This window comes from Pseudophryne corroboree, chromosome 1, assembly GCF_028390025.1.
Source record: "Pseudophryne corroboree isolate aPseCor3 chromosome 1, aPseCor3.hap2, whole genome shotgun sequence".
In the NCBI taxonomy this organism is placed as follows: Eukaryota; Metazoa; Chordata; class Amphibia; order Anura; family Myobatrachidae; genus Pseudophryne; species Pseudophryne corroboree.
The window spans coordinates 229078139-229654854 of NC_086444.1; the positions used below are offsets into that span (position 1 = coordinate 229078139).

General features: G+C 46.1%; 3 protein-coding genes, 1 long non-coding RNA gene and 2 pseudogenes across 4 annotated transcripts in view; 3 read left to right on the top strand and 3 right to left on the bottom strand.

Moving 5' to 3' along the window:
• Window positions 1-32974: 32974 nt before the first annotated feature.
• Window positions 32975-35122, top strand: LOC135053712 (uncharacterized). Its single transcript, XR_010243075.1, has 3 exons — window positions 32975-33173; window positions 34560-34685; window positions 34968-35122. It is a non-coding gene; the product is annotated as an uncharacterized LOC135053712 (long non-coding RNA).
• An 852-nt stretch (window positions 35123-35974) lies between these two features.
• LOC135062133 (serine/arginine repetitive matrix protein 1-like) lies at window positions 35975-40685 on the bottom strand. Its single transcript, XM_063964111.1, has 7 exons — window positions 40554-40685; window positions 39051-39229; window positions 38362-38881; window positions 37778-38284; window positions 37567-37692; window positions 36410-37491; window positions 35975-36016 (listed from the first exon to the last, which is right to left on the bottom strand). The coding sequence occupies exons 2-6, from the start codon at window positions 39225-39227 to the stop codon at window positions 36806-36808; spliced, it is 2016 nt and encodes a 671-aa protein (XP_063820181.1). The 5' UTR covers window positions 39228-39229; window positions 40554-40685; the 3' UTR covers window positions 35975-36016; window positions 36410-36805.
• Window positions 40686-70222: 29537 nt separating this feature from the next.
• LOC134944705 (5S ribosomal RNA) lies at window positions 70223-70341 on the bottom strand (annotated as a pseudogene).
• Window positions 70342-81156: 10815 nt separating this feature from the next.
• WDR36 (WD repeat domain 36) lies at window positions 81157-341600 on the top strand. Its single transcript, XM_063964112.1, has 23 exons — window positions 81157-81451; window positions 99997-100024; window positions 126917-127017; window positions 152337-152454; window positions 153110-153242; window positions 163450-163504; window positions 165188-165320; window positions 188980-189155; window positions 240936-241056; window positions 241170-241235; window positions 247137-247220; window positions 249668-249822; window positions 250526-250640; window positions 254912-255077; window positions 275103-275211; window positions 275321-275400; window positions 300217-300324; window positions 307950-308050; window positions 309656-309798; window positions 310870-310986; window positions 332771-332852; window positions 333347-333534; window positions 341161-341600. Exons 1-23 carry the CDS (start codon window positions 81293-81295, stop codon window positions 341308-341310), a joined length of 2688 nt encoding a protein of 895 aa, XP_063820182.1. The 5' UTR covers window positions 81157-81292; the 3' UTR covers window positions 341311-341600.
• Window positions 107979-108096, bottom strand: LOC134949364 (5S ribosomal RNA; annotated as a pseudogene).
• Window positions 341601-558490: 216890 nt separating the features above from the next.
• Window positions 558491-576716, top strand: part of CAMK4 (calcium/calmodulin dependent protein kinase IV) — a 495844-nt gene continuing 477618 nt past the window's right edge. Inside the window, exon 1 of the mRNA XM_063964113.1 lies at window positions 558491-559129. Within this exon, the coding sequence (XP_063820183.1) occupies window positions 558954-559129 (176 nt within the window). The 5' untranslated portion in view covers window positions 558491-558953. The remainder of the gene's footprint in view (window positions 559130-576716) is intronic.

Sequence of the window (576716 nt, forward strand, 5' to 3'; positions counted from 1 at the left end):
AGTTCACGGCTGTGGCTACCTCTGTGTCGGCACTCGGCAGCCCGTCCATAATTGTATATACCACCTAACCGTGTTTTTTTTTTCTTTCTTTATACATACATACTAGTTACGAGTATACTATCTCTTTATCAACCAGTCTATATATTAGCAGCAGACACAGTACAGTGCGGTAGTTCACGGCTGTGGCTACCTCTGTGTCGGCACTCGGCAGCCCGTCCATAATTGTATATACCACCTAACCGTGGTTTTTTTTTCTTTCTTTATACATACATACTAGTTACGAGTATACTATCTCTTTATCAACCAGTCTATATATTAGCAGCAGACACAGTACAGTGCGGTAGTTCACGGCTGTGGCTACCTCTGTGTCGGCACTCGGCAGCCCGTCCATAATTGTATATACCACCTAACCGTGGTTTTTTTTTCTTTCTTTATACATACATACTAGTTACGAGTATACTATCTCTTTATCAACCAGTCTATATTAGCAGCAGACACAGTACAGTGCGGTAGTTCACGGCTGTGGCTACCTCTGTGTCGGCACTCGGCAGCCCGTCCATAATTGTATATACCACCTAACCGTGGTTTTTTTTTCTTTCTTTATACATACATACTAGTTACGAGTATACTATCTCTTTATCAACCAGTCTATATATTAGCAGCAGACACAGTACAGTGCGGTAGTTCACGGCTGTGGCTACCTCTGTGTCGGCACTCGGCAGCCCGTCCATAATTGTATATACCACCTAACCGTGGTTTTTTTTTCTTTCTTTATACATACATACTAGTTACGAGTATACTATCTCTTTATCAACCAGTCTATATATTAGCAGCAGACACAGTACAGTGCGGTAGTTCACGGCTGTGGCTACCTCTGTGTCGGCACTCGGCAGCCCGTCCATAATTGTATATACCACCTAACCGTGGTTTTTTTTTCTTTCTTTATACATACATACTAGTTACGAGTATACTATCTCTTTATCAACCAGTCTATATATTAGCAGCAGACACAGTACAGTGCGGTAGTTCACGGCTGTGGCTACCTCTGTGTCGGCACTCGGCAGCCCGTCCATAATTGTATATACCACCTAACCGTGGTTTTTTTTTCTTTCTTTATACATACATACTAGTTACGAGTATACTATCTCTTTATCAACCAGTCTATATTAGCAGCAGACACAGTACAGTGCGGTAGTTCACGGCTGTGGCTACCTCTGTGTCGGCACTCGGCAGCCCGTCCATAATTGTATATACCACCTAACCGTGTTTTTTTTTTCTTTCTTTATACATACATACTAGTTACGAGTATACTATCTCTTTATCAACCAGTCTATATATTAGCAGCAGACACAGTACAGTGCGGTAGTTCACGGCTGTGGCTACCTCTGTGTCGGCACTCGGCAGCCCGTCCATAATTGTATATACCACCTAACCGTGGTTTTTTTTTCTTTCTTTATACATACATACTAGTTACGAGTATACTATCTCTTTATCAACCAGTCTATATATTAGCAGCAGACACAGTACAGTGCGGTAGTTCACGGCTGTGGCTACCTCTGTGTCGGCACTCGGCAGCCCGTCCATAATTGTATACTAGTATCCAATCCATCCATCTCCATTGTTTACCTGAGGTGCCTTTTAGTTGTGCCTATTAAAATATGGAGAACAAAAATGTTGAGGTTCCAAAATTAGGGAAAGATCAAGATCCACTTCCACCTCGTGCTGAAGCTGCTGCCACTAGTCATGGCCGAGACGATGAAATGCCAGCAACGTCGTCTGCCAAGGCCGATGCCCAATGTCATAGTACAGAGCATGTCAAATCCAAAACACCAAATATCAGTAAAAAAAGGACTCCAAAACCTAAAATAAAATTGTCGGAGGAGAAGCGTAAACTTGCCAATATGCCATTTACCACACGGAGTGGCAAGGAACGGCTGAGGCCCTGGCCTATGTTCATGGCTAGTGGTTCAGCTTCACATGAGGATGGAAGCACTCAGCCTCTCGCTAGAAAAATGAAAAGACTCAAGCTGGCAAAAGCAGCACAGCAAAGAACTGTGCATTCTTCGAAATCCCAAATCCACAAGGAGAGTCCAATTGTGTCGGTTGCGATGCCTGACCTTCCCAACACTGGACGTGAAGAGCATGCGCCTTCCACCATTTGCACGCCCCCTGCAAGTGCTGGAAGGAGCACCCGCAGTCCAGTTCCTGATAGTCAGATTGAAGATGTCAGTGTTGAAGTACACCAGGATGAGGAGGATATGGGTGTTGCTGGCGCTGGGGAGGAAATTGACCAGGAGGATTCTGATGGTGAGGTGGTTTGTTTAAGTCAGGCACCCGGGGAGACACCTGTTGTCCGTGGGAGGAATATGGCCGTTGACATGCCAGGTGAAAATACCAAAAAAATCAGCTCTTCGGTGTGGAGGTATTTCACCAGAAATGCGGACAACAGGTGTCAAGCCGTGTGTTCCCTTTGTCAAGCTGTAATAAGTAGGGGTAAGGACGTTAACCACCTCGGAACATCCTCCCTTATACGTCACCTGCAGCGCATTCATAATAAGTCAGTGACAAGTTCAAAAACTTTGGGTGACAGCGGAAGCAGTCCACTGACCAGTAAATCCCTTCCTCTTGTAACCAAGCTCACGCAAACCACCCCACCAACTCCCTCAGTGTCAATTTCCTCCTTCCCCAGGAATGCCAATAGTCCTGCAGGCCATGTCACTGGCAATTCTGACGAGTCCTCTCCTGCCTGGGATTCCTCCGATGCATCCTTGCGTGTAACGCCTACTGCTGCTGGCGCTGCTGTTGTTGCCGCTGGGAGTCGATGGTCATCCCAGAGGGGAAGTCGTAAGCCCACTTGTACTACTTCCAGTAAGCAATTGACTGTTCAACAGTCCTTTGCGAGGAAGATGAAATATCACAGCAGTCATCCTACTGCAAAGCGGATAACTGAGTCCTTGACAACTATGTTGGTGTTAGACGTGCGTCCGGTATCCGCCGTTAGTTCACAGGGAACTAGACAATTTATTGAGGCAGTGTGCCCCCGTTACCAAATACCATCTAGGTTCCACTTCTCTAGGCAGGCGATACCGAGAATGTACACGGACGTCAGAAAAAGACTCACCAGTGTCCTAAAAAATGCAGTTGTACCCAATGTCCACTTAACCACGGACATGTGGACAAGTGGAGCAGGGCAGGGTCAGGACTATATGACTGTGACAGCCCACTGGGTAGATGTATGGACTCCCGCCGCAAGAACAGCAGCGGCGGCACCAGTAGCAGCATCTCGCAAACGCCAACTCTTTCCTAGGCAGGCTACGCTTTGTATCACCGCTTTCCAGAATACGCACACAGCTGAAAACCTCTTACGGCAACTGAGGAAGATCATCGCGGAATGGCTTACCCCAATTGGACTCTCCTGTGGATTTGTGGCATCGGACAACGCCAGCAATATTGTGTGTGCATTAAATATGGGCAAATTCCAGCACGTCCCATGTTTTGCACATACCTTGAATTTGGTGGTGCAGAATTTTTTAAAAAACGACAGGGGCGTGCAAGAGATGCTGTCGGTGGCCAGAAAAATTGCGGGACACTTTCGGCGTACAGGCACCACGTACAGAAGACTGGAGCACCACCAAAAACTACTGAACCTGCCCTGCCATCATCTGAAGCAAGAAGTGGTAACGAGGTGGAATTCAACCCTCTATATGCTTCAGAGGTTGGAGGAGCAGCAAAAGGCCATTCAAGCCTATACAATTGAGCACGATATAGTAGGTGGAATGCACCTGTCTCAAGTGCAGTGGAGAATGATTTCAACGTTGTGCAAGGTTCTGATGCCCTTTGAACTTGCCACACGTGAAGTCAGTTCAGACACTGCCAGCCTGAGTCAGGTCATTCCCCTCATCAGGCTTTTGCAGAAGAAGCTGGAGGCATTGAAGAAGGAGCTAAAAGGGAGCGATTCCGCTAGGCATGTGGGACTTGTGGATGCAGCCCTTAATTCGCTTAACAAGGATTCACGGGTGGTCAATCTGTTGAAATCAGAGCACTACATTTTGGCCACCGTGCTCGATCCTAGATTTAAAGCCTACCTTGGATCTCTCTTTCCGGCAGACACAGGTCTGCTGGGGTTGAAAGACCTGCTGGTGACAAAATTGTCAAGTCAAGCGGAACGCGACCTGTCAACATCTCCTCCTTCACATTCTCCCGCAACTGGGGGTGCGAGGAAAAGGCTCAGAATTCCGAGCCCACCCGCTGGCGGTGATGCAGGGCAGTCTGGAGCGACTGCTGATGCTGACATCTGGTCCGGACTGAAGGACCTGACAACGATTACGGACATGTCGTCTACTGTCACTGCATATGATTCTCTCAACATTGATAGAATGGTGGAGGATTATATGAGTGACCGCATCCAAGTAGGCACGTCACACAGTCCGTACTTATACTGGCAGGAAAAAGAGGCAATTTGGAGGCCCTTGCACAAACTGGCTTTATTCTACCTAAGTTGCCCTCCCACAAGTGTGTACTCCGAAAGAGTGTTTAGTGCCGCCGCTCACCTTGTCAGCAATCGGCGTACGAGGTTACATCCAGAAAATGTGGAGAAGATGATGTTCATTAAAATGAATTATAATCAATTCCTCCGCGGAGACATTGACCAGCAGCAATTGCCTCCACAAAGTACACAGGGAGCTGAGATGGTGGATTCCAGTGGGGACGAATTGATAATCTGTGAGGAGGGGGATGTACACGGTGATATATCGGAGGGTGAAGATGAGGTGGACATCTTGCCTCTGTAGAGCCAGTTTGTGCAAGGAGAGATTAATTGCTTCTTTTTTGGGGGGGGTCCAAACCAACCCGTCATATCAGTCACAGTCGTGTGGCAGACCCTGTCACTGAAATGATGGGTTGGTTAAAGTGTGCATGTCCTGTTTTGTTTATACAACATAAGGGTGGGTGGGAGGGCCCAAGGACAATTCCATCTTGCACCTCTTTTTTCTTTTCTTTTTCTTTGCATCATGTGCTGATTGGGGAGGGTTTTTGGAAGGGACATCCTGCGTGACACTGCAGTGCCACTCCTAGATGGGCCCGGTGTTTGTGTCGGCCACTAGGGTCGCTAATCTTACTCACACAGTCAGCTACCTCATTGCGCCTCTTTTTTTCTTTGCGTCATGTGCTGTTTGGGGAGGGTTTTTTGGAAGGGACATCCTGCGTGACACTGCAGTGCCACTCCTAGATGGGCCCGGTGTTTGTGTCGGCCACTAGGGTCGCTAATCTTACTCACACAGCTACCTCATTGCGCCTCTTTTTTTCTTTGCGTCATGTGCTGTTTGGGGAGGGTTTTTTGGAAGGGACATCCTGCGTGACACTGCAGTGCCACTCCTAGATGGGCCCGGTGTTTGTGTCGGCCACTAGGGTCGCTAATCTTACTCACACAGCTACCTCATTGCGCCTCTTTTTTTCTTTGCGTCATGTGCTGTTTGGGGAGGGTTTTTTGGAAGGGCCATCCTGCGTGACACTGCAGTGCCACTCCTAGATGGGCCCGGTGTTTGTGTCGGCCACTAGGGTCGCTAATCTTACTCACACAGCTACCTCATTGCGCCTCTTTTTTTCTTTGCGTCATGTGCTGTTTGGGGAGGGTTTTTTGGAAGGGACATCCTGCGTGACACTGCAGTGCCACTCCTAGATGGGCCCGGTGTTTGTGTCGGCCACTAGGGTCGCTTATCTTACTCACACAGCGACCTCGGTGCAAATTTTAGGACTAAAAATAATATTGTGAGGTGTGAGGTATTCAGAATAGACTGAAAATGAGTGTAAATTATGGTTTTTGAGGTTAATAATACTTTGGGATCAAAATGACCCCCAAATTCTATGATTTAAGCTGTTTTTTAGTGTTTTTTGAAAAAAACACCCGAATCCAAAACACACCCGAATCCGACAAAAAAAATTCGGTGAGGTTTTGCCAAAACGCGTTCGAACCCAAAACACGGCCGCGGAACCGAACCCAAAACCAAAACACAAAACCCGAAAAATTTCAGGCGCTCATCTCTAATTATAATACACAGTATGAGCCGAAATTCATGTTATACCACACAGTATGAGCAGAAAATTCACATTATGATAAACAGTATGAGCCACATTCACGTTACGCCAAATGGTGTGAGCTGAAATTCACATTATGTCACAAGGTATTAGACAAAATTCACATTACGCCACACAGTATGAGTCGAAATTCACATTATGTCACATGGTATGGCCCGAAATTCACACTATGCCACACAGTATGAGACGAAAATTCACACTATGAAACATAGTATGAGCCGAAATCCACATTATGTCACACGGTATGCGTATAATCACTCTCATCAAAAAAGAAAAGAATGAGATCAAAAAGAAATGAAATATGTGGGTACACTCATAAAAAAAAAGAAGAAAGAAAAGGTTTACACATTTTATATATATATATATATATATATATACACTAGCTGAGCCAAGTGTTCAGTAGTTTCCTGAGTGCACCTACAGACTATAAGTGCACATGCTTGGCCCAGCTTTTTATTAAAAAAAAAAAAAAATGAAAGAAAAGAAGAAGAGAAAGATTGCATAATGTACGTGGATGTACTGCTTTATATATATATATATATATATATATATATATATATTTATATATTTATATATATACAGGTTGAGTATCCCATATCCATATATTCCGAAATACGGAATATTCCGAAATACGGACTTTTTTGAGTGAGAGTGAGATAGTGAAACCTCTGTTTTTTGATGGCTCAATGTACACAAACTTTGTTTAATACACATTGTTATTAAAAATATTGTATTAAATGACCTTCAGGCTGTGTGTATAAGGTGTATATGACACATAAATGAATTGTGTGAATGTAGACACACTTTGTTTAATGCACAAAGTTATAAAAAATATTGGCTAAAATGACCTTCAGGCTGTGTGTGTATAAGGTGTATATGAGACATAAATGCAATCTGTGCTTAGACTTAGGTCCCATCACCATGGTATCTCATTATAGTATGCAATTATTCCAAAATACGGAAAAATCCCATATCCAAAATACCTCTGGTCTCAAGCATTTTGGATAAGGGATACTCAACCTGTATATATATATAATTTTATTCCCCTTGGTTGGCCTGCCCCCCTCCCCACCCCCTTTCCCCTGCAGCATGCAGTGTGAGGTGACTTACTGCCTCAGTGACACTGACACTGGATGTGTCGTTTGGTCCGACGGCAGCTCCAAGTCCTCCTGAGTGGCGCGTGAAGGCAGGGGCAGGGAACCCGCACAGTGCACTGAGAGTGCGGGCGGGGAGGGAGGGCTTGTCACATCGCGAGGAATAGTGCAACGTCAGTCAGTTTCCCCCCCTTGGCCGGACATATACTGTATAGCGTCCGCAGCGTGCACAGGCGCAGCGGGGTGGGAGGAGCAGTGTAGCAATGAGAAGTCCAGATCTCAGCGGCATCTGTAGCCAGCGTGGCGTGTGGGGGGTGCCGGACATTAGGGGGTGCCTGTGCGCACCAAGCACCCCCGTGCGCACGCCTATGCATCTTGTAAGTAATAAATTGGTGAACAAAGATGGTGTGATGCGTTTATTTAATAAAGGACTACAATAGTTAGTGTGTGTGTCATGTCTTTTGTTTAATATTTTCTTTATAGGTAGACTACAGGTGCCAGATGTCTGGGCATGCTGGCATTTGTAGTTTGACAAGTGTTATCATTCCAGGGCAGGCTTACTGGAACCTGTAGGCCACCTGTAAAAAATTATATTATTTAAATCTTTATTTACTATTACCTAGAATATTTAGATGTCCTTGGGTAGGGGGAACCCCATTGTTACGGGGGATTCCAGCCCTGGGCTGGATGCATTATCACAGGGGGACCCTGTGATAATGCAACCAGTGTTGGCTATTGGAAAATTGTGCTGGTTATTGGAAAATAAGGAAACCCCACACTGGGGAATCCCAGCCTGCATCATAGTGTTCTGTGCAGGGCTTACACTTTGCAGTAGATGGATGGTGGCTTTGTCGCTGGATCTGCTACAGAACAGGAGAAAGAAACCTGACAGGTAACAACGTCAGAATTCAAATAGCAGTTAACACCAATGATTAGTAAATGCTTTTTTTTTTCTAGACTGCAATCCAGTGTTGATACCGGTCCTTGAGTGTCGATTTTGAAATAGTCCCAAAATTTATACTTAGTGCTGCATTGCAGCAATTTATATACTGATTTAAACTCTGTCACACTCATACAGTATGTACTCATCAAAGTTATCAGTGCACTCTAGCAAAGTAGTTTTGTCACTTCCAGTTGTTTTTGAGAATAAAAGACAAATTTTCTGCAAAATAAAATGCTTGGCGCACTGGACCTGGCATGTTGAGAGGAGCTGTTTGGCATGACTGAAGCCACAGTTGATGAGGGCACATCTGTAGTAACAGAATTTTGTTGCTCTCTTGTCTGGGAGTGTCAGGAGTATTTCAGCTCATGGTCAGGCAATCCAATATTGGTACACAAATAGGCAAAAAAATGGGCAGCAGGAGTGAGGCTAAACAGTAGTCCAGCAAAAAGTGCAAGAGTCTAGTACGCAGTAAGTCAATAATGGCAGGTAGGTATAAAGCAAAGGATAGACCAGTAACAAAGTCAATTCCACAAGACAGAAATACAAAGCATCAAACATTCCAAAGAACAGGTTAAAGGAGTGGCTTCTCTCGGGGGGTTGTACTGTATGAACACACTTATGTAGATTGCCTGCTTTGCAATAGCCCTTTTCCACTGCCTTGAAAAACCTGGGTTTAGCACATGAATGCGCATCAACCCGGGATTTTGGTCAGTGGAAAAGGGTCCAAAAAAATACACCGAGGTCCAGTTACCCGGGACTCCAACCAGCAGGGTAGGATCTGGCTTAAGGGGCATTGTAAGCAGGTTACCCGGGTCATCTGACCCGGGTGATCTTCAGTATGCCGAATGTCAGGATCCCGGCGCACAGTATACGGCGCGGGGATCCCGACACCCGGCATACCAACAGATATTCTCCCTCATGGGGGTCCATGACCCCCCTGGAGGGAGAATAAATAGCGTGGTGAGCGCAGTGAGCCCGCAAGGGACTCCTTTGCGCTCGCCACACTGTCGGTATGCCGGCGGTCGGGCTCCCGGCGCCGGTATGCTGGTCACCGGGAGCCCGGCCGCCGGCATACCATACTACACCATTCTGACCCAAGACCCATTTACAACATGCTGAGAGTTCATACCTCCCAAACCACAGGGTACTGCGGCAGTTAGGAGATATGGCGCTCGCTGTCAGCACTGCTATGCAGACAGCAGCGCTGGACGGGTAGAAGTGTGTGCCAGGGGCCGGGTACATCCCAGCAGCTGTGCTGGGCTTGCCCCAAGTGTGACATGGGCAACTTCCATTAGGAGGCATGACTTAACAGGACTGAGGCCACGCCCCTGGGTACCAAACTGCCAGTTTTACTGGTGCTTGGAGATGACGTCATCTCCAAGCACTGGCCAAAAGACACTCCACCCATGTGCAGTGTAAACTGCGCCATCTGTGGAATATCGTGGGTCGGTGCTGCAGTGGAAAAGGGGTAAAGTCCTTGGTCTGACCCAGCTTAGGACCATGTTCCAAATCCCAGGTCAGACCTGGGACTTTGGTGGAAAAATGGGTATCGTAAGTGTATGCATGGTTATTTGTAAGTTATTTCCCCAGTCAGTCAAGCGAGGGCCTTAAAAAAATGTAATCTATGAAGTACAGCTGAGAAATTAGTTTGGTCATGAGAGAAGAAAAATCACAAAATAGTTCCTGTAATGTGATGTGTAGGTGTATGTAAAGTGATGTGTAGGTGGAATTACACATGAAGTGTTCAGTTTCATAAAATACAGTGCATCCGGAAAGTATTCACAGCGCTTCACTTTTTCCACATTTTGTTATGTTACAGCCTTATTCCATACAGCCTTATTCCAAAATGGAATAAATTAATTTTTTCCATCAAAATTCTACACACAATACCCCATAATACCAACGTAAAAAAAAGTGTTTTTGAGATTTTTGCTAAATTATTCAAAATAAAAGACTAAGAAATCACATGTACATAAGTATTCATAGCCTGTACCATGAAGCTCAAAATTTAGCTCTGGTGTATCCCGTTTTCACTGATCATCCTTGAGATGTTCCTACAGCTTAATTGGAGTCCACCTGTGGTTTATTCAGTTGATTGGACATGATTTGGAAAGGCACACACCACTCTATATAAAGTCCCACAATTGACAGTGCTTGTCTGATGAAAAACCAAGCATGAAGTCAAAGGAATTGTCTGTAGACCTCCGAGACAGGATTGTCTTGAGGCAAAAATCTGGGGAAGGGTACAGAAAAATATCTGCTGCTTTGAAGGTCCCAATGAGCACAGTGGCCTCCATCATCTGTAAATGGAAGAAGTTTGGAACCACCAGGACTCTTCCTAGCACTGGCCGGCCATCTAAACTGAGCGATCGGAGGAAAAGGGCCCTATTCAGAGAGGTGACCAAGAACCTGATGGTCACTCTATCAGAGCTACAGCATTCCTCTGTGGAGAGAGGAGAACCTTCCAGAAGGACAACCATCTCTGCAGCAATCCACCAATCAGGCCTGTATGGTAGAGTGGCCAGGCGGAAGCTACTCCTTAGTGAAAAGCACATGGCATCCTGACTGAAGTTTGCCAAAGTGCACCTGAAGGACTCTCAGACCATGAGAAATACATTTCTCTGGTCTGATGAGACAAAGATTGAACTCCTGGCATGAATGCCAGGCATCATGTTTGGAGGAAACCAGGCACCACTCACCACCAGGCCAATACTATCCCTACAGTGAAGCATAGTGGTGGCAGCATCATGCTGTGGGGATGTTTTTCAGTGGCAGGAACTTGGAGACTAGTTAGGATAGAGGGAAAGATTAATGCAGCAATGTACAGAGACATCCTGGATGAAAACATGTTCCAGAGTGCTCTTGATCTAGGACTGGGGCAACAGTTCATCTTTCAGCAGGACAACGACCCTAAGCACACATCCAAGATATCAAAGGAGTGGCTTCAGGACAACTCTGTGAATGTCCTTGAGTGGCCCATCCAGAGTCCAGACTTGAATTCAATTGAACATCTCTGGAGAGATCTGAAAATGGCTGTGCACAGACGCTTCCCATCCAACCTGATGGAGCTTGAGAGGTGCTGCAAAGAGGAATGGGCGAAACTGCCCAAAGATAGGTGTGCTAATCTTGTGGCATCATATTCAAAAAGACTTGAGGCTGTAATTGCTGCCAAAGGTGCATCAACAAAGTATTGAGCAAAGGCTTTGAATACTTTGAGTACATGTGATTTTTTATTTTTTTATTTGTAATAAATTTGCAAAAATCTCAAAAACACTTTTTTCACGTTGTTATTATTGGGTATTGCGTGTAGAATTTTGAGGGGAAAAATTAATTTATTCCAGTTTGGAATAAGGCTGTAACATAACAAAATGTGGAAAAAGTGAAGCACTGTGAATACTTTCCGGATGCACTGTATAATCATTTATCAACAGGAAGTTACAGTAATTGCATAATAAAAGTCAGATTTACTTTGATCAAGTGTCAACAATCAGCAAAGCTGAATGCGGAGCGGAAGTTGTTTTGGCAAAAGTGGTGGTGAGTAAAACAAAGTTTAATTGTATTTACAGTATGTCTTGTTCTGATGTTTCTTATGAAATATTTAACATACAGTGGAATGGAGGTGGCACTCATCGGACTTCATGATATGACTAAAGAACACTGTACCAATCACTGTATAGTACTAACATTCGGAATTTTATTATTCCTTTATCAGAGTACAAAATACAAAGTGCAAATCAAACACCCACAGCGCAGCATCCCCAGTGGTAAGCCGGCACTCTGACATCATGAGACCCCACCCCGCGTCAGGCCTGGCCGTCCCACCTGGGTTACCTAGGAAACTATCAACGAAGAGAGCAAGGTGTAGAAGAATTAGAAAACATACAATGGGGGATATTCAATTGTTTAAAAAAGTCAGTTGGGTGTCTGTTGTTTTCCTATCTAATAGACAGGGGAAAAACAGACACCCAACCGATTTTTCAAACATTTGAATTCCCCCCAAAGATGGCACATTGCAGAGCAAGGGAAACAGATCTACTGGCATGCACTTCCTTACAAAGAAACCTGGCAACTATAGATGTGGCTATCTTGACAGGGGTAGAACTTTTGCACACCAGCACCCTGGCAGGATTTATCACATCAGACAAATCTTTTTATGTAGTAGTAGATATGTTATCTACAGTGCATCCGGAAAGTATTCACAGCACTTCACTTTTTCCACATTTTGTTATGTTGCAGCCTTATTCCTAACTGGAATAAATTAATTTTTCCCCCTCAAAATTCTACACACAATACCGTATAATGACAATGTGAAAATTTTGTATTTTTTATTTTTAAAAATTTATTAAAAATAAAAAAAAAAATAAGAAATCACATGTACATAAGTATTCAAAGCCTTTGCTCAGTACTTTGTTGATGCACCTTTGGCAGCAATTACAGCCTCAAGTCTTTTTGAATATGGTGCCACAAGCTTGGTACACCTATCTCTGGCCAGTTTCGCCCATTCCTCTTTGCAGCACCTCTCAAGCTCCATCAGGTTGGATGGGAAGTGTAGGTGCACAGCCATTTTCAGATCTCTCCAGAGATGTTCAATCGGATTCAAGTCTGGACTCTGGCTGTGCCACTCAAGGACATTCACAGAGTTGTCCTGAAGCCACTCCTTTGATATCTTGGCTGTGTGCTTAGGGTTATTGTCCTGCTGAAAGATGAACCGTCGCCTCAGTCTGAGGTCAAGAGCGCTCTGGAACAGGTTTTCATCCAGGATGTCTCTGTACATTGCTGCATTCATCTTTCCCACTATCCTGACTAGTCTCCCAGTTCCTACCACTGAAAAACATCCCCATAGCATGATGCTACCACCACCATGCTTCACTGTAGGGATGGTGCCTGGTTTCCTCCAAACATGACGTCTGTCATTCACGGGTGTGGTATGTTAGCTAGACTAGACTTAGGTCGACAGTGTCTAGGTCAACCACTATTGGTCGACAGTAAGTAGGTCAACATGGTTTCTAGACCAACAGGGACTCTAGGTCGACATGTACTAGGTCGACATGAAAAAAGGTTGACATGAGTTTTAAAAAAAAATGTGTAGTTTTCTTCGTAGAGTGATCGGGAACCCCAATTAGTACACCGTGTCCCCTTGCATGTTTCGCTTTGCTCGCCATGCTTCAGGCAAGGTGCCTTGCTACGCTACTGCTGCGCTCGGCACAGGTTACCGTTCCAAATTGTAGTCCAAGTGGATCGTAAAGTATGAAAAAGTTCAAAAAATTAAAAAAAATGTGAAGAAAAGTGTGGGACCTTATATCGACAGGTGTGCCTTTCCAAATCATGTCTAATCAACTGAATTTACCACAGGTGGACTCCAATTAAGATGTAGGAACATCTCAAGGATGATCAGTGGAAACAGGATGCACCAGAGCTCAATTTTGAGCTTCATGGCAAAGGCTGTGAATACTTATGTATATGTGATTTCTTAGTTTTTTATTTTTTATAAATTAGCAAAAATCACAAAAAAAACTTTTTTTATGTTGTCATTATGGGGTATTATGTGTAGAAGTTTGAGGGAAAAAATGAATTTATTCCACTTTGGAATAAGGCTGTAACATAACAAAATGTAGAAAAAGTGAAGCGCTGTGAATACTTTCCAGATGCACTGTACTTCATCCGCTGTCCGTGTGGCAGGCTATACATTGGCAAGACCACACGGCAGTTCAAGGAACATATGGCAGCACACCGTTGTTTCATTAGACTTGCCCTGGAGGGCTAAGCCCATGATCAAACCTTTGCTGGTCACTTTCGTGACATGAAACACCCATTAACATCCATGCAATAAAAAATTATTGACCACGTGCCAGTCTCAATTTGATGGAGCGACAGGGACCAGGCGCTTCTGAGATTGAAAGCAAAATGGATCTTCAATCTCAATACGATTCATCCAGAAGGACTGTATCTCTTTCTCTTAACTGCTTTCTCTGAAATGCTTTCTGACTCACTCTGCTACCAAACCTTTGTGTGCTCTTTATCTGTTATATTATGTTCGTATTACAGGAAAGGCTCTGCCTCACCCCACCACATGTCACTGTCCAGATGAGTTATTTATGGAGAAAGTTTAGGCATTCACAGATGACTGGTCAAGGTCTGGAAGAATTGGAATCCCTTGTAGGGCCCAGGAGATGAGCTCTTTCTATTTCTAACAATGAAAGTTCGGAAGATAGGCCAAGCAATTTTGGAAGATCTGTGAGAAAGAATTTGGTAAGATCCTGGCTTCTGACAGATTACTTAAGGCCTACCAACCGGAGATTATTACGAGGGCCTGTTTTCCAAATCATCGACCTTGAACTGTAGGTGGTCTTGGTTAGAAGATAAAGTGGAGACTTGTTGCTATAGCTCAGATATTTCGTGGAAATTAGCACCAATCTTGTTCTTGTTCTCAGAGACAATATCTGCTACCACCCCCATGAATTTATCAGCTTGTTTCTATAATAAAGGTTCCATAGTCTCTTTAATCGTATGCACCATGGGGGTCATTCCAACCCATTCGCACGCAGCGGTTTATCGCCGCGGTGTGAACGGGTCCGGAAGGCGCATGCGCAGTGGCCACAATGCACGTGCGCAACATTGCTCGGCAACAGGGGTCGCCGGGTCACACCGCGTCCTACGATGGAAGCGGTCGCAGAGCCAACCGCAAAGAAGCTTGACAAGAAGAAGATGTACTTGGGCGGATCTGGACCGTTGGAGACCGTTTTCGGGGAGTGGTAAGGAAAATGCAGGCATGTCCAGAAGAACGCAGGGCGGATGTCTGACGTCAAAGCCGGCTCCAGCATCGCAGAGATCGTCGCACAGGGTAAGTAGGTATAGGGCTGGTCTTCTTCTGCTTGAAATTTTTTTAGCTTAGCAGGGCTGCACAAGCAATCGCAGCCCTGCTAAGCTAAAATACACTCCCCCCATAGGCGTGTACTAGTTGATCGCAGCAGCAGCAAAAAGTTGCTGGCTGCGATCAACTCGAAATGACCACCCATATTGGCAAAAAGTAACTGCTACGAGGCGGTATCCGAGGCATCATGATGGTCTGAAGCGGGTACAGGATTGGGTACATCTTCAGCAGTGTCGACACTGCAATCAATTTTCTTACAGCCACCTCTAGCCCGTAAAGTTTTGGGCTTAGAGGGGGCCACAAATTTATCCATAGTACAAGCAACAAAAATAAGAGAGCCTCTCCCAGAAAATATGAATTAGTCTGTTAATCAATACAAAAAGGCAAAATGACTGTGATGGCTTCCAGTCTAGGAAATCACTTCATATTACAACATATCCTTCCAGTAGTGAGGACGTGACAAACACTACCAATCGGTGGAAAACAGCAGTAGTGACTAAAATTAAAAAGGAGTAAATGTAGGTAAAGTATTTATAGCCAGAGGAAATTCAGAGAACAAAAACTCAATGCAGAATCCCCACTTCCAGTGAACTGCCTGCAGAGTCACCTGTCAAGGGGAGATGTGTGAGTGATTCCTGTCTGGCTGATGGGGGGATGCAGATGTTGTCATGTACAATGGCTGCTGCTGCAGTGAAATGAGGAAGCAGCCTCAGGCAAATGGAGCACACAGGCTTCCTGCAGATGTAGCACAGCAATGTCACAATAAGGCAGCAGTAACTGAGAAGTAGCAGGGAATAACTGCGTGGCACAGGAGCTGCAGATTCTTAAAATGGTGGCTGCCTCCCTGGGTCACAGCTTAGTAGCTGGAAAGCTTCACAGGGCTGTGGAACTGTGTGAGCGCCCCCCCAGCGTCTCCTTACCTCTGGGCGTCAGTGAGTGGTAGCGCAGCTCTCTGGCCTCCAGACCACTCTAGGGAGGTGAGTCAGGGGTCGCCAAGAGGCCGCCATCTCACAGGTGCAGTCATGGGGGTATATTTACTAAAAGTTCGTGTTTGTCCGATTTGTGTTTATTTTTCTAAGTCCCAACACGGGAATTTACCAAGCACAAATCTCGGCTGTGTTGGTGCAATTCGTAATGGTTTTCACGGCTAAGTTCAGAAATACGAATGAAAAGACCATCGGTCAAACGCGGCTCTTTTTTCATACAACATGGGAATTTACTATTAATTCGTATTTGGGTGTTAGTCTCTGAATGCTCAAGTGCGGGTGTATTTTTCTGCGCTTCATTAAAAAAAGCAGCAAAAAAATAGACCTGCTTTTTCCAGGCGAGTTTGGATAATCATGCACGGGTCAGTGAGATCTGCGCATGGTTATCTATGGGAAAGGGTCTGTTTAGTGTTAAAACTTTTAAAAAAAAATTGCGTGGGGTCCTGCCTCCTAAGCATAACCAGCCTCGGGCTCTTTGAGCCGGTCCTGGTTGTAAAAATACAGGGGAAAAATAGACAGGGGATCCCCCATATTTTAACAACCAGCAACGGGCTCTGCGCCTGGTCCTGGTGTAAAAAATATGGGGGGAAAAAGACGTAGGGGTACCCCGTATTTTTCACACCAGCATCGGGCTCTACTAGTCAGAGAGATAATGCCATAGCCGGGGGACACTTTTATATTGGTCCCTGCGGCCCTGGCATTAAATCACTAACTAGTCACCCCTGGCTGGGGTACCCTGGAGGAGTGGGGACCCCTTAAATCAAGGGGTTCCCTCTCCAGCCACCCAAGGGCCAGGAGTGAAGACCGAGGCTGTCCCCCCCATCTGAGGGCAGCGGATGGGGGGCTGATAGCCTTTTGTGTAAAAAAAAGAATATTGTTTTTTGTAGCAGAACTACAAGTCCCTGCAAGGCTCCCCGCAAGCTGGTACTTGGAGAACCACAAGTACCCGCATGCGGGGGGGGAAACGGGCCTGCTGGTACCTGTAGTTCTACTACAAAAAAAATACCCCCCAAAAAAACACAAAGCACACACCGTGATAGTACAATTTTATTACATACATGCACACTTACACACATACATACTTACCTATGTTGACAAAAAGCAGTCGGTCCTCTTCTCCAGTAGAATCCAGGGGTACCTGTAAATAAAATGATACTCACAACAATCCAGTGTAGATCGGTCCTCTTCTGTTTGTAATCCACGTACTTGGCAAAATAAAAAAACGAAAAACACGATCCACGCACTGAAAGGGGTCCCATGTTTACACATGGGAACCCTTTCCCCGACTGGCGGGACCCCCCGTGACTCCTGTCAAAGAGGGTCCCTTCAGCCAATCAGGGAGCGCCATGTCATGGCACTCTCCTGATTGGCTGTGTGCGCCTGAACTGTCAGTCAGGCGGCGCACTGTAGAAATACAATGTAGCGCAGAGGTGCTACATTATATCCAATGGTGGGAACTTTGCGGTCAGCGGTAGACCGCGAAGTTAAGTGGGGTCACACTTGTGGTTGGCCCCACTTAACCTCGCGGTCTACCGCTGACAGCAAAGTTCCCACCATTGGATATAATGAAAATATAAATGTGGAAAACTTGGCAGCTTAGTAAATGACCGTATCAGGATTCAAAAAGTCGCAGTAAAATGCACCCGATACCATTCGAGATCAAATACCCTTAAAAACGGCAAAAACACGAATATTAGTAAATATACCCCATGGGCGGAGATCCCAGTACGTGGTGCCCAAGCAAGTCCGTGGCTCCTACAGCAGGCATAGGCCTCTGCTATCAGCGTCGGTGCACTCCTCACCGCGAGCAGCAGGAATCCCGGAGACAGAGCCCACCGCAGCACAGGGGCACAATATAAGGCATTGTGGGGCAGTTTGGTGCACTTAGGAGGCCCAAAATAGCTGCTTGTTGCTGGAGCTAACGAGTCCTGCTTCCGTCCCTGCAGACAGTCCCACTTATTTGCTTTTTGAAGTGAGTTAGGTACGCACTAATCTATCCATTTGGTGGAGGCCACAAAGGGTGGTTGAGAAGACTTAAAGATACCTTTATACATGTCAATCTTGTTTCTCATCCATTCTCTAGCCACTATAGGAGTGTGGGATTTTGGAGTGTTAACAAAAAACAACTTGTGTCAACTAATATTACATGTTGTTTCTTTTATGTAATTATTTTCTCCACATGCTATCTGGAACTGAGATACATTCCAATCAAGATATTGGACAAGTGAAGAAACTAAGTGAAAGTGAAGAAACAGAGAGAGGCAGTGGCTGAACTAGCGAGCGGTGGGCCCAGGTGCGGCAAAATGCTTTGCCCCCCCCCCCATCCCATCCAAGTCCACCCCCTCACCCCTGGAGAGGATCTGGTGAGGGGGACCTGCTCAGGGCCAGAGAAATGGATACCTAGCAACAGTGCCGTAACTAGATATTTTAGCACTGTGTGCAAGAAACGGCACCGGAGCCCCACCCCTGCATGCAAAACAGGGGCAGTGCGCGCCGTAGGCGCACGCAAAAATACATAGTGGCGTGGCTTCGTGGGGAAGGGGTGTGGCCACAAAATAATACCAATTCATAAAACGGTGCACAGTAGTCTCCATTATTCAAATTATGCCGCACAGTAGCACCACTACACCAGGTAGAGACCCGTTTACACCTTACAGCGGACAGATTCCTCTTTTTACACATTACGGCAGACAGCGTCCCCTTTTTACACATTACGGCAGACAGCGTCCTCCTTTTTACACATTACGGCAGACAGCGTGCACTTTTTACACATAACGGCAGACAGCGTGCCCTTGTTACACATAGCGGCAGACAGCGTACACTTTTTACACATAACGGCAGACAGCGTGCCCTTGTTAAACATAGCGGCAGACAGCGTAAACTTTTTACACATAACGGCAGACAGCGTCCCCCTTTTTACACATTACGGCAGACAGTGTCCCCTTTTTACACATTACGGCAGACAGCGTACCCTTTTTACACATAACGGCAGACAGCGTGCCCTTGTTACACATAGCGGCAGACAGCGTACACTTTTTACACATAACGGCAGACAGCGTGCCCTTGTTAAACATAGCGGCAGACAGCGTAAACTTTTTACACATAACGGCAGACAGCGTCCCCCTTTTTACACATTACGGCAGACAGTGTCCCCTTTTTACACATTACGGCAGACAGCGTACACTTTTTACACATAACGGCAGACAGCGTCCCCTTTTTACACATAACGGCAGACAGCGTGCCCTTTTTACACATAACGGCAGACAGCGTGCCCTTGTTACACATTACGGCAGACAGCATCCCCCTTTTTACACATTACGGCAGGCAGATTCCCCCTTTTTACACTTTGCGACAGGCAGATTCACCATTTTTACACATTGCGGCAGGCAGATTCCCCATTTTTACACATATCGGCAGGCAGATTCCCCATTTTTACACATATCGGCAGGCAGATTCCCCATTTTTACACATAGCGGCAGGCAGTCCCAAGAAAGAAAGAAAGAAAGAAAGAAAGAAAGAAAGAAAGAAAGAAAGAAAGAAAGAAAGAAAGAAAGAAAGAAAGAAAGAAAGAAAGAAAGAAGAATTATACTTACCCTCTCCGTTGGCTCAGGCTCCTCGGTGCAGCTTCTGGTCACTCACGATTCCCGGGCAGGAGAGAAGGAGGAGGAGGGAGGTGGAGGAGGGAGCCGCAGCAGCGCTGTGTTATTGGTGGAGGCGCTGCTGCCGCTCTGCTTCACTATAGGCTGTTCTCGTAAGACAGCCTATAGTGAAGCAGAGGGCCAGCAGCAGCAGCGCCTCAACCAGTAACAAAGCGCTGCTGCGGCTCCCTCCTCCACCTCCCTCCTCCTCCTTCCCCCGTACCGCTGCTCCTCTCCTCTCTGGGCGGCTGTGCGCTGCGGGCAGCGGTTGCCCGCAGCACGCAGCGGCATGTAATGAGTCAGTTTGAATCATTACATGCTTTGGGCCCCTGGACAGAGGCGAGCCCCAGTGCAACGCACTGGTTGCACTGGCGGTAGTTCCGCCTCTGGAGAGAGGACTCCTGTCAAAAACACACAAGGGATATATACAGGTTGAGTATCCCTTATCCAAAATGCTTGGGACCAGAGGTATTTTGGATATGGGATTTTTCCGTATTTTGGAATAATTGCATACCATAATGAGATCTCATGGTGATGGGACCTAAATCTAAGCACAGAATGAATTTATGTTACATATACACCTTATACACACAGTCTGAATGTCATTTTAGCCAATATTTTTAATAACTTTGTGCATTAAACAAAGTGTGTGTACATTCACACAATTCATTTATGTTTCTTATACACCTTATACACACAGCCTGAAGGTCATTTAATACAATATTTTTAATAACTTTGTGTATTAAACAAGGTTTGTGTACATTGAGCCATCAAAAAACAAAAGTTTCACTATCTCACTCTCCCTCCAAAAAGTCCGTATTTCAGAATATTCCGTATTTCGGATATTTGGATATGGGATACTCAACCTGTAATATATAATTCTTGCTTCCTTTCTATCACTGGGCGCTTATACAGGCGAAATCTACTGCTGGACCCCATAAACCCCAACTTAGTAGATCAAGATATAGGAACTGCAGGGATTCTAATAGGGAACCCGCTAGAGAAAAATCAAGGAACATTTATGACAGATAATATGAAAATGACAGGTGGCAATAAGCAAAAATAAATAATAGAAAGAGACCAATAAGATTTGTCCCGCAACAACATCAATATAAAAATAGGATTTTAATACCTACCAGTAAATCCTTTTCTCTTAGTCTGTAGAGGATGCTGGGGTCACTTCAAGAACCATGGGGTATAGACGGGATCCGCAGGAGACATGGGCACTTTAAGACTTTCAAATGGTGTGACCTGGCTCCTCCCTCTATGCCCCTCCTCCAGACTCCAGTTAAGGAACTGTGCCCAGAGAGACGGACATTTCAAGGAAAGGATTTATTGTTAAACCACGGTGAGCATCTTACCAGCTCACACCTCAAGCATGCCGCAGAACGTGGCATTCAACAGAACACAAGCCAACGGCATGAAGAATTTGCAGCAATATGCTGACAAAAATCGTAACACAACCTGTGTGTAACCACAACCAATAACTGCAGATACAGTATGCACTGGGACGGGCGCCCAGCATCCTCTGGACTAAGAGAAAAGGATTTACCGGTAGGTTTTAAAATCCTATTTTCTCATACGTTCTAGAGGATGCTGGGGTCACTTCAAGAATCATGGGGTTATACCAAAGCTCTAGAACGGGCGGTAGAGTGCGGATGACTCTGCAGCACCGATTGACCAAACATGAGGTCCTCAGTGGCCAGGGTATCAAACTTGTAAAACATTTCAAAAGTGTTTGAATCTGACCAAACAGCTGCTCGGAAAAGTTGCAATGCTGAAAACCCTCGGGGAGCTGCCCAGGACGAGCCCACCCTTCTAGTAGAATGGGCCTTCACCGATTTCGGTAACAGCAATCCAGCCGTGGAATGAGCATGCTGAATCGCACTACAGATCCAGCGCGCAATGGTCTGCTTGGAAGCAGGACACCCAATGTTGTTGGGAACATACAGAATAAACAGAGCCTCTGTTTTCCTAATCTGAGTCGTCCAGGCGACATCATTTTCAAAGCTCTAACCATAGCCAGAGACTTTGACTCAGCGAAGGCGTCAGTAGCCACAAGCACCACCATAGGTCGGTTCCTGCAGAAGAAGGACAACACCTTCGGCAGAAACATTGACGTGTCCTTAATTCAGTTCAATCTTCACGGAAGATCAAATAAGGGCTCTTGTGAGATAAGGCCCCTAACTCAGACACCCGCCTTGCAGATGCCAAGGCCAATAGGATGACCGCTTTTCAAGTGAGAAACAGCAACTTCACCTTCTGTAAAGGTTCAACCATGTGATTGAAGGAACTGCAACACCACATTAAGAACCCAAGGTACCACTGGAGGCGCAAATGGAAGGTAGACGCGCAACACGCCTTTCACGAAAGACTGAACTTCTGGAAGGGAAGCCAATAGTTTTCGTAAAAAAATTGCCAATGCTGAAAACTGAACCTTAATGGAGTCCAAATTCATGCTGCATTCCCTCCAGCCCGTAGGAAATGGAGAAAACACCCTAACTGAAACTCTTACGTTGAAGCTTTCTTGGATTCACACCAAGACACCGATTTTCACCAGAGACGGTGGTAACGTTTAGACGTTACTCCTTTCCTGGCCTGAAAAAGAGTGGGGATGACTCCCTTGGGAATACCCTTTCGGGCTAGAATCCGGCTCTCAACAGCCATTCTGTCAAACGTAGCCGCGGTAAGTTCAGGTACACGCACGGCACCTACTGTAGTAGGTCCTCGCGAAAAGGAAGAGGCCCAGGATCCTTTTTTTTTTTTTTTTAACTCCTAAAGATCTGGGCACCGAGCCCTCCTTGGCCAGTCTGGGCAATTAAATTTTTCCCGAAACCTTGTTCTTCTTATGATCCAGAGAACTTTTGGGAACAGTGGAAGTGTAGGGAATACATACACTGACCGGAATAGCCACTGGGTCACCGGTGCATCTATTGCTATTGTCTGAGGGTCTTTTGACCAGGAACAATATTTCTGAAGCTTCTCGTTGAGACGAGATGTCATCATGTCTATTTGAGAAACTCCGCAAAGACTTGTCACCTCTGCGAAGCCTTCTTGGTGGAAGTTCCACTCTCCCGGCTGGAGATCGTGTCTGCTGAGGAAGTCTGCTTCCCAATTGTCCACTCCTGGAATGAAAATTACCGACAGAGCCCTTACATGTTTTCCTGCCCAGAGGAGGACCTTCGTCACCTCTACCATTTCCGCTCTGCTTTTCGTTCCGCCTTGCTGTTACATTATCCAACTGGATCTGCACAGGATGATCTTGAAGAAGATGTACCGCTTGTTGAAGACCTTTGTAAATGGCTCTCAATTCCAGCATGGTCATGTGAAGGCAGGCTTCCTGACTTTAGTATTTTCCATGGAAGCTTTTCCTTGAGTGACAGCTCCTCAGCCTCGGAGACTTGTATCCGTGGTTACCAGGACCCAGTCCTGAACTCCGAACCTGCGTCCCACTAATAGGTGCGAGCTGTGTAGCCACCACAGGAGTGAAATCCTGGCTTTTGAAAACAGGACTATCTTCTGGTGCATGTGTAGGTGGGATCCACTTTACCAACAGGTCCCACTGGAATACCCTGGTATGGAACCTGCCAAACTGTATGGCCTCGTAGGCCGTCACCATCTTTGCACTGATGGATCGACACTCTTGATGGTTCAAAACTAGAATTACTATTTTCTGGATTTCCAGAGCCTTTTCCACCTCTTGCCAGTGTCCAAATGAGGATTTATATGCTGCCCAGGGTGCCCCCCCCCCCCCCCGTGCCCTGCAGTGATGCTGAGGGAGCATGGCGGGCAGCGTGCGATCGCTGTGCGGTACCTCAGAATGCCGTCACTGAAGTCTTCTGATCTTCTTCTACTCACCTGTCTTCTGACTTCTGGCTCTGCAAGGGTGATGACGGCGGGCTCTGGGAACGAGCATCTAGGCGTACCTAGCGATCAGACCCTCAGGAGCTAATGGTGTCCTGTAGCCAAAGAAGCAGAGACTTTAAACTCACGGAAGTAAGGTCTGACTTCTCTCCCCTAAGTCCCATGAAGCTGGGAGACTGTTGCCAGCAATTCTCCCTGAAAATAAAAAACCTAACATACAGTAAATCTTTTTCAGAGAAACTCAGTAGAGCTCCTCAGAGTGCATCCAGTCTCACTGGGCACAGATTCTAAACTGGAGTCTGGAGGAGGGGCATAGAGGGAGGAGCCAGGTCACACCATTTGAAAGTCTTAAAGTGCCCATGTCTCCTGCGGATCCCGTCTATACCCCATGGTTCTTGAAGTGACCCCAGCATCCTCTAGGACGTATGAGAAAATTGAAATAAACCCCTTCAGACTAGAAATAGGCACAAACTATTAATCTCACCTCCATCCTCCTCAAGGAGACATTTTTTTGGATATCAAGAAAGAACCAGAGTTCCAGGAACTTAGGGAGGAGCGTTTATCTCTCTCCATTGTAATCTTTCTAAGTATAACAGAGAAATATAAAAGCTCCCCCTAAGTTCCTGGATGCCAAATCACCGTCCTTAGTATCTCTGTACAGTATGTTCTATTAGTGTACTAATTAGCACAAACAGCTTGTAACGTACAACACAGATTCTCTAACACAGACGATCTACAGTACTGTGTTGCCCGAACAGTTAGTTGCATCAGAATACACTAATTTATATTTACTGGTATGTCTACAGGTGCTCATTACCGCTGTGTAGCTAGCGAATGAGTTGCTCCTGCAGATTTACCCCGATTTGTGTGGAACCTGTGTGCACCCTTTTATTGAATGTTTTACAGTGGATTACACAGAAAAAAAAAATAATAAAGTGAATGTTACGGGAATAAAAAAAAAGAAAAAAAGATTGGCACTTTGGGATTTGAACCCAGGACTCTCAGCATAGCAGGCGGGAACCTTCATCGCTTGCCCACGACACTGCATGGAAGATTCACAAGTTCATGTGTAAAAGTACTGCAAAGAGCGATTCCTTCCCATTGGTGTTGGTTTATGCCTTCGGGGACTCGGACGCTCATATTTCAAAAGCACGGTATTTAGTGCACTGTACATACTTTATAGTCAATGAGCTACATTATTCCTTTCACACATTAGTTGCATCTGCATACACAATCTTTAGTTGCGTCTGCATACACAAGTGTATAACATGTTCGTTTGTATCTGTATAAACTATTTATTTTTTTAACTCCCTCCGTCTGACCATTGGTCACCATCTGTGTGTACACTATGCAGTACAGGACTGTATATTAACACTACAGTCGTCACTGACCATTTGCCAGAGCTTGTAGATCAATCCACCGCTATTCGATCTAAAGTACTGGATTAACGGCGCATTAACCACCCAGTGGTGAAGATGTGTATTGTATGCTGAGTATCTAGTCGTGCCTCAATGCGCCTGTCCGTGATTAAACTCAGAAATCTAAGCTATCACCTAGGAGTGACTAAACCTCCGTCTAGGCGCAGAAAGCCAAGATAATGGAGAACCCATCTGTACATTTAGCCTAACATACACCCCCTTTTGTAGAAATGGCTGAGGAAACGGCCAGGTATGGACCGGGCACTTGACAGACCAGTAAAGTGCTTAATACACATGAACATTTTAAAAAAGACAATAGACAAAGAAAAAAGATTATTTTCCACTGTAGGCACATAAATAGAGGGCATAATGTACATTTAGCCTAACGTACACCCCCATCTGTAGAAGTGGCTGAGGTAATGGCCAGGTATGGGCCAGGTACTTGACAGGCCGGTAAAGTGCTTAATAACATGAACATTTTCAAAAAGACAAAAGACAAAGAAAAAAGATTATTTACAACTGTCTGTAAGAAGTGCTGCCCAGTGGACGGTTGTGAGTAGTGCCATCTGGATAACTATACACAGTGTCATGTGGAGGATTATTCCCTGTGCCATCTGGGTAAGTATGCACAGTAAAAAACAAAAGGGTTTTCCCATGCACCATGAGGGCTATTCGTAACAAGACCTGTACACTATATAATAATAGAAAATTTAGAGATATTAGTTACATATATTTTGCAAAAAATATGATAACCCTCCAGGCCACTTCACGGCATCTCTACTGCTGGAGGTCCATGGTGTGGACCCCACAAAATCGTCTCAGACCCAACCACCCCAGGGCAGCACACCATTGAAATACTAAAGTGTTAATATGTGCTAATAAGAAAGAAACAGGAGCTATGTGTTAGAAAGTGATACAAAAATAAGGGTGTTAGTAAAATACTCAAAACAGTAGTATTAGTGGAAACATAAATAGGAGTTTTACAAAACTGCAAAAATAAATATTATGGTGTGCTACTCCAAGGCAGCCCGGCCACACCAAATCGGGGGTACCACACCCCAAACTCACACACAGCAATAATAATTATATCCACTATGGGTCATATAATTGCTTAATGTAAGGCCACATGATAATGGCACATACAAAATATATCCAGATTGAGAGCTAGCTTACCTGGAATCACCCTATATCCTCCAAATGGCACTACAGGACCCAGCATGCCCTCCTAATGCTGGCTCCATCTATGCCTCTCTGAACTACAATATGTAATGGCAAACTGCTCTAATCAAACTGGTAACATTCCTCAGGTGCTGCAGGAGAGGGTTACTCTAGACAAGAAAAAACAAAAGGGTTTTTCCCACACACCCTGAGGGTTATTAGTAACAACACCTGTACACTATATAATAATAGAACATTTAGAGAAGTATGCACAGTGCCATGTGGAGGATTATTCACTGTGCCATCTGGACTATTGCGCACAGTGGCATGTGGACTGCTATGCACTATACCATCAGGACTGGTCTGCGTATTGGCATGTGGACTACTACGCACTGTGCCTTGTGAAAAATTATTCCCTGTGCCATCTAGATAACTATGTACTGTGCCATAGTGAGTAGTATTCCCTGTCCATCTGGACTATTATGCACAGTGCCTTGTGGAGTAGCATTAGGTGGATTTGAGGGGTTTGTTTCCATAAACTGTATGCCTCTGCTATGATGCTGGTAGTTGAAAAAATGGCCCTCTGAATAGTGAGGAGGATACACTGGATAAGGGTGTGGAGGGTGCGGATTGTGTAATCTAGACACCAGACCGTTAAGAAAGGACATCTGTGCCTCTCTCTTTTCCCTAGAAATGCATTCATGCATACCCACAAGTTGCATGAGAAATTCATTTTGTAACGCTTTCTCGTTGTCAAAAAAGCATTGGAGTCGGGCATCCTCCTGTGCCTGCATTTCAGCATCGGAATCTCGCAGCTGATTGACCAGGATTCTTGTCATTATGCGCGTAGATTGCTCCATCTTTGAAGTATTTTTCTTCCGTTTAGGTACGTGAAAGACTAGAAATGGAGGGGAAAAAACAAATTTAAAAAATCAAATAACTAGCTTCACACTGTAATATATACATTTTGAGTATCGGTCAAGACAAAGATATCATGTATGAGTTATGGAAGTGCGCAATTGTACGAATACTGCATGCTATGCACGATGAATTCTTTCTAAAGGATAATTCGTGCTATTAGCGTGCAGGTGTGGCCTATGATGTTGTTAGCAGTCGTTATTACTCATAAATAGTGCAACAGCTAATGTGGCCTTCTGATATTGTTGAAATACATGACAGTCAGGAACTGAATGTGTAACGCAGCATTTAAAAATAATAACAGGTGCAAACAACATCATTGTGGAATACGGCCCATACTATATACTGGATTTTAAATAAAACAAAAATCTTAAGTGTGTATAAAATTAAACAAAAACAACTTACTGCTCCTACACAACTTTGGCGTCTCAGTCTGCGCAGAAGTTGGTGTCCCTGTCGGAGTCCCTGTGCTGCTTCTATTGGCATCACCCTCGATAGTATTTGTGACTGGGTCCTCCACGGCAGCCATCAGATCGGTGTCGCTGATCTCAGTTATATCATCAAACAGTATTGGTGGTGTCAGTGGGATGGATTGGCTGTTCTCCGGGGTAGCACTTCGTGAGGATGCACAGCTGGAAAATGAAATGGCAATGGGATTAACCAGTGCAGAATTGCCAAATACTTCATTGCACTGATCGTAGTAAAGCCACTCCATTCTAGCAGCACCTCTTTTCCTCCTGTTTTGGTCGTGAACATCGTTGTAATATTTCCTGAGAGATTTCAATTTATTCACCACCTGCTGCTGTGTGCGCTCAATGCCCCTTGAGGTAAGTATCTTGGCAATGTTGGTGTACACTGTGGCATCCTTCAATGTCCCAGTGATCTGCTTCTGGATCTCCTCCTCACCTCTAATAGACAGCAGCTCCCTTCTCTTCCTCCTTCCAGTGCGCCATGCTGTCTCTCTCCATCTCCCCTGCAGCACAATTGTGACCTCAGATGCCAGCGCCAGTGCCACGCCTGCTAAGCCAATCAGAGAGACCCTGCTGCTCAGCCAATCGCCAGCTCAGCCAATAAGCGCTGTTAACCACGTCCATTTCAAAAATCCCGGGTCGGACCCTTTCAGACAGCCAGCAACCCGTGTACGATCCGGGAAAAACCCAAGTAGAAACCTGGGTCAAAGTCCCAGGAATTCAGTCCCGGGTTGACCCTTTCAGACAGAGAAAAATCCTAGGTCGACCCTTCTCGTGCAGGGAAATTGCCGGGTTCTTTTCTCTGTCTGAAAGGGGTATTACTAATCAGTCAATATATAAAACATATTTTCTAAACTTGATATTTATCTTTTCAATAAAATATATACTTACAAATATTATTGAAGTTATATACCTCCAACATAAAAAAATTGTCCCTGAAGAAGTTAAGGAGATGGCCTACAGAATGCACAATATCTAGAGACACACTTCCAAACTCACATATAACCCATGCCAGGAAAAACTCTCCACCCGCATGCATGGGTACAGAAATGTGCAGTAATTATTATTCAACATCTGATCTGGACTGATCAACTGGGAATCAGAACTTAACTAATGAATCCCACTCTCAGCCTTCATTAACCACTTGCCTGGTATTGTCGCATGTGATGCGACCAGAGCCAGGTGTACGTTACCTGGCTTGGTCGCATCACATGAGACGTGCTGCTCACTGTGTCTCCTGTCCTGTGGAAGAGGAGATCCGGTCTGCACAAGTGCAGAACGGAACTCCTCTGGCTCCACGGATGCCCTGGAGTGATGCAGGCAACTTTGAAAAAAAGTGCAATGGAATATGCTAGCACTATATAAGTGTTAATAAATAAAAGAATATATAGATGTTACAGCCAAGAATTATAAAACCTCTTGGTATCACTGGGACTTTCATACAGCAGTGGAAATTTGAAAAATATATTCATGTTTTCTGTGGGGGCCAATGTATGTGTGTGGTTTTTTCCTGTGGGGGCCAATGTGTTTTGTTTTTTTCTTGTACAATGTTTTTCATCTGCGCTTGCATCTGAGTGGCACCATGTATGCATGCACCATGGTGGTGTTCATACAGAGTTGCAGTACAGAGTCAGACACACGCACCAAGAAGCATATAATAAATGTGTTGGGCATTACTGTATGGTTACAGGAGGTTGGCTAATCAGACACAGATGTAATGTAGTATGGGCATGTTGCTGAAAGTGGTTGCATATAGAGATGTTGAATTGCTCACATTGGAGGACATACTCAGATGGATGATCTGCACCTAGCATAGGGCTGGTGAAGGTTTCAGTGGTGCGACCGATGGTGGCGTCTAAAGATGCATAAAGCATGATTGCAGCATCTGTACACACTGACAGTCTGCATCGCAGTACTTGTATATTTGGATACACGGATGTACACTAGGGAACAGCACTGTAGCATCATAAGTTTAAAGTAACAGACGCAACTAAAGCAAAAAACGCAAGGAAGGCCGCAACTGCGTCCAACTCAGAATCAGACCCTATGAGGAGGAATTCCACAACAGACCCCACAATCACAACAAACCCTGCTTCCATTAGGGCTGCTTCTATAAAATTTCCCAGGCTGGTTTTTCATTCTAATCCACCCCTGGATGCGACAGTCTGTGACTGCTGATATGACTTCCATAATCACGCCACAGGATGCCGTGGGGTAGGCATTCTGGAGCGCATGCTCTGTGAAGCATAGTGCAAGGAGGGGAATTAATAGGCACTACACACTGGGCGATATGAGTCAAAGATATGAACGATCTCGTTCATTAATGAACGAGATACCGTTCATATCTTTGAGTGTGGAGGAATCAGCGATGAACGATGCGCGGCCCCGCGCTCATTCATCGCTGGTGCCCCGTCGGCTGTGCATGCAGGCCAATATGGACGATCTCGTCCATATTTGCCTGCACTTCTATGGAGCCGTGTGACGGGGGAGTGAAGAAACTTCACTCCCCCCATCACTGCCCCCCACCGCCGGGTCGCCTGTCAGCCGTATCCGCCATCGGGCCCTATGTGTAGGGCCCTTAAGTTTCTCTCCCAGCACAAGTTGGTTGATCTCTATGTGTGCAGAAATCAGCTGCAGAAGGTGGGGCTGATCATCCTCCCTGCAACATGCTCTGCATGTGGGGAGAGGGGGGGGGGGGGGGGCATATAGCTATAGGGGTGGGGAAGTAAAATATTAAGTTAAAGATGCTGGAGGGTGGGGAAAGGAATAATTAAAAAAAAAACATACGTCACAGGGTGGAGGGTGCTAACAGAGGGGCTTTTCACAGGGTTAGGGGGCTTATAAAACATATTGTTGTTTTTCTTTGCCACTAAGGGGGTGTGGGAGCTACTATTGTTAAGTTTTAAGACCACTGGGGGAGGGGGTCTATTGCCAATGGGAGGGTGGAAAGTTATTTTATAATGGGGCCTATGGACATGGGGAAATAGGGGGATACAAAACACCACCTAGATATATATTTTTAAATAAAATATTTTAATATATTATTAAAAATACTTTTTATACTTTAGTTTTGTGAGGAAAAAGTTGTCAGTTAAGTGGTAAACCCACACCAAGGGCCTGATTTTGAGTCACACGTAATGCAAATGTTCACAGAGTTGTGCAACTTTTAGGTACTTAAATCCCTCAATACTCATACAGCACATACATGTACACATGTACTAGACACCCCTCCACTGTGCTCCTGCCTCTGTTGCCCCAACACCCACCCCCAATGTGCTCCTGCTTCTTGCACCCTTTCCTCTCCTCTGTGCCTACCCTCCCTGATGCATCTGCCCTGGGCCCTCTAGATCTGCTGCTGCCCAGCACCCTGCCTCCTCTCCTACCCCTCTCCCATAGTTATAACAGAAAATAAATCAAATGTATCTGCACCAGGAACAGTGATCGGTGAGCTCACAGTTACCAATTATTGACTGGAGGTAAGATTAATTTAATTTATTTTCTGTTATAACTATTAATTTAGTCTGCCCACCTGTCATCTATTTAGACACACAGGCTGATCACAGAAGTCTAGGGTCTGTGAACATGTAGGAAGGGCAGAGCAGGATTAGGGAAGCAGGAGGGAAGCCTGCATAATGCCATTTGAAGATGGTGTTATTATCACAAGACTCCCTCCAGTATTATTTTCCATTTTAACATTAGAAAAGGGTTTTCACATTATATTTTGAAAATAAATAAAAAAATGATTAATATGCCTCTTAGTACAGTAATTAAGGACAGCACTGAGCACTTTTGTAATGTGTGATAAGAGTCATTAAAATACATATTACTGGGTCTACAATAGTATTAAGGATACATTATGTTATAGTAACTCAATGAAAAATGGTAACATATAAATGTCACAATGCAATAACACTGTAACATAGTAACATAGGGGTATATGCAATAGCGGGCGAATTGGCAAAAAAGGCGAATTCCGGGCCGTTTTCGCCTCCAAAAATCAATTCGCCTATGCAGTGCAGTCATTTTTCGCAAAAAAACGGCCCGTCAAAATTCGCGTTTTCTCAATTCGCCTTTTTCCGAATTCGCCTTTTCTGCAATGGTACAGATGCTGCAATTCGCCTCCAGCATATTCAATTCAAGTTTGGAAATTCGCCTGCAGTGCTTTTAGACAGCAAATTCGCGATTTTCACTCCGCCACACTTTGGAGGGTGAAAACAAATTAAAAAATTTTAAACATGTTTTTTTTGGTTTTTTTTTTTTTAGGAATAGCAGATCTATTTATATTAGAAGGGATTAGGTACTTTTTTTTTGGGGGGGGGAGGCACAAATATTATTTATATATTTTTTTAAATAATATATTTTTTTTTTTTTTTTTTTTTATTGCTGGAACGTAAAATCAGAAAAAAAAATGGCGTGGGGTCCCCCCTCCAAAGCATAACCAGCCTCGGGCTCATTGAGCTGGTCCTGGTTCTAAAAATGCGGGGAAAAAATTGACAGGGGATCCCCCGTATTTTTAAAACCAGCACCGGGCTCTGCGCCTGATGCTGGTGCCAAAAATACGGGGGACAAAACGAGTAGGGGTCCCCCGTATTTTTAACACCAGCATCGGGCTCCACTAGCTGGACAGATAATGCCACAGCTGGGGGTCACTTTTATGCCGTGCCCTGCGGCCGTGGCATCAAATATCCAACTAGTCACCCCTGGCCGGGGTACCCTGGGGGAGTGGGGACCCCTTCAATCAAGGGGTCCCCCCCCCAGCCACCCAAGGGCCAGGGGTGAAGCCCGAGGCTGTCCCCCCCCATCCAATGGGCTGCGGATGGGGGGGCTGATAGCCTTTGTGTTCAAAAAAAAAGATATTGTTTTTTCCATTAGTACTACAAGTCCCAGCAAGCCTCCCCTGCAAGCTGGTACTTGGAGAACCACAAGTACCAGCATGCGGGAGAAAAACGGGCCCGCTGGTACCTGTAGTTCTAATGGAAAAAAAATACCCAAATAAAAACAGGACACAGACACCGTCGACAGTAAAACTTTATTACACACTGCCGACACACACATACTTACCTATGTTCACACGCCGACATCGGTCCTCTTCTCCATGTAGAATCCACGGATACCTGAAAATAAAAGATCAATATACTCACCTCAACAGGCTCCAGAGATAAATCCACGGACTTGGCAAAAAAAGAAAACGAACAACCGGACCTGCGGACCGAAAGGGGTCCCATGCTGACACATGGGACCCCTCTCCCCGAATGCCGGGACATCACGTGACTCCTGTCACTGATGTCCCTTCAGCCAATCAGGAAGCGCTACTGCCACGCTCACCTGATTGGCTGGACGCCGTCTGTACTCTGACAGCGCCTCGCAAAGCCGCTCCATTACTTTCAATGGTGGGAACTTAGCGGCTAGCGGTGGGGTCACCCGCCGGTCACCGCTGACCGGCGGGTGACCTCACCGCTAGCCGCTAAGTTCCCACCATTGAATATAATGGAGGGAGCTGTGCGATGCGCTGTCACAGCGATCAGCCAATCAGGTGAGCGCAACGAAGTTGCGCTTCCTGATTGGCTTAGAGACCTGTCAGTGACAGCTGTCACTGACAGATCTTAATCGTGGAAAGGTGTCCCATGTGTCAACATGGGACCCCTTTCAGTCCGTTTTTGGTGCGGGTAAATGCGCTTTCTTTTTTTGCCAAGTACGTGGATTTATCTCTGGACCCTGAGGTGAGTATATTGAACTTTGCTTTTCAGGTATCCGTGGATTCTACATGGAGAAGAGGACCGATGTCGGCGTGTGAACATAGGTAAGTATGTGTGTGTCGGTAGTGTGAAATAAAGTTTTACTGTCGACGGTGTCTGTGTACTGTTTTTATTTGGGTATTTTTTTTCCAGTAGTACTACAGGTACCAGCGGGCCCGTTTTTCTCCCGCATGCTGGTACTTGTGGTTCTCCAAGTACCAGCTTGCGGGAGAGGCTTGCTGGGACTTGTAGTACTAATGGAAAAAACAATATCTTTTTTTTTTAACACAAAGGCTATCAGCCCCCCCATCCGCAGCCCATTGGATGGGGGGGGACAGCCTCGGGCTTCACCCCTGGCCCTTGGGTGGCTGGGGGGGGGACCCCTTGATTGAAGGGGTCCCCACTCCCCCAGGGTACCCCGGCCAGGGGTGACTAGTTGGATATTTGATGCCACGGCCGCAGGGCACGGCATAAAAGTGACCCCCGGCTGTGGCATTATCTGTCCAGCTAGTGGAGCCCGATGCTGGTGTTAAAAATACGGGGGACCCCTACTCGTTTTGTCCCCCGTATTTTTGGCACCAGCATCAGGCGCAGAGCCCGGTGCTGGTTTTAAAAATACGGGGGATCCCCTGTCAATTTTTTCCCCGCATTTTTAGAACCAGGACCAGCTCAATGAGCCCGAGGCTGGTTATGCTTTGGAGGGGGGACCCCACGCCATTTTTTTCCCTGATTTTACCGTTCCAGCAATAAAAAAATTATTTTAAAAAATATAAATTATATTTGTGCCTCCCCCCCCCAAAAAAAAAAGTACCTAATCCCTTCTATTATAAATAGATCTGCTATTCCCAAAAAAAAAAACACCAATAGAAACATGTTTAAAATTTGTCCCGGCCTTTGGGAGAAAGGGGTATGATGTGAAAACATTGGACCCCTTTCATTAGTCCGCTGGATCGGTGTGCGTTTTTTTGTTTTGCCAAGTACGTGGATTATCTCTCTGGACCTGGATGTACCTCTGGACGCTGGAAGGTGAGTATGATTTTTTTGACAGGTACCTTCGGTTCGTCGGAGATCGTTGCAGTCGGCGTGTCAACACAGGTGAGATGGATTGCCCAGAACTCCCTTTGTCCAAAATCACCCTGGCATGTCCAAAATGCATCCCTCCGGCACTTGCGTCACTACACATCCAAACATTCCATGAAACAGCAATGCTGGTCAGGGAATGTTTGGATGTGTAGTGATGCAAGTGCAGGAGGGTTGCATTTGGGCCGCTGCAACCCACTTGTGTTGTGTGGACTGTATGTACCTCTTCTTTCCATTCCCAGGGTGACACTATTACCCACATCTGGTAGCTCATACTGTTCTCTTCCACAGGTCCTGCGTTGTATCTTCCCAAGTGGCGTGGATGTGAGGAGACACGACATTTCACCCGATGTTCCATGGGCGACCTACTGGTGATGTGGACCTGACCCTCCGCCATGTAGCAGACAACCACCTCAGGTGAGATGCAATTGACCAACAAAACTCACTTGTCCTAAATCACCCTGGCATGTCCAAAGTGCAGCCCTACGGCACTTGCGTCACTACACATCCAAACATTCCCTGAAACAGCAATGCTGGATCAGGGAATGTTTGGATGTGTAGTTATGCAAGTGCAGGAGGTTTGCATTTGGGCTGCTGCAACCCGCTTGTGTTGTGTGGACTGTTGTATGTACCTCCTTTTTCAGCCCCAGAGTGACACTATCACCCATACCTGAAAGCTTAAACGGTTCTCTTCCACAGGTACTGCGGTGTATCTTCCCAAGTGGCGTGGATGTGAGGAGACACGACATTTCACCCGATGTTCCATGGGCGACCTACTGGTGATGTGGACCTGACCCTCCGCCATGTAGCAGACAACCACCTCAGGTGAGATGCAATTGACCAACAAAACTCACTTGTCCTAAATCACCCTGGCATGTCCAAAGTGCAGCCCTACGGCACTTGCGTCACTACACATCCAAACATTCCCTGAAACAGCAATGCTGGATCAGGGAATGTTTGGATGTGTAGTTATGCAAGTGCAGGAGGTTTGCATTTGGGCTGCTGCAACCCGCTTGTGTTGTGTGGACTGTTGTATGTACCTCCTTTTTCAGCCCCAGAGTGACACTATCACCCATACCTGAAAGCTTAAACGGTTCTCTTCCACAGGTACTGCGGTGTATCTTCCCAAGTGGCGTGGATGTGAGGAGACACGACATTTCACCCGATGTTCCATGGGCGACCTACTGGTGATGTGGACCTGACCCTCCGCCATGTAGCAGACAACCACCTCAGGTGAGATGCAATTGACCAACAAAACTCACTTGTCCTAAATCACCCTGGCATGTCCAAAGTGCAGCCCTACGGCACTTGCGTCACTACACATCCAAACATTCCCTGAAACAGCAATGCTGGATCAGGGAATGTTTGGATGTGTAGTGATGCAAGTGCAGGAGGGTTGCATTTGGGCCGCTGCAACCCGCTTGTGTTGTGTGGTCTGTATTTACCTCTTCTTTCCTGTCCCAGGGTGACACTATTACCCACATCTGGTAGCTCATACTGTTCTCTTCCACAGATCTTCCGGTGTATCCTTCCTAAGTGGTGTGGACGTGAAGATACAGATCCCCTGATGTTCCCTGGGCAATCTTACATACAATTCAACTGCATTACAAATTTTAATAAAAACCACAGGAAACTTCTATTTTTAAAAGTTTATTGAAGATAAAAAAATTTAATAAAGTTTGAAAGTTAATAAAAAAAAAAAAAATAGTTTGTTCTTCTTTACATTCTTTTCTTGTGTATATAGATATCTGTGGGGAAAAGAGGAAAAAAAAAGTATATTAAAGTAAAAACACACTTGTTCATTTTTCCAATGAAAATTTGTGGAACACAGCCCAGCATGAGACATTGCTGGGCGGTGTTGTTCTACAAAGGCATGCGGTTCAAAGTGAAAGTGTCGTCAGTGGTCAGCACTTTGACATGCTAACATTTGTGGAACAACACAGCCCAGCATGAGACATTGCTGGGCGGTGTTGTTCTACAAAGGCATGCGATTCAAAGTGAAAGAGTGTCGTCAGTGGTCAGCACTTTGACAGGCTAACATTTGTGGAACAACACAGCCCAGCATGAGCCATTGCTGGGCGGTGTTGTTCTACAAAGGCATGCGGTTCAAAGTTTCTTGAATTAAATTTGGTTCTACTCACCTTGGTACGCTCAACACAATCTTATTCCGTCCACTTCATTTTTCCTCACAAATCCTATGAATAAGTCAAAAACACAGACTAGTGAATAGTAAATTCACACAATGAAAGTCTACAGTACATCATTACAAAAAGGATTTTTTGAAGAAAAAGGGGGTATCAGAATAGCTCTTTGGCCCATCATACATGTAGCCGCAAGGAGCTTTCATCCGTTACCACACGCGCCCGCATACATGCCCGCGCATGTATGCCTACACAAAGCTCCTTGGTAGTACCCGGTCACGGGTGGGGAAGCCCAACAAAGAAAAAACAATAGTAAGAAAAACAACAAACTAATGGGAGGGGAAGACAGGGATACATGAAAAACATTTAAAATAAAATAAAATAATACGACCGGGTTTATGGTGGAAGTCTGTCCGGATCCTCTTCTTCCCCCTGATAGGGCGTGGATGTCCTGGGAGGCTGGGGAGTATGTCGACTGGCCCTCGGTGCCCATGCTGCTGAAGAATGTGCGGCTGGTGGTGGAGGCATCTGGGGGGTGGGGTACATCCCTGTATATCCCTGGTACATCTGTGACTGACTGTACTGGGATGGGACTTGAGGAAGGGTACGATGCGTCCTTGTGGCTTGAGACGGCGGATATGGTGGATCACCAGCGTGTTGATGAGCTGGTTCTGGGAGCTTATCATAGATCATCTGCAGTGTGGTTGCGATGAGCTGTTGGCTGGAAGCGGAGTGTCGATGACTATCCGACATGTTCTTATTGCTTTCTGCCAAACATGTGGTTTTTTCCACAAGCTTGACCAAGGAATCGGACATGATGTTAAGTATGTTCCTATTCTCCCTACGATCTTCAATTATGATCTGTAGTATTGTGGCCGTGCTGTCGGAAATAGTCTTCTGCAGTTCATGCAGATTGTTGGACATTTTCTCCATTGTCCTCTCAATGTTGTCCAGTCTGCTTCCCACAACATTTGTGTATGTATCCTGGCGTGTCCCAATCTCTGATGCCAGGGTGTGAACCCTCTGAACAGTTGAGGGATTCTGCCCTTCCTGGATGTCTGCCACCACATTCATTTGGGCAGCTGAAAAGAAAATTAGACAATATTATCCAAATTCAACAAACATTTTTTGGAAGGTTCACAATTCAATTTACTCACGCAGGGATGTAGTAACTGGAGCCTCCTGCACTTCCACCTCGTCATCCTCTGACGACTCCTGTAGGAGATCCGGCCTGAAGTACGAACCAACCCCCGAAGCTAGTCCGCTGCTGGTTCGTGGCACCACTGTTTGCAAAATAAATTTTGGAAAAGTTGATAAACTTTACACAACTACTGCCCCCCCCCCCCACACACAAAAAAACAAACAAACCTTCTCCATCCTGTGATGCCGCTGCTCCAGGAGCTCCACTTGTCCTCGTTTCGGAAGACTTTTCAAGGGTCTGGCTGGATACATCTGCACGGCTGTCCTCAAACCCAAGAAAAGTTTCGTCAGTTAACCCTGTAGACTCAAACAGATCGAGTGATGGGTCCACAAGGGTTGTGTCTTGAGGCTCTTCAGTCACAGTCCCAGAGCTCCTGGAGAGACGACGATCTGGTGATGGCCTGCGCGCAGGAGCTGTAGTTTGGCGCCCATCTTGTGGTGTGGTCGCCGACGGTGTCTGGTGCACAGGTGATAGTCTGTGCACTGATGTCGTCTGGTGCACAGGTGACCAACTGCGCGATGACGAACTGTGGCGCACAGGTGACGATCTGTGTGCTCGCGATGCTTGCGGCGCAGTTGATGGTCCGCGCGCTGCTGCCGATGCCTGCTGCACAGGTAACGGTCCGTGCGCTGGCGATGTCCTGTGCGCAGGTGATGTCCTCTGGGCAGGTCTGTCTGAAAAAAAAAAAAAAACACATTAGCACATACAAAAATTTTAAAGGGAACTACAGCTCATGTGAATGTATTCTTACCATCAGACCTCCTTTTGGACGGCTGGTCTCCCGCCTTCCTCCGTCTTCTGGGCGGTTCTTCCTCCTCGAGAAAGCCAGCAGGACGGCTGGAGTCCACACCTCCGCGAACTCCTTCGACCATGACAGGGTTCAAGCGCCTTCTAATAACGTTCTCCCAGGGTAGCCACTTCAAATTGAGAGCCGGGCCACCTCCCGTAGCTGTCTCATGTCGGCGCTGAATCCCCATCTTCTTCTTGGTCTGTCTGCGGCAATCACTGTACCGCTTCAAGCAATTTTGGGTGCTCCGACGGTTTCCAGAAATTGCAGTTACTTGACTGGCGATGGATTCCCAGATGTTCCGCTTTACCTTAAATGCTGTTTTCTGTGCCCTTGATCCATACAAAACGTCGTAGGACCTGTCGACGCAATCCACTAGGACACAGTTTTCCGCCTCAGTGTATCTGGGTCCACGCGGCTTTTTCTGTCCTGCTTCTTCACCAGAGGCTTCCTCCTCCGACTGCTCCTCTGGCTGGCTTCTTGCCTTTAGGGATTAAAAAAAAATAAAAATACATTTTATTAAGATCGGTATGTACCTGTGAGTGTCAGTATCCCTGGCATTGCGCACCTATTACAGTAGGTGTGCATGGCATTGCACAAACTACAGTGGGTAAAGTTTGATGCTATTTGTGTCTGCAGGTGTGGTTAAGTACCTTTTTACTAGGCTTTTTCTTGGACTTCTCATGGGCCCTTGACGACCGCGGCTGGTCACTAGATGCCTGGTCGGTCGCATCCGCCTCCTGGGTTGGCTCCCACTCCTCATTGCTTTGCAGGGATATATCCGAGGGGGTGGGGGAAGGGGCGGATCGGGTTTGTTTGTCCCTTGACATCTCTGTTATAAAAAAAAAAAACCACACATGTATAAATGGCTGACCCTCACAAAATGGCTGCCCCTTACAAAATGGCTGCCCCTTACAAAATGTCGACCAGGCTGTCGACTCAACTTGCTCCAAATCACCCCAAAATGGCCAGAAAGCATCCCTGCACACTCAGGAGGCACCCCACAGCAAAATTAGGCGGGAAAACACATGTTTGAAAAACAATCAGCCACACATGTCAACCTGGCTGTCGACTCAACTTGCTCCAAATCACCCCAAAATGGCCAGAAAGCATCCCTGCACACTCAGGAGTCACCCCACAGCAAAATTAGGCGGGAAAACACATGTTTGAAAAACAATCAGCAGCACATGTCAACCTGGCTGTCGACTCAACTTGCTCCAAATCACCCCAAATTGGCCAGAAAGCATCCCAGCACACTCAGGAGGCACCCCACAGCAAAATTAGGCGGGAAAACACATGTTTGAAAAACAATCAGCAGCACATGTCAACCTGGCTGTCGACTCAACTTGCTCCAAATCACCCCAAATTGGCCAGAAAGCATCCCAGCACACTCAGGAGGCACCCCACAGCAAAATTAGGCGGGAAAACACATGTTTGAAAAACAATCAGCAGCACATGTCAACCTGGCTGTCGACTCAACTTGCTCCAAATCACCCCAAATTGGCCAGAAAGCATCCCAGCACACTCAGGAGGCACCCCACAGCAAAATTAGGCGGGAAAACACATGTTTGCAAAACAGTCAGCAGCACATGTCGACCAGGCTGTCGACTAAACTTGCTCCAAATCACCCCAAAATGGTCAGAAAGCATTCCTGCACACTCAGGAGTCACCCCACAGCAAAATTAGGCGGAAAAACACATGTTTGCAAAACAGTCAGCAGCACATGTCGACCAGGCTGTCGACTAAACTTGCTCCAAATCACCCCAAAATGGTCAGAAAGCATTCCTGCACACTCAGGAGTCACCCCACAGCAAAATTAGGCGGAAAAACACATGTTTGCAAAACAGTCAGCAGCACATGTCGACCAGGCTGTCGACTAAACTTGCTCCAAAACACCCCAAAATGACCAGAAAGCATCCCTGCACACTCAGGAGGTACACCAATGCTAATAGAAGACCCAAAAAAGTCAATTAAAAAAAAAAAAAAAAAAACGTGAAAAACTACCCCAAAACACAAGTCTCCCTAAAAATGCAGCAACACAAGCAAGGGGCTATACACATACCTGCACACATACACAAACACCCCATGTACACCTCATGGCAACCCCCACTACACAAACACATACATGCAACACCAGACACACATGTGGTACTTACCTACAAATGTAGTAAAAGCTCCTAAAATGGCTCTGCTCCGGGGTAACAGGAATCCTCCTGACTGTCCAGGAATAAAGCCTGCTGGGGTGTCCAAAGATATCCACAGCAAACAACCAAATTGTTAGCTCTGCTCCTCCTCACACCTCTCTGCAGGTTCACAAAATGGCTGCAGAGCACATGCAGCAAACAAGCCCTAATAAAGGGCTGCTTTGGGCGGGAAGGCGAATTCATTACGCCCACTACTCGCCGATTGGCCTGGATCCGCCTGCGGGAGGGGCGAATCGTTTTTTCATTGAATATAGTGAATCCAGGGTCCCGGCGACAGGGCTGTGGCTGGCGATAGCGGGCGAATCGCACAGAGGCGGATCTAATGCCGCGATTCGCCCGCTATTGCATATACCCCATAGTATCTAAGGTTGAAAAAAGACAATTGTCCATCGAGTTCAACCTATTTGTGGTCTCCTATGCACAATTATTTTGTATAAAATTTTGACTGACATTGATGACTGCCATTACGTTTTACCCCTCTTTTTTATAATAACCCTAGTGCGTGACTATGCCCCGTAACCCTGGATATCCTTATCCATTAGGAATTTATCTAACCCATTCTTAAAGTTGTTGACTGAGTCGGCCATTACAACTCCCTCAGGCAGGGAATTCCAAACACGTATCGTCCTTACCGTAAAAAAGCCTTCACGCCGTATTGTGCGGAATCTCCTCTCCTCTAACCTGAGCGAGTGTCCACCAGTTCTCTGTGTTGATCTAACCAAAAACAGGTCCTGCGCAAGATCTGTGTATTGTCCCCTTATATATTTGTAAATGTTGGTCATGGCCCCTCTTAATCTCCTCTTTTCCAGTGTAAACATGCCTAGTCTTCCAAGCCTTTCCTTGTATTCCAGCGTCTCCATACCCTTAATTAGTTTGGTCGCCCGCCTTTGAACCTTTTCTAGCTCCAGGATATCCTTTTTGTAGTAAGGTGCCCAGAATTGTACACAGTATTCAAGGTGTGGCCTCACAAGTGATTTATATAATGGGAGTATAATACTCTCGTCCCTAGCATCAATTCCCCATTTTATGCATGCTAATATCTTATTAGCCTTCTTTGCTGCAGTCCTACTTTGGGTACTACTGCTTAGCTTGCTATCTATGAGGACACCTAAGTCCTTTTCCAGTACAGAATCCCCTAATTTTACCCCATTTAGTAGGTAGGTGTTATTTTTGTTCTTGTTACCACAGTGCATTACCTTACACTTGTCTGTATTGAAGCGCATTTTCCATTTCGCTGCCCAGGCTTCTAATTTAACTAAGTCGTTCTGAAGCGACTCAGCATCCCCCTCCGCATTTATAACTTTACACAATTTGGTATCATCTGCAAAAATTGACACCATGCTCTCTAGACCTTCTGTTAGGTCATTAATGAAAATATTGAACAATAGCGGTCCTAATACTGAGCCTTGCGGCACACCACTTAGCACTTCAGTCCAAGTTGAAAAAGATCCATTAACCACACGCGCTGCTCCCTATTATCTAACCAGTTTTTGACCCAAGTGCATATTGTGCTTCCTAGCCCTGATTCTGTGATACATTTGATACATCTGTAAATAAGACGTAATTTACAGCATTAAAAATGCACACACATCCTATTTATAAATACAGTAGGTATATGCAGACACAACTTGTGGATAGTTAAAGCAGAAGTTTTTAATTATAATAAGCATATAAGCATTCTTACAAAATTATTTCATTAATATTGTATTACATTAATTATTAAGTGAACTATTATAAAGCTATTCAATAATTGTTGAGTCATAGTCATGATGACTATTCCATACAGATAGCTAGCTAGTTGGGGATTCCCTTTTAGATTTGAGTGATAAGTAACCACATAAACTGCCTCTAGTACATTTATTGGATTTTTGCTAGCATTTACACTTTGCTACAGTTGTCTTACATTGACTCACAACAGGGAAAAAGAATAGAGTTGTTTTCTGTGTTCCATTCTCACTGCCAGGTAACTGCTGTATTTGTGTTACTGTAGTTCAGGAGTACAAACATGGTTTGCATACAAAGCATGAAGGAAATTTATGCTCTCGGATAAAATTATGACATATAATTAGAGTACGCTATCAGTACACAACAATGGAATCATATTCAGATGGAGCAATTCATGAACTGTAAAATGTTAGTAATAATAAATGACTTAAAGGGTATTGTCAATTTGAAACAAATAATTTATTTTACATCTACTGGACCAAAGCATACATGTTTTCAAATAGAACATGGTAAATGTGAACTTCAGTTTAGAACAAGGGTTTTCATTTTATTTTATTGCCAACTTAAGACAAAAATAAGAATTTACTTACCGATAATTCTATTTCTCATAGTCCGTAGTGGATGCTGGGGACTCCGTAAGGACCATGGGGAATAGCGGCTCCGCAGGAGACTGGGCACATCTAAAGAAAGCTTTAGGACTATCTGGTGTGCACTGGCTCCTCCCCCTATGACCCTCCTCCAAGCCTCAGTTAGGATACTGTGCCCGGACGAGCGTACACAATAAGGAAGGATTTTGAATCCCGGGTAAGACTCATACCAGCCACACCAATCACACCGTATAACCTGTGATCTGAACCCAGTTAACAGCATGATAACAGAGGAGCCTCTGAAAGATGGCTCACAACAATAATAACCCGATTTTTGTAACAATAACTATGTACAAGTATTGCAGACAATCCGCACTTGGGATGGGCGCCCAGCATCCACTACGGACTATGAGAAATAGAATTATCGGTAAGTAAATTCTTATTTTCTCTAACGTCCTAAGTGGATGCTGGGGACTCCGTAAGGACCATGGGGATTATACCAAAGCTCCCAAACGGGCGGGAGAGTGCGGATGACTCTGCAGCACCAAATGAGAGAACTCCAGGTCCTCCTCAGCCAGGATATCAATTTTGTAGAATTTTACAAACGTATTTGCTCCTGACCAAGTAGTTGCTCGGCAAAGTTGTAAAGCCGAGACCCCTCGGGCAGCCGCCCAAGATGAGCCCACCTTCCTTGTGGAGTGGGCATTTACAGATCTTTGGCTGTGGCAGGCCTGCCACAGAATGTGCAAGCTGAATTGTACTACAAATCCAACGAGCAATAGTCTGCTTAGAAGCAGGAGCACCCAGCTTGTTGGGTGCATACAGGATAAACAGCGAGTCAGATTTCCTGACTCCAGCCGTCCTGGAAACATATATTTTCAGGGCACTGACAACGTCTAGCAACTTGGAGGCTTCCAAGTCCCTAGTAGCCGCAGGCACCACCAATAGGTTGGTTCAGGTGAAACGCTGAAACCACCTTGGGGAGAAACTGAGGACGAGTCCTCAATTCCGCCCTGTCCGAATGGAAAATCAGATAAGGGCTTTTTCAGGATAAAGCCGCCCATTCTGACACGCGCCTGGCCCAGGCCAGGGCCAAAAGCATGACCACTTTTCATGTGAGATATTTTAACTCCACAGATTTAAGTGGTTCAAACCAATGTGACTTTTGGAACCCAAAACTACATTGAGATCCCAAAGTGCCACTGGAGGCACAAAAGGAGGCTGTATATGCAGTACCCCTTTTACAAACGTCTGAACTTCAGGGACTGAAGCTAGTTCTTTTTTGGAAGAAAATTGACAGGGCCGAAATTTGAACCTTAATGGACCCCAATTTCAGGCCCATAGACACTCCTGTTTGCAGGAAATGTAGGAATCGACCCAGTTGAATTTCCTCCGTCGGGCCTTACTGGCCTCGCACCACGCAACATATTTTCGCCAATTGCGGTGATAATGTTTTTGCGGTTACATCCCTCCTGGCTTTGATCAGGATAGGGATGACTTCATCCGGAATGCCTTTTTTCCTTCAGGATCCGGCGTTCAACCGCCATGCCGTCAAACGCAGCCGCGGTAATTCTTGGAACAGACAGGGTCCTTGCTGGAGCAGGTCCCTTCTTAGAGGTAGAGGCCACGGATCTTCCGTGAGCATCTCTTGAAGTTCCGGTTACCAAGTTCTTCTTGGCCAATCCGGAACCACGAATATAGAGCTTACTCCTCTCCATCTTATCAATCTCAGTACCTTGGGTATGAGAGGCAGAGGAGGGAACACATACCCTGACTGGTACACCCACGGTGTTACCAGAGCGTCTACAGCTTATTGCCTGAGGGTCCCTGGACCTGGCGCAATACCTGTCGAGTTTTTAATCATGTGGGAGACTTCTGGGTGAAGTCCCCACTCTCCCGGGTGGAGGTCGTGCTGAGGAAGTCTGCTTCCCAGTTGTCCACTCCCGGAATGAATACTGCTGACAGTGCTATCACATGATTTTCCGCCAGCGAAGAATCCTTGCAGCTTCTGCCATTGCCCTCCTGCTTCTTGTGCCACCCTGTCTGTTTACGTGGGTGACTGCCGTGATGTTGTCCGACTGGATCAACACCGGCTGACCTTGAAGCAGAGGTCTTGCTAAGCTTAGAGCATTGTAAATGTCCCTTAGCTTCAGGATATTTATGTGAAGTGATGTCTCCAGGCTTGACCATAAGCCCTGGATATTCCTTCCCTGTGTGACTGCTCCCCAGCCTCGCAGGCTGGCATCCGTGGTCACCAGGACCCAGTCCTGAATGCCTAATCTGCGGCCCTCTAGAAGATGAGCACTCTGCAACCACCACAGGAGGGACACCCTTGTCCTTGGTGACAGGGTTATCCGCTGATGCATCTGAAGATGCGACCCGGACCATTTGTCCAGCAGGTCCCACTGGTGCGTGGAATCTGTCGAATGGGATTGCTTCGTAGGAAGCCACCATTTTACCCAGAACCCTTGTGCATTGATGCACTGAGACTTGGCTCGGTTTTAGGAAGTTCCTGACTAGCTCGGATAACTCCCTGGCTTTCTCCTCCGGGAGAAACACCTTTTTCTGGACTGTGTCCAGGATCATCCCTAGGAACAGAAGACACGTCGTCGGAACCAGGTGCGATTTTGGAATATTGAGAATCCAATCGTGCTGCCGCAACACTACCTGAGATAGTGCTACACCGACCTCCAACTGTTCCCTGGATCTTACCCTTATCAGGGAATTGTCCAAGTAAGGGATAACTAAAATTCACTTCCTTCGAAGGAATATCATCATTTCGGCCATTACCTTGGTAAAGACCCGGGGTGCCGTAGACCATCCATACGGCAGCGTCTGAACTGATAGTGACAGTTCTGTACCATAAACCTGAGGTACCCTTGGTGAGAAGGGTAAATTTTGACATGAAGGTAAGCATCCTTGATGTCCCGAGACATCATGTAGTCCCCTTCTTCCAGGTTCGCAATCACTGCTCTGAGTGACTCAATCTTGAATTTGAACCTCTGTATGTAAGTGTTCAAAGATTTTAGATTTAGAATCGGTCTCACCGAGCCGTCCGGCTTCGGTACCACAACAGTGTGGAATAATACCCCGTTCCCTGTTGCAGGAGGGGTATCTTGATTATCACCTGCTGGGAATACAGCTTGTGAATGGCTACCAAAACTGTCTCCCTGTCAGAAGGAGACATCGGTAAAGCCGACTTTAGGAAACGGCGAGGGGGAGACGTCTCGAATTCTAATTTGTACCCCTGAGATATCACCTGAAGGATCCAGGGGTCTACTTGCGAGTGAGCCCACTGCGCGCTGAAATTCATTGAGACGGGCCCCCCCACCGTGCCTGATTCTGCTTGTAAAGCCCCAGCGTATACTGAGGGCTTGGCAGAGGCGGGAGAGGGTTTCTGTTCCTGGGTACTGGCTGATTTCTGCAGCCTTTTTCCTCTCCCTCTGTCACGGGGCAGAAATGAGGAACCTTGTCCACGAAAAGACTGCGCCTGATAATACGGCGTCTTCTCATGTTGAGAGGCGACCTGGGGTACAAACGTGGAATTCCCAGCTGTTGCCGTGGCCACCAGGTCTGAAAGACCGACCCCAAATAACTCCTCCCCTTAATAAAGCAATACTTCCAAATGCCGTTTGGAATACGCATCACCTGACCACTGACGTGTCCATAACCCTCTACTCGTAGAAATGGACAACGCGCTTAGACTTGATGCCAGTCGGCAAATATTCCGCTGTGCATCACGCATATATAGAAATGCATCTTTTAAATGCTCTATAGGCAAAAATATACTATCCCTATCTAGGGTATCAATATTTTCAGTCAGGGAATCCGACCACGCCAACCCAGCACTGCACATCCAGGCTGAGGCGATTGCTGGTCGCAGTATAACACCAGTATGTGTGTAAATACCTTTTAGGATACCCTCCTGCTTTCTATCAGCAGGATCCTTAAGGGCGGCCATCTCAGGCGAAGGTAGAGCCCTTACAAGCGTGTGAGCGCTTTATCCACCCTAAGGGGTGTTTCCCAACGCACCCTAACCTCTGGCGGGAAAGGATATAATGCCAATAACATTTTAGAAATTATCAGTTGTTATCGGGGGAAACCCACGCATCATCACACACCTCATTTAATTTCTCAGATTCAGGAAAACTACAGGTAGTTTTTCCTCACCGAACATAATACCCCTTTTTTGGTTGTACTCGTATTATCAGAAATGTGTAAAACATTTTTCATTGCCTCAATCATGTAACGTGTGGCCCTACTGGAAGTCACATTCGTCTCTTCACCGTCGACACTGGAGTCAGTATCCGTGTCGGCGTCTATATCTGCCATCTGAGGTAACGGGCGCTTTAGAGCCCCTGACGGCCTATGAGACGTCTGGACAGACACAAGCTGAGTAGCCGGCTGTCTCATGTCAACCACTGTCTTTTATACAGAGCTGACACTGTCACGTAATTCCTTCCAACAGTTCATCCACTCAGGTGTAGACCCCCTAGGGGGTGACATCACTATTACAGGCAATCTGCTCCGTCTCCACATCATTTTTCTCCTCATACATGTCGACACAAAAGTACCGACATACAGCACACACACAGGGAATGCTCTGATAGAGGACAGGACCCCACTAGCCCTTTGGGGAGACAGAGGGAGAGTTTGCCAGCACACACCAGAGCGCTATATATATGCAGGGATAACCTTATACAGGTTGAGTCTCCCTTATCCAAAATGCTTGGGACCAGAGGTATTTTGGATATGGGATTTTTCCGTATTTTGGAATAATTGCATACCATAATGAGATATCATGGCGATGGGACCTAAATCTAAGCACATAATGCATTTATGTTTCATATACACCTTATACACACAGCCTGAAGGTCATTTTAGCCAATATTTTTTATAACTTTGTGCATTAAACAAAGTGTGTGTACATTCACACAATTCATTTATGTTTCATATACACCTCATATACAGAGCCTGAAGGTCATTTAATACAATATTTTTAATAACTTTGTGTATTAAACAAAGTTTGTGTACATTGAGCCATCAAAAAACAAAGGTTTCACTATCTCACTCTCACTCAAAAAAGTCCGTATTTCGGAATATTCCGTATTTCGGAATATTTGGATATGGGATACTCAACCTGTATAAGTGTTTTTCCCCTTATAGCTGCTGTATAGTTAATACTGCGCCTAATTAGTGCCCCCCTCTCTTTTTTTAACCCTTTCTGTAGTGTAGTGACTGCAGGGGAGAGACAGGGAGCTTCCCTCCAACGGAGCTGTGAGGGAAAATGGCGCCAGTGTGCTGAGGAGATAGGCTCCGCCCCTTTTTCGCGGACTTTTCTCCTGCTTTTTTATGGATTCTGGCAGGGGTTAAATGCATCCATATAGCCCAGGAGCTATATGTGATGCATTTTTTTGCCATCCAAGGTGTTTTTATTGCGTCTCAGGGCGCCCCCCCCCCAGCGTCCTGCACCCTCAGTGACCGAAGTGTGAAGTGTGCTGAGAGCAATGGCGCACAGCTGCAGTGCTGTGCGCTACCTTGTTGAAGACAGGACGTCTTCTGCCGCCGATTTTCCGGACCTCTTCTGCCTTCTGGCTCTGTAAGGGGGCCGGCGGCGCGGCTCTGGGACCCATCCAAGGTGGGCCTGTGATCGTCCCTCTGGAGCTAATGTCCAGTAGCCTAAGAAGCCCAATCCACTCTGCACGCAGGTGAGTTCGCTTCTTCTCCCCTTAGTCCCTCGATGCAGTGAGCCTGTTGCCAGCAGGTCTCACTGAAAATAAAAAACCTAATCTAAAACTTTCACTAAGAAGCTCAGGAGAGCCCCTAGTGTGCACCCTTCTCGTTCGGGCACAGAGATCTAACTGAGGCTTGGAGGAGGGTCATAGGGGGAGGAGCCAGTGCACACCAGATAGTCCTAAAGCTTTCTTTAGATGTGCCCAGTCTCCTGCGGAGCCGCTATTCCCCATGGTCCTTACGGAGTCCCCAGCATCCACTTAGGACGTTAGAGAAATAAGGATTTGCCCCATAATAAAAATGGAAAACGATTTCCTACACAACCAATACTAACTTTAAATCTTCTTTCCGTGAGCAAACATAGGACCTTATTCAGAATCTGGTACGGCTGACGATCGCATGCTGGGGTTCACCCAGCACAGGGCAAGGCCATCCAGCATGCTAATCTCCATCCTGCGATGCGGTCGCAAATCAATTGCGATTGCATCACAGAAATTAATGTTGACCCCCTGCATATGGAGCCAGGCTGTGTATGCAGGCGCAGTGTTGACATTTTCATTGTTGCAGCGGCAGCATGTGATGTCAAGTGGTCACCCCTAAAATGGTCCGGACACACCACCTAATGCCACGCCCCGTCAATGCCCGCTGCTGTCAATCAAATTGCGATTGCATCCTTCAGGGATGCGATCGCAATGTGGAAGTCCACGCACGCACGCACGCTGTGGACTTGACACATGCGCAGATGGCCGAAAAGCATCCATCTGGGATTTTTGCAATTTAATGAATGAACCTGAATGAGGGACTTAATCATTTGGGAGTCAATAAACATTGGTAAGGCTGCCTACTTAACATCCAGACAACCGATCAGTCATGTGGCCTAATTAAGATCTGCTCGCAGCAGCAAATTTGTTAGCTGATGGGCAAACCATGGGGGTCATTCTGAGTTGATCGTAGCTGTGCTAAATTTAGCACAGCTACGATCATCTTCCCTGACATGTGGGGGGACGCCCAGCGCAGGGCTAGTCCGCCCCGCATGTCAGTTCGCCCCCTGCACAAATACAAAAGCATCGCACAACGGTGATGCTTTTGTATTTGTGGAGTAACTCCCGGCCAGCGCAGCTCCTGCGGCTGGCCGGGAGTTGATAGTCTCGGTCCGGCCCCGCCTGCGTACAGCCCCCTCCCGCCCTGTGACCGCCTCTGCCTGTCAATCAGGCAGAGGCAATCGCTACTGAACGACGGCATGCGCCGGCGCACTGCGGCACTGGCGCAATTCCAACCTGATCGCTGGGCTGCGATAAACTGCAGCGAGTGATTGGGTCGGAATGACCCCCCACGTGCACTGCAGGGGAGGCAGATATAACATGTGCAGAGAGAGACAGATTTGGGTGGGGTGTGTTCAATCTGCAATATAAATTGCAGTCTAAAAATAAAGCAGCCAATATTTACCCTGCACAGAAACAAAATAACCCACCCAAATCTAACTCTCTCTACAAATGTTATATCTGCCACACCTGCAGTGCACATGGAGGGGAATTCCGAGTTGATCGCTCGCTAGCAGTTTTTAGCAGCCGTGCAAACGCTATGCCGCCGCCCACTGGGAGTGTATTGTAGCTTAGCAGAAGTGCGAACGGTTGTATCGCAGAGCGCCTGCAAAAAATTTTGGTGTAGTTTCAGAGTAGCCCAAAACCTACTCAGCACTTGCGATCACTTCAGACCATTCAGTTCCGGATTTGACGTCATGCACCCGCCCAGCGTTCACCCAGCCACGCCTGCCTTTTCCCTGGCACGCCTGCGTTTTTCCGAACACTCCCTGAAAACGGTCAGTTGCCACCCAGAAACGCCCACTTCATGTCAATCACTCTGCGGCCAGCAGTGCGACTGAAATGCTTTGCTAGACCCTGTGCAAAATGACATCATTCGTTGTGCCCGAACATCGCGCGTGCGCATTGCGTAGCATGCGCAGAACTGCCATTTTTTTAGCTTCATCGCTGCACTGCAAACAAATGCAGCTAGGGATCAACTCGGAATGACCACCATGGTTTTGCCCAACTGCTAACAAATTTGCTGCAATGATCAGGTCTGAATGACCGCCATGGTTTTTGCCCATTAGCTAACAAATTTGATGCTGCAATCAGATCTGAATTAGGCTCATGGTCTCTAATGGCACATTCATAAAATCGCACGGTTATGGCAATTTCAAACTCATTTGACCTTTAGAAAATTTAGTCTTGCCCACATCAATCTCACCACATGGACACATTAACAGCAATACTAAATTGCATGTATAAAAAATCCTGTATAACAAACTATTTCACTGAAAAGTAAGTACTATATTTATAAAGGTGTAACTACTATATTTAGAATTTTAGTGAGTGTTCCTGGGAAGTAACGGGGAGGCAAAGCTGATGCAGACGTATCCTGTGCATGTCACTGAAAGCGGCTGCGTTAACGCACAGTTGCTCTTACAGAAGGCCATACTCGGATGGAGAAACTGCACCTATCAGACAAAAATGCACTGGCTTAAGTTGCTGCAAGTGGGCATCTCTATTGTTTAAAAACTGGACATGGTAGTTTATCTCGGAATCAGGACCTCTATGTCATGTCAATATGTTTGGTCCTGCAAACAGGTAGGCATTCGGTTCTGAACTCATCGCAAATCCGCTCTCCCCATAGAAGTGCGCACACTGCTCACTTACCCATTTAAGAATTGCAGTAAGGTGACCAGTGACGGGGCACTTGGCACCAAATTCAAACCATGCCTATTATATAAAGCCCACTCTAGCACTAGATCAGAACCAGAGTGTCAGTCTCACTTTCCTGTGCTCCAGCATTACTACTGATAGTTCCTGATAGCTTCTTTGTGTACTGATCTGGCTTGATTTCTGACTGTGCCTCCCATCTGTTCCTCTGAAACTTCTGCTGTGGATTCTGGTGTTTGACTTTGGCTTGGTATGTGACAAATCTACTGAGTTCTTCCCTGGTACAGTATTTGCTTGTACAGTTCTGGTTATGACCCATGGCTTGCTTGACTTTTCTCTGGAATTGTTTATGGTTGACACCCTGTCACAGTAGGTACCCACTCAGAGGACCGCAAAAAAATTGTAGTTCTGTCAAAAAAAGTTTTATTGAGTTGGAACACAAATACAACCATATCATGATCACTTTTCCCTAAATGCCCTTTCCTGTACATGATGTTAGATATTTATACAATATTAACAACATATTTTTAACCCCACCTCACCTACTGATTATTTTAGCACATTAGACAGTCTGAGTAGCTATAATAACCATACTGATGAACCCACATTTTTTGCTGTCCTTTTAATATTTATTTGTATTTGATTTTCATGTCTCCTCCAAATGATTACTCAGTGCCATCCATCACTTAAAAGAAATGCTCCAACATCGAGTGAAGATAACTCAATGCCATTAATTAGCAATTAGTATTGATCTTGATTATAAGGGAATTCAATAGATTGTATCACTGTTTTCATATTTAAAAAAATAAGATTTTAAACCTACCGGTAAATCTTTTTCTCGTAGTCCGTAGAGGATGCTGGGACTCCGTAAGGACCATGGGGATAGACGGGCTCCGCAGGAGACATGGGCACTTTAAGAAAGACTTTGACTCTGGGTGTGCACTGGCTCCTCCCTCTATGCCCCTCCTCCAGACCTCAGTTAGAGAAACTGTGCCCAGAGGAGACGGACAGTACAAGGAAAGTATTTTTGTAATCCAAGGACAAGATTCATACCAGCCACACCAATCACACCGTATAACTTGTGATATACTACCCAGTTAACAGTATGAAAAAAAACATAGCATCAGTCCAAGACCGATGAAACTATAACATAACCCTTATGTAAGCAATAACTATATACAAGTCTTGCAGAAGTAGTCCGCACTTAGGACGGGCGCCCAGCATCCTCTACGGACTATGAGAAAAAGATTTACCGGTAGGTTTAAAATCTTATTTTCTCTAACGTCCTAGAGGATGCTGGGACTCCGTAAGGACCATGGGGATTATACCAAAGCTCCCAAACGGGCGGAAGAGTGCGGATGACTCTGCAGCACCGATTGAGCAAACAGGAGGTCCTCCTCAGCCAGGGAATCAAACTTATAGAACTTTGCAAAGGTGTTTGACCCTGACCAAGTAGCTGCTCGGCACAGCTGTAGTGCCGAGACCTCTCGGGCAGCCGCCCAAGAAGAGCCCACTTTCCTAGTGGAATGGGCTTGAACCGATTTCGGTAACGGCAATCCTGACGTAGAATGCGCCTGCTGAATCGTGTTACAGATCCAGCGAGCAATAGTCTGCTTTGAAGCAGGGTCGCCAACTTTGTTGGCTGCATACAGGACAAACAGTGCTTCTGTTTTTCTGATCCTAGCCATTCTGGTCACGTAAATTTTCAAAGCCCTGACCACATCAAGGGACTCGGAATCCTCCAAGTCACGTGTAGCCACAGGCACGACAATAGGTTGGTTCATATGAAAGGATGAGACCACCTTAGGCAGGAATTGAGGACGGGTCCGCAATTCCGCTCTATCCATATGGAAAACCAGATAGGGGCTTTTATGGGATAAAGCCGCCAATTTCCGACACTCGCCTAGCCGAAGCCAAGGCTAACAACATGACCACCTTCCAGGTGAGATATTTCAACTCCACTGTCTTAAGTGGTTCAAACCAATGTGACTTAAGGAAACTTAACACCACGTTAAGATCCCAAGGCGCCACCGGAGGTACAAAAGGAGGCTGAATATGCAGAACTCCCTTCACAAAAGTCTGTACTTCAGGTAATGAGGCCAATCCCTTTTGAAAGAAAATTGATAAGGCCGAGATCTGAACTTTAATGGAGCCCAATTTTAGGCCCAAATTCACTCCAGTTTGTAGGAAGTGAAGAAAACGGCCCAGGTAGAATTCTTCCGTAGGAGCATTACTGGCCTCACACCAAGAAACATATTTCCTCCATATTCGATGATAATGTTTAGATGTCACGTCCTTCCTAGCCTTTATTAGCGTAGGAATGACCTCATCCGGAATACCTTTTTCCGCTAGGATCCGGCGTTCAACTGCCATGCCGTCAAACGCAGCCGCGGTAAGTCTTGGAACAGACAGGGACCTTGTAGTAACAGGTCATGTCTTAGAGGAAGAGGCCACGGATCTTCTGTGAGCATTTCTTGCAGATCCGGATACCAGGTCCTTCGTGGCCAATCTGGAACAATGAGAATTGTTCTCACTCCTCTTTTTCTTATTATCCTCAACACCTTGGGTATGAGAGGAAGAGGAGGAAACACATATACCGACTGGAACACCCACGGTGTCACTAGGGCGTCCACAGCTACCGCCTGAGGGTCTCTTGACCTGGCGCAATACCTTTGCAGCTTTTTGTTGAGACGGGACGCCATCATGTGGGGTAGTCCCCATCGACTTGCAATCTGCGCGAAGACTTCCTGATTAAGTCCCCACTCTCCCGGATGCAGATCGTGTCTGCTGAGGAAGTCTGCTTCCCAGTTGTCCACTCCCAGAATGAACACTGCTGACAGAGCGCTTACATGATTCTCCGCCCAGCGAAGAATCCTGGTGGCTTCCGCCATTGCCACTCTGCTCCTTGTGCCGCCTTGGCGGTTTACATGAGCTACTGCGGTGATGTTGTCTGACTGGATCAGAACTGGTCGATTGCGAAGTAAGATCTCCGCTTGACGTAGGGCGTTGTATATGGCCCTTAGTTCCAGGATGTTGATGTGAAGACAAGTCTCTTGGCTTGACCAAAGTCCCTGGAAATTTCTTCCCTGTGTGACTGCTCCCCAACCTTGGAGTCTCGAGTCCGTGGTCACCAGGATCCAGTCCTGAATGCCGAACCTGCGGCCCTCTAGAAGGTGAGCCCTGTTTAGCCACCACAGGAGAAATACTCTGGCCCTGGGGGACAGGGTGATCAGCTGATGCAATTGCAGATACGACCCGGACCATTTGTACAATAGGTCCCATTGGAAGGTCCTTGCATGGAATCTGCCGTATGGAATGGCTTCGTATGTTGCCACCATCTTTCCCAGAACTTGAGTGCAATGATGTACTGACACTTGTTTTGGTTTCAACAAGTTCATGACTAGAGTCATGAGTTCCTGTGCTTTTTTCGTCAGAAGAAGAACCCTTTTCTGGTCTGTGTCCATAATCATGCCCAAGAAGGGCAGACAACTCGTAGGATTCAGCTGCGACTTTGGAATATTGAGAATCCAGCCGTGTCGCTGTAACACATTCAGTGAAAGTGATACGCTGCTCAGCAACTTCTCCCTTGATCTCGCTTTTATGAGGAGATCGTCCAAGTACGGGATAATTATGACACCCTGCTTGCGCAGGAGCACCATCATTTCTGCCATTACCTTGGTAAAAATTCTCGGGCCCGTGGAAAGCCCAAACGGCAACGTCTGAAATTGGTAATGACAACCCTGTACCGCAAATCTCAGGTACGCCTGATGAGGAGGATATATGGGGACATGCAGGTATGCATCCTTTATGTCCAGAGACACCAAAAAATCTCCCCCTTCCAGGCTGGCGATGACCGCCCTGAGCGATTCCATCTTGAACTCGAACCATTTTAAGTAAAGGTTCAGGGATTTTAAATTCAAAATGGGTCTGACCGAACCGTCCGGTTTCGGAACCACAAACAGAGTTGAGTAGTACCCCTGCCCTCATTGAAGCAGGGGAACCTCTATCACCACTTGTTGCAGACACAATTTGTGAATTGCCTGTAAAACTATCTCCCTTTCCAGGGGTTGTTTCGGTAGGGCCGATTTGAAAAACCGGCGAGGAGGCACTTCTTCGAATTCTAGCTTGTAACCCTGGGAAACAATTTCTATTGCCCATGGATCCACCTGTGAGTGGACCCAGACGTGGCTGAACAGTCAAAGAAGTGCCCCCACAGGAGCTGACTCCCTCAGAGGAGCCCCAGCGTCATGCGGTGGATTTAGCAGAGGCCGGGAAGGACTTCTGTTCCTGGGAACTAGCTGTGGTGTGCAGCTTTTTCCCTCTGCCCTTACCTCTGGCAAGAAATGACGATCCACGTGCTCTCTTGCTTTTATTGGAACGAAAGGACTGCATTTGATAATGAGGTGCTTTCTTAGATTGTGAGGGAATATAAGGCAAAAAATTCGATTTACCTGCCGTAGCCATGGAGACAAGATCCGAGAGGCCCTCTCCGAACAATTCCTCACCCTTGTAAGGCAACATCTCCATATGCCTCTTGGAGTCGGCATCACCTGTCCACTGCCGGGTCCATAAGCCACGCCTAGCAGAAATAGACATAGCGTTTATTCTGGAACCCAGTAAACTAATGTCTCTTTGAGTATCTCTCATATATAAGACAGCATCTTTTATATGCCCTAGAGTCATTAAAATGGTATCCTCATCAAGAGTCTCAATATCTGCTGATTAGGAATCTGTCCATGCTGCTACAGCACTACAAACCCAGGCCGACGCAATAGCCGGTCTGAGTAACGTACCAGAATGTGCGTAAATGGACTTCAAGGTAACCTCCTGCTTGCGGTCAGCAGGATCCTTGAGGGTAGCTGTATCTTGGGATGGAAGCGCTATCTTTTTTGATAAGCGTGTTAAAGCTTTGTCCACCCTAGGGGAGGATTCCCACCGTATTCTGTCCTGTGACGGGAAAGGATACGCTATTAGAATCCTTTTGGGAATCTGCAGTTTTTTGTCTGTAGTTTCCCACGCTTTTTCGCATAAATCGTTCAGCTCATGTGAGGAAGGAAAGGTGACCTCTGGTTTCTTTCCCTTAAACATGTGCACCCTCGTGTCAGAGACAGGGGGTTCCTCAGTGATATGCAAAACATCTTTTATAGCGATAATCATATATCGAATACATTTTGCCACCCTTGGCTGCAATTTTGCATCTTCGTAGTCGACACTGGAGTCCGAGTCCGTGTCGGTATCTGTGTCAGCTATTTGGGATAGTGGGCGCTTCTGAGACCCCGAAGGTCCAGGCGACATTGGGACAGGCATGGGTTGACTCCCTGACTGTAACCCAGCTTCAGCTTTGTCTAATCTTTTGTGCAGTAAAATAAGAATTTACTTACCGATAATTCTATTTCTCGGAGTCCGTAGTGGATGCTGGGGTTCCTGAAAGGACCATGGGGAATAGCGGCTCCGCAGGAGACAGGGCACAAAAAGTAAAGCTTTAGGATCAGGTGGTGTGCACTGGCTCCTCCCCCTATGACCCTCCTCCAAGCCTCAGTTAGGTACTGTGCCCGGACGAGCGTACACAATAAGGAAGGATTTATGAATCCCGGGTAAGACTCATACCAGCCACACCAATCACACTGTACAACCTGTGATCTGAACCCAGTTAACAGTATGATAACAGCGGAGCCTCTGAAAGGATGGCTCACAACAATAATAACCCGATTTTTGTAACTATGTACAAGTAATGCAGATAATCCGCACTTGGGATGGGCGCCCAGCATCCACTACGGACTCCGAGAAATAGAATTATCGGTAAGTAAATTCTTATTTTCTCTATCGTCCTAGTGGATGCTGGGGTTCCTGAAAGGACCATGGGGATTATACCAAAGCTCCCAAACGGGCGGGAGAGTGCGGATGACTCTGCAGCACCGAATGAGAGAACTCCAGGTCCTCCTTAGCCAGGGTATCAAATTTGTAGGATTTTACAAACGTGTTTGCCCCTGACTAAATAGCCGCTCGGCAAAGTTGTAAAGCCGAGACCCCTCGGGCAGCCGCCCAAGATGAGCCCACCTTCCTTGTGGAATGGGCATTTACATATTTTGGCTGTGGCAGGCCTGCCACAGAATGTGCAAGCTGAATTGTATTACACATCCAACTAGCAAAAGTCTGCTTAAAAGCAAGAGCACCCAGTTTGTTGGGTGCATACAGGATAACAGCAAGTCAGTTTTCCTGACTCCAGCCGTCCTGGAACCTATATTTTCAGGGCCCTGACCACATCTAGCAACTTGGAGTCCTCCAAGTCCCTAGTAGGCGCAAGACACCACAATAAACTGGTTCAGGTGAAACACTGACACCACCTTAGGGAGAGAACTGGGGACGAGTCCGCAGCTCTGCCCTGTCCGAATGGACAAACAGATATGGGCTTTTTTGAGAAAAAAACCACCAATTTGACACTCGCCTGGTCCAGGCCAGGTCCAAGAGCATGTTCACTTTTCATGTGAGATGCTTCAAATCCACAGATTTGACTGGTTTTAAACCAATGTGTTTTGAGGAATTCCAGAACTACGTTGAGATCCCACAGTGCCACTGGAGGCACAAAAGGGGGTTGTATATGCAATACTCCCTTGACAAACTTCTGGACTTCAGGAACTGAAGCCAATTCTTTCTGGAAGAAAAATCGACAGGGCCGAAATTTGAACTTTAATGGACCCCAATTTGAGGCCCATAGACACTCCTGTTTGCAAGAAATGCAAGAATCGACCGAGTTGAAATTTCTTCGTGGGGCCTTCCTGGCCTCACACCACGCAACATATTTTCGCCACATGTGGTGATAATGTTGTGCGGTCACCTCCTTTCTGGCTTTGACCAGGGTAGGAATGACCTCTTCCTGAATGCCTTTTCCCTTAGGATCCGGCGTTCCACCGCCATGCCGTCAAACGCAGCTGCGGTAAGTCTTGGAACAGACATGGTACTTGCTGAAACAAGTCCCTTCTTAGCGGCAGAGGCCATAAGTCCTCTGTGAGCATCTCTTGAAGTTCCGGGTACCAAGTCCTTCTTGGCCAATCCGGAGCCATGAGTATAGTTCTTACTCCTCTACGTCTTATAATTCTCAGTACCTTAGGTATGAAAAGCAGAGGATGGAACACATACACCGACTGGTACACCCACGGTGTTACCAGAACGTCCACAGCTATTGCCTGAGGGTCTCTTAACCTGGCGCAATACCTGTCCCGTTTTTTGTTCAGACGGGACGCCATCATGTCCACCTTTGGTAATTCCCAACGGTTTACAATTATGTGGAAAACTTCCCCATGAAGTTCCCACTCTGCCGGGTGGAGGTCGTGCCTACTGAGGAAGTCTGCTTCCCAGTTTCCATTCCCGGAATGAAACACTGCTGACAGTGCTATCACATGATTTTCCGCCCAGCGAAAAGACCTTGCAGTTTTTGCCACTGCCCTCCTGCTTCTTGTGCCGCCCTGTCTATTTACGTGGGCGACTGCCGTGATGTTTTATCCCACTGGATCAATACCGGCTGACCTTGAAGCAGAGGTCTTGCTAAGCTTAGAGCATTATAAATTTACCCTTAGCTATATTTATGTGGAGAAAAGTCTCCAGACTTGATCACACTCCCTGGAAATTTTTTTCTTGTGTGACTGCTCCCCAGCCTCTCGGGCTGGCCTCCGTGGTCACCAACATCCAAAACTGAATGCCGAATCTGCGGCCCTCTAGAAGATGAGCACTCTGTAACCACCACAGGAGAGACACCCTTGTCCTTGGATATAGGGTTATCCGCTGATGCATCTGAAGATGCGATCCGGACCTTTTGTCCAGCAGATTCCACTGAAAAGTTCTTGCATGAAATCTGCCGACTGGAATTGCTTCGAAGGAAGTCACCATTTTTTTACCATGGCCCTTGTGCAATGATGCACTGATTTTAGGAGGTTCCTGACTAGCTCGGATAACTCCCTGGCTTTCTCTTCCGGGAGAAACACCTTTTTCTGGACTGTGTCCAGAATCATCCCTAAGCACAGGAGACTTGTTGTCGGGATCAGCTGCGATTTTGGAATATTTAGAATCCACCCCTGCTGTTGTAACAGTATCCGAGATAGTGCTACTCCGACCTCCAACTGTTCCCTGGACTTTGCCCTTATCAGGAGATCGTCCAAGTAAGGGATAATTAAGACGCCTTTTCTTCGAAGAAGAACCATCATTTCGGCCATTACCTTGGTAAAGATCCGGGGTGCCGTAGACAATCCAAACGGCAGCGTCTGAAACTGATAGTGACAGTTCTGTACCACGAACCTGAGGTACCCTTAGTGATAAGGGCAAATTTGGGACATGGAGGTAAGCATCCCTGATGTCTCGGGACACCAGATAGTCCCCTTCTTCCCGGTTCGTTATCACTGCTCTGAGTGACTCCATCTTGATTGGAACCTTTGTAAGTGTTCAAATTTTTTTAGATTTAGAATAGTTCTCACCTAGCCTTCTGGCTTCAGTACCACAATATAGTGTGGAATAATACCCCTTTTCTTGTTGTAGGAGGGGTAATTTAATTATCACCTGCTGGGAATACAGCTCGTGAATTTTTTCCCATACTGCCTCCTTGTCGGAGGGAGACCTTGGTAAAGCAGACTTCAGGAGCCTGCGCAGGGGAAACGTCTCGACATTCCAAACTGTACCCCTGGGATACTACTTGTAGGATCCAGGGGTCCTGTACGGTCTCAGCGTCATGCTGAGAGCTTGTCAGAAGCGGTGGAACGCTTCTGTTCCTGGGAATGGGCTGCCTGCTGCAGTCTTCTTCCCTTTCCTCTATCCCTGGGCAGATATGACTCTTATAGGGACGAAAGGACTGAAGCTGAAAAGACGGTGTCTTTTTCTGCAGAGATGTGACTTAGGGTAAAAACGGTGGATTTTCCAGCAGTTGCCGTGGCCACCAGGTCCGATGGACCGACCCCAAATAACTCCTCTTCCTTTATACGGCAATACACCTTTGTGCCGTTTGGAATCTGCATCACCTGACCACTGTCGTGTCCATAAACATCTTCTGGCAGATATGGACATCGCACTTACTCTTGATGCCAGAGTGCAAATATCCCTCTGTGCATCTCGCATATATAGAAATACATCCTTTAAATGCTCTATAGTCAATAAAATACTGTCCCTGTCAAGGGTATCAATATTTTTAGTCAGGGAATCCGACCAAGCCACCCCAGCTCTGCACATCCAGGCTGAGGCGATCGCTGGTCGCAGTATAACACCAGTATGTGTGTATATACTTTTTATGATATTTTTCCAGCCTCCTGTCAGCTGGCTCCTTGAGGACGGCCCTATCTATAGACGGTACCGCCACTTGTTCTGATAAGCGTGTGAGCGCCTTATCCACCCTAAGGGGTGTTTCCCAACGCGCCCTAACTTCTGGCGGGAAAGGGTATACCGCCCATATTTTCTATCGGGGGGAACCCACGCATCATCACACACTTCATTTAATTTATCTGATTCAGGAAAAACTACGGTAGTTTTTTCACATCCCACATAATACCCTCTTTTGTGGTACTTGTAGTATCAGAAATATGTAACACCTCCTTCATTGCCCTTAACGTGTGGCCCTAATAAGGAATACGTTTGTTTATTCACCGTCGACACTGGATTCAGTGTCCCTGTCTGTGTCTGTGTCGACCGACTAAAGTAAACGGGCGTTTTAAAACCCCTGACGGTGTTTTTGAGACGTCTGGACCGGTACTAATTGTTTGTCGGCCGTCTCATGTCGTCAACCGACCTTGGCGCGTGTTGACATTATCACGTAATTCCCTAAATAAGCCATCCATTCCGGTGTCGACTCCCTAGAGAGTGACATCACCATTACAGGCAATTGCTCCGCCTCCTCACCAACATCGTCCTCATACATGTCGACACACACGTACCGACACACAGCACACACACAGGGAATGCTCTGATAGAGGACAGGACCCACTAGCCCTTTGGAGAGACAGAGGGAGAGTTTGCCAGCACACACCAAAAACGCTATAATTATATAGGGACAACCTTATATAAGTGTTTTCCCTTATAGCATCTTTTTTATATATTTCTAACGCCAAATTAGTGCCCCCCCTCTCTGTTTTAACCCTGTTTCTGTAGTGCAGTGCAGGGGAGAGCCTGGGAGCCTTCCCTCCAGCCTTTCTGTGAGGGAAAATGGCGCTGTGTGCTGAGGAGATAGGCCCCGCCCCTTTTTCGGCGGCCTCGTCTCCCGCTCTTAACGGATTCTGGCAGGGGTTAAATATCTCCATATAGCCCCCGGAGGCTATATGTGAGGTATTTTTAGCCAAAAAAGGTTTTCATTTGCCTCCCAGGGCGCCCCCCTCCCAGCGCCCTGCACCCTCAGTGACTGCCGTGTGAAGTGTGCTGAGAGGAAAATGGCGCACAGCTGCAGTGCTGTGCGCTACCTTAAGAAGACTGAGGAGTCTTCTGCCGCCGATTCTGGACCTCTTCTCGTTTCAGCATCTGCAAGGGGGCCGGCGGCGAGGCTCCGGTGACCATCCAGGCTGTACCTGTGATCGTCCCTCTGGAGCTAATGTCCAGTAGCCAAGAAGCCAATCCATCCTGCACGCAGGTGAGTTCACTTCTTCTCCCCTAAGTCCCTCGTTGCAGTGATCCTGTTGCCAGCAGGACTCACTGTAATATAAAAAACCTAAGCTAAACTTTTCTAAGCAGCTCTTTAGGAGAGCCACCTAGATTGCACCCTTCTCGGCCGGGCACAAAAATCTAACTGAGGCTTGGAGGAGGGTCATAGGGGGAGGAGCCAGTGCACACCACCTGATCCTAAAGCTTTACTTTTTGTGCCCTGTCTCCTGCGGAGCCGCTATTCCCCATGGTCCTTTCAGGAACCCCAGCATCCACTAGGACGATAGAGAAATTAACATTTGCACTCAAAACATTCCACATATCCATCCAGTCAGGTGTCGGCACTGCTGACGGAGACCTAGCAATCATACACTCCCCCCTCCTCCTTAGATGAGCCTTCAATCTCAGACATGTCGACACACGCGTACCGACACACCGCACACACACAGGGAAGCCCTTTTTATGAAGACAGGTTCCCCACCAGGCCCTTTGGAGAGACAGAGAGAGAGAGTATGCCAGCACACACCCCAGTGCTATATGACCCAGGAAAAACACAGTGTGTTTACCTAGTAGCGCTTTGTAATCTGTATTGCGCCAAATATGTGCCCCCCTCTACTTAAAAAACCCTCTTTCACCGTGTGTCAAGCAGGGGAGAGTCCGGGGAGCTTCCTCTCAGCGGTGCTGTGGAGAAAAGATGGCGCTGGCGAGTGCTGAGGGAGAAGCCCCGCCCCCTCGGCGGCGGGCTTCTGTCCCACTCAAAATAATTCAAATTATGGGGGGGCTCTCTATATACATGTACAGTGCCCAGCTGTACATGTATATACACTTATATGCCATATAGGAGGTTTAAATTGCTGCCCAGGGCGCGCCCCCCCCTGCGCCCTGCACCCTTATAGTGACCGGAGTGTGTGAGGTGAATGGGAGCAATGGCGCACAGCTGCAGTGCTGTGCGTTACCTCCGTGAAGAATCTGAAGTCTTCTGCCGCCTGTGATGATCTTTTCCTCACATACTCATCCGGCTTCTATCTTCCGGCTCTGCGAGGAGGATGGCGGCGCGGCTCTGGGACGGATGGCGAGGGCGAGACCTGCGTACCGATCCCTCTGGAGCTAATGGTGTCCAGTAGCCTAAGAAACAGAGCCCTGAAACTCAGAGAAGTGGGTCTGTTTCTCTCTCCTCAGTCCCTCGATGCAGGGAGTCTGTTGCCAGCATGCTCCCTGAAAATAAAAAACCTAACTAAAATACTTTTTTTTACAGGAAACTCAGGAGAGCTCCCTGAAAGCCCCCAGTCTCCACTGGGCACAGTATCAAACTGAGGTCTGGAGGAGGGGCATAGAGGGAGGAGCCAGTGCACACCCAGATCCAAAGTCTTTCTTAAAGTGCCCATGTCTCCTGCGGAGCACGTCTATCCCCATGGTCCTTACGGAGTCCCAGCATCCTCTAGGACGTTAGAGAAAGATTAATTAGAATATTCATCAGAACAAATCTCCATCATTCAGCACTCATAGGCAGATGTATTAAGCCTGGAGAAGTGATAAAGCAGTGATAAGTGGAAGGTGATAACGCACAGCCAATCATTACGTGTTTGAAAAAAGGACAGTTAGGAGTTGATTGGTTGGTGCATTACACCTTACACTTATCACTTCTGTATCACTGCTTTATCACTTCTCCAGGTTTAATACATCTGCCCCTCAGTAGTCTCTGCCTGTACTCTTTGCACCACTAAGCTCACCAACATGCATTGCCAGGTGTGAAGGGATTTATGCAATGTATTTTGTATAGAAGAAATAGGTCTCCTCAAATTAGATGGCGAACGGTTGGGGGAGTAGTTACCATGCGGGTATTTACTACAGTAATAACCACCAGACTACAGGGACAAGCTATTAATAGCACTGTGTCTGTTTGGAACAGTGATTAAAAGACTGGGGTCTGTTTATAACACCGCAGCTGCAAGAGAAAATAAGATTTTACTTACCGATAAATCTATTTCTCGTAGTCCGTAGTGGATGCTGGGACTCCGTAAGGACCATGGGGAATAGCGGCTCCGCAGGAGACTGGGCACATCTAAAGAAAGCTTTAGGACTAGCTGGTGTGCACTGGCTCCTCCCCCTATGACCCTCCTCCAAGCCTCAGTTAGGATACTGTGCCCGGACGAGCGTACATAATAAGGAAGGATATTGAATCCCGGGTAAGACTCATACCAGCCACACCAATCACACCGTACAACTTGTGATCTGAACCCAGTTAACAGTATGATAACAACGAAAGAGCCTCTGAAAAGATGGCTCACAACAACAATAACCCGATTTAGTTAACAATAACTATGTACAAGTATTGCAGACAATCCGCACTTGGGATGGGCGCCCAGCATCCACTACGGACTACGAGAAATAGATTTATCGGTAAGTAAAATCTTATTTTCTCTGACGTCCTAGTGGATGCTGGGACTCCGTAAGGACCATGGGGATTATACCAAAGCTCCCAAACGGGCGGGAGAGTGCGGATGACTCTGCAGCACCGAATGAGAGAACTCCAGGTCCTCCTCAGCCAGGGTATCAAATTTGTAGAATTTAGCAAACGTGTTTGCCCCTGACCAAGTAGCTGCTCGGCAAAGTTGTAAAGCCGAGACCCCTCGGGCAGCCGCCCAAGATGAGCCTACTTTCCTTGTGGAATGGGCTTTTACAGATTTTGGCTGTGGCAGGCCTGCCACAGAATGTGCAAGCTGAATTGTACTACAAATCCAACGAGCAATAGTCTGCTTAGAAGCAGGAGCACCCAGCTTGTTGGGTGCATACAGGATAAACAGCGAGTCAGACTTTCTGACTCCAGCCGTCCTGGAAACATATATTTTCAGGGCCCTGACAACGTCAAGTAACTTGGAGTCCTCCAAATCCCTAGTAGCCGCAGGCACCCCAATAGGTTGGTTCATGTGAAAAGCAGAAACCACCTTAGGGAGAAATTGAGGACGAGTCCTCAATTCTGCCCTGTCAGAATGAAAAATTAAGTAAGGGCTTTTATATGATAAAGCCGCCAATTCTGACACACGCCTGGCTGAAGCCAGGGCTAACAGCATCGTCACCTTCCATGTGAGATATTTTAAGTCCACAGTGGTGAGTGGTTCAAACCAATGTGACTTAAGGAACCTCAAAACAACATTGAGATCCCAAGGTGCCACTGGAGGCACAAAAGGAGGTTGTATATGCAGTACCCCTTTTACAAATGTCTGAACTTCAGGTACTGACGCCAGTTCTTTCTGGAAGAAAATCGACAGGGCCGAAATTTGAACCTTAATGGACCCTAATTTTAGGCCCATAGACAGTCCTGTCTGCAGGAAATGGAGGAAACGACCTAGTTGAAATTCCTCTGTAGGGGCCTTCTTGGCCTCACACCACGCAACATATTTTCGCCAAATGCGGTGATAATGTTTTGCGGTTACATCCTTCCTGGCTTTGACCAGGGTAGGGATGGCTTCATCTGGAATGCCTTTTTCCTTCAGGATCCGGCGTTCAACCGCCATGCCGTCAAACGCAGCCGCGGTAAGTCTTGGAACAGACAAGGCCCCTGCTGGAGCAGGTCCTTTCTTAGAGGTAGAGGCCACGGGTCTTCCGTGAGCATCTCTTGAAATTCCGGGTACCAAGTCCTTCTTGGCCAATCCGGAACCACGAGTATCGTTCTTACTCCTCTCCTTCTTATGATTCTCAGTACTTTTGGTATGAGAGGCAGAGGAGGGAACACATACACTGACTGGTACACCCACGGTGTCACCAGAGCGTCCACCGCTATTGCCTGAGGGTCCCTTGACCTTGCGCAATATCTGTCCAGTTTCTTGTTAAGACGGGACGCCATCATGTCCACCTTTGGTTTTTCCCAACGGTTTACAATCAGTTGGAAGACTTCTGGGTGAAGTCCCCACTCCCCCGGGTGGAGGTCGTGTCTGCTGAGGAAGTCTGCTTCCCAGTTGTCCACTCCCGGAATGAACACTGCTGACAGTGCTATCACATGATTTTCCGCCCAGCGGAGAATCCTTGCAGCTTCTGCCATTGCCCTCCTGCTTCTTGTGCCGCCCTGTCTGTTTACGTGGGCGACAGCCGTGATGTTGTCCGACTGGATCAATACCGGTTGACCCTGAAGCAGAGGCTTTGCTTGACTTAGGGCATTGTAAATGGCCCTTAGTTCCAGGATATTTATGTGAAGTGATGTCTCCAGGCTTGACCATAAGCCCTGGATATTCCTTCCCTGTGTGACTGCTCCCCAGCCTCGCAGGCTGGCATCCGTGGTCACCAGGACCCAGTCCTGAATGCCGAATCTGCGGCCCTCTAGAAGATGAGCACTCTGCAACCACCACAGGAGGGACACCCTTGTCCTTGGTGACAGGGTTATCCGCTGATGCATCTGAAGATGCGACCCGGACCATTTGTCCAGTAGGTTCCACTGGAAAGTTCTTGTGTGGAATCTGCCGAATGGGATTGCTTCGTAGGAAGCCACCATTTTTACCCAGAACCCTTGTGCATTGATGCACTGAGACTTGGTTCGGTTTTAGGAGGTTCCTGACTAGCTCGGATAACTCCCTGGCTTTCTCCTCCGGGAGAAACACCTTCTTTCTGGACTGTGTCCAGGATCATCCCTAGGAACAGAAGACAAGTCGTCGGAACCAGCTGCGATTTTGGAATATTGAGAATCCACTCGTGCTGCCGCAACACTACCTGAGATAGTGCTACACCGACCTCCAACTGTTCTCTGGATCTTACCCTTATCAGGGAATCGTCCAAGTAAAGGATAACTAAAATTCCCTTCCTTCGAAGGAATATCATCATTTCGGTCATTACTTCAGTAAAGACCCGGGGTGCCGTGGACCATCCCTACGGCAGCGTCTGAACTGATAGTGACAGTTCTGTACCATAACCTGAGATACCCTTGGTGAGAAGGGTAAATTTTGACATGAAGGTAAGCATCCTTGATGTCCCGAGACATCATGTAGTCCCCTTCTTCCAGGTTTGCAATCACTGCTCTGAGTGACTTAATTTTGAATTTGAACCTCTGTATGTAAGTGTTCAAAGATTTTAGATTTTAAAATCGGTCTCACCGAGCCGTCTGGCTTCGGTACCACAATAGTGTGGAATAATACCCCGTTCCCTGTTGCAGGAGGGGTACCTTAATTATCACCTGCTGGGAATACAGCTTGTGAATGGCTTCCAAAACTGCCTCCCTGTCAGCGGGAGACGTCGGTAAAACAGACTTTTGGAAACGGCGAGGGGAATACGTCTCGAATTCCAATTTGTACCCCTGAAATATTACCTGAAGGATCCAGGGGTCTACTTGCGAGTGAGCCCACTGCGCACTGAAATTCACTGAGAACGGGCCCCCACCGTGCCTGAACTTGTAAAGCCCTAGCGTCATACTGAGGGCTTGGCAGAGGCGGAAAAGGGTTTCTGTTCCTGGGAACTGGCTGATCTCTGCAGCCATTTTCCTCTCCCTCTGTCACGAGCAGAAAAGAGGAACCCTTTTGTCCGCTTGCCAACCAGGACTGCGCCTGATAATACGGCGTCTTATTTTGAGAGGCGACCTAGGGTACATCCCCTTTTTTAAGGCAATACTTCCAAATGCCGTTTGGAATCCCTGACCACTTTACTGGTAGAATACAACGCACTTATACTTGATGCCAGTCGGCAAATATTCCGCTGTGCATCATGCATATATAGAAAAGCATCTTTTAATTGCTCTATAGGCAATAATATACTGTCCTTATCTAGGATATCAATATTTCCAGTCAGGGAATCCGACCACGCCACCCAGCACTGCACATCCAGGCTGAGGCGATTGCTGGTCGCAGTATAACACCAGTATGTGTGTAAATACATTTTAGGATACCCTCCTGCTTTTTATCAGCAGGATCCTTAAGGGCGGCCATCTCAAGAGAGGGTAGAGCCCTTGTTCTTACAAGCGTGTGAGCGCCTTATCCCCTGTAGGGGGTGTTTTCCAACGCACCCTAACCTCTGGCGGGAAAAGGTATACTGCCAATAACTTTTTAGAATTATCAATTGTTATCGGAGGAAAACCCACGCATCATCACACACCTCATTTTATTTTTCAGATTCAGGAAAACTACAGGAAGTTTTTCCTCACCAAACATAATACCCTTTTTTTGGTGGTATTCATATTATCAGAAAAGTGTAAACATTTTCCATTGCCTCAATCATGCAATGTGTGGCCCTATTGGAAATCACGGTTGTCTCTTCACCGTCGACACAGGAGCCAGTATCCGTGTCGGCGTCTGTATCTGAGGTAACGGGCGCTTTAGAGCCCCTGTATGAGACGTCTGGACATGCACAAGCTAAGTAGCCGGCTGTCTCATGTCAACCACTGTCTTTTATACAAAGCTGACACTGTCACGCAATTTCAACAGTACATCCACTCAGGTGTCTACCCCCTAGGGGGTGACAACACTATTACAGACACTCTACTCCGTCTCCACATAATTTTTCTCCTCATACATGTCGACACAAACGTACCGACACACAGCACACACACAGGGAATGCTCTGATAGAGGACAGGACCCATTAGCCCTTTGGGGAGACAGAGGGAGAGTTTGCCAGCACACACCAGAGCGCCATATATATACAGGGATAACCTTATATAAAGTGTTTTTCCCTTTATAGCTGCTGTATTGTTTATACTGCGCCTAATTTGTGCCCCCCTCTCTGTTTTAACCCCTTTCTGTAGTGTAGTGACTGCAGGGGAGAGCCAGGGAGCTTCCCTCCAACTGAGCTGTGAGGGAAAATGGCGCCAGTGTGCTGAGGAGATAGGCTCCGCCCCTTTCTCGGCGTCCTTATCATCCGTTTTTCTGTATGTTTTGGCAGGGGTTAAATGCATCCATATAGCCCAGGAGTTATATGTGATGCATTTATTTTAGCCATATAAGGTTTTTATCGATTTATTGCGTCTCAGGGCGCTGCCCCCCCAGCGCCCTGCACCCTCAGTGACCGGAGTGTGAAGTGTGCTGAGAGCAATGGCGCACAGCTGCGGTGCTGTGCGCTACCTTATCTGAAGACAGGATCGTCTTCTGCCGCCGATTTCACCGGACCTCTTCGCTCTTCTGGCTCTGTAAGGGGGCCGGCGGCGCGGCTCCGGGACCCATCCAGGCTGAACCTGTGATCGTCCCTCTGGAGCTAATGTCCAGTAGCCTAAGAAACCCGATCCACTCTGCACGCAGGTGAGTCCGTTTCTTCTCCCCTTAGTCCCACGATGCAGTGAGCCTGTTGCCAGCAGGTCTCACTGAAAATAATAAACCTAAACTAAAACTTTCACAAAGAGCTCAGGAGAGCCCCTAGTGTGCACCCTTCTCGTCGGGCACAGAAATCTAACTGAGGCTTAGAGGAGGGTCATAGGGGGAGGAGCCAGTGCACACCAGCTAGTCCTAAAGCTTTCTTTAGATGTGCCCAGTCTCCTGCGGAGCCGCTATTCCCCATGGTCCTTACGGAGTCCCAGCATCCACTAGGACGTCAGAGAAACTAGGGGCAGGAATGTGTGAATCTTCTTCCTGGCCTGCTGAAAAACTTGTCCAAAGTCTGTTGACACAAGCCTGGTCTCCAAGCTTCAAACACAATGAAATACAGTATGATGATCAGCCCTTGCTCATGTGACATGGGGATCCATATTACAACCATATAATCAATCAATTATAGTCCTGGAAGAGTTAAGAAGGGTGGGAGGTGTGATCCTGAGCAGTTTGCAATAAATGGGTGGTTTGTTAACTGAATGAAGGAAGACCAAGACAGATGATCAGAGTGCTCCCCAGCTTCAGGCCGAGTCCTCACTTCCACTATTGTTCAAACCCTGTTCAGGTGATCTGAACTTTGTTTTTCCCTTTATTTTATTTTATTTCTTGCAATCGTCGTAACCTTTGTGATCTTTTAATACTTTTTATAATCTTTGCAACCTTTTGTAACTGAATATGAGAATAAAGGAAGAAGAAAAAGTAACCTTTGTTGGGAGCGCTCAATCTCGGAAACACGTTTGAATAATAACCAATGTGGTCTATACCGTGATATAGTAATGTGTGAATTGAAACATAACTTTTAATAGAAAAAAACTTTAATAGAAACACACATACAAGATCAAAAAAATATACATTACTGACTGAATTAGTCGTGAACCACAGAATAATCTGTATCTGTGAATTTATTGATTAAGTCGTTGTCCATTAATTGCATATATGCTGAACATATATCCTCGTTCATGCAGGGTCAACCTTTTACTAGTGTGGTACAAGAAGTAACCTACAACACCTGGTATTCCCTGGTGGTCTCCCAATCGAGTACTGACCAGGCCCAATACTTTATTGCTTCCAAGATCAGACAAGATTGGGCATATACAGTATGGTATGGTAGTAGGTTGCATGTAACCATATGTTCAAAGTGTCGCTGTTTATAAAGGATATAAAAATTATTAACCGGAAAAATGTTATAATCCGTGATCCTCACTTCACTGGTTAGAGCGAGGCCCTTATAAGGTTACTAAAATTACCATCATTTCACCAGTTTGTAGCCCAAGATTAGGGGTATACAATGGTTTAAATCATCTGGTTAGTGCAGGTTTGAATTTAAAAGCACATATACTGGTTGGTTCAAAAGTCTTTCCTACTCTCCAACTGAGAACTTTAACAGATTCAAATGGGAGAAGGACTTGAGATTGTTTAGTAGAAAGTTGCTTCTTACCAAATTCTACAGTAAAACTCTGGAATCTGGAACAGACTTTAACAATTCCAATCTGGCTGAAGAGGTGGGCAATACAGAGCTACTGGAGGCATCAGTACTGGAATCAGAAGCATTGGAAGCTTTGAAAGACCTGGAATCAGAATCCCAAGCGGTAGCTAATCCCCAATGGGAGGTTAGCACAAGATTTATTTGTAAGAAAAAAATCTTCATTTTTTTCCCGATCGAACAGACTAGGCCTGAGGTCCAGATGTTCATGATATTGGTATCAAAGGAATTCAACCAAATCCATCTTAGGAAAATCAGAGGATTCCACAATTCAAATTTATCTAGAAGGGAATGGAAAGCATTAAGAGAAATTGAATCCTGGCAGGACGTCATCAAACTGTCAGATAAAGGCGGTAACATGGTGATATGGCCCCGAGAACAGTACTTACAGGAAGCACGTCGACAATTAGAAAAGCAGACATGCTACCTAAGAGTGTTTCTTAACCTCATGGAGAACTACAAGATACGATACGATAGAATCATCACCAATGCCCATGAGGAAGGCACTATTACATCTTCTGAATTTCAATACCTTCAGATAGCTCATCCAAGAATTTCCACCTTCTATATGCTTCCCAAAGTACATAAGGACATAATGAAACCACCAGGTAGACAGATCGTATCAAGTATTGGATCACTCACGGAAAAAGCAAGAATCTTTGTCGATTTACATTTACGACATCATGTGTTGAATCTTCCATCTTTCATCCAGGACACCACTGATGTCCTTCGTAAAATTCATGATATTAAACTTGAGGACAACCAATATCTGGTCTCCTTGGACGTCGAAGCCCTTTATACCTCGATTGAACATAATAGAGGGTTAGAGGCTGTCAACTATTTTATGAATATGGAGGGAATGAAGAAATTCCATGTTTTTCTTGCTGGCCTGCTCCAGTTCATATTAAATCACAATCTTTTCATTTTCAACAACAGATATTACCTACAGACCAGAGGCACAGCAATGGGGGCAGCTTGTGGGGCACTTACGCTAACATTTTCCTTGGATGGTGGGAGCGGGAATTCGTGTTCTGTAACCAAAATGACACCTTTACCTCCAACATCATCATGTGGGTAAGATACATTGATGATATCTTGATGATATGGAAAGGTGATATACAATTACTACTTCTTTTCATTGAGCATTTAAACAACAATGAACTTAACATCCACTTAACCCACCATATCAGTCAAGAGGAACTTCCATTTTTGGATGTTCTGATCTATAAAGACAAAAACCAGATGCTGTCCACAAAATTGTATAGGAAAGTGACATCATCCAATACCCTCTTACATCAGACAAGTTCACATTCCCCCCCACCATAGAAAATGTTCCTAAGGGAGAATACCTACGCTTAAGACGGAACTGCTCGGATGACTTGGAATTCGTAGAACAAAGTAAGGATCTCTCTATCCGGCTACATGAAAGAGAATATAGCAACACGTCAATTTAAAAAGCCAGTAGGAGTGTCAAAACAATCAATAGAGAGCATCAAGGATAATCTTTTTTATATGATGAAGATACCCACATGCCCTAATAGGCAGCCCTCTTGGACTATTTAATGATAGACAAGATGTCACCTCACATCCAAACATACAGAAACAGTAAAAAAATTATATCATCAAACCGTCCTTAGGCGCCCCACAATTTCACAAATGAATTGTATATTCCGGACCCAGATTGTGTTCCTGATCTTCTTCCAACATGCAACAAATTTAAAAGAAACACACAATAGTGTAACTCCGTTACATCCACCAATTCTTTTATAGAACTACAAATGGGATCCGTACCATGAATTAAGTCTACCCTTTGTAGACAAATGACACATTTACAGAGAAGGATGGATCTCTTCACAGATTTCACACCTCTTCTGGCACCCGTCTCCACAATATTTGATTGTCATACACAAGATGAAAATAGATATAGTGTGATACTGTTTAAAATCTATTTCTTAAAAAACAGAGGGAATAAATGGACTCTCACCATTTGTGAAGTCTGCCATTTGTAGACAAATGACGCATATACAGAGGAAGATAAATCTTATCACAGGATTTCCACTTGTTCTCGTACACATCTCCATGTTAGAAGGATGTCATAAAAATAAAAACAAGTATAGTGTAATACTGTTTATTTTAAAATATTAAACACAGAGGAGTGAATGGACTCTCACCATATAGGAACAAATATAAGGCAGTTGTAAACATAAACCAGGCGTCCCCAGCACCTTAAACGTCCGTCTATGGATCCTTCCCAGGCTCCCCAAAAACGTCCACACAAGTCATCCAACGCGTTTCAATACTTAGCAGTATCTTTCTCAAGGCATACACAACCATCTACCAGGGTTATCTATATATACCCCTCTTAATCATACAATTAATGTTTAATGGGAAAAACCTATTTCCAGACATGGATAAGCTACCAACTATTTCCTAATTGATTCCCCTCCAAAAAGTCCAATCCTGCAGTCCGTTTTAGCATTTCCATTTATCTTAGAAAGCCCGCCTTGGCGCCAATACACGCTCCCGTTTCTCTCCTCCGGAAGGCACCCGACTTCCGCATTTGCGTTCCACCGTCGCGGCTTCCGGTGACGTCACTTCCGGAAAAACCCTGTGTTTGCGTTCCAGCCGCGGGACTTTTATTACAGATGTCCCCGATCCTCCCACTCATTCATATAGGTATATGGGAGGAGGAGTTCCATTCTTATGGTATGGTGCAGGCATCTTATTGCGGACTCAGTGTAGGTTTGGATCACGTATTTGCAAAACAAACAAAAAATAATTAAAATCATACATAAAAACGCCAAGTGTATCGACACTCTTGGACGAGAGAGGAAGCATCTGATTCTGTCCTGACGCTTCAGGACCTTCTCTGGAGACAAGAACAAACATTGGTTGTGTGTGTCCAGTAACGCCCCAGGTGCACCATGCTCTGAGTAGGGACCAGCGAGGATTTCTTCCAGTTGATGAGCCACCCGTGGGCTTGTAGGAATTGGACCGTCAGTTCCATATGACGGAGAAGAACCTCTGGGGAGTTCGCCAGGATCAACAAGTCGTCCAGATACAGCAGGATCCTGATACCCTGACAGCAGAGAAGGGCCGTCATGGCAGCCATGACCTTGGTGAAGATCCGAGGAGCCGTGGTTAGTCCGAAAGGTAAGGCTTGGAATTGATAATGTAGGTTGCCAATAGCAAACCGCAGATATTGCTTATGCAACATGACAATAGGTATGTGCAGTTAAGCATCCTGTATGTCCAGGGATACCATATAATCCCCACCCTCCAGGCTGGCGATGACCGCTCTGAGCGATTCCATCTTGAACTTGAACTTTTTCAAGTACAGGTTCAGGGATTTCAGATTCAAAATGTGTCTGGCCGAACCGTCCGGTTTAGGAACCACAAACAGGGTTGAGTAATACCCCTTTCCTTGCTGGAGAAGAGGAACCTTGACTATCACCTGTTGCAGGTACAATTTTTGAATTGCAGTTAACACTAACTCCCTTTCTGACGGAGAAGCTGGCAGAGCCGATTTGAAAAACCGGCGAGGAGGCATCTCTATTGCCCAGGGATCCACCTGTGAGTGAACCCAGACGTGGCTGAAAAATCGAAGACGAGCCCCCACTTGAGCTGACCCCCCCAGGGAAGCCCCAGCGTCATGCGGTGGATTTTGCAGACGTAGGGGGGGGGGGACTTCTGCTCCTGGGAACTAGCTGTGTGCAGCTTTTTCCCCTTGCCTTTACCTCTGGCAAGAAAGGACGATCCCCATACCTTTTTGCTTTTATTTGAACGAAAGGACTGCATTTGGTAATGAGGTGCCTTCTTAGTATGTTGTGAGGGAACATAAGGTAAAAAACTCGATTTACCAGCCGTAGCAGTAGAGACAAGGTCCGAGAGGCCTTTTCCAAACAACTCCTCCCCCTTGTAAGGCAACGACTCCATATGCCGCTTTGAGTCGGCATCCCCCATCCACTGTCGGGTCCACAAAGAGTCGCCTAGCAGAAACAGACATAGTATTTATTCTGGAGCTTAGTAAACAAATGTCTCTTTGAGCATCCCTCATATATAACGCAGCATTCTTGATATGCTCTAGGGTCATTAGAATGGTATCCTTATCTAGGGTCTCAATCTCCGTAGACAAGGAATCTGTCCATGCTGCGACAGCACTACAAACCCAGGCCGATGCCATAGCCGGCCTAACAATAGTACCAGAATGTGTGTAAATGTACTTCATGGTAACTTCCTGCTTACGATCCGCAGGATCCTTGAGGGTAGCAGTATCCTGGGAAGGCAGTGCTACCTTCTTTAATAAGCGTGTCAACGCTTTATCTACTTTAGGCGAAGATTCCCATCGTATCCTGTCCTTTTGTGGGAAGGGATACACCATAAGAATCCTTTTGGGAACTTGTAGTCTCCTGTCTGGAGATTCCCAAGCCTTTTCGCACAATTCGCTTAGCTCAAATTAGGACGGAAAGGTGATCTCAGGCTTTTTCTCTTTATACATGTGTACCCTCGTGTCAGGGACAGGGGGTTCCTCAATAATATGCAAAACCTCTTTAATAGCAATGATCATGTAACGAATACCATTAGCCACATTTGGCTGTAATTTTGCATCCTCATAGTCGACACTGGAATCTGAGTCAGTATCTGTGTCAGTGATCTGGGATAATGTGCGTTTCTGAGACCCAGAAGGTCCCGGTGCCACTGGGACAGGCATGGTCTGACTACCTGACTGATCGCGAACCTCAGTTTTGTCTAATCTCTTATGCAATAAATTTACATTAGCATTCAAGACATTCCACATATCCATCCAGTCCGGTGTCGGCGTTGCCGACCTGACAATCATGCACTCCCCCTCCTCCTTAGGCGAGCCTTCATCGTCAAACATGTCGACACACGCGTACCGACACACTCCACACACACAGGGAAACTCTTTACTGAAGACAGATTCCCCTTTAGGCCCTTTGGAGAGACAGAGAGAGAGTATGCCAGCACACACCCCAGCGCTATATGACCCCGGAGAAAAACACAGAATGTTTACCCAGTAGCGCTGCTGTAATGTATAATCGCCAATTATGTGCCCCCCCTCTACTTTAAAACCCTCTTTCACCGTGTGTCAAGCAGGGGAGAGTCCGGGGAGCTTCCTCTCAGCGGTGCTGTGGAGAGAAAATGGCGCTGGTGAGTACTGAGGGAGAAGCCCCGCCCCCTCGGCGGTGGGCTTCTGTCCCGCTCAAACTTTGTAAAACATGGCGGGGGCTCTTTTATATACATGTACAGTGCCCACCTGTACATGTATATAGGTCATTTTGCCATAGGAGAGGTATTCACTGCTGCCCAGGGCGCCCCCCCTGCGCCCTTACAGTGACCGGAGTGTGTGAGGTGTATGGGAGCAATGGCGCACAGCTGCAGTGCTGTGCGTTACCTCAGTGAAGCACCCGAAAGGCTTCTGCCGCCTCAGAGTCTTCTTTCTTCTTTTCTTCCGGCTCTGTGAGGAGAACGGCGGCGCGGCTCTGGGATGAACGCCCAGGACGAACCTGTGTTCCACTCCCTCTGGAGCTAATGGTGTCCAGAAGCAGAGACTATCATTTAAGTAGGTCTGCCCCTCTCTCCTCAGTCCCTCGATGCAGGGAGTCTATTGCCAGCAGTGCTACCTGAAAATAAGAAAAAACCTAACAAATAAGCTTTCTTAGCAGGAAACTCAGGAGAGCTCCCTGCAGTGCACCCATCTCTTCTGGGCACAGTCTAAAAACTGAGGTCTGGAGGAGGGGCATAGAGGGAGGAGCCAGTGCACACCCAGAGTCTAAAGTCTTTTTTAAAGTGCCCATGTCTCCTGCGGAGCCCGTCTATTCCCCATGGTCCTTACGGAGTCCTCAACAGCTTGAACCCATGCTTCAATGCCTTTTGCAGCCCAAGAGGCTGTCATAGTGGGTCTATGTACAGCACCTGTAAGGGTGTAAATAGACTTCAAGCAACCTTCCACACGTTTATCCGTCGGTTCCTTCAGCGAGGTGACGTTGGTGACAGGCAGAGTAGATGACACCGCAAGACGGGCTACATGTGAGTCCACTGGTGGCGGCGTTTCCAATTTGTTACTCAACTCCGCAGAAATAGGATAATGAGCTAGCATCTTTTTAGACAGGGAAAATGTATTTCCTGGAGAAGACCTGGATTCTTGACGTATGTCAATTAAATGGTCAGAATGTGGTAAAACTAATTTAGTAACCTTCTGACGTTTGAACTTATCAGGTTTCTTAGACGTGTCAGGAGGGTCAACGTCATCATCAATCTGAAGAATCAGCTTGATAGTCTCCACTAGGTCAGGGACATCAACCTGTGTTGTACAATCAACATCGGAAGCAGCAGTATCAGCATCTGATGGATCAGTATATTCCCCATCCGAATCGGATGAATCATCCAAAATAATAGATTGTGAGGAAGAAATGGCCCGCTTAGATGACCCTTTGGTCCCAGTAGGGTGAGGGTTAGGTTTTTGTTTAACCAAGGACTGATTTAATTGCTGTAACGGAGTTGACAGAGTATCCACCCATGGTGGATTAACTACAGGGACAATATGTGGCTGTAATGGCACAGGAGGTCCCACAAGGGGGCGTAAGACGTGTTACAAGCGTAGTCAGCATATTGGAAAATGCAGCCCAAGGTGGGTCTTGATGTGCCACAGGTGCTGCGAGCTGACTAGGTGGGGCAGAACACCCAATACCTGAACCCTCAGCAGAAATCTTTTCCTCAGATAAATCCGTGATGTCAGCACTGCATGATGCAGGAGCGTCTGCGGATTTCCCGCATTGTGTAGCAGACATTTTTGGGAATGTAGCCGTAGGGCGTAACAGTACAATATAGCCAGACAAACACAATACCTGACAAAAACCCCCTGTGTTATTTGACCCCAAATTCACAGCACAACAGTGGATTTAAGCGGTATCAAGTGACTGAAACACACAGTGAAAAATACTAAACAGTATATCCTGTGGAACACTATATGGTATATGAGACCCTGATGCACTTACATCCCCAGGATACAGAATATAGGCCCTCATTCCGAGTTGATCGGTCGCAAGGCGAATTTAGCAGAGTTACACACGCTAAGCCGCCGCCTACTGGGAGTGAATCTTAGCTTCTTAAAATTGCGACCGATGTATTCGCAATAATGCGATTACTAACTACTTAGCAGTTTCAGAGTAGCTCCAGACTTACTCTGCCTGTGCGATCATTTCAGTGCTTGTCGTTCCTGGTTGACGTCACAAACACACCCAGCGTTCGCCCAGGCACTCCCACCGTTTCTCCGGCCACTCCTGCGTTTTTTCCGGAAACGGTAGCGTTTTCAGCCACACGCCCCTGAAACGCCGTGTTTCCGCCCAGTAACACCCATTTCCTGTCAATCACATTACGATCGCCGGAGCGAAGAAAAAGCCGTGAGTAAAAATACTTTCATCATAGTAAAGTTACTTGGCGCAGTCGCAGTGCGAACATTGCGCATGCGTACTAAGCGGATTTTCACTGCGATGCGATGAAAAATACCGAGCGAACAACTCGGAATGAGGGCCATAGTGATAGCAATATGTGTGATACACTGAAAATAATTCACACAGCAGCTATAGGCACACACAGTCACATGTAGCATATAATCAATAAAACTGCACTGGACTAGTAATACTACACATAGCTATGTATGTATACAGATATAACAATGCACAGTAAACACTGGATGTATATCAGAGAATACTTGTACTAAATATTCATATAGAGTGCACTTGTTCTTAACTAACGCTGTCTAAACGACATGTAGAATACTTAAGTGTCCTGTAAATGCACAGCACTGATGAGACAGGTGGCTTTACAGATGAGACAGTGCCCAGCAGTCCCAGGATCAGCGCAGCTCTGTGAAATGGCACCCAAACGCTGACAGGGAGTGAGGGAGAGAGAGAGAGATGCAGCTCCAGGGCGGGAACACCTGTTGTAGATGGCGCCTGGAGCTGGGGGAGGGGCTACAGGTCAGCGCCTTATCCCCTCTGCTGGACTTCACCACCAGGTACTATGGAGCCTATGTTAAACGGATTTTAGTAAATCCGACCTGTGCTCTCTGCCCTGGTGGATATAGTGGGGTCCCTGCACGGCCACAGTGTCCACACCAGCGGCGCGGTCCGTCTCCTAGGACCGCGACCAGATCGCAATTTTGGCGGATCCCAGCTAGGGGACCCTCTTACCTCCTCCCTGAAGTGCAGCCACGCGATCCAGGAGAGCAGCAGCAGTGATGTGTGCCTTAAGGGAACCGGAGAGCCTCCGCTGCAAGTACCCGGCAACCAGGGCGCGGGAGTATGCAGCGCCACTGAGGGAGGTGATGGAGCCGCAGTACAGAATGTCAGACTGACGTGCCTATGCTGCAGCCCTTGAAGTCTTCTTTCTTCTTTAAAATGCTCTTTTCAGGGCTGCCTAGCGCAGCCCCACCTGTTAGCTGCCTGCACTGCAGGCACCAACTTACAAACTGAGCTCCAGTGCCTGGAGGCGTGGCTATAGAGGAGGCGGTGCAGTGCATGCTGGGAACAGTCAAAGCTTTAGCCTGTTCTGGAGACCATATCTCCAGAAGGCTATAAATACATCAGAGAGTGTACAAAGAAGGGCAACTAAAATGGTGCATGGCCTACATCACAAAACTTACCCGGAAAGGCTAAAAGATCTTAACATATATAGCATGGAGGAGAGAAGGGAAAAGGGAGACATGATAGAAACTTTCAAATATACCAAAGGTTTTAACAAAGTTCAGGAGGGAAGCATTCTTCAAAAGGAAGAGAAGTATTAGAACTCGAGGACATACACTGAAACTGGAGGGAGGCAGGTTCAGGGGAAATTTAAGGAAAAATTACTTCACAGAAAGGGTAGTGGATAAGTGGAATAGCCTCCCATCAGATGTGGTAGAGGCTAAGACTGTAGAGCAATTTAAACTTGGGATAGGCAAATGAATATCTTTACAAAGAATTAAGGTTCAAAAAGGGTTTAGATTACCCAAGGATAAAAAAAAGGGGCAGACTAGATGGGCCAAGAGGTTCTTATCTGCCGTCAAATTATATGTTTCTGTTGGTGCCTTGGATCAAGATCCAACTCTACACCCCAATGTTATTCCCTGTGGAATACCAGTGTACCCCGCTGCAGAAAGATCAAAATGCAAAAAGATCAGGGGAAGCGACGGATGACTCCACGGGAGAGCACCATGCACGATATCGTGCATCCACACGTAACGATTGGTTGATCGATCGGGAACACCTCAGGAATGTCCACATTGTTTGACAAATCGTACCACTCGGACCGTATTACGTGGGTTATTCAGAGTTGTTAGCAAACCAAAAAAGTTAGCAGTTAGGCAAAACCATGTTGCACTGCAGGTTGGGGAGATGTAACATGTGCAGAGATTTAGATTTAAGCCCCATATACACTAGCCGAGCCCCTGCCTACGTCGATATTGGTGGCGGCGGGGTGCCGGCATCGGCAAGTGCATACATACTTGCCGATGCCAGCGGGGAAGTGGCGGGGGGAACGACGGCCATGCCTCGTCATTAACGAGGACCTCCCTCGTCTGTACATGTTCAGACGAGGGAGGGGGTCGTTAACGACACGTGGGAGCACGCATCATTAAAGATAATGAGTGAATACACTAGGCGATATTGTGAACAATATCGCTCAGAAAGCGATATTGTTCATAATATCGGCTAGTGGGTATGAGGCTTTACATTTAAAGTGATTGCAAGACAGAATCCTAAAGCAGAGGTAGACCCCCTGCATATGCAGCCAGGCTCCATGTTTCCCATTGCAGGAAACGCAGCAGACGTCATCGAACCACCCCGAAAACAGCCATGACACACCTGCATTTCCTGCTGAACTCTCCACCAATGGCAATGCCATATCGCTCCCCCTGAAAGCTTGTCAATTGCTTTACGATCGCATTGATCCATACTTGCCTACCTGACCCTCTCCATGAGGGAGAAAAATGCTCTGTTCCTGGACTTTCCTGGTAATGTATGATTGCCATCACCTGTGGTGAAACACCTTTCTTATCAATTAACTAGCTCACCACAGGAGATGGCAATCATACATTACCAGGAAAGTCCAGGAACAGAGCATTTTCTCCCTCATGGAGACGAGACTTCAGCATCGTCTCATGGAGAGGGTCAGGTAGGCAAGTATGCATTGATCACATACGTCCGGAATGCGATCACCGTGAACTCTGCGCATGCAGAAAATCGTCCATTTGCATTATCGCATAAGCAGCGTCCACCTCTGAATAGCCCCCTCTCTATTTGCATTTGCAGCTCACCCGCAATTAAATAAACATAAAATGGCATTTCCGCACACTCTGTGCTCGCATAATCCAAGGTCGGCAGCACTTGAGCAAAATATAGGCTGTTGCATGCGGAACAGAATGTGCCTGAGCTACTGTGTATGTATGAGAGAAGGGGGAAGGGTTACGGCGCTGCACCCTCAGCCTCACCCGGAAGCTGCTCCTGGAAGCTGTGTTTTGAAGCCTCCAGCCTGCACCCACGTGTCTATCACGGTGCTGCCGGGCATCCTCACAGTCGGAGCATGGCAGCCGAGCAGGGAAGCCGGGGGAGCGTTCTATTCACCGGGTACCGGTCCCTGGGCTTGTACAGTAACCACATACCTCACGTAGTGCGGTATCACAAGAAGCACAAGGAGTTTTATCTGGTCACGGCCGTGGGGAAGAGTTTCCTCACTTACAATGTGAGTACAGCAGGCCAGTGCACGGCAAGATTATATATACACTAAAGATAGTTACACACACACACACACACACATATGCAGGATTAAGTTCATACCATGGGACTCCCTGGTTTGCATAACTAAACGGTAGATGCTAGAATAAAGTGGCCTAAAGGACCTATGATGTCAGGGAGAGGAGCCACGTCAGCAGGGGGAGGAGCTAGGCGAGCGGGATAGTTCTTCTATCTATGCCACCATCTACTACTACCTTTAGTAACCTGGTGGCGAGCATACATTTAGGGTAATGTAGATGCTAGAATCAAGTGGGCTAAAGGACTTTTTCTGTAAGGGGGAGGAGCTAGGCCAGCGGGATAGTTCCTCTACTATCCACGCCACTATCTACTACCTTTAGTAATCAGGTGGCGAGCGGAGCGAGCCACCGAGCCCGAAGCGTGGCGAGCCCGCAAGGGTACTTTTCGGGTACCCTATCGCCCGTAGCTCCTCCCCCTGGTGACGTGTCTCCTCCCCTAGATACGTCAGAAGGTCCCTTCTCCCACTCCGAAATAGAATCAACCTTTTGGGTAACCTGTTTGAGCATGGCTCCTCCTCCTGGTGACGTCAGCGGTCCCTTACCCAACTTCGATTTAGAACTAACCATAACTAAACTGCCTCAGAACGTCATTAAACTTGTTCAGAACATTAAAACTTATTCTTGCGTGCTCCTTTTTGCAAGGTGGCTCTCTCCACAGGTTACTATTCTCAATGGATGCCCATGTAGGTAGTAATAGTACATACCCTCCAACATTATACATGAAAACCGATACAAATTAGGAAAGGGGCATGGTCACAGGTAAAGGGGGAGTGGCCATGCCCTCTTTCCTATACTTTCAATGTTAATTTGGAGAGTCAAAAATTGGTACAAAGCTTTTTTTTTGCAGGTACAGACCATAAAAAAAGGTACTGTTGGAGGGTATGGTAGTAGACTAGGGGGTCTCATATTCTGAACTTGAAGTAAGAATACAATATACAACCCTGCTGATGATGGTGATGTGCAGCATGAGCTAATGAAGCTGAGTATAATGCAGTACGTTGCTGTAGTTAAAGTTCAAGATTTTAGGGGGAGATGTACTAAGCCTTCGAGAGTGGAAAAGTTGGAAGAGATACTGGACCAACCAATCAGCAACTAATTGCCATGTTACAGGCTGTGTTTGAAAATTACAGGAGCTGATTGGTACTTTATCTCCGTCCACTTTATTACTCTCCAAGGCTTAGTACATCTGCCCCTCAGTAACTTCATTGCACATACAGATATGTTGGTCTCCGTTAGCAATAAGGATTAGGAGAGACAGTCACCGTAAATTGAATTTGTGCCATAATTATGTCATAGTCCATACACAAATAAATATATAAATAAGTTTGATGCACAGTTTTTCCCCGATTAGTTTAACAAGTGTGTCACATTGATGCACTCTTTTTGGGGATTGTTCTTCCAATGACCAGCAGTTTGTCTATGGTATTATACACTGCTCTCTTCCACTCCCTAAACCATGAACTTGCCCTGCAACATCTAACCCCATAATCTCCATAGGGTCTGATCTATTAACACGTACACATAGCATGCACATATTCTTCATTAATATCCATACCTGCCTCAGTGGAGCTTACCATCTATGGTTCCTATCGCACACAAACTGATTAATTTTTTTTACAGACGTCTATTAGCCTACCAGTATGTTTTTAGAGTTTGGAAGAAACTAGAGCACTCAGAGGAAATCCACAAAAAGACATACAAACTCCACACAGATAGGAAATTGAATTTATGAGCTCTGTGCTGTGAGGACGTTATGCAAACCTCTTCGCCATCCATTCTGTTTTCACTGATTATCATGAGGTCTGCACACTTGTCTCCTGGAATATGGGCTTCTGTGAACAGGGCTACAGGCTGTTCTGTTTCCTGTCACTTGGAAACTTGGGATACATGAGGCAAAGATGGATGACTATAAGATCATAGGGCAGTAATATCCAGCTGTAGGTTCTTGAGCACCACCAATATTTGTGCTGCTACAGACACTGATTAGGAAAAAAGCATTTAAAATGTGTGACATCAATTTTTTAGTTTTTCCAGTCTGTGAAAATGTTGTTTTAATTTAGACATCGGGCCAGTTCAATTAACCACAATGTGTTTTGCAGTGCTAAAAACATTGCGGTGAGAATAGTCATAATGAAAACAAGATTTCTTATTTATTTCTGCTTGCAACATTCTTGGAAGTTAGGACAGCTGACACACATTTTAGCTTAGCACTTTTTCTAGCTTGATTCAATCCTTGTTCAGCCTGGTAAAAGGTGGGGGCTGCTGGGAGGAGTGGTTGCAGAACTATATGGGTCAGATGCAGAGACTGCTGGGTGGTCACTCTTCAAGATAGTAGCTTCTTTCTAGGAGTGGTCCCATATTCTGCTTTCCTGTGGTCTCTTCCACTAGGAATGACCTGAAACTTCGGAGTAAGATTATTTCAGTTTCTCTTACTTTTTATTCCTCGTATTTTTTTGAAGTCAACCTGTGCATATATCAAAATTGTATGTCTTTGTTGTTTACCTGTTTTCCTTGTAACTTAACCCTGGAGATAGTCCTCAATAAATCCAAAAATTTTATCAGCTTTATCTCTGTGCTCTATGGATTCAAGTGCCTAGAGAGGCCCATGCTACATGCATGTAATAACCATGGAATTTGTAAGTGTGATTTAAGTGTCTGGTGAACACAGACTGTTTGTGGTGGCGGCTCAAATGAAACCCACGTCACAACCATCCAAATGCGCCAGGTTGGCGTATCTGAGCGCACACTGGAGCGTGGTGCTATGACAGGTGGGTACACACGCTATATGATATATCAGCCAACGTTACCATCGGCAACATCACAATGACGATCTATTTAATATTGGCCTGCCTGCACAGTAATTTTCCTTGCAATGCCAACCCTGCGGGACCGAGTATCAGCATCGCAAGGTGTATACACACGGTGCGATATGCACTATGTTTTCTACCGATATGGGCTATATAGTTCACTACAGTAGTTATTTCTCTGTCTGGGTCCACAGGATAACATTGGGATATTGTCGAGCGACAGCGAAAATGGCACCAACACGGTCACGAGCTTTCTGGCCTCCCAGGATGCATTGGGGCCTTCACCATATAGTCCCGCCCACTGACTCAGTCAAATCAGTTTTTTGCTTGGTGCGGCAGTTAGCCGCATGGTCGCAGGGCTGCTGAGAGTAGCAGCCTCAAGCTTTTATTATTTTATTTTTATAGACTTACTATATTTTTGAGCGACTTCTTTTAACAGCGTCTTAAACGCATACTAGAAAGGGTCGCTCCAACAACTCCCCACCGGGTCGCAACATCGCTTACCTTCAGGTATTAGTGCTGTCTCGACGGGCGTCTGTGTCGGATGTTCTCGCAGGTCCAGCAGACGTAACCAGGCTGTGGCCGGAGCATGGGGAGACGGTGAGTCTATGGACTTTCTCTTACTAGAGGGGTCAGGACACAGCTACACTGACTTGGTGGAGACTACAAACAGTGTGTTGATGCGCCGAACATCTCGAGTGCGACAGCGCTACGCTCCGGGGATCGTAGGCGCCAGGACTAGGTAGAGGCCGCGATCCTGGGAGTTTAAGTCAACAGGGGGATTCAGACGCTCTCCTGGCCGCCCCTCTTCCGAGTTCATGACCAGTTTCCGCGCGTCTCTCGTTTCATGAACTGAATGACCTCACTTCCGGCTCAGACGCTACCACGAGGGTACTCGGTCGCAGCTTAGACGCTGCGGTTGTGTACACTAGAGTTCCCGCCCAGACCGAGTCGCAGGCCTTAGCGTCTGCATACACATGGAGGCCGCTCAGCGTCCGTGTCCGTCAGTGAGCGACCGTGTCCGTTATCAGTTATCAAGTGCGGTAGTGTACATCAGTAGCGTCTGAATCCACTCAGCGTCTTACTAGCGTATTTGCTTGGATATGGAAGTGTGGTGAGTCTCCCTGTATCCCGCGCTCTGGAGGCAGGGTATACAGTACTAAAAATTCTTTCTACTTCTTAGTATGAATAGTTAATTTTTAGTACCTATTGCATATGAGACCTGTATATTACTGTGTTTTCTGCATGTTATGTTGGAAAAAAGAACCAGTTAAAAAACAGAAGTACAATTTTACTACTTATGTATAAGTTGTTATGGAGGTTGTATTCTCATATGGCAATGTCTAATGCTTTAACATGTGACTGACTGCTAGTATGTGTGCTGACTTTTCTGTGTAATGTCAGTCCTGTTCTGACCCTCAAATCAGGTGCACTGTGGTCAGATTGATCTCACCTCTATATACTGACATATAGGGTGATTTTCAGTCACAAATTGTGTAGTCAATAACAGATTATTACCATGTCTGTGAGCGGCAAAAGTGATGAGGAGAATTTAGCAAGCACTCCTACAGCCCTAACATGCTTATCTTGTAAGTCAGGGGTAATTGATATGAATGAATTGGTCACGTATGAGGGTTTGTGTGCAAACTGTTTAGCTTTTCAGCGAAGTAAAAAATAGGAGTTGGTTCAACCACCAACAGAGCCACCATGGAATATGTTCGCAAAGACTCTGTCTTCAATAGCGGACAGGTTAGCTCCGGTAGCACCACCTCAAGGGTTAGGTTACACTATGAACCCATACATGCAGCTCCCTTCCTATGGTTTGGTTCCAGTAGCCTCTACAAGCATCCAGGGGACAGGTAAGACTAAGACAGATACGTCTGTGTGGCAGACTACACAAGATGATACATCGGATGATGATCCAATAGATTTGAATACTCCGTATGATGATCAGTCGCAGAGTTTTGGTTCAGAAAATGTAGCTAAACTTATTAATGCTGTGAAGGCTGTACTCTCGTTGGAAGAGCCAGCCAAGACAGCGTTAAAAGCTAAAGCACCTGTATTTAAACGAACAAAATCAGTGAAAGCTGAATTCTCAGCGTCAGATGAGCTGACGGAAATGATGGATGAGTCTTGGGCGGTGCCCATTAAAAAGTATAAGATTCCTAAAAGATGGGATTCTTATTATCCATTTCCAGCTGTGGATTGTTCAAAAAGAGACGTTCCTCCAAAAGTAGATGCACATGTTCTGCGACTCGTGCATAAATCTGCTTTACCACAGTCATCTACCTCACTAAATGATGTCACAGACAGAAGGGTAGAGAGCCTTTTGAAAAATATATTTTCTCTAGTAAGAGCAGTGGTAAGACCTGCTATGGCTTCGGCCTGGGTAGCAAAGGCAATGCGCGAATGGATAGAGGAACTAGAGAATGACATCCTTTCTCCTACTAGGGAGCAAGAGGATCGATTTTGCCGTTTAAGACAATCTGCCCAGTATTTGGAAGAAGCAGCAATTGATGTAGGTACAGTTGCTTCTAAAGCTTCAGCCTTGACAGTAGTCGCTCGCAGAGCAGTTTGGCTACGTACCTGGAAGGCAGATGCGGAATCCAAGAAAGAATTGGAAGCATTGCCTCTTGTCGGTAATATATTATTTGGAAAACCTTTATCGGATATCCTAGTATCAGAGGCTGAATCGAAAAAGGTCCGATTTCTGGCTTATAACCCTAAGTCCAAGGGTTTAAAATTTCGCTCATTTCGTTGGCAAAGTAAAGCGAAAGCTAAAGAGGAGCCTAAACAACCCAGTTTAAATCCAGGGGTAGGAAGCAGTGGGCTAGCAAAAAGCCAGCTTCCAAGCCTGAACAGAAACCGTCAGCTTGAAGAGACGGGCCTCCGCCTGGAGGATTCCAGGGTTGGGGGCCGACTCCTTCATTTTGCACACATATGGCAACAGTCAACAGCAGATGCTTGGGTGCAGTAGGTAGTATCTTAGGGGTATGGGTTCCCATTCAGGAGGCAGCCTTCTCAAAGATTTTTATGCACCAGCCCGTCTTGTATAGAGTTGAAGGCCAATGCCCTGCAAGAAGCAGTCCAAAAATTACTGCAGTCAGGTGTGATTGTCCCAGTACCTCCATCACAAAGGGGACAGGGGTTTTACTCCAATCTATTTCTATTTCAGAAACCAAATGGGTCATATCGACCAATTCTCAATCTGAAAATGCTCAACAAATACATATGGATCCCAAAGTTCCACATGGAGACGTTATGCTCCATAATGTTGGCTATGGAACCGGGAGACTACATAGTATCTCTGATGGTACGGGATGCTTACCTACATGTACCTATAGCACTGTCTCATCAGTGTTTCCTCAGGTTTGCCATCCAACAAGTACATTTTCAGTTCCAAGCTTTGCCCTTCGGGCTAGCTACAGCACCCAGGGTGTTTACCAAGATCATGGTGGTTATGGCAGCTTGTCTGCGCAACCAGGGAATAAGAATTTCTCTAACGTCCTAAGTGGATGCTGGGGACTCCGTAAGGACCATGCTGGGGACTCCGTAAGGACCATGGGGAATAGCGGCTCCGCAGGAGACTGGGCACATCTAAAGAAAGCTTTAGGACTAACTGGTGTGCACTGGCTCCTCCCCCTATGACCCTCCTCCAAGCCTCAGTTAGATTTCTGTGCCCGACGAGAAGGGTGCACACTAGGGGCTCTCCTGAGCTTCTTAGTGAAAGTTTTAGTTTAGGTTTGTTATTTTCAGTGAGACCTGCTGGCAACAGGCTCACTGCATCGAGGGACTAAGGGGAGAAGAAGCGAACTCACCTGCGTGCAGAGTGGATTGGGCTTCTTGGCTACTGGACATTAGCTCCAGAGGGACGATCACAGGCCCAGCCTGGATGGGTCCCGGAGCCGCGCCGCCGGCCCCCTTACAGAGCCAGAAGAGCGAAGAGGTCCGGAAAAATCGGCGGCAGAAGACGTTCCTGTCTTCAATAAGGTAGCGCACAGCACTGCAGCTGTGCACCATTGCTCTCAGCACACTTCATACTCCGGTCACTGAGGGTGCAGGGCGCTGGGGGGGGCGCCCTGAGACGCAATAAAACATGATAAAAATACCTTACATGGCAAAAAATACATCACATATAGCTCCTGGGCTATATGGATGCATTTAACCCCTGCCAGAATATACAGAAAAACGGGAGATAAGGCCGCCGAAAAGGGGGCGGAGCCTATCTCCTCAGCACACTGGCGCCATTTTCCCTCACAGCTCAGTTGGAGGGAAGCTCCCTGGCTCTTCCCTGCAGTCACTACACTACAGAAAGGGTTAAAAAAAGAGAGGGGGGCACTAATTAGGCGCAGTATTAAAACATACAGCAGCTATAAGGGGAAAAACACTTATATAAGGTTATCCCTGTATATATATATATATATAGCGCTCTGGTGTGTGCTGGCATACTCTCCCTCTGTCTCCCCAAAGGGCTAGTGGGGTCCTGTCCTCTATCAGAGCATTCCCTGTGTGTGTGCTGTGTGTCGGTACGTTTGTGTCGACATGTATGAGGAGAAAAATGATGTGGAGACGGAGCAGAGTGTCTGTAACAGTGATGTCACCACCTAGGGGGTCGACACCTGAGTGGATGTACTGTTGAAAATTACGTGACAGTGTCAGCTCTATATAAAAAGCGCCCGTTACCTCAGATGGCAGATACAGACGCCGACACGGATACTGACTCCTGTGTCGACGGTGAAGAGACAACCGTGTTTTCCAGTAGGGCCACACGTTACATGATTGAGACAATGGAAAATGTTTTATACATTTCTGATAATACGAGTACCACCAAAAAGGGGTATTATGTTCGGTGAGGGAAAAACTACCTGTAGTTTTCCTGAATCTGAGAAATAAAATGAGGTGTGTGATGATGCGTGGGTTTCCCCCCGATAACAATTGATAATTTCTTAAAAAGTATTGGCTGTTTACCCTTTCCCGCCAGAGGTTAGGGTGCGTTGGGAAACACCCCCTAGGGGGGATAAGGCGCTCACACGCTTGTAAGAACAAGGGCTCTACCCTCTCATGAGATGGCCGCCCTTAAAGATCCTGCTGATTGAAAGCAGGAGGGTATCCAAAAATGTATTCACACACATACTGGTGTTATACTGCGACCAGCAATCGCCTCAGCCTGGAGGTGCAGTGCTGGGTTGGCATGGTCGGATTCCCTGACTGGAAATATTGATATCCTAGATAAGGATAGTATATTATTGCCTATAGAGCATTTAAAAGATGCATTTCTATATATGCATGATGCACAGCGGAATATTTGCCGACTGGCATCAAGTATAAGTGCGTTTTCCAATTCTACCAGTAAAATGGTCAGGTGATGCGGATTCCAAACGGCATTTGGAAGTATTGCCTTTGAAAGGGGACATTTGGGGTCGGTCTTTTAGACCTGGTGGCCACGGCAACAACTGGGAAATCCACGTTTGTACCCCAGGTCGCCTCTCAAAATAAGACGCCGTATTATCAGGCGCAGTCCTTTGTTGGCAAGCGGACAAAAGGTTCCTCTTTTCTGCTCGTGACAGAGGGAGAGGAAAAAGGCTGAAGAGATTACCCAGTTCCCAGGAACAGAAACCCTTTCCCGCCTCTGCAAAGCCCTCAGTATGACGCTAGGGCCTTACAAGCTCAGGCACGGTGGGGGCCCGTTCTCAATGAATTTCAGTGCGCAGTGGGCTCACTCGCAAGTAGACCCCTGGATCCTTCAGGTAATATCTCAAGGGTACATATTGGAATTCGAGACGTCTCCCCCTCGCCGTTTCCAAAAGTCGGCTTTACCGATGTCTCCCTCTGACAGGGAGGCAGTTTTGGAAGCCATTCACAAGCTGTATTCCCAGCAGGTGATAATCAAGGTACCCCTCCTGCAACAGGGAACGGGGTATTATTCCACACTATTGTGGTACCGAAGCCAGACGGCTCGGTGAGACCGATTCTAAATCTAAAATCTAAAATCTTTGAACACTTACATACAGAGGTTCAAATTCAAGATTGAGTCACTCAGAGCAGTGATTGCGAACCTGGAAGAAGGGGACTACATGATGTCTCGGGACATCAAGGATGCTTACCTTCATGTCAAAATTTACCCTTCTCACCAAGGGTACCTCAGGTTATGGTACAGAACTGTCACTATCAGTTCAGACGCTGCTGTAGGGATGGTCCACGGCACCCCGGGTCTTTACCAAGGTAATGGCCGAAATGATATCCCTTCGAAGGAAGGGAATTTTAGTTATCCCTTACTTGGACGATTCCCTGATAAGGGTAAGATCCAGGGAACAGTTGGAAGTCGGTGTAGCACTATCTCAGGTAGTGTTGCGGCAGCACGATTGGATTCTCAATATTCCAAAATCGCAGCTGGTTCCGACGACTTGTCTTCTGTTTCCTAGGGATGTTCCTGGACACAGTCCAGAAAAAAGGTGTTTCTCCCGGAAGAGAAAGCCAGGGAGTTATCCGAGCTAGTCAGGAACCTCCTAAAACCGAACCAAGTCTCAGTGCATCAATGCACAAGGGTTCTGGGTAAAAATGGTGGCTTCCTACGAAGCAATCCCATTCGTTAGATTCCACGCAAGAACTTTCCAGTGGAACCTACTGGACAAATGGTCCGGGTCGCATTTTCAGATGCATCAGCGGATAACCCTGTCACCAAGGACAAGGGTATCCATCCTGTGGTGGTTGCAGAGTGCTCATCTTCTAGAGGGCCGCAGATTCGGCATTCAGGACTGGGTCCTGGTGACCACGGATGCCAGCCTGCGAGGCTGGGGAGCAGTCACACAGGGAAGGAATATCCAGGGCTTAAGGTCAAGCCTGGATACATCACTTCACATAAATATCCTGAAGCTAAGGGCCATTTACAATGCTCTAAGCTTAGCAAGACCTCTGCTTCAAGGTCAGCCGGTGTTGATCCAGTCGGACAACATCATGGCAGTCACCCACGTAAACAGACAGGGTGGCACAAGAAGCAGGGGGGCAATGGCAGAAGCTGCAGGGATTCTTCGCTGGGCGGAAAATCATGTGATAGCACTGTCAACAGTATTCATTCCGGGAGTGGACAACTGGGAAGCAGACTTCCTCAGCACGACCTCCACCCGGGAGAGTGGGGACTTCACCCAGAAGTCGTCCACATGATTAAAAAACTCGACCGGTATTGCGCCAGGTCAAGAGACCCTCAGGCAATAGTTGTAGACGCTCTGGTAACACCGTGGGTGTACCAGTCAGTGTATGTGTTCCCTCCTCTGCCTCTCATACCCAAGGTACTGAGATTGATAAGATGGAGAGGAGAAAGCACTATATTCGTGGCTCCGGATTGGCCAAGAAGGACTTGGTAACCGGAACTTCAAGAGATGCTCACGGAGGATCCGTGGCCTCTACCTCTAAGAAGGGACCTGCTCCAGCAAGGACCCTGTCTGTTCCAAGACTTACCGCGGCTGCGTTTGACGGCATGCCGGTTGAACACCGGATCCTGAAGGAAAAAAGGCATTCCGGATGAAGTCATCCATATCCTGATCTAAAGCCAGGAAGGATGTAACCGCAAAAACATTATCACCGCAATTGGCGAAAATATGTTGCGTAGTGCGAGGCCAGTAAGGCCCGACGGAGGAAATTCAACTGGGTCGATTCCTACATTTCCTGCAAACAGGAGTGTCTATGGGCCTGAAATTGGGGTCCATTAAGGTTCAGATTTCGGCCCTGTCAATTTTCTTCCAAAAAAGAACTAGCTTCAGTCCCTGAAGTTTAGACGTTTGTAAAAGGGGTACTGCATATACAGCCTCCTTTTGTGCCTCCAGTGGCAATTTGGGATCTCAATGTAGTTTGGGTTCCAAAAGTCACATTGGTTTGAACCACTTAAATCTGTGGAGTTAAAATATCTCACATGGAAAGTGGTCATGCTGTTGGCCCTGGCCTGGGCCAGGCGCGTGTCAGAATTGGCGGCTTTATCCTGTAAAAGCCCTTATCTGATTTTCCATTCGGACAGGGCGGAATTGAGGACTCGTCCTCAGTTTCTCCCTAAGGTGGTTCCAGCGTTTTTCACCTGAACCAACCTATTGTGGTGCCTGCGGCTACTAGGGACTTGGAGGAATCCAAGTTGCTGGATGTTGTCAGGGCCCTGAAAATATGTTTCCAGGACGGCTGGAGTCAGGAAATCTGACTCGCTGTTTATCCTGTATGCACCCAACAAGCTGGGTGCTCCTGCTTCTAAGCAGACTATTGCTCGTTGGATTTGTAGTACAATTCAGCTTGCACATTCTGTGGCAGGCCTGCCACAGCTAAAATCTGTAAAAGCCCGTTCCACAAGGAAAGTGGGCTCATCTTGGGCGACTGCCCGAGGGGTCTCGGTTTTACAACTTTGCCGAGCAGCTACTTGGTCAGGGGCAAACACGTTTGCTAAATTCTACAAATTTGATACCCTGGCTGAGGAGGACCTGGAGTTCTCTCATTCGGTGCTGCAGAGTCATCCGCACTCTCCCGCCCGTTTGGGAGCTTTGGTATAATCCCCATGGTCCTTACGGAGTCCCCAGCATCCACTTAGGACGTTAGAGAAAATAAGAATTTACTTACCGATAATTCTATTTCTCATAGTCCGTAGTGGATGCTGGGCGCCCATCCCAAGTGCGGATTGTCTGCAATACTTGTACATAGTTATTGTTACAAAAATCGGGTTATTATTGTTGGGAGCCATCTTTTCAGAGGCTCCTCTGTTATCATACTGTTAACTGGGTTCAGATCACAAGTTATACGGTGTGATTGGTGTGGCTGGTATGAGTCTTACCCGGGATTCAAAATCCTTCCTTATTGTGTACGCTCGTCCGGGCACAGTATCCTAACTGAGGCTTGGAGGAGGGTCATAGGGGGAGGAGCCAGTGCACACCAGTTAGTCCTAAAGCTTTCTTTAGATGTGCCCAGTCTCCTGCGGAGCCGCTATTCCCCATGGTCCTTACGGAGTCCCCAGCATGGTCCTTACGGAGTCCCCAGCATCCACTACGGACTATGAGAAACAGAATTATCGTAAAGTAAATTCTTATTATTCCCATACCTGGACGACCTGTTAATCTTAGCACAGTCGCAAGATTTACTGTTGAGCCATCTTCAACAGACGATAGTTTGTTTACAGAGACACGGGTGGCTCATAAATTGGGAAAAGTCGTCCCTGAATCCGTCACAGCGAATGGTTCATTTGGGGGCCATATTGGATTCAGACCTACAGAAAGTTCTCCTACCAGAGAAAAAGGTAGTCAAGGTGCAGGTCATGGCTCAGGAAGACAATGTCAGTCCATGCAGCAATGTGACTGTTGGGTCTGATGGTATCAACCTTCAACATGGTGGAATATGCGCAATTCCATTCCAGACCATTGCAGCACCTTATTCTGACCAAATGGAACGGAAATCATCAGACAATAAAAAAGCAGATGATAAAGTTTCCAGTAAGCGTAAAAAGGTCTCTAGCGTGGTGGCTACAGACAGACCATTTAAACAAGGGGAGACCCTTTTGGATAAAAGAGTGGCAAGTCCTGACAACAGATGCCAGCCTGCAGGGCTGGGGTGCGGTACTCGGAAGCCTATGGTTCCAGGGAAAATGGACCGCAAGGGAAAGTCGCCTGCCAATAAATCTGTTAGAAATAAGGGCAATCAACTTGGCTCTAGTTCAGGCAAAGGACAGTCTGCAGGGAAGACCAGTCCAGATTCGCTCAGACAATGCGACGGCAGTAGCATACCTCAATCATCAGGGAGGTACTCACAGCATGAGACTGATAGAGGAAGTAATTCCCATTCTAAGATGGGCAGAACTCCATCTCCAAGCATTGTCAGCAATATTTGTCCCGGGTGTACTAAACTGGGAAGCCGATTTTCTCAGTCGACACACCATTCAGGAAACCGAATGGGCACTACACCCAGAAGTATTTCAGACACTGGTGAACAGATGGGGTCTACCAGATATAAACCTTATGGCGCTCGTCTAAACAACAAAGTTCCAAGGTATGGATCGAGAACAAGGGACCCAGGAGCGGTCCTTGTAGATGCACGGTCAGTAGAGTGGAGGTTTCAGCTGGCGTATCTGTTCCCTCCAATATCTCTGTTACCCAGAGTAGTGAGAAAGTGTCCAGGATTTTGGATTTCCTTCAAGCAGGATTGGATAAAGGTTTGAAAGGTGCTTCCTTGAGGGTTGAAGTATCAGCGTTAACTGTATGGTTTCAGCGAAAGATTGCTGATTTACAGGATGTACGTACGTTTTCTCTGACGTCCTAGTGGATGCTGGGAACTCCGTAAGGACCATGGGGAATAGCGGCTCCGCAGGAGACTGGGCACAAAAAAGAAAGCTTTAGGACTACCTGGTGTGCACTGGCTCCTCCCCCTATGACCCTCCTCCAAGCCTCAGTTAGATTTTTGTGCCCGACCGAGCTGGGTGCAATCTAGGGGGCTCTCCTGAGCTTCTTAGAAAAAGTTAGTTTTAGGTTTTTTATTTTCAGTGAGACCTGCTGGCAACAGGCTCACTGCATCGAGGGACTAAGGGGAGAAGAAGCGAACCTGCCTGCTTGCAGCCAGCTTGGGCTTCTTAGGCTACTGGACACCATTAGCTCCAGAGGGACCGAACACAGGCCCAGCCTCGGAGTCCGGTCCCAGAGCCGCGCTGCCGGCCCCCTTACAGAGCCAGAAGCAAGAAGAGGTCCGGAAAATCGGACTTGACAATGGTCAGGCGATGCCGACTCGAATCGGCACATGGAAGTTGCCCTATAAGGGGGTAAAACTGTTTGGGGATAGTTTTTCAGACCTCGTTTCCACAGCTACTGCTGGGAAATCGATTTTTTTGCCACAGGCTACCCCACAACAAAGGAAAGCACCGTATCATCAAGTACAGTCCTTTCGGCCCCAGAAAAGCAAGAGGGCTAGAGGCTCATCCTTTCTGCCGAGAGGCAAAGGTAGAGGGAAAAAGCTGCAACACACAGCTAGTTCCCAAGAGCAGAAGTCCTCCCTGCGTCCGGTAGGTCCACAGCATGGTGCTGGGGCTGCTCAGGCGGACCCGGGTATGGTGGGGGCCCGTCTCAGATATTTCAGCGGACAGTGGGCTCTCTCACATGGATCCCTGGGTCCTTCAAGCAGAATCTCAGGGGTACAGGCTGGAGTTCGAGACGTTCTTCCCCCCCGCCGTTTCCTAAAATCTGCCTTACCGGCACCTCCCTCTGCCAGGGAGACGGTGTTGGTGGATATTCAACACTATAATCACAACAAGTGATTGTCAAGGTACCCCTCCTTCAGCAAGGAAGGGGTTACTATTCCACAGTGGTTGTGGTACCGAAACGGTTCGGTGAGACCCATCTTGAAATTAAAATACTTAAACTTTTATATCAGAAGATTCAAGTTCAAGATGGAATCGCTCAGGGCGGTTATTACGAGCCTGGACGAGGGGGATAACAGGGTCTCCCTGGACATCAAGGATGCGTACCTGCATGTCCCCATTTACCCCCCTCACCAGGAGTACCTCAGATATGTGGTACAGGACTGTCACTATCAGTTCCAGACGCGGCCGTTGGAGTTGTCCACGGCACCGAAGGTCTTTACCTAGGTAATGGCCGAAGTGACGATACTCCTTCGCAAGAAGAAAGTTTTTATTATCCCGTACTTGGACGATCTCCTGATAAGGGCGAGTTCCAAAGAACAGTTGGTAGTGGGGGTAGCAGAAGTGCTACAACAGCACGACTGGATTCTCAATATTCCAAAGTCACAGCTGGTCCCGACGACATGTCTTCTGTTCCTGGGAATGTTTCTGAACGCAGACCAGAAAAGAGTGTTTCTTCCAGTGGAAAAAGCCGAGGAGTTGTCATCTCTAGTCAGAGACATCCTAAAACCAGGACAGGTGTCGGTACATCAATGCACACGAGTCCTGGGAAAAATGGTAGCTTCGTACGAAGCATAATTCCATTCGGAAGACTCCACGCAAGGACGTTCCAGTGGGACCTGTGGGACTAATGGTCCGGGTCCCATCTACAGATACAACAGCGGATAACCCTGTCAGCAAGAAACAGGGTGTCGCTGCTGTGGTGGCTGCAGAGGGCTCATCTACTAGAGGGCCGCAGATTCGGAATACAGGACTGGGTCCTGGTGACCACGGATGCCAGCCTTCGGGGCTGGGGTGCAGTCACACAGGGAAGAAATTTCCAAGGAGATTTCGCTTCACATAAATATTCTGCAGCTAAGGGCCATTTACAATACCCTAAGCCAAGCAAGGCCCCTGCTTCAGAACCAGCCGGTACTGATCCAATCAGACGACATCACGGCGGTCGCCCATGTAAACAGACAGGGCGGCACAAGAAGCAGGATGGCGTTTGCTGAAGCCACAAGGATTCTCCGTGGGCAACCTACACCCAGGAGAATGGGGACTTCATCCAGAAGTTTTCCAAATGCGGGTAAACCGTTGGGAATGACCACGGGTGGACATGATGGCGTCCCGCCTCAACAAGAAGTTGAAAAGATATGGCGCCAGGTCAAGGGACCCTCAGGCGATCACTGGGGACGCTCTAGTGACACCATGGGTGTACCAGTCGGTTTATGTGTCTCCTCCTCTACCTCTCATACCCAAGGTACTGAGAATAATAAGAAGGCGAGGAGTGAAAACCATACTCGGGGTTCCGGATTGGCCATGAAGAGCTGGGTACCCGGAACTTCAAGAGATGCTGGCAGAGGACCCTTGGCCTCTGCCGCTCAGACAAGACCTGCTGCAGCAGGGACCCTGTCTGTTCCAAGACTTACCGCGGCTGCGTTTGACGGCATGGCGGTAGAACACCGGATCCTAAAGGAAAAGGGTATTCCGAAGGAAGTCATCCCTACCCTGATCATAGCCAGGAAGGATGTCACCGCAAGACATTATCGCCGCATTTGGCGAAGATTTGTTGCTTGGTGGGAAGCCATGAAGGCCCCGACGGAGGAATTTCAACTATGTCGATTCCTGCACTTCCTGCAAGCAGGGGTGACGTTTGGGCCTCAAATTGGGGTCCATCAAGGTCCAGATTTCGGCTCTGTCGAATTTCTTCCAGAAAGAACTGGCTTCACTGCCTGAAGTTCAGACTTTGGTTAAAGGAGTACTACATATTCAGCCTCCTTTTTGTGCCTCCTGTGGCACTTTTTGGATCTCAACGTGGTGTTGGATTTCCTAAAGTCACATGGGTAGAGCCACTTAAAACCATGGAGCTAAAGTATCTCCCGTGGAAAGTGGTCATGCTGTTGGCCTTGGCCTTGGCCAGGCGTGTGTCAGAATTGGCGGCTTTGTCATGTAAAAGGCCTTATCTGATTTTCTATATGGATAGGGCAGAGTTGAGGACTCGTCCTCAGTTTCTCCCGAAGGTGGTCTCAGGTTTTCACTTGAACCAACCTATTGTGGTGCCTGCGGCTACTGGGGACTTGGAGGATTCCAAGTTGCTGGACGTAGTCAGGGCCCTGAAAATTTTATTTTTCCAGGACGGCTGGAGTCGGGAAAACTGACTCGCTGTTTATCCTGATGGCACCCAACAAGCTGGGTGCTCCTGCTTCTTAGCAGTCTATTGCGCGCTGGATTTGTAGCACTATTCAGCTGGCGCATTCTGCGGTAGGATTACCGCAGCCTAAATCAATAAAAGCCCATTCCACAAGGACGGTGGGCTCATCTTGGGCGGCTGCCCGAGGGGTCTCGGCTTTACAACTTTGCCGAGCAGCTACTTGGTCAGGGGCAAACACGTTTGCAAAATTCTATGAATTTGATACCCTGGCTGAGGAGGACCTGGAGTTCTCTCATTCGGTGCTGCAGAGTCATCCGCACTCTCCCGCCCGTTTGGGAGCTTTGGTATAATCCCCATGGTCCTTACGGAGTTCCAAGCATCCACTAGGACGTCAGAGAAAATACGAATTTACTTACCGATAATTCTATTTCTCGTAGTCCGTAGTGGATGCTGGGCGCCCATCCCAAGTACGGATTGTCTGCAATACTTGTACATAGTTATTGTTAACTAATCGGGTTCTTGTTGTGAGCCATCTATTCAGAGGCTCCTCTGTTATCATGCTGTTAACTGGGATTCATATCACAAGTTGTACGGTGTGATTGGTGTGGCTGGTATGAGTCTTACCCGGGATTCAAAATCCTTCCTTATTGTGTACGCTCGTCCGGGCACAGTATCCTAACTGAGGCTTGGAGGAGGGTCATAGGGGGAGGAGCCAGTGCACACCAGGTAGTCCTAAAGCTTTCTTTTTTGTGCCCAGTCTCCTGCGGAGCCGCTATTCCCCATGGTCCTTACGGAGTTCCCAGCATCCACTACGGACTACGAGAAATAGAATTATCGGTAAGTAAATTCGTATTTTTTCAAGGAGTAGTACATATTCAACCTCCATTTGTTCCTCCTGCTGCTCCCTGGGATTTGAATTTAGTTCTTAAATTTCTCCAGGGTCCTCTGCTTGAACCACTTAAGAGAGCAGATCTTAAGTGGTTAACGGCTAAAGTTCTGTTTTTACTGGCAATGGCATCAGCCAGAAGAGTGTCAGATTTAGTAGCATTATCGTGTAAGTCTCCTTTCCTAAGTTTTTTTCCAGACAGAGCAGTTCTCAGAACGAGATCTAGTTATCTTCCAAAGGTGGTATCAAAGTTTCACCTGAATGAAGAGATTGTAGTCCCAGCTTTTCAGGTATCGGGACTTTCTGCGGGAGAAGCGTCGCTGGACGTGGTCCGGGCTTTAAGAATCTACATAGATCGTACTAGTGCCATCAGAAAAACAGATTCTCTCTTAATCCTCTACGGATTCCATAGAAGAGGATGGCCTGCTAGTAAACAGACGCTGGCGAGATGGCTCCGAATGGTAATATCAGAAGCTTATTCTCATGCAGATCTCCCTATTCCGGCTAATGTCTCTGCACACTCTACACGTAATGTAGGTCCTTCTTGGGCAGCACAACAGGGTGCTTCAGCAGAACAGATATGTAGGGCAGCCACATGGTCTTCCATAAACACATTCATTAGACATTATGCCTTGGATACTTTTGCCTCTCGTGACACAGACTTCGGGCGAAAGGTCCTCCTGTGCAATCGGGAGCATCCCCACCACTAAAATGGCTTTGGGAATCCCAATGTTATCCTGTGGACCCAGCCAGAGAAATATACGTTATGGTAAGAACTTACCGTTGATAACGTGATTTCTCTTATGTCCACAGGTATCCACAGGGATCCCACCCTGACGCATCTGATTTGAGGATCTAGACAATCACTAAAACCTCTTCCTTCTTGTATGGAAGGGTGTGCGTGTGTGTTCTTATCGCCTAAACAGGTCTCTACCTGATGTTCCTGCCTAAAATCGCTGTGAAAATAACTGATTTGACTGAGTCAGTGGGCGGGACTATATGGTGAAGGCCCCAATGCATCCTGGGAGGACAGAAAGCTTGTGACCGTGTTGGTGCCATTTTCGCTGTCGCTCGACAATATCCCAATGTTATCCTGTGGATACCTGTGGACATAAGAGAAATCACGTTATCAACGGTAAGTTTTTACCATAACGTATATATCGCACCGTGTGTATACGGTTTTAGTGTCTGTTCCAGGGTTGTGCAATTGTTTGCACCTGCAAAATGTTTTGAATTAGGAAGAATAACATTTATATTTTTTGTTTTTTTCCTGCATTTTTAAGGTGAACAAGCTTGGTCAAGTAGCTGTCAGTAAGTATAGTTTCTCATTATTTTTTGCATTACTAAAATAAGATGTCAAAATGCTTCATCTTTCACTTACCAATCAAATTTTGGGTATGCTTAACATAGAAACATAGAATTTGACGGAAAATTAGAACCACTTGGCCCATCTAGTCTGCCCATGGACATACACACACTTGCACACTAGGGTTAATTTTTGCTGGGAACCAGTTAACCATATAGTATATTTTTGGATTGTGAGAGGAAACCAGAGTACCTGGAGGAAACCCACACAAGCACAGGGGAGAATATACTCACTCCACACAGTTAGTGCTATGGTTGGAATCGAACCCATGAACTCAGTGCTGTAAGGCAGGAATGCTAACCATTGCACCATACGTGTAGAAATTTGAGCAAAGCCGGTGAATTGCATGTTTCAATTAATTGCCCCTCTGCAAGGCAAAACAAAATTAAACATCATGGGTGGTTTTCAATGATAAATCATGCCCAATCTCCTTTCTAAAGTGACCCCCGGTATCGCGCATATGACGCCCATAGTAATCAGGATTAGCCTCATAAAGGGGTAGCGAGCTGAAATTATGATACCACGCCCATCAGCAGAAACGGAACGAGTGTGGAAGGGGGCGGAAAGAATTAACACCCAATGTATTTCTGCACTTTTTATTTATTGACGTTTAAGATTAATTTTCTTGTTTTGTGGATTGACCTGGGATATATTGTTGAAGATTTTCTTCAGTTGTATTGCAGCTTCTAATTTGTACTCTGCAGAAGTTGTGTTAAAGTCTTTACACTTAGAAATGGCAAGTAGTGCTTCTTGCATACAATTGCAGATGTGTCCTTATTAGTTATTCAACAAAATGGGGGGTATACAACCCTAGGCGCTTCAATTTAGTATAAAGTCCTTATATGTACAATGCACTCCTTTTAAGTAGACTCTTCAGTGTCCCTCTCTTGAACCATTCAGTACTTTTCTCTATCGTCCTAGTGGATGCTGGGGTTCCTGAAAGGACCATGGGGAATAGCGGCTCCGCAGGAGACAGGGCACAAAAAGTAAAGCTTTTCCAGATCAGGTGGTGTGCACTGGCTCCTCCCCCTATGACCCTCCTCCAGACTCCAGTTAGATTTTTGTGCCCGGCCGAGAAGGGTGCAATTCTAGGTGGCTCTCATAAAGAGCTGCTTAGAGAAAGTTTAGCTTAGGTTTTTTATTTTACAGTGATTCCTGCTGGCAACAGGATCACTGCAACGAGGGACAGAGGGGAGAAGAAGTGAACTCACCTGCGTGCAGGATGGATTGGCTTCTTGGCTACTGGACATCAGCTCCAGAGGGACGATCACAGGTACAGCCTGGATGGTCACCGGAGCCGCGCCGCCGGCCCCCTTGCAGATGCTGAAGTAAGAAGAGGTCCAGAATCGGCGGCTGAAGACTCCTGCAGTCTTCTAAAGGTAGCGCACAGCACTGCAGCTGTGCGCCATTTTCCTCTCAGCACACTTCACACGCAGTCACTGAGGGTGCAGGGCGCTGGGGGGGGGCGCCCTGGGAGGCAAATGTAAACCTATATAAAGGCTAAAAATACCTCACATATAGCCCCCAGAGGCTATATGGAGATATTTAACCCCTGCCTGTATTCACAAAATAGCGGGAGACGAGCCCGCCGAAAAAGGGGCGGGGCCTATCTCCTCAGCACACGGCGCCATTTCCTCTCACAGCTCCGCTGGTCAGGACGGCTCCCAGGTCTCTCCCCTGCACTGCACTACAGAAACAGGGTAAAACAGAGAGGGGGGGCAAATTTAATGGCAATATCTTGATATATATAAAGCAGCTATAAGGGAGCACTTATTATAAGGCTATCCCTGTCATATATAGCGTTTTTTGGTGTGTGCTGGCAGACTCTCCCTCTGTCTCCCCAAAGGGCTAGTGGGTCCTGTCTTCGTTTAGAGCATTCCCTGTGTGTCTGCTGTGTGTCGGTACGTGTGTGTCGACATGTATGAGGACGATATTGGTGTGGAGGCGGAGCAATTGCCAAATATGGGGATGTCACCTCCTAGGGGGTCGACACCAGAATGGATGCCTTTATTTATGGAATTACGGGATAGTGTCAACACGCTAAAGCAGTCGTTTGACGACATGAGGCGGCCGGACAATCAATTAGTGCCTGTCCAGGCGCCTCAAACACCGTCAGGGGCTGTAAAACGCCCTTTGCCTCAGTCGGTCGACACAGACCCAGACACAGGCACTGATTCCAGTGGTGACGGTGACGAATCAACCGTATTTTCCAGTAGGGCCACACGTTATATGATTTTGGCAATGAAGGAGGCGTTACATTTAGCTGATACTACAGGTACCACTAAACAGGGTATTATGTGGGGTGTGAAAAAACTACCTATAGTTTTTCCTGAATCAGAAGAATTAAATGACGTGTGTGATGAAGCGTGGGTTGCCCCTGATAAAAAGCTGATAATTTCAAAGAAATTATTGGCATTATACCCTTTCCCGCCAGAGGTTAGGGAGCGCTGGTAATCACCTCCTAGGGTGGACAAGGCGCTAACACGCTTATCAAAACAAGTGGCGTTACCTTCTCCTGAGACGGCCGCACTTAAAGATCCATCAGATAGGAGGATGGAAAATATCCAAAAAAGTATATACACACATGCAGGTGTTATACTACGACCAGCTATAGCGACTGCCTGGATGTGCAGTGCTGGGGTAGTTTGGTCAGAGTCCCTGATTGAAAATATTGATACCCTGGACAGGGACAATATTTTACTGTCGTTAGAACAAATAAAGGATGCATTTCTTTATATGCGTGATGCACAGAGGGATATCTGCACACTGGCATCACGGGTAAGTGCTATGTCCATTTCGGCCAGAAGAGCTTTATGGACGCGACAGTGGACAGGCGATGCGGATTCAAAACGGCATATGGAAGTTTTGCCGTATAAAGGGGAGGAGTTATTTGGAGTCGGTCTATCAGATTTGGTGGCCACGGCTACAGCCGGGAAATCCAACTTTCTACCTCAAGTCACTCCCCAACAGAAAAAGGCACCGACTTTTCAACCGCAGCCCTTTCGTTCCTTTAAAAATAAGAGAGCAAAGGGCTATTCATATCTGCCACGAGGCAGAGGTCGAGGGAAGAAACAGCAACAGGCAGCTCCTTCCCAGGAACAGAAGCCCTCCCCGGCTTCTACAAAAGCCTCAGCATGACGCTGGGGCTTCTCAAGCGGACTCGGGGACGGTGGGAGGTCGTCTCAAAAATTACAGCGCGCAGTGGGCTCACTCGCAGGTAGATCCCTGGATCCTGCAGATAATATCTCAGGGGTACAGGTTGGAATTAGAGACAGATCCACCTCGCCGTTTCCTGAAGTCTGCTTTACCAACGTCCCCTTCCGAAAGGGAGACGGTTTTGGAAGCCATTCACAAGCTGTACTCTCAGCAGGTGATAGTCAAGGTACCTCTTCTACAACAAGGGAAGGGGTATTATTCCACTCTATTTGTGGTACCGAAGCCGGATGGCTCGGTAAGGCCTATTCTAAATCTGAAGTCCTTGAACCTGTACATAAAGAAGTTCAAGTTCAAGATGGAGTCACTCAGAGCAGTGATAGCGAACCTGGAAGAAGGGGACTTTATGGTATCCTTGGACATCAAGGATGCGTATCTCCACGTTCCAATTTACCCCTCACACCAGGGGTACCTCAGGTTCGTTGTACAAAACTGTCACTATCAGTTTCAGACGCTGCCGTTTGGTTTGTCCACGGCACCTCGGGTCTTTACAAAGGTAATGGCCGAGATGATGATTCTTCTTCGAAGAAAAGGCGTATTAATTATCCCATACTTGGACGATCTCCTAATAAGGGCAAGGTCCAGAGAACAGCTAGAGATGGGATTAGCAATATCTCAAGAGGTGCTAAAGCAGCACGGATGGATTCTGAATATTCCAAAATCCCAATTAATGCCGACAACTCGTCTGCTGTTCCTAGGGATGATTCTGGACACGGTTCAGAAAAAGGTTTTTCTTCCCGAGGAAAAAGCCAAGGAGTTATCCGACCTGGTCAGGAATCTCCTAAAACCAGGAAAGGTGTCTGTACATCAATGCACGCATCTTCAGATGCACCTGCGGATAACCCTGTCTCCAAGGACAAGGGTATCTCTTCTGTGGTGGTTGCAGAGGGCTCATCTATTGGAGGGCCGCAGATTCGGCATACAGGATTGGATCCTGGTGACCACGGACGCCAGCCTGAGAGGCTGGGGAGCAGTCACACAAGGAAGAAACTTCCAGGGAGTGTGGTCGAGCCTGGAAAAGTCTCTTCACATAAACATTCTGGAACTAAGAGCAATCTACAATGCTCTAAGCCAGGCGGAACCTCTGCTTCAAGGAAGACCGGTGTTGATCCAGTCGGACAACATCACGGCAGTCGCCCATGTAAACAGACAGGGCGGCACAAGAAGCAGGAGTGCAATGGCAGAAGCTGCCAGGATCCTTCGCTGGGCGGAGAATCACGTGATAGCACTGTCAGCAGTGTTCATCCCGGGAGTGGACAACTGGGAAGCAGACTTCCTCAGCAGACACGATCTTCACCCGGGAGAGTGGGGACTTCATCCAGAAGTTTTCCACATGCTAATAAACCGTTGGGAAAGACCAATGGTGGACATGATGGCGTCTCGCCTCAACAAAAAACTGGACAGGTATTGCGCCAGGTCAAGAGATCCGCAGGCAATAGCTGTGGACGCGCTGGTAACACCTTGGGTGTACCAGTCGGTGTATGTGTTTCCTCCTCTGCCTCTCATACCAAAGGTATTGAGAATCATACGGCAAAGCGGAGTAAGAACGATACTAGTGGCTCCGGATTGGCCAAGAAGGTCTTGGTACCCGGAACTTCAAGAGATGGTCACGGACGATCCGTGGCCTCTACCTCTAAGACAGGACCTGCTTCAGCAGGGACCGTGTCTATTCCAAGACTTACCGCGGCTGCGTTGACGGCATGGCGGTTGAACGCCAGATCCTAAAAGGAAAAGGCATTCCAGAAGAAGTCATTCCTACCTTGATTAAGGCAAGAAAGGAAGTCACCGCGAAGCATTATCACCGCATTTGGCGGAAATGTGGTGCGAGGATCGGAGTGCTCCGACGGAGGAATTTCAACTGGGTCGTTTCCTACATTTCCTGCAATCAGGATTGTCTATGGGTCTCAAATTGGGATCTATTAAGGTTCAAATTTCGGCCCTGTCAATATTCTTCCAAAAAGAATTGGCCTCAGTTCCTGAGGTCCAGACTTTTGTCAAAGGAGTACTGCATATACAGCCTCCTGTGGTGCCTCCGCTGGCACCGTGGGATCTAAATGTAGTTTTAGATTTCCTCAAATCCCATTGGTTTGAACCACTAAAAAATGTGGATTTGAAATATCTCACATGGAAAGTGACTATGTTACTGGCCCTGGCGTCCGCCAGGAGAGTATCTGAACTGGCGGCTTTATCTTATAAAAGCCCTTATTTAATTTTCCATTCGGATAGGGCAGAGCTGCGGACGCGTCCGCATTTTCTCCCTAAGGTGGTATCAGCGTTTCACCTGAACCAGCCTATTGTAGTGCCTGCGGCTACAAGCGACTTGGAGGACTCCAAGTTGTTGGACGTTGTCAGAGCTTTAAAAATATACATTTCAAGGACGGCTGGAGTCAGAAAATCTGACTCGCTGTTTATACTGTATGCACCCAACAAGTTGGGTGCGCCTGCTTCTAAGCAGTCGATTGCTCGTTGGATTTGTAACACAATTCAACTTGCACATTCTGTGGCAGGCCTGCCACAGCCTAAATCTGTTAAGGCCCATTCCACAAGGAAGGTGGGCTCATCTTGGGCGGCTGCCCGAGGGGTCTCGGCATTACAACTCTGCCGAGCAGCTACGTGGTCAGGGGAGAACACGTTTGTAAAATTCTACAAATTTGATACCCTGGCAAAGGAGGACCTGGAGTTCTCTCATTCGGTGCTGCAGAGTCATCCGCACTCTCCCGCCCGTTTGGGAGCTTTGGTATAATCCCCATGGTCCTTTCAGGAACCCCAGCATCCACTAGGACGATAGAGAAAATAAGAATTTACTTACCGATAATTCTATTTCTCGGAGTCCGTAGTGGATGCTGGGCGCCCATCCCAAGTGCGGATTATCTGCAATACTTGTACATAGTTATTGTTAACTAATTCGGGTTATTGTTTAGGGAGCCATCTTTCAGAGGCTCCTCTGTTATCATACTGTTAACTGGGTTTAGATCACAAGTTGTACGGTGTGATTGGTGTGGCTGGTATGAGTCTTACCCGGGATTCAAAATCCTCCCTTATTGTGTACGCTCGTCCGGGCACAGTACCTAACTGGAGTCTGGAGGAGGGTCATAGGGGGAGGAGCCAGTGCACACCACCTGATCTGGAAAAGCTTTACTTTTTGTGCCCTGTCTCCTGCGGAGCCGCTATTCCCCATGGTCCTTTCAGGAACCCCAGCATCCACTACGGACTCCGAGAAATAGAATTATCGGTAAGTAAATTCTTATTTATTTCCACTCAGAGTGACGTGGTGTATGCAAAAAAATGTGAACAAAAGAAAATAGTGTAATAGTTTTTTTTTTTTTAATATACAAAATATTCATATGAATGTGACTGTCACGTGAATTAAATCATATATTTAAACAGTGTACCAGAACTCCACTAACAAGTGCAAAACTTATGTGACAAAAAGTTTCTTTAGTTCTGAAACTACTAACAGTGGCCTATTCAATTGATGAGAAGTGATGTATAGGCAATGAGGAGCGTACCACACTCACTATAGGCCAATTGTGAAGCAAGCTTATAAAGGTATCTTTAGCCAAGAAAGGAAGGCGTACCCCACTCAAAGAGATTGTGAAGGTTTTGAAGCACATCAGGGTATCTTTAAAGTGTTTCCCATGTGATTCCCCAAGCTGATCGAATCAAAACATCAAACTCGTATGTACCGGAAGAAAAGGAAAAGAAATATCCAATGTGTAGTATAATTGATCATAAATCTTCAGAGATTATAATCCAAGATCTAGTGATGCATACTTTTTATTAATTACGTATTGCCCCTATGGGGTAAGGTATAAACGTACCCGACTTGCTAGAGATCAGTAAATCGTAAACACATCAAGGTATCTTTAAGTATTCCTAAATTGTAAACATAGTTTGCGTACCCAACTCACAGTGTTATTGCAGTTTGTCCTTACGGAGGCCGTTAAGATAAAGATAATCGCCCAAGTTCTTCCTATTCAGTGTATAGCATCTGATACTCCAGAATAATGTGGCATTCCACACCGGGTGTTTATAAAGACCGTAAAAAGATTTTCATTGTACAAAAACCCCAAACAGGAGGGGCAGAAAGTCCATATTGGTTCTTGGCAAATAAAACCTTGAGACTGTACTAGATTACAGACACCTAGAAGAAAAAAAGAAGACTCTTTGTATGGGCGCACTCTTATTGAATCGGTAAATACCGTGTAACATGTGTAGGAGATTAAACATAACTTTTAATAGTCCAACTTTAAAATGTTTTATATAGCTCACAGAAAGCAGCTAGGAACACACACGCACGATACAGGTTCAGTCCTCATTGGGATTGCCATCAAACAGAGAACTACCTCTACCAATTAAAATATAAAGAATTTATAAAAAATTGGTATGTTCTGGTCAGTATCCGTGTTGAATGGGTTGGGGGTATGCAGCCATAAGTTTTTACTGCATCCTTCCACCCTGCCCAGTACAGATAAAACTGTATTGATAAGACCACTATGGGCCCAGGCATTAAAGAGAGCCCCACCTATATTTGAGTGGTACCGTATGACTGACTGTACCATCTGATTGATATTTAGGCAGATTTCGCATAAGTTGGAGATATTGACAGCAAAGATGTAGAAAGAAGATAGAGGTGCTTCTGCTGTTAGTGTTGTATGAATATCTGCGTCCTAATGGTTCAGTATTGCTCTACAACACTCAGTATTCCTTGGAGGTCTCCCTTCCAAGTACTGACCAAGCCCAAACCGCTTGGCTTCCAAGATCAGACGAGATCGGGTATATTAGGTCTGATATGGTAGTAGACCCACCAAACTCTGCTCATATTAACTAATGAGAGTGCACCAGAAAAATGGAGGATGTTAGGAGAAGCATCATTTAGGATTTGATCAGAAAGTACAGCTTGGTGAATCTGCTGTCTGTGTTAGGCAGGTGAAGTTCCTGGATCACAGATGAGAGTTCGCCGAATAAGTACAGCTGGAAAAAATTGAGATCCGATGTCTATGCACTGCTGTCATATACAATGTGGCCAAGGTTGGTATTATACTGGAAGCAGCCTACATGCATATACAGAATATTATGCTGCTAAATCTCCTAATTAGGATGGCAAAAGGTGCTTGTCTGCCAATACTTGATAGGTAAAACAGATTTGTGTTACTATAGAAAAAATATATATGTCACTGACCTGGTTTGGGAGTGTTGTGGACTCGGGGCTTCTTCCGATGACCGGGAAGAGGAACCGCCACTGGGTCGTAGTAGAGAAGGCCGGATGTAGGTCTTCCTCATGCAGGACTAAGACGGCAGGCGGGAGGCCCAGAGGAATTCTTGAAGGTCTCCTGTAAGACAAGACTTGTAGAAATACTGAAGGCTGGGGTACTGAGATATTGGAGACACTGTGGTGCTGGGAGTACAGGGAGTGCTGGGAGGCCCTTGGAGGCACGGAGGTGCTTGGAGGCACGGAGGTGCTTGGAGGCACGGAGGTGCTTGGAGGCACGGAGGTGTTTGGAGACACCGAGGTGTTTGGAGGGATGAGGTGCTTGGAGGCACGAGGTGCTTGGAGACACGGAGGTGCTTGGAGGCACGGAGGTGCTTGGAGGCACGGAGGTGCTTGGAGGCACGGAGGTGTTTGGAGGGATGAGGTGCTTGGAGGCACGAGGTGCTTGGAGACACGGAGGTAACTGGAGGCACGGAGGTGCTTGGAGGCACGGAGGTGCTTGGAGGCACGGAGGTGTTTGGAGGCACGGGGGTGCTTGGAGGCACAGAGGTGCTTGGAGGCACAGAGGTGCTTGGAGGCACAGAGGTGCTTGGAGGCACGAGGTGCTTGGAGGCACGAGGTGCTTGTAGGCACGGAGATAATTGGAGGCACGGAGATAATTGGAGGCACGGAGGTGCTTGGGGGCACAGAGGTGCTTGAAGGCACGAGGTGCTTGTAGGCACGGAGATAATTGGAGCACGGAGATAATTGGAGGCACGGAGATAATTGGAGGCACGGAGGTGCTTGGGGGCACAGAGGTGCTTGGAGGCACGGAGATAATTGGAGGCACGGAGATAATTGGAGGCACGGAGGTGCTTGGAGGCACAGAGGTGCTTGGAGGCACAGAGGTGCTTGGAGGCACGAGGTGCTTGGAGGCACAGGATGCTTGGAGGGACGAGGGAGCTCTGGAATCACAGCTTCCGCAGGAGAAACGAAGATACTCAGGCACCGGATCTCTGCCTGGTATCTGATTTTAAATTCCCCGCCCTAGCCTGATTGGCGGAGCAGGCAGGTGACGTCAGACCTGCTCCGCCTCCTTGCCCTCGCTTGTGATGGCGGCGTCCTTGCTTCCGGGAAGCCGCCGGAGAGCAGCGCCGACCCGCCGCTGAAGCCGGAGACCGTCAGGGGAAGAGAGGCGCCGGGCAGACCAGGCCACCCGCAGGGACAAGCGCGGTCGCCGCTGCCCGAGGTTCGTGACAGTACCCCCTCCTCCAGGAGTGGCCCCTGGACACTTCCCGGGCTTAGTCGGATGTCTGGAGTGGAAGATCCGAATCAGACGAGGAGCCGTTACTTCAGTAGCCCCAATCCAACTTCTCTCCTCAGGACCATAACCCTTCCAGTCCACCAAGTACTGTAATTTTTTATGAAGATAACGAGAGTCAAGAATAGCTTTGATTTCAAACTCCGCTCCAGCTTCTGCCACTACGGACGTTGGCCTAGGGAGTGCTGAGTGGAACCGATTCAGAATGAGGGGACGGAGTAGAGAAACATGAAAAGCGTTAGGTATTCGAAGATGGGCAGGCAAACCCAGTTTACAGACCACAGGATTTAAGACTTGTAGCACAGGGTAAGGACCGATGAACCTTGGAGCGAATTTCATGGTGGGCACCTTCAACCGGAGATTCCGTGTGGACAGCCATACCCTGTCCCCAACTTTATATTGAGGTGCGGCTTGCCGTTTCTTATTTGCGAAGAACTTGTACCGAACAGAAACCTGCTTGAGATTAGCATGAACCTTTCTCCAAATTTGTCCAAAGTGTCGTAGAGTGGACGCTACAGCAGGAACCTCTATTATCGGAAGGCTTGGAAATTCCGGAACACGGGGATGGAACCCGTAGTTGACGAAAAATGGTGATTCCCCAGTGGAAGAATGAAACAAATGGTTATGGGCAAACTCCGCCCAAGGCAACAACTCCACCCAGTTGTCCTGTGAAGGAGAGAGATACAAACGAAGAAAAGTCTCTAGATCTTGATTGACTCGTTCCGTTTGCCCATTTGTTTGGGGATGATAAGCAGACGAAAACTTAAGTTTAATGTGTAGAGTTGAACAAAGGGCTTTCCAAAACCTGGCGGTGAACTGTACTCCACGGTCAGAAACAATCTCTTGTGGCAACCCATGCAAACGAAAATGTTCTCGGATAAACAATAGAGCCAGTTTCGGTGCTGTCGGGAGACCAGTCAAGGGCACAAAGTGTGCCATCTTCGAAAAACGGTCAACAATAACCCAAACGGTGTTGCAACCCTTGGAACAGGGCAAGTCAGTGATGAAGTCCATGGAAATGTGAGTCCAGGGTCTCACAGGGATAGGCAGAGGACGAAGTAACCCTGCAGGAGGCAGACGAGGAGATTTATGTTGTGTACATTGGGGACACGAATTAACGCAATCTTGTACATCCTTCCTCATGGTGTTCCACCAGTAAGACCTTTGCAGAAACTTGTACATCTTCTGAGCGCCGGGATGACCGGAAAACTTGGAGTTATGGACCCACAGTAGTATTCCTGGGCGGAATCTAGCTGGCACGGACATTCTTCCAGGAGGAGGAGCTGGAGTAGTTAAAGCAGCAGAGACAGAAACTGGATTCAGAATTAAACCCCGCTCCGGAGGTTCATCCTCGTCTGTGGGAACTTGTGAACGGGAAAGCGCATCTGCTTTAATATTGAGAGTCCCGGCCTGGTACTTGATAATGAACGAGAATCGGGAAAAGAAAAGTGCCCATCTCGCCTGGCGAGGATTTAAGCATTGTGCGGATTTGATGTACAGCAAATTCTTGTGATCCGTGTAGATGGTAAACACATGTTTAGCCCCTTCTAGAAGATATCTCCATTCTTCCAAGGCAGATTTGATTGCCAAGAGTTCCTGGTCTCCAATAGTGTAATTTCGTTCGGCTGGAGAGAATTTACGAGAATGGAAGCCACACGGATGTAATTTCTTATCAGAGGAATACTGGGAGAGAACAGCCCCAACCCCGACTGAAGATGCATCAACTTCTAAGAAGAAGGGTTCCTCGAAATTTGGTTGTTGGAGAACTGGAGCCGTCATGAAAGCTAACTTTAAGCGAGAAAAAGCTACAATGGCTTCCGGAGGCCACAAACTAGGATTAGAACCCTTCCTCGTCAGGGCAGTAATGGGCGCAACAATGGTGGAGAAACCCTTAATGAATTTCCTGTAGTAGTTCGCAAAGCCCAGGAACCTTTGTATTGCTTTCAGGGAAAGAGGCTGAGTCCAGTCACGAATGGCCGACAACTTTTCCGGATCCATGCGAAGCTCCGTCCCCGAGATGACATAACCGAGGAACGGAATAGATGTTACTTCAAAGGTACATTTGGAAAGCTTGGCGTAGAGATGATTCTCTCGTAAACGGTGTAGCACCTCTTTGACTTGAGTCCTGTGTTCGACAAGATTCTTGGAAAAAATCAGTATGTCGTCCAGATATACCACAACGCTCTGATACAGCATATCACGAAAGATTTCGTTGACGAATCCCTGGAAAACCGCGGGAGCATTACTAAGACCAAACGGCATCACCAAGTATTCGTAATGCCCATCTCGGGTATTAAAGGCAGTCTTCCATTCATCCCCCTCTCGGACGCGTATAAGATTATAAGCTCCTCTCAAGTCGAGTTTTGAAAAAATGCGGGCTCCACGAACCCTATCAAATAACTCTGTGATTAGTGGCAAGGGGTATTTATTCTTAATAGTAATGTCGTTTAGGCCGCGGTAGTCGATGCATGGTCTCAACCCCCCGTCCTTTTTCTTCACGAAAAAGAAGCCTGCACCAGCAGGGGAGGAAGAGGGGCGAATGAATCCCTTGAGCATATTGGACTTAATATACTCCGACATGGCTTGAGTCTCGGGAAGAGACAGAGGATATGTGCGACCACGAGGTGGCATCTTCCCTGGGACAAGGTCAATAGGGCAGTCCCAAGGCCTGTGCGGTGGTAACAGGTCAGCAGCTTGTTCCGAAAATACGTCCTTGTACCCTTGATATACCTCCGGAATGTGCTCTTCATCCGTTTTGGAGGTAACACGGAGCGGACAAACAGGAGTAAGACAATTAGTGTGACAAAAGGGACTCCAGGACAGAATTTGTGACGACTTCCAGTCGATGTGGGGATTATGACTTTTCAGCCAAGGCATTCCAAGAACCAGATCATGGGGCATTTCTGGGATTACCAAGAGTTCCAAATCTTCCTGATGTAGGACCCCGACCTGCAGCTTAACTGGCCCCGTGCGCCACATTATAAGACCTTTGGAAATTCTAGTCCCGTTGATAGCCGTCAGTGAAATTGGCCGCTCGATAGGCCGTAACTTTAAACCCAAACTTTGGGCACAGAAGGAAGAAACGAAGTTCCCTGCAGCTCCGGAATCCAATAGGGCTTCACAAGACCTGGAGACTGAATTAGAGACTAGAGTTACTGGAAGCAAGCAGTCCGAAGTTGGAGAAGCTTTTGTCGTAACTCCCAGCTTGACTCCTCCGGAACAAGCTAGGCCTGCCCGTTTCCCGGACGGGCTTTACATGATTTAAGAAAATGATCTGCGGCTCCACAGTAAAGGCAGAGTTTACCCTCACGACGACGCTGTCGTTCTTCCGGAGACAGTCGGGAGCGGTTAATCTGCATGGGCTCATCTGAGCTAGGTGAGGCCACCGGCCTAGGAGTAGGATTCCGGAACCTGGAACGATCCGAACGGCTACGTTCTCTTCCACGCTCCTGCATCCGAAGATCCACCTTGACGCAAAGGGAAATCAAATCTTCTAATGGATCCGGCAGATCTCTAGTAACCAGCTCATCTTTCAGCCGGTCGGAAAGACCGTTCCAGAAGGCAGCTCTCAGGGCGTCATTATTCCAGCGTAGTTCGGAAGCAATGGTCTGGAAATGAACCACGTACTGGCCCACGGAACGGGCGCCCTGCCGAACACGGAGCAAATCGGAAGAAGCAGTGGTCATTCTGCCGGGCTCGTCGAAAATCCTTCGAAAGGACGAGATGAAGTTGGTGTAGTTCAGGGGTGTCAAAGACAAGGCCCGCGGGCCAAATCCGGCCCGCCAGACCTCGTCTGATGGCCCGCGGTGCCGCCGCCATGAAACCCCCTTCTCCCGAGTGCCCAGCTCGGGGGGGGGCGGGGTTTCGCGGAATGACGCGATTGCGTCGTGACGTCACGGCGCAAACGCGTCATTCAACGAAACCCCGTCGGAGGAGGGAGAAGGGAGCCGCGCAGACGAGGAGGGAGAGGCGGCTGAAGAGCGGCGAGAACCGCTTCAAATGTAAGTCAGCCTCTCTCCCTTCCTCTCTTTCTCTCTGTACCCTGTACCTGCCGCTATGTGTAAAATGGGGACCTATGCCTGCCACAATGTGTAAAATGGGGACCTGTGCCTGCCACAATGTGTAAAATGGGGACCTGTACCTGCCGCTATGTGTAAAATGGGGACCTGTGCCTGCCACAATGTGTAAAATGGGGACCTGTGCCTGCCACAATGTGTAAAATGGGGACCTGTACCTGCCGCTATGTGTAAAATGGGGACCTGTGCCTGCCACAATGTGTAAAATGGGGACCTGTGCCTGCCACAATGTGTAAAATGGGGACCTGTACCTGCCGCTATGTGTAAAATGGGGACCTGTGCCTGCCACAATGTGTAAAATGGGGACCTGTGCCTGCCACAATGTGTAAAATGGGGACCTGTACCTGCCGCTATGTGTAAAATGGGGACCTGTGCCTGCCACAATGTGTAAAATGGGGACCTGTGCCTGCCACAATGTGTAAAATGGGGACCTGTACCTGCCGCTATGTGTAAAATGGGGACCTGTGCCTGCCACAATGTGTAAAATGGGGACCTGTGCCTGCCACAATGTGTAAAATGGGGACCTGTACCTGCCGCTATGTGTAAAATGGGGACCTGTGCCTGCCACAATGTGTAAAATGGGGACCTGTGCCTGCCACAATGTGTAAAATGGGGACCTGTACCTGCCGCTATGTGTAAAATGGGGACCTGTGCCTGCCACAATGTGTAAAATGGGGACCTGTACCTGCCGCTATGTGTAAAATGGGGACCTGTGCCTGCCACAATGTGTAAAATGGGGACCTATGCCTGCCACAATGTGTAAAATGGGGACCTGTGCCTGCCACAATGTGTAAAATGGGGACCTGTGCCTGCCACAATGTGTAAAATGGGGACCTGTACCTGCCGCTATGTGTAAAATGGGGACCTATGCCTGCCACAATGTGTAAAATGGGGACCTGTGCCTGCCACAATGTGTAAAATGGGGACCTGTACCTGCCGCTATGTGTAAAATGGGGACCTGTGCCTGCCACAATGTGTAAAATGGGGACCTGTGCCTGCCACAATGTGTAAAATGGGGACCTGTGCCTGCCACAATGTGTAAAATGGGGACCTGTGCCTGCCACAATGTGTAAAATGGGGACCTGTGCCTGCCACAATGTGTAAAATGGGGACCTGTGCCTGCCACAATGTGTAAAATGGGGACCTGTGCCTGCCACAATGTGTAAAATGGGGACCTGTGCCTGCCACAATGTGTAAAATGGGGACCTGTGCCTGCCACAATGTGTAAAATGGGGACCTGTACCTGCCGCTATGTGTAAAATGGGGACCTGTGCCTGCCACAATGTGTAAAATGGGGACCTGTGCCTGCCACAATGTGTAAAATGGGGACCTGTACCTGCCGCTATGTGTAAAATGGGGACCTGTGCCTGCCACAATGTGTAAAATGGGGACCTGTGCACTATAAAAGGGGGCACATGGCTGGGCACTATAAAAGGGGGCACATGGCTGGGCACTTTAAAAGGGGGCAGATGGCTGGGCACATATAAGGCAGGTGGAGCGGTACATTTTGGATATACTGACCACTTCCATGTCACTTTACAGTGGTATAGGGACCATAAACTACAATCAAATACCACAAAAATGTCCAAGAAAAGAAAAGTTGATGCAGAGGGAAGGCAATTTCAGGAGAGATGGGAAAGTGAATACATGTTTGTGATTAATGGAGACAAGCCGGTATGTCTTATTTGCTATGAGGCAGTGGCAGTGATGAAGGAATACAATTTACGCCGGCACTTTGAGACCAAACATGGAGCCAAATTTGCTAACTTTAGTCCCCAGGAAAAGCAACAAAAGGTCCAAGAATTAAAAGGTAGCCTGCATTCTCAACGGAATATTTTTTCAAAAATGACAGCAAAAAATGATGCAGCAGTGAAAGCCAGCTATCTTGTGGCTGAAGAAATTGCGCGAGCTTCAAAGTGCTTTTCAGAAGGTGCATTTGTAAAGAAGTGTATGCTGAAGGTATGTGAACAGGTGTGCCCTGAGCAGAGACAGGCTTTTAACAATGTCAGCTTGTCAAGAAACACAATCACAGACCGAGTCAGGGACCTAGCCTGTAATCTTAAAACAAAGTTGGCTGAAGAGACATGCAGTTATGTGGCATTTTCATTAGCTGTTGATGAAAGCACTGACAATACTGATACAGCTCATCTAGCTATTTTTGTAAGAGGTGTGAAGGAAGACTTGTCTGTCAGTGAGGAGCTCTTGGATGTGGTCGCCATGTATGGGACAACAACTGGGAGGGACATCTTCAATGCAGTGGAGGAATCCGTAAATAAAATGAAATTACCTTGGGAAAAGTTGGTGGGACTTACTACTGATGGCGCTCCAGCAATGCGTGGAGTGAGAAATGGCTTGGTTGGACTGTTAAAAGAGAAAATGGAAAAAAGTAATTGCCACACGCCGCTGATAACTTATCACTGCATTATCCACCAAGAAGCTCTGTGTGGCAAGGTTCTGCAACTGGATAACACAATGTCCACAGTCACGAAAACAGTGAATTTTCTGCGTGCACGGGGTCTGAATCATCGTCAGTTCCAACAATTTTTGAAGGAGGTGAGCATGGAACATACAGATGTGCCATACCATACAGAAGTAAGGTGGCTGAGTAGGAGCACCGTTCTCAAGAGATTTTTTGAGCTTTTGGAAGACATTAATCTTTTTATGCAAAGTAAAGGGAAGCCCTTGTCAGAACTGTCAGATCCAAACTGGCTGTGCGATTTTGCCATGTTGTGTGACATAACAGAGCATCTCGCCCAACTGAATCTGAGGCTGCAAGGCCGCAAACAAGTCATAACCTCAATGTATGACGCAATAACAGCTTTCCAGGAGAAACTGCGCCTATGGAAGTCACAGCTTGAAAAAGACAGTCTTGCCCACTTTCCTATCTGCCAGAGCATTTCAAACTCATTCCCAGGTACTTTTTCATGTGCTCGATTGGGTACCAAAGTGAATCGGCTGATTGATGAATTCAATCAACGCTTTTCTGATTTTAAAGAACAAAACTTAACCTTTACCAGCTTTGCCAATCCCTTCAACATCGATGTTGACAGTGCACCACATCACCTTCAAATGGAATTAATAGAACTTCAGTCCAACAGCAGCCTGAAAGCGAAGTTCCAGGATGCGACAGTCGACGACTTTTACCGTCTCCTCCCCCCTGCTTTGATGCCACAGCTCCGACTTCAAGCTGCACGTGTTCTGTCCATGTTTGGGAGCACTTATCTATGTGAACAGATGTTTTCAGTCATGAGTCTGAACAAGACCAAGCTCAGATCACGCATCACTGATGATAACCTCCATGCTGTTTTGCGGATTGCTACAGCACAAGACCTAACGCCAAACATCGATGGACTGACCTTAGGAAAACGATGTCAGCCATCTAGTCAGAAAAGTTAAAAAAAAGGTAATGCCTTGTGTTTTCCATATGTTTAATAAACAGTGTTTGGCAATATTTGTATGTTTAAAAAAAAATTAATGTTTGTTACCAAAAAACATTTTTCAATACATTGTACAATAATTGTACATTTGAATATCTACTTGTCATTATTCTGACTATGTTTCTGCTTTCAGAGCTAGTTATTACTTACATTATTACAAAAAACAGTAATAATTTATGATAATAAAGAGTGGACACATAGACCTACAGATGCAACCGGCCCTTTGATGGGGACCAAACTGCTGATGCGGCCCCCGATGAATTTGAGTTTGACACCCCTGGTGTAGTTGGAAACCATGGGATCAGATCGTTCCCATAATGGAGACACCCAATCCAAAGCAGAACCTTCCAACAGAGAAATAATATATGCTACCTTGGACCGGTCTGTAGGAAAGTTGTGTGCAAGTAGCTCGAAATGTACCTCGCATTGGTTCAAGAAACCACGACAATTTTTGGGATTCCCATTATAGCGGGACGGAGTAGGCAACTGAAGGCGTGGAGTGACACCGGCCGATGGTTGAACATTGCTGGCAACGGCAACTGGTGCGACTACTGGAACAGGTGCCGGAATTACTGAGGCCAGAGACGCTTGAATCTGATCCAGACGCCCGGACAACTGCTGGAGGTACTGCATCACCTGGCCTTGCGCTGCTTCCTGACTTTGCACTCGAGAAGCCAGGTTCTGGATGGCACTCGAGTCCGTGTTCCGATTCCCCGAGTCCATGTGGCCTGAGTATACTGTCACTGACCTGGTTTGGGAGTGTTGTGGACTCGGGGCTTCTTCCGATGACCGGGAAGAGGAACCGCCACTGGGTCGTAGTAGAGAAGGCCGGATGTAGGTCTTCCTCATGCAGGACTAAGACGGCAGGCGGGAGGCCCAGAGGAATTCTTGAAGGTCTCCTGTAAGACAAGACTTGTAGAAATACTGAAGGCTGGGGTACTGAGATATTGGAGACACTGTGGTGCTGGGAGTACAGGGAGTGCTGGGAGGCCCTTGGAGGCACGGAGGTGCTTGGAGGCACGGAGGTGCTTGGAGGCACGGAGGTGTTTGGAGACACCGAGGTGTTTGGAGGGATGAGGTGCTTGGAGGCACGAGGTGCTTGGAGACACGGAGGTGCTTGGAGGCACGGAGGTGCTTGGAGGCACGGAGGTGCTTGGAGGCACGGAGGTGCTTGGAGGCACGGAGGTGTTTGGAGACACCGAGGTGTTTGGAGGGATGAGGTGCTTGGAGGCACGAGGTGCTTGGAGACACGGAGGTAACTGGAGGCACGGAGGTGCTTGGAGGCACGGAGGTGCTTGGAGGCACGGAGGTGTTTGGAGGCACGGAGGTGCTTGGAGGCACAGAGGTGCTTGGAGGCACGAGGTGCTTGGAGGCACGAGGTGCTTGTAGGCACGGAGATAATTGGAGGCACGGAGATAATTGGAGGCACGGAGATAATTGGAGGCACGGAGGTGCTTGGAGGCACAGAGGTGCTTGGAGGCACGAGGTGCTTGGAGGCACAAGGTGCTTGGAGGCACGGAGGTGCTTGGAGGCACGGAGGTGTTTGGAGGCACGGAGGTGCTTGGAGGCACGGAGGTGCTTGGAGGCACAGAGGTGCTTGGAGGCACGAGGTGCTTGAAGGCACGAGGTGCTTGTAGGCACGGAGATAATTGGAGGCACGGAGATAATTGGAGGCACGGAGATAATTGGAGGCACGGAGGTGCTTGGAGGCACGAGGTGCTTGTAGGCACGGAGATAATTGGAGGCACGGAGATAATTGGAGGCACGGAGGTGCTTGGAGGCACAGAGGTGCTTGGAGGCACGAGGTGCTTGGAGGCACGAGGTGCTTGAAGGCACGAGGTGCTTGTAGGCACGGAGATAATTGGAGGCACGGAGATAATTGGAGGCACGGAGGTGCTTGGGGGCACAGAGGTGCTTGGAGGCACGGAGATAATTGGAGGCACGGAGGTGCTTGGGGGCACAGAGGTGCTTGGAGGCACGAGGTGCTTGGAGGCACGGAGATAATTGGAGGCACGGAGATAATTGGAGGCACGGAGGTGCTTGGAGGCACAGAGGTGCTTGGAGGCACAGAGGTGCTTGGAGGCACGGAGGTGCTTGGAGGCACAAGGTGCTTGGAGGCACAGGATGCTTGGAGGCACAGGATGCTTGGAGGCACAGGATGCTTGGAGGCACAGGATGCTTGGAGGGACGAGGGAGCTCTGGAATCACAGCTTCCGCAGGAGAAACGAAGATACTCAGGCACCGGATCTCTGCCTGGTATCTGATTTTAAATTCCCCGCCCTAGCCTGATTGGCGGAGCAGGCAGGTGACGTCAGACCTGCTCCGCCTCCTTGCCCTCGCTTGTGATGGCGGCGTCCTTGCTTCCGGGAAGCCGCCGGAGAGCAGCGCCGACCCGCCGCTGAAGCCGGAGACCGTCGGGGGAAGAGAGGCGCCGGGCAGACCAGGCCACCCGCAGGGACAAGCGCGGTCGCCGCTGCCCGAGGTTCGTGACAATATATTTCTCTAACGTCCTAGAGGATGCTGGGACTCCGTAAGGACCATGGGGATAGACGGGCTCCGCAGGAGACATGGGCACTTAAAGAAAAACTTTGAATCTGGGTGTGCACTGGCTCCTCCCTCTATGCCCCTCCTCCAGACCTCAGTTTGATACTGTGCCCAGTGGAGACTGGGTGCATTTCAGGAGCTCTCCTGAGTTTCCTGTAAGAAAGCATTTTTGTTAGGTTTTTTATTTTCAGGGAGCCTGCTGGCAACAGACTCCCTGCATCGAGGGACTGAGGAGAGAGAAACAGACCCACTTCTCTGAGTTTCAGGGCTCTGTCTGTTAGGCTACTGGACACCATTAGCTCCAGAGGGATCGGTACGCAGGTCTCACCCTCGCCGTCCGTCCCAGAGCCGCGCCGCCGTCCTCCTCGCAGAGCCGTAAGAAAGAAGCCGGGTGAGTATGTGAGGAAAAGACCATCTGAGGCGGCGGAAGACACTTGGATCTTCACGGAGGTAACGCACAGCACTGCAGCTGTGCGCCATTGCTCCCCTTCACCTCACACACTTCGGTCACTGTAAGGGTGCAGGGGGTGGGGGGCGCCCTGGGCAGCAATATAAACCTCTCTTATGGCAAAGATAGATATATAAATGTACAGCTGGGCACTGTACATGTATATAAAGAGCCCCCGCCATGTATTGAAAAATTTGAGCGGGACAGAAGCCCGCCGCCGAGGGGGCAGGGCTTCTCCCTCAGCACTCACCAGAGCCATTTTTCTCCACAGCACCGCTGAGAGGAAGCTCCCCGGACTCTCCCCTGCTTGACACACGGTGACAGAGGGTTTTAAAGTAGAGGGGGGGCACATAATTGGCGCATATACACAAAACAGCGCTACTGGGTAAACATACTGTGTTTTTTCCAGGGTCATATAGCGCTGGGGTGTGTGCTGGCATACTCTCTCTCTGTCTCTCCAAAGGGCCTGGTGGGGAACCTGTCTTCAGAAAAGAGCTTCCCTGTGTATGTGTGGTGTGTCGGTACGTGTGTGTCGACATGTCTGAGGATGAGGGCTCACCTAAGGAGGAGGGAGAGTTTATGAATGTTAGGTCTTCGTCGGCGGTGCCGACGCCGGACTGGATGGATATGTGGAATGTTTTAAGTGCAAATGTTAATTTATTGCACAAAAGGCTAGACAAAGCCGAAGCTGGGGCACAGTCAGGGAGTCAACCCATGCCTGTCCCTATGTCGCCGGGACCTTCGGGGTCTCAGAAGCGCCCACTATCCCAAATAGTTGACACAGATACCGACACGGATTCAGACTCCAGTGTCGATTACGATGATACAAAATTACAGCCAAGGGTGGCTAAATGTATTCGATATATGATTATCTCAATAAAAGATGTGTTGCATATCACTGAGGAACCCCCTGTCCCTGACACGAGGGTACACATGTATAAGGAAAGAAACCTGAGGTCTCCTTTCCCTCCTCACATGAGCTGAACGAATTAATTGAAAAAGCGTGGGAAACTCCAGACAAAAAACTGCAGATTCTCAAAAGGATCCTAACAGCGTATCCTTTCCCGTCGCAGGACAGGATACGGTGGGAATCCTCCCCTAGTGTGGACAAGGCCTTGACGCGGTTATAAAAAAAGATAGCGCTTCCATCCCAAGATACGGCTACCCTCAAGGATCCTGCTGACCGCAAGCAAGAGGTTACCTTGAAGTCCATTTACACACATTCTGGTACGTTACTCAGACCGGCTATTGCGTCGGCCTGGGTTTGTAGTGCTGTAGCAGCATGGACAGATTTCTTATCAACGGATATTGAGACTCTTGATAAGGATACCATTTTACTGACCCTAGGGCATATAAAAGATGCTGTCTTGTATATGAGGGATGCTCAAAGAGACATTAGTTTGCTGGGTTCCAGGATAAACGCTATGTCTATTTCTGCTAGGCGTGTCTTATGGACCCGACAGTGAACTGGTGATGCCGACTCCAAGAGACATATGGAGTTGTTGCCTTACAAGGGTGAGGAATTGTTTGGAGAGGGACTCTCGGACCTCGTCTCCACGGCTATGGCAGGTAAATCTTATTTTTTGCCATATATTCCCTCACAATCTAAGAAAGCGCCTCATTATCAAATGCAGTCCTTTCGTTCCAATAAAAGCAAGAGAGCACGTGGATTGTCCTTTCTTGCCAGAGGTAAGGTCAGAGGGAAAAAGCCGCACAACACAGCTAGTTCCTAGGAACAGAAGTCCTCCCCGGCCTCTGCAAAATCCACCGCATGACGCTGGGGCTCCCCTGAGGGAGTCCGCTCCTGTGGGGGCACGTCTTCGACTGTTCAGCCACGTCTGGGTCCACTCACAGGTGGATCCATGGGCAATAGAAATTGTTTCCCAGGGTTACATGCTGTAATTCAAAGAAGTGCCTCCTCGCCGGTTTTTCAAATCGGCCCTACCGAAACAGGAGAGATAGTGTTACATGCGATTCACAAATTGTGTCTTCAACAAGTGGTGGTAGAGGTTCCCCTGCTTCAAAGAGGGCAGGGGTACTACTCAACTCTACTCCCATTTTACATTTAAAATCCCTGAACCTTTACTTAAAACGGTTCAAGTTCAAAATGGAATCGCTCAGGGCGGTCATCGCCAGCCTAGAAGGGGGAGATTTTTTGGTATCTCTGGACATAAAGGATGCATACCTGCATGTTCCCATATATCCTCCTCGTCAGGCGTACCTGAGATTTGCAGTACAGGATTGTCATTACCAATTTCAGACATTGCCGTTTGGGCTATCCACGGCCCCGAGAATTTTCACCAAGGTAATGGCGGAAATGATGGTGCTCCTACGCAAGCAGGGTGTCACAATTATCCCGTACTTGGACGATCTCCTCATAAAAGCGAGATCACGGGAGAAGTTGCTGAGCAGCGTATCACTTTCACTGAATGTGTTACAGCGACACGGTTGGATTCTCAATATTCCAAAGTCGCAGCTGAATCCTACAACTCGTCTGCCCTTCTTGGGCATGATTCTGGACACAGACCAGAAGAGGGTTTTTCTTCCGACGGAAAAAGCGCAGGAACTCATGACTCCTGCAGGGTGTCACAATTATCCCGTACTTGGACGATCTCCTCATAAAAGCGAGATCACGGGAGAAGTTGCTGAACAGCGTATCACTTTCACTGAAGGTGTTACAGCGACACGGCTGGATTCTCAATATTCCAAAGTCGCAGCTGAATCCTACAACTCGTCTGCCCTTCTTGGGCATGATTCTGGACACATACCAGAAAATGGTTTTTCTTTCGACAGAAAAAGCGCAGGAACTCATGACTCTAGTCATGAACCTGTTGAAACCACAACAAGTGTCAGTACATCATTGCATTCAAGTTCTGGGAAAGATGGTGGCAACATACGAAGCCATTCCATACGGCAGATTCCATGCAAGGACCTTCCAATGGGACCTATTGGACAAATGGTCCGGGTCGCATCTGCACCTGCATCAGCGGATCACCCTGTCCCCCAGGGCCAGAGTATCTCTCCTGTGGTGGCTAAACAGTGCTCACCTTCTAGAGGGCTGCAGGTTCGGCATTCAGGACTGGATCCTGGTGACCACGGACGCGAGCCTCCGAGGTTGGGGAGCAGTCACACAGGGAAGAAATTTCCAAGGACTTTGGTCAAGTCAAGAGACTTGTCTTCACATCAACATCCTGGAACTAAGGGCCATATACAACGCCCTACGTCAAGCGGAGATCTTACTTCGCAATCGACCAGTTCTGATCCAGTCAGACAACATCACCGCAGTAGCTCATGTAAACCGCCAAGGCGGCACAAGGAGCAGAGTGGCAATGGCGGAAGCCACCAGAATTCTTCGCTGGGCGGAGAATCATGTAAGCGCTCTGTCAGCAGTGTTCTTTCCGGGAGTGGACAACTGGAAGCAGACTTCCTCAGCAGACACGATCTGCATCCAAGAGAGTGGGGACTTCATCAGGAAGTCTTCGCGCAGATTGCAAGTCGGTGGGGACTACCCCAGATAGACATGATGGCATCCCGTCTCAGCAAAAGCTACAAAGGTATTGCGCCAGGTCAAGAGACCCTCAGGCGGTAGCTGTGGACGCCCTAGTGACACCGTGGGTGTTCCAGTCGGTATATGTGTTTCCTCCTCTTCCTCTCATACCCAAGGTGCTGAGGATAATATAGAAAAAGAGGAGTGAGAACAATTCTCAATGTTCCAGATTGGCCACGAAGGACCTGGTATCCGGATCTGCAAGAAATGCTCATAGAAGATCCGTGGCCTCTTCCTCTAAGGCAGGACCTGTTACAACAAGGTCCCTGTCTCTTCCAAGACTTACCGCGGCTGCGTTTGATGGCATGGCGGTTGAACGCCGGATCCTAGCGGAACAGGGTATTCCGGATGAGGTCATTCCTACGCTAATAAAGGCTAGGAAGGCAGTGACGTCTAAACATTATCACCGAATATGGCGAAAATATGTTTCTTGGTGTGAGGCCAGTAATGCTCCTACGGAGGAATTCCATCTAGGCCGTTTTCTTCACTTCCTACAAACTGGAGTGAATTTGGGCCTTAAATTAGGCTCCATTAAAGTTCAAATTTCAGCCTTATCCATTTTCTTTCAAAAGGAATTGGCCTCTTTACCTGAAGTTCAGACTTTTGTGAAGGGAGTACTGCATATTCAGCCTCCTTTTGTACCTCCGGTGGCGCCTTGGGACCTTAACGTGGTGTTAAGTTTCCTTAAGTCCCATTGGTGTGAACCACTGAAAACAGTGGAGTTGAAATATCTCACTTGGAAGGTAGTCATGTTGGCCTTGGCTTCGGCTAGGCGAGTTTCAGAATTGGCGGCTTTATCACATAAAAGCTCCTATCTGGTTTTCCATATGGATAGAGCGGAGTTGCGGACCCGTCCTCAATTCCTACCTAAGGTGGTCTCATCCTTTCATATGAACCATCCAATTGTCGTGCCTGTGGCTACTCGTGACTTGGAGGATTCCGAATCCCTTGATGTGGTCAGGGCTTTGAAAATTTACGTGGCCAGAACGGCTAGGATCAGAAAAACAGAAGCACTGTTTGTCCTGTATGCAGCCAACAAAGTTGGCGGCACTGCTTCAAAGCAGACTATTGCTCGCTGGATCTGTAACACGATACAGCAGGTGCATTCTGCGGCAGGATTGCCGTTGCCAAAATCGGTCAAGGCCCATTCCACTAGAAAGGTGGGCTCGTCTTGGGTGGCTGCCCGAGGGGTCTCGGCACTACAGCTGTGTCGAGCTGCTACTTGGTCGGGGTCAAACACCTTTGCAAAGTTTTATAAGTTTGATACCCTGGCTGAGGAGTACCTCCTGTTTGCTCAATCGGTGCTGCAGAGTCATCCGCACTCTCCCGCCCGTTTGGGAGCTTTGGTATAATCTCCATGGTCCTTACGGAGTCCTAGCATCCTCTAGGACGTTAGAGAAAATAAGATTTTAAACCTACCGGTAAATCTTTTTCTTGTAGTCCGTAGAGGATGCTGGGCGCCCGTCCCAAGTGCGGACTACTTCTGCAAGATTTGTATATAGTTATTGCTTTCATAAGGGTTATGTTATAGTTTCATCGGTCTCGGACTGATGCTATGTTGTTTTTTCATACTGTTAACTGGGTAGTATATCACAAGTTATACGGTGTGATTGGTGTGGCTGGTATGAATCTTGCCCTTGGATTACAAAAATCCTTTTCTTGTACTGTCCGTCTCTGGGCACAGTTTCTCTAACTGAGGTCTGGAGGAGGCGCATAGAGGGAGGAGCCAGTGCACACCCAGAGTCAAAGTCTTTCTTAAAGTGCCCATGTCTCCTGCGGAGCCAGTCTATCCCCATGGTCCTTACGGAGTCGCAGCATCCTCTACGGACTACGAGAAAAGATTTACTGGTAGGTTTAAAATCTTATTAAAACAGTTTGTCTATAAATTTTATATGTGCTGACAGCTAGTATTAGCTGCCATAGTTATACTCAGGCTATCTTAATTGCTTACACTCGTCGTGCAATTGCCACCCTTCCCATTATAATTTATAGGTGTAATATATTGCCACGATTGGAGATTTCACATGAGTATCGGGGGTCACAAATGTGCAAACACATAATACTATATTCTTGTCAAGCAATGAACAATTATGCTTATTTTGCCGTTAGTTAGGATAATAAAATAAATAAGTAAGGAGTCTGATTGTGCCTACGCCGCTCGGCTGTGCTCACATATGATAAATTGGATAAGTTTATATAACGGTATCTACGATACCAATCATAGCCAATGAGGAGGATTCACTCAGGGTCACTGGTGATCTCCGGAGGCTGCTGGATCCATGGTGAGGGTCCCGTGGGATAACGCATTTCGCCCGATCATCGTGCTTGTTCACTTCCTACAAATGCCTAATCATTGTGTTGTGCTGTGGGGTTTAAATACCCTGCTCATGAAGGCCACCCAATCACTGGATAATAGGAAGGGGTTACAAAGATCTGGGCAATCCTGTCTCAAGGAATTGGTTTAGGTCCGCCCATTTTTTATAAACTCTTTATTTTAATTGGTGGAGGTAGTTTTCTGTTTGATGGCAATCCCAATGAGGACTGAACCTGTATATTGTGTGTGTGTGTAAGTGATTCAGGTAATGTTCCCAGCTGCTTTCTGTGAGCTATATAAAACATTTTAAAGTTGGACTATTAAATGTTATGTTTTATCTCCTACACACGTTACACGGTATTTACCGATTCAATAAGAGGGCGCCCACACAAAGAGTCATCTTCTCTTTTTTTTTCTTCTTCCAGGTGTCTGTATACTTTCTTCTGACTCTGATATATGTACCATTCTTATTGTCCCATTTAAGTATCGATCCCAATAATATTATGACTATACTGACTGGTGCCAATCATCCTTGTTTTTTGACTGTACTAGAGTGTAATCTCTGCAAGCAGCCTTACAGGCACTGTTAAGGAAACTAGGTACATAATATTTTTTACATTCTTGCTTTTATGGTGGCATTACACAAATAGAAAGGGAACTCTAGCTAGGGCTTACATGGCTGTATACTCTTATATCCCTATGTGTGACTTTTGTGACCTTATAATCATTTCTTTGGTTATCATCAGGCAATGCTCTTCCAGAAAGTATTAATTGTCTTGCTGCAGACCGAATGCTGGTGTTTGCGGCTCATGGAAATCTCCTTAAAGCATTTGCAAGAAATAAAGAGGTTTGTACATTATTTTTATTAACTTTTATTTATATCGCGCCAGCATATTCTGTAGTGCTTTACAATTAGGAACAAAACATTAATAAGGTGTGACTGGGGGTGTGGTACTGGGGGTGTGGTTCATCAAATCGACAGTGTCTAGGTCGACCACTATAGGTCGACAGTCACTAGGTTGACATGGATGGAAGGTCGACAGGGTTTCTAGGTCGACATGTGCTAGGTCGACAGGTCTAAAGGTCGACATGAGGAATTTTTTTTTTGGGTGTCGTTTTCTTCGTAGAGTGACCGGGATCCCAAATTGGTGCACCGCGTCCCTTCGCATGGCTCGCTTCGCTCGCCATGCTTCGGGCATGGTGCCTTCGCTCCGCTACCGCTTCGCTCGGCACACTTTACCGTTCCAATCGTAGTCCACGTGGATCGTTAAGTATGAAAAAATTCAAAAAAAGAAATAAAAAGTAACAACAACTCATGTCGACCTTTAGACTTGTCGACCTAGAAACCCTGTCGACTTTCCATCCATGTCGACCTAGTGACTGTCGACCTAAACATTGTCGACCTAGACACTGTCTATCTTCAGACCGGATCCCGTGACTGGGTAATAACAGGCAAAGAGGTATTTTGACAGATCTCTGCACCAGTCAGGACTTATAGCTAATGTAATGTCAAGGCATATCAGTGATTGATCCTTTCAGAATACCTTGGTTGGAAAATTGGCTGCTGTAAATGGCAGGTATCAACTGCATCAGTGTTCCTGGCACCTGATGTATGGAACACTAATCCAAACAAAAATCTGTATTGTCACTGAAAGCCCCACTTTGTGACATCCCTTGGGCTTCTCCTCCATTAACATGGCACAGTAGCTACAATGTACAATGCTTTACTGTTAGATCCATTCAGTCATTACAGTTACTGATAGGTGCAGCTCCTATTGAAACTACTGGTAATAGAAATAATGGACGTTTAAGACTTTTTTTGACCCTGACAAGTCTCCAATGCTTACTAAAATGTAGTTGTGTTTCCGCACCAATAAACAATCAAAACACAAATTAGTATTATATTAATGAAACCAACTCAAAATGTTCTAAGTGCTGATATTGCCAGTTATAATTAGTTGGTGGTGCACCAGGGTACAGTAGAATACTACTGGTGCTCAGAACAAGAATGAAAGACCCTGTGTTGGTGCACCCATTATAAACCGTATGTAAATTTAAAACCTAACTTTTAATTGAAACCATTTAAAATTACTTTTTAATGGACCAAAAATATTCAATAAATTTTTTATCCACTATACCAGGTAGAATACCATACTCATATCGTTTACATATAAAGGTATCATTTCTATTAAGGCAAAGATAGCCTGATATGCAGCAGGATGCAAGTAAACCCTAAATTAGGGAGTGCAACGCCCTCAGAACGTATTACAAATCCTATATTCCGTAAGTTGGAAATTAGTTATAAGTTAACAGTTCAGACCAACAAATTCAAATAGCAATGGATATAAAAATAGAAAAAGAAAGAAATAAGAAAATGTATGAATCTGCTGTCAACGTTAGGCTGGATTATAGATTTACCTAAGACTACTTCACCGGATATTCTCTGGGGGTCACCCTCCAGGTACTGCTCAGGGCCAACATTTTATTGCTTCCAAGATCGGACGAGATTGGGCATTTTAAGTGTGGTTTGGTAGTAGAAACAACTCCCGTATCTTAGCCAGGATCGTTGATGAGAGTTCGTGAATAAGAGCAAAAAGACAAAGTAATTAGTCCAAGATGAAAAAAAGGGGATCTGCTGTTGTAGCGTTAGACTGTGAGCTGTCTGTCAGTTAACAGCCGAACAGAACCTCACTGAATTGCCAGTTAGAGTCCTGAATATAAAAAAGTCTAGAAAAATAGATAAATCAATAAACATATGTGAAAAATGTATTATTTCTCTTATTGGGGAAAAGATAACGGATAGAGCGATATTAATATCCAACTGCCAAGAATATTACGCCGCTAGAGGAATGCCTCAAAAATCACAGACACAAATTTATAAATAATGTTGTCTGAATCAAAATAATATGTAGTTCAGCTTGTTTGAGGACACCTAAGATTGTTAAAAAATGACAGATTTGAAAGCGAATAATAATGCAGTCACCAATGAACATGAGTTGGCTATATATGGATCACCAGATTATTATCTAGATCAAACATAGAAATATACCCTCCATTGTATATGCACATCTAAAATAATCGAAAAATAACAGCTTTTGAAACAATTATCAATGTAGTCACAATGAACACAAGTTGACTATGTGAACCATGAAATTACTGTCTAAAACAGACAGAGAGGTGTTACATCTAGCTGGTTAAATTGTTGCACAGCTAGAAATGTTGCAAAGTCAGAAATAGAAACATCTTGGAGAAAATTGAAACAGCAAATGCCTCTGCTTTATAGTACACTGGTGCCTATTACTCTAGTAACACTGACACAAAAATAACTTGTGCTAGCTGCCACAAATGCTACACAGCTATAAGAATCCCGCAGACAACGCTAGCTTAATAAGGCACATGGATAAACGGTATGATTTGAAGAAATATGCTATTTGTATCAGAATAATAACAGTTATTTTGCGCAGCTGAAAGTGTTACAAAGTAACACACAGAAACATGTTCACCGTGCTTTCAAAATGATTTCTCTTTGAACACTAATTAGTGCTGTGAGACATCAAAGTAACGTCTGGAGCAGATAAAGGAATGTTAAGGGGGGTACTCACGGAGCGATCGCTGCTTAAAATCTAAGCAATCTGACTAGATTGCTTAGATTTTAAGCAGGATCGCTCCGTGTGTAGCCCCCACAGCGATAGTGATGCACAGCTCCGCGCATCGCTATCGCTGGTGCTAGATTGGCCTGCCGTGCAGGCCAATCTAGCAGGTCGCTCGTTTCACCCGCTGGGTGAAATGAGCGCCCCCCCACGTCTCCCCCCGCACGCTCAGCACACATCGCGCTGTGCTGAGTGGCGGGAGAGATGTGTGCTGAGCGGTTCGCTCAGCACACATCTCTCCCGCATTGGCTGGTGAGTACCGGCCTTATAATCCAGCTGGCTAAGTAATGTGCAGCTGTAGATACACCAGAGACATTGCTTCAGACGTGTCAAAGGGAATTTAGACAGGGAATATCCCTATGCTATGTTGTACGTCTCAATCAATTTAAAGCACTGGCAATTGTCATGTTCCTATAAACAAAGTACAAAGATGACTGGCAGAGTGCAATGACAGGACAACAGGGCACAGCCACATACATACCTCTTCACTTACATAGGACAGCTCTATTGGTGCTTCATCACCTGAATCATTTTAGAAAGTGTTCTCCTATCCTGCCCAGCACAGCAGCAGGTGCACAGACCACACCGTAAAGGGAACACCCCCGGTGACAGGAAACATTGCCCAGAGCTCCACCACACGGCGAGGGACCATCCCACCCACAGCCGCCTCCTCCTCACATATGAGTGAGACACCATCAGGCTTTTGTTCCCCTACCCATGGTAGCTCCATTCATTCTTGTACATCTTCTCTGCTTCCATCCTTGGAGCAGGTGCTGGATGCGGCAGTGTCGGTCAGTCGTTCCCCACGACTCTGAGACGAAGGGAAGCAGGAGAGAGTCTTGCAGGTTGGCCTGGTGTCCGGTGCTCCACTCTGAGTGCACCCTGGCTGGCAGCGAGACGGTCAACAGCACGGCAGTCAGGGGCTGGATGCAGGCTTCAGCGCAAGGGTGTATGAGAGTGCTGGCTGGTCCATACTCTCCCGTGGTCGCTCCCGGGATGCCATGCTTGCACGGCAAATTAACACCCACCACCGGCATTCTGGGACACTGGAGGAAAGAACAGCAGCACAGCACTTGTTGAATATACAATTTCTCTTACGTCCTAGAGGATGCTGGGGTCCGCATCAGTAAGATGGGTTATAGACGGGTCCACTAGGAGCCATGGGCACTTTAAGAGATCAATAGTATGGGCTGGCCCCTCCCTCTATGCCCCTCCTACCAGACTCAGTTTAGAAAATGTGCCCGGAGTAGCCGGTCACAGCTAGTGGAGCTCTTAGGAGTTTTCTTAGTTTTTTAATTTTAATTAGATCTTTAGGCACAGGAAGGCTGCTGGCAACAGACTTCCTGCTTCGTGGGACTTGGGGGGGGGGGGGGGGGGGCACAAGGGTGGGAGAGCAGCTCTGACAGGCTGCGCTCCAAGAAGGCTCAGCAACACTTCAGGTAGGCGCTTGGAGGGGCGTCCTAGGCCAGCGCAGTCACCCTAAACTGGTCACAGACGCTAACAGGGGCTAATCCCACTGTTAGCATATAGATATAATCAAATTTGTGCGGGAAGCCGCGCGCCATTGCAGGGGGCAGGGCTTCTCCTCAGAGCGGATCCAGCACTCACCAGCGCCATTTTCCTCCCTGCAGACACAGAAGAAACGCTGACAGGGAGCGCTGACCCTCCATATAACTCCAGTTACAGCGGTACCAGGGTGTTATAGACAGGGGGGGAGTGAAGTGTTAGTAAAATCAACCTATTAAGGTCGTTTCTCAGCGCCGGGCTTTTATTATAATAACTGCTCCAAAGGGTGCTGTGTGGCTGTCTTCTTAGACTCTGTGACTCTCTGAAGGTACTCTGGGGGGAAACTGTAGCTGACATTTTCCTGTGTGTGTGTGTGTGTGTGTGTGTGTGTGTATATCCCACATTACCATGTCTAAGGACTCTGTGTCCTGTGCTGCAGAGTGTTTTTCTCTATCGTCCTAGTGGATGCTGGGGTTCCTGAAAGGACCATGGGGAATAGCGGCTCCGCAGGAGACAGGGCACAAAAAGTAAAGCTTTTCCAGATCAGGTGGTGTGCACTGGCTCCTCCCCCTATGACCCTCCTCCAGACTCCAGTTAGATTTTTGTGCCCGGCCGAGAAGGGTGCAATCTAGGTGGCTCTCCTAAAGAGCTGCTTAGAAAAAGTTTAGCTAGGTTTTTTATTTTACAGTGATTCCTGCTGGCAACAGGATCACTGCAGCGAGGGACTGAGGGGAGAAGGAGTCAACTCACCTGCGTGCAGGATGGATTGGCTTCTTGGCTACTGGACATCAAGCTCCAGAGGGACGATCACAGGTACAGCCTGGATGGTCACCGGAGCCACGCCGCCGGCCCCCTTGCAGATGCTGAAATCAGAAGAGGTCCAGAATCGGCGGCTGAAGACTCCTGCAGTCTTCTAAAGGTAGCGCACAGCACTGCAGCTGTGCGCCATTTTCCTCTCAGCACACTTCACACGGCAGTCACTGAGGGTGCAGGGCGCTGGGAGGGGGGCGCCCTGGGAGGCAAATGTAACCTATATAAAGGCTAAAAATACCTCACATATAGCCCCCAGAGGCTATATGGAGATATTTAACCCCTGCCTGATTTCTCTAAATAGCGGGAGACGAGCCCGCCAGAATAGGGGCGGGGCCTATCTCCTCAGCACACGGCGCCATTTCCTCTCACAGCTCCGCTGGTCAGGACGGCTCCCAAGTCTCTCCCCTGCACTGCACTACAGAAACAGGGTAAAACAGAGAGGGGGGGCAAATTTATGGCGATATTTTGATATAACAAAGCAGCTATAAGGGAGCACTTATTATAAGGCTATCCCTGATATATATATATATAGCGCTTTTGGTGTGTGCTGGCAAACTCTCCCTCTGTCTCCCCAAAGGGCTAGTGGGTCCTGTCTTCGTTAGGAGCATTCCCTGTGTGTCTGCTGTGTGTCGGTACGTGTGTGTCGACATGTATGAGGACGATATTGGCGTGGAGGCGGAGCAATTGCCAAATATGAGGATGTCACCCCCTAGGGAGTCGACACCAGAATGGATGCCTTTATTTATGGAACTACGGGATAGTGTCAACACGCTAAAGCAGTCGTTTGACGACATGAGACGGCCGGACAATCGATTAGTGCCTGTCCAGGCGACTCAAACACCGTCAGGGGCTGTGAAACGCCCTTTGCCTCAGTCGGTCGACACAGACCCAGACACAGGCGATGACTCCAGTGGTGACGGTGACGAATCAACCGTATTTTCCAGTAGGGCCACACGTTATATGATTTTGGCAATGAAGGAGGCGTTACATTTAGCTGATACTACAGGTACCACTAAACAGGGTATTATGTGGGGTGTGAAAAAACTACCTATAGTTTTTCCTGAATCAGAAGAACTAAATGACGTGTGTAATGAAGCGTGGGTTGCCCCTGATAAAAAGCTGATAATTTCAAAGAAATTACTGGCATTATACCCTTTCCCGCCAGAGGTTAGGGAGCGCTGGGAAACACCTCCTAGGGTGGACAAGGCGCTAACACGCTTATCTAAACAAGTGGCGTTACCCTCTCCTGAGACGGCCGCACTTAAAGATCCATCAGATAGGAGGATGGAAAATATCCAAAAAAGTATATACACACATGCAGGTGTTATACTACGACCAGCTATAGCGACTGCCTGGATGTGCAGTGCTGGGGTAGTTTGGTCAGAGTCCCTGATTGAAAATATTGATACCCGGGACAGGGACAATATTTTACTGTCGTTAGAACAAATAAAGGATGCATTTCTTTATATGCGTGATGCACAGAGGGATATCTGCACACTGGCATCACGGGTAAGTGCTATGTCCATTTCGGCCAGAAGAGCTTTATGGACGCGACAGTGGACAGGCGATGCGGATTCAAAACGGCATATGGAAGTTTTGCAGTATAAAGGGGAGGAGTTATTTGGAGTCGGTCTATCAGATTTGGTGGCCACGGCTACAGCCGGGAAATCCACCTTTCTACCTCAAGTCACTCCCCAACAGAAAAAGGCACCGACCTTTCAACCGCAGCCCTTTCGTTCCTTTAAAAATAAGAGAGCAAAGGGCTATTCATATCTGCCACGAGGCAGAGGTCGAGGGAAGAGACAGCAACAGGCAGCTCCTTCCCAGGATCAGAAGCCCTCCCCGGCTTCTACAAAAGCCTCAGCATGACGCTGGGGCTTCTCAAGCGGACTCGGGGACGGTGGGGGGTCGTCTCAAAAATTACAGCGCGCAGTGGGCTCACTCGCAAGTAGATCCCTGGATCCTGCAGATAATATCTCAGGGGTACAGGTTGGAATTAGAGACAGATCCACCTCGCCGTTTCCGGAAGTCTGCTTTACCAACGTCCCCCTCCGAAAGGGAGACGGTTTTGGAAGCCATTCACAAGCTGTACTCTCAGCAGGTGATAGTCAAGGTACCTCTTCTGCAACAAGGGAAGGGGTATTATTCCACTCTTTTTGTGGTACCGAAGCCGGATGGCTCGGTAAGGCCTATTCTAAATCTGAAGTCCTTGAACCTGTACATAAAGAAGTTCAAGTTCAAGATGGAGTCACTCAGAGCAGTGATAGCGAACCTGGAAGAGGGGGACTTTATGGTATCCTTGGACATCAAGGATGCGTATCTCCACGTTCCAATTTACCCCTCACACCAGGGGTACCTCAGGTTCGTTGTACAAAACTGTCACTATCAGTTTCAGACGCTGCCGTTCGGATTGTCCACGGCACCTCGGGTCTTTACAAAGGTAATGGCCGAGATGATGATTCTTCTTCGAAGAAAAGGCGTATTAATTATCCCATACTTGGACGATCTCCTAATAAGGGCAAGGTCCAGAGAACAGCTAGAGATGGGATTAGCACTGTCTCAAGAAGTGCTAAAACAGCACGGGTGGATTCTGAATATTCCAAAATCCCAGTTAATGCCGACAACTCGTCTGCTGTTCCTAGGGATGATTCTGGACACGGTTCAGAAAAAGGTTTTTCTCCCGGAGGAAAAAGCCAAGGAGTTATCCGAGCTTGTCAGGAACCTCCTAAAACCAGGAAAGGTGTCTGTACATCAATGCACAAGAGTCCTGGGAAAAATGGTGGCTTCTTACGAAGCAATTCCATTCGGCAGATTCCACGCAAGAATTTTCCAAAGGGATCTGTTGGACAAATGGTCAGGGTCGCATCTTCAGATGCACCTACGGATAACCCTGTCTCCAAGGACAAGGGTGTCTCTTCTGTGGTGGTTGCAGAGTCCTCATCTATTGGAGGGCCGCAGATTCGGCATACAGGATTGGATCCTGGTGACCACGGACGCCAGCCTGAGAGGCTGGGGAGCAGTCACACAAGGAAGAAACTTCCAGGGAGTATGGACGAGCCTGGAAACGTCTCTTCACATAAACATTCTGGAACTAAGAGCAATATACAATGCTCTAAGCCAGGCAGAACCTCTGCTTCAAGGAAAACCGGTGTTGATCCAGTCGGACAACATCACGGCAGTCGCCCATGTGAACAGACAGGGCGGCACAAGAAGCAGGAGTGCAATGGCAGAAGCTGCCAAGGATTCTTCGCTGGGCAGAGAATCATGTGATAGCACTGTCAGCAGTGTTCATCCCGGGAGTGGACAACTGGGAAGCAGACTTCCTCAGCAGACACGATCTTCACCCGGGAGAGTGGGGACTTCATCCAGAAGTCTTCCACATGCTGGTAACCCGTTGGGAAAGACCAATGGTGGACATGATGGCGTCTCGCCTCAACAAAAAACTGGACAGGTATTGCGCCAGGTCAAGAGATCCGCAGGCAATAGCTGTGGACGCGCTGGTAACGCCTTGGGTGTACCAGTCGGTGTATGTGTTTCCTCCTCTGCCTCTCATACCAAAAGTATTGAGAATTATACGGCAAAGAGGCGTGAGAACGATACTAGTGGTTCCGGATTGGCCAAGAAGGACTTGGTACCCGGAACTTCAAGAGATGATCACGGAAGATCCGTGGCCTCTACCTCTAAGGAGGGACTTGCTTCAGCAGGGTCCCTGTCTGTTTCAAGACTTACCGCGGCTGCGTTTGACGGCATGGCGGTTGAACGCCGGATCCTAAAGGAAAAAGGCATGCCGGAAGAAGTCATTCCTACTTTGATTAAAGCAAGGAAGGAAGTAACCGTGCAACATTATCACCGAATTTGGCGAAAATATGTTGCGTGGTGCGAAGATCGGAGTGCTCCGACGGAGGAATTTCAACTGGGTCGATTCCTACATTTCCTGCAATCAGGATTGTCTATGGGTCTCAAATTGGGATCTATTAAGGTTCAAATTTCGGCCCTGTCGATTTTTTTTCCAAAAAGAATTGGCTTCAGTCCCTGAAGTCCAGACCTTTGTTAAGGGAGTGCTGCATATACAGCCTCCTGTGGTGCCTCCAGTGGCACCGTGGGATCTCAATGTGGTTTTGGAATTTCTAAAATCTCATTGGTTTGAACCACTAAAAAAGGTGGATTTGAAATATCTCACATGGAAAGTGACCATGCTTCTAGCCCTGGCTTCGGCCAGGAGAGTATCAGAACTGGCAGCTTTATCTTACAAAAGCCCATATCTGATTTTCCATTCGGACAGGGCAGAACTGCGGACTCGTCCGCATTTTCTCCCTAAGGTGGTGTCAGCATTTCATCTGAACCAGCCTATTGTAGTGCCTGCGGCTACAAGTGACTTGGAGGACTCCAAGTTACTGGACGTTGTCAGAGCATTAAAAATATATATTGCAAGGACAGCTGGAGTCAGAAAATCTGACTCGTTGTTTATATTGTATGCACCCAACAAGATGGGTGCTCCTGCGTCTAAGCAGACGATTGCTCGTTGGATCTGTAGCACAATCCAACTTGCACATTCTGTGGCAGGCCTGCCACAGCCTAAATCTGTAAAGGCCCACTCCACAAGGAAGGTGGGCTCATCTTGGGCGGCTGCCCGAGGGGTCTCGGCATTACAACTCTGCCGAGCAGCTACGTGGTCAGGGGAGAACACGTTTGTAAAATTTTACAAATTTGATACTCTGGCTAAGGAGGACCTGGAGTTCTCTCATTCGGTGCTGCAGAGTCATCCGCACTCTCCCGCCCGTTTGGGAGCTTTGGTATAATCCCCATGGTCCTTTCAGGAACCCCAGCATCCACTAGGACGATAGAGAAAATAAGATTTTACTTACCGATAAATCTATTTCTCGGAGTCCGTAGTGGATGCTGGGCGCCCATCCCAAGTGCGGATTATCTGCAATAATTGTACATAGTTATTGTTAACTAATTCGGGTTATTGTTGAAGGAAGCCATCTTTCAGAGGCTCCGCTGTTATCATACTGTTAACTGGGTTTAGATCACAAGTTGTACGGTGTGATTGGTGTGGCTGGTATGAGTCTTACCCGGGATTCAAAATCCTCCCTTATTGTGTACGCTCGTCCGGGCACAGTACCTAACTGGAGTCTGGAGGAGGGTCATAGGGGGAGGAGCCAGTGCACACCACCTGATCTGGAAAAGCTTTACTTTTTGTGCCCTGTCTCCTGCGGAGCCGCTATTCCCCATGGTCCTTTCAGGAACCCCAGCATCCACTACGGACTCCGAGAAATAGATTTATCGGTAAGTAAAATCTTATTATCTTCTCCTGAGGAGTCTATTCCATGTACTCAAGACTGCAATATACTGTCTCCGCTTTCTGAATCCGAACCCCCATGGGTGGATTCTTTAAGGGGAATGATATCCCAGATTTCTACAAGGATGTCACATACAGAGAAAGAGACGCAGTTTTTGAGGAAATCTGTGGAGGGGTTACAGTATTTGGCCCCCACTACTTCATCATCATGAACCCCACCTACATACCCACTTGCCCAGATAATGCAAACTGACACTGATACCAACTCTGATATAGGGGAAGGTGATGGGGATATGCAGGGAGGGGATGCATCCCTAGCAAAAGGGGTGCAACAAATGATTGAAGTCATTAGGGATGTTTTACACATTTCTGAGACTGTACCTAACAGGTGGAGGAATCTTATTTTACAGAAAGTAAGAAATCCTCGCTTACCTTTCCGGCTTCCAAGGAGTTAAACTCTTTGTTTGAAAAATCCTGGGAAAACCCAGAGAGAAAATTCCAGATCCCTAAAAGGATTCTCATTGCTTTCCCTTTTCCTGAATGGGATAGAAAAAAGTGGGAAAACCCACCTACAGTTGACGCATCTGTATCTAGGTTGTCAAAAAAGGTCGTTTTTACCGGTCCCTGGTTCAACCGCTTTAAAAGAACTGGCTGAATGCAAGATTGAGACTACACTCAAATCACTGTACACATCTAATGGTGTCGCTTTACGGCTCACTATTGCTTGTGCGTGGATTTCTAAAGCCATAGTAAAGTGGTCAGGCACATTGCTTGAGGACTTAGATACTATGGATAGAAGTGACATTGATTTGTTCTTACATCACATACAGGATTCTGCAGGGTTCATGGTGGAGGCCATGAAGGACCTTGGCATCCTGAATGCACGGGCTGCTGCTGTGGCGGTCTCGGCGCGCAGAGGACTCTGGCTACGCCAATGGACTGCGAATTCGGAATCCAAGAGAAGTGTGGAGAACCTACTCTTCACAGGTCAGGCTCTGTTTGGGGATGCATGAATCTCCACGGCAACTGCGGGCAAGTCAACTTTTCTTCCCTCAGCAACACCACCGGTTAGGAAGTCTTTTCCTTTGCCTACACTGCAGTCCTTTCGGACCGCAAAATGTAAGAAATCCAAACCCCCTCCCACCTTCTTTAGAGGAGGTCGGGGAAAGTCCAAAAAACCTGCGCTGCCAGGTCCTGCTTCCTCAAAATCTTCAGCATGACGGTGGACCTCCCAGCCTGGAGGTCGGGCAGGTGGGAGCAAGACTAAAAGTCTTCAGTCACGTTTGGGCGTCATCATGCCCAGATCCCTGGGTAAAGGATATTGTGGCCCAGGGATACAGACTGGAGTTTCAACAACTCCCATCTCACAGATTCTTCAAATCAGGCTTACCAGTTTCGCTGACACAGCGCATAAGAGACCACAAATAGGTTGAACTCGATGGACAATTGTCTTTTTTCAACCTCAGATACTATGTTACTATGTTACTATCCTTCAGGAAGCAATTCAAAAATTGGTTCAAACAAATGTGATTATTCATGTTCCACTCCACCTACAACACAAAGGTTATTCCTCAAACCTGTTTGTGGTACCAAAACCAGACGGTTCGGTAAGGCTGATATTAAATCTAAAGTCATTGAACCCTTTCTTAAAGGAATTCAAATTCAAGAAGGAGTCTCTGAGAGCAGTGATCTTTAGTCTGGAGAAGGGGGAATTCCTGGTATCCCTGGATATCAAGGATGCACACCTTCACATCCCAATCTAGCTGCCTCACCAGGCTTATCTCAGATTTGCACTGCTGGACTGTCGCTATCAGTTCCAAGCACTGCCATTTGGCCTCTCCACAGCACCAAGGGTATTCACCAAGGTCATGGCGGAGATGATGCTACTCCGAAGAAAACAGTGTGTGAACATAATTCCATATTTGGACGATTTGCTGATAAAAGCGTCTTCCAAGGAGAAGTTGTTGCAGAGTATTGCTCTCTCAACTCGACTACTCCAGGATCATGGGTGGATCCTGAATCTTCCAAAGTCACATTTGGAGCCGACATGGAGACTGCTGATAAAGCCTATTCTTTACCTTATAACATTCACTATATATTTGTACCAGACTCAGTACGCAATTGGCGTACGAGATGCCGTAATGGTACGCACTTAGCGTAGCAGACGCTAGGCCGTGGTCGAGACGCACGAGCGGCACGTTCGCTCACGGCTTACGCTTGGTATCGAGCACGCTATAGGCGGCCCGAGTATCGTAATGCTACGCTATTAGCGTAGCGGACGCTGTACCGCGAGAGCGGGATACGGGCGGCGCTGACGCTCACTGATCTACACACAGACAATTTTGTAACAACACATTGTAAGGGTATGCTTATACTGTAAACCTTAGTACTGTAATATTACCACAATGTAACGCTGATTAACCTTTATGATATGAAAGCTGTTTGAGCGACTGAGACGCTCAGAAACCCTTTATACTAACAAGTGAAACACACACTCCTTGCTAAGGTTCCAACACCTTTACTGACGATATTTAGTACGTAAAAAGGGGAAAACAGATACAGTTCATACACTACAGACCTGACATTAATACCTAAACACAATAACTAAGCAGAAATACAAACATTAGCAAACGATTGCAAATACAAATAAACGGAAAGAGGATAAATGGCAAACACTTATAAGTTAGCTACAAAAGAACAATTGCATACATACAGAGTAACGAAATGGCCACAGAGAAAAACTTACACACGTGGGAATGATCGCTAGTGCAGTCCTGGACCAGGGACCCAGCCTTCAGTGTGAAAACCTTGCAAAGTCTTGTGTGACCAAGCCTATTGCAAGCTATATTTATTTACTAACTCAAGACATACTACAATAGATACTGTGTGCTCTCTTTCCATTGGTTATGGGGTGGGACATGTACTGCACCGGGGATCATTGGTTAGTTCAAGAAGTGGGCGATGGCTAGGACTTGTTAGTATTCTAAATTCCTCTTTGTCTGATTATATTGAGGAAAGCTATTGTTTTGGATCTTCCAAACAAACTCTGTCTCTGGGCTTTGTTCACCCCACTGTCCCCTCCTTCAGTTGAGACAATTGACAACTCAGCCCTCATTATTCTGGAGAGAAACCTGGTTCTATTCATAAACAAAGGTGTAAGCCCTCTTCATAGAATCTCAAAGCTTAGTGTAAATAAGGCTATTGTAATCAGTCTGTGGGAAAGAAATGACTGAATTCCATTCACCTACCCTGCACTTATGTGTAATTTATTCGGAATACAATTAATCTTATTTTCTACTTCTGTGCATAACTATGCGTAAGAACATGTGAATCCCTCCCAACTATCATAGGCACAACTCCCCTTCAATACCCCATAGCTGGACACCAAACACTACCCTCCAACCTTTGTCTGAGCCCTCCCAGCATGCAAAGAGGAATCTCTCTGTCCAAGAAGTTTTAAACTTACCATACTTGCTGACATTGTTAAGGGGAATATTAACTATAATATATTATTACGCTATTTGGGTTAAATATGTCACAAACAAGTCGCACGCTACAAGTTCACAAACTCCGCCGTATTTACACATCCCATGCGCACGAGACGCTGGAGCGTCCCTTACAAAATCTGCGGGGATGTGTACGCACGGGGGACCAGGCGACGAGCAGCATGCGCACACATTAGGGGTTAATACAAGGCATATGAATCATGATATTTTTCGACTCTGACAGTCTAGCCTTTGGCAGTCAACAATAACTGCCACTATCTAAATAATCCAAACAGAAAAATATATGTCATCATGTAAATACCTTTTTATGATTGGGTAAAGGGAGGAGAGGAGAAGGTGGAAAAGATATGACCTAGTGAGATAGTAAAAGCATGTGTGTATGAATCCATGTCTGAGGGGTCATGTATCATCGTGCCGTACGTGTTCTAAATCAAGCTTCGAGGTATTGCGAAGTATACATTAGAATCCTTCTTATCCCGTATCAAGGGTCTGTGGATGGGCTGTCAAACTCTATTGAGCTCTTTTCGGCTTTTGGTTACAACAAATGGGGTGCACATTAGTTGATGATACATGAAGGGGGAGAGTATGTGGATGCTAATATGTGAGAATCACCTGTCGACTATGTCGGATACTACCTGGGGGTTGTAGAGATGAAGATCAGAAACAAGCGTTATAAATGCAGTCGTATAACTATGTGAGTTTTAGTAGACAGTCGCCGATTGGGGTCTTGTTGATGTCTTGTCTGATGTACATGTTGTCTGATGTCTCGCGGTGCTTTTGCTGTAAGTGGTGAACAAAAGCTTTTCCAGTGTCCATAAAATTACAGTCTCTAAAGTATTGGGTTTCCAGTATATAGTTAGTCACTAAAAGTATTGGGTGTCTGTGACACAGTTCATGAATGGTCTGTATAAAAGAGGTTGTCAAATTCTTCTTCCAAGTGGATGTCCTTGTATCTTGGAGGAAAACAAACGAGAAACGGGTGAAAGAAACGGACCGTGGAATCACATTTTCATCACAACATTGTCTCAATCGTTGGGTCGTAAATTAAACCAATTGGTATTACAGTGTCCTCGCTCCTCAGACTCATCACTCTGGTACTACGTTTACACTTCATTAAAGTCCGAACGCATCTAAATATCAGACCAATCAATATGACGACTCCCAGAATACACAAGAGAAACTTCCCTTCATCCATGATAATGCCTTGGGCCCATTCTCCTAAACCAGAGAACCAATTTCGTGGGTTCAACCATGACACCCAGCCGGTCAGCTCATTACCCACTGCAGCGAGTGTAAGGTTGTGTCTCCTTCGGAACTCCCACTTCAATTGCAAAATGTCATCCATCTTTTGGTCTATGACCTCGGCCGGGTCCTCAGTGCTGTTTGTAATATACATGCAGCACTTTACACCATACTGAGTTGCTAGGGTAACACAATACCCGCCTGTCACTGCTGTGAGGTAATTGAGAATCATCCTATGCTGAACCAGCTCTGTTTTGTAGGCTTGTAGCTCTCTCCCAGTATACCTGAACGTGTCGTCATACATTTCGGTGATATTGTCTATCAGATTCGCAAGCGCGTTTATATACCTAAAGTTTATCACTCCTCTGGCGGTACGAGTGATATCTAACGCGAGTAGGAATTAAATCCCGGTGGATTCATGGATCAGATCAGAGGCCGGATGCTCTGTCCCCTCTATCAGGTGCCTTTTAACGACGTGCTCGTAATGAGTGTGAGTATAAGGAGATTGGGCACCGCAGTGAATGTCTTTCATTTTGTTATGGGATATAGTTATTACTTCAGGCAGTACTTTTCCAATGTAACACAATCCCTCTGAGTTTGGGGCAAGGAACCTATATGCCTTTCTCCCACATATGAAATATGAATCATCGGGGAGAAAATATGGGACGGAGTATGACATAACCATGTTACAAACTTTCCATGTGAAATCTCCTAACCCTAATTCTCCCATCTGTCTAGTACACGTATCCGGTTGTACGATATGTGCACAGTATCCTGGTGATACTTCTCCAACTCGCATGGTCCTACTTCCTAGAGTGTACCTATACCGGAAATATTTTCCACTGTTGGCTATCTGGCGTATAAGCTCTGAATCTATTGGCATTCTATCGGCTCTATGTGAAAATGTCATGGTTTGATTACTCCATGACCCTTCCCAATTTCCCGGCTTTCGGGGATTGGAAATGTTAAAGCATACTAAGGACCTATCTACATGATATTGGTGGAGCTTCAAACTAGGAGGACTAGAGATATTAAACCTCTTGTCCACCGGCCTCCCACCACTTAACTCAAGTACCTCTCCTGACGTTAAAGGGAATGGTACTAGTCCTGATTTGCTATGACCTTGAGGTACTTGAGAGCACACCCAACAGTCTGTCTGGTTTAACACTTTACCCACTAAGGAGTGATGGATGTTGTTCCACGTTGATATTAAAACTGGACTGACATTTCTTGATGCACCCATCCTCAACTATACTGTCACAATGCCTACAGATGCAGTTCTCTTCAGCTAACAATCCTTCACAATGTCTATCAATAACATGGCTACTAGATCGTTTTCTGGTACTCGCCTTTGCTCTGTGATTATGTTGCTATTGGAATTCTACGAATCCATCCTGATCATCAGAACCCATTCCAGATCCTTTCTCGACCTCACTGGTACTCTCACCGAAACAGACTGCTCTGGTCAACAACAGGGTCAACAGGAAAACACGGATCACAGTCTCTTGGGGCAAGTCCATCTTACAGGAGGAGAAAGAGAAAGTTGTAATGGGGGTACAGAAAAATAATTGAAGGGGGAAAAAAACTTGTTACGATGATTTGTCCTCTGGTCTTGTTGTTCTTCTTGCTCAGATGTCATCTCAAAGGTGCTGTCTTTCAGTCTTCCAAACGAACATTCCGGTGATACAATATTCTTTCCGACTCAGCGATCTTTCTGTAAGGAGAATAAATCTTGCATTACCATTTGTCCAACTTTTGTGTGACATACCATGCGTAAAACATGAAAGAACAAAAAGAGAGAGAACAATTTGGAAAGGGAAAAAAACATCAGATTTTTTTTCATCAACAGGCTGTCACATCAGCATGTCCACCAGTATCTCTACATAATCTCCCCCCCCCACCAGTATTTCCCCTCTCCACCCTTTGCGTCTGGCCAAACACAACGATGCTGGTAAGACATACTGGGGTTAGGTAGACTTCTGCAATGACCAAGTAGCCATGTGATGTTTGAGTTCTGCCGATGAAAGTTACAGACGAGAAGAAAACATTCAAAAATAAATTACAAAGTTTACCCGGCCGTTCCTGTGTCTACAAGGAACTGACCTCCCAATTTCATTGACTGTAACCTCAGGCTTACTATCAAGGCTAATGACCAACTATCCTGACTGCACATTACAGGTGCGGCCCAAACTTCTTCCTAGGTGATTCCTGATTACAATTTCGTGTATCATGACTTTGCTCGTGTTTTTGTCTAGGGGGTTTATCTACCTTGTGTGTATCTTCAAAACCTACAAATTCGTGCAAAATGACCTTCCCTCTGGCAATTATAACATCTTATCACCTTTGACTTACCCACAGGGATCTGAGGCTTCTTACCTCCCTGTGCTTGCTGATGTTTTGATCATGCCCAACAGCGGACTTTCTTAATGCAGCCACCGAGATATTTCTCCAGTTTGGGTTGGTGGTCTGTACCCTTGTTCTCAATACTACCTTTAAACCATCCATTAATACTTTACCCGCTATCTCTCTATGCTGTGCATTTTCCTCAATGTCCGTGATCCCAGTGTCTCTAGCCATTTCTTGCAGTGCTCGATTGAAATAATCAGAAGTACTTTCCCCTTCTCTTTGTCTTATGGAGAAGATTTTGTTCCACTCGACAACGGCTGGGAAATATACTCCTAACTGTAGGTTGATTTGCTTAATATTTTCCTGATTGTATTCCTCCGTATGAGGTACTTCTGCGTTTAACTTACAATCAGTTATAAATTTCGCAAGGTCAACATAGGAGGGCAAACATGCCCTCAGCACTGTCCGCCAACCTTTGTTGGTGGGTTCTGTGGAGTTTCCTAGTTCTTTAATAAACCTCTGACATGCAACTTGATCTTTCCTAGGATCAGGGAATTCAGACAAATTGCTCTTAATTCTGTCCGGGACCAGGGACGGTGCATTGCACTGTTCCTGGCGGGAGTGATTCCCAGAACGTCAGTCTGTCCATTTGGGACTGTGATCACCCTGACAGGATTAAATTCAACCACATCATCTTGTGTTGGCTCTACAATATGAGGTACATTTGTTTGTGCATGATATATAATACCGTACTTACCTGTGGACACGACCTCACTTGACCCTCCGTTAGGGGGTTTGACTACTGCCTTTACCGATTGGGTCGCGTCCACCTGGATGTCTTGTATGATGGCTGCTGGAAAAGGTGCCGACATCGTGCTGGGCTCACTTTCTTGCTTGTAATCCTGAGGAAAGTTTAACATGGAGTGCAACTTGCATGGGTTAGAATTTGTACATTTATCAGTTTTCCTTCTATCATTATTACATTTGTTACAATTATTCTTATCATTAATAATACAGTTGCTAAGTGCACAATTATCATATACCAGTGTGCCATTCTCTGCAGCCATTTGTTCTCTATTTGCCATGTTTTTCTTACCACAGTGAGAGTCAGCTGTGTAAGCTAATCCTCCTTGTATCTCACCTTCCTGTTGCCATAACTGTAAACAATCATAATGCCTAATCCTCTGTTTTACAGATGTTATTAGACATATCCTTTTCTTTAAATTTTGTAACACCTCAGGACTAAAACTGCCTACTCGTGGGAACTTTTCCCCATTATGCACAGTCATTCGTTCCCACTCATTGCATAATACCTCTGCGTGTGATTTCTCACACATTATGTACCTCGCTGACCCGGCTGGGCGCGGAATATTATCAACCTGAACCTTGGTTGATCGCCCCTTACTTGAGCAACTGGCCCCCATTATTTGCAGGCGTTGCCTTCTCAGCGAACCCTTACAAAAAACCAAGTTCCCAGAGGTAAGGCGACGGTGAAAGTTTACCGAGTACCTTCACACACACTCGCCCACGTCGACCAATATGCCCACACGCTGCCTTAGCGCTGGCGTACTCAACCCAGGGCCCCTGCAACCTGAACCTCTATTTACTGGGACGCGTGGGTGTGATCCGCAGAGCACTTACCCTTCCCAGTAAATATCAGTTGCTGGAGAATTCCTGAGTGATCAGTGAACCTCCCTTAAAATAAAAAAAAACCTACACAAATCACGTTAGAATGTACAAGTAGCGTTTGTGATCCCACAGTAAATCTTAGTGGGTATCAAGGTAACAAACTAATGCACACACTTACGTGCGGTACAGTCGCACTGTGTATAAATAACTATTATTTATACGCCTTACGACCAACGGAATCGGTTGTTTGGGCTGCGAAACCTTCAGCCGGAGCTTTATTTACACGGGCCTATATGGGTCTTACCTTTTACCTTAGCGGACCTCCTGGTCGGCTATAACACTATTTGCTCTCTTTTGCGTCGCCAACCCTTTCTTGGGCGCGGAATATTTATTTTAACGCGAGATGCCTCCCACGCCACCACGCGATATCACTCCACGGATGTGCACACCTACGAGACTCGATTTCTAAGGTTCACCAAAGAGAAATTTTTTTTTTGCATACACAGGATCTTTCACCTCATATACTCTTTGACTTTTCTGTACAGAAAATTTTTCTTTCACTCAGGTAACACAGGCTAATCCCAGAGGAGTTGCAACAAGAGAAGGATCTTTTTAAACTAGTTTTAGGAGACTGAAATCAATTTGTGCTATTATCGCGTTGCTCCCGTATCGCCTTACTAAAACAATGTTATCGTGTGATTTGTATTTAGCGGGCGCACCTGTACGCACGTTGCGTAATTCACGCTACCTGCGTAGGCCTTTGCGTCGCGTACTCTTGACTCGCACTCGGTGAGAGACACGTGTACACAGCCTAGATATGTCCGCAGTAACACAAGTAACACGCTTCTATAAATGTAAACGATATTTAACTATAATCGCTTACCGCACATCACACAGTATTCCACTGTATTAACCTTTAATTAGGCCAGGCTATGTGCGTGCTTTTACCATTACTCCCTTTAAGTATTTAATCTTACTTTTAACTAAAATAGCAACAAATTTTTCTCAGCACGTTATCAAATGCAAATGGCAAACAGGAAGGTAGATAGGTGAAAATACACAGATACAATACAATTCTAAATTAATCTAATAGCATACATTGATGTGAACACACACATATAATTATAATATTACATCTCTGTACTAATCACTATTACATCTATGAGACCCATTCACTTCTCTAATTTGCATATGAATGTGCCCTTGACTGTGTGTGAGGGTGATTCTCTTCACTGCTTGGAGGAAAAAAAAAACCACAAACTTTGTTTTATCTGTGTATCTCCTAAATCAAATATTCATTTTACTATTAACTTACATTAAACTCTATCTAAACTATTTATAATTGATTATGATATGGATTAAATAAATGCATTGGAAACTCATAAATGGTGATTTCTTTTTGACAAAGGACGGCTGATTATTCCTGAGTCAACTGAAAATCAGCCATTCAGAATTTTTTTTTTGACCTTCCCAAAATGGCCGCTGCTCCTCCCCCTTCCACCTCCATGAGGGTTACACAAAATGGAGGACAGACCATGCGGCTTCTTTTGTCACAAAGAAAAAAAAAATCACCATGCAAGCCCCTGAAGTTATTTTAGGCCTGGGTTAAAAATAAAACTATCAAGCTATGCAGAGCGATTAAAAATACTTTTAAACCTATTTAAACAGATAACAATCCAATCTGATTTAAAAAGACAATAGCTTAACGTTCTTACCTTCTGGAACCGGATTCCACCAGCATCCCTACAAACCAAGCGAAGCAGACGCTTATCTGGTCAGCACTACCGTATCCCCAACCACAAACACGGATACAGGGGATACTACCTTTTCCGCCCTTTGCTGACGGATAAAGTCTGCCTGGTTTCGCTTGACTGCGGATATGAGGTGGACTGGACGAGATCCCCAATTGATAAAGCCTATTCTTTACCTTATAACATTCACTATATATTTGTACCAGACTCAGTACGCAATTGGCGTACGAGATGCCGTAATGGTACGCACTTAGCGTAGCAGACGCTAGGCCGTGGTCGAGACGCACGAGCGGCACGTTCGCTCACGGCTTACGCTTGGTATCGAGCACGCTATAGGCGGCCCGAGTATCATAATGCTACGCTATTAGCGTAGCGGACGCTGTACCGCGAGAGCGGGATACGGGCGGCGCTGACGCTCACTGATCTACACACAGACAATTTTGTAACAACACATTGTAAGGCTATGCTTATACTGTAAACCTTAGTACTGTAATATTACCACAATGTAACGCTGATTAACCTTTATGATATGAAAGCTGTTTGAGCGACTGAGACGCTCAGAAACCCTTTATACTAACTAGTGAAACACACACTCCTTGCTAAGGTTCCAACACCTTTACTGACGATATTGAGTACGTAAAAAGGGGAAAACAGATACAGTTCATACACTACAGACCTGACATTAATACCTAAACACAATAACTAAGCAGAAATACAAACATTAGCAAACGATTGCAAATACAAATAAACGGAAAGAGGATAAATGGCAAACACTTATAAGTTAGCTACAAAAGAACAATTGCATACATACAGAGTAACGAAATGGCCACAGAGAAAAACTTACACACGTGGGAATGATCGCTAGCGCAGTCCTGGACCAGGGACACAGCCTTCAGCGTGAAAACCTTGCAGAGTCTTGTGTGACCAAGCCTATTGCAAGCTATATTTATTTACTAACTCAAGACATACTACAATAGATACTGTGTGCTCTCTTTCCATTGGTTAGGGGGTGGGACATGTACTGCACCGGGGATCATTGGTTAGTTCAAGAAGTGGGCGATGGCTAGGACTTGTTAGTATTCTAAATTCCTCTTTGTCTGATTATATTGAGGAAAGCTTTTGTTTTGGATCTTCCAAACAAACTCTGTCTCTGGGCTTTGTTCACCCCACTGTCCCCTCCTTCAGTTGAGACAATTGACAACTCAGCCCTCATTATTCTGGAGAGAAACCTGGTTCTATTCATAAACAAAGGTGTAAGCCCTCTTCATAGAATCTCAAAGCTTAGTGTAAATAAGGCTATTGTAATCAGTCTGTGGGAAAGAAATGACTGAATTCCATTCACCTACCCTGCACTTATGTGTAATTTATTCGGAATACAATTAATCTTATTTTCTACTTCTGTGCATAACTATGCGTAAGAACATGTGAATCCCTCCCAACTATCATAGGCACAACACCCCTTCAATACCCCACAGCTGGACACCAAACACTACCCTCCAACCTTTGTCTGAGCCCTCCCAGCATGCAAAGAGGAATCTCTCTGTCCAAGAAGTTTTAAACTTACCATACTTGCTGACATTGTTAAGGGGAATATTAACTATAATATATTATTACGCTATTTGGGTTAAATATGTCACGAACAAGTCGCACGCTACAAGCTCACAAACTCCGCCGTATTTACACATCCCATGCGCACGAGACGCTGGAGCGTCCCTTACAAAATCTGCGGGGATGTGTACGCACGGGGGACCAGGCGACGAGCAGCATGCGCACACATTAGGGGTTAATACAAGGCATATGAATCATGATATTTTTCGACTCTGACACTGCCCTTCCTGGGAATGATACGCGATACGGAAGTACAGAGGGTTTTTCTACCGGTGGAGAAAGCGCTGGTGATCCAATCAGTGGTCCGGGAACTCCTGAAACCGGCTAGGGTATCGGTTCATCAGTGTATTCGTCTTCTGGGGAAGATGGTTGCCTCCTACAAGGCTCTTCAGTACGGAAGGTTCCATGCGAGGTTCTTCCAACTGGATCTCCTGGACAAATGGTCGGGATCACACCTTCACATGCACCAGTGGATACACATGTCGCCGAAAGCCAGACTTTCGCTCCTCTGGTGGCTACAAACGTTTCACCTTCACGAAGGCTGCAGGTTCGGGATTCTGAATTGGATCCTCCTAACCATGGTTGCAAACCTCAGAGGTTAGGGAGCAGTCACCCAAAGGGAAAAACTTCTAAGGAAGGGGGTCCAGTCAGGAATCTCTCCTTCCAATAAACGTTCTGGAACTGAGGGCCATTTACAACGGCCTTCTACAAGCAGCACATCTTCTGCAAGATCAAGCCATTCAGGTTCAGTCGAACAACGTCACAGCGGTGTCCTACATAAACAGACAGGGCGGAACGAAGAGCAAAGCTGCGATGTCAGAGGTAACAAGAATCCTCCTCTGGGCAGAAAAGCAAGCAGTGGCGCTGTCAGCAATCTTTATTCCGGGAGTGAACAACTGGGAAGCGGACTTCCTCAGCAGACACGATCTTCATCCAGGAGAATGGGGCCTCCATCCGGAGGTGTTCGCAGAGGTGACAAGCCAATAGGTGGTATCTCTGATAGACATGATGGCCTCTCGCCTCAACAAGAAGCTTCGGAGGTACTGTTCCAGGTTGAGAGACCTGCACGCAGTGGCGGTGGATGCACTAGTCACTCCATGGGCGTTCCAGTCGGTGTATGTGTTCCCTCCACTTCCGCTCATCCCAAAGGTTCTCAAGCTCATAAAAAGAAGAAGAGTTCAGGCGATCCTCATTGCTCCGGACTGGCCAAGACGGGCTTGGTACGTGGATCTTCTAGAATTACTGCTGGAGGATCCGAGGCCGCTTCCTCTTCGCGAGGACCTTCTCCAAAAGGGGCCGTTCGCCTATCAAGACTTACCACAGCTACGTTTGACGGCATGGAGGTTGAACACCAGATCTTGGCTCGGAAAGGCATTCCGAAAAAGGTCATTCCTACCCTTATACAGGCTAGGAAGGGAGTAACGTCAAAGCATAACCATCGAATTTGGAATAAGTATGTGTCTTAGTGTGAATCCAAGAAGTTTCTTGTGGTGGAGTTTCTTGGACGGTTTCTCCTCTTTCTGCAAGCAGGTGTGGATATAGGGCTACGCTTGGGCTCCATAAAGATCCAGATTTTGGCCTTGTCCATTTTCTTCCAGAAACATTTGGCTGCTCTTCCTGAGATTCAGACATTCTTGAAAGGGGTTCTGCATATTCAACCACCCTTTGTGCCTCCAACGGCACCTTGGGATCTAAATGTGGTGCTGCAGTTCCTGCAATCGGATTGGTTCCTTTGCAGGACGTGGACGTCAAGTTTCTTACTTGGAAGGCAGTCACTCTGTTGGCATTGGCGTCTGTTCGACGCATGTCGGAATTGGGGGCATTGTCCTGTAAGAGTCCCTATCTAATTTTCCATGAGGATAGAGCTGAGCTCAGAACGCTTCAGCAATTTCTTCCAAAGGTTGTGTCAGCCTTTCATATTAATCAACCTATTGTGGTGCCAGTGGCTACTGACTCCTCAATTACCTCAAAGTCCTTGGATGTTGTGAGGGCTTTGAAAATCTATGTGAAGAGAACTTCTTGTCACAGGACGCTCTGTTTGTCCTTTATGATCCCAGCAAGGTAGGGTGTCCTGCTTCTAAGCAGACAATTTGTCACTGGATCAGTTTCCCTATCCAGCATGCTTATTCTACGGCAGGCTTGCCGTGTCCAAAATCTGCTAAGGCCCACTCTACCCGTAAAGTGGGTTCTTCCAACTTTGTAGTGCTTACATGTCCTGGGGGGGGGGGGGTTGTTGTTACTGAACTAGATTAATAAAATGTTGCTATACAGATATGTCCCCATACATCTTTACTGCGTTCCCGGCACTTGTCACACACCAGCAAAGTAACACAGGGGGAAGCGGTATTATGTGCTCTGATACTACTTCACCCCATAGCGGCTATATCTAATAAATCTCCTCCTGAGTTTCTGAATTTCTTCATGAAGTGCAACAATGTAGCAGATGCAGCTTTTATCCATTACTAGTTCCGTTGTGCTCCATATGCAGGCTCAGTCACACACAATATACAAGTGTCATATATCAAATTAATCAGCACAGTCTGCCCGTGCATCTTAGTTGTATTGAATTGTGACTAAAACGTATTTTCTGCAAAAAATGATGCCTGATGTTAGCAGAGTTGGACGCCGGGTATCTCCCGCTGCATGGCGTATGGAGGCTAGATGTATGAGGATGCATCTGTAGTTTTGTCTACTCTTATAGTGTACTTTAAAGGGTTATTAGCTTGGTCTGTTTATACACACCAGTTTTTCAGGGGAAATGTAGAGGTATTAAGCAGAGGTTATTTGCTCATATACTTGCCGTGCTTTTTCAGGTAATTCAGACATACAGAGGACATGAGGCTGAAATTCATCTGGTGCTGCCGTTTGGGGATCATGTAATATCTGTGGATACCAATAATATTGTCATTGTTTGGGACGTCCAATCAGAAGGTAAGATTAAAACTGTTTGCCGATATATGCAGGCACTGCGCAGTTTGTGAGATACCAGTTTTTCTTCATCCACTCTGCTGAAAGTAGTTTTGGTTAATCTTGTCCTGTTGGAGAAAGGCGTTTTTATAAATACAGGTTGAGTATCCCATATCCAAATATTCCGAAATACAGAATATTCCGAAATACGGACTTTTTTGAGCGAGAGTGAGATAGTGAAACCTTTGTTTTTTGATGACTCAGTGTTCACAAACTTTGTTTAATACACAAAGTTATTAAAAATATTGTATTAAATGACCTTCAGGATGTGTGTATAAGGTGTATGTGAAACATAAATGAATTGTGTGAATGTAGACACACTTTGTTTAATGTACAAAGTTATAGAAAATATTGGCTAAAATGACCTTCAGGCTGTGTGTATAAGGTGTATATGAAACATAAATGCATTCTGTGCTTAGACTTAGGTCCCATCACCATAATATCTCATTATGGTATGCAATTATTCCAAAATACGGAAAAATCCGATATCCAAAACACCTGGTCCCAAGCATTTTGGATAAGGTATACTCAACCTTTAATACAAATTTGTTTTCAGTCTGACCATGTCAGATTTAGATAAGAGTATATTGAGCGTCTCTTTGTTTCTTTGTCCCTACAGAGGAATATTTGCAGTTGACCTTTGACAAAATGAATTTTACCATCTCTGCATTAATGCATCCAAGCACCTACCTGAATAAAGTTTTCTTGGGAAGCCAGCAAGGGACGCTTCAGTTGTGGAATGTTAAATCCAAGTAAGCAAACCATAGCACAATAACAGGCTTGGATGATTATGTCAGTCATGTAGTAAATTTGCCTCACATCAAGGTACTTGGCAAAAAAACAAACCGCATTACCCGATCCACGCACTGAAAGGGGTCCCATGTTTACACATGGGACCCCTTTCCCTGAATGCCGGGACCCCACGTGACTCCTGTTACAGAGGGTCCCCTCAGCCAATCAGGGAGCGCCACGTCGTGGCACTCTCCTGATTGGCTGTGCGCGTCTGAGCTGTCAGATGGCACATCGCACAGCCGCTGCATTATCTTCAATGGTGGGAACTTTGCGGTCAGCGGTGAGGTTACTCGCGGTCTGCCGCTGACCGCGAGTAAGTGGCCGACAAAAACACCTGGCCCATCTAGGAGTGGCACTGCAGTGTCAGACAGGATGGCACTTCAAAAAAATTGTCCCCAAACAGCACGTGACATGATGCAAAGAAAAATTAAAGAAAAAAGAGGTGCAAGATGGAATTGTCCTTGGGCCCTCCCACCCACCCCTATGTTGTATAAACAGGACATGCACACTTTAACGAACCCATCATTTCAGCGACAGGGTCTGCCACACGACTGTGACTGAAATGACTGGTTGGTTTGGGCCCCCACCAAAAAAAGAAGCAATCAATCTCTCCTTGCACAAACTGGCTCTACAGAGGCAAGATGTCCACCTCATCATCATCCTCCGATTCCTCACCCCTTTCACTGTGTACATCCCCCTCCTCACAGATTATTAATTTGTCCCCACTGGAATCCACCATCTCAGGTCCCTGTGTACTTTGTGGAGGCAATTGCTGCTGGTGAATGTCTCCACGGAGGAATTGATTATAATTCATTTTGATGAACATCATCTTCTCCACATTTTCTGGAAGTAACCTCGTACGCCGATTGCTGACAAGGTGAGCGGCTGCACTAAACACTCTTTCGGAGTACACACTGGAGGGAGGGCAACTTAGGTGGAATAAAGCCAGTTTGTGCAAGGGCCTCCAAATTGCCTCTTTTTCCTGCCAGTATACGTACGGACTGTCTGACGTGCCTACTTGGATGCGGTCACTCATATAATCCTCCACCATTCTTTCAATGGTGAGAGAATCATATGAAGTGACAGTAGACGACATGTCAGTAATCGTTGGCAGGTCCTTCAGTCCGGACCAGATGTCAGCACTCGCTCCAGACTGCCCTGCATCCCCGCCAGCGGGTGGGCTCGGAATTCTTAGCCTTTTCCTCGCACCCCCAGTTGCGGGAGAATGTGAAGGAGGAGATGTTGACGGGTCACGTTCCGCTTGACTTGACAATTTTCTCACCAGCAGGTCTTTGAACCTCTGCAGACTTGTGTCTGCCAGAAAGAGAGAAACAACGTAGGTTTTAAATCTAGGATCGAGCACGGTGGCCAAAATGTAGTGCTCTGATTTCAACAGATTGACCACCCGTGAATCCTGGTTAAGCGAATTAAGGGCTCCATCCACAAGTCCCACATGCCTAGCGGAATCGCTCTGTTTTAGCTCCTCCTTCAATGTCTCCAGCTTCTTCTGCAAAAGCCTGATGAGGGGAATGACCTGACTCAGGCTGGCAGTGTCTGAACTGACTTCACGTGTGGCAATTTCAAAGGGTTGCAGAACCTTGCACAACGTTGAAATCATTCTCCACTGCGCTTGAGTCAGGTGCATTCCCCCTCTTTTGCCTATATTGTGGGCAGATGTATAGGCTTGAATGGCCTTTTGCTGCTTCTCCATCCTCTGAAGCATATGGAGGGTTGAATCCCACCTCGTTACCACCTCTTGCTTCAGATGATGGCAGGGCAGGTTCAGGACTGTTTGGTGGTGCTCCAGTCTTCTGTATACGGTGGCTGAACGCTGAAAGTGGCCCGCAATTCTTCGGGCCACCGACAGCATCTCTTGCACGCCCCTGTCGTTTTTAAAATAATTCTGCACTACCAAATTCAATGTATGTGCAAAACATAGGACGCGCTGGAATTTGCCCAGATGTAATGCACGCACAATATTGCTGGCGTTGTCCGATGTCACAAATCCCCAGGAGAGTCCAATTGGGGTAAGCCATACTGCGATGATCTTCCTCAGTTTCCGTAAGAGGTTGTCAGCTGTGTCCCTCTTCTGGAAAGCGGTGATACAAAGCGTAGCCTGCCTAGGAACGAGTTGGCGTTTGCGAGATGCTGCTACTGGTGACGCCGCTGCTGTTCTTGCTGCGGGAGGCAATACATCTACCCAGTGGGCTGTCACAGTCATATAGTCCTGAGTCTGCCCTGCTCCACTTGTCCACATGTCCGTGGTTAAGTGGACACTGGGTACAACTGCATTTTTTAGGAAACTGGTGAGTCTTTTTCTGAGGTCTGCGTACATTTCCGGTATCTCCTGCCTAGGGAAATGGAACCTAGATGGTATTTGGTACTGGGGACACAGTACCTCAATCAAGTCTCTAGTTGCCTCTGAATTAACGGTGGATACCGGAACCACGTTTCTCACCGCCCAGGCTGCCAAGGCCTGAGTTATCTGCTTTGCAGCAGGATGACTGTTGTGATATTTCATCTTCCTCGCAAACGACTGTTGGACAGTCAATTGCTTACTGGAAGTAGTACAAGTGGTCTTCCGACTTCCCCTCTGGGATGACGATCGACTCCCAGCAGCTACAACAGCAGCGCCAGCAGCAGTAGGCGTTACACTCAAGGATGCATCGGAGGAATCCCAGGCAGGAGAGGACTCGTCAGACTTGCCAGTGACATGGCCTGCAGGACTATTGGCTTTCCTGGGTAAGGAAGAAAGTGACACTGAGGGAGTTGGTGGTGTGGTTTGCAGGAACTTGGTTACAAGAGGAAGGGATTTAGTGGTCAGTGGACTGCTTCCGCTGTCACCCAAAGTTTTTGAACTTGTCACTGACTTATGATGAATGCGCTGCAGGTGACGTATAAGGGAGGATGTTCCGAGGTGGTTAACGTCCTTACCTCTACTTATTACAGCTTGACAAAGGCAACACACGGCTTGACACCTGTTGTTCGCATTTGTGTTGAAATAATTTCACACCGAAGAGCTGATTTTTTTTTGTATTTTGACCAGGCATGTCAATGGCTATATTCGTCCCATGGACAACAGGTGTCTCCCCGGGTGCCTGACTTAAACAAACCACCTCACCATCAGAATCCTCCTTGTCAATTTCCTCCCCAGCGCCAGCAACACCCATATCATCCTGGTGTACTTCAACAGTGACATCTTCAATTTGACTATCAGGAACTGGACTGCGGGTGCTCCTTCCAGCACTTGCAGGGGGCGTGCAAATGGTGGAAGGCGCAAGCTCTTCCCGTCCAGTGTTGGGAAGGTCAGGCATCGCAACCGACACAATTGGACTCTCCTTGGGTGTTTGTGATTTAGAAGAACGCACAGTTCTTTGCTGTGCTTTTGCCAGCTTAAGTCTTTTCATTTTTCTAGCGAGAGGATGAGTGCTTCCATCCTCATGTGAAGCTGAACCACTAGCCATGAACATAGGCCAGGGCCTCAGCCGTTCCTTGCCACTCAGTGTCGTAAATGGCATATTGGCAAGTTTACGCTTCTCCTCAGACGCTTTTAATTTTGATTTTTGGGTCATTTTACTTAACTTTTGTTTTTTGGATTTTACATGCTCTCTACTATGACATTGGGCATCGGCCTTGGCAGACGACGTTGATGGCATTTCATAGTCTCGGCCATGACTTGTGGCAGCAGCTTCAGCACGAGGTGAAAGTGGATCTTGATCTTTCCCTATTTTAACCTCCACATTTTTGTTCTCCATTTTTTAATGTGTGGAATTATATGCCAGTATCAATAGCAATGGCCTACTACTATATATACTGCGCACAACTTAAATGCACCACAGGTATAGAATGTAGATGGATAGTATACTTAATGACGACACAGAGGTAGGTACAGCAGTGGCCTTCCGTACCGTACTGCTATATATAATATACTGGTGGTCACTGTGTCAGCAAACTGCAAAACTAAAATGCACCACAGGTATAGAATGTAGATGGATAGTATACTTAATGACGACACAGAGGTAGGTACAGCAGTGGCCTTCCGTCCCGTACTGCTATATATAATATACTGGTGGTCACTGTGTCAGCAAACTGCAAAACTAAAATGCACCACAGGTATAGAATGTAGATGGATAGTATACTTAATGAAGACAAAGAGGTAGGTACAGCAGTGGCCTTCCGTACCGTACTGCTATATATAGTATACTGGTGGTCACTGTGTCGGCAAACTGCAAAACTAAAATGCACTACAGGTATAGAATGTAGATGGATAGTACACTTAATGATGACACAGAGGTAGGTACAGCAGTGGCCTTCCGTACCGTACTGCTATATATAGTATACTGGTGGTCACTGTGTCAGCAAACTGCAAAACTAAAATGCACCACAGGTATAGAATGTAGATGGATAGTATACTTAATGACGACACAGAGGTAGGTACAGCATTGGTCTTCCGTACCATACTGGTGGTCACTGGTCAGCAAAACTCTGCACTGTACTCCTCCTATATAATATTAATTATACTGGTGGTCCCCAGTCCCCACAATAAAGCAGCACACTGAGCACAGATATGGAGTGTTTTTCAGGCACACAACGTATACTGGTGGTCACTGTCAGCAAAACTCTGCACTGTACTCCTACTATATAATACAGCTGCTCCCCAGTCCCCACAATTAAGCAGTGTGAGCACAGATATATGCAGCACACTGAGCACAGATATTGAGCGTTATTTTTCAGGCAGAGAACGGATAACTGGTGGTCACTGATCAGCAAAACTCTGCACTGTACTCCTATATTATACAGCTGCTCCCCAGTCCTCCCCACAATTAAGCAATAATGCACAATCAAGTTCAACATAAACGGAGAGGACGCCAGCCACGTCCTCTCCCTAACATTTCCAATGCACGAGTGAAAATGGCGGCGACGCGAGGCTGCTTATATAGAATCCGAATCTCGCGAGAATCCGACAGCGGGATGATGACGTTCGGGCGCGCTCGGGTTACCCGAGCCATACGGGAGAATCCAAGTATGGCTCGGACCGGTGTAAAAAGGGTGAAGTTCGGGGGGGTTTCGGTTTCCGAGAAACCGAACGCGCTCATCACTTATATAGATGCTTATAAGATGCTGTCTTTTTTATATATATATATATATATATATATATATATTTCCAGATATGGTCGCACTCTCACCAAACCAATAGAACAACGACTGGGGTGACTCCCGAGAGGTCCAGTACAAAGTCCAGACTCCAAAATATAGAAAACCAATATAGAGGGGCACTCACCAGATATTTGCATTTAAAACAAGCATTGACTTTTAATGCATACTCATCATCAGGAAAATGCAGCAGATACAGCATACACAGCAGGTTACATCTGTTCATATGCACCAACATTGATGTTGGTGCATATGAACAGATGTAACCTGCTGTGTATGCTGTATCTGCTGCATTTTCCTGATGATGATCCTGAGGGATCGAAACGTCGATATACAATTGAATCATTCGTTTGAAACATTATTCTGATGAGTATGCATTAAAAGTCAATGCTTGTTTTAAATGCAAATATCTGGTGAGTGCCCCTCTATATTGGTTTTATATATACAGGTTGAGTCTCCCTTATCCAAAATGCTTGGGACCAGAGGTACTTTGGATATCGGATTTTTCCGTATTTTGGAATAATTGCATACCATAGTGAGATATCATGGTGATGGGACCTAAATCTAAGCACAGAATGCATTTATGTTACATATACACCTTATACATACAGCCTGAAGGTCATTTTAGCCAATATTTTTTATAACTTTGTGCATTAAACAAAGTGTGTCTACATTCACACAATTCATTTATGTTTCATATACACCTTATACACACAGCCTGAAGGTCATTTAATACAATATTTTTAATAACTTTGTGTATTAAACAAAGTTTGTGTACATTGAGACATCAAAAAACAAAGGTTTCACTATCTCACTCAAAAAAGTCTGTATTTCGGAATATTCCGTATTTCGGAATATATGGATATGGGATACTCAACCTGTGTGTGTGTGTATATATATATATATATATATATATATATATATATATATATATAAAACATGCCCAAAGAGACATTAGTCTACTGGGTTCTAGAGTCAACGCTATGTCGATTTCTGCTAGAAGTGTCCTGTGGAACATGTAATGGACAGGTGATGCCGACTAAAAGAGGCATATGGAAGGTTTACCTTACAAGGCTGAGGAATTGTGTGGAGAAGGGCTCTCGGACCTGGTATCCACAGCTATAGCTGGTAATTCTGATCTTTTGCCTTATATTCCCTCACAGCCTAAGAAAGCACGACATTATCAAATGCAGTCCTTTCGGTCGCAGAATAACAAGAAAGTACGAGGAGCGTCCTTTCTTACCAGAGGTAAGGGTACAGGGCACAGCTAGTACCCAGGAACAGAAGTCCTCACCGGCCTCATCCGCTAAGGGATCTCCGCTAAGGGAGTCCGCCCCAGTGGGAGCACGTCTTCGACTCTTCAGCCACATCTGAGTTCACTCACAGGTGGTTCCCTGGGCAATAAAAAATTGTTTCTCAGGGTTACAAGCAGGAATTCGAAAGGTGCCTCCTCGACGGTTTTTCCTTATCGGACCTACCGGCTTCCCCCCCAGGTAGGGAGATAATATTAAATACAATTCACACATTGTATCTCCAACAGGTGGTGCTCAAGGTTCCCCTCCTGCAACAAGGAAGGCGATATGACTCAACCTTGGCTGTAGTCCCGAAACCGTACAGTTTGGTCAGACCTATATTTAAAATTAAAATCTCTGAACCTATACGGGAAAAGGTTCAAATTTAAAGTGGAATCGCCCAGAGCGATCATCGCCAGCCTGGAAGGCTAAACATAAATGCTGCATACCTTCATGTTCCCATTTATCCAATTGCGGTACAGGATTGCCATGACCAATTTCAGGGTAATTGGCGGAAATAATGGTGCTCCTACGCAAGCAAGGAGTCACAGTTGTACCACACTTGGACGATCTCCTAATAAGGGCGAGATCAAAAGAGCAGTTGTTGAACAGCGTGTCACTTTTGCTGAAGGTGTCACAGCAACACGGCTGGATTCTCACAGTTGGTTCCTATAACTCGTCTGCCCTTCTTGGGTATGATTCTGGATACAGTCCAGAAATGGGTTTACCTTCAGATAGAGAAGGCCCAGGAACTCATGACTCTAGTCAGGGACCTATTGAAACCAAGACAGGTGTCAGTGCATCACGGCACTCGAGTCCTGGGAAAAACATTCCCTTCAGCAGGTTCCATGCGAGGACTTTCCAATGGGACCTACTGGACAAGTGGTCCGGGTCACATCTACAGATTCATCAGTTGATCACCCTATCCCCCAGGGCCAGTGTATCTCTCCTGTGGTGGCTGCAGAGTGCTCACCTTCTAGAGGGCCGCAGATTCGGCATTCAGGACTAGATCCTGGTGACCACGGACGCGAGCCTCCGAGGTTGGGGAGCAGTCACAAAGGGAAGAAAGTTCCAAGGTCTTTGGTCAAGTCAAGAGACTTGTCTTCACATCAACATATTGGAACTAAGGGTCATATACAACGCCCTACGTCAAGCGGAGACCTTTCTTCGCGACCAACCGGTTCTGATCCAGTCAGACAACGTCACCGCAGTAGCTTATGTAAACCGCCAAGGCGGCACAAGGAGCAGAGTGGAGATGGCGAAAGCCACCAGAATTCTTCGCTGGGCGGAGAATCATGTAAGAGCACTGTCAACAGTGTTCATTCCGGAAGTGAACTACTGGGAAGTAGACTTCCTTACCAGACATACGACATACTTCCTTACCATACGTCCTGGAGAGTGGAGACTTCATCAGGAAGTCTTTGCACAGATTGCAGTTCGGTGGGGACTGCCACAGATAGACAGGATGGCGTCCCGCCTCAACAAAAAGCTGCAGAGTTATTGCGCCTGGTCAAGAGACCCTCAGGCAGTAGCGGTAGACGCCCTAGTGACACTGGGTGTTCCAGTCAGTCTATGTATTTCCTCCTCTTCCTCTCATACCCAAGGGTTGAGAATAATAAGAAAAAGGAGGAGTGAGAACAATCCTCATTGTTCCAGATTGGCCACGAAGGATCTGGTATCCGGATCTGCAGGAAATGCTTACAGAAAATCCGTGGCCTCTTCCTCTAAGGCAGGACCTGTTGCAACAGGGCCCATGTCTGTTCCAAGACTTACCGCGGCTGCGTTTGTTGGCATGGCGGTTGAACGCCGGATCCTAGTGGATAAAGGCATTCTGGATGAGGTCATTCCTACGCTGATAAAGGCAAGGAAGGACGTGACATCTTAACATTATCACCGTATATCCTACGCTGATAAAGGCTAGGAAGGACGTGACATCTTAACATTATCACCGTATATGGCGAAAATGTGTTTCTTGGTGTGAGGCCAGGAATGCTCCTACGGAAGAATTCCATCTGGGTCGTTTCCTTCACTTCCTACAAACTGGAGTGAATTTGGCCCTAAAACTTAGGCTCCATTAAGGTTCAGATTTCGTCCCTATCCATTTTCTTTCAAAAAGAGTTGGCTTCTCTACCAGAAGTTCAGACGTTTGTAAAAGGAGTGCTGCGTATGCAGCCTCCTTTTGTGCCTCCGGTGGCACCTTGGTATCTTAACGTGGTGTTAAGTTTCCTAAAGTCTCACTGGTTTGAACCACTTAAAACGGCGGAGTTAAAATATCTCACGTGGAAGGTGGTCATGTTATTAGCCTTGGCTTCGGCTAGACGTGTGTCAGAATTAGCGGCTTTGTCACATAAAAGCCCCTATCTGGTTTTCCATATGGATAGAGCAGAATTGCGGACCCATTCGCAATTTCTGCCGAAAGTGGTATCATCATTTCATATGAATCAACCTATTGTGGTGCCTGTGGCTACATGTGACTTGGAGGATTCCGAGTTACTTGATGTGGTCAGGGCTTTGAAAATTTACGTGGCCAGAACGGCTAGAGTCAGGAAAACTGAAGCGCTGTTTGTCCTGTATGCATCCAACAAGATTGGTGCTCCTGCTTCAAAGCAAACTATTGCTCGCTGGATTTGTAACCCGATTCAGCAAGCGCATTCTACGGCTGGATTGCCGTTACCAAAATCGGTCAAGGCCCATTCCACTAGGAAGGTGGGCTCTTCTTGGGCGGCTGCCCGGGGGGTCTCGACACTACAGCTGTGTCGAGCTGCTACTTGGTCGGGTTCAAACACTTTTGCAAAATTCTATAGGTTTGATACCCTGGCTGAGGAGGACCTCATGTTTGGTCAATCGGTGCTGCAGAGTCATCCGCACTCTCCCGCCCGTTTGGGAGCTTTGGTATAATCCCCATGGTCTTTACGGAGTCCCCAGCATCCTCTAGGACGTTAGCGAAAATAAGATTTTACTTACCGGCAAATCTATTTTTTCGTAGTCCGTAGAGGATGCTGGGCGCCCGTCCCAAGTGCGGACGACTTCTGCAATACTTGTATATAGTTATTGCTTCAATAAGGGTTACGTTATAGTTGCATCGGTCTTGCACTGATGATATGTTGTTTTCATACTGTTAACTGGGTAGTTATCACAAGTTATACGGTGTGGCTGGTATGAATCTTGCCCTTGGATTAACAAAATCCTGTCCTTGTACTGTCCATCTCCTCTGGGCACAGTTTCTCTAACTGAGGTCTGGAGGAGGGGCATAGAGGGAGGAGCCAGTGCACACCAGGAACTAAATTCTTTCTTAAAGTGCCCATGTCTCCTGCGGAGCCCGTCTATCCCCATGGTCCTTACGGAGTCCCCAGCATCCTCTACGGTCTACGAGAAATAGATTTACCGGTAAGTAAAAGCTTATTTTTTTGTACCGTCCAAAAAGTCGAATCTAGGACGCACATATCCTTCAATTGGTCCGTTTTTCGACAGCGGGACTGTCGAATCCGTTTTTTATTGAATATGTCGAATTCGGGTCCCGGCGGGAGGGTATGTGACTGTCGAATTGTGTTGAATTTAAAAACGGTCGAATTCCAGCCGGTATTCGACCGCAATTGCATATATCCTATCATATTTAGCACTGTAATTTGATCCGTTTACAAATGTGGTTTGCAGCAATGAGATTGTTTTTAATATTTTCAAATAACTGATACATTTTTTAACATATATTTTTACTTTTCAGCAAACTTTTATTTACATTCTCTGGATGGGGCTCCGGTGTGACTGTTCTTCAGCAGGTATGTGGAATTCTTTTACATCTTACCCTTTGCGGAGTTCCTTTATCTTTGTGGTTTGCATATAAAAATGTATCTCTTTTTATGGGGGAATAAATAGAAGCTCACATGTTTTATTCTGGCCCTACAATCTAAATTTGTTACCGTACACGTTTGTTATCTCTACAAATCCATATTTTAACATAGTAGTATGCAGAAGTTGGTCTTTGCACGCTGTTATAGTCCTGATAAAATCCATCCCAGATCCCTCTTGTCTTCTCTGTAGTGAATACTTGAGCATAAGGCCCATTTTTAATTTTCATGCAGGCAAAGGTAATTGAGTAATTAGCCACAACATTTGAAATGTACCGAAGTTACTACATGACCTTTCAGTGGAGGTTTCAGTGGAATGCAGGTCTCGCTTTCTGTATTATGCAACATAGGCCTCGTAATTGTGCATTCCATCAGCAAGTGTGTACAGTGATGATGGAAATTATAAATTACTGTTGAGGGATTTTTTATTTTGTAGCACTGTTCCCGGCAAAACCAGACTTTAATTAATCTGACCTATATGCTCACACATAGTAATTAGTACATGCCTCCAATCTACTGACCCTGTATGGACTTGTTCATTTTAGTGCTTCACTCTTTACTAATGCAAATCTATCTAATCTATAAAAATGAAAATTTGTCCTTCTGTCTTTCTATACAAATCCACAGTTTACAAGCGAAGATCGTAAAATTTTACATACGAGCGTATTAAAACACAGCAGAGGCAACTAAAACAATTTGAAATCCCTAGCACCCCTAGGGGGGCAGGCAGCAGCACAGAGTATATCAGGAGACAGCATAACACCGGAATTGCTGGAGCAGTGTACTCATAAATTGGTACACATATGCCTTACAATCTGGCAACAAACACTATGGGGGTCAGACACCCCTAGCACCCCTAGGGGTGCGACAGCAGCACAGAGTATTTCAGCAGACAGCATAACTCCCGAATGCCTGTATCAATTTACAACAAACTTGGTACACAGATGACTTACACTCTTTGAATAAATACTGTGGGGGTAACCCACCACCAGCACCCCTAGGGGTGGCCCAGCTGCACAGACTATATCAGGACATGCATGATATGTCAGTGATGACAGGGCTGCATGTGACAGTGACGATGTGAAGAGGGGAATGCAGGTAGCACAAACACACATACTGAGAGTTGTATAGTGGAAGTAGCACGAACCCCCAGCAGCACAGAGTATATCAGGAGATACATAATGTTCTGCGCTATATAAGAAATTGTACAAAAATCAATAATTTCACAGGGACACTGACATGATGTGAGGAGGGGAATGGAGGCAGCAGGAAGCCACAGACTGAGAGTTGTATAGCGGGAAGAGCATGGTCCCTTGGAGGACCAAAAAGGGGTCCAGCCACTACACAAAGTGCGTCAGGGATGCAAGATATGCCTATATACTAGCTCTCCAACCAACGTAAATTAACGAACAACTATTATTCTCATTTACCATGCTCATCCTGTAGTGAAGCACGGGTATTCAGCTATCTACAATGTTATTTATACTGTGTGTTTAATTTTATTTTCGTAAACAGACATTCTTAAAATCCCGGGCATCGCCGGGTACTCCAGCTAGTGTAAAATAAAAATTGATATAATGCTGTAATGAAAATTCTGTTTTCTTGTGCTTTCAGGCACCAGCAGTAGATGTCGTGGCAATTGGGTTGACTTCAGGCAAAATTGTTATACATAACATTAAGTTTGATGAAACATTAATGACATTTCAACAAGACTGGGGCCCTATCACTGCAATATCCTTCCGCACTGGTGAGTCAGGATATTTCAACCTTCTCATCCATTATAAACATTCATCAATAATGAGAGGGGAATCAGTCACTCGGTAGGCTTTTCTTCTAGAATTGTCTTCCTAGGTAAATGAGCATAAAACCAATCTGGACTAATAGTTTTGGAGCACTTGCTACTTGCAGTTCATTATGGTACATCTACCGTCTATGCTGTGTGACGTAACGTGCATATGCATAAATTTAAAAAGACCTTTTCTGGTATAACTTTATCCCACTATTGAGCCACGCAGTTCTGTATGCCTGCTTATTTATACTGTATTTCTCTAGCATCCATAAGGGATATTGGGGAGACTTAGTACGATGGGGTATAGACGGGGTCCAAAGGAGCCGGTGCACTTTAAGTTTCTTCAACTGGGTGTGCTGGCTCCTCCCCTCTATGCCCCCTCCCACAGGCAGTTTAGAAAAAAGTGCCCTCAGGAGAGGATGCACACTCTGCAAGCTCCAGAGTTTTCTTCAGTTTCTTTTAAAATCTTTGTTATTTTCGGTATGCTGTTTGGGCAACAGCATACCTGCACCGTGGGAGGTAAGGGGTGGCGACGGACACCGGCTGTTGCGAGGTCTCAGCCGCTTCCCTGCTGCAGGACCACTGTCCAGAGAGGTGTTTGTACAGCGGGACACTGCACCCTGGCGGTCACAATCGCAGCACGCCGCACACCCCTAACAATAGCCTGAAGGTGACATCAGTGGTGAGTACAAACCGGGGGCCCGGTTCATGGTGCGACGGAATGCAGGGGCGGCATAAGGGACTTCCCTGTGTAAACTGGCAGCGTTAGGTAAAACTAGCACTTGTGTGATGTTTTCTACTCATGGGGAGACTTTTGCCAGTATAAAAACTACAGAAACTCCGGCGCCATTACAGGGGGCGTAGCTTCCTCAAAGCAGGACCAGCTGCGTGCGCATACAGCACCTCCAGACACTTTGATAATGCTGGAAAACTGATACAGGGGTGTAGCAAAGGGGGAGAGCCGCTATTGTACACTAATCTGTGTCCTGAAAAGGACAAAATACCGGTGTTACACTGTGATCTAACAGCTTGCAGCCTCTCTGGGGCTTTTTAGCTTGTTTGTGCTGGTCCCTTCTCTCTGTCTCCCTCTCACTTACAGTAAGGGCAGGCTTGCTATTGTGTTACTTGTCTGTGTATGTAAGTGTTGTTACTGTAAACATGGTAAAACTCCAATTATGCAGTGTATGTCACACCAGATTCTCTCCTACTACGTCAGGTTCATTATCATGTGAACAATGTAGTCCGTCCTCACAGCTCAGTGAGGGGACTGGGAAGGGAGGGTCAAGAGCCTTCCTGGCTAGGTGTCATAAAAAACATGATGCCAGATATGTCATCTCAGCTCACTGCTAATGCTCAGAGGAGTTGGAACCCATTGCTGGGGAGTCCCCTTCTGCACAGGGTATTGAACCCCTCATTTTAGCTTTACGGGACGTGTTAAAACTTCCTGTAGAGGACGCTGTGACACAGCAGTCGTTTTTCTTCACACAGAACAAGCCCAGTGTCACTTTCTCTGATTCTGCAGAGCTAGGTGACCTGTTTAAGTTATCTGGATTTTTCCAGGCTAAGAAAATACCAGGTGTCAAAACGTTTTTTACACACTTTCCCATTTGCTTCTGAAGGCAGAAAATTCTGTGAAGAATCCCCGGCTGTGGATGTATCAGTCTCACGCCTATCCAAAAAGGCGGTACTGCCGGCCCCGGGCTTTTTTCACTATGAAGGACCCTGGGGATAGAAAGATAGAGACTACACTAAAGTCTATCTACGCAGCGGTGGGCCTGTCTCAAAGACCTGGGCTACTCAGATTCAGGAGGGCGTCTTGGGGGATATGCCCTTGATCACTACAGTGACTCTCCAGAAGCACATTCAGGACACTGCACGTGTCCCGTGTGACTGTCTCAAGGAGATGGGCAATATTAATGCTAGGACCACTGCTATGTCCATGTCGGCGCGCAGGGCTTTGTTGTGTCAGTGGATAGCGGACGCAGAATCTTAGCGCAGTGTCGAATCTCTCCTCTTTTCGGGAGAATGGCGGAGATAATGTTCCAACTCCGGATGCAGGGGGTAAATGTTGTTCCTTACCTGGATGATCTCTTGATAAAAGCAAGATCCAGGGAGCTTTTATTGCTCCGTATAGACTGCACTATCCAGCTTCTGTCACACCTTGGGTGGATCCTCAGATTCAGGAGGGCCTCTTGGGGGATATGCCCCTGGTCACTACAGTGACTCTCCTGAAGCAATTTCAGGACATTGCACGTGTCCCGTGTGACTCTCTCAAGGCGATAGGCAATATTAATGCTAGGACCACTGCTATGGCAGTGTCGGTGCCAGGGCTTTGTTGTGTCAATGGATAGCGGACACAGAATCTAAGCGCAGTGTCGAATCTCTCCTCTTTTCGCGGTAATGGCTCTTTGGGGTAGAATTGGATACGTGGATTTCTAAAGTTACTGCGAGGAAATCCATGTTTCTCTAACGTCCTAGAGGATGCTGGGGACTCCGTAATGACCATGGGGAATAGACGGGCTCCGCAGAAGATAGGGTACTTTAAGAAAGACTTTAGGATTCTGGGTGTGCACTGGCTCCTCCCTCTATGCCCCTCCTCCAGACCCCAGTTTTAGACTGTGCCCAGAGGAGAATGGGTGCACTGCAGGGAGCTCTCCTGAGTTTCCTGCTTAGAAAGCATTTTTGTTAGGATTTTTTCTCTTTTTCAGGGAGCACTACTGGCAACAGGCTCCCTGCATCGAGGGAGAGAGGAGCAGACCTACTTAAATGTTAGGCTCTGCTTCCTCGGCTACTAGACACCATTAGCTCCAGAGGGAATGAACACGGGTTCGTCCTGGGCGTTCACCCCAGAGCCGCGCCGCCAGAAGAAACGAAGACAGAAGACGTCTCAGGCGGCAGAAGCCTTCGGTGCTTCACAGAGGTAACGCACAGCACTGCAGCTGTGCGTCATTGCTCCGCTACCCCTCACACACTCCGGTCACTGTAAGGGTGCAGGGCGCAGGGGGGGCGCCCTGGGCAGCAATGAATACCTCTCCTATGGCAAAATGACCTATATACATGTACAGGTGGGCACTGTACATGTATAAAAAAGAGCCCCCGCCATTTTTTAATAAGTTTGAGCGGGCTTCACCCTCAGCACTCACCAGCGCCATTTTCTCTACACAGCACCGCTGAGAGGAAGCTCCCCGGACTCTCCCCTGCTTGACACACGGTGAAAGGGGGTTTTAAAGTAGAGGGGGGGGCACATTATTGGCGTTTATACACTACAGCAGCGCTACTGGGTAAACATTCTGTGTTTTTCTCCAGGGACATATAGCGCTGGGGTGTGTGCTGGCATACTCTCTCTGTCTCTCCAAAGGGCCTCATGGGGAACCTGTCTTCAGAAAAGAGATTCCCTGTGTGTGTGAAGTGTGTCTGTACGTGTGTGTCGACATGTTTGACGAGGAAGACTCACCTAAGGCGGAGGGGGAGTGCATGATGGTCAGGTCGCCGTCGGCAACGCCGACACCGGACTGGGTGGATATGTGGAATGTCTTGAATGCAAATGTAAATTTACTGCATAAACGATTAGACAAGGCTGAGGCTAGGGATCAGTCAGGTAGTCAGACCATGCCTGTCCCTGTGGCACCAGGACCTTCGGGGTCTCAAAAACGCACCATATCCCAGATCACTGACACAGATACCGACACAGAGACTGACTCTAGTGTCGACTATGAGGATGCAAAATTACAGCCAAAGGTGGCGAAATGTATTCGTTACATGAGTATGGCCATTAAAGAGGCTTTGCATATCACTGAGGAACCCCCTATCCCTGACACGAGGGTACACGGTACACATGTATAAAGGGAAAAAGCCTGAGGTCACTTTTCCGTCCTCATTTGAACTAAGCGACTTGTGCGAAAAGGCTTGGGAATCTCCAGATAGGAGACTACGGGGTATATGCAATTCACGGCGAATCGCGGCAAATTATCGCCGTTTTTAAATTCGACACAATTCGACAGGTGAATTCCGGCAGGTGGCTGCTGGAATTCACCATATTCAATGCAAAACGGATTCGACAGACCCGCGGGCGAAAATCGGCCGATTTGGCGGATTTTGCCGCGATTTTAAAAAACGGGGAAAAACCCGGAAAAAAAAATGGCGTGGGGTCCCCCCTCCAAAGCATAACCAGCCTCGGGCTCTTCGAGCTTTTCCTGGTTCTAAAAATGCGGGGAAAAAATTGACAGGGGATCCCCCGTATTTTTAAAACCAGCACCGGGCTCTGCGCCTGGTGCTGGTGCCAAAAATACGGGGGACAAAACGAGCAGGGGTCCCCCGTATTTTTCACACCAGCATCGGGCTCCACTAGCTGGACAGATAATGCCACAGCCGGGGGTCACTTTTATGCCGTGCCCTGCGGCCGTGGCATTAAATATCCAACTAGTCACCCCTGGCCGGGGTACCCTGGGGGAGTGGGGACCCCTACAATCAAGGGGTCCCCCCCCCCCCCAGCCATCCAAGGGCCAGGGGTGAAGCCCGAGGCTGTCCCCCCCCCCATCCAATGGGCTGCGGATGGGGGGGCTGATAGCCTTTTGTGATAATAAAAAGATATTGTTTTTTCCAGTAGTACTACAAGTCCCAGCAAGCCTCCCCCGCAAGCTGGTACTTGGAGAACCACAAGTACCAGCATGCGGGAGAAAAACGGGCCCGCTGGTACCTGTAGTACTACTGGAAAAAAAATACCCAAATAAAAACAGTACACAGACACCTTGATAGTAAAACTTTATTACACACTACCGACACACACATACTTACCTATGTTGACACGCCGACTGCCACGGTCTCCGACGATCCGAGGGTACCTGTGAAAAAATGATACTCACCTTCCAGCGTCCAGAGGTACATCCACGTCCAGATATAAATCCACGTACTTGTTAAAAAAACAAACCGAACACCCGCTCCATACCGGACTAAAAGGGGTCCCATGCTTTCACATCAGACCCCTTTCTCCCGAATGCCGGGACATCACGTGACTCCTGTCACTGAAGTCCCTTCAGCCAATCAGGAAGCGCTACTTCCGTGGCGCTCACCTGATTGGCTGTGCGCTGTCTGTGCTGTGACAGCGCATCGCAAAGCCGCTCCATTAGTTTCAATGGTGGGAACTTAGCGGCTAGCGGTGGGGTTACCCGCGGTCAGCCGCTGACCGGCGGGTGACCTCACCGCTAGCCGCTAAGTTCCCACCATTGAATAAAATGGACGGGGCTGTGCGATGCGCTGTCTGAGTTCAGACAGCGCACAGCCAATCAGGTGAGCGCAACGAAGTTGCGCTTCCTGATTGGCTTTAGAGACCTTTGTGTGACAGCTGTCACTGACAGGTCTCATTCGTGGAAAGGGGTCTCATGTGTCAGCATGGGACCCCTTTCAGTCCGGTGGCCCGTGTGTTCGTTTTCTTTTTTTGCCAAGTACGTGGATGTATCTCTGGACCATGGCTGAGGTGAGTATATTGATCTTTTATTTTCAGGTATCCGTGGATTCTACATGGAGAAGAGGACCGATGTCGGCGTGTGAACATAGGTAAGTATGTGTGTGTCGACGTATGAAATAAAGTTTTACTGTCACGGTGTGTGTGTCCTGTTTTTATTTGGGTATTTTTTTCCCAGTAGTACTACAGGTACCAGCGGGCCCGTTTTTCTCCCGCATGCTGGTACTTGTGGTTCTCCAAGTACCAGCTTGCGGGGGAGGCTTGCTGGGACTTGTAGTACTGCTGGAAAAAACAATATTCTTTTCATTATCACAAAAGGCTATCAGCCCCCCCATCCGCAGCCCATTGGATGGGGGGGGACAGCCTCGGGCTTCACCCCTGGCCCTTGGGTGGCTGGGGGGGGGGACCCCTTGATTGAAGGGGTCCCCACTCCCCCAGGGTACCCCGGCCAGGGGTGACTAGTTGGATATTTAATGCCACGGCCGCAGGGCACGGCATAAAAGTGACCCCCGGCTGTGGCATTATCTGTCCAGCTAGTGGAGCCCGATGCTGGTGTGAAAAATACGGGGGACCCCTGCTCGTTTTGTCCCCCGTATTTTTGGCACCAGCACCAGGCGCAGAGCCCGGTGCTGGTTTTAAAAAATACGGGGGATCCCCTGTCAATTTTTCCCCCGCATTTTTAGAACCAGGACCAGCTCGAAGAGCCCGAGGCTGGTTATGCTTTGGAGGGGGGACCCCACGCCATTTTTTTAAAGGATTTTACCGTTCCAGCAAAAAAAAAAAAAAAAAAAAAAAAATAATAATAATATTTTAAAAAATATATAAATAATATTTGTGCCTCCCAAAAAAAAAAAAAAAAAAGTACCTAATCCCTTCTAATATAAATAGATATGCTATTCCTAAAAAAAAAAACACCAAAAAAAACATGTTTAAATTTTTTTTTATTGTTTTCACCCTCCAAAGTGTGGCGGATTGAAAATGACGAATTTGCTGTCTAAAAGCACTGCTGTCGAATTTCCAAACTTGAATTGAATATGCTTTGGTCGAATTGCAGCACTTGTATCATTGCAGAAAAGTTGAATTTGCAAAAATTCGAATTTCAAAAAGTCGAATTTTGAAAGTCCGTTTTTTGGTCGGAAAGCACTGAATTGCATAGGCGAATTTTTTTTGGGGGCGAAAATGACCCGAAATTCGACAATTTCGGGAATTCGACCGCAATTGCATATACCCCTACAAGTTCCCAAAAGGATTCTTATGGCGTATCCCTTTCCACAAAAGGACAGGATACGATGGGAATCTTCGCCGAAGGTAGACAAGGCGCTGACACGCTTATCCAAGAAGGTGGCACTGCCTTCTCAGGATACAGCTTCCCTCAAGGATCCTGCTGATCGTAAGCAGGAGGTTACCATGAAGCACATTTACACACATTCCGGTACTATCGTTAGACCGGCTATGGCATCGGCCTGGGTGTGTAGTGCTATCGCAGCTTGGACAGATTCCTTATCTATGGAACTTGACACCCTAGATAAGGATACCATTCTAATGACCCTAGAGCATATCAAAGATGCTGCTTTATATATGAGGGATGCTCAAAGAGACATTTGTTTACTAAGCTCCAGAATAAATGCTATGTCTATTTCTGCTAGGCGACTCCTGTGGACCCGACAGTGGACGGGGGAGGCCGACTCAAAGCGGCATATGGAGTCGTTGCCTTACAAGGGGGAGGAGTTGTTTGGAGAAGGCCTCTCGGACTTTGTCTCCACTGCTACGGCCAGTAAATCAAATTTCTTACCTTATGTCCCCCCGCAGCATACTAAAAAGGCACCTCATTATCAAATGCAGTCCTTTCGTTCCAATAAAAGCAAGAAGGTACGGGGATCGTCCTTCCTTGCCAGAGGAAAAGGCAAGGGAAAAAAGCTGCATGCAGAGAAAATGCCCAGGAGCAGAAGTCCTCCCCTACATCTGCAAAGTCCACCGCATGACGCTGGGGCTTCCCGGGGGGAGTCAGCTCAAGTGGGGGCGCGTCTTCCATTTTTCAGCCAGGTCTGGGTTCACTCACAGGTGGATCCCTGGGCTATAGAGATGGTTTCTCAGGGATACAGGCTGGAATTCGAAGACGTGCCTCCTCGCCGGTTTTTCAAATCGGCTCTGCCAGCTTCCCCGTCAGAGAGGGAGTTAGTGTTGACTGCAATTCAAAAATTGTATCTTCAACAGGTATTAGTCAAAGTTCCTCTTCTCCAGCAAGGAAAGGGGTATTACTCAACCCTGTTTGTGGTCCCGAAACCGGACAGTTCGGTCAGGCCCATTTTGAATCTAAAATCCCTGAACTTGTACTTGAAAAAGTTCAAGTTCAAGATGGAATCGCTCAGAGCGGTCATCGTCAGCCTGGAGGGGGGGGGGGGGGATTGGATGGTGTCCCTGGACATAAAGGATGCATACCTTCATGTTCAGATTTTCCCTCCTCATAAGGCGTTCCTGAGATTTGCAGTACAGGACTGTCATTACCAATTTCAGACGTTGCCGTTTGGGCTTTCCACAGCCCCGATAATTTTCACCAAGGTAATGGCGGAAATGATGGTGCTCCTGCGCAAGCAGGGGGTCACAATTATCCCATACCTGGACGATCTCCTCATAAAGGCGAGATCTCGGGAGAATTTGCTGGACAGCGTGTCGCTGTCGGTGAGGATGTTGCAGGGGCACGGCTGGATTCTCAATTTACCGAAGTCCCAGCTAGTCCCTACAACGCGCCTGACCTTTCTGGGTCTGATTCTAGACACAGACCAGAAAAAGGTTTTTCTTCCGATGGAAAAGGCTCAGGAGCTCATGGCCCTGGTCAGGAACCTATTAAAGCTAGAAACTGTTTCAGTGCATCATTGCACACGTGTCCTGGGGAAGATGGTGGCATCGTATGAGGCCATCCCCTTCGGCAGGTTCCATGCGAGGACCTTTCAATGGGATCTACTGGACAAATGGTCCGGGTCCCATTTACAAATGCATCAAAGGATCACCCTGTCTCCCAGAGCCAGGGTATCTCTCCTGTGGTGGCTGTACAGTGCTTACCTCTTGGAAGGCCGCAGGTTCGGAATTCAGGACTGGATCCTGGTGACCACGGACGCAAGCTTCCGAGGTTGGGGAGCGGTCACACTGGGAAGAAGCCTATCTTCCCGGACCATAATATCCCTCCTGTGGTGGCTTCAAAGTTCTCACCTCCAAGAGGGACGCAGGTTCGGGATCCAGGATTAGGTCCTGGTGACCACGGATGCAAGCCTCCGGGGCTGGTGAGCAGTCACACAGGGAAAAATTTCCAGGGAAAATGGTCAAGCCAGGAAGCTTGTCTGCACATAAACGTTCTGGAATTAAGAGCCATCTACATCGGCCTTCTACAAGCGGAACACCTTCTTTGCGGTCTGCCTGTCCTGATTCAGTCGGACAACATAACAGCAGTGGCGTACATAAACCGCCAGGGTGGAAGAAAGAGCAGACTGGCGGTGGCCACAAAAGTTCTCCGCTGGGCGCAAAAACATGTAAGCACTCTGTCAGCGGTCTTCATTCCGGGTGTGGACAACTGGGAAGCAGACTTCCTCAGCAGATATGATCTCCATCCAGGAGAGTGGGGTCTTCATCAAGAGGTCTTTGCAGAAGTGACAAGTCATTGGGGAATTCCTCAAATAGACATGATGGCGTCTCGCCTCAACAAGAAGCTTCAGAGATATTGTTCCAGGTCGAGGGACCCTCAAGCGATAGCAGTGGACGCCCTGGTAACTCCGTGGGTGTTTCAGTCGGTTTATGTATTCCCTCCACTTCCACTCATTCCAAAAGTGATAAGGATCATAAGAAGAACAAGGGTTCAGGCGATACTCATTGTTCCAGATTGGCCACGGAGGGCCTGGTATCCGGATCTTCAGGAATTACTCATAGGAGATCCCTGGCCTCTTCCTCTAAGAGAGGATCTGTTACTGCAAGGGCCGTGCGTGTTTCAGGACTTACCGCGGTTGCGTTTGACAGCGTGGTGGTTGAACGCCAAATCCTAGCTCGGAAAGGTATTCCCGGGGAAGTCATCCCCACTCTGCTTAAAGCTAGAAAGGAGGTTACGGCGAAGAATTATCACCGTATTTGGAGAAAGTATGTGTCTTGGTGTGAATCCAAGAAGGCTCCTAAGGAAGAATTTCAGCTGGGTCGTTTTCTCCATTTTTTGCAGGCAGGTGTGGATGCGGGCCTAAAATTAGGCTCCATTAAAGTGCAGATATCGGCCTTATCTATTTTCTTTCAAAAAGAATTGGCCGCCCTTCCAGAGGTTCAGACTTTCGTGAAAGAAGTGCTGCACATCCAACCTCCGTTTGTGCCCCCAGTGGCACCATGGGACCTTAACGTGGTGTTGCAGTTTATGTCACACTGGTTTGAACCTTTCCGAAAGGTTGAGTTAAAATTTCTCGCTTGGAAAGTGGTCATGCTTTTGGCCTTGGCGTCCGCAAGGCGGGTGTCGGAATTAGCGGCTTTGTCTCACAAGAGCCCCTATTTGATCTTCCATGTGGATAGAGCGGAATTGAGAACTCGTCAACAATTTCTGTCAAAGGTGGTTTCGTCGTTTCACATGAACCAACCTATTGTGGTGCCTGTGCTACGGAAGCCTTGGCTGATTCAAAGTCTCTCGATGTAGTCAGAGCTTTGAAAATTTATGTCGCCAGAACGGCTCAGATTAGGAAATCAGAGGCTCTGTTTGTCCTATATGCTCCCAACAAAATTGGGGCTCCTTCTTCTAAGCAGACTATTGCCCGCTGGATCTGTAATACGATTCGGCATGCTCATTCTACGGCTGGATTGTCGTTGCCGAAGTCGGTGAAGGCCCATTCTACCAGGAAGGTGGGCTCATCTTGGGCAGCTGCCCGAGGAGTCTCGGCGCTTCAACTTTGCCGAGCAGCTATTTGGTCGGGTTTAAATACTTTTGCTAAGTTCTACAAGTTTGATACCCTGGCTGATGAGGACCTCCTGTTTGCTCAATCGGTGCTGCAGAGTCGTCCGTACTCTCCCGCCTGGTCTGGAGCTTTGTTATAGACCCCATAGTCCTTTTGGAGTCCCCAGCATCCTCTAGGACGTATGAGAAAATAGGATTTTAATACCTACCGGTAAGTCCTTTTCTCCTAGTCCGTAGAGGATGCTGGGCGCCCGTCCCAGTGCGGACTGCATCTGCAGTACGTGTTGATAGTTATTGCTTTTGTTACACAGAGTTTGTGTTTTCAGTTATGTTCAGCCTGTTGCTGGTTTTAGTTCATGCTGTTAACTGGTATTTTCTTAAAAGCCATGTTGTACGGTGTGTTGTGGTGTGAGCTGGTATGTATCTCACCTTTAGTTTAACAAAAATCCTTTTCCTCAAATTGTCCGTCTCCCTGGGCACAGTTCCTATAACTGAGGTCTGGAGGAGGGGCATAAAGGGAGGAGCCAGTTCACACCCATTTAAAGTTTTAAAGTGCCCATGTCTCCTGCGGATCCCGTCTATACCTCATGGTGCTTTTGGAGTCCCCAGCATCCTCTACGGCAGGGGTGGGGAACCTGCGGCCCTCCAGCTGTTGTTGAACTACACATCCCAGCATGCCCTGCAACAGTTTTAGCACGGCCAAATTGCAAAACTGTAGCAGGGCATGCCCGTATGTGTAGTTCAACAACAGCTGGAGGGCCAAAGGTTCCCCACCCCTGCTCTACGGACTAGGAGAAAAGTATTTACCGGTAGGTATTAAAATCCTATTTTTTCCTGCTCAACCGATACTTTAATGTGTTTTTGTATATTTCTGATTTTACATTTTTTTTTTTTTTTTTAACCTCATTTATCTATATACTTTTTTTTAAATTTCAATAAAACTACAGGTGGAGTATGCCATATCCAAATATTCCGAAATACGGAATTTTTTGAGTGAGATAGTGAAACCTTTATTTTCTGATGGCTAATTGTACACAAACTTTGTTTAATACACAAAGTTATAAAAAATATTGGCTAAAATGACCTTCAGGATGTGTGTGTAAGCAGTTATTCCAAAATACGGAAAAATCCGATATCCAAAATACTTCTGGTCCCAAGCATTTTGGATGAGGGATACTCAACCTGTACTTACTTTTTTTTATTTTTCTTATATAAGATTTATCCGAAAAGACTATTCTAAGGGTAATCTTGAGGTGACTTTTTAAACAGAACATAAATTGGCTTTTCAGTATGAGACGGTTCTTGAAGTCGCATTACATGTGTGTCCTCATACATCTTGCAGCAATATGCCATTCAACAGGAGATGCTTGGTGCGAGTCAGATGGCAGCTCTGCTAACATCGGGCATCTTTTTTTTTCTCTAACGTCCTAGATGATGCTGGGACACCGTAAGGACCATGCGGATAGACGGGCTCCGCAGGAGACATGGGCACTTAAAGAAAGACTTTGACTCTGGGTGTGCACTGGCTCCTCCCTCTATGCCCCTCCTCCAGACTTCAGTTTGATACTGTGCCCAGTGGAGACTGGGTGCATTTCAGGAGCTCTCCTGAGTTTCCTTTAAGAAAGCATTTTTGTTAGGTTTTTTATTTTCAGGGAGTCTGCTGGCAACAGACTCCCTGCATCGAGGGACTGAGGAGAGAGAAACAGACCCACTTCTCTGAGTTTCAGGGCTCTGTTTCTTAGGCTACCGGACACCATTAGCTCCAGAGGGATCGGTACGCAGGTCTCACCCTCGCCGTCCGTCCCAGAGCCGCGCCGCCGTCCTCCTCGCAGAGCCGTAAGAAAGAAGCCGGGTGAGTATGTGAGGAAAAGACCATCTGAGGCGGCAGAAGACACTTGGATCTTCACTGAGGTAACGCACAGCACTGCAGCTGTGCGCCGTTGCTCCCCTTCACCTCACACACTCCGGTCACAGTGAGGGTGCAGGGTGCAGGGCGCAGGGGGGGGCGCCCTGGCAGCAATATATAAACCTCTCTTATGGCACAGATGTGTATATATACATGTACAGCTGGGCACTGTACATGTATAAAAAGAGCCCCCGCCTTGTATTGAAAAAATTGAGCGGGACAGAAGCCCGCTGCCGAGGGGGCGGGGCTTCTCCCTCAGCACTCACCAGAGCCATTTTTTCTCCACAGCACCACTGAGAGGAAGCTCCCCGGACTCTCCCCTGCTTGACACACGCTGACAGAGGGTTTTAAAGTAGAGGGGGGCACATAATTGGCGCAGATACATAAAACAACGCTGCTGGGTAAACATTAATTTACTGTGTTATTCCTGGGTCATATAGCGCTGGGGTGTGTGCTGGCTTACTCTCTCTCTGTCTCTCCAAAGGGCCTGGTGGGGAACCTGTCTTCAGAAAAGAGCTTCCCTGTGTATGTGTGGTGTGTCGGTACGTGTGTGTCGACATGTCTGAGGCTGAGGGCTCACCTAAGGAGGAGGGGGAGTTTATGAATGTTAGGTCTCCGTCGGCGGTGCCGACGCCGTACTGGTTTTAAGTGCAAATGTTAATTTATTGCACAAAAGGCTAGACAAAGCCGAAGCTGGGGCACAGTCAGGGAGTCAACCCATGCCCATGCCTGTCCCTATGTCGCCGGGACCTTCGGGGTCTCAGAAGCGCCCACTATCCCAAATAGTTGACACAGATACCGACACGGATTCGGACTCCAGTGTCGATTACGATGATACAAAATTACAGCCAAAGGTGGCTAAAGGTATTCGATATATGATTATCGCAATAAAAGATGTGTTGCATATCACTGAGGAACCCCCTGTCCCTGACACGAGGGTACACATGTATAAAGGAAAGAAACCTGAGGTCTCCTTTCCCTCCTCACATGAGCCTAACGAAGTATGTGAAAAAGCGTGGGAATCTCCAGACAAAAAACTGCAGATTCCCAAAAGGATCCTAACAGCGTATCCTTTCCCATCGCAGGACAGGATACGGTGGGAATCCTCCCCTAGGGTGGACAAGGCCTTGAAGCGCTTAATAAAAAAGATAGCGCTTCCATCCCAAGATACGGCTACCCTCAAGGATCCTGCTGACCGCAAGCAGGAGGTTACCCTGAAGTCCATTTACACATATTCTGGTATGTTACTCAGACCGGCTATTGCGTCGGCCTGGGTTTGAAGTTCTGTAGCAGCATGGACAGATTCCTTATCAACGGATATTGAGACTCTTGATAAGGATACCATTTTATTGACCCTAGGGCATATAAAAGATGCGGTCTTGTATATGAGGGATGCTCAAAGAAACATTAGTTTACTGGGTTCCAGGATAAACGCTATGTCTATTTCTGCTAGGCGTGTCTTATGGACCCGACAGTGGACTGGTGATGCCGACTCCAAGAGACATATGAAGTTGTTGCCTTACAAGGGTGAGGAATTGTTTGGAGAGGGACTCTCGGACCTCGTCTCCACGGCTACGGCAGGTAAAGCAAATTTTTTGCCATATATTCCCCTTTACAATCTAAGAAAGCGCCTCATTATCAAATGCAGTCCTTTCGTTCCAATAAAAGCAAGAGAGCACGTGGATCGTCCTTTCTTGCCAGAGGTAAGGGCAGAGGGAAAAAGCTGCATAACACAGCTAGTTCCCAGGAACAGAAGTCCTCCCCGGCCTCTGCAAAATCCACCGCATGACGCTGGGGCTCCCCTGAGGGAGTCAGCTCCTGTGGGGGCACGTCTTCGACTGTTCAGCCACGTCTGGGTCCACTCACAGGTGGATCCATGGGCAATAGAAATTGTTTCCCAGGGTTACAAGCTGGAATTCGAGGAAGTGCCTCCTCGCCGGTTTTTCAAATCGGCTCTACCGAAACAACCCCTGGAAAGGGAGATAGTGTTACATGCGATTCACAAATTGTGTCTTCAACAAGTGGTGGTAGAGGTTCCCCTGCTTCAAAGAGGGCAGGGGTACTACTCAACTCTGTTTGTGGTTCCGAAACCGGACGGTTCGGTCAGACCCATTTTAAATGTAAAATGCCTGAACCTTTACTTAAAACTGTTCAAGTTCAAAATGGAATCGCTCAGGGCGGTCATCGCCAGCCTGGAAGGGGGAGATTTTTTGGTATCACTGGACATAAAGGATGCATACCTGCATGTCCCCATATATCCTCCTCATCAGGCGTACCTGAGATTTGCGGTACAGGATTGTCATTACCAATTTCAGACGTTGCCGTTTGGGCTTTCCACGGCCCCGAGAATTTTCACCAAGGTAATGGCTGAAATGATGGCGCTCCTGCGCCAGCAGGGTGTCGCAATTATCCCGTACTTGGACGATCTCATAAAAGCGAGATCACGGGAGAAGTTGCTGAACAGCGTATCACTTTCACTGAAGGTGTTACAGCGACACGGCTGGATTCTCAATATTCCAAAGTCGCAGCTGAATCCTACAACTCGTCTGCCCTTCTTGGGCATGATTCTGGACACAGACCAGAAAAGGGTTTTTCTTTCGACAGAAAAAGCGCAGGAACTCATGACTCTAGTCATGAACCTGTTGAAACCAAAACAAGTGTCCGTACATCATTGCACTCAAGTTCTGGGAAAGATGGTGGCAACATACGAAGCCATTCCATACGGCAGATTCCATGCAAGGACTTTCCAATGGGACCTATTAAACAAATGGTCCGGGTCGCATCTGCAATTGCATCAGCGGATCAACCAAAAACAAAAATACTACTTAGACAGCGCCTCACTAATGTACCTAACATCAACAGATAAAGAGAAAATGCAAACTACTGGGGCATTGCGCTTGCCATAACCACTATGTGTGGGAATGGAATAATAAACAGAAAAAACAACAACAATGGCTGCGCTATGAATCAGTAGTTATATATATATATATATATATATATATATATATATATATATATAGAGAGAGAGCAAACGTGTAATAAAAAATAGTAATTTAATATAAAAATGAAATGGCAAAAAAACAAATATTTAACACACCTATATCTGTCACAGGTAATACCTAGCTAATAAAGCTGTAAGAATGATAATGGCTATATATAAGTTCATATTCCACAGTTCGTAACGGAACTTATTAGCTAGGTATTACCTGTGACAGATATAGGTGTGTTAAATATTTGTTTTATTGCCATTTAATTTTTATATTAAATTACTATTTTTTATTACACTTTTGCTCTCTCTCTCTCTCTCTCTCTCTCTCTCTCTCTCTATCTATATATATATATATATATATATATAAACTACTGATTCATAGCGCAGCCATTGTTGTTTTTATTGCATCAGCGGATCACCCAGTGCCCCAGGGCCAGAGTATCTCTCCTGTGGTGGCTAAACAGTGCTCACCTTCTAGAGGGCCGCAGGTTCGGCATTCAGGACTGGATCCTGGTGACCACGGACGCGAGCCTCCGAAGTTGGGGAGCAGTCACACAGGGAAGAATGACTTTGGTCAAGTCAAGAGACTTGTCTTCACATCAACATCCTGGAACTAAGGGCCATATACAACGCCCTACGTCAAGCGGAGATCTTACTTCGCAATCGACCAGTTCTGATCCAGTCAGACAACATCACCGCAGTAGCTCATGTAAACTGCCAAGGCGGCACAAGGAGCAGAGTGGCAATGGCGGAAGCCACCAGAATTCTTTGCTGGGCGGAGAATCATGTAAGCGCTCTGTCAGCAGTGTTCATTCCGGGAGTGGACAACTGGGAAGCAGACTTCCTCAGCAGACACGATCTGCATCCGGGAGAGTGGGGACTTCATCAGGAAGTCTTCGCGCAGATTGCAAGTCGGTGGGGACTACCCCAAATAGACTTGATGGCATCCCGTCTCAACAAAAAGCTACAAAGGTATTGCGCCAGGTCAAGAGACCCTCAGGCGCAATACCTCCTCTTCCTCTCATACCCAAGGTGTTGAGGATAATAAGAAAAAGAGGAGTGAGAACAATTCTCATTGTTCCAGATTGGCCACGAAGGACCTGGTGTCCGGATCTGCAAGAAATGCTCACAGAAGATCCGTGGCCTCTTCCTCTAAGGCAGGACCTGTTACAACAAGGTCCCTGTCTGTTCCAAGACTTACCGCGGCTGCGTTTGACGGCATGGCGGTTGAACGCCGGATCCTAGCGGAAAAAGGTATTCCGGATGAGGTCATTCCTACGCTAATAAAGGCTAGGAAGGACGTGATGTCTAAACATTATCACCGAATATGGCGAAAATATGTTTCTTGGTGTGAGGCCAGGAATGCTCCTACGGAAGAATTCCATCTAGGCCGTTTTCTTCACTTCCTACAAACTGGAATGAATTTGGGCCTTAAATTAGGCTCCATTAAAGTTCAGATTTCGGCTTTATCCATTTTCTTTCAAAAGGAATTGGCCTCTTTACCTGAAGTACAGACGTTTGTGAAGGGAGTACTGCATATTCAGCCTCCTTTTGTACCTCCGGTGGCGCCTTGGGACCTTAACGTGGTGTTAAGTTTCCTTAAGTCACATTGGTTTGAACCACTTAAAACAGTGGAGTTGAAATATCTCACTTGGAAGGTGGTCATGTTGTTAGCCTTGCCTTCATTGGGACAGGGACTGATGTGAATGCGAAAATATTCTCTGTAAAGCGCTGTGAAATATATGCGCACTATACAAATGGTAATAAATAATAGTGTTGAATGCAAGTTTGCTGTAATTAGCCCCTTATGCATTCATGTAGGAAAATGCAGATACCGTATTTGCCTGTATACAGAGTTGTACGCATCTGTGTGGCTGCTCTGCCATACCATTTATTCAGTGCCTTCATCATTAATCAGTACGCATTTGCACCTGGCACAAGAGATCTGTGTGAAATCAGGAGTATCTAAGCACAAGCACAGCTCTACGTAGCATGCTTTTATAACTTTGCCTCTCTGTGAATGCCATCCACATCGCAAGTGAAAAGGTAACTGTTGTATGTGACTCAGTATCGCTCGTTCGTGAGTGTGCTCATTTTTTAGGGCATGTTAACTCTTCTGAACATCTACTGTAGTTTGGAAATGTATCTGTGGCGGTGGAGTGCGATAAGTGTATACGTTTTTATGTATATTCACAGTATACAGATGCTTGAATTTGATGTGATTTTTGTATGGTGAAACATTTTATTCTTAGGGGTCTATTCATGAAGCAGTGAAAAGAGTGGAGAAGTGAGCCAGTGGAGAATTTGCACATGGCAACCAATCCGCTGCTCTGTATGATTTTATAGTATGCAAATTCTAGATGTTACTTCAATGCTGATTGGTTCTTCTCCACTGGCTCACTTCTCCACAGTTTTCACTGCTTCATGAATTAGACCCCAATATCTCTGATTTGATCTGGTTATCCAGATCGAATCAGAAGTCTGCATTGCACACAGTGAATATGCCTAACATAAAGACTGGCAGTAAGAGTGCGCTTGCCGCTTCGTGGGCCTTACATATTAATACACACCAATATTTAGAGCTGCCAGAAGATGACTGGAATTTGTGCTGATGTTTAAAAAGCTGAATGTAGAAGAAGCTATAGGGTTGTAGTAAACAATGTTTCTCCTTCATCCTAGAGGATGCTGGGGACTCCAAAAGGACCATGGGGTATAGACGGGATCCGCAGAAGACATGGGCACTTCAAGACTTTAAATGGGCGTGAACTGGCTCCTCCCCCTATGCCCCTCATCCAGACCTCAGTTAGATTCTGTGCCCAGAGAGACTGGACACACACTAGGGGAGCTCTACAGAGTTTCTCTAGAAAAGACTTTTGTTAGGTTTATTATTTTCAGGGAGCACTACTGGCAACAGGCTCCCTGCTTCGTGGGACTGAGGGGAGAGAAGCAGACCTACTTCTGTGAGTTAAAAGGCTCTGCTTCTTAGGCTACTGGACACCATTAGCTCCTGAGGGTCCGATTACTTGATGCACCTAGGTGCTCGTTCCCGGAGCCGCGCCGCCGTCCCCCTCACAGAGCCTGAAGAGAGAAGCCGGGTGAGTAGCAGAAGCAAGAAGACTTCTGATCTTCCACACAATAACGGCACTATATGGGTGCACGGCGCAGAGGGGGGCACCCTGGGCAGCAATTAAACCTCATTTTGGGGACTGGCAAGACAGTATACAGTGCATAGGCACTGTATACAGACCCCTGCCAGTATAAATAATAGAGGGACACCAGCGCAACATGTAGGAGGCGGGGCTTCATCCTCCAGCTCTAATCAGCGCCATTTTCTCTTCACAGCAAGCTGCAGAGACGCTGGTCCTGGCCCTTCACTTCTGTCTCAAGTTACAGGGTGCAAAAGCAGGGGGGGCACAGCATATTTGGTGTTGTATTTATTTAAATATAAAAGCGCTGCTAGGTCTGGGGTTTTGTAAATTCCTTCAGATCGAGTGAGGCGCTGGGTGTGAGCTGGCAAACTCCCTTTCTGTCTCTGAAGGGCCTTACTGTGGGTCTGTCCCCTATAGCCCAGTGTGATTGTGGGTGTCGGTACTCGTGTGTCGACATGTTTGAGGCTGGATGCTCTTCCCAGGAGGAGGCTGGTGCGGGGGTAGAACAGAATGTGGGAGTGACTCCGTCGGCACCACCGACAGCTGATTGGGTAGATACGTGGAATGTTTTAAATGCAAGTGTGGCTTTGTTGCATAAGAGATTAGACAAATCTGAGTCTCAGAACCAAGCATGGAGACAATCCATGGGAGATGTTTTGTCACAAACTCAAACTTCAGGGTCACAGAAACGTACGTTTACCCAGATAGCAGATACAGATACCGACACAGATTCGGACTCCAGTGTCGACTATAATGATGCTAAATTGAATCCCAAACTGGCTAAGAGCATTCAGTACATGATTGTGGCAATAAAGGATGTGTTATATATCACTGAGGACCCCGCTGTCCCTGAGACAAGGGTCTGTATGTTTAAAGGAAAGAAACCTTAGGTAACGTTTCCTCCCTCTCATGAACTTAACGCTCTTTTTGAAAAGGCTTGGGAAGCTCCTGACAAAAAGTGGCTGATTCCCAGGAGAATTTCTATGGCATACCCGTTTCCCTCTGGGGATAGGTTAGGGTGGGAGTCTTCTCCCACGGTGGACAAAGCTCTAGCGCGTTTGTCCAAGAAGGTGGCGCTACCGTCCCCTGACACGGCAGCCCTTAAAGATCCTGCAGATCGTAAACAGGAAACTACTTTGAAATCTGTTTGTCACTACGGGTACGCTGCTCAGGCCGGTCGTAGCATTGGCATGGGTGAGTAGCGTGATTGAAAAATGGGCAGATAACTTGTCATCTGACATAGACACCCTGGATTGGGATAGCGTGATTTTGATGCTGGGTCATATCAAGGACGCTGCAGTCCATCTAAGAGAGGCTGCGAGAGATATTGGCCTCTTGGATTCAAGGGCCAATGCCATGGCAATCTCGGCTACGAGGGCGTTGTGGACTCATCAATGGAATGGTGATGCTGATTCTAAAAAGGATATGGAGGCTCTGCCCTATAAAGGTGGAGTTTTGTTTGGTGAAGGCCTCGCGGACCTGGTTTCTACAGCTACCACGGGTAAGTCTTCATTTCTGCCTTATGTCCCTACACAGCAGAAGAAAACGCCTCACTATCGGATGCAGTCCTTTCGGTCTAATAAATTCAAGAAAGGACAAGGGTCCTCCTTCCTTGCCGCTAGAGGCAAGGGGAGGGGAAAAAGGTCGCCGGCTGTGGCAAGCTCCCAGGAGCAGAAGTCCTCCCCGGCTTCTGCTAAGTCCACCGCATGACGCTGGGGCTCCCATGCGGTAGTCTGCACCGGTGGGGGCGCATCTTCAGCTCTTCAGTCAGGTCTGGGTTCACTCGGGCCTGGACCCTTGGGTGCTGGAAATTGTGGCCCAAGGATACAAACTGGAGTTTCAAGACGTGCCCCCACACCGATTTTTCAAATCCGCCTTGCCAGCTTCTCTTCCTGAAAGGGAAGTAATGTGTGATGCAATACAAAAGCTGTGTCAGCAGCAAGTTATTGTCGCGGTACCCCCGTCACAACGGGGGGGGGGGGGGGGGGGAGGGTTTTATTCAAGCCTGTTCGTTGTCCCGAAGCCGGATGGCTTGGTCAGACCGATTCTGAACTTAAAATCCCTCAATCTGTTTTTTAAAAGGTTCAAATTCAAGATGGAATCTCTCAGAGCAGTGATCTCCAGTCTGGAAGGGAGGGATTTTATGGTGTCAGTCGACATAAAGGATGCTTACCTGCATGTCCGCATATATCCTCCTCATCAGGCGTACCTGAGGTTCGCTGTTCAGGATTGTCATTACCAGTTTCAGACGTTGCCGTTTGGTCTTTCCACGGCCCCGAGGATTTTCTCCAAAGTAATGACGGAAATGATGGTGCTCCTGCGCAAGCAAGGGGTCACAATTATCCCGTACTTGGGCGATCTCCTGATAAAGGCGAGATCAAAGGAACAGTTGCTAAAAGAACGTTGCGCTCTCCCTGACAGTTCTGCAACAACATGGCTGGCTCCTAAATTTGCCAAAGTCACAGTTGATTCCAACAACACGGCTGTCGTTCTTGGGCATGATTCTGGACACGGAACTACAGAGAATTTTTCTTCCGTTGGAAAAAGCTCTGGAAATCCAGAACATGGTCAAGGGAATTCTGAAACCGGCAAGAGTGTCGATTCATCAATGCACTCGAGCGCTGGGGAAGATGGTGGCGGCTTACGAGGCCATCCCGTTTGGCAGGTTTCATGCCAGAGTTTTTCAGTGGGACCTGTTGGACAAGTGGTCCGGGTCCCATCTACACTTGCACCGGAAGATATCTCTATCTCCCAGGGCCAGGATTTCTCTCCTGTGGTGGCTCCAAAGTTCTCACCTCCTAGAGGGTCGCAGGTTCGGGATCCAAGATTGGATCCTGGTGACCACGGATGCGAGTCTCCGAGGTTGGGGAGCGGTCACACAGGGAAAATTTCCAGGGAAAATAGTCGAGCCAAGAAACTTGTCTACACATAAACATTCTGGAATTAAGGGCCATTTACAACAGCCTTGTACAAGCGGAACATCTGCTTCGCGGCCTACCCGTCCTGATTCAGTCGGACAACATAACAGCAGTGGCGCACATAAACCTCCAAGGCGGAACAAGGAGCAGAGTGGCGATGGCGGAGACCACAAGGATTCTTCGCTGGGCGGAAAAACATGCAAGTGTTCTGTCCGCGGTCTTCATTCCAGGCATGGACAACTGGGAAGCAGACTTCCTCAGCAGATATGATCTCCATCCAGGAGAGTGGGGTCTTCATCAGGAGGTCTTTGCAGAAGTGATGAGTCGTTGGGGATTTCCTCAAATAGACATGATGGCGTCTCGCCTCAACAAGAAGCTTCGGACGTATTGTTCCAGGTCGAGGGACCCTCAAGCGATAGCAGTGGACGCACTGGTGATACCGTGGGTGTTTCAGTCGGTCTATATGTTCCCTCCACTTCCACTCGTCCCAAAGGTGATAAGGATCATAAGAAGAACAGGAGTTCAGGCGATACTCGTTGTTCCAGATTGGCCACGGAGGGCCTGGTATCCGGATCTTCAGGAATTACTCATAGGAGATCCCTGGCCTCTTCCTCTAAGAGAGGATCTGTTACAGCAGGGGCCGTGAGTGTTCCAGGACTTACCGCGGTTGCGTTTGATGGCATGGCAGTTGAACGCCAAATCTTAGCTCGAAAGGGTATTCCCGGAGAGGTCATCCCCACTCTACTGAAAGCTAGAAAGGATTTAACGGCGAAGCATTACCACTGTATTTGGAGAAAGTATGTGTCTTGGTGCGAATCCAAGAAGGCTCCTACGGAAGAATTTTAGCTGGGTCGGTTTCTCCATTTTTTGCAAGCTGGTGTGGAGGCGGGCCTAAAGCTAGGATCTATTAAAGTGCAGATTTCGGCCTTATCAATTTTCTTTCAAAGGGAATTGGCCTCGCTTCCAGAAGTACAGACTTTCGTGATGGGCGTGCTGCACATCAAGCCTCCCATTTGTGCCCCCAGTGGCACCATGGGACCTTAACGTGGTGTTACAGTTCCTTACGTCACATTGGTTTGAACCTTTACAAAAGGTTGAGTTGAAATTTCTCACTTGGAAAGTGGTCATGCTTTTGGCCTTGGCGTCTGCGAGGCGGGTGTGGAATTGGCGGCTTTATCTCACAAAATCCCCTATTTGGTTTTCCATGTGGATAGAGCGGAGTTGAGGACTCGTCAACAATTCCTCCCGAAGGTGGTTTCTTCATTTCACATGAATCAACCTATTGTAGTTCCTGTGGCTTCTGAAGCCTTGGGGGATTCAAAGTCTCTCGATGTGGTCAGAGCTTTGAAAATATATGTCGCCAGAACGGCTCGTATCAGGAAAACTGAGGCGCTGTTTGTCCTGTATGCTTCCAACAAGATTGGGGCTCCTGCTTCTAAGCAGAATATTGCACGCTGGATTTGTAATACGATTCAGCATGCTCATTCTACGACTGGTTTGCCGTTACCGAAATCGGTGAAAGCCCACTCCACTAGGAAGGTGGGCTAGTCTTGGGCGGCTGCCCGGGGTGTCTCGGCGTTACAACTTTGCCGAGCAGCTACTTGGTCGGGATCAAACACTTTTGCAAAATTCTACAAGTTTGATCCGCACTCTCCTGCCCGGTCTGCAGCTTTGGTATAGGCCCCATGGTCCTTTTGGAGTCCCCAGCATCCTCTAGGACGAAGGAGAAAATAGGATTTTAATACCTACCGGTAAATCCTTTTCTCCTAGTCCGTAGAGGATGCTGGGCGCCCGTCCCTGTGCGGACTCTACCTGCAGTACTTGTTATTAGTTATTGCTTTTGTTACACGAAGGTTGTGTTTTGGTTCAATCAGCCTGTTGCTGATTTTTTGGTTCATGCTGTTAACTGGTTAGTTGAATGCCGTGTTGTACGGTGTGTTGTGGTGTGAGCTGTTATGTGTCTCACCCTTAGTTAACAAAAATCCTTTTCTTGAAATGTCCGTCTCCCTGGGCACAGTTCCTATAACTGAGGTCTGGAGGAGGGGCATAGAGGGAGGAGCCAGCTCACGCCCATTTAAAGTCTTGAAGTGCCCATGTCTCCTGCGGATCCCGTCTATGCCCCATGGTCCTTTTGGAGTCCCGAGCATCCTCTACGGACTAAGAGAAAAGGATTTACCGGTAGGTATTAAAATCCTATTATTTCTTTTTGTTACAGATATTTGTTTAATGTTAAATCTGATTACTTGTACCAATCCTATTCTTCCTTTATTTCTGACTTCTAGATGGACATCCAATAATGGCTGCTGGAAGCCCCATCGGTCACATAGGACTGTGGGATCTGGAAGAAAAAAAACTGATGAGTCAGATGAGGGAGGCTCACACCACTGCTATTGCTGGGCTGACATTTGTACACGCAGAACCTCTTCTTATCACAAACGGTGCTGATAATGCTATACGGGTAATGCATACCAGCAACTCCGTGTGTTGTTTTTGTGTGTTGTTTTTTAAAGAAGGTTTCAACTACTTTAAATCTTGCACCAGATCTCCCCCCCCCCCCCCCTCCCCCACAGTAGAAAATATATAAGGAGCGATGTATTCTTTACGTTTGTGTAAAGGTGGTTGGTTCAATTGTTTCTTTTAAAAATATTTAGGTCCCTTGACACTCTAAGACTGAGTGTTGCATATTAGCTACTGTAGTTACCTGTTCTCTGTAACTTACAGCTTGCATTACAACCAGAGCTCCTGAGCCAGACTAAAGGGGCCCATCTTTTTCTGTAATAACGATCAGTTGTATCAGGTGCCAGGAAGCTGGGTAAAATACTGCTTAATATGTTGCATAATGTTACGTGATTCATGGAAATTACTAAATACCCCTCTCTCTCGCTGGGTCCACAGGATTATCCACAGGATAACATTGGGATATGGTTGAGTGACAGCGCAAATGGCACCAACACGGTCACGAGCTTTCTGGCCTCCCAGGATGCATCGGGGCCTTCACCATATAGTCCTGCCCACTGACTCAGTCAAATCAGTTTTTTGCTTGGTGCGGCAGGAAGCTGCATTGTCACAGGGCTGCTGTGAATAAAGCAGCCTCAAGCTTTTATTATTTTATTTTTATAGACTTACTATATATTTATTTTTTGAGCGACTTTTCTTAACAGCGTCTTAAACGCATACTGGAAAGAGTCGCTCCAACAACTCCCCACTGGGTCGCAACAACGCTTACCTTCGCGGTAATAGTGCCTTCTCGACGGGACGTCTGTGTCGGATGTTCTAGCAGGTCCAGCAGACGTAACCAGGCTGTGGCCGGAGCATGGGGGGGACGGTAAGTCTATGGATTTCCTCTTACAGGGGGGTCCGGACACAGCTACACTGATTTGGTGGAGACTACAAACAGTGTGTTGATGCGTCGAACATCTCGAGTGCGACAGCGCTACGCTCCAGGGATCATAGGCGCCAGGACTAGGTAGAGGCCGTGATCCTTAGAGTTTAAGTCAACAGGGGGATTCAGACGCTCTCCTTGCCGCCCCTCCTCTGAGTTCATGACCAGTTTCCGCGCGTCTCCCGTCCATGAACTGAATGACCTCACTTCCGTCTCAGACGCTACCATGAGGTTACTCGGTCGCAGCTTAGACGCTGCGGTTGTGTACACTAGAGATCCCGCCTAGACCGAGTCGCAGGCCTTAGCGTCTGCATACACGTGGAAGTCTCTGAGCGTCCGTGTCCGTCAGTGAGCGACTGTGTCCGTTATCAGGAGCGGTAGTGTACATCAGTAGCGTCTGAATCCACTCAGCGTCTTACGAGCGTATTTGCTTGGATATGGAAGTGTGGTGAGTCTCCCTGTATCCCACTCTCCAGAGGAAGGGTATACAGTACTAAAAATTCTCTCTACTTGTTAGTATGAATTGTTAATTTCTCTGACGTCCTAAGTGGATGCTGGGGACTCCGTCAGGACCATGGGGATTAGCGGCTCCGCAGTAGACAGGGCACAAAAGTAAAAGCTTTAGGATCAGGTGGTGTGCACTGGCTCCTCCCCCTATGACCCTCCTCCAAGCCCCAGTTAGATTTTTGTGCCCGGCCGAGAAGGGTGCAATCTAGGTGGCTCTCCTAAAGAGCTGCTTAGAGTAAAAGTTTGTTAGGTTTTTTATTTTCAGTGAGTCCTGCTGGCAACAGGCTCACTGCTACGAGGGACTTAGGGGAGAGAAGTGAACTCACCTGCGTGCAGGATGGATTGGCTTCTTAGGCTACTGGACACCATTAGCTCCAGAGGGAGTCGGAACACAGGTCTCACCCTGGGGTTCGTCCCGGAGCCGCGCCGCCGACCCCCTTGCAGATGCCGAAAAGTGAAGAGGTCCAGAAACCGGCGGCAGAAGACTCTTCAGTCTTCATAAGGTAGCGCACAGCACTGCAGCTGTGCGCCATTGTTGTCAGCACACTTCATAGCAGCGGTCACTGAGGGTGCAGGGCGCTGGGGGGGGCGCCCTGGGCAGCAATGATAGTACCTTATTCTGGCTAAAAATACATCACATATAGCCCCTTGGGGCTATATGGATGTATTTAACCCCTGCCAGGTCTCAGAAAAACGGGAGAAGAAGCCCGCCGAAAAGGGGGCGGGGCCTATTCTCCTCAGCACACAGCGCCATTTTCCCTCACAGAAATGCTGGTGGGAAGGCTCCCAGGCTCTCCCCTGCACTGCACTACAGAAACAGGGTTAAAACAGAGAGGGGGGGCACTTATTTGGCGATATGTATATATATATTAAAATGCAATAAGGGAAAAACACTTATATAAAGGTTGTCCCTGTATAATTATAGCGTTTTTGGTGTGTGCTGGCAAACTCTCCCTCTGTCTCCCCAAAGGGCTAGTGGGGTCCTGTCCTCTATCAGAGCATTCCCTGTGTGTGTGCTGTGTGTCGGTACGTGTGTGTCGACATGTATGAGGACGATGTTGGTGAGGAGGCGGAGCAATTGCCTGAAATGGTGATGTCACTCTCTAGGGAGTCGACACCGGAATGGATGGCTTATTTAAGGAATTACGTGATAATGTCAACACGCTGCAAGGTCGGTTGACGACATGAGACGGCCGGCAAACAAATTAGTACCTGTCCAGGCGTCTCAAACACCGTCAGGGGCTGTAAAACGCTCATTTACCTCAGTCGGTCGACACAGACACGGACACTGACTCCAGTGTCGACGGTGAAGAAACAAACGTATTTTCCTTTAGGGCCACACGTTACATGTTAAGGGCAATGAAGGAGGTGTTACATATTTCTGATACTACAAGTACCACAAGAAGGGTATTATGTGGGGTGTGAAAAAACTACCTGTAGTTTTTCCTGAATCAGATAAATTAAATGAAGTGTGTGATGATGCGTGGGTTTCCCCCGATAGAAAATTATTGGCGGTATACCCTTTCCCGCCAGAAGTTAGGGCGCGTTGGGAAACACCCTTTAGGGTGGATAAGGCGCTCACACGCTTATCAAAACAAGTGGCGGTACCGTCTCCAGATAGGGCCGCCCTCAAGGAGCCAGCTGAGAGGCTGGAAAATATCCTTAAAAGGTATATACACACATACTGGTGGTATACTGCGACCAGCGATCGCCTCAGCCTGGATGTGCAGCGCTGGGGTGGCTTGGTCGGATTCCCTGACTGAAAATATTGATACCCTTGACAGGGACAGTATTTTATTGACTATAGAGCATTTAAAGGATGCATTTCTATATATGCGAGATGCACAGAGGGATATTTGCACTCTGGCATCAAGAGTAAGTGCGATGTCCATATCTGCCAGAAGATGTTTATGGACACGACAGTGGTCAGGTGATGCAGATTCCAAACGGCACATGGAAGTATTGCCGTATAAAGGGGAGGAGTTATTTGGGGTCGGTCCATCGGACCTGGTGGCCTCGGCAACAGCTGGAAAATCCACCTTTTTACCCCAAGTCACATCTCAGCAGAAAAAGACACCGTCTTTTCAGACTCAGTCCTTTCGTCCCCATAAGGGCAAGCGGGCAAAAGGCCAGTCATATCTGCCCAGGGATAGAGGAAAGGGAAGAAGACTGCAGCAGGCAGCCCATTCCCAGGAACAGAAGCCCTCCACCGCTTCTGCCAAGTCCTCAGCATGACGCTGGGGCCGTACAAGCGGACTCAAGTGCGGTGGGGGGTCGTCTCAAGAGTTTCAGCGCGTAGTGGGCTCACTCGCAAGTGGACCCCTGGATCCTACAAGTAGTATCCCAGGGGTACAGATTGGAAATTCGAGACGTCTCCCCCTCGCAGGCTCCTGATGTCTGCTTTACCAACGTCTTCCTCCGACAGGGAGGCAGTATTGGAAACAATTCACAGGCTGTATTCCCAGCAGGTGATAATCAAAGTACCCCTCCTACAACAAGGAAAGGGGTATTATTCCACACTATATTGTGGTACTGAAGCCAGACGGCTCGGTGAGACCTATTCTAAATGGGAAATCTTTGAACACTTACATACAAAGGTTCAAATCAAGATGGAGTCACTCAGAGCAGTGATAGCGAACCAGGAAGAAGGGGACTATATGGTGTCCCTGGACATCAAGGATGCTTACCTCCATGTCCCAAATTGCCCTTCTCACCAAGGGTACCTCAGGTTCGTGGTACGGAACTGTCACTATCAGTTTCAGACGCTGCCGTTTGGATTGTCCACGGCACCCCGGGTCTTTACCAAAGTAATGGCCGAAATGATGATTCTTCTTCAAAGAAAAGGCGTCTTAATTATCCCTTACTTGGACGATCTCCTGATAAGGGCAAGGTCCAGAGAACAGTTGGAAGTCGGAGTAGCACTATCTCAAGTAGTTCTACGACAGCATGGGTGGATTCTAAATATCCAAAATCGCAGCAGTTTCCGACGACACGTCTGCTGTTCCTAGGGATGGTTCTGGACACAGTCCAGAAAAAGGTGTTTCTCCCGGAGGAGAAAGCCAGGGAGTTATCCGAGCTAGTCAGGAACCTCCTAAAACCAGGAAAAGTGTCAGTGCATCATTGCACAAGAGTCCTGGGAAAAATGGTGGCTTATTACGAAGCGATTCCATTCGGCAGATTCCACGCAAGAACTTTTCAGTGGGATCTGCTGGACAAATGGTCCGGATCGCATTTTCAGATGCATCAGCGGATAACCCTATCTCCAAGGACAAGGGTGTCTCTCCTGTGGTGGTTACAGAGTGCTCATCTTCTAGAGGGCCGCAGATTCGGCATTCAGGATTGGATGCTGGTGACCACGGAGGCCAGCCTGAGAGGCTGGGGAGCAGTCACACAGGGAAAGAATTTCCAGGGAGTGTGATCAAGTCTGGAGATTTTTCTCCACATAAATATACTGGAGCTAAGGGCAATTTACAATGCTCTAAGCTTAGCAAGACCTCTGCTTCAAGGTCAGCTGGTATTGATCCAGTGGGACAACATCACGGCAGTCGCCCACGTAAACAGACAGGGCGGCACAAGAAGCAGGAGGGCAATGGCAGAAACTGCAAGGATTTTTCGCTGGGCGGAAAATCATGTGATAGCACTGTCAGCAGTGTTCATTCCGGGAGTGGACAACTGGGAAGCAGACTTCCTCAGCAGGCACAACCTCCACCCGGGAGAGTGGGGACTTCATCGGGAAGTCTTCCACATGATTGTGAACCGTTGGAAAAGACCAAAGGTGGACATGATGGCGTCCCGCCTGAACAAAAAACTGGACAAGTATTGCGCCAGGTCAAAAGACCCTCAGGCAATAGCTGTGGACGTTCTGGTAACACCGTGGGTGTACCAGTCGGTGTATGTCTTTCCTCCTCTGCTTCTCATACCCAAGGTATTGAGAATTATAAGACGTAGAGGAGTAAGAACTATACTCGTGGCTCCGGATTGGCCAAGAAGGACTTGGTACCCGGAACTTCAAGAGATGCTCACAGAGGACTCATGGCCTCTGCCGCTAAGAAGGGACTTGCTTCAGCAAGTACCATGTCTGTTCCAAGACTTACCGCGGCTGCGTTTGACGGCATGGCGGTTGAACGCCGGATCCTAAAGGAAAAAGGCATTCCGGAAGAGGTCATTCCTACCCTGGTCAAAGCCAGGAAGGAGGTGACCGCACAACATTATCACCACATGTGGCGAAAATATGTTGCGTGGTGTGAGGCCAGGAAGGCCCCATGAAGAAATTTCAACTCGGTCGTTTCCTGCATTTCCTGCAAACAGGAGTGTCTATGGGCCTCAAATTGGGGTCCATTAAGGTTCAAATTTCGGCCCTGTCGATTTTCTTCCAGAAAGAATTGGCTTCAGTTCCTGAAGTCCAAAAGTTTGTCAAGGGAGTACTGCATATACAACCCCCTTTTGTGCCTCCAGTGGCACTGTAGGATCTCAACGTAGTTCTGGGATTCCTAAAATCACATTGGTTTAAACCGCTCAAATCTGTGGATTTTAAATATCTCACAGGGAAAGTGACCATGCTGTTGGCCCTGGCCTTGGACAGGCGAGTGTCAGAATTGGCGGCGTTTGTCTCAAAAAAGCCCATATCTGATTGTCCATTCGGACAGGGCAGAGCTGCGGACTCATCCCCAGTTTCTCCCTAAGGTGGTGTCAGTGTTTCGCCTGAACCAGCTTATTGTGGTACCTGCGGCTACTGGGGACTTGGAGGACTCCAAGTTGCTAGATGTTGTCAGGGCCCTGAAAATATAGTTTCCAGGACGGCTGGAGTCAGGAAAACTGACTTGCTGTTATCCTGTATGCACCCAACAAACTGGGTGCTCTTGCTTCTAAGCAGACGATTGCTAGTTGGATGTGTAGTACAATTCAGCTTGCACATTCTGTGGCAGGCCTGCCACAGCCAAAATATGTAAATGCCCATTCCACAAGGAAGGTGGGCTCATCTTGGGCGGCTGCCCGAGGGGTCTCGGCTTTACAACTTTGCCGAGCTGATACTTGGTCAGGGGCACACCCTGACTGAGGAGGACCTGGAGTTCTCTCATTCGGTGCTGCAGAGTCATCCGCACTCTCCCGCCCGTTTGGGAGCTTTGGTATAATCCCCATGGTCCTGACGGAGTCCCCAGCATCCACTTAGGACGTCAGAGAAAATAAGAATTTACTTACCGATAATTCTATTTCTCGTAGTCCGTAGTGGATGCTGGGCGCCCATCCCAAGTGCGGATTGTCTGCAATACTTGTACATAGTTATTGTTACAAAAATCGGGTTATTACTGTTGTGAGCCATCTTTTCAGAGGCTCCGCTGTTATCATGCTGTTAACTGGGTTCAGATCACAGGTTGTACAGTGTGATTGGTGTGGCTGGTATGAGTCTTACCCGGGATTCAAAATCCTTCCTTATTGTGTACGCTTGTCCGTGCACAGTATCCTAACTGAGGCTTGGAGGAGGGTCATAGGGGGAGGAGCCAGTGCACACCACCTGATCCTAAAGCTTTTACTTTTGTGCCCTGTCTCCTGCGGAGCCGCTAATCCCCATGGTCCTGACGGAGTCCCCAGCATCCACTACGGACTACGAGAAATAGAATTATCGGTAAGTAAATTCTTATTTTCTCTGACGTCCTAGTGGATGCTGGGAACTCCGTAAGGACCATGGGGAATAGCGGCTCCGCAGGAGGCTGGGCACAACTAAGAAAGATTCAGGACTACCTGGTGTGCACTGGCTCCTCCCTCTATGCCCCTCCTCCAGACCTCAGTTAGAATTTTGTGCCCGGCCGAGCTGGTTGCACACTAGGGGCTCTCCTGAGCTCTTAGAAAAGAAAGTATATATTTAGGTTTTTTATTTTCAGTGAGATCTGCTGGCAACAGACTCACTGCAACGAGGGACTTAGGGGAGAGAAGCGAACCTCCCTGCTTGCAGCTAGCTTGGGCTTCTTAGGCTACTGGGCACCATTAGCTCCAGAGGGATCGAACACAGGCCCTGCCTCGGTCGTCCAGTCCCGGAGCCGCGCCGCCGTCCCCCTTGCAGAGCCAGAAGCAAGAAGAACGTCCAGAAAATCGGCGGCTGAAGACTCCGGTCTTCATTAAGGTAGCGCACAGCACTGCAGCTGTGCGCCATTGCTCCCCATGCACACCACACACTCCGGTCACTGATGGGTGCAGGGCGCTGGGGGGGGGGGGGGGCGCGCCCTGGGCTGCAATAAGATTACCTTATCTTGGCAAAAAACACATAATAAAGTCAGTAGGACTATATATGTGTAAAATCCCCTGCCAAAAATATCCTTAAAAAAGCGGGAGAAGCCCGCCGAGAAAGAGGCGGGGCTATCTCCCTCAGCACACTGGCGCCATTTCCTCTCACAGGTCCGCTGGAAGGACGCTCCCAAGGCTCTCCCCTGCAGTTTCCAGGCTCAATAGGGTAAAAAAGAGAGCGGGGGCACTAAATTTAGGCGCAAACTGTGTTTTATAGCAGCTATAGGGGAAAATCACTGTGTGTAGTGTGAATCCCTGCATTATATAGCGCTCTGGTGTGTGCTGGCATACTCTCTCTCTGTCTCCCCAAAGGACTTTGTGGGGTCCTGTCCTCAGTCAGAGCATTCCCTGTGTGTGTGCGGTGTGTCGGTACGGCTGTGTCGACATGTTTGATGAGGAGGCTTATGTGGAGGCGGAGCAGGTGCCGATAAATGTGATGTCACCCCCTGCGGGGCCGACACCTGAATGGATGGACATGTGGAAGGAATTACGTGACAGTGTCAACTCCTTACATAAAAGGTTTGACGACATAGCAGATGTGGGACAGCCGGCTTCTCAGCTCGTGCCTGCCCAGGCGTCTCAAAAGCCATCAGGGGCTCTAAAACGCCCGCTACCTCAGATGGCAGACACAGATGTCGACACGGATACTGACTCCAGTGTCGACGACGATGAGACTAGTGTACATTCCAATAGAGCCACCCGTTACATGATTACGGCAATGAAAAATGTGTTGCACATTTCTGATATTACCCCAGGTACCACAAAAAAGGGTATTATGTTTGGGGAGAAAAAACTACCAGTGGTTTTTACCCCATCTGATGAATTAAATGAAGTGTGTGAAGAAGCGTGGGCTTCCCCCGATAAGAAACTGGTAATTTCTAAAAGGTTACTAATGGCGTACCCTTTCCCGGCAGAGGATAGGTCACGTTGGGAGACATCCCCCAGGGTGGATAAAGCGCTCACACGTCTGTCAAAGAAGGTGGCACTACCGTCTCCGGACATGGCCGCCCTAAAGGAGCCTGCTGATAGGAAGCAGGAGGCTATCCTGAAGTCTGTTTATACACACTCAGGCATTATACTGAGACCAGCTATTGCTTCAGCATGGATGTGCAGTGCTGCAGCTGCGTGGTCAGATTCCCTGTCGGAAAATATTGATACCCTAGACAGGGATACTATATTGCTAACCATAGAGCATATTAAAGACGCAGTCTTATACATGAGAGATGCACAGAGGGATATTTGCCGGCTGGCATCTAGAATAAATGCAATGTCCATTTCTGCCAGGAGAGGATTGTGGACTCTGCAGTGGACAGGGGATGCAGATTCTAAAATGCACATGGAAGTTTTGCCTTACAAAGGTGAGGAGTTGTGTGGTTATGGTCTCTCTGACCTAGTTTCCACAGCAACGGCTGGGAAGTCAACATTTTTACCCCATGTTCCCTCACAGCCAAAGAAAGCACCGTATTATCAGGTACAGTCCTTTCGGCCTCAGAAAGGCAAGCGGGTTAGAGGCGCGTCCTTTCTGCCCAGAGGCAGAGGTAGAGGGAAAAAGCTGCAACATACAGTCAGTTCCCAGGAACAAAAGTCCTCCCCCGCTTCCTCTAAGTCCACCGCATGATGCTGGGGCTCCACAGGCGGAGCCAGGTACGGTGGGGGCCCGTCTCAAGAACTTCAGCGATCAGTGGGCTCGCTCACGGGTGGATCCCTGGATTCTACAAGTGGTATCTCAGGGGTACAAGCTGGAATTCGAGACGTCTCCCCCTCGCCGTTTCCTCAAATCTGCCTTGCCAACAACTCCCTCATAGAGGGAGGCAGTGCTGGAGGCAATTCACAAGCTGTATTCTCAGCAGGTGATAGTCAAGGTACCCCTCCTTCAACAAGGACGGGGTTACTATTCCACAATGTTTGTGGTACCGAAACCGGACGGTTCGGTGAGACCCATTTTAAATTTGAAATCCTTGAACACTTATATAAAAAGGTTCAAGTTCAAGATGGAATCGCTCAGGGCGGTTATTTCAAGCCTGGACGAAGGGGATTACATGGTATCACTGAACATCAAGGATGCTTACCTGCATGTCCCCATTTACCCTCCTCACCAGGAGTACCTCAGATTTGTGGTAAAGGACTGTCATTACCAATTCCAGACGTTGCCGTTTGGTCTGTCCACGGCACCGAGGGTATTTACCAAGGTAATGGCCGAAATGATGATACTCCTTCGAAAAAAGGGAATTTTAATTATCCCGTACTTGGACAATCTCCTTATAAAGGCGAGGTCCAGGGAGCAGTTGTTGGTCGGGGTAGCACTATCTCGGGAGGTGCTACAACAGCACGGTTGGATTCTGAATATTCCAAAGTCACAGCTGATTCCTACGACACGTCTACTGTTCCTGGGGATGGTTCTGGACACAGACCAGAAAAAAGTGTTTCTCCCGGAGGAGAAAGCCAAGGAGCTGTCATCTCTAGTCAGAGACCTCCTAAAACCAAAACAGGTGTCGGTGCATCATTGCACACGAGTCCTGGGAAAAATGGTAGCTTCCTACGAAGCAATTCCATTCGGCAGGTTCCATGCAAGAACCTTTCAGTGGGATCTGTTGGACAAGTGGTCCGGATCGCATCTTGAGATGCATCGGCTGATAACCCTGTCTCCAAGGACCAGGGTGTCTCTGCTGTGGTGGCTGCAGAGTGCTCATCTTCTAGAGGGCCGCAGATTCGGCATACAGGACTGGGTCCTGGTGACCACGGATGCCAGCCTTCGAGGCTGGGGGGCAGTCACACAGGGAAGAAACTTCCAAGGACTATGGTCAAGCCAGGAGACTTCCCTACACATAAATATTCTGGACCTAAGGGCCATTTACAATGCCCTAAGTCAGGCAAGACCTCTGCTTCAAAACCAGCCGGTACTGATCCAGTCAGACAACATCACGGCGGTCGCCCATGTAAACCGACAGGGCGGCACAAGAAGCAGGATGGCGATGGCAGAAGCCACAAGGATTCTCCGATGGGCGGAAAATCATGTGTTAGCACTGTCAGCAGTGTTCATTCCGGGAGTGGACAACTGGGAAGCAGACTTCCTCAGCAGGCACGACCTCCACCCGGGAGAGTGGGGACTTCATCCAGAAGTCTTCCAGCTGATTGTAAACCGTTGGGAACGGCCACAGGTGGACATGATGGCATCCCGCCTCAACAAAAAGCTAGAAAGATATTGCGCCAGGTCGAGGGACCCTCAGGCGATAGCTGTGGACGCTCTAGTGACACCGTGGGTGTACCAGTCGGTTTATGTATTCCCTCCTCTTCCTCTCATACCCAAGGTACTGAGGATAATAAGAAGGAGAAGAGTAAGAACTATACTCATTGTTCCGGATTGGCCAAGAAGAGCTTGGTACCCAGAACTTCAAGAAATGATCTCAGAGGACCCATGGCCTCTGCCGCTCAGACAGGACCTGCTGCAGCAGGGGCCCTGTCTGTTCCAAGACTTAACGCGGCTGCGTTTGACGGTTGAACACCGGATCCTAAAGGAAAAGGGCATTCCGGAGGAAGTCATTCCTACGCTGATTAAAGCTAGGAAGGATGTGACCACAAAACATTATCACCGCATATGGCGAAAATATGTTGCGTGGTGTGAGGCCAGGAAGGCCCCAACGGAGGAATTTCAGCTGGGTCGATTTCTGCACTTCCTACAGTCAGGGGTGACTATGGGCCTAAAATTGGGTTCCATTAAGGTCCAGATTTCGGCTCTGTCGATTTTCTTCCAAAAAGAACTGGCTTCACTGCCTGAAGTTCAGACTTTTGTTAAAGGAGTGCTACATATTCAGCCTCCTTTTGTGCCTCCTGTGGCACCTTGGGATCTCAACGTGGTGTTGGATTTCCTAAAGTCGCATTGGTTTGAGCCACTTCAGACCGTGGAGCTAAAATATCTCACGTGGAAAGTGGTCATGATGTTGGCCTTGGCTTCGGTGTCAGAATTGGCGGCTTTGTCATGCAAAAGCCCAATTTCTTCCTAAGGTGGTATCAGCGTTTCATTTGAACCAACCTATTGTGGTGCCTGCGGCTACTAAGGACTTGGAGGATTCCAAGTTACTGGACGTGGTCAGGGCCCTGAAAATCTATGTTTCCAGGACGGCTAGAGTCAGGAAGACTGACTCGCTGTTTATCCTGTATGCACCCAACAAGCTGGGTGCTCCTGCTTCAAAGCAGACTATTGCTCGCTGGATCTGCTCCACGATTCAACTTGCACATTCTGCGGCTGGTCTGCCGCATCCTAAATCTGTAAAGGCCCATTCCACGAGGAAGGTGGGCTCTTCTTGGGCGGCTGCCCGAGGGGTCTCGGCTTTACAACTTTGCCGAGCTGCTACTTGGTCGGGTTCAAACACATTTGCAAAATTCTACAAGTTTGATACCCTGGCTGAGGAGGACCTTGAGTTTGCTTATTCGGTGCTGCAGAGTCATCCGCACTCTCCCGCCCATTTGGGAGCTTTGGTATAATCCCCATGGTCCTTACGGAGTTCCCAGCATCCACTAGGACGTCAGAGAAAATAAGAATTTACTCACCGGTAATTCTATTTCTCGTAGTCCGTAGTAGATGCTGGGCGCCCATCCCAAGTGCGGATTGTCTGCAATACTTGTATATAGTTATGGTTTAACTAAAGGGTTATTGTTGGGAGCCATCTGTTGAGAGGCTCAGTTGTTATTCATACTGTTAACTGGGTATAGTATCACGGAGTTGTACGGTGTGATTGGTGTGGCTGGTATGAGTCTTACCCGGGATTCCAAATCCTTTCCTTATTGTGTCAGCTCTTCCGGGCACAGTTTCCTAACTGAGGTCTGGAGGAGGAGCATAGAGGGAGGAGCCAGTGCACACCAGGTAGTCCTAAATCTTTCTTAGTTGTGCCCAGTCTCCTGCGGAGCCGCTATTCCCCATGGTCCTTACGGAGTTCCCAGCATCCACTACGGACTACGAGAAATAGAATTACCGGTGAGTAAATTCTTATTTTTTAGTACCTATTGCATATGAGAACTATATATTACTGTGTTTTCTGCATGTTATGTTGAAAAAGAACCCGTTAAAAACAGAAGTACAATTTTCCTACTTATTTATAAGTTGTAATGGGGGTTGTATTCTCATATGACAATGTCTAATGCTTTAACATGTGACTGACTGCTAGTATGAGTGCTGACTTTTTTGTGTAATGTCAGTCCGGTACTGACCCTCAATTCAGGTGCACTGTGGTCAGATTGATTTCACTTCTATATAATCATATATAGGTGATTTTCAGTCACAAATTGTGTAGTCATTAACAGATTATTACCATGTCTGTGAGCAACAAAAGTGACGAGGAGAATTTTTCAAGCACTCCTACATCCCTAACATGCTTATCTTGTAAGACAGGGTTAATTGGTATGGACCAATAGATCACTTATGAGGGCTTGTGTGCGAACTGTTTTGCTTTTCAGCAAAGTAAAAAACAGGAGTTGGTTCAACCACCAATAGAGCCACCATGGAATATGTTCGCGAAGACTCTATGTTCTGCGACTTGTGCATAAATCTGCTTTACCACTGTCATCTACCTCACTAAATGATGTCACAGACAGAAGGGTAGATAGCTTTTTGAAAAATGTATTTTCTCTAGTAGGAGCAGTGGTAAGACCTGCTATGGCTTCGGCCTAGGTAGCAAAGGCAATGGGCGAATGGATAGAGGAACTAGAGAATGACATCTCTTCTCCTAGCGAGCAAGAGTATCATTTAAGCCGTTTAAGACAATCTGCCCAATACTTGGAAGAAGCAGCAATTGATATGGGTACAGTTGCTTCTAAAGCTTCAGCCTTGACAGTAGCCGCTCGCAGAGCAGTTTGGCTACGTATCTGGAAGGCAGATGTGGAGTCCAAGAAATATTGGAAGCATTGCCTTTCATTGGTAATATATTGTTTGGGAATCCATTATCGGATATCCTAGATTCTGAAGCTGAGTCAAAGAAGGTCAGATTTCCGGCTACTAATAACCCTAAGTCCAAGGGTTCAAAGTTTCGCTCATTTTGTTGGCAAAGCAAAGCGAAAGCTAAAGAGGAGTCTAAACAACCCCAGTTCAAAACCAGGGGTAAGAAGCAGTGGGCTAGCAAAAAGCCAGCTTCCAAGCCTGAACAGAAACCATCAGCCTGAAGAGACGGGCCTCTACCTGGAGGATTCCAGGGTTGGGGGCCGACTCCTTCATTTTGCACACATATGGCAACAGTCAACAACAGATGCTTGGGTGCAGAAGGTGGTATCTCAGGGGTATGGGTACCCATTCAGGAGGCGGCCTCCTCAAAGATTTTTTTGCACCAGCCCGTCTCATATAGAGTCGAAGGCCAATGCCCTGCAAGAAGCAGTCCAAAAATTACTGCAGTCAGGTGTGATTGTCCCAGTACCTCCATCACAAAGGGGACAGGGGTTTTACTCCGATCTATTTCTGATCCAGAAACCAAATGGGTCATATCGACCAATTCTCAATCTGAAAATGCTGAACAAATACATTTGGATCCCGAAGTTCCACATGGAGACGTTACGCTCCATAATGTTGGCTATGGAACCGGGAGATTACATGGTGTCTCTGGATGTACGGGATGCTTACCTACATGTGCCTATAGCACCGTCTCCTCTGTGTTACCTCAGGTTTGCCATCCTCCAGGAACATTGTCAGTTCCAAGCTTTGCCCTTCGGGCTAGCAACAGCACCCAGGGTGTTTTACCAAGATCATGGTGGTTATGGCAGCTTGTCTGCGCAAACGGGATAAGAATATTCCCATACCTCGATGACCTGTTAATCTTAGCACATTCGCAAGATTGACTTTTGAGCCATCTTCAACAGACAATAGTTTGTTTACAGAGACACAGGTGGCTCATAAATTGGGAAAAGTCGTCTCTGAATCCGTCACAGCGGATGGTTCATTTGGGGGCCATATTGGATTCAGACCTACAGAAAGTTCTCTTACCAGAGAAAAAGGTAGTCAAGGTGCAGGTCATGGCTCAGGAAGCGTTGCAAGCGCAGACAATGTCAGTCCATGCAGCAATGCGACTGTTGGGTCTGATGGTATCAACCTTCGACATGGTGGAATATGCGCAATTCCACTCCAGACCATTGCAGCACCTTATTCTGACCAAATGGAACGGAAATCATCAGACAATAAAAAAGCAGATGATAAAGTTTCCAGTAAACGTAAAAAGGTCTCTAGCGTGGTGGCTACAGACAGACCATTTAAACAAGGGGAGACCCTTTTGGATAAAAGAATGGCAAGTCCTGACAACAGATGCCAGCCTGCAAGGCTGGGGTGCGGTACTCAGAAGCCTTTGGTTCCAGGGAAAATGGACCACAAGGGGAAGTCGCCTGCCAATAAATCTGTTGGAAATAAGGGCCATCTACTTGGCGCTAGTTCAGGCAAAGGACAATCTGCAAGGAAGACCGGTCCAGATTCGCTCTGACAATGCGACAGCAGTAGCGTACCTCAATCATCAAGGAGGGACTCGCAACAATCCCATTCTGAGATGGACAGAAACCGAATGCGCATTACACCTAGAGGTGTTTCAGACACTAGTGAACAGATGGGGTCTACCAGAGATAGCCCTTATGGCGTCTTGTCTAAACAACAAAGTTCCAAGGTACGGAACGAGAACAAGGGACCCAGGAGCGGTCCTGACAGACGCACTGTCAGTAGAATGGAGGTTTCATCTGGCATATCTGTTCCCTCCAATTTCTCTGTTACCCAGAGTAGTGAGAAAAATGAAGCAAGCAAAGGGAGCAATAATTCTAATAGCTCCAGCTTGGCTAAGAAGGCATTGGTACACAGATCTGCTAAGAATGTCTGTGGGAGCACCGATACTGCTCCCTTAACATCCAGATCTGCTAATGCAGGGTCCTTGTTGCCACAGTCATCTGAATCGCCTGTCTTTGACGGCGTGGCTGTTGAACCCTCTATCTTAGAGGCTAGAGGATTTTCTAAACAAGTAATCCAAACTATGCTTAGAGCAAGAAAGCCTTCTTCAGCTCGCGTGTATTATAGAATATGGCAAGCCTATATTCATTGGTGTACTGGAAAAAATTTGAATCCAAGATCTTTAAGTATCCAGGATTTTGGATTTCCTTCAAGCAGGAATGGATAAAGGTTTGAAGGTGGCTTCCTTGAGAGTTCAAGTATCAGCATTAACTGTATGGTTTCAGCGAAAGATTGCTGATTTACAGGATGTACGTACTTTCTTTCAGGGAGTTGTACATATTCATCCTCCATTTGTTCTTCCTGCAACTCCCTGGGATTTGAATGTAGTTCTTAAATTTCTCCAGGGTCCTCCGTTTGAACTGCTTAAGAGAGCAGATCTTAAATGGTTAACGGCTAAAGTGCTTTTTCTACTGGCAATGGCGTCAGCCAGAAGAGTGTCAGATTTAGGAGCGTTATCGTGTAAGTCTCCATTCCTGAGTTTTTTTCCAGACAGAGCAGTTCTCAGAACGAGATCTGGTTATCTTCCAAAGGTGGTTTCAAAGTTTCACCTGAATGAAGAGATTGTAGTCCCATCTTTTCAGGTATTGGGACTATCTGCGGGAGAAGCGTCTCTGGACGTGGTCCGGTCTTTAAGAATCTACATAGATCGTACTAGTGCCATCAGGAAAACAGATTCTCTCTTCATCCTCTACGGATTTCATAGAAGAGGATGGCCTGCTAGTAAACAGACGCTGGCGAGATGGCTCCGAATGGTAATATCAAAACGGGGGGGGGCTGGGGGCACAGTAATTTGGTGCTATTAACCCTAACTAATAACAGCGCAGACAGGTCTGAGGCAGTGGGTATTTGCTCTCCGTACCGGGATAGGCGCTGGGGTGTGAACTGGTAAACTCCCTCTGTGTTTCTCTAATGCTGCATTCAGACTGCAAATGCCGGATCCTACCCGGTAAGACAAACGTGTACTTACCGGGTGGGATCCGGCATTTGCACTCCGCTGCTGGCTTTCCGACCCGGCAATATACCGGGTCGGTTTCCATAACAACGGAGCGCGCAGCAGCAGCAGGGGCGGGGGTGGAGGCGGCGTCGGGAGATGAGCTCATCTCCAGCGCCGCCTCTCCCTATCTTGTGAATGGGAACCGTGTCGCATCGACACGGCTCCCATTCACACCGCACCTGACCCGGTAATCAACCCGGGTAAAACCCTTCTTTTTTACCGGGTTGATTTACCGGGTCAGGCGACCCGCTAAATCGGCCAGTGTGCTTTCACATCGCACACTGACCCGGTTCGACACGGCAATATGCCGTGTCGGTACCGGGTTATTTGTGCGATGTGAAAGGGGTATAACAGGCTTTCCTGTGGGTCTGTCCCCTATAGCCAGTGTGTTTGTGCGTGGCGGTACGTGTGTGTCGACATGTCTGAGGCTGAGTGCTCCTCCCCGGAGGAAGTTGCAGTGGGGGCAGATAAGACGCTGGGAGTGACTGTCGGCACCGCCGACTGCTGATTGGGTTGATATGTTGAGTACATTGAATGTGAATGTGGCGTTATTGACTAAAAGGCTGGATAAATCTGATTCTCAGACACAAACGTGGAGAAAATCCATGGAGGACGCCTTGTCTCAGGTACAGGCCCCCTCAGGGTCATAAAAGCGTTCATTTACCCAGATGGCGGATACTGATACCGACACGGACTCTGATTCCAGTGTCGACTATAGTGAGGCCAGTTTAAATCCAAAACTGGTTGAGTATTCAGTACATGATTGTGGCAATTAAAGACGTTTTACATATTTTAGAAGTACCTACTGTTCCTGATACAATGGTTTGTTTGTATAAGGGAAAAAAGCCTGAGGTGACGTTTTCCCCCTCTCATGAGCTGAACACTCTGTGAAAAAGCTTGGGAATCTCCTGACAAAAGGTGGCAGAATCCCAAGAGAATTTTAATGGCGTATCCTTTCCCCTCTGACGACAGGGAAAAGTGGGAGTCATCTCCCAATGTGGACAAGGCTCTATCACGACTGTCCAAGAAGGTGGCGCTTCCGTCTCCTGACACTGCTGCCCTAAAGGACCCTGCGGATCGTAAGCAGGAAACAAACTTAAAATCCATTTCTGTCACTACGGGTGCGCTGCTCAGGCCTGCTGTGGCGTCGGCATGGGTGAGTAGTGCTATTGGCAAGTGGGCAGATAATTTGGCATCTGACATGGATACCCTGGATAGGGATAGCATTCTTTTGACTCTCGGTTATATCAGGGACACTGCAGCTTACCTAAAGGATGCGGCAAGGGATGTTGGGCTTTTGGGATCAAGGGCCAATGCCATGGCAGTCTCGGCCAGGAGAGCGCTGTGGATTCATCAATGGAATGCGGATGCCAACTCTAAGAAAGCTATAAAAGCTCTCCCTTATCAAGGTAGGGTCTTGTTTGGTGACTGCCTCGCTGATCTGGTGTCTACAGCTACAGCGGGTAAGTCATCATTTCTTCCTTATGTTCCTGCACAACAGAAAAAGACGCCGCATTATCAGATGCAGTCCTTTCGGCCGAATAAATACAAAAAAGGAAGAGGGTCGTCCTTCCTTGCCTCAAAAGGTAGAGTACAGGAAAAAAGGTCTCTTGCTGTGCCAAGCTCCCAGGAGCAGAAGTCCTCCACGGCTTCTGCCAAATCCACCGCATGACGATGGGGCTCCGCTACGGGAGTCTGTACCGGTAGGGGCGCGTCTCCGTCTCTTCAGTCAGGTCTGGTTTCACTCGGGCCTAGATCCTTGGGTGTTAGACATAGTGTCCCAAGGGTACAAACTGGAGTTTTAGGAGGTGCCCCCCACCCCACCACCGATTTTTCAAATCAGCCTTGCCAGTTTCTATCCCAGAAATGGAAGTAGTGTGTGCTGCGATACAAAAGCTGTGTCAACAGCGTGTCATTGTCACGATACCCCCTGTCTCAACGGGGAGAAGGGTTTTATTCAAGCCTTTTTGTCGTACCAAAGCCGGATGGCTCGGTCAGACCGATCCTGAACCTAAAATCCCTGAATCTGTATTTGAAAACTTTCAAGTTCAAGATGGAATCTCTTCGGGCAGTGATCTCCAGTCTGGAAGGGGGGGATTTATGGCGTCAGTCGACATAAAAGATATATATCCTCCACATCAAGCTTTCCTGAGGTTTGATGTTCAGGATTGTCATTACCAATTTCAGACGTTGCCGTTTGGTCTTTCCACGGCCCTGAGGATCTTCACCAAAGTAATGGCGGCAATGATGGTGCTCCTATGAAAGCAGGGTGTCACAAGTATCCCATACTTGGACGATCGCCTGATAAAAGCGAGATCAAAGGAGCAGTTGCTAAGAAGCGTGGCACTCTCCCTGACAGTTCTGCAACAACATGGTTGGAGTCTAGATTTGCCAAAGTCACATTTGGTTCCGACAACGCGGCTGTCTTTCTTGGACATGATCCTGGACACGGAACTGCAGAGAGTGTTTCTCCCAGCGGAAAAAGCTCTGGAAATCCAGACCATGGTCAAGGAGATTCTGAAAGCGGCAACAGTGTCGATCCATCAATGCACTCGGGTGCTGGGGAAGATGGTTGCAGCTTACGAAACCATTCCGTTTGGCAGGTTTCCTGCCCGAGTATTTCAGTGGGACCTGTTGGACAAGTGGTCCGGGTCTCACATGCACCGGAAAATACGGCTATCTTCCAGGACCAGAATATCTCTCCTGTGGTGGCTTCAAAGTTCTTACCTCCTAGAGGGACGCAGGTTCGGGTGACCACGGATGCAAGTCTCCGAGGCTGGGGAGCAGTCACACAGGGACAAAATTTCCAGGGAAAATGGTCAAGCCAGGAAGCTTGTCTGCACATAAACGTTCTGGAGTTAAGAGCCATCTACAACGGCCTTCTGCAAGCGAAACATTTTCTTCAAGGTCTACCTGTTCTGATTCAGTCGGACAACAAAACAGCGGTGGCATACATAAACCGCCAGGGCGGAACAAAGAGCAGAGCGGCGATGGTGGAGGCCACAAAAGTTCTCCGCTGGACAGAAAAACATGTAAGCGCTCTGTCAGCGGTCTTCATTCTGGGCGTGGACAACTGGGAAGCCGATTTCCTCAGCAGACACGATCTCCATCCAGGAGAGTGGGGTCTTCATCAAGAGGTGTTTGCAGAAGTGATAAGTCATTGGGGAATTCCCCAAATAGACATGATGGTGTCTCGCCTCAACAAGAAGCTTCAGAGATATTGTTCCAGGTCATAAGAAGAACAAGAGTTCAGGCGGTACTCATTGTTCCAGATTGGCCATGGAGGGCCTGGTATCCGGATCTTCAGGAATTGCTCATATTAGATCCCTGGCCTCTTCCTCTCAGAGAAGATTTGTTACAGCAGGGGCCCTGCGTCTTCCAGGACTTACCGCGGTTGCGTTTGATGGCATGGAGGTTGAACGCCAAATCCTAGCTCGAAAGGGTATTCCCGCAGAAAATTTTCCCGACTCTCCTTAAGGCTAGAAAGGAGGTCACGGCGAAGCATTATCACCGTATTTGGAGAAAGTATGTGTCTTGGTGTGAGGCCTAGAAGGCTCCTACGGAGGAGTTTCATTCAGCTGGGTAGTTTCCTACATTTTTTGCAGGCAGGTGTGGATGCAGGCCTGAAATTAGGTTCCATTAAAGTGCAGATTTCGGCTTTATCTATTTTCTTTCAAAAAGAATTGTCCGCCCTTCCAGAGGTTCAGACTTTCGTGAAGGGAGTACTGCACATACATCCTCCGTTTGTGGCACCGTGGGATCTTGACGTGGTGTTGCAATTTCTTATGTCTCACTGGTTTGAACCTTTGCGAAAGGTTGAGTTGAAATTTCTCACTTGGAAGGTGGTAATGCTTTTGGCCTTGGCGTCCGCAAGACGGGTGTCGGAATTGGCGGCTTTGTCTCACAAGAGCCCCTATTTGATTTTCCATGTGGATAGAGCGGAATTGAGAACTCATCAACAATTTCTGCCGAAGGTGGTTTCTTCGTTTCACATAAACCAACCTATTGTGGTACCTGTGGCTACGGATACCTTGGCTGTTTCAAAATCTCTCGATGTAGTCAGAGCTTTGAAAATTTATGTCGCCAGAACGACTCAAATTAGGAAATCAGAGGCTCTGTTTGTCCTATATGCTCACAACAAAATTGGGGCCCCTGCTTCCAAGCAGACTATTGCCCGCTGGATCTGTAATACGATTCAGCATGCTCATTCTTCAGCTGGATTGCCGTTGCCGAAGTCAGTGAAAGCCCATTCTACCAGGAAGGTGGGCTCATCTTGGGCGGCTGCCCGAGGAGTCTCGGCACTTCAACTTTGCCGAGCAGCTACGTGGTCGGGTTCAAACACTTTTGCTAAGTTCTACAAGTTTGATACCCTGGTTGATGAGGACCTCATGTTTGCTCAATCGGTGCTGCAGAGTCGTCCGCACTCTCCCGCCCGGTCTGGAGCTTTGGTATTGACCCCATGGTCCTTTTGGAGTCCCCAGCATCCTCTAGGACATAAGAGAAAATAGGATTTTAATACCTACCGGTAAATCATTTTCTCCTAGTCTGTAGAGGATGCTGGGCGCCCGTCCCTGTGCGGACTGTTTTTGCAGTAGTATTGATAGTTATTGCTTCTATTACACGGAGGTTGTGTATCGGTTATGTTCAGCTTGTTGCTGTTTTTCGTTCATGCTGTTAACTGGTATTGCTTAAAAGCCATGTTGTACGGTGTGTTGTGGTGTGGACTGGTGTGTTTCTCATCCTTGATTAACAAAAATCCTTTTCCTCGAAATGTCCGTCTCCCTGGGCACAGTTTCTATAACTGAGGTCTGGAGAAGGGGCATAGAGGGAGGAGCCAGTTCACACCCATTCAAAGTCTTATAGTGTGCCCATGTCTCCTGCGGATCCCGTCTATACCCCATGGTCCTTTTGGAGTCCCCAGCATCCTCTACGGACTAGGAGAAAAGGATTTACCGGTAGGTATTGAAATCCTATTATTCTCCTACATACTTGAAATGTATCTGTAGTTGATTATGTGCTTATATTGCTTATTATACTAATGTATAACCTGTGACTGATTGCTAGTGTGATTGCTGACTTTACTATAATTCTGTCAGTTTTCTGTGTATTCCGATCCTCAATGCTGGTGCAAAGCAGGGTAGGGTCGGATTGTAGGTCATCTTCACAAATTTTAAAGTGATTACAGTCACAAATTGTGTAGCCAACACTGTATAGGTGTGTGATTTATTTATCATGTCTTAGAGCGGCAAGGGTCAGGAAAATACACTTTCCACAGCAGCACCAACACTCATTACATGTTTGTCTTGCAAATCTAGGTTAACCTTTCAGGATCTGGTTCAAAATGGATTATGTACAAATTGTTTTAGTTTTCACCAAAGCCTCCTTAATAATCCAAGGCAGGCACAGGTTCAAGTTGACCCCCCTTGGGACACTTTTACACAGACATCCAGTATAACTGAGCGGATAATGCCAGCTCCTATACCAGGGATAGGTTATCCTATTAACCCTTACATGCAACATTCCTCCTGGGGTTTATCACATCCAGTCCAGGAATCTGCAGCCTTTCAACAAAAACAGGCTGAAAGGCTGGGGGAAGGTAAATCACGTAGACGTGAAACAACATCTTCACAGTCTACACATGTTTCAGATGGGGACTCGTCGGAGGATGAGGACTCATCACACTCCTGGTCTGTATACAGAGACGAGGATGAAGGCAGCTCAGGGGAAATATCTGAGCTAATTAGTGCTATGAAAGCCATTCTATCCTTAGAGGAAGCAGCAGACCCTTTGTTAAAATCTAAGGCACCTGTGTTTAAACGTCCCAAAACAGTCAGGACTGAATTTCCTGGGTCAGAACAGCTGACGGAAATTATGCAAGAGGCTTGGGTAACACCCAGTAAGAAGTTTAGAATTCCAAAGAAATGGAATTCCCAATATCCTCTCCCAGCTGGGGAATGTTTAAAAAGGTATGTGGCTCCCAAAGTAGATACACATGTCATTCGATTGCTGCGAAAATATATGTTACCTCTGCCATTAACAGCATTAAATGTCACGGATAGGAAAATAGATGGGTTTTTAAAAAACATTTTCTCCTTGTCTGGGGCAATCATTAGACCAGCCATGGCTTCAGCCTGGATGGCAAAAGCAGTGGCAGCCTGGGCTGATGCATTGGAGGATGAGCTTTCATTGGCATCTAGAGAGCAAAAATCCCATATTGCACATATAAAACAGGCAGCTATTTTATGGAAGAAGCAACCTTGGATATGGGTAAAATTGCCTCTAAAGCATCAGCCTCAGCAGTAGCAGCTCGCTGAGCGGTTTGGCTGCGTACATGGAAAGCTGATTCAGAATCCAAGAAGGTTCTGGAGTCTTTGCCTTTTACAGGAGATATTCTTTTTGGTAAAGAATTAGACAGTATTTTGGAGTCAGAGGCAGACTCCAAGAAAGTAAAGTTTCCTTCCACACGCAAAGCCAAGCCTAGATTTCCAGCTTTTCGGCCCTTTCGGACTCGAGGAAAAGTAAGAAGAAAGGGGTATGGCAAACAGTCTCAATCTGACAAGTCTGGTAAGACTAAAAGCATTGGGCTTCCAGAGGGCCAGCTTCCAAGCCAGAAGATAAACCATCAGCCTAATGGTACGGGCCTCCACCTCGGGGACCCCAGGGTGGGAGGCAGACTTCTTCACTTTGCACTGATCTGGCAGCAGTCCATCACAGATGCCTGGGTGCAAGAAGCGGTATCTCACGGTTATGCATTTGCCTTCAAAAAACACCCTCCTCAAAGGTTGTTTGTTGTTGTTTTTGTACCAGCCTGTCTTCAGTGGAAACGAAGGCCAGGGCTTTGCAAGAGGCAGTTCGGAAGTTGCTTCAGTCAGGAGTGATCATTCCAGTTCCTCCTGCGCAACGAGGACAAGGTTTTTATTCCAACCTGTTTTTAGTCCAGAAGCCAAATGGGTCGTTCCGGCCTATACTCAATCTCAAGGTGCTGAACAAGTACATTTGGGTGCCTTGTTTTCATATGGAGACTTTACATTCCATTATTTTGGCCATGGAGCCGGGGGATTTTATGGTATTCCCGGATATACAGGATGCTTACCTACATGTTCCTACAGCACTGTCTCATCAGATTTGCTATCCTCCAGCAACATTTTCAGCTTCCGGCCCTACCATTTGGACTGGCCACAACTCCCAGTGTTCACCAAAATGATGGTGGTAATGGCGGCTTATCTCCATCAGCAGGGGCTAAGGATTTTTCCATACCTCGACGATTTATTAATCCTGGCACAATCTCAGGAATTGCTTTAGTATCATCTGCAACAGTGTTTACAGAGACACGGTTGGCTCATAAATTGGCAAAGTCGTCCCTGATTCCATCACAATGGATGACTCATTTGGGGGCTGTGTTGGATTCGGGGCTTCAGAGAGTAATTTTTACCTCTGAACAAAATATCCAAAATTCAGTCGAGGATCCAAGAGCTGCTACACAGTCAGAGGGTATCCATTCACGCAGCAATGCGTGTGATGGGATCTATGGTGGAGTATGCTCAATTCCACTCGAGGCCTCTACAACGTGTGATCCTTTCCAAATGGAATGGGTTACATCAAATAATAAAAAACGCAGACTATGGTCCTTCTTCTGGAAGTAAGGAGGTCATTAGCCTGGTGGCTACAGATATCCTATCTGGATGAAGGGAGACTCTTTTGGATATCCAATTGGTAAATTCTGACAACGGATGCCAGCCTTCAGGGCTAGGGAGCAGTGTCAGGAAGAAGTTGCTTCCAAGGGCTCACTCATTCAGCCAAAGGACATCCTTCAGGGGAAACCAGTTCAAATTCGCTCAGACAATGCAACGGCAGTATTGTACCTCAAACATCAGGGAGGAACTTGCAGCCAAAATGCAATGAAGGAGGTAAGCCGCACGTTAAAGTGGGCAGAACTTCATCATCCAGCCCTGTCCGCTGTGTTCATTCCAGGAGTCCTAAACTGGGAAGCGGATTTTCTCAGTCGACACGCCATTCATGCAAACGAATGGGCTTTACACCCCAGGGTCTTCCAGACACTGGTAGACAAGTGGGGGTTAACAGAGAGAGATCTCATGGTGTCCCGTCAGAACAACAAAGTTCCCGCATACGGGTCAAGAACAAAGAAACCCAAAGCGACCTTTGTGAATGCCCCGTCAGTAAGATGGGACTTTCGTCTGGCCTATGTGTTTCCACCGATTTGCCCTGTTACCCAGGGTGATGTGAGAGGTAAAACAAGAAAAAGGCACCGTGATACTATTAGCTCCGGCTTGGCCCAGAAGACATTGGTACACAGATCAATGTCCAGATGTACTGTCTCAGGGTCCTTGCTATTACAAGCACCTGGATCGACTGTCTTTGACGACGTGGCTCTTGAGACTTCCATCATGTAAGCAAGAGGATTCTCGCAACAAGTAATTCAAACAATGCTCAGAGCAAGGAAACCATCCTTGTCTCGCATTTATCACTGAATATGGCAAGCCTATATTAAATGGTGCAGTGAACAGAAATTTGACCCTAGGTCCATCAGAGTTTCCAGAGTCTTCGCATTCCTTCAGGCAGGAATGGACAAAGGTCTACGGGTGGCTTCCTTGAGAGTGAAGGTGTCCGCATTGACTGTATGGTTCCAAAAGAAAATTGCTAACCTAGAGGATTTTCACACTTTTTTTTCTCTCCAGGGAATGCTTCACATCCAATTTCCTTTTTGTCTCTCCTGCAGCTCCTTGGGATCTAAGTTTAGTCTTAAAGGCGCTACAAGTTGCCCCATTTGAACCACTGAAGCAAGTGGATCTTAAATGGCTGACAGCTAAAGTTCTCTTTCTACTGGCTATTCCATCAGCTAGAAGAGATTCAAATTTAAGGGCATTATCATGTCGCCCTCCTTTTCTGAGATATATATATATATATATATATATATATATTTTTTTTTTAATCCAGATAGAGTGGTTCTCAGAACCAGATCTGGGTATCTTCCTAAGGTGGTGTCTAGATTTCACCTTAACAAAGAAATTGTAGTCCCGGCCTTCCAAGGGCTGGACCTTTCTGCGGGAGATGCGTCACTGGACGTAGTTCATGCCTTAAGGAATTACGTGGATCGTACCAGTGCCATCAGAAAGACAGACACTCTCTCTGTTCTCTACGGATTTCACAAGAGAGGATGGCCTGCTAACAAGCAGACACTGGAAAGGTGGCTTCGGATGACTATTTCAGAAGCATATTCTCAAGCTGATCTCTCTATTCCGGCTAATGTCTCTGCTCACTCCACTCATAAGGTAGGTCTGTCATGTGCAGCACAACATGGTGCTTCAGCTGAACAGATATGTAAGGCAGCCACATGGTCTTCCATTAACACATTCATTAGACATTATGCCTTTGATACTTTTGCCTCTCAGGACACTACATTTGGGCGAAGGATTCTCCTGTCCAATCAGGAGCGTCCCCACCACTAAATTTGCTTTGGGACATCCCAATGTTTATCCTGTGGACCCTGCAGGAGAAATACACAGTTATGGTAGACTTACCGTCGATAACTCTATTTCTCCTAAGTCCACAGTATCCACAGGGATCCCACCCTGATGCACCTGATTGGAGAATCCTTTCATCTTCTAACCTTTTCCTTCTTGTACGGAAGGATGTGCATGTGTGTTCTTCTTGCCTGATTAGTGCTCTCTACGATGCTCCTGCCTTGAACTTTGGAAAACAACTGAATTGCCTGAGCCAGGAGGCGGGGATATAGGTGACTGTCCCGTTGCATTCTGGGATGCCGAAAGCTTTGGTTGTTGGTGCCAATCCGCTGACGCTACCTCATATCCTCATGTTTATCCTGTGGATACTGTGGACTTCGGAGAAATAGACTTATCGACTGTAAGTCTACCATAACTTCGTATTTCTTTTTCATCCACTAGGGGTCACTGGAGTACTCTTGGGATATGGACGGCTTCCGCAGGAAATAGGGCGCTGAATATTTAAATTTAGAACTCTCCACCCCTCCATATCCCCGAGTACCTCAGTGTTTTTTCTGTGCTCACAGCACTAACAAGGCTTGTGTGGAGTTCCCACACTTAGTTGAATATTTTATTAATTTTTCATTTTTACTTTTACATTTTTACTTTTTCACTTAGCACATCCCTTCCCAGTTTCTGTAAAAACATGGGTCCGGGATAGTGCCGCTGCACGGAGCAGCGCATGGCGTGTCGGTCCTCACAAAGAGCACCCTCACAGCCACACGCAGCCCACTGCCTACTGCAAGAGCTGGACGGAGCTTACAGATAGAAGCCCCGTCGCAGCCATGAACTGAAGAGCTGGACGGAGCTTACACATAGAAGCCCCGTCGCAGGCCTCCCTACAACAAGGTATGCTGGGGGGAACGGGGCGGTCAGCGCAGGCTGCCGCCCCGCTGTGTGGGGTCCGTGTTGTAATGCCGCCCGCACCCGCCGCTCATACAGCCGGCCCGCCCCAGCCACTCCAGCCGCTCCGTCCGGCCGCCCCAGACGCTCCGTCAGCGCTGTATTGCCAGCGCTGAGAGGGGGAGAACCGCCGCAGCTCGGCTAGCGACGCCGGAAGCCGCTACGCGCCGCTCCGGCCAGCCGACCTCCGCTGCTCTGCAATAAGTGTCCCTCGCCTCCCTGCAATGAGCTTCCCGGCGCTCCCCGCTGAGACACAGCGCTACAGGGAGTACAGGGGGAAGGGGGGGGGGGGGGACCTGGCTGATTACAGCGCGGCTGCAAGGGGGAAAATGTAAAGGGGAAGAATAGCCTGTATGACAGGCTGCCATATCTATAGGTGGTATTAATAGAGAGCCTATATTAAACTGCAGTCAGGAGGCATGTATTGTGACCTGCCTGTGATTATCACTGTATAATAGACTATTGAGCCTATATTAACACTGGAGGCATGTATTGTAACCTGCCTGTGATTATCACTGTATAATAGACTTTCTCTATCGTCCTAAGTGGATGCTGGGGTTCCTGAAAGGACCATGGGGAATAGCGGCTCCGCAGGAGACAGGGCACAAAAAAGTAAAGCTTTACTAGGTCAGGTGGTGTGCACTGGCTCCTCCCCCTATGACCCTCCTCCAGACTCCAGTTAGATTTTGTGCCCGAACGAGAAGGGTGCAATCTAGGTGGCTCTCCTAAAGAGCTGCTTAGAGAAAGTTTAGTTTAGGTTTTTTTCTTTACAGTGAGTCCTGCTGGCAACAGGATCACTGCAACGTGGGACTTAGGGGGAAAGTAGTAAACTCACCTGCATGCAGAGTGGATTTGCTGCTTGGCTACTGGACACCATTAGCTCCAGAGGGATCGAACACAGGCCCAGCCGTGGAGTCCGGTCCCGGAGCCGCGCCGCCGACCCCCTTGCAGATGCTGAAGCGTGAAGAGGTCCGGAAACCGGCGGCTGAAGACTCCTCAGTCTTCATAAGGTAGCGCACAGCACTGCAGCTGTGCGCCATTTTCCTCTCAGCACACTTCACTGGGCAGTCACTGAGGGTGCAGAGCGCTGGGGGGGGGCGCTCTGAGAGGCAAATATAAACCTTATACAAGGCTAAAAATACCTCACATATAGCCCATAGGGGCTATATGGAGATATTTAACCCCTGCCTGACTGGAAAAATAGCGGGAGAAGAACCCGCCGAAAAAGGGGCGGGGCCTATCTCCTCAGCACACGGCGCCATTTTCTGTCACAGCTCCGCTGGTCAGAACGGCTCCCAGGTCTCTCCCCTGCACTGCACTACAGAAACAGGGTAAAACAGAGAGGGGGGGCACATTAATGGCTATATATATATATATTAAAGCAGCTATAAGGGAGCACTTAATATAAGGATATCCCTTGTATATATAGCGCTTTGTGGTGTGTGCTGGCAGACTCTCCCTCTGTCTCCCCAAAAGGGCTAGTGGGTCCTGTCTTCATTAGAGCATTCCCTGTGAGTTTGCGGTGTGTGTCGGTACGTGGTGTCGACATGTATGAGGACGATATTGGTGTGGAGGCGGAGCAATTGCCAAATATGCAGATGTCACCCCCCAGGGGGTCGACACCAGAATGGATGCCTTTATTTGTGGAATTACGTGATGGTTTATCTTCCCTTAAACAGTCAGTTGAGGACATGAGGCGGCCGGACAATCAATTAATGCCTGTCCAGGCGCCTCAAACACCGTCAGGGGCTGTAAAACGCCCTTTGCCTCAGTCGGTCGACACAGACCCAGACACGGGCACTGATTCCAGTGACGACGGTAGAAATTCAAACGTATTTTCCAGTAGGGCCACACGTTATATGATTTTGGCAATGAAGGAGACGTTACATTTAGCTGATACTACAGATACCGTAAAACAGGGTATTATGTATGGTGTGAAAAAACTACAAACAGTTTTTCCTGAATCAGAAGAATTAAATGACGTGTGTGATGAAGCGTGGGTTGCTCCTGATAAAAAGTTGATAATTTCAAAAAAGTTATTGGCATTATACCCTTTCCCGCCAGAGGTTAGGGCGCGCTGGGAAACACCCCCTAAGGTGGACAAGGCGCTCACACGCTTATCCAAACAAGTGGCGTTACCCTCTCCTGAGACGGCCGCACTTAAGGATCCATCAGATAGAAAGATGGAAGTTATTCAAAAGAATATATACACACATGCAGGTGTTATACTACGACCAGCTATAGCAACTGCCTGGATGTGCAGTGCTGGAGTAGTTTGGTCAGAATCCCTGATTGAAAATATTGATACCCTAGATAGGGACAATGTTTTACTGTCGTTAGAACAAATAAAGGATGCATTTATCTATATGCGTGATGCACAGAGAGATATTTGCACACTGGCATCTCGGGTGAGTGCTATGTCCATTTCAGCCAGAAGAGCCTTATGGACACGACAGTGGACAGGCGATGCGGATTCAAAACGTCACATGGAGGTTTTGCCGTATAAAGGGGAGGAGTTATTTGGAGTTGGTCTATCAGACTTGGTGGCCACGGCTACTGCCGGGAAATCCACTTTTTTACCTCAAGTCACTCCCCAACAGAGAAAGGCACCGACCTTTCAACCGCAGCCTTTTCGCTCCTACAAAAATAAGAGAGCAAAGGGCTTGTCGTACCTGCCACGAGGCAGAGGAAGAGGGAAGAGACACCAACAGGCAGCTCCTTCCCAGGAACAGAAGCCCTCCCCGGCTCCTGCAAAAACCTCAGCATGACGCTGGGGCCTCTCAAGCGGACTCGGGGACAGTGGGGGGCCGTCTCAAAAATTACAGCGCGCAGTGGGCTCACTCGCAGGTAGACCCCTGGATCCTGCAGATAATATCTCAGGGGTACAGGTTGGAATTAGAGACGGATCCTCCTCATCGTTTCCTGAAGTCTGCCTTACCAACCGTCTCTTCCGAAAGGGAGAGGGTGTTGGAAGCCATTCACAAGCTGTACGCTCAGCAGGTGATAGTCAAAGTACCCCTATTACAACAAGGAAAGGGGTATTATTCCACTCTATTTGTGGTACCGAAGCCGGATGGCTCGGTAAGGCCTATTCTAAATCTGAAGTTCTTGAACCTCTACATAAAAAAGTTCAAGTTCAAGATGGAGTCACTCAGAGCAGTGATAGCGAACCGGGAAGAAGGGGACTTTATGGTATCCTTGGACATCAAGGATGCGTATCTACACGTTCCGATTTACCCCGCACACCAGGGGTACCTCAGGTTCATTGTTCAAAACTGTCACTATCAGTTTCAGACGCTGCCGTTCGGATTGTCCACGGCGCCTCGGGTCTTTACCAAGGTAATGGCCGAGATGATGATTCTTCTTCGAAGAAAAGGCGTATTAGTTATCCCATACTTGGACGATCTCCTAATAAGGGCAAGGTCCAGAGAACAGCTGGAGACAGCTTTAGCACTATCTCAAGAGGTGCTAAGACAACACGGGTGGATTCTGAATATTCCAAAATCCCATTTAATCCCGACAACTCGTCTGCTGTTCCTAGGAATGATTCTGGACACGGTTCAGAAAAAGGTTTTCCTTCCAGAGGAAAAAGCCAAGGAGTTATCCGATCTGGTCAGGAACCTCCTAAAACCAGGAAAAGTGTCAGTACATCAATGCACAAGAGTCCTGGGAAAAATGGTGGCTTCTTACGAAGCAATTCCATTCGGCAGATTCCATGCAAGAATATTCCAAAGGGATCTGTTGGACAAATGGTCAGGGTCGCATCTGCAGATGCACCTGCGAATAACCCTGTCACCAAAGACAAGGGTGTCACTTCTGTGGTGGTTGCAGAAGGCTCACCTATTAGAAGGCCGCAGATTCGGCATTCAGGATTGGATCCTGGTGACCACGGACGCCAGCCTGAGAGGCTGGGGAGCAGTCACACAAGGAAGAAACTTCCAGGGAGTATGGACGAGTCTGGAAAAGTCTCTTCACATAAACATTCTGGAACTAAGAGCAATCTACAATGCTCTAAGCCAGGCGGAACTTCTCCTGCAAGGAAAGCCGGTGTTGATTCAGTCGGACAACATCACGGCGGTCGCCCATGTAAACAGGAAGGGCGGCACAAGAAGCAGGAGTGCAATGGCAGAAGCTGCCAAGATTCTTCGCTGGGCGGAGAATCACGTGATAGCACTGTCAGCAGTGTTCATCCCGGGCGTGGACAACTGGGAAGCAGACTTCCTCAGCAGACACGATCTTCATCCGGGAGAGTGGGGTCTACATCCAGAAGTCTTCAACATGTTAATAGACCGTTGGGAAAGACCAATTGTAGACATGATGGCGTCTCGCCTCAACAAGAAACTGGACAAATATTGCGCCAGGTCAAGAGATCCACAGGCAATAGCTGTGGACGCACTGGTAACTCCTTGGGTGTACCAGTCAGTGTATGTGTTTCCTCCTCTGCCGCTCATACCAAAGGTATTGAAGATCATACGGCAAAGAAGAGTAAGAACAATACTAGTGGTTCCGGATTGGCCGAGAAGGACTTGGTATCCGGAACTTCAAGAGATGCTCACGGACGAACCGTGGCCTCTACCTCTGAGAAGGGACCTGCTACAGCAGGGTCCCTGTCTTTTTCAAGACTTACCGCGGCTGCGTTTGACGGCATGGCGGTTGAACGCCAGATCCTAAAAGGGAAAGGCATTCCAGAAGAAGTCATTCCTACCTTGATTAAGGCACGGAAGGAAGTCACCGTGAAACATTATCACCGCATTTGGCGAAAATATGTAGCGTGGTGCGAGGATCGGAGGGTTCCGACGGAGGAATTCCAACTGGGTCGTTTCCTACATTTCCTGCAATCAGGATTATCTATGGGTCTCAAATTGGGATCCATTAAGGTTCAAATTTCGGCCCTGTCAATATTCTTCCAAAAAGAATTGGCCTCTGTCCCTGAGGTCCAGACTTTTGTCAAGGGAGTACTGCATATACAGCCTCCTGTGGTGCCTCCGGTGGCACCGTGGGATCTAAATGTAGTTTTAGATTTCCTCAAATCCCATTGGTTTGAACCATTGAAAAAGGTGGATTTGAAATATCTCACATTGAAAGTGACTATGTTACTAGCCCTGGCCTCTGCCAGGAGAGTATCTGAATTGGCGGCTTTATCTTATAAAAGTCCTTATCTAATCTTCCATTCGGATAGGGCAGAACTGCGGACTCGTCCGCATTTTCTCCCTAAAGTGGTATCAGCATTTCATCTGAACCAACCTATTGTGGTGCCTGCGGCCACTAGCGACTTGGAGGACTCCAAGTTGTTGGACGTTGTCAGAGCCTTAAAAATATACATTGCAAGGACGGCTGGAGTCAGAAAATCTGACTCGCTGTTTATATTGTATGCACCCAACAAGTTGGGCGCACCTGCTTCTAAGCAGTCGATTGCTCGTTGGATTTGTAACACAATTCAACTTGCACATTCTGTGGCAGGCCTGCCACAGCTTAAAACTGTAAAAGCCCACTCCACAAGGAAGGTGGGCTCATCTTGGGCGGCTGCCCGAGGGGTCTCGGCATTACAACTCTGCCGAGCAGCTACGTGGTCGGGGGAGAACACGTTTGTAAAATTTTACAAATTTGATACCCTGGCAAAGGAGGACCTGGAGTTCTCTCATTCGGTGCTGCAGAGTCATCCGCACTCTCCCGCCCGTTTGGGAGCTTTGGTATAATCCCCATGGTCCTTTCAGGAACCCCAGCATCCACTTAGGACGATAGAGAAAATAAGAATTTACTTACCGATAATTCTATTTCTCGGAGTCCGTAGTGGATGCTGGGCGCCCATCCCAAGTGCGGATTATCTGCAATACTTGTACATAGTTATTGTTAACTAATTCGGGTTATTGTTAAGGAGCCATCTTTAAGAGGCCCTTTCTGTTGTCATACTGTTAACTGGGTTTAGATCACAAGTTGTACGGTGTGATTGGTGTGGCTGGTATGAGTCTTACCCGGGATTCAAAATGCCTCCCTTATTGTGTATGCTCGTCCGGGCACAGTACCTAACTGGAGTCTGGAGGAGGGTCATAGGGGGAGGAGCCAGTGCACACCACCTGACCTAGTAAAGCTTTACTTTTTTGTGCCCTGTCTCCTGCGGAGCCGCTATTCCCCATGGTCCTTTCAGGAACCCCAGCATCCACTACGGACTCCGAGAAATAGAATTATCGGTAAGTAAATTCTTATTATTGAGCCTATATTAACACTGGAGCATGTATTGTAACCTGTACTGTGATTATCAGTGTAAGCATGGCATGGGGTCCATTTTAACCATGCTTCCTGTTTCTTCCTGTTTGTAATTCCAGAACGTTCCTGCCCTACATCTCTACTCCACCGGAGGCGCAGGGGTGTTAGTGGGAATTTTGGTTCAGGTTTCACATAGGCTGGCCATGTGAACTGCATTTCGGCCATATATATATATATATATATATATATATATATATATATTTATTTATTACACACCTTAAGTAATAATTTTACTGAGTTACTGAGTTGTGCAAGTGTCTGTCTTTGGCTATTGTGTTTTCTGTCTGCATAAGGAGTAAGGCACCAGCAAAGACTAAAAATAAGTTTTACTACAATGTCTGTACATAAATTTACCACATGTTCAGTATGTTTTGTAGGTTTCCACTCCGGAAGCCGGTTCATTCCCAGATCCTATATTAAGCAAATGTAATGGCTTGGTTGGCAATTCAAATTGGCCGCCGCTCGACAGGAGCGGTAAGATCGGAGTCTCGGAAGTTACTCCGCCAGCTCTAACGGAGGAGTCTCAGCCTTTGCAAAGGTCCAACTTCACTTTGGGTAACAGGGTGTTAATTTAATTGGTCTTATAATTTAACCATTTCTGCTATGTTGCAGTCTGACAATTCTATGTCAAATCTCACGGCGCTAAATAAGGGTGAGGAGGGTACATTAGACCAGCAGTCAGATAGTGCGGGTTTTGACAACCAGACATTGATAATGACCAGTGAGTCAGTCTCTGAAGTTTACAGAGACTAAGGAGCCTCTAACCCAGGGGTGGGCAATTATTTCAGCTGAGGGGCCACTTGACATTTCCTGTCAGTATCCGAGGGCCACATACAAAATAGCAGCTCGCCCCACTTGCCAAAAATACAGGGACGTGGCTTCATGTGGAAGGGGTGTGGGCAAAAAATAATACAGATTCATATTAGGCTGCACAATAGTCTCCATTATTCAAATTGCGCCACACAGCGCCACTTACACACATTACACCAGGTAGAGCCCCTTTTACACACATTACGGCAGGTAGAGAGCCTTTTTACACTAACATTTTATTTAGGATAATTATTGTGCAGCAAGCAAATTATCCAGTGTCTTATGGCCCCTGGGGAAAGGTGTGACACGGTGACAGAACACGGTGGGGGTGACACAGTGACAGAACACGGTGGGGTGACACGGTGACAGAACACGGTGGGGGTGACAGAAAACGGGGGGTGTGACACAGTGACAGAACACGGTGGGGGTGACACGGTGACAGAACACGGGGGGGGGGTGACGCAGTGACAGAACACGGGGAGGGGGGGTGACAGTGACAGAACACGGGTGTGTGACACGGTGACAGAACACGGGGAGGGGGGGGGGTGACAGTGACAGAACACGGGTGTGTGACACAGTGACAGAACACGGTGGGGGTGACACGGTGACAGAACACGGTGGGGGTGACAGAACACGGGGGGGTGTGACACAGTGACAGAACACGGTGGGGGTGACACGGTGACAGAACACGGGGGGGGTGACAGTGACAGAACACGGGGGGGTGACACAGTGACAGAACACAGGGGGGGTGACACAGTGACAGAACACGGGGGGGGTGACAGTGACAGCACACGGGGGGGGTGACAGTGACAGAACACGGGGGGGGGGGGTGTGACACAGTGACAGAACACGGGGGGTGTGACACAGTGACAGAACACGGGGGGGGGGGTGGCAGTGACAGAACACGGGGGGGGGGGTGACACAGTGACAGAACACGGGGGGGTGACACAGTGACAGAACGCGGGTGACATAGTGACAGAACATGGGGGTGACATGGTGACAGAACACGGGAGGGGTTGGTACAGCAAGAGCTAAAGATCTCTCCCCCAAACCTAAAAACAGTCTGACGCCACTGCCCACACACACACACACACACACACTTTCTTTCACTTTTCCCAGTAACTTACTAATCTGGCTGGCAGGAAGGATGGATCTGCAGCAGTCTGGCTCTTGTCCCGTGTAGCTCCGCCCCTGAGGTCCCGTGTAGCCCCGCCCCTCATCGACACGTAGCCCCACCCCCTTCTCGGCTGAACACAGCCGTTGTCACTGGGGACTCTGGAGGAGGCTGCTACAACACAGCAGCAGGGGAGAGAGGCGCCGCTGGCAGCTTGGAGGTACTGCAGTGCAGAGCAATGACAAGCAGCTCAGCCGGTCGGGCCGCTTGTCATTGCTCGCTGGTGGGAGGCAGTGGGCCGGACAGGATCGGTTTGCGGGCCGTATTTTGCCCACCCCTACTCTAACCTATAATCCGTCGTATTTACTAAACGACAGATCTTCAATGGGCTTCTTATTTAGGATATCTTACTAAGATTTAAGTCTATTTACCCGTTTCCACACAGTGACATCTACATTGGAGAATCCGCCATTGGTGAATTCGTCTGTGTCAAACCTTATAAAGACCAAAGATACATTTGGGTCACTAGGGCGCTCTATGTATGGAAACAATGACGATCACGTTATACTTATCGTTAATCAAATCTGAGAAGCTGCTGAGTATCTCTGTACAGCTTCTGCTGCCGGCTGTTAGCTCGCTTCTCGCTTTTCATCGTCGCTAGTTACAGCACGACAAGGCCAGAAGTTGTTTGGTCCTAAATTTGACAAATGCATTTCTCAGGCCAAGGCGGGGGGGGGGGGGGGTGGAGAGAGTGTAGTTTCCCGCCATTGCCTCCTCCGGTATCAAGACGAAAATACTCTGGTCCGGCGTTTAAATCCTTTAGACTTCAGTCTTTTCAAGGCTGTGGTACAAAAACAGTCACGCCTTGTAACGCCAGGGCGCTAAAGTCACCAACAAGCCAGTGGCTTGACGGGCTCCCAGACCATCTCGGATTTCCAATTGTGGGAGCGCGCCTTTAGACGTTACATTTGCCGGGTTTCCAGACATCCACTGATGGATGTATCCGCTATTTAGTGTTAAAAGAAAGCTGTCTCCCGCCACTGCGGTTTTTCAAGACAGGACTGCCTCTGTCGGACGACAAGAAGGCGTTTTGGCAGGTTGCCATTCAGTCTCTGCTGGATTCAGCAGTTTTTAATTCCAGGCCTGGTACACCAACAAGGTCAGGGTTATTATTCACGTCTGTTTGTGGTACCGAAGCCGGAGGGATCCGTCACAGTCTCAATCAGTAAGTCACTTACTACAGATTGAAGATGGAATTTCTGCGGTCAGTATTTGCAGATTTGGAGCCACAAGATTGCATGATTGCGCTTGATCTCCAGGATGCGTACTTACACATTCCGGTTTGGTCACCTCATCAGAGGTTCTTGCGTTTTGCAATACGCCACAACCATTAACAGTTTCAGGCTCTACCGTTTGGCCTCTTGTCAGCGCCTCGGGTATTCACCAAAGTGATGTTTGTGATGATAGCTCATCTCAGATCTCTGGCAGTGACAATCGTTCCATACTTAGACGATCTGCTCATAAGAGCTCCGTCTCAACAGATGCTCCTCCTACTTGCGCTGCTAACGTACACCACGGTTGCAGTGTCAACTTCAAGAAATCGCATCTAATTCCGTCTCAACGACTTCAATTCCTAGGTATGATTCCAGATACGGTAAATCAAAGAATTTACCTACTACACCAGAAAGTACAGATTATACGCCATCTGGTACAATTAGTGCTCAAGCCACGCACACTATCGGTACATTTGTGTATTCGCCTATTAGGAACAATGGTGGTGGCTTTCGAAGCGCTTCAGTTCGGAGGTTTTCACTCGCGTCCATTTCAACAGCAGTGGTCGCCCTCGCATAGGCAGATTCCCCACAGGGTGAGGTTGTCGCCAGGGGCGAGGGTGTCTCTACTCTGGGCGAGAGTCTCAGAAGTTGGGGAGGTGTAGTTTAAAATGGTCAGCGACAGGGTCTCTAGGCGGATCACGACAGATTGCTGTCTATAAATGTCCTGGAACTCCGTGCAATTTACAATGCACTACATGTTTCGCTCTCAGACTGTCCAAGTGCAGTCAGACAACGCGACGGCAGTCGCATACATCAACAATCAGGGAGGAACGAGAAGCCGCATGGCAATGCGGGAAGTAGCTCGAATCCTCAATTGCCCATAATACCACCAGGTGATATTGTCGACTGGGTTCATTCCGGGAGTGGACAACTGCGAGGCGGATGATCTCAGCCGTCGGGATTTTCATCCAGGAGACTGGGCATTAAATCCAGAGGTGTTTCACATGTTGGTCCACAGGTGGGGTTACCCTCAGGTGGACCTGATGGCATCTCGCCACAATTACAAACGCACCAGTATGTGTCCAGAACGAGAGATCCAAGGGCAGTGGCGGTGGATACTCTCACAATCCGTGGCCGTACAGCCTCGTGTATCTGTTTGCACCGTTTTCCGCTGCTCTCTCAGTTGCTAAAACGGATCAAAAGAGAGTCCGTCACAGTCATACTAGTGATGCCTCATTGGTCTCGGAGAGCTTGGTTCTCGGATCTCCGCGGACTACTCGCAGACGATCCTTGGCCGCTCCTACTACGTCCAGACCTGTTACAACAGGGTCCGTTCTTTTACCCCTATTTAGCGCGGCTGCATTTGACGGGGTGGATGTTGAGACCGCCCTCTTAAGAAGAGAGGGCATTACAGTATCGGTTATACCAACCATGTTACGATCTAGGAAGCCGGTTACGGCAGCTCATTATTACATAATTTGGCGTGCCTATATAGGTTGGTGTGAAGCTCGGAAGTTTTCCGACATCATCTTTCAAGTTATCCCGTCTTTTGTTATTTTTGCAGACGGGGTTAGATGGAGGACTGCGTTTATCTACACTAAAGGTGCAGGTATCTGCGTTGTCAATTTATTTTCAAAGACGACTGGCTCTATTGCCGTCGGTACACTCTTTTTTCTACAAGGTGTCCTCAGAGTACAGCCTCCAGTCATTCCACCTACACCGCCATGGGACTTGAATCTGGTTTTACATTTATTACAGTCTTCATATTTTGAACCCTTACAGCAAGTGGATATAAAGTTTCTCACTTGGAAAAAATTTTTCTTCTAGCCTTAGCTTCGGCAAGGCGTGTTTCAGATTTGGGTGCCTTGTCATGCAAGCCACCGTATTTTGTGTTTCCTGATGACAGAGCGGAACTTCGGACGAATCCCGCTTTCTTACCAAAGGTAGTGTCATCTTTTAACATCAATCAACCAATAGTAGTTCCTGTGTTGACAGCACATTCTGGAACTCTGAATGTGGTACGCGCATTACACGTTTATGTGTCCCGAACGTCTACAGTTCGTAATACGGATACGTTGTTTGTTCTCTATGATGCTGCCAAGTGGGGTTGGCCAGCTTCTCAGCAGACCTTATCCAGATGGATAAAACTGACTATACGTCAGGCTTACCTTAAGGCTAGGTTACAGTCGCCTACATCAGTAATAGCTCATCCCACAGGTTCTGTGGGAACTTCATGGCCAGCTGGTCGGGGAGCTTCTACGACGCAGCTTTGCCGTGCGGCTACATGGTCTTCAGTGCACACGTTTGTGCGCTTTTACAAGTTTGATACGTTTGCGGCATCAGCATCTAGCTTTGGCCGCCTAGTGTTACAGGTGTCAAACAGCTCTCCCGCCCACGGGGGAAGCTTTGGTACGTCCCAAGAGCACTCCAGTGACCCCTAGTGGATGAAAAAGAAAATAGGATTTTGGTACTTACCAGGTAAATCCTTTTCTTTGAATCCATAGGGGGCACTGGACGCCCACCCAGAGCAGTTTTACCTGGTTTGTATTAAGCTCAAGGGATCTTATGGTAACACATTTTCACCGACTGGTTCAAATTATAAGGTTCTATAGGTTATGGTGTCAACTGTTTAGTTGTCAGTAACGTTATGTGTCAACTTTGTTGTTGTCCGTTATGTTATATGTAATTCTAAATTTGTCAACCTCTCTATAGTTCCTGTTCGGCTCAGTAAAAAACACTGAGGTACTCGGGGATATGGAGGGGTGGAGAGTTCTAAATTTAAATATTCAGTGCCCTGTTTCCTGCGGAAGCCGTCCATATCCCAAGAGTACTCCAGTGCCCCCTATGGATTCAAAGAAAAGGATTTACCTGGTAAGTACCAAAATCCTATTTCTCTAACGTCCTAAGTGGATGCTGGGGACTCCGTCAGGACCATGGGGTTTAGCGGCTCCGCAGGAGACAGGGCACAATAATAAAAGCTTTAGGATCAGGTGGTGTGCACTGGCTCCTCCCCCTATGACCCTCCTCCAAGCCTCAGTTAGATTTTTGTGCCCGGCCGAGAAGGGTGCAATCTAGGTGGCTCTCCTGAGCTGCTTAGAATAAAAGTTTAAGTTAGGTTTTTTATTTTCAGTGAGTCCTGCTGGCAACAGGCTCACTGCTACGAGGGACTTAGGGGAGAGAAGTAAACTCACCTGCGTGCAGGATGGATTTGCTTCTTAGGCTACTGGACACCATTAGCTCCAGAGGGAGTCGGAACACAGGTCTCACCCTGGGGTTCGTCCCGGAGCCGTGCCGCCGACCCCCCTTGCAGATGCCGAAGTTGAAGAGGTCCAGAAACAGGCGGCAGAAGACTTTCAGTCTTCATAAGGTAGCGCACAGCACTGCAGCTGTGCGCCATTGTTGTCAGCACACTTCATACCAGCGGTCACTGAGGGTGCAGGGCGCTGGGGGGGGGGCGCCCTGGGCAGCAATGTATTATACCTTTTTTATGGCTAAAATACATCACATATAGCCCTTGAGGCTATATGGATGTATTTAACCCCTGCCAGATCTCACAAACTCCGGGAGAAGAGCCCGCCGTTTTAGGGGGCGGGGCCTATTCTCCTCAGCACACGGCGCCATTTTCCTGCTCAGCTCTGCTGTGAGGAAGGCTCCCAGGCTCTCCCCTGCACTGCACTACAGAAACAGGGTTAAAACAGAGAGGGGGGGCACTTATTTGGCGATATGATTACATATGTGAAAATGCTATAAGGGAAAACACTTGTATAAGGGGTTGTCCCTGTATAATTATAGCGTTTTTGGTGTGTGCTGGCAAACTCTCCCTCTGTCTCCCCAAAGGGCTAGTGGGGTCCTGTCTTCTATCAGAGCATTCCCTGTGTGTGTGCTGTGTGTCGGTACGTGTGTGTCGACATGTAGGAGGACGATGTTGGTGAGGAGGCGGAGCAAATTGCCTGTATTGGTGATGTCACTCTCTAGGGAGTCGACACCGGAATGGATGGCTTATTTAGGAATTACGTGATAATGTCAACACGATGCAAGGTCGGTTGACGACATGAGACGGCCGGCAAACAAATTAGTACCTGTCCAGGCGTCTCAGACACCGTCAGGGGCTTGTAAAAACGCCCATTTACCTCAGTTGGTCGACACAGACACGGACACTGACTTCAGTGTCGACGGTGAAGAAACAAACGTATTTTCCTTTAGGGCCACACGTTACATGTTAAGGGCAATGAAGGAGGTGTTACATATTTCTGATACTACAAGTACCACAAATAAGGGTATTATGTAGGGTGGGAATAATCTACTTGTAGTTTTTCCTGAATCAGATAAATTAAAGTGTGTGATGATACGTGGGTTTCCTCCGATAGAAAATTATTGGAGTTATACCCTTTCCCGCCAGAAGTGAGGGCGAGTTGGGAAACACACCTTAGGGTGGATAAGGCGCTCACACGCTTATAAAAACAAGTGGCGTTACCGTCTCCAGATACGGCCGCCCTCAAAGAGCCAGCTGATAGGAAGCTGAAAAATATCCTAAAAAGTATATACACACATACTGGTGTTATACTACGACCAGCAATCGCCTCAGCCTGGATGTGCAGCGCTGGGGGGCTTGGTCGGATTTCCTGACTGAAAATATTGATACCCTTGACAGGAACAATATTTTATTGACTATAGAGCATTTTAAGGATGCATTTCTATATATGCGAGATGCGCAGAGGGATATTTGCATTCTGGCATCAAGAGTAGATGTGATGTCCATATCTGCCAGACGATGTTTATAGACACGACAGTGGTCAGGTGATGCAGATTCCAGACGGCACATGGAAGTATTGCCGTATAAAGGGGCGGTCCATCGGACCTGGTGGCCATGGCAACAGCTGGAAAATCCACTTTTGTTACCCCAAGTCACATCTCAGCAGAAAAGGACACAGTCTTTTCAGTCTCAGTCCTTTCGTACCCATAAAGGCAGGCGGGCAAAAGGCCAGTCATATCTGCCCAGGGTTAGAGGAAAGGGACGAAGACTGCAGCAGGCAGCCCATTCCCAGGAACAGAAGTCCTCCACAGCTTCTGCCAAGTCCGCAGCATGACGCTGGGGCCATACAAGCGGACTCAGGTGCGGTGGGGGGTCATCTCAAGAGTTTCAGCACGCAGTGGGCTCACTCGCAAGTGGACTCCTGGATCCTACACGTAGTATCCCAGGTGTACATTGGAAATTCGAGACGTCTTCCCCTCACAAGTTCCTGAAGTCTGCTTTACCAACGTCTCCCTCCGACAGGGAGGCAGTATTGGAAAAAAATTCACAGGCTGTATTCCCAGCAGGTGATTGTCACAACTGAGGGCCTGAGCTGACGGGAGGCAGCCTCAGTTGTAGGGGCTGAGATGTACCGGAACCTGGGAGGTTGTATCAGACCCCTGGACATGTAAGTAACATGAATAATAACTGCCCGAAGGCGTGACCACGACAACTTAGATAAAAGTCAATGATGTTTATTATGACAACTCCGCATCACAGCAGCAATAAAAGAAAACGTAAAAGTCAGCAAAGAATAAATACAGTTCCTGAGTACTACAGCATGGCAGGAGCCACAGGGCACTGGTAGTGTGAGATAGTTCTTATGATCTTCTAGATGGAAAGTCCTTACCAGGCCCGGCTGTAGCAATGGAGATAACCCAGGATTGTACCAGCTGGTGTTCCAGGAAGAGCTGGGTTGCTGAAGGTAAAACAGCTGCTGTGGATACTGGCTGGAACCAGACTGTTGTTAGCACGGAGTGGATACTGGCTGGAACCAGTTAAATAATAAATGAACTTTGGGAGCGATGAAATGTGAACTGAAATGTAGAACTTGAGAGCGGAGAAATAATAATTCCGGTGGAGAGTGGTAAAGTGTAGAAAGGACACCGGCCCTTTAAGGGAAGCTGTATTCTGCTGGAAGCTGAGGCTGGAAGCAGGTAGTGTTGTAGCTGGAAACAGATGAATCCACAATGGATTGGAGAGTCAGGCTACACCGCAGGTGGAATGCTGGTGCGGGTCTCTATGGTGGAAGTCTTGAGACAGGAGCTGGAACCTGGAAGACAATCATAGAAGAGAGACAAACAGGAACTAGGTTTGACAACCAAAGCACTGACGTCTTCCTTGCTCAGGCACAGCTTACTTATACCTGCAGCAAGGAAGGGGTTGGCTAGGCAATTATGCAAATCAACAATACAAACAGCAGATTGGTGGAAATGATCAGATGACAGAATCCAAGATGGCTGCGCCCATGCAGACACTTGGAGGGAAGTTTGGTTTGTAATCCATGTGGTCTGGGAAACAGTAATGGCGGCGCCGGCCACCGGAGACAGGAGACGCCAGGCTGATAGATGCACATTTAACCACGCGGGCACAGCGGAGGCCGCGGCTGATGAAAACACCACTCTGACACTCTGCATGTGGAAACTCAGGAACAGCGGAATCTGGTCCTGGAACGCTGAGCCCGCCTTAGGAGGCATCTGAAGGGTAAGTAATGGCGTCCAGATACCCGGATCGTGACAGCACCCCCCCCTTTAGGAGTGGCCCCAGGACACTTCTTAGGCTTTAAAGGAAACTTTGCGTGGAAATTTCGGACCAAGGCAGGAGCATGGACGTCAGAGGCATTGGTCCAAGAGCGTTCTTCAGGACCATAGCCCTTCCAGTCAATGAGATACTGAAGTTGACCGTAACGGTGACGTGAGTCCAGGATCTTGGCCACTTCATACTCAACGCCTCGTTGAGTTTGGACTTTCGGAGTTGGTGGAAGTGAGGAATGAAACCGATTCAAGATTAGCGGTTTCAACAGGGAAACATGGAATGTCCTGGGTATTTTTAAGAAGGGAGGTAACTGGAGTCTGTAAGCAACAGGATTGATGACTTGATCAATTTTAAAAGGACCGATGTAGCGAGGTGCAAACTTCATACTGGGAACTCTTAACCTCAAATTCTTCGTGGATAACCATACCCGATCACCCACCTTGAGAGCAGGAACTGCTCGACGCTTCTTATCCGCAAACTTCTTGTACCTGAACGATGCCTTGAGCAGAGCTGATCGTACGCTCTTCCAGATATTGGCAAACTGATGCAAGGTGATATCCACTGCGGGAACAGAAGTTGCTGGAAGCGGTTGGAACTCAGGGACTTTAGGGTGGAATCCAAAGTTGGTGAAGAATGGTGTTGAGGAAGATGAAGAATGATACTGGTTGTTATGACAGAACTCGGCCCAGGGAAGTAATTGAACCCAGTCATCTTGAGAGGAGGACACATAGATGCGGAGGAAGGCCTCCAAGTCCTGATTCACCCTCTCAGTTTGACCATTGGTCTGAGGATGGTAAGCCGTGGAAAACTTTAACTTGACTTGGAGGACTTGACATAAACTTCGCCAGAATTTGGCTGTGAATTGAACTCCTCGATCTGAGATAATTTCTTCTGGAAGACCGTGGAGTCGGAAGATCTCTTGTATGAATACTTGAGCCAACTTGGAAGCTGACGGAAGACCGGTGAGAGGAATGAAGTGTGCCATCTTGGTGAACCGGTCAACTACCACCCAGATGGTATTGAACTTGTTGCACATGGGCAAATCTGTAATAAAATCCATCGACAAATGGGTCCATGGTCGACGGGGAACAGATAGTGGAACCAGTTGCCCCGCAGGCGACTGGCGGGATACTTTATGTTGAGCACACTTTGGGCAAGATGCAATAAACTCCAAAACGTCCTTTTTCAGAGTTGGCCACCAATAGGACCTAGAGATAAACTCCAGGGTTTTTTGGATACCTGTATGTCCGGCAAAACGGGAAGCATGGGCCCAATGCATGAGCTTCTTCCTTAGTGTCGGCTTCACAAAACTTTTCCCTGATGGGGGCGTAGAGTCCATCCCTACCGTGGAGAATGCCAACGGATTTATAATAGGATGCTTGTCTGAAGACTCTGACTCATTTTCTTGCTCCCATGAGCGGGAAAGGGCATCGGCCTTGCGATTCTGAGAGCCCGGACAGAACTGGAGTTTAAAGTCGAACCTGGAAAAGAAAAGTGCCCATCTGGCCTGACGAGGGTTGAGACATTGTGCGCCTTTTAGATATAGAAGGTTCTTGTGGTCTGTAAGGATGGTGATTGAATGAGAAGCTCCCTCCAACAGATATCTCCACTCCTCTAGAGCGAGCTTGATGGCTAGCAACTCCTGGTCGCCAATGGCATAGTTGCGCTCCGCTGGGGAGAACTTCCGTGAGAAGAAACTGCAAGGATGTAAATGACCATCTTTAGCCCTCTGAGATAACACCGCTCCTACTCCAACGGAGGAGGCATCCACCTCTAAGATGAAAGGAGAGTCGACGTCAGGCTGTTTCAGGACAGGTGCAGAGATGAACCTCTGTTTTAAAAGATGAAAAGCTTGCATGGCTTCTTCAGACCACTTGGACGGGTTAGCACCCTTCTTGGTGAAAGCAGTAATAGGCGCCACAATGGTGGAAAAGTCTCGTATAAACTTTCGGTAATAATTGGCGAACCCCAAGAACCTCTGGACCCCTTTGAGGGTTAAGGGTACTGGCCAATTCTGGATTGCTTGTAGTTTCTCAGGATCCATCTCTAGTCCGGAACCGGACACAATGTACCCTAGAAACGGAATGGACTTGACTTCAAAGACGCATTTCTCTAATTTGCAGTAGAGATGATTGACACGGAGACGGGACAGAACCTCCTTTACCCAGAAACGATGTTCCTCTAAATTGTTGGCAAAAATGAGGATATCATCTAGATAGACCACGACATGACGGTATAGAATGTCTCTGAAGATCTCATTGACGAAATGCTGGAAGACAGCTGGAGCATTGCTCAATCCGAAGGGCATGACGAGGTACTCATAATGTCCGTCACGGGTGTTAAATGCGGTCTTCCACTCGTCACCCTCACGGATCCGGATGAGATTGTATGCACCTCTCAGGTCCAGCTTTGTAAAGATGGTAGCTCCGCTAACTCTGTCAAAGAGCTCAGTAATCAGGGGTAAAGGATAGCGGTTCTTGATGGTAATGTCGTTCAAACCTCTGTAGTCGATGCACGGCCGCAGACCACCATCTTTCTTCTTTACAAAAAAGAAGCCTGCGCCGGCTGGAGAAGAAGAAGGTCGAATGAACCCCTTTGCTAGGTTCTCTTTTATGTATTCCTCCATAGAATGCGTCTCGGGGAGAGACAACGGATAAGTTCGGCCTCGAGGTGGAACCTTCCCTGGAACGAGATCAATCGGGCAGTCCCATTCTCTATGAGGGGGAAGGATATCAGCAGAAGCTTTACTGAACACATCCGTGAAATCTTGATATGGAGGAGGTGGAACATCAGACGACCTGGTGGAGGAGGAACAGACAGGCAACACTTTAAACAAACATGTCTTAGTACAGGAGGAACCCCATGCCAGGATTTGCGTAGTCGTCCAATCAATTGTAGGATTGTGAAGACGGAGCCATGGAAGGCCCAGGACCACAGGATGTGTGGCTCTTGGAATCACTAAAAGTGAAATAAGTTCGGAATGAAGAACTCCCACTCTCAGACGAACTGGTAGAGTCCTTAGAGAAATAACTGTATCAAAAATTTTACTGCCATCCACAGCAGTTAAGGAAAAGGACGAAGGAAGTCTCTCGGTGGGTAGGGACCACCGTTTAACATAGGCTTCGGTAATAAAGTTCCCAGCTGCTCCGGAATCCAGGAGGGCAATGACGTTCTGATAACGTTGAGCAACTTGAAGCGAGACTGGGAGGTTACAATCTTGAGGAGATGGAGAGGAGATCATTACTCCTAGCCGGCCCTCTCCTTGGCGAGCTAGGATTTGGAGTTTCCCGGACGTTTGGGACAGGCATTAATGGTGTGAGACGGAGCTGCACAGTACAAACCGAGAAACTCGGAGAGACGTCTTCGGCGCTCAGCAGGAGTTAAACGGGAACGGCCAATTTGCATGGGTTCATCTTTAGTTGGTGACAGTTGGCGAGGAGGAGGAGCAGAAGATTTTGGAGCAGATGATCTTCCACGCTCAGTTGCTCTCTCTCTGAAACGTAAGTCAACTTTCGTACAAAGTGAGATTAACTCATCTAACTTGGAGGGTAAGTCTCTGGTAGCTAACTCATCTTTAATACGCTCGGATAAACCATGCCAGAATGCAGCATACAGGGCCTCGTCGTTCCATGCCAGTTCGGATGCCAGGATCTGGAACTGTATAAGATATTGTCCTACAGTACGTGATCCCTGGCGTAAACGGAGAATCTCAGACGAAGCTGAAGTTACCCGGCCTGGCTCGTCGAAGATGCGCCTGAATGTTGACACGAATGCAGTGTAAGAAGATAGCAGGGTGTCGGACCTCTCCCATAACGGTGATGCCCAATCGAGGGCTGAGCCACTGAGAAGAGAAATAATGTAGGCAATTTTTGTACGGTCACTGGGGAAATTGCCAGGTTGTAGCTCAAACTGAATCTCACACTGGTTGAGAAATCCCCTGCAGAATCTTGGAGATCCGTCAAATTTTGCTGGCGTTGGAAGATGAAGACGTGGAGCAGGAATGGGTAAGGTGGGTGGGGTTATAGCTGGAGTCACTGTGGTTGACGCACCAGACGCGCCTGATCCACGGAGAGTGGTCTGAATCCCATCCAGCCGAGTAGAGAGATCCTGGAGACAGCGGATGATGTGGCCCTGTGCAGCCTCCTGATGTTCTAGTCGGGCTGCCAGTTCTTGCATCGGCCTGGCCGCTTGATCCTGGTCTCCGGCTGGATTCATTAGGTCAGTGCTTACTGTCACAACTGAGGGCCTGAGCTGACGGGAGGCAGCCTCAGTTGTAGGGGCTGAGATGTACCGGAACCTGGGAGGTTGTATCAGACCCCTGGACATGTAAGTAACATGAATAATAACTGCCCGAAGGCGTGACCACGACAACTTAGATAAAAGTCAATGATGTTTATTATGACAACTCCGCATCACAGCAGCAATAAAAGAAAACGTAAAAGTCAGCAAAGAATAAATACAGTTCCTGAGTACTACAGCATGGCAGGAGCCACAGGGCACTGGTAGTGTGAGATAGTTCTTATGATCTTCTAGATGGAAAGTCCTTACCAGGCCCGGCTGTAGCAATGGAGATAACCCAGGATTGTACCAGCTGGTGTTCCAGGAAGAGCTGGGTTGCTGAAGGTAAAACAGCTGCTGTGGATACTGGCTGGAACCAGACTGTTGTTAGCACGGAGTGGATACTGGCTGGAACCAGTTAAATAATAAATGAACTTTGGGAGCGATGAAATGTGAACTGAAATGTAGAACTTGAGAGCGGAGAAATAATAATTCCGGTGGAGAGTGGTAAAGTGTAGAAAGGACACCGGCCCTTTAAGGGAAGCTGTATTCTGCTGGAAGCTGAGGCTGGAAGCAGGTAGTGTTGTAGCTGGAAACAGATGAATCCACAATGGATTGGAGAGTCAGGCTACACCGCAGGTGGAATGCTGGTGCGGGTCTCTATGGTGGAAGTCTTGAGACAGGAGCTGGAACCTGGAAGACAATCATAGAAGAGAGACAAACAGGAACTAGGTTTGACAACCAAAGCACTGACGTCTTCCTTGCTCAGGCACAGCTTACTTATACCTGCAGCAAGGAAGGGGTTGGCTAGGCAATTATGCAAATCAACAATACAAACAGCAGATTGGTGGAAATGATCAGATGACAGAATCCAAGATGGCTGCGCCCATGCAGACACTTGGAGGGAAGTTTGGTTTGTAATCCATGTGGTCTGGGAAACAGTAATGGCGGCGCCGGCCACCGGAGACAGGAGACGCCAGGCTGATAGATGCACATTTAACCACGCGGGCACAGCGGAGGCCGCGGCTGATGAAAACACCACTCTGACACTCTGCATGTGGAAACTCAGGAACAGCGGAATCTGGTCCTGGAACGCTGAGCCCGCCTTAGGAGGCATCTGAAGGGTAAGTAATGGCGTCCAGATACCCGGATCGTGACAGTGATAATCAAAGTACCCCTCCTACAACAAGGGAAGGGGTATTATTCCACACTATATTGTGGTACTGAAGCCAAACGGCTCGGTGAGATCTAAAAGATTTGAACAATTACATACAAGGGTTCAAATCAAGATGGAGTCACTCAGAGCAGTGATAGCGAACCAGGACGATATGGTGTCACTGGATATCAGGGACGCTTACCTACATGTCCAAATTTTGCCCTTCTCACCAAGGGTATCTCAGGTTCGTGGTACAGAACTGTCACTATCAGTTCAGACGCTGCCGTTTGGATTGTCCACGGCACCCCGGGTCTTTACCATGGTAATGGCCGAAATGATGATTCTTCCTAAAAGAAATATGGACGCTTTCCTGATAAGGGCAAGGTCCAGAGAACAGTTGGCGGTCGGAGTAGCACTATCTCAAGTAGTTCTACGACAGCACGAGTGGATTCTAAATATTCCAAAATCGCAGCTTTTTCCGACGACACGTCTAATGTACCTAGGAATGATTCTGGACACAGTCCAGAAAAGGATGTTTTCTCCCGGAGAAGAAGACCAGGGAGTTATCCGAGCTAGTCAGGAACCTCCTAAAACCAGGAAAAGTATCAGTGCATCATTGCACAAAGGTCCTGTGAAAAATGGTGGTTTCTTACAAAGCGATCCCATTCGGTAGATTTCACGCAAGAACCTTTCAGTGGAATCTGCTGGGAAAATGGTCCGGATCGCATCTTCAGATGCATCAGCGGATAACCCTGTCTCCAAGGACAAGGGTGTTTTCTTCTGCGGTGGCTGCAGAGTGCTCATCTATGAAAGGGCCGCAGATTCGACATTCAGGACTGGGTCCTGGTGACCACGGATGCCAGCCTGAGTGGCTGGGGAGCAGTCACACAAGGAAAAAATTTCCAGGGAGTGTGATCAAGTCTGGAGACTTCTCTCCACATAAATATACTGGAGCTAAGGGCAATTTACAAGGCTCTAAGCTTAGCAAGACCTCTGCTTCAAGGTCAGCCGGTATTGATCCAGTGGGACAACATCACGGCAGTCGCCCACGTAAACAGACAGGGCGGCACATGAAGCAGGAGGGAAATGGCAGAAACTGCAAGGATTCTTCGCTGGGCGAAAAATCATGTGATAACACTCTCAGCAGTGTTAATTCCGGGAGTGGAAAACTGGGAAGCAAACTTCCTCAGCAGGCATAACCTCCACCCGGGAGAGTGGGGACTTCAGCGGGAAGTCTTCCACATGATTGTAAACCGTTGGGAAAAACCAAAGGTGGACATGATGGCGTCCCGCCTGAACAAAAAACTAGACAAATATTGCGCCAGGTCAAGGGACCCTCAGGCAATAGCGGTGGACGCTCTGGTAACACTGTGGGTGTACCAGTCAGGGTATGTGTTCCCTCCTATGCATCTCATACCAAAAGTACTGAGAATCATAAGAAGGAGATGAGTAAGAACGATACTCGTGGTTCCGGATGGGTCAAGAAGGACTTGGTACCCGGAACTTCAAGAGATGCTCACGGAAGAACCTTGGCCTCTACCTTTAAGAAAGGACCTGCTCCAGCAGGGGCCTTGTCTGTTCCAAGACTTACCGCGGCTGCGTTTGACGGCATGGCAGTTGAACGCCGGATCCTGAAAGGGCATTCCAGATGAAGTCATCCCTACCCTGGTCGAAGCCAGGAAGGATGTAACCGCAAAACATTTTCACCGCATTTGGCGAAAATATGTTGTGTGGTGTGAGGCCAAGAAGGTCCCTACAGAGGAATTCCAACTGGGTCGTTTCCTACATTTCCTGAAAACAGGACTGTCTATGGGCCTAAAATTAGGGTCCATTAAGGTTCAAATTTCGACCCTGTCAAATTTCTTCCAGAAAGAACTGGCTTCAGTGCCTGAAGTTCAGACGTTTGTAAAAGGGGTACTGCATATACAGCCTCCTTTTGTGCCCCCAGTGGCACCTTGGGATCTCAATGTTGTTTTGAGTTTCCTAAAGTCACATTGGTTTGATCCACTCACCACTGTGGAATTAAAATATTTCACATGGAAGGTGAAGATTCTATTAGCCCTGGCTTCAGCCAGGCGTGTGTCAGAATGGGCGGCTTTATCATATAAAAGCCCTTACTTAATTTTTCATTCTGACAGGGCAGAATTGAGGACTCGTCCTCAATTTCTCCTTAAGGTGTTTTCTGTTTTTCACATGAACCAACCTATTGTGGTACCTGCGGCTACTAGGGACTTGGAGGACTCCAAGTTACTTGACGTTGTCAGGGCCCTGAAAATATATGTTTCCAGGACGACTGGAGTCAGAAAATCTGACTCGCTGTTTAGCCTGTATGCACCCAACAAGATGGGTGTTCCTGCTTCTAAGCAGACGATTGCTCGCTGGATTTGTAGTACAATTCAGCTTGCACATTCTGTGGCAGGCTTGCCACAGCCAAAATCAGTAAAAGCCCATTCCACAAGGAAGTGGGCTCATCTTGGGCGGCTGCCCGAGGGGTCTCGGCTTTACAACTTTGCCGAGCTGCTACTTGGTCAGGGGCACACCCTGACTGAGGAGGACCTGGAGTTCTCTCATTCGGTGCTGCAGAGTCATCCGCACTCTCCCGCCCGTTTGGGAGCTTTGGTATAATCCCCATGGTCCTGACGGAGTCCCCAGCATCCACTTAGGACGTTAGAGAAAATAAGAATTTACTTACCGATAATTCTATTTCTCGTAGTCCGTAGTGGATGCTGGGCGCCCATCCCAAGTGCGGATTGTCTGCAATACTTGTACATAGTTATTGTTACAAAAATCGGGTTATTCTTGTTGTGAGCCATCTTTTCAGAGGCTCCTTCGTTGTTATCATACTGTTAACTGGGTTCAGATCACAGGTTGTACGGTGTGATTGGTGTGGCTGGTATGAGTCTTACCCGGGATTCAATATCCTTCCTTATTATGCACGCTCGTCCGGGCACAGTATCCTAACTGAGGCTTGGAGGAGGGTCATAGGGGGAGGAGCCAGTGCACACCACCTGATCCTAAAGCTTTTATTATTGTGCCCTGTCTCCTGCGGAGCCGCTAAACCCCATGGTCCTGACGGAGTCCCCAGCATCCACTACGGACTACGAGAAATAGAATTATCGGTAAGTAAATTCTTATTTTTTTTCAACCTCACCAACTATGTTACTATGATGTTTGAAGAACACTGTAAACACATTTTTGTACAAATTTAATACAGTACTCATCACACTACTGTCTCATTCTAATCAGGTATGGATCTTTGATGGCCCTGGAGGTCAAGGTCGTTTGCTGAGATTCCGTATGGGTCACAGTGCTCCACCCACTTTTATTCGACACCACGGACACAATGGGCAGCAGATTCTCAGTGCAGGTATGTAATACCACTTTCTCTTTGTTGTTACAAGTTTATTGGTGTTATACAAGGCATTTTACTTTCACAGTAACCCTGATGTGTATCTTTTTACCTTGCCTTCCAATCTACAGGTCAAGACGGGACCATGCAATCATTTTCCACAGTTCATGACCGATACAGTAAAAGCCTCGGGCATGGTAAGTCAATGGAGCTTTGATCGCATTAGGAAAAGAAACACCTTAAGATGCTTTCTATATGAAATACATGATCACGTTTTATAGTCTTATCCACCAAGTAAACTACACTTTTTTGTATTTTCTCTAACGTCCTAGTGGATGCTGGGAACTCTGAAAGGACCATGGGGAATAGCGGGCTCCGAAGGAGGCTGGGCACTCTAGAAAGATTTAGGACTACCTGGTGTGCACTGGCTCCTCCCACTATGACCCTCCTCCAAGCCTCAGTTAGATTTTGTGCCCGGCCGAGGTTGGATGCACACTAGGGGCTCTCCTGAGCTCTTAGAAGAAAGATAGTCTTAGGTTTATTATTTTCAGTGAGACCTGCTGGCAACAGGCTCACTGCAGCGAGGGACTAAGGGGAGAAGAGGCGAACTCGCCTGCTTGCAGCCGGATTGGGCTTCTTAGGCTACTGGACACCATTAGCTCCAGAGGGATCGACCGCAGGCCCAGCCTTGATGTTCGGTCCCGGAGCCGCGCCGCCGTCCCCCTTACAGAGCCAGAAGCAAGAAGATGGTCCGGAAAATCGGCGGCATGAAGACATCAGTCTTCACCAAGGTAGCGCACAGCACTGCAGCTGTGCGCCATTGCTCCTCTCACACTTCACACTCCGGTCACTGAGGGTGCAGGGCGCTGGGGGGGGCGCCCTGAGGCAGCAATAAAAACACCTTGGCTGGCAAAAATACCTCAATATATAGCCCCAGGGGCTATATATGAGGTAAATACCCCAGCCAGATTCCATAAAAAAGCGGGAGAATAGGCCGCGGAAAAGGGGCGGAGCTATCTCCCTCAGCACACTGGGCGCCATTTTTCCCTCACAGTTCCGCTGGAAGGAAGCTCCCTGGCTCTCCCCTGCAGACTACTCTACAGAAAAGGGTAAAAAAGAGAGAGGGGGGGCATTTAATTTGGCGCAGTATATAGTATATATTAAAAAGCAGCTATAAGGGACATAACTCAGTTAGTCCCTGCCTTATATAGCGCTCTGGTGTGTGCTGGCATACTCTCACTCTGTCCCCCCAAAGGGCTTTTGTGGGTCCTGTCCTCTATATTGAGCATTCCCTGTGTGTGTGGAGTGTGTCGGTACGGCTGTGTCGACATGTTTGATGAGGATAATGAGGTGGAGGCGGAGCAGGTGCCTTTAGAAGGGATGTCACCCCCTGGGGGGCAGACACCTGAGTGGATGTGCTTATGGAAAGAAATGAGTGCACGTATAGACTCATTACATAAGAAATTTGACGACATGCCGACTGCGGGACAGCCGAGTTCTCAGAAACGCCCGCTATCTCAGATGGCACAAGTAGATGTCGACACGGATACTGACACCAGTGTCGACGACGAGGAGTCAAATTTAATGCCCATTAAGGCCATTCACTGCATGATTGAGGCAATGAAAGAGGTGTTAAATATCTCTGATTTACATCCAGGTACCACAAAAAAGGGTATTATGTTTGGGGAGAAAAAACTACCTGTAGTTTTTCCCCCGTCAGATGAATTAAATGAAGTGTGTGAAGAAGCGTGGGCTTCCCCTGATAAGAAATTGGTAATTCCTAAGAAGGTACTAATGGCGTTCCCTTTCCCGCCAGAGGATAGGTTATGTTGGGAAACACCTCCTAGAGTGGATAAAGCGCTCACACGTTTGTCTAAAAAGGTGGCACTACCGTCTCAGGATACGGCCGCCCTTAAGGAACCTGCTGATAGAAAGCAGGAGGCGATCCTGAAGTCTGTATATACACACTCAGGCATTATACTTAGACCAGCTATTGCGTCAGCATGGATGGTGCAGTGCTGCCGCTGCGTGGTCGGATAAACTGTCAGAAAATATTGACACACTAAACAGAGACACGATTCTGCTAACAATTGACCATATCAAAGACTCAGTCTTATATATGAGAGATGCACAGAGGGAAGTCTGCCGGCTGGCATCTAAAATAAGTGCATTGTCCATCTCTGCTAGGAGATGCTTATGGACTCGCCAGTGGACTGGAGATGCAGATTCCAAAAGGCACATGGAAGTTTTGCCTTATAAGGGGGAGGAATTATTTGGGGATGGTCTCTCCGACCTAGTTTCCACAGCAACGTCTGGGAAGTCAGCATTTTTACCCCATGTCCCCTCACAGCCTAAGAAGGCGCCATTTTATCAGGTTCAGTCCTTTCGGACCCAGAAAAACAAGCGGGGAAAAGGAGGGTCTTTTCTCTCTAGAGGCAGAGGTAGGGGAAAAAGGCTGCAACAAACAGCAGGTTCCCAGGAGCAAAAGTCCTCCCCCGCTTCCTCTTCCAAGTCCGCCGCATGACGGTGGGGCTCCACAGGCGGAGCCAGGTACGGTGGGGGCCCGCCTCATGAATTTCAGCGATCAGTGGGCTCGCTCACAGGTGGATCCCTGGATCCTTCAGATAGTATCTCAGGGGTACAAGCTAGAATTCGAGGCGGCTCCACCCCACCGGTTCCTAAAATCTGCCTTGCCGATTGCTCCCTCAGACAGGGAGGCGGTGCTAGCAGCGATTCACAAGCTGTATTCCCAGCAGGTGATAATCAAGGTACCCCTACTTCAACAAGGCCGGGGTTACTATTCCACACTATTTGTGGTGCCGAAACCGGACGGTTCGGTGAGACCCATTTTAAATTTGAAATCCTTGAACATATACATAAAAAAATTCAAGTTCAAGATGGAATCGCTCAGGGCGGTTATTGCAAGCCTGGAGGAGGGGGATTACATGGTATCCCTGGACATCAAGGATGCTTACCTGCATGTCCCCATTTACCATCCTCACCAGGAGTACCTCAGATTTGTGGTACAGGATTGCCATTACCAATTCCAGACGCTGCCGTTTGGACTCTCCACGGCACCGAGGGTATTTACCAAGGTTATGGCGGAAATGATGATACTCCTTCGAAAAAAGGGAGTTTTAATTATCCCATACTTGGACGATCTCCTAATAAAGGCACGATCCAAGGAACAGTTGTTAGTGGGAGTAGCACTATCTCAGGAAGTGCTGCGCCAGCACGGCTGGATTCTGAATATCCCAAAGTCACAGCTGGTCCCGACGACACGTCTAATGTTCCTGGGAATGATTCTGGACACAGTCCAGAAAAAAGTGTTTCTCCCGGAGGAGAAAGCCAGGGAGTTGTCTTCTCTAGTCAGAGACCTCCTAAAACCAAAACAGGTATCGGTGCATCACTGCACGCGGGTCCTGGGAAAGATGGTAGCTTCTTACGAAGCAATTCCATTCGGCAGGTTCCATGCCAGGATTTTTCAGTGGGACCTGTTGGACAAGTGGTCCGGATCGCATCTTCAGATGCATCGCTTGATAACCCTGTCCCCAAGAACCAGGGTGTCTCTTCTGTGGTGGCTGCAGAGTGCTCATCTTTTGGAGGGCCGCAGATTCGGCATACAGGACTGGGTCCTGGTGACCACGGATGCCAGCCTACGAGGCTGGGGGGCAGTCACAAAGGGAAGAAACTTCCAAGGACTATGGTCAAGTCAGGAGACTTCCCTTCACATAAATATTCTGGAACTAAGGGCCATTTACAATGCCCTAAGTCAAGCAAAATCCCTGCTCCTACACCAGCCGGTGCTGATCCAGTCAGACAACATCACGGCAGTCGCCCATGTGAATCGACAGGGCGGCACGAGAAGCAGGATGGCAATGGCAGAAGCCACAAGGATTCTCCGATGGGCGGAAAATCATGTACTAGCACTGTCAGCAGTGTTCATCCCGGGAGTGGACAACTGGGAAGCAGACTTTCTCAGCAGGCACGACCTCCACCCGGGAGAGTGGGGACTTCATCCAGAAGTCTTCCAAATGATTGTAAATCAGTGGGGTCGTCCACAGGTGGACATGATGGCATCCCGCCTAAACAAAAAACTAGAGAGGTATTGCGCCAGGTCAAGAGACCCTCAGGCGATAGCTGTGGACGCTCTAGTGACACCGTGGGTGTACCAGTCAGTTTATGTGTTCCCTCCTCTACCTCTCATACCAAAGGTATTGAGAATAATAAGAAAGCGAGGTGTAAACACTATTCTCGTGGTTCCGGATTGGCCAAGAAGAGCGTGGTACCCGGAACTTCAAGAGATGATCTCAGAGGACCCGTGGTCTCTGCCGCTCAGACAAGACCTGCTACAGCAGGGGCCCTGTCTGTTCCAAGACTTACCGCGGCTGCGTTTGACGGCATGGCGGTTGAACGCCGGATCCTGAAGGAAAAGGGCATTCCGGAGGAAGTCATTCCTACGCTTATTAAAGCTAGAAAAGAGGTTACAGCAAATCATTATCACCGCATATGGCGGAAGTATGTTGCATGGTGTGAGGCCGAAAAGGCCCCAACAGAGGAATTTCAACTAGGTCGATTTCTGCATTTCCTGCAAGCAGGAGTTAATATGGGCCTAAAACTAGGCTCCATTAAAGTACAGATCTCGGCTCTGTCGATTTTCTTTCAAAAAGAACTAGCTTCAGTACCTGAAGTTCAGACATTTGTGAAAGGAGTGCTGCATATTCAGCCCCCATTTGTGCCTCCTGTGGCAACTTGGGATCTCAACGTGATGTTGAGTTTCTTAAAATCACATTGGTTTGAGCCACTAAAAACCGTGGATCTGAAATATCTCACGTGGAAAGTGGTCATGTTATTGGCTTTGGCTTCAGCCAGGCGTGTGTCAGAATTGGCGGCTTTATCATGTAAAAGCCCTTATCTGATTTTCCATATGGATAGGGCAGAATTGAGGACTCGTCCCCAATTTCTCCCAAAGGTGGTGTCAGCGTTTCACCTGAACCAGCCTATTGTGGTGCCTGCGGCTACTAGGGACTTGGAGGACTCCAAGTTGCTAGACGTTGTCAGGGCCCTGAAAATATATGTTTCCAGGACGGCTGGAGTCAGAAAATCTGACTCGCTGTTTATCCTGTATGCACCCAACAAGCTGGGTGCTCCTGCTTCTAAGCAGACTATTGCTCGCCGGATTTGTAGTACAATTCAGCTTGCTCATTCTGTGGCAGGCCTGCCACAGCCAAAATCTGTAAATGCCCATTCCACTAGGAAGGTGGGCTCATCTTGGGCGGCTGCCCGAGGGGTCTCGGCTTTACAACTTTGCCGAGCAGCTACTTGGTCAGGGGCAAACACGTTTGCAAAATTCTACAAATTTGATACCCTGGCTGAGGAGGACCTGGAGTTCTCTCATTCGGTGCTGCAGAGTCATCCGCACTCTCCCGCCCGTTTGGGAGCTTTGGTATAATCCCCATGGTCCTTTCGGAGTTCCCAGCATCCACTAGGACGTTAGAGAAAATAAGAATTTACTCACCGGTAATTCTATTTCTCGTAGTCCGTAGTGGATGCTGGGCGCCCATCCCAAGTGCGGTTTATCTGCAATACTTGTACATAGTTATTGTTAACTAAATCGGGTTATTGTTGAGCCATCTGTTGAGAGGCTCAGTTGTTTCATACTGTTAACTGGGATTCATATCACGAGTTGTACGGTGTGATTGGTGTGGCTGGTATGAGTCTTACCCGGGATTCAAAATCCTTCCTTATTGTGTACACTCGTCCGGGCACAGTGTCCTAACTGAGGCTTGGATGAGGGTCATAGTGGGAGGAGCCAGTGCACACCAGGTAGTCCTAAATCTTTCTAGTGTGCCCAGCCTCCTTCGGAGCCCGCTATTCCCCATGGTCCTTTCGGAGTTCCCAGCATCCACTACGGACTACGAGAAATAGAATTACCGGTGAGTAAATTCTTATTTTCTGAACAGTTCTTTACATGTACTGTATATTAAGTGTTTGATCAATATTGTGAATTAATTCCTTTTCTTACTTTAACATGCATTAGAAGGCATGTTCATTGTATTAGTGGTACTTTTACTATTAAAATACTTTGTTTTCAATAGGTTCTATAGATAAAGCCAAAGCTAAAAAGGTGGGCCTCCGCTGCACGTCCCTAAGACTTCCTCCTGTTGTATCATTTGCCTCTGGTAGGTAATCAGCCAAACCTTTCACTGTCAGGTCTCCTGGAATGTTCTCTCATATTATCACATGTTTTATATTTCACTATAGTCCTGAATGTGCTGCGCAGTGTGCTATGTCATTCTGGTTGATTTTAATGGTAAATATTCACCAAGAAAAATAAAGTTAGGTTTAATAACATATATAGTCTGTGAAATATTCTATAATTACTTTGCTACTAAGGTTCCATTTTCTAACTAGCATACTGCCACTCACCAGATTCCAGACCAGCGGTAGTATACCAAAAATCAATGTCAAAAGTAACGTGTAGCGAATTGTATGCAGCTCAGCAGTGTACTGTGTTCTATAGAAACATAGAATTTGACAGCAGATTACAACCATTTGGCCCATTTAGTCTGCCCATGTGTATGCACACACACTAGGATTAATATTTTGTTGGGAGCCAGTTAAACTACCGGCATATTTTTGGTTTTTGGGAAGAAACTGGAGTACCCAGAGGAACACCACGCAAGCACGGGGACAAAATACAAACTCCACACAGTTTAGCCATGATGGGAATCAGACCTAAGACATTAGTGCTGTGATGTAGTAATGCAAACTATTACACGGTCTGTGCTGCCCTCTGATCCTAAGGGGGAAAAAATCTTGCAAACATGTCTGTTATTTTATGCTCATTTTTTCCAATTTATGTTTATTACGAGAAAAAATCAAGTAACAAAGTATGTAACACAGGCAAACATTGCAGTATAATAATCTGAGAGTGATGCACATTGGGTAAAAATACAACAAATCAGGATTAAGGGTGTAACTTGTCCTCTAAGAGGCATAGCAACATTTAAAATATTTTAACTAACATTGTAAAGATATCATGCAGTAAATTCATCCTAAATTTACAGACCAGAAAATAGTTTAATTGAGGTTGACACTTGAAAGGGGGGGTGCACATCCATCCAGAATCACCATGTAGTCAGTCTAACTATCTTACAAATAGAGTATTTTTCCACCACGTATAGGGTGAGAATATAGGGCAACCAAGTATTGTAGAATTTTTGTGTTTTTAGATTCTGAATCCAAATAACATTTTACCTAACCCATCTGGTAAACATAGGCGAGTCTGGAGCGCATAAGTGATAGTGAGATAGGGTCAGTCTGTATCCATTTAGACAAAATAGTCTTTTTGGCCACTGCTGCTACTTTTGCTAATAATAAATAGTTACCTACAGTAAGTTTATGAACTAATGATAAAGTATAATGGTTCCATAGGGCCCAGGTAATATACACCTTGAACAGGATGTGTAAAAAATTATTCACATAGGATTGAACATAAACCCAAAACGAGTGGACAATATCACAGGACCACAGGCAGTGGAGGATATCATCATCTGGTAAATGACACTTAAAACAATTAGTTATCCGATACACCTTATAGAGCTTGGCCTTTCGGCTATGCCCGTAGTGATACTTTTAAGATATGACCTCTTTCTAACCTGTTCATAACGCAACGAAGTAGAAAATGATCCGCCCCTACGACATTTTATCAAAGCATATAGAGAGTTCAGCCTATCAGTTAGTCGAATTTCAGTCAGTAACTTTATAGCTGCAGACCTGACAATAGACAAACAAGGGGAACTGAACGTCAGGAAATAAAGCCTTCAGTCTGGACAGGTTAAATACGGATGAGAGGTCATTGTCTAAAAACTGATGCACTGTGCGGAGGCCATGGAGATGCCAAGTCCTAAAAACCACATCTGCGTTACCATCCTGAAAATTGCGGTTATGTACCAGCGGTAAAAACAGAGAGCAGTTATGTGATTATTATCAGCACCTCTCGCCTAATCCAGTGCATATCTTAAATTCGATGCCAAGGCATAACCCTGAGCATTTGGAAGATTAATACCACCCAACAACAGCGGTTACTGTCATTTCAGTAATGATATCCTAGGACGTTTACTGGCCCATATAAATTTGGTTAGTTCCCTATTCTGTTCATTTTAATAAAGTTTCAAGCAGAGTTTTCAGAGTGGATAAAGAATGTGCTTGCCTAGAACGTTGACAAGCATTTTGTCTTAACAAAAAAACACTAAATGATCATTTTGACTCTCTACAGTGCAAGTTCTTATTTAAGGTGTCCCATGTTTGGATGTGCTGATTCAATTTTATAAAGCTTTTCTCTTAATGCCTTCTTTTTCCGGTAAAACAAAAGTATGTTGGGTGGTTTTTCCAGATGCTTTAAGTGAATATGGGAATACAGCCAAATATCTCTTGGGGCTTTTCCTATGAATAATGTAGTAAGTAAGTTTGGTATTGTACAGATTCATGTGGTGATTAAACATGACTGAACAATGACCAAATGGATGCTAAAAAGACTATTTCTTCTAAAAATATATAGGTGTATTATTTACATTACTGTAATGAGTGTACAAAGAACTATTGACAAATTTCTGTTGCATTTCAGAGGCAGCACGACAAAGTGATTGGGATGGGATCATTGCATGTCACCAACGCTGGTTAACATGTACAACCTGGAATTATGTAAGATCTACTATAGGAGCTCACAAACTAAGACCTCTGGATTTCAAGCAAAACAAAATCCATGACACGTATGCAACAGTGAGTATGGGGCTTTTCTTAATAACTGTGTGCTCGTATTAGTTGGTCAGTAGTTAGTCTGACCCATGAACTTAAATACTACATTAGAAGTAACATGGCATGCATTCCTGTTTTCTTACCTTTTGTCTTACCTCTCTACGTTTTTGACGGCAGTGGCATTAGAAAGATGGCAGTTATTTAGGGTGGAGTGTTATTCAGTGTCATAATGGTCTAACAGCTGGAAAAAAAAAGAGATGGCTGCGGCCCCTGTTTTTCCAGGTTTATGTGATCCATTTAGCGCACAGCTTTCTTTTAGATACAGATCCATGAAGAGGTCCATTGCCATGTTCATAGCTAGATTAACTTAATGGTATAAAGAACTAATGTGAGATGTGCACGATGAATACTCTGCTAGGTATATAATAAGGTTGATATGTCTTCCACTGGAGTGGTTCCACAACCTGTCCTAGACTTTGTACATTCATGTACTCTACACTCCTGATTCCCAGAACATGCATGCTGAGGAGCATGGTGTAATGAAATGCGTCAGCCTAAACTTTAAGGCTGCATAAACACAGCAGACCTTACTGGTGGATCATTCTGGTGCACAGCGGCTCTTTATCTTGTGTTTTTTAGGTTAGCAGGTGGGGTTTTTACATTTCTTCTACATATGATACAGGTGTGATGCCTTTCACATAATGTCATCTTTTGTTTTACTTGGCAGGTGGTAGAAATTACAAGCTGTGGCAATTTTGCTTTGATTGGCCTGTCAAGTGGCAATGTGGAAGTGTTTAACATGCAGTCTGGAATGCACAGAGGTCAATATGGGAAAGATAAAGGCAAGTATGGAGAACTGTTTTAATGCATAATTGGTGTTTTAAAACAAATTGTAACAATTGTAATAAAAAAAATAAAACCGTTTATCTAGTGCAGGCATTTCCAACCGCGGTCCTCAAGGCACACCAACAGTGCAGGTTTTAGTGATATCCAGGCTTCAGCACAGATGGTTAAATCAAAATAACTTAGGTACTAATTAAATCACCTGTGTTCAAGCCTGGATATCACTAAAACCAGGACTGTTAGTGTGTCTTGAGGACCGCGGTTTGGAAACACTGATCTAGTGTCTAGTTCAGTCGTTCTCAAATTGTGTGCCTAGACACCCTGCCTCGGAGCACTTGCTGGAGAGCCCTGGGTTGGTTGTCCAGGGCTGATTTAAATTATTTATGGTCAATGTAATAGGCAAAACCAGTGCTGGCGCCTGGCAATCATAAAATATGTGGCCAAACAGAAGTGAATCCCGTCTCTCACCACATAACTGAACCTAAGGATAACATATAAACAAAATTTACTTAATTAAATATTTTCTTTTTCATCCACTAGGGGTCACTGGAGTACTCTTGGGATATGGACGGTTCCACAGGAACTAGGCATTGAATAGTTAAACTTTGACTATACCTCCCCTCCATATCCCAGAGTACCTCAGTGTTTTTTCGGTGCTCACCGAGCAACTAGGGAGCATGTCTTCAGTCATTCCAGTTGGCGTGGCTTCAGACGTCCACAGATGGGTGGATCCGCAATCTAGTTTTAACAGGTTACAAAATAGAGTTCGACTGTCTCCCGCCAATGCGGTTTTTCAGGACAGGACTGCCTCGGTCGGACGACAAGAGGGCGATTCTGCAGACTGCCATTCAGTCTTTGCTGGACGCAGCAGTTTTGGTTCCGGTCCCTGTGCACCAACAGGGTCAGGGTTATTATTCCAGTCTGTTTGTAGTACCGAAGCCGGATGGCTCGGTCAGGCCAATATTGAACTTAAAGGGCCTCAACCAGTACGTCACTTACTACAGATTCAAGATGGAATCTCTACGATCAGTAATTGCAGGTCTAGAGCCACAGGAGTTTATGATTGCGCTGGATCTCAAGGATGCGTACTTACACATTCCGATTTGGCCTCCTCATCAAAGGTTTTTGCGGTTTGCAATACGACAGAACCATTATCAGTTTCAGGCTTTACCGTTTGGCCTCTCGTCAGCACCTCGGGTATTCACCAAGGTGATGTTTGTGTTGATAGCTCATCTCAGATCTCTAGGAGTGATAATAGTTCCATACTTGGACGATCTGCTCATCAAAGCTCCGTCTCAACAAATACTCCTTCAACAGGCATTTCTGACATACAATGTTCTGGTTCACCACGGTTGGATTGTCAACTTCAAGAAATCACATCTAGTTCCGTCCCAACGACTTCAATTCCTAGGTATGGTTCTCGATACGGTAGACCAAAGGATTTACCTACCCGAACAGAAAGTACGGGTCATTCGTCACCTGGTACAATTAGTGCTCAAGCCACGCACAGTCACGGTTCATTTGTGCATTCGCCTCTTAGGCACAATGGTGGCGGCTTTCGAAGCACTTCAGTTCGGGAGATTTCACTCACGTCCTTTTCAACTGGATGTGCTCGCACAGTGGTCGGGCTCACACTTACAGATTCACCACAGGGTAAGGTTGTCTCCAAGGACCAGAGTGTCTCTACTCTGGTGGCTCAGGGTACAGAATCTAACCGCAGGGAAACAGTGCGGCACCTGGAATTGGATAATTCTCACGGCAGACGCAAGTCTCAGAGGTTGGGGAGCTGTAGTTCAGAATCTTCAGCTCCAGGGTCTCTGGGTGGATCACGAAAGATTGCTGTCTATAAATGTCCTGGAACTCCGGGCAATTTACAATGCATTGCGACAGGCAGTGCACATCCTGCAGGCGGTTCAAGTGCAATCAGACAATGCGACGGCGGTCGCATACATCAACAAACAAGGAGGAACGAGAAGCTGCATGGCAATGCGGGAAGTAGTTCGAATCCTCAATTGGGCAGAATACCACCAGGTCATATTGTCGGCATTGTTCATTCCGGGAGTGGACAACTGGGAGGCGGATTATCTCAGTCGTCGGGATTTTCATCCAGGAGAATGGGCATTAAATCCAGAAGTATTTCTCATGCTGGTCCAGAGGTGGGGTTACCCGCAGGTGGACTTGATGGCATCTCGCCACAATCATCAAATGCCCCAGTATGTATCCAGAACGAGAGATCCAGAGGCAGTGGCGGTGGATGCTCTCACAGTCCGGTGGCCATACAGTCTAGTGTATCTGTTTCCACCGTTTCCGCTGCTCCCGCGATTGCTAAAACGGATCAAAAGAGAGTTCGTCACAGTCATACTAGTGGCGCCTCATTGGCCACGGAGAGCTTGGTTCTCGGATCTTCGCGGATTACTCGCAGACGATCCTTGGCCGCTCCCACTACGTCCGGACCTGTTACAACAGGGTCCGTTTCTTTACCCCGATTTAGCGCGGCTGCGTTTAACGGGGTGGCTGTTGAGACCGCCCTCTTAAGAAGAGAGGGCATTCCAGAATCAGTCATTCCAACCATGTTACGAGCTAGAAAGCCGGTTACGGCAGCTCATTATTACAGAATTTGGCGTGCCTATATAGGTTGGTGTGAAGTTCGCAAATTTCCGACATCTTCTTTCAAGTTATCCCGTCTTTTGTTATTTCTACAGATGGGGTTAGATGGAGGTCTACGTCTATCCACATTAAAAGTGCAGTTATCTGCTTTGTCAATTTACTTTCAAAGACGATTGGCTCTTTTGCCATCAGTACACACCTTTATGCAGGGTGTCCTCAGAGTACAGCCTCCATTCATTCCAACTACAGCGCCATGGGACTTGAATCTGGTTTTAGATTTCTTACAGTCTTTTCATTTTGAACCCTTACAACAAGTGGATATTCAATTTCTCACTTGGAAAAAAAATTTCTTCTAGCCTTGGCTTCGGCAAGGCGGGTTTCAGATTTGGGTGCCTTGTCATGCAAGCCACCATATTTGGTGTTTCATGATGACAGAGCGGAACGTCGGACGAATCCCGCTTTCTTACCAAAGGTAGTGTCATCTTTTCACATCAATCAACCAATAGTAGTTCCTGTGTTATCAGGACATTCTGAAACTCTGGATGTGGTACGCGCTTTACACGTTTATGTGTCTCGAACGTCTACAGTTCGTAAGACGGATACGTTGTTTGTTCTCTATGATGCTGCCAAGAGGGGTTGGCCAGCCTCTAAGCAGACCTTATCCAGATGGATAAAACTGACCATACGTCAGGCTTATCTTCAGGCTAGGTTACAGCCGCCTACATCGGTAACCGCTCATTCCACACGTTCTGTGGGAACTTCATGGGCAGCTGGTCGGGGAGCTTCTACGACACAGCTTTGCCGGGCGGCTACATGGTCGTCAGTGCACACATTTGTGCGCTTTTATAAGTTTGATACTTTTGCGGCATCAGCATCTAGCTTTGGCTGTTTAGTGTTACAGGTGCCAAATAGCTCTCCCGCCCACGGGGGAAACTTTGGTACGTCCCAAGAGTGCTCCAGTGACCCCTAGTGGATGAAAAAGAAAATAGGATTTTGGTACTTACCAGATAAATCCTTTTCTTTGAATCCATAGGGGGCACTGGACGCCCACCCAGAGCAATTGTTACCTGGTTGTGGTAAGTGCAGGGAATATTATGGTAACACACTCTTACCGACTGTTTCAAATTAGAAATTCTGTCGGGTTGGTGTCAACTGTTAGTTGTCATTTTTTGTTTGTGTCAACTTTATTGTTGTCCATTTTTTGTTATATGTATTTCTCCATTGTCAACCATAGCTCCAGTTCGGCTCAGTAAAAAAACACTGAGGTACTCTGGGATATGGAGGGGAGGTATAGTCAAAGTTTAACTATTCAGTGCCTAGTTCCTGTGGAACCGTCCATATCCCAAGAGTACTCCAGTGCCCCCTATGGATTCAAAGAAAAGGCTTTATCTGGTAAGTACCAAAATCCTATTTTTTCTGAATTCCTCAATAAGAACTTTTGACCTAGGGGTGCCGTAAAAAAAATATTCTGATACTTTAGGGTGCCGTGAATCAAAGTTTGGAAACCACTGGTCTAGTTTAAAAAAAAAAAAAAATGGGGTTCTTCAGTGCTCCTCATAATACAAACTAGCACACCCCTGCTCTGTGATACAAGATTAGGTTATGAAAACATGCAAAAATGTTCATCATATAATGGGTGTAATTTCCTTTCTCTTGTCTTTAGCCCATGATGGCTCTATAAGAGGAGTAGTCGTTGATGGTTTAAATCAGATGACCATCACAGCTGGCAGTGACCGATTGATCAAATTTTGGAAGTTTAAGTCAAAAGAGTTAATTCAAATTACAAGCATTAATGTTTCACCATCTGCTATTTTACTCCATAGGGAAAGGTAAGGCATATTATATTGTATGTGTTCTGGTAATACACACCAAACTTGTGCTTTTCCTTTCATGACCATGACCTTACATTGATTGAAATGTTAGATTTAGTCATTCTATTTTGTCAGGCATCACGCTTTCTTTGCAAAAAAAAAAAAATGGATTGTTTAATCCCCTGGGCTTTAAAATAATAATTCACTTTAAAACACCTGGTCTGTATTGGAGCACACTGGGTACATCTTAGATGTAGGTGTAATACAACTTGTTAGCTGCCAGTAGCATTATTTAAGGACTGGCAGCAAAGAAGAAGGAGGCAATATATTCTCCACTTGATATGATTTGTAGAGATGCAAAATATTAATTCTATTTTCTCTATCGTCCTAGTGGATGCTGGGGTTCCTGAAAGGACCATGGGGAATAGCGGCTCCGCAGGAGACAGGGCACAAAAAGTAAAGCTTTAGGATCAGGTGGTGTGCACTGGCTCCTCCCCCTATGACCCTCCTCCAAGCCTCAGTTAGATTTTTGTGCCCGGCCGAGAAGGGTGCAATCTAGGTGGCTCTCCTAAAGAGCTGCTTAGAAAAGTTTAGCTTAGGTTTTTTATTTTACAGTGAGTCCTGCTGGCAACAGGATCACTGCAACGAGGGACTTAGGGGAGAAGAAGTGAACTCACCTGCGTGCAGGATGGATTGGCTTCTTTGGCTACTGGACATTAGCTCCAGAGGGACGATCACAGGTACAGCCTGGATGGTCACCGGAGCCTCGCCGCCGGCCCCCTTGCAGATGCTGAAACAAGAAGAAGGTCCAGAATCGGCGGCATGAAGACTCCTCAGTCTTCTTAAGGTAGCGCACAGCACTGCAGCTGTGCGCCATTTCCTCTCAGCTCACTTCACACGGCAGTCACTGAGGGTGCAGGGCGCTGGAAGGGGGGCGCCCTGGGAGGCAATGAAAACCTATTTTTGGCTAAAAATACCTCACATATAGCCTCCGGGGGCTATATGGAGATATTTAACCCCTGCCAGAATCCGTTAAGAGCGGGAGACGAGGCCGCCGAAAAAGGGGCGGGGCCTATCTCCTCAGCACACAGCGCCATTTTCCCTCACAGAAAGGCTGGAGGGAAGGCTCCCAGGCTCTCCCCTGCACTGCACTACAGAAACAGGGTTAAAACAGAGAGGGGGGGCACTAATTTGGCGTTAGAAATATATAAAAAAGATGCTATAAGGGAAAACACTTTATATAAGGTTGTCCCTATATAATTATAGCGTTTTTGGTGTGTGCTGGCAAACTCTCCCTCTGTCTCTCCAAAGGGCTAGTAGGTCCTGTCCTCTATCAGAGCATTCCCTGTGTGTGTGCTGTGTGTCGGTACGTGTGTGTCGACATGTATGAGGACGATGTTGGTGAGGAGGCGGAGCAATTGCCTGTAATGGTGATGTCACTCTCTAGGGAGTCGACACCGGAATGGATGGCTTATTTAGGGAATTACGTGATAATGTCAACACGCGGCAAGGTCGGTTGACGACATGAGACGGCCGACAAACAATTAGTACCGGTCCAGACGTCTCAAAAACACCGTCAGGGGTTTTAAAACGCCCGTTTACTTTAGTCGGTCGACACAGACACAGACAGGGACACTGAATCCAGTGTCGACGGTGAATAAACAAACGTATTCCTTATTAGGGCCACACGTTAAGGGCAATGAAGGAGGTGTTACATATTTCTGATACTACAAGTACCACAAAAGAGGGTATTATGTGGGATGTGAAAAAACTACCGTAGTTTTTCCTGAATCAGATAAATTAAATGAAGTGTGTGATGATGCGTGGGTTCCCCCCGATAGAAAATATGGGCGGTATACCCTTTCCCGCCAGAAGTTAGGGCGCGTTGGGAAACACCCCTTAGGGTGGATAAGGCGCTCACACGCTTATCAGAACAAGTGGCGGTACCGTCTATAGATAGGGCCGTCCTCAAGGAGCCAGCTGACAGGAGGCTGGAAAATATCATAAAAAGTATATACACACATACTGGTGTTATACTGCGACCAGCGATCGCCTCAGCCTGGATGTGCAGAGCTGGGGTGGCTTGGTCGGATTCCCTGACTAAAAATATTGATACCCTTGACAGGGACAGTATTTTATTGACTATAGAGCATTTAAAGGATGCATTTCTATATATGCGAGATGCACAGAGGGATATTTGCACTCTGGCATCAAGAGTAAGTGCGATGTCCATATCTGCCAGAAGATGTTTATGGACACGACAGTGGTCAGGTGATGCAGATTCCAAACGGCACAAAGGTGTATTGCCGTATAAAGGAAGAGGAGTTATTTGGGGTCGGTCCATCGGACCTGGTGGCCACGGCAACTGCTGGAAAATCCACCGTTTTTACCCTAAGTCACATCTCTGCAGAAAAAGACACCGTCTTTTCAGCTTCAGTCCTTTCGTCCCTATAAGAGTCATATCTGCCCAGGGATAGAGGAAAGGGAAGAAGACTGCAGCAGGCAGCCCATTCCCAGGAACAGAAGCGTTCCACCGCTTCTGACAAGCTCTCAGCATGACGCTGAGACCGTACAGGACCCCTGGATCCTACAAGTAGTATCCCAGGGGTACAGATTGGAATGTCGAGACGTTTCCCCTGCGCAGGCTCCTGAAGTCTGCTTTACCAAGGTCTCCCTCCGACAAGGAGGCAGTATGGGAAACAATTCACGAGCTGTATTCCCAGCAGGTGATAATTAAATTACCCCTCCTACAACAAGAAAAGGGGTATTATTCCACACTATATTGTGGTACTGAAGCCAGAAGGCTAGGTGAGACCTATTCTAAATCTAAAAAAATTTGAACACTTACAAAGGTTCAAATCAAGATGGAGTCACTCAGCGCAGTGATAACGAACCGGGAAGAAGGGGACTATATGGTGTCCCGAGACATCAGGGATGCTTACCTCCATGTCCCAAATTTGCCCTTATCACTAAGGGTACCTCAGGTTCGTGGTACAGAACTGTCACTATCAGTTTCAGACGCTGCCGTTTGGATTGTCCACGGCACCCCGGGTCTTTACCAAGGTAATGGCCGAAATGATGGTTCTTCTTCGAAGAAAAGGCGTCTTAATTACCCCTTACTTGGACGATCTCCTGATAAGGGCAAAGTCCAGGGAACAGTTGGAGGTCGGAGTAGCACTATCTCGGATACTGTTACAACAGCAGGGGTGGATTCTAAATATTCCAAAATCGCAGCTGATCCCGACAACAAGTCTCCTGTGCTTAGGGATGATTCTGGACACAGTCCAGAAAAAGGTGTTTCTCCCGGAAGAGAAAGCCAGGGAGTTATCCGAGCTAGTCAGGAACCTCCTAAAATCAGTGCATCATTGCACAAGGGCCATGGTAAAAAAATGGTGACTTCCTTCGAAGCAATTCCAGTCGGCAGATTTCATGCAAGAACTTTTCAGTGGGATCTGCTGGACAAATGGTCCGGATCGCATCTTCAGATGCATCAGCGGATAACCCTATATCCAAGGACAAGGGTGTCTCTCCTGTGGTGGTTACAGAGTGCTCATCTTCTAGAGGGCCGCAGATTCGGCATTCAGTTTTGGATGTTGGTGACCACGGAGGCCAGCCCGAGAGGCTGGGGAGCAGTCACACAAGGAAAAAATTTCCAGGGAGTGTGATCAAGTCTGGAGACTTTTCTCCACATAAATATAGCTAAGGGTAAATTTATAATGCTCTAAGCTTAGCAAGACCTCTGCTTCAAGGTCAGCCGGTATTGATCCAGTGGGATAAAACATCACGGCAGTCGCCCACGTAAATAGACAGGGCGGCACAAGAAGCAGGAGGGCAGTGGCAAAAACTGCAAGGACTTTTCGCTGGGCGGAAAATCATGTGATAGCACTGTCAGCAGTGTTTCATTCCGGGAATGGAAACTGGGAAGCAGACTTCCTCAGTAGGCACGACCTCCACCCGGCAGAGTGGGAACTTCATGGGGAAGTTTTCCACATGATTGTAAACCGTTGGGAATTACCAAAGGTGGACATGATGGCGTCCCGTCTGAACAAAAAACGGGACAGGTATTGCGCCAGGTTAAGAGACCCTCAGGCAATAGCTGTGGACGTTCTGGTAACACCGTGGGTGTACCAGTCGGTGTATGTGTTCCATCCTCTGCTTTTCATACCTAAGGTACTGAGAATTATAAGACGTAGAGGAGTAAGAACTATACTCATGGCTCCGGATTGGCCAAGAAGGACTTGGTACCCGGAACTTCAAGAGATGCTCACAGAGGACTTATGGCCTCTGCCGCTAAGAAGGGACTTGTTTCAGCAAGTACCATGTCTGTTCCAAGACTTACCGCAACTGCGTTTGACGGCATGGCGGTGGAACGCCGGATCCTAAGGGAAAAGGCATTCAGGAAGAGATCATTCCTACCCTGGTCAAAGCCAGAAAGGAGGTGACCGCACAACATTATCACCACATGTGGCGAAAATATGTTGCGTGGTGTGAGGCCAGGAAGGCCCCACGAAGAAATTTCAACTCGGTCGATTCCTGCATTTCCTGCAAACAGGAGTGTCTATGGGCCTCAAATTGGGGTCCATTAAGGTTCAAATTTCGGCCCTGTCGATTTTTCTTCCAGAAAGAATTGGCTTCAGTTCCTGAAGTCCAGAAGTTTGTCAAGGGAGTATTGCATATACAACCCCCTTTTGTGCCTCCAGTGGCACTGTGGGATCTCAACGTAGTTCTGGGATTCCTCAAAACACATTGGTTTAAAACCAGTCAAATCTGTGGATTTGAAGCATCTCACATGAAAAGTGAACATGCTCTTGGACCTGGCCTGGACCAGGCGAGTGTCAAATTGGTGGTTTTTTTCTCAAAAAAGCCCATATCTGTTTGTCCATTCGGACAGGGCAGAGCTGCGGACTCGTCCCCAGTTCTCTCCCTAAGGTGGTGTCAGTGTTTCACCTGAACCAGCTTATTGTGGTGTCTTGCGCCTACTAGGGACTTGGAGGACTCCAAGTTGCTAGATGTGGTCAGGGCCCTGAAAATATAGGTTCCAGGACGGCTGGAGTCAGGAAAACTGACTTGCTGTTATCCTGTATGCACCCAACAAACTGGGTGCTCTTGCTTCTAAGCAGACTTTTGCTAGTTGGATGTGTAATACAATTCAGCTTGCACATTCTGTGGCAGGCCTGCCACAGCCAAAATATGTAAATACCCATTCCACAAGGAAGGTGGGCTCATCTTGGGCGGCTGCCCGAGGGGTCTCGGCTTTACAACTTTGCCGAGCGGCTATTTAGTCAGGGGCAAACACGTTTGTAAAATCCTACAAATTTGATAACCTGGCTAAGGAGGACCTGGAGTTCTCTCATTCGGTGCTGCAGAGTCATCCGCACTCTCCCGCCCGTTTGGGAGCTTTGGTATAATCCCCATGGTCCTTTCAGGAACCCCAGCATCCACTAGGACGATAGAGAAAATAAGAATTTACTTACCGATAATTCTATTTCTCGGAGTCCGTAGTGGATGCTGGGCGCCCATCCCAAGTGCGGATTATCTGCAATACTTGTACATAGTTACAAAAATCGGGTTATTATTGTTGTGAGCCATCTTTCAGAGGCTCCGCTGTTATCATACTGTTAACTGGGTTCAGATCACAGGTTGTACAGTGTGATTGGTGTGGCTGGTATGAGTCTTACCCGGGATTCATAAATCCTTCCTTATTGTGTACGCTCGTCCGGGCACAGTATCCTAACTGAGGCTTGGAGGAGGGTCATAGGGGGAGGAGCCAGTGCACACCACCTGATCCTAAAGCTTTACTTTTTGTGCCCTGTCTCCTGCGGAGCCGCTATTCCCCATGGTCCTTTCAGGAACCCCAGCATCCACTACGGACTCCGAGAAATAGAATTATCGGTAAGTAAAATTCTTATTTTAAATTTTGCATACTTCAAAAGTTGCATTTGCCCTTTAGCCCCAGTCCTATATCGGACAAATCACACAGCTGAATGAATTGACTATCCCTGTCTAAACTTGTTTCATAGACTATAAATTCCACTAAATGCAAATTTGTAAATGCAATGCAGAATGACAAAGCAAAGTACCTGAACTGCACACCTACAATAAGGCTGGTTCCATTGCAAATCTGTGACAGTGAACATGTATAAAAAAATTGCTTCCAACCTACAAACAAAAACTTCAGCAGATAAAAATAATAGGAGTACAGTAATGATCTGCTTTTTGCCCAATAAAAAAAACGGTCACTGGAATTGAATTAATAGGCATTAATTAACTCTTTCTCGTTGAATGCCCACTTTTGAAACTCAAAATGTAAACTTTTTTTTGTTTGTTTGTGTGGACAAGTTCATTAAGGAGTTGTTAAGATCTGTTATCAGCCACTTGGAATGGGAGAAGTTTGTGGCATGTATGGATTTCAAGGATGCTTACATGCATGTCCCAATCTAAGAGGGCCACCAATTTCTCTGAAGATTTCCAGTTTAGTCCCACCATTTCCAGTTTTGGGACCTCCACTTTGGTCTTGTGATTGCCGATAACGTATTCACAAAGATTATTGCAGTCATAACTGTACTCTTCAGGTCCAAGTCGATAAGGAATCTGTTATCAGAAATTATTCCTAAGTAGAGATGCTGAACTTTTTAGGTCTGGTGTTGGACATCTGACAGCAGAGATGGTTTCTACAAGGGAGCAAAATTATTCTTACACAGACTAGTAAGGTGGCTATAGACATTGCTAATGGATGCCTGTCTTTTTGCATATGAGGGTAATAGAGAAGATTGTCTTGAATTTTAAGACTGTAGAGTCTGCATGATTTTGTTCAAGGGCTTTCCAGAACAAACTCATGCCAAAGAGGGACATGTCTTCTTTGCATCTGACTGCATAACAGATTTCTCTGACTGAGAAGTTTGCTTTGTCCTCTTTGTTTGATGGTCTACTAGCTCAACTGGGGCCACTCCTCTGCCATATAGAACCAAACAATTGTGACAACAGACAGGGATTTTTTTGGGCTGGGCCCAGTGCAGCTATTCTACATTGCTGATATTAGCGGAGACCAAGATCGGTGGTGTGGGATCGATATGAATTGCCGATGAACGGGATGCCGGCGTTTAGAATCCTGACAATTGCATCCCATCCATCAGAATGCTGACAGCCCCCTAACCCTCCTCTTCTCCCTCCCAAGGTTCATATGGAAACCCTCCGTTCCATTGTCCTGGCATTTGAACCTGGGGACCTTATAGCTTCCCTGTACATTCAGGATGCATACTTGCATATACCTATCTATGCCAACCATCAGTAATACCTCAGGTTTGCTATCCTTCACCAGCATTATCAGTTCCGGACGATGCCCTTCAGATTGTCTACGGCCCCTTGGGTTTTTACTAAGATTAGGACTGTCATGGCTGCTCATCTCTGGCGTCAGTCTGAATTTTCCCATACCTAGACCTACTGATCTTGGCTCCGTCTATTGCCTTCCTACGGATACACGGGTGGATCGCCAATTGAAAGAAGTCCATCCTGTTTTTGTCTCCATCCTAGATTCTCAGTCTCAGAGGATTTTTTCGTCATTAGACAAGATAACTGCATCCAATCTGCACAGTTTTCTTAGATACCGGCAAGTGTCCATCCACTCAGCCATGCAGGTCCAGGGGTCCATGGTCTCCACCTTTGACATGGTGAAGTATGTACAGTTTCACTCCAGACCTCTGCATCACCTGATTATGTCACGATGGAAAGCATCTTCTCAGATCTCAGACAATGTTGTTGACATTCACTCAAGGTTCTGTTTTTCCTCTTTTGGTGGCTACAAACATCCCACTTGGACAAGGGACACCCCTTTTGGATCGCGGACTGGGTACTGCTCACCACGGATGCCAGCCTCTCTGGGTGGGGAGCAGTGACTAGTCAACAGTTCTTTAAGGGGCGTGGACAAGTTCCCAAGACTCGCCTGCCCATCAACATACCGGAACTCAGGACAGTGTACAAAGCGCTCAGTCTGGCGAAAGCTGATCAGTACAGGTCCCATCCAACAACACTACTACATTAGCCTACCTCAACCATCAGGGAGCAGTCATGAGAGAAGTGACTCATAGCCTCACTTGGGCAGAACATCATCTTCTGGCAATATTGGCAGTGTTCATCCCAGGAATCCTCATCTTTAAAGCATACTTCCTAAGCCGACAGAACATAAGGGGCCTACACACTGTGAGATATGTACCATGTGAGACTTGTACCATGCGATTTCCCTTGAAGTCCCGGGAGCCGATATTGCATATACACACGGTGCAATTTGTGCCATGCTAACAAAAAAAAGCTAATTTAAATAGTGGGTTGGTATTACAGGATTACAGGAGTGTGGGCGACACCTTTTCACAGGGAATAGGTAGTGGCGGCCATTATAAGTAAAATCGGTCAGTGGTTTTTAATACTTAACCAAACTCAAGGCTCCGGCTGCTGCTTAATGGCTTCCTTTCCTTCCTCCGCACAGTGTGAAAAGAGGAGGGCTCAGGGAGTGGCTTGGGTGATGTAAATCGGGATAGCAAGGCTTTTCTGTACACACAGTGCAATATGCACCGTGTTTGCTTGCGATCTGATCGCATTTGGTATGCATGCACATGGGATGTGGGCTTGCAATACTGACGTGGCAGGACCACGCATCAGTATCGCAAGCTCTGTACACACTGTGCGATAAGCATCATATTCGATGCGATTTAAACCATTTGATTTAAATCGGGGGTGCTTATCGCACCATGTGTAGGCCCCTATACACTCAAGAGAGTGGGCTCTACATCCAGAAGTCTTTCAGGTTCTAGTGGACCAGTGGAGCCTACAAGAGGTGGACCCCAAACTTCCAGTATACGGGTCCAGGACCAGGGATCCTGCAGCCGCCTTCATAGACGCTTTGACAGTGTGGTGGAACTTCATTCATCTTCCCTCCCAATCCCACTCCTTCCGAGAGTGCTTTGCAAGTTCAAGCAGGAAGGAGGCACACCATGCTCCTCATAGCTCCAGACTGGCCGAGGCATCCTTGGATCGCAGGCCTGCAGGGTCGGTCAGTCGACACTCATCTCGGACTTCCTCTATGGCGAGATCTGTTAATGCAGGGTACATGTCTACACCAGGACCTGGCTCGGCTGTCTGTGACTGCGTCACTCTTGAGACATTCCTTTTAAAGTCTAGATGCTTCTCGAGTTCTGTTCAGACAGTGTTTTTAAAGCAAGTAAGCCTGCTTCAGCAAGGATCTATTACAGGATTTGGCACACTTAGTTCCAGTGGTACTCACCCAGTAGTTACAATCCTTCTACTTTGAGTTGCAAGAGTTCTTGCAAGCAGGATTCAAGCAGGATTGGGTTTAGGTCGTTGCTTAGCGTCCCTCAGGGTGCACATATCTGCCCTGTCTATATGGTTACACTGATAAATTGCTTCCCTACCGGATATCAGAACTTTGTTCCAGGGGGTCCTCCGCATTCAACATCCATTTGTCCCTCCTGGGACTTGTCTTTGGTTCTACAGGTGTTACAAACAGCTCAGTTTGAACCAGTGGTCTCTGTGGAGTTAAAGTGGCTGATGTAGAAGACTCTCTTCCTCCTGGCTATTGCATCTGCTCACTAAGTGTCTGATTTAGCGTCACTCTCTGAGACTCGTATGTCCGGTAACAGAGCAATTTAGCGCTGAAAGAGGGGTAGACAGGGCAGAGACCTATGCCTTCAAGGACGAGAGCAGAGGCCCAAACTCGCATGTAGGAAGAGAAGGATTTGAGTCGGAATAACCTGGTGATCGAAACCTATGGCAGAACAGTGTGAAGAATGTCCGCCAAACACTGAGATAGACATACCAAATATGTTTTTCGAGCATGGTACGAATGACCCGCCTGAAAAAACCCTTTGCTCTCAATATGGATGTCTCGAACCACCCGGCCAAAGCATGGCAGGCCAGACCTGGACGGAAGCACTGGCCTTAAGACAGAAGACCCAGTAGCAGAGGCAAAGTAATGTAAGGGGAGAGGCGTAGAAGACATGCCCACCACGGCTGCCGTGGCTAGATCGAATCACAAGGAACACCCTGCATCACTCTAATGTCAACCTGTGATGGACCCGCAGGATCCCTGGGATCAGAGGAAGATGTATATGAGCAGGAATGTCCTCTGTACCGAAAGAGCAACCACAAGGAGAGCTCAAAGCTCTGACACATAAACTGTGTCTCAGCAGCCTGTGGCTGTGTGGAGACCCCAATTTAGCAACATCTGCCAAGTCCCACCGATAACTAGGAGCTGAAAGGCGAGGTTGATACTGATCAGCGAGCACTTGTACGGAGCATCGTCAGCTGTGTCAGGCAGCTCCATTACGGGATGTTAAAGGTTTACCAAAGTTCAACGTTTTTCTCTTTAGGTTTTCAATCTTACGGGCTTAGTTAAAAAAATAAAAAGTAACTTGGGTCCCTGCAGGGTCATATGGAAGAGAGTGGAGCTTTTAAAGAGCCAAGTTTTTTGGAGGCTGTATGTCCCCATGGTACTGATGCCACTCAATGGATTTTTCCCCAGTGATCCATTCTCTGTTATTGCGAACAATGATTTAGCAATCCGTGTTCTCAAGCATTGAAATGTTTCTGATATTATATCTAGAGAAGCAATGCTGTTTGGGTACAATTCAATTATGACTTTTGTGACTCAATTAATACTTTAGTAAGCCCACCTCCCTCAGTCCCACACAGAACAGCCTGTGTTCCTAATAGCATGGTTTGAACAAGGTGCAAACATTGCTTAGAAATTCTGGTCCATGTTGAAATTGCTGCAGATTTGTTGGCTGTCCAGTCATGCAGCAAGTTACCTAGTCCACTACATCCAAGAATGAAATCTGGTCACTGTGGAGACCATTTGAATACACTGAACTCCATTGTCTTGTTCATAGAACCAGTCTGAGATTACATGTGCTTTATGACATCACATGAATTCCTGCTGGAAGTAGCCTGAGGTACTGTAGACTCTCCATGTAGTTGCACGTGGTTTGTAAAAATACTCATGCTGTAGAATGCCAGCATGTTTGTTTGACATTAACAGTTATAGGGAAATATTCAATTGTTTGAAAAGTCGTTTGGGTGTCTGTTTTTTCCTGTCTATTAGATAGGAAAAAACAGACACCCAACTGACTTTTCAAAAATTGAATACCCCCCATAATGTTTTCAAAGAAAAATGAACCAGTACACCTCCACTACCATTGACGCAAAGCAGGCTGGTGCCATGTATCATGTGTTCGTGAAATTCTTAACCTACATGTCTCAGTAGACCTGTGTTTGTATCTTGTGATCCTGTGCCCACTGTAGGCTGTTTGCCGTTAGCTGACTGGAATTTGACCTGGTGTGGTCTACTACTGCTGTAGCCCATCCACTTCGCAGTGTATGGCCATACCGCTTTTTAACACTTGGTTGTTTGGTTCAAGCTTACAGGAAAGTAGCAGTAGCTCATATTGGCTATTCTCATATGACCTTTCTCAACAATTTGTTTTTGCCCACAGAACTACTGCTCACTAGATGTTTTTTGCTTTGTTCCCTATTCTCTAAACTGTAGAGACTTGTGCCAAAAATTTCATGAGGTCAGCAGATAATATACACAAACTGCCATTCATCACCCACAATCTTTTTACAACAAAGTAACTTAGATTACACCACTCAACCTCTTCATCTGCCTGTGTGCATTCATGCATTGAGGGCCTAATTCAGATGTGGTTGGAGTGTGCTCAGATATGTTAATGCAGCAGGAGGCATTTGGTATAAGTAGATGCCTCTTTCATGCATTTGTGATCCAGTATGCATCCAAGGACTCTGTATCTGATCAGCTGCAACACCATCGGCTGGCTACAGGTTCACACAAGCCAGCTACTGCAGCTCCTCCCAAGAGGCCAGGAAATCTTCATCTTCTGACAGAGATCCTTGCCTCGGCACACCCCCCCCAAAAAACGGATACGACATGCCACTGTTTTGGAAAATGGAGGCCATTGCCGCCCCCAGCAGCTGCTTACTGCAGCCATAGCCATAGTGCATCCAATGACACAGGACCCGTACTGCACATGCGCAAAGTAACTGCCATCGGTACTTTGCGCATTGTGCAGTAGTTCATTCAGGATCTGAATCAGGCCCCTGAGTGGCTGCCGCAAGCTTAGTAACTAATCAAGTGTACACTGAGTGTTGCCAGTGTTAATAAATGAACGGTAATGGGGACATGCACTGAAGGGTAATATGTTTAACATCTGTCTTATTGATATTTTATGGCAGATGCATTTGCTATTGTCATAAAGAAGAAAATATATAGCTGACTTAATAATTGTGTTATGGGAAACCAGAAGTATTTTTGTATGTTATAGTTCTGTTATAAGTTGTTTTAGCCTGAAATTTCCAATAAAATGGGGATATATAATTAATTGGTAATTTTTTTTTCCCACTCCCTAAAATTATAAGTCTTATTCCCTATTCTATTAAAGTAAAGTGTGTGTATTGGTCTAAAGCAGGCATGTCAAATACAAAATCCCAAGTGGGCCAAATGATCAAGGTCTAAGGGGCATATTTATTAAAATTATTTTTACTAAAATAATGTGAAAAAGTGTGTGTTCATACCCTTTTCACATTATTTATCATACGTCCTAGAGGATGCTGGGGTCCACTTCAGTACCATGGGGTATAGACGGTTCCGCAGGAGCCACGGGCACTTTAAGACTTTTTCAGAGTGTGAACTGGCTCCTCCCTCAATGCCCCTCCTCCAGACCTCCGTTTAGAAAATGTGCCCAGGCAGACTGGTCGCACTCTAGTGGAGCTCTACCGAGTTTCACTAAAAGACTTTGTTAGGTTTTTATTTTCAGGGAAACTGCTGGCAACAGTCTCCCTGCTTCGTGGGACTTAGGGGGAAGAAGTAGGAACCCATTTCCTAAAGAGGTTCCTGGCTCTGCTTCTGCTGATAGGACACCATTAGCTCCTGAAGGGTACTGAACACTAGCTGCGGCTATGCGCTCACTCCCACAGCATGCCGTCACTCCCCTAACAGAGCCAGAGGTCTGCAGAGAGGGATCTTCGGTCATCGTGACGGCTTAAGGTACCGCGCAGGGAGCGGGAACGCTGCGCGAACATGCTCTCCATAACACAGTGCACAGCAGGGTGTGGGTGGTGGTGGGGGGGGGGGGCGGGCGCACTGAGCAGCATGAAACCTACTCTCACTGGCAAAAGGTGGCATATGATGCTGTGGCACAGTCCTACACCCCCGCCAGTATAAATATCTAGTTCAATAGCTGAGGAAAAACTCGCCATTGCAGGGGGCGGGGCTTCTTCCTCAGGCAGCCAGCACAGTGCTCAGCGCCATTTTCTTACAGCAGGGGAAGAAACGCTGATCCTCCTCTCCACTTCTGACTCGAGTATCAGGGGGAAAAAGGGTGGGAAAGTGTATATTGTGGTGCTGAGTTGTGGACTGGCAATTCATTTCTGTGTCCCTCTGACAGATTTTACTGTGGGTCTGTCCCCTATAAGCCCCGGAGTGTCTGTGGTGTGATTGTGCACTTGTGTGACATGTCTGAGGCACGGAGCTCTTCCCCTGAGGGAGCCATTTTAGGGACACAGGGTTGTAATATGGTGGCGCTGCCGTCACACCAAGAGCCTGAATGGGTGAAAGAATTACGTGATAGTGTGAATCATATCAGTAAGAGATTGGATAAGTCTGAGTCTCATGCAGAAAACTGGAGAAAATCTGTAGAAGATGTGATTTTTAATAGTTCTGCCTTTTCATCCACAGTGGACCCCTCTGGGTCACATAAAAGGTCATTTGCACAAATAGTACAAACTGATACCGACACAGACTCTGATTCCTGTCGACACTAGTGATTCCAGGGGAATAGATCCAAAATTATCAAAAAGCATTCAATACATGATTGATGCTATAAAGGAGGTGTTAGAAGTTACGGAGGCCCCTCCTTTACCACAGGAGAAGGCTTACTTTTGTAAAGAAAAAAAAATGAATGTAACTTTTCCTCCATCTCATGAGCTGAATAGTCTCTTTGAGGGAGTATGGACAAATCCTGAAAAGAAATTTCAGATTCCCAAAAGAATTCAGGTAGCTTACCCTTTCCCTGCAGAAAACAGGCTAGAAGCCATGAAAGATAATGGTTTCTTGGGAACAAGAGCCGCTACCATGGCAATCTCAGCACGGAGGGCGTTGTGGATTCGCCAATGGAATGCTGACGCAGATTGCATAAGGAATATGGAGGCTCTCCTGTATAAAGTTGAGGCCTTGTTTGGAGATGGGCTGGATGCTTTAGTTTCTGCGGCTACCGCGGGTAAGTCGACATTCTTGCCTAATGCTCCTGCGCCGGCGAAAAAGACACATCACTCTCAGATGCAGTCCTTTCGGCCCAATAAATACAAAAAGGGTGAAGGATCTCCTTTCTTTGCGGGTAAAGGAAGGGGAAAAGGAAAAAAGTCCACAGCGTCTCCAGATCCCGGAGCAGAAATCAACCTCTGCTTCTGCCAAATCTTCAGCATGACGCTGGGGCTCCCTTGTGGGATTTCGCTCAGGTGGGGGCACGTCTGAAACTATTTAGTCAGTTCTGGGTTCAATCTGGCCTGGACCCGTGGGTCGTACAAATTGTGTCCCACGGGTACAAACTGGAGTTTCAAGACATTCCTCGATGCTGATTTTTCAAATCGACCTTACCAGCTTCTATCCCAGACAGGGAAGTGGTGCCAGCAGCAATACAAGAATTGTGTCAGTATCAAGTCATTGTCCTGATTCCCTTGTTACAACAAGGATAAGGGTTCTATTTAAGCCTATTCGTAGTTCCGAAGGCGGACGGCTCAGTGAGACTGTTCTAAACCTGAAAACTCTGAATCTCTACCTGCAAAGGTTCAAGTTCAAGATGGAATCTCTGAGGGCAGTGATTTTCAGTCTGGAGGAGGGGGACTTCATGGTGTCAGTGGACATAAAAGATGCCTACTTACATGTTCCCATTTATCCTGCACATCAAGCTTATCTGAGATTCGCAATACAGAATTGTCATTACCAATTTCAGATGTTGCCGTTCGGACTCTCCACAGCACTGAGGGTGTTCACCAAGGTGATGGCGGAAATGATGGGCCTCCTTCGACAGCAAGGAGTCAATATAATTCCTTACCTGGACAATCTCCTGATAAAAGCGAGGTCAAGAGAAAGGTTGGTGCAGAACATTGCACTCTCCTTGACAATACTTAAACAACACGGTTGGATCATAAATTTTCCAAAGTCACAGTTGGAACCGCCAACGAGATTGTCCTTTCTGGGGATGATACTGGACACAGAGGTGCAAATTCTGAAACCAACAAGAGTATCGATTCATCAATGCATTTGGTTGTTGGGAAAGATGGTAGCGGCCTACAAGGCCATGCAGTTTGGCCGATTCCATGCCAGAGTATTCCAGTGGGACCTGTTGGACAAGTGGTCCGGATCCCATCTATACATGCATCAGAGGATAATCCTGTGATCCAAAGCCAGAATTTCGCTCCTGTGGTGGCTACACAGTTCTCACCTACTAGAGGGACGCAGGTTCGGGATTCAGGACTGGGTCCTAGTAACCACGGATGCAAGTCTCCGAGGCTGGGGAGCAGTCACACAGGGGGAAAGCTTCCAAGGAAGATGGTCAAGTCAAGAAACTGTCTTCACATTAACGTTCTTGAGTTGAGAGCCATTTACAATGGCCTTCTACAAGCGGGGCATCTTCTTCAAGATCAACCTGTACATATCCAGTCGGACAATGTAACTGCAGTCGCGTACATAAACCGTCAGGGCGGAACGAAAAGCAGAGCGGCAATGGCAGAGGTGACAAAGATTTTCCTCTGGGCAGAAAGACATGCAAGAGCTCTGTCGGCAATTTTCATTCCGGGAGTGGACAACTGGGAAGCAGACTTCCTCAGCAGACATGATCTCCATCCAGGAGAATGGGGCCTCCACCAAGAAGTCTTCGCAGAGGTGACAAGTCTTTTGGGGGGTTCCTCAAGTAGACATGATGGCATCTCGTCTCAACAAGAAGCTTCAGAGATATTGTTCCAGATTGAGAGACCCTCAAGCAATAGCAGTGGATGCACTAGTGACCCAGTGGGTGTTTCGGTCGGTATATGTCTTCCCTCCACTTCCACTCATACCGAAAGTTCTCAAGATCATAAGAACAGGGGTTTGAGCGATCCTCATTGTCTCAGACTGGCCAAGGAGTGCTTGGTATCCAGATCTTCAGGAGTTGCTCATAGAAGATCCTCGGCCTCTTCCTCTTCGCGAGAACCTGCTGCAGCAGGGGCCGTGCGTCTATCAAGACTTACCGTGGCTACATTTGACGGCATGGCTGTTGAGCGCCGGATCCTAGCCCGGAAGGGTATTCCCAAAGAAGTCATTCCCACTCTTATTCGGGCCAGGAAAGGAGTAACGTCTAGACATTACCACCGTATGTGGGGGAAATATGTGTCTTGGTGTGAAACCAAGAAGGCTCCAACGGAAGAGTTTCAGTTAGGGTGTTTTCTCCATTTTCTCCAGGCGGTTGTGGATGCGGGCCTTCGATTGGGTTCAATCAAGGTCCAGATTTCGGCCTTGTCCGTTTTCTTTCAGAAACAATTGGCCTCCCTTCCAGAAGGGGTGTAGTATGGTATGCCGGCGGTCGGGCTCCCGGCGACCAGCATACCGGCGCCGGGAGCCCGACCGCCGGCATACCGACAGTGTGGTGAGCGCAAATGAGCCCCTTGCGGGCTCGCTGCGCTCGCCACGCTGCGGACACGGTCGCTATTTTATTCTCCCTCCAGGGGGGTCGTGGACCCCCACGAGGGAAAATAAGTGTCGTATGCCAGCTGTCAAGATTCCGGCGCCGGTATACTGTGCGCCGGGATCCCGACAGCCGGCATACTGAAGACCACCCTTCCAGAAGTTCAGACATTCGTGAAAGGGGTTCTGCACATCCAACCTCCATTTGTGCCTCCTGTGGCACCATGAGATCTTAATGTGGTGTTGCAGTTCCTTCAATCGGATTGGTTTGAACCTCTCCAGGAGATAGAGTTCAAGTTTCTCACTTGGAAAGTGGTCATTCTGTTGGCCTTGGCAACCGCAAGGAGGGTGTCTGAGTTAGGGGCCTTGTCTCACAAGAGCCCTTACTTGATTTTCCATGAAGATAGGGCGGAGTTACGAACTCGTCAGCAATTTCTTCCAAAGGTGGTTTCTTCTTTCCATATAAACCAACCTATTGTGGTGCCAGTGGCTACTGACACCTTCGCTGCTTCAAAGTCTCTGGATGTGGTCAGGGCTTTGAGAATTTATGTCGCTAGAACAGCTCGGATACGGAAAACAGAGGCTCTGTTTGTCCTTTATGCTCCCAACAAGATTGGGTGTCCTGCTTCTAAGCAGACTATTACGCACTGGATCAGAGGTACGATTCAGCGCGCTCATTCCACGGCAGGATTGCCGATACCGAATTCGGTGACTGCCCATTCTACTAGAAAGGTGGGCTCATCCTGGGCGGCTGCCTGGGGTGTCTCGGCATTACAACTTTGCCGAGCAGCTACTTGGCCAGGGACAAACACGTTTGCTAACTTTTACAAGTTTGACACCTTGGCCGATGAGGATCTAAAGTTTGGTCAATTGGTGCTGCAGGGACATCCGCACTCTCCCGTCCGTACTGGAGCTTTGGTATAACCCCATGGTACTGAAGTGGACCCCAGCATCCTCTAGGACGTATGAGAAAACAGGATTTTAATACCTACCGGTAAATCCTTTTCTCCTTGTCAGTGGAGGATGCTGGGCGCCCAGTGCGTACTTTTACCTGCAGTTGTTAATTTGTTGAAAATGTTTTCAGCACGTTTGCTGTTATGTTTCATGCCTGTTGGTATGTGGTTTGTGGAATGCCATGTTGTGCGGCATGGTTGAAGTGTGAGCTGGTATGAGTCTCACCATTAACTTAAAAGTAAATCCTTTTCTCGAAATGTCCGTCTCCCTGGGCACAGTTCCTATGCTGGCGTCTGGAGGAGGGGCATAGAGGGAGGAGCCAGTTCACACTCTGAAAAAGTCTTAAAGTGCCCATGGCTCCTGCTGAACTGTCTATACCCCTTGGTACTGAAGTGGACCCCAGCATCCTCTACGGACTAGGATAAAAGGATTTACCGGTAGGTATTAAAATCCTGTTTTTAGTATCACCTGAATGTATTAAAGGGCATCTGGAGCAGTTTTCATGAAAAACTGCTCCAAACCCTTTAATTGACATTTTTTTAGAAAGCCACATCGCATTCCCCGTACTTATAATGGGAAATGTGATATGGCCAAATTTACTGAGGAAAAAACAAAAAGGAAAAAATAGCGCAGTGTTCCCTGTGTTCTCGCCATCTCAGGCTGACGAGATCACAGGGCAGCACTGCAATGTGCACCCTTTTGCCCAGCTTTCTCTGCCGTGGCGCATGCACAGAAGGCCATCGGGGTATTTTTTTTATAAAAAAACATCCTGATGGTGCTGTGAAGAGGCATTGCAGGGACATATGATAATTGATACATCCATGCGATGTACTCAATTATTGCAGTGCGAGTTTGGGCGAGTTGATCACCTGTCATCCACATCATTAGATGCGGATGGTGATAAATAGACCTCCAAGTCTTGTGTTTGGCCTGCAAGAAAAAGAAAGTCCTATATGCAATTTTGATAGATGTATTAGAAAAAAACAATAAAGTATAATCAAAGAGATGTCAAGTATTGAGAAGTAAACAACTTTAATAGTGTGAGCTGGGAGCTGTGTTATTCCCCCTCATATATCACAGTGCCATCCCCTCTCTAGAATACATATCAGTGTGGGGTAGTAAAATGTGTCGCTTCCACCCCCCCTCTGTCCCTCCAGACCAGCCACATGACCCCTTGTATTCCCTCTTGCTCCTTGTGTCTCCTCCAGCCACAAGCCCTCTGTGTCTCCAACCCCTGTCCCTGACTCCTCAAATCTACCTTCTTCGTTGTTTTTCTATCCAGATTCCAGAAGAATCCGCCTGCAATTAGGGCAGCTGGGTACACAGGGCAGTTGGGAATACACACACATACAGGGCGTGACCGCTTCAGTGGTAGTGGCGCCGAGCAGGTGCGATGTACGGTAGAGCTTTGCAAAGACAGCCGGGCTTGCGCAGCATTTCCCGCGTGGACATTTCCCCATTGCTATCACTATCTTCTCGTGCATGTGCAGAACAGTGAATGTTGCCTTTTCGGAGCTAAGCTCTTATTACGGCAAATGGGCCAACAGTAACTCATTTAGCGGTGGCAGGCTGCATTCCATTGTTTTAATAAACAAATTAAAAAAAATGTTAACTTGGTCCGCAAAAGTATGCATTGTGGGCCACATGCGGCCCACGGGCTGTGAGTTTGACTCGTCTGGTCTAAAGGTTCCTTATGATCTGTTTATGATTAGCTTTGTTAAATCTTTGCTATTGTAGCCTGAAATGTATCTACAGATGTGTTATCATACTTCTTGCCACACAGAATATAGGCATGCCGCACATCATTTTAATCGGCATAAGCTGCTTGTGAGTCCTATTCACATATTGATGCAAATAAGATGCATTTTAACGTAAAAGGAAGCACACAAAAAAGCTCAGCACTATCGAGTCACGCCACAGCATGGCCTGCAGCAAGGGTGTATGTGAACATGCTTATGGCTTTAGGGCTCTGTCTTCATGGTGAGAAATGGTATGGGGTGTGTAGGGTAGCATAGGTTGTATTTTGGGAACGGGATGCCATTTCTATTTGTGGCCTTTAGAAAAGAAAAGTGAATCACCCATTGCAGCACAGTAACAATTATGTTCAATTGAAAGTGTGTAGGTGGCAAGGCATCGCGTAGGCAGTGATGCAAGTGCCATGGTTTAATGTGTTTTTTTTTTTTTTTTTAATTTACAAAAGTGAAATAACTATCCACTTAAATTATTATCCAGTTTTTATACTGTATGAAAAAAATAAATCAAAGCATCACTTATGTTTAAACTTGTCAGATTCCACATAACTTGGAACCAGGCATTCCATGTTTCATAAGTGATTTGTGTGTTGGCAGTGGTATGTTGGCAGTAGCACTGGATGACTTCAGCACTAACATTTTTGATATTGAAACTCGGAAACTTGTGAGACGGTTCCCAGGGCACAATGGAAAGATAAATGACATGGTGAGTGATTATGAGTACATTACCCTTATTAACTGTAGAAAAAAAACTGCTTGGGTTACCTTCCTTTTCATCCTAATTGTATTTTGTTACATTTTTCCTTTTTTCAAAGACTTACAGCCCTGACGGACGGTGGCTGTTGACTGCATCTATGGATTGTACTGTTAAAGTATGGGATTTACCATCTGGATGGTAAGACTGCTGTAAAGTAACACACTTTCCACAAAAATGATTAGGGTATAAAAATGGTTGGTTAGACCCATGCCAAATGTGTTTTGGTAATGCCAATATGCAGTCTATGCAGCCTTGCACAAAATATCCTTCATTCATGCAATGATCAATCTGACTTTATACCAGTGGAGTTTTGCTCTTAATATTATTATTTTCTTCTTTTCTTTTACTGCTTTCTAATATGAAGCTGTTTCTATTGATTCTGCCTAGCCGAGCAGGGCAATACATCACATAAACAATAAAGTCTTAGGGGGGGTGTATCCAATTAGATGCAGTAAAACCATTGTGTTTTTTTCGCACTTTGTCCGATGTTTCACCGCTAACTTTTTTACAGGCTATCCAATTACACCACCCGTAACGCATGAAAGCACACTGGATCAGTGAAACCTGTGTTTTTGCCGGGCGCAGCGAAAACTTGGCTGCTTTTGAGGTTTTGGTTTCGTCTGCCTGAGGCAGGTGAAACAAAATTCCCAATAATCTGCGTCTCGGGACTAATTGGATAGCCCCCGGCTAAACAATTACAATTACTTAGGAAACCGCCTTAAGTTAGAATGAAAATCTTATATATTACATTAAGACTCGGAAGAATATTTAATGTAAGTAGAGAGATGACCAGCCTCTGGTGTGCAATGGATATATAGTGTTCATTCTAGCATCCTGCACCTAATCAGTGAGGAGGGCATATTTTAATTTTGATGGGTAAAATTTTAGACTTGCTGTATCGCTACAGCTACTGTGTAGCTATGGCGATACGTCACATATAACATTTTGCACCCAATAATTAATATTTGCCCTCCTCACTGATTAGGTACATGGTGCTAGAATGAACACTATTCCTATACAATGGAGCCACCTTGAATTAAAGTATCCTCTGTTCCTACAATGGAGTTCCTCAGGCCGAACATATGTGGAGCCAAAACATTCTAACCACTTCTATGTGAAGCGCATTACATTGACTATCTTGTAACAAAGGTGCTTGTTAAGGTCAGGGATATATTAGACTGTGAACTGAGATTATGTGCTAGTAGTCCATGTTCTAAATGCAAAAGATATTAACAGGTGTAAAAACCTGAATAACTTCGGTTAGCATTTCTGCAATGGTAAAGCCTGTGAGATGCTCATGGTCAGCTGTGGTAAGTACCTACCAACAGTGGTCCCAAGAGGGGAAAACCACAAACTGCTGTTAAGGTGATGAATGTTAATGTGTCACGAGACATTGGTCCCTGCTGCATATGAGACGTTTAGTTGCAGGCCAGTTAGAGTGCCCATGTTTACCCTGTCCACTGTCAAAGCAGCAACATTCATCTGGATGTTACCCCCATCTTTTTTTTTACTTCTTTATGGACTGGGTACAATCGTTTTCATGGCAACTGTATTCTCTCATGGAAGTGGCCTCCTGCAGCAGGATTATGCTCCCTACCACACTGCATGGATTGTTGAAGACACATAAGTTAAGGGTGTTGCCAAAATGTTTCTAGCATCCATAAGGGATATTGGGGGAAACTAGTATCATAGGTACTTTAAATTTCTTCAACTGGGTTTGCTGGCTCTTCCCCTCTATGTCTCCTCCCACAGGCAGTTTAGAAAAAAGGGGGGGGGGGGGGGGGGCAGTCACCGGCCTTGCGAGGTGCAGAGCTGCTTCCCCGCTGCAGGACCACAGTCCTGAGGGGCTGTTTGTTCAACTGGGCACTGCGCCTTGGGTGTCACAGCTGCAGCACGCCGCACACCCCTAATGCTGCCTGAAGGTGACATCGGTGGTGAGTACAAACAGGAAAGTGCGGCTGACCACGGGCGTACGGAACCCTCCCTGGGGGGTCCAGCTAGGATCCCCAGTGTGGACACTGGCACAAAACTGCTTAACGAAGCACAGGTTTTACGCTTATTTGGAGACTTTGCCAGTATAAATAAGATGTACAGCTCCGGCACCATTAGAGGGAGCTTCCTCAGAGCAGGACCAGCTGCGTTTTCGCGCCTTCCTCTGCTTACAGCAGCCATCTTCAGCACACACTCAGCGCTTCCTGCCTCACAGACACGCTGGAAACTGGTACAGGGTGTATTTAGTAGGGTTTACTGTGATTTACAGAGCTGACAGTCTCACTGGGGCTGTGCAGCTCGGGGTGTGCTAGTATCCCCTCTCTGTGTCTCCTCTCACATACAGTAGGGCAGGCTTGCATTATAACTGTCTGTGTGTATGTGTTTGTACTTACTGTGAAATATGAGTAAGCACAAGCTGTGCAGTATATGTCGCACCAGATTCTCTCCATTATATAATGAGCAATGCAATCTTGTGAGCAATGCAGTCAATCTTCACAAATTAGTGAAGAGGTTGGGAGAGAGGGTCCAGAGCCCCACCAGTTAGGGTCTCTTAAGACTATGATGTCAGATATGTCATCCCAGCTCACTGCTAATGTGCAGAAAACTCAGCTACTGCAACAGGCTGTTGCAGATTTAGCTGCTAGGGCTTATGCACATTCCCCCCCACCCCCCACCACCCACCCCCCTCTCATGCAGGTCCCCAGAAGCGTGGTTTACCTGCTCTGTTATGTGATACAAGATGATGGGGTTGACCTGGATCCCATTAGTGGAGATCTCGATCCCACTCGGGGCATTGTACCCCTCATTTTGGCTATTAGGGATGTGTTTAAAGCTCCCTTTGGAGGACACTGCACAACAGCAGTTGTTTTTCTTTGTACAAAGTAAGCCCAATGTCACTTTCCCGGATTCTACAGAGTTAGATGGCTTAGTCAAACAGGCCTGGAAAAATCCAGACAAAAAATTCCAAGGGTCCAAAAAGTTTTCCCCAATATCCCTTATGGACTACGAGAAACGGATTCACCGGTAGGTATTAAAATCCTATTTTACCAGATTTCAAAGATGGTTACTTCTTGGTAAAAGATACCACAGACTCTTATAGGTCAGAGCTGCTCGGGAGGCACAGGAAGGAGCAATTGCATATTAGTCAGGTGCTCAGAATGTTTGGGCTCAACAGTGTTTGTTAAATTACTAGTAAAAGTATCGAAGCGAGAGAAGCCTTCTGCTGTGAGTGAGCGGACATGTCCTGTGCAACTCCGCAGGCGTCAGGCATTACTTCCATTCTTTTTTTTTTTTTTTTTCAGAAAATGTGTTAAGGGCCCTACACACTGGCCGTTGGTAGCGATATTACCGATGGTTGATATTTTCACCAACGATTTATAGCCTACACACTGGACGATATCGATGACCAATTTGGACGATATGAGAGTACAGACATCGATATCATCCAAATTGACTGGCATGTTTTAACGATGATCATTCAACGATGAACGATTGTGGGCACGCTCATCGTTGTACCATACATACTGAAAGATATGAATGATTTTTCTCTGGCTGGGTCCACAGGATTATCCACAGGATAACATTGGGATATTGTCGAGCGACAGCGAAAATGTCACCAACAGGGTCACGAGCTTTCTGGCCTCCCAGGATGCATTGGGGCCTCCACTATATAGTCCTGCCCACTGACTCAGTCAGATCAGTTTTTTGCTTTTGTGCGGCAGGAAGCCGCATGGTCACAGGGCTGCTGTGAGAGCAGCCTCAAGCTTTTATTATTTTATTTTTATAGACTTACTATATTGTTTTTTTTGAGCGACTTATCTTAACAGGGTCTTAAACGCATTCTAGAAAGAGTCGCTCCAACAACTCCCCACCGGGTCGCAACAACGCTTACCTTCGGGTATCAGTGCTGTCTCGACGGGCGTCTGTGTCGGATGTTCTAGCAGGTCCAGCAGACGTAACCAGGCTGTGGCCGGAGCATGGGGAGACGGTGAGTCTATGGACTTCCTCTTACTAGAGGGGTCAGGACACAGCTACACTGATTTTGGTGGAGACTACAAACAGTGTGTTGATGTGCCGAACATCTAGAGTGCGACAGCGCTACGCTCCGGGGATCATAGGCGCCAGGACTAGGTAGAGGCCGCGATCCTGGGAGTTTAAGTCAACAGGGGGATTCAGACGCTCTCCTGGCCGTCCCTCCTCCGAGTTCATGGCCAGTTCCCGCGTGTCTCTCGTTTCATGAACTGAATGACCTCACTTCCGGCTCAGACGCTACCACGAGGGTACTCGGTCGCAGCTTAGACGCTGCGGTTGTGTACACTGGAGATAAACCCACCAGACCGAGTCGCAGGCCTTAGCGTCTGCATACACGTGGAAGTCGCTCAGCGTCCGTGTCCGGGTTAGCGTCCGTGTCCGTTATCAGTTATCAAGAGCGGCAGTGTACACCAGTAGCGTCTGAATCCACTCAGCGTCTTACGAGCGTATTTGCTTGGATATGGAAGTGTGGTGAGTCTCCCTGTATCCCGCTCTCCAGAGGAAGGGTATACAGTACTAAAAATTCTCTCTACTTCTTAGTATGCATTGTTAATTTCTCTAACGTCCTAAGTGGATGCTGGGACTCCGTAAGGACCATGGGGAATAGCGGCTCCGCAGGAGACTGGGCACAACTAAAGAAAGCTTTAGGACTACCTGGTGTGCACTGGCTCCTCCCACTATGACCCTCCTCCAGACCTCAGTTAGAATCTTGTGCCCGGCTGAGCTGGATGCACACTAGGGACTCTCCTGAGCTCCTAGAAAGAAAGTATAATTTTAGGTTTTTTATTTTACAGTGAGATCTGCTGGCAACAGACTCAATGCTACGAGGGACTAAGGGGAGAAGAAGCGAACCTACCTGCTTGCAGCTAGCTTGGGCTTCTTAGGCTACTGGACACCATTAGCTCCAGAGGGATCGAACACAGGACCCGACCTCGATCGTTCGGTCCCGGAGCCGCGCCGTCGTCCCCTTACAGAGTCCGGAAAATCGCCGGCAGAAGACTTCGGTCTTCAACAAGGTAGCGCACAGCACTGCAGCTGTGCGCCATTGCTCCTCATGCACACCTCACACTCCGGTCACTGATGGGTGCAGGGCGCTGGGGGGGGCGCCCTGGGCAGCAATATTAACACCTTGGCTGGCTAAATATCACAATATATAGTCCCAGAGGCTATATATGTGAAAAATACCCCTGCCAGAATTCCTCAAAAAAGCGGGAGAAGTCCGCCGAAAAAGGGGCGGGGCTATCTCCCTCAGCACACTGGCGCCATTTTTCCCTCGCAGCTCCGCTGGAAGAATCGCTCCCAGGCTCTCCCCTGCAGTTTCAAGCAACAAAAGGGTAAAAAAGAGAGGGGGGGCACTAAATTTAGGCGCAGTATATTAATATATAGCAGCTAAGGGGAAAGCACTCAGTTATAGTGTTAATCCCTGTATTATATAGCGCTCTGGTGTGTGCTGGCATACTCTCTCTGTCTCCCCAAAGGGCTTTGTGGGGTCCTGTCCTCAGTCAGAGCATTCCCTGTGTGTGTGTGCGGTGTGTCGGTACGGCTGTGTCGACATGTTTGACGAGGAGGCTTATGTGGAGGCGGAGCAGATGCCGATAAATGTGATGTCACCCCCTGCGGGGCCGACACCTGAGTGGATGGACTTGTGGAAGGAATTACGTGAAAGTGTCAACTCCTTACATAAAAGGTTTGACGACATACCAAATATGGGACAGCCGGCTTCTCAGCTCGTGCCTGCCCAGGCGTCTCAAAGGCCATCAGGGGCTCTAAAACACCCGCTACCTCAGATGGCAGACACAGATGTCGACACGGATACTGATTCCAGTGTCGACGACGATGAGACTAATGTTACTTCCAATAGGGCCACACGTTACATGATTGAGGCAATGAAAAATGTGTTGCACATTTCTGATGTTACCCCAGGTACCACAAAAAAGGGTATTATGTTTGGGGAGAAAAAACTACCAGTGGTTTTTCCCCCATCTGAGGAATTAAATGAAGTGTGTGAAGAAGCGTGGGCTTCCCCCGATAAGAAATTGGTAATTTCTAAAAGGTTACTATTGGCGTACCCTTTCCCGCCAGAGGATAGGTCACGTTGGGAAACATCCCCTAGGGTGGATAAAGCGCTCACACGCTTGTCAAAGAAGGTGGCACTACCGTCTCCGGATACGGCCGCCCTAAAGGAGCCTGCTGATAAAAAGCAGGAGGCTATCCTGAAGTCTGTATATACACACACTGGTATTATGAGACCAGCTATTGCTTCAGCATGGATGGTGCAGTGCTGCAGCTGCGTGGTCAGATTCCCTGTCGGAAAATATTGACACCCTAGACAGGGACACTATATTGCTAACCGTAGAGCATATTAAAGACGCAGTCTTATACATGAGAGATGCACAGAGGGATATTTGCCGGCTGGCATCTAAAATAAGTGCAATGTCCATTTCTGCCAGGAGAGGGTTATGGACTCGGCAGTGGACAGGGGATGCAGATTCTAAAAGGCACATGGAAGTTTTGCCTTATAAGGGTGAGGAGTTGTTCGGGGATGGTCTCTCGGACCTAGTTTCCACAGCAACAGCTGGGAAGTCAGCATTTTTACCCCATGTTCCCTCACATCCAAAGAAAGCACCGTATTATCAGGTACAGTCCTTTCGGCCCCATAAGGGCAAGCGGGTTAAAGGGGCGTCCTTTCTGCCCAGAGGCAGAGGTAGAGGGAAAAAGCTGCAGCATACAGCCAGTTCCCAGGAGCAAAAGCCCTCCCCCGCTTTCTCTAAATCCACCGCATGACGCTGGGGCTCCACAGGCGGAGCCAGGTACGGTGGGGGCCCGTCTCAAAAACTTCAGCGATCAGTGGGCTCGCTCATGGGTGGATCCCTGGATCCTTCAAGTAGTATCTCAGGGATACAAGCTGGAATTCGAGACGTCTCCCCCCCCCCGTTTCTTCAAATCTGCCTTGCCAACAACTCCCTCAGGCAGGGAGGCAGTGTTAGAGGCAATACACAAGCTGTATTCCCAGCAGGTGATAGTCAAGGTGCCCCTCCTTCAACAAGGACGGGGTTACTATTCCACAATGTTTGTGGTACCGAAACCGGACGGTTCGGTGAGACCCATTTTAAATTTGAAATCCTTGAACACATATATAAAAAAATTCAAGTTCAAGATGGAATCGCTCAGGGCGGTTATTGCAAGCCTGGACGAGGGGGATTACATAGTATCACTGGACATCAAGGATGCTTACCTGCATGTCCCCATTTACCATCCTCACCAGGAGTACCTCAGATTTGTGGTACAGGATTGTCATTACCAATTCCAGACGTTGCCGTTCGGCCTGTCCACGGCACCAAGGGTATTTACCAAGGTAATGGCCGAAATGATGATACTCCTTCGAAAAAAGGGAGTTTTAATTATCCCGTACTTGGACGATCTCCTGATAAAGGCGAGGTCCAGGGAGCAGTTGTTGGTCGGCGTAGCACTATCTCAGGAGGTGCTACACCAGCACGGTTGGATTCTAAATATTCCAAAGTCACAGCTGGTCCCTACGACACGTCTACTGTTCCTGGGGATGGTTCTGGACACAGTCCAGAAAAAAGTGTTTCTCCCGGAGGAGAAAGCCAAGGAGCTGTCATCTCTAGTCAGAGGCCTCCTGAAACCAAAACAGGTGTCGGTGCATCACTGCACGCGAGTCCTGGGAAAGATGGTAGCTTCCTACGAAGCTATTCAATTCGGCAGGTTCCATGCAAGAACTTTTCAGTGGGACCTGTTGGACAAGTGGTCCGGATCGCATCTTCAGATGCATCGGCTGATAACCCTGTCTCCAAGGACCAGGGTGTCTCTGCTGTGGTGGCTGCAGAGTGCTCATCTTCAAGAGGGCCGCAGATTCGGCATACAGGACTGGGTCCTGGTGACCACGGATGCCAGCCTTCGAGGCTGGGGGGCAGTCACACAGGGAAGAAACTTCCAGGGACTATGGTCAAGTCAGGAGACTTCCCTACACATAAATATTCTGGAACTGAGGGCCATTTACAATGCCCTAAGTCAGGCAAACCCCTGCTTCAAAACCAGCCGGTACTGATCCAGTCAGACAACATCACGGCAGTCGCCCATGTTAACCGACAGGGCGGCACAAGAAGCAGGACGGCGATGGCAGAAGCCACAAGGATTCTCCGATGGGCGGAAAATCACGTGTTAGCACTGTCAGCAGTGTTCATTCCGGGAGTGGACAACTGGGAAGCAGACTTCCTCAGCAGGCACGACCTCCACCCGGGAGAGTGGGGACTTCATCCAGAAGTCTTCCAACTGATTGTAAACCGTTGGGAAAGGCCACAGGTGGACATGATGGCGTCCCGCCTAAACAAAAAGCTAGAAAAATATTGCGCCAGGTCAAGAGACCCTCAGGCGATAGCTGTGGACGCTCTAGTGACACCGTGGGTGTACCGGTCGGTTTATGTGTTCCCTCCTCTTCCTCTCATACCCAAGGTACTGAGGATAATAAGGAGAAGAGGAGTAAGAACTATACTCATTGTTCCGGATTGGCCAAGAAGAGCTTGGTACCCGGAACTTCAAGAAATGATCTCAGAGGACCCATGGCCTCTGCCGCTCAGACAGGACCTGCTGCAGCAGGGGCCCTGTCTGTTCCAAGACTTACCGCGGCTGCGTTTGACGGCATGGCGGTTGAACACCGGATCCTGAAGGAAAAGGGCATTCCGGAGGAAGTCATTCCTACGCTGATTAAAGCTAGGAAAGATGTGACCGCAAACCATTATCACCGCATTTGGCGAAAATATGTTGCGTGGTGTGAGGCCAGGAAGGCCCCAACGGAGGAGTTTCAGCTGGGTCGATTTCTGCACTTCCTACAGTCAGGAGTGATTATGGGCCTAAAATTGGGTTCCATTAAGGTCCAGATTTCGGCTCTGTCAATTTTCTTCCAGAAAGAACTGGCTTCATTGCCTGAAGTTCAGACATTTGTTAAGGGAGTGCTGCATATTCAGCCCCCTTTTGTGCCTCCAGTGGCACCTTGGGATCTCAACGTGGTGTTGGGTTTCCTAAAGTCACATTGGTTTGAGCCACTCAAAACCGTGGATTTGAAATATCTCACGTGGAAGGTGGTCATGCTGTTGGCCTTGGCTTCGGCCAGGCGTGTGTCAGAATTGGCGGCTTTGTCATATAAAAGCCCTTATCTGATTTTCCATATGGATAGGGCAGAATTGAGGACTCGTCCCCAGTTTCTCCCTAAGGTGGTATCAGCTTTTCATTTGAACCAACCTATTGTGGTGCCTGCGGCTACTAGGGACTTGGAGGATTCCAAGTTACTGGACGTAGTCAGGGCCTTGAAAATATATGTTTCCAGGACGGCTGGAGTCAGGAAAACTGACTCGCTATTTATCCTGTATGCACCTAACAAGATGGGTGCTCCTGCTTCGAAGCAGACTATTGCTCGCTGGATCTGTAGCACAATTCAGCTTTCGCATTCTGCGGCTGGGCTGCCGCATCCTAAATCTGTAAAAGCCCATTCCACGAGGAAGGTGGGCTCTTCTTGGGCGGCTGCCCGAGGGGTCTCGGCTCTACAACTTTGCAGAGCAGCTACTTGGTCGGGGTCAAATACATTTGCTAAATTCTACAAGTTTGACACCCTGGCTGAGGAGGACCTAGAGTTTGCCCATTCGGTGCTGCAGAGTCATCCGCACTCTCCCGCCCGTTTGGGAGCTTTGGTATAATCCCCATGGTCCTTACGGAGTCCCAGCATCCACTTAGGACGTCAGAGAAAATAAGATTTTACTCACCGGTAAATCTATTTCTCGTAGTCCGTAGTGGATGCTGGGCGCCCATCCCAAGTGCGGATTGTCTGCAATACTTGTATATAGTTATTGTTTAACAAAAGGGTTATTGTTGAGCCATCTGTTAAGAGGCTCAGTTATTGTTCATACTGTTAACTGGGTATAGTATCACGAGTTATACGGTGTGATTGGTGTGGCTGGTATGAGTCTTACCCGGGATTCAAAATCCTTCCTTATTGTGTCAGCTCTTCCGGGCACAGTATCCTAACTGAGGTCTGGAGGAGGGTCATAGTGGGAGGAGCCAGTGCACACCAGGTAGTCCTAAAGCTTTCTTTAGTTGTGCCCAGTCTCCTGCGGAGCCGCTATTCCCCATGGTCCTTACGGAGTCCCAGCATCCACTACGGACTACGAGAAATAGATTTACCGCTGAGTAAAATCTTATTTTTTAGTACCTATTGCATATGAGACCTGTGTATTACTGTGTTTTCTGCATGCTATGTTGAAAAAAGTACCAGTTTAAAAAAGAAGTACAATTTTCCTACTTATGTATAAGTTGTTATGGAGGTTGTATTCTCATATGGCAATGTCTAATGCTTTAACATGTGACTGACTGCTAATATGTGTGCTGACTTTTCTGTGTAATGTCAGTCCTGTTCTGACCCTCAAATCAGGTGCACTGTGGTCAGATTGATCTCACCTCTATATACTGACATATAGGGTGATTTTCAGTCACAAATTGTATAGTCAATAACAGGTTAATACCATGTCTGTGAGCGGCAAAAGTGATGAGAATTTATCAAGCACGCCTACAGCCCTAACATGCTTATCTTGTAAGTCAGGGGTAATTGATATGAATCAATTGGTCACTTATGAGGGTTTGTGTGCAAACTGTTTCGCTTTTCAGCGAAGTAAAAAACAGGAGTTGGTTCAACCACCAACAGAGCCACCATGGAATATGTTCGCAAAGACTCTGTCTTCAATAGCGGGCAGGTTAGCTCCGGTAGCACCACCTCAAGGGTTAGGTTACACCATGAACCCATACATGCAGCTCCCTTCCTATGGTTTGGTTCCAGTAGCCTCTACAAGCAACCAAGGGACAGGTAAGACTAAGACAGATACGTCTGTGTGGCAGACTACACAAGATGATGCATCAGATGATGATGATACAATAGATTCAACTTTGTATGATGATCAGTCGCAGAGCTTTAGTTCAGAAGATGTAGCTGAACTTATTAATGCTGTGAAGGGTGTTCTCTCGTTGGAAGAGCCAGCCAAGACGGTGTTTAAAGCTAAAGCACCTGTATTTAAACGAACAAAATCAGTGAAAGCTGAATTCCCAGCGTCAGATGAGCTGACTGAAATGATGGATGAGTCTCGGGCAGCGCCCAGTAAGAAGTATAAGATTCCTAAGAGATGGGATTCTTATTATCCATTTCCTGCTGTGGACTGTTCGAAAAGAGAAGTTCCTCCAAAAGTAGATGCACATGTTCTGCGACTCGTGCTTAAATCTGCTTTGCCATTGTCATCTACCTCATTGAATGATGTCACAGACAGAAGGGTAGAGAGCCCTTTTGAAAAATATTTTTTCTCTAGTAGGAGCAGTGGTAAGACCTGCTATGGCTTCGGCCTGGGTAGCAAAGGCAATGGGCGAATGGATAGAGGAACTAGAGAATGACATCCTTTCTCCTACTAGGGAGCAAAAGGATCGTTTTTGCCGTTTAAGACAATCTGCCCAGTATTTGGAAGTAGCAGCAATTGATGTAGGTACAGTTGCTTCTAAAGCTTCAGCCTTGACAGTAGTCACTCGCAGAGCAGTTTGGCTACGTACCTGGAAGGCAGATGCGGAGGAATTGGAAGCATTGCCTTTTGTCGGTAATATATTATTTTGAAAACCTTTATCGGATATCCTAGAATCAGAGGCTGAATCGAAAAGGTCAGATTTCCGGCTGCTTATAACCCTAAATCCAAGGGTTTAACATTTTGCTCATTTCGTTGGCAAAGCAAAAGCTAAAGAGGAGCCTAAGTAACCCCAGTTTAAATCTAGGGGTAGGAAGCAGTGGGCTAGCAAAAAGCCAGCTTCCAAACCTGAACAGAAACCGTCAGCCTGAAGAGACGGGCCTCCGCCTGGAGGATTCCAGGGTTGGGGGCCGACTCCTTCTTTTTGCACACATATGGCAACAGTCAACAGCAGATGCTTGGGTGCAGAAGGTAGTATCTCAGCGGTATGGGTTCCCATTCAGGAGGCAGCCTCCTCAAATATTTTTTAGCACCAGCCTGTCTTGTATAGAGTTGAAGGCCAATGCCCTGCAAGAAGCAGTCCAAAAATTACTGCAGTCAGGTGTGATTGTCCCAGTACCTCCATTACAAAGGGGACAGGGGTTTTACTCCAATCTATTTCTATTCCAGAAACCAGATGGGTCATACCGACCAATCCTCAATCTGAAAATGTTGAACAAATACATATGGATCCCGAAGTTCCACATGGAGACGCTACGCTCCATAATGTTGGCTATGGAACCGGGAGATTACATGGTATCTCTGGATGTACGGGATGCTTACCTACATGTGCCTATAACACTGTCACATCAGTGTTACCTCAGGTTTGCCATCCTCCAGGAACATTTCCAGTTCCAAGCTCTGCCTTTCGGGCTAGCTACAGCACCCAGGGTGTTTACCAAGATCATGGTGGTTATGGCAGCTTGTCTACGCAAACAGGGGATAAGAATATTCCCATACCTGGACGACCTGTTAATCTTGGCACAGTCGCAAGATTTACTGTTGAGCCATCTTCAACAGACGATAGTTTGTTTACAGAGACACGGGTGGCTCATAAATTGGGAAAAGTCGTCCCTGAATCCGTCGCAGCGGATGGTTCATTTGGGGGCCATATTGGATTCAGACCTAAAGAAAGTTCTCTTACCAGAGAAAAAGATAGTCAAGGTGCAGGTCATGGCTCAGGAAGCGTTGCAAGCCCAGACAATGTCAGTCCATGCAGCAATGTGACTGTTGGGTCTGATGGTATCAACCTTCGACATGGTGGAATATGCGCAGTTCCACTCCAGACCATGGCCAGTATTTACTAAGAATCCGAGTTTGTCCGATTTGTGGTTTTTTTTTTTTCTAAATCCCAATCTGGGAATTCACTAAGCACCAATCTCGGCAGTGTTTGGACTATTCGTAATGGTTTGAATGACAACGTTCAGAAATACGAATGAATAGACCATCGGTCAAACGCGGCTGTTATTTCATAGAATACGGGCATTCACTATTCATTCGTATTTGGGTGTTCGTTTCTGAGTGCTCAAGTGCGGGTCTGGTTTTTTTTCCGATTCGTTAAAAAAAGCAGCAATAAAATAGACCTGCTTTTTCCAGTCGAGTTTGGATAACCATGCACTGATCAGTGAGATCTGTGCATGGTTATCTATGGGAAAGGGTCTGTTTAGTGTAAAATCTGAAAAAAAAATTGCGTGGGGTCCCCCCCTCCTAAGCATAACCAGCCTCGGCTCTTTGAGCCGGTCCTGGTTGAAAAAATATGGGGAATAAAATGACAGGGGTTCCCCCATATTTAATCAACCAGCACCGGGCTCTGCGCCTGGTCCTGGTTCCAAAAATACGGGGGACAAAAAGCGTAGTGGTCCCCCGTATTTTTTAAACCAGCACCGGGCTCCACTAGCCAGGAACATAATGCCACAGCCGGGGGACACTTTTATACTGGTCCCTGCGGCCCTGGCATTACATACCCAACTAGTCACCCCTGGCCGGGGGTAAAGGCCGAGGCTGCCCCCCCCCCGACATCCAAGGGCGGCGGATGGGGGGCGGATAACCTTGTGAGAGATTGTGAATATTGTTTTTAGTAGCGTTACTACAAGTCCCAGCAAGCCTCCCCCACAAGCTGGTACTTGGAGAACCACAAGTACCAGCATGCGGTGGAAAACCGGGCCCACTGGCACCTGTAGTACTACTACTAAAAAATACCCCAATAAAAACAGGACACACACACACCCTGACAGTACAACTTTATTACAACATACACACATACTTACCTATGTTCCCACGAGGCTCGGTCCTCTTCTCCATGTAGAATCCTAGGGGTACCTGTGAAAAAAATTATACTCACATAATCCAGTGTACCTTCTGTTCTTTGTATAATACACGTACTAGGCAAAATAATAAAACGGAAACCCGACCACGCACTGAAAGGGGCCCCATGTTTACACATGGGAGCCCTTTCCCCGACTGCCAGGACCCCCCCTGACTCCTGTCAAAGAGGGTCCCTTCAGCCAATCAGGGAGCGCCACGTCGTGGCACTCTCCTGATTGGCTGTGTGCTCCTGTAGTGTCTGACAGGCAGCACACGGCACAGATACAATGTAGCGCCTATGCGCTCCATTGTAGCCAATGGTGGGAACTTTGCGGTCAGCGGTGAGGTTACTTTCGGTCAACCGCTGACTGCAAAGTTCCCACCATTGGCTACAATGGAGCGCATAGGCGCTACATTGTATCTGTGCCGTGTGCTGCCTGACAGACACTACAGGAGCACACAGCCAATCAGGAGAGTACCACGACGTGGCGCTTCCTGATTGGCTGAAGGGACCCTCTTTGACAGCAGTCAGGGGGGGTCCTGGCAGTCGGGGAAAGGGGTCCCATGTGAAAACATGGGACCCCTTTCAGTGCATGGTCGGGTTTCCGTTTTTTTTTTTTTTTGCCAAGTACGTGGATTACAAAAAAAAAAAAGAACAGGACACACTGGCTTTAGGTGAGTAACATTTTATTTTCAGGTATCCCGGATTCGACTTGGAGACGCCGACAGAGGAAGACGTGGCCAGAGTCGGCGTGTCAACATAGGTAAGTATGTGTGTGTCGGAATGAATGTAATAAAGTTGTACTTTCACGGTGTGTGTGTCCTGTTTTTATTTGGGTTTTTTTTTTTGCAGTAGAACTACAGGTACCAGCGGGCCCATTTCCCCCCGCATGCTGGTACTTGTGGTTCTCCAAGTACCGGCTTGCGGGAGAGGCTTGCTGGGACTCATAGTTCTTCTGCAAAAAACAATATTCTTACATTCTCAACAAGGCTATCAGCCCCCCATCCGCAGCCCTTGGATGAGGGGGACAGCCTCAGCTTCACCCCTGGCCCTTGGGTGGCTGGGGGGGGGGACACCCCTTGATTGAAGGGGTCCCCACTCCTCCAGGGTACCCCGGCCAGGGGTGACTAGTTGGGTATTTAATGCCATGGCCGCAGGGCGCTGTATAAAAGTGACCCCCGGCTGTGGCATTATCTGTCCAGCTAGTGGAGCCCGGTGCTGGTACAAAAAATACGGGGGACCCCTACTCTTTTTGTCCCCCGTATTTTTTGCACCAGAACCAGGCGCAGAGCCCAGTGCTGGTTGATGAAATATGGGGGAACCGCTGTCATTTTTCCCCCATATTTTTTCAACCAGGACCGGCTCAGAGAGCCCGAGGCTGGTTATGCTTAGGAGGGGGGACCCCACGCAATTTTTTAGATTTAAAATCAATTAAAACTCATTTTTAAGGTACACAATGAAGCCCTGCACGGATCGCACAGATCCGGCCGGGATTCCTTGTGTTTTGACAGGCAGTGTTTTACTAATCACTCCCGTAAAATACTGCCTGACATTACGAATCATATCGACATCGGAAAAAACGATTGTGCAAAACTCGGCAGCTTAGTGAATGACCGTATCAGGATTCAAAAAGTTGCAGTAAAATGCACCCGATACCATTCGAGTTCAAACACCCTTAAAAACGGCAAAAACACGAATATTAGTAAATAAACCCCCGTGTCAGCACCTTATTCTGACCCAAATGGAACGGAAATCATCAGACGATAAAGAAGCAGATGATAAAGATTCCAGTAAATGTAAAAAGGTCTCTAGCGTGGTGGCTACAGTCAGACCATTTAAACAAGGGGAGACCCATTTGGATAAAAGAGTGGCAAGTCCTGACAACAGATGCCAGCCTGCAAGGCTGGTGGGCGGTACTCGGAAGCCTATGGTTCCAGGGAAAATGGACCGCAAGGGAAAGTCGCCTGCCGATAAATCTGTTGGAGATAAGAGCCGTTTACTTGGCTTTAGTTCAGGCAAAGGACAATCTACAAGGAAGACCAGTCCAGATCCGTTCAGACAATGCGACAGCAATAGCATACCTCAATCATCAACGAGGAACTCACAGCAAGAGATTGATGGAGGAAGTAACTCCCATTCTAAAATGGGCAGAACTCCATCTCCCGGCATTGTCAGCAGTATTTGTCCCGGGTGTACTAAATTGGGAAGCGGATTTTCTCAGTCGGCACACCATTCAAGAAACCGAATGGGCACTACACCCAGAAGTGTTTCAGACACTGGTGAAGAGATGGGGTCTACTGGAGATAGACCTTATGGCGTCTCGTCTAAACAACAAAGTTCCGAGGTACGGATCGAGAACAAGGGACCCAGGAGCGGTCCTGGTAGACGCACTGTCGGTAGAATGAAGGTTTCAGCTGGCATATCTGTTACCTCCAATATCTCTGTTACCCAGAGTAGTGAGAAAGATAAAACAGGCAAAGGGAGCAATCATTCTAATAGCTCCAGCTTGGCCAAGAAGGCATTGGTACACAGATCTGTTGATAATGTCCGTGGAAGCACCGATACTGCTCCTTCAACGTCCAGATCTGCTAATGCAGGGTCCTGGTTGTCACAGTCATCTGGATCGCCTATCTTTGACGGCGTGGCTGTTGAAACCTCTATCCTAGAGGCTAAAGGATTTTCGAAACAAGTAATCCAAACTATGCTTAGAGCAAGAAAGCTTTCTTCGGCCCGTGTGTATCATAGAATATGGCAAACCTATATTCACTGGTGTACTGGAAAAAATGTCAATCCGAGATCTTTTAAAGTAGCTAGGATTTGGGATTTCCTTCAGGCAGGATTGGATAAAGGTTTGAAAGTTGCTTCCTTGAGGGTTCAAGTATCAGCGTTAACTGTATGGTTTCAGAAAAAGATTGCTGATTTACAGGATGTACGTACGTTTTTTCAAGGAGTAGTACATATTCAACCTCCATTTGTTCCTCCTGCAGCTCCCTGGGATTTGAATTTAGTTCTTAAATTTCTCCAGGGTCCTCTGTTTGAACCACTTGAGAGAGCAGATCTTAAGTGGTTAACGGTTAAAGTTCTTTTTTTACTGGCAATGGCGTCAGCCAGAAGCGTGTCAGATTTAGGAGCATTATCATGTAAGTCTCCTTTCCTAAGTTTTTTTCCAGACAGAGTAGTTCTCAGAACGAGATCTAGCTATCTTCCAAAGGTGGTATCAAAGTTTCACCTGAATGAAGAGATTGTAGTCCCAGCTTTTCAGGTATCGGGACTTTCTGCGGGAGAAGCGTCGCTGGACGTGGTCCGGGCTTTAAGAATCTACATAGATCGTACTAGTGCCATCAGGAAAACAGATTTTCTCTTCATCCTCTACGGATTCCATAGAAGGGGATGGCCTGCTAGTAAACAGACTCTGGCGAGATGGCTCCGAATGGTAATATCAGAAGCTTATTCTCATGCGAATCTCCCTATTCCAGCTAATGTCTCTGCACACTCTACACGTAAGGTAGGTCCTTCTTGGGCAGCACAACAGGGTGCTTCAGCAGAACAGATATGTAAGGCAGCCACATGGTCTTCCATAAACACATTCATTAGACATTATGCCTTGGATACTTTTGCCTCTCATGACGCAGACTTTGGGCGAAAGGTCCTCCTGTGCAATCAGGAGCGTCCCCACCACTAAAATGGCTTTGGGAATCCCAATGTTATCCTGTGGATAATCCTGTGGACCCAGCCAGAGAAATATACGTTATGGTAAGAACTTACCGTTGGTAACGTGATTTCTCTTATGTCCACAGGGATCCCACCCTGACGCATCTGATTTGAGGATCTAGACAATCACTAAAACCTCTTCCTTCTTGTATGGAAGGGTGTGCATGTGTGTTCTTATGGCCTAAACAGGTCTCTGCCTGATGTTCCTGCCTAAAATCGCTGTGGAAAGAACTGATCTGACTGAGTCAGTGGGCGGGACTATATAGTAGAGGCCCCTGGGAGGCCAGAAAGCTTGTGACCGTGTTGGTGCCATTTTCGCTGTCGCTACACAATATCCCAATGTTATCCTGTGGATACCTGTGAACATAAGAGAAATCACGTTATCAACGGTAAGTTCTTACCATAACGTATATTTCTCTTACGTCCTAGAGGATACTGGGAATCCATTTAGTACCATGGGAGTATAGACGGGTCCACTAGGAGCCTTGGGCACTTTAAGAATTTGATAGTGTGCGCTGGCTCCTCCCTCTATGCCCCTCCTACCAGACTCAGTTTAGAAAATGTGCCCGGAGGAGCCGGTCACGTCGCATAGAAACTCATGAACAGTTTTCTGCATTTATTTTCTCTGTTATTTTCAGGCAGGACCGGATGGCACCAGCCTGCCTGCTTCGTGGGACGGAGGGGAAGGGGGGTGGGGTGGGGGGGGGGGGGGTGGGGGGAAGGAAGGAACCCAACCTCTTGAGGGGTTAATGGACACTAGCTCCTGAGGGAACTATTCGCACGCCGCCACCCCTAACAGAGCCAGAAGAAAGAAGAGTGGTGAGTACTAAGCCGGTGTCCCGGTTAGCGGGTCGCTGGCCATTATGGCGGCATGAGGGTACAGAGACGCACGGCTTCTACGTGGGCGGCGGAGTCTCGGGACTCAGTACACAGTGCTGATGCACCGCTTCTGAGGGAGTGAACGAAGTCTAAGTACACTACAGGTGTACACAGTACCTAGGCTGGCATTACAGACTGACTCCATTTTAAGCATAAAAATTACCTCAGCCAGTATAAAAAAGCGGAAAGACCGCGCACCATTGTAGGGGTGGGGCTTCACTATGAGCGGATCCAGCAGCTCAACAGTGCCATTTTTCCTCTACAGTGGACACAGACGCTGACTGACAGGAACACGCAGCTTCTCCGGAGAGACTCCAGATTACCTCAGCGGTACCAGGGGTTCATAGCAGGGTGGCGCTTACTAGTGTACTAAGTCCCCAATCTGGCATTAGCAGTAAGAGCGCTGTGTGCTGGCTCCAGGCTATCTCTGTGTCGCTCTTGAAGGGCTCTTTGTGGGTTTATTGTGCTTTTAACCTGATCCTGTGTGTGTGTGTTCTGTCACTGTTATAGTATGTCAGACAAAGAGTGTTTTTGTAAGGCACAGTGTTTCTCTTCTCCAGGGGGTTCACTGCAGTGTACTCAATGCAGTGCACCCTCCCAGGCTAGCGGGGCAGAACCAGCTTGGCTGGATTCCATTAGGGGAATGATCTCCAATATTTCCACTAAATTGTCCCGCAATATGAGAGAGACTTAAGACAATCGACAACACAGTTTATGAATAGAGACGTAGTACCCAAACCAGCGTCTCAGTGCCCTTCCATTTGTCCGCAAAAGCGTCCTTTTGCCCATATCCTGCAGTCTGACTCTGATGATGAGGGGTCAGACCTGGAGGAGGGGGAGGTGAATGCAGAGGTGGGGGAGGCTACTCTGTCACAGGAAATAGAGGCTCTCATAGAAGCTATTAGAGAGGTTTTGCATATCCCAGATAAGGTAACAGAGGAGACTGAGGAATCTTATTTTAATGTTAAAAAGAAATCCGCTTTTCCTGTATCAAAGGAACAACATACCCTGTTTTAAGAACCGTGGGTTAATCCTGATAGAAAATTTCAAATCCCTAAAAGGTTATCATCTTTTCCTTCTGAGGATCGGAAAACATGGGAAAATCCACTGATAGTGGATGCATCAGTATCCAGGCTGTCACGGAAAATTGTATTGCCTGTCCCTGGTGCAGCCTCCCTGAAAGACACGGCTGATCGTAGAGTTGAGAATACACTCAAATCTTTGTATACAGCTGCCGGGATGGCACAGAGACCCACTATAGCATGTGGGTAGATTACTAAGGCCACCGCAAAATGGTCGGGTAACCTAATTGAGGGGTTAGGTACCTTGCCTATAGAGGAGATTATTTTACTCCTGCAACATATACATGACTCCGCAAATTTTATGGTGGAAACCATAAAAGAAATAGGCTTGCTTAATGCATGCACCACTGTTATGGCAGTGTCAGCACACAGAGGCTTATGGCTATGCCAGTGGACTTCCGACGCGGACTCCAGGAAAGATGTGGAAAGCCTAGCATTCACAGGAGAGGCCTTATTTGAAGATGAACTAGACAAATGGATCTCCAAAGCTACTGTGGGTAAGTCCATGTATCTTCCTTCTGCAGCTCCCACAGCCAGGAAGGCTTACACGGGACCTAATCTACAGTCCTTTCAGACTGTCAAGTTCAAAGGCAAAACCAAAGGTTCTTCTACAGCCACCAGAGGCGCTAGAGGTAAACCACGAAAACCAGCAACTGCAGGTTCACTGGAACAGAGCTCAAGTTCTTCTTCAAAGCCTTCAGCATAACGGTGGACTGCGATCCCTTGAAGACCGGCAGGTGGGAGCCCGACTAAAACTTTCAGTGACATCTGGACAACATCATGCCAGGATCCCTGGGTCATAGATATTATTTCCCAGGACTGGAGTTTCAGGAGCTCCCACCTCACAGATTCTTCAAATCAGGCTTACCAGTCTCACAGGAAGCAAGTATAACCTTACAGGACGCCATTCCGACTCAGGTCATTTTTCCAGTTCCACCTCACGTGCCACGTGCAAAATAGGGAATATTATTCTAACCTGTTTGTAGTACCGAAACCGGACGGTTCGGTAAGGCCGATTTTGAACCTCAAGTCCTTGAACCCGTACTTACGAGTGTTCAAATTCAAGATGGAGTCTCTGAGAGCTGTGTTCTCAGGTCTGGAGGAGGGGGGAATTCCTAGTGGATATCAAGGATGCGTAGCTTCACATTCCGATCTGACCGCCTCATCAGCCGTATCTACGGTTTGCACTGCAGGACTGTCACTACCAATTCCAGGCCCTGCCATTTGGTCTCTCCATGGCACAGAGAGTGTTCACCAAGGTGATGGCAGAGATGATGTTTCTACTCCGCAAACAGGGAGTGAACATAATTCCATACCTGGAGGATCTTCTGATAAAGGCACCATCCAGGGAGTGGTTGATGGACAGTATTCGACTCTCAACCACACACTACTCCTGGATCACGGGTGGATTCTGAACTTACAAAAATCAAACCTGGAACCGACACAGAGACTTCCTTTCTAAGAATGATACTGGACACGGCATCTCAGAGTGTTCCTTCCTGTGGAGAAGGCTATGGAAATCCAGTCAATGGTTCAGGCTGTCCTGAAGCCAACCTGGATCTCTGTGCATTCGTCTTCTGGGGGAAATGGTGGCCTCTTACGAGGCACTTCAGTACGGAAGGTTTCATGCAAGGACCTTCCAGCTAGATCTGTTGGACAAATGGTCTGGATCACATCTTCACATGCACCAGAGGATCTGTCTGTCGCCAAGAGCCAGAATCTCCCTTCTGTGGTGACTACAGACTTCCCACCTCATTGAGTGTCGGAGGTTCGGGATTCAGAATTGGGTTCTGCTAACCACGGGCGCAAGCCTCAGAGGTTGGGGAGCAGTCACCCAGGGGGTGCAGTTTCAAGGACAATGGTCAAGTCAGGAAGTCGTCCTTCCAATAAACATCCTGGAACTCGGCTATCTACAACGCCCTTCTGCAGCCCTCATCCCTACTTCGAAATCAGGCCATTCAAGTCCAGTCAGACAATGTAACAGCGGTAACGTACATAAACCGACAGGGCGGAACGAAAAGCAGAGCAGCAGTGTCAGAGGTGTCAAAAATTCTCCTCTGGGCGGAAAAAAACATTCTGTGGCGTTGTCGGCGGTCTTCATTCCAGGAGTAGACAACTGGGAAGCAGACTTCCTCAGCAGACATGACCTGCACCCGAGGAAGTGGAGCCTTCACCCGGAAGTGTTCAGGTGCTTGACACGTCGGTAGGGATATCCATAGATCGACATGATTGCCTCTTGTCTCAACAAGAAGCTCAGGCAGTATTGTTACAGGTCAAGAGACCCACAAGCAGTGGCGGTAGACACTATGACAACTCCGTGGGTCTACCAGATGGTGTATGTGTTTCCTCCACTTCCTCTGATCCCAAGATTATTATTTTTAAAGAATAAGAAGGGAAAAGGTTCAAGCAATACTCATTGCTCCGGACTGGCCAAGAAGGGCCTGGAACGCGGACCCTCTGGAGATGCTCCTCGAAGATCCGTGGCCTCTGCCTCTTCGCGAGGATCTTCTGCAACAGTGCCTATTCGTATATCAAGACTTCCCGCGTCTACGTTTAACGGCATGGAGGTTGAACGGCTGATCCTAGCCGGAAGAGGGATTCCTGATAGTCATTCCGACTATGATCCAAGCCAGGAAAGGGTTAACGTCTAAACATTACCACTGTATATGGAAGAAGTATGTTTCTTGATGTGAGAACAGACAATATTCTGCGGTGGAATTTAATCTGGGACGTCTCCTGCTTTTGTTGCAGTCGGGAGTGGATGTGGGCCTATGTTTGGGTTCCACTAAAGTCCAGATTTCGGCCTTGTCTATTTTCTTTCAGAAACAATTGGCTTCTCTCTCTGAGGTACAGACGTTCTTGAAAGGTGTTCTGCACTTCCAGCCTCCCATGGCACCTTGGGATCTCAATTTGGTGCTGCAGTTCCTCCAATTGGACTGGTTTGAACTGTTACAGGAGGTTGACATAAAGTACCTTACGTGGAAGACCGTCACACTATTGGCCTTGGCCTCAGCAAGACGTGTGTTGGAACTAGGGGCGTTGTCTCACAAGAGTCCCTACTTCATTTTCCATGAGGACAGAGCTGAACTCAGAACTCGTCAGCAATTTCTTCCTAAGGTGGTGTCCACTTTTCACATCAACCAACCTACCGTATATACTCGAGTATAAGCCGACTTTTTCAGCACTTTTTTTTGTGCTGAAAAAGCCACCTCGGCTTATACTCGAGTCAGCGTTAGGAGGGACACGGAGAGCGCAGCGCGCGGCTCTCCTGTGTCCCTCCTGCATCTCCGGCGGCAGCGGCGTGTGTGTGTGTTAAAGGAAGTGCACGAACTGGCACTTCCTTTAACACACGCCGCTGCCGCCGGAGACGCAGGAGGGACACAGGAGAGCCGCGCACTGCGCTCTCCGTGTCCCTCCTTCAGAAGACAGCGCGGGAGCGAGGAAGGGTAAGTATCTAGCACTGTGGGGCATATCTGGCATATCTGGCACTGTGGGGCATATCTGGCACTATGAGGTCTGTGTACGGGTAGAGCTGCATTTCCCACCCTAGGCTTATACTTGAGTCAATAAGTTTTCCCAGGTTTTTGTGGTAAAATTAGGTGCCTCGGCTTATATTCGGGTCGACTTATACTCGAGTATATACGTTATTGTGGTTCCGGCTGTGATGGACACCTCGGCTACTTCAAAGTCTTTGGATGTTGTGAGGGCTTTGAAGGTGTATGTAAAGAGAACAGCTTGTTACAGAAAATCTGACTCGCTGTTTGTTTTCTATGATCCCAATAAGATTGGGTTTCCTGCTTCAAATCAGTCTATTGCACACTGGATCACGATCCAGCATGCTTATTCCACGGCAGGATTGCCGGTTCCAAAAACCCACTCTACTAGGTCGGTGGGTTCCTCTTGGGCGGCTGCCCGGGATGTCTCGGCTTTAGAGCTCTGCCGAGCAGCTACTTGATCAGGTTCGAACACATTTGCAAAGTTCTACAAGATCGATACTTTGACCAAACTGAAGGTCCCCAGCACTCTCCTACGCGGTTTGGAAGCTTTGGTACTTCCCCATGGTACTTAATGGATTCCCAGTATCCTATAGGACGTAAGAGAAACTAGGATTTTAATTACCTACCGGTAAATCCTTTTCTCATAGTCTGTACAGGATACTGGGTGCCCGCCCGGTGCTTCGTTTTTCCTGCACTGTTACTTGGTTAAGTATTCTGGTTTGTTCAACCATTGCTGATCATGTTTCAAGTTTGGTTAGCATGGCTGTCCTATTGTTCTGTGTGTGCTGGTTCGAAATCTCACCACTTTTATTCCCTATCCTCTAAAACAGAGCTAGCCAAACCAGTCCTCGAGATCTACCAACAGTTCACATTTTCCAGATCACCTAGATGCTGCACAGGTGTAGTCATTACTAATTAAGATGTGCTGCATTCATTCCTAACTGACAAATCTACAGATCTCCAGGAGTCCTGGAAAACATGAACTGTTGGTAGATCTCGAGGACCGGTTTGGCCAGCCCTGCTCTAAAAGTATGTCCGTCTTCTCGGGCACAGTTTCCTAGACTGAGTCTGGTAGGAGGGGCATAGAGGGAGGAGCCAGAGCACACTATCAAATTCTTAAAGTGCCCAAGGCTCCTAGTGGACCCGTCTATACCCCATGGTACTAAATAGAATCCCTGTATCCTCTACGGACTACGAGAAAAGGATTTACCTGTAGGTAATTAAAATCCTGATGTCGTTCATTTATGAACGATATCGTTCATATCTTTCAAAGATATTGCCCATTGTGTAGGGCACTTAAGTCGCAACATGATGTGGTTAGGATCCAACTGGAGACTGTGCCGATATGCAACACTTGTAGGGGCAGACTAGATGGGCCAAATGGTTCTTATCTGCAGTCAATCTCTATATTCTATGTGCTGTATATCTGTGTGCAACTAAGTCTAGATATGGAGCACAATGGAACTTGGCATGGAAAAAAGCCGTGGCCGCTGCACTGTAGTGTTTCATAAACAAATTCAGAGACTCTGTCACACAGGTGTTGCATACCACGTTAATCAGCACAGTCTCCTGCACTAGTTGCTGCGCATTGCAACTAAGACACATTTTCAGCAAAAAAAAAGATGCTCGACATTATCACAGTCTCAGGTACCTGCCAAGAGAGGACGTTTGGTACGACTGCAACAAAGATGCATTAGGACACAATTGTATGTGTTACAACTTCACCATCTGGAGACCCCAGGGCTGTTGGGCAGTATGTTATGCAGTTCTGTAAAAATTTCTACATAATGAACTATTTCTCGATATCAAGGAATCTTCAGTCAGATTTGTATGAAGTAGGCAGATGGTGAGGTGTAATATATATATGTGTTTAGTAAACTCTCCCATGTGTTTCTTTGTGTCTCCCCCAGCCTCATAGATTGCTTTCTGTTAGATTCTGCTGCTGGGAGCCTCACTATGTCCCCTACAGGAGATTTCCTGGCCACCGCTCATGTGGATGATCTTGGTATTTACTTATGGTATGTTGTTTTTGCTCTCTCTCAGATTATTAATCATCTGTTGTGTAAACTATGGCATACTGGCACATCCAGAGTTTCTGTGGGCAGAGCCTAAGAATATTCTGCCTTATTTTTTAAGTATTTGTTGCAGACCTCAAATTTCTACAGACGTCCATGTAATGCAGCTAATGTAATGTAGTGCCATTCTTCTGAGCTGTGTCTGCATGTACCCATTGCTATACACCTTGACAAAGGGACCTGCGTGTCCCGAAACGTTGGTTTAAGATGGTGTTGTGAATACACTTTTCTATTTTTGATTAAGACGCTGAGTGCCGCTTCTTCCTTGTTTGTTTATCCACTGCTGCTGAGGGCACTGGCACATTTTTTAATATTGAAAACAGAGTGCCGATCCACGTCCATTCCGTGCTCTATATATATATATATATATATATATATATATATATATATATTACTATAGTACAGTGTGTGTATATATTGTGTGTGTGTGTGTGTGTGTATATATATATATGTGTGTGTATATATATATATATATATATATATATATACACACACACACACATCTGTGTATGACCGGCACTCAGTATCCTCTGTACAATTGCCCAGGTGCCTTCCCTTGCTGCTGGCAATAGTATGTATAGGAAGATGGGCGGCATTCAGCGAGGACTGGAATAACCAAAGTAAACACGGATACTAAGCTCTTTAATGCGCTAACGTTTCAGTTATATTTTAACTTTCGTCAGACCAGACGAAGCTCAGTCTCCGTGTTCACTTCGGTTGTTACAGTCCATCTTTATATATATATATATATATATATATATAGCCATATTTTCTCTTTCATCCATCTGGGGGACGCTGCGCCATTACTTGTGGGTTAGAGGTGTGTGGTTGTGGAGTTTGGCACAGAACTATTAAAACCTGACTCCTCCCCCCTCTAACCCCTCCCATCTCCTTCCTGTCTAGCCAGTACCTCAGTTTTTGTTTTGTGCCTGTGGAGTACAGACACAGATTTTTTTTTTTTCTCTGAAGATTTTAGTTAGGTTTTTTTCTTATTTTATGATTTGAGTGCCTAGTCCCTGTATACAGGTGACAGGTACTACTAGAGTGGGGTTAGATAGAAGTCCCACTCTATAATCTGCCGCTGGAGGTCACCATACTTCGGTCACTGGGGCTGGATTCCTATTTCTAAGAAGTCGGCAGTGAGAAGGTACAGGATAGACACAATCTGTCTCTGACAGTATTGGTCTATCCTTCCCTATATCTTTCTATATTTTTCATATAGATATATATATTTGATTTTATTTTTATTACTTGAGTGTCCCCCCTCCATCCCTCCCCCCCCCCCCCCCCCCCCAACCTCCCGCACAAGCATTTATTTATTTCTGCTACAGGGGGGTCACCTCTGAGTAGCCCGGGAGAGTGTTGAGTCACTCCCTGGGGGTTTACTAGATGCTGCCGAACAGAGCCGCTGTAAGTAGCGGCGCGCGGGAGCCACTACCGATCGAGCCGCTGTACATAGCGGCGTGCGGGAGCCACTGCTAGAACAACAGATGCTGTAGGTAACGGCACCCGGGGGCCGCTTCCCGAAGAGACACGCTGTATGTAGCGGTGCGCGGGAGCCGCTACCCGAACACAGAATCTGCAGACTTCCGGTTATAGCGCGCCTATGCTGAGCTACCCGGCGCTTACTTGCTTCAAAGAAGGGATTCCCGCCCTGCACTACCTCACACACTCTGATCCAGCGTCTACAGAGCCGGGCGCCATTTTCTCCAGAGGCAGTACGGGGGACGCGGTGCAGCACACAGCACACAACTTGGAAAATGTTTCAGTACTACTCACCCTGTTTATTCAGGGGGGATCACCTAACAGCAAGTATACTTTGGGGGCATTGTGTTATTCTATACAGAGATCTGTGGTATAGAGGGACCTGGGTTCAATCCTAGTGTCACCTAGAGGATTTCTATTAAAGTTAACAGTATTTGTTTCAATATAAATTACACAGTATGCTTCACAATACTGTCCACTACTCTACTGTGTTTATAGTTCTTTGGTAGTGCATTTGTTTAAAAAAAAAAAAAAAAAAAAGACAGATCTACAAGGGGGAAGACACCCTCGGGGGTTTAAATTGCCTGCGTACAATGTGAACGGACATGTTCTGGTGCATCTGGGGTGGTCCAACAGGGAAGTTCTGCGGACCTGTCTCTGTGGACTCAAAAAATATGGGCACATGTATTACTAATTTAACTCAATCCCTAAACAAGTTTATAAACTCTGCCGGCAGTTTTTCTGATACAACACGGCCACAACCGTTGCCCGCTATAACTTTATGGGGGAGGAGTTGGAGTCATTTCCATGAGAAAATGGGGACGTAGACCCAGAGTGGGACGAAGTTTCGGTCTGGGAAAGTGATTGGTCTAATAGCTCAGGTGTTAGTCTGACGGATGGTGTCTATCAGCACTCTATTACTAACAGGGATATTTTAAAGGAGCCCTAACTTAAGCCGGTTTCTCGTTCCCAAGTCCCTCAGAAGTTAAAATTTCTATATTCTTTTACAGAAAACAGCCCCAAAGGTAGACGCTTCCATTTTCCATTTAGCAGGAGCTACGGCTATTCCTTCGGTACAGTCGGTGACATTGAAAGATCCTACAGATAGGACGATGGCAGCAATGCCTAAATCTGTTTTCTTCATCACGATTCTAGCTGGCGCTTGGATCCTCAGGGCCGCGGATGACTGACTAACACAGATCATATCTGGAATGCAGTCTGACGATCCATCAGAAGACATTCAATTAGCAGAACAAATTTCGGCTTACTTATGTGGGTGAGACCTTGATTGATTCTACTACGCGGCGCTCCCGTATTTCTGCCTTGACAGTGTCAGCAAGACGGTCTCTTTGGCTTCGGGTTTGGAATGCCGATTGTGACTCCAAACAGACCTTGGCGGCGGTACCCTTTGAAGGTGAGTTCTCTTTGGGTCGGAATCAAAGAAGATTATTTCAGCTACTACAGAAGGGCAGGAGCCCCTTTCTTCTGGCGGTTCCTCCGAAACCGAATACTACAAGGGATCATTCCTTTCATGTACAGGACAGCGGTAGTTCCATTCCTTTCGTGCTGTCTCCACATATCCATGAAAAGAGTTTCAGAGGTGGAAGTAAACCTTCCGACAGACCTACTGCATGACACCGGAGGGAGCAGTGACGGTTGGGACTCGGTTACTACAGTTCAACGAAGGGTGGCTCCTGTCGAAACCAGATAGGTGGGTGACGAAGGTCATATCCAAAGGATATACGTTAGATCTCGAGGAACCAGTCCCATATCGTGTGTTCTTCTCTTCTCTTCCAAACGGTCCCTCCAGATGTCGAGCTTTTCATCATGCAACAGCCACTCTTCTACGAAATGAAGTAAAATTTTTCTAGTTCCCACTCCGCAGAGAGGTCGGGGATTGTACTCGTGGACAAACTAGACTGTTAGTTTCAACAAAAGCTCAGAATGGACTCCATCCACTCGATTATCATCGCCATGGAACCAGGGGGATATTTGGCTTCATTAGACATAAGACGCCTATCTGCTTGTTCCTATTGATACTCTTCCCTTTGGCTTATCCACGGCTTCTCCGGTATTCACAAAGATCATGGACCATGCGGTGGCAGTGTCAGGAAGTCAACATTACTCTGTATTTGGATGATCTGTTACTCAGGATACCGTCAGAGTTGATTCTTCAACAGAACTTGCGTTTCACAATAGAGACTCTACAGCCATTCGGTTCAATAATAAATTGTCCAAAAGTCGTCTTGGCTTCCTTCTCAAAAAAAAAATAATAATAATAATTTTCTGGGACTCTTATTCGATACCAACAACCAGAAAGTATTTCTTCCTCAGTCAGGACATACAGTCCCGAATTTGAACACTGCGGCATTTACAGGTGGTTTCGGTTCTCCGATACATGCAGGTGTTAGACGAGATAGTGGCAACCTTCGAGGCAGTTCCATATACCAGGTTCATGCTCGACTCCTTCAGGCGCAGATTCTCATCCGTTGGACTCGTACAGGAACTTATCTCCACTTACAGCTGTTCCGCTTGTCGGTACAGACTTGTCAGTTGCTTTGCTGGTGGCTTTACAGCTCCAATTTAACAAAAGTTCAGTTCACATTTTGGCCTTGGGTGATGGTCACTACTGATGTCAACCTCATAGGTTGGAGTACGGCTTTTCAGACTCTTCAATTTCAGGGGTTCTGGGTCAGTCAAAGAGTAGAAGTTGCAGATCAACATCTTGGAGTTGAGGACAATCCGGTAGACACTACTGCAGATTCAAACCAGAGTACAGGGTCATCCAGTGCGGATTCAATCCGACACCACCACGGCAGTTACTTACATAAACAAGCAAGGAGACACTCGGAGCTGATCTGCCTTGACACGATCAGATTCTCCTATGGTCGGAACATTGGGTTCCGGCCAGACCCGCGATTCACATGCCAGGACTCGAGATCTGAAAAGTGGATTTCTTAAGCCATCACACGGTGCATCCGGGAGAGTGGGAACTTCACCGGGTGGGGTTTCTGACTCTAGTAGCCCGTTCTGGGATGCCCGATGTAGATCTGATGGCGTCTCGTCTCAACAATAAATTTCATCTCTACGGGTCGTGTACTCAGGAGCCTCAAGCAATTTTAATCGGCGCACTGATGGCGCTGTGGCACTTTCAACTGAGATATGTGCCACCACTTCCACTGATCCCAAGTCTGCTTCAACGCATTCAGAGAGACGGTCTTCCAATCATTCTGGTGGCCCCAGATTGGCCAAACTGACAGTGGTACGCTCTTCTGCGCACTGTGGTCATCAGGGAACCATTCCGACTCCCTCTGCATCCACATCTTATGATTCAAGGAACATCTCACCACCCAGTTTGGATCGGCTGGTTTTCTTAAAGTTTTATTCCCGTCCTGTTGTGTAAATTATGATTCATGCCGGTGGCTTCTGGAATTACCACAGACTGTGGCATATTTACATTGCTTGGTGTAAAAAGCGTGGTTTACTACCAGATTTGTTTAGAGTTCCTTGTCTGTTATTCTTCCTTTAGGAGGGTCTCAATAAGGGTCTGAGACTTTCTTCACAAATGGGTCAGGCTTCTGCCTTGTCGGTTCTTTTTCAAAAGAGACTGGCTATCATTCCAGACGTTCTCACGTTCCATCAGGGATTTCTGCGGATTTAACCACTTTTTGTTCCTCCGGTTATTCCCTGGGACTTTAACTTAGTCCTTACGGATCTACATTGAGCCTTTGGCGAACGTTCCGCTGTTGTCTTTATATAAAAAATTGCCTCCGCAAGATGAGTATCTGTATTGGAAGCTATGGTCTTGCAGACCACCCTTGTTGGTTTTTCAGGAAAATCGGGTGGTTCTGCGAACAAAACCTTCCTTCCGAAGGTTGTGTCAGCGTTTCATCTAATCAGGACATCGTCCCTTCAGCGTTTACTTCTTCATCGTCCCTCTAGCGTTTACTCCCTTTCCTTCCAGGGAGGATTCCCAGTTGACTTGTAGATGTCCTTAGGGCCTTACGGATTTCTTTATCTCGTGCGGATTCTATCCATCAAACGGATGCTTTGTTGGTTTTTGATTGATGCGTCCAAAACGAGATTGGACAACTTCCAAGTACACTATGGCTCGTTGGGTAACTTCGGTCAGCAAACAGTCTTCTGATGTTTCAATTCCTAAATCGATCCGAGCTCCTTCGCCTCGAGCTGTTGGAGTTTTTCTTGGGCTGTTCGCGGGGTTACATCTATAGAGCAGCTGTGTCGGACGGCGACCTGCTCGTCTGTGCATACGTTTAAACAGTTTTACAGTTTTCAGACTTTCGGTTTGTAGACTGCCTTTGTTGGGCGTCACTTTTTGCGGACGGCTATGCCGTCCCCGTCTCCCTCCTCTTATTAGCTTGCTTTGGGAAATCCCACAAGTAATGGCGCAGCGTCCCCCAGATGGATGAAAGAGAAAAGGTGATTTTTGTTACTTACCGTAAAATCTCTTTCTCTGATTCCATCTGGGGGACGCTGCGATCCCTCCCAGATGTTTGTCTGGTTTAACCAGTTAATTTTCTTTGATCTATCTCCTTTGGCTTGGCTAAACGTTAACTGAGGTACTGGCTAGACAGGAAGGAGATGGGAGGGGTTAGAGGGGGGAGGAGTCAGGTTTTAATAGTTCTGTGCCAAACTCCACAACCACACACCTCTAACCCACAAGTAATGGCGCAGCGTCCCCCAGATGGAATCAGAGAAAGAGATTTTACGGTAAGTAACAAAAATCACCTTATGCCGGCACTCGCTTGTATAATGCAACGTGCTCCGGTGCTGCGTAAATCACGATGTGAAGCTCCATATAAGAAACGGCACTCAGAGTCAGCGATGTGGCAATAAACAAACTGTATTGTGACCACAATACAGTTTATTTATTGCTACATCGCTGACTGAGTGCCGTTTCTTATATGGAGCTATATATATATATATATATATATATATATATCTATGTACTAGAATAGAATAAAAATGTAATTATGCGGAAATAAAACCCCCACACATGTCGTTTAAGGTTACATAGTAACTTCTGCAGTAAGTCTGTGTGCTTGCGCTGAATGTAAGTATATTGGCATAATTAATATCAACGGATTTTGTTCCTGTTTTTACTACTTTTGCAGATGAAAAATAAAATAACTTATTTTGGGGGTTAGTCTATAAAATCCAGGAACTTTTGTAAACCTTAATGTATGTTATGACCAGAGTTAAGGTCACAATTTTATCATGGGTCAGTTGAGTGGATAACATTTAGAAGGCTACAGCCACCAGAAAATACATTATAATAATTCCATAATTCAGCAGCACGGTAGCTGTGTGGAGGGGAATATGAATACAACTGTATTTTAATGACATTAACAATCATGTTTATATAAGGGAATTTTGCAAAGTGTTATAAACAGTATTTCTTTAGTTGTTTCTTTTATTAGTTTGTCAATAGCATTCCTATACAAAGCTTATATTTATTACATGTTATGTGTATGCATTATATTTTTGCTTAAGATGTCAAAAGTTTTTAGAAATGTAGTATACTTGTAGGTACCACAATTTGTTTCCGTCACTCTCCCTTTTATATTGTTGCAGTTAAAACTCTTATTCATGATTTCTCTTTTCTATTTTGCATAAGTACTGGTTTCCCTCTACATGAGAATTTCAGAATAATGCCTGAGGCTACTGAAATCCCAGCCAGTAACGGTCTGGTCTGTGTAGACTCAACAATCTACAAATAACTTGGATTTATATTTATAAAGAGCTAGCAGAAAATGTGAAGTCATCTTTCACTGCGATTTTGCAATATGCACAGCACTAATGTAATCTAATTTGAAATCTGAAATGATAATAATAATTGTATTTATATAGCGCTCTTTCTCCAACAGAAATGATGATATTGTGAGTGGAAAGGAAAAAAAACACAGGCGTATTATTTTCAAGTATGGCGTGCATCATTACTGTGTAGTAAAAAAAAAGACATTTACTCTCAAGAAACCTCAATCAAAATTAATAAAAAAAATGTTTAAACATGTTGGAATACACTTATTTATTATCCCTTTTTATGTATATATTGCCTACAGGTCAAATAAATCTCTCTTTTCACTGATTTCTTTACGCCCACTTCCGTCAAATTATGAGCCTACTGTGGTAATGCTTCCCGGTGCAACTGAAGAGATTGAGGGTAAGACTAACATGCATGTGAGCATATCAATTACCTAGTCTGTCCCACCTATTTCTTTTTAGTCAATACTATCGAAAAGCAAGTTTCTAATGTCTATTGTGTATATGACAGTGGCAGGGTTTTTTTTTGTCACACATGCACAGGGAACAAAACTAGATGTTTGTGTAAGTGGACCACTGAGTGTAAGAGCTTCTGTTCTATTGGGAAAAGGTGAATGGAAACAATGACTGGGAAAGTAGAAAAAGTGGTTTAGCATACTGTAACCCCTTCCCACCTTTTGTTTCCAAATATAGCTATATTATATGGACAAAAGTATTTGGACACACCTGTTAATTATTGAATTCAGGTGCTCAGACCCTTTGCCACAGGTATATAAAATCAAGCACCTAGACATGCAGTCTCCATGTGCAAATATTTGTTATACAAAATGGGTCATTCTGAAGAGCTCAGTGACTTCAAGCATGGTACTGTTATAGGATGCCACCTTTTCAATAAGACTGCTCATGAAATTTCATCCCTGCTGGATATTCCAAGGTCAACTGTAAGTGGTATTATGTGGAAGTGCTTAGGAACAACAGCAACTGTGTCACAAAGTGTAAGACCACTTAAAATCAGAGCAGAGTCAACGACCGCTAAGGCGCGTGGTGAGTAAGTCACCAACAGTTTGCAAATACCATAGCTGAAGAGTTCCGAACTGCCACTGGCATTAATGTAAGAACAAAAACAGTATGGTTTGAGCTTAATGCAATGGGTTTCCATGGCCGAGCAGCTGCATGCACGCCTTCCATCACCAAGTCTAATGCCAAGCGCCGGATGGAGTGGGGTAAAGCATACCGACACTGGACTGTGGAGCAGTGGAAATGTGTTCTGTGGAGTGATGACTCAAGCTTCTCTGTTTGGCAGTCAGATGGGCAATGGTCTGGGCCTGGTGTGGATGCCAGGAGAACGTTACCTGCCTGGCTGCATTGTGCCACCTGTGACGTTTGGTGGAGTAGGGTAATGGAATGGGGCTATATTTCAGGGTTTGGGTTAGGCCTCTTATCTCAAGTGAAGGGCAATCTTAATGCTTCAGCATACCAAGACATTTTGGACAATGCTTTGCTTCCAACTTTGTGGCTACAGTTTGTGGAAGGCCCTTTTCTATTCCAACATGACTGGTTTGATGAGTTCGGTGTGTAAGAACTTGACTGGCCCTCACAGTGCCCTGTCCTCAACCCAATCGAGCACCTTTGTGATGAACTGGCCCACGAGATTGCGAGCCAGACTTACTCGTTTAACATCCGTGCCTGACCTCATAAATGCTCTACAGAATGAATGGGCACAAATTCCCACATAAACACTCCAAATCTTGTGGAAAGCCTTCCAAGAAGAGGGGAAGCTATTATAGCTGCAAAAGGAGGACCAACTCCATATTAAAGTATATGTATTTGAATACAATGTCATTACAGTCCTTGTTGGTGTAACGAGCAGGTGTTCAAATACTTTTGACCATATAGTGTATGTGGCCAAGTTGTTTTTAAAAATCTATAATCTTTAAAGCATGGTGTCTAAACATGGCCAGATCAGTATTTATTTTACGTGTTCATGTATTTTCCTGTGATACAGACAATATAGAAGAAGTAAGAGAAGACTCCAGTGAGGACATGATTGAATATGAGTCACCAGACCAACTGGAAGAACAGCTGGTGACCTTATCACTCTTACCCGAGTCAAGGTGGAAGAATCTCCTGAACCTTGATGTCATTAAGGTACTGTGTTCTTCAGTTATCTCAAAATTACTGAATAATTTGAAAGTACAAAAATCTCCTGTTTACATTTAACACACATGAAGCCCTATTGGTCTGTGGTATGTTACGAGCTATGCTGATGTAAATGAGCTGACTGATATGGGCCAGCAATCCCTATTTTGCATGCCTTAACATTCATTTCTGTATCATACACCAAATAGATTTTTGGTGTTTTGAAATTATTAATGTTGCAATATAATTTTATTGGAAGCTATGCTTCCAATCTAAAAATCTAGAAATATGTGATTGTGTGTGTGTGTGTGTGTGTGTGTGTGTGTGTGTGTGTGTGTGTGTGTGTGTATATATATATATATATATATGTGTGTGTGTGTGTGTATATTTACATAAATATTCGGGGTTGCCTAGTTTAGACCACCTTGGTTTAATTAAGCCATTATCTAAACCAAACAGATTTAAAAAGAAAAAGACACCTTGGTCATTTTATAATGCTGTGACTACAGGCACGCCACAATGACTTCTATTATCAGGGAATTCCCCTTGCTTGTGGTCTTCATTTGGGTGAGCTGAACCAATGCAATAAATTCACACACACAACAGAGAAATGGGGAGGATGAACCAGATAAGAGGTAGTAAATCTCCCTAACATCAGCTAAAACTCCACAGTAGAAAACCACAACGAACATTCTTATTTTAAATTTCATCTATGAATGTACTTGGTATGTTTTAATATGTTTAGCATATCTACAAATATTCACATGTAATAGGAGTAATAAGCAACAAACAATTGGTTTTAATTAAAGATGTTAAATAAATCATATCAAAGCCTAATAACTTTGGATTGTAAATGATAGAAAGTGTTAAAACATTGTTGAGCAAGGTTCTAATTCATAGCAATGTTTCACAGTATTAATTTAATAGGCAGTATTTATTTTTTATTTTTTCATGAAAACATTAATGTAAAACAAAACTGGTTTAAACCCAAAAAAGGCTTTATTTTAAAGTTTTATATATACAGTATATATAAATAGATTTAAAAATAACAAACAAATTCTATATTGTTATAACTTTCAGAGAAGAAACAAACCAAAAGAGCCACCAAAACTACCAAAGGCTGCTCCATTTTTTATACCGACTCTGCCTGGACTAGTTCCACGTTTTAATTCAAAAGTACAGGATGATGAACCTCAAGTAAGTAATTCACTTTCTTTCTGTTATTATTTGATCCATCATTAAAAATAATCCAGTATATTAAATTAAGCCATACAGTCCTGTAATTAAATTGTTATGTTTATTTGGGTATAAGATTTCACCCTGTTTTGTTTTTTAATGGTGTGTAAAAACCAAAACAAATAGATAACATATTTTGTCTATCCTTCACCTGGGGGCACTTCATAACCATGGGGTTATAGTGAAGGATAGAGGCGCCAGCTCTTAATTAGCTAACTTTTAGCGGTATCTAAGCTCGTCTCCTCCAACCCTTCCCCGGTTTTCATTAAGTGCTGAAAGTGGGTCAGCACTGAGTAGCTTAGTGTGTATATGTGTGTTTTTTGTCGTCTGGGTCCACTGGTTATCCACAGGATAACATTAGGATATGATAACGTGACAGCGGATTTGTACCAAACGGGAGGAGAATACCAAACAGTCGCTGACGCAGCTGCCACCTCAGGTGCACCAGCGCTAGGCCTTAAGGATCATAGGCTCCAGGGGTAGTATGAGGCCGCGATCCCTAGGGTTGATGTCAGTAGTGGGGTGTCAGATGCCCCCTTGGTCGTCCCTTCCCCCCGGTTTCTGACCAGTTTTCTCTGAGTTTCCCGCCATGAACTGAGTTCCTGCTTCCATCTGATACGCTGTGTATCTAAAAGGACCCAGTCGCAGCATAGACGGCTGTGTGACTGGTGCGTCAGTGTTCACTTGGGCGTCTGTGTTCACTGTAGGTTCACGGGGCGAGTGTGTACACTATTAGCGTCTGGATCAACTCAGCGTTTGCTAACATATTGATCGATCCTGGAAGCGGGGTGAAGTCTCCCTGTATCCCACTCTCCTGAGCCGGGTGATACAGCACTAAGTCTCTATCTACCTTTGGTACGAGTAGTTGGATAAGTGCCTGATGCATATGAGTCTGAAAACTATTGCTGCTGTTTTCTTTCACTGTGCAATTGAATACGTTTAAAACTCCTATATAAGGTAATGCAATAATATATTCTCCTACATACTTGAAATGTATTTGTAGTTGATTATGTGCTCATATTGCTTATTATACTAATGTATAACCTGTGACTGATTGCTAGTGTGATTGCTGACTTTACTATAATTCTGTCAGTTTTCTGTGTATTTCGATCCTCAGTGCTGGTGCAAAGCAGGGTACGGTCGGATTGTATGTCACTTTCACAAATTTTAAAGTGATTACAGTCACAAATTGTGTAGCTAACACTGTACAGGTGTGTGATTAATTTATCATGTCTAAGAGCGGCAAGGGTGAGGAAAATAATACTTTCCACAGCAGCACCAACACTCATTTCATGTTTGTCTTGCAAATCTGGGTTAACCTCTCAGGATCTGGTTCAAAATGGATTATGTGCAAATTGTTTTAGCTTTCACTGAAGCCTCTTAAATAATCCAAGGCAGGCACAGGTTCAAGTTGAACCCCCATGGGCTAGTTTTGCACAGACATTATCCACTATAGCTGAACAGATAATACCAGCTCATATACCACGGATAAGTTACCCTGTTAACCCTTGCATGAAACCTTCCACCTGGGGTTTATTACATCCAGCAGGGGAAGCGGCAGCCTCTCAGAAAAACAGGCTGAGAGGCAAGTGGTAAGTAAATCACATAGATATGAAACAGCATCTTCACAGTCTACACATGTTTCAGATGAGGACTCATCACACTCTGGGTCTGCATACTGAGATGTGGAGGAATGCCTCAGCTTGGTAGACATACCTGAGCTGATTAGTGCGATGAAAGCCATTCTGTAATTAGAGGAGGCGGTAGAGCCTGTGTTAAAATCTAAGGCACCTGTGATTAAACGTCCTAAAACAGTTAGGACTGAGTTTCCTGGGTCAGAACAGCTGACGGAAATTATGCAAGAGGCTTGGGTTACGCTCAGTAAGAAGTTTAGAATTCCAAGGAAATGGAATTCCAGTTATCCTCTTCCGGCTGGGTACTGCTTAAAAAGGGAGGTGGCTCCCAAAGTAGATACGCATGTCATTCGACTGGTGCGATAATCTACATTACCTCTGCCCTCAACATTATTAAATGATGTCACGGATAGGAGAATCGATGGTTTTCTTAAAACCATTTTCTCTATCGTCCTAAGTGGATGCTGGGGTTCCTGAAAGGACCATGGGGAATAGCGGCTCCGCAGGAGACAGGGCACAAAAAGTAAAGCTTTTACAGGTCAGGTGGTGTGCACTGGCTCCTCCCCCTATGACCCTCCTCCAGACTCCAGTTAGATTTTTGTGCCCGGCCGAGAAGGGTGCAATTCTAGGTGGCTCTCATAAAGAGCTGCTTAGAGAAGTTTAGCTTAGGTTTTTTATTTTACAGTGATTCCTGCTGGCAACAGGATCACTGCAACAAGGGACAGAGGGGAGGAGAAGTGAACTCACCTGCGTGCAGGATGGATTGGCTTCTTGGCTACTGGACATGAAGCTCCAGAGGGACGATCACAGGTACAGCCTGGATGGTCACCGGAGCCTCGCCGCCGGCCCCCTCGCAGATGCTGAAGCAAGAAGAGGTCCAGAATCGGCGGCTGAAGACTCCTGCAGTCTTCTAAAGGTAGCGCACAGCACTGCAGCTGTGCGCCATTTTCCTCTCAGCACACTTCACACGGCAGTCACTGAGGGTGCAGGGCGCTGGGGGGGGGCGCCCTGGGAGGCAAATGTAAACCTATATAAGGCTAAAAATACCTCACATATAGCCCCCAGAGGCTATATGGAGATATTTAACCCCTGCCTAAATACAATAAATAGCGGGAGACGAGCCCGCCGAAAAAGGGGCGGGGCCTATCTCCTCAGCACACAGCGCCATTTTCTCTCACAGAAAGGCTGGAGAGAAGGCTCCCAGGCTCTCCCCTGCACTGCACTACAGAAACAGGGTTTAAACAGAGAGGGGGGGCACTAAATTGGCGATATAAATATATTAAAGATGCTATAAGGGAGAAACACTTATATAAGGTTGTCCCTATGTAATTATAGCGTTTTTTTGGTGTGTGCTGGCAAACTCTCCCTCTGTCTCTCCAAAGGGCTAGTGGGGTCCTGTCCTCTGTCAGAGCATTCCCGGTGTGTGTGCTGTGTGTCGGTACGTGTGTGTCGACATGTATGAGGACGATGTTGGAGGAGGCGGAGCAATTGCCTATGATGGTGATGTCACTCTCTAGGGAGTCGACACCGGTATGGATGGCTTATTTAGGGAATTACGTGAGAATGTCAACACGCTGCAAGGTCGGTTGACGACATGAGACGGCCGACAAACAATTAGTACAGGTCCAGGCGTCTCAGAAACACCGTCAGGGGTTTTTAATAACGCCCATTTACCTCAGTCGGTCGACACAGACACAGACACCGACACTGAATCCAGTGTCGACGGTGAATAAACAAACGTATTCCTTATTAGGGCCACACGTTAAGGGCAATGAAGGAGGTGTTACATATTTCTGATACTACAAGTACCACAAAAAAAAAAAAAAGGGTATTATGTGGGAGTGAAAAAACTACCTGTAGTTTTTCCTGAATCAGATAAAATAAAATAAAGTGTGTGATGATGCGTGGGTTTACCCCGATAGCAAATATTGGCGTTATACCCTTTCCCGCCAGAAGTTAGGGCGCGTTGGGAATGAATAAGGCGCTCACACGCTTATCAAGTGGCGTTACCGTCTCCAGATACGGCCGCCCTCAAGGAGCCAGCTGATAGGCAGCTGGAAAAATATCCTAAAAAGTATATACACACATAAGGTGGTTATACTGCGACCAGCGATCGCCATCAGCCTGGAGATGCAGTGCTGGGTTGGCTTGGTCGGTTTCCCTGACTGAAAATATTTGATTGATATAGAGCATTTAATAGGATGCATTATATATTTATGTATGCGAGATGCACAGAGGGATATGTGCACTCTGGCATCAAAATAAGTGCGTGATCCATATCTCCCAGAAGATGTCATGGACACGACAGTGGTCAGGTGATACATATCCCATACGACACATGGAAGTATGGCCGTATAAAGGGAAAGAGTTATTTGGGGTCGGTCCAACGGACCTGGGGGTCTCGGCAACAGCTGGAAATCCAACCTTTTTACCCCAAGTTACATCTCAGCAGAAACAGACACCGTCTTTTCAGCCTCAATCCTTCCGTTCCCATGAGGGCAAGCGGGCAAAAGGCCAGTCATATCTGCCCAGACATAGAGGAAAGGGAAGTAGACTGCAGCAGACAGCTCCTTCCCAGGAAAGGAAGCCTTCCACCGCGTCTGCCAAGTCCCCAGCATGACGCTGGGGCCGTGTAAGCGGACTCAGGTTAGGTGGGGGTGTAGTCTCAAGAGTCTCAACGCGCAGTGGGATCACTCGCAAGTTGACCCCTGGATCGTACTAGTATTATCCCAGGGGTACAGATTGGAGAGTCGAGACATCTTTTCCTCGCAGGTTCCTGAAGTCTGCGTTACCAACGGCTCCCTCCAACAGGGAGGCAGTATTGGGAAAAATTCACAAGCTGTATTTCCAGCAGGTGATAATCAAAGTACCCCTCCTACAACAAGGAAAAGGGTATTAGTCTTCCACACTATATGGTGGTACTGAAGCCAGACGGCTTGGTGAGACATAGTCTAAATCTGAAATCTTTGAACACTTACATAAAGGTTCAAATCAAGATGGAGTCACTCAGAGCAGTGATAGCGAACCGGAAAGAAGGGGACTATATGGTGTCCCTGGACATCAAGGATTACCTCCATGTCCAAATTTGCCCTTCTCAACAAGGGTACATCGGGTTCGTGATACAGAACTGTCAATATCAGTTTCAAAAGTTGCCGTTGAATTATCCACGGCACCCCGGGCCTTTACCAAGGTAATGGCCGAAAAGATGACTCTCTTCAAAGAAAAGGGCATCTTAATTATCCCTTACTTGGACGATATCCTGAAAGGGGCAAGTTCCAGAGAACAGTTGGAGGTCGGAAAAGAACTATCTAAAGTAGTTCTACGATAGCACGAGTGGATTCTAAATATTCCAAAAATCGCAGCTGTTTTTTCCGATGATACGTCTGCTGTTCCCAGGAATGATTCTGGGCATAGTCCAGAAAAAGGTATTTCTCCTGGAGGGGAAAGCCAGGGAGTTATCCGACCTAGTCAGAAACCTCCTAAAACCAGGCCAAGTATCAGTGCATTAATGCACAGGAGGCCTGGGAAAAATGGTGGCTTCTTACGAAGCGATTCCATTCGGCAGATCTCACGCAAAACATTTTCAGGGAGATTTGCTGGACGAATGGTCCGGATCGCATCTTCAGATGCATCAGCGGATAACCCTGTCTCCAAGGACAAGGGTATCTCTTCTGTGGTGGTTGCAGGAGGCTCATCTACTGGAGGGCCGCAGATTCGGCATACAGGATTGGATCCTGGTGACCACGGACGCCAGCCTGAGAGGCTGGGGAGCAGTCACACAGGGAAGAAACTTCCAGGGAGTGTGGACGAGCCTGGAAAAGTCTCTTCACATAAACATTCTGGAACTAGGAGCAATCTACAATGCTCTAAACCAGGCGGAACCTCTGCTTCAAGGAAGACCGGTGTTGATCCAGTCGGACAACATCACGGCAGTCGCCCATGTAAACAGACAGGGCGGCACAAGAAGCAGGAGTGCAATGGCAGAAGCTGCCAGGATCCTTCGCTGGGCGGAGAATCACGTGATAGCAGTATTCATCCCGGGCGTGGACAACTGGGAAGCAGACTTCCTCAGCAGACACGATCTTCACCCGGGAGAGTGGGGACTTCATTCAGAAGTTTTCCTCATGATAATAAACCGTTGGGAAAAACCAATGGTGGACATGATGGCGTCTCGCCTCAACAAAAAACTGGACAGGTATTGCGCCAGGTCAAGAGATCCGCAGGCAATAGCTGTGGATGCGCTGGTAACACCTTGGGTGTACCAGTCGGTATATGTGTTTCCTCCTCTGCCTCTCATACCAAAGGTATTGAGGATTATACGGCAAAGAGGAGTAAGAACGATACTAGTGGCTCCGGATTGGCCAAGAAGGACTTGGTACCCGGAACTTCAAGAGATGGTCACGGACGATCCGTGGCCTCTACCTCTGAGAAGGGACCTGCCTCAGCAGGGTCCTTGTCTTTTTCAAGACTTACCGCGGCTGCGTTTGACGGCATGGCGGTTGAACGCCAGATTCTAAAAGAAAAAGGCATTCCTGAAGAAGTCATTCCTACCTTGATTAAGGCAAGGAAAGAAGTCACCGCAAAGCATTATCACCGCATTTGGCGGAAATATGTGGCATGGTGCGAGGGTCGGAATGCTCCGACGGAGGAATTTCAACTGGGTCGTTTCCTACATTTCCTGCAATCAGGATTGTCTATGGGTCTCAAATTGGGATCTATTAAGGTTCAAATTTCGGCCCTGTCTATATTCTTCCAAAAAGAATTGGCCTCAGTTCCTGAGGTCCAGACTTTTGTCAAAGGAGTACTGCATATACAGCCTCCTGTGGTGCCTCCGGTGGCACCGTGGGATCTAAATGTAGTTTTAGATTTCCTCAAATCCCATTGGTTTGAACCACTTAAGAAGGTGGATTTGAAATATCTCACATGGAAAGTGACTATGTTACTGGCCCTGGCTTCGGCCAGGAGAGTATCAGAACTGGCGGCTTTATCTTATAAAAGTCCTTATTTAATTTTCCATTCAGATAGGGCAGAGCTGCGGACGCGTCCGCATTTTCTCCCGAAGGTGGTGTCAGCGTTTCACCTGAACCAGCCTATTGTAGTGCCTGCGGCTACAAACGACTTGGAAGACTCCAAGTTGTTGGACGTTGTCAGAGCTTTAAAGATATACATTTCAAGGACGGCTGGAGTCAGAAAATCTGACTCGCTGTTTATACTGTATGCACCCAACAAGTTGGGTGCACCTGCTTCTAAGCAGTCGATTGCTCGTTGGATTTGTAACACGATTCAACTTGCACATTCTGTGGCAGGCCTACCACAGCCTAATTCTGTTAAGGCCCATTCCACAAGGAAGGTGGGCTCATCCTGGGCGGCTGCCCGAGGGGTCTCGGCATTACAACTCTGCCGAGCAGCTACGTGGTCAGGGGAGAACACGTTTGTAAAATTTTACAAATTTGATACCCTGGCAAAAGAGGACCTGGAGTTCTCTCATTCGGTGCTGCAGAGTCATCCGCACTCTCCCGCCCGTTTGGGAGCTTTGGTATAATCCCCATGGTCCTTTCAGGAACCCCAGCATCCACTTAGGACGATAGAGAAAATAAGAATTTACTTACCGATAATTCTATTTCTCGGAGTCCGTAGTGGATGCTGGGCGCCCATCCCAAGTGCGGATTATCTGCAAGACTTGTACATAGTTATTGTTAACTATTTCGGGTTATTTTGTTTAGGGAGCCATCTTTCAGAGGCTCCTCTGTTATCATACTGTTAACTGGGTTTAGATCACAAGTTGTACGGTGTGATTGGTGTGGCTGGTATGAGTCTTACCCGGGATTCAAAATCCTCCCTTATTGTGTACGCTCGTCCGGGCACAGTACCTAACTGGAGTCTGGAGGAGGGTCATAGGGGGAGGAGCCAGTGCACACCACCTGACCTGTAAAAGCTTTACTTTTTGTGCCCTGTCTCCTGCGGAGCCGCTATTCCCCATGGTCCTTTCAGGAACCCCAGCATCCACTACGGACTCCGAGAAATAGAATTATCGGTAAGTAAATTCTTATTTTTTCCTTGTCTGGGGCAATCATAAGACCAGCCATGGCTTCAGCCTGGAAGGCAAAAGCAGTGGCAGCCTGGGCTGATGCATTGGAGGAGGATCTTTCAGTGGCATCTAGAGAGCAAAAATCTCATATTGCACATATCAAACAGGCAGTGACGTTTATGAAGCAGCCTTGGATATGGGTACAATTGCCACTCAGGAATCCGCCTCAGCAGTAGCAGCTCGCAGAGCGGTTTGGCAACGTACATGGAAAGCTGACTCAGAATCCAAAAAGGTTCTGGAGTCTTTGCCTTTCACTGGTGATATACTTTTTGGTAAAGAATTACACAGTATTTTGGAGTCAAAAGCAGGCTCCAAGAAAGTGAAGTTTCCTTCCACACACACACATTCAAGCCTGGATTTCCAGCTTTTTGGCCTTTTCGGAATCAAGGAAAAGCAAAAGGAAAGGGTGATGGCAAACAGTCCCAATCCAACAAGTCTGGTAAGACTAAAAAGCATTGGGCTACCAGAGGAGCTGCTTCCAAATCAGAAGATAAGTCATCATTCTAATGGTGCAGGCCTCCACCTGGGGGAACCCAAGGTGGGAAGCCGACTTCTTCAGTTTGCACAGATCTGGCAGCAGTCTACCACAGATGCCTGGGTGCAAGTAGCGGTATCTCACGGTTATGCATTTGCTTTCAAGAAACACCCTCCTCAAAGGTTTTTTTTTGTACCAGCCGGTTTTCAGTGGAAACGAAGGCCAGAGGCAGTTCAGAAGTTGTTTCAGTCAGGAGTGATAATTTCAGTTCCCCCTGCACAAAGAGAACAAGGTTTTTATTCCAACCTGTTTCTAGTCCAGAAGGCAAATGGGTCGTTCCGGACTATACTCAATCTCAGAGCGCTGAACAAGTACATTTGGGTGCCTCGGTTTCATATGGAGACTTTACGTTCCATCATTTTGACCATGGAGCCGGAGGATTTTATGGTATCCCTGGATATCCAGGTTGCTTACCTACATGTTCCTATAGCACTGTCCCATCAGCGCTATCTCAGGTTTGCTATCCTACAGCATCATTTCCAGTTTCAGGCCCTACCATTTGGACTGGCCACAGCTCCCAGAGTATTCACCAAAATGATGGTGGTGATGGCATCTCATCTCCGTCAGCAGGGGATAAGGATTTTTCCATACCTCGATGACTTCTTAATCCTGGCCCAGTTTCAGGAATTACAGACATCCCATCTGGACAAAGGGAGACCATTTTGGATATCGTATTGGGAAATTTTGACAACGGATGCCAGTCTTCAGGGCTGGGGAGCAGTGTCAGGAAGGAGTTGCTTTCAGGGGCAGTAGGCCAAGGAAGAAAATGAAAAAAAGGAATCTGTAAGTAGCCCTGCGCTACAGAACAAAAGCTGCTGGTTTGTAACACATGGGATTTTCCCTTATAAATCCCTACAAGACAAATGAGTACAAAACAAAAGATGGTTGCAAACTAGCGCTGCTTTAAAATATTAAAACTTTAAAACAGAAACTTGAACAGCTATGTCTTCATCCAGAGCAACGTTCAGATGTTCCCCCGTTATCAGAAAGACACTCACTTTATAGTTCTGTCTCGCTTTCCCATAAAGGTATCTTTCTGCCAACAGACATCAGGTGTATATTCATCTAAAACAAGCTCGGCTTTTGGAATAACACTTACATTAGTGTCCTGTTTCGCGTGCACAAAAAGGTATCTTTTGTATCCTCTTTTGTATCCTTCCCAGTACAGACGGCAGGAATCAGGCAAACCGGTGATTCTTTCAAAAACACACGATTTTATTCATCCAATAAAAAAGATAGATGATCAGACGTAATAACTGGTAACTACTTGAAGTTGCCTGATTCCTGCCGTCTGTACTGGGAAGGATACAAAAGATACCTTTTTGTGCACGCGAGACAGGACACTAATGTATCTTTTGTATCCTTCCCAGTACAGACGGCAGGAATCAGGCAACTTCAAGTTGTTACCAGTTATTACGTCTGATCATCTATCTTTTTTTATTGGATGAATAAAATCGTGTGTTTTTGAAAGAATCACCGGTTTGCCTGATTCCTGCCGTCTGTACTGGGAAGGATACAAAAGAGGATACAAAAGATACCTTTTTGTGCACGCGAAACAGGACACTAATGTAAGTGTTATTCCAAAAGCCGAGCTTGTTTTAGATGAATATACACCTGATGTCTGTTGGCAGAAAGATACCTTTATGGGAAAGCGAGACAGAACTATAAAGTGAGTGTCTTTCTGATAACGGGGGAACATCTGAACGTTGCTCTGGATGAAGACATAGCTGTTCAAGTTTCTGTTTTAAAGTTTTAATATTTTAAAGCAGCGCTAGTTTGCAACCATCTTTTGTTTTGTACTCGAGGAAGAAATCTGCCTGCCAATAAATATGTTGAAACTTCGGCTCATATATATGGCACTTATTCAGGCAAAGGACATCCTTCAGGGGAAACCAGTCCAAAACCGCTCGGACAATGCAACGGCAGTAGCATACCTCAACCATCAGGGAGGAACTCACAGCCAGAATGCAGTGAAGGAGGTAAGTCACACATTAAAGTGGGCAGAACTTCATCTTCCAGCCTTGTCCGCAGTGTTCATTCCGGGAGTCCTAAACTGGAAAGCAGATTTTCTCAGTCGACACACAATTCATGCAAACTAATGGGCTTTACACCCAGAGGTCTTCAAAAATCTGTTAGACAACTGGTGGTTACCAGAAATAGATCTCATGTCGTCACGCCAGAACAACAAAGTTCCCGCATACGGGTCAAAAACAAAGGATCCCAGAGCGATCTTTGTGGATGCCCTGTCAGTGAGGCCAGACGAAAGTCCTACCTGTGTGTTTCCACCAATCGCCCTGTTACCCAGGGTAATGCGAAAGATAAAACAAGGAAAGGGCGCCGTGATACTAATAGCTCCACCTTGGCCCAGAAGACATTGGTACACAGATTTGCAGAGGATGTCGATGGATGCTCCAGTCTTACTCCCTTAACGTCCAGATGTACTGTCTCAGGGTCCTTGCTATCACAAGTACCTGGATCGACTGTCTTTGAGGGCGTGGCTCTTGAGACTTCCATCCTGAAAGCAAGAGGATTTTCACAACAAGTAATTCAAACAATGCTCAGAGCAAGGAAACCTTCCTCCACTCGCATTTATCACCGAATATGGCAAGCCTATATTCAATGGTGCAGTGAATGGAAATTTGACCCTAGGGCGTTCAGAGTCTCCAGAGTCTTGGCATTCCTTCAGGCAAGAATGGACAAAGGTCTACGGGTAGCTTCCTTGAGAGTGCAAGTGTCAGCATTGACTGCATGGTTTCAAAAGAAAATTGCTAACCTACAGGATGTGCGCACTTTTTTCCAGGGAATGCTGCGCATTTGTTCCTCCTACAGTGCCTTGGGACTTAAGTTTAGTCCTATATGTCTCAAAAAAAAAGGTACAATCTCACTTTGCGCTCCAAGTGTCCAAAAGTTTGAATAGTTCTCACAGTGGAGTGAGATGGTATTTATGCCAACATAGAGAGCGAAAAACAAAAAACATGGCCTGGTATAATACTGTAAAACAAATTAAATTCCTCTTGATGTGCGGGGAAACAATGGTAGTGCAGATAGTCCCGACAGGTTTCCAAAATCCACCTTCTTTTAAGCAGACACCCGAAATGGTGATAAGCAGATACACCAACAGGTCCTTACATGTACGCTTACTTCTGACAAGGAGTATATAAAGGTTTCTTTGGGTTTCTGATCAATCTTCACTGCATATGGATAAGGACTGATGTCTCTCAAGACATATATGAAGCCAAAACAGGAACCGTATTAGGAACCACGACTCGTTTATTTAGAGTAATAAAATTTACATAAAAATGGGTGATAAACAACCATACCATACAGCTGATATGATGGGAATCCACTGACCAATATTACCCAGGTATCAATATGTCACGGGTTCGCATATATGGATTTAGCTGATCAATCCCATTAAACACACTGTATCAACGCGTTTTAACACACTGCGGTGTCTTTGTCAAGATTACAACAGTGTGCGTAACACAGATATGAAGTTTCTGTCCTGGTCAGCTGAATAGGGAACAAAAACCTAAAGGCCCTTCAAATTGCCCCATTTGAACCACTTAAACGAGTGGATCTTAAATGGTTGACAGCTAAAGTTCTCTTTCTACTGGATATTGCTTCAGCTAGAAGAGTTTCAGATTTAGGGGCATTGTTATGCCACCCTCCTTTTCTGATTTTTTTTTTTTTTTTTATCCAGATAGAGCGGTTCTCAGAACCAAATCTGGGTATCTTCCTAAGGTGGTGTCTAATTTCCACCTTAACAAAGAAATTGTAGTCCCGGCCTTCCAGGGGCCGGATCTTTCTGCTGGAGATGCATCATTGGACGTAGTACGTGCCTTAAGGATCTACTGTACATGGATCGTACCAGTGCCATCAGAAAGACACACTCTCTTCGTTCTCTACGGATTTCACAAGAGATGATTGCCTGCTGATAAGCAGACACTGGCGAGGTGGCTTCGGATGACAATTTCAGAAGCATACTCTCAAGCTGATCTCCCTGTTCCAGCTAATGTCTCTGCTCACTCTACTCGTAAGGTAGGTCTGTCATGGGCAGCACAACGTGGTGCTTCAGCAGAACAGATATGTAAGGCAGCCACATGGTCTTCCATTAACACATTCATTAGACATTATGGGGTATATTCAATTGCAGTTGAAAGCAGTTTTCTACTTTTTTAGGTCAGAAGGGGTTCCGACCTATTCTGTACACCCCAAAATTATCCGACAAGTCGGGAATTCTGACTTGTTGGAAAGCTTGTGGATCGGCGGAATAGCCACCGATCCGTGTGCTTCTGTCAGAAACGGGGCCAAATCTGACAGGTTTTGTCCCCCTTTCCAACCATCTTTGCTAAATGCACGCACCACCGCTATGGCAGTGTCAGCACGCAGGGGGCTTGTGGCTACGCCAGTGGACTGCTGATGCGGACTCCAGGAAAGGCGTGGAAGGTCTACCATTCACAGGAGAGGCCTTGTTTAGAGACAAACGGATCTCCAAAGCTACTGCGGATGAGTCTACGTATCTCCCTTCCGCAGCTCCCCCAGCCAGGAAAGCTTATTCAGCTTTAAATTTACAGTCTTCTACGGCCTCCAGAGGCGCAAGAGTTAAACCACGCAAACCAGCAAGTGCAGGTGCTCAGGAACAGAACTCGGGCTCTGCTTCCTCAAAGCCTTCAGCATGACAGTGGACAGCGATGGCTGGAGGACTGTCACGTGGGAGCCCGACTAAAATTCTTCAGTCACATGTGGTCAAGTTTGTGCCAGGATCCCTGGGTCATAGATCTTATTTCCCAGGGCTACAGACTGGAGTTCCAAGAGCTCACAGATTCTTCAAATCAAGCTTACCAGCTTCACAAGAGGCAAGTATAACTTTACAGCAGGCCATCTGAAAACTGGTACAGACTCAAGTCATTGTTCCAGTTCAACCTCATCTGCACAACAAGGGGTACTGTTCCAACTTGTTTGTAGTACCGAAACCGGACGGTTCGGTACGACCAATTCTGAACCTCAAGTTCTTGAACCCGTTCTTAAGAGTGTTGAAGTTCAAGATGAAGTCTGAGAGCGGTGATCTCAGGTCTGGAGGAAGGGGTATTCCTATTGTCTCTGGATATCAAGGATGCATACCTTCACATTCTTATCTGGCCGCCTCATCAGGCTTATCTACGGTTTGTACTGCAGGACTGTCACTACCAGTTCCAGGCCCTGCCATTCGGTCTCTCCATGGCACCGAGGGTGTTCACCAAAGTGATGGCAGAGATGATGTTTATACTCCGCAAGCAGGGAGTGAATATAATTCCGTACCTGGACGATCTTCTGATAAAGGCACCGTCCAGGGAGAGGTTGCTTGGACAGCATTGGTCTCTCAACCAAACTTCTCCAGGATCACGGGTGGATTCTGAACCTTCCGAAATCTCACCTAGAGCCAACACAGAGGCTCCCATTCCTGGGAATGATACTGGAAACAGAGTCGCAGAAAGCATTCCTTCCGTTGGAAAAGGCATTGGTAATCCAGTCGATGGTTTGGGATGTCCTGAAGCCAAACCGGATATCGGTGCATCTATGCATTCGCCTTCTGGGGGAAATGGTGGCCTCTTACGAGGCGCTTCAATACGGAAGGTTTCATGCAAGACCCTTCCAGCTCGATCTGTTGGACAAATGGTCCGGATCGCATCTTCACATGCACCAGAGGATCCGTCTGTCGCCAAAAGCCAGGATCTCCCTTCCGTGGTGGCTACAGATTTCTTACCTCATCGAGGGTCGGAGATTCGGAATTCAGGACTGGATCCTGTTAACCATGGACGCAAGCCTCAGAGGTTGGGATGCAGTCACCCAGGGGGTGCAGTTTCAAGGAAGATGGTCTAGTCAGGAAGTCATCCTTTAAATCACATTCTGGAACTCAGGGCCATATACAACGCCCTTCTGCAGGCCTCTTATCTTCTTCACGATCGGGCCATTCAGATCCAGTCGGACAATGTGACGACAGTGACGTACATAAACCGACAGTGCGGAACGAAAAGCAGAGCAGCAATGTCAGAGGTGTCAAGAATTCTCCTTTAGGCAGAAAAAAAACGATGTGGCGTTGTCAGCTGTCTTCATTCCGGGAGTAGACAACTGGGAAGCAGACTTTCTCAGCAGACACGACCTGCACCCAGGTGAGTGGGGCCTTCATCCGGAAGTGTTCAGGTGCTTGACACGTCGGTGGGGATATCCACAAATTGACATGATGACCTCTCGTCTCATCAAGAAGCTCAAGCGGTATTGTTCTAAGTTGAGAGACCCACAGGCAGTGGCAGTAGACGCTCTGATGACTCCATGGGTCTATCAGATGGTGTATGTGTTTACTCCACTTCCTCTGATCCCAAGAATTCTCAAAAGAATAAAAAGGGAAAAGGTTCAAGGAATACTCATTGCTCCAGACTGGCCAAGAAGGGCCTGGTACGCGGACCTTCTGGAGATCCGTGGCCTCTACCTCTTCGCAAGTACTTCTGCAACAGGGCCCGTTCTATCAGGACTTACCGCGGCTACATTTGACGGCGTGGAAGTTGAAAGTTATCCCGACTATGATCCAAGGCAGGAAGGGGATAACACCTAAACATTACCACCGTATTTGGAAGAAATGCGTCTTGGTGTGAGAGCAGAACTTACTCTGCGGTGGAATTTCACCTGGGACATTTCCTGCTTTTTCTGCAGGCAGGTGTGGATGTGGGCCTACGTCTGGGCTCCATAAAAGTCCAGATTTCGGCCTTGTCCATTTTCTTTCAGAAACAATTGGCTTCTCTCCCTGAGGTCCAGACGTTTTTGAAAGGGGTTCTGCGCATCCAACCTCCCTTTGTGCCTCCCACGGCACCTTGGGATCTCAATTTGGTGCTGCAGTTCCTCCTATCGGACTGGTTTGAACCATTACAGGAGGTGGACGTAAAATATCTTACGTGGAAGACCGTCACATGGTGGCCTTGCCTTCAGCAAGACGTGTGTCGGAGCTGGGGGCTTGGTCTCTCTAATTTTCCATAAGGACAGAGCTGAACACAGAACGCGTCAACAATTTCTTCCGAAAGTGGTGTCTGCGTTTCATATCAACCAACCTATTGTGGTTCCGGTTATCTCCGACACTTCCGCTACTTCAAAGTCTTTGGATGTCGTGAGGGTTTTGAAGGTATCTGTAAAGAGCACAGCTCATCACAGGAAATCGAACTAGCTGTTCGTTCTATATGATCCCAATAAAATTGGGTGTCCTGCTTCAAAGCAGACAAATGCACGCTGGATCAGGCTCACTATCCAGTATGCTTATTCCACGGCAGATTTGCCGGTTCCAAAATCTGTACAGGCCCACTCTACTAGATCAGTTCGATACTTTGTCCTCTGAGGACCTTCAGTTTCGTCAATCAGTTCTGCAGGAACCTCAGCACTCTCCCGCCCGGTTTGGGAGCTTTGGTACATCCCCATGGTACTAATTGGAACCCCAGTTTCCTCTAGGACGTAAAAGAATATAGGATTTTTATTACCTACCGGTAAATCCTTTTCTCGTAGTCCGTAGAGGATACTGGGCGCCCGCCCGATACTTCGTTCTTCCTGCACTGTTACTTGGTTAAGTATTGTTGGTTCAGCTGCTGCTGTTCCTGTTTAAAGTTGGGTTAGCATAGCTTTCCTCTGTTGTGTGTGTGCTGGTTCGGAATCTCACCACTATCTTTATCTATCCTTTTCTCAAAGTATGTCCGTCTCCTCGGGCACAGTTTCCTAGACTGAGTCTGGTAGGAGGGGCATAGAGAGAGGAGCTAGCTCACACTATCAAATTCTCCTAGTGGACCCATCTATACCCCATGGTACTAAATGGAACCCCAGTATCCTCTACGGCCTACGAGAAAAGGATTTACCGGTAAGTAATTAAAATCCTTTTTTTTTTCTTTTTTTTTTATAGTAATGATGCACACACACACACAAAAAAAAGGAGAAGAAAAATTGATGTCGGTGATTATTTTTTTTTCTTTTATTTTCCCTTGCCATCACAATGTCGTCATTTCAGATTTCAAATGAGATAACATCAGTACTGTGCATATTGCAAAATCGTAGTTAAAGATTACTTCACATTTTCTACTAGCTCTTTAAGAAAAATAATTTGTTTGAAGATTGGTGAATCTACGCAGACCGGAAAGAGATACTGGCTAGGATTTCAGTAGCCTCAGGCTTTATTCTGAAGTGTACACCTTTACAAGGTACTCGTGTGTAGGGAAACCAGTTCTTCTGTCAAAACGAAAAAGGAAATCATTAATTAGCATTTTAACTGCAACAATATAAAAGGGAGAGTAGCGGAAACACAAATTCTGACACCTACAGTATAATACGTTCCGAAACACTTCTGACCTTTGTAAGCAAAATCTAATGCGTACACATAACATGTAATAAACATGGACTTTGTATAGGCATGCTATTGACCTATTTAATCAAATAAACGCAACTCAAGATAACCTGTTTTAGTCTGCAAAGAACTTTTTTCGTCCTTAATGTATTTCATGACCAGAGTGAAGATCACAATTTTTGTAGTGAATCAGTTGAGTAGATGAAATCAGTATGGATGACCGGCATTCAGTATCCCGGCATTCATAATACAGATGCCGGGATCCCGATGTTCAAAATACAGATGGGTAACTAGAGGGTGTTTCCCCTACCCCCTAACCCTTTGGTCCTGTAGCCTAAACCTAACACTCCCACCCTAACCCCCCCGGGTGGCACTTGAACCTAACCCCCCCCCCCCCCCCTTCCTGTCCCTAAACCTAACCCGACGGCTGGTCTAATAGTCGGGGTCCTGGCTATCGGGATTCCTGCGTCGGTCTCCTGCCACTTTCAGAGTTCTGACATCTGTATTCCAATGGGTGTCTGGATTCCGGCGTCGGTATTTCGTCTGCCGGGATTCTGACAGCCGACATATTCACCGCATCCAGAGTGGATAACATTTAGAAGGGTGCAGCCATCAAAAAATACATTTATAGTAATTCCATAATTCATTTTTTTATTTTTCCCACCTCTCCTGCACTCCGTCCAAGGTCCACTTTACCAAAGAATCACTTACATTTTCCAGTCCCTAAAAAATAAGCCTTCCTAAAATCTAGCAACTATAGTCTCCTATGATTATTACCACTCCTTTTTAATGCTATTTTAGTGATGTTCTGCAATAAGTGCTTGTCCAGTTCATCTTCCTGATCGGGTGGTCTGTAGATCACTTAAGTATAGCACCTGCCGCCATAGAAATGGATTTAAGAGTACTTATACATTTATAGCTTGAGTGGTCTTTAAAGGAGACACCATTCAGAAGGCTGATTTTGTAGGGATTGGAAAATGTGTAAACAATTCTTTAGCAGAGTGGAGGAACTGGAAGGAGTGCAGGAGAGGTTGGGGAAATTAAAAAGTGCAATACTAAAAGCAATCGACCGTTGTATCTATTGGGTTAGGAAAAATACAAGGAAAAGGAAGCCAGTATTAAGTATTGTGAAATCAAAAAAGATGGCCTTTAGGAAATATAAGCTGATGCAAAATAATGAAGACAAAGATGTGTATCTTGTTAGACAGAAGGAGACTAAAAAGGTAATCAAATGGCCCAGTCAGTAGGCAAAGGGGTCAAAACCTTTTTAGGTATATAAGCGAAAGGAGAAAAAAAAAGGTGGAATAATGAGACTGAAGACGGAGTGGAAGTATTGTTGAGGGAGACAATGTAATTATCAGATCATTTTAATAATAATTTTTGTTCAGTATTTACTACTGAAAGAGAGGGGAAGGGGCCACAGTTCAGTTGCAGGGATATTCAGAAAAATGAGGCAGAAACAAGAACATTTACAGAGAAGAAGGTCCTAACAGAACTCCCAAAACTGAAAGTGTTTAAATCATTGAGGCCAGATGGGATACATCCAAGTATACTAAAAGAGCTTAAAGGGGTTCTGGTTGCACCATTAACAGAATTATTCACCCAGCTGCATGAGTAATTCCGGAGGATGTAATCGTACCCGTACCTCACTGCTAAAGAAAGATGGTGTTTTATGCCAACCTAGTTTTGGTCCAAAAACCAGACTGAAGTAACAGACCTATTTTATAGTTAAAGTAATTAAATTCAAAGTTAACAATAGACAAATTCATAATGGAGTCTATAAAGCCAATCATAAACAGATGGAGACAAGTGATGTGTTTGCATGTGTAGACATCAAGGATGCCCATCTTCATATACCCATTTGGGCGCGCTATCCGAGTCTGGTAAGATTTGCAATTAGGGAAAAGCGTTTCCAGTTTAGGGCTCTGCCTTTTGGGCTGGCAATAGTTCCTCGGGTATTTAAAATGTACAAAAGTCATTGCAGTTATGTCGAGTAATCCCTTAGATGATTTACTGTTCAAAAGACAGATCTTCTAAGGGCATTGGAAGTGTGTCCGTGACATGGTTGGGTTATCAATAAGAAAAAGTCCAGTTTGGTTCCCAGTCGGCAAATGGAATTTTTGGAGCTAAAATTGAATACCGAATTGGATAGAGTTTTTCTGACAGAAGAAAAGATCAGAAATGTTCATAAATATGTCAGAAGAATTTTAGGACTCCGATGTCTATCAGTTCTCTGTTGCATGAAACTTAGGGAACATTTAATTTTTATTTGAAACTATCCATTATGCGAGATTCCATTCCAAAATGATCCAATTAAACATCCTAAGGAGTTGGTCAGGATCCAATCGATTAGCAATCAAAACAGTTCATTGTCTCCAGAGACACAAAGGTGCTGACTCATGACAAAAAATCTGAACATAGACCGTTGCTACCTTTACCTATACTGGAAAGGGATTACTACAGATGCCAGGCTTCACGGATATGGGGCAGTCATAGTGAACGAACATTTTAAGGGTGTATGGTCCAGAAAGTAAACCAGTATTTCTATAACTGTGTTTGAGCTAAGAGCGGTTCTGAACACATTAAAGATGGCAGAAGATCATCTTCTGGGAAGCCAATAAGAATTCAGTCAGACAGTACTATGACAGTAGCATCTAAGTGGTTATTACACACCATATTAAAACTGGTTTCAAACTGAACCTTTCAGATTATAATGAAATTTGGTATAATAAATGCTGCCATGTAAAGAAAAACCCTAAATCTTAAGGTGTGTACACACAGTGCCATTTTTCTTACGATTTTGACTATATACTGGTTTGCAGTTATATACCTTTTAAAGCTGCAAATTTTTTTCACTGAACATTTGCTATTAACATTTTTTTTTTAAGTTGTACTTGCAGCTCTCCTAATTGAGCTAGAGGGTTGGGCAAGCCGTTTAAAAAACAACTAACAAAAAACATCTCGTTTGGTGTTTAAATTGATTTAGATCAGTGTTTGCAGTGGTTGGTGTTCAAATTGGTTTAGAGAAGTAAAGAGGAATAAAGATGGAGGAAAGTAACAGGTACAAGGCTAATCATTCTTCTAATAAGAAGTCAAGAACTGTTTCACAATGGATTATTTTCTGAAATTCCAAAAATTGGTAAAGTTTGTGACTGCTGCAGAAAACAACTTGGTACACTTTGAAAAGAGCAAGAGGGTCATTGTTTGGTTGCTCAAGAATATCTAGTATCAGATTGTGAAAAAGATCCTGATTATACGTTACAGGATTCCGAGGCTGTCTAGGCTATTAACACAACTCTTCAAGTGCTAGGAGAATCTCCTGTAAAAGCTAAAAAAGCAAAATACAAGCAGTATTATTTTAACCATAAAACGTATATTTTTCATGACAAAGTTTTCAGAGAGTGATATTGAGGCTCCAGATGAATCCACCTTCAGCAACCTAAAGGGACACTTCATTAGTTCAACCAGCAGGAAAAAGAAACTTCTGATTTTAATTTATTTGCCTGAATTATGGAGTGTTAGGAAAATATTGCATGAGTTTAATGCTCTTAATTACAAGCAAAGAAGCTCTTAATGGGCGGACACCCGTGGACATACTTGATGGCAGTGGCTGCGGCATTTTTGTCAGTAGTTAGGATATGCAAGTCTTCACGGCGTCATAGCATTCCTCGCCTGAATCCCAGAAAAGGAACGCTCATGATTGGCTACGCTACCAATTAAAAAAAAAAGTGCTGCGAATAGTCATTGGCTCGCACACGGCGCCATTTTTAAAAATCAAGATGGCCGTGGTGAGCCATGTCATTACCCCGTCCCCTTGGGCTGGCTATATTAGCCTGCTCGAGACAGGACCAGCAGTCTGATGGCAGAGGAGGAGGTGGCTAGTGCTCCTGAAGACTCTGGAGTCCAGGGTGGGCGGTGGCCAATGCAAAAGAGCTCACATGGCCACTGCCTCTCAAGTGAAGATCAAAGAAGATGATGCTGGAGGAAGCCCTGGGGAAGCAGCGGCCATGTGAATGAGTAGAGAAATTATATTAGTAAAACATTTGGTGTTGTGTGCCTTTAATGCTCTGCATGCTGGTACTTCTGGTTCTCCAAGTACCAGCATGTGGGGCAGGTTTGCTGTGACCTGTAGTGCCACTGTAAAGGACAATATTACTTTATTCACTAGCACAAGCTATCAACCCCACACCCACCACCCAGGGGTGCGAGGTATAGCCCCAGGTTTCAGCCCATGTCTGTGGGACCCCTCTATTGGGGGAATCCCCACCTCCACAGTAATCCCCGGCCTGGGCTGACAAGTTAGGGGGTGATGAATGCTTCAGCCATGGGACTCATCAAGTGAGTTCCCTGGTTGTGGCATTAGCGCTCCCCCTTCCCTGCTAGTTGAGCCCGGTTCCGGTTTTAAAAATACAGGGGACCCTTACTAATTTTTTCCTGTATTTTTAGAACTAGTACTGTGCTGGTTCCTTAAATATGGGGGGCCCCTACGCATTTTGTCTCTCATATTTCTTGAACGAGGGCTGAATCAAAATGGCAGCCCACACGTGCCGAAAAGCGTGGCCAATGTATGAACCATCCCGACACCTGCAGCTGTCAATTTCAACAGCTGCATGGTATCGATGCCCATACACCACAGCAGGAACAGAGCTTTCCCTGGCTGTGGCAGGTTTCGGCTTCTGACTGCGCTGGGAATCTTCCGTGAGTGGCGAGATCCCGCACATGTGCACCGGATCCGGCCTGGACATGGAGACACAGTGCTTCAGCACTGAGCTGAAGCGTTGCGTGCTCCGGGAACATCGCCGGAGGGAGGAGCTTTGGCTCACCCACTTCGGCAGACCAGATGTTAATACATATTGTTGATGTCCCTTCTTGCTTCGCCTCGTTTACCCATGGATTTGATACATGACAGGAGCTGGTTGGCTGGTACTTTATTTCCGTCCACTTTATCTCTTTCCAAGGCTTAGTACATAGACCCCTAAGTGCTGATACCTCTATTCCTCACTAACACCATGGTTATGAAGTTGTCCCCCAGATGAATACAGAGAGAGAGTAAGTACCAAAAAAATCTTGTTTGAATTTGTACATAGAAGTAAATTGATGTGTATTTATCTTTTTCATTTGGTTTATTCTTTTAGTCTAAAATTGTGAATCTTGGAGTTCTTGAACAGAAATCTGTTTTTTGTATCCTCCTGGAAGAAGCCCTTGATCATAAGAACTGTAAGTTCAACCAAAGTTTCAAATGATCAAACTTTTTTTCCTCTTTTTATAATGGAACATGCAAATAAACTGGTACATACATTTTTTTTTTTTCATCATCCGCACAATAGCAACGCTATGAACTTGATAAATGAGTGCAGGAGTAAGCATTCTCCCTTTTTTTACATTACTTCGTGATTTACATACTAGAATTAGAATTTTTCTTTTGATTTATTTGGCTGCATTTTATATCAAGCCCTTGACCCCAAAGCCATCATGGTGTATGTAATTTCAGTCATTTTGAGAATACAACTAATAGTAACATACTCAGAGGATATATAGTTGGATTAAACTGGAAAATAAATCAAACCATAAATTAAATACACGTAATAAAATAATAAAGACAAAGACATAACAGTCAAACCTGTATTTTAACAAATATTTACTACAGAATCAGGAGTGGAATGTAAATTGATTGGAGTAAAGTTCTAATAAGGCACATAAATGTTTTGCAGATGACATTCCTCTAAAAACAATAAAAGAGATGGGACCGTCCAGCATAGATACAGAGTTACGGAACCTGGCTCCTGAAGGTGGTGGTTCTGTAGAAGTGATGCAGAGTTTCTTAAAAATGATTGGGAGAATGTTGGACACAAAACGTGATTTTGAGCTTGCCCAAGCTTACCTTGCTTTGTTCCTAAAGGTAAGCATTGTTTTTTTTTTTTTTGTTTGTTTGTTTTTTGCAAATACAGATGTTGCTCTACTGTTTTTTAGTATCTTTTTTAATTTTCCTAGCAATTTGTGGATGTATATACTGTAACAGAAATGTTCACCATTTTTCAACTCTTGGCACACTGAACATGATTAGGCTGGTTTCTCTAGCATCCATAAGGGATATTGCCGACAGAATTAGTACGATGGGGTATAGAAGGGCCCAAAGGAGCCAGTGCACTTAAAATTTCTTCAACTGGGTGTGATGGCTCCTCCCCTCTATGCCCCCTTCTACAGGCGGTTTTAGAAAAAAGTGCCCTCAGGAGAGGATGCACACTCTGCAGCTCCAGAGTTTTTTCTTTTTTTCTTCAATTTCATTTAAAACTCTTGTTTGTTTCGGTATGCTGTTTGGGCAACAGCATACCTGCACCATGGGAGTTGGGGGGAAGACGGAAACCGGCCTCATGAGATGCAGAGCCGCTTCTCTGCTGCAGGACCACCGTCCTAAGGGCCTGTTTGTTCAGAGGGGCACTGCGCCTTAGTTGTCGCAGCCGCAGCTTGCCGCACACCCCAACAGAGCCTGAAGGTGATCGTCGTGGCGAGTACAAACCGCTAGGGCCCAAACCCCCCCCCCCCCCCCTGGTCAATTGTGCTGCAGACGCGTGGGTGAGTCGTACGGGTCCCTCCTGCGGGTGCCCCTGTGTGAGACTGGCAGGAGGTATGTTGTACCAAGCATTATTTGATGCTACACAGCCTGTGGAGACATTGCCAGTATAAAAATAGTAGCTTCGGCGCCATAGTTGGGGGCGAGCTACATCAGAACGGGCTCAGCTGCATTTTGGCGCCTTCCTCTGCATAAGCGAGCAGCAGCCTCCATACAGCTCCTCAAAACGGTCACAGGATCACTGGTACCGGGTGTAGAGGGGGAGAGCCGCCATCAGCAGTTTACAAATTATCTGTACAGCAGTATCACTGTTTTATTGTGCTACATAAAACGCTGACAGTCTCACTGGGGCTGTGCAGCGTTGGGTGCGCTGGGGTCCTCTCTTCTGTGTTTCCTCACATGCAATAGGGCAGGCTTGTATTGTATTCAGTATGTGTTGTATGTGTATATTGTGTGTGTTTCATTATGGTGAAACAGAAGTTATGCAGTGTATGTAATGCCAGATTCTCCCCTGTTTCATTGTGCTCCATATCCTGTGAGCAGTGTAGTCAGTCATCACAAAATGCTGATAACAACATGGGGGAGAGTCCAGAGCCTTCCTGGCTGGGGGCTATAAAAACTATGATGTCGGATATGTCCTCTCAGCTCACTGCCAATGCCAATAAAACACAAGAACTGCAACATGCAGTGGCTAACCTAACTGCTAATGCTGATGCTTCCCATCCCCTGCTGTCTACAGGTGCACAAATACGTGCTTTACCTGCAATCCTATCAGATTCTGATGATGACATACAGGCGGATGGGGATGATGGGGACCCCATTAGTGGGGTTTCCACCTCTACAGAGGGTGTAGAACCCCTCATATTGGCTATACGGGATGTGTTAAAGCTTCCCCTGGAGGGCGCTACTAATCAGCAGTCATATTTCCTCCCACAAGACAACCTGACTGTCACCTTTCCTGATTCCAAAGAAGTGGATGATTTATTTAAATTAACCTGTAAAAATCCAGATAAAAAATATCAGGTGTCCAAAAGATTTTTAGATACCTTCCCATTTGCCCCTGAAGGCAGGAAATTCTGGGAAGAATCTCCAGCAGTAGACCAGTCTCTCGCCTTTCTAAAAAGGCGGTGCTCCCTGCTCCAGCTCTTACAGTAAAGGTCCCGGGGGATGGGAAAATAGAGACCACGCTAAAATCTATCTACACTGCTGGAGGTGTAGCTCAAAGGCCGGTCATTGCTGGTTGCTGGATGACACATGCCATTCATACATGGGCTACTCAGATTCAGGAGGGTCTTTCGAGTGATATGACCTTGGTTACTACTGTAACTTTCCTGAAACATTCAGGGCACGGCAAGAGTCCTCTGTGACTCCCTTAAAGAGATTGGCAATATAAATACTAGAACCACTGCTATGGCTGTGTCTGCACGCAGAGCCATATGGTTGCGTCAATGGATTGCAGACGCTGATTCCAAACGTAATGTGGAATCTCTTCCCTTCACAGGTGAATGGCTCTTTGGAGGTGAATTGGATACATGGATCTCCAAAGCTACTGCTGGGAAATCCACGTTTCTCCCTTCAGGGGCTCCGCCTGCTAGGTGTATCTATCCGGGACCGTCTACTCAGTCCTTTCGGTCCTCCAGATTTCGATCTAGGGCCAGGGGTGCCTCCAATGCAGCTAGAGGCTCAAGAGGTAAGCCTGAGAAACCAGCCATTGCCGGCTCTCAGGAACAGAGCACCAGTTCAGGTTCCACAAAGGCTCTCGTGGTGGGAGCTCGGTTATGTCACTACAGCCACATCTGGGACAGTTCCTGCCAAGATGCCTGGGTAAGGGACCTTATCTCTCAGGGTTACAAGCTGGAGTTCGACGGTGCTCCTCCCCAACGGTTTTTCAGATCAGGCTTGCCAGTTTTGGAAAATATGCGTGTTACGCTACTACTGGCCATAGACAAGTTGGTCCAGTCCCAGGTCAATGTTCCAGTACCCCTGCTACAGCAAGGACAAGGTTACTACTCCAGTCTGTTTGTAGTGCCAAAGCCAGACGGGTCTGTGAGATCCATTTTGAATCTGGGGTCCTTGAATCCTTACCTGAAGGTTTTCAAATTCAAGATGGAATCTTTGAGAGTGGTTATCGCGTGCCTGCAACAACAAGAATTCCTCATGTCCCTGGATATCAATGACGCCTACCTACATATCCCGATTTGGCCTCCTCATTATTATTATTACCAGTTATTTATATAGCACACACATATTCCGCAGCACTTTTACAGAGAATATTTGGCCATTCACATCAGTCCCTGCCCCAGTGGAGCTTACAAACTATATTCCTTACAACACATACTTGCGTACACATTCACGCTAAGGTTAATTTGTAGGGAGCCAATTAACCTACCAATATATGTTTGGATTGTGGTAGGAAACTGGAGTACCCGGAGGAAACCCACGCAAGAACAGGGAGAATATACAAACTCCACACAGTTAGGGCCATGGTGGGAATCGAACCCATGACCTCAGTGCTGTGAGGCAGTAATGCTAACCGTTACACCGTCTGTGCTGCCCAGGCCTATCTTCGGTACGCCCTACTTGAACGATCACGATAACAGTTTCAGGCGTTACCCTTGGCCTGTCTACAAATCCGGGGGTGTTCTCGAAAGGTGATGGAGGAAATGCTGTTCCAACTCGGAGTCCATGGGGTCAACATTGTCCCTTATCTGGACGATCTCCTGATAAAAGCAAGTTCCAGGGAGCTTCTACTGCTCCATATAGATCGCACTATCCAACTTCTGTCTCACCACGGGTGGATCCTCAATCTACAGAAGTCTCAACTGGAACAGTCTCAAAGGCTCCCGTTTCTGGGTATGATACTGGATACTGTAGCTCAGAGAGTGTTCCTCCCAGAGGACAAGGTGAGAACACTTCAAGAGACGGTTCGCATGGTTCTCCGACCTGCTCGAGTTTCCATTCATCTTTGCATAAAATTATCGTGGAAAATGGACGTTTCGGGATTTAGAATTGGATCCTCCTCACGACGGATGCGAGTCTGAGAGGATGGGGAGCTGTCACCCAGGGGGCGCAGTTCCAGGGCAGGTGGTCTGCCCAAGAGGCCCTACTTCCGATCAAAATTCTGGAACTTCGGGCTATCTACAGTGCTCTGATTTAGGCCTTTCCACTACTCAGGAATCAGGCGATCCAGGTTCACTTGGACAACGCCACGGCAGTGGCATACATCAATCGACAAGGAGCAACAAAAAGCAGGGCCTGCATACGAGAAGTGTTAAAAAAAACTTCTCTGGGCGGAAACAAATGCAAGAGCGCTGTCCGCAATTTTCATTCCAGGAGTAGACAACTGGGAAGCGGACTTCCTGAGTCTCCACGACCTCCACCCGGGAGGAGTGGGGGTTACATCCTCAGGTGTTTCAACAGATTGTCGACAGGTCAACTTGATGGCGTCTTGCCTCAACAAGAGGCTTTGCTGCTACTGCTCGCGAACCAAGGACCCTCAGGCGAGTGCAGTGGATGCACTGACGTCGCCTTGTCCTTACCGGCTGGTCTACCTATTTCCTCAAATTCCTTTGATCCCAAGGGTGCTCCAACGGATCAGACATCAAAGTCCAAGCAATCCTCTTTGCGCCGGATTGGCCCCGAAGGGCATTGTATGCAAATCTTCTGGACATCTTCATAGAAGACCCTTGGCCTCTGCCGCTAAGAAAGGATCTTCTCCAGCAAGGACCGTTCTTCTACACGGACTTACGGCGGCTTCGTTTGACAGCATGGAAGTTGAGCGGAATATCCTAGCTCACAAAGGGCTTTCCAAAAAAGTAATCGCCACTATGGTGAAAGCCAGAAAACCTGTGATGTCAAAACATTATCATATCTGGAGGAGATATGTCTCTTTGTGCGAGGAACGCACGTATCCACCTGCGGAGTTTCACTTGGGACGTTTCCTATGTTCCTGCAGGCTAGTTTGGATAAAGGCTTACGTCTGGGTTCCCTTCTTTCAGAAGAAATTGACTGTGTTGCCAGAAGTTCAGACCTTTTTTACAAGGGGTACTCCACATACAACCTCCCTTGTGCCACCTACGGCACCCTGGGCTTTGGATGTAGTGTTGAAATTTCTACAGTCATCCTGGTAGAGCCTCTGATGACGGTAGAAGACAAGTACCTCACATGGAAGACAGTGATGTTATTGGACAAACAATAGTAAATGCTTGCTCATTCCTGGAGATAATTTATGTATCAGGTGCTGGAAAGGGGGAGGGGTCACAGACAAACAGACAGAGAAGGGGGGGTGTTGCAAATCCCACCCCTACATTTTCCTTCAGCACACTAGAAAATTACCTGTAACCATACCTGAACCTATCTGCAATCATTTGTAAACTAATTCTCTGAATTTCTATTACCAAACACATGTTTAAGCTGCTGCGCCACTTCACGGCTTCTCTGATGTCAGCAGTCCTAACACTACATGATTGCAGTGCCCACATAGGGCCATGTAATTTGTCACAGTAGGCCTCATGATAAAGGCTATTACTAAAACACATCCAGACAGAGAGCTAACTTACCCAGGAGCCACCCCCAGGATCTCCCATTGGCACTACAAGGAACAGCATGCCTTCCAAATACTGCTCCCATTCAATGCCTCTCGCACACAAGCAGACAAACAATGGTAAATGCTCGATCATTCCTGGAGAGGGGGAGGGGTCACAGAAAAACAGATGGGAAGGGGGGTTGCAAATCCCACCCCTACATTTCCCTTCAGCACACTAGAAAATTACCTGTAACCATACCTGAACCTATCTGGTAATAGAAATTCAGAGAATTAGTTTACACATGTTTGCAAACACATGTTTAAGCTGCTGCGCCACTTCACGGCTTCTCCGATGTCAGCAGTCCTAACACTACATGATACATGATAGCAGTGCCCACATAGGTCCATGCAATTTGTCACAGTAGGCCTCATGATAAAGGCTATTACTAAAACACATCCAGACAGAGAGATGTTATTGTCCCTGGCTTCTGCTAGACGCGTCTCAGAATTGGGGGCCTTATCGTGTAACAGTCCATACTTGGTCTTTTACGAGGACAGAGCAGAGCTCCAGACTAGACAGCAGTTCCTGCCGAAGGTTGTCTCCGCGTTCCATCTGAATCAACCTATTGTAGTTCCGTCCTGTTCTGATGCTTCGGCTCCTCCGGAGTCTTTGGATGTTGTGCGTGCTTTGAAGATCTATGTCAGGTGCACAGCTCGGGTCAGGAAGACGGATTCTTTATTCATGCTTTATGATGCGCAGAAAAATGGTTCTCCTGCTTCAAAGCAGACCATTGCTCATTGGATTAGGCTTACTATCCAACAGGCCAATGTGTCGGCAGCCTTACCTGTTCCTCAGTCTCTGAAGGCCCACTCTACAAGGTCAGTGGGCTCTTCCTGGGCGGCTGCCCGTGGAGTCTCGGCCTTGCAACTATGCCGAGCGGCTACCTGGTTGGGAAAGAACACTTTTGTGAAATTCTACAAATTTGATACCTTGGCCAAAGAGGATACCCAGTTTGGGCAAGCGGTGCAACAGCAGTCTCCGCACGTTCTGGAAGCTTTGGGACATCCCAATTGTACTAATTCTGTCCCCAATATCCCTTATGGATGCTAGAGAAAATAGGATTTTAAATACCTCCCGGTAACTCCTTTTCTCGTAGTCCATAAGGGATATTGGGCGCCAACCTCTGTGTGGTGACTTATGCAGGTTATCTGTTCTGTGTCTCCTGTTCAGCTGTTGCTGTTTTTCTGTTGCCAGCTGTTGCTGGCCAGGTTGTTATGGTGTGCTGGTGTGAGAATCTCACCACACTTCTTCATGTTTCCTTCTCTCAAGTATGGCACTGTTTTACCTGTAACTGCCTGTAGGATGGAGCATAAAGGGGAGGAGCCAGCACACCCAGTTGAAGAAATTTAAAGCGCACTGGCTCCTTTGGACCCGTCTATACCTTATCGTACTAATTCTGTCCCTTATGGACTACGAGAAAAGCACATTTACCGGTAGGTATTTTAAATCCTATTTTTTGGGGCATCTCCACACAAATCTAAATGGCAATGCAGTATATAAAGACTACAGGGGCTCCTAAGCTGCTTACTAATGGACCTGGCAGTCTCTTCCATGGGGCCGCAGCAACCCCGAAGGGCCCTACAGAGGCCGCAGTGTGTTATCATCCCGTGGGAACATGTCTGCGGTCTGGGTCTTCTGCAGACAGGTTTCCTCTCCAGCGAGAGGTGTAGGCCCCATGCTCTGAAGGAGAGGACCCGAACCGTAGACATGCTCCCATAGTAATGCTAACAGCCAGCAGCACCGCCGGCTTGTATGAGTGCATGGTGATGACGATGATGGCAGTCACCAGCAGTAGCTTGCTGCTTTTTGTCTCAATGAAGATTCATATCTGAAGTTGATAGGTGTTTTCATTAATTGCACGCGCATGAATTTTGAGAGCGTATTTTTTATTGAATTGTTTTGCTACTTTCATTCGTACGTGAGACAGAAGATTACTATTGCAGAGGGTTATTTATTCTTTAACTCAAACAGAATTCAAATTCGCTATCTAAATAAATGGTAATATGGAGTTCTGTGTGTGTGAGAGCTGGTAGGGTGTTAGTTAGTTAGACATGTCCTGAGATTCTTCCCAATCACCATGTGGGAGTAAACACGCTACTTTCACATGCAGCTTATTCTTTGGCTGCATATGGATCCATCTATTCATGTTTTATAGACATGATGCCCGCTAGCAGCCTGGGAAGGCTCAGGAGCCAGTGATTAGAAAAAGAGGCAGATTTAAGATTCCTGTGTTTTGCCAATCTAAACTAAACTAATTTAGACCAGTTAGGTCAGTAGTTGCCCAGTGAAGGTTGTGTAGGTAAGCATTCGTAGACTGATGTGTTATATTGGTATCTCACACTTGTTAAATCATCTGCATTATTTTCAGATCCATCTGAGGTTTATCTCATCACAGTCAACGCTACTAGAGGAGATTTCCAGGTTATCAACCCTTCTGGAGCAGACCTGGTTGCACATGCAGACCCTGTTTAACCAGAGCTTGTGCGTGCTAAACTACATGAAAAGTGCTTTACTGTGAAACCATTATCCTGTCACTATCCTATCTACACGCGTTTTGGACATTAACAGTCATTTGTAGAAAGGCAAAGACTTTAATGAATGGTTACTAAGTATTTGCTGGTGTTCCAATGGTAATTTCCCAAATATGTTGTGACTAATCATAAATATGGCTAAATGCATATTGTAACAGGAATTTATAAACTACAGTACGTGTATATATCAGTGTATTGGTTATATGTCCCGTATCCCCGTTGTGAGATGACAATCGATCATTTATTACAAATACATTTGTACATTTATTGCATCAGACCAGTACCTCTATTGTTTGTATAATCTCTCCTTAGATTTATACAATTATAAATGCTGTGATGCCATCATTCTACAATTTAGAATTTACAAGAATGTGTCAAGATTTCTTTTACCAATGTAACCTACAGAGCTAAATGCAAAAGCAGCCATTATTTACCCTGCACAGAAAAAATATAAACCACCAAATCTAAATCTCTCTGCACATTACATCTGCCGCACCTGCAGTGCAACATAGTTTCTCTATCGTCCTAGTGGATGCTGGGGTTCCTGAAAGGACCATGGGGATTAGCGGCTCCGCAGGAGACAGGGCACAAAAAGTAAAGCTTTATGATCAGGTGGTGTGTACTGGCTCCTCCCCCTATGACCCTCCTCCAAGCCTCAGTTAGGTTTTTGTGCCCGTCCGAGAAGGGTGCAATCTAGGTGGCTCTCCTAAAGAGCTGCTTAGAAAAGTTTAGCTTAGGTTTTTTATTTTACAGTGAGTCCTGCTGGCAACAGGATCACTGCAACGAGGGACTTAGGGGAGAAGAAGTGAACTCACCTGCGTGCAGGATGGATTGGCTTCTTTGGCTACTGGACATTAGCTCCAGAGGGACGATCACAGGTACAGCCTGGATGGTCACCGGAGCCTCGCCGCCGGCCTCCTTGCAGATGCTGAAAAGAGAAGAAGGTCCAGAATCGGCGGCAGAAGACTCCTCAGTCTTCTTAAGGTAGCGCACAGCACTGCAGCTGTGCGCCATTGCTCTCAGCACACTTCACACGGCAGTCACTGAGGGTGCAGGGCGCTGGGGGGGGGCGCCCTGGGAAGCAATGTAAACCTATTTTTTGGCATAAAATACCTCACATATAGCCTCCGGGGGCTATATGGAGATATTTAACCCCTGCCAGAATCCGTTAAAGAGCGGGAGACGAGCCCGCCGAAAAAGGGGCGGGGCCTATCTCCTCAGCACACAGCGCCATTTTCCTCACACAGCTCCGCTGGTCAGGAAGGCTCCCAGGCTCTCCCCTGCACTGCACTACAGAAACAGGGTAAAACAAGAGAGGGGGGGCAAAATTGTGGCAAAATTATATATATTAAAGCAGCTATATAGGGAGCACTTATTATAAGGCTATCCCTGTCATATATAGCGCTTTTGGTGTGTGCTGGCAAACTCTCCCTCTGTCTCCCCAAAGGGCTAGTGGGGTCCTGTCTTCTTTAAGAGCATTCCCTGTGTGTCTGCTGTGTGTCGGTACGTGTGTGTCGACATGTATGAGGACGATATTGGTGTGGAGGCGGAGCAATTGCCAAATATGGGGATGTCACCCCCTAGGGAGTCGACACCAGAATGGATGGCTTTATTTATGGAATTACGGGATAGTGTCAACACGCTAAAGCAGTCGTTTGACGACATGAGACGGCCGGACAATCAATCAGCACCTGTCCAGGCGCCTCAAACACCGTCAGGGGCTGTAAAACGCCCGTTACCTCAGTCGGTCGACACGGACCCAGACACAGGCACTGATTCCAGTGGCGACGGTGACGAATCAACCGTATTTTCCAGTAGGGCCACACGTTATATGATTTTGGCAATGAAGGAGGCGTTACATATTGCTGATACTACAGGTACCACAAAACAGGGTATTATGTGGGGTGTGAAAAAACTACCTATAGTTTTTCCTGAATCAGATGAATTAAATGAGGTGTGTGATGAAGCGTGGGTTGCCCCCGATAAAAAACTGCTAATTTCAAAGAAGTTATTGGCTTTATACCCTTTCCCGCCAGAGGTTAGGGCGCGCTGGGAAACACCTCCTAGGGTGGACAAGGCGCTCACACGCTTATCAAAACAAGTGGCGTTACCCTCTCCTGAGACGGCCGCACTTAAAGATCCAGCAGATAGGAGGATGGAAAATATCCAAAAAAGTATATACACACATACAGGTGTTATACTACGACCAGCTATAGCGACAGCCTGGATGTGCAGTGCTGGGGTAGCTTGGTCAGAGTCCCTGATTGAAAATATTGATACCCTGGATAGGGACAATGTTTTACTGTCTTTAGAGCAAATAAAGGATGCGTTTCTTTATATGCGTGATGCACAGAGGGATATTTGCACACTGGCATCACGGGTAAGTGCTATGTCCATTTCGGCCAGAAGAAGTTTATGGACGCGACAGTGGTCAGGTGATGCGAACTCAAAACGGCATATGGAAGTTTTGCCGTATAAAGGAGAGGAGTTATTTGGTGTTGGTCTATCGGATTTGGTGGCCACGGCTACAGCCGGGAAATCCACCTTTTTACCTCAAGTCACTCCCCAACAGAAAAAGACACCGACTTTTCAGCCGCAGCCCTTTCGTTCCTTTAAAAACAAGAGAGCAAAGGGATATTCATATCTGCCACGAGGCAGAGGAAAGGGGAAGAGACTGCAACAGGCAGCTCCTTCCCAGGAACAGAAGCCCTCCCCCGCTTCTACAAAAGCCTCAGCATGACGCTGGGGCTTCTCAAGCGGACTCGGGGGCGGTGGGGGGTCGTCTCAAGAATTTCAGCGCGCAGTGGGCTCACTCGCAGGTGGATCCCTGGATCCTGCAGATAATATCTCAGGGTTACAGGTTGGAACTAGAGACGTCTCCACCTCGCCGTTTCCTGAAGTCTGCTTTACCAACGTCCCCCTCCGACAGGGTGACGGTCTTGGAAGCCATTCACAAGCTGTACTCTCAGCAGGTGATAGTCAAGGTACCCCTTTTACAACAAGGAAAGGGGTATTATTCCACTCTATTTGTGGTACCGAAGCCGGATGGCTCGGTAAGACCTATTCTAAATCTGAAATCCTTGAACCTGTACATAAAAAAGTTCAAGTTCAAGATGGAGTCACTCAGAGCGGTGATAGCGAACCTGGAAGAAGGGGACTTTATGGTATCCTTGGACATCAAGGATGCGTATCTCCACGTTCCAATTTACCCCTCACACCAGGGGTACCTCAGGTTCGTCGTACAGAACTGTCACTATCGGTTTCAGACGCTGCCGTTTGGATTGTCCACGGCACCTCGGGTCTTTACCAAGGTAATGGCCGAGATGATGATTCTTCTTCGAAGAAAAGGCGTATTAATTATCCCATACTTGGACGATCTCCTAATAAGGGCAAGGTCCAGAGAACAGCTAGAGATGGGACTAGCTCTGTCTCAAGAAGTGCTAAAGCAGCACGGGTGGATTCTGAATATTCCAAAATCCCAGTTAATTCCGACAACACGTCTGCTGTTCTTAGGGATGATTCTGGACACGGTTCAGAAAAAGGTTTTTCTCCCGGAGGAAAAAGCCAAGGAGTTATCCGAACTTGTCAGGAACCTCCTAAAACCAGGAAAGGTGTCTGTACATCAATGCACAAGAGTCCTGGGAAAAATGGTGGCTTCTTACGAAGCAATTCCATTCGGCAGATTCCACGCAAGAGTTTTCCAGAGGGATCTGCTGGACAAATGGTCAGGGTCGCATCTTCAGATGCACCAGCGGATAACCCTGTCTCCAAGGACAAGGGTATCTCTTCTGTGGTGGTTGCAGAGTGCTCATCTATTGGAGGGCCGCAGATTCGGCATACAGGATTGGATCCTGGTGACCACGGACGCCAGCCTGAGAGGCTGGGGAGCAGTCACACAAGGAAGAAACTTCCAGGGCGTGTGGTCGAGCCTGGAAGCGTCTCTTCACATAAACATTCTGGAACTAAGAGCAATCTACAATGCTCTAAGCCAGGCAGAACCTCTGCTTCAAGGAAAACCGGTGTTGATCCAGTCGGACAACATCACGGCAGTCGCCCATGTAAACAGACAGGGCGGCACAAGAAGCAGGAGTGCAATGGCAGAAGCTGCAAGGATTCTTCGCTGGGCGGAGAATCATGTGATAGCACTGTCAGCAGTGTTCATCCCGGGAGTGGACAACTGGGAAGCAGACTTCCTCAGCAGACACGACCTTCACCCGGGAGAGTGGGGACTTCATCCAGAAGTTTTCCACATGCTTGTAACCCGTTGGGAAAGACCAATGGTGGACATGATGGCGTCTCGCCTCAACAAAAAACTGGACAGGTATTGCGCCAGGTCAAGAGATCCGCAGGCAATAGCTGTGGACGCGCTGGTAACGCCTTGGGTGTACCAGTCGGTGTATGTGTTTCCTCCTCTGCCTCTCATACCAAAAGTATTGAGAATTATACGGCAAAGAGGCGTAAGAACGATACTAGTGGCTCCGGATTGGCCAAGAAGGACTTGGTACCCGGAACTTCAAGAGATGATCACGGAGGATCCGTGGCCTCTACCTCTGAGAAGGGACCTGCTTCAGCAGGGTCCCTGTCTGTTTCAAGACTTACCGCGGCTGCGTTTGACGGCATGGCGGTTGAACGCCGGATCCTAAAGGGAAAAGGCATTCCGGAAGAAGTCATTCCTACCTTGATTAAAGCAAGGAAGGAAGTAACCGCGCAACATTATCACCGCATTTGGCGAAAATATGTTGCGTGGTGCGAGGATCGGAGTGCTCCGACGGAGGAATTTCAACTGGGTCGATTCCTACATTTCCTGCAATCAGGATTGTCTATGGGTCTCAAATTGGGATCTATTAAGGTTCAAATTTCGGCCCTGTCGATTTTCTTCCAGAAGAAATATCTCACATGGAAAGTGACCATGCTACTAGCCCTGGCTTCGGCCAGGAGAGTGTCAGAACTGGCAGCTTTATCTTACAAAAGCCCATATCTGATTTTCCATTCGGACAGGGCAGAACTGCGGACTCGTCCGCATTTTCTCCCTAAGGTGGTGTCAGCATTTCATCTGAACCAGCCTATTGTAGTGCCTGCGGCTACAAGCGACTTGGAGGACTCCAAGTTGTTGGACGTTGTCAGAGCTTTAAAAATATACATTTCAAGGACAGCTGGAGTCAGGAAATCTGACTCACTGTTTATACTATATGCTCCCAACAAGTTGGGCGCTCCTGCGTCTAAGCAGACTATTGCGCGCTGGATTTGTAGTACGATTCAGCTTGCACATTCTGTGGCAGGCCTGCCACAGCCAAAATCGGTAAATGCCCACTCCACAAGGAAGGTGGGTTCTTCTTGGGCGGCTGCCCGAGGGGTCTCGGCATTACAACTCTGCCGAGCGGCTACGTGGTCGGGGGAGAACACGTTTGTAAAATTCTACAAATTTGATACCCTGGCTAAGGTGGACCTGGAGTTCTCTCATTCGGTGCTGCAGAGTCATCCGCACTCTCCCGCCCGTTTGGGAGCTTTGGTATAATCCCCATGGTCCTTTCAGGAACCCCAGCATCCACTAGGACGATAGAGAAAATAAGAATTTACTTACCGCTAATTCTATTTCTCGGAGTCCGTAGTGGATGCTGGGCGCCCATCCCAAGTGCGGATTATCTGCAATAATTGTACATAGTTATTGTTACCTAAATCGGGTTATTGTTGTAGGGAGCCATCTTTCAGAGGCTCCTCTGTTATCATACTGTTAACTGGGTTTAGATCACAGGTTGTACGGTGTGATTGGTGTGGCTGGTATGAGTCTTACCCGGGATTCATAAATCCTTCCTTATTGTGTACGCTCGTCCGGGCACAGTATCCTAACTGAGGCTTGGAGGAGGGTCATAGGGGGAGGAGCCAGTACACACCACCTGATCATAAAGCTTTACTTTTTGTGCCCTGTCTCCTGCGGGGCCGCTAATCCCCATGGTCCTTTCAGGAACCCCAGCATCCACTACGGACTCCGAGAAATAGAATTATCGGTAAGTAAATTCTTATTTTTTCCCAGTTGTGTGCTCTTTTTTGGTTTACTTACAAATATCAATCAGGCGGGTGTAGTAGGGTATGCCGGCGGCCGGGCTCCCGGCGACCAGCATACCGGTGCCGGAATCCCTACCAACAGCTGGGCGAGCGCAAATGAGCCCCTTGCGGGCACGGTGGCGCGCTACCACACTATTCTCCCTCCAGGGGGGTCGTGGACCCCCAAGAGGGAGAAAAGTTGTCGATATGCCAGTGATCGGTATGCCGGTGGTCGGGATTCCGGCTACGGTATGCTGGTCGTCGGGAACCTGGCCGCCGGCAAACAGAAGACCACCCCAATCAGGCCCATAGTGCAGCATACAGCTCAAGAGCTGCTGGCAAACTGAATTTGCTATTATACAAACATAGGGTCTTGGAGGGTCACTGATTCTTTTTTCAGAACATGTGTAGTATGCTTGATTCTGTACTCAAAATAAAATGTTAATACACACCTGTTGACAGGATAGTTTCCAAGGGAACTGCAGATATGAAGAGCCCTTGAGAAATAAAACTGTGTCCTATCATTGTCTCACTGAATAGGAGTAGCATAGTTGCACAGTCTAATGTTCAGGTAATGTGGTACTGCAGATACTGGTCCATGAGCAAGAAAGTTCCACATTTCTAGCTAACCAACCGCTTACATGAATGTATCATGTTGGCAATTTTATTTGAAAATAGGAAATCACTGATAAGATCCACATTTAAGCCTCTGGAGAGCTGTCCATCCCACCGCCGCTGTATCAGATTGTGAGAACACATGCTACTATAAATTCAGAAGGTATGCATAAGGTGAATTTTAGATCCAAAGCAATGTAGATATCTTATATGCAACTTTAACTATTATATTTCTCTGACGTCCTAGTGGATGCTGGGGACTCCGTCAGGACCATGGGGATTAGCGGCTCCGCAGGAGACAGGGCACAAAAATAAAGCTTTAGGATCAGGTGGTGTGCACTGGCTCCTCCCCCCATGACCCTCCTCCAAGCCTCAGTTAGGTTTTTGTGCCCGTCCGAGCAGGGTGCAATCTAGGTGGCTCTCCTAAAGAGCTGCTTAGAAAAAGTTTTTAGGTTTTTTATTTTACAGTGAGTCCTGCTGGCAACAGGCTCACTGCAACGAGGGACTTAGGGGAGAAGAAGTGAACTCGCCTGCGTGCAGGATGGATTGGCTTCTTAGGTTACTGGACACCATTAGCTCCAGAGGGATCGAACACAGGCCCAGCCATGGAGTCCGGTCCCGGAGCCGCGCCGCCGACCCCCTTGCAGATGCCGAAAAGTGAAGAGGTCCAGAAACCGGCGGCAGAAGACTTTTCAGTCTTCATGAGGTAGCGCACAGCACTGCAGCTGTGCGCCATTGTTGTCACACACTTCACACCAGCGGTCACGGAGGGTGCAGGGCGCTGCAGGGGGCGCCCTGGGCAGCAATGAGATTACCTTGTTCTGGCTAAAAAATACATCACATATAGCCCCTGGGGCTATATGGATGTATTTAACCCCTGCCAGGTCTCAGAAAAACGTAAGAAGAAGCCCGCCGAAAAGGGGGCGGAGCCTATTCTCCTCAGCACACAGCGCCATTTTCCCTCACAGAAATGCTGGTGGGAAGGCTCCCAGGCTCTCCCCTGCACTGCACTACAGAAACAGGGTTAAAACAGAGAGGGGGGGCACTTATTTGGCGATATGATTATATATATTAAGATGCTATAAGGGAAAAACACTTATATAAAGGTTGTCCCTGTATAATTATAACGTTTTGGTGTGTGCTGGCAAACTCTCCCTCTGTCTCCCCAAAGGGCTAGTGGGGTCCTGTCCTCTATCAGAGCATTCCCTGTGTGTGTGCTGTGTGTCGGTACGTGTGTGTCGACATGTATGAGGACGATGTTGGTGAGGAGGCGGAGCAATTGCCTGTAATGGTGATGTCACTCTCTAGGGAGTCGACACCGGAATGGATGGCTTATTTAGGGAATTACGTGATAATGTCAACACGCTGCAAGGTCGGTTGACGACATGAGACGGCCGGCAAACCAATTAGTACCTGTCCAGGCGTCTCAAACACCGTCAGGGGCTTTAAAACGCCCATTTACCTCAGTCGGTCGACACAGACACGGACACTGACTCCAGTGTCGACGGTGAAGAAACAAACGTATTTTCCATTTGGGCCACACGTTACATGTTAAGGGCAATGAAGGAGGTGTTACATATTTCTGATACTACAAGTACCACAAAAGAGGGTATTATGTGGGGTGTGAAAAAACTACCTGTAGTTTTTCCTGAATCAGATAAATTAAATGAAGTGTGTGATGATGCGTGGGTTTTCCCCGATAGAAAATTATTGGCGTTATACCCTTTCCCCCCAGAAGTTAGGGCGCGTTGGGAAACACCCCTTAGGGTGGATAAGGCGCTCACACGCTTATCAAAACAAGTGGCGTTACCGTCTCCAGATACGGCCGCCCTCAAGGAGCCAGCTGATAGGAGGCTGGAAAATATCCTAAAAAGTATATACACACATACTGGTGTTATACTGCGACCAGCGATCGCCTCAGCCTGGATGTGCAGCGCTGGGGTGGCTTGGTCGGATTCCCTGACTGAAAATATTGATACCCTTGACAGGGACAGTATTTTATTGACTATAGAGCATTTAAAGGATGCATTTCTATATATGCGAGATGCACAGAGGGATATTTGCACTCTGGCATCAAGAGTAAGTGCGATGTCCATATCTGCCAGAAGATGTTTATGGACACGACAGTGGTCAGGTGATGCAGATTCCAAACGGCACATGGAAGTATTGCCGTATAAAGGGGAGGAGTTATTTGGGGTCGGTCCATCGGACCTGGTGGCCACGGCAACAGCTGGAAAATCCACCTTTTTTACCCCAAGTCACATCTCAGCAGAAAAAGACACCGTCTTTTCAGCCTCAGTCCTTTCGTCCCCATAAGGGCAAGCAAGCAAAAGGCCAGTCATATCTGCCCAGGGATAGAGGAAAGGGAAGAAGACTGCAGCAGGCAGCCCATTCCCAGGAACAGAAGCCCTCCACCGCTTTTGCCAAGTCCTCAGCATGACGCTGGGGCCGTACAAGCGGACTCAGCTGCGGTGGGGGGTCGTCTCAAGAGTTTCAGCGCGCAGTGGGCTCACTCGCAAGTGGACCCCTGGATCCTACAAGTAGTATCCCAGGGGTACAGATTGGAAGTTCGAGACGTCTCCCCCTCGCAGGTTCCTGAAGTCTGCTTTACCAACGTCTCCCTCCGACAGGGAGGCAGTATTGGAAACAATTCACAAGCTGTATTCCCAGCAGGTGATAATCAAAGTACCCCTCCTACAACAAGGAAAGGGGTATTATTCCACACTATATTGTGGTACTGAAGCCAGACGGCTCGGTGAGACCTATTCTAAATCTGAAATATTTGAACACTTACATACAAAGGTTCAAATCAAGATGGAGTCACTCAGAGCAGTGATAGCGAACCAGGAAGAAGGGGACTATATGGTGTCCCTGGACATCAAGGATGCTTACCTCCATGTCCCAATTTGCCCTTCTCACCAAGGGTACCTCAGGTTCGTGGTACAAAACTGTCACTATCCGTTTCAGACGCTGCCGTTTGGATTGTCCACGGCACCCCGGGTCTTTACCAAGGTAATGGCCGAAATGATGATTCTTCTTCAAAGAAAAGGCGTCTTAGTTATCCCTTACTTGGACGATCTCCTGATAAGGGCAAGGTCCAGAGAACAGTTGGAGGTCGGAGTAGCACTATCTCAAGTAGTTCTACGACAGCACGGGTGGATTCTAAATATTCCAAAATCGCAGCTGTCTCCGACGACACGTCTGCTGTTCCTAGGGATGATTCTAGACACAGTCCAGAAAAAGGTGTTTCTCCCGGAGGAGAAAGCCAGGGAGTTATCCGAGCTAGTCAGGAACCTCCTAAAACCAGGAAAAGTGTCAGTGCATCATTGCACAAGGGTCCTGGGAAAAATGGTGGCTTCTTACGAAGCGATTCCATTCGGCAGATTTCACGCAAGAACTTTTCAGTGGGATCTGCTGGAAAAATGGTCCGGATCGCATCTTCAGATGCATCAGCGGATAACCCTGTCTCCAAGGACAAGGGTGTCTCTTCTGTGGTGGCTGCAGAGTGCTCATCTACTAAAGGGCCACAGATTCGGCATTCAGGACTGGGTCCTGGTGACCACGGATGCCAGCCTGAACGGCTGGGGAGCAGTCACACAAGGAAAAAATTTCCAGGGAGTGTGATCAAGTCTGGAGACTTCTCTCCACATAAATATACTGGAGCTAAGAGCAATTTACAATGCTCTAAGCTTAGCAAGACCTCTGCTTCAAGGTCAGCCGGTATTGATCCAGTGGGACAACATCACGGCAGTCGCCCACGTAAACAGACTGGGCGGCACAAGAAGCAGGAGGGCAATGGCAGAAACTGCAAGGATTCTTCGCTGGGCGGAAAATCATGTGTTAGCACTGTCAGCAGTGTTCATTCCGGGAGTGGACAACTGGGAAGCAGACTTCCTCAGCACGACCTCCACCCGGGAGAGTGGGGACTTCATCGGGAAGTCTTCCACATGATTGTGAACCGTTGGGAAAGACCAAAGGTGGACATGATGGCGTCCCGCCTGAACAAACAACTGGACAGGTATTGCGCCAGGTCAAGAGATCCTCAGGCAATAGCTGTAGACGTTCTGGTAACACCGTGGGTGTACCAGTCGGTGTATGTGTTCCCTCCTCTGCTTCTCATACCTAAGGTACTGAGAATTATAAGACGTAGAGGAGTAAGAACTATACTCGTGGCTCCGGATTGGCCAAGAAGGACTTGGTACCCGGAACCTCAAGGGATGCTCACAGAGGACTCATGGCCTCTGCCGCTAAGAAGGGACTTGCTTCAGCAAGTACCATGTCTGTTCCAAGACTTACCGCGGCTGCGTTTGACGGCATGGCGGTTGAACGCCGGATCCTAAGGGAAAAAGGCATTCCGGAAGAGGTCATTCCTACCCTGGTCAAAGCCAGGAAGGAGGTGACCGCACAACATTATCACCACATGTGGCAAAAATATGTTGCGTGGTGTGAGGCCAGGAAGGCCCCACGAAGAAATTTCAACTCGGTCGATTCCTGCATTTCCTGCAAACAGGAGTGTCTATGGGCCTCAAATTGGGGTCCATTAAGGTTCAAATTTCGGCCCTGTCGATTTTCTTCCAGAAAGAATTGGCTTCAGTTCCTGAAGTCCAGAAGTTTGTCAAGGGAGTACTGCATATACAACCCCCTTTTGTGCCTCCAGTGGCACTGTGGGATCTCAACGTAGTTCTGGGATTCCTCAAATCACATTGGTTTAAACCGCTCAAATCTGTGGATTTGAAATATTTCACATGGAAAGTGACCATGATGTTGGCCCTGGCCTCGGCCAGGCGAGTGTCAAAATTGGCGGCTTTGTCTCACAAAGACCCATATCTGATTGTCCATTCGGACAGGGCAGAGCTGCGGACTCGTCCCCAGTTTCTCCCTAAGGTGGTGTCAGCGTTTCACCTGAACCAGCTTATTGTGGTACCTGCGGCTACTAGGGACTTGGAGGACTCCAAGTTGCTAGATGTTGTCATGGCCCTGAAAATATAGGTTTCCAGGACGGCTGGAGTCAGGAAAACTGACTTGCTGTTATCCTGTATGCACCCAACAAACTGGGTGCTCTTGCTTCTAAGCAGACGATTGCTAGTTGGATGTGTAGTACAATTCAGCTTGCACATTCTGTGGCAGGCCTGCCACAGCCAAAATATGTAAATGCCCATTCCACAAGGAAGGTGGGCTCATCTTGGGCGGCTGCCCGAGGGGTCTCGGCTTTACAACTTTGCCGAGCTGCTACTTGGTCAGGGGCACACCCTGGCTGAGGAGGACCTGGAGTTCTCTCACTCGGTGCTGCAGAGTCATCCGCACTCTCCCGCCCGTTTGGGAGCTTTGGTATAATCCCCATGGTCCTGACGGAGTCCCCAGCATCCACTAGGACGTCAGAGAAAATAAGATTTTACTTACCGATAAATCTATTTCTCGTAGTCCGTAGTGGATGCTGGGCGCCCATCCCAAGTGCGGATTGTCTGCAATACTTGTACATAGTTATTGTTACAAAAAAATCGGGTTGTTATTGTTGTGAGCCATCTGTTCAGAGGCTCCTACGTTTGTCATACTGTTAACTGGGTTCAGATCACAAGTTGTACGGTGTGATTGGTGTGGCTGGTATGAGTCTTACCCGGGATTCAAAATCCTTCCTTATTGTGTACGCTCGTCCGGGCACAGTATCCTAACTGAGGCTTGGAGGAGGGTCATGGGGGGAGGAGCCAGTGCACACCACCTGATCCTAAAGCTTTATTTTTGTGCCCTGTCTCCTGCGGAGCCGCTAATCCCCATGGTCCTGACGGAGTCCCCAGCATCCACTATGGACTACGAGAAATAGATTTATCGGTAAGTAAAATCTTATTTTATCCTTCAACCTATTGAGAACACTGGTACCATGGTCTATTTCTGAAACATAATCTCAATTGTCAACATTACAACCATGGGGTGTATTCAATAATTGTCGGAAGCTGCCGTCTTGTCGGAAAGACGGCAGCTTCTGACAGGTTTAGGTCGGAATGCACACGGATTGGCGGCTTCAGCCAACGATCCGTGTGTATTGTCGGAAGCGCGGTCGAACCCAGCAGGTTTTAGCCCCGTTTCCGACCATGTCAATCCGACTTTAAAAAAAAGTCGGATTGCCATTGTCAGGACTGGGCCAAACCTGTCGGGTTTGGCCCGTCATTGAATACTGACCTGTCGAATCCTTTCCGTCGGAAAGGACCTGACGGGTATTGAATAAACCCCCATGTCAACATTCTCACAGCATCTTACGGTTGTCTTCCAGCAATGGTGTTCCCAGTGGCATTTCTACTTCTTTTGAAGAGCTGTTGAGGGCTCACTCTTTGCCGATGGATTAAATCTTCCTCCCTCACACTCAGCATTTCAAGTCTGAGCGGGGGGTAAACACTATGACGCTATATGCCGTTACTAGTTGTCCAATGCGCAGATGCTTGAAAATTTGGCTGGGCTTGAATCCCTGCAGATCCCACAGTACTCACTGAAGCTGGCTTCTCGGTGATATGGCTGTTATACTTCTTTATGGCCTTTCTGTTCAATCACTGGGAACATCATGGCACCCACAACCCTCGCTCTCTTGGCTACAGCGCACAAACAATCTAATGTTTATCCATCACAGTAAAAATTCTTACTGTTACAAATCTTCTATTGCTGCTGCCTTCTGGTCGTCTTCTGGAAATGGATTCTCTTTGCGATGGTACTTTTAGGGGGCATTGGGGATGGTCTTTTTGTATAGACAAACCTTTTTTTATTGGTTATTGCTCTAATTTGCAAAACATTTTTAACCAGAAAAGAATACAATGTTAATACAATAGTCAAGGATTCTTAATGAAAGAGAGACCAAGAAAATGAAGAGTTGCAGCAGAGCTGCAAGCTCCTAATCATTATCCCGAAGTTTCTGGAATCAAAATCATTTCAATTAATTGGCAACGACCATCTTAAATATTCTTTCTCAGTCATTAAATTGATTAATCCTTTACCTGCCTTCCACTAAATACATACTCCACTACAATTTCCCTGTACTGCCCTCGGGCCTCTGATCTAGTTGTTTATTAATGGAAACACTGTTGGCGGGTTGTATAGTTTATTAAACTGCCATCCTGTCTGGCACTGCTGTGTGGCAATGTCTCATAGATGTGCTATAGTATTTTAAACTGCCATGTGTTTGTGCCACTGTTCTGTTGCTTAGTTTAGCCAGCCAGCCTTTGGACAATATTGGTGAACAATTTAGTGACCTGTGAGGTGATCAAAATTGACGGTAAATGTCTGTAAATTAATATTACTGTAGGAACAAACAACACACCCAAATTAAATGGTTGGTTTTGGGGCAAAACCAAGAAACCAAAACACGGGGGTCTGAGCACATCTCTAATTTATATATATATTTATTTATATATATATATATATATATATATATATATATATATATATATATATATAAATAAATAATACTCTTAATTTTGCGCTGCACTGGAGATGGAACCCCTGTTAGTAAGTCCCTGGAAGAATAGTACAGTTACAAAAATATCTCTGTGTGCTAATATATACAGAACTGTAGATTTAGTTTAGTAGTGCATCCATCGACCAATTCGATGTTCAGATCGTCAAGGGTTAATAGTTCAATGGGTCAGGGTACAGTGTCCCCTACAAGAAACCCTCTCACCAAAAAAAACACCCAGATAAAAGAAAGAATTAAGTATACATATTCGTTAAAACAAATATATTCTTTACTTATTAAAAATGATAAAAAGATATGAATTCTTTAATATAACACCAATTATCCACATACATGTCAGAGTACAATAGCTGGAATGGATCCCACCCTCACCTTAACAAAGGTGCGAGCTCAAGGTGGGAATCAAAAGCACAAGGACATGATGAATGTTGATTGGTGAACTCTACGCGTTTCATCTTAATGACTTCATCAGGGGTAAACAATCAATTTGGCTTCAAAGTGTGTATAAACACGTTGATTCCTTGGACTAATCTACAAATCGAGACCTAAATCGGACAGACTGGTGCCGCTGATTCTTTAAATATCAAGTTAACGTTGTAAAAATGGCATCTGAAAATGCCCTATATTCATGTAACACTTTCTCTCTGACCACACCCACTCAATTGTATGGTGCAACGGAATCGCAATAATTAGTGGTCACTCTCCCAATAGTTGTCTGGGTCAACAGTCAGAACAGCTATATATATAATATATATTTAAAAAATTAAATGGTCTGTCTAGTTATGCATTCGGACATCCCTGCACCAATTGGGATGAAACCAACACGAGGTGGTTCAGTTCGATCCTGGACAGGTTTTAGGGGTGTTGGAGTCTTGCTCAGACCTCGCGGTGGAATGTGCCAGGCAGAACTTTGACCTGGGGAACCTGTTTTGGGCCTGCCACTGGATGGATTTGGATGAAAACTTTAAAGAGTGGTAACACTAGATCCCAAAAGACATGGTAGGGGATGGGGTCCCAGTTGGACCTCCCGTTTGGTGTATGCTAGACAGAACTTTGACACAGAGAGCCTGTTCTGGGCTTTCCACTAGATTTGGATGAAAATTTTAATGAACTTTAATAACGGACGGAAATAACCATAAATCAATAAACTAAAATAACTGACAAATTGAGGTGGAATGACAAATAATATTGTGTACCCAAAAGCCTTGGAATAGCAATATTGATAACAGAAGAAAAACTTTAACCCTATCTCGCAATATAAAAGTGATTATAAAGACTTCCGGTTTCGGGGCGGATGACATAGGATGTGTGGCCCCAGAGCGCTGCTGCCACTGTGGCTATTAACCCCTCACATTAACGTTTTCATGGTGTCCAGCGGCTAAATATCTTACATTACACGTTTGGGAGCCTGTATGTACAAATTTTTGTCCCCTTCTATGCCTCCCAAGTCGCAGAGAAGAAGACAAAGCAAGGGTCAGGAATCCAACATGGCTGCAATGAGAGATCGCACGTTTCTCACACCAAGTATTCCCTTGATCTCCAACTTGTCCTCCACCTTGGACTTGGCTTCCAACTCTGTTAGCACAAGCCATATCTTACACTATCAAACCGCTGCAGCAAGAGCAGGTTACCCAGCTATCACAAGCTATAAAGCCAGGTTACTACTCAGGTCACGCAGCTGCTTTCTGATGTTGATGTACTAGAAAACGAAGTGGGGGCAAATTTTCAGGATATACCAGAGACTGAATCTCTCTCTGCTCATCTCCAAAAAGATTGCTACCAGGTCTGCAGTAAATTACAGAATTTGGGGAATTGCTCGAGACGCAATAATCTCCATGTTGTGGGTCTCGACATTGAAGGTCCCTGCATTATATCACTTCTTGAAAAATTTGCTGCCAGGGCTACTAGACCTCAAAGATGTCTGTTCTGATTTAGTTATACAACGAGCACGCAGAATTAGCCCTATGTGAGATCAGCAAGGTTTCACATTCTTAATTATGTACACAAAGAGGCTATCTGAATGGCGTCATGCCAAAAACTTGATCTTGTTTGGGGGGGGGGGGGGGGTGTTAAAATTCTGATATGTTAAGACTATTCCTCAGAGGTTGGCGAAAGCTCGCAAAGAGTTTTCCCCTATTTGTTCTCAGCTTATCAAACGTGGAAAGATATTTGCTCTCCCAGCGAAACTGCGGCTATTTGATGGCCCTATGCCGATGGAATTTACTTCAGCAGATGATGCGGCAGCTTATGTCCAAGATGCAGATACTTCTAATCCATCTCCACCAAGATCCCCTTCCATGTCGACGATCGACTTGCCTGGTTGATTTTATATATTACGTGACTGCGACTCCTCTTTACTCAGTGAGTTATTGGGGGTAATTCAGAGTTGATCCCAGCAGCAAATTTGTTAGCAGGTGGGAAAAATCATATGCACTGCAGGTGTGCCAGATATAACATTTGCAGAGAGAGTTAGATTTGGGTGGGTCATTTTGTTTCTGTGCAGGGTAAATACTGGCTGCTTTATTTTTACACTGCAATTTAGATTTCAGTTTGAACACACCCCACCCAAATCTAACTCTCTCTACACATGTTATATCTGGCCCCCCTGCAGTGCACATGGTTTTATCCAACTGCTAAAAAAATTGCTGCTGCGATCGACTCTGAATTAGGCCCATTGGGGGTCATTCCGAGTTGATCGCTCGCTAGCAGTTTTAGCAGCCGTGCAAATGCTATGCAGCTTCCCACTGGGAGTGTATTTCAGCTTAGCAGAAGTGCGAACGAAGGATCGCAGAGCGGCTACAAAAAAAAATTGTGCAGTTTCAGAGTAGCTCCAGACCTACTCAGCGCTTGCGATCACTTCAGACTGTTCAGTTCCGGATTTGACGTCACAAACACTCCCTGCGTTTTCCCAGCCACGCCTGCGTTTTTCCTGGCATGCCTGCGTTTTTCCAAACACTCCCTGAATACGGTCAGTTGACACCCAGAAACGCCCCCTTCCTGTCGGTCACTCTGCGGCAGACATTGCGAATGAAAAGCCTCGCTAGATCTTGTGTAAAACTACATTGGCTGTTGTGAAAGTACATCGCGAGTGCGCAGCATTTTTATCTAGCGATCAACTCGGAATGACCCCCATTGTTCATTAGTGTGACGTATTGCTCTGACGGAAAATACAGATCACTGGAACTGCTTCATGGTTGATACATCATAATACATCTCTCCCATACCTCTGTATTACTGTTTCTGTTGGTGTGCTGCATTACACTTTTTCAAGTTCATTATTTGTAGATTTGGAGCGCCATCTGCTGGATGCCTACTCTATATCAATAGTGTATGTTTTTCTCACTGCTGATCGTACTCATTTTGTTATCACCCTAATTTTCAAGAATATTAGCTACTACTTATTAGTGATGAGCACCGGAAATTTTTCGGGTTTTGGTTTTGGGTTCGGTTCCGCGGCCGTGTTTTGGGTTCGAACGCGTTTTGGCAAAACCTCACCGAATTTTTTTTGTCGGATTCAGGTGTGTTTTGGATTCGGTTTTTTTCTTTTCTTAAAAAAACCCTAAAAAACAGCTTAAATCATAGAATTTGGGGGTCATTTTGATCCCAAAGTATTATTAACCTCAATAACCATTATTTCCACTCATTTTCAGTCTATTCTGAACACCTCACACCTCACAATATTATTTTTAGTCCTAAAATTTGCACCGAGGTCGCTGGATGACTAAGCTCAGCGACCCAAGTGGCCGACACAAACACCTGGCCCATCTAGGAGTGGCACTGCAGTGTCACGCAGGATGGCCCTTCCAAAAAACACTCCCCAAACAGCACATGACGCAAAGAAAAAAAGGCGCAATTAGGTAGCTGTGTGAGTAAGATAAGTGACCCAAGTGGCCGACACAAACACCTGGCCCATCTAGGAGTGGCACTGCAGTGTCACGCAGGATGGCCCTTCCAAAAAACACTCCCCAAACAGCACATGACGCAAAGAAAAAAAGAGGCGCAATTAGGTAGCTGTGTGAGTAAGATAAGCGACCCAAGTGGCCGACACAAACACCTGGCCCATCTAGAAGTGGCACTGCAGTGTCACGCAGGATGGCCCTTCCAAAAAACACTCCCCAAACAGCACATGACGCAAAGAATAAAAAAAAGAGGCGCAATGAGGTAGCTGTGTGAGTAAGATAAGCGACCCAAGTGGCCGACACAAACACCTGGCCCATCTAGGAGTGGCACTGCAGTGTCACGCAGGATGGCCCTTCCAAAAAACACTCCCCAAACAGCACATGACGCAAAGAAAAATGAAAGAAAAAAGAGGTGCAAGATGGAATTGTCCTTGGGCCCTCCCACCCACCCTTATGTTGTATAAACAGGACATGCACACTTTAACCAACCCATCATTTCAGTGACAGGGTCTGCCACACGACTGTGACTGAAATGACGGGTTGGTTTGGACCCCCACCAAAAAAGAAGCAATTAATCTCTCCTTGCACAAACTGGCTCTACAGAGGCAAGATGTCCACCTCATCATCATCCTCCGATATATCACCGTGTACATCCCCCTCCTCACAGATTATCAATTCGTCCCCACTGGAATCCACCATCTCAGCTCCCTGAGTACTTTGTGGAGGCAATTGCTACTGGTGAATGTCTCCACGGAGGAATTGATTATAATTCATTTTAATGAACATCATCTTCTCCACATTTTCTGGATGTAACCTCGTACGCCGATTGCTGACAAGGTGAGCGGCGGCACTAAACACTCTTTCGGAGTACACACTTGTGGGAGGGCAACTTAGGTAGAATAAAGCCAGTTTGTGCAAGGGCCTCCAAATTGCCTCTTTTTCCTGCCAGTATAAGTACGGACTGTCTGACGTGCCTACTTGGATGCGGTCACTCATATAATCCTCCACCATTCTTTCAATGGGGAGAGAATCATATGCAGTGACAGTAGACGACATGTCCGTAATCGTTGTCAGGTCTTTCAGTCCGGACCAGATGTCAGCATCAGCAGTCGCTCCAGACTGCCCTGCATCACCGCCAGCGGGTGGGCTCGGAATTCTGAGCCTTTTCCTCGCACCCCCAGTTGCGGGGGAATGTGAAGGAGGAGATGTTGACAGGTCGCGTTCCGCTTGACTTGACAATTTTGTCACCAGCAGTTCTTTGAACCCCAGCAGATTTGTGTCTGCCGGAAAGAGAGATCCAAGGTAGGTTTTAAATCTAGGATCGAGCACGGTGGCCAAAATGTAGTGCTCTGATTTCAACAGATTGACCACCCGTGAATCCTTGTTAAGCGAATTAAGGGCTCCATCCACAAGTCCCACATGCCTAGCGGAATCGCTCTGTGTTAGCTCCTCCTTCAATGTCTCCAGCTTCTTCTGCAAAAGCCTGATGAGGGGAATGACCTGACTCAGGCTGGCAGTGTCTGAACTGACTTCACGTGTGGCAAGTTCAAAAGGTTGCAGAACCTTGCCCAACGTTGAAATCATTCTCCACTGCGCTTGAGACAGGTGCATTCCACCTCCTATATCGTGCTCAGTTGTATAGGCTTGAATGGCCTTTTGCTGCTCCTCCAACCTCTGAAGCATACAGAGGGTTGAATTCCACCTCGTTACCACTTCTTGCTTCAGATGATGGCAGGGCAGGTTCAGGCGTTTTTGGTGGTGCTCCAGTCTTCTGTACGTGGTGCCTGTACGCCGAAAGTGTCCCGCAATTCTTCTGGCCACCGACAGCATCTCTTGCATGCCCCTCTCGTTTTTTAAATAATTCTGCACCACCAAATTCAAGGTATGTGCAAAACATGGGACGTGCTGGAATTTGCCCAGATTTAATGCACACACAATATTGCTGGCGTTGTCCGATGCCACAAATCCACAGGAGAGTCCAATTGGGGTAAGCCATTCTGCGATGATCTTCCTCAGTTGCCGTAAGAGGTTTTTAGCTGTGTGCGTATTCTGGAAAGCGGTGATACAAAGCGTAGCCTGCCTAGGAAAGAGTTGGCGTTTGCGAGATGCTGCTACTGGTGCCGCCGCTGCTGTTCTTGCGGCGGGAGTCCATACATCTACCCAGTGGGCTGTCACGGTCATATAGTCCTGAGCCTGCCCTGCTCCACATGTCCGTGGTTAAGTGGACATTGGGTACAACTGCATTTTTTAGGACACTGGTGAGTCTTTTTATGAGGTCTGTGTACATTTTCGGTATCGCCTGCCTAGAGAAATGGAACCTAGATGGTATTTGGTACCGGGGACTCAGTACCTCCAACAAGTCTCTAGTTGGCTCTGCAGTAATGATGGATACCGGAACCACGTTTCTCACCGCCCAGGATGCCAAGGCCTCAGTTATCCGCTTTGCAGCAGGATGACTGCTGTAATATTTCATCTTCCTCGCAAAGGACTGTTGGACAGTCAATTGCTTGGTGGAAGTAGTAAAAGTGGTCTTACGAGTACGACTTCCCCTCTGGGATGACCATCGACTCCCAGCAGCAACAACAGCAGCGCCAGCAGCAGTAGGCGTTACACGCAAGGATGCATCGGAGGAATCCCAGGCAAGAGAGGACTCGTCAGAATTGCCAGTGACATGGCCTGCAGGACTATTGGCATTCCTGGGGAAGGAGGAAATTGACACTGAGGGAGTTGGTGGGGTGGTTTGCGTGAGCTTGGTTACAAGAGGAAGGGATTTACTGGTCAGTGGACTGCTTCCGCTGTCGCCCAAAGTTTTTGAACTTGTCACTGACTTATGATGAATGCGCTGCAGGTGACGTATAAGGGAGGATGTTCCGAGGTGGTTAACGTCCTTACCCCTACTTATTACAGCTTGACAAAGGCAACACACGGCTTGACAAATGTTGTCCGCATTTCTGTTGAAATACTTCCACACCGAAGAGCTGATTTTTTTGGTATTTTCACCAGGCATGTCAATGGCCCTATTCCTCCCACGGACAACAGGTGTCTCCCCGGGTGCCTGACTTAAACAAACCACCTCACCATCAGAATCCTCCTGGTCAATTTCCTCCCCAGCGCCAGCAACACCCATATCCTCCTCATCCTGGTGTACTTCAACACTGACATCTTCAATCTGACTATCAGGAACTGGACTGCGGGTGCTCCTTCCAGCACTTGCAGGGGGCGTGCAAATGGTGGAAGGCGCATGCTCTTCACGTCCAGTGTTGGGAAGGTCAGGCATCGCAAACGACACAATTGGACTCTCCTTGTGGATTTGTGATTTCGAAGAACGCACAGTTCTTTGCTGTGCTTTTGCCAGCTTGAGTCTTTTCATTTTTCTAGCGAGAGGCTGAGTGCTTCCATCCTCATGTGAAGCTGAACCACTAGCCATGAACATAGGCCAGGGCCTCAGCCGTTCCTTGCCACTCCGTGTGGTAAATGGCATATTGGCAAGTTTACGCTTCTCCGACGACAATTTTATTTTAGATTTTTGAGTCCTTTTTTTACTGATATTTGGTGTTTTGGATTTTACATGCTCTGTACTATGACATTGGGCATCGGCCTTGGCAGACTGGCAAGGCCGGTTGCTGGCATTTCATCGTCTCGGCCATGACTAGTGGCAGCAGCTTCAGCACGAGGTGGAAGTCGATCTTGATCTTTCCCTATTTTTGGAACCTCAACATTTTTGTTCTCCATATTTTAATAGGCACAACTAAAAGGCACCTCAGGTAAACAATGGAGATGGATGGATACTAGTATACTTATGGATGGACGAGCGACTGCCGACACAGAGGTAGCTACAGCCGTGGACTACCGTACTGCGTCTGCTGCTAATATAGACTGGATGATAATGATATAAAAAATATATATATATCACTACTGCAGCCGGACAGGTTTATATTATATAATGACGGACCTGCTGGACACTGTCAGCACTGCAGACTCCTAAAGTAAGCTACTAGTATCAAGAAGATAGAAAAAAAAAACACCACAGGTAGGTGGTATACAATTATGGATGGACGAGCGACTGCCGACACAGAGGTAGCTACAGCCGTGGACTACCGTACTGCGTCTGCTGCTAATATAGACTGGATGATAATGATATAAAAAATATATATATATCACTACTGCAGCCGGACAGGTATATATTATATAATGACGGACCTGCTGGACACTGTCAGCACTGCAGACTCCTAAAGTAAGCTACTAGTATCAAGAAGATAGAAAGAAAAAAAACACCACAGGTAGGTGGTATACAATTATGGATGGACGAGCGACTGCCGACACACAGGTAGCTACAGCCGTGGACTACCGTACTGCGTCTGCTGCTAATATAGACTGGATGATAATGATATAAAAAATATATATATATCACTACTGCAGCCGGACAGGTATATATTATATAATGACGGACCTGCTGGACACTGTCAGCACTGCAGACTCCTAAAGTAAGCTACTAGTATCAAGAAGATAGAAAAAAAAAACACAACCGGTAGGTGGTATACAATTATGGATGGACGAGCGACTGCCGACACAGAGGTAGCTACAGCCGTGGACTACCGTACTGCGTCTGCTGCTAATATAGACTGGATGATAATGATATAAAAAATATATATATATCACTACTGCAGCCGGACAGGTATATATTATATAATGACGGACCTGCTGGACACTGTCAGCAGCACTGCAGACTCCTAAAGTAAGCTACTAGTACTATCAAGAAGATAGAAAAAAAAAACAGCACAGGTAGGTGGTATACAATTTTGGATGGATGAGCGACTGCCGACACAGAGGTAGCTACAGCCGTGGACTACCGTACTGCGTCTGCTGCTAATATAGACTGGATGATAATGATATAAAAAAAATATATATATCACTACTGTAGCCGGACAGGTATATATTATATAATGACGGACCTGCTGGACACTGTCAGCAGCACTGCAGACTCCTAAAGTAAGCTACTAGTAGTATCAAGAAGATAGAAAAAAAAAACACCACAGGTAGGTGGTATACAATTATGGATGGACGAGCGACTGCTGACACAGAGGTAGCTACAGCCGTGGACTACCGTACTGCGTCTGCTGCGAATATAGACTGGATGATAATTATATAAAAAATATATATATATATATATCACTACTGCAGCCGGACAGGTATATATTATATTATTAATGACGGACCTGCTGGACACTGTCAGCAGAATGCGTTTATAGAATAAAAACACCACACGACGAGTGTTTAACTTTTTCAGGCAGACAATCACAATATACTGGTGGTCAGACAGTGGTCACTGGTCAGTCACACTGGCAGTGGCACTCTGGCAGCAAAAGTGTGCACTGTTAAATAATATGTACTCCTGCTACTGCTCCCCAGTCTCCCCCACAATTAAGCTGTGTGAGCACTCAGCACAGTCAGATATACAGAGATGATGCAGCACACTGAGGCTGAGCACAGATATGGTATACTGTTACTGTGTCACTGTATCGTTTTTTTTCCGGCAGAGAACGGATTAAATTAAATAATAATATAATAAAACTGCACTGGTGGTCACTGGTCAGTCACTAGTAAACTCTGCACTCTCTGAGTACTCCTAAGCTCCAGTAAATCAAGTGTCTCACTCTCTTCTAATCTAAATTCAGAGGACGCCAGCCACGTCCTCTCTCTATGAATCTCAATGCACGTGTGAAAATGGCGGCGACGCGCGGCTCCTTATATAGAATCCGAGTCTCGCGATAGAATCCGAGCCTCGCGAGAATCCGACAGCGGGATGATGACGTTCGGGCGCGCTCGGGTTAGCCGAGCAAGGCGGGAAGATCCGAGTCTGCCTCGGATCCGTGTAAAAAGGCTGAAGTTCGGGGGGGTTCGGATTCCGAGGAACCGAACCCGCTCATCACTACTACTTATATTAGATATGTGTGTAGCCATATGTGGCTAAGAGTTCCTAGCCCAATTTTGTGTTACTATTTGTAGGAATTTCCCTTAGTTAGGAACTCCATACCTAATGGGTATGCTGGCTGGTGTTATAGCTCACCCATATGTGTTGAAATATGTTTCTATTAGAGATGAGCGGGTTCTGTTCCTCGGAATCCGAACCCCCCCGAACTTCAGCCTTTTTACACGGGTCCGAGGCAGACTCGGATCTTCCCGCCTTGCTCGGCTAACCCGAGCGCGCCCGAACGTCATCATCCCGCTGTCGGATTCTCGCGAGGCTCGTATTCTATCGCGAGACTCGGATTCTATATAAGGAGCCGCGCGTCGCCGCCATTTTCACACGTGCATTGAGATTGATAGGGAGAGGATGTGGCTGGCGTCCTCTCCGTTTAGATAGAGAGTGAGACACTTGATTTACTAGTAATTTAATTTTAGTAATTTTGGGGAGCATTAGGAGTACTCAGAGAGTGCAGCGTTTTGCTGATAGTTATACTAGTGACCACCAGTTTTATTTATTATTTAAAATCCGTTCTCTGCCTGAAAAAAAACGATACACAGTCACATACCATATCTGTGCTCAGCCTCAGTGTGCTGCATGATAAAATCATCTATGTATATCTGACTGTGCTGAGTGCTCACTGCTCACACAGCTTAATTGTGGGGGAGACTGGGGAGCAGTTATAGCAGGAGTACATAACAGTGCACACTTTTGCTGCCAGTGTGGCTGACCAGTGACCACCAGTATATTGTCTGCCTGAAAAAGTTAAACACTCGTGTGGTGTTTTTTTTTTTTATAAACGCATTCTGCTGACAGACAGTGTCCAGCAGGTCCGTCATTCATTATATTATAATATATACCTGCAGTAGTGATATATATATATTTTTTATATCATTATCATCCAGTCTATACTAGCAGACGCAGTACGGTAGTCCACAGCTGTAGCTACCTCTGTGTCGGCAGTGCTCGTCCATAATTGTATACCTACCTGTGGTGGGTTTTTTTTTTTCTATCTTCTTCATACTAGTAGTTTAAGTGTCTGCTGCTGACAGTGTCCAGCAGGTCCGTCATTATATAATATATACCTGTCCTGCAGTAGTGATATATATATATTTTTTATATCATTATCATCCAGTCTATACTAGCAGACGCAGTACGGTAGTCCACGGCTGTAGCTACCTCTGTGTCGGCAGTGCTCGTCCATAATTGTATACCTACCTGTGGTGGGGTTTTTTTTATATCTTCTTCATACTAGTAGTTTAGGAGTCTGCTGCTGACAGTGTCCAGCAGGTCCGTCATTATATAATATATACCTGTCCTGCAGTAGTGATATATATATATATTTTTATATCATTATCATCCAGTCTATACTAGCAGATGCAGTACGGTAGTCCACGGCTGTAGCTACCTCTGTGTCGGCAGTGCTCGTCCATAATTGTATACCTACCTGTGGTGGGCTTTTTTTTTCTATCTTCTTCATACTAGTAGTTTATGAGTCTGCTGCTGACAGTGTCCAGCAGGTCCGTCATTATATAATATATACCTGTCCTGCAGTAGTGATATATATATATTTTTTATATCATTATCATCCAGTCTATACTAGCAGACGCAGTACGGTAGTCCACGGCTGTAGCTTCCTCTGTGTCGGCAGTGCTCGTCCATAATTGTATACCTACCTGTGGTGTGTTTTTTTTCTATCTTCTTCATACTAGTAGTTTAGGAGTCTGCTGCTGACAGTGTCCAGCAGGTCCGTCATTATATAATATATACCTGTCCTGCAGTAGTGATATATATATATTTTTTATATCATTATCATCCAGTCTATACTAGCAGACGCAGTACGGTAGTCCACGGCTGTAGCTACCTCTGTGTCGGCAGTGCTCGTCCATAATTGTATACCTACCTGTGGTGGGGTTTTTTTTTCTATCTTCATACTAGTAGATTAGGAGTCTGCTGCTGACAGTGTCCAGCAGGTCCGTCATTATATAATATATACCTGTCCTGCAGTAGTGATATATATATATTTTTTATATCATTATCATCCAGTCTATACTAGCAGACGCAGTACGGTAGTCCACGGCTGTAGCTACCTCTGTGTCGGCAGTGCTCGTCCATAATTGTATACCTACCTGTGGTGGGTTTTTTTTTATATCTTCTTCATACTAGTAGTTTAGGAGTCTGCTGCTGACAGTGTCCAGCAGGTCCGTCATTATATAATATATACCTGTCCTGCAGTAGTGATATATATATATTTTTATATCATTATCATCCAGTCTATACTAGCAGATGCAGTACGGTAGTCCACGGCTGTAGCTACCTCTGTGTCGGCAGTGCTCGTCCATAATTGTATACCTACCTGTGGTGGGCTTTTTTTTTCTATCTTCTTCATACTAGTAGTTTATGAGTCTGCTGCTGACAGTGTCCAGCAGGTCCGTCATTATATAATATATACCTGTCCTGCAGTAGTGATATATATATATTTTTTATATCATTATCATCCAGTCTATACTAGCAGACGCAGTACGGTAGTCCACGGCTGTAGCTACCTCTGTGTCGGCAGTGCTCGTCCATAATTGTATACCTACCTGTGGTGTGTTTTTTTTCTATCTTCTTCATACTAGTAGTTTAGGAGTCTGCTGCTGACAGTGTCCAGCAGGTCCGTCATTATATAATATATACCTGTCCTGCAGTAGTGATATATATATATTTTTTATATCATTATCATCCAGTCTATACTAGCAGACGCAGTACGGTAGTCCACGGCTGTAGCTACCTCTGTGTCGGCAGTGCTCGTCCATAATTGTATACCTACCTGTGGTGGGGTTTTTTTTTCTATCTTCTTCATACTAGTAGTTTAGGAGTCTGCTGCTGACCGTGTCCAGCAGGTCCATCATTATATAATATATACCTGTCCTGCAGTAGTGATATATATTTTTTATATCATTATCATCCAGTCTATACTAGCAGACGCAGTACGGTAGTCCACGGCTGTAGCTACCTCTGTGTCAGCAGTGCTCGTCCATAATTGTATACCTACCTGTGGTGGGTTTTTTTTTTCTATCTTCTTCATACTAGTAGTTTAGGAGTCTGCTGCTGACCGTGTCCAGCAGGTCCATCATTATATAATATATACCTGTCCTGCAGTAGTGATATATATTTTTTATATCATTATCATCCAGTCTATACTAGCAGACGCAGTACGGTAGTCCACGGCTGTAGCTACCTCTGTGTCAGCAGTGCTCGTCCATAATTGTATACCTACCTGTGGTGGGGTTTTTTTTTTCTATCTTCATACTAGTAGTTTAGGAGTCTGCTGCTGACAGTGTCCAGCAGGTCCGTCAGTATATAATATATACCTGTCCTGCAGTAGTGATATATATATATTTTTTATATCATTATCATCCAGTCTATACTAGCAGACGGAGTACGGTAGTCCACGGCTGTAGCTACCTCTGTGTCGGCAGTCACTCGTCATCCATAAGTATACTAGTATCCATCCATCTCCATTGTTTACCTGAGGTGCCTTTTAGTTGTGCCTATTAAAATATGGAGAACAAAAATGTTGAGGTTCCAAAAATAGGGAAAGATCAAGATCGACTTCCACCTCGTGCTGAAGCTGCTGCCACTAGTCATGGCCGAGACGATGAAATGCCATCAACGTCGTCTGCCAAGGCCGATGCCCAATGTCATAGTACAGAGCATGTAAAATCCAAAACACCAAATATCAGTAAAAAAAGGACTCAAAAATCTAAAATAAAATCGTCGTCGGAGAAGCGTAAACTTGCCAAAATGCCATTTACCACACGGAGTGGCAAGGAACGGCTGAGGCCCTGGCCTATGTTCATGGCTAGTGGTTCAGCTTCACATGAGGATGGAAGCACTCAGCCTCTCGCTAGAAAAATGAAAAGACTTAAGCTGGCAAAAGCACAGCAAAGAGCTGTGCGTTCTTCGAAATCACAAATCCACAAGGAGAGTCCAATTGTGTCGGTTGCGATGCCTGACCTTCCCAACACTGGACGTGAAGAGCATGCGCCTTCCACCATTTGCACGCCCCCTGCAAGTGCTGGAAGGAGCACCCGCAGTCCAGTTCCTGATAGTCAGATTGAAGATGTCAGTGTTGAAGTACACAGGATGAGGAGGATATGGGTGTTGCTGGCACTGGGGAGGAAATTGACCAGGAGGATTCTGATGGTGAGGTGGTTTGTTTAAGTCAGGCACCCGGGAGACACCTGTTGTCCGTGGGAGGAATATGGCCATTGACATGCCTGGTGAAAATACCAAAAAAATCAGCTCTTCGGTGTGGAAGTATTTCAACAGAAATGCGGACAACATTTGTCAAGCCGTGTTGCCTTTGTCAAGCTGTAATAAGTAGGGGTAAGGACGTTAACCACCTCGGAACATCCTCCCTTATACGTCACCTGCAGCGCATTCATCATAAGTCAGTGACAAGTTCAAAAACTTTGGGCGACAGCGGAAGCAGTCCACTGACCAGTAAATCCCTTCCTCTTGTAACTAAGCTCACGCAAACCACCCCACCAACTCCCTCAGTGTCAATTTCCTCCTTCCCCAGGAATGCCAATAGTCCTGCAGGCCATGTCACTGGCAATTCTGACGAGTCCTCTCCTGCCTGGGATTCCTCCGATGCATCCTTGCGTGTAACGCCTACTGCTGCTGGCGCTGCTGTTGTTGCTGCTGGGAGTCGATGGTCATCCCAGAGGGGAAGTCGTAAGACCACTTTTACTACTTCCACCAAGCAATTGACTGTCCAACAGTCCTTTGCAAGGAAGATGAAATATCACAGCAGTCATCCTGCTGCAAAGCGGATAACTGATGCCTTGGCATTCTGGGCGGTGAGAACCGTGGTTCCGGTATCCATCATTACTGCAGAGCCAACTATAGACTTGTTTGAGGTACTGTGTCCCCGGTACCAAATACCATCTAGGTTCCATTTCTCTAGGCAGGCGATACCGAAAATGTACACAGACCTCAGAAAAAGACTCACCAGTGTCCTAAAAAATGCAGTTGTACCCAATGTCCACTTAACCACGGACATGTGGAGCAGGGCAGACTGAGGACTATATGACTGTGACAGCCCACTGGGTAGATGTATGGACTCCCGCCGCAAGAACAGCAGCGGCGGCACCAGTAGCAGCATCTCGCAAACGCCAACTCTTTCCTAGGCAGGCTATGCTTTGTATCACCGCTTTCCAGAATACGCACACAGCTAAAAAACCTCTTACGGCAACTGAGGAAGATCATCGCAGAATGGCTTACCCCAATTGGACTCTCCTGTGGATTTGTGGCATCGGACAACGCCAGCAATATTGTGTGTGCATTAAATATGGGCAAATTCCAGCACGTCCCATGTTTTGTACATACCTTGAATTTGGTGGTGCAGAATTATTTAAAAACCGAGAGGGGCGTGCAAGAGATGCTGTCGGTGGCCAGAAGAATTGCGGGACACTTTCGGCGTACAGGCACCACGTACAGAAGACTGGAGCAACACCAAAAACGCCTGAACCTGCCCTGCCATCATCTGAAGCAAGAAGTGGTAACGAGGTGGAATTCAACCCTCTATATGCTTCAGAGGTTGGAGGAGCAGCAAAAGGCCATTCAAGCCTATACAACTGAGCACGATATAGGAGGTGGAATGCACCTGTCTCAAGCGCAGTGGAGAATGATTTCAACGTTGTGCAAGGTTCTGCAACCTTTTGAACTTGCCACACGTGAAGTCAGTTCAGACACTGCCAGCCTGAGTCAGGTCATTCCCCTCATCAGGCTTTTGCAGAAGAAGCTGGAGACATTGAAGGAGGAGCTAACACAGAGCGATTCCGCTAGGCATGTGGGACTTGTGGATGGAGCCCTTAATTCGCTTAACAAGGATTCACGGGTGGTCAATCTGTTGAAATCAGAGCACTACATTTTGGCCACCGTGCTCGATCCTAGATTTAAAACCTACCTTGGATCTCTCTTTCCGGCAGACACAAGTCTGCAGGGGTTCAAAGAAATGCTGGTGAGAAAATTGTCAAGTCAAGCGGAACGCGACCTGTCAACATCTCCTCCTTCACATTCTCCCGCAACTGGGGGTGCGAGGAAAAGGATCAGAATTCCGAGCCCACCCGCTGGCGGTGATGCAGGGCAGTCTGGAGCGACTGCTGATGCTGACATCTGGTCCGGACTGAAGGACCTGCCAACGATTACGGACATGTCGTCTACTGTCACTGCATATGATTCTCTCCCCATTGAAAGAATGGTGGAGGATTATATGAGTGACCGCATCCAAGTAGGCACGTCAGACAGTCCGTACGTATACTGGCAGGAAAAAGAGGCAATTTGGAGGCCCTTGCACAAACTGGCTTTATTCTACCTAAGTTGCCCTACCACAAGTGTGTACTCCGAAAGAGTGTTTAGTGCCGCCGCTCACCTTGTCAGCAATCGGCGTACGAGGTTACTTCCAGAAAATGTGGAGAAGATGATGTTCATTAAAATAAATTATAATCAATTCCTCCATGGAGACATTCACCAGCTGCAATTGCCTCCACAAAGTACACAGGGAGCTGTGATGGTGGATTCCAGTGGGGACGAATTGATAATCTGTGAGGAGGGGGATGTACACGGTTATGAATCGGAGGATGATGATGAGGTGGACATCTTGCCTCTGTAGAGCCAGTTTGTGCAAGGAGAGATTAATTGCTTCTTTTTTGGTGGGGGTCCAAACCAACCCGTCATTTCAGTCACAGTCGTGTGGCAGACCCTGTCACTGAAATGATGGGTTGGTTAAAGTGTGCATGTCCTGTTTATACAACATAAGGGTGGGTGGGAGGGCCCAAGGACAATTCCATCTTGCACCTCTTTTTTCTTTCATTTTTCTTTGCGTCGTGCTGTTTGGGGAGTGTTTTTTGGAAGGGCCAGCCTGCGTGACACTGCAGTGCCACTCCTAGATGGGCCAGGTGTTTGTGTCGGTCACTAGGGTCGCTTAGCTTACTCACACAGCTACCTCATTGCGCCTCTTTTTTTCTTTGCGTCATGTGCTGTTTGGGGAGTGTTTTTTGGAAGGGCCAGCCTGCGTGACACTGCAGTGCCACTCCTAGATGGGCCAGGTGTTTGTGTCGGCCACTAGGGTCGCTTAGCTTACTCACACAGCTACCTCATTGCGCCTCTTTTTTTCTTTGCGTCATGTGCTGTTTGGGGAGTATTTTTTGGAAGGGCCATCCTGCCTGACACTGCAGTGCCACTCCTAGATGGGCCAGGTGTTTGTGTCGGCCACTAGGGTCGCTGAGCTTAGTCACACAGCTACCTCATTGCGCCTCTTTTTTTCTTTGCGTCATGTGCTGTTTGGGGAGTGTTTTTTTGAAGGGCCATCCTGCGTGACACTGCAGTGCCACTCCTAGATGGGCCAGGTGTTTGTGTCGGCCACTAGGGTCGCTTAGCTTACTCACACAGCTACCTCATTGCGCCTCTTTTTTTCTTTGCGTCATGTGCTGTTTGGGGAGTGTTTTTTGGAAGGGCCATCCTGCCTGACACTGCAGTGCCACTCCTAGATGGGCCAGGTGTTTGTGTCGGCCACTTGGGTCGCTGAGCTTAGTCATCCAGCGACCTCGGTGCAAATTTTAGGACTAAAAATAATATTGTGAGGTGTTCAGAATAGACTGAAAATGAGTGGAAATTATGGTTATTGAGGTTAATAATACTTTGGGATCAAAATGACCCCCAAATTCTATGATTTAAGCTGTTTTTTAGGGTTTTTTGAAAAAAACACCCGAATCCAAAACACACCCGAATCCGACAAAAAAAATTCGGTGAGGTTTTGCCAAAACGCGTTCGAACCCAAAACACGGCCGCGGAACCGAACCCAAAACCAAAACACAAAACCCGAAAAATTTCCGGTGCACATCTCTAGTTTCTATGTGCATTTTATGTTCTCTACTTATATTCTTGTGGTTTTTATTGTTTGAAAACCCCTTTCCTCATCTTTTCATCCTTGCCCCATGGAGTAGAGCTTGATAGATGTATTAGCTAACAGAGGTGAAATGCATTTGTTTTTCTATTGTATTATATATTTGCCCTTCCCTTTTTACATGGGTTAATGGCCTCATTGAAAGTACTGTATGTTCATGGAATGTTGGAGGTATTATTTCCCCTGTGAAAAGAAAACGTATCTTTACATATTTTAATAAACTGCAAGCTGATCTTATTTTATTTGGGTATGGGTCATTAAGTCGACCACTATTGGTCGACATGGTCAATAGGTCGACATGTACTAGGTAGACCTGGAAAAAGGTTGACATTACTTTTTTTTTTTTAACTGTTTGGTGTCGTTTTCTTCGTAAAGTGACAGGGAACCCCAGTTAGTGCACTGTGTCCCCTCGAATGGCTCGCTTCGCTCGTCATGCTTCAGCCCAGGTGCCTCGCTGCGCTCTGCACAGGTTACCGTTCCCAATTGTAATGCACGTGGATCGTAAAGTATGAAAAAGTTCACAAAAATGTGAAAAACTCATGTCGACCTTTTTCCATGTCGACCAATAGTGGTCAACATAATGACCGTATCCCATTTTATTGCAGGAGACGCATCTTACAGGCCCTAAAGTAGTTAAACTGAATATGTGTGGGAAGGTTGTGCTAGCTTCCGCCCCCAATAATTTGAAGTCCTGAGGAGTTGTAATTCTCCTTAGTAAAGTTATGCCATACACTGTATACTCTATTTCCAACCCTGATGGTTGCTGTGTTATCATTCATGTGACTATATCCTCCGCTAGATATACTATCTGTAATCTATAATGACCCTAATGTGTATTTGAAATTATACAGCTATAAACAACTATTAGTGAAACTGTCTGATTTGATTGTAGGGGGTGATTTTAATATTGTTTTGTCAATTATTATGGACAAGCGGTCCCCTGGGAGGGTGCATTCTACGCCTCCTAAATTTGATATACCCTTCTTTGCACAACAATTACACTTCCTAGACATTTGGAGGGTACAGCATCCTTTATACAGGGAGTTTAAAGTCTCTCTGCCGCACAGTGCACCCTGTCACGTATTGACTATTGTTAGCGGCACATCTGATACCTAGATTTTGTTTCCTCTATAGAATCCATATGCATATCAGATCATGCAGTTACTCTGAAGCCCTCAAATAGATTCGGGGCCCTTACTTTCAATGGCAATTACCCACTCACTTAACAAATTCTGTACAATTTCGTAATCTCATAGACACAACCTGCCATATTTAAAATCTGAATAATATAGAATACACACAGCAAAATCCTCAACTATTCTGTCAAGCTTCGAAGCCTGTTCTCAGGGGTGCCATCATGTCATATGTGAAACAACATGCCAAGGATGTTGCGGCCTCCTCTGTAAAAGGACAAAAGATTCTCACTGAAAATTATGAGATTTATAAACGATTGTCTAATCCTACCACTAAAACTGCCTATATGCAATCTAAGGTAGAATTTGATGCTGTCTTGTCTCAAATTGGTGCCTTCCAGAGATCTTACATATTTCACTGTTTAGGGAACAAGGTGGGACGTTTGCTTTCTAATCTTATAAAAGGAACCCAGCCTCCCACAGTGGTGCCTCTTTGATTACACCTTTTGGTGAACATGTATGTTCTAGGAAATAAATTACTGAGACTTCGATTTTATTCAAACTTATACGCTATGGAATCTGTTAATACAGATCAGATAACTGCCTTTTGGTTTTTCAGGAGAGTTTTATCAAATCCTCCTCCCTCACATAGGGGATACCTTAGTTCTACTTTATAATGATATTCTTGAAAAGAAAGCAGTCCCTTTGTACTTTCTCAGCCTCCCTTAATGCGCTCCCCAAGCCTCGCTGTGATTTAGAACAACCGGGTTCATATAGGCCCATTTTCTCTTTGAATTTACAGTAGATTACAAAATCTCATGAAAATTATGGCAGATAGGCTTAAACTAATCCTTCCCACAGTGATCCATGATGCCCAAACGGGTTTTGTGTAGTGGCAGCACTCCGTGGTTTATTTGAGAAAAGTACTCACAATTCAACATGGTTGGAGTCCTCAGGGGGGCAAGCTGGCTAAGCCTTATCACTTGATGCTGAAAAAGCATGTTTGGTCGGTTTGGCTTCGCGGAGGACTTTGTCCATATTCTACAAGCTTTTTACCAGCCTTTTATCTCATTGCTTGTAACGGGTATTTCCCTGCTTTCAGGTGGAACAGAGCACTAGGCAGGGGTGCTTCCTGTCACCTCTGTTGTTAACACTCGCTCTAGAACCCTTGACTGTCACATTGCTGAAAAGCGACTCCTTCATGGAAATCTGAATTGGACCGTGGGAACCTAAATTGCCTCTGTTTGGCGATGATATCCTTTTGTTTGTTAGTAACCTCGCCTGTTCGGTTCCTGTGGCGATTGATTTTTCTCGCTTCGGCACTTTTGCAGGCTATAAGGTGAATTTTCATAAATCTGAATACTTACTATTGGGCGCCCAAACCTTCTATGGTCAGATGCCATTTTCTTCTGCTATCTTGTCTAAAGCTAGACGTGCTATGAAGTATCTGGATGTTTACATCAGGCCTTCCATATCTGGTTTATATACAGCTAATTTTACCTCTTTGACATCCAACATTGAACATATTTTACATCACTGGCAGTTACTACCGTTCTCTTTGGGACAGACTGCAGTATTAAAGAGCATTATTTTTCCGAACTTGTCATACATTATTCAGATGTTACCTTTTAGCCTTTCTGGGAAAGATCAAGCTTTCTGTCATTCTGTATTTACCATTTTCCACTGGTTAGGGGAAAAAACTAGAGGTTCTTTGGCAAAACTTCAGCCGCCACGTTATCAAGGTGGTTTGGGTGTGCCAGACAGAGGCAACTTTACCATGGTAGTATTCTTCTGCTATATCCTAGACTGGATTCATTCTGTAGCTGTTACACTAACCTTGAATTAGGACTGGCCCTTTTTTCACCCTTTTCTGCTAGTGCTAGAACTACATGTTCCTCGTTCCTCACTTCCATCTGATATACTAAATAATATTTCTCGATCGTCCTAGTGGATGCTGGGGTTCCTGAAAGGACCATGGGGGATAGCGGCTCCGCAGGAGACAGGGCACAAAAAGTAAAGCTTTAGGATCAGGTGGTGTGCACTGGCTCCTCCCCCTATGACCCTCCTCCAAGCCTCAGTTAGATTTTTGTGCCCGGCCGAGAAGGGTGCAATCTAGGTGGCTCTCCTAAAGAGCTGCTTAGAAAAGTTTAGCTTAGGTTTTTTATTTTACAGTGAGTCCTGCTGGCAACAGGATCACTGCAACGAGGGACTTAGGGGAGAAGAAGTGAACTCACCTGCGTGCAGGATGGATTGGCTTCTTTGGCTACTGGACATTAGCTCCAGAGGGACGATCACAGGTACAGCCTGGATGGTCACCGGAGCCTCGCCGCCGGCCCCCTTGCAGATGCTGAAACGAGAAGAGGTCCAGAATCGGCGGCAGAAGACTCCTCAGTCTTCTTAAGGTAGCGCACAGCACTGCAGCTGTGCGCCATTTCCTCTCAGCACACTTCACACGGCAGTCACTGAGGGTGCAGGGCGCTGGGAGGGGGGCGCCCTGGGAGGCAAATGAAAACCTTTTTTGGCTAAAAATACCTCACATATAGCCTCCGGGGGCTATATGGAGATATTTAACCCCTGCCAGAATCCATTAAAGAGCGGGAGACGAGCCCGCCGAAAAAGGGGCGGGGCCTATCTCCTCAGCACACAGCGCCATTTTCCCTCACAGAAAGGCTGGAGGGAAGGCTCCCAGGCTCTCCCCTGCACTGCACTACAGAAACAGGGTTAAAACAGAGAGGGGGGGCACTAATTTGGCGTTAGAAATATATAAAAGATGCTATAAGGGAAAACACTTATATAAGGTTGTCCCTATATAATTATAGCGTTTTTGGTGTGTGCTGGCAAACTCTCCCTCTGTCTCTCCAAAGGGCTAGTGGGTCCTGTCCTCTATCAGAGCATTCCCTGTGTGTGTGCTGTGTGTCGGTACGTGTGTGTCGACATGTATGAGGACGATGTTGGTGAGGAGGCGGAGCAATTGCCTGTAATGGTGATGTCACTCTCTAGGGAGTCGACACCGGAATGGATGGCTTATTTAGGGAATTACGTGATAATGTCAACACGCTGCAAGGTCGGTTGACGACATGAGACGGCCGACAAACAATTAGTACCGGTCCAGACGTCTCAGAAACACCGTCAGGGGTTTTAAAACGCCCGTTTACTTTAGTCGGTCGACACAGACACAGACACGGACACTGAATCCAGTGTCGACGGTGAATAAACAAACGTATTCCTTATTAGGGCCACACGTTAAGGGCAATGAAGGAGGTGTTACATATTTCTGATACTACAAGTACCACAAAAGAGGGTATTATGTGGGATGTGAAAAAACTACCGTAGTTTTTCCTGAATCAGATAAATTAAATGAAGTGTGTGATGATGCGTGGGTTCCCCCCGATAGAAAATTATGGGCGGTATACCCTTTCCCGCCAGAAGTTAGGGCGCGTTGGGAAACACCCCTTAGGGGGGATAAGGCGCTCACACGCTTATCAAAACAAGTGGCGGTACCGTCTATAGATAGGGCCGTCCTCAAGGAGCCAGCTGACAGGAGGCTGGAAAATATCATAAAAAGTATATACACACATACTGGTGTTATACTGCGACCAGCGATCGCCTCAGCCTGGATGTGCAGAGCTGGGGTGGCTTGGTCGGATTCCCTGACTAAAAATATTGATACCCTTGACAGGGACAGTATTTTATTGACTATAGAGCATTTAAAGGATGCATTTTCTATATATGCGAGATGCACAGAGGGATATTTGCATCAAGAGTAAGTGCGATGTCCATATCTGCCAGAAGATGTTTATGGACACGACAGTGGTCAGGTGATGCAGATTCCAAACGGCACAAAGGTGTATTGCCGTGTAAAGGAAGAGGAGTTATTTGGGGTCGGTCCATCGGACCTGGTGGCCACGGCAACTGCTGGAAAATCCACCGTTTTTACCCTAAGTCACATCTCTGCAGAAAAAGACACCGTCTTTTCAGCCTCAGTCCTTTCGTCCCTATAAGAGTCATATCTGCCCAGGGATAGAGGAAAGGGAAGAAGACTGCAACAGGCAGCCCATTCCCAGGAACAGAAGCGTTCCACCGCTTCTGCCAAGCTCTCAGCATGACGCTGGGACCGTACAAGCGGACCCCTGGATCCTAGGTAATGGCCGAAATGATGATTCTTCTTCGAAGAAAAGGCGTCTTAATTATCCCTTACTTGGACGATCTCCTGATAAGGGCAAAGTCCAGGGAACAGTTGGAGGTCGGAGTAGCACTATCTCGGATACTGCTACAACAGCACGGGTGGATTCTAAATATTCCAAAATCGCAGCTGATCCCGACGACAAGTCTGCTGTGCCTAGGGATGATTCTGGACACAGTCCAGAAAAAGGTGTTTCTCCCGGAAGAGAAAGCCAGGGAGTTATCCGAGCTAGTCAGGAACCTCCTAAAATCAGTGCATCATTGCACAAGGGTCCTGGTAAAGATGGTGACTTCCTACGAAGCAATTCCATTCGGCAGATTTCACGCAAGAATTTTTCAGTGGGATCTGCTGGACAAATGGTCCGGATCGCATCTTCAGATGCATCAGCGGATAACCCTATATCCAAGGACAAGGGTGTCTCTCCTGTGGTGGTTACAGAGTGCTCATCTTCTAGAGGGCCGCAGATTCGGCATTCAGGATTGGATGCTGGTGACCACGGAGGCCAGCCCGAGAGGCTGGGGAGCAGTCACACAAGGAAAAAATTTCCAGGGAGTGTGATCAAGTCTGGAGACTTTTCTCCACATAAATATACTGGAGCTAAGGGTAAATTTATAATACTCTAAGCTTAGCAAGACCTCTGCTTCAAGGTCAGCCGGTATTGATCCAGTGGGAAAAACATCACGGCAGTCGCCCACGTAAATAGACAGGGCGGCACAAGAAGCAGGAGGGCAATGGCAAAAACTGCAAGGACTTTTCGCTGGGCGGAAAATCATGTGATAGCACTGTCAGCAGTGTTTCATTCCGGGAATGGAAACTGGGAAGCAGACTTCCTCAGCAGGCACGACCTCCACCCGGCAGAGTGGAAACTTCATCGGGAAGTTTTCCACATGATTGTAAACCGTTGGGAAATACCAAAGGTGGACATGATGGCGTCCCGTCTGAACAAAAAACGGGACAGGTATTGCGCCAGGTTAAGAGACCCTCAGGCAATAGCTGTGGACGTTCTGGTAACACCATGGATGTACCAGTCGGTGTATGTGTTCCATCCTCTGCTTCTCATACCTAAGGTACTGAGACTTATAAGACGTAGAGGAGTAAGAACTATACTCATGGCTCCGGATTGGCCAAGAAGGACTTGGTACCCGGAACTTCAAGAGATGCTCACAGAGGACTTATGGCCTCTGCCGCTAAGAAGGGACTTGTTTCAGCAAGTACCATGTCTCTTCCAAGACTTACCGCAGCTGCGTTTGACGGCATGGCGGTGGAACGCCGGATCCTAAGGGAAAAAGGCATTCCGGAAGAGGTCATTCCTACCCTGGTCAAAGCCAGAAAGGAGGTGACCGCACAACATTATCACCACATGTGGCAAAAATATGTTGCGTGGTGTGAGGCCAGAAAGGCCCCACGAAGAAATTTCAACTCGGTCGATTCCTGCATTTCCTGCAAACAGGAGTGTCTATGGGCCTCAAATTGGGGTCCATTAAGGTTCAAATTTCGGCCCTGTCGATTTTCTTCCAGAAAGAAGTGGCTTCAGTTCCTGAAGTCCAGAAGTTTGTCAAGGGAGTATTGCATATACAACCCCCTTTTGTGCCTCCAGTGGCACTGTGGGATCTCAACGTAGTTCTGGGATTCCTCAAATCACATTGGTTTAAAACCAGTCAAATCTGTGGATTTGAAGCATCTCACATGAAAAGTGACCATGCTCTTGGCCCTGGCCTGGACCAGGCGAGTGTCAAATTGGTGGGTTTTTTTTCTCAAAAAAAGCCCATATCTGGTTGTCCATTTGGACAGGGCAGAGCTGCGGACTCGTCCCCAGTTCTCTCCCTAAGGTGGTGTCAGTGTTTCACCTGAACCAGCTTATTTTGGTGCCTTGCGCCTACTAGGGACTTGGAGGACTCCAGGTTGCTAGATGTTGTCAGGGCCCTGTAAATATAGGTTCCAGGACGGCTGGAGTCAGGAAAACTGACTTGCTGTTATCCTGTATGCACCCAACAAACTGGGTGCTCTTGCTTCTAAGCAGACTATTGCTAGTTGGATGTGTAATACAATTCAGCTTGCACATTCTGTGGCAGGCCTGCCACAGCCAAAATATGTAAATGCCCATTCCACAAGGAAGGTGGGCTTATCTTGGGCGGCTGCCCGAGGGGTCTCGGCTTTACAACTTTGCCGAGCGGCTATTTAGTCAGGGGCAAACACGTTGGTAAAATCCTACAAATTTGATACCCTGGCTAAGGAGGACCTGGAGTTCTCTCATTCGGTGCTGCAGAGTCATCCGCACTCTCCCGCCCGTTTGGGAGCTTTGGTATTATCCCCATGGTCCTTTCAGGAACCCCAGCATCCACTAGGACGATAGAGAAAATAAGAATTTACTTACCGATAATTCTATTTCTCGGAGTCCGTAGTGGATGCTGGGCGCCCATCCCAAGTGCGGATTATCTGCAATACTTGTACATAGTTACAAAAATCGGGTTATTATTGTTGTGAGCCATCTTTTCAGAGGCTCCGCTGTTATCATACTGTTAACTGGGTTCAGATCACAGGTTGTACAGTGTGATTGGTGTGGCTGGTATGAGTCTTACCCGGGATTCAAAATCCTTCCTTATTGTGTACGCTCGTCCGGGCACAGTATCCTAACTGAGGCTTGGAGGAGGGTCATAGGGGGAGGAGCCAGTGCACACCACCTGATCCTAAAGCTTTACTTTTTGTGCCCTGTCTCCTGCGGAGCCGCTATCCCCCATGGTCCTTTCAGGAACCCCAGCATCCACTACGGACTCCGAGAAATAGAATTATCGGTAAGTAAATTCTTATTTTTTAGAGACATCTATTTTGCTTGGTTAGCTGTGAATTGTAAACTTCACCGAAATTGTGGTGCAACCCTCTCTTCATGCCTGGTCTAAAGAATGCCATGTTTCAGGCTTGGAGGAGGAAAGATATAGCAGCTATTTGCGACATGTTTGACCCCGTGGGCTCACTGCTTTCATTTTAGGATCTTAAAGAGAAATATAATATTCTGAACAATACTTTATGTACCAGAGACCTTACTACGTTACTCATCTGAAACATACCTGCATCTCTGTGGTGATCCACAGTGGTGAGCTAGAGACACATATTACCCTCATAAGTAGTAGATCATACTCCCCTTATCAAATACTGTGTCACTATATTACACTACTTATTGTCTGCACTGCTACAAGAAATTGACATTAAAGTACTTGATAGGGTTTATATTTTACAGGCCCAGTGTAAATATATGGTTGCAGGGGAATCTGGCCAATGTCCTAAATGCCATTATGCGTCTGCTACTATTTTTCATAACTTACGGGAATGCTAAAAAATACGCAAATTTTTGTGTAAAGTTCTTTCTTATACAGGTTGAGTATCCCATATCCAAATATTCCGAAATACGGAATATTCCGAAATACGGACTTTTTTGAGTGAGAGTGAGATAGTGAAACCTTTGTTTTTTGATGGCTCAATGTACACAAACTTTGTTTAATACACAAAGTTATTAAAAATATTGTATTAAATGACCTTCAGGCTGTGTGTATAAGGTGTATATGAAACATAAATGAATTGTGTGAATGTAGACACACTTTGTTTAATACACAAAGTTATACAAAATATTGGCTAAAATTACCTTCAGGCTGGGTGTATAAGGTGTATATGTAACATAAATGCATTCTGTGCTTAGATTTAGGTCCCATCACCATGATATCTCATTATAGTATGCAATTATTCCAAAATACGGAAAAATCCCATATCCAAAATACCTCTGGTCCCAAGCATTTTGGATAAGGGATACTCAACCTGTATTAACAATTTCTTCTCTCTTAAACTGCAATTGGATCCGTTGGCTTTGTTTTGTGCAAATTTTGATAATTGAGAACTGGGTAAGTACAAAACATGATTATTCCACTGACTATTGTAATTACTGGAGCTAAAAAGGTTATCATGCAAAATTGGATTGTCAAAACCACCATTCTTAAACGCGTTGAAACAAATGTTGATTCAATTGTATTTTGACAGATCGGCAACATTGCTGGATATTGAACAGGGAGTCATCAAGTTCTATAAGAAATTGAATCTGTTTATATCCACTCTTGATCCCCAAAGACAAAAACATATTTTAAAATTGTACGAATCAACATCTTTTTTATACACACAACTGGAGTTAACTATGTAAGCGAATGTATTGTGATAAGATTATCTACCCATCCCAATCTATGGTTGAGTCTATCTGAGGAAATACTCCTCCAATACTGCTTTCACATTGCATCAATAATTCCCCTTTCACACCGCAAATATATCCCGGGATATTGCTGAGTTGAGCTGGCTCGACCCGGGTCGAGGTGCAGCCTAAAAGCACCACTTTTTAATATCCCGGGTCGAGTAACCCTGCATTTCAACCCAGTATAAAAGCAGTGTTAAACACGGGTCGGTTCCGGGTCACTGTGCACTCTAAAGTATCCAACCCGGGTTATTCAACCCTGCATTCATGTAAAAGTGCTGATTGGCTGTTCTTTGTGTGCCTTGATGATGTCAGCAGGCTGAGCCCTGCTACACAGGAGAGAGCATTAAGAATTAGATCTTTTAAGAATTAGGGGTGAGGCAGAGATTGCTAGGCAGCTTACTGTATACCTCCCAACCGTGCACGTGCCCAGAAAGGGGTGTGGCAGAGCCGCAATTGCGAATCCCGCCCCCTTGTTCATCACTGAGGGCGCATGCCCAGTGCTCTCTGAGCTGCTGACATGCACCCTCTCCCTCTGTCACCTGTGAATAGACTAAGAGCAGCAGTGGCAGGAGCCTCCCAAATGCCCCCCCCCCATATTGCGAGACACTGCGGCACGCGGGTGGAACAACGGGACAGTCCCAAAAAAATGGGACAGTTGGAAGGTATGTTACTGGAACAGTTAGAGGTGCAATTGTGTCTAAAAATAGCTCTGTCAGCCATGATTCCTGCAATGCTGTGAGCTGTCCCCACCCTCTCCTTTTGTCCCCTTCTGACACCTCATCTTTCTGAGCCAAAAGAAGTCCATTTAAGATGACATCCATGGTGTTTTAATTGCTGACCCGGGTTGAGTTAACCCGGATTATTGCCGAGCAATCCGGCATGTCAACCCGGGTTAAAAGAAGTTAAACACGTGTCAGACCCGGCTCGTTGTGCAGTGTGAATGACTGACCCGTGATATTCAACCCGGGTCTCAGAAAAAGGTGCTGATTGGCTGTTTGTGTCTGCTCAGAGCAATCCGCAGCCCCTCCTTTTATTTCCTTTGAAACCTCATTAATGTGAGCCAGAAAAGTCCATGTGTTTAACATGGGTGACCTGGATTCAGTGTGAAAGGTACCAACCCGGGTCGAAATAGCAATGTGAAAGGGTCAGAGCCAGCTAGTACCTGGGTTCAAAAGCCGAGTCCATCCCGGGTTTGCGATCTGAAAGCCGTATCGTCATAATCCTAGGCTCCTGTACTCTTTGATCTCCCCTATACCTTCCTGTTGCCCTGGTCCTTAACTTTATTTCCCTCTTAATGATTAAGTTTTATTTCTTGTTGGTTGTTTGTCATTTAAGTTTATCTATGTATAGGTGTGTGTGTGTGTTTGTTTAGATAGATTTTTCTTTGTGAAGTTGTCCACTCATTGTATAAATATTTTTATTGCCATTGTTTGGTCCTCTCTACCCAGCTTTCAATATATTTGTATTGTTCTTTCATTTTGATTTTCGGAAATTAATAAATCGTTGTCCAAAAAAAATTGTTATAAAACTGAACAGAAAGGAAAGCTGGGGATCAGGACTACTGGCGACACCCGCCATCCCCCCTACCCTCTTCCCCAAAAAAACACTAGGCAGCCACCTCATGGGTGTGTTGGAAAAGTTGCTAATTTGTTTTTAAAATCTTGGCATTTACATCCAACTCATTGACAACTTAATAACTTGGAAATTTAACCCGGGCAACACCAATTTATAGATCTCCCTGAAATGGTTTCTCAGAGACAGGCATGTATGTATGTGTGTGTGTGTTTGTACTTTATTTTTTTTTGAACTCTTATTAAGACAAAAATAATAAGCAGTTTTGTTAATTACCAGTTACACCAGATCTTTTTTTTTTTTTGTGTGTGTATAAAAATGGGCTGCAGCATTATTTTGCTTAATGCAGTACTTATCTGCTGAGCGGAGTCTTCCTAAATACCTAAATTATGTGAAGAAGTTAAAAAGGGACAGATTAGGCATAAAAAAATGGTTTGAGTATTAAAACTGTTTACATTATGGACTGGGATTTAGAGTTAAACTCCTGGGATCTAATGTACATTTACGCAGCATAAAGATGATGCACACTTTTGTCTGAATTTATAGACATTCATGTGTCTTGCACTTGTGGCCTCTGAAGCAGGGAGAGGTGGAACAGCTGCATTAGCACACAGTATAGTAAGGCGCATGCTAAGCACGCTCCTTGGTGATGCATCTTATTTTCAATTTAAGTGGTCTTGAAATACTTTCAATTTGATCTGTACATTGGTCAAAGTTGAAATTTACATTTATTGCATCTTTGCTCTGGATGCAACTCATAACACAGTCATGGAGGATATGTATCAAAACTTCCTAAAGAGTAAAGAAGTGGACATGTGGAGAGGTTGCCCATAGCAACAAGCTTCTAGCTTGCATTTATCTAGTATATGCTATAAAATGATAGGTTGAAGCTGATTGGTTGCTATAGGCAACTTCTCCACTTGTTCACTTCTCCACTAATTAGGGGCATATTCAATTAAGCGTGAGTTTTACCATGTGGGGAAAGCTCTTGGTCAAAAAAGGAGTGCATGGACCAACCTATCCATGAGAAAAAATGCTTAGTCCACATATCGAGCACCGATTTAATTTGGATTACCAAAAAATTCAGATATCCTGTCTTCTGCGCTCCTTAATTAATGAGTGATATAATAAGAGTTTTTTTATTTATCCATTGGACTGAGATTTATTATATATGAAGTGAATATCTCTGCTGTAAAGTCCTAAAAAGTTTTAAGAATTTATTACACTAGATTGTGTCTTAATCTTTTTCTTTACATGTAACGTCACTGGAAACACATGTGATTATTATTGAGGTGCAAAATAAATCCGGGAGATAGCGGGAAACGAAGAAATTTCTCTGCTTTAAGATAAGTAGAGTCTATCTCTTTATATCACTCATTAATTAAGGAGCGCAGAAGACAGGATATCTGAATTTTTTGGTAATCTAGAGTGTGTATGTGGGTGAAGGTAACACCCTTTTCAGGTTTCCATCCTTCTGCTGCTCATATGCGCATTTTCATGCAGGTGTAAAAAATTGTTTTTCTCTTGTATACCGATTTAATTTGAGTTAGGACACGGGTACTTACAGCTTGGTGAAGTTGATAATAAAGAGTTATAAAAACACCTCGATATGTAATCTTTTGAGCTTGCCAGCTAAAAGGGAAGGTCGCTTAAAGGAAAGTCTTAGTTGGACCAGAGAGGTATTAGTAATAGCACTTACACCTGCCCCATGCTGGTTGCAAAAGATCCATCAGAAACAAGTGTCTTGATGGCATATAGCATAGATGTCTGCTACATGACCATGACACTCCCATGAAACAGATGTCATGTGTGCATTTGCAAAGTAGCCATCTAATTGACGCCCAGAAACTACCATCCGCGCATGTAGCCTCCCTCAAGGTACATCTGTATATCGTGGTGCATACGCAGTTTGCTACAAATTGCTAGATATGTCTGCTTTTGGTCTTGCATCCATCTCAGAATCAAGCCCTTTATTAGCATGTTAGCTGGAGTATGATCCCGATACTTGTCTAAAGCTTGTCGGTTTCCAGTTGAGACTAGCAGCACTGATTTTTTGCATCAATAGGCTGGATTAGCTTGGCGCACATCTGGCATGCTGTTGGGATGTACAATAGTTTGAACTGGAGTGTTCCATCTTATTAAACTTGTAATTGCCTATGAAATCGCTGTGGATTAGGACTAAAGGGTTAGTTTATATGAGTCAATGGCCTGGTTGATCTAATATCACACTAAAATAATGAACCTTATTTAGTGTTTGGAGAAATTCCAGTAAAAGGTTATAATTTGTACCTGCCAAGAACTCATATTGTGCGGGGGAAAAATAAATTTGTCTACATTTTTTTTGGCATGCAAGGAAATTGAGAAACCCGCACTTCCATATTCCACAAAGTATAACATGGTTCCATATTAATTGTAAATCTGCATCTCCGTTTACTTATGCCAAATGAGGATCGAAATGTAAAACTTTGGCTTCACTTTGCATTGTTTGTCAATATATATGACAAATACAAATACGGTATTCTTAGATATAAATAACAATTGACATTCTTTTTCTTGCACAGTATTTCTCATATGTCCTAGAGGATGCTGGGGATGCTTCAAGAACCATGGGGTATAGACGGGATCCGCAGGAGACATGGGCACTTTAAGACTTTAAAAGGGGTGTGAACTGGCTACTCCCTCTATGCCCCTCCTCCAGACTCCAGTTAGATTCTGTGCCCAGTGAGACTGGATGCACACTGAGGAGCTCTACAGAGTTTCTCAGAAAATAGACTTTGTTAGGTTTATTATTTTCAGGGAGTCCTGCTGGCAACAGGCTCCCTGCATCGTGGGACTGGGGGGAGAGAAGCAGACCTACTTCTCTGAGTTCAAAGGCTCTGCTTCTTAGGCTACTGGACACCATTAGCTCTAGAGGGTCCGATCACTTGGTGCGCCTTGCTGCTCGTTCCCGGAGCCGCGCCGTCACCCCTCTTGCAGAGCCAGAAGATAGAAGCCGGGTGAGTATTAGAAGATCAGGAGACTTCAGTGACGGCAGAAGACGGCTTGTTGAGGTACCGCGCAGCGCGCCATGCTCCCTCATAAGAACGGCACTGCAGGGGGGGCGCCCTGGGCAGCATAAATCCTCAATTTAGCCACTGGCAAAAAGTGTATAACGTGCCTGGGCACTAATTATGGACCCCCGCCAGTATAAAAATATAAAATTAAGCGGGACTGAAGCGTGCCATTAAGGGGGCGTGGCTTAGCCCTCGCAGCTCTGACCAGCGCCATTTTCTCTTAACAGAAGCTGCAACGCTGAGCCTTGCCTCCCACACTGCTGTACAAGTAACAGGGTGCAAAATGGGGGGGGGGGCACGAGATTTGGTGCAAATTATTCGAATGTAAAAGCGCTAACAGGTCTGGGCAGTATTTTACTTGTTTCAGAACCGGGATAGGCACTGGGTTGTGAGCTGGCAGAACTCCCTCTGTGTTTCTCTAACAGGCTTTGTTGTGGGTCTGTCTCCAATAGCCCCAGTGTGATTGTGTGTCGGTACGTGTGTGTCGACATGTCTGAGGCTGAGTGCTCTTCCCAGGAGGAGGCTGGAGTGGTGACAGAAAAAGCTGTGGGAGTGACCGTGTCGGCACCGCCGACGGCTGATTGGGTAAATATGTTGAGTGTTTTGAATGCTAATGTGGCTCGGTTGACGAAGAGATTAGATAAATCTGAGTCTAAAAGCCAGACATGGAGGAAATCCATGGAAGATGCATTGTCACAAGCTCAGATTCCTTCGGGGTCACAGAAACGTGCATTTACCCAGATAACAGTTACAGATACCGACACGGACTCTGATTCCAGTGTCGACTATAGTGATGCCAGATTATATCCTAAACTGGCTAAGAGCATTCAGTAAATGATTGTGGCAATAAAGGAAGTGTTGCATATAACAGAGGACCCTGCTGTTCCTGATACTAGGGTCTGTATGTATAAAGGAAAGAAACCTGAGGTAACGTTTCCTCCCTCTCATGAACTGAATGCTCTTTTTGAAAAGGCTTGGGAAAATCAGATACAGGTTCCCAAAAGAATTCCAGTGGCATATCCGTTTCCTTTTGGGGACAGGGAAAAGTGGGAGTCAACCCCCACGGTGGATAAAGCTCTGTCGCGTCTATCCAAAAAGATGGTGCTTCTGTCTCCTGACACGGCAGCCCTAAAGGATCCTGCGTATCGTAAGCAGGAAAATACACTAAAATCCATTATGTCACTACGGGTTCGCTACTCAGGCCTGCCGTTGCTTCGGCATGGGTGAGTAGCGCTATTGAAAACTGGGCAGATAACTTGTCATCTGAGATAGATTCCCTAGACAGGGATAGCGTGCTTTTGACTGGATCATATCAGGGACGCTGCAGCATATTTAAAAGAAGCTGTAAGGGATATTGGCCTTTTGGGATCAAGGGCCAATGTCATGGCACTCTCAGTTAGGAGAGCATTGTGGACTCATCAATGGAATGCTGATGCTGAATTTAAGAAGGCGATGGGAGTCTTTACCGTTTAACGGTAGTGTCTTGTTTGGTGACGGCCTCACTGACCTGGTATCTACGGCTACCGCGTGTAAGTCGTAATTTTTACCTTATGTTCCTGCACAACAGAAGAAAACGCCCCACTATCAGATGCAGTCCTTTCGGCCTAATAAATTCTAAAAAGGACGAGGGTCCTCCTTCCTTGCTGCGAGAGGAAGGGGAAAGCGGTCACAGGCTGTGGCAAGTTCCCAAGAGCAGAAGTCCTCTCCGGCTTCTACCAAATCCACCGCATGCCGCTGGGGCTCCTCTGCGGGAGTCCGCACCGGTGGGGGCACGTCTCAAACTCTTCAGTCAGGTCTGGGTACACTCGGACCTGGATCCTTGGATATTAGAAATAATAACCCAAGGGTACAAATTAGAGTTTCAAGACGTGCCCCCTCACCAATTTTTCAAATCGGTCTTGCCAGCTTCTCATCTAGAAAGGGAGGTAGTATGCGCGGCAATAATAAAGCTGTGTCAAAATCAAGTCATTGTCATGCTACCCCCGTCACAACGGGGGGAGGGTTTTTACTCGAGTCTGTTCGTGGTCCCGAAGCCGGATGGCTCAGTCAGACTGATTCTGAACCTAAAATCACTCAATTTCTTTCTGAAAAAGTTCAAATTCAAGATGGAATCTGTCCAAGCAGTGATCTCCAGTCTGGAGGAGGGGGATTTTATGGTGTCGGTCGACATCAAGGATGCTTACTTACACGTTCCCATATATCCTCCACATCTGGCAGACCTGAGGTTTGTGCAAATACAGTTATGCTGCTTTCAGATCGCAAATGCCGGATCCTACCCGGTAAGAGAAACGTGGCCTTACCGGGTGGGATCCGGCATTTGCTCTCCTCTGCTGGCTTTCTGACCCGGCAATATACCGGGTCGGTTGCCATAGCAGCGGGGGGCGCAGCGGGGGTGGAGGCGGCGCTGGGAGATGAGCTCATCTCCTGCGCCGCCTCTCCCTATGCTGTGAATGGGAGCAGTGTTGCATCGGAACGGCTCCCATTCACACTGCACCTGACCCGGTATTCAACGCGGTAATAACCCTTCTTTTTAACCAGGTTGAATTACCGGGTCAGGCGACCCGCTAATTCGGGAAAGGCGCTTTCACATTGCACACTGACCCGTTTCGACACGGCAATATACCGTGTCGATACCGGGTTATTTGTGCGATGTGAAATGGGTATTAGAGAATGATCTCAAACTGTGTGAACCTGGCACTATATAAAGTGATAAATTTACCAGATACTGGCTTTTTAAAAAATAACAGTGAGAAATGGAGCTGCTGAGCAAAAACAGCCGGCTAGGCTGAAATACAAATTAAATAAAGGACAAGAGGGAGGAATGCTCTGCGCTCCAAGAATCACTTTAAATTAATTAATTAAGTGCAGTCTAGCAAGGAGAATAATTGACTCAATGAAACTCAATTTTAAGAAAAAGGTTGTTTTATCAAAATGTTAGTTTTTGAAAAAGACACACAAAAATAAACAAGCAGTTAATACATATGTAGCAAATTAAAAGAAACAGAAGTTGCAACTTCTTAAATGTACAATAGATAGTAATAATGTAACTATCGCTCAGAACGTACTAGTTAAGACAACATGCAAAAGAACTGAGTTAAAAATTTCAAACGGAAAAAGCTCTCTTTAAATTGAGTAATTGTTAGTTGTAACACTGGCGTCCCAGTGTAATATTGTGAATAATTTCCACAGATAGCTCCACAGTTATTAATATATTATTTGAGGCATGCAAACAGTAATATTTACCCCCGTGCTGGTTCCTGAATTTTGCTACAGGGTCCTGTGTGCAACTGCACGTGGTGAAGGAAAGTGATTTGATTTCTGCCTCTATAACAAATGTAAACCAGACCCGCTGGTGATCTAGAATCTCTGTTGAAAAAGCCGTCAGTGATTTGCAGGGTGATGCTGAATTGAAAGCCTTGCAGCGGAGGACGTCATCAGCTTGACTGGCGGCAGCGGTAAGTAACAAAAAAACGCAATTGGCCGGCGCTGTATCAGCCACACAGCGGGGGTACGTAGACGTATATATCACCTTCATATAAAAATTAAATAAATCCTTTTCCTCAAAATGTCTGTCTTCCTGGCCACAGTTCCTATAACTGGAGTCTGGAGGAGGGGCATAGAGGGAGGAGCCAGTTCACACGCCTTTTAAAGTCTTAAAGTGCCCATGTCTCCTGCGGATCCTGTCTATACCCCATGGCTCTTAAAGCATCCTCTACGGACTAAGTGAAAAGGATTTACCGGTAGGTATTAAAATCCTATGTAATCTATCATGGAATAAAATATTTTCCCATATGTATTTAGTCAACATCATTGTAAGGTGTTGAGCAGTGTATATATATATATATATATATATATATATATATTTCTCTAACGTCCTAGTGGATGCTGGGGACTCCGTAAGGACCATGGGGAATAGACGGGCTCCGCAGGAGTCTGGGCACTCTAAGAAAGATTTAGTACTACTGGTGTGCACTGGCTCCTCCCTCTATGCTCCTCCTCCAGACCTCAGTTAGAATCTGTGCCCGGCCAGAGCTGGGTGCCTTTAGTGAGCTCTCCTGAGCTTGCTAATAAGAAAGTATTTTAGTTAGGTTTTTTATTTTCAGAGAGCTTCTGCTGGCAACAGACTCTCTGCTACGTGGGACTGAGGGGAGAGAAGCAAACCTACTAACTGCGGCTAGGTTGCGCTTCTTAGGCTAATGGACTCCAATAGCTCCAGAGGGATCGAACACAGGACCTGACCTTGTCGTCCGTTCCCGGAGCCGCGCCGCCGTCCCCCTCGCAGAGCCAGAAGTCAGAAGCCGGCGGGTTGAAGCAAGAAGACGTCAAAATCGGCGGCAGAAGACTCCTGTCTTCATATGAGATAGCGCACAGCACTGCAGCTGTGCGCCATTGCGCCCACACACTCCGGTCACTGTAGGGCGCAGGGGGGGGGTGCCCTGGGCAGCAATTAAGTACCTCCTGGCAAAAGCAGCATATATACAGTAGGACACTGTTATATGCATGAGCCCCCGCCATTATTTTGACACAAAATCGCGGGCTAGAAGCCCGCCGATGAGGGGGCGGGGCCTTCTTCCTCAGCACTCACCAGCGCCATTTTCTCTCCACAGCTCCGCTGAGAGGAAGCTCCCCAGGCTCTCCCCTGCAGAAGCACGATAGAGAGGGTGAAAAAGAGAGGGGGGGGCACATAAATTTGGCGTAAAAACAATATATACAGCAGCTACTGGGTTAACACTAAGTTACTGTGTGATTCCTGGGTCATATAGCGCTGGGGTGTGTGCTGGCATACTCTCTCTCTGTCTCTCCAAAGGGCCTTGTGGGGGAACTGTCTTCAAATAGAGCATCCCCTGTGTGTGTGGTGTGTCGGTACGTGTGTGTCGACATGTCTGAGGTAAAAGGCTCCCCTAAGGAGGAGATAGAGCAAATATGTGTGAGAGGGTGTCTCCGTCGACAACGCCGACACCTGTTTGGATATGTGTAAGTGCTAAGGTGAATTTATTGCACAAAAGATTAGAGAACAGACAGGAAATCTACCCATGTCTGTCCCTATGTCACAGAGACCTTCAGAGTCTCACAATGCTCACTATCCAAAATAATAAACACTGATGTTGACACGGAGTTTGACTCCAGTGTCGACTACGATAATGCAAAGTTACAGCCAAAATGGCTGAAAGGTATTCAATATATGATTATTGTAATAAAAGATGATTTGCATATCACTGATGACTCATTTGTCCCTGACACAAGGGTACACATGTTAAGGGGAAGAAAGCTGAGGTAAATTTCCCTCCTCTCATGAGGAAAAAGAGCGGGAATCTCCAGATAAGAGACTGCAGCTTCCCACAATAAAATTCTCAGGCAGTATCCTTTCCCCACTAGGGCCAGGATGTGGTGGGAATCTTCCCCTAGGGTGTCACGTTACCCAGAAGGTAGCACTAGCTATTCTCAGGGATCCTGCAGATAGCGTGCACATTCTAGTACACTACTCAGACCGGCGATTGTGTCGGCATGGGTTTATAGCGCTGTGGCAGCGTGGACAGGTACCTTATCAGCAGAGATTCAGACCCTAGTATGCATATAGATATATATATATTAAAGATGCTGTCTTAAGAGATAGGTATATCTACAGTATATATATATATATATATATATATATATATATAGCATAGTGGCGTAACTTCCAGACTTTGAAATATCAGAGAGACACTATTATGGAGGGCACCCTGAGCAAGTAAAGAAGGCTTACACCAGCGAGTGCCGGGTGATTTGGATCTCATATATATAGATATATATATATATAATATATATTGTAAAACTGTAAGGGAACAAGGTGCCGTTTCGTGGGGTAAATGGCAGCAAGCAGCAGCCGAGGAATCACACAAGTCCAGTGTGTGGTGCAACTGGCCACGACCAGTTTTATTAAGCAGAAAACAAAACAAACATCAAAAGAAAATACCTTGCCTGTCCGGCACTAACTAAACACAAGACGTTCCTAACTGTCTCTAAACAAAAAAACAGAGTTTTCCAGTCAACACTGTATGGCTCACTTGTATAAGGAAGCGTATTTCTCTCACAGATATCCTGCAGTCTTCCCAGGCCATCTGCACACACTAATCAGGCTAGCAGCCCTATAACCCACTTACACAGCTAAAACCCTGATAAGCCCTCTGTGAGGCCAAAGACCCGAACTGGGCCCAACGTCTGGAACTTGCCCTATCTTTCTTTCAGGGCCCTTATCCAGCTTTTCCAATAAACTGAAAAGGTTCTGACAAAACAAAACATTTTCCTAGAAGTTTTCATTTTTCTAATACAGGTAAGACAAGAACCTGGGACAAACATACCTGCCCTCAAACACTATTCCAGTGTTCTTGTCACATATCCCCCTCCCCTGTTTCGACCTAGGGGCCGGAACACTTGTAGCCCCCAAACAGAAGATGCGGGGCAATGCATCTGCTTTGGCCAATTGTGTACCCGGTCTATGTTCAACAGTAAACTTAAAATCCTGCAATGTTAGAAACCATCTAGTTACCCGAGCATTCTGACCTCTATTTACATCCATCCATTTTAAAGGGGCGTGATCTGTCACTGGTCTGAATTGTCTACCCAAGCGTTAATATCTCAAGGTATCTAGTGCCCACTTAATGGCCAAAGCCTCCTTTTCCACAATGGCATACCTTTTTTTCATGCTCATTGAGTTTCCTACTCAAATAAATGATAGGGTGTTCGTCCCCATCTCTGGTTTGGGACAACACAGCCCCTATCCCTACCTTTGAAGCATCTGTCTGTACAACAAATTCTTTTGAAAAATCTGGTGTTATCAATACCGGTTGTGAACACAAAGCCACTTTTAATGTTTGGAACGCTTTTTCTGCATCAGGGTTCCATTTCACCATATTTGACTGCTTCCCTTTGGTAAGGTCTGACAACGGCACTGCTGTGGTCGCAAAATTGGGAATAAACCGTCTATAGTACCCAGTTACAGGTTGAGTATCCCTTATCCAAAATGCTTGGGACCAGAGGTATTTTGGATATCGGATTTTTCCGTATTTTGGAATAATTGCATACCATAATGAGATATCATGGCGATGGGACCTAAATCTAAGCACAGAATGCATTTATGTTTCATATACACCTTATACACACAGCCTGAAGGTCATTTTAGCCAATATTTTTTATAACTTTGTGCATTAAACAAAGTGTGTGTACATTCACACAATTCATTTATGTTTCATATACACCTTATATACACAGCCTGAAGGTCATTTAATACAATATTATTAATAACTTTGTGTATTAAACAAAGTTTGTGTACATTGAGCCATCAAAAAACAAAGATTTCACTATCTCACTTTCACACAAAAAAGTCCGTATTTCGGAATATTCCGTATTTCGGAATATTTGGATATGGGATACTCAACCTGTATTCCCAAAAAAGCCCTTACCTGTTTTTTATTCACTGGACGTGGCCAGTTTTGAATAGCATCAATTTTATTCATTTGGGGCCTAATCAGACCTCTGCCTATGGTGAAGCCCAAGTATTTGACCTCCTCCATTGCGAGGCAGCACTTCTTTGGGTTAGCAGTTAACCCTGCCTCTCTGATTGAGTCCAGTTCTGCTTGCACTTTAACCAAATGGGACCCCCAGTCTGTACTGTTAATTACCACATCATCCAAATAGGCAGCTGCATATTTTCTATGGGGCCTCAAAATTTTATCCATTGCCCGTTGAAAGGTTGCTGGAGCCCCATGCAACCCAAAGGGTAACATCTTATACTGGTATAGCCACTCCGGAACCGAAAAGGCTGTTTTTTCTTTATAAACCCCTGGCCAAAAGAACCTTTGTAAAACTCTTTCAGTGGTATTTTCTGCCCCTAAATGTCCTGCTGTAATGTGACTATGAGCTAAATCTAGTACCGTTCTCCGATAAGGGAACTACCAGCTGTTCCACCACATCCTCACCCTTTTTGACAATGTGGTACAAGAGCTCATTACAGATGGCCATGTGGGGATACGTAACCCTGTCACCTGGTACCACAGGTTCCCCATTAACAATCTTAACATTCTCTCTAGCCTTTATCAAGGTAGGATCCTTTAACTGTTCAGACGCAAACAGATCCTTCTTTACCTCCAGGTCAGGCACGCTTTCAGTGCTAACTACTATATCTCTGTTCCCAGCAAGAGGGTCCTCACTGGACTCCCCATCTGTCACTTCCCCAGCCAAACTAGCAAAACGCAAAGGGTCAGAAAGTTCCGAAGACACACGTACATCCATAAAATCACCGGTATTATCAACTGGCTCTTTACTTTTCACATCTGTTGATAAACGTGATTCCCACAGTTTCCAAAAATGAGGAAAATCCCTCCCTATTATGGCCTCATGCACCAAGGTGGGGACCAGTCCTACTTTAACCATTGCTGACCCACAACAAGTTTCTATATTCACTTCAGCAGTGACATAATGTTGGGTATCCCCATGTATGCAAGTTAGCCCAATAGGTATTTGCTGGACCTTTAAGGGGTTCACTAACCCAGCTTTCATGAGGGTAACTAAACTTCCTGAATCTAGCAAGGCCTCTACCCGGTTACCCTCTAAGAACACATCACACATTTGTTTTTCCAGCTCAGGTGAAGGTACCACAGTACAGGCTAACCTAGCAAAGAAAGACATTCTGCAACATTCAAAGGCAGCATCACATTGCATGGGTTCTTGCGTGACTGGGCAATTGGCAATAAAATTACCTGGCAGACCACACCTAAAACATGTAACCACACGATTATCAACCCGTTTGGGCAGCATAGACCATTCTAGCCCCATTGGCCTGTCTCCAGGGCCAGTGTTTACAGTCTCTCTAGCCTTGCGTTCTCTTAACCGCCCAGTAACGTTTTCCCACGGAACAGTCTTACCAGTCTTTACTGAAGGGCGCTGTCGAGGATCTATAGGTTGCTGGGTGGTCATCAGTAATGCCTTTGCTGCCAAATGCCTCTCTACCATGTCCACTAATTGGTCAGCAGTACCCGGGTTTCTATGGCTCACCCACTTGCGCAGGACCATGGGCAAAGATCTCAAATAGCAGTCCATGACAACTCTTTCAACCAACTGGGGACCAGTTAATGTCTCTGGCTGTAACCACTTTTTTGTTAGCTGAATAAGGTCATGCATTTGGGAGCGAGGAGGTTTCTCCATGGCGTACTCCCAACGGTGCACCCGTTGTGCTCGTACTGACAGCGTGACTCCCAGGCGGGTTAGGATCTCAGTCTTTAGTTTATCATAGTCCCGAGCCTCAGCAGGGCTTAAATCAAAGTACGCTTTTTGGGGCTCACCTGACAGAAAAGGTGCCAGCAGACTGGCCCACTGTGCTTTTGACCAGTTCTCACGCTCGGCAGTCCTTTCAAACGTGGTCAGGTAGGCTTCCACATCATCAGCCTCTGTCATTTTCTGCAGGAAGTGACTGGCCCGTATAGAACTAGAGCTGTACGTAGCACTGACGGCCACATCTCCAATCCGGGCTGCAAGGCTCTGCACCACTTCTGTTAAGACCTCTCGCTGTAGTCTCCAATTTTCCTCCATCGCCACCTGCTGCTGTCTGTTGGCCTCCTGCTGAGCCACTGTAGCTTGCAGCAGGGCTTTAAGCAGTTCCTCCACGTCAACAGATTTTTCAGGCGGCTTTGTAGCGGCTTTCAACCAGGACATATATCAAACCCTCAAGGGTGAGTCTCAGCAACTTTACACTGGGCTGTATCTGCATAAACCACCGTTTTCTACAGGCCTCATAAAGCTGCTGCTTTCACTTATGCGCAGAACGGAATGCTCGCATTCTCCACCAAGTTGTAACACTGTAAGGGAACAAGGTGCCGTTTCGTGGGGTAAATGGCAGCAAGCAGCAGCTGAGGAATCACACAAGTCCAGTGTGTGGTGCAACTTGCCACGACCAGTTTTATTAAGCAGAAAACAAAACAAACATCAAAAGAAAGTACCTTGCCTGTCCGGCACTAACTAAACACAAGACGTTCCTAACTGTCTCTAAACAAAAAAACACAGAGTTTTCCAGTCAACACTGTATGGCTCACTTGTATAAGGAAGCGTATTTCTCTCACAGATATCCTGCAGTCTTCCCAGGCCATCTGCACACACTAATCAGGCTAGCAGCCCTATAACCCACTTACACAGCTAAAACCCTGATTAGCCCTCTGTGAGGCCAAAGACCCGAACTGGGCCCAACGTCTGGAACTTGCCCTATCTTTCTTTCAGGGCCCTTATCCAGCTTTTCCAATAAACTGAAAAGGTTCTGACAAAACAAAACATTTTCCTAGAATTTTCATTTTTCTAATACAGGTAAGACAAGAACCTGGGACAAACATACCTGCCCTTAAACACTATTCCAGTGTTCTTGTCAAAATAAATATATATATATATATATATATATATATATATTTATTTTTCCAAAGGCCAACATATCCTTCTTAAAGAAACAGCTTTCCTTGGGCAGCAGAATAATTAAGTTGTAGACACTTTTTTTTTTTTTTTTTTACTTTTTCAGAATAAAATTTTTTCCTCCCCTGTCACTCTTTTTGTTCTAGAACCAATCCCGTCACTGCAGTAAGGGTGTACTTACTCTCATCCACATAGCTTCTTCTTTTTTACTTTATTTTATTGATGAATAAGCAAAAATAAAGTAAAATATTTGATGCAGTGTAATATGAAATTATATTGATCCAGTTTTTGGACTTGGTGAACACTAGATGATATTCTGATATGTAAATACATAGATTTTAAAGACTGTGAGCATTCTTTTTTTAATGTTCATGTATCTAACTGTATACAGAATCAAAGTGTCAGGAATCGACTCACCAAGCCGACATCCGTCCGCCGCTGCGGACTCCGTCCTGGCTCCCTGCGGTCACCTGTCATCTGTGTCTCTGCCATGGGACGCCATCACGGGCCTGGGAACACTCCTGTGACAGCGGGCGTGTAGCGCGCCGCGTTCCCGCTAGGCCGCGGCATGGGCGCCGCCATGACAGTCTACAAACAGCCAGCATACAGCGGCCAATCCGGTGCTTGGCCGCACCCACTTTCTCTCACTCACCCAATCCCTGTGCACCAAGGGGTATATAAGAGACTGCAGGATCAGTCTGCAGGCATCCTGGACTTTGTGTCACTCCTGCGACCCATGTGTAAGGATCTGTTCCGTTACTCCTGTGTTCCTGGCTCTCTGGCTAAAGACCTGTACTCCTGGTTATCTGCACAAGCTCCGTGGAACTTCAAGGCCCAGCAATACCTGCAAACAGGCTTCACACTCATCACCACCTTGTGTGCTTCAGCCTGCAGTTGAGACTGACTCCAGGTGTGTCTCATTCCAAACACCTGTGATACAGCTTGCTGCTGCCGGTGCTTCAATACCTGCACTGTGAAGTCAGACTCCTGCCTCTGCTACCAGGTTTGCCATTTAACACCTTGCTGCCTAAAGTTTCCTGTTTTATATCTGCACTGGTTTCCAAACCAGAACCACTTTACAAGCACCCGTTCTTCTGTTTATTACATTTCCGGTTTCTACAGTCATCTGCCATCCAGTTGCCATAGACTTTTCAGCTATTACGCTGTGTGATTGACATTTTACATCTGTGATTATTATTTCTGCTGCCATTTCTGTTATTATCATCTGCAAATAAATATCATTGCGCTGATGCGCTGAAACAACATCCAGCCTCCTCGTTTCCTCCCTTATACCTCCACTGACCCACTAGCGCCCCCTCTGGGGACACAGACAAGTCCAGACCTGACAGTAAGTCCAGGATCGATGGACTCAGATGGTGGACGGAGTGTGGGGTCAGAGGCCTTGCAAAACCTGGTCTCCCGTCTGGATGGTCAAGAGGCTGCGCAGCAGCAGATGTATCAATTTCTGCAAGGGATGTCCTCCCAGATAGATACACTACAGCAATCCCTGCCTAGTGTACTCACTCCTATTGTTCCTGTTACTCCAGCACCTGCCAGTGCTGTGAGTTCCTCTATGCCGACTGCATCAGCTCCAGTGTCACGTCTGCACCTGCCCGTGCCGAGCAAGTATGATGGCAGTCCAGAGTTATGTCGCGGGTTTCTCAACCAATGTGAAATCCAGTTTGAGTTGTTGCCACATAATTTCCCCACGCCAAGGTCCAAGGTTGCCTACATCATCTCCTTACTTTCTGGATCTGCTCTGAACTGGGTGTCTCCTCTGTGGGAACGTGCTGACCCTCTGATTAACAACTACACAGACTTCGTGTCAACTTTCAGACGGATCTTTGACGAGCCTGGTCGTGCAACATCAGCTTCCACTGACCTGATTCAACTCTGCCAAGGTACCCGTAGTATGGGACAATATGTTATTCAGTTCCAGACGTTGGCCGCAGAGGTTCAGTGGGATAATCAGGCCCTGGTAGCAGCCTTCTGGCATGGACTTTCTGACCGGATCAAGGATGAACTGGCGACCCGCGACCTTCCTGTTCTATTGTCTGACCTGATCTCCTTGTGCATTAAGTTGGACTCTCGCATCCGTGAACGCAATAATGAACGCGCTCGGAGTGAGCCACGCAGATCAAGGATAATACCTTCTGTACAGTTCCAGTCTCCCTCTTCTGACGAGCCTATGCAGATAAATAGATCCCGCCTATCTCCTGAGGAGCGGGCAAGAAGAATGCGTGAGAGACTCTGTCTGTACTGTGCGGCTGCGGGCCACCAGATTAACTCCTGCACAGTGCGTTCGGGGAAACGCCAGATCCTGACCTATAAAGGAGGAGTCAAGTTGGGATCTTTTTGTCAAGCTCCTTCCAATCAAGACCTTATCCTTCCTGTGACGTTGGAGACTTCAGTTGGGCTCCAGTCCGCATCAGCATTGGTGGACTGTGGAGCTGCAGGAAATTTCATCACCCAAGCTGCGGTAAATAAATTTTGTTTATCTACATGTGAACTTTCCTGTCCAGTTTATATTACCGCTGTGGATGGAAGTCGAATTTCCAAGGGGAATATTTCCCATCAAACTGCCCCAGTGGTCCTGGGAGTTGGATTCTTACACTCTGAACTGATCAAGTTCTTAGTTATCCCTCAAGCCACCCAGGAGATCGTCTTGGGCATGCCCTGGCTCCAGCTACATAATCCACAGTTTGACTGGTCAACATTGCAGCTTACTTCATGGGGTTCACAGTGTCATCAATCCTGTCTAGCCCAAGTGTGTCCCATAAAGTCTACCGAAGTTAAGACACAGTCAAGTCTCCCAGCAGCCTATCAAGATTTCTCAGACGTCTTCTGTGAAAAGGCCGCTGATGTCCTGCCGCCCCATAGGGAATGGGATTGTCCCATCGATCTCCTTCCTGGCAAGAAGCCACCTAGGGGGCGCACCTACCCGTTGTCTGTTCCTGAAACTGAGGCGATGAGTGTTTACATCAGAGAGAATCTTCAGAAGGGATTCATCCGTCCGTCATCATCACCCGCTGGCGCAGGTTTCTTCTTTGTTAAAAAGAAGGATGGAGGACTGCGTCCATGCATTGACTACCGGGGTCTCAATGACATTACCATCAAAAACAGTTATCCATTACCACTCATTACCGAATTATTTGACAGAGTTAAAGGAGCCCGCATCTTCACCAAGTTAGATCTCCGCGGTGCCTACAATCTCATCAGAATCCGGAGTGGTGACGAGTGGAAAACAGCTTTTAACACTCGAGATGGCCATTACGAATATCTAGTAATGCCATTTGGATTGAGTAATGCTCCAGCAGTGTTCCAACACTTTGTGAACGAAATTTTTCGTGATGTCCTGTATAAGCACCTCGTTGTTTACTTGGATGATATCCTCATCTTCTCCCAAGACCTTCCATCTCATCGTCTACAAGTCCGAGAAGTTCTCCGACGTCTTCGTGAGAACCGTCTTTACGGAAAACTATCTAAATGCACCTTTGAAGTACCCTCTATACCCTTCCTGGGTTATATAATTTCCGGATCGGATCTTCAGATGGACCCGACAAAATTGGAAGCTATTGCCAATTGGTCCATTCCAAATTCTCTCAAGTCTATCCAGCGGTTCCTGGGTTTTGCCAACTACTATAGGAAATTTATTCGGGGATTCTCCACTCTCATCGCTCCTATTACCAACCTGACTCGGAAAGGGGCAAACCATTCCAACTGGTCAGAAGAAGCCTTAGCAGCCTTCCAGAAGATCAAGCTGGCCTTTATGTCTGCCCCAGTTCTGTCTCAGCCAGATGTTAACAAACCGTTCGAGTTGGAGGTGGATGCCTCTACAGTTGGGGTTGGAGCTGTTCTCTCCCAGAAGGGAACCGATGGGAAAGTCCACCCTTGTGGGTTTTATTCTCGCAAATTCCTTCCTGCAGAAGCTAACTACTCCGTTGGAGACCAAGAACTACTGGCGATCAAGCTGGCTCTCGAGGAATGGAGATACCTCCTAGAAGGGGCCAAACATCCGTTCAATATCTACACGGATCATAAAAACCTGCTATACTTAAAGGCAGCTCAGTGCCTTAATCCTCGCCAGTCCAGGTGGGCTATGTTTTTCTCACGTTTTAATTTTAAGCTTCATTTCCGCCCAGGTTCGCAGAATGTTAAAGCTGACGCTCTATCCCGATCCATGGAATCCGAAGAGGAAACACCTGACTCAGTGCTTCATTCCATCCTGAGTCCAGTGGTATTCGCTGCATCCCAAGTCTCCCCGGCTCCTCCTCCTGGTAAGACTTTTGTTTCCCCAGAGCTCCGTCCCAAGTTGCTATCTTGGGCTCATCAATCCAAGTTCACCGGTCATCCTGGTGTTCTGAAGACCTTCAAGTTTCTCTCTGAGACGTACTGGTGGCCAAAGATGAAGGTAGACATCAAGGATTTCGTGGCATCCTGTCCTAAGTGTGTGCAGCATAAGACTCCTCGTCAGTCTCCAGCAGGTCAGTTACAACCATTGTCTGTTCCTAGTCGTCCCTGGTCACACCTGTCCATGGATTTTATCACCGACCTTCCTCCTTCCCAAGGATATAATACCATCTGGGTTGTAGTGGACAGATTTACCAAGATGGCTCATTTTGTCCCTCTCCAGGGTCTCCCGTCTGCCCCGAAACTTGCCCAAATCTTCCTACGGGAGATTTTCCGCTTACATGGTCTACCCTCAGAAATAATATCTGATCGGGGGGTACAGTTTGTAGCGAGGTTTTGGAGGGCCCTCTGTGCTGCCATGCAGGTCAAACTGAAGTTTTCGTCATCATACCATCCTCAGACGAATGGGCAGACAGAGAGAGTTAATCAAGATCTAGAGACGTTTTTAAGATTATATGTTTCATCTTCCCAGGATGACTGGTTCGATCTGCTCCCATGGGCCGAGTTTGCCCACAACTTCCGATACCATACTGCTACTGAAACAACACCATTCTTTGCAGTATATGGGCAACATCCCCGTGTTCCTGACTTCCAAGAACTCCCTCATATGGATGTTCCTGCTGCCACTACTGCTCTGTCTCAGTTTTCATCAATTTGGAAAAAGATTCATGTATCTCTCAAAAAGGCCTCCAGCCGGTACAAATTCTTTGCTGACCGCAAGAGACGTGCGGTTCCTCACCTGAAACCTGGGGACAAGGTTTGGCTATCAACCCGTAACCTCCGTCTTAGGGTTCCGTCCATGAAGTTTGCACCCCGTTTCATTGGTCCTTTCCCTGTTGAAAGAGTCATCAACCCTGTGGCCTATAAACTGAAGTTACCACCTTCTCTGCGTATACCTAACGCTTTTCATGTTTCTCTCCTTAGACCTCTAGTCCTGAACCGTTTTCAGAGTTCTCTTCCAGTTGGCCCCAAAATTCGAACTCAGCGGGGCGTGGAATTCGAGATCGGCAAAATCCTGGACTCTCGTTGCCGGTATGGACGTCTCCAGTACCTGGTCGATTGGTCCGGTTATGGCCCAGAGGAGAGGAGTTGGGTAAACTCATCTGATGTCCATGCTCCAAGGTTGGTCCGTGTCTTCCACAGCACTCATCCATCCAAGCCACGTGGGTGTTCGGTGTCCACCCTTAAAGAGGGGGGTACTGTCAGGAATCGACTCACCAAGCCGACATCCGTCCGCCGCTGCGGACTCCGTCCTGGCTCCCTGCGGTCACCTGTCATCTGTGTCTCTGCCATGGGACGCCATCACGGGCCTGGGAACACTCCTGTGACAGCGGGCGTGTAGCGCGCCGCGTTCCCGCTAGGCCGCGGCATGGGCGCCGCCATGACAGTCTACAAACAGCCAGCATACAGCGGCCAATCCGGTGCTTGGCCGCACCCACTTTCTCTCACTCACCCAATCCCTGTGCACCAAGGGGTATATAAGAGACTGCAGGATCAGTCTGCAGGCATCCTGGACTTTGTGTCACTCCTGCGACCCATGTGTAAGGATCTGTTCCGTTACTCCTGTGTTCCTGGCTCTCTGGCTAAAGACCTGTACTCCTGGTTATCTGCACAAGCTCCGTGGAACTTCAAGGCCCAGCAATACCTGCAAACAGGCTTCACACTCATCACCACCTTGTGTGCTTCAGCCTGCAGTTGAGACTGACTCCAGGTGTGTCTCATTCCAAACACCTGTGATACAGCTTGCTGCTGCCGGTGCTTCAATACCTGCACTGTGAAGTCAGACTCCTGCCTCTGCTACCAGGTTTGCCATTTAACACCTTGCTGCCTAAAGTTTCCTGTTTTATATCTGCACTGGTTTCCAAACCAGAACCACTTTACAAGCACCCGTTCTTCTGTTTATTACATTTCCGGTTTCTACAGTCATCTGCCATCCAGTTGCCATAGACTTTTCAGCTATTACGCTGTGTGATTGACATTTTACATCTGTGATTATTATTTCTGCTGCCATTTCTGTTATTATCATCTGCAAATAAATATCATTGCGCTGATGCGCTGAAACAACATCCAGCCTCCTCGTTTCCTCCCTTATACCTCCACTGACCCACTAGCGCCCCCTCTGGGGACACAGACAAGTCCAGACCTGACACAAAGTAATTCACAGGAAACTCCAGTGCAAGAGTTGCTGAACAATTGCTGAAATCATTGAAGCTCATAAACTGAATGGTGGGAAGATAACCACAGTCTTTATTCAGGAATGTACTTTGTGTCCCATAAAACTAAACCAGTTTATGCTGTCCAATCAGGGATCCTGACAGGTTGTGACCACAACTTGTTCAATTAAATGTGGGAGTTATTTTGTTGGAAAATTCTTTTCTCTGTCTGGTAGGGTTGCTATTGGTATAAAATACTTACTCTGTTATCTAGTTGTAGGGAGAACTGCTGTAATACAGCCATCCTAAAACACTGCTCCTGGAAACAAGCAAAAGCAACATACAAACTGTGCCCCACTAGTACTAGGGAAGTTCAGATTACTCCTACTTTGCATTAGAGATGAGCAGTTCCAGTTCTCAGAGAACCGAACCCTACCGGACTTCACCACCCGAGCCCGGATCCGAGTCAGGCTCGGGTTTTCCTGCCTGACTCGGAAACCAGAACGAGGCAAAAAGTTATCATCCCGCTGTCGGATTCTCACAGGGTTTGGATTCCAAATAAGGAGCCGCGCGTCGTCGCCATTTTCTCTCCGACATTTGAGAGTGTAGAGAGAGGCTGTGTCTCCGTCCTCAGTGTCCGTGTCTAGTGCTGCATCTGTCCAGTCACAGTGGTTGTGTCCTCTGCTGCCATATGTCTAGTGCTGCTGTGTTGTGCTGCATCAGTCCAGTGGTGGTATGTTGGGCTGCATCAGTCCAGTCACAGTGGTGGTGTCCTCTGTTGCCATATGCCCAGTGCTGCTGTGTAAGTCCAGTCCATTGCAGTAGTGCTGTGTTGTCCTGCATCATTCCAGTGCTGGTGTCCCTGTGCTGCCGTATATGTCCAATGATTCTGCCATATATGTCCATTGATATATGTCCCTCTTCCCTCATGTGCTTATCCTTTTCTTACTTTAATAATCCTCAACTGCCCAAATCACGCAGTTTTTTGGCCACCTGGAACTTATCTCTGTCATTTACTGGTGTAGTTATGCTTAGTTACCCTGTACTTGTCCTATATTGTCTTCAACTGTAAGTCACTGTTTTCCTGCTTTGATTATGTGCATATGTACTCTGTAATTGGGCGCTGCGGAACCCTTGTGGCGCCATATAAATAAAGGATAATAATAATAATTGATACTGCCGTATATGTCCAGCGGTACTACCGTATAAATCCAGTGATCCTGCCGTATAATTCCAGTGGTACTGGCGTATAATTCCAGTGATACTGCCGTATAAATCCAGTGATCCTGCTGTATATGTCCATTGATACTGCTGTATATGTCCAGTGGTAAGGCCGTATAAATCCAGTGATCCTTCCGTATAATTCCAGTAATCCTGCTGTATAATTACAGTGGTACTGGTGTATAACTCCAGTGATCCTGCCGTATAATTCCAGTGGTACTGGAGTATAAATCCAGTCCAGTGATACTGCCGTATGTGTCCAGTGGTACTGGCGTTTAAGTCCAGTGATTCTGCTGTATATGTTCATTGATACTGCCGTATATGTCCAGTGCAGAGGCAGAACTCTGGGAGGCAACAGAGTCATCTGCCGCCGGGCTCCTGCTCTGAAGGGGGGCACCTCTCCTCTCATTCTGGGGCACCATTGAATTAAGTTAATTGATAGCTGTCACTATCTCTTCAGTAGCCGACTTCCTCATTGGTCCCTGCACCTTACAAATCACACCCTCTTTATTATACTGAATATACACATTTTACAAGTATCACACCCAGGATTAGAAACCACACCCTATTACACTGGAAGCAGACACCTTACTAATGGACCCTATTTGCTCCTGTATAGGAAATATGACAATTTTAACTATATGAAGATACTTCTCTGACAATTACACATAATTTCATATAGTCAGAATTCTCATGCTTCCTCTACAGGAGCAAATAGCTCTATCAGTAAAGTGTCTGCTGTTAGTGTAACATGTCATGGGTTCTAATCCTGGGTATGACTGCTAAGAATTTTTTTTTTTAAGTGCCATTCTGTCTGACACTGCAATGCCACTCCTTGATGGGCCAATTGTTTGTGTTGCTTAGCTTAGTCATACCTCATTGCACTTCTTTTTCATCTTTGCATGATGTGCTGTTTGGGGCCTTTTTTCATATCTGGCCTCCTGTCTGACACTGCAGTGCCACTCCCAGATGGGCCAATTGTTTGTGTCGCTTAGCTTAGTCATACAGCTACCTCATTGTACCTCTTTTACATCTTTGCATGATGTGCTGTTTGGGGCCTTTTTTTATATTTGCCATCCTGTCTGCCACTGCAGTGCCACTCCTAGATGGGCCAGGTGTTTGTGCCGCACACTTGTGTCGCTTAGTTTAGTCATACAGCCACCTCAGTGCAACCTTTTGGCCTAAAAACAATATTGTGAGGTGTTCAGAATAGACTGGCAATTAGTGGAAATTAATATTTTCTCCGGCAGGGTCCACAGGTTATCCACAGGATAACAATGGGATATGATGGAGCGACAGCGGATTGGCACCAAACGATCACAAGCTTTCAGTCCTCCCAGGATGCAACGGGCCCATCACCATATCCCCGCCCACTGTCTCAGGCAATCAGTTTTTGTTTGGTGCGGCAGGAGCCGGACCATGGTCAGAGGGCTGCTGTTCTTGGCAGACCTAAGCTTTCTTATTTTATTTTTATAGTCTTACTATGTTTTAGAGTGACTTTTCCTAACAGCGTCTTATACGCATATTGGAAAGAGTCGCTCCAACAACTCTCCGCCGGGTCGCAACAATGCTTACCCATGTGTACAGTGCTGTCTCGACGGGCGTCTGTGTCGGATATACTAGCAGGTCCAGCAGACATTACCAGGCTGTGGCCGGAGCATGGGGAGAAGGTAAGGCATCGGTTCCACGTAAACTGGGAAATCGGACACAGCCGCACTGTATTTGGAGGAGACTACCAAACAGTAGCTGACGCGCCGCCACCACGGGTGCTCCAGTGGTAGGACTTAGGGATCATAAGGCACCAGGATTAGTATGAGGCTGCGATCCCTAGGGTTGATGTCAGCTGGGGAGTTAAACGCTCTCCTGGTCTCCCCTCCCCCAGTTCATGACCAGTTTCCGCGTGTCTCCCGCCATGAACTGTTGCCTCACTTCCGTCTCAGACGCTACCACGGGGGGTCTCGGTTGCAGCTTAGGGCACTGCGTCTGTGTTCACCAAGTGCTACTGCGAGGAGACCCGGTCGCAGTACAGGCGTCTGTATGACCGGTGCGTCTGTATGCACAGTGCGTCTGTGTCCACCTAAAGTTCCCGGAGTGGCAGTGTGCACTGGTAGCGTCTGGATCCATTCAGCGTTGGCTAATGTATTGATCGATCTTGGAAGTGAGGTGAGTCTCCCTGTATCCCACTCTACTGAGTACGGGTTATACAGCACTAAATTTCTATCTACTTTTGTCAGTATGAATAGTTACGTTTTAGTGCCTTTTGCATATGAGTCTGGGTACATTACTGTGGTTTTCTTCGCAATGCGTCTGAGTACTTTAAGATCTGTATAAAACAGAATTCAGTAATATGTACTCCTACATACTTTCAAATGTGTTTGTAGTTGATTATATGCTCATATGACTAATATATAACATGTGACTGACTGCTAGTGTGATTGCTGACTGTCAGTTGTTTCTTCTGGTCCTCAATGCTAGTGCATGGGCAGGGTCAGATTGATATCACTTTAGAAAGTTAAAGTGATTACAGTCACAAATTGTGTAGTACACTGTGAAAGTGCTTATTATTTATCATGTTTAAGAGCGGCAAAGGTGACAAGGGTACACTCACAGCAACACCAACACTCATATCATGTTAGTCTTGCAAAACTGTATTATCCTCTCATGATCTGGTACAGGATGGTTTATGTGCAAATTGTTTTACGTTTCAGCAGATTACAAGGCAGATCCCTGTTCAACGTCAGGTACTTGGGCGATGTTTGCACAGACCTTGTCCAATATAGCTGAACGGGTAATTCCTACAGCTTCACTACCAGGAATTGGGTACACTAATAATCCATACATGCAGCTCGGACGATGAAAGCTCTATATACTCTACTTCGGCATACGAGGAACTAGTAGAAGGTCTCGGCTCAGTGGATATAGCTGAGCTACTTAGAGCAATAAAGCCCATTCTATCCTTACAGGATTCAGCAGAGCCTGTGTTAAAACCCAAAGCACCTGTATTTAAATGGCCCAAAGCAGGTAAGACTGAGTTTCCAGGGTCAGACCAGCTAATGGAAATCATGGAAGAGGCTTGGGCTAGACCCAGTAAAAAATATAGAATTCCCAAAAAATGGGATTCCAGTTATCCTTTTCCAGCTGGGGACTGTTTAAAATGGGAAATGCCTCCCAAAGTAGATACGCATGTAATTCGATTAGTGCAAAAATCTATATTGCCTTTGCCATCAATGTCATTGGATGATGTCACTGATAGGAGAGTGGATGGTTTTCTGAAAACCATATTTTCTCTGTGGGGGGCAGTCATAAGGCCAGCCATGGCTTCAGCTTGGATGGCCAAAGCAGTTGCTGCCTGGATAGAGGTACTGGAAGACGATCTTTCAGCACCTTCAAGGGAGCAAGAATCCTATATAGCTCACATTCAGGGCCGTTTCTAGCCAGTTTAGCTCCCAGTGCGAGATTTAAATATGCGCCCCCCCCCCCATTCACATAAACAAAAAATGCGCCCCCCATAGATATAAAGAGGAAAAGTGCGCGCTCCCGAAGAGGGGCGTGGCCTCTTTAAAATGGGCATGGCTTTGTTAAGGTGGGCGTGGCATCATCTGATCTCATCATCACAGCCACCACAGGATAAAAAAAAAAGTCCTCATTTTACACATTACAGCAGGCACGCGACCCCATTTTACACAGCACGGCAGGCAAGTGTCCCCATTTTACACAGCACGGCAGGCAAGTAACATAACATAGTAACATAGTATCTGAGGTTGAAAAAAGACAATTGTCCATCGAGTTCAACCTATTTGTGGTCTCCTATGCATGATGATTTGACTAAAATTTCTGACTGATGCTGCTGTCAGCCGTTACATTTTATCCCTATTTATAGTAACTATAATGCATGACTATGCACCATACCCCTGGATATCCTTATCCATTAGGAATTTATCTAACCCATTCTTAAAGGTGTTGACAGATTCCGCCATTACAACTCCCTCGGGCAGGGAATTCCAAACATGTATTGTCCTTACCGTGAAAAAGCCTTTACGCCGTATTGTGCGGAATCTCCTCTCCTCTAACCTGAGCGAGTGTCCACGAGTCCTCTGTGTTGATCTAACCAAAAACAGGTCCCGCGCAAGCTCTGTGTATTGTCCCCTTATATATTTGTAGATGCTGATCATATCCCCTCTTAGTCTCCGCTTTTCCAATGTAAACATGCCTAGTCTTTCAAGCCTTTCCTTGTATTCCATCGTCTCCATGCCCTTAATTAGTTTGGTCGCCCTCCTCTGTACCTTTTCAAGCTCCAGGATATCCTTTTTGTAGTACGGTGCCCAGAATTGTACACAGTATTCAAGGTGTGGCCTCACTAGTGATTTATATAACGGGAGTATAATACTCTCGTCCCTAGCATTAATACCCCGTTTTATGCATGCTAATATCTTATTAGCCTTCTTTGCTGCAGTCCTACTTTGGGTACTACTGCTTAGCTTGCTATCTATGAGGACACCTAAGTCCTTTTCTAGTACAGAATCCCCTAATTTTACCCCATTTAGTAGGTAGGTGTAATTTATGTTCTTGTTACCACAGTGCATTACCTTACACTTGTCTGTGTTGAAGCGCATTCTCCATTTGGCTGCCCATGCTTCTAATTTAACTAAGTCGTTCTGAAGAGACTCGGCATCCTCCTCTGTATTTATAGCCTTACACAATTTGGTATCATCTGCAAAAATTGACACCATGCTCTCTAGACCTTCTGTTAGGTCGTTAATGAAAATATTGAATAGCGGTCCTAATACTGAGCCTTGCGGCACACCACTTAGCACTTCAGTCCAAGTTGAAAAAGATCCATTAACCACAACGCGCTGCTTCCTATTATCTAACCAATTTTTGAACCAAGTGCATATTGTGCTTCCTAGCCCTGATTCTTGTAGCTTGTAGATAAGTCTCATGTGTGGTACAGTATCGAACGCTTTGGCAAAGTCTAAAAAGATTACATCCACGTCTTTACCCTGATCTAGGTTTGCGCTTACTGTTTCATAAAAGCCAAGTAAGTTGGTTTGACAGGATCTGTCCTTCATAAACCCATGTTGATTCCTTTTAATGACCTTATTGGTTTCAAGGAACTTCTGAATACTATCTCTTAGAATACCTTCCAATACTTTCCCCACTATAGATGTAAGACTAACTGGTCTATAATTACCTGGTTCAGCTTTACTTCCCTTTTTGAATATAGGCACTACTTCCGCTATACGCCAGTCTTTGGGAACCATACCTGATATAACTGAATCCTTAAAGATCAAAGATAGCGGTTTTGCCAGTTCAGAGTGAAGCTCCATTAGAACCCTTGGATGAATACCATCGGGCCCTGGTGATTTATTAATCTTTAAATGTTTTAATCGGTCACAGACTACTTCCTCGCTTAAATAAGTACCTATCAGTGTGATATTCTCATTATTGAGATTGTGCGTTAGTCCCTGAATTGGGTCCTCACGAGTGAATACTGTTGAAAAAAACTCATTTAGTGTGTCCGCTATGTCATTATCATTTTTGCTTAAGACTCCCAACTTGTCTTTTAAAGGGCCTATACTCCTTCTTTAATCTCTTGCTATTAATGTATTTAAAGAATTTTTTGGGATTCGCTTTGCTTTCCTTTGCTACTAGTTTTTCAGTTTCTACTTTAGCCGCTCTTATTTCCTTTTTGCAAATTTTGTTACATTCCTTATAGTGCTGAAATGACTCTGCTTCCCCGTCAGATTTGTATTTTTTAAATGCTCGCCTTTTCTTGCCCATAAGTTCCTTAATCTTTTTGTTAAGCCACATCGGTTTATGATTTTTATTCCTTTTTTTGCTACTCATAGGAATACATTTGAGTGTATTTTTAGCTAGCAGGAATTTTAGTACCTCCCATTTCTCCATAGTATTTTTTCCTAAAAACAAACCTTCCCATTCAATATCCCTGAAAAATACCCTCATCTTTTCAAAATTTGCTTTGCTAAAGTTTAAAGTCCTAGTTGAGCCAGTATAGGGCTGTTTATAGAAACTGATATTGAATGTGACCATATTGTGGTCGCTGTTTCCTATGGGTTCCCCTACTATAATACCTGATACCAAATCCCCATTGTTTGTTAATACCAGGTCTAAGATTGCATTGTACCTAGTTGGTTCCTCAATTAGTTGGACTAAGTAGTTATCATTAAGTGTGTTTAAAAACATATTGCCCCTAGCAGTATCACATGAATCGTTTTTCCAGTTTATCTCTGGATAGTTAAAATCTCCCATCACTACTATGTCTCCTACTCATGCTGCTCTTTCAATTTGCTTTAGTAACAATTCCTCGTCAGATGCGTTGATACCAGGCGGCCTATAGCATACACCCAATACTAACTTTTTTATTCCCTTTTCCCCGCATGCAATTTCTACCCATAATGTCTCGACAGTGTCTACAGTCCCCTCCTGAATATCTTCCCATATATTAGGTTTTAAAAACGGCTTTACGTAAAGACACACCCCTCCACCCTTTTTATTTAGTCTGTCTCTCCTAAACAGTGTATAGCCCTCTAGATTGACTGTCCAATCATGAGATTCATCCCACCAAGTTTCAGTAATGCCTATAATATCATACTGTTTGCTTGCTGCAAGTATTTCTAGTTCACCCTTTTTACCAGTAATGCTTCTGGCGTTTACATACATACAACTAAGATAAGTATTTTCCCTTGCGTTAGGGACATCTTTCACCTTATGTAGCAAGGATGACCTGTAATCGTCATTGGTTAGTGCTTTGGTAAAATCCCTTTTAGTACCCATGTTAGTAACCTTACCGCCTGCTCTTATCCTCCCCCCAACTTCTCCCCCATTTCATTTACTACCGCCATCCCCACTATTCTCACTGCATGACCCGTAGTTTCTAGCTAAACCCTCCCCCCAGGCTCCTAGTTTAAAATCTCCTCCAACCTTCTAACCATCCTTCCCCCCAGCACCGCTGCCCCCTCCTCAGTCAGGTGCAATCCGTCATGACAAAAGAGATGGCGCCTGACTGAGAAGTCCGCCCAGTGTTCCAGGAACACAAACCCCTCTTTCCTGCACCAATCCCTAAGCCACACATTTACCTCCCTAATCTCCCTCTGCCTCCCTGGACTAGCGCGTGGCACGGGTGATAATTCCGAGAATATTACCTTAGATGTCCTTGCCTTCAGTTTCTTTCCTAAGTCCCTATAGTCTTTCTTAAGGACATCCCACCTTCCGCTAACTTTGTCATTGGTGCCAAAGTGCACCAAGACCGCCGGGTCTTTGCCAGCCCCTCCCAACAATCTATCTACCCGGTCCGCGATGTGCCGTACCCGAGCACCCGGGAGACAACAGACTGTACGGCGATCACGGTCCCGGTAGCAGATTGCCCTATCTGCCTTCCTGATGATAGAATCCCCTACCACCACCATTTGACTAGGTACCTCTCTATCTTTTATCCCAACCGCGCCAGAGGGACCGCACCTCTGGATGCTAGAGGGAGCAGTCTCCTCCGGCACCGTCATTTCTTCACTATCATCCTCCGATTCCTCGTCCAATCGGGCAAATTTGTTCGGGTTTGATAGTTCGGAGATGTCGTGCCTCCCCCTCTTTTTCTTCCTTCTAACTGTGACCCAACTGGCTACCTGATCATCATCCTCTTCTACCAGTGACCCCTCCCGCAACTCCTCCACCGTTCTGTCTAAACTACGCTCGAGATTGAGAATCTCCCTCAGTCGCGTAACGGTTTGCTCTAGATCAGTTACCTGGGCTTCCAGGGCAACAGTTCGCACACACCTCGTGCAGATGTAATCACACTGGGCCAGTAGCTCCAGGTGTGCATACATCTTGCACGACATGCACTGAGTGAGGTCCTCAATCACAGCCCCTCCCATATTGTTTGTAAGGTCTAACTCCCTGTTACTCTCACAGAAAAAGCAGCAAAAATAAAAAGTAGAAGACAAGCAATCTCACTTATACAATAAATTAAGCTGGCTTGTACTTATCTATCTTTGTGCGGTTCTTGGTCCTTCACTTTTATGCAGCCGTAGTACTCTCTCCTGCAGCACCTATACTCCACTTAGCAGTTGCAGTTGTTCCAGCTCACTGCACCTCCTTTTCACTCGGCTTCCAGCTCCTGCTAATAAAAAAAGATAAAAAAAGAAAGGGAAAAAAAAAAGCCCCTCACACACGCACAATCACAGCCCCTCTGCTACTCCAAGTAAGAGACCCTCTCTCTCACTCACTCACAAGGTCAGCCCCTTGCAGCCTCACTAGAAGTTTAATGGTACTGCAAATGTGTGTGTTCCTGATTGTGTATTATAAAACTCACCTTTTTCTGTATTCTAACTCACCTTTTTGCTGTTTAAAACTTACACTTAGAAGTCCAAGCAGCACTTGGAAGAGACAAGTCCACAGAGCAAGCTCCAAGAGTCTAGTCACTGCTTATATAGGCTCAGCCAGCTGCTTTAATCAGCCCCTCCTCCTCCTGATTACTCCTGATTACTCACACCTGAGTTAACCCCTCTGGCTTTTCACCTCACACTTTTTTTTTTCCCTCAAAAAAAAAAAAAAAAAACCCAGTACAGATATAATAAAACAAAAAGAAACAGTATAGATACAAACAATCAGAATCAGATTACTTTCTCTCACAATATTACTATCCCTATATGGATAGACAGAGATTAATCAGAGTTCACCTTTTTGCTGTTTAAAACTCACACTTAGAAGTCCAAGCAGCACTTGGAAGAGACAAGTCCACAGAGCAAGCTCCAAGAGTCTAGTCACTGCTTATATAGGCTCAGCCAGCTGCTTTAATCAGCCCCTCCTCCTCCTGATTACTCACACCTGAGTTAACCCCTCTGGCTTTTCACCTCACACTTTTTTTTTTTTCCTCCAAAAAAAAGTGTACCTATTTTACACAGTACGGCAGGCAAGTGTCCCCATTTTACACAGTACGGCAGGAAAGTGTCCCCATTTTACACAGTACGGCAGGAAAGTGTCCCCATTTTACTCAGTATGGCAGGCAAGAGTCCCCATTTTACACATTGCAGCAGGCACGTGTCCCCATTTTACACATTGCGGCAGGCACGTGTCCCCATTTTACACATTGCGGCAGGCACGTACCCCCATTTTACACATTACGGTAGGCAAGTGTCCCCATTTTACACATTGCGGCAGGCATGTGCCCCCATTTTACACATTGCGGCAGGAAAGTGTCCCCATTTTACACATTGCAGCAGGAAAGTGTCCCCATTTTACACATTGCAACAGGCACGTGTCCCCATTTTACACAGTACGGCAGGAAAGTGTCCCCATTTTACACAGTACGGCAGGCAAGAGTCCCCATTTTACACATTGCGGCAGGCACGTGTCCCCATTTTACACATTGCGGCAGGCACGTGTCCCCATTTTACACATTGCGGCAGGCACGTACCCCCATTTTAAACATTGCGGCAGGCACGTGTCCCCATTTTACACATTGCGGCAGGCACGTGTCCCCATTTTACACAGTACGGCAGGCATGTGCCCCCATTTTACACATTACGGCAGGAAAGTGTCCCCATTTTACACAGTACGGCAGGAAAGTGTCCCCATTTTACACAGTACGGCAGGAAAGTGTCCCCATTTTACACATTACGGCAGGCACGTGTCCCCATTTTACACATTACGGCAGGAAAGTGTCCCTATTTTACACAGTACAGGAGGAAAGTGTCCCTATTTTACACAGTACGGCAGGAAAGTGTCCCCATCTTACACAGTACGGCAGGAAAGTGTCCCCATTTTACACATTACGGCAGGCACGTGTCCCCATTTTACACATTACGGCAGGAAAGTGTCCCTATTTTACACAGTACGGGAGGAAAGTGTCCCTATTTTACACAGTACGGCAGGCACGTGCCCCCATTTTACACATTACGGCAGGCACGTGTCCCCATTTTACACATTACGGCAGGCACGTGTCCCCATTTTACACATTACGGCAGGAAAGTGTCCCCATTTTACACATTGCGGCAGGCAAGAGTCCCCAATTTACACATTACGGCAGGAAAGTGTCCCCATTTTACACAGTACGGCAGGAAAGTGTCCTTATTTTACACATTACGGCAGGCACGTGTCCCCATTTTACACATTACGGCAGGAAAGTGTCCCTATTTTACACAGTACGGCAGGAAAGTGTCCCCATTTTACACAGTACGGCCAGAAAGTGTCCCCATTTTACACATTACGGCAGGCACGTGTCCCCATTTTACACATTACGGCAGGAAAGTGTCCCTATTTTACACAGTACGGGAGGAAAGTGTCCCTATTTTACACAGTACGGCAGGCACGTGCCCCCATTTTACACATTACGGCAGGCACGTGTCCCCATTTTACACATTACGGCAGGCACGTGTCCCCATTTTACACATTACGGCAGGAAAGTGTCCCCATTTTACACATTGCGGCAGGCAAGAGTCCCCATCTTACACATTACGGCGGGCACGTGTCCCCATTTTACACAGTACGGCAGGAAAGTGTCCCTATTTTACACAGTACGGCAGGAAAGTGTCCCTATTTTACACAGCACGGCAGGAAAGTGTCCCCATTCTATGCAGTACGGCAGGCAAGTGTCATGGGGGGGGGAATGGAGAGGGAGGGGGGGAGAGAGATGAACAAGAATATCTTCCCGCTCCTCGCGCTGGCCGCCGGCGCCTCCTCTTAACAGCTTGGCTCCCCCTCCTCCCTTTTCCCGAGTACACCTGCTCGGGGGGCGGAGTTTTGCGGATTGACGTGGTTGCGTAGTGATGTCACGACGCAACCGCGTCATACCGTGAAACTCCGCCCCCCAAGCAGGAGTACTCGGGAAAAGGGAAGAGGGGGGAATCTGGGACCCGTAAAGTGCCGCGGCGGGTGCCCCGTGCGGTTGCACGGCTCGCCCGCCGCAAGAAACGGCACTGCTCACATTAAACAGGCTGCAATATTCTTGGAAGAAGCAGCAATAGATATGGGCACTGTCGCCTCCAGGGCATCGGCTTCAACAATAGCTGCTCACAGAGCACTTTGGTTACGTACATGGAAAGCTGATTCAGAATCTAAGAAGGTTCTGGAATCTTTGCCTTTTACTGGAAGCATTCTGTTTGGTAAAGAATTGACAGATATTCTGGACAGTCATATCAGTAATAATTTGTGGACCCTGTGAAATTAGCATTCAGTAAAGACGGGAGACTCAGTCAATGAATACATAAAACATTTTTTATTTTATGTTAAAATATAAAATGTTTATTAAGTGGAATATTTAAATAATATTTGCGACACATCTCCAAAAACAGTCGGTTTTGGGGTCTGCCCACAAATATTAACCAGCCCCTGAATGTATGTATTGGGGACTGCAATGGATATTTGAGATATCTATTGCGTTCCTCCTATTTTGAACACAAAAGCAGCCACCAAAAGTTTCTACGGCAGATGGTAAACTGTGAAACTCACCAAGCTCCAGAATGCAAAGCATTTCTGAGCTTGGCCTGGTAGCTAATGCCATTTCTAGCCTGTGGGCTCCATTATGCAATAATTCCCAGGAGAAGGATCCTTGGGATCCCTCTGTATTACCGTCTGCTCTCACATACGCAGTCTGACGATTGCACATGTGAACTAGTGCAGCCGGGGTCTAAACCCAGAAGTAAAGTGATCACATTAGCAATTATTTTACTTCTTATACATTGCAGGGATGGGCATGAGATTGGTACTCATTATGGCATAAAAGCTACACCTCTGGACTCATGAAGAGTCATCCTTCAGCACTCAGGAGAGGAAAAACCCCCTTGGGGGGGAAACCTCTGGGGAACCGTGGCCTCAGGATCGCCCTTCCCTCTGGGCATTAAGAGGTGTACTAATAGAGGGGTCAGTATGCTATCCCAGCGCATGGGATCCTGGTGGTTGTCATACTGATGCCAGCATCCCAGTACAGAAAAGACTGACAGGGGTGAGTAAAGGGTGTTCTCTCCACCCCCCTAATCCTGCCTGTCTGCAATCTAACCCTAACCTGCCGCCTTTTTGCCTAACCCTCCCGCGTAGGTGCCTAATCCTAATCTCTGTCCCTGCTTCCTAAACCTAATCCTTCCTTCCCCGCAGCATAACCCCTCCAGGGGGTGCCTAACCCACCCTACCCACAGCCTAACCCTAACTTACCCCCCACCCGCAGCCTAACCCTATCCTCCCCCCACCCGCAGCCTAATCCTAACCCCCGTCTGATGCCTAAACCTAACCCCCGCCTGATGCCTAAACCTATCCCTCCCTTCCCCGCAGCCTAACCACCCCCGGGGGTGCCTAACCCTAACCAACCCTACCCACTACCTAACCCTAACCTTCCCCCACCCACAGCCTAAACCTAACCCCCCGACTGATGCCTAAACCTAATCTCCCCACCTGATGCCTAAACCTATCCTTCCCTCCCCCGCAGCCTAACCATCCCCCGGGGTCCTTAACCCTAACCCACCCTACCCACAGCCTATCCCTATCCTCCCCCCACCCACAGCCTAACCCCTCCATCTGATGCCTAACTCTCTCCCCACCCCCCTTACCCTGCCTGTCCGCAGTCTAACCCTAACCTCCCCCTTTGGGCCTAACCCTCCTGCGGAGGTGCCTAATCCTAACCTCTGTCCCTGCTGCCTAAACCTAACTCTCCCTCTCCTGCAGCCTAAACACCCCCTCCTGCGTCCCTGCTGCCTTAACCTAACCCTCCCTCCCTCGCAGTCTAACTTTAACCTCCCCCCACACATAGCCTAAACCTAACCCTGCGCCTGATGCCTAAACCTAACCCTCCCTCCCATGCAGCCTAACCACCCCCAGTGGTGCCTAACCCACCCTACACACAGCCTAACCCTAACCTCCCCCCACCCACAGCCTAAACTTAAACCCCACCTGACTCCTAAACCTAAACCCCCGCGCCTGAACCTAACCCCTCCCCTGCAGCCTAACCACCCCGGGGGTGCCTAACCCTAAGCTCCCCCACCCGCAGCCTAAACTTAACCCCCCTGCCTAATGCTTAAACCTAACCCTCTCTCACACGCAGCCTAACCCACCCTATCCGCAGCCTAACCCACCCTATCTGCAGCCTAACCCTAACCTCCCCCCACCTGCAGCCTAACCCCCCGCCTGACGAATCTTTGCCTTTTACTGGAAGCATATATTGACAGATATTCTGGAGTCAGAAGCAGACTCCAAAAAGGTAAAATTCCCTTCCACATATAACCCCAAACGTAGGGGTCCTACTTTTCGGCCCTTTGGGTCACAAGGAAAAGCAAAAGGAAAGAGTGATCGTAAGCAGCCCCAATATAATACATTTGGGAAGGCGAAAAAGCAATGGGCTACCAGAACGCCAGTCTTAAAACCAGAGAATAAGCCATCAGTTTGATGGTGCGGGCCTCCTCCTGGGGGACCCCAAGGTAGGGGGCTGACTTCTTCAGTTTGCACAGATTTGGCAACAGTCTACAACAGATGTCTGGGTGCAAGAAGTATTATATCTGGGGTATGTTTTTCCCTTCAAGAAGCATCCTCCTCGAAGGTTCTTCTGCACCAGCCCATCTCGGGTAGAAACGAAGGCCAGGTACAGTCAAGAAATCAGGGCTTTGCAAGAAGCAGTTCAGAAATTGCTTCAGTCAGGAGTAATTATTCCAGTACCCCCTGCACAACGAGGATAAGGGTTTTACTCCAACCTGTTTTTGGTTCAGAAGCCAAATGGGTCATTCCGGCCAATTCTCAATCTCAAAATGTTAAACAAATACATTTGGATACCTCGGTTTCAGTGCCGTTTCCTGTGGCGGGCGAGCCGTGCAACCGCACGGGGCGCCCGCCGCGGCACTTCTTAAGGACTTTGAACCCCTCTCCTCCCGAGTGCCCAGCTCGGGGGGTGGGGTTTCGCGGAATGACGCGATTGCGTTGTGACGTCACGACGCAATGCGTCATTCCGCGAAACCCCGCCCACCGAGCTGGGCACTTGGGAGGAGGGTGAAGGGGGAGCCAAGCCGGCCGGCGGCGGCGCCGCGCAGATGAGGGAGAGGCGGCTGAAGAGCAGGAAGAACCGCTTCAAATGTAAGTCAGCCCCTCTCCCTCTTTCTCTCTCTCTCCCTCCCTCCCCCCCACCACCTGCCGGAATGTGTAAAATGGGGGCACGTGCCTGCCTTAATGTGTAAAATAGGGACACTTGCCTGCCGGAATGTGTAAAATGGGGGCACGTGCCTGCTGCAATGTGTAAAATGGGGACTCTTGCCTGCCTTAATGTGTAAAATAGGGACACATGTCTGCCGGAATGTGTAAAATGGGGGCACGTGCCTGCCGGAATGTGTAAAATGGGGGCACATGCCTGCCGGAATGTGTAAAATGGGGACTCTTGCCTGCCGCAATGTGTAAAATAGGGACACCTGTCTGCCGGAATGTGTAACATAGGGACACCTGTCTGCCGGAATGTGTAAAATGGGGGCACGTGCCTGCCGGAATGTGTAAAATGGGGACACTTGCCTGCCGGAATGTGTAAAATGGGGATGCAGTCTGCCGTAATGTGTAAAATGGGGGCACGTGCCTGCCGTACTGTGTAAAATGGGGGCACGTGCCTGCCGCAATGTGTAAAATGGGGACTCTTGCCTGACATACTGTGTAAAATGGGGACGCAGTCTGCTGGAATGTGTTAAATGGGGACTCTTGCCTACCTTAATGTGTAAAATAGGGACACCTGTCTGCCGGAATGTGTAAAATGGGGACACTTGCCTGGCTTAATGTGTAAAATAGGGACACCTGTCTGCCGAAATGTGTAAAATGGGGGCACGTGCCTGCCGGAATGTGTAAAATGGGGACTCTTGCCTGCCTTAATGTGTAAAATGGGGACACCTGTCTGCCGGAATGTGTAAAATGGGGACACTTGCCTGCCGGAATGTGTAAAATGGGGACACTTGCCTGCCGGAATGTGTAAAATGGGGATACTTGCCTGCCGGAATGTGTAAAATGGGGACACTTGCCTGCCGGAATGTGTAAAATGGGGACGCAGTCTGCCGTAATGTGTAAAATGGGGGCACGTGCCTGCCGCAATGTGTAAAATGGGGACATTTTCATGCCGCAATGTGTAAAATGGGGGCACGTGCCTGCCGCAATGTGTAAAATGGGGACACTTTCCTGCCGTACTGTGTAAAATGGGGGCACGTGCCTGCCGCAATGTGTAAAACGGGGACACTTTCCTGCCGCAATGTGTAAAATGGGGACACTTGCCTACCGTACTGTGTAAAATGGGGACACTTGCCTGCTGTGCTGTGTAAAATGGGGGCACTTGCCTGCTGTGCTGTGTAAAATGGGGGCACTTGCCTGCTGTGCTGTGTAAAATGGGGACACTTGCCTGCTGTGCTGTGTAAAATGGGGTCGCGTGCCTGCTGTAATGTGTAAAATGAGGACTTTTTTTTTTTTTTTTAATCCTGTGGTGGCCGTGATGATGAGATCAGATGAGGCCACGCCCATCGTAACAAAGCCACACCCATTTCAATGAGGCCACGTCCCCTTGCCGGGAGCGTGCGCGCCTTTGGCGCGCGCATGCTTTAACTCTTTATATCTATGGGGGGGGGCACATTTTGTTTATGTGAATGGGTGGGAGGGGGCGCATTTTTAAATCTCGCACTGGGAGCCAAATTGGCTAGAAACGGCCCTGCTCGGTTTCACATGGAGATGTTACGCTCCATAGTTTTGGCCATGGAACCAGGGGATTATATGGTATCCCTGGATACAGGATGCTTACCGACATGTTCCTATAGCACTGTCCCATCAGTGCTATCTCAGGTTCGTTATCCTCCAGCAGCATTTTCAGTTCCAGGCATTACCTTTTGGGTTAGTCATGGCACCCAGAGTATTTACCAAAATCATAGTGGTTATGGCAGCTTATCATCGCAAGCAGGGGATAAGAATTTTTCCATACCTCGACGACCTGTTCATTCTAGCACAATCACAGGAAATGCTCCTGGACCATCTCCCAACAGACAATAACATGTCTGCAGAGGCACGGATGGCTCATAAATTGGGCAAAATCGTCTCTTGTTCCGTCACAATGGATGACTTACATGGGGGCTGTACTGGATTCAAGTCTGCAGAAAATATTTTTACCTCAGGACAAGATAGCCAAGGTACAGTCAAGAAATCAGGAGTTGTTACACAGTCAAACAATATCAATCCACGCAGCAATGCGACTGATGGGTTTGATGGTGTCAACATTCGACATGGTGGAGTATGCACAATTCCACTCAAGACCTCTGCAGCGTCTGATTCTGGTCAGATGGAATGGAATGCATCAGACAATAAAGAAACAGACTATGGTACTTTCACACAAGGTAAGAAAGAAAAAATACACAGAAGCTATTCAGCGCTAAAGGGAAAACCACATTCACCCTGTGCGATAATTTACACCTCCACTTTACAGATTCTGTGAGTGTGTTACCACTTGTTTTACTTATAAGTAAATTCAGTCTTGTCCGTCCTTAAGATACCACCAATTATCTAAAAAATGAGGAACATATAATAGTGCAGATGGTCTAAAAAATTATATATGTCTTTACTGCACGATGTACACTTACAAACAGATCCTTTTAATAGCGTATTAGATCATCCACACAGGCAATGCAGCAAAGGACCTTTTCAGGATGTCCAGATTGTTGTATGGATTACCATAAAAGATAAAAGAAGTGCAAAATAGTGCCGATGGATAAAAACAATAGCAGCTTTAATACAAATGTACACTTACAAACAAATATTAACACTAATAGCGTTATGATCGTTTTTCTCCACTCCTGCTGAACTTTGGTGCCGATGCTGCTGAACTGAGCACACTATCCGGAAGTGTGCTACGGTTTACCCTTGGACGATCTTGGGACTATCAGGAGTCGGGACCAGCTGTTCTGCCTTGTGGATTTGTTAATGCAATACATTAATATATGTTTGTAAGTCAAAAGCAATGTTTTTTAATCAGACACAAAAAACATTCAATTAAAATCATACAAATGTACAATTATTCATAAGTACATTTTTCATTTGTACAAATACAGTACTTCATAGATATTTTCATTAAACCCGACGCATTTCGTCCGTTATGGACTTCATCAGGGGTACTGGTCACAGCTGGTCATGGAAAGAAAATGAGGAAGAGCAAGAGAAGGAGAAAATCAATTGATATTGCATACTGTATTTCAGTTTGACATTCCTTTTTCAACAATACAATTTTTTTCATAAATAATGAAATAAAAGATTACAGGTGTTCATTTGATTAGTAATCACAAATGGATAACTCCTACATTCATAAAATCAACAGACATTGAGAAAAAAGTGAAATAATCTCTACAGATTACTAATGGTAATAACTATTTACTATGAATATGGATTTTGAGGATATCTCCTATACCATATAATATTCTTTTAGTCAATTGAGATATTTCCACTGTTATTTATAGAAAGGTGTGGAAGAGGGATCTGAAAAGAATAAAGTCTATCAGATTTAACCTATTTAATGCTCAACCAGAAGATTATATGACATTAGTCACTCACATTGAATTTAGAAGATCTCTCACATCCAGGATCTTTTAGTAAGAGATAAAGTAGAAGTATCTAAAGAAAAAGACAAAACAGTGTCTCAAAATAAAGGTCTATTTAATTTAGAGCTATACCATCTTTGATTATTATACTCACATCTGGATTCTGGAAGTGACAGTAACAGATTATAAACTGTCTTCAGAGATTTGGAAAACGCCAGATAAAATCTAAATAAATGAAATATAGCTAAATAAATAATTGTTCTGACTTTAAATTAAAGTACTATCAAAAAATGTAGGGATCACTTACTTTTAAAAACAAGAACACTAATACTGAACAAAAGGTCCAGAAGAGTCAGAAGTATCCAACTACAAATTAAATAGGCTTATATTAGTTGAGGGATAAGCATAATAATAAATTGAATTAAATTAGAAAGAATAATTTAAAATGATTACTTACAGTGCAGGGTTCTGGACCTGTGTGTCTGCCTTCTCTCCTTAATGTCAAGTGAACTATTGTGTGAGGGCCTGATCTATTTATACCTCTAAGGGTGTTACCTCACTTCCTTTAGTAATCTGATTGGTTAATAGGGTATAGGAGATGAATAACTGTTGTCATAAGTTAAATAATTAATCTACTGATGACAATGATACCCATAAATTTATAGAGGTAAGAAGAGTCGAACAAGGAATAGAATAAATGATTTATAAGACCAGAAATAAGCCATTTCCGGCATGCGTTCCACCTGCCGCATGTTGGAACGCATGGACTTCCGCCCGGGTGTTCTACCTCCTGTTATGAGTATATTAAGCCCAGAGAGGACATGTAGAACATGGCGCTAGACTTATTAAGCCCAGAGAGTGGGTGCCTCCGATCCGGGATTACTAAAGATCCCGTTCTGGGCTCGGTGTCTGTGGCGCGGGCCCATGCGTTCCATCTGAGACAAAGATGGAACGCAATGCGTCACTTCCGCGACACGGACCTGTGCATTCCACCCGTCGGGATGGTGGGACGCATCGCGTCACTTCCTGATTGGGCTGAGCGTTTCACCGGTATTGTTGGTGGGACGCACATAGATCAGAGACACTTCGCGGGGCACTATTGTTTATATGGGGCATAGAGGACCCTATATTGTTAAATACTAGAAGTTGATCACACATTTAAACGATAAGAGTGGATCTATTAAATTTAGAAATGTATAAGTTTATAATCCCAAGATCAAAATACTGTTTTCTCAATGTCTTTACAGATGTTAATAAATTTACAATAGTATGATGTAACACATATAGAGTAATAGATTAGTATACAATAAGGGTTCTAAAGTTCCCTTGTCACATGATTTCTTTGTCACTTGCAGATATACATTCAAGAGTATACTTATATCCCCTTAATAAAATATAGAATAAAAGGAGTAATCTTCATTGATAAATCATTATAAGGTAATACACATCATCCCCTCTTAAGTAATTATATAGTGTAACACATATAAATTATATATGTATAATTATAACGGTTATTTCACATTTCAAGACACGCATATCTCTCATTTCCAAGAATAAGAAATAGGTGGACCTCACTTAACAGCCCAAGAAGGAGACTATGTCAATATTCTCATTAAGACCGGTTGGATATAGAGTGTTTAATGTATAAATCCAATAGGACTCTCGTCTCGCAAGTAATAAGTCTCTATCTCCTCCTCTTATATCAGATTTAACATGTTCTAAAACTGTAAAGGTCAATCCAGTCACATTTGCCTGATGTACTTCTGCAAAGTGCCAGGGTAGACTATGTGACATCATTTTGTTTTTAATATTCCTAAAATGTTCTTGGACTCTGATTTTTAATCTACGTTTGGTCTTACCCACGTAGGAGAGTCCACAAGGGCAATTAATTTTGTAAATTACATAATCAGTGGTACAGGTCACTCGGTCTTTTAGTATGTGACATCTACCATTATCCAGTTTTAACTTCACAGTGGCCTTTTGCATGTATTTGCAACAAATACATTGAGTACACGGGAAACACCCCCATTTGTTGCCCAAAAAACGATCACTAGATGTATCTGGAAACTTCTCTAATTTGAGAGTACTCTGTGCTATTTTGCTTTTTAGATTCGGAGCTTTTTTGTATACTAATCTAGGTTTATCTGGCAAAGTAGGGCCTAAAATTGGGTCTCTCTGTAATATATTCCAGTGTTTTATCATTATTTTATTTATTTTACTCGCATCCTTACTGTACTGGGTAACAAAAGGCCTTACTTGGCTGGTACTTTGTGAAGTAATCGGTTTTTCTCTTATCAACTCTACCCTTGATCTTTTTGAGGCTTTCAATCTGGCTTCATTCAAGAGGTTAACATCATAACCCCTTTCAATGAATCTATTATACAGAATGGTAGATTGTTCCCAGTAACTATTGATATCACTGCAATTTTTACGAATCCTGACAAATTGGGAGTAGGGTACTCCATTTTTCCAAACTGGATGATGGCAACTGTCATTAGGTATATAACTATTTGCATCAACGGATTTGAAATAAGTCTTAGTGGTAACTCCTCCTAAGCTGTGCCCATTTAGTTCTAAGTCCAAGTAATCAATGGTGGTGGGATCTGTTTTAAAGGTAAACTTCAAATTATAATCATTCTTATTCAAATGATCCATGAAGGTTTCAATACTTTTCAAATCCCCCTGCCACACAAATAACAGATCATCAATATACCTCTTATATAGTTTAATATTGACTTCTTCAAATTCCGTATTGTATACGAATTTATTTTCCCATTCACCCATCAGTAAGTTGGCATACGATGGGGCAAACTTGGTCCCCATCGCCGTGCCCTGTTTCTGTAGGAAATGGGTACCATTGAATTCGAAGAAGTTATGTTCTAAGATGAATTTGATGCAGTCAATAATGAAAGTGACCTCTAAAGCTGAATTTTTAATGTCATTTTCAAGAACGTGTCTAACTGCTTCTATTCCTCTATCGTGAGGGATAGAGGAATAGAGGGCTTGCACGTCCACAGTTAGCCACCTGTTATTAGTGGACCAATCATAGTTTTCAACCAATCTCAACAAGCTTGTAGAGTCTTTGAGATGTGATTTATTTAACTGGACATAGGGCTGTAACTTTAAGTCGATGTAGTGCGAGAGATTCGATGTTAAAGAATTCACTCCTGCAATTATAGGACGTCCCGGTGGGAGTTCTTTATTTTTGTGTACTTTTGGTAGTTGGTAGAATATTGGCATGACGGGGAACTTTTTATATAAATAATCAAACTCTTCCTTGCAGATTTGGCTATTAATTTTAGCATTGTTCAAGAGTTTAAAAAGTGAATCCTGAAATTCTGCAGTAGGATCTTTAGTCAGTTTAATATAGGTCGATTCATAATTTAATATGTTATATGATTCTTTCAGGTATTGAGATCTATCCTGAAGAACTACCGCACCCCCCTTATCAGCAGATTTAATAATTATATCGGGGTCTTTGGCCAACTTCTTAATGGCATTAATTTCTAACGGATTTATATTATTATTGTATTTACTATCATAAGTTTTAATTTTCCTAAAGTCGTCTCTAACAGACTCCTAAAATATATCAACATGACTCCCACGGGACTCTACGGGGTAGAACTTGGAGGGGAGGGAGACAAGAGGCTTTTCTTTGGGCTCATATGATAACTTTGGAACCGGATTTTTGAGGAAGTGTCTATGTACTGTTAAATTTCTCACATATCTGTTCAAATCTATAAAAAGATTAAATTTGTCAGTACCCTTATTAGGTGCAAATTTCAATCCTTTTGCTAGTACCGACTTCTCGGCTGAAGAAAGTTCTTTCGCTGAAAGGTTGATAATTCCTGTCTCTGAAGTGGTAGATGGGCTTTTATTTTCTTGGGGGTATTTTCTACTACGTCTATTACCTCTTCCTCCTCTTCTTCCTCTTGGTAACTTCTTTTTGTACCCTGTGTTAAGTCGCTCCTCGCTGATTCTACTTGTTTTGATTTCATTCGGGAATAGGCGTTTGTTCGCTCCCCTAAAAAATGCTGTCTTAGTTCGGGCTTATGTGGTAGATATCCCTGTTCAGTCCTATAGGGGGAGAGGGGTCTTAAATTATCAAATTTATTGTAATGTGTAGGTATATTTTCACAGTATCTATCTGTGTAAGATTGATATCTATTTTGTTGTCAACGGGAATAGGAGGGTATTCTCTCTCTATTAGTCTGGCGGGGATTGGGGGCATTCCTCTTCCCAAAAGGGGATTGATATGGATGCCTCCCCCGTTTGTAATTTACTTCCTGACAGTCATTTCTACTGTGTTCTGGCGGCCAAAATCTTGTTGGCTGTGTTTCCATCTTGGACCAATTAAAAATATTTCCGTTTTTGTAATAATTTTTATCCCTGATATATTTTCTTTGTTTTCTTATCACAATCTCGTTCTCTAGTTTGTCTAATTTGGATAATAAATCCCCAACATCTTTCTTACATTCTTCACTGGTTTCGAACTTTTCCATAAGGGATTCAACCCTAGTTATTTCCTCATCTAACTTAATTAATTCTTTTTTACGTTCCTTGACAATTAAATTCATCAGTTTCATAGAACAATCGGTAAGTACCGAGTTCCATTCAGTCATGAAACTTTCATTGTCTGTCCCAAGAGTGGGAGTTTTCATTACCCTCAAACCTCTTGGTATCCTACCTACTTCAATATATTTCTCAAGGGTAATGACATCATACCATCCTTTTATCTCCTTAGTGGAGAGTTTTTCCATATGATTAAGATGCTCATAGTAATCTTCCTCATTTTCCTCCATAAGGACTAACTCTTTGTCCTCCATAAACATTTGTTTTATTCTCTGTGATCTTTTAAGTCTATCCATAAAGACAGGCATAGTAAAGCAGCGAGTTAAGGATAACTAGCAGAATAAATATTATAGATCAAATAACCTAATCTCGCGCTATATTCAATTCGGCAGCACCTCATGAAAATCTCCCTGCTAGTAGGAGATGGACAAAGATAATAGATACAATATTCAGAGGGCGCACTAAGATATTAGCTCCAGATATCGAGCATCTATGAGCATCTTAATCTTATGGAAAAACTCTCCACTAAGGAGATAAAAGGATGGTATGATGTCATTACCCTTGAGAAATATATTGAAGTAGGTAGGATACCAAGAGGTTTGAGGGTAATGAAAACTCCCACTCTTGGGACAGACAATGAAAGTTTCATGACTGAATGGAACTCGGTACTTACCGATTGTTCTATGAAACTGATGAATTTAATTGTCAAGGAACGTAAAAAAGAATTAATTAAGTTAGATGAGGAAATAACTAGGGTTGAATCCCTTATGGAAAAGTTCGAAACCGGTGAAGAATATAAGAAAGATGTTGGGGATTTATTATCCAAATTAGACAAACTAGAGAACGAGATTGTGATAAGAAAACAAAGAAAATATATCAGGGATAAAAATGATTACAAAAACGGAAATATTTTTAATTGGTCCAAGATGGAAACACAGCCAACAAGATTTTGGCCACCAGAACACAGTAGAAATGACTGTCGGGAAGTAAATTACAAACGGGGGAGGCAACCATATCGATCCCCTTTTGGGAAGAGGAATGCCCCCAATCCCCGCCAGACTAATAGAGAGAGAATACCCTCCTATTCCCGTTGACAACAAAATAGATATCAATCTTACACAGATAGATACTGTGAAAATATACCTACACATTACAATAAATTTGATAATTTAAGACCCCTCTCCCCCTATAGGACTGAACAGGGATATCTACCACATAAGCCCGAACTAAGACAGCATTTTTTAGGGGAGCGAACAAACGCCTATTCCCGAATGAAATCAAAACAAGTAGAATCAGCGAGGAGCGACTTAACACAGGGTACAAAAAGAAGTTACCAAGAGGAAGAAGAGGAGGAAGAGGTAATAGATGTAGTAGAAAATACCCCCAAGAAAATAAAAGCCCATCTACCACTTCAGAAACAGGAATTATCAACCTTTCAGCGAAAGAACTTTCTTCAGCCGAGAAGTCGGTACTAGCAAAAGGATTGAAATTTGCACCTAATAAGGATACTGACAAATTTAATCTTTTTATAGATTTGAACAGATATGTGAGAAATTTAACAGTACATAGACACTTCCTCAAAAATCCGGTTCCAAAGTTATCATATGAGCCCAAAGAAAAGCCTCTTGTCTCCCTCCCCTCCAAGTTCTACCCCATAGAGTCCCGTGGGAGTCATGTTGATATATTTTAGGAGTCTGTTAGAGACGACTTTAGGAAAATTAAAACTTATGATAGTAAATACAATAATAATATAAATCCGTTAGAAATTAATGCCATTAAGAAGTTGGCCAAAGACCCCGATATAATTATTAAATCTGCTGATAAGGGGGGTGCGGTAGTTCTTCAGGATAGATCTCAATACCTGAAAGAATCATATAACATATTAAATGATGAATCGACCTATATTAAACTGACTAAAGATCCTACTGCAGAATTTCAGGATTCACTTTTTAAACTCTTGAACAATGCTAAAATTAATAGCCAAATCTGCAAGGAAGAGTTTGATTATTTATATAACAAGTTCCCCGTCATGCCAATATTCTACCAACTACCAAAAGTACACAAAAATAAAGAACTCCAACCGGGACGTCCTATAATTGCAGGAGTGAATTCTTTAACATCGAATCTCTCGCACTACATTGACTTAAAGTTACAGCCCTATGTCCAGTTAAATAAATCACATCTCAAAGACTATACAAGCTTGTTGAGATTGGTTGAAAACTATGATTGGTCCACTAATAACAGGTGGTTAACTGTGGACGTGCAAGCCCTCTATTCCTCTATCCCTCACGATAGAGGAATAGAAGCAGTTAGACACGTTCTTGAAAATGACAAAAAATTCAGCTTTAGAGGTCACTTTCATTATTGACTGCATCAAATTCATCTTAGAACATAACTTCTTCGAATTCAATGGTACCCATTTTCTACAGAAACAGGGCACGGCGATGGGGACCAAGTTTGCCCCATCGTATGCTAACTTACTGATGGGTGAATGGGAAAATAAATTCGTATACAATACGGAATTTGAAGAAGTCAATATTAAACTATATAAGAGGTATATTGATGATCTGTTATTTGTGTGGCAGGGGGATTTGAAAAGTATTGAAACCTTCATGGATCATTTGAATAAGAATGATTATAATTTGAAGTTTACCTTTAAAACAGATCCCACCACCATTGATTACTTGGACTTAGAACTAAATGGGCACAGCTTAGGAGGAGTTACCACTAAGACTTATTTCAAATCCGTTGATGCAAATAGTTATATACCTAATGACAGTTGCCATCATCCAGTTTGGAAAAATGGAGTACCCTACTCCCAATTTGTCAGGATTCGTAAAAATTGCAGTGATATCAATAGTTACTGGGAACAATCTACCATTCTGTATAATAGATTCATTGAAAGGGGTTATGATGTTAACCTCTTGAATGAAGCCAGATTGAAAGCCTCAAAAAGATCAAGGGTAGAGTTGATAAGAGAAAAACCGATTACTTCACAAAGTACCAGCCAAGTAAGGCCTTTTGTTACCCAGTACAGTAAGGATGCGAGTAAAATAAATAAAATAATGATAAAACACTGGAATATATTACAGAGAGACCCAATTTTAGGCCCTACTTTGCCAGATAAACCTAGATTAGTATACAAAAGAGCTCCGAATCTAAAAAGCAGAATAGCACAGAGTACTCTCAAATTAGAGAAGTTTCCAGATACATCTAGTGATCGTTTTTTGGGCAACAAATGGGGATGTTTCCCGTGTACTCAATGTATTTGTTGCAAATACATGCAAAAGGCCACTGTGAAGTTAAAACTGGATAATGGTAGATGTCACATACTAAAAGACCGAGTGACCTGTACCACTGATTATGTAATTTACAAAATTAATTGCCCTTGTGGACTCTCCTACGTGGGTAAGACCAAACGTAGATTAAAAATCAGAGTCCAAGAACATTTTAGGAATATTAAAAACAAAATGATGTCACATAGTCTACCCTGGCACTTTGCAGAAGTACATCAGGCAAATGTGACTGGATTGACCTTTACAGTTTTAGAACATGTTAAATCTGATATAAGAGGAGGAGATAGAGACTTATTACTTGCGAGACGAGAGTCCTATTGGATTTATACATTAAACACTCTATATCCAACCGGTCTTAATGAGAATATTGACATAGTCTCCTTCTTGGGCTGTTAAGTGAGGTCCACCTATTTCTTATTCTTGGAAATGATAATATAAATCCGTTAGAAATGAATGCCATTAAGAAGTTGGCCAAAGACCCCGATATAATTATTAAATCTGCTGATAAAGGGGGTGCGGTAGTCTCCTTCTTAGGCTGTTAAGTGAGGTTCACCTATTTCTTATTCTTGGAAATGAGAGATATGCGTGTCTTGAAATGTGAAATAACCGTTATAATTATACATATATAATTTATATGTGTTACACTATATAATTACTTATATAGTAATTATATAGTAATTATATACACTATATAATTATCTTATAATGATTTATCAATGAAGATTACTCCTTTTATTCTATATTTTATTAAGGGGATATAATTATATACACTATATATATAATTATATACACTATATAATTACCTTATAATGATTTATCAATGAAGATTACTCCTTTTATTCTATATTTTATTAAGGGGATATAAGTATGCTCTTGAATGTATATCTGCAAGTGACCAAGAAATCATGTGACAAGGGAACTTTAGAACCCTTATTGTATACTAATCTATTACTCTATATGTGTTACATCATACTATTGTAAATGTATTAACATCTGTAAAGACATTGAGAAAACAGTATTTTGATCTTGGGATTATAAACTTATAAATTTAATAGATCCACTCTTATCGTTTAAATGTGTGATCAACTTCTAGTATTTAAACAATATAGGGTCCTCTATGCCCCATATAAACAATAGTGCCCCGCGAAGTGTCTCTGATCTATGTGCGTTCCACCAACAATACGGGTGAAACGCTCAACCCAATCAGGAAGTGACGCGATGCGTCCCACCATCCCGACGGGTGGAACGCACAGGTCCGTGTCGCGGAAGTGACGCATTGCGTTCCATCTTTGTCTCAGATGGAACGCACGGGCCCGCGCCACAGACACCGAGCCCCGAATGGGATCTTTAGTAATCCCGGATCGGAGGCACCCACTCTCTGGGCTTAATAAGTCTAGCGCCATGTTCTACATGTCCTCTCTGGGCTTAATATACTCATAACAGGAGGTAGAACACCCGGGCGGAAGTCCATGCATTCCAACATGCGGCAGGTGGAACGCATGCCGGAAATGGCTTATTTCTTGTCTTATAAATCATTTATTCTATACCTTGTTCGAGTCTTCTTACCTCTATACATTTATGGGTATCATTGTCATCAATAGATTAATTATTTAACTTATGACAACAGTTATTCATCTCCTATACCCTATTAACCAATCAGATTACTAAAGGAAGTGAGGTAACACCCTTAGAGGTATAAATAGATCAGGCCCTCACACAATAGTTCACTTGACATTAAGGAGAGAAGGCAGACAAACAGGTCCAGAACCCTGCACTGTAAGTAATCATTTTAAATTATTCTTTCTAATTTAATTCAATTTATTATTATGCTTATCCCTCAACTAATATAAGCCTATTTAATTTGTAGTTGGATACTTCTGACTCTTCTGGACCTTTTGTTCAGTATTAGTGTTCTTGTTTTTAAAAGTAAGTGATCCCTACATTTTTTGATAGTACTTTAATTTAAAGTCAGAACAATTATTTATTTAGCTATATTTCATTTATTTAGATTTTATCTGGCGTTTTCCAAATCTCTGAAGACCGTTTATAATCTGTTACTGTCACTTCCAGAATCCAGATGTGAGTACAGGTTGAGTCTCCCTTATCCAAAATGCTTGGGACCAGAGGTATTTTGGATATCGGATTTTTCCGTATTTTGGAATAATTGCATACCACAATGAGATATCATGGTGATGGGACCTAAATCTAAGCACAGGATGCATTTATGTTACATATACACCTTATACACACAGCCTGAAGGTAATTTTAGCCAATATTTTTTATAACTTTGTGCATTAAACAAGGTGTGTGTACATTCACACAATTCATTTATGTTTCATATACACCTTATACACAAAGCCTGAAGGTCATGTAATACAATATTTTTAATAACTTTGTGTATTAAACAAAGTTTGTGTACATTGAGCCATCAAAAAACAAAGGTTTCACTATCTCACTCTCACTCAAAAAAGTCCGTATTTCGGAATATTCCGTATTTCGGAATATTTGGATATGGGATACTCAACCTGTATAATAATCAAAGATGGTATAGCTCTAAATTAAATAGACCTTTATTTTGAGACACTGTTTTGTCTTTTTCTTTAGATACTTCTACTTTATCTCTTACTAAAAGATCCTGGATGTGAGAGATCTTCTAAATTGAATGTGAGTGACTAATGTCATATAATCTTCTGGTTGAGCGTTAAATAGGTTAAATCTGATAGACTTTATTCTTTTCAGATCCCTCTTCCACACCTTACTATAAATAACAGTGGAAATATCTCAATTGACTAAAAGAATATTATATGGTATAGGAGATATCCTCAAAATCCATATTCATAGTAAGTAGTTATTACCATTACTAATCTGTACAGATTATTTCACTTTTTTCTCAATGTCTAAAGATTTTATGAATGTAGGAGTTATCCATTTGTGATTAATAATCAAATGAACACCTGTAATCCCTTATTTCATTATTTTTGAAAAAAATTGTATTGTTGAAAAAGGAATGTCATACTGAAATACAGTATGCAATATCAATTGATTTTCTCCTTCTCTTGCTCTCTTGCTCTTCCTCATTTTCTTTCCATGACCAGCTGTGACCAGTACCCCTGATGAAGTCCATAACGGACGAAATGCGTTGGGTTTTATGAAAATATCTATGAAGTACTGTATTTGTACAAATGAAAAATGTACTTATGAATAATTGTACATTTGTATGATTTTAATTGAATGTTTTAATGTCTGATTAAAAAACATTGCTTTTGGTTTACGCTTGTTTTCGATATCTGGAGCTAATATCTTAGTGCGCCCTCTGAATATTGTATCTACTATCTTTGTCCATCTCCTACTAGCAGGGAGATTTTCATGAGGTGCTGCCGAATTGAATATAGCGCGAGATTAGGTTATTTGATCTATATGTTTGTAAGTGTACATTTGTATTAAAACTGCTATTGTTTTTATCCATCGGCACTATTTTGCAATTCTTTTATCTTTTATGGTAATCCATACAACAATCTGGACATCCTGAAAAGGTCCTTTGCTGCATTGCCTGTGTGGATGATCTAATACGCTATGAAAAGGATCTGTTTGTAAGTGTACATCGTTCAATAAAGACATATATAATTTTTTAGACCATCTGCACTATTATATGTTCCTCATTTTTTAGATAATTGGTGGTATCTTAAGGACGGACAAGACTGAATTTACTTATAAGTAAAACAAGTGGTAACGCACTCACAGAATCTGTGAAGTGGAGGTGTAAATTATCGCACAGGGTGAATGTGGTTTTCCCTTTAGCGCTGAATAGCTTCTGTGTATTTTTTCTTTCACTCTCTGTACCTTGAGTAATTTGGTTGCTTACTCACACACAGAAACCACAGCTGCACTGTGGGGGATTTTTGTTGCACACCATTGCTGTAATTTTTGTATATTACACAAGGTAAGAAAGTCATTAGCCTGGTGGCTACAAACATCCCATCTAGACAAGGGATTTTGGATATCAGATTGGGAGATCCTGACAACAGATGCCAGTCTTCAGGGCTGGGGAGCAGTGGCCGGGAGACTATGGTTCCAGGGACAATGGACTACAGAAGAAAGCCGCCTGCCAATAAATCTGTTAGAACTTCGGGCCATATACATGACACCGATTCAGGCAAAGGACACTCTTCAAGGAAGACCAGTCCAGATCCGCTCAGACAATGTAACAGCGGTAGCGTACCTCAACCATCAGGGAGGAACGCGCAGTCAAACAGCAATGAAGGAGGTAAGTCACATACTAAAATGGGCAGAACTCCATCTTCCAGCATTGTCCGCAATATTCGTTCCGGGAGTCCTAAACTGGGAAGCAGACTTTCTCAGTCGACACGCCATTCAAGCAAGCAAATGGGCTCTACACCTGGAAGTCTTTCAGATTCTAGTAGACAAGTGGGGTTTGCCAGAGAGAGATCCCATGGCGTCCCGCCTGAACAACAAAGTACCCGTATACGGGTCAAGAACAAAGAAATCCCGGAGCAATCTTTGTGGAAGCCCTGTCAGTGAAATGGGAATTTCATCTGGCATATCTGTTTCCTCCGATCATCCTGCTACCCAGGGTAGTGAAGAAAATAAAAGAAGCAAAGGGTGCCGTGATTCTAATAGCTCCGGCTTGGCCCAGAAGGCATTGGTACACAGATCTGCAAAGAATGTCGATGGATGCTCCACTTCTGCTACCTCAACGTCCGATCTACTAATGCAGGGTCCTTGTTACCAAAGGCATCTGGATCGACTATCGTTGACGGCGTGGCTCTTGAAACCTCTATCCTGAAGTCAAGAGGATTCTTGCAACTGGCAATTCAAACAATACTCAGAGCAAGGATATTATCCTCAGCTCACATTTATCACTGAATATGGCAAGCCTATATTCATTGGTGCAGTAAAAGAAATATGGACCGGAAATCTTTCCAAATTACTAGGGTCTTAGATTTCCTTCAGGCGGGAGTGGATAAAGGTTTGAAGGTGGCTTCCTTGAGAGTACCAACATTGACTGTATGGTTCCAAAAGAAAATTGACAATTTACAGGATGTGCGTACTTGCTTCCAGCGAATGCTGTGCATTCAACCTCCCTTTTTTTCTCCTACAGTACCTTGGGACTTAAATTTAGTCCTTAAAGCCCTTCAAGTTGCTCCATTTGAACCACTTAATAAAGTGGATCTTAAATGGTTGACAACTAAAGTTCTCTTTCTACTGACTAAGCTACTATGGGGCCCAGAGCTGAGAGAGGCCACCTTCCCTGTCACAGTTACATGTGTTATATATAGGGGTGTAGCTACCATAGGTACTGTGACTGCCTACCAGTGCAATGCCTCACCTACTGGTGTGATCTCCACCTCCTGTGGCACGATCCTTCTGCTGTGACTGCCTACCAGTGTAATGCCTCACCTACTGGTGTGATCTCCAACTCCTTTGACACGATCCTCCTGTTGGTGCTGTGACTGCCTACCAATACAATGCCTCACCTACTGTTGTGATCTACACCTCCTGTGACACTATCCTCCTGCTGGTGCTGTGACTGCCTACCAGTGCAATGCCTCACATACTGGTGTGATCTCCACCTCCTGTGACATGATCCTTCTGCTGGTGCTGTGGCTGCCTACCAGTGCAATGCTTCACCTACTGGTGTGATCTCCACCTCCTTTAACACGATCCTCCTGTTGCTGCTGTGACTGCCTACCAGTACAATGCCTCATTTACTGGTGTGATCTCCACCTCCTGTGACATGATTCTCCTGCAGGTGATTCGACTGCCTACCAGTACAATGCCTCACCTACTGGTGTGATCTCCACCTCCTGTGACAAGATCCTCATGCTGGTGCTGTGACTGCCTACCAGTACAATGCCTCATTTACTGGTGTGATCTCCACCTCTTGTGACATGATTCTCCTGCAGCTGATGTGACTGCCTACCAGTACAATGCCTCATCTACTGGTGTGATCTCCACCTCCTGTGACATGATTCTCCTGCAGGTGATGTGACTGCCTACCAATGCAATGCCTCACCCACCGGTGTGATCTCCACCTCCTGTGACACGATCCTACTGCAGGTAATGTGACTGCCTACCAGTGCAATGCCTAACCCACCAGTGTGATCTCCACCTCCTGTGACACGATCCTACTGCTGGTGCTGTGACTGCCTACCATGCTGCATTAGCCTTGCTTACTACCACTGCGGGTAATGCTAACAATTTGCTTAAGCCCAGTTTGTGTTGGGCCCTGCTTATAGCTGACTTACTCCAACCTACATGAGGCCACTTTTCATATATTTCCAGGGCCACTTTACGTTCCCAATCTGCCCCTGTCTGGCATGGAAGAAATGTGAATGATAAATCAATGTAAATGTACTAGGAGGTATTGACAAGCCTTTATAACATTATCTTATACTGCAAATTTCTTACCCTGTTTCCAAGACAAATAATTAATTTTACTTGTTAATTAAGTGAAAGGAAGGCATGATATTTTCCGGGAGATGTATCAAGCCATGGAGAGAGATAAAGTTGAGTATTTGCCCAAATCAAATGAAGCTTCTAACTACAGGTATCATTTCATGTACTGTGCTAGATAAGTCACAGAAGATGATTGAGTGGTTTGGACATCTGCACTTTATCTCTCCCCAAGGCTTGATACATCTCCCCAAGAGTGCTGCATATAAAATATATGTCTGGCTGCTATACAGCAGGCCAGGAGCACCAGCAGGACAGTAGAGTAACAGTCATATCAGTAATAGTTTGTGGACCCTGTGAAATTAGCATTCAGTAAAGACGGGAGACTCAGTCAATGAATACATAAAACATTTTTTATTTTATGTTAAAATATAAAATGTTTATTAAGTGGAATATTTAAATAATATTTGCGACATCTCCAAAAACAGTCGGTTTTGGGGTCTGCCCACAAATATTAACCAGCCCCTGAATGTATGTAATGGGGACTGCAATGGATATTTGAGATATCTATTGCGTTCCTCCTATTTTGAACACAAAAGCAGCCACCAAAAGTTTCTACGGCAGATGGTAAACTGTGAAACTCACCAAGCTTCAGAATGCAAAGCATTTCTGAGCTTGGCCCGGTAGCTAATGCCATTTCTAGCCTGTGGGCTACATTATGCAATAATTCCCAGGAGAAGGATCCTTGGGATCCCACTGCATTACTGTCTGCTCTCACATACGCAGTCTGACGATTGCACATGTGAACTAGTGCAGCCGGGGTCTAAACCCAGAAGTAAAGTGATCGCATTAGCAATTATTTTACTTCTTATACATTGCAGGGATGGGCATGAGATTGGTACTCTAGATGGCATAAAAGCTACACCTCTGGACTCATGAAGAGTCATCCTTCAGCACTCAGGAGAGGAAAAACCCCCTTGGGGGGGGAAACCTCTGGGGAACCGTGGCCTCAGGATCGCCCTTCCCTCTGGGCATTAAGAGGTGTACTAATAGAGGGGTCAGTATGCTATCCCAGCGCATGGGATCCTGGTGGTTGTCATACTGATACCGGCATCCCAGTACAGAAAAGACTGACAGGGGTGAGTAAGGGGTGTTCTCTCCACCCCCCTAAACCTGCCTGTCTGCAATCTAACACTAACCTGCCCCCTTTTTGCCTAACCCGCCCGCAAAGGTGCCTAAGCCTAATCTCCATCCCTGCTTCCTAAACCTAATCCTTCCTTCCCCGCAGCATAACCCCTCCAGGGGGTGCCTAACCCACCCTACCACAGCCTAACCCTAACTTACCCCCCAGCCGCAGCCTAACACTTTCCTCCCTCCACCCGCAGCCTAATCCTAACCCCTGTCTGATGCCTAAACCTAACCCCCTGCCTGATGCCTAAACCTATCCCTCCCTTCCCCGCAGCCTAACCACCCCCGGGGGTGCCTAACCCTAACCAACCCCACCCACTACCTAACCCTAACCTTCCCCCACCCACAGCCTAAACCTAACCCCCCGACTGATGCCTAAACCTAATCTCCCCACCTGATGCCTAAACCTAACCCTCTCTCCCCCGCAGCCTAACCATCCCCCGGGGTCCTTAACCCTAGCCCACCCTACCCTCAGCCTATCCCTATCCTCCCCCCACCCGCAGCCTAACCCTAACCCCTCCATCTGATGCCTAACCCTCTCCCCACCCCCCTTACCCTGCCTGTCCGCAGTCTAACCCTAATCTCCCCCATTGGGCCTAACCCTCCTGCGGAGGTGCCTAATCCTAACCTCTGTCCCTGCTGCCTAAGCCTAACCCTCCCTCTCCTGCAGCCTGAACACCCCCTCCTGCGTCCCTGCTGCCTTAACCTAACCCTCCCTCCCTCGCAGCCTAACTCTAACCTCCCCCCCCACACAGCCTAAACCTAACCCCGCGCCTGATGCCTAAACCTAACCCTCCCTCCCATGCAGCCTAACCACCCCCAGTGGTGCCTAACCCACCCTACACACAGCCTAACCCTAACCTCCCCCCACCCACAGCCTAAACTTAACCCCACCTGACTCCTAAACCTAATCCCCCGCACCTGAACCTAACCCCTCCCCTGCAGCCTAACCACCCCGGGGGTGCCTAACCCTAAGCTCCCCCACCCGCAGCCTAAACTTAACCCCCCTGCCTAATGCCTAAACCTAACCCTCTCTCCCACGCAGCCTAACCCACCCTATCCGCAGCCTAACCCACCCTATCCGCAGCCTAACCCTAACCTCCCCCCACCTGCAGCCTAACCGCCCGCCTGACGAATAAACCTAACCCCCCCACCTGACGCATAAACCTTACCCTCCCCCACAGCCTAATCACCCCTCCCCTCCATGCCTGATGCCTAAACCTAACCCCCCTTGCCCAGCCATAAACCTATGATCGTGGGGATACGGGTATCCTTGCCCATTCGGAGTTCCGTCGGGATTCTGAAGAGTGTCGGGATACCAGTGTCAGTATTCTGACTGCCGTAAACCCGACAGCCAGCATCTTTACCGCATCTCCTAATAGGTAATGCATATGTCCCAACATTTGGAGCATGTGTCCGCAGCTCTCCTCCCAGGGCAGCTATTCAGGGATCACCCACTGCGTGTAGACGAAGAGGAAGAGATGAAAAATCATTGTTAGTGGATGAACAAGCAGAGAGACAAACTGCAAACAGTGGTGTGGTTGTGTAGAGAGAAAAATCTCTCTATGTAAATATGTTACTCTAACTACTGAGGACATGGAAATACGTAAAATAAGGACAATTATCCCAAAGGGCCCATTGTTTTTATACAATACACTCATTGGGGGGGATAAGTTCTTTCTTATAGTAATTAGTGGGTACAGTACCTTCAGAAAAGAAATTTGACCAGTAAATAATAAAAGCTATAAATTGCTAACATTTAGGGGTCAATCCAATTAGGTATGAGTTACCATTGCTGCAACGTTTCAACAGCATCCAAACTCACACCCTTCATGGCCAGATTCAGCCTATGGGGCTACTGGAAAGTGCGGTTGTTGTAAGACAAACTCGCACCTAATTAAACTGACCCCTTGTTAAATGTGATAAAATAGTAAAATATAATGGTGTAATTGTGGGCCTGATTCAGTTGTGGTTGAAGCGATCGCTGCAATCTTGCCGTTCACAATTGCATAGTGAATCTGAGCAGTCGTAGGCTGAGCAAGTCTCCTAGACACAGGGGGCTCTCCAGCAGCAACACAGATCGCAATGGGTAATTTATGCACGCACATGGAACGGCGGGTGTATACAGTTAAACACCCCTGTTACCACCGCAAACGCTGACTTACTGTCAATCACTTTGCGATGGGATCCTCTATGTGAGCTTGATTTCATTTTGTGCGCAGTGCAGCTTACACGCATGCACAGTGAAAAAGCATTGAGACACTTGGTGCAACAGCAGCTCTGTGTCCGCATCTGAATCAGGCCCCCTGAGCGGTAAGGAGAAGGACTCTAGGGTAAGGACTATGGTGGTCATTCCGAGTTGATCGCAGCCAGCAACTTTTAGCTGCTGCTGCGATCAACAGTCCACGCCTATGGGGGAGTGTATTTTAGCTTAGCAGTACTGCGAACGCTTGTGCAGCCCTGCTAAGCTAAAAAAAAAATCAAGCAGAAGAAGAGTAGCCCTGGACATACTTACCCATCCACGCCTCCTTGCTGTCAATCTTCTTAGCAGTCACCGCAGCGACCGCTCCCGTCGGTAGCCGCAATGTAACCCGTGACCCCTGATGCCAGGCAAAGTCGCGCACACACCCTGCACCCGCCGCGCTTGAACATTCCGCACCCGTTCGCACCGCAGCAAAAAAAATGCTGCGTGCGAACGGGTCGGAATGACCCCCTATGTCACCTTTATTATATGTAAAGATAGGGAAACAGTCACTTGTTACAGCTCCAATTCACATCATTTATACCATTTTGTACCATTTCATCATTTGGTTATTCTATGGGGGAGATGTATTAAGCCCTGCAGAGTGATAAAGTGGAGAGAGGTAAAGTACCAGCCAATCAGCTCCTACCTGCCATGTTACAGGCTGTGTTTGAAAATGACAACTAGGAGCTGATTGGTTGTTAGTTTATCTCTCTCCACTTTATCACTCTCCCAGGCTTTGTACACCTGCCCCCAGTTATTGAAATACTGTAAATGTTAGCCATTTTACTATCTCCCCTGATCTGTATTGTTCTTCCCCCGATCTGTATGTTCTGTGTCATGCTCTCCCCACCCTTCCTGTTTTTCTGTATTATAGTATGTACTACATCTCGCAACCCCCAAAAGTGTATGTCCTTCCTCTATATGTCCTATAGAGTACGCCACAATTTCTATGTTTTTGTATTGTGCCCCCACACCATCTGTATGTGCTATACCAAGTCGCCCCCTTCTGCATGTTTTGTATTGTCCGCTCTCCCCCACCATAAACCCTATGTTTTGTACTGTGCTCTCAATATGGTTGATTCTATATCGGAGTGGGAGAAGGGACCTTCTGATGTACCTAGGGGAGGAGACACGTCACCAGGGGGAGGAGCTACGGCCGAACAGGGTACCCGAAAAGTACCCTCGCGGGCTCGCTTCACTCGCCACCTGATTACTAAAGGTAATAGTTGGTGGCGTGGATAGTAGAGGAACTATCCTGCTGGCCTAGCTCCTCCCCCTTGTGCCGTGGCTCCTCCCCCTGGCGGAAAAGGTCCCTTAGCCCACTTGGATCTAGCATCAACCCTCTCAATACCCCCCACCACACACACAGTTACACAAGTATGGTAACTTACCTCCTGCATTCTATTCTCCAGTCACTAATTCCTCTGCGTCCCCTCCCGTCGTCTTCAACTGACACTTTGCAGATCTCTTTGCCGCTCACCTGACACTCTGCAAATCTCTTTGCCAGAACTTTGCCAAATGATGATCTAAATAACCAGAATTTCCTGGTCAGACATACTATGTGTATAATTATACTACTACATTTTTTAACGTACTTTCATTTTTATTAATTTGCAATTTATCTATTATATTTACTTTTTATCCAAAACACAAGATCCTTTCTATAGAGACCCAAGTTATCTGCTGCAGGTTTTATCTTCCCTAGTGCTAGGACCATGTTAGTATCATACACTCATTCCGAGTTGATCGCTAGCTGCCGTTGTTCACAGTTCAGCGATCAGGCTAAAAATTCGCATTTCTGCGCATGCGTATGGACTGCAATGCGCACACGCGACATACGGGTACAAAGTCCTTTGTGGTTTTGCACAGGTTCTAGCGACGTTTTTATTCGCACTGGCGGCCGCAAGAAGATTGACAGGAAAGGGGCATTCCTGGGTGTCAACTGACCGTTTTCAGGGAGTGCTTAGAAAAATTCAGGCATGCCAGGGAAAATGCAGGTATGGCTGGGCGAACACTGGGCGGGTGTGTGACGTCAAAAGCCAACCCACCAATGTTAGAATCAACGCACACGAAGAGTAAGTCCAGGGCTGGTCTTGTTTTGCACAAAATGTTTTTGCAGGTGCTCTGCTGCACAGGCGTTCGCACTTCTGCAAAGCGAAAATACACTCCCCGGTGGGTGGCGACAATGCGTTTACATGGCTGCTAAAAACTGCTAGCGAGCGATCAACTCAGAATGACCACCCTGATCGCAGCAGCAAATTAGTTCTCTAATGGACAAAACCATGTGCACTGTAGCCAGGTGGGGCAGATGTAACATGTGCAGAGAAAGTGTGGTAACTCACCTTCTGCATGTTATACTCCAGTCGTTGCTACCTCTGCGACCCCTCCCGTCATCTTCAACTGACACTTTGCAGATCTCTTTGCCGATCACCCGACACTCTGCAAATCTCTTTGCCAGATGATCTAAAAAACACAAAAGACAATCATTAAGCATAGTACTAGTTTAAGTACAATAAAATGTCCATGAGTCAACCAGTTTCCCAATTTTCCTTAAACCAAACAAGATACTTTCAAAGTTATCAATATCCTATTTATCTATTTTATTAACTTTTTCATCCCAAGGCCACGATCCTGCCTCATAGAGACCCAGGTTATCTGCAACCCCTGTATGTGTGCTTATCCTCCATACTGCCCTCTTTATTCCTGTAACGCTACATTTTTATTCCTAAATATGTCGTTCCTTCCTGCGCTTCTCCTATTTATGTGTCCTTGTACCTGTATTCCCTGTTCTGTCTATCTTGTCTTGCCTTTCAGCGGACTATACTGCACTCTGTCTTCCTTACCCCCCCTCCATCATACCCTGCTATGTAGGACTCACCTCCTCCTACCTGTCTTCCTGCATGGAAACTGGAAACGTCAGCAGCTGTAGACAGAATGTTACAGGAAGCATTGTGATGTCACAGGCTAGTGATGTCACAGGCTAGGTGTGATGCCACAGTAACCAGCAGCAAAGCTACAGACTTACAGCTATCTTACATATACATTTTCTACATCAATTACAACTGGATATACATGAGTTTCTAGTTTAAAAAAAATGAGACTAGTGTAGAAAATGAAGTGGGATCCGGTCTGAAGATCGACAGTATGTAGGTCGACAATGTTTAGGTCGACCAATATAGGTTGACAGTCACTAGGTCGACATGGATGGAAGGTCGACAGGGTTTCTAGGTCGACATGTGCTAGGTCGACAGGTCTAAAGGTCGACGTGAGTTTTTTTTTTTTTTTTATGTTTTTAATTTTTTCATACTTAACGATCCACGTGGACTACGATTGGAACGGTAAAGTGTGCCGAGCAAAGCGGTAGCGGAGCGAAGGCACCATGCCCGAAGCATGGCGAGCGAAGCGAGCCATGCGAGGGGACGCGGTGCACTAATTTGGGATCCCGGTCACTCTACGAAGAAAACGACACCCAAAAAAAAAACTCATGTCGACCTTTAGACCTGTCGACCTAGCACATGTCGACCTAGAAACCCTGTCGACCTTCCATTCATGTCGACCTAGTGACTGTCGACCTATAGTGGTCAACCTAAACATTGTCGACCTAGATACTGTCGATTTGATGAACCACACCCAATGAAGTATAAGGCAATGTTGTACAGAGTGCCTCAATATATAGGTAAATGGAAAATATAAGTGACAGGAATTTCTAAACTAAATCACCGCTCACTTTTTATAAGGAAATAAAGCTCTTTATCTAAGAGGCTGAATTAATCATTTTCCGTTATGTGTGTGTGTGTGTGTGTGTGTGTGTGTGTGTGTGTGTGTGTGTATATATATATATATATATATATATATATATATATATAGAGGGAGAGAGAGAGAGAGAGAGCGCTATACTAACTATACTATACTATACCATTAAACCAGGAAACATGAATTATACAGTTTCTGTGGCTGGCTGACCTCAAGTCTGCATTTCACCTGGTTTAATCAGCCACAGTACCTGTGTAACCCATGAGCGTATAAAGAGGAGAAGAAATAAGAGTTGTCTTTTTTGTGGTGCACTAGAAATGTATTATTCAATACCAGCATATATAAAACTGTAAGGCGGGCCCGCAAGGTGACATTCACAGGGAATAGGTAATGACATCCACTCGACTTGTTCACACCCGCTGGACGTGTTGGAAAGAGGTTGAGTGGACAGTGAGCATGGCTGTGCCCTGTGGCACCACATGGCACCATTGTACCGACAGCCGGACTGCTGCGAACGGAAGCTGGAGGGTACATAACTTTTTGGTTTTCATTTCATCTCATGACACTCCACCCAAAGCTACTCTTCTGGTTATCCTATCAACTAGGACAACAATGAAGATGACTCCATAACATTTCTTCCATTGTTTTTCCATGTCACAGAAACATTGCATGTGTGTTACAGGTGACCATCCTGATCATCTTTCCTTCACTTCACAGTAATGTCATTGTTAGTGATACATTATTTGTATCAAGCATCAAAAGGAAACTTAGGTATAAGAGTCTGGCCGGCATATAACTTATTGCATGACGACCTTGTGCCTGCGCTGTACTGTATGTAGATGGAGCATTTGGTTTTGCTAATGACTTACATAGACTCCATAAGAGGGCATGCCGACATAGCATATTGATGAATGATAACATTGCTACTGTGACAGATGATTTAGTATATACTAGCTGGAGTACCCAGTCTTGCCCCGGATTTTAAGAATGTCTGTTTACAAAAATAATAATGTTATAAATAACATTGTAGATATCTGAATACCCGTGCTTTGGTACGGGATGAGGATGGTAAATTAGAATTATAGTTTGTTAATTTACATTGATTGGAGATCTAGTATATAGGCATATCTTGCTTCCCTGATGCACTTTGTGTAGTGGCCGCACCTTTTTTTGGTTCCCCAAAGGACCCTGCTCTTCCCACTATACAACTCTCAGTCTGTGGCTTCCTGCTGCATCCATTCCCCTCCTCACATCATGTTACTGGCCCTGTCACATGCAGCCCTGTCATCACTGAGATATCATGCATGTCCTGATATAGTGTGTGCTGCTGGCCCACCCCTAGGAGTACTAGTGGTGTGTTACCCCCACAGTGTTTGTTCCCAGAGTGTAAGTCATAAGTGTAACAAGTTTGGTGTAAATTGCGCCAGGCATTCCAGAGTTATGCTGAGTGCTGAAAAACTCTGTGCTGCTGCCTCACCCCTAGGGGTGCTAGAGGTGTCTTACCCCCACAGTGTTTGTTCCCAGCTTGCAAGTCATATGTGAACCAAGTTTGTTGTAAATTGGTCCAGGCATTCGGGAGTTATGCTGTCTCCTGACATACCCTGTGCTGCTGTCCCACCCCTAGGGGTGTCTAACCCCCACAGTTTGTCTCCACAGTGAAAGTCATATGTGTACAAAGTTTGTTGTAAAGTGCTGCAGGAATTCCAGAGTTATGCTGTCTGCTGAAATACTCAGTGCTGCTGCCTCACCCCTGGGGGTGCTAGGGTTGTCTTCCTCCCACAGTGTTTGTTCCCAGATTGTAAGGCATATGTGTACCAATTTTTGAGTATATTGGGGGTCATTCTGACCCGTTCGCACGCAATGGTTCTTCACTGCTGTGCGAACGGGTCGGAACTGCGCATTGCGCACGCGCGCCATTGCCCGGCGACGGATGTCGCCAGGCAACAGAGCGCCCAGCGAAAAAAAAAGACGCAGCACTGGACGGAAGAAGATTGACAGCGGAGAGGCGTTCTGGGGCGGATACTCACCCTTGGAGGCCGTTTTCGGGGAGTGGTAAGAAGAACGCAGGCGTGTCCAGGGTGGATGTCTGACGTCAGGACCGGAACCTTCATCGCTGGATCCTTCGCACAGGGTAAGTAGCTGCAGGGCTGGTCTTGTTTTGCAGGAAACTTTTTAAGTATAGCAGGGCTGCACAAGCGATCGCAGCCCTGCTATGCTAAAATACACTCCCCCATAGGCGGGGATTAGTTGATTGCAGCAGCAGCAAAAGGTTGCTACGTGTGATCAACTCAGAATGACCCCCATTACTCCAGCAATTCCGGAGTTATGCTGTCTCCTGATATACTCTGTGCTGCTGTCTGCCCCCTAAGGGGTGCTAGGGATTTCTAATTGTTTTAGATGCCTCCGCCATGTTTTAATACGCTCGTATGTAAACTTTCACGATCGTCGCTCTGGATTGTAAACTCTGGATTTGTATAGAAAGACAGAATGACGGATTTTCGCTTTTATATAGTAGATACACTTACAGTTACTTTGATATGTGACTGTCATACTTGGCAACATTTTATATCAAGTTCCAGGGATGTTTGGTGGCTGAGCCCAGTGCATGGTGGCATGTCATGTGCAGATCTGTCTAGGAGATCCTTGGTGCACTACAACTCCCATCATGTCATGTTTACTGGACTTCATTATAATGTGATGATTTGTTTTAAATTCATGTTAATTACTCATGTTCCATACATTTTCATTTATACCACTTAATGAGCACATAACACAGTGTTTATAGGGCCTAATTCAGACCTGATCGCTCGCTAGCATTTTTTTCAGCGCTGCCATCAGGTCAGAACTGCGCATGCTTATGCACCGCAATGTGCAGGCATATCGCACAGGTACAAAGCGGTTCGTTGCTCTGCGATGGGATTGTGCAAAGAATCCATTCGCATGGGCGATCGCAAGGAGATTGACAGGAAGAAGGCATTTGTGGGTGTCAACTGACCATTGTGTGTGGTTGGAAAAATGCAGGCGTTTCCAAGCGTTTGCAGTGCGGGTATCTGACGTGAATTCCGGTCCCAGACAGGTTGAAGTGATCGCAGCGGCTGAGTAAGCCCTGGGCTACTCAGAAACTGCACAAAATCTTTTTGTACCGCTTGGCTGCACATGTGATCGCACACTTGCACAGCTAAATAAACTCCTAATACCGTAGGATCAAATTTACTCCCAAATTCGGTGATTTTAGAAGTTTTTATGTATTTTTTCAAAAATCATCCAGATCCAACACCAAAACATGAAAAAGGTAGTTTTGGCAAAACCAAACCAAAATCAAAACACGAGCGGTGAATTAGAACCAAAACCAAGACACAAAACACGAAAGTGCACGTCGCACATCTCTACTTTGCATGCAAATAAACTGGAACACCCCCCACTTCCAAATCTAAATCTCTGAGCGCATAGTAAACACCCTACCCAAGCCCTACATTAAGGGTCCCATGCCTGCAACTGATGCCGCAATCAGCACATTAGGAATGGCAAATTGGGAATTTTTGCATCATTTCCCCAATTCCTTAATGGATCGTTAACCGTCGATACTCTCTGATCAGCATTTTTGATCAGCGGCTCCGATCAGAAAATAAAGGAAATTGAGGCACTGATGTATGGCCCACATTATACAAGGAGATTAATATAAATGTAAGGTGATTGGTGGTTATTCTGAGTTGATCGCTCGCTAGCAGTTTTTAGCAGCTGTGCAAACGCTATGCCGCCGCCCACTGGGAGTGTATTTTAGCTTAGCAGAAGTGCGAACAATTGTAACGCAGAGCGGCTACAAAATAATTTTGTGCAGTTTTAGAGTAGCTTCAGACCTACTCAGTGCTCGAGATCACTTCAGACTGTTCATTTCCTGTTTTGACGTCACAAACACGCTGTGCGTTCGCCCAGCCACGCCTGCATTTTTGCTGGCACGCCTGCGTTTTTCTGAACACTCCCTGAAAACGGTCAGTTGACACCCAGAAACGCCCACTTTATGTCAATCACTCTGCGGCCAGCAGTGCCAATGAAAAGCTTCGCTAGACCTTATGTGAAACTAGATCGTTCGTTGAAATAGTACGTTGCGCGTGCGCATTACGCCGCACACGCAGAAGTGCCTCTTTTTTGCCTCCATGCTGCACAGTGAATGAATGCAGCTAGCGATCAACTCGTAATGATCCCCATTGTGCAGCATAGTGTGTGTGGTAGGAATTCTTTGTTATTGCAATAGTACAGTCCAAAATTGATTATTGTTAGGAAGTGTGATCTACACTGTAATCAGTAAGTGAAATTCAGAAATACAGCTCACTCTATACATTTATGGACCTTATTTAAATATGGATGTAATTATGCATGACATGCTCTTTACCTAGAGTTGTTCTGTAATTGCACCTGACATACACATGTTGCTTTAGACACAAATTCTTGTACTCTAAATGAGCCTCTAAGCAGACATGCCTTGTCTGACATTAAAAACAATGATGACCTATTTATGCATCTCTGTGATATAATAAGTGGCAACTGATATGAAGAGAAAAAATAATAATAATTTGGGTTCAGTCTGAGGTAAAACTGAATTGCCCGTAACTCTCAGAGGACTAATAGTGACAAATCATATCTCTTTCTATATCTCTTTCTGTGCATGTGTCTTCCTGTAACAAGATAACATACTCGTTTAGGTAATTATGTCCCAAATGACTAAGGGGGTCTATTTAGGAGATCAAGTACCAGCCAATCAGCTCTTAACTGCCATGTCACAGGCTGGGTCTGAAAAATGACAGGAGCCGATTGGCTGGGACTTATCTCTGTCGGATTTATCTCCATCCAAGGCTTAGTAAATAGATCTCATGAAGCAGTGGAAAGAGTGGAGAAGTGAGCCAGTGGAGAACCAATCAGCTGCTATGTGTAATTTTATAGAATGCACTCGATAAATGTTACTTAAAAGCTGATTGGTTGCTAATACTATGGGTAACTTCTCCACTCTTTTCACTGCTTCATGAATAGACCCCTAGAACTGTTTTATGAAAGAGTCTATCAAAAGAAGCCAACATGAATGAATAGTGAAAACATTTGAAAGATACAACAGCAGATCTTTACACAGGTCGGACAAGATGTCATTTACACTATGTAGTGCTTGTAACACATAACACTGAAAACACCTGTGTTAATAATATGCATCTTGTGAGAAAGTAAAATGAATGTGTCCCTTGCTTGTTCCTCTTTCTTTTTTACATATGTCATTGTCCAATTGTTAAGAGGGAAGGGAGAGGACCTGCTAACTTAAAGGGGTCACTATGTTTTAACGGCGGACGGGATGCCAGCTATCAATATCTCGACAGCGGCATCCCACCTGCCAGAATGCCAGAAGTGGAGGCGAGCGCTAAGAATCCCCTTGTGGGCTTGCTGCGCTCGCGACGTTGCAGACTTACCACAGGATTTATTCCCACTCTATGGGTGTCGTGGACACCCACCAGTGGGAGTAGGCCTGTTGTGCCGGGATTCCGGCTGGCGGCATCCTCAGCTGTCAGGATTCTGGCGTTGGTATCTTGACCTCCGGGATCCCGACAGCCGGCAAATTAAATGCATCCCACCCTGACTCTAGTAGGACCTATAAGCCTGAAGTTGACTGATGGAAGTGTAAATTAGATTAAATGCTCTCCAAGACTGACTATAAGGAGTTCCTTTACACATGTGTTTCTCAAAAGAGCTTCCCCTCTGCCAATTTCAACTGCAACAAAGGAAACTACGGGGCCCATTTATCAACAAGTGATAAAACTTGTTGCATATGATAAATGGTGCTCCAGCCAGTCAGCTCCTGTCATGTGTTCAGCTCCTGGGTGTCTTTGGAAAATAAACAGTTGGGAGCTGATTGGCTGGCGCACCATTTATCATACGCAACAAGTTTTATCACTCGATAAATGGGCCCCTAGGTGTTGCTGGCCATCACTGAGTGGAGTAATCAGCTGAAGTGGGGCAGTAAACCCATTGATATCAATATCACAGATGGTATTTTATGCAGAAATTTCTATCTCCATTTTGAAAGCATCTGCAGGAAAACGTTCAGGATTAGAAGTCCTACACAATATATTTTTACTGTAAATTTTTATGTGAAATACAATTAATTATATTTTTGAGTCATATGTGTATTGTACATAATGGAAACATATCTAAAAAACAAACAAACGTGAATCCAGGGGTTGTAATAGGGAGTACAGAACATGAAAATGTGTTCAATGAAACTTAACCCCCAAATCTGATGTCAGTGGTGGGTTTTATTGTGTTCCATGAGGTTTTGCCAAGAGGTTATCATTTAAACACTGGCGGATTTATAATGGGGTTCTAGGGGGGGTCCACACCGCACACCCTGCACCCAATAGTTCAAATTCTTACCCTCCGGCTTCCCTTTGACGCAGCAGCAGTGCTGCAGAAATCACTGGGAAAATGACACAGCGCCATTTTCCCATGATTTGTGCATGCGCAGTAGGAAAATCACTGGGAAAATGGCCATTCCCGGACCCTAGTGCCCAGAGCTGCACAGCGCCGCTGGAAAGCTCCCGGAAGAGCAGCCAAGTTTCCCGATTCTGATGGTCCCCTCTGCCAGGCCGCCCTCTTAGTGAGTAAAGTGGGCGGTCCGGGCAGATGATGACGACGCGATTCTCGCTGAATCACGTCATCATGCCACGCCCCCTGCAGTATAATGCCGGTAATAGCGGCATTACAGGGCAGGGACGTAACTACGTTGATGCGAACACGGTACCCACGCCCCCATTCCACCTCCATCCCACCCCTTCAAGCGTCATAAACCCACCACATTCCCTGCTGTCCCGGAGACAGCAGCCAGGATATCGGCAAGTATGCTGTTAGTGCAAACTGTTCCTCAGCCCTGTGTGACCTCCACTTACCTTGCAACCTATATTTGGGTTTTGGTGGCAGACTAATAATTGTATGGGTGATCACATGGTGATAGTGGATGACAGCAATGCTTCTACACTGGCTGTCTGTGGTAAATAAAAATGAGCCTACAGTAAAGTTTTATAACCCTACAATGTAAGAGTGTTATAATACTGTACCCTATGGACAGCAGGTGGCAGCGCAGAGCTTTTCTACTGATTATCTCCGTGATGTCTTTTTGCTGTATTTATAGCTACTAATAGTGGTCATTCCGAGTTGTTTGCTCGTTGCCGATTTTCGCTATATTGCGATTAGTCGCTTACTGCGCATGCGCAAGGTTCGCAGAGCGCATGCGCTTAGTTATTTTACACAAAAGTTAGGTATTTTACTCACGGCATAACGAGGATTTTTCATCGTTCTGGTGATTGTACTGTGATAGACAGGAAGTGGGTGTTTCTGGGCGGAAACTGGCCGTTTTCTGGGCGTGTGCGAAAAAATGCTTGCGTTTCTGGGAAAAACGCGGGAGAGTCTGAAGAAACGGGGGAGTGTCTGGGCGAACGCTGGGTGTGTTTGTGACGTCAAACCAGGAACGAAACTGACTGAACTGATCGCAGTGTAGGAGTAAGTCTGGAGCTACTCAGAAACTGCTAAGAAATTTCTAATCGCAATTCTGCGAATCTTTCGTTCGCAATTCTGCTAAGCTAAGATACACTCCCAGAGGGCGGCGGCTTAGCGTGTGCAATGCTGCTAAAAGCAGCTAGCGAGCGAACAACTCGGAATGAGGGCCAATGTACAGTATAGGGGCATATTTATCAACATTATTTTTACTAAAATAATGTGAAAAAGGGGTGTTTTCCCACCCATATCACATTATTTTAGTATCACTGAAATGTATTAAAAGGCTTTACTTATAATAGGAAATGCTATCTGGCCAAATATACCAAAAAAAAAAAAAAAAGTGACAACATACCACAGTCAGCCCTGTGATAATTACGCTACCTTCAGATAGCATAATCACAGGACTCACTGCGGCATCCCTGCCCCTGCACCGCTATATCTGCCCGCAGGGACCCAGCCAGTGTGATCAGCTATGTGTGTCTGGTGGACAAATGGGCTGATCACTAAGATAAAAAAGAATTATACTTAACAGAGCCAGGGACTGGCGATCGGTGCTCCGGTGAGGGCTGCCTGTGGTCGGATCCTTCTGTGCAGCTGCTGTGACCCCTGGTGCAGTAAAGTGATGCTGCGAAGTGGCAGCTCAATTTACAGCACCGGTGGTCACAGAGGGAGGAGGATCGATGACCGGCAGACCTCCCAGATCAGCGGGGAAGGGGATGTGGTGCTGGAGGGGGACCCATCGTCGGCTACAGCAGCACATGCACAGCTCATACTCTGGGTATTTTTCGTGAGCTCTGTCCCTGCATGTGTTTGTTGAATGTATTGGGGTGATTTTATCACATCACAGCTGCATCCTCAGGTTCGGATTGTGATAAATCAGCACCAATAAAATGAATCCTGATTATTTTGGCAATAGTTTGTGCAACTATAAATGATGCCTTTTACAGGACACATACAGGACATGGAACACCTAAATGACCACAGCATGGGCATGATTCTGAGTCACGCGCAGAAGTGAATGCAGCAGCTAGTATTGGCGGTCGCCCATCAGCAAGTTTATGCAAGCAGCCTACAAACTCCTTCCCTTGTGTACATCTGAGCACCCAAAGGACTGTGATGCCCATTTTTAGTGCACGTGCATGATTTAATACCAATTGCTGCATTCTTATATACCACCATCAGTTGCACCATTCAAACTTGCATCAGCCCTATGGCAGGTGCAGTGTCTCCGTCTGACCATGACCTCCTATGCTTGTGTCTGTGAATGCAGCCACTTACATTGACACGTCTGCAACACTCCCATCATACGCCAACTGAGCGGACCATTTTTGTGTGCACTACTAGCTACCTTTCAGACATTGCCTTGGTACACTTATCACTTTTTCACCACACTTGTGATACTGCCTGTCCCAATCGCAACAGCTCCTTGGTGCAGCACTCATGGTAACACATGCGATTTCAGAATTTTGCTTGCGCACACAGTTGAAAATAATTGCTCAGCTACATGAACATCTACCTCAGTGCAGCAGAAAACACACCTTGGTGAACACAACTGGTCACAGTACAGCTATGCCCTTTTAACCATGCTACAAAAAGCACACTTAATGCTTAAAGGGGATCTGGTCGGGTTCCCGGCAGTCGATACCGACGCTGGAGTCCCGACATTGATCACTATCCTGGCAAGATCTCAACCACCAGGATCCCGAACATGTATTTGCCAGAGAGGTAGACCGCAGGGGGTGGGGGCAAAGGGGTAGGTTTAGGCTGCGGTGGGAGGATTAGGGTTAGGCTGCAGGGGGTGCAGTTAGAGTTGGGCTCTGGGGAGGGGGACTTAGGGTTAGGTGGTAGGCTGTAGGGGAGGGAGGGTTCGATTTCTGCTGCGGGAGCGGATGGTTAGGGTTAGGCACCATCGGGGAGGGCTAGACTGCAGAAAAGGAGGGTTAGGGTTATGGGGTTTGGGGATTAGAGATCCTATCCTCACCTAGTATGTACTAGTAGTACATGTCGGGATCCTGAGCGTCGGGATGCCACTGTCGGTATTATGACTGCAGGCATCCCAGTCGCTGGGATCCTGATACCATCCCACTTGAAGTATACTTATGATTCTGGAGATGTGTTTAAGGAAGAAAGAAAGCAGCCAGGATTCTATTTTTCTGTCTCCTAATAGACTTTTATGCAAGGGTGTAGCTAGTACCATAGGTGCAGGGAGTGCAGCTGCTATGGGGCACAGAGCTGAGAGGAGCCCATCTTCCCTTTCACACTTACAGTACATGTGTTTTATACATTTTTCACCATTGCGTGGTACATATGGGGCCCTTGCAAACTTTTGCCTTGGGGGCTACAATACATTTAGGTATGTTCCTGGACCTGCACATTATAATGTGGTAGAAAATGAACTGAATGGTATTATGTTACATAATATGAACTGGGGCAATGTATTGTGGCATAATATGAAGTGGAGGCACTGTATGTGGCATAATATGAACTAGGGACACTGTATGGCATAATGTGAATTGGAGGTACTGTGTACTTGCAGACCTGCAATGTGACATAACAGTACATAAGGCACTACTATGATTCAGAAAATGAAGTAGGGCACTACTATGGAGCATAACATTAACAACTGCTGAGGAGAGGTCTCTTACTGGAAGCATTGTACAGGGGCCTCTTCAATATGTTGCTATGGGGCCTACAAAGTTCTAGCTACGCCCCTGCTTTTATGGATAATGCTTGCCCACTATTTCAGGGAGAGCCTTGGATGGGTCCACAATATTAGACTTTGGGAGCAGTTTAAAATAAAACTTTAATATGATTATTATTATTATTATTATTATTTACCAAAGCATGAGTAAAGTAGATTCCCACCTAATTAAATTTGGAATTAAAGTTGTGTTTTACAAACCTGAGTGACAATCTTTTCACAACTCAAAAGAGTCCCTGAAGCCTTCATTGGTCCAACACTGTTCTGCTGTTAATCATCTGGTTAAAAAATTCAGTGGAGGTGTCAATCTTCCTTGTGCACTTACCATTCTGTACACTACATAACGCCATATTTAAAGTTTAGGATATACATCTTTTTTTAAGAATTCATCTAGCATAGATAAATGCAATACTCCAGATGTTTTTGGAACACCTGTGTGACTCACAAATTTTCCATGCTCATTCAGATCTACAACCAGTGCTACTTGTAGATTTGTGCTCACACCGACCTCACCAGAATAAGAAAAGTTTCCATATGTACAGTAGTTGGCAGTGACATGCAGTGAGGTAAATGGCTGGGGAGGCACTGGCTAGTATCGGAGCCAGATTTACACACACATATATGAACCTAAGGGTGCATGTGGGCATTATACACAGGTGCAGCAGTATATACTGCTGGAAATTTGGTGAGTTTTGATCAGAGATGTGCGGACATGGTAGGGGCGGGGGGCAGTGCCTCATCTGTTACAGACCAGTACACAGTATGTCAGAGTTTTGACTATAAAAATGATTAGAGGGAGCGTGGGTTGACTACCTAGCAGGACGGATGTGTCCCGAGAGTGCACCGGCTGTCTGAGACTCCTAATCACGTTTTTCTGCCCACCCAAGCCTGCCCTAGTTACCTTCCCGGAGCTCTGTAGCTGACCTCAGTGCGCTGTACTGGAGGGCGTGAGCAGCGGAGCCAAGGGACTGGATTATCCAGTCCTTGCAGGTTGCAGCTTCCCCTCCGTGGTAAAGCCGGGACCTCGCTTTTGCTGACATCCAGCCGCGACTCCAGGGGGGTTCGGGTGCCGCACTTCCGCCCGCGGCTTTCATCCACGGTAGATGCTAGAATCAAGTGGGCTAAGGGACCTTTTCCGTCTGGGGGAGGAGTTACGACACAAGGGGGAGGAGCTACGCCAGCGGGATAGTTCCTCTACTATCCACGCCACCAACTATTACCTTTAGTAATCAGGTGGCGAGCGAAGCGAGCCACCGAGCCCGAAGCGTGGCGAGCGAAGCGAGGGTACTTTTTCGGGTACCCTTTTCGCCCGTAGCTCCTCCCCCTGGTGACGTGTCTCCTCCCCTAGATACGTCAGAAGGTCCCTTCTCCCACTCCGAAATAGAATCAACCTTTCATCCACTGCACGACCCCACTCGCGGTGCCTTGCCTGGGGCTCCGGGAGGTGCTGAGGCAGCGCGGGACACTGCTGACTGCTGGCCCTGGTCTGCTGCTGCCGGGAGAGGTGTCCGCAGGAGCCCGCTGGCGGTGGCCATCTTGGTCTGGAGGAAATCCCATGCAACAGCTCCTGGATGAAGCTGGAGACCAGTCTGGCAGATAAGTGTGAGTTGTGGGGGGTCTGAGCCTTGGTCCTGCCTGTACTCTCTGGCCTGCATATACAGAGACCCCTGTGCTCCCCCCCCTCCTTACTACTCTATCAGTAGCTTACTGTATGCAGCTGGCCCCACTGTGCACTACCTGGGTTACAAGTACAGAGGGGGGGGGGGTTCTAATTAATTTTTACTTCAGCACATTTGAATGCCCCCTTTTTTTCTATTTACACATTATCCTGTGCAACTGATATAGCTCCAATTGGTGAGCACTTCGGGGTTGTTGTTTTTTGTTATCGCGCCCTCTATCACGCTATATTGGGCGCTGTAGAACCCGTGCTGTACTCCACGATGGGCAGCCTTCTATTGTAGGACACGTGTCCCCTACACTTTGTGATCCCTGTATACCATCACGGAGTGCTGTTAGAGATAGCCTTCCATAACATGCTTCCGTAGTGTGACCTCATCCCATCCTGGTTCCCATATATATATATCCCAGTGCTACCGGTGCTTCCCTCCTCATTTCCGTTCTGTCAGTTGCATTCATTTCCCTGCTCGCCCCCACTATGTCGAAAAATAAAAACCCAGCAGGCTCCCACGAACTTCTTTGGGGGCAAAGCTAAACCTGCGCAGGCGCAAGGGTCCCTGCTTGACTCCCATTCCTCTCCATCCCCCTCTGATTCAAGTATTGACCCGCAAATACAGGCTGTGATGACCAGCTTGCTGGAAGGTGTACAATCTGCCTTTAACCAGGAACTCTCTCAGCAGTCGCAGAATTTAAATCAGAAATCGCTTCGTTGGGGACCAGGACGGATGCTTTGGAATCTAAAACTGATGACCTCAGTCGCTCACAACATCGTATGGACTCGGAACTCGCTCGGCTTCACGACGAGATTGAACTACTCAAAGAGAAGCAGGAAGATCAAGAAAATCGCTCCAAGCGTAACAATCTCCGTATTCGCCAAGTTGCGGAATCTGTGTCCGGTGCCTCTCTGCTGTCCTTTCTTAAAGATTTCTTCCAGCACCTGGTGCCAGACTTCTCCGATGATGATTGCCTATGCGACAGGGCTCACACGGCTTTAAGAAGCAAACATTCGGCAACCCAACCCCCTAGAGATGTTATTGTACGCCTTCACTACTATAGATCCAAAGAACGAATTCTGTTCTCTACCCGTGATTCTCCCACTGTATTATTCCGAGGCATGCAATTGCAAATATTTCAAGACCTGGCTCCCTCTACTGTCCAGAAGCGGAGGGATCTCCAACCTGTCACAAAGATCCTTTGTCAACACAACATCCGTTATAGATGGGGGTTCCCCTTCGGTCTCCAGGTCTTCACCAACAACACCATGTATTCGGCAAAGACTCTGACTCAAGGTCAGGCCCTGCTCGCCAAATTAGACCTGCTTCCGACCTCTCTTCACACCTCCTCGTCCTCGGCTTCCCCTACAGCTCAGTGTCCGAAGCCACCGACAGCTGAGTGGTCAAAAGTGGGCTGTCAGCACTCAGGTGATACAGACCCCCGTGATCTCAATGGGACACCTGCTTTGCCTTCACTATTACCCATTGCAGTTCTTGGACATTGTTCTATTTCCATGACTGTGATTTGGTAGCGGTCCTCGTTTGCCAGGTTCCTGCCGTATTGCTTTTCTGTTTTTGGGCGTCCCGCCCCCGGCCTGCCCTGCTACGTTTTGTTAATTTTTATGTATAAGGTGTTCCCCCCCCCCCCCTTCCCCGTCTATTTCTACTTACTGGTTTTTGATAACTCAGGTTCTTCCATATATTATTGTATTGACATTGCCTAGGTTTCTCTTAGTTTGATATGCTGCACTTGCCCTTATCTCTTCCCCTCCCCCTCTCTCTTCCCTTGTCCTCCCCTTCCTCCTACCCTTCTCCCGTCCCCTGTTTTCCTCCCCTTCCTCTCCCCGCCGGTATTGGTAGCATTTCTACCCTTTCCTCCCTACAAGTAGGGATTGCTTTTGACGTGTTGGGTTTCCCCGACGAGTTTGGGACCAGGATGCTCTGGTCACATTGGTTCTGACCTTTTGCTACCTCCATGCACCCTCTATCATTAATGATTGTTGTTGCTGTACTGTTTCCTGTAGCGGTCCTCCAGTGGGACCCATTTCCTCAGGGTTGTTGCCCCTTTGGGCGCATTCTGTCTTCTTTTCTTTTCCTGTTATGGCTTCACCTTTTATTTCTCTTTCTTTCTTCTTCTTCTTCTTATTCATTTCCTTGGCTCTGGTGTGGATTCTCTGTGAATTTTTTTTCTTCAGTTTCTCTTTGGGCGATTTGTCCCATTTGGGATTAGCATTTCCCCTCACCTTCCGCTATGGCTTTGAAACTACTTTCTGTTAATGTTAATGGCCTTATCTCCCCTAAAAAACGTACTATAGTCCTTGGTGCCTGTAATAGGGAAAGGGCAGATGTTGTTTTCCTCCTGGAGACCCACCTAACTGGCTTGCATACCCAGCTGAAAGGCAAGCGATACTCCCAGACCTACTTTGCTTCAGCTGATTGTAAAAAACGGGGAGTTGCGATCCTCTTTCACCACCGGGTCTCTTTCAATCATGTTAAGACGATAGCAGACCCGGAAGGACGATACATAGTGGTGATTGGCTCCTTGCGCTCTGATACATACACCTTTTGTTTCTGTTTATGCTCCTAACCAGGATCAAGCTCAGTTCTTTCAACACATTTCTCCGCCTTCACAAAATTGTGCAGGGTCACGTTATCCTAGGTGGGGATTTTAATACGGTCCTTGACCCGTCCCTTGACAAATCAGGCAACTCAGGCTCCAACAAAGACACTACTTTTTCTAGGGCTTCTCTTACTCTCACCTCTTCCCTCAAACAATTCAACCTCTGTGACTCATGGAGGTTCTGCCATTCCTCGGCCCGCGACTACACACACTACTCGGCCCCCCCATCAACAATACTCGTGCATCGACATGCTTCACGTCTCCCAACCTCTTTCCACATCCTTGGTGGACGCAGGTATTATCCCCTTTACATGGACCGACCATGCGGGGGTCTATATTCTATTGGATCTTTTGCAGGGTCCCTCTCCAACTTGCAAATGGCGATTGGATGACACGCTGTTACTGCACCCTTCGAATGTGAATGAACTCAAAGAAGTCCTCAAGCATTATTTTGAGGAAAATGATACCCCAGATGTTGCTCCCGGAGTCGTGTGGGAGGCCCACAAAGCCACTCTCCGAGGCCACATAATGGTAAAAACCTCCATTATGCAGAAAAAGATGACACAGGAGGTCTCGTCTCTTGAAAGTCAAATTTCGACCCTGCTAGCACAACATAAACTTAACCCCACGTCCACCCTTCTTCATCAGATTGATAATCTTAGAGGACAATTGAATACTCTCCTCTCTCATCGGGCTGCCACCACGCTGTGGAAATTACGCCAAAGATTTTATGACAAGTTTGATAAAATGGACTCTCTGTTAGCCAACAAGTTGCGATGTAAGCAGGCCTTAACCTCCATTGATAAACTCTATTCTGCTACACTACAGGGCTTCACATACGATTCCAGAGTGATGGTTGATGAATTTAGAGGTTTTTATAACTCCCTGTATAACCTGCCAGTGCCTCCTGCTTCACCACGCGACATTGAGGTTGTCCAAACTTACTTGTCTGATACGCCCCTATCTTATATAACTGAAAGCCAACTGTCCGCATTGAATGCTGATACAGAAAGAGACCATAGCTGCCATAAAATCAATGCGACCATCTGCTGCCCCAGGAGCCGATGGTTTTTACGTCCCTTTACTAGAAGACATTTGCACCCAATCTCACCTCTCTATTCAATGGCATTCTGAATGGTGCCTCATTTGCACCCGCAACTCTACAAGCTGACATAGTAGTGATCCCAAAACCTGATAGAGACCCCTCGAAATGTGCTAATTACCGACCTATCTCTTTACTCAACGTAGATCTAAAGATCTACGCCAAAATCTTAGCCCTGCGTCTCACTATTTATCTTCCCCACCTAATTCATCCGGACCAAGTGGGCTTTATCCCAGGACGTCAAGCATCTGATAACACCAGGAGAGCCATAGACATAATCCATTCTATACATGTACAGAAATTTCCCTCGCTGATTTTAACTCTGGATGCAGAAAAGGCATTCGATTGTATTTCGTGGTCCTTTGCCTTTCAAGTTCTCCACAGAATGGGTTTTACTGGTAGATTCCACCGGGGTGTTCAGGCGCTGTACCACTCTCCCTCGGCCACGGTTTCAGTTAACCGCTTTACCTTTTCCCCTTTCGGGATTGCTAACAGTACCAGGCAAGGCTGCCCGCTCTCCCCCTTAATATTTGCCCTCATTTGGAACCCCTAGCCGCAAGGATACATGCCAACGCGGACATTGCTGGTGTACGAATTGGCCCAACTGAGCATAAAATCGCGCTCTATGCAGATGATGTCCTGATATCCCTGGGACAGCCGGCCCCAATCTCTGCAACCTCTTTTGACCGAAATAGACCTCTATTCCAAATTTTCCGGTTATAAAATTAATCCTGACAAAACTGAGGTACTTGATTTCTATGTTCCGAGCCCAACCAAACTAGCTCTCAAAGCTTCCTTCCTGTTCACCTGGCACAAACGTAAACTTAAATATCTCGGTATCTATCTCACCCATCGCCATCACCAACTCTTTCAGGCTAACTTCCCCCATGTCCTAGACCAGGTCAAATCAGACCTACTCTCGTGGTCTTCTTTGTTTATATCATGGATCAGACGAATTAATTCGGTGAAGATGAATGTGCTCCCTAGGCTCCTTTATCTTTTCCAAACACTCCCAATCTTCGTTCCCTCTTATGATTTTAAATTTTTAAGATTTCACTGCTCTAGTTTTATTTGGGCTAACAAGCGCCCCCGAGTTCGCCTACGACTGTTACAGCGCCCGAGTCTTGGTGGAGGTCTGGGTATTCCAGACTTCAGACATTATTATATTGCAGCGCAATTGGCTCCCTGCTTACAATGGTGTAAACCTGGGGAACGGAAGGTCTGGGCTGACATTGAGGCAGCTGTCCTGGGGCTTGCTTCTCTCTCCTCCCTTCTGTGGATACCAAGATCCAACTGACCCAAAACTGTAGCCTCTCACCCGATCATATCTCGCTCCTTATCTATATGGGACTCGGCAAAAAAAAAAATACAGTTTAGCCCCCACTCCATCTCCGATTGTGCCTCTTCTACATAATCCTGCTTTTCCTCCGGGTATGCATAAGACATCGTTTCTCCCGTGGAAGAACAGGGGCATACTGTTTCTTAATGATATCTCTACGACCGCATATTTTCCCCAATTTTCTCAAATTCAAAAAGATATATCTATTCCCACTAAATATTTTTTTCAGTTCCTCCAAATCAGACACTTTCACTCTACTATACACCCGATTATTACCAAACGACCTCTGACTACTTTTGAGGCATTGTGCCTTAGACGTTCTCCCACTAGAGGCCTGATATCTCTCATATACACATTACTTACTGAGGACCCTTCCCCAAATCCCACTCCTTACAAGACAACTTGGGAAACCGACTTTCATGCTACCCTCACTGAAGACGAGTGGTCGGAGATCTGGGTCAACGCTGCCTCTAGCTCTATCTGCGTTAAGATTAAAGAGAATATATACAAACTGCTTTACAGATGGTATTAGGTCCCCTCTAGACTATGTAAAATGTATCCTGGTTCTTCCGATAGGTGCTGGAGGGGTTGCAATACCGAGGGTTCCTTCATACATATATGGCGGTCCTGCCCTAAAATAGTCACGCTATGGAAGGAGGTCATTACGTACATAACGACTCTACTACAACTGCCCATTCCGTATGACCTTAAGTTTTTTTCTTTTACCATTGTATGGCCCAACTTTATCCAGGCACCAAAACCAATTGATGCGCCATGTGGTCTCTGCGGCCACCTGCCAGATTGCAATGGACTGGAAACGTACTGATGCTCCCTCCATTCACTCTATTTTAGCTCGGATTTGGTACGTGTACCGCATGGAGTACATGACTAGAATCATTAACAACTCCTCCAAAAAATTTAATTCCGTATGGTCCCTATGGATCTCCTTCCAGCGAGTAGCCTCCCCATTCGCTCTTTGAAATGCCGTCCTATTCTCAGGTCACACCAATTATTATTTTACTTTTTTGCCGAGGATCCACCATTTCTATCTTTTCTCCCTATCCCTCCTCTATTCCTCTTCTCCTAGCCACCTTCTTTGTCTCTTTTAACCGTCACTTTGTTTTGACTCTCTCCTCTTCTTTTCTCTCCCCCCTTTTTTTCACTCTCACTCTTTCTCTTTCTTCTAAAATTGTTAAAACGGATCATGTTTATTTTACTGTCTATATTGTCCTTTCTGACTTTATGCACTAGTTTGTACATCCCTCGATTTTGACAGCTGTTATTGTATTGTGTTCTGATCCACCTAATAAACAAATTCTAAAAAAAAAAAAGATTAGAATAATACATAGAAGATATTTAGAATATCATCTTTGTATTTTTCATATAATTTTTAGTCTACGTTCTTGAGGCTCTGCATTACTTCACCGCACGTCACTGATAATTGTAACATTAAGGGAAACTTCCAGATATCACACATCTAAAAAAGTAAATGTAACTAAACAGTCTATTCATGATGCAGTGAAAAGAGTGGAGAAACAGACTGGTGGAGAAGTTGCAACCAATCAGCATCTCCCTTACATTTTATAGAATGTACGTGATAAAGGCTTCCTTCAAAGTTGATTGGTTGCCATCTGTAACTTATCCACTGGTCTGTTTCTCCACTCTTTTCTCTGCTACATGAATAGACCCCCATGTGCGAAAACTGCCAGTGAGTGCCTTAACCCTTTCCATAGTCATACTACCATGTGATCTTAGGCCAGGTATACACTGGACTAGAGTGATCTCAGCTAGATATGTTTTTTCCGGATGAATCTGAACGACATACAGATGTAGCCAACTTTATCTTGACTGTTTCTCCGCCGAGACGGGCGTTTAGCCACGCTAAGGCGATAGCTGAGTTTAATCACAGGCAGGCGCGTTGAGACGATCTAGATACTCATCATGCATTACACATCTCCACCACTGTGTGGCTAATGCTCCACTAATCCAGTACTTTCGATCGTACAGTATAGCGGCGGATTGATCTACAGCTCTGGCAATACTGTAGGCGTAACGGGAGGCGGTGGAAAAAGTATGGAGTACAGTACTGTATGTGTATGGAGACGCAACTACAGTAATTGTGTAAAAGGAAGAATGTACAGTACAATGTATAAACACCGTGCTTTTAAAATATATGAGCGTCTGAGTTCGCTAATGCATAATGGGAATGGAGGACTAGCAGAAGGCGGAGGAAAACACCGTGCTTTACAAATGCGAGCGTCCGAGTCCTCTAAGGCATAAACCAACAGCAATGGGGCGGGGGCCGGGCGCTGTTTGCAGTACTTTCACACATGAAATTGGAAATCTCTCATGAGGCGTCGTGGGCTAGGGGTGAAGGCTCCCACCTCCCTCACTGGGGGTCCAGGGTTCGAGACATGATGTGCTTTCTTTCTTTTTTTTTTTTTTTTCTGTAATAATGCACTGTATTATTTTATTTACATTGTAAGACAGTCAATGGAAGGATGCACACAGGTTTCACATAAATCAAAGTACATCTGCAGGAGCGATTCTTTACGCTAAATGCAACCTACAGTACGGTACTGTAAGTGAGCAAAATAGTACTACAGTGGGCGTTTGTGTATTGCACATGACCTGCATTCCCTCCCTGTCTACTGCATGATCTGTGCAGGCTCCCATGGGGGAAGGGCAACAGGCTAGCAGGAGGCGGAGGAAAACACCGTGCTTTACAAATGCGAGCGTCCGAGTCCTCTAAGGCATAAACCAACAGCAATGGGGCGAGGGCCGGGCGCTGTTTGCAGTACTTTCACACATGAAATTAGAAATCTCTCATGAGGCGTCGTGGGCTAGGGGTGAAGGCTCCCACCTCCCTCACTGGGGGTCCAGGGTTCGAGACATGATGTGCTTTCTTTCTTTTTTTTTTTTTTTCTGTAATAATGCACTGTATTATTTTATTTACATTGTAAGACAGTCAATGGAAGGATGCACACAGGTTTCACATAAATCAAAGTACATCTGCAGGAGCGATTCTTTACGCTAAATGCACCCAAACAGCGTGAATGAAATGAGTGTATTCTGGCGCTACCAACTAAGCAAAACAGTACTGTAGATCTTCAGCGTTTGTGCATTGCACAGGACCTGAATTTCCTCCCTGTGCAGGCCCCCAGGGGGGAAGGGCGATGGGGGTAGGGGGGAGACGATGGAAAATACTGTGCCTTTGAAATGCAATTACATGAGCGTCCGAGTACACTACGGCATACTGTAAACCAACACCAATGGGAAGGAAGTGCCAACCTTATTTTTAATGTGTTCCCGTGACATTCACTTTAACATTTTTTTTTTCTCTCCAATACAGTACATCCAATGGAAGGATGCACACAGGTTTCACATAAATCAAAGTACATCTGCAGGAGCGATTCTTTACGCTAAATGCAACCTACAGTACGGTACTGTAAGTGAGCAAAATAGTACTACAGTGGGCGTTTGTGTATTGCACATGACCTGCATTCCCTCCCTGTCTACTGCATGATCTGTGCAGGCTCCCATGGGGGAAGGGCAACAGGCTAGCAGGAGGCGGAGGAAAACACCGTGCTTTACAAATGCGAGCGTCCGAGTCCTCTAAGGCATAAACCAACAGCAATGGGGCGAGGGCCGGGCGCTGTTTGCAGTACTTTCACACATGAAATTAGAAATCTCTCATGAGGCGTCGTGGGTTAGGGGTGAAGGCTCCCACCTCCCTCACTGGGGGTCCAGGGTTCGAGACATGATGTGCTTTCTTTCTTTTTTTTTTTTTTTTCTGTAATAATGCACTGTATTATTTTATTTACATTGTAAGACAGTCAATGGAAGGATGCACACAGGTTTCACATAAATCAAAGTACATCTGCAGGAGCGATTCTTTACGCTAAATGCACCCAAACAGCGTGAATGAAATGAGTGTATTCTGGCGCTACCAACTAAGCAAAACAGTACTGTAGATCTTCAGCGTTTGTGCATTGCACAGGACCTGAATTTCCTCCCTGTGCAGGCCCCCAGGGGGGAAGGGCGATGGGGGTAGGGGGGAGACGATGGAAAATACTGTGCCTTTGAAATGCAATTACATGAGCGTCCGAGTACACTACGGCATACTGTAAACCAACACCAATGGGAAGGAAGTGCCAACCTTATTTTTAATGTGTTCCCGTGACATTCACTTTAACATTTTTTTTTTCTCTCCAATACAGTACATCCAATGGAAGGATGCACACAGGTTTCACATAAATCAAAGTACATCTGCAGGAGCGATTCTTTACGCTAAATGCAACCTACAGTACGGTACTGTAAGTGAGCAAAATAGTACTACAGTGGGCGTTTGTGTATTGCACATGACCTGCATTCCCTCCCTGTCTACTGCATGATCTGTGCAGGCTCCCATGGGGGAAGGGCAACAGGCTAGCAGGAGGCGGAGGAAAACACCGTGCTTTACAAATGCGAGCGTCCGAGTCCTCTAAGGCATAAACCAACAGCAATGGGGCGAGGGCCGGGCGCTGTTTGCAGTACTTTCACACATGAAATTAGAAATCTCTCATGAGGCGTCGTGGGTTAGGGGTGAAGGCTCCCACCTCCCTCACTGGGGGTCCAGGGTTCGAGACATGATGTGCTTTCTTTCTTTTTTTTTTTTTTTCTGTAATAATGCACTGTATTATTTTATTTACATTGTAAGACAGTCAATGGAAGGATGCACACAGGTTTCACATAAATCAAAGTACATCTGCAGGAGCGATTCTTTACGCTAAATGCACCCAAACAGCGTGAATGAAATGAGTGTATTCTGGCGCTACCAACTAAGCAAAACAGTACTGTAGATCTTCAGCGTTTGTGCATTGCACAGGACCTGAATTTCCTCCCTGTGCAGGCCCCCAGGGGGGAAGGGCGATGGGGGTAGGGGGGAGACGATGGAAAATACTGTGCCTTTGAAATGCAATTACATGAGCGTCCGAGTACACTACGGCATACTGTAAACCAACACCAATGGGAAGGAAGTGCCAACCTTATTTTTAATGTGTTCCCGTGACATTCACTTTAACATTTTTTTTTTCTCTCCAATACAGTACATCCAATGGAAGGATGCACACAGGTTTCACATAAATCAAAGTAAATCTGCAGGAGCGATTCTTTACGCTAAATGCAACCTACAGTACGGTACTGTAAGTGAGCAAAATAGTACTACAGTGGGCGTTTGTGTATTGCACATGACCTGCATTCCCTCCCTGTCTACTGCATGATCTGTGCAGGCTCCCATGGGGGAAGGGCAACAGGCTAGCAGGAGGCGGAGGAAAACACCGTGCTTTACAAATGCGAGCGTCCGAGTCCTCTAAGGCATAAACCAACAGCAATGGGGCGAGGGCCGGGCGCTGTTTGCAGTACTTTCACACATGAAATTAGAAATCTCTCATGAGGCGTCGTGGGTTAGGGGTGAAGGCTCCCACCTCCCTCACTGGGGGTCCAGGGTTCGAGACATGATGTGCTTTCTTTCTTTTTTTTTTTTTTTTCTGTAATAATGCACTGTATTATTTTATTTACATTGTAAGACAGTCAATGGAAGGATGCACACAGGTTTCACATAAATCAAAGTACATCTGCAGGAGCGATTCTTTACGCTAAATGCACCCAAACAGCGGGAATGAAATGAGTGTATTCTGGCGCTACCAACTAAGCAAAACAGTACTGTAGATCTTCAGCGTTTGTGCATTGCACAGGACCTGAATTTCCTCCCTGTGCAGGCCCCCAGGGGGGAAGGGCGATGGGGGTAGGGGGGAGACGATGGAAAATACTGTGCCTTTGAAATGCAATTACATGAGCGTCCGAGTACACTACGGCATACTGTAAACCAACACCAATGGGAAGGAAGTGCCAACCTTATTTTTAATGTGTTCCCGTGACATTCACTTTAACATTTTTTTTTTCTCTCCAATACAGTACATCCAATGGAAGGATGCACACAGGTTTCACATAAATCAAAGTACATCTGCAGGAGCGATTCTTTACGCTAAATGCACCCAAACAGCGTGAATGAAATGAGTGTATTCTGACGGACTGTGCATCTTCGGTATTTGTGTATAGCATAAGACCTGTGAAGGCTCCCAGGAGGGAAGGGCGTAGGGCAAGACAGTGGAAAATACTGTGGTCAAAGAAAGGGCATATGTAAAACTAAGGGAAACTGTCACAAAGTACAGTAACTACAGTACTGTACGTTGAATGCCTGGAACGCACGACGTCTGAGACGCACGACGTCTGGATCGCTCATTGAGCATAAGCATGGCTGCTGTACCTGTAGTACGTGACCGTCCCTATGCTCTGGGTGAGCTGCGTCTCCTCGTTCGCTGGCGGGACAGAACTCTCGCCAGCAACGAGGAGAAAGTTAGGGCATATAGGAGGGCCAGCAGGGATATCCTCCGGACCTACAACCGGAGGAGAACGGTGAGGTCTCTCCAGAGGAGATGGAGCGACCTCGTGAGGAGGACCCCACGACGCCTGCAGGCCATAAGGGATTGTAAGTACAGTACATTACTGTAGATTACTGTACTTTAAGTTACTGTAGTTACAGGTACAGTACATTATAGCAGGGGCTGCTGTAGCAGCAGGTATCCGGTCTATACAGCACTGTACAGTATTTGTGGTAAACAAATGGTTAAACAAGGACCAAACATTAACCCGGGTCAAAAGGTCAATTTGTTTTTTTGCGTCGACCTAGATGGTGCGGCTTTTGAAATTGGTTGACACCAGTTACTGTAGGTTGACATGGTCGTTAAGTTGACATGGAAAAAGATCGACATGCGTTTTACAAAAACAATTGTTATTTTTTTAAACTTGTGTATATACAGTAGTTCTTTACAATCCAGGTGGTCTACGATTGTGCAGTGTACAGTATCATGCAGTGTACAGTATATGCAATGTATCACAGTGTATCGTGCTGCGTAATTGCAGCGTGTCATGCAGTGTACATTCAGTATATGGTATTGTGCAGTGAGTGTAATACATAGTGAATCACATCGTGCAGCAGAGCCGGCCTTAGGCATAGGCAAACTACAGTAGGCAAATGCCTAGGGCATTTGCTATGCTTAGGGGCACCAGCAGCTTCTGCTGATTAAAATGATATGCGGCATGCCTATATTTTGCGTGACTGCGGCTGTATCTGTACCTGGCTAGGGCCAGCACTGTCGTGCAGTGTACTGTATACACATGTGGTAATTGCAGTTTTTTGTGTAGTGTACATTGTATCATATTTTGCAGGGAAATGTGCAGTTTGTCATATCACGCAGTCGTGCAGTGCATTGTGTGGTTTAATTGCAGTGTGTCGTGCAGTGTGCCGAAATTTGTGTTTCAGATAGTACAGTGTTCTAAGGGATGTTACTTTGGCAGAAATTATTCTAAGGGATGTTACAGTGGCCTAATGTGTTCTGACGTGCATTACTCTTGCATAAGGTTCATGACTGGCAGATCTCTACTTTGTGACGTAATGTGGATATACTACTGCACTACTGTGACGTACAGTAACGTGAATAAGGTGCTCTACTGTGTGACACAACGTGAATCAAGGACAGTACTGTGACGTGAATACGGTGCTCTACTGTGTGACACAACGTGAATCAAGGACAGTACTGTGACGTGAATACGGTGCTCTACTGTGTGACACAACGTGAATCAAGGACAGTACTGTGACGTGAATACGGTGCTCTACTGTGTGACACAACGTGAATCAAGGACAGTACTGTGACGTGAATACGGTGCTCTACTGTGTGACACAACGTGAATCAAGGACAGTACTGTGACGTGAATAAACTGCACTACTGTGACATGACGTGAATAAGATGAATTCAGGTGAGTACTGCATCATCTGTCATGAAATCAATTTGTAATGTAATGAACAGTACTGAGATGGTTAAGGGTGGGAGGGCTGCATGCTGATGTGTGTCATAATGTTTATAAGGGCAATGCTTATGTGTGTTACAATGTCTATAAAGGTAGTGTTCTGTCTAATACCCTGGACCTACTGTACTGTAGCGATACTGTAAGTGTACTGTATGTCACATTTAGAAATGTGCCCCTTAAGTTTTGAAGACAGTACAGTACACTATGCCCTCCTGAGTGATTAGGTGCAGGGTACTAGAATGAACAATTCCATTTATTGTGATGTCATAAAGATGCTGTCAATGTTGAATTTCATTGGCTGTACAGTATGCTGCCATTATACTGTATATATATTTTTACAGGGCTGGTAGCACGACGTCACAGGAGGCGGGACAGGCGCCGCCAAGCTGGTAAGTATTGTCAAATACAGTAGTGTACAGTACATAGTGATTTCTATAGTCCCAACCCCCTGTCCTGACCATCACAGATAACTCGCTGCAATCCGTTAATGTTAAGAATGTCTGTTTACAAAACTAAATGTAAATATTAAACACAAAGTATAAATAACATTGTAGATAGCTGAATACCCGTGCTTCGCTACGGGATGAGGATGGTAAATTCCAGTGATAGTTGTTTGTTAATTTACGTTTGTTGGCGATCTAGTATATAGTACTGTATACTTTAAGCATACTGTATCTTGCTTCTCTGATGCAGATTGTTTATTGGCCGGACCCCTTTTTGGTCCTGGATACTGTGCAGTACATGTTTCAAATTGACAGCTTCACTTACAGTACTGTTATTTTTTTTCCCACAGTACCAACAACACCACCACCACCACCACCACCACCTGCTGCGCTGCCAGGTATTGTGTAACGAGAATTCTGGTGTGACTGTCATCGTTACACTACTGTACATGTGTCCTGGATACTGTACAGTACATGTTTCAAATTGACAGCTTCACTTACAGTACTGTTATTTTTTTTCCCACAGTACCACCACCACCACCACCACCACCTGCTGCGCTGCCAGGTATTGTGTAACGAGAATTCTGGTGCTACTGTCATCGTTGTTACACTACTGTACATGTGTCCTGGATACTGTACAGTACATGTTTCCAATTGACAGCTTCACTTACAGTACTGTTATTTTTTTTCCCACAGTACCACCACCACCACCACCACCTGCTGCGCTGCCAGGTATTGTGTAACGAGAATTCTGGTGCTACTGTCATCGTTGTTACACTACTGTACATGTGTCTTGGATACTGTGCAGTACATGTTTCAAATTGACAGCTTCACTTACAGTACTGTTATTTTTTTTCCCACAGTACCAACAACACCACCACCACCACCACCACCTGCTGCGCTGCCAGGTATTGTGTAACGAGAATTCTGGTGTGACTGTCATCGTTACACTACTGTACATGTGTCCTGGATACTGTACAGTACATGTTTCCAATTGACAGCTTCACTTACAGTACTGTTATTTTTTTTTCCACAGTACCACCACCACCACCACCACCACCACCTGCTGCGCTGCCAGGTATTGTGTAACGAGAATTCTGGTGTGACTGTCATCGTTACACTACTGTACATGTGTCCTGGATACTGTACAGTACATGTTTCAAATTGACAGCTTCACTTACAGTACTGTTATTTTTTTTCCCACAGTACCACCACCACCACCACCACCACCTGCTGCGCTGCCAGGTATTGTGTAACGAGAATTCTGGTGCTACTGTCATCGTTGTTACACTACTGTACATGTGTCCTGGATACTGTACAGTACATGTTTCAAATTGACAGCTTCACTTACAGTACTGTTATTTTTTTTCCCACAGTACCAACACCACCACCACCACCGCCGACACCATCCGAGAGCTCCGGAAGTGGTAATAATTACTTTTTGTTACAGACACACTAGTTTCCTACAGTATTACTGTAATTTTTGTATTTTACAATACTTGTCATCTTTTACACACAGACCGCCTCGTAATTGATACAGAGGAGGAGCTCATTCCCATTGATTCGGGGGAGGAAGAGGAGCCAGATTATAGTAAGTACAGTAGGATTTTCTCAAGCCCATTCTTAAAAGTATTGACCAAGTCCACTTTTATTACTTTTCAGGCAGGGAATTCCAAACATGTACTGTACAGTATTTCCCTCACTGTGAAGACCCCTTTTCGCCTCTGTGCGAAATCGCCTCTACTTCAACAAGAGTTACTGTGCACGTGTCCTCTGTGTCCATCTTATCAAAAACCGTTCCTGTGTATTGTCCCCTTACTGTATACAGTATATTTGTAAAGGTTAATCATGTCCCCTCTTAATCTCCTCTTTTCCAATGTAAACATGCCTAGCCTGCCTTTCCTTGTATTCCATCTTCTCAATCCACTTCATCACTTTGGTCGCCCGCCTCTAAACCTTTTGTAGTTCCACGATATCCATTTTGTATTATGGTGCCCAAAATTGTGCATCCGACCCACCCTCCACTAGCCTAACCCTCCAATCATACTCTGAATCCACACTCTGCATTCTGAATGTCGGGATCCAGACAGCAGGTCTTTTAAATACAGTACTGTATGTCCCCTACCGCTGGACAGTCATTCTGCTCCTACTGTATTATGAATATATCTCTGCCTCCTGTAGCACTGTACTACTGTGCAATTTTGTAGTAACTGTACTCTACTGTATTTTGTTTATAATATTTTTTTATTTTCAACTCAGTAATTATTGACAGTGAGGATGAGGATGAAAAACCCTCTCCCCAACTTGGTAAGTAAACTGCAGTATTGTACTGTACTGTACATTGTGTTAAACCAATGGGTTGGGTTTGCGTGACCAGCAGTCAGGATTCTAGCGGTCAGGTGACCGACAGTGGCATCCTGATTGCAGCAATCCCAACAGGGTGAGGTACGGTATCCTAACCCTCCTCCACTACCCCCTGATTCTGGCCTCGACATTCTCGTCTCTGTGTGCGAAATTTACTCTCCTCCTCCAATTCCTGACTGAATTTTTGCTTTACTGTATTCAACACAGAATACAAAAGTATATTTCATGGATTTTTTGCTTTCACAGGCCCTACACTGTCACAGGCGGTGGCGGAGGAGGAGGACCAGGACTCTATCTCTATGTCCATCACCTCACTGCACCCATTAAGTAAGTCCAGTCCGGTACATCGTGCCTCTGTAGAGCCAGTTTGAGCAAGGAGAGATTGATTGCTTCTTTTTTTGGTGGGGGCCCAAACCAACCAGTCATTTCAGCCACAGTCGTGTGGCAGACCCTGTTTATATAACATAAGGGTGGTTGGGAGGGCCCAATCACAATTCCATCTTGCACCTCTTTTTTTATTTATTTATCTTTGCATCATGTGATGTTTGGGGAAAATTGTTATAAGGTTTGATGTAAAAAAAAGGTTAAAAAAAAGAGGCAGATTAGATGGGCAAAGTGGTTCTTACAGTATTTGTCATCAAATTCTATGTTTCTGTATGCAGACCCTCCAACATGACCCGCCGCACTGCTCTGTTTCTAGACTTCCCTCTTAATTTATGATTTCCATCACCTGTGTTGAACTAGTTATATGATAAGAAAGCTGTTTCTTCACAGGTGATGGCAATAATAAATTAAGAGGGAAGTCCAGAACCAGAGCATTTTGTACCTAGTGGGGCGGGTCATGTTGGAGGGTATGTGTATTTCCTGGAATGAACCTTTTTTTTTTTCACATTAATGTTTTTTTTCACAGGCCCTACACTGGAACAGGCCACGGAGGAGGAGGAGGATGATGATGATGCTGCTGCATTTAGTGGTAAGAATTATTACTGACATTGATCTGATGCCATCAGAGTAGCACTTTTCATCAGATTTTTCTGGCAAATGCGTAGAAATCGGATGAAAATTGTTTTTGTTTGAACTGGTGATATTGCCCATACAGTAGCAACCGATCACATCCCACATTAACATTTACAGTATCTAGTTACACTTACAGACGATAATACAGTACAGTAGGTAATATTTGATTGGTTGCTACTGTATGGACAACATCCTGTTCTAAAAAAAACACCCATCTTACTCAATTTCTCTCTCTCTCTCTCTCTCACCCCTTGTCACTGTCTCTCCATTCATCTCTCTAGATACTGTCAGTGATGAATTTCCCATTAGGCACGAGAGGCACGTACTGTACCTAGTGGCGGCATCTGTTTGGGGGCCTCAGTTGGATGCTTACAGTATGCTAATACTGTCATCCCAAAAATTACCACTACAGTAACTGCTAAATATTTTAAGTGTACTGTACAATATGCACATACAGTACTGTACAGTATACATAATTCAAAAGAAAAAAGAGTTGCTACCTTATTCTAGTCATAATCACCGGCATACGGGTCACTCACAAATTTTCTGATGGTCTCGGTGGGGTCCCTTGGAATCACCATGCCTGTCACAAGCATACCTTTTTTTACCCACCTGACACTGGGCCTGGACACTAGTGTACTATTACTATACTTTTTACTGTATACTGTATCTTATAATATTCTTCTCTTTTACCCACAGACGACGAGCCAGAATACATTTTTGGTAAATATACTGTACAGTAGCAATAGTTGGTACTGTAATTACAGTATTTTTTTTTCTCCAACATTATTTTAAGTCAAACTGATATGACTAACTGTACTGTATTATCTTTTTACAGTCCGTCGCCAACCAGTGGAGGAGACACCTGGTAATAAAATAGAAATACATAATGCACTGTACTGTATTCTAACTTACTGTAACATGTATAACACTGAGCTGATCATCTTCACACCCTCTGACATAACCTTACAGTACAAACTGTACTTTCTCTCCTTTTTCACCCTCTTCACTCCACAAATGCATGCTGCGTTTCCTGACTACTGATATAATAGTGTGTAGAGCGTAGCGAGGCACCGTGCCCACCGCGTGGCGAGCGAAGCAAGCATGCAAGGGGCTGCTTTCCGCTCGCCGCCCCTGTCGGGATTGTGTGGTCGGGATTCCGGCGTCTGTATTTTGACTGCCGGGATCCCGTCCAGCGGGATTACGTACTGATCTCCAGTCTGAGCCTGCCCTAGGCATAGGCATACTTGCCAAATGCCCAGGGGCACAAGCAGCTTCTGCTGATTAATATGATATGCAGCATGCCTACAGTATATTCTGTGCATACAAAATGCATTACTAATGTGCAGCATTATGTGTATACAGTACTTTGTTGTGTAACATATACTGTAGCAAGGGCACTACTGTGTGGTCTAATGTGAACAAAGAGCAATATGATGTGATGCAATGTGAATAAGTGGGAATACTTTGAGGAGTAATGTGGTACTATCATATGATGTAACGAGAAAAAGAGACACTATTGCATGATATGTTGTGAATAAAGTTGCAGTACTGTGTGGCGTCATTTCAGATTGGGGAATTACTGTGTGGCCTTGCCCCTTCCCAGCAAGAACATGCACCGTTTTGGGATGCACACCGAATGTGCACACTGTTGCTATTTTAAACATACAGTACAGTAAGTTGGAGGAGCACCAAAATGAGGACTGCTATGGTTGAGGGGTGATGGTGCTGGGAAAGGGGTACAGGCTCAGAGGCGGAAATAGCATCTGTGCAAGGGGGCAGCATCCAAAAACTTGACTAGGGAATCATATTATTTATGGCTGGCTCTGAGTACAGTCCACTATTATGGATAGTACTCCCTACAACACCACCTACAGTACTGTAACCCTCTTTTTTCTGAAGCGGTCATGAAATGTCATGACTGCTAATACATACAGTAAATGTCTACAGTATTTGTACTGTGGTGTTTAATTCCTTTGACAATTTGTTTATGACCTATTGAAGCTAAACTCTTGTACAGTACTTTATATTTTGAATACCAGCAATACAGTATAATACTGTACCTACAGTATACAGTAATAATTGTTTACTATTTGAATGTGACTAAATGTTTTTTTTTCTCCAATATAGTGCCAATTATTTATGGGGGCCCCAGACAGGGGCAAGATAGGTGGGCTGGCCCAGAAGCGGGCAGGCAGCAGCCCACTTATACAAGAGGTAAACTAAAGCAATGTTTAAATTACCTCGACAGCATACAGTAGTGTTTGATTTACTGTACTGACAATACAGTACTGTACATTGTAAATAACAATATTGTCTAATATAGAGTAAAGTACTGTATTGCCATTACTACACTGTAAAGTATTCAGTATTTGTTTTGTAATACTGTCCTTTTTTTTCCCATTATGGGGGAGAAATACTGTATCCACTAAATGTACAGTAAAATGTTTTTTTCTTATTACAAACACACAAATGCATCTCAGATGGAAATATGCTATACACAGCAGACAGCTTATGGTGACAGAACTTCCCTACTGTATCCCCACCCATAGTCGTGGTATATTTTAGATTGCCTAATGAGACACCCCTCCAGCCACTCGATTATCTCTATCACCCCTGTGTATTGTAGCTAGGGGATTGTGACGCTCCTTCAGCATTGCCCCGTAGCCTGCAAAATCTGTGCTGTTATTTGCTCCATAGCTGAGTGCCTCCTAGGAGCTACTGTAGGAGTCACAGGCGGTAGCCATTTCAATTGAGTCTGCCCTGCTATAGAATTGTACAGGTATGTGTACATTACCGTACGGTGCATAGAACCTTTACAGTAGAAACTCTCCTGCAGCTTTGGCCTGCTTTACTGTATGTACTGTAAAACTTGTGTTTTGTCAGTTTGCTATGCGACCGAGCCCGGTGTAACGTACAGTACTGTAATGTGCATAGACCTCGCTTACAGTATCTCTGTGTATTTTGGCTAGGGGATTGTGACGCTCCTTCAGCATCGCCCCGTAGCCTGCACAGCTTATGCCATTTCTCATTCCATACCCAACTGCTGCCTGCCACGAGGTGGGGGTTCAGGAAGTGGGGGTTCATGGGTAGTGGTCGTTTTGACAGTGTGCTATGCGATTGAGTCCGGTGTACCGTAATACTGTATGCAATCCTACAGTAGCTTATCTCTCCCCTGTGTATTTTGGCTAGGGGATTGTGACGCTCCTTCAGCATCGCCCCGTAGCCTGCACAGCTTATGCCATTTCTCATTCCATACCCAACTGCTGCCTGCCACGAGGTGGGGGTTCAGGGGTAGTGGTCGTTTTGACAGTGTGCTATGCGATTGAGTCCGGTGTACCGTAATACTGTATGCAATCCTACAGTAGCTTATCCCTCCCCTGTGTATTTTGGCTAGGGGATTGTGACGCTCCTTCAGCATTGCCCCATAACCTGCACAAGGGTTCAGGGGCGGCGGCCATTTTGCCAGTGTGCTACAGTATGTCATCGAGTCCGGTGTACCATAATATGCATACTGTGTATTTTAGCTAGGGGATTGTGACGCTCCTTCAGCATTGCCCCATAGTCTGTACAATCTGGACTATTACTTGCTCCGTAGCCTAGGGCCTCTGTGGGGCAAGGAGTCATAGGTGGTAGCCATTTCTATTCAGTCTGCCCAGCTACAGAATTGTATGTGTACTGTGTACGGAGCATAGTACCTTAACCTGCATAGAACCTGCACATTATGGTACACCGGACTCGATCGCATAGAACCGCTCATGCAGCTACTGTATGCCCTGGTTTACAGTATGTGAATAAAAAAAATAATAAAGTGTCTGAAAAAAACTACAGTAACATGCATTCGTACTTAAGGAATCGAACCCTGGACTCTGAGTATAGGAAGCGAAACACTTCACCACTTCGCCGCAGACAAATGTATAAATCCGTTGGTTTTGATTATGCTGTAATGGCTACGGGATTAGGACGATAACATACTGTAGAAAATTCCTAATCTTGAGAGGCAATAGTGAACTTGTAACACACATCCATTTGCGACAGTGTACACTACTGGTTTTACAGTACTGTGTTTTGTCTGCGGGACTTGGACGCTCACATACAGTATTCATAAAGTATTGTAGATGGATCATATACTGTATGCTGTACTACTGTATTTGCGTCGGTGTCGTACTGTATATACAGTACTGTATTAAATAATGCAGCGTAATGAGTACAGTATTTGCTGTATGCAGCGTAATGAGACGCCTTAGTAAAGTAGTCCTTATTATGTATGTCAGTATTGTATTTTACGGGAGACCACACGCATGCGCAGTGGTGATTGTAAAAAGCGACATCTGGTGGCTGATCGCAGGTATTACACGTAAAGGTAACGCCAAACGTCAAATGTCTGTCTCCGTGCGATTAGATAGCCTCTCTGTGGCTAGGCGCGCCTCGCTACGCCACAGTACGCTGCGTATGGTCGAACGGGACAACCGCCGCGGCCACTCAAGATAAAGGTGGCTACATCTGTATCAGCCAGATTATTCAGTGTGTACGGCCAATCTGTGCACAAACACGGTCGCACGCGGTATCTTTCAGTAGGCCGTACTGCAAGGACAAGCGGACAATAGTGTACGCGGGGCCGTGTAATGAAGGACGTAATGAGGGATCTCATTCTGATGTCCACTGTGGATATGATATGTTAGCCCATCAGCCGGCATATTGTTCAGGTACACATCGTTCTAGTGTGCTTGATGTGTGTCTTACTAGGGTTCTAAAACTTCGGGGCAGATGTACTAAGCTTCGGACAGTGATAAAATGGAGGGAGATAAAGTACCAGTCAATCAGCTCCTACCTGTCATGTTACAGGCTGAATTTGAAAAATTACAGTTAAAAGCTGGTTGGTTGGTAGTTTATCTCCAGCACCGTCCATAGTGTGCAGGGGGAGCTGACCAGGACATATGGATATACATGTGAAGTTGTATGTAATATATGTCCTGGCTTCCCGGGTATCTGCCACCGCAGCACTGAACTCACTGCTCAGTCTGTCAATTGTCATTTAGCCTACCCCCAAACTCCCATTGGCCGGCTTCACAGCAGGGCTAAGTTATGATTGACAGGCTGAGCAGTGAGTTCAGTTCTGCCGCGGCGGATCCCCAGGGTAGGAAGCCAGGACATAAGTTACATACAACTTCACATGTATGTTCATATGTCCTGGTCAGCCACCCACTGCACACTATGGACGGCGCTGCAGCCCAGGGGCAGCCGCCGCCACTGTTCATCTCTCCCCACTTATCAAGCTTAGTACATCTGCCCCATCTTCTATTGTTAGGATGGATGCAATTTGACAGTTTTGTAACAAACAGTAGATAAAAAAGTTTATAATTAGAACTTTGTTATTATATTTTACTATAGCGTCAACATCTGGGGTGTCACTAAACATGGTATTCAGTAGAATGGAAATTGTAATGGATCATTACCTGCTAGTAAAATCTTGCCATCTAACGTAAAAAAAAGTGTCAGTTGTGCATGGACACTGTAAAGAAATGTGTAGTGTATGTAGGATAAAAAGATCAATGGGACAATTGAATGAAACTGGTTATGATGAATCTTGGAATATTTAAGGAATTGGCGGTCATATGACTGTCTAGAGGAATGAGGTAGGTAGTTCCAAAGGATATGTGCAACTGAAGAGAAGTCCTTAGGTCATGAAGGAAAGAGGTGATCAGAACAAAAGATACAGCGAGTGAGGTGATATAAGGATATAATGGAGGGGTTTCTGCTAGGATAGACTATTTAAGCATAATATGCTTATGATAGACAGGTAGTGGTATGACTAGTACAGAGGAGTGGTGTGTGAAGAGCTGGTGGAAAGTTGTATACATTTGCCTAAGAGACAGAGGAAAGCTTATGAAGAAAGGTATGTCAAATATTGTTTTAAAGAGAGTAAGTGGCAATACTCGTAAAACAGAGTGAAGGGTCAGTATAACCCAGTGTTTCCAAACTTTCTTGAATCACAGTGCCCAAGAGAATCAGCATTTATTTCACCGCACCCGTAGAATACAAGTTTTTAATTGATAAATTTGGAAAAATATTAAATGTAGTAAATTGTGCCTACCTGTCCTCCTTAGGTCCAGTTACAGTATGTGTGGTGCACAGTTGTGCATCTGATTGTACACATGTTTTATGACTGGCAGTCACTAGCACTGGTTTTGCCTATCACTTTGACCATAAACAATTTGATATAGTCCTGAACCACCAACCCAGGGCACCCCTGCAAGAGCACCGCGGCACACCAGGATGCCAAGGCACACCGTTTGGGAACCACTGGTATAACCCATGAGTATGTTCAAGAGCTTTGGTAAATAATTTGCACAAAATGTGTTTTATTTGCATCCCAAGGGAGAAATTTATCAAATCTTAGAGTGCGAGAAACTGGAGAGAACGCATCAACAAATCAGCTCCTGACTGTCATTCTACAGTGTTTGAAAAATGAAAATTGTGAGCTGATTGGTTGATAATCTCTCTCTATCCACTTTATCTCTCTCCAAACTTTGATAAATGCCACCCCAATAAGGTAGCTGTATCTTACGTTAAAATCTATGTCATTATTTCATTCACTAGGGGCTAGGGCTCGCTCATCAGGCATTGAGGGTTGTCTTTGAAAACTGGATCACTAGCATAACACTGGCATGAGATCAGTTTCATTGCATCAGAAAAAATGTTCCTTTGATAACCTCTTACTAAAAGTCAAATGAATAAAATGAGTTGCTTATGTAAGTATCATAGAAATATAAAGATACTACTTTACTGCATGAAAATAATGATGGTTTGCGATATATTGGTGTAATTCAAATACAATATACTGTTCTCACTAATGATGGTTGACAGATGAAGCCCTTAAGTAATATTGGTAACATTGGGGGTAATTCCAAGTTGATCGCAGCAGGAATTTTTTTAGCAGTTGGGCAAAACCGTGTGCACTGCAGGGGGTGGGGGGGGGGGGGCAGATATAACATGTGCAGAGAGAGACGGATTTGGGTGTGGTGAGTTCAATCTGCAATCTAAATTGCAGTGTAAAAATAAAGCAGCCAGTATTTACCCTGCAAAGAAACAAAATAACCCACCCAAATCTAACTCTTTCTGCACATGTTATATCTGCCTCCCCTGCAGTGCACATGGTTTTGCCCAACTGCTAAAAAAATTCCTGCTGCGATCAACTTGGAATTACCCCCCATTGTACAGTCCTTGGACTAGCTTGTAGCCTGCCAGTGATGCAAGTTGGAATATAATTTCCCTTTCCTATTTCTCCAGGGAGTACAGAATGGAAAACTGATTAAAATAAAAGTTGAATGGCTCCTACAGAGACTTGTATGTTATACAGTAGCTTGTCTTTTTGCCCTTGAAAAAGTGGAATATCAGTGAAATTGCGTAATTTTCTGGTACCTGATATGAATGTGAATACATATATTTATATACCCAGATACCTTCTCTTTAGTATTTCAGTTTGAAAAGTATCTCTATAAAAGTACATCTTGTATATCACTCAGAGACTATACCTGGTCTCCTGTGATATCCAAAGTATGCCACTCACTCAGCGACTGCATTTACCCCACAGCGCCCCCAGTGCCAGCAGTTGATCCTGTGCACAGCATTTTGCGCAGAGCTATCACATGATAAGCACTATATAATACAGAGCCTCTCTGATTTCCAAATATTACACAATGCATTTGCAGCTGCAGCATATTTTCCTCTGCTGCCTATCAGTTTACACAGCAGTTCTCTTATGTGTTCAACAATAAGAAATAGAAAATATAAACGTGAAAAGGCAACTAGTTAGAAAAGAAGAAAAGTACATTGAGAATTTAAGGCCCCCATCCACTATTGCGATATGGCCTGTTTTTATGCAATTGAGACGGATTGCATGAAAAGTGTCACATTGCATGTCCTTTTCGTGCGATTGCGATGCGAGGCGCGCTCCCGTGTGCCTCGCAATTCAATCGCAGATCACACAGGCTGACCATTATATTTATCTCAGTTGCACAGGAAATAGGTTTAATAACGGTAGATCGCATGAGATAAATCACATGTAAAAAATACTCAAGTAGCAAATCGCAATCGCAGGGCTCCCGGGAAGCTCCCAGACAGATTGCAGGAAAAATGGATCCAACTCATTGCTGAGATAAAACTCCCTAGTGGATGGGGGCCTTTAGATTATTACACACATGAAAAATATGAGAATTGAAGTAATTTATCCACACTGGACAAATGCACAACATATGTCTACAGTTATGCCTGCAACCCACTGTGCTTGGAGAGGAGAGTCAGTGATGTTAACATACAGTAAGTGCATCAGAGTAAATGGATCAACCATGCCCCTTGCAGATGGATCCAATTTTTACTCAGTGTAATTTGAAGATACCATAGGCCCCATGCAAATTTATGTGTTGATGAAGATCACATCTTTGAGAAGATGTTTATACTGTAATAGGTTACTTGCATGTATCTTAAGATGCTGTATGCAATTAAGGACAGTATTCAATTAGCTGCAGTGATTTTCCACGGCTATTAGAGTCACCAGGGACTACCCAATAAGCCCCCCGAAAACCGGCACTCATAGGGGATTATGCTTTGTGTGCCTCAGGCACGTGGAGTGTAGTCCCCAATAACCAACCCTCAGAGCCGTGATAACACATGGGTATGGGAACTTATTCTGGACCCCATGTGTTTGCCGAAAACGGGATATTTTTCAGGCAAAGAAAATGGGCTATAATTGTATAGCACGATAATGAACATCAGACTAAAATCACAATATTGGCCTAATTTTTCGGCCGCAAAATTAGCGTGGCTAATAGCATACCCCCTTAAAAATACATCCACTGTAATACAGCCACTGTAATATAGAACTGTAAAAATAAGAATTTACTCACCGGTAATTCTATTTCTCGTAGTCTGTAGTGGATGCTGGGTACTCCGTAAGGACCATGGGGTATAGACGGGCTCCGCAGGAGACTGGGCACTCTTAAAAGAAAGATTAGGTACTATATCTGGTGTGCACTGGCTCCTCCCTCTATGCCCCTCCTCCAGACCTCAGTTAAGGAAACTGTGCCCGGAAGAGCTGACATTACAAGGAAAGGATTTGGAATCCAGGGTAAGACTCATACCAATCACACTGTACAACTCGTGATAACTATACCCAGTTAACAGTATGAACAATAACTGAGCCTCTCTCAACAGATGGCTCATACAATAACCCTTTAGTTAAGCAATAACTACATGTATTGCAGAGAGTCCGCACTTGGGACGGGCTCCCAGCATCCACTACGGACTACGAGAAATAGAATTACCGGTGAGTAAATTCTTATTTTCTCTGACGTCCTAGTGGATGCTGGGTACTCCGTAAGGACCATGGGGATTATACCAAAGCTCCCAAACGGGCGGGAGAGTGCGGATGACTCTGCAGCACCGAATGAGCAAACACAAGGTCCTCCTCAGCCAGGGTATCAAACTTGTAGAATTTTGCAAAAGTGTTTGAACCCGACCAAGTAGCAGCTCGGCAAAGTTGTAAAGCCGAGACCCCTCGGGCAGCCGCCCAAGAAGAGCCCACCTTCCTCGTGGAATGGGCTTTTACTGATTTAGGATGCGGAAGTCCAGCCGCAGAATGTGCCTGCTGAATCGTGTTACAGATCCAGCGAGCAATAGTCTGCTTTGAAGCAGGAGCACCCAGCTTGTTGGGTGCATGCAGGATAAATAGCGAGTCAGTTTTTCTGACTCTAGCCGTCCTGGAAACATAACGTTTCAGGGCCCGGACTACGTCCAGCAACTTGGAATCCTCCAAGTCCCTAGTAGCCGCAGGCACCACAATAGGTTGGTTCAAATGAAACGATGATACCACCTTAGGGAGAAATTGGGGACGAGTCCTCCATTCTGCCCTTTCCATATGGAAGATCAGATATGGGCTTTTACATGACAAAGCCGCCAATTCTGACACACGCCTAGTCCAAGCTAAGGCCAAAAGCATGACCACTTTCCACGTGAGATATTTTAGCTCCACAGTCTTAAGTGGCTCAAACCAGTGGGATTTTAGAAATCCAACACACGTTAAGATCCCAAGGTGCCACTGGAGGCACAAAAGGGGCTGAATATGCAGCACCCCTGTAACAACGTCCGAATTTCAGGCAGTGAAGCCAGTTCTTTTTGAGAGAAAAAGGGATAGGGCCGAAATCTTGGCCTTTATGGATCCTAATTTAAGGCCCATAGTCACTCCTGACTGTAGGAAGTGCAGGAATCGACCCCCCTGGAATTCCTCTGTAGGGCCTTCCCGGCCACACACCAAGCAACCTATTTTCACCATATACAGTGAAAAAGTCTTGCTGTCACGTCTTTCCTAGCCTTTATCAGCGTAGGAATAACTGCATCCGGAATGCCCTTTTCCGCTAGGATCCGGCGTTCAACCGCCATGCCGTCCAACGCAGCCGCAATAAGTCTTGGATCAGACAGGGTCCCTGCTGCAACATGTCCTGACTGAGAGGCAGAGGCCATGGTTCCTCTGAGAGCATTTCTTGCAGTTCCGGGTACCGAGTCTTCTTGGCCAATCCGGAGCAAAGACTATTGTTCACACTCCTCTGTTTATTACAATTCTCAGCCCTTGGGTCTGAGAGGAAGAGGAGGGAATATATAGACCGACTGGAACACCCACGGTGTTACTGGTGCGACCACAGCTATTGCCTGAGAGTCCCTTGACCCAGCGTAAAATCTTTTTTATCTTTTTACTGAGGTGGGACGCCATGTAGTCCACCTGAGGCAGTTTCCATCAATTTGCAAAACTGCGTGAAGACTTCCTGATGAAGTCACCACTTTCCCGGGTGGAGGTCGTGTCCACTCCCGGAATGAACACTGCTGACAGTGCGCTTACTTGATTCTCCGCCCAGCGAAGAATTCTGGTGGCTTCTACCCTCGCCACCCTGCTCCTTGTGCCGCCCTGGCGGTTTACATGAGCCCCTGCAGTCTGACTGGATCAGAACCGGTTGGTCGCGAAGCAGGAACTCCGCTTGACTTAGGGCGTTGTATATGGCCCTTAGTTCCAGGATATTGATGTGAAGGCAAGTCTGTTGGCTTGACCACACAACTTGGAATTTTCTTCCCTGTGTAACTGCCCCCCACCCTCGGAGGCTTGCATCCGTGGTCACCAGGACCCAGTCCTGAATGCCGAATCTGCGGCCCTCGAGAAGGTGAGCACTCCGCAGCCACCACAGGAGAGACACCCTGGCCCTGGGGGATAGGGTGATTAACCGATGCATCTGAAGATGTGATCCGGACCACTTGTCCAGTAAGTTCCATTGTCCTTGCATGGAACCAGCCGAAGGGGATGGCCTCGTATGATGCCATCATCCTTCCCAGGACTCGAGTGCAGTGATGTGCACCTGTTTTGGTTTCAATGGATTCCTGACCAGTGTCATGAGCTCCTGAGCTCTCTCTATCGGGAGATAAACCCTCTTCTGGTCTGTGTCTAGGATCATGCCTAGGCGAGGCAGATGAGCTGTAGGAACCAACTGCGACCTTGGAAAATATAGAATCCAGTCGTGTTGCCGTTTCACTTCCAGAGAAGGTGATACGCTGTCCAGCAACTGCTCTCTTGATCTCGCTTTTATGAGGAGATCATCCAAGTATGTGATAATAGTGACACCTTGCTTCCGCAGGAGCACCATCATATCCGCCATTACCTTGGTGAAATTGGTAATGACAATCCCGTACCGCAATGGTACGCCTGATGAGGTGGATAAATGGGGACACGAAGGTATGCATCCCTTATGTCCCGATTCATTTCAGGCATGCAATGACCGCTCTTAGCGATTCCATCTTGAACCTGAACCTTTTCAGGTATATGTTCAGGGATTTTAATTCAATATGGGTCTAACCGAACCGTCTGGTTTCGGGATTATAACATGGTCGAATAATAACACCCTCTTGTTGAAGGAGGGGACCCTTGACCACCACCTGTTGAAGATACAATTTACGAATTGCAGTTAACACTGGCTCCCTCTCTTGGGGGGAAGCCCGCCGGGTCCTCGGTGAGGGGGCATCTTCTCACAGTCCAGCCTGTATCCCTGCGATACAATTTCTATTGCCCAGGGATCTAACAGGGAGTGAACCCACTTGTGGCTGAACTTACGAAGGCGTGTCCCCACCGGGCCTAGCTCCGCCTGTGGAGCCCCAGCGACATGCGGTGGATTTTTGTAGAGGCCGGGGAGGACTTCTGTTCCTGGGGACTAGCTGTGTTGTACAGCTTCTTTCCTCTGCCCCCGGCTCTGACAAGAAAGGACGCACCTCAGACTTTCTTGTTTCTTTATTCGAAAAGCTGCATTTAATAATGTCGTGCTTTCCTAGGCTGTGCAGGAATATAAGGCAAAATATCAGAATTACCAGCTATAACTGTGGAGACCAGGCCCGAGAACCTTTCTCCACACAATCCTCAGCCTTCCATATGCCTCTTAAGTCGGCATCATCTGTCCAATGTATATTCTACAGGACACGTCAAGCAGAAATCGACATAGCTTTTGTCTCTAGGACCCAGTATACTCATGTCCCTTTGGGCATGCTTTATAATTATATATCTATCACTTAAGACAGCATCTTAAAATATTTATATGCATACTAGGGTCTCAATCTCTGCTGATAAGGTACCTGTCCACGCTGCCACAGCGCTATAAACCCATGCCGACACAATCGCCGGTCTGGGTAGTATACTAGAATGTGCACGCTATCTGCAGGATCCCTGAGAATAGCTAGTGCAAACAGGACACCCAAGGGGAAGATTCTCAACACATCCTGGCCCTAGTGGGGAAAGGATACAGCCTGAGAATTCTCTTGTGGGAAGCTGCCGTCTCTTGTCTGGAGATTCCCGCTCTTTTTCCTCATGAGAGGAGGGAAATTTACCTCAGCATTCTTCCCCTTAACATGTGTACTCTCGTGTCAGGGACAGATGAGTCATCAGTGATATGCAAATCATCTTTTATTCCAATAATCATATATTGAATATCTTTTAGCCCTCTTGGCTGTAACTTTGCATTATCGTAGTCGACAGTGGAGTTAAACTCCGTGTCGATACTTTGTTATTTTGGATAGTGAACATAGAGAGACTCTGAAGGACTCTGTGACATAGGGACAGACCAGGGTAGATTTCCTTTCTGTTCCCTAACCTTTTGTGCAATAATTTTACCTCAGCACTTACACATATCCAAACAGGTGTCGGCGTTGTTGACGGAGACACCCTCCCACACACTTATCCGCTCTATCACCTCCTTAGAGGAGCCTTTTACCTCAGACATGTCGACACACGCGTACCGACACACCACACACAGGGGATGCTCTATTTGAAGACAGTTCCCCCACCAGGCCCTTTGGAGAGACAGAGAGAGAGTATGCCAGCACACACCACAGCGCTATATAATACAGGGATGTACACTATACTGAGTGATTTTTCCCCTATAGCAGCTTATATACACAGTTTTGCGCCTAAATTTATGTGTCTCCCCTCTCTTTTTTACCCTTTGTGTACCAGGATACTGCAGGGGAGAGCCTGGGGAGCTTCCTTCCAGCTGAGCTGTGAAAAGAAAATGGCGCCTGTGTGCTGAGGAAGAAGGCCCGGCCCCCTCAGCGGCGGGCTTCTGTCCTTTTATGTACTTTAATGGCGGGGGTTAATGCACATATACAGTTTATCAGACTGTATTATGTGCTTTTCGCCAAGTAAGGTAATCTAATTGCTGCCCAGGGCGCCCCCAGCGCTCTGCACCCATCAGTGACCGGAGTGTGTGGTGTGCTAAGGGAGCAATGGCGCACAGCTGCAGTGCTGTGCGCTACCTTAATGAAGACCGGAGTCTTCAGCCGCCGATTTTCAACTTCTCTTCGTTCTTCTGGCTCTGCAAGGGGGACGGCGGCGCGGCTTCGGGACCGGACGACCGAGGACTGGGCCTGTGTTCGATCCCTCTGGAGCTAATGGTGTCCAGTAGCCTTAGAAGCCCAAGCTAGCTGCAAGCAGGTAGGTTCGCTTCTCTCCCCTCAGTCCCACGTAGCAGTGAGTCTGTTGCCAGCAGATCTCACTGAAAATAAAAAACCTAAATATATACTTTCTTTTCTAGGAAGCTCAGGAGAGCCCCTAGGGTGCATCCAGCTCTGGCCGGGCACAGATACTAACTGAGGTCTGGAGGAGGGGCATAGAGGGAGGAGCCAGTGCACACCAGATATAGTACCTAATCTTTCTTTTAAGAGTGCACAGTCTCCTGCGGAGCCCGTCTATACCCCATGGTCCTTACAGAGTACCCAGCATCCACTAGGACGTCAGAGAAAGTAAGGATGCATTTTTGGTGTGTATGCAAAAGGTGTGTGCAGAGATGGACTGGTCCACAGAGGTACAGGGGAAATCCCAGTGGACTAAGGGCTCCCTCCCCTCCTCTACAGGTGAGGTTCTGGACTGTGCAATGGAACTGTACACTGTTACTCTATTAGAGGGTCATTTACCTGGTGAAGCATGACCACTGAGAAACACTGATGCTTGGTTCGCTTCTATAGAAACTACACCAAGAATAAGCCTCCTCCCAATCAAAGTGAGTGGTAACGACTAGAGATGTTAGGCGGGCACTTTTCATGTTTTGGTTCTGGTTCCATTCTCATGTTTTGGATCTGGATTGGTTTTGCCAAAACCACCCTTTCGTGTTTTGGTTTTGGATCTGGATGTTTGTTTGTTTTTAAAACATAAAAACAGCTAAAATCACAGAATTTGGGGGTAATTTTGATCCTACAGTATTATTAACCTCAATAACATTCATTTCCACTCATTTCCAGCCTAGACTGAACACCTCACAATATTGTTTTTAGGCCTAAAAGTTGCAGCTAAGTTGCACCGAGGTAGCTGTATGACTAAGCTAAGCGACACAAGTGTGGCTTAGCTTAGTCATGGCACTCCATCTAGGAGTGGCACTGCAGTGGCAGACAGGATGGCAGAATTAAAAATAAGCCCCAAACAGCACATCATGCAAAGAAGTAAAAGAGGTGCAATGAGGTAGTTGTATGACTAAGCTAAGCGACACAAGTGTGCGGCACAAACACTTGGCCCATCAAGGAGTGGCACTGCAGTTGCAGACAGGATGGCACTTAAAAAAACTAGGTCCCAAACAGCACATTATGCAAAGAAGTAAAAGAGGTACAATGAGGTAGCTATATGACTAAGCTAAGCAACACAAGTGTGCAGCACAAACAACATGGGACGTGCTGGAATTTGCCGAGATGTAATACACGCACAATATTGGTGGCACAGGAGAGCGTACCCCTAAACCACACACACACACACACACACACACACACACACACACACACACACACACACACACACGGCAAAGCCTGTAAAATTAATTTGGAAACTAATAACCCATTAATTTGGTACTATTATAATAATATGCAGCACAGGCGAGTGTACCCCTACACCACACAGGGCAAACCCTGTAAAAATTATTTGGACAATAATATAAGTAATGTATATAACCCTTTTATTTGAAGTAAATAATATACAGCACAGGACACCACCACTGGACTTATGGCAGCACAAGACACCACCACTGGACTTATGGCTGCACAAGACACCACCACTGGACTGATGCAGCACAAGACAGCACCACTGGACTGGACTTATACAGCAGTACCCCTGGACTTATACGGCAGTACCCCTGGAGTTGTATGGCAGTGTCAGACAGGATGGCACTTTAAAAAACTAGTCCCCAAGCAGCACATGATGCAAAGACGAAAAAGAGGTTCAAGATGGAATTGTCCTTGCGCCCTCCCACCCACCCTTATGTTGTATTAACAGGACATGCACACCTTAACAAACCAGTAATTTCAGCGTCAGGGTCTGCCACACGACTGTGGCCCCCACCAAAAAAAGAAGAAATCAATCTCTCCTTGCACAAACTGGCTCTACAAAGGCAAGATGCCGACCTCACCCGCATCCTCCGTTTCCTCACCCCTTTCACTGTGTACATCCTCCTCCTCACAGAGTATTAATTCATCCCCACTGGAATCCACCATCACAGGGCCCTGTGTACTTTCTGTAGGCAATTGCTGGTAAAGGTCTTCCTGGAGGAATTTATAATTCATTTTGATGAACATCATCTTCTCCACATTTTGTGGAAGTAACCACCTATGCCGATCGCTGACAAGGTTTCCGGCTGCACTAAACACTCTCTCGGAGTACACACTGGAGGGGGGGCAACTTAGGTAAAATAAAGCCAGTTTGTGCAAGGGCATCCAAATTGCCTCTTTTTCCTGCCAGTATACGTACGGACTGTCTGACATGCCTACTTGGATGCTGTCACTCATATAATCCTCCACCATTCTTTCAATGGTGACAGAATCATATGCAGTGACAGTAGACATGCCAGCAATCGTTGGCAGGTCCTTCAGTCCGGACCAGATGTCAGAACTCGCTCCTGACTGCCCTGCATCACCGCCAGTGGGTGGGCTAGGAAATCTTATCCTTTTCCTCGCAGCCCCAGTTGTGGGAGAAAATGGAGGAGCTGTTGACGCTTGAGTTGACAATTTTTTCACCAGCAGGTCTTTGAACTTCTGCAGACTTGTGTCTGCTGGAAAGAGACGTAGACTTTAAACCTAGGATCGAGCACGGTGGCCAAATTGTAGTGCTCTGATTTCAACAGATTGACCACCCTTGAATCCTGGCAAAGCGAATGAAGGGCTCCATCAACAGATTGACCACCCTTGAATCCTGGCAAAGCGAATGAAGGGCTCCATCCACAAGTCCCACATACTTAGTGGAATCGCTTCATCTTAGCTCCTCCTTCAATTTCTCCAGCTGCTTCTGCAAAAGCCTGATGAGGGGAATGACCTGACTCAAGCTGGCAGTGTCTGAACTGACTTCACATGTGGCAAGTTCGAAGGTTGGAGAACCTTGCACAAGACGGAAATCATTCTCCACTGCGCTTGAGTCAGGTGCATTCCCCCTCCTTTGCCTATATTATAGGTGGATGTATAGGCTTGAATGGCCTTTTGCTGCTTCTCCATCCTCTGAAGCATATAGAATGTTGAATTCCACCTCGTTACCACCTCTTGCTTCAGGTGATGGCAGGGCAGGTTCAGGAGTGTTTGATGGTGCTCCAGTCTTCAGTACATGGAGGCTGAATGCCGAAAGTGGGCCGCAATTTTTCGGGCCACCGACAACATCTCCTGCATGACCCTGTCATTTTTCAAAAAATTCTGCCCACCAAATTAATTGTATGTGCAAAACATTGGACGTGCTGGAATTTGCCAGATGTAATGCACGCACAATATTGGTGGCGTTGTCCGATATCACAAATCCCCAGGAGAGTCTAATTGGGGTAAGCCATTGTGCAATAATGTCCCTCGGTTTCCGTAATAGGTTGTCAGCGGTGTGCCTCTTACGGAAAGTGGTGATACATAGCGTAGCCTGCCTAGGAACGCCGCCCTCTGGGAGTGTATCTTAGCTTAGCAGTATTGCGAATGAAACATTAGCAGAATTGCGAATAGAAATTTCTTAGCAGTTTCTGAGTAGCTCCAGACCTACTCACAGATTGCGATCAGCTCAGGCTGTTTCGTTCCTGGGTTGACGTGCGTTCGGCCAGCCACTCCCCCGTTTCTCCAGACACTCCCGCGTTTTTTCCTGGCACGCCTGCGTTTTTCCGCACACTCCCAGAAAACGGTCCGTTTCCGCCCAGAAACACCCACTTCCTGTCAATCACACTCCGATCACTTCAACGATGAAAAATCATTCAGACGTCAGTAAATCTACTAAGTTTTGTGCTAAAATACTAACCGCATGCGCACTGCGTACCATGCGCATGCTCATTTTTGCCTTAATCGCTCCGTTGCGAAAATCGGCAACGATCGAACAACTCGGAATGACCCCCATAGTCCTTAGTCTGCCCTGATCCACTTGTCCACATTTGTCCGTGGTTAAGTGGACAGTGGGTACAAATGCATTTTTTAGGACACTGAGGACACTGTTTTCAACGTCTTTGTACATTCTCGGTATCGCCTGCCTAGTGAAGTGGAACCTAGATGGGATTTGGTACTGGGGGCACACTACCTCAAACAATTCTCTAAGTTCCACTGAACTAATGGTGGATACCGGACGCACATCTAACACCAACATAGCTGTCAAGGCCTCAGTTATCCGACTTGCAAAAGGATGACTGCTGTCATATTTCATCTTCCTCATAAAGGACTGTTGGACAGTCAATTGCTTACTGGAAGAAGTACAAGTGGTCTTCCGACTTCCCCTCTGGGATGACGATCAACTCCCAGCAGCAACAGCAGCAGTAGGCGTACCACTCAAGGATCCTCCAGGGGAATCCCAGTTAGGAGAGGACTCCTCAGTCATGACAGTGCCATGGTCTGCAGGACTACTGACGTTCCTGACTGAGGAGGAAGCTGACGTTGAGGCAGTTGGTGGTGTGGCTTGCAGGAGCTTGGGTACAAGAGGAAGAATGGATTTAGGTGTCAGTGGACTGCTTACGTTCTACCCCAAAGTTTCACAACTTGACACTGACTTCTGATGAATGTGCTGCAGGTGACATATAAGGGAGGATGTTCCTAGGTGGTTAATATCCTTACCCCTACTTTTTACAGATTGACAGAGGCAACACACGGCTTGACACCTGTTGTCTGGATTTGTGGGGAAATAATTCCACACCGAAGAGGTGGCTTTTTTGGTATTTTGCCCAGGCATCACAATGGGCTTCTTCATCCCACGGACAACAGGTGTCTTCCCCGGTGCCTGACTTAAACAAACCACATCACCATCAGAATCCTCATCGTCAACTTCTTCCTCAGCGCCAGCAACACCCATATCATCATCCTGGTGTACTTCAACAGTGACAGCTTCAATTTGAAAATCGGAAACTGGACTGTGGGTGCTCCTTCCAGCACTTGCAGAGGGCGTGCAAATGGTGGAATGAACCACCTCTTCCCGTCCAGTGTTGGTAAGGTCAGGCATCGCAACCGCCGACACACTTGGACTCTCCTTGGGGATTTGTGATACCACCTTAGAACTGTGCGTTCTTTGCCTTGCTTTTGCCATCGTAACTCTTATCATTTTTCTAGCGGAAGGATGAGGGCTTTCATCGCCATGTGAAGCTGAACCACTAGTCATGAACATAGGCCAGGGTCTTAGCCGTTCCTTGCCACTCTGTGTCGTAAATGGCATATTGGCAAGTTTACGTTTCTCCTCATACCATTTCAATTAATTTTTTTGGGTCTTTTTACTGAACTTTGGATTTTACATGCCCTCTACTATTACATTGGGCATCGGCCTTGGCAGTCAATGTTGATGGCATTTCATCATCTATGTCATGACTAGTAGCAGCAGCTTCAGCACCAAGAGGTCGTGGTTCTTGATTTTTTCCTATTTTATCCTCCAAATTTTTGTTCTCCATTATTTTTCTGGAGTTATATAACAATATGCAGTACAGGAGAGCGTACCTCTACACCACACAGGGCAAACCATGTGAAAATTATTTGGATTAAATATTAATAACCCCTTTATTTGGTGTAAATAATATACAGCACAGGACTTCACCACTGAACTTATATGGCAGCACCACTGGACTGGATTTATACGGCATTACCACTGGAATTATACGGCAGTATCACTGGACTTATACGCCAGTACCACTGGAATTATACAGCAGGATCACTAAAATTATACAACAGTACCACTGGAATTATATGGCAGGATCACTGGAATTATACAGCAGTACCACTGGACTTATATGGCATATCACTGGACTGGATTTATACGCCAGCACCACTGGAATTACACGGCAGGATCACTGGACTTATACGCCCTTACCACTGGAATTATACGGCAGGATCACTAGAATTATACAGCAGTACCACTGGATTTATACGGCAGTACCACTGGACATATACGGCAGTATCACTGGACTGGACTTATACGCCATTACCACTGCAATTATACGGCAGGATCACTGGACATATACGGCAGTATCACTGGACTGGATTTATACGCCAGTACCACTGGAATTATACGGCAGCATCACTGGACATGTACGGCAGTATCACTGGACTGGACTTATACGTCAGTACCACTGGAATTATACGGCAGGATCACTGGAATTATATGGCAGTACCACTGGATTTATACGGCAGTACCACTGGACATATACGGCAGTATCACTGGACTGGACTTATACGCCAGTACCACTGGAATTATACGGCAGGATCACTGGACTTATACGCCAGTACCACTGGAATTATACGGCAGTGCCACTGGACTTATACGGCAATACCACTGGACATATACGGCTGTATCACTGAACTGAACTTATACGCCAGTACACTGAAATTATACGGAAGGATCACTGGACTTATACGCCAGTACCACTGGAATTATATGGCAGGATCACTGAAATTATACAGCAGTACCACTGGACATATACGGCAGTATCACTGGACTGGATTTATACGCCAGTACCACTGGATTTATACACCAATACCACTGGAATTATACAGCAGGATCACTGGATTTATACGCCAGTACCACTGGAATTATACGGCAGGATCACTGGAATTATACGGCAGTACCACTGGACTTATACGGCAGTTCCATTTTTTTATACGACTTGTTTTATGTTGTATGTTTTAGAGTGTGGGATTCATTTGTGCCCATATCTTATTGAGTATGTATCATTTTTAATATTTAAGTAATGGTGATTTTAGTATATTTTATTTGCTTTGACTATTAATACAAAGAAAATTTTCCCTTTCTTTTTTACATGTATAAACCATTGGATAATATTCATGAAAATGAGACAGTAAAGACCCCACCCGGGTAATAGGGATGGACAGGATGGGATTACGAAGTACCACTAAATTTGGTCAGGTGTTGGTTTCTTAAATCTGTCTCATCTGTGGGTAAGAAGTGTTGGATCCCTTAATAAAGATGGCCGATGGAGCTCCTGGATATCACGGAGCACACTCGCATCTTCCTAGATGGTTTACATGTGGTTAATTGTTACTACTAAGATCAAGCTGCCTCTATAGCATCACATATAACATCCTGATCCCGCGGCTAAGGACACTGTGGGACGCAGGACTGGAGTGGTGCGGTGATGTATGGGACAGGATGTGGTCACTGGAACGCATGTATGTCACTTCTGGAATCAGGAAGTACGGAGCCGTAAACTAATCAATCACCTATTTAATTAAGACTTATTAGGAGGGGTATATGAGGACAATTTGGATACAGCTCTTCATCCACTCTTGAAAAAGGTCTATAGAGGACCGAAACGCATTGTTTGGATGGAGGAGCTGTATACTGAAGGGCTCTGGTGACTATATGCTGAAAAAACTTATTGTGGTGGAGTCGGGCTATTCAGCCTTGGACTGCACTTGCTAACTTTACAGCTAGCCCACCGCAAAACTGGGATATGGTGAGAGACTTCCTCCCTTTGATTTTGAGCACTGGCCACTCTCATGGAATCCACCATGCATGTATCCATGTTATAACTATGTATGTCTGTTTAGTGAATTCTTGTTCTGTATCTTCTAATGCAATACAGTGAATCATTTTGTGTTTACCATTGCATTGTGGATATTTATCCCATTGTTCACTATTTAACCCTATGGTTTAAACTACCAAATAATGGATAACCTTATATCTTTAAGGACCTAGCGCCAATGGCACTCCCCTCTTTTTGTTTGTTTATACGCTGAAAGGGGATTGTTTTTTCCCCCAATTTAGGGGTGTATCAAGGCAGCTTTGGTCCTTTTCATTGCGCAACTCTGATATTGTACTACCACAGTTATTTTCTTTAACAGGTTCTTCAATATAACAAATTCCTGGATGTATTCTCCAAAAGCAAGATTGATACTTTGTCTCCTCATCGTGGATATGATTGTGCCATTGAATTAATTCCTGGAGCCAGATGGCCAAAGAGACGGCTATATGCTTTTTCTAATCCAGAAACAAAAGCTATGAAGAGTTCATCAAGGAGAATTTTATTAGCCCTCTAAATTGCCTGTGGGCACAGGATTTTCCTTTGTTTCTAATAAAGATGGAAGCCCTCGGCCCTGCATTAACTTTAGAGGCCTGGATAAAATCACAGTTAAAAATACCATCCATTACCTCTCATATCAGTACTGTTCAATTACCTCAGGGGGCCACCCTCTTTTCTAAAATTGATTTGAGTGGGGTTATAATTTAATCCACATCAAAGAGGGGGATGAATGGAAGTTGGCTTTTAACAGTCAGTCTGGATATTATAAGTATCTGGTTATGCCCATTTCTAATGCGCCCACCATTTATCAGGATCTGATCAACGATGTTCTATGGGAATATCTTGTAAGAATTGTAGTTGTCTATTTAGATGACATTTTGATTTATTCTCAATTTATTCAGAGTCATCGCATTTATGCCAAACAAGTCTTGCAAAAACTTCAGGAGAACCATTTGCTTGCCAAACTTAAGAAGTGCATATTTGTAGTTCTTGGGATATGTAATATCTTCTAAAGGCTTCTCCATGGATCCGAGTAAACTTCAAGCCATTCTTGATTGGGTTCTGCATACCAATTTGAAACCATACAGAGATTCTTAGGCTTCACAAATTACTATAGGTGCTTAATTCATTAATTCTGTTTTTGGACGCGCAAATCACTGCCTTGAAAAGGGACAGATACTGCTAACTGGTTTCTACATGTTGTACAGGCATTCCAGGCAATAAAGCAAGCTTTTATCTCTGCTCCAATCATTCAACCTTCCTAACCCTGATCTGCCCCCATTGAAGTGGGGGTTGGAGCCATTCTCTCCGAAAAAGATCCATTTGACAAGTGGCACCTATGTGCCTTCTTGACTAGGAAATTCTCTGCCGTAAAGTCTAATTATGATGATGTGAGAAATTGTGAACTACTGGCAATCTAATGGGCATTTGAGGACTGGAGGCATTGACTGGAGGGGGCCAAGCATACCATCACCATCATTGCACACCAAAAAACCTCTACATTGAGTCTGCTAAAAGGCTTAACTCCAGAAAAGCACAATGGGAACTATTCTTCACCTGATTCAATGTCATCATTACTTACAGACCTGGTTCCAGAAATATTAAGGCTGACTCCTTGTCAAGTAGCTTCCTTCATAAGCACGAGTCAACAGTCAAGCTATCAATTATACCAGCAGCTTCCATTCTTGCTGGATTGGCACAAGATCTCTCATCACTGCTCCAATCTTTATAAACGCAGGCTCCTTCAGAGACTACTCCTGGCCTTTTGTTTGTTTCAGAATGTCTTATGGTTCTGTGCTGACAGAGGAGGCTATTCAGTGATGGATGCAGATCTTGCTTCTGCAGCAAGATCTGTGTCCATCTACTCACATGCTGGGGCTGCCAAGCACAGGGCAATGCCGACCAGCATGTGTGTGGTGCCGCCCCGCAATGCATTCACAATTCAATTGTGAATGCATCAATTAGAGGACCATCCCTCGGCAGGCAGTCCGCCGCTATTTTTTTTCTCAGAGCGGCTGCATGTGACATCACACAGCCACCCCGAAAAATGATCCGGACACGCCTGCATTGTCTGGACCGCGCCCACCAAAAACCACATTGATGCCTCCCCCGACGGCTGCCGCTGTCAATTACTATGCGATCGCATCCTTCCAGGATGCGATCGCATGGTGAAGGGTCGTGCATGCGCACTATAGCTGTTGCACTTGTGCAGACCCTATGGACATGGCTACTGTATTTGAACACAACAGCTGTGTCCATCTCTGAATAACCCCCAGAGTTCCATTCCAGTAAAGTCTCTGGTCACCCAGAAATTTCCAGAACTTCAGAATTACTGTATTCAGTCAGGTGGCCCATGCTCATTCAGGATGACAAAGGAAATGCAAATGAAGTTGAGAAACAAGTAAGGAGCTTCCATGGAGCTACAGCTACAAGGGATAAAGAGCGCATGCTAAGAATTGTGAAGGCAGCAAAAAAAGATGGGGAGGTGGTTGTCATTGTCCACCTAGGGACAAATGACCTGGCTAATGCTGAACTCATGGCCATAAAAGATAAATTTAATAAGTTAGGGACTGCTCAGAAGCAGGTGGCAACCATTGTAACTTTTTCAGAAGTATTGCCAGTACACAGAGGGGAAGACAGAACTCATTGCATCAGAAACTTCAATGTTTGGCTAAGGACATGGGGGGTCATTCTGACCCATTCGCACGCCGCCAGCGAGCAAAGTGATCACAGTGGTGATCGCAAGAAGACAAACAGGCGGGAGGCGTTCCTGGGTGGATACTCACCGTTCCAGGTGTGGTGAGTCCAACGCAGGTGGATCCAAGCGTTTGGAGGGTGGATGTCTGACGTCACAGCTGGGACCTTCATCGCTGGAACCGTCGCACTGGTTAAGTAGCTCCAGGGCTGGTCTTGTTTTGCAGGAAACTTTTTTAGCATAGCAGGGCTGCACAAGTGATCGCAGCCCTGCTATGCTAAAATACACTCCCCCATAGGCGGCGTCAGGTTGATCGTGCGAGCAGCAAAAAGTTGCTACGTGCAATCAACTCGGAATGACCCCCATGGTGCAATGAGGAGAGATTTGGATTTATAGGCCATAGTCACACCATCTGGCAAGATAGGAGCTTATACAAAACTGACGGCTTGCACCCATCTTCAAGGGGAGCGAGAATACGAACTGAACAGTTTGGATGTTTCATCAAGAACTATTTAAACTAACAGAGGGCGGTAGTGAACCAAATAGGAATAAAGCAATCTGCTCCCCCAACACAGAGGTATTGTTTCTGCAGGCAAAGGGAATAGGACGCATATCCACAGCAACAGAAGATAATTTGGATCAAAATCAAATAAACCTAGGCAGAGAGAAGAACATAGCTAGGAACAGGAAAAGCACAAACAAAACTCTAAAAGCTATGTGTGCAAATACCAGGAGCTTAGGAAATAAAATCTCAGAACTAACTGCAATAATCACAAGGGATGATCTAGATATTGTGGCAATTACAGAGTCATGGTGCATTGAAAATCATGACTTGGACATAGCTATACCGGGATATACTTTATTTAGGAAGGACAGAATGGGAAAAATCGGAGGAGGGGTAGCAATGTATATAAAAAAAGAATAAATACTACCTTAATACAAAGTATTGAAAAAAAAACTGAGGCCCTTTGGGTGACCATAGAAACAGGGTAGAAGACAATTATTCGTATTGGCGTGATATACAGGCCACCAGGACAGGAAGAAGAACTGGACAAGAACCTATTGCAGGACATAACTAAAATGGCATTAAAAGAAGAGGTAATAATCATGGGATATAAACTGGGAGGTGTCGGTTGCTAGTTCCACTAGCTATAGAGACATTTTAAATTCCCTTCACCAATTGGTGAGGGAGCACACTCGGAAAGACGCAATATTAGACTTAATACTTACAAATGGAGACAGAATATCGGACGTAAAGGTGGGTGAAAACCTGGGATCCAGTGATCATCAAACAGTATGGTTCAGCATAAAGACAGAGACTGACTCATCCCATACAAAAACAAAGGTGTTGGATTTTAGGAAGGCTGATTTTGTAGGGATGGGAAAATGTGTAAGCAATTCTTTGGCAGAGTTGAGGAACTTGGAAGCAGTGCAGGAGAGGTGGGAAACATTAAAAAGTGCAATATTAAAGGCAACAGACCTTTGTATCAAAAGTGTTAAGAAAAACACAAGGAAAAGGAAGCCAGTGTGGTTTGCAAAAGAAGTAGCAAATATTGTGAAAGAAAAAAATGGCTTTTAGGAAATATAAGCTGACACAAAATAATGAAGACAAAGAGATATATCTTGGTAGACAGAAGGATACTAAGAAGGTAATCAGATGTGCAAAGACACAAGCTGAGGAGAAAATGGCCCAGTCAGTGGGTAAAGGAGGCAAAACTTTTTATTTAGGTATATAAGCGAAAGGAAAAAAACAAAAGGCGGAATTATAAAACTAAAGACAGAGACTGGGAGTCTTGTTGAGAGAAACAATGTAATAGCAGATCATCTTAATAATTATTTTTGCTCAGTATTTACTACTGAAAGAGAGGGGAAGGGGCCACAGTTAAGTTGCAGGGATATTCAAGAAAATGAAACAAGTATATTTACAGAGGAGAAGGTCCTAACAGAACTCTCAAAGCTGAAAGTGGACAAATCTATGGGGCCAGATTGGATACATACAAGGATACTAAAAGAACATAAAGAGGTGTTGGTAGCAATATTGACAGAATTATTCAACCAGTCATTAGCTACAGGAGTAATTCCAGAGGACTGGAAAAAAGCGAATGTAGTCCCACTGCACAAAAGTGGAAGCAAGGAAGAGGCAAACAACTACAGACCAGTTAGTCTTACATCAGTAGTAGGGAAATTGATGGAAACACTCTTAAAAGAAAGAGTTGTAGATTATCTCAAATCCAGCAATTTACAGGATCCCAAACAGCATGGATTCACTGGGGGGAGATCATGTCAAACAAATCTTATTGACTTTTTTGACTGTGTGACTAAAGTGATGGCTAAAGGTGGAGCCGTGGATATAGCTTATCTAGACTTTAGCAAGGCTTTTGACACTATTCCACATCGCAGACTGCTAAACAAACTTGGAAGTTTGGGATTGGATACTAGGATTATTGAGTGGATAAGATATTGGTTGCAGGATAGAAAACAGAGTTGTGGTAAATGGAGTGCATTCACAGGAGGGAAATGTTACCAGTGGAGTACCCCAGGGATCTGTACTTGGACTAGTGCTTTTTAATATCGTTATTGGTGACATTGCAAATGGCATTAAAGGGAAAGTATGCCTTTTTGCCGATGACACAAAGGTATGCAACAGGGTAGACACACCAAGTGGGGTAAAACAAATGACTGAGGATATAGGTAGACTAGAGGAATGGTCAAGAGTGTGGCAATTACAGTTTAATGCCCAAAAATGCAAAATCATGCACTTGGGTCTCAAAAATCCAAAGGCTAAATATAGTATTAATGGCACTATACTGGAAACTACTGAGGAGGAAAGGGATCTAGGAGTCACTATTTCAGGTGACTTAAAGGCAGGTAAGCAATGTAACAAAGCAATGAGGAAGGCTAGTCAGATGCTTGGCTGCATTGGGAGAGGAATCAGCAGCAGAAAGAAAGAAGTAATAATGCCACTGTATAGGTCATTGGTATGGCCTCGTCTAGAATACTGTGTTCAATTCTGGAGGCCATATCTTCAAAAGGATATTAATACATTAGAGATTGTACAAAGAAGGACAACTAAAATGGTGCATGGCCTACACCACAAAACATACCCAAAAAGACTAAAACATCTAAATATGTATAGTTTGGAGCAGAGAAGGGAAAGGGGGAACATGATAGAAACTTTCAAATATATCAAGGGTTTTAGCAAAGTCCAGGAGGGAAACATTTGCCATATGAAGAGAAGCAATAGGACACGAGGACATGCACTGAGACTGGAGGGGGGGAGGTTCAGGAGAAATATGAGTAAAATTACTTCACAGAAAGGGTAGTGGACAAGTGGAATAGCCTCCCATCAGAGGTGGTAGAGGCTAAGACAGTAGAGCAATTTAAACATGCATGGGATAGACATAAGGATATCCTTACAAAGAAATTAGGATCAAATAAGTTTTGAGATAAAAATATGGTTAAAAAAAAGGGCAGACTAGATGGGCCAAGTGGTTCTTATCTCCCATCAAATTCTTTGTTTCTATGTTTCTGTGCTACACTTGTAATATCAGGCTTTGCCGACCCTTGAGAAAGTTTGGTCCTAAGTACATTGCACTTTTAAAATTATCAAAAAAGTGAATCCTGCTGCTTTTCACCTCAAACTGCCAAGTTCTTAGAAATGCTTAATACCTTTCATTGTTCCTTTTTTAGGCCTGTGATTACTTCCAGGAAATTCAAGTTTTTATACGGAGACCATCTCCAGTGCTATTTCAAGGTCACCGGGAATATGTGATGGGGAAGATTCTGGATTCCAAGAAGGTTCAATGTACATTTGCTTGTCCATTGGAAAGGTTATGGGTCATGCACAAGATCTAAAGAAAGCCTTCTTTCCTGATATACCTGGTTCCATGGGCTTCTTAACCCCTCCTTAAGGGGGGTGTACTGTTAAGATCTGCAGTGGTTCACCACCTACTTCCAGGTCCCGGCCATCACTGAGAGACTGGGACACCGACATGCAGAGAGCAGCGGCTGCACTGTGAGTGTCCCAGCTGGTTCTAATTGGCTGGGACGCTCAATAATGTTCTCCTATGTGCATCTCTACACCTGCAACATATTACATAGACAAGTGGCCTATCTTTGCCTATCTGCATTTAAAAACAGATTGGATAAATTTCTGACTGAAAAAGATATCCAAGGTTATAGCATTTAAAATATTGACATTTTTAATCTGGGAGGAACATGATTTACAGTTGGTAACTAAACATAAAATATTACTTCAATTCGGACATTATAATGACCTCGGCTTAAGACAGATTACAGGTTGAACCCGATGGGCATTTTGCCTCTTTTCAACCTCATTAACTATGTTAATATGTTACTATCTCTGTTGAGGAATACTGATTGGTTTCTGTGTGTGATAAAAGGCAGTAAAAGCTTAAGGGCCCTACACACGATGCGATCCGCCGCCGAGCTGCCTGACCGCGGATACGGCTGACAGGCGACCTGGCGGCAGGGGGAAGGGGGGGGGCAGTGACTGGGGGAGTGAAGTTTCTTCACTCCCCCCGTCACCCGGCTCCATAGCAGTGCAGGCAAATATGGACGAGATTGTCCATATTGGCCTGCATACACAAGCGACGGAGCACCAACGATGAATGAGCGCGGGGCCGTGCATCGTTCATCGCTGGTGACTCCACACTGAAAGATATGAACAGTATCTCGTTCATTAATGAACAAGATCGTTCATATCTTTCAGTAATATCGCCCACTGTGTAGGGCCTATTAGCTTCCTTGTCAGTTATAGCTGCACACCCTGGTGTTTAGCTCGCTGTTCCTGGTGCATTGTGAAAACTCTATGCTGCTGCTGTCCTGGTTTCATTTGCCCTTCCAGTCTGGTCTAGTCTCCTGCCTTCTACATCTCCTGTTTTGTTCAAGTATTGCCTTCAGTGCTGTATCTGGATCCTGCCAGTAACACTGCTGTTACCTTTGGCTGTTATCTGCGAAACTCTACAGCTCCTGTCCAGCTTCATTTGTAATTTCATTTGAGGTACATCAACTTCAGTCTACTTCCTGCAGACACCTGGTTACTTGTGTAAGCCCTTACTACCCTGAGTTGTCATCAGTACCGGTTAGAGCATTTCTCTCTATTGGAAATGGGCAGCTGTTATAGGCAAAGACCTCTATAGATGTGGTACTAAGGGTCTTACTCAGTTTCTTGTACCATAACATTGTGGTCCCGCACACACCAGAAAGCAGAACTACCCGCACATTTTGCCAGCACACCTTTGCATATTTTTTTGTTGTACATTCAGGAGGGTGTGGTATGCATGACCAGCGGTCAGGAAACTGCCGGTCAGCATAGTGACGCCAGTATCCCAGCAGCGGAAAGCCGGTGGGGAGGTCAAGCGCAACAAGCCCCTTGCTGACTTGCCGTGGTCGCCATGGGTTCTATTCCCACTCTCTATGGGTATGCTGACCGTCGGAATTGTGAGGGTGCTTTATGTAGGGGGAGACATAGTGACTGACGGTCTCCTGACCACCGGTCACATAACTACATCCCATTCAGGAGACCCCCTTTTTCCTAAGAATGGAAAATGATTTCCGTATTGGACACAGATTACTAACCTTTTGGAAACAAGATTGTAATATCACTTCTGTATTCTACGCTTCACATTCTCTACTTTCTTATATATTTCACCATTTGTAGCCCATCACCTACTATTGCACCTCTACACACATTTTAGGTAAACTTAAACTTCAACAGTTTCTTTCTGATAAATTTGGATATATTTTTGTTCCATAATAACTTATTTTTATCTATTGTTTTATATATTTATATATTAAAAGCTAAGTTTTATATTTTAGAAACAGTTTACATAACTATTATTATGTTACAATATACTATTTCATGTGATGTGGATTTAACCCTTTATATATTGTTAATTTGTATTTGAGTTCTCCTACAGTACATGAGTCCTTCAATACGGGATCCGGTCTGGAGATCAACATGTTCTAGGTCGACAGGTCAAAAGGTCGACATGAGTTTTTCACTTTTTTTTCCTTTTTTTGAACTTTTTCATACTTAACGATCCATGCAGACTACGATTGGGAATAATAACCTTGCCCGAAACATGGCGAGCCATGCGAGGGGACACGATGCACTAATTGGGCTTCCCGGTCACTGAACAGAGAAAACGACACCAAAAAAACATGAAAAACTCATGTCGACCTTTTGACCTGTCGACCTAGCAACCCCGTCGACCTTCAAACCCTGTCGACCTAAACATTGTCGACCTAGACACTGTCGATCTAATGATCCACACCCCTCCAATACAGTGGACCTGATTCAGATGTGGTTGTTCTTGCTAATGCTGTTGCTATCATTTGCCGTATTGAATTGCAATTATATGCTAATATAGACAGAAGCTAACCTGAGCATAGGAACACCCATTGTTATCGCATAATTTTCGTCCAACATCGTATAATTGCTGAAACATCAGTACCATCATTGCATATCGGACCATGTCACTGACTCTGAGTGTTTCTAAAGATGTGCAGGCAGAGCTGCTCTCCCGGGATCCAGAGAGCTCTCCAGTAGCAAGTAAGATTGCAACTGCTAATTTATGTACACCCAGATATTGCCATGTGAATGGCCATGACACGCCTTTGTTTGGCCAACCACTCCCCTTTACCACCCCCAAACACTGTCTTCCTGTCACTCACTCTGCAACTGATTTCTCATTGTGACCACTATAGCAACTCAGTCGCTGCATGTGCGCCATGCGGTCGATATACATGCGCAGTAAGAAAACATTTGCGTCCGATAGCCAACTTGTGACTGCTTCTGATTCAGGCCCAGTGTTATTTGCTGTATTATGGGCCTGATTCATGTTTGGAAGTAAAGGAAATTATCAAGCAACTGGGCAAACCATGTTGCACTGCAGGTGAGCAGATGTAACGTGCATAGAGCAGAGGCACTTTAAGAGAGGAGGGGACCCGTGTGCAGGCTCTGATCAGACCTCCTCCTCTCCGGTGGTGCAGCATACTCTGGTGTTGTGCCAGAATCTACTGCGCTTGCCACCCATGCCAGGTTCCCAGGTACTTCTCTATTGAGCATGCGCAAATCGTCGGAAATTGACCACTAATGTCATTTTCCCAGTGACGTGAGCAGCTCTGCAATCAGCTCCGTGCCAATGGAGCAGTAAGCACAGACAGAACTGCCGGAGACAATAGAGTCAGCTGCCATCAGGATCCTGCCATGAAGGGGCACCTTTCCTCCATTGTTTTCAGCTCTATGTGCTGACCTGTGGTCGGGGGAGTGACATATCATCTGTCTGCGTCCCTGACTGAGGAGCTGAATCACAGTGCAGGAAGGGAGTCCTGCAAGCAGTGCAGGGAGTTGGAGCACATCGGGTGGTGCTGCTGGAGCAGCTGTACCTGGAGAAGGTGCAGACACATACTAGTGGGGAGACCCAGGCAAACTGGGGGCACAAGCAGGTGTGTGACGCATGTACCTGTATAAGATGGCCACAGGGAGAGTGGATCACCCGAAGCCCCAATGGGGAGCCAGAGAACAGAGCCAGCAGTGAGGACGGGGAGCTATCTGAGAACATGGCAAGTCAGCACCTCACAAGATAACTGCTGGCAGCTACTGAGGATTGGAAGAGCGGGGAGGAGATGAGGAGTGGGCAGTCGCGGATCGGGGAAGGGGACAGTGTCAAACTTGTAGCTTAGGCTAAGTACAGTAACACTGTGTTCCCACTGGTGGCAACCTTATGGTACTCAATTTCACACCATGCTGCAACTTTTATTATTCAAATTTACTTTTTTTTAATCATCAACAAACTTTATTTAGCGAGTGACAGAGAACAGAGTAGTGTGTACTGTAGTACAGACCCCGGTGACACGAGTGAGCTGGTGTGCCACTGTGCAGGCTGGGAAAAAATAGTTTTAAGCAGTGGTGGTGACGCAGGGTGATCTCTGCATGGTGCCAGGTGTGAGTATACATGTGAGTATGCTGTATATACTGTGCAATATTATTATTATTATTACTACCAGTTATTACTGATTATACTGCTTCAATTGGCTAATATTCCATTAGTCCTAATGCTACAGTATAACTACGGGCCTAATTCAGACTGGATTTCAGCAGCAGCAGCAGCGATCGCAGTCTGAAGCCCTTGCTGGAGTGCGCATGCGCAGTGGCTGCACTGAGTATGCGCACCCCGAGAGCCAAGTGAGATGCTAACAGCATCTCAGGGCTGCGATCGCCTCTGCCTGATTGACAGGCAGAGGTGGTTGCGAGGCGGTAGGGGGCATGGCCGCGGTGTTAAAACGCCATTGGCAGGGCGCGGTCTGAACAGCTCAGGCTTGTCCGGACCGCTGCCGAGTCGGCCTGCGGCGGCTGCGTGACATCACACGCAGCTGCTGCGACCCGGCGGTTAGCTACTCACCGGGTGCAAAAGCATCACCGCCGTGCGATGCTTTTGCACCCGTGCGTGGGGGGCGGGGGACAGATATTCGGAGCAGACTAGCCCTGTGCGGGGCGTCCCCCCACATGTCTGAGAAACTGATCGTACATGTGCTAAATTTAGCACGTCTACGATCAGATCTGAATTACCCCCAATGTACTTTAACTTACCCCATGTCAGAAATTGTCTTCATTATAAGTTACTAGCTGAATACCCGTGCTTCGCTACGGAATTTAAAGAATAATGCCAATCTTTGTCAGGCCGTACCTCTGGGCTTCCCCGTATTGATGATGTCAAAAGGCTGGCGCTGAGGAGAATAATCTGCTCCTTCTCTGCCCTGTCCCGCCTCTGATGCTGCACAGTGCTGTAAATGCTGGGACGACAGGCCAAGCTCCGCCCGCTCTATGTTAAATATGTAAAGTTTGCAGGCTGACTCTATTTCAAAGGGCCCTAGGTCTCCTTGCTTAGCTTCTTGCTCTCCTTAGGGCTCTTCCTTTGAGGTAAAAAGGTAAAAAAATTTGCAGAACACTTAAGGTCACTGGGAGAGCTGTTGGTACCCTTTACACAGCAGATAAGCCGTTGCTGACTATCAAGCTTTCCAGGAACAGAGCATTGTTTCCTCCCCCCTCCGTGACTTGGTATCGCCGGCAGCCCGGCACCATGACTCTCCTCTGTGAGGGGGGAATTTCCAATAATCATCTCACACCTTTTTATACATTTTTTAAAATCTTTTCTTAGTGGGTGCCAGCGTCACAAAGGCAAGCTACTCTCCAATTGTCCTTATGGTTCAAAAGATTTTGTGATGAGTCAGTGGTAAGTTTAAGTTCACTACCCCTTCTCACCCCCCATGCTGGTGGGGGCTGGACTTGGACTGAAACGGCATTGGGAGTGTCACTATTCATCTCAGCGACCCCGAAAATTATGTATTTTTAAATGTCACCCCCTTCCCACCCCCATCTCTAGGGGTGCTAGGGGTGTGCCTTACCCCCACAGTATTTTTTTCCAGATTGTAAGTTATATATGTACCAAGTTTGGTGTAAATTGCCCCAGGCATTCCAGAGTTATGCTGGAACATACATACACACATATATACACACATACATCCATTTTTATACATATAGATTACATGTTTATCTGACAATGGGCTCAAGTGTGGTAATAAAACAATGCCAAATAATAACAATTAGAATTCATGCAATCTTTATAGGCAGTGAGGTTGGAAGATGACCACTAATGACCTGTGATTGTTAAAGGACTGTTTTTTTCTTTAATTAAACTGAACTTTATTGAAGCAGAAGTTAAGTAATAGTAGACAGATGTTATTATCATTGTTACATATTTGTGTTGTTTTGTCTCACAGCAGGTATAAAGTAGAAGTTTAAAGTTAGCAGACACAGCGTTATAAAATATATTTCCCAGTGTAATGAGCCTATTAATCAAATCTACATACCTGGTCCAAAACGGAATAATAACTATAAATAAAAAACAGTTCAGTTGTGTATATCAGCATGGCATGCAGAAAATGCTCTGATTAAAATATGTCAACATCCTAAAAGGGCCAGGGTAACTCGTGAACCTGAGATCACTTGAGTGGTAGCTTTGCACTCCAGTGGTTCCAGTATAATGTATTTAGGCCTTCATTCCGAGTTGATCGCTCACTAGCTACTTTTAGCAGCCGTGCAAACGCATAGTCGCCGCCCACAGGGGAGTGTATATTCGCTTTGCAAGAGTGAGAACACCTGTGCAGCCGAGCGGTACAAAATTTTTTTGTGCAAAACAAGACCAGCCCTGTAGTTACTTATTCTGTGCGATGATTGCTGCGACGAAGGTCCCGGAATTGACGTCATATATCCACCCTGCAAACGCCTGGACATGCCTGCGTTTTTCCAAACACATCCAGAAAATGGCCAGTTGACACCCATAAACTCCCACTTCTTGTCAATCTCCTTGCGGTCGGCTGTGCGAATGGAATCGTCGCTGGAAGCAGTGCAAAACAATGCTCTTTGCACCCGTACGCCGCCCATGCGCATTGCGGCCCATGCGCATGCGTAGTTTTGCCATTTTTTAAAATGATCGCTACGCAGCAAACAACGGCAGCTAGCGATCAACTTGGAATGACCCCCTTATACCCCTTTTCCACTAAAAGCACAGGTTGCAGCCGTGTCGCCTGACACGGCTGCGAGCCGTGCTACAGCCCCTTTTGAACAGCGCTCACCAACCCGGAATATTGCCGGGTTGGTGACGCTACTACTGATGCGGCAGGGGCGGTGCTGGGAGATCACATGGTCTCCCAGCGCCGCCCTCCCTATACACTGTGAACGGGAGCCGTGTCGCCTCGACACGGCACCCGTTTACACTAGAGAGCTAGCCGGGTTGAACACGTGTTCAACCCGGCTAGCTACCCGGGTAGGATTCCCGGATCACTTGATCCGGGAATTTGCCGGGGAACCCTTTTCCACTAGGGCAAAACACGGGTAAATGCGCGCCCCCGCGCATTTACCCGTGTTTCTAAGAGCTAGTGGAAAAGGGGTATTAGTCTACATCATAAGTCCTTGTGTTGCCTGACCCTTACTAAACAAAAATTGTATGCTGGTAGAAAGTCTTACTTGGTGAAGGAGTGAGTTCCAAAGTGTACATGAAAGGAAGTAACCATGAAAAGAGGCTAGGATGCAGTTGGTGGAAGAGCAAAAGGTGCAGTAGGGACTCGGAGTGTGGAAAGAAACGAGGTTGGAGGTGCGGGAGGGGGTAGGGTGATTAAGTGCTATGTATGTGAGGGTCAGGAGTTTGATCTGGATTCTGAGAGGGATGAGGAGCCAGTGAATAAGGTTGCAGAAGGGAAGGGGGGGGGGGGCAACACAGAGTGGCATAGAGGAATATGAGACTTACAACTTCATGTAGGAAGGTAAAAACGAACAGCGGGAGGCAAGAGACTGGGTTACACTAGTTGAGGCAGGAGATGATAAGATAAGAATTTTGGTGGCATCAGGGGTTAGAAACTGCCTGATCCTAGAGGACTGGGATGGGGATGGAAATGGCAACATGTAGATAGTTTGAATGTGCACAATGAAGGAGAGAGAATTCAAGGATGAAATCCAGGAAGCAAGCCGGGGAGACAGCTTGGGGAAAAATGTTATCAACACCTTTGGACTGGACAATGAATCAATTCTGTTTTGGTTATGATTAATTTGTGAAGTGCTGGGACATCCAGAATGAGATGGTAGAGAGGCAGCAAGAGACATGAGTGAGGACTAAGACTGAGGGAGAAAGGTCAGGATGGATAGGTAAGTTTCAGTGTCAGCAGCATAAAGGTGGTATTGAAGAGCAAAGGTGCTGATAAGCAATTCCAATAGAGGAAGTTTAAAGGGAGCAGAGGAGGGGGCCAAGGACAGATCCATGGGGATTCTGGTAGAGTAAAGGAGGTGAAGTTAAAAAAGAAACAGAAGAGAAGGAATGGTTGGTGAGTCAAGAAGTGAACCATGAGAGGAAAGACACTTGGAGGCTACAATTTGAAGGAGAAGGGGATAATTGATAATTCCCTGTGCCATAAGCATAACTCACATGTCATATGGTTACAGAAAATCTGCTAATAATGTTTCTACAGGACTGTCCATAAAACTAATGTTACCGTAATGAGCCTTTTAGAATAAAGTTAATGTGTTAACATCGTATTGTAAAATATGTTCACGAGTAGTAATCCAGTTGACCCGGGGCATGCCCAAATGGGGATGATTGGTGGGCACAGTAGCACTTGGAGGTGACACCACCTCCAAGCGTCCACTGTAAGCCGAAAGATCCAGGTCACTGGAAGACTAGGGTGCGGTGTAAATGGTGACAACCTGGTATTAACCCAGGTATATCACCCATCTGTGAAAGGTGGTAAGTACTGAAACCCTGGCTTCGACATGTGCTTTGAGTCCGGGGTCCGAGCCAGGTTAAAGCCAGGGTTTATGTGTGAGGGATACGGTTATTAGGTCGACAGTCATTAGGTCGACAGGGTCACTAGGTCGACATGTACTAGGTTGACAGGGCAAAAGATCGACATGAGGTTTTTTAAAAAAAATCAAATTTTTGGACTTTTTCATACTTTACGATCCATGTGGACCACAATTGGGAATGGTAACCTGCCCGAAGCATGGCGAGCGAAGCGAGCTCTAGTTAGGGTTCCCCGTCACTTTATGAAGAAAACGACACCAAAAAAAGTAAAAAAAAACCTCATGTCGACCTAGTGACCCTGTCGACCTAAAGTATGTTGACCAATAGTGGTCGACCTAATGACTGTTGACCTAAGTTGTATCGACCCAACGACCCATACCCATGTGTGAAAGGGGTATAACTGTATTAATAATTTTTATTACAATTAGTATTCAATCTCCATGGGCAGGATGTGCTAAAGCGAAAATGTGTCCAAAATGCAGAAAATGTTTGCCCGTATTCCCATATGTACCAATATCTGGAATGTGATTCATTCCAGAGTTTGGATCTGGTAGGTAATGTCATCTATAGGCTTCTCTTCGCAATATTCCCTGAGATTAGAATTCTCCCAGGTTTCCCTGTGACGTACGTCATCCGACGCATGTGCATGTGACACGCATCATAAACACAGAAGTTATATCATTACAAATTACAGCTCTATTGTGATTTTAATCGCAATACTAGGTACACACCAGTACTGTTAACGGCAGTGACATGCGGTGGGGTGTGGCAGAGCCTTTCTAGTCATACTAACATTTGTGCCAGAGTTTTCACTATAAAGTATATGAAAAATACAAAGAATATATTTGAAATATCTTTTTTGCATTATTCTAATAATTTTTATAGCCAAAACTCTGGAGTAAAAAGTCTATGGCACATGCCTATCTTTTCCACACATCTCTGATCAAAACTCACCAAATTTCCAGGAGTGTATAATGCCCAGATGTACGCTTTGGCTCATATATTGCGTGTAAATCTGGCTCTGGTGCTATCCAGTGCCTCCTGAGCCGTTTTGCTCACCGCTCGTCCCTGGTTAACGCTGTTATGTACCCAATAAGTGGTGGGATGTAACGCCTCTAAAATGCAATGCGTAGCACATCCCATCACATATCTATTACCAGCATTTTGGAAAGTCTATAGCAGAAATGCTTTTAGCAAGTCAAGCTAGGTCTGTCCCAGTGCTTAGGTGGATTGGATAGTGCTGTCAGTTGGAGCACATATTGCTCTTGAATAAGAGAGGATAAAATGGTACGGGGGTCGTGTGTAGACGTCTGTGGGCCCTATCCCCCCTAGCTCCATATTTAATAAGTTAATGACGGAGATCTACACATGCGATGTATAGGACTTAGGTGAAGCAATGAGTGCAAGGTGTGCAGCGTGGGCTCCCTGCACATGCCTTTGTTGCCAATCAGCAAACTGTGGGGAAGTGGCACTGTTTACACTACCATTGTGCGCAGAGCAGGGCGTACATGTCTACCTACACCCCTTTCCAATGGTTAAAGTGGGCCGGAACGGGGTGGAACTGCGTTCCGTTACCTCTAATTGCAGGCGGAACCAGTTCCGCCTCCGCCCGGCTCACTAAGCATCAGGTCCCAGCATCCATCTAAAGATGACATCGGCCGCTAGCCAATCCCCGCTCGCGGACCGGCTGCATTGCCAATGAAAAGAAGGGGCGGCTATTTCAAAATGTAACGTGAACCAATCACGGCTCGCGGACCACCAGCCAATGAGAAGCTGCCAAGTGACCGCTTTTCATTGGTTGGCGGCTCGCAAACCTTGATTTGTGCGCAGTCGGCGCCAGTTTCAAAGTGTGGCTGGGTGGCACCTTCTTTTAAATAGCAGCCGTTCCACGAGTCCTGTCTGGCGCCCGCTGCCAGCTTTACTATGCTGCAGCCATGACCCAACGCAACGAGTGAGATGGGGGGAGGAGGGTTGTAAAAGAAGCTGGGGGTGAGATGTAGTGGGAGGAGCAGAGGATGAGATGGGGGGAGGGGTTGTAAAAGAAGAGGGGGTGAGATGGAGTGAGAGGAGCAGGGGGTGAGATGGGGGGATGAGAGAAGCAGGTGCTGAGATGAGCAGAGGGTGAGATGGAGTGAGAGGAGCAGGGGGTGAGATGGGGAGGGGTGAAAGAAGCAGGGGGTGAGATGGGGAGTGAGTGAGAGGAGCAGGGGGTGAGATGGGGGAGGGAGTGAGACGTGCAGGGTGTGAGATGGGGGAGTGAAAGGTGCAGGGGGTGAGATGGGGAGGGAATTAAGTGTGCAGGGGGTGAGTTGGGTCAGTGAGAGGAGCAGGGATGAGATGGAGGAGCGAGAGGTGCAGGGGGTGAGAGATGCAGGGGGTGAGATGGGGAGGGGGTGAAAAAAGCAGAGGGTGAGATGGGGAGTGAGTGAGAGGTGCAGGGGGTGAGTGAGAGGTGCAGGGGTGAGATGGGGAGGGAGTGAGAGGTGCAGGGGATGAGATGGGGGAGTGAGAGGAGCAGGGGGTGAGATGGAGGAGTGAAAGGAGCAAGGGGTGAGTTGGGGGAGTAAGAGGTGCAGGGGTGGGGGAGTGAGAGGTGCAGGGGGTGAGATGGGGAGGGAGTGAGAGGTGCAGGGGTGAGTTGGGGGAGTGAGAGGAGCAGGGGGTGAGATGGAGGAGTGAGAGGTGCAGGGGGTGAGATTGGGGAGTGAGAGGTGCAGGGGGTGAGATGGGGAGTGAGAGGAACAGGGGTGAGATGGGGAGGGAGTGAGAGGTGCAGGGGGTGAGATGGGGGAGAGAGGCACGGGGAGTGAGAGGTGTAAAGAAAGGGGAGAGAAAGATTCAGATGATCAGACACAAAGGAGAGCATATAGGGAGTAATGGATACCTAGGATGAAGATATGGTCACATGAGGAGAGCGACAGACAAAGGAAACAAGAAAGCAGAAAGGACACATAGAAGACATAAGAGAGGTGAGCAAAGGTTGTTCAACATATACTGCAATATTGTGAATCAAATCTAAAATTAGGAGGGGGGGCACTGCTTTGGGCATTGTGTGTGTAAGTGGCTCTGCTACTGTGGGCATAGTGTGTGTAAAGGGCATTAGTATGTGGGGCGGGCAATGTGAATAAGATTGTGCTACTGTGAGGCATTATTTTGAATTGGGGGTACTTTTGTGTGGCCACACCCCTCCCTTGTGAGGCCACACCCTTGTTTGGCGCACGCTAAGCGGGAGGAGTCGTGGGGGGAGATGAGTTCCCCCACCTCTCTAGGACCACTTTAAGCCCTGCCACTTTCACATGCAAGGAGTTCACACAAGAGTGTAGACCATCATTCCGACTCTGAATACTTCCCCAGAGAAGTAGGCAGTCCAGAAGACTTTCATATAGGGGGACTATTGACTGTGGGGGGCAATAGCATTTAGCGGCACCGTGTGGGCAATGGCACAAAGAGGCAATTTAAAAATAAATTTAAAAAAATGGTGGTCATTCCGAGTTGTTCGCTCGTTGCCGATTTTCGCTATGCTGCGATTTTGTTGCTAAATGCGCATGGTACGCAAGGCGCATGCGCTTAGTTATTTAACTAAAAACTTAGCAGTTTTGCTGTTGTTCGTGCGGCGCTTTTCAGTCGCACTGCTGATCGGTGAGTGATTGACAGGAAAGGGGCGTTTCTGGGTAGTAACTGAGCGTTTTCCGGGAGTGTGCTAAAAAATGCAGGCGTGTCAGGTAAAAACGCGGGAGTGTCTGGAGAAACGGGGGAGTGGCTGGCCGAACGCAGGGCGTGTTTGTGACGTCAAACCAGGAACTTAACGGACCGAGCTGATCGCAATCTAGGAGTAGGTCTGGAGCTACTCAGAAACTGCAAGAAAATATTTAGTAGCAATTCTGCTAATCTTTCGTTCGCTAGTCTGCTAAGCTAAGATACACTCCCAGAGGGCAGCGGCCTAGCGTGTGCAATGCTGCTAAAAGCAGCTAGCGAGCGAACAACTCGGAATGAGGGCCATTATTTCTTCTGTTAATACCAGTATTAGCTAGAAATGTAGTTGGATAGAGGTGGTGATGGTGTGGTGTGGTGTGTGTGTGTGTGTGTGTGTGTGGGGGGGGGGATTTACACTGACTTACAGAGGGGCCTATTTAAAGTACATTTGTGGCATATCCCCTGAAAAACCCTCTTCTCAGGGTGTACCCAACAATATCATGTATCCCTATCACTGTATGAAGAAGGGACTGCAGCAGAGATATCTCTGATATTTGCCAGTGTCCCTGTACCCTGTATTTCTGACAGCAACAGCTTTCTATGAGGGTTCCGAAGCTGCCTGATTCATGGTTCCCAGAACCTAACGCCATCGTAATGACCTATGGGCAGAGCCGGATTAAGGCTATGGGGGGCCCGGGGCACTTCAGACAATAGGGCCCCTTATAAAGAGGCAGGCAGATGAGTTAGATAGATAGATAGATAGATAGATAGATTTTTTTTTCTATTAGGTATCCTCTAGAAAAGAAGAGGCAGCACTCGGCTGACTTTTAAATTAGTGTAAATCTGTATTAATAGTAACAGACGTGGGTTTTTCCTTTAGGGTACAGATTTACAATCATTTAAAAGCCTGTGGAGTGCCGTCAAGTGCCTTTCAGTGTAGATATACAGAACAAACAGCAGCACTCATGGACCTCACAAGAAGACCACAAGAAGCCGTTCAACAGTTTCGGTTTATACAACCTTCATCAGAAATGAGGTCCGAAAGTGCTGCTGTTTGGTCTGTATATATATATGGTGGTCAGGTTTTAAGACTCTGTGATAGTGTAGGACCTGCATGAAGGTGGGGTACCTTGAAAATCGGTATGCAGGCTTCCGTGCATTGGCCAATCCACCAACTAAACCCCCATCATTTATTTATTGAATTATTGAGGATAAGTGAGTTTACTTTGGTGAGTGCTGGGTTCTTTGTTTGTATATATATATATATATATATATATATATACACACTGCTCAAAAAAAATAAGAATTTACTCACCGGTAATTCTATTTCTCGTAGTCCGTAGTGGATGCTGGGGACTCCGTAAGGACCATGGGGAATAGACGGCTCCGCAGGAGACTGGGCACACTAAAAGAAAGATTTGGTACTACCTGGTGTGCACTGGCTCCTCCCTCTATGCCCCTCCTCCAGACCTCAGTTAGGATACTGTGCCCGGAAGAGCTGACACAATAAGGAAGGATTTTGAATCCCGGGTAAGACTCATACCAACCACACCAATCACACCATATAACTCGTGATATTTTACCCAGTTAACAGTATGAATAACAACTGAGCCTCTCAACAGATGGCTCAACAATAACCCTTTCGTTAGGCAATAACTATATACAAGTATTGCAGACAATCCGCACTTGGGATGGGCGCCCAGCATCCACTACGGACTACGAGAAATAGAATTACCGGTGAGTAAATTCTTATTTTCTCTAACGTCCTAGTGGATGCTGGGGACTCCGTAAGGACCATGGGGATTATACCAGAGCTCCCAAACGGGCGGGAGAGTGCGGATGACTCTGCAGCACCGAATGAGAGAACCTAAGGTCCTCCTCAGCCAGGGTATCAAATTTGTAGAATTTAGCAAACGTGTTTTCCCCTGACCAAGTAGCAGCTCGGCAAAGTTGTAAAGCCGAGACCCCTCGGGCAGCCGCCCAAGTCGAGCCCACCTTCCTCGTGGAATGGGCTTTTACTGATTTAGGATGCGGCAAACCAGCCGCAGAATGCGCCAGCTGAATTGTGCTACAAATCCAGCGAGCAACAGTCTGCTTAGAAGCAGGAGCACCTATTTTGTTGGGTGCATACAGGATAAAAAGCGAGTCAGTTTTCCTGACTCCAGCCGTCCTGGAAACATAAATTTTCAAGGCCCTGACTACGTCCAGTAACTTGGAATCCTCCAAGTCCTTAGTAGCCGCAGGCACTACAATAGGTTGGTTCAAGTGAAAAGCTGATACCACCTTAGGGAGAAACTGGGGACGAGTCCTCAATTCTGCCCTATCCATATGGAAAATCAGATAAGGGCTTTTACACGACAAAGCCGCCAATTCTGACACACGCCTGGCCGAAGCCAAGGCCAATAACATGACCACTTTCCACGTGAGATATTTGAGATCCACGGTTTTAAGTGGTTCAAACCAATGTGATTTTAGGAAACTCAACACCACATTGAGATCCCAAGGTGCCACAGGAGGCACAAAAGGGGGCTGAATATGAAGCACTCCCTTTACAAAAGTCTGAACTTCAGGCAGTGAAGCCAGTTCTTTCTGGAAGAAAATCGACAGAGCCGAAATCTGGACCTTAATGGAACCCAATTTTAGGCCCATAGTCACTCCTGACTGTAGGAAGTGCAGAAAACGACCCAGCTGAAATTCCTCTGTAGGGGCCTTCCTGGCCTCACACCACGCAACATATTTTCGCCAAATGCGGTGATAATGGTTTGCGGTTACTTCTTTCCTGGCTTTTATCAGCGTAGGAATGACTTCCTCCGGAATGCCCTTTTCTTTTAGGATCCGGAATTCAACCGCCATGCCGTCAAACGCAGCCGCGGTAAGTCTTGGAACAGACAGGGCCCCTGCTGTAGCAGATCCTGTCTGAGCGGTAGAGGCCATGGGTCCTCTGATAACATTTCTTGAAGTTCCGGGTACCAAGCTCTTCTTGGCCAATCCGGAACCACGAGTATCGTTCTTACTCCTCGCCTTCTTATTATTCTCAGTACCTTTGGTATGAGGGGCAGAGGAGGGAACACATAGACCGACTGGTACACCCACGGTGTCCCTAGAGCGTCCACAGCTATCGCCTGAGGGTCCCTTGACCTGGCGCAATATCTAGTTTTTTGTTTAGGCGGGACGCCATCATGTCCACCTGTGGCCTTTCCCAACGGTTTACCAACAGTTGGAAGACTTCTGGATGAAGTCCCCACTCTCCCGGGTGTCGGTCGTGTCTGCTGAGGAAGTCTGCTTCCCAGTTGTCCACTCCCGGAATGAACACTGCTGACAGTGCTAAGACGTGATTTTCCGCCCATCGGAGAATCCTTGTGGCTTCTGCCATCGCCATCCTGCTTCTTGTGCCGCCCTGTCGGTTTACATGGGCGACTGCCGTGATGTTGTCTGATTGGATCAGTACCGGCTGGTTTTGAAGCAGAGGCCTTGCCAGACTTAGGGCATTGTAAATGGCCCTCAGTTCCAGAATATTTATGTGTAGGGACGACTCCTGACTTGACCAAAGTCCTTGGAAATTTCTTCCCTGTGTGACTGCCCCCCAGCCTCGAAGGCTGGCATCCGTGGTTACCAGGACCCAGTTCTGTATGCCGAATCTGCGGCCCTCTTGAAGATGAGCACTCTGCAGCCACCACAGTAGAGATACCCTGGTCCTTGGAGACAGGGTTATCAGCCGATGCATCTGAAGATGCGATTCCGACCACTTGTCCAAGAGGTCCCACTGAAAGGTTCTTGCATGGAACCTGCCGAATGGAATTTTGCTTCGTAAGAAGCTACCAATTTTCCCAGGACTCGTGTGCAGTGATGCACCGATACCTGTTTTGGTTTCAGGAGGTCTCTGACTAGAGATGACAGCTCCTTGGCTTTCTCCTGCGGGAGAAACACTTTTTTCTGTTCTGTGTCCAGAACCATCCCCAGGAACAGCAGGCGTGTGGTAGGAACCAGCTGTGACTTTGGAATGTATAGAATCCATCCGTGCTGTTGCAGCACTTCCCGAGATAGTGCTACTCCGACCAACAACTGCTCCATGGACCTCGCCTTTATAAGGAGATCGTCCAAGTACGGGATAATTAAAAACTCCCTTTTTTCGAAGGAGTATCATCACTTCTGCCATTACCTTGGTAAAGACCCTCGGTGCCGTGGACAGTCCAAACGGCAGTGTTTGGAATTGGTAATGGCAATCCTGTACCACAAATCTGAGGTACACCTGGTGAGGATGATAAATGGGGACATGTAGGTAAGCATCCTTGATGTCCAGGGATACCATGTAATCCCCCTCCTCCAGGCTTGCAATAACCGCCCTGAGCGATTCCATCTTGAACTTGAATTTTTTTATGTATGTGTTCAAGGACTTCAAATTTAAAATGGGTCTCACCGAACCGTCCGGTTTCGGTACCACAAACAGTGTGGAATAGTAACCCCGTCCTTGTTGAAGTAGGGGCACCTTGACTATCACCTGCTGGGAATACAGCTTGTGAATTGCCTCTAGCACAGCCTCCCTGCCTGAGGGAGTTGTCGGCAAGGCAGATTTGAGGAAACGGCGGGGGGGAGACGCCTCGAATTCCAGCTTGTACCCCTGAGATACTACTTGAAGGATCCAGGGATCCACCTGTGAGCGAGCCCACTGATCGCTGAAATTTTGAGGCGGCCCCCCACCGTACCTGGCTACGCCTGTGGAGCCCCCGCGTCATGCGGTGGACTCAGAGGAAGCGAGGGAAGAATTTTGATTCTGGGAACTGGCTGACTGGTGCAGCTTTTTCTCTCTTCCCTCGTCTCTGTGCAGAAAGGAAGCGCCTTTCTGAAGCCGAAAGGACTGTACCTGATAATACAGTGCTTTCTTAGGCTGTGAGGAAACCTGAGGTAAAAAATTTTCTTCCCAGCTGTTGCTGTGGATACGAGGTCCCAGAGACCATCCCCAAACAATTCCTCACCCTTATAAGGCTCTATGTGCCTTTTAAAGTCAGCATCACCTGTCCAGTGTCGGGTCTCTAATACCCTCCTGACAAAATGGACATTGCATTAATTCAGGATGCCAGCCGGCAAAATATCCCTCTGTGCATCCCTCATATATAAGACGACGTCTTATGTTCGCAAAATAGTATCCCTGTTTGACAGGGTTACAGACCACGCTGCAGCAGCACTATCTGCAGGTCTCAGTCTAGTACCTGAGTGTGTAAATACAGACTTCAGGATAGCCTCCTGCTTTTTATCAGCAGGTACCTTCAAAGTGGCCGTATCCTAAGACGGCAGTGCCACCTTTTTTGACAAACGTGTGAGCGCCTTATCCACCCTAGGGGATATCTCCCAGCGTAACTTATCCTCTGGCGGGAAAAGGTACGCCATCAGTAACTTTTTAGAAATTATCAGTTTCTTATCGGGGGAACCCACGCTTTTTCACACTTCATTCACTCATTGGATGGGGGAACAAAACACTGCCTGCTTTTTCTCCCCAAACATAAAACCCTTTTTTAGTGGTACTTGGGTTAATGTCAGTAATGTGTAACACATTTTTTATTACCGGGATCATGTAACGGATGTTCCTAGTGGATTGTGTATATGTCTCCACCTCGTCGACACTGGAGTCAGACTCCGTGTCGACATCTGTGTCTGCCATCTGAGGGAGCCATCTCTTCCCTCGTCTCTGTGCAGAAAGGAAGCGCCTTTCTGAAGCCGAAAGGACTGTACCTGATAATACAGTGCTTTCTTAGGCTGTGAGGAAACCTGAGGTAAAAAATTTTCTTCCCAGCTGTTGCTGTGGATACGAGGTCCCAGAGACCATCCCCAAACAATTCCTCACCCTTATAAGGCTCTATGTGCCTTTTAAAGTCAGCATCACCTGTCCAGTGTCGGGTCTCTAATACCCTCCTGACAAAATGGACATTGCATTAATTCAGGATGCCAGCCGGCAAAATATCCCTCTGTGCATCCCTCATATATAAGACGACGTCTTATGTTCGCAAAATAGTATCCCTGTTTGACAGGGTTACAGACCACGCTGCAGCAGCACTATCTGCAGGTCTCAGTCTAGTACCTGAGTGTGTAAATACAGACTTCAGGATAGCCTCCTGCTTTTTATCAGCAGGTACCTTCAAAGTGGCCGTATCCTAAGACGGCAGTGCCACCTTTTTTGACAAACGTGTGAGCGCCTTATCCACCCTAGGGGATATCTCCCAGCGTAACTTATCCTCTGGAGGGAAAAGGTACGCCATCAGTAACTTTTTAGAAATTATCAGTTTCTTATCGGGGGAACCCACGCTTTTTCACACTTCATTCACTCATTGGATGGGGGAACAAAACACTGCCTGCTTTTTCTCCCCAAACATAAAACCCTTTTTTAGTGGTACTTGGGTTAATGTCAGAAATGTGTAACACATTTTTTATTGCCGGGATCATGTAACGGATGTTCCTAGTGGATTGTGTATATGTCTCCACCTCGTCGACACTGGAGTCAGACTCCGTGTCGACATCTGTGTCTGCCATCTGAGGGAGCGGGCGTTTTTGAGCCCCTGATGGCCTTTGAGACGCCTGGGCAGGCGCGGGCTGAGAAGCCGGCTGTCCCATAGCTGTTACGTCATCCAGCCTTTTATGTAAGGAGTTGACACTGTCGGTTAATACCTTCCACCTATCCATCCACTCTGGTGTCGGCCCTCAGGGACATCCCATATATCGGCAACTGCTCCGCCTCCACATAAGCCTCCTCATCAAACATGTCGACACAGCCGTACCGACACACCGCACACACACAGGGAATGCTCTGACTGAGGACAGGACCCCACACAGCCTTTTGGGGAGACAGAGAGAGAGTATGACAGCACACACCAGAGCGCTATATAATGTAGGGATAAACACTATCACTGAGTGAATTTTCCCCAATAGCTGCTTGTATAAACAATATTGCGCCTAAATTTAGTGCCCCCCCTCTCTTTTTAACCCTTTGAGCCTGAAAACTACAGGGGAGAGCCTGGGGAGCTGTCTTCCAGCTACACTGTGAAGAGAAAATGGCGCCAGTGTGCCGAGGGAGATAGCTCCGCCCCTTTTTCGCTGACTTTCCCCCCGGTTTTTTATGGATTCTGGCAGGGGTAATTATCACATATATAGCCTCTGGGGCTATATATTGTGATTATTTTGCCAGCCAAGGTGTTTTTATTGCTGCTCAGGGCGCCCCCCCCAGCGCCCTGCACCATCAGTGACCGGAGTGTGAAGTGTGTATGAGGAGCAATGGCGCACAGCTGCAGTGCTGTGCGCTACCTTGGTGAAGACTGAAGTCTTCTGCCGCCGATTTTCCGGACCATCTTCATGCTTCTGGCTCTGTAAGGGGGACGGCGGCGCGGCTCCGGGAACGAACACCAAGGACGGGTCCTGCGGTCGATCCCTCTGGAGCTAATGGTGTCCAGTAGCCTAAGAAGCCCAAGCTAGCTGCAAGCAGGTAGGTTCGCTTCTTCTCCCCTTAGTCCCTCGTTGCAGTGAGCCTGTTGCCAGCAGGTCTCACTGTAAAATAAAAAACCTAACATATACTTTCTTTCTAGGAGCTCAGGAGAGCCCCTAGTGTGCATCCAGCTCGGCCGGGCACAGAAATCTAACTGAGGTCTGGAGGAGGGGCATAGAGGGAGGAGCCAGTGCACACCAGGTAGTACCAAATCTTTCTTTTAGTGTGCCCAGTCTCCTGTGGAGCTGTCTATTCCCCATGGTCCTTACGGAGTCCCCAGCATCCACTAGGACGTTAGAGGAATAAAGGGAACACTAAAACTGTTAGGTTCCTGGTGCTCAGAACAAGGGAGATGTTATGAAGTGAGCCCAGAGCACCAGGACGTAACGCTGGGAAAGGGGAATGGAAAGGGAATAGCCCCTGGCGCCCTATCTCCGTTGTCTCGCCCGTGCTGTCAGTACACTCTTGCGAGACTATGGTTGCTTGAGCCCATGGCAGCCGCGTTTGAAGGGCGGATTACATCTGCCCAACTTCGATGCCCCCTCAGGTCTTAATGAGAGACAAAGAGTGTACCGAGACAGGGTGATAACAAGGGGCCCTCTTACTGAAACAACCAAAGCCAGGGGCTACTAACTAGCCTAAAACTAAATGTATGTGCGGCTTGCCGCCAAAGGAAAAGAACAACAAAGGAAATGCTGACCACACGCCGACACAATACTTTTGTGTACCGGCGGTGACAGCATAAGCAGAACCCTCTGCAAAACAGCAGTGACAGAAATAATAACGGAATACAGCGGCCTAGGCCGACGGACGCGGCAGAGCCGCTACTCACGGAACCGGTACGAATACTGGCAACCGGACAGGAACTCCCAATGCTGCTGACACAGACTCCCAGAACTGGATGACAGGCAGAATCCCAAACGACAGACCGGTGGACACCAAGAAGCCAGAAACTTGACCAGGCACAGGCAAAGCCACTGGACCTCAGGACAGGAACGCCTCACGGCAGGACACGGGATCAGACACAGGAATCGACACAGGGACTGACACAGGAATCGACACAGGAAGCAGCTCGACTGACACTGCTACACAGGCGCTCAGGAATTAGCAGGAACCAAGCTCAGAACTCAAGCAGACTGGAAACCTAGAAATATCACCAGCGTCTGTGAATAGCACTGAGCCAGCATATAACAGAGAGGCCTAATTAATAATCTCATGCAGCTGCCCTGTTGCATGACTCCAAACTGACAAGATGCAATTAGCAGCCAGGTGAGGCTGAACACATGGGAACAAGCTGCAATTACACAGACTCACCAGCGGCAGCAACCAAGAGTACTCTTAAACAGAGCAACGGGAAATCCTGGCCTGCGAAACAACTTATAAACATAAAATAGGAATGAACCACTACCTGTGGTTCATAACAGTATCCCCTCCTTAAGGGTGAGTTCCGAGCACCCCATGACACCCACGGGGAACATGAACAGAAGAATAACATAAAATACCTAACTGACATGCAAAACAGGAATGAGCCACAGCCGTGGCTCATAACAATAACACATCCTAGATCTGAATGAATGAAATATTCTTATTAAATACTTTGTTTTTTACATAGTTGAATGTGCTGACAACAAAATCACACAGAAATTATCAATGGAAATCAAATTTATTAACCCATGGAGGTCTGGATTTGGAGTCACCCTCAAAATTAAAGTGGAAAAACACACTACAGGCTGATCCAACGTTGATGTAATGTCCTTATAACAAGTCAAAATGAGGCTCAGTAGTGTCTGTGGCCTCCTCGTGCCTGTATGACCTCCCTACAACCCACACAAGTGGCTCAGGTAGTGCAGCTCATCCAGGATGGCACATCAATGCAAGCTGCGGCAAGAAGGTTTGCTGTGTCTGTCAGCGTAGTGTCCAGAGCATGGAGGCGCTACCAGGAGACAGGCCAGTACATCAGGAGACGTGGAGGAGGCCGTAGGAGGGCAACAACCCAGCAGCAGGACTGCTACCTCCGCCTTTATGCAAGGAGGAACAGGAGGAGCATTTTTTGCTTATGTTTAGAACTCCTGTGCTGTGAGCTGACTCTACCACACTCTGAGCTTTGGATGATTTAAGACTCACCGTGATGTGTCGTCTTCTTGGAAGTTTTCTGACTCCCCAGGCTGTGAGCAATAGAAGACAACAGTTTTTTGATGTGCATGCTAAAATTTCCTCATCTGGTACGCTTAATACCTATATGAGTGTTGTCGTGACAGAAATCAAAATCTGAAATTACTGCACCATCAGGCGCCTGTTCTTCATTTTCCTTTACTATATATATATACACATATATACATATACATATATATATATATATACATGCTGGAGAAGAATATAATTCATTAGGTGGCCTATAATAAGGAATCCCAATAAACGCTATCATATTCTGGGAATAATTTTCTTCAAGTTTTTTCAACTTGGTAATAAATATTTTTCAGTACAACTTTGGTTCAATTAGAACTTCATACCTTTTGAATACTACAGTTATTACAATATAAACAGAGAGCTGTTATTTAGAAAACACCCCTGATGAAGTCGATATAGACGAAACGCGTTGGGTGAAAGCTCATTATATTGTTGTTTTTTTCCTTATACAAATAATGTTGAAATATACAATTGTATCTCCAATGTAAAAGAAAAGGAAAAGTTTTATGATAAGTTTTAAATCAAAATCTTTTAATAAAGAGATATATGTGATTCTAATATGGGTGTATAAATGTGTAAGGTCATCCTCTCTTTATATAACATCCACCAACAGTCATCTAATTATATCAGATTATAGAATAAGAGCGCTCCATAGAGATATTTCTTATTTTCTTATATATATATATATATATATATATATATATATATATATACATAATCAAGACTTAGGAGCGGCACTCAGGACACATAACAGCGACACTAGTGTGTAGATCAACGTTTCAAACCTTTAATGGTTTGTCATCAGGATACATCATTAAAGGTTTGAAACGTTGATCTACACACTAGTGTCGCTGTTATGTGTCCTGAGTGCCGCTCCTAAGTCTTGATTATATACTGCTGCCATGCAGTGTTGAAGGCACCGGACCAAGTTTTCTCTGTCTATGGGAGTGCAGAGTCTCCTGGTGTATATATATATATATATATATACATATATATATATATATATATACATATATACATATACATAGAGAGTGAGGTGGTTGATAATAGACCCCCCCTCTGGGGCTTTTTTAGGGAGAAACGCCCGGAACGATACAAATCCCAACAGAAACATAGAACGAGGTTCCCCTCGAGGAGGGGTGGCCACAAGGCGAAGGGGGCACCCAAGGAAATATCAGTAGACGCTGTCTTCAACTTGTCAACCTATAAACTTTCAGCTGTAGAAACAGAGATTTTAGCCCTAGGTCTTTCATTTGTTCCCACTGTCCCGCATAATAGATTTGGGTGGGCTGTGAATCATTATAAATTTGGGAGAAAGCTTAGGTTGCGAGAGTTTTTTTCCAATAAGACCAACGAAGTGACTCAAGTCACTGGATTGGCTAGACCAAGTGTTTTTGATCCTCAGTCTACCAATCCAAGTATCCGCACATTCCTTCGGTTAACTGATAGCAAAATGCATGCCAGGACTGCACCACCGCGGTACAATAACCTTTCTCCGGCACAGAGAGATGCATTGAGGAGTTTGAATAATAATGAACAGATAGTTGTTCGACAAGCTGATAAGGGTGGTGCCGTGGTGGTGCAGGACTGGTGCAAATATAATGCGGAAATACTTAGGCAATTGGCTGACTCTACGGTTTATGTTAAGTGTAGGGGCAACCCTATGCTGCAAATAAAAAAATTAGTTGATACTACGATCAATCAAGTGCTGGTGTGTGGATGGTTGGACCATAAAATAGCTGGCTACCTAACTGTGGATAGTCCTGTGTGTCCAATCATCTACACACTACCGAAAATACACAAATCGATGAGTGACCCCCCCGGTCATCCGATTATTTCGGCGATGGGCTCTGTTTTACAGCCATTAGCAATCTTTATTGATTCCTTTCTCCAACCACTTGTAACCACGATGCCCAGCTACATTAGGGACACTGCGGACTTGCTTGACAAAATTGATTCACTAGGCCTAATACCTGATGATGCGTGGTTAATAACTATGGACATTCAGTCCTTATATACAGTCATTCCGCACACAGAAGGCCTTGAGGCTATGCGTGATGCCTTCATAGTGGGATCACACGAGGGCCCTCCATACGAATTTTTACTTGATCTTGTGGGCATAGTATTGAAAAAGAATCACTTTGCCTATGGGAATGACTTCTACATTCAATGCAGTGGCACTGCGATGGGGTCAAATTTGGCCCCATCGTATGCCAATCTGTATATGCATAAATATGAATTTAACAACATCATACCTAGGTTTGGGTCAAAGTGTTTACTTTTTGCCCGCTACATTGACGATGTTTTTATTATTTGGCTAGGGACCGACACTGAGTTCTATGAGATGATTGACTACCTCCATATGGAATTGGGTTCAAGGTAAAAATCCTGCGCACTCTAATGCGGCCTTTAGTGGTGCCTTACCCTGATGTGTCACCACACACACCTGAAGAACATAAACAATGCAAAACAATGGGATGGGAACCAACTGGTGGCGCAAAAAGAAAAACAAAGTGCATCAAACCAATGGATACAGATTACCTAGACACAGCTGAAACTATGCAATGTCCTTATAGGTCAAAAGTCCAGAGTCCAAAGACTTCTCAAATTCGCTTCTCGTGAATTGTCCAAAACCAAATGGTAACATGTAAAAAAACACAAATGGTACACACTAGTTCAGAGAAAAATCCCAGATGTAAAATATGAAATATTTCTTCCCGGGTTCCTTGTACTGGGATGTCTATGGGAAGTGGTGTTCTAACCGTACAGGTTCACCTCGGTGTGAAAGGTGTTATGGGCTCCTCACATGTGTGCTTACTTCAATATGTTTCCAAACAAGCTTATAAAGGTTTCTTTGGATTCTTAACATATAAGCTTTATATGCTCCAATAGTGCTCCAATAGTGATTAATATCCTATAATCTTTAAAATTGGCAGCTCACATTCAGGCTTACTTTAAAAGATGCCGTTCTTCCAAGTAGCGGTTTCTTTATGGGTAAGTCGTCCTGTCGTCCTCAAATGTCTCCTCACTTTGTATTGTGCTCGATAAAAAGCATATAAACGAGGGGACGTGTGAGGATTCGTAATGAATTTATTATAAAAAATGGTAAAAAATGTTTCCAAAGATGAAACAGAGATAGGATCCCCACAACGAAAACCAGAAATGAGGATCTAAATACAGCCTAGTCCGACAGTAAGAAAAAGATATTACCCCGGGAAATCTCACCGCTTTCTGGCTGGAATAACTGGTTGCTGTGGTGATCCAACTTGTCACATGCTCCCACCAACGCGTTTCTACTAAAAGTCTTTGTCAAGGTGCATGTGGGGTGTGCCATGCCCTCTATTTATACCTGGCATGGTGTATAACCTAACGCCCTTTCCTGGGTGGGTCCTGGTTCATTAATTAATGTATAGCCTTTACAAACTCAAAATTATAGAGGTAAAATACTGTGATGGGTGTTATATAAAAAATCAATTATTTTATTTAAACGAAAATAGGGATAGAGGGAGTTCGGAAAGTGTAAATACGTGTTGCGTGTTGCGCGTTCCATTACGTCTGGAACGCACACTACTTCCGCCGGACATCCGGCGGAAGTGGCACGACATGTGATCCGATACAGCGCTGCAGTGAGCGGTTACCGTGACCCCGCTCTGAGACGTGGTTGTCATGGTACCGCTTAAGCATTGCGTCGCCCACGAGAGCCGGTTACCATGGTTATGCGGGGTGACGTGTCTGTAGAAACTGACGTCATCCCGCATTGTGGTGGCGTGACCCGTCACTCGGTGTATCACGCCTCCATGGTGGCTGTGCCGTAAGTCTTCCTGTTTCCTGCGTTCCAATTACAATGGAATGCAGGTGGGCAGTAAACACCTACATGAAATATAATTAAAAAGTATAAAAATTATGAGCTGATTGTACACCCAATAACGGGCCTGATTAAATACAGAACATAGAACACAGAAAATACATAGTACTCCATCTATTAATATTAAGCGGGTCTTTAAGATTTCCTTCCAATTCTGCATGTAAAAAACCCCCTTTTTTAGGATGGGTATATGTATTATATGTAGCAAAAAAGCAAAGCATTCGGACAGAGGTAGGAATGGGGTCAGGGATAGATCACTTTCTTCTAAAGAGTGTTTATATGAGGGTGATATTCTTATACAGAGAACTTATTCGGGTTCCCAAATGATGTATAGTATAAACCATGACTAAGTTTAGTGCCTCAACCTTGGATAAGGGTAAACCCTTGAGGCCCATGTTGGAATGGTCTATAGAACATGAGACACTCCGATGATTTTTTAACGGGTGTTTAAATACAGAGGAGTGTATGGATTACTATTATATATCATAATCATATGATATAATATATGTTATTTTTATTGCCATTTAGGTTCCCTACCTAGAATACACTTTACCCTAGTCCTGGTTGGAGTTTTTAGGTTTTCCAACTAGAAAAAAGCAAAGACTGGATGATGGGATCACAGGAACCATTTTGTCTCGAAGTCCAGGTTGAGACCTGCTGGATGTAGGGTACCCATTTCAAAAATGCTACGCATTTCTCTCTTGGCAAGGTCTTCCTCCATACTATTCTTCCTCCAGTTTCCCTTTATGATGTGAATTCCGCAAAAGGCGACCAAGTCTGTAGGTTGACATTGATGGAAATCCTTGAAGTGGGCCGAAACCCCATGTGTAATGACTCCTTTCTTAATGTTTCGAACGTGCTCGGCCATCCGTTCTTTCAACTTTCTCCCAGTCCTTCCAATGTATTGTTTATTGCATGAACAGGTAAGGAGGTATACCACGTTGTTGCTATTGCAGGTAATGAAATGCTGGATACGTCCCACTCTTCCATTGGAAGTTGAGGTGTATTCCGTAATCTTTGATACAGAGCTTTTACAGTTCCTGCACATGCTGCAAGTGCCGCATCTGTGGAAGCCCTTAGTCATAATCGTACCAGGTTTTCTTTTTTCATTTATTACGCTTTTCACTAAGTGATTCTTGAGATTATCGGCCTTTCTGTATATGAACCTGGGCTTATCCCTCAGTGTTTCTTTCAGTGCTGGATCACGTAATAGGATGTTCCAGTGTCTTTTGATTATGGATTCCATTTGTTTATGTTGGCTGCTATACTTTGTTATGAATGGTACGCCCATTTCTTCCAAGGGATTCTCCAAATTCTTATTTGATATCAGAAGATCTTCTCTATTACTAATCCGATACTCCTGGAAGGGGGTTTCCAATGTTCCAGCTGCGTATCCTTTGTCAATAAATTGCTTTTTGAGATGGGTCCCTTGTTCTTGATAGTCTTTTAGTCTGGAGCAATTTTTTCTAATCCGGTGGAATTGGCTCTTTGGTACCGACGCTAGCCAGTTTTTGTGATGGTTACTATTTGAGGGTATAAACGAATTGCAATCCGTAGGTTTCGTGTACGTGCGTGTATATAAAGTTCCTCCTTCTATGAAGATCTCGAGATCTAGAAAGTGCACCGACCTTTCACTGATATCAAACGTGAGAATGATGTTTTTGTTATTGCTGTTAAGGGATTGGCAAAACTCCTGTAGAGATAAGTCCGTGCCATGCCATACAAAAAAGATATCGTCTATGTAGCGATCCCAGGTGACCAGGCCCGCCCCCTCGCCACCCCACACGTCCATGACTTCCTGTTCCCATTTGGCCATGAACAAATTCGCGTAGCTTGGGGCGAACCTGGTCCCCATGGCCGTGCCATTAACTTGTAGGTAATAGGATTATGAAAGAAGAAATTATTCTTGAGTATAACTTCTATTCCCTCCAGAAGAAAGTCTTGTAGTAAGTTGAGATTATGTTCTTTTGATACGAAGTAGGACACTGACTCCAAACCATCAGTGTGTTTAATAACGGTATATAGTGATGAAACATCAGCTGTCACTAGGCGGTACTCTGGATTCCACTCAATACCTTCTAATTTTCTAATTAGGTCCGTCGAGTCCCTAAGATATGAAGGTGTTTTTATAACTAGAGGTTGTAACAGGTGATCTATGAATTGTGACAGATTGGACATCAGAGAATCGGTACCCGCTACTATAGGTCTTCCGGGTGGTTTTTGCAGGTTTTTATGAACCTTCGGTAAGATGTAGAACACCGGAATCGGATTCTGTATCAACATGTATTTGTGATTTTTCTCTGTGATAATGTCTCGTTGCTTATACTTGTCTAGGAAGGTGGTTAATTTCTTCTTTATCTGCTCTGATGGATTTCCTCTTAGCTTCTTATATGTATGTTCATCTCCCAGCTGTCTCATGATTTCTTCGTCATAATCTTTCTGATTCAAAATAACAATTCCACCCCCCTTATCGGCTGGTTTTATTACGATGGATGTCTGCTCCTTCAGATGTTTCAATGCATCTCGTTCTTTCCTATTTAAATTTCTGGATCCATTCTTCCAAGGGATCTCCTGTTCCAGATCTTCTTTGACGGCTTTTTCAAATGTTTCTATAAAGCAGCCTTTTTTGTGGGCTGGGTAGAAGATGGACTTAGGTTTAAAGATGCTAGTTGTTGCATCTTCCTGTATTGGTTGTTCTTTGAAGAATTTTTTGAGGGTAAGTTTTCGTACGAACTTCTGTAGGTCCACATATGCTTCAAAATTATCAATCCTTGATGATGGAGCAAACTTTAGGCCTCTAGATAGGACCTTTTCTTCCTCCTCTGAAAGCTTATAGTTACTTAAGTTGAAGATTTTAACGTAACCTTGATCCTTTTTGCCCTGGATTTCTCCATCTTTACAGGGATCGTCATTCTCTTCCTGAGTTTTTTTCTTCTTTTTCTTCTTTCTTTTACGCCTTTTCTTTTTCTTTGGACATAGGTTTCCCTCTTCAGTTTTCTTCCCCCCGCCACGTTTACCTCTTCTGATCTTAGGGGCGGGTTTTATTCTAAAAAAACCTTTCCCTCGGTGTCCTCTCTTTGGTGATAATCGTTCCTATAACGATTTCTTCTTCCACCATACCCGTTTGGAGTATATTTTTGATGGTGGAGAATACTTCCCTCTCTTCTCCTATGTTGATATCCATCTCTCCAAGATTCTCTTCTCTCTGTCCGATATGTTCTCTTTTGAATACTTGGGGTTCATAGGTGCATAGTTTCAGCTGTGTCTAGGTAATCTGTATCCATTGGTTTGATGCAATTTATTTTTCTTTTTGCGCCACCAGTTGGTTCCCATCCTATTGTTTTGCATTGTTTATGTTCTTCAGGTGTGTGTGGTGACACATCAGGGTAAGGCACCACTAAAGGCCGCATTAGAGTGCGCAGGATTTTTACCTTGAACCCAATTCCATATAGTTATTTCACCCTAAGGTATTTTTCCAGCTGCACCATTACCATGTTCTCGCATAGAGATGTAAGAAGGGAAAAATTGGAAGAAATATTCCAGGACCATGTAGATTCGGTCCAATGTTTGGACGAGGATCTAGAAGGTATGATGGAGAGACTGCAGAAAGCTCTGCTGAAAGAAGGAAAAATATGGTGGGAATTGATCTCCCTAGAGAGATACATCTCTGAGGAAATCATTCCGAGAGGCCTAAGAATAGATAAACTACCTTCATTTCAAAATAGATCCTCACCTTTTGAAGTAGAATGGATGAGAATCCTAGACTCTTGTTCTCTTTCATTAATGAGACTCTTGGTACGAGAGAGGACAAAAGAACTGAAGGAAGTAGAAACTGAGATAGACTCCTTGAAAAATCTGGTAGAGCCATTCAAGGATCTTGCAGATTACAAGGAGATAGAGCAAGATATTGTAGAAAAAGTGAGGGATAACGAAAAGGAATTAATGCAGAAAAAAAAGAAAAAATATCTACGCGATGTCACTGACTTTAAAGAGGGAAAGCAACACCTTATTACCAAAAAGGAGAGGAATTTTTTTGGATTCCAAAAGACGATAGGAAACAACAACAACAATAGAGTTAGGTTTAATGAGAAACGCCAAGAGGGAAGTAAAGAGGGAGAAGGAAGGAGGAGAACAAGGTTCAATCCCAGGAGGAATTCACCCCAACGGAGAAGGGATCCCTCCCCCGTGAGAAATCACTACAGGGAGGAAAGAAGAAGGTCCTGGAGAGCAAGAACCCCAAGTATTCAAAAGAGAACATATCGGACAGAGAGAAGAGAATCTTGGAGAGATAGATATCAACATAGGAGAAGAGAGGGAAGTATTCTCCACCATCAAAAATATACTCCAAACGGGTATGGTGGAAGAAGAAATCGTTATAGGAACGATTATCACCAAAGAGAGGACACCGAGGGAAAGGTTTTTTTAGAATAAAACCCGCCCCTAAGATCAGAAGAGGTAAACGTGGCGGGGGAAGAAAACTGAAGAGGGAAACCTATGTCCAAAGAAAAAGAAAAGGCGTAAAAGAAAGAAGAAAAAGAAGAAAAAAACTCAGGAAGAGAATGACGATCCCTGTAAAGATGGAGAAATCCAGGGCAAAAAGGATCAAGGTTACGTTAAAATCTTCAACTTAAGTAACTATAAGCTTTCAGAGGAGGAAGAAAAGGTCCAATCTAGAGGCCTAAAGTTTGCTCCATCATCAAGGATTGATAATTTTGAAGCATATGTGGACCTACAGAAGTTCGTACGAAAACTTACCCTCAAATAATTCTTCAAAGAACAACCAATACAGGAAGATGCAACAACTAGCATCTTTAAACCTAAGTCCATCTTCTACCCAGCCCACAAAAAAGGCTGCTTTATAGAAACATTTGAAAAAGCCGTCAAAGAAGATCTGGAACAGGAGATCCCTTGGAAGAATGGATCCAGAAATTTAAATAGGAAAGAACGAGATGCATTGAAACATCTGAAGGAGCAGACATCCATCGTAATAAAACCAGCCGATAACGGGGGTGGAATTGTTATTTTGAATCAGAAAGATTATGACTGACAATGCTAAATTCCTTTGTCGTATAAACAACCCTTTATGAAGTCTAAGAACACTGTACGCTGTTTACTTAAGAAGTACCGTACGGGTACGCTGGTTGCGTAACGATCGCTCAGCCGTAGGCGAGACGCTCAAGCGTCACGTTCGCTCACGGCCCAGCGATCACAGGACAGCACGTTAAATGGCTTTTGACTAACGTAATGATTCGCTATGGCGTAGCAGACGCTCGAGACCACGAGGAGATCACCAGCGGCGCAGACGCTCACAACGCTATACCTTTATGTCTAAACCTTATCAATGAAATACACAGAATACCTTAATGTGAATACATGGTGTAAGTGCAACCTTGTGTAACCTGACTAACTACAAAGCTGCTTGAGCGTCACCGACGCTCAAGTGAACACTTAACACTATAGGAAATACACAGATACTGGTTTAGGGTCCAAAGCCTATTAACTGTATTATATCTAATATACTTGTAAAAGAGAATCACAGTACAAATGATACACTACAATATAACAGAGACTACCTAACCAGATAACTACACAAGAAATACAATACAATACAATTACTATTTATGGGAAAATGGAAGGGGAAGAGAAGAAGAGAGAGATAGAGAGAAATGGCTCATGATAACATTAAATAAGAGACAACATGGTTGCAGATAAAACTACACATGTGAGAGACAATCGCTGCGCAGTTAGTCAATGCTGAATACAGCATGGGATGGAAGCTAGACTCCATTTTGAGAAAACTCCCATAATTCCAAAGACTGCACCACATGCCTGAAAGGGGGAGGGGAAGACATCCAGCAGCAGCCATTTTAGATTTGCAGGTCCAAACACATGGCACTCTACTACACCACAATCACATAGCAGAAAACACAAGACTCCATTTTATTCCAAAATGTCCAAGCCTCAAAACAATGCATATGTTCTGATTTTACAATTCCAAACCATCTAAAACACCTTTCACAATGTAATCCAACTTCCTAGAACCATCTCATAATTTCACATCCCAAACAACTTCAGTATCTCAATAACCAGAGCATATTCATCACAAGACCAGATCACAATGTAATTAACACAAACGTAACTGCATGGTGGTATTTATGATTAACAGGATATATAGTATAACTAACCAGCACAATCTATTTTAAATCTCCATAGGCAAACAAATACCACAAATACTATGCTACAGATTGTATACTGTTCCAATCCATCACAGACTTCACAGAGTATCCACAAACACCCAACAATCACACAACCAAGTTACAATATCCTATTTAAACCAGAAAGCAATCTGTCTGTTTCCTTATCTAGCCATGTGAAATTCAATACTTAGCCTTTAGTTTGGAAGATGTCCTGGGGATTTAGCCGCCATGCTGCTGGGTGCCAGGTAGCTGTGTGTGTGTGTGTGTGTGTAGCTACATTACATCTGTTCTCTGAGGCCACACCTGACCACTACCTTCCTGTTTGACCAGTACCTGGGGGAGGGGTCTTTCTTTCTCCTTTGTATATGCTAATCAGGTTCAGCCCTGAAAACTTAGTAAAAGGTTGTCTTGAGCATCCATTGTTCTAACAATGTGATCTTAGCTTTTATACATATAATCATATCTATCCGCTGCAATGTCCCACAACAACACAACAGGCCTCAAACTAACCCACACCTCATTCTGCTTGCTTCAATACCAAACATGATGTGTTTATCTGGTTCGGTTCGAATGATACACATCCATGACATTAATTCATTAGCCAATTCTAAATCTCCATGATGTCTGGTGCTGTTCATTATTATAACCATGTACTGTATGAAACAAGTGCCGAATCCATCTCAGTGCCATGTCCGAGCAAATGCGTGTGTTTCCATATATTGCTGTGCTCGCTGCGCATATTTGCAAGTATAGCGACTTATATGTGTGCAGTTTATATGGTCTCTCTATGTAATATTTTTGACTTTGACATGACGAAGAAATCATGAGACAGCTGGGAGATGAACATACATATAAGAAGCTAAGAGGAAATCCATCAGAGCAGATAAAGAAGAAATTAACCACCTTCCTAGACAAGTATAAGCAACGAGACATTATCACAGAGAAAAATCACAAATACATGTTGATACAGAATCCCTCGATTCCGGTGTTCTACATCTTACCGAAGGTTCATAAAAACCTGCAAAAACCACCCGGAAGACCTATAGTAGCGGGTACCGATTCTCTGATGTCCAATCTGTCACAATTCATAGATCACCTGTTACAACCTCTAGTTATAAAAACACCTTCATATCTTAGGGACTCGACGGACCTAATTAGAAAATTAGAAGGTATTGAGTGGAATCCAGAGTACCGCCTAGTGACAGCTGATGTTTCATCACTATATACCGTTATTAAACACACTGATGGTTTGGAGTCAGTGTCCTACTTCGTATCAAAAGAACATAATCTCAATTTACTACAAGACTTTCTTCTGGAGGGAATAGAATTTATACTCAAGAATAATTTCTTCTTTCATAATCAATCCTATTACCTACAAGTTAATGGCACAGCCATGGGGACCAGGTTCGCCCCAAGCTACGCGAATTTGTTCATGGCCAAATGGGAACAGGAAGTCATGGACGTGTGGGGTGGCGAGGGGGCGGGCCTGGTCACCTGGGTTCGCTACATAGACGATATCTTTTTTGTATGGCATGGCACGGACTTATCTCTACAGGAGTTTTGCCAATCCCTTAACAGCAATAACAAAAACATCATTCTCACGTTTGATATCAGTGAAAGGTCGGTGCACTTTCTAGATCTCGAGATCTTCATAGAAGGAGGAACTTTATATACACGCACGTACACGAAACCTACGGATTGCAATTCGTTTATACCCTCAAATAGTAACCATCACAAAAACTGGCTAGCGTCGGTACCAAAGAGCCAATTCCACCGGATTAGAAAAAATTGCTCCAGACTAGAAGACTATCAAGAACAAGGGACCCATCTCAAAAAGCAATTTATTGACAAAGGATACGCAGCTGGAACATTGGAAACCCCCTTCCAGGAGTATCGGATTAGTAATAGAGAAGATCTTCTGATATCAAATAAGAATTTGGAGAATCCCTTGGAAGAAATGGGCGTACCATTCATAACAAAGTATAGCAGCCAACATAAACAAATGGAATCCATAATCAAAAGACACTGGAACATCCTATTACGTGATCCAGCACTGAAAGAAACACTGAGGGATAAGCCCAGGTTCATATACAGAAAGGCCGATAATCTCAAGAATCACTTAGTGAAAAGCGTAATAAATGAAAAAAGAAAACCTGGTACGATTATGACTAAGGGCTTCCACAGATGCGGCACTTGCAGCATGTGCAGGAACTGTAAAAGCTCTGTATCAAAGATTACGGTATACACCTCAACTTCCAATGGAAGAGTGGGACGTATCCAGCATTTCATTACCTGCAATAGCAACAACGTGGTATACCTCCTTACCTGTTCATGCAATAAACAATACATTGGAAGGACTGGGAGAAAGTTGAAAGAACGGATGGCCGAGCACGTTCGAAACATTAAGAAAGGAGTCATTACACATGGGGTTTCGGCCCACTTCAAGGATTTCCATCAATGTCAACCTACAGACTTGGTCGCCTTTTGCGGAATTCACATCATAAAGGGAAACTGGAGGAAGAATAGTATGGAGGAAGACCTTGCCAAGAGAGAAATGCGTAGCATTTTTGAAATGGGTACCCTACATCCAGCAGGTCTCAACCTGGACTTCGAGACAAAATGGTTCCTGTGATCCCATCATCCAGTCTTTGCTTTTTTCTAGTTGGAAAACCTAAAAACTCCAACCAGGACTAGGGTAAAGTGTATTCTAGGTAGGGAACCTAAATGGCAATAAAAATAACATATATTATATCATATGATTATGATATATAATAGTAATCCATACACTCCTCTGTATTTAAACACCCGTTAAAAAATCATCGGAGTGTCTCATGTTCTATAGACCATTCCAACATGGGCCTCAAGGGTTTACCCTTATCCAAGGTTGAGGCACTAAACTTAGTCATGGTTTATACTATACATCATTTGGGAACCCGAATAAGTTCTCTGTATAAGAATATCACCCTCATATAAACACTCTTTAGAAGAAAGTGATCTATCCCTGACCCCATTCCTACCTCTGTCCGAATGCTTTGCTTTTTTGCTACATATAATACATGTACCCATCCTAAAAAAGGGGTTTTTTTACATGCAGAATTGGAAGGAAATCTTAAAGACCCGCTTAATATTAATAGATGGAGTACTATGTATTTTCTGTGTTCTATGTTCTGTATTTAATCAGGCCCATTATTGGGTGTACAATCAGCTCATAATTTTTATACTTTTTAATTATATTTCATGTAGGTGTTTACTGCCCACCTGCGTTCCATTGTAATTGGAACGCAGGAAACAGGAAGACTTACGGCACAGCCACCATGGAGGCGTGATACACCGAGTGACGGGTCACACCACCACAATGCGGGATGACGTCAGTTTCTACAGACACGTCACCCCGCATAACCATGGTAACCGGCTCTCGTGGGCGACGCATTGCTTAAGCGGTACCATGACAACCACGTCTCAGAGCGGGGTCACGGTAACCGCTCACTGCAGCGCTGTATCGGATCACATGTCGTGCCACTTCCGCCGGATGTCCGGCGGAAGTAGTGTGCGTTCCAGATGTAATGGAACGCACAACACGTATTTACACTTTCCGAACTCCCTCTATCCCTATTTTCGTTTAAATAAAATAATTGATTTTTTATATAACACCCATCACAGTATTTTACCTCTATAATTTTGAGTTTGTAAAGGCTATACATTAATTAATGAACCAGGACCCGCCCAGGAAAGGGCGTTAGGTTATACACCATGCCAGGTATAAATAGAGGGCATGGCACACCCCACATGCACCTTGACAAAGACTTTTAGTAGAAACGCGTTGGTGGGAGCATGTGACAAGTTGGATCACCACAGCAACCAGTTATTCCAGCCAGAAAGCGGTGAGATTTCCCGGGGTAATATCTTTTTCTTACTGTCGGACTAGGCTGTATTTAGATCCTCATTTCTGGTTTTCGTTGTGGGGATCCTATCTCTGTTTCATCTTTGGAAACATTTTTTACCATTTTTTATAATAAATTCATTACGAATCCTCACACGTCCCCTCGTTTATATGCTTTTTATCGAGCACAATACAAAGTGAGGAGACATTTGAGGACGACAGGACGACTTACCCATAAAGAAACCGCTACTTGGAAGAACGGCATCTTTTAAAGTAAGCCTGAATGTGAGCTGCCAATTTTAAAGATTATAGGATATTAATCACTATTGGAGCACTATTGGAGCATATAAAGCTTATATGTTAAGAATCCAAAGAAACCTTTATAAGCTTGTTTGGAAACATATTGAAGTAAGCACACATGTGAGGAGCCCATAACACCTTTCACACCGAGGTGAACCTGTACGGTTAGAACACCACTTCCCATAGACATCCCAGTACAAGGAACCCGGGAAGTCATATTTCACATCTGGGATTTTTCTCTGAACTAGTGTGTACCATTTGTGTTTTTTTACATGTTACCATTTGGTTTTGGACAATTCACGAGAAGCGAATTTGAGAAGTCTTTGGACTCTGGACTTTTGACCTATAAGGACATTGCATAGTTTCAGCTGTGTCTAGGTAATCTGTATCCATTGGTTTGATGCACTTTGTTTTTCTTTTTGCGCCACCAGTTGGTTCCCATCCCATTGTTTTGCATTGTTTATGTTCTTCAGGTGTGTGTGGTGACACATCAGGGTAAGGCACCACTAAAGGCCGCATTAGAGTGCGCAGGATTTTTACCTTGAACCCAATTCCATATAGTTATTTCACCCTAAGGTATTTTTCCAGCTGCACCATTACCATGTTCTCGCATAGAGATGTAAGAAGGGAAAATTGGAAGAAATATTCCAGGACCATGTAGATTCGGTCCAATGTTTGGACGAGGATCTAGAAGGTATGATGGAGAGACTGCAGAAAGCTCTGCTGAAAGAAGGAAAAATATGGTGGGAATTGATCTCCCTAGAGAGATACATCTCTGAGGAAATCATTCCGAGAGGCCTAAGAATAGATAAACTACCTTCATTTCAAAATAGATCCTCACCTTTTGAAGTAGAATGGATGAGAATCCTAGACTCTTGTTCTCTTTCGTTAATGAGACTCTTGGTACGAGAGAGGACAAAAGAACTGAAGGAAGTAGAAACTGAGATAGACTCCTTGAAAAATCTGGTAGAGCCATTCAAGGATCTTGCAGATTACAAGGAGATAGAGCAAGATATTGTAGAAAAAGTGAGGGATAACGAAAAGGAATTAATGCAGAAAAAAAAGAAAAAATATCTACGCGATGTCACTGACTTTAAAGAGGGAAAGCAACACCTTATTACCAAAAAGGAGAGGAATTTTTTTGGATTCCAAAAGACGATAGGAAACAACAACAACAATAGAGTTAGGTTTAATGAGAAACGCCAAGAGGGAAGTAAAGAGGGAGAAGGAAGGAGGAGAACAAGGTTCAATCCCAGGAGGAATTCACCCCAACGGAGAAGGGATCCCTCCCCCGTGAGAAATCACTACAGGGAGGAAAGAAGAAGGTCCTGGAGAGCAAGAACCCCAAGTATTCAAAAGAGAACATATCGGACAGAGAGAAGAGAATCTTGGAGAGATGGATATCAACATAGGAGAAGAGAGGGAAGTATTCTCCACCATCAAAAATATACTCCAAACGGGTATGGTGGAAGAAGAAATCGTTATAGGAACGATTATCACCAAAGAGAGGACACCGAGGGAAAGGTTTTTTTAGAATAAAACCCGCCCCTAAGATCAGAAGAGGTAAACGTGGCGGGGGGAAGAAAACTGAAGAGGGAAACCTATGTCCAAAGAAAAAGAAAAGGCGTAAAAGAAAGAAGAAAAAGAAGAAAAAAACTCAGGAAGAGAATGACGATCCCTGTAAAGATGGAGAAATCCAGGGCAAAAAGGATCAAGGTTACGTTAAAATCTTCAACTTAAGTAACTATAAGCTTTCAGAGGAGGAAGAAAAGGTCCTATCTAGAGGCCTAAAGTTTGCTCCATCATCAAGGATTGATAATTTTGAAGCATATGTGGACCTACAGAAGTTCGTACGAAAACTTACCCTCAAATAATTCTTCAAAGAACAACCAATACAGGAAGATGCAACAACTAGCATCTTTAAACCTAAGTCCATCTTCTACCCAGCCCACAAAAAAGGCTGCTTTATAGAAACATTTGAAAAAGCCGTCAAAGAAGATCTGGAACAGGAGATCCCTTGGAAGAATGGATCCAGAAATTTAAATAGGAAAGAACGAGATGCATTGAAACATCTGAAGGAGCAGACATCCATCGTAATAAAACCAGCCGATAAGGGGGGTGGAATTGTTATTTTGAATCAGAAAGATTATGACGAAGAAATCATGAGACAGCTGGGAGATGAACATACATATAAGAAGCTAAGAGGAAATCCATCAGAGCAGATAAAGAAGAAATTAACCACCTTCCTAGACAAGTATAAGCAACGAGACATTATCACAGAGAAAAATCACAAATACATGTTGATACAGAATCCCTCGATTCCGGTGTTCTACATCTTACAGAAGGTTCATAAAAACCTGCAAAAACCACCCGGAAGACCTATAGTAGCGGGTACCGATTCTCTGATGTCCAATCTGTCACAATTCATAGATCACCTGTTACAACCTCTAGTTATAAAAACACCTTCATATCTTAGGGACTCGACGGACCTAATTAGAAAATTAGAAGGTATTGAGTGGAATCCAGAGTACCGCCTAGTGACAGCTGATGTTTCATCACTATATACCGTTATTAAACACACTGATGGTTTGGAGTCAGTGTCCTACTTCGTATCAAAAGAACATAATCTCAACTTACTACAAGACTTTCTTCTGGAGCGAATAGAACTTATACTCAAGAATAATTTCTTCTTTCATAATCAATCCTATTACCTACAAGTTAATGGCACGGCCATGGGGACCAGGTTCGCCCCAAGCTACGCGAATTTGTTCATGGCCAAATGGGAACAGGAAGTCATGGACGTGTGGGGTGGCGAGGGGGCGGGCCTGGTCACCTGGGTTCGCTACATAGACGATATCTTTTTTGTATGGCATGGCACGGACTTATCTCTACAGGAGTTTTGCCAATCCCTTAACAGCAATAACAAAAACATCATTCTCACGTTTGATATCAGTGAAAGGTCGGTGCACTTTCTAGATCTCGAGATCTTCATAGAAGGAGGAACTTTATATACACGCACGTACACGAAACCTACGGATTGCAATTCGTTTATACCCTCAAATAGTAACCATCACAAAAACTGGCTAGCGTCGGTACCAAAGAGCCAATTCCACCGGATTAGAAAAAATTGCTCCAGACTAGAAGACTATCAAGAACAAGGGACCCATCTCAAAAAGCAATTTATTGACAAAGGATACGCAGCTGGAACATTGGAAACCCCCTTCCAGGAGTATCGGATTAGTAATAGAGAAGATCTTCTGATATCAAATAAGAATTTGGAGAATCCCTTGGAAGAAATGGGCGTACCATTCATAACAAAGTATAGCAGCCAACATAAACAAATGGAATCCATAATCAAAAGACACTGGAACATCCTATTACGTGATCCAGCACTGAAAGAAACACTGAGGGATAAGCCCAGGTTCATATACAGAAAGGCCGATAATCTCAAGAATCACTTAGTGAAAAGCGTAATAAATGAAAAAAGAAAACCTGGTACGATTATGACTAAGGGCTTCCACAGATGCGGCACTTGCAGCATGTGCAGGAACTGTAAAAGCTCTGTATCAAAGATTACGGTATACACCTCAACTTCCAATGGAAGAGTGGGACGTATCCAGCATTTCATTACCTGCAATAGCAACAACGTGGTATACCTCCTTACCTGTTCATGCAATAAACAATACATTGGAAGGACTGGGAGAAAGTTGAAAGAACGGATGGCCGAGCACGTTCGAAACATTAAGAAAGGAGTCATTACACATGGGGTTTCGGCCCACTTCAAGGATTTCCATCAATGTCAACCTACAGACTTGGTCGCCTTTTGCGGAATTCACATCATAAAGGGAAACTGGAGGAAGAATAGTATGGAGGAAGACCTTGCCAAGAGAGAAATGCGTAGCATTTTTGAAATGGGTACCCTACATCCAGCAGGTCTCAACCTGGACTTCGAGACAAAATGGTTCCTGTGATCCCATCATCCAGTCTTTGCTTTTTTCTAGTTGGAAAACCTAAAAACTCCAACCAGGACTAGGGTAAAGTGTATTCTAGGTAGGGAACCTAAATGGCAATAAAAATAACATATATTATATCATATGATTATGATATATAATAGTAATCCATACACTCCTCTGTATTTAAACACCCGTTAAAAAATCATCGGAGTGTCTCATGTTCTATAGACCATTCCAACATGGGCCTCAAGGGTTTACCCTTATCCAAGGTTGAGGCACTAAACTTAGTCATGGTTTATACTATACATCATTTGGGAACCCGAATAAGTTCTCTGTATAAGAATATCACCCTCATATAAACACTCTTTAGAAGAAAGTGATCTATCCCTGACCCCATTCCTACCTCTGTCCGAATGCTTTGCTTTTTTGCTACATATAATACATATACCCATCCTAAAAAAGGGGTTTTTTTACATGCAGAATTGGAAGGAAATCTTAAAGACCCGCTTAATATTAATAGATGGAGTACTATGTATTTTCTGTGTTCTATGTTCTGTATTTAATCAGGCCCATTATTGGGTGTACAATCAGCTCATAATTTTTATACTTTTTAATTATATTTCATGTAGGTGTTTACTGCCCACCTGCGTTCCATTGTAATTGGAACGCAGGAAACAGGAAGACTTACGGCACAGCCACCATGGAGGCGTGATACACCGAGTGACGGGTCACACCACCACAATGCGGGATGACGTCAGTTTCTACAGACACGTCACCCCGCATAACCATGGTAACCGGCTCTCGTGGGCGACGCATTGCTTAAGCGGTACCATGACAACCACGTCTCAGAGCGGGGTCACGGTAACCGCTCACTGCAGCGCTGTATCGGATCACATGTCGTGCCACTTCCGCCGGATGTCCGGCGGAAGTAGTGTGCGTTCCAGATGTAATGGAACGCACAACACGTATTTACACTTTCCGAACTCCCTCTATCCCTATTTTCGTTTAAATAAAATAATTGATTTTTTATATAACACCCATCACAGTATTTTACCTCTATAATTTTGAGTTTGTAAAGGCTATACATTAATTAATGAACCAGGACCCGCCCAGGAAAGGGCGTTAGGTTATACACCATGCCAGGTATAAATAGAGGGCATGGCACACCCCACATGCACCTTGACAAAGACTTTTAGTAGAAACGCGTTGGTGGGAGCATGTGACAAGTTGGATCACCACAGCAACCAGTTATTCCAGCCAGAAAGCGGTGAGATTTCCCGGGGTAATATCTTTTTCTTACTGTCGGACTAGGCTGTATTTAGATCCTCATTTCTGGTTTTCGTTGTGGGGATCCTATCTCTGTTTCATCTTTGGAAACATTTTTTACCATTTTTTATAATAAATTCATTACGAATCCTCACACGTCCCCTCGTTTATATGCTTTTTATCGAGCACAATACAAAGTGAGGAGACATTTGAGGACGACAGGACGACTTACCCATAAAGAAACCGCTACTTGGAAGAACGGCATCTTTTAAAGTAAGCCTGAATGTGAGCTGCCAATTTTAAAGATTATAGGATATTAATCACTATTGGAGCACTATTGGAGCATATAAAGCTTATATGTTAAGAATCCAAAGAAACCTTTATAAGCTTGTTTGGAAACATATTGAAGTAAGCACACATGTGAGGAGCCCATAACACCTTTCACACCGAGGTGAACCTGTACGGTTAGAACACCACTTCCCATAGACATCCCAGTACAAGGAACCCGGGAAGTCATATTTCACATCTGGGATTTTTCTCTGAACTAGTGTGTACCATTTGTGTTTTTTTACATGTTACCATTTGGTTTTGGACAATTCACGAGAAGCGAATTTGAGAAGTCTTTGGACTCTGGACTTTTGACCTATAAGGACATTGCATAGTTTCAGCTGTGTCTAGGTAATCTGTATCCATTGGTTTGATGCACTTTGTTTTTCTTTTTGCGCCACCAGTTGGTTCCCATCCCATTGTTTTGCATTGTTTATGTTCTTCAGGTGTGTGTGGTGACACATCAGGGTAAGGCACCACTAAAGGCCGCATTAGAGTGCGCAGGATTTTTACCTTGAACCCAATTCCATATAGTTATTTCACCCTAAGGTATTTTTCCAGCTGCACCATTACCATGTTCTCGCATAGAGATGTAAGAAGGGAAAATTGGAAGAAATATTCCAGGACCATGTAGATTCGGTCCAATGTTTGGACGAGGATCTAGAAGGTATGATGGAGAGACTGCAGAAAGCTCTGCTGAAAGAAGGAAAAATATGGTGGGAATTGATCTCCCTAGAGAGATACATCTCTGAGGAAATCATTCCGAGAGGCCTAAGAATAGATAAACTACCTTCATTTCAAAATAGATCCTCACCTTTTGAAGTAGAATGGATGAGAATCCTAGACTCTTGTTCTCTTTCGTTAATGAGACTCTTGGTACGAGAGAGGACAAAAGAACTGAAGGAAGTAGAAACTGAGATAGACTCCTTGAAAAATCTGGTAGAGCCATTCAAGGATCTTGCAGATTACAAGGAGATAGAGCAAGATATTGTAGAAAAAGTGAGGGATAATGAAAAGGAATTAATGCAGAAAAAAAAGAAAAAATATCTACGCGATGTCACTGACTTTAAAGAGGGAAAGCAACACCTTATTACCAAAAAGGAGAGGAATTTTTTTGGATTCCAAAAGACGATAGGAAACAACAACAACAATAGAGTTAGGTTTAATGAGAAACGCCAAGAGGGAAGTAAAGAGGGAGAAGGAAGGAGGAGAACAAGGTTCAATCCCAGGAGGAATTCACCCCAACGGAGAAGGGATCCCTCCCCCGTGAGAAATCACTACAGGGAGGAAAGAAGAAGGTCCTGGAGAGCAAGAACCCCAAGTATTCAAAAGAGAACATATCGGACAGAGAGAAGAGAATCTTGGAGAGATGGATATCAACATAGGAGAAGAGAGGGAAGTATTCTCCACCATCAAAAATATACTCCAAACGGGTATGGTGGAAGAAGAAATCGTTATAGGAACGATTATCACCAAAGAGAGGACACCGAGGGAAAGGTTTTTTTAGAATAAAACCCGCCCCTAAGATCAGAAGAGGTAAACGTGGCGGGGGGAAGAAAACTGAAGAGGGAAACCTATGTCCAAAGAAAAAGAAAAGGCGTAAAAGAAAGAAGAAAAAGAAGAAAAAAACTCAGGAAGAGAATGACGATCCCTGTAAAGATGGAGAAATCCAGGGCAAAAAGGATCAAGGTTACGTTAAAATCTTCAACTTAAGTAACTATAAGCTTTCAGAGGAGGAAGAAAAGGTCCTATCTAGAGGCCTAAAGTTTGCTCCATCATCAAGGATTGATAATTTTGAAGCATATGTGGACCTACAGAAGTTCGTACGAAAACTTACCCTCAAATAATTCTTCAAAGAACAACCAATACAGGAAGATGCAACAACTAGCATCTTTAAACCTAAGTCCATCTTCTACCCAGCCCACAAAAAAGGCTGCTTTATAGAAACATTTGAAAAAGCCGTCAAAGAAGATCTGGAACAGGAGATCCCTTGGAAGAATGGATCCAGAAATTTAAATAGGAAAGAACGAGATGCATTGAAACATCTGAAGGAGCAGACATCCATCGTAATAAAACCAGCCGATAAGGGGGGTGGAATTGTTATTTTGAATCAGAAAGATTATGACGAAGAAATCATGAGACAGCTGGGAGATGAACATACATATAAGAAGCTAAGAGGAAATCCATCAGAGCAGATAAAGAAGAAATTAACCACCTTCCTAGACAAGTATAAGCAACGAGACATTATCACAGAGAAAAATCACAAATACATGTTGATACAGAATCCCTCGATTCCGGTGTTCTACATCTTACAGAAGGTTCATAAAAACCTGCAAAAACCACCCGGAAGACCTATAGTAGCGGGTACCGATTCTCTGATGTCCAATCTGTCACAATTCATAGATCACCTGTTACAACCTCTAGTTATAAAAACACCTTCATATCTTAGGGACTCGACGGACCTAATTAGAAAATTAGAAGGTATTGAGTGGAATCCAGAGTACCGCCTAGTGACAGCTGATGTTTCATCACTATATACCGTTATTAAACACACTGATGGTTTGGAGTCAGTGTCCTACTTCGTATCAAAAGAACATAATCTCAACTTACTACAAGACTTTCTTCTGGAGCGAATAGAACTTATACTCAAGAATAATTTCTTCTTTCATAATCAATCCTATTACCTACAAGTTAATGGCACGGCCATGGGGACCAGGTTCGCCCCAAGCTACGCGAATTTGTTCATGGCCAAATGGGAACAGGAAGTCATGGACGTGTGGGGTGGCGAGGGGGCGGGCCTGGTCACCTGGGTTCGCTACATAGACGATATCTTTTTTGTATGGCATGGCACGGACTTATCTCTACAGGAGTTTTGCCAATCCCTTAACAGCAATAACAAAAACATCATTCTCACGTTTGATATCAGTGAAAGGTCGGTGCACTTTCTAGATCTCGAGATCTTCATAGAAGGAGGAACTTTATATACACGCACGTACACGAAACCTACGGATTGCAATTCGTTTATACCCTCAAATAGTAACCATCACAAAAACTGGCTAGCGTCGGTACCAAAGAGCCAATTCCACCGGATTAGAAAAATTGCTCCAGACTAGAAGACTATCAAGAACAAGGGACCCATCTCAAAAAGCAATTTATTGACAAAGGATACGCAGCTGGAACATTGGAAACCCCCTTCCAGGAGTATCGGATTAGTAATAGAGAAGATCTTCTGATATCAAATAAGAATTTGGAGAGTCCCTTGGAAGAAATGGGCGTACCATTCATAACAAAGTATAGCAGCCAACATAAACAAATGGAATCCATAATCAAAAGACACTGGAACATCCTATTACGTGATCCAGCACTGAAAGAAACACTGAGGGATAAGCCCAGGTTCATATACAGAAAGGCCGATAATCTCAAGAATCACTTAGTGAAAAGCGTAATAAATGAAAAAAGAAAACCAGGTACGATTATGACTAAGGGCTTCCACAGATGCGGCACTTGCAGCATGTGCAGGAACTGTAAAAGCTCTGTATCAAAGATTACGGTATACACCTCAACTTCCAATGGAAGAGTGGGACGTATCCAGCATTTCATTACCTGCAATAGCAACAACGTGGTATACCTCCTTACCTGTTCATGCAATAAACAATACATTGGAAGGACTGGGAGAAAGTTGAAAGAACGGATGGCCGAGCACGTTCGAAACATTAAGAAAGGAGTCATTACACATGGGGTTTCGGCCCACTTCAAGGATTTCCATCAATGTCAACCTACAGACTTGGTCGCCTTTTGCGGAATTCACATCATAAAGGGAAACTGGAGGAAGAATAGTATGGAGGAAGACCTTGCCAAGAGAGAAATGCGTAGCATTTTTGAAATGGGTACCCTACATCCAGCAGGTCTCAACCTGGACTTCGAGACAAAATGGTTCCTGTGATCCCATCATCCAGTCTTTGCTTTTTTCTAGTTGGAAAACCTAAAAACTCCAACCAGGACTAGGGTAAAGTGTATTCTAGGTAGGGAACCTAAATGGCAATAAAAATAACTTATATTATATCATATGATTATGATATATAATAGTAATCCATACACTCCTCTGTATTTAAACACCCGTTAAAAAATCATCGGAGTGTCTCATGTTCTATAGACCATTCCAACATGGGCCTCAAGGGTTTACCCTTATCCAAGGTTGAGGCACTAAACTTAGTCATGGTTTATACTATACATCATTTGGGAACCCGAATAAGTTCTCTGTATAAGAATATCACCCTCATATAAACACTCTTTAGAAGAAAGTGATCTATCCCTGACCCCATTCCTACCTCTGTCCGAATGCTTTGCTTTTTTGCTACATATAATACATGTACCCATCCTAAAAAAGGGGGTTTTTTACATGCAGAATTGGAAGGAAATCTTAAAGACCCGCTTAATATTAATAGATGGAGTACTATGTATTTTCTGTGTTCTATGTTCTGTATTTAATCAGGCCCGTTATTGGGTGTACAATCAGCTCGTAATTTTTATACTTTTTAATTATATTTCATGTAGGTGTTTACTGCCCACCTGCGTTCCATTGTAATTGGAACGCAGGAAACAGGAAGACTTACGGCACAGCCACCATGGAGGCGTGATACACCGAGTGACGGGTCACGCCACCACAATGCGGGATGACGTCAGTTTCTACAGACACGTCACCCCGCATAACCATGGTAACCGGCTCTCGTGGGCGACGCAATGCTTAAGCGGTACCATGACAACCACGTCTCAGAGCGGGGTCACGGTAACCGCTCACTGCAGCGCTGTATCGGATCACATGTCGTGCCACTTCCGCCGGATGTCCGGCGGAAGTAGTGTGCGTTCCAGACGTAATGGAACGCACAACACGTATTTACACTTTCCGAACTCCCTCTATCCCTATTTTCGTTTAAATAAAATAATTGATTTTTTATATAACACCCATCACAGTATTTTACCTCTATAATTTTGAGTTTGTAAAGGCTATACATTAATTAATGAACCAGGACCCGCCCAGGAAAGGGCGTTAGGTTATACACCATGCCAGGTATAAATAGAGGGCATGGCACACCCCACATGCACCTTGACAAAGACTTTTAGTAGAAACGCGTTGGTGGGAGCATGTGACAAGTTGGATCACCACAGCAACCAGTTATTCCAGCCAGAAAGCGGTGAGATTTCCCGGGGTAATATCTTTTTCTTACTGTCGGACTAGGCTGTATTTAGATCCTCATTTCTGGTTTTCGTTGTGGGGATCCTATCTCTGTTTCATCTTTGGAAACATTTTTTACCATTTTTTATAATAAATTCATTACGAATCCTCACACGTCCCCTCGTTTATATGCTTTTTATCGAGCACAATACAAAGTGAGGAGACATTTGAGGACGACAGGACGACTTACCCATAAAGAAACCGCTACTTGGAAGAACGGCATCTTTTAAAGTAAGCCTGAATGTGAGCTGCCAATTTTAAAGATTATAGGATATTAATCACTATTGGAGCACTATTGGAGCATATAAAGCTTATATGTTAAGAATCCAAAGAAACCTTTATAAGCTTGTTTGGAAACATATTGAAGTAAGCACACATGTGAGGAGCCCATAACACCTTTCACACCGAGGTGAACCTGTACGGTTAGAACACCACTTCCCATAGACATCCCAGTACAAGGAACCCGGGAAGTCATATTTCACATCTGGGATTTTTCTCTGAACTAGTGTGTACCATTTGTGTTTTTTTACATGTTACCATTTGGTTTTGGACAATTCACGAGAAGCGAATTTGAGAAGTCTTTGGACTCTGGACTTTTGACCGATAAGGACATTGCATAGTTTCAGCTGTGTCTAGGTAATCTGTATCCATTGGTTTGATGCACTTTGTTTTTCTTTTTGCGCCACCAGTTGGTTCCCATCCCATTGTTTTGCATTGTTTATGTTCTTCAGGTGTGTGTGGTGACACATCAGGGTAAGGCACCACTAAAGGCCGCATTAGAGTGCGCAGGATTTTTACCTTGAACCCAATTCCATATAGTTATTTCACCCTAAGGTATTTTTCCAGCTGCACCATTACCATGTTCTCGCATAGAGATGTAAGAAGGGAAAATTGGAAGAAATATTCCAGGACCATGTAGATTCGGTCCAATGTTTGGACGAGGATCTAGAAGGTATGATGGAGAGACTGCAGAAAGCTCTGCTGAAAGAAGGAAAAATATGGTGGGAATTGATCTCCCTAGAGAGATACATCTCTGAGGAAATCATTCCGAGAGGCCTAAGAATAGATAAACTACCTTCATTTCAAAATAGATCCTCACCTTTTGAAGTAGAATGGATGAGAATCCTAGACTCTTGTTCTCTTTCGTTAATGAGACTCTTGGTACGAGAGAGGACAAAAGAACTGAAGGAAGTAGAAACTGAGATAGACTCCTTGAAAAATCTGGTAGAGCCATTCAAGGATCTTGCAGATTACAAGGAGATAGAGCAAGATATTGTAGAAAAAGTGAGGGATAACGAAAAGGAATTAATGCAGAAAAAAAAGAAAAAATATCTACGCGATGTCACTGACTTTAAAGAGGGAAAGCAACACCTTATTACCAAAAAGGAGAGGAATTTTTTTGGATTCCAAAAGACGATAGGAAACAACAACAACAATAGAGTTAGGTTTAATGAGAAACGCCAAGAGGGAAGTAAAGAGGGAGAAGGAAGGAGGAGAACAAGGTTCAATCCCAGGAGGAATTCACCCCAACGGAGAAGGGATCCCTCCCCCGTGAGAAATCACTACAGGGAGGAAAGAAGAAGGTCCTGGAGAGCAAGAACCCCAAGTATTCAAAAGAGAACATATCGGACAGAGAGAAGAGAATCTTGGAGAGATGGATATCAACATAGGAGAAGAGAGGGAAGTATTCTCCACCATCAAAAATATACTCCAAACGGGTATGGTGGAAGAAGAAATCGTTATAGGAACGATTATCACCAAAGAGAGGACACCGAGGGAAAGGTTTTTTTAGAATAAAACCCGCCCCTAAGATCAGAAGAGGTAAACGTGGCGGGGGGAAGAAAACTGAAGAGGGAAACCTATGTCCAAAGAAAAAGAAAAGGCGTAAAAGAAAGAAGAAAAAGAAGAAAAAAACTCAGGAAGAGAATGACGATCCCTGTAAAGATGGAGAAATCCAGGGCAAAAAGGATCAAGGTTACGTTAAAATCTTCAACTTAAGTAACTATAAGCTTTCAGAGGAGGAAGAAAAGGTCCAATCTAGAGGCCTAAAGTTTGCTCCATCATCAAGGATTGATAATTTTGAAGCATATGTGGACCTACAGAAGTTCGTACGAAAACTTACCCTCAAAAAATTCTTCAAAGAACAACCAATACAGGAAGATGCAACAACTAGCATCTTTAAACCTAAGTCCATCTTCTACCCAGCCCACAAAAAAGTCTGCTTTATAGAAACATTTGAAAAAGCCGTCAAAGAAGATCTGGAACAGGAGATCCCTTGGAAGAATGGATCCAGAAATTTAAATAGGAAAGAACGAGATGCATTGAAACATCTGAAGGAGCAGACATCCATCGTAATAAAACCAGCCGATAAGGGGGGTGGAATTGTTATTTTGAATCAGAAAGATTATGACGAAGAAATCATGAGACAGCTGGGAGATGAACATACATATAAGAAGCTAAGAGGAAATCCATCAGAGCAGATAAAGAAGAAATTAACCACCTTCCTAGACAAGTATAAGCAACGAGACATTATCACAGAGAAAAATCACAAATACATGTTGATACAGAATCCCTCGATTCCGGTGTTCTACATCTTACCGAAGGTTCATAAAAACCTGCAAAAACCACCCGGAAGACCTATAGTAGCGGGTACCGATTCTCTGATGTCCAATCTGTCACAATTCATAGATCACCTGTTACAACCTCTAGTTATAAAAACACCTTCATATCTTAGGGACTCGACGGACCTAATTAGAAAATTAGAAGGTATTGAGTGGAATCCAGAGTACCGCCTAGTGACAGCTGATGTTTCATCACTATATACCGTTATTAAACACACTGATGGTTTGGAGTCAGTGTCCTACTTCGTATCAAAAGAACATAATCTCAATTTACTACAAGACTTTCTTCTGGAGGGAATAGAACTTATACTCAAGAATAATTTCTTCTTTCATAATCAATCCTATTACCTACAAGTTAATGGCACGGCCATGGGGACCAGGTTCGCCCCAAGCTACGCGAATTTGTTCATGGCCAAATGGGAACAGGAAGTCATGGACGTGTGGGGTGGCGAGGGGGCGGGCCTGGTCACCTGGGTTCGCTACATAGACGATATCTTTTTTGTATGGCATGGCACGGACTTATCTCTACAGGAGTTTTGCCAATCCCTTAACAGCAATAACAAAAACATCATTCTCACGTTTGATATCAGTGAAAGGTCGGTGCACTTTCTAGATCTCGAGATCTTCATAGAAGGAGGAACTTTATATACACGCACGTACACGAAACCTACGGATTGCAATTCGTTTATACCCTCAAATAGTAACCATCACAAAAACTGGCTAGCGTCGGTACCAAAGAGCCAATTCCACCGGATTAGAAAAAATTGCTCCAGACTAAAAGACTATCAAGAACAAGGGACCCATCTCAAAAAGCAATTTATTGACAAAGGATACGCAGCTGGAACATTGGAATCCCCCTTCCAGGAGTATCGGATTAGTAATAGAGAAGATCTTCTGATATCAAATAAGAATTTGGAGAATCCCTTGGAAGAAATGGGCGTACCATTCATAACAAAGTATAGCAGCCAACATAAACAAATGGAATCCATAATCAAAAGACACTGGAACATCCTATTACGTGATCCAGCACTGAAAGAAACACTGAGGGATAAGCCCAGGTTCATATACAGAAAGGCCGATAATCTCAAGAATCACTTAGTGAAAAGCGTAATAAATGAAAAAAGAAAACCTGGTACGATTATGACTAAGGGCTTCCACAGATGCGGCACTTGCAGCATGTGCAGGAACTGTAAAAGCTCTGTATCAAAGATTACGGAATACACCTCAACTTCCAATGGAAGAGTGGGACGTATCCAGCATTTCATTACCTGCAATAGCAACAACGTGGTATACCTCCTTACCTGTTCATGCAATAAACAATACATTGGAAGGACTGGGAGAAAGTTGAAAGAACGGATGGCCGAGCACGTTCGAAACATTAAGAAAGGAGTCATTACACATGGGGTTTCGGCCCACTTCAAGGATTTCCATCAATGTCAACCTACAGACTTGGTCGCCTTTTGCGGAATTCACATCATAAAGGGAAACTGGAGGAAGAATAGTATGGAGGAAGACCTTGCCAAGAGAGAAATGCGTAGCATTTTTGAAATGGGTACCCTACATCCAGCAGGTCTCAACCTGGACTTCGAGACAAAATGGTTCCTGTGATCCCATCATCCAGTCTTTGCTTTCTTCTAGTTGGAAAACCTAAAAACTCCAACCAGGACTAGGGTAAAGTGTATTCTAGGTAGGGAACCTAAATGGCAATAAAAATAACTTATATTATATCATATGATTATGATATATAATAGTAATCCATACACTCCTCTGTATTTAAACACCCGTTAAAAAATCATCGGAGTGTCTCATGTTCTATAGACCATTCCAACATGGGCCTCAAGGGTTTACCCTTATCCAAGGTTGAGGCACTAAACTTAGTCATGGTTTATACTATACATCATTTGGGAACCCGAATAAGTTCTCTGTATAAGAATATCACCCTCATATAAACACTCTTTAGAAGAAAGTGATCTATCCCTGACCCCATTCCTACCTCTGTCCGAATGCTTTGCTTTTTTGCTACATATAATACATGTACCCATCCTAAAAAAGGGGGTTTTTTACATGCAGAATTGGAAGGAAATCTTAAAGACCCGCTTAATATTAATAGATGGAGTACTATGTATTTTCTGTGTTCTATGTTCTGTATTTAATCAGGCCCGTTATTGGGTGTACAATCAGCTCGTAATTTTTATACTTTTTAATTATATTTCATGTAGGTGTTTACTGCCCACCTGCGTTCCATTGTAATTGGAACGCAGGAAACAGGAAGACTTACGGCACAGCCACCATGGAGGCGTGATACACCGAGTGACGGGTCACGCCACCACAATGCGGGATGACGTCAGTTTCTACAGACACGTCACCCCGCATAACCATGGTAACCGGCTCTCGTGGGCGACGCAATGCTTAAGCGGTACCATGACAACCACGTCTCAGAGCGGGGTCACGGTAACCGCTCACTGCAGCGCTGTATCGGATCACATGTCGTGCCACTTCCGCCGGATGTCCGGCGGAAGTAGTGTGCGTTCCAGACGTAATGGAACGCACAACACGTATTTACACTTTCCGAACTCCCTCTATCCCTATTTTCGTTTAAATAAAATAATTGATTTTTTATATAACACCCATCACAGTATTTTACCTCTATAATTTTGAGTTTGTAAAGGCTATACATTAATTAATGAACCAGGACTCGCCCAGGAAAGGGCGTTAGGTTATACACCATGCCAGGTATAAATAGAGGGCATGGCACACCCCACATGCACCTTGACAAAGACTTTTAGTAGAAACGCGTTGGTGGGAGCATGTGACAAGTTGGATCACCACAGCAACCAGTTATTCCAGCCAGAAAGCGGTGAGATTTCCCGGGGTAATATCTTTTTCTTACTGTCGGACTAGGCTGTATTTAGATCCTCATTTCTGGTTTTCGTTGTGGGGATCCTATCTCTGTTTCATCTTTGGAAACATTTTTTACCATTTTTTATAATAAATTCATTACGAATCCTCACACGTCCCCTCGTTTATATGCTTTTTATCGAGCACAATACAAAGTGAGGAGACATTTGAGGATGACAGGACGACTTACCCATAAAGAAACCGCTACTTGGAAGAACGGCATCTTTTAAAGTAAGCCTGAATGTGAGCTGCCAATTTTAAAGATTATAGGATATTAATCACTATTGGAGCACTACTGGAGCATATAAAGCTTATATGTTAAGAATCCAAAGAAACCTTTATAAGCTTGTTTGGAAACATATTGAAGTAAGCACACATGTGAGGAGCCCATAACACCTTTCACACCGAGGTGAACCTGTACGGTTAGAACACCACTTCCCATAGACATCCCAGTACAAGGAACCCGGGAAGAAATATTTCATATTTCACATCTGGGATTTTTCTCTGAACTAGTGTGTACCATTTGTGTTTTTTACATGTTACCATTTGGTTTTGGACAATTCACGAGAAGCGAATTTGACTACCTCCATAGTTTGGATAGCCCTATCCGTTTTACCTATCACATAAGTCGTGATAAGGTAAATTTTTTAGATGTGACTCTTTTCCGATACAAAGGAAGACTTGCCTCGACCCTCTTTAGAAAGGAGACTGATAGAAACACACTCCTCCATGCCTCCAGTCACCACCCTGTTCATCTTAAAGAGAGCCTACCGATCTCGCAGTTCATGCGTGTGCTGCGCAACAATACCACACATGATGATACAGAGTCACAGATTGAGGCGATGGCAGAGAGATTCTACGAACGTGGCTACACGAAGAAAACTGTTGCAAGATGCCTCGATAAAGCTAGGTACAGGCACTCCCACTCCAACAGCCATGGTGCTAAAGGACTTGCTAACAGAATGATATTTGCATCTACATACGACGTTGCTTCGTCACAGTCTGAGAAAGTGCTGCGTAAGCATTGGCCGATTGTGGCCTCTGACCCAGTGTTCAAAGGGTTAAACTTGCAGCCGCCACTCTGTGCCTCCAGACGCGGCAAGAATCTTCGACAAATGTTAATGCGCCCGACTCTACAGCCATCAGCTACCAATAAGTCCTGGTTTCCGGACACCAAGAAGGGTTGCTATCGGTGCCCCAATTGCACTACGTGTCGATCAATGATGACTGGGGCGAGTTTCGCACATCCACATAGTGGTCAGCAGATTAAGATCCGCTATCGGTTACATTGTACCATGGATCATGTAATCTATATTATTGTCTGTCCCTGCGGATACTATTATGTTGGCATGACAACACAAAACTTTCGAGACAGGATGGCCAACCATCGCACATCAATTAGAGCTGCATTGATCTCTAAGGTATCTGACAAACCGGTGGCACAACACTTCGCAACTAGAGGGCATTCAATATCTAGCCTGAAGTGTATGTTAATAGATCACGTACCGAGACCCTCGCGTGGTGGTGACTGGGAAAGGCAATTACGACAACGAGAAGCTAAATGGATCTACGAATTGGACACCTTAGCACCTCGGGGGTTAAACGAGGCTAATCCACTTAATATTTTTCTCGGATAGGGCTATCACTGATTTATATATTTTTTTTCACATATTCATTTCATAAACTGTTTTTATAAATTTTCTCTAATGGGATTCAATCATGCATCTCTTAAAGCATGATGATATGTGTATGTGTGTCTTTTGTCTTTTATAATATCCTTTATGTTGGTGACCACCCCGGATCGCTTTTTTGACAGAGGCTATATCACGGGCTCTTAATGTACTACATTATGTCCTGGGAGATATACATCCATATTCTCTACCATATATGCATCCCATTTTCTCCTGGCTGTTGTGATAGATCTCTACCCTTAGGGGAGTAAGGGCGGGTCATCCAGATAACATCAGGAGACCATAATGATCTACTACAGAATATGGTTATGGCAATACTCTACCTGAATAAATAGTTGGATATTATGATACAAATGCTAAGTTTCTATGTGCATTGAATAAACAAATCTATTTGTATTATTGTAATGTATTATCCACCCGGGACCAATATGTAGTACATATGCATATTTTATGCATCCAACATTTTGACTTATGAGCCTAATGCTGCCTCTATTCTCATTTTGTTAGCACGCTGGTGCTATTTTAGTATGTGACAGTGTGCTTATACCTGGCTGCTTAGCAACGGCTGGCAGCCGTCTTATGCAGCACCGTAGTTCCGGTCACGCGGTTGCGCTCCATGATAATGGAACGCATACCGCTTCCGGGTTTGTGATCAACATCCTGGTGTCACGTGTGCGTTCCATTGGCAGTGGAACGCACGCTACTTCCGGCATCGCGGCAATTAGCCGCGATTAGCTGCTTTTTGTGGTGTATATCTGCTGCATTTATATTTTCTGGTATCATACCTTGTTGTTGGTATGACACAGTGGATGGTCATTTCTGTTCAATAGTACTAGACACTGCAATATGAACATTGTAGCCACTTCCTGTTGGATGATTGATGGGCGGGGTCTGTGATGTGTCTCTGCTATATAAGTGATCCGGGGTTTGGTGTGTGTCATGGGCTGCTGGGTATGTACCTGTTGTGATTTTACCTGTCTTGAAAAAGGCTCAGATGGAGCCGAAACGTCGACATAATCTGCTGACATGCTGTTGACCGTCTCTATGTGAGACATACCTGTGAGTGGTAATAATTTTTTTCATCAATTAAGGAAGTGGTGAGTGCCTGTATTCTCTTTGGATACATATACATATATATATATATATATATATATATATATATATATATATATATATGTGGCCCAGAGCCTACATTGTGTAAATTTATACCTTCAGAAATGAATAAAACACTACAGGCAGCCTTACTTGCTCAGGCTGCAGTGACAGAGACACACGAGAGCCTCTGCCTCCACGCTGCCAGGGAAGTCTTCATTCTTCCCTGCGCTGTGCAGCCTGCGTGCTCAGCCAATGACTGAGCCGCAGGCTGCTGCTTCGCACACTATTGGACAGCTGAGCCGTCGCTCAGCTGCCCAGTACTAGTGTGCTATGCGGCGTTGGCGGCCGCTAGCGCTGCGGGGAGCTGGGAGCGCTGCAGGTCGGATAGGTAAGAAATATCCGATCTGTGGCGCATAGCGGGGGGGCCTTTTAGAAATGGGGGCCCGGGGTATGTACCCCCATGCACCCCCCCATTAATCCGGCTCTGCCTATGGGATCCTGTTCACTGTTTTTTTAGGGAGAGGGGTCTAGTAGTTCCAGCTTGTGAATGCACTGATGTCTGTAGGCGTATAAGCAGTAGTGGCATTGAGGGGGCAAAGCATGAAGTAATGATTGCAATGTGATCACTTTACTTCTGACTGATCACCAGGGTGGAGTCCCTGTCCTGACAAATCACTAATGGTATACATCTTGGTAGCCTTGTCGCCTAAAGATTCCTTATTGCTGCCAATTGCAAAGATAAGAAATCTTTATTTTAGGGTGCTGGCCGCAAAGGATGATTAATATGCCCCACATTCACATTACAATATATATAGGGGTCTATTTAGTAACATTATTATTACTAAAATAATGTGAAAAGGGTGTTTTCACACCCTTTTCACATTATTTTAGTATCACCTGATTGTATTAAAGGGCATTCAAACTCTTTAATTCACTTTTTTTTAGTAACCCACATCACATTCCCCATACTTATAATGGGAAATGTGATGTGGCCAAATTTACTAAAAAAAAAAATGTGAAAAAATACTGCAGTGTGCCCTGTGATAATCTCGCCAGCTCAGGCTGGCGAGTTCACAGGGCAGCACTACGATGTGCACCCTTTTGCCCGACTTTCTCTGCCCCCTGCAGAGAGAGCTGAGCGGGGACCCAGCAGAGTGATCAGCTATGTGTGTCCGATGGACACAGAAGCTGATCACAGTGTAAACCCCCCCCCCCCCCCCCCCCCCCAAGAAAACCGTCCGGGTCCCCCATGTGCTGTGCTGTGACCCCGGTGCAGGGCAGTCGCGATGGGGGGGGGGGGGGACGACCGAGCGGCGGTGGTAGCGGCGATGGCAGCGCATGCGCAGCAGGACATCGGGATAGTTTTTATGAAAAATACCCTGATGGTGCTGCGAAGAGGCATCGCAGGGACAGAGCTTGACCGCAAGCTCTGTCCCTGCACGCGATAATTGATACATCCCTGCGATGTAATCAATTATCGCAGTGCGAGTTGGGGCGATTTTATCACCTGTCATCCACATCCTGGATGCGGATGGTGATAAATAGGCCCCATAAAGCAATTTGTGGCAAGCAGGACTTAGTGATACTGCAAGTAGCAGCAGGACATGTTGTGACTTTCAGTTCCACAACTGCTGGACACCACAGGTTGCATAAATCTGATGGATCACTGCATAGATTGCAGTAGTTTCCCCAATGACAGTAGTCCCAACCTGATGTCACACATGTGACCCGTGCAGTCACACAGCTGGTGGACTGTAACATAGTTGCAGGACTGTCACACACAGCTGGAGGACTGAGACACAGCTACAGGACTGTCACACAAACTAGAAAGACTGTCACACAGCTGGAGGACTGTCACAGCCAGGTGGACTGTCACACTGGGACACATCTGCCTGGCATCTTCAGCACCAGCCTGTGCTCAGTAGCAGCAGCAGCAGCAGGTTGCACCGAGCAGGGTTGCGATGGCAGCGCTACAACTAAACAAACTCTAGTGTGCCTATAAATACCCCCGACTCCCCGCACAGCTGGCAGCCGCCCGGGTGCTCGGAGGTAACACAGAACAATAAGGACGAAGAGTCCTCCCTCCCTGCGGGCATTTCCCCGGCTGTCCTGCTACTGCCTTCACCTCGCTCTCCAAAGGGCTCGTCCGAGAGGGCACCGTGTGCCAGTCCCCACCAGCAGGGTCTCCGCATATCGGAGGGACCCGGGCACACGCAGAGTCGCAGACCCTGCCTCCTTCTCCTGCAGCCGCTCCATTGGCTGCAATCTCTGTTCCAGTGAGTGAGGCTCAGTGCTGAGGGCTTCCATCTCATCATTCCCCCTTCTGGCAGCGCTGTCCTCCTCCTCCGCCGCCCCGACATGCTGAAAGTCACGCTGCCTTCCTCGTCCTCGTCTTCCTCCTCGTCTTCCACAGCGTCCTCGTCCGCCTCCTCCTCCTCCTCCAGGTCCGGCAGCGCTGCGCCCGATTACTGGATCGATGGCTCCAACAAGGACACCTTGGCCCATTACTACGAGCTGGAGTCCGAGCTGGGACGGTAAGGAGAGGGCATCCCTCATGCTGTCATATGAATAGCCCCCTATGCAGCAATGCACACACCGCCGGGGCACTGCATGGCATACATACACCTCTCTCTGCTGCTGTATGGTGAATGCCGGGGAAAGTTGTCATCAGGGTGATGGGAATTACCATAGGTGGTGAGCAGGGATCGCACGCCCTGCAGATATATATATATATATATATATACGTGTATATATACATTTACATACATATTATGTGCAGCGTCTACGGAGGCAGCAGGCATTCTCATTCACAGCACATCTTAGGACAGCGAGCGAAGGACGGGTGTTATCTGTTACTGCCCGGGAGCTGCACTGCACCTGTTATTCAGCTACTAGATCTGATCACTGGGGAATGTCACATTGTATTGTGCCTGGCTGAAGGCAAGGGATGGGAATCTGCGTGGTGCTCTAATATCACTGCTCCCTATTATACCATCTCTACAGTGCTATACATACATGCCATTATTCTGCTGTATTTCTGACCCTCTGTGAGCCTAGCACAGCAATCGGATGATGGGTTTAGTCTTGTTGCCCCCTGTTGGAGATCAGATGATGCTATCGCCACCTTTTTAGGTCACTATACTTACACTTTGCCTGCTGTGGAACAATGGAAGCTCATCTGCCAGTCATCTCTCCCTCTGGGTGATGTGCCCACATTAATAGTGGGTTTTAGTGTGTATATATATATATATATATATATATATATATCACTCTGCCTTCATCAAGGAATAAGCAGAGGACACCTATGTGCTAAAGCATTAATGTCACATTTTCAGTTATGATATGAGACACATTTTAGATAATTCAAATACAGTATATTCTAGTTTGACATGAATTTTTCAGTGTTGTAGAAGGATTTGTGATTCACAATTTGTAGTTTTTCTATTCATTGTGTATTTAATTACCTGTGTTGTTGTCACAAATATTTCACATACTGACTAAATACAAATGATAAAGTCTTCAGCACTGTTGATGCTTGTTATGAGGTTACTGTGTTGCCTGCATATGATGACATGGTAGAGTGAAAGGCTGCTGCCTGAATGGTATTGATGTACAGTACTGTCCTGATGCCGTAAATGAAAACAGGATACATTTGCTTTAAGAAATTGTTAGAAGAACAGGGAAATAGAATTAAACTGAAATTCAGCATAGTTCTGTTGCACAATATCAAATAATCTTTCTGTGCTGTTCTTGTTGGAATGGAAATGCTAATTCAGATTACATAGGACGCGTTCCCATCCTCCAGCCTAGCATTAGCTGTTACAGAAAAAGTATCATTAAAGTGAAAGTTGTTCCTATATGAAAGAACATCTTGGTGAATCCCACTGGAAATAACAGGCAGCACCTCAGAGGATGTGCCAAAATCAGATGGTTTTGTATGGCCAGCAAAGCTCTGCAGTTATTTCTGAAAATAGAAATGCTACTTAAATTATCATACACCCACAGTTACAGTCATATTGATACGCTAAACTAACTACGGCCATAGACATAAATACTTGCACAAACACACAGAAAGAGGCACTTGTCACAAAACAATCTCTGACAAGAGCCTTCGATGTATAAGTTACATGATGCAGTATTCTATTCGTGAAAACTGTAGAGAAGTGAGCCAGTGAGAAGTGCCTGAACATTTATAATTTGAATACTGTACAATTGTACGGAGCAGCTAATTGGTTGCTATGGGCAACTTCTCCACATGCTCACTTCTCCACTCTTTTCACTGCTTCATGAATAGACCCCTGTCATCACTTTACTTTACTTTATCATTCTGTTTTCACACATGACACATGTGCAAATGGACATTTTCAGGGAGAGATCCTACAGATCTCTCTCCCAGTAAATTGTGTGATCTGTAGAACATAGGGGGTCATTCCGAGTTGTTCGCTCGCAAGCTGCTTTTAGCAGCTTTGCACATGCTAAGCCGCCGCCTACTGGGAGTGAATCTTAGCATACTAAAATTGCGAACGAAAGATTAGCAGAATTGCGAATAGACACTTCTTAGCAGTTTCTGAGTAGCTCCAGACTTACTCGGCATCTGCGATCAGTTCAGTGCTTGTCGTTCCTGGTTTGACGTCACAAACACACCCAGCGTTCGCCCAGACACTCCTCCGTTTCTCCAGCCACTCCCGCGTTTTTTCCCAGAAACGGTAGCGTTTTTTCGCACACACCCATAAAACGGCCTGTTTCCACCCAGAAACACCCACTTCCTGTCAATCACATTACGATCACCAGAACGAAGAAAAAACCTCGTAATGCCGTGAGTAAAATACCTAACTGCATAGCAAATTTACTTGGCGCAGTCGCACTGCGGACATTGCGCATGCGCATTCGCGACTAATCACTCCGTTGCGACAAAAAAATAACGAACGAACAACTCGGATTGACCCCCATAGTTCAAATATCTAATGGGCCCTACACACTGGGCGATAATACTCAAAGATATGAATGATCTCATTCATTAATGAACAAGATACCATTCATATCTTTCAGTGTGGAGGCACCAGCAATAAACGATGTGCGGTCCCGCGCTCGTTCATCACTGGTGCCCCGTCGCTTGTACATGCAGGCCAATATGGACGATCTCGTCCATATTTGCCTGCACTGCTATGGAGCCGGGTGACGGGGGGAGTGAAGAAACTTCACTCCCCCTGTCACTGCCGCCGTGTTGCCCGTCGGCCGTATCCGCCGTCGGGCAGCTCGGCGGCGGATGTGCCAGTGTGTAGGGCCCATAACACCATCTCATATTCTAGTACTTGGTAGATCTCATAAATAGCAGCCAGAACCATATGGGGCTGCTTTTCTGTTTTTCCAGGGACAGATCCCAGTTGTTGGTAGCCAGCAAACCAAAAAAGCACACTAATGGGTAAAACCATGTTCACTGCAGGGTGGGGGGTGGGGGGGGGGGGGGGAGGGGGGGTTAGATATAACATGTGCAGAGAGAGTTAGATTTGGGTGTGGTGTGTTCAAACTGAAATCTAAATTTCGGTGTAAAAATAAAGCAGCCAATATTTACCCTGCACAGAAACAAAATAACCCACTCAAATCTAACTCTCTCCGCAAATGTTACATCTGCCCCACCTGCAGTGCAATATGGTTTTGCCCAATTGCTAACTTTTTTGGTTTGCTAACAACTGTGAATACCCCCCAAAGTCTGAACCAAAGCCTTGGAATGTAGACCTGTGGTGAGATGTAATGCCGGCCGAACTCTGACTTTTTTTAAAGGGACAATCAACTTACAAGGCATGGTTTTGCCTTTAAAAGAATTTCCCCTTTAAAAAAAGTTAGAGTTCGGCCGGCTTCCCGCACAGCCACCGAACATGGGCGGCATTACGTCCCACCTCTGGAGTGGTTGTCAGTGTCTAGGGCCAGATGGTCAATCAGCAAGGCAAAGTAGTAGGAACAGCTAAACCAATGGTTCCCAAACTCGGTTCTCAAGGATCACTGTTTTCCAGATATCTTATAGATGTTACAGCCTATTTTCAACTTGTTAGTTCTATAGTTCTGACTCTTTTGATCTCTGTGTGTGCTGATGTACTGTTGTTTTTTCTCTGACGTCCTAGTGGATGCTGGGAACTCCGTAAGGACCATGGGGAATAGACGGGCTCCGCAGGAGACTGGGCACTCTAAAGAAAAGATTAGGTACTATCTGGTGTGCACTGGCTCCTCCCTCTATGCCCCTCCTCCAGACCTCAGTTAGAATCTGTGCCCGGCCAGAGCTGGGTGCTCCTAGTGGGCTCTCCTGAGCTTACTAGTAAAGAAAGTATTTATTAGGTTTTTTATTTTCAGTGAGCTTCTGCTGGCAACAGACTCACTGCTGCGTGGGACTAAGGGGAGAGAAGCAAACCTACCTACTTGCAGCTAGCTTGTGCTTCTTAGGCTACTGGACACCATTAGCTCCAGAGGGTTCGAACACAGGCACCTGTCCTCGATCGTCCGTTCCCGGAGCCGCGCCGCCGTCCCCCTCGCAGAGCCAGAAGAACAGAAGCTTGAAGACGACGAAATCGGCGGCTGAAGACTCCTGTCTTCATTAAGGTAGCGCACAGCACCGCAGCTGTGCGCCATTGCTCCCAGCACACTTACACACTCCGGTCACTGTAGGGTGCAGGGCGCTGGGGGGGGGGGGGCGCCCTGGGCTGCAATTGAAGTACCTTTTGGCATAAAAATACATATATACAGTCTGGCACTGTATATATGTAAAAACCCCCGCCATTTTTTCACACAGAAAGCGGGACAGAAGCCCGCCACTGAGGGGGCGGGGCCTTCTTCCTCAGCACACCAGCGCCATTTTCTCTTCACAGCTCCGCTGGAAGCATCTCCCCAGGCTCTCCCCTACAGTATCCAGGTACAAGACGGGTTAAAAAGAGAGGGGGGGCACATAAATTTAGGCGCAAATAAGACATATAAAGCAGCTATTGGGTAAATCACTTATTATCAGTGAGAATCCCTGTGTTATATAGCGCTGTGGTGTGTGCTGGCATACTCTCTCTCTGTCTCCCCAAAGGACTTTGTGGGGTCCTGTCCTCAGTCTGAGCATTCCCTGTGTGTGTGCGGTGTGTCGGTACGGCTGTGTCGACATGTTTGATGAGGAAGGTTACGTGGAGGCGGAGCAAGGGCAGATAAGTGTGGTGTCGCCCCCGTTGGGGCCGACACCTGATTGGATGGATATGTGGAAGGTCTTAAATGACAATGTAAACTCCTTACATAAAAGGTTTGATGACGCTGCAGCCTTGGGACAGCCGGGGTCTCAGCCCGCGCCTGCCCAGGCGACTCAGAAACCGTCAGGGGCTCATAAACGCCCTCTATCTCAGATGGTTGACACAGATGTCGACACGGAGTCCGACTCCAGTGTCGACGATGATGAGGCACATTTACAGTCTAAAATGACCAAGGCCATCCGATACATGATTATTGCAATGAAAGATGTATTACACATTTCTGAGATTAACCTTGTTAATACCAAGAGGGTTTATATGTTTGGGAAGAAAAAGCAGCCAGTGACTTTTCCCCCATCTGATAAATTAAATGAATTGTGTGAAGAAGCGTGGAGTTCCCCTGATAAGAAATTAGTGATTTCTAAGAGGTTACTGATGGCGTACCCTTTCCCGCCAACGGACAGGTTATGTTGGGAAACATCCCCTAGGGTGGACAAGGCGCTGACACGTTTATCTAAAAAGGTGGCCCTGCCGTTTCAGGATACGGCCGCCCTAAAGGAGCCTGCGGATAGAAAGCAGGAAGCTATCCTGAAGTCAGTGTATACACACTCTGGTACTCTACTGAGACCTGCTATTGCTTCAGCCTGGATGTGTAGTGCTGTAGCAGCGTGGACAGATACTCTGTTAGACGACATAGATTCCCTCGACAGAGATACTGTTTTGCTATCCCTGGGCCATATCAAAGACGTCGTCTTATATATGCGGGATGCTCAGAGGGACATTTGCCTGCTGGGCTCTAGAATTAATGCTATGTCCATTTCTGCCAGGAGGGTCTTATGGACTCGGCAATGGACAGGAGATGCTGATTCTAAAAAACACATGGAGGTTTTGCCTTATAAGGGTGAGGAATTGTTTGGGGACGGTCTGTCGGACCTCGTGTCTACAGCGACAGCTGGAAAGTCGACTTTCTTGCCTCAGGTTTCCTCACAGCCTAAGAAAGCACCGTATTATCAAATGCAGTCATTTCGTTCCCAAAAAGGCAAGAGGGTCAGGGGCGCATCCTTTCTTGCCAGAGGCAGGGGTAGAGGTAAGAAGCTGCACCATGCAGCCAGTTCCCAGGAACAAAAGTCCTCCCCTGCTTCCACTAAGTCCACCGCATAACGTTGGGGCTCCACAGGCGGAGCCAGGTGCGGTGGGGGCGCGTCTCCGAAACTTCAGCAACCAGTGGGTTCGCTCACAGGTGGATCTCTGGGCTATACAAATTGTATCTCAGGGATACAAGCTGAAATTCGAAGCGACTCCCCCCCGCCGTTACCTCAAATCAGCCTTGCCAGCTTCCCCCATGGAAAGGGAGGTAGTGCTGGCGGCAATTCACAAGCTGTACCTCCAGCAAGTGATTGTCAGGGTCCCCCTCCTTCAACAGGGAAGGGGTTACTATTCCACAATGTTTGTGGTACCGAAACCGGACGGTTCGGTGAGACCCATTCTGAATATAAAATCCTTGAACACTTATATAAAGAAATTCAAGTTCAAAATGGAATCGCTCAGAGCGGTTATTGCAAGCCTGGAAGAGGGGGATTTTATGGTGTCGCTGGACATCAAAGATGCTTACTTGCATGTCCCCATTTACCTACCTCACCAGGAGTACCTCAGGTTTGTGGTACAGGATTGTCATTACCAGTTCCAGACGTTGCCGTTTGGCCTGTCCACGGCACCGAGAATATTTACCAAGGTAATGGCCGAAATAATGATACTCCTTCGGCAGAAGGGAGTTATAATTATCCCATACTTGGACGATCTCCTCATAAAGGCGAGGTCCAGGGAGCAGTTGTTGATCAGCGTAGCACTCTCTCAGGAAGTGTTGCAACAGCACGGCTGGATTCTGAATGTTCCAAAGTCGCAGCTGATTCCTACGACGCGTCTGCTTTTCCTGGGCATGATTCTGGACACAGAACAGAAGAAGGTGTTTCTCCCGGTGGAGAAGGCCCAGGAATTAGCATCTCTGGTCAGGGACCTCCTGAAACCAAAACAGGTATCGGTGCATCACTGCACGCAAGTCCTGGGAAAGATGGTGGCTTCATACGAAGCCATTCCCTTCGGCAGGTTCCATGCGAGGATCTTTCAGTGGGATCTGTTGGACAAGTGGTCCGTATCACATCTTCAGATGCATCGGCTGATCACCCTGTCCCCAAAGGCCAGGGTGTCTCTTCTGTGGTGGCTGCAGAGTGCTCACCTTCTCGAGGGCCGCAGGTTCGGCATACAGGACTGGGTCCTGGTGACCACGGATGCAAGCCTCCGAGGGTGGGGGGCAGTCACTCAGGGAAGAAACTTCCAAGGGCTGTGGTCAAGTCTGGAGACTTCTGTACACATAAATATACTGGAACTAAGGGCCATTTACAATGCCCTGAGTCAAGCAGAGCCCCTGCTTCGAAACCGGCCAGTACTGATTCAGTTAGACAACATCACGGCGGTCGCCCATGTAAACCGCCAGGGCAGCACAAGAAGCAGGATGGCAATGGCGGAAGCCACAAAGATTCTTCGGTGGGCGGAGAATCACGTGCAAACACTGTCAGCAGTGTTCATTCCGGGAGTGGACAACTGGGAAGCAGACTTCCTCAGCAGACACGACCTCCACCCGGGAGAGTGGGGACTTCATCAAGAAGTCTTCACACAGATCGCAAAGCGATGGGAACTGCCACAGGTGGACATGATGGCGTCCCGCCTCAACAAAAAGCTAAAAAGATATTGCGCCAGGTCAAGGAACCCTCAGGCGATAGCTGTGGACGCCCTAGTGACACCGTGGGTGTACCAGTCGGTATATGTGTTTCCTCCTCTTCCTCTCATACCCAAGGTACTGAGAATAGTAAGAAAGAGAGGAATAAGAACAATACTCATTGTTCCGGATTGGCCAAGAAGGACTTGGTACCCGGAACTGCAAGAAATGCGCACAGAGGACCCATGGCCTCTGCCTCTCAGACAGGACCTGCTGCAACAAGGGCCCTGTCTGTTCCAAGACTTACCACGGCTGCGTTTGACGGCATGGCGGTTGAACGCCGGATCCTAGCTGAAAAAGGCATTCCGGATGAAGTTATTCCTACGCTGATAAAGGCTAGGAAAGACGTGACAGCAAAGCATTATCACCGTATATGGCGAAAATATTTTGCTTGGTGTGAGGCCAGGAAGGCCCCTACAGAGGAATTCCAGCTGGGTCGATTCCTGCACTTCCTACAGTCAGCGGTGACTATGGGCCTAAAATTGGGGTCCATAAGGGTCCAGATTTCGGCCCTATCCTTCTTCTTTCAAAAAGAACTGGCTTCACTGCCTGAGGTTCAGACGTTTGTTAAGGGAGTGCTGCATATTTAGCCCCCTTTTGTGCCACCAGTGGCACCCTGGGATCTTAACGTTGTGTTGGATTTCCTGAAATCCCACTGGTTTGAGCCACTTAGGACCGTGGAACTAAAGTATCTCACGTGGAAAGTGGTCATGCTGTTGGCCTTAGCATCGGCTAGGCGTGTGTCGGAATTGGCGGCTTTGTCATGTAAAAGCCCATATCTGATCTTCCATATGGACAGGGCAGAATTGAGGACTCGTCCCCAATTTCTCCCAAAGGTGGTATCATCGTTTCATTTGAACCAACCTATTGTGGTGCCTGCGGCTACTCGGGTCTTGGAGGACTCCAAGTTACTGGAAGTAGTCAGGGCTTTGAAAATATATGTTTCCAGAACGGCTGGAGTCAGGAAGACTGACTCGCTGTTTATCCTGCATGCACCCAACAAGCTGGGTGCTCCTGCTTCAAAGCAAACTATTGCGCGCTGGATCTGTAGCACGATTCAGCTAGCTCATTCTGCGGCTGGATTGCCGCATCCAAAATCAGTGAAAGCCCATTCCACAAGGAAGGTGGGCTCTTCTTGGGCGGCTGCCCGAGGGGTCTCGGCTTTCAAACACATTTGCAAAGTTCTACAAGTTTGATACCCTGGCTGAGGAGGACCTTGTGTTTGCTCATTCGGTGCTGCAGAGTCATCCGCACTCTCCCGCCCGTTTGGGAGCTTTGGTATAATCCCCATGGTCCTTACGGAGTTCCCAGCATCCAGTAGGACGTCAGAGAAAATAAGAATTTACTCACCGGTAATTCTATTTCTCGTAGTCCGTAGTGGATGCTGGGCGCCCGTCCCAAGTGCGGACTTTCTGCAATACGTGTATATAGTTATTGCTTAAATAAGGGTTATTGTTATGAGCCATCCGTTGAGTGAGGCTCAGTTGTTGTTCATACTGTTAACTGGGTAAGGTTATCACAAGTTGTACGGTGTGATTGGTGTGGCTGGTATGAGTCTTACCCTGGATTCAAATTTCCTTTCCTTGTAATGTCAGCTCGTCCGGGGCACAGTTTCCCTAACTGAGGTCTGGAGGAGGGGCATAGAGGGAGGAGCCAGTGCACACCAGATAGTACCTAATCTTTTCTTTAGAGTGACCAGTCTCCTGCGGAGCCCGTCTATTCCCCATGGTCCTTACGGAGTTCCCAGCATCCACTACGGACTACGAGAAATAGAATTACCGGTGAGTAAATTCTTATTTTTACCTCCCATATTTTTGTATTTTATGTTTGACTGTATCAACCAATAAATAAACTCTTAAAAAAAAAGTTGATGTTTTCCAGGTCACCTGACAGATGCACTGTGTATCATCAGCTGTCACATTTTAAAAATCCAATTTGAAAACATGACCTGTTATTGCTCCTTGTGGACTGAGGGGTAGATGTATGAGCACTTGTTATGGGGGAGAATTGGCACCAGCACTTGTTATGTGCGCTGATACCATTTCTACCCCATGTATGACCGCAGTGATTACCGACAAATAACAGGGATAGCACGCCATTATGCAGGGTAATGTATGACCAGTCAGTAGCACTGACTGTTCCGACTCCTGCAGCTATCGAGTTTGGCAGATGCAAGTGTCGTTGCCCCATTCACAGCAGCAGGGACAGATCTGTCCCCGGCTGCAGCGGCTGCATGTGAGATCTTGCGATGTATGCCCAGTGAGCCAGTCGGAGGAGAGACACAGCGTATCAGCACGAGGCTGATGCGTTGTGGGGGCCCTGGCAGGGATCCGACAGGCGAGATGTTCTTACATCGCAGCGTTAGCACTTCCCATTTCGCCTCATTAAAAGAGGCAAAGCAGGAAGAACCATATCGGTACAATATGTGCCGGTATCATACATCTGCCCCTGAGTTTAGGAACCACTGCGCTAGACTGATTAAAGTGCAAAAGCATATCAGACAGTTGTATACCCACAGATTGCAGGGGATTGGTTGTAGACATGAAGTGGGCAGACAGGTGTTCCTTGCAGATTCATGATAAACAAGAGTTTCTGAACACCTTTTGTTGCAGTGTACCCAATAATATTTCTGCTACCAAACCCATAGGACGTGGAATCATTTATTATCATTTACTTATTAACAGTTTCTTATATAGCGCAGCAAATTCTGTTGCGCTTTACAATTGGAAACAACAGTGATAAAACAAACTGGGTAATAACAGACAGATGGTACAATAATTCATATATAATTGATGATATTGTGATTACACATAAATGCCCTTATTTGCAAATAGTAACATGCATATTGTGTGAACATCCGATGTATAGGGAAATTAAACACAAGATGAAATAAAATATGGTATTGCCGCTTGATGAATATCCAAAAAAAAAAAAAAAAGTCTTGTGAGAAAAGGAGTATCTTTGTTCCAGATATATAGGAGTCAGTCTTTATCTGAAGGGATTTCCTTTCCCCTCAGTGTGAGTCTAACCAGTGTGCCCAGAGGCGGTTCTTTTGTCAATAATTGATCGTAGGTGGAGGTCGTGTTCTGGGAGGCCGGCGTCCCGGCCTGCCAGGTGCAACTTACCCTCACGATGTGATGTTTAGTTCTCTTTGTTCACTCTGTGGTGAGTGATGATGTGGCCACTTGCGCTGTTTCCGCTGTATCCGTCCCCGGTGGTGCTCCTCAGCAGACAGGGCTGGAAGCCTTCCTGGCTCTGCTGCTAGGCTGCCGGGTCCCGCCAGAAGCCGCACTGAACAACCGGAAGTTGCATTGCCGCAACGCTCCGCTTCTTCCTATGTCCTGTGCGGTCTCAACGGCCGCTCCACTCGCCGGCCGGCGAGGAGTCTTTGGATGTAGTTTGCGGTGATGTGCTGGCAAGCTTGAGGTGTCTGCATGGATCTGTTTCCAACGCGTTTCGGCCGCAACTGGCCTTCTTCAAGGATTCAGAGTGCTGTCCCATTGGGTTCTTTTATTGGTCTTTCTGACCAATCGGATGCGGTGGGTGTGGTTCCAAATGGGTAATTGATGTTGTGGTGGGTGTGGTTCCAAATGGGTGATTGATGTTTCCATGAAAATGCTTCACTTAGTGCATCTGTTCATTTCAAACAGTAGTGTGCCAGACTTTTTTACTTTTATGGTATGGTGTTTGACGACAACGTGTATATATATATATATATATATATATATATATATATAACAAAACCAAATGGAGGCACTCAGAAAGAAAGGAGACGACACACCGCTGGATAGGTCTGACCTATCCAGCGGTGTGTCGTCTCCTTTCTTTCTGAGTGCCTCCATTTGGTTTTGTTATCTGTATGCTCTGCATGAGGTTGTGCACCGGAACAAGCTGTCTACATTGAAACCGTGAGTGCCGGACATATTGGAACTATATATATATATATATATATATATATATATATATAACGTGTATATATATAGATAGTGGTTTCTTGGTCATATGTATCAACATACATGAATAGTAGTTCTACGGTTAAGTAGAGATATCATTTTCTACAAACATATCACATTTGCATATGTATTCATGTCTATGTATAAGTGGATATGGGTGTCTGGTTTTCCAGTGTCCGATAGTGTGCTCCAACCTGTAATAATTATTTGACTAGTATGCTGTTGTTAAAGTCAATGTTGAGACCTTTCGGTGCCATGGTTTTGAGATTAAAGATCCATTTTAATTCGTTCCTAGCCAATATTTTATTGAAATCCCCACCTCTCCAATTTCTGAGTGGTTTCTCTATTGCTATGAAGAACAAAGTGGTGGGATTTGCCCCATGTATTTCTTTGTAATGTGTTGATACGCTGTGGTTCTCACTTCTCATATCCAATTTTGATGTTTCTTATATGTTCATATATCCTATTTTTTAATGGTCTGATGGTTCTGCCTATATATTCTAGCCCACACGGGCATCTCAATAGGTATATCACCCCCTTACTTTCACATGAGACTTCATGTTTGATTTTTTTTGGATATTCATCAAGCGGCAATACCATATTTTATTTCATCTTGTGTTTAATTTCCCTATACATCGGATGTTCACACAATATGCATGTTACTATTTGCAAATAAGGGCATTTATGTGTAATCACAATATCATTAATTATATATGAATTGTTGTACCATCTGTTATACTAAGCATTGTGACTTATAAAGGTATTTACAGATCATAGAGATACATCATTTCTCACATACAAACACCAAATAGAGGGTGAGCGCAGGTATCCAAAACCTGTACGATAACATTAGCCCTAGAGTCTGGACAACTCTCCAGATACCAGCAGCCCCCTTGAACAAGATACACATACTGTGCGCTCCACGCTAACCCCTTGATTTAATAACAGACAGACATAGAGGTAGGAAGGCCCTGCTCGCAAGCTTACAGTCTATAGGGAAATAGGCATTGATAGACAGGGATAGGTTCACCCTACTGCATAATACTCCACCTGATTGCAATCATTCTACAGAGTCTGTCTGCGATTCTTTTACCTAAGAATATTTGTTACCGACACTCCACAACTGTTTCCTAGCAATGTTTTATTATTATTTTTATCATAGATCTGGTATTGGCTGAAATAGTAGCTATAAGTTATACCTGCACAGTGAAATCTTATGTTGCATAGCTCTCAATCTAATGTGATTCTAACAATTCTTTATATTAAAGTACAGGGTGGTCCATAAGTGTGGAAACACCCCTATAAAAAGAAAATGAGTAAGGAAATATTAATCCAGTGTCAAACTTCAAGATGGCCACCATACTGGTGAGATACCCTAAAAAGTTTTCCCCGATTTCCATATCAGATATATAGACATTGGCTATTAATATTTCCTTACTCATTTCCTTTTTATAAGGGTGTTTCCACACTTATGGCACACTGTACTTTTCCTTGAAGCCACTATGATCCTTATAATTCTTATTTTTTAACATATTTGGCTACCAATTCAAGTGCTGGGCGGGTGCAGTGCACGATTTTCCACTAGGTACATGAGTAACGTGCTTAGGGGCGGCACAGCATCTCCCCAAACCAGAGGAGCAGCACTGCAGTCCTCTTCCCCCTCCTCGTGGTGGGGCTTGCAGGGCGGGCAGTCACCCCACCAGTGCCATCAGCATCTGCCTGCTGACCGTTCGTCTCCCACTGTGGCCGCCTGCCGCTGCCCGCATCCCTCCCCCCGGTCTGGCCACTTTCCACCTCAACCCTCCAGCTTTGGCCGCAGCCCTCCCATTCACCCGTCCATTTCCTGTGGGCCGCGTTCTCCCCCCCTGTAGCTACTTACTTGACGCTGGGGAGGAAGAGCCAGGAGCTGAGGGAGAGGAGCCAGCGCAGATGGGGGTGAGACACAGAGACAGACACACCAGACACACACACTCACTCACTCTCGCACTCTCACCTGGTGCTGTGCTTTAAGGGGCCACCTGGTGCAATGTGTATAATGGGCTACCTGGTGCAATGTGTATGATGGGCTACCTGATACAATGTGTATGATGGGATACCTGGTGCAATGTGAATAATGGGCTACCAGGTGCAGTGCGTATAATGGGCTACCTGCTGCAACGTGTATAATGGGCTACCTGCTGCAACGTGTATAAGGGGCTACCTGGTGCAATGTATATAAGGGGCCATCTGGTGCAATGTGTGTAAGGGGCTATCTGGTGCAATGTGTATAAGGGGCTACCTGGCGCAATGTGTATAAGGAGCTACCTCGCGCAATGTGTATAACAGGCTCGACTTGCCGCAATATGTATAACATGCTCGACCTGGTGCAATATGTATAAGGGGCTACCTGGCGCAATGTGTATAAGGGGCTACCTGGTGCAATGTGTATAAGGAGCTACCTGGCGCAATGTATATAACAGGCTCGACCTGCCGCAATATGTATAACATGCTCGACCTGGTGCAATATGTATAAGGGGCTACCTGGCGCAATGTGTATAAGGAGCTACCTGGCGCAATGTGTATAACAGGCTCGACCTGCCGCAATATGTATAACATGCTCGACCTGGTGCAATGTGTATAAGGGGCTACCTGGCGCAATGTGTATAAGGGGCTACCTGGTGCAATGTGTATAAGGGGCTTGACCTGCCGCAATATGTATAACGTGCTCGACCTGGTGCAATATGTATAAGGGGCTACCTGGCGCAATGTGTATAAGGGGCTACCTGGTGCAATATGTATAAGGCGCTCGACCTGGCGCAATGTGTATAAGAAGCTCTACCTGGCGCAATGTGTATAAGAGGCTCTACCTGGCGCAATGTGTATAAGAGGCTCTACCTGGCACAGTGTGTATACAGCAGTTACCACCCTGCATCAGAGCAGCGGTGCAGCACGGCATTCTCCCCTCCCACCGCCGCATCAGAGCAGCAACGGATGAAGGGCGGATGGACAGGCGGGTTGGGAGGAATGGTTGTAGAGGCACAGAGCACCCAAGCAAAGGTACAGCTGGTTAGTTATTAAGCCCTATAAACAGAGGGGGGGTTTGGATGTTCAGCAGCCAATATCATTGTGCTTGGGGGGGAGGCCAATATCATTCTGCCTAGGGGAGGCCTGACCCCTAAATCCGGCTCTGGGTAGGTGATGGAAAGCGTTGCATCACGCCAGTACTAGGCAACCTCATTCCCAATAGTGATATATTGGGTAACCCTCTTACCTTCTATAGGCCTGTATAGGCTTCTATAGGTCCATATATTGCATTTAGCCTCATTTTTAAGTTGAAAAAAATATACTTAATCAATGAAAGAGACTCTTTCTCTCTTACTGTCACTCTCTCTCTTTCTCTCGCCCTCTCCCTGTTTTTCGCTCTCCACTGGGAGAGCAGAAGGAGGAAATGGCACACAGTGAGGGAGGAGAAACCATCTGCCCATGACTGCGCATGTCAGGGACAAACATTTTATAGCGTTATATAACAGATAATTGATATTACAGTGTGCAGTCTTTGTACACTGCCCAACCACTGGCATAATCACCAGCAAAGCCACAAATACAAAATATGGGTTAATTGAAGTGAGATATATCAGTTGTGTATTTGAGGTCCATGTTTCCCATGTAAATAGTTATTCCCCTCTACCGCTGTCAGTTAATACTGGTACAGTTTTAAAAAAAACCTCTGTCAGTTTGGCTCCAAAAAGGTACATTGACCTGAGCATCTGTATTTGAGAAATGGTAACTGTTTGAAGGTTATTCTGTGTAAGGAAGATATATATTAATTGAATCATTAATGTTGGTTGCTATGCCTTTAATATATCGATTTAGATAGAGAAGTTTAGAAATGAGAATTACTATTTTTCTTGATGGATGTTTGGTGGAAAAAGTATAAAAACAAATGTATTTAGAACCGTCTATTAGAAATTAGAGGACTTGCCAAAGGTAACAATTGGGTAAGCAGTTGCAGTTGGGCAAAACCATGTGCACTGCAGGGGGGGGGGGGGGGGGAGGGGCAGATATAACATGTGCAGAGAGAGTTAGATTTGGGTGGGGTGTGTTCAAACTGTTAATTGCAGTGTAAAAATAAAGCAGCCAGTATTTACCCTGCACAGAAACAAAATAACCCACCCAAATCTAACTCTCTGCAAATGTTTTATCTGCCCCCCCTTCAGTGCACATAGTTTTGCCCAACTGCTAACAAATTTACTGCTGCGATCAACTCTGAATTACCCCCATTGTGTGGTTAAGTAATGTGAAGTGTCTTGTTTCCTTTTTTTTAACTTCCAGGCTCAGTTTGGATATTGAGATTACTGACTGCAGCAAGTCTGCAAGAATAAAGAATGACGCGTCATCAAGTACAGCAACTTTTGAGTGCGTTCCTCAGTATCTGTGTGCTGCCAAATCAACTTTTTTGTCAAGTAAATGTTAAACTGAGACAAGTTCACAAACTCCTCTGATATGTTTGAGTATGGTAACATTCAGTGGAACTCAATCTGTTAGATATAGGCCCTCATTCCGAGTCGTTCGCTCGGTATTTTTCTTCGCATCGCAGCGTTTTTCTGCTTAGTACGCATGCGCAATGTTCGCACTGCGACTGCGCCAAGTAATTTTGCTATGAAGATAGTATTTTTACTCACGGCTTTTTCTTCGCTCCGGCGATCGTAGTGTGATTGACAGGAAATGGGTGTTACTGGGCGGAAACACGGCGTTTTATGGGCGTGTGGATAAAAACGCTACCGTTTCCGGAAAAAACGCGGGAGTGGCCGGAGAAACGGAGGAGTGTCTGGGCGAACGCTGGGTGTGTTTGTGACGTCAAACCAGGAACGACAAGCACTGAACTGATCGCAGATGCCGAGTAAGGTTGAAGCTACTCTGAAACTGCTAAGTAATTTGTAATCGCAATATTGCGAATACATCGTTCGCAATTTTAAGAAGCTAAGATTCACTCCCAGTAGGCGGCGGCTTAGCGTGTGTAACTCTGCTAAAATCGCCTTGCGAGCGAACAACTCGGAATGAGGGCCATAGGGTGGGATGTATTAACATACATCGCCGCACCTCGCCGGTTACCGCAGCGATGTTGATCGCGTATGTACTAACATATGCGATCAACATCGCGATGCGGTGACGGAGGCCCCCCGCGATACCTGTTAGGTGGTCTGCGGGGGGTCTCCGTCACCTCCATGGGGTCCCCACACAGGCTAGATGCCGGGAAGCAGCAGCAGGCTGCCCCTGGCGCCTCCTCCTCCCCCCTGCAGCCGGAAGGACGTCCGGCTGCGTTGCTAGTGGGAGGAGGAGATTACCTTCCGGGTCCGGGGCATCATGGAGGAAGGTAAGCTGGGGGGGAGGGGGGTCGGCGTCTGCGGCGGTGTCGGCGGGTTGCGGCGGTCGGCGAAAAGAAGCCCATAGGCTTCTATAGGGTATCGCCATCCAGAGATGGCGATACCCTGGACGCCGAAAACGCGGCGGTAGGGTGTTAGTAAATATGAAAATGCGGTAAAACCCCCGTTTTCGGGGGTTTTACCGCATTTTTGCTTTAGTACATCCCGCCCATACTGTGTTCAGTCATTTTCACACATTGGGGGTCATTCCGCGTTGTTCGCTCGTTATTTTTTTCTCGCAACGGAGCGATTAGTCGCTAATGCGCATGTGCAATGTCCGCAGTGCGACTGCGCCAAGTAAATTTGCTATGTAGTTAGGTATTTCACTCACGGCATTACGAGGTTTTTTCTTCGTTCTGGTGATCGTAATGTGATTGACAGGAAGTGGGTGTTTCTGGGCGGAAACTGGCCGTTTTATGGGTGTGTGTGAAAAAACGCTACCGTTTCTGGGGAAAACGCGGGAGTGGCTGGAGAAACGGAGGAGTGTCTGGGCGAACGCTGGGTGTGTTTGTGACGTCAAACCAGGAACGACAAGCACTGAACTGATCGCAGATGCCGAGTAAGTCTCGAGCTACTCAGAAACTGCTAAGAAGTGTCTATTCGCAATTTTGCTAATCTTTCGTTCGCAATTTTAATATGCTAAGATTCACTCCCAGTAGGCGGCGGCTTAGCGTGTGCAAAGCTGCTAAAAGCAGCTTGCGAGCGAACAACTCGGAATGACCACCATTAACTATTCATTTTATCTCACTTGTGCAGCAGATACTAAAACTGTGTCTTGCTCA

Coding starts and splice junctions, on each gene's coding strand:
- LOC135062133 (XM_063964111.1), bottom strand. CDS start 39,227: ATGTCAAGGGACAAACAAACCCGATCCGCCCCTTCCCCCACCCCCTCG. Junction 38,882..39,050: donor AGAAAAAGCCTAGTAAAAAG/GTACTTAACCAC, acceptor TAATCCCTAAAG/GCAAGAAGCCAGCCAGAGGA. Junction 38,285..38,361: donor GTCCAAAAGGAGGTCTGATG/GTAAGAATACAT, acceptor TTTTTTTTTCAG/ACAGACCTGCCCAGAGGACA.
- WDR36 (XM_063964112.1), top strand. CDS start 81,293: ATGGCAGCCGAGCAGGGAAGCCGGGGGAGCGTTCTATTCACCGGGTAC. Junction 189,156..240,935: donor GTGCTGATAATGCTATACGG/GTAATGCATACC, acceptor CATTCTAATCAG/GTATGGATCTTTGATGGCCC. Junction 255,078..275,102: donor ATTTTACTCCATAGGGAAAG/GTAAGGCATATT, acceptor GTGTGTTGGCAG/TGGTATGTTGGCAGTAGCAC.